At 40.4% G+C, this 559041-nt stretch overlaps 7 protein-coding genes across 17 annotated transcripts; 4 read left to right on the top strand and 3 right to left on the bottom strand.

The window, feature by feature from the left end:
• The first annotated feature begins 6816 nt into the window (after positions 1-6816).
• LOC140556269 (myosin-7-like) lies at positions 6817-20915 on the top strand. Its single transcript, XM_072679978.1, has 37 exons — positions 6817-7017; positions 7259-7402; positions 7487-7643; positions 7763-7790; positions 7999-8101; positions 8853-8945; positions 9036-9099; positions 9209-9307; positions 9400-9503; positions 9605-9743; positions 10004-10122; positions 10223-10372; positions 10482-10652; positions 10745-11054; positions 11149-11222; positions 13063-13268; positions 13793-13916; positions 14022-14158; positions 15503-15758; positions 15854-16096; positions 16174-16350; positions 16444-16589; positions 16669-16759; positions 16839-17228; positions 17315-17441; positions 17537-17655; positions 17742-17938; positions 18046-18229; positions 18336-18501; positions 18581-18705; positions 18813-19121; positions 19212-19415; positions 19506-19802; positions 19892-19996; positions 20077-20172; positions 20320-20454; positions 20816-20915. The coding sequence occupies exons 1-37, from the start codon at positions 6817-6819 to the stop codon at positions 20834-20836; spliced, it is 5811 nt and encodes a 1936-aa protein (XP_072536079.1). The 3' UTR covers positions 20837-20915.
• A 6275-nt stretch (positions 20916-27190) lies between these two features.
• smyhc3 (slow myosin heavy chain 3) lies at positions 27191-40036 on the top strand. Its single transcript, XM_072679979.1, has 37 exons — positions 27191-27391; positions 28499-28642; positions 28727-28883; positions 29013-29040; positions 29149-29251; positions 29344-29436; positions 29575-29638; positions 29742-29840; positions 29950-30053; positions 30204-30342; positions 30453-30571; positions 30657-30806; positions 31188-31358; positions 31447-31756; positions 31848-31924; positions 32277-32482; positions 33212-33335; positions 33544-33680; positions 33779-34034; positions 34130-34372; positions 34530-34706; positions 34800-34945; positions 35028-35118; positions 35198-35587; positions 35674-35800; positions 35897-36015; positions 36102-36298; positions 36416-36599; positions 36706-36871; positions 36951-37075; positions 37183-37491; positions 37582-37785; positions 37995-38291; positions 38380-38484; positions 38702-38797; positions 38887-39021; positions 39918-40036. Exons 1-37 carry the CDS (start codon positions 27191-27193, stop codon positions 39936-39938), a joined length of 5814 nt encoding a protein of 1937 aa, XP_072536080.1. The 3' UTR covers positions 39939-40036.
• A 9050-nt stretch (positions 40037-49086) lies between these two features.
• On the top strand, positions 49087-72837 carry LOC140555856 (uncharacterized). The gene is given in 71 exon segments (XM_072679176.1): positions 49087-49287; positions 49377-49520; positions 49626-49782; positions 49875-49902; positions 49991-50108; positions 50187-50279; positions 50365-50428; positions 50524-50622; positions 50711-50814; positions 50904-51042; positions 51159-51277; positions 51374-51523; positions 51625-51795; positions 52253-52562; positions 52671-52750; positions 52832-53037; positions 53153-53276; positions 53370-53506; positions 53589-53844; positions 53935-54177; positions 54265-54441; positions 54531-54676; positions 54767-54857; positions 54946-55335; positions 55427-55553; positions 55643-55761; positions 55845-56041; positions 56133-56316; positions 56414-56579; positions 56672-56796; positions 56904-57212; positions 57373-57576; positions 57671-57967; positions 58052-58156; positions 58328-58423; positions 58525-58659; positions 63238-63438; positions 63680-63823; positions 63929-64085; positions 64178-64205; positions 64294-64582; positions 64668-64731; positions 64824-64922; positions 65148-65251; positions 65340-65478; positions 65568-65686; positions 65809-65958; positions 66060-66230; positions 66320-66629; positions 66731-66804; positions 66897-67102; positions 67193-67316; positions 67409-67545; positions 67631-67886; positions 68014-68256; positions 68420-68596; positions 68692-68837; positions 68919-69009; positions 69098-69487; positions 69574-69700; positions 69796-69914; positions 70001-70197; positions 70307-70490; positions 70610-70775; positions 70860-70984; positions 71145-71453; positions 71552-71755; positions 71874-72170; positions 72272-72376; positions 72475-72570; positions 72658-72837. Coding segments are annotated over 71 exon segments (11739 nt in total).
• Positions 72838-76694: 3857 nt separating this feature from the next.
• LOC140556268 (uncharacterized) lies at positions 76695-176266 on the bottom strand. Of its 11 annotated transcripts, none has more exons than XM_072679971.1 (18): positions 176175-176265; positions 151560-151741; positions 148753-148809; positions 126762-126881; positions 126144-126230; positions 122711-122869; positions 118829-120181; positions 96933-97900; positions 96347-96595; positions 94069-94228; positions 92690-92746; positions 92237-92529; positions 90373-90444; positions 85846-85938; positions 85138-85219; positions 84923-85035; positions 81005-81176; positions 80200-80288 (listed from the first exon to the last, which is right to left on the bottom strand). In XM_072679971.1, exons 2-18 carry the CDS (start codon positions 151732-151734, stop codon positions 80284-80286), a joined length of 4215 nt encoding a protein of 1404 aa, XP_072536072.1. In that variant the 5' UTR covers positions 151735-151741; positions 176175-176265; the 3' UTR covers positions 80200-80283. The 11 variants fall into 11 exon arrangements, with proteins under 11 accessions (XP_072536068.1, XP_072536067.1, XP_072536074.1 ...); XM_072679969.1 differs by lacking the exon at positions 80200-80288 and adding an exon at positions 80298-80440; XM_072679967.1 differs by lacking the exon at positions 81005-81176 and having other exon boundaries at positions 76695-80288; positions 151560-151738; positions 176175-176266.
• A 10605-nt stretch (positions 176267-186871) lies between these two features.
• kcnh2b (potassium voltage-gated channel, subfamily H (eag-related), member 2b) lies at positions 186872-439423 on the bottom strand. Its single transcript, XM_072679981.1, has 15 exons — positions 438588-439423; positions 412324-412554; positions 299415-299573; positions 298797-299300; positions 297392-297603; positions 205403-205822; positions 201489-201879; positions 197908-198107; positions 195738-195990; positions 194434-194627; positions 193639-193741; positions 193254-193544; positions 189823-190012; positions 188874-189075; positions 186872-187973 (listed from the first exon to the last, which is right to left on the bottom strand). Exons 1-15 carry the CDS (start codon positions 438661-438663, stop codon positions 187716-187718), a joined length of 3684 nt encoding a protein of 1227 aa, XP_072536082.1. The 5' UTR covers positions 438664-439423; the 3' UTR covers positions 186872-187715.
• Positions 439424-441477: 2054 nt separating this feature from the next.
• Positions 441478-534427, bottom strand: sspo (SCO-spondin). The gene is given in 105 exon segments (XM_072679964.1): positions 441478-441913; positions 442728-442878; positions 445184-445314; positions 446993-447053; positions 448809-448904; positions 450977-451200; positions 452017-452181; positions 452415-452461; positions 454022-454167; positions 455822-455949; positions 457725-457895; positions 458579-458775; positions 458919-459057; positions 459299-459415; positions 460658-460819; positions 461735-461992; positions 462537-462583; positions 462762-462898; positions 464039-464160; positions 464402-464557; positions 464820-464996; positions 465229-465399; positions 466409-466455; positions 466649-466801; positions 467500-467743; positions 467874-468008; positions 468586-468753; positions 469754-469963; positions 470406-470570; positions 470673-470708; positions 471945-472165; positions 472353-472498; positions 472697-472863; positions 474716-474865; positions 474985-475205; positions 475480-475579; positions 476070-476267; positions 476381-476551; positions 476919-477119; positions 478394-478440; positions 478550-478719; positions 478935-479014; positions 479891-480061; positions 480291-480461; positions 480942-480991; positions 482535-482629; positions 482925-483067; positions 483387-483521; positions 485409-485579; positions 485708-485754; positions 485882-486134; positions 486522-486692; positions 486793-486969; positions 487500-487591; positions 487670-487795; positions 487918-488047; positions 488213-488335; positions 488999-489190; positions 489648-489812; positions 489958-490119; positions 490209-490361; positions 490642-490857; positions 491265-491312; positions 492506-492518; positions 494778-494998; positions 496722-496863; positions 497132-497259; positions 497524-497772; positions 498786-498899; positions 499143-499354; positions 499503-499653; positions 500239-500421; positions 500639-500776; positions 500909-501061; positions 502309-502540; positions 503365-503465; positions 505357-505587; positions 509891-510127; positions 510428-510837; positions 512092-512185; positions 512481-512630; positions 512939-513048; positions 513852-513979; positions 514136-514338; positions 514534-514668; positions 515128-515384; positions 515781-515875; positions 516319-516502; positions 518375-518627; positions 519018-519183; positions 519848-520066; positions 520359-520531; positions 521053-521179; positions 521343-521484; positions 523303-523543; positions 524243-524399; positions 524540-524665; positions 525769-525854; positions 527940-528098; positions 529610-529712; positions 529880-530106; positions 530897-531067; positions 532441-532523; positions 532716-532925; positions 534371-534427. Coding segments are annotated over 105 exon segments (16014 nt in total). The 5' UTR covers positions 534424-534427; the 3' UTR covers positions 441478-441890.
• Positions 532877-545164, top strand: aoc1 (amine oxidase copper containing 1). Its single transcript, XM_072679965.1, has 6 exons — positions 532877-532987; positions 540336-540445; positions 541086-542630; positions 542867-543155; positions 544229-544361; positions 544600-545164. Exons 3-6 carry the CDS (start codon positions 541094-541096, stop codon positions 544867-544869), a joined length of 2229 nt encoding a protein of 742 aa, XP_072536066.1. The 5' UTR covers positions 532877-532987; positions 540336-540445; positions 541086-541093; the 3' UTR covers positions 544870-545164.
• Positions 545165-559041: the final 13877 nt, after the last annotated feature.

The raw sequence follows: 559041 nt of genomic DNA, 5'->3' as shown, positions 1-559041 counted from the left end.
ATTGAAAGAATTGCTTACAAAGACAAAAGTGTTTCAGCTCTCCAACAGACATCGTTATATTATACCAGAGAGTTTTTTATTCCAGAGCTGTCAGTTCCTCCCCTGATCACAGACAGCTGAAGCTTGTCATGGAAGGAGCACCCACCAGGTTTTCTCGCCGGCATGGGAGAGAGGGCGCTAGTCTCCCGGGCACGGAGCGAGAGCCATCTAGAGAGACTTATACTAGAGACTAAGGTTCAGAGAAGGGGTGTTTTGGGTGTTGTTGATGCACAAACACGCCTGGATTGACTGGCATCTGTGTATGAGAGTGTGTCTATAAGTTTCGCACGGCCCTCCAGACTCTTTCGATGTTTGTTGACAAGCACTGAAACATTGTCTTTGTATGTGAGGACGTTTATAGCATAAAATGCTAGAAAACTACATTTCCATTAGAATACAAATCACTGAACAAACTCGTAGCACTCCTGAATTGCAGACAGTGGGCTTGGGGGGAAACAGTGAATAGCATTGGTGACCACAGGCCAGAGTGGGTAATGAACTTAACATTTCTTCAATGCCTGGAAAATCAGGTAAAAAAAATCTTCATTTTGCAGGTAGTTTTTGATTCATTATAAAAACCAATGGATTTTTCTCCCCTCATGTTCTTTCAGGGGTTCCATATAAAGCAGCATTATATGATAATTGCTATTTCTCCTGTGCTCCCCCTACAGTTAGGAAGTGTTATTCGTGCCTCAAGAAGAACATGCAGGTCTTACAGAAGCATCTGACCACATCACTGAGGCGGTAGAGTAATATTACACGACTGTGACTTAATATGTCCAGCCCTCTTCTCTAAAGTTACACAGTGCAGTTAGCAGTGCCTGGAGTCCTATAGGCACTATTCTCCCTATTACAAGTCAGTGGCGCATCACAGTGATTTACAAGCTGTTGATTTGAGGTAAAAGTTCTACATAATGCTGCTTTAAAGGGACACTAGTCAGGACTGACGAACCACCACCTCCTGCGGTAGGCACCGTACAACACAACACTGGAACCATGTTTTCTCTTTAGATTCGCTTTCCATTCTCACCCCTAATCACAAAGCACACCTCCAAAGTCTCTTTCTTCAGAGAGACTAATCATGCTCCCCAAGTACTCTTTTGGCATTTGGCCAGGGCGGGCATGAAACACCCGCAACTGAGGGCCGTGATGGTGTTAGTATTTTACTTTGATCTGCAGTGCTGATATTTAGCTTCCTGATAGTAAAACAACGTATAAAACTATAAACTCTTTTAATTCAGATTATAACGATTAGCTGCTCTGCAGGGCTGGGTAGTACCATAGCAGAAGTAACGGTCTTACTAATCAGGATATAGCATACATTAAAAAAGTAACTGTAATCCGTTACATTGAAAAAGTGAGTAATTCGATCAAGTGTGTTTATGGGATGCTGCTGCTATTGATGCTCTTCATGACTTCTTTCTCTTTCAGTGGATCCCAAAGAGAGTGTAACAGCACCCTCGCAAGCAGTAAACATGTCTTCACTTCATTTTCAGGAATATCACTGTTCAATGTTCTAGCAGTGACTACGCTCTCAGCTTCAGAAAACTCCACTCCAATTTAAAGAAACTTTTGAAGGTAAGAAATTCGCCAGGAGTTAGGAGTGCTGTGTGACATGTGCAGACATGTTTCTGTTAATACTGTAGCACTAATAGTATTAATCACATTAACATGTAAGATAAATTCAGCCTATGTCTCTCCACTGCTGCGTTCTCTTCACTGGCTTCCCATAGCTGCCTGCATCAGATTCAAAACCCTGACTCTGGCCTACAAAAAGCCGATCAGCACTAAGAGCCCTTCGAGCTTTAACTACAGCTCGGCTCGACCCGCCATCCCTCAAAATCCGCGGAAGACAAGCGTCCAGGCTTTTTCTCTGTCCTGAACCAAAGTGGTGGAACGAGCTTCCCCTGGGTGTCCGAACAGCAGAGTTGCTCACTGTCTTCAACCACAGACTGAAGACCCACCTCTTCAGAGAATACTTAAGCGAATAGCAGAGTGGTCACCTTACTGACTTGTGTTTAGTAATGTCTAAACTTAGAGGTATCTTTTAATTCTTAGCCTTTTCAAACTAGCTGAGATTATTCTTGAGTAAATAGCAAAGCACTTTTGTAAGTCGCTATGGATAAGAGATATAAGTAAATGTAAGATAAATCTTCTCTATCTTTGCTGACATAATAACTTCTCAAATCCTCCATTTTGCCTTTTTAGTTTCTTATTTACATCATCTAAAAAGCCAGCAACCTTTTACACTGCCCTGCACATTTTAAATAAAGCTGGAAGTGATCATATTTAGCTGGAGCAATAGTGCAACTTGCTTCCAAAAGGTGCACAAGAAAGAAGAGGCTAGAAATGTCCAGAGTTACAGCTGCGGTAACTGTTCTTTTACTGCCAGCGTCAGCTGCAGTACTGAAGCTGAGATCTTAGCAGGGCTGAGCTGAAGGCTCTGGGATAATCCTCTGCTTTTAAGTGGTGCAGATTGCAAAGCAGCTGAATTAGTTTCTGGGCTCCAATATGCTCTGTGGCATTAGCGGTAAAGTTTACCCAGGGTTTTGTCAAAGAGTTAGGTAACCTGAAATGAAGTGATAGAACACTGGCCCAGCCACAGAACCTTCTGGAGCAGGACACCGGTGCTATTCCTCTGTCTAGAACATACAACACCAAGCACTACCTTCTTCTTCAGGTTCACTGGTTTGCAGACATGGAGGAAAAATTCTGGGGACAGAATGAATTTCATCCAAACCTGTAACAAATCAAGCCTGGAATAGCACACGCTCAGACTGAGTGATGGTGTGAGGTGAGCTGTGTGGTTCTTTTTGTGGGGGAGGAGAGCGGTGAGTAGTCTGAGCATGATTGGCTACTTTTAGATGCTCATCTTAAGTTAAGTGCGTCAATTAAATTTTGAAGCTCTGTAAATCAGAAATATACTGCATTCATAGTAAGTGAAATCCTCTTATACCTGGTCTAAATATCTGATATTTCTCATTTTTACAATATATTATCAATATTTCTAAAATTATTCAACTTATTTTTTACCTACTAGTCAAATAACTGGCAGTGCTGAAAGGGCGTCCAAATCTGTTAACACTACAGTAATACACTACTCCCTTTGGTAAGAGAAATGGTTTATTTCTAGTAGCAAAAAAAAAAAAAAAAATACTAGTAGCAAAATAATGTTGCATGTTTATATATATTTATAAAGTTTTATTTCTTGACACAAGCTAAATTGTCTGCCAGTAGAATAAGATTTTAGTATAAAAGTATAAATCACTTCAACAAATCAAATATGTTATTAGAAATATTAGACACTTAAATATACATATTTAAGAGGATTTCACTTGCTAAAATAAATTATTTTGCAATGCATCAGATTGATATCGGAAGGGATTACAATTGAATTCATTGGCACCCTGTCTTCATAAGACATTTTTTAATACCTAAGAAAATGTTCACTACATGACCAAAGTTTGTAGACGGCCTTCTAATACATGCAAACTAAGTTGCACCCATTGCTGACACAAATCTGCAAATGTACACACACAGCTTGTCTAGACCCTGTAGATAAGTAAGGACTTTCTGGAGCAGATAAACATTAACATTAACTATGCCTAATGCCAGGAGTGGGATAGAGGGGTATAAAGCTCCCCCAGCACATTGTTTTTTAGATAAGTTGGGGATGAGGTGGGGTGGTAAGCGCTCTTTTTGCTGAATGCAATCAAATCCTTACAGCAATGATCCAGAAGAAAGCCTTCCCTGGACAGTAAAGAGTTCCCCCCACCAAAAGCAAGATAAACTGTTTTTACTGATTTTGGAAAAGAATAAAAACAATGAAAGAGCAGTGTTAAAGGTGCATTATGAATGCATCTATGAATACCATCAGCTATAAATACTTTATTCTGCTGGCCTTTTAAGCAACTGCAGTGTGTAAATGTTATTTGGACAAGGACACTGATTCATCGCATTACAATTCCAGGCAGCAGTCCACTCTGCATGTGGTATGGCTACTATGTCATCCAGTCTGCCCTGTGGTGGCTATGTTTGTCCCACTGTTCTGGGAAAAGGCTATGTTGGTCAGAAACATAGGAAATCATACTGATAAAACCAGCAGGTTTGGATAGTACTGTAACACAATCAGGTTATGTGGAGTCTCCCAGAAAGCTTCTATATGTCTGAATTAATTTTTCTATAAGTCTAATAATTATGCATAAAACATCAGCAAACCTTGTACCCCCTCAGCATTCAGAGTTGTGCTTCAGGTTAATGGTGTAAGTGAGTTGCTGAGTGGTGACATTAGCTTGTTCTTTTTAGAGCCCTGTGTGGGGGCCGGGTGTGTGTGTGTGTGTGTGTGTGTGTGGGGGGGGGGGGGGGGTGCTTTAGGCATGGTGAGAAGACATGGTGAGAAGGTATTTGAGAATGAGCACAACCTTAATACATGCTACAGACACTTGCACCCTGTTAAGTGGACTGACCTCTGTCTCCTAGCTGTTCTCACTTGGAGTGTCAACATTCTCTTCAGCACGTCAAACCTGCTAATCATCCCATCTGACAGTACATGTTTCATTCCAACAGTAAACAATATGCTGTTGTATGCAAAAGTATAGGCACCCCTGGTCAAATTAAACATGTATGCATTCTTTACGGAGACACACTTCTGCAAAAGTAATGGCACATTAAACGTAATATTTGCAGTAATATTATAATATATTAAAAATTTAAATAAAGTTGGTGCTCTGAAATGTGAAAGATTTGTTCACTTATATTTGCTTATAAAATCAATAAAACAATTTGGTCATATTCAAAATTATCCAAACATATTATATATCATGTATATTATATATATTATATATTATATATTTGTTATACCATAATAACATATGTTATAACATAATTATAATACAATATTGTGTACAATATATATATATATATATATATATATATATATATATATATATATATATATATATATATATATATATATATATATAAGAAGTAATTGTTTAAAAAAGACACTTGTAAGCATGCTGGATGTCCATAATATGTTTATTAAAACATATTTTGCAGACAGTACACTTCTACACCCATACAATTGTTTCATTTGTCCTCATGCCTCAAGATATGGAGGTACCTGTTAATGCATTTTGCCTTCACAGATAATTTACAGCTATGACATGGTCAAATAACTGGCAGTGCTGAAAGGGCGTCCAAATCTGGGAACACTACAGTAATAAACTACTCCCTTTGGTAAGAGAAATGGTTTCCATGTGATACCTCACACCCTTCCCCAGCTCAGACGGAAGATGCAGCACCAGCAGGATGCCACAGTAACGTCCTCACTCATTAACTACAATCCTTTGAGCACTGCTGCTAATTTGCCACCCTTACAAACACACATAGGAGCCTTCTTTCACACTTCCCTTAGCTGGGTCTGTGTACGGCGTTACTTGACGGGCTGAACTCATGTTTGCTGAGCAACCTGTGCTTCTCAATCACAGCTTGTCAGTCGGCAGGAATTTCACAGGGTTATCTTTATACTCAAGGACAAAGGAGAGGAGACAACAATGCGCCAATGAGATGAGGAATCATTTGGACAGCTGATGATTGACCTTGAACCTGTGTCGGCTAACTGCTGCTAAGTATGACAGACAGCTCAGGCTGTCGTTTGCGAGAGGCAGCTGTGATTTTCTTTTTGCAATGTTCAAGATGGGCTGTTTGGGTTAAGGGAAACGTCATATTCTAAATACAGTCCGGGAGCTTTGTTAGACAGTGTGTTGGGTTTTGTTGTGGGTGTGTTGGTGTTTGTTGTGGATTTGTTTAACATCCAAGACCCTGTAGCTCACATGTCTTCACTTTCATAACTACATTACTGTCATAATTAACACCAGATTTATAGGCCCTTCACCAGTATCAGCAAATATAGGCTTCACAACAAAGGGCAGGTCTCAATAGCTGCATTAACTATCCTTCCCTTGACTTAAGCACAGTAGCACTGGCTATCACACCCTTAAAATACCCCATCATTAATTTGCAGGTTACGTTTTTCAAATGCACACAGCTCTCCATATTTGTGAGGTGCCTTTTTATAATATGTTAAGTCATCCTTTGTAATTGTTTTCCATTGTGGGTTGGTAACTGGCAAATGTTTGACTCCCCTCTCCCTCTCCCCATGCTTCGCCATCATGTGGAAAAGTCTCTTTACCTACCCCACCCTTCTGCACTGCAAACAAACAAAATAGCACTCCTGCCGAACAATGCCAGATGCCATATTTAGAGAGAGCCTGCTTTATAAAAGAGGGAGTGGATGGCCAGGCCACGGACAGGAATCCGAACTTCAGTCATCCAACGGTAAACAGGCCTTCAAAAGAGCAGATTTTCTCTGAGAACTGCAAAGGCGCCCCAGTCCTAAATGATGTGTTTTGTGTCTCAGAAACTCCACTGAGTCTCAGTTAGTTTTATTGGGGCAAAAAAGACTATATTTTATACAGTTCAGTATTCCAAGAATCGTCAAGTGGATTTACATTAAGCCTGACCAGTTCATTGCTTGTGTATTCTTACTTTCTTCAATTGTGTGCTTCTAGGGCAACAACAGGACAGAGTTTCACTGAGGAGGTGAACAACATAGGTAAGCTGTAACGTGATGTAGGTCTGGTAACACTAGGACAGTGGCTTTGGCTTTGATATGCAAGTGCATAACACAACAGTCTTTAGTTTGAGTTGCTTCCCAATACTTTACACCAGCCTTCAAAATCTAAAACTTGACATTTTTGACTGCTAGACTGAAAGATGGGAGACGCTCAGATGGCGGAGTTTGGGGCTGCAGCCTCGTACCTGAGGAAGTCGGACAGGGAGCGTCTGGAGGCCCAAACTCGCCCCTTTGACATGAAGAGGGAATGCTTTGTTCCCGATCCAGAGGAGGAATATGTGAAAGGAACGATTATGAGTCGTGATGGAGACAAAGTCACATGTGAGACCGCTAAGGGGACGGTAAGCATATACATTTTTTAAAGAGATGTTGTGCAAAAGTCTTGGGCAGCTCACCAGATTTCATTTAATGAATGATTGACTAGATTAACTAGATACTGGAGAGTAACTGGCCTTCCTTGAGGAGGAGCTCAGAAAATGGTTAAGTAGTAAATGGACATTGCTTTATCATGTGTGTTGTCAGGAAATATTATTATTATTATTATTTAACAGAAACTGAATATATGACTATACCTATCCACAGACTGTGACCGTCAAAGAGGCTGACATTCACCCTCAGAACCCGCCAAAGTTCGATAAAATTGAGGACATGGCGATGTTCACCTTCCTGCACGAGCCCGCTGTGCTGTTTAACCTCAAAGAGCGTTACGCAGCCTGGATGATCTACGTGAGTCAGACATGTGCAATTCTTCACCTGTTCGCTTCTTCTGTGTCTGGGAGGAAATATTGAACCTGATACCTCTCCCCACAGACCTACTCCGGACTCTTCTGTGTAACCGTCAACCCCTACAAGTGGTTGCCAGTGTACAACCAAGAAGTTGTCCTTGCCTACAGAGGCAAGAAGAGGAGTGAAGCTCCCCCTCACATCTTCTCCATCTCTGATAACGCCTACCAGTACATGCTTTCAGGTAATCAGAACACATAAAATAGACCAGCAACATATGTCGAAGTTTCCAGCCTTCTATGGTGGCCTTTTGAGCTGTGTTATTTATAGCTAAACAGATGTACTGATGACACTTTCTTTTAGACAGGGAAAACCAGTCAATCCTTATCACGTAAGTCTGCATCTGATATCTGAAAAACTGAAAAACATAATGATCTAATATGACTTTCTAATCAAGAAATAGAAAAAAAAGCTCTGCTTGTTCAGAGACTCTTCTCACATTGTTATTTGACAGTTTTCTAAATACCTTATCTGTGATCTATGATGACTTTTTAAGACAGATGGGATTTTACTAAAACAAAATGAATCTCTCATTATAGTGGAGAATCTGGTGCTGGGAAAACTGTGAACACCAAGAGAGTCATTCAGTACTTTGCCAGCATTGCTGCCGGAGGTTTCAAGAGGGAAACCACTGATAAGAAGGTAGACTGAACTATCTGCTGTAGCTAAAACAATTTACATGATATGGACAAAAGTATTGGGACACCCGCTCATACAAAGCTTCTTCCAAAATCAAGGGTACTAAAAAAACGAAAAGGTTTTTCCTGCTTTTGTTGGAGTAACTGTCTCCTAGTACTTCTACTAGACTTTGGAGCATTGCTGTGAGGATCTGACTGTATTCAGCAATAAGAGAGCGTTAGTGAGGTCAGGATGTTGGGTTACCAGCACCCAACCTCATCCCCAACTCCACAACTCATGCCAAATGCATCAGATGAGTGGGAAGTTATTGTTATTCCAAAGAACACAGCTTCACTGCTCCACAGCTCAATGCTAGGCCTATTCTATTGGCAGTGCTTCTCCACAGAGACTAGTATATGTGTGTGTGTGTGTGTGTGTGTGTGTGTGTGTGTATGTGTGTGTGTTTGCACATATGTGTCAGCAATGGGTGTAATGTAAAGTAGCTTAATGCATTCATTAGAAGGGGTGTCCAGAAACATTTGGACATATAGTGTATATTTACATGGATTATAAATTCTCACTTTTAGGGAACCTGAAAATCTAAAGATATAAGAAGCTATTTTTGGTTTTGGTTTATTGACATTTGTGTGGAGATACATTTTAATCATTCATCAGAGCATCAGAGTTCTTCAGTCAAAATTCATTTGTTTCTGAAATGTGAGAATTATCTTACCGGACATTTAAGTCTGTGTTCTTCTCCTGTCTTTCTATTTAGGGTACTCTGGAGGATCAAATCATTCAGTGCAACCCTGCATTGGAGGCCTTTGGCAACGCCAAGACCATCAGAAATGACAACTCCTCACGCTTTGTAAGTCTATTTGTAACACTTTTCCGGTAAGGATCGATTCTCACATGTGAATTCAAACACAGACATGTAACAGTACATGTTGTCAAACAGGGCAAGTTCATCCGAATCCACTTTGGTGCAACTGGGAAGCTTGCTTCTGCTGACATTGAGACATGTAAGCATTCTTTGAATTAACAGTATAAATGGAAAAAAATATAGATGTTATAGAGTTTTTAAAGATGTGGAAGGCTTACTGACTGTCTTGGTTATTTTTGGGAATACAGATCTTCTGGAGAAGTCCCGTGTCACTTTCCAGCTTAAAGCTGAGAGAGATTACCACATCTTCTACCAGATCTTGTCTCAGAAGAAACCTGAGCTGCTGGGTCAGCAAGAAATATCTATAAAACCTATTTATTTAATGCACTGTCACTCTGTTAAACAATATCTTCAAAAACATTTCTTTCCTTTTTCACAGAAATGCTGCTGATCACTGCTAACCCCTATGACTACGCCTTCATCTCCCAAGGAGAAACCCAAGTGGCCTCTATCAATGACGCAGAAGAGCTGATGGCTACTGATGTGCGTATCAATAGAGCTGTGCACACTCTCACCTTTTTACTTTAATGATGGGGTTTGGGTTTAAGTCAGTAAAAAAGTAACACTGTGCTTTTTTGCTCTAGGAAGCTTTTGATGTGCTGGGCTTCACCCAAGAGGAGAAGAACAGCATCTACAAGCTGATTGGTGCCATCATGCACTATGGCAACATGAAGTTTAAGCAGAAGCAGAGAGAGGAGCAGGCTGAGGCTGACGGCACTGAGGGTTTGTTAAAGTTTGTTATAAAGTTATTAAGTTCTTGGTGAAATCTTGGTGTGTTCTTTATAAATGGGTTAAAGCATCTGTGGAGTTTTTTTTTCGCAATGTTTTCTCTACATCTATGCCATACTGTTCATCTAGCAAATGTGAAGCAACAACAGCATTTCCCACCATTTAAGTGTTCTTTAAAGAAATTCTCATGAACATGGGATGATACTGGCTTTGGCAATATGTGATAACTGACCAACATATATAATTGTTTCCAGATGCTGACAAATCAGCTTATCTGATGGGCCTGAACTCTGCAGATCTCATCAAGGCTCTGTGTCACCCCAGAGTCAAAGTAGGAAATGAGTGGGTCACCAAGGGACAGAATGTCCAGCAGGTGAAATGTGCTTTATGACAGATGATGCTTTAAAACATTAACTAAAAAGTAAATAGGAGTACTGTTATATTAATTATAATGTATGACGTTTCTCTATCAGGTGTATTATGCTGTTGGTGCACTGTCTAAGTCAGTGTATGAGAAGATGTTCCTTTGGATGGTTGTGAGAATTAACCAGTCCCTGGACACCAAGCAGCCTCGCCAGTACTTCATTGGTGTGCTGGACATTGCTGGCTTTGAGATCTTTGATGTAGGTTTTTTCATTCTTATGCAGATAACCTGTTCTCATAAGGCTAAATGTTATATTTATTAGTTTTGGATCAGCCGATTTCATTCATTATTAAACATTCGTCTTCCAGTTTAACACCTTCGAGCAGATGTGCATCAACTTCACTAATGAGAAGTTGCAGCAGTTTTTCAACCACCACATGTTTGTGCTGGAGCAAGAAGAGTACAAGAAGGAGGGTATCGAGTGGGAGTTCATTGACTTCGGCATGGACTTGCAGGCCTGCATTGATCTTATCGAAAAGGTTAGCTCTATTTCCAACAGCCTAATGTCAGATGGATTTTCTGCCAAGAATTTAGTTCATTTTCCAAATACTGTCCTTGTTTCTTTCTGTAGCCCATGGGTATCATGTCCATCCTTGAAGAGGAGTGCATGTTCCCCAAGGCCACTGACTTTACATTCAAAGCTAAGCTTTATGACAACCACCTGGGGAAATCTGCTAACTTCCAAAAGCCCAGGATTGTGAAGGGTAAACCAGAGGCTCACTTTTCCCTGATTCACTATGCTGGTACTGTGGACTACAACATCATGAACTGGCTGGTGAAGAACAAGGACCCCCTCAATGAAACTGTTGTGGGGTTGTATCAGAAGTCCACCATGAAACTGCTGGCTCATTTGTTTGCAAATTACGCTGGTGCTGATTCAGGTATGTGGACTGGATGAGGAATGGTTTATTCTCAGAGGATCAGGTACTGTATTTGATGTATTTGTAATCATTATGTATTTTGTCCTAATAACAGTGGAGGGAGGAGGAAAAGGGAAGGAGAAGAAGAAAAAGGGTTCTTCTTTCCAGACTGTGTCTGCCCTCCACAGGGTGAGAGGAAGAGTTTGTGTATATGTAGAGATGAAGATATTCACATTTAGTGGACATGGAGTATATAGGGTTTATTTATTCTGCCATCTGCAACAGGCAAGAAGAGACATAGATTTGCTAATTCTTGTGGAATGTACACACGTGGACAAAATTGTTGGTACCCCTCGGTTAATGAAAGAAAAACCCACAATGGTCACAGACATAACTTGAATCTGATGGTAATAATAATTAATAAAAATGTTATGAAAATTAACCAATGAAAGTCAGACATTGCTTTTCAACCATGCTTTAACAGAATTATTAAAAAAAAATAAACTCATGAAACAGGTCTGGACAGAAATGATGGTACCCTTAACTTAATGTTTTGTTGCACAACCTTTTGAGGCAATCACTGCAATCAAATGATTCCTGTAACTGTCAATGAGACTTCTGCACCTCTCAGTAGGTATTTTGGCCCACTCCTCATAAGCAAAATGCTCCAGTTGTCTCAGGTTTGAAGAGTGCCTTTTCCAGACGGCATGTTTCAGCTCCATCCAAAGATGCTTAATAGGATTTAGGTCAGGGCTCTTAGAAGGCCACTTCAGAATAGTCCAATGTTTTTAGCTGTGTGTTTTGGGTCATTATCTTGTTGCAAGACCCATGACCTGCGAGTGAGACCAAGCTTTCTGACACTGGGCAGCACATTTCTCTTTAGAATCCCTTGACAGTCTTGAGATTTCATTGTACCCTGCACAGATTTAAGACACCCTGTGTCAGATGCAGCAAAGCAGCCCTAGTACATAACAGAGCCTCCTCCATGTTTCACAGTAGGGACAGTGTTCTTTTCTTGATATGCTTCATTTTTCTGTCTGTGAACAAAGAGCTGATGTGCCTTGGCAAAAAGATTATTCATTTAGATTGTCCATAGGACATTCTCCCAGAAGCTTTGGGGCCTGTCAAAATGTAGTTTGGCAAATTCCAGTCTGGCTTTTTTATGATTTGTTTTCAACAATGGTGTCCTCCTTGGTCATCTCCCATGAATCCATTTTGACTCAAGCAACGACGGATGGTGCGATCTGACACTGATGTTCTTTGAGCTTGAAGTTCACCTTTAATCTATTCAGAAGTTTCTCTGGGCTCTTTTGTTACCGTTCGTTTTATCCATCTCTTTGATTTGTCATAACTTTTCCTCCTGCAGCCAAGTCTAGGGAGGTTGGCTACAGTCCCATGGATCTTAAATTTCTGAATAATATGTGCAACTGTAGTCACAGGAACATCAAGCTGCTTGGAGATGGTCTTATAACCTTTACCTTTAACATGCTTGTCTATAATTTTCTTTCTAATCTCCTGAGACAACTCTTTCCTTCGCTTCCTCTGGTCCATGGTGAGTGTGGTATACACCATGTCACCAAACAGCACAGTGACTTCCTGTAGCCCTATATATAGGCCCACTGACTGATTACAAGATTGTGGACACCTGTGATGCTAATTAGTGGACACACCTTGATTTAACATGTCCCTTTGGTCACATTATATCAGGGGTACCCTCATTTATGTCCAGGACTGTTTAATGAGTTTACTTTTTAAAATAATTATGTTATGGCATGGTTCAAAATCAATGTCGGATTTTTATTTATTAATTTTCATAGATTTTTTATTTATTATTGCTTTTGTCAGATTCAAGTTATTTCAGTGACCATTGTGGAATTTTCTTTCATTAACCGAGGGGTACCAGCAATTTTGTCCATGTGTGTACATACTGTATGAACATCCAGAAAATAGCAGTTCTCTATTTCTATAAATATTGCTTTATTTAAAATCTGTCATAGGTGTGGTCAATGTACTGTATGTATGTCTTTAGGAGAACTTGAACAAGCTCATGACCAACCTGAGATCAACTCATCCCCACTTTGTGCGCTGCATCATCCCCAATGAGACCAAGACCCCTGGGGCCATGGAGAATCCTCTTGTCATGCACCAGCTGCGCTGTAACGGTGTGCTGGAAGGCATCAGAATTTGCAGAAAGGGCTTCCCCAACAGGATCCTGTATGGTGACTTCAAACAAAGGTAATCTGCCAGCATATTTAATTATCTTAAATAATTATTAAATATTAATATTAAATAATAACAACAATATATAATGAATAAAATAAATTATAATGAATCATGCTGTCTTCCTCTGGTGGATTATCTGTGCACTGCATGCCCCAGCAAGATCCATACAGATATTTAGGTTTTAAATTACTTGAGTAAAATGTTTAGTAAAACCTGCTGTGAGCAATAAATTCTCGATTTATCAAATATCATATAAATATGTCATATAACACATTAAATAGTTGGTCAAAGTTAAAATATACACTCCAGTGTTAAAGAATTCGAATTTTGGTTCAGGCTTTAAAGGTTTAAAGAAGAATAGACTAGTTCATAAATACTGTCTAAATACTGTAACATTTTCATACATATTAACAGTAAAATATATCCAATTCAATGAAATTGAAACATGATACATGTAATGTAATCACAATCAATCTGACATGCTAAAATACAAAGAAGTAATGATTTTAACAATACCATGAACTGTGCATTTGCAGATACCGCATTCTGAATCCCGCAGCAATTCCTGAAGGACAGTTCATTGACAGCAGGAAGGGAGCTGAGAAATTGTTGGGTTCCTTGGACATTGATCATAATCAGTACAAGTTTGGACATACTAAGGTTTGACTGTAACAATTTACTGCATAACTATATATATGAACTTACTTTTTTAGAGAGAGCGGCAAACATGCTAAAATGATATTATTGTAATTGATATTCTTCTAGGTATTTTTCAAAGCTGGTCTCCTGGGTCTCCTTGAAGAGATGAGAGATGATCGTCTTGCTCTCATTATTACTCGTCTTCAGGCCTGCTCACGAGGTCTCCTCTCAAGAATTGAGTTCCAGAAGATTGTTGAGCGCAGGTAAGACTCTAAAACTAAGTGCACACTTCATTATTTTCCCTGATATTATTGTAGCAAACAAATTTGTTTCTAATTAGTGCTTACGGTCATCACTGAAATGACAATTTAAAGTATTCTTGATATTATCCTTAAGTAAGACAACTGCCATGAGCAATTGCCGATAAGAGCTTGTAAGGATGGGGAGGAAGGGGATCATGCCAAACAACATGATACCAAACAATCATGGCTTCCTCTACATGGCCAGTGTGTAGCCAAGACATGAAGGAGAAGTTAATTTTTTGCTTTGCTAAAGGCTGCATGCTTTTTACCTACTTTCTACTAGCTTTTAATTTCTAGTTTAGTTTTTAGATAATCTCACCCGCACCAGTCAAACCAATCAACAAAACAACTTCCTATCATCTTTAAGCACCATTATGTAGCATTTGTACTGTAAAATAACAATCATGTTGATCCTCCACTGACTTTTAACATGTCGAGTAGCATCTATACCGTTGCTACTCAAGGCTTGGCACGCTGCTCACTGAATGAGGTAATATTGCAGAAACGGGAATGAAACGATAACAATAACTTCTTTCACTTTCCATGACAGTTCTGTGTCACCTAAAAGTCAAGGAATTAATGCATGTGTCCTTGTTTTCTCGTGGGTTGGTGAAAATAGAAAACTGTACCCAACTGTAGGGGAGGCTAGAAGCAAAACATACTAATTCTGATATAATGCTGCTTTAACAATACAGCCTGAATTAAAGGCAAAGGACATCCCAACCAAACCTAGAGAAACTCATCCATGCTTTTATCTCCAGCAGGGTTGACCACGGTAATGGCTCCTTAACCAGACATCCACAAAAGAACATTAAATGGTTCCATCTCATTCAGAACACTGCTGCAGAGCACAATACTCCAGTTCTAAAATCTTTCCACTAATTTCCGGATAGATTTGGAAGTGCTGCTACTAGTCTAGAAATCACGGAATGGTTTAAGCTTAAAATATGTTTAAAGACTAAAACCTATGTAGGGCTCTTAGACCCATGGACACAGGTCATCTAGACTCCAAACTAAACATGGTGAATTTAGCTTTTCTTTTTATATCGTGTTTTATTGTATCCATTAATATTTCAGTTTTTCTAGTTGTTTAGATTTTACATCTTTGTAGTTTCCCATTACAAAGCACTTATTAGAACATTTGTTTTGAAATATACTTTATAAATAAACTCTTCTAGGGTTTGGAAAGTCCTTTAGTGTGCACCTGGCCTTAACCTTTTTTAAATAATGCTAAAACCATTTTTAATGAGCTAACTTTTAACTTTTAAATAGTTCACAAATCTTGATGTTCTCTGAACATTTCAGAGATGCCTTGCTTGTGATCCAGTGGAACGTTCGTGCCTTCATGGGTGTTAAGAACTGGCCCTGGATGAAGCTGTACTTCAAGATCAAGCCACTCCTAAGGTCTGCTGAAGCTGAGAAGGAGATGGCCAACATGAAGGAGGAATTCCTGAAGCTGAAAGAAGCCTACGCCAAATCTGAAGCCCGTAGAAAGGAGCTGGAAGAGAAAATGGTCTCGCTTCTCCAAGAGAAAAATGACCTGCAACTCCAAGTCCAGACTGTGAGTTTATAGTTTGTAACAAAATGAGGCCATTTTATCCGAGTTAAACTCCACCTCTAATATTTTCCCATCACTGTTCTGCTGCTTTAAAACAGGAGCAAGACAATCTCTGTGATGCTGAGGAGCGATGTGAAGGTCTGATCAAGAACAAGATCCAACTTGAAGCAAAAGCCAAGGAGCTGACTGAGAGACTGGAGGATGAAGAAGAGATGAATGCTGAGCTAACTGCTAAAAAGAGGAAGCTAGAGGATGAATGCTCTGAGCTTAAGAAAGATATTGATGATCTGGAACTGACTCTGGCCAAAGTGGAGAAGGAGAAGCATGCCACAGAGAACAAGGTTTGTCATCTCTCTGCTTGAATTAAATAAGTATGATCACTTTCTGTAACATTTGATTGTAATTATCCTGCTCACAGGTTAAAAACCTGACAGAAGAAATGGCAGCCCTGGATGAAATCATTGCCAAGCTGACCAAGGAGAAGAAAGCACTACAAGAAGCCCACCAGCAAACTCTGGATGACCTGCAGAGTGAAGAGGACAAAGTCAACACTCTGACCAAGGCCAAAGCTAAGCTGGAACAACAAGTTGATGATGTGGGTCTCTTCATTTGCTGGACTACAAGAACTGTGAAAAATAAATGTAAATATATGTAGATTTTAATTCCTTTACTTTTTTACATGCCTCAGCTTGAAGGCTCTCTTGAGCAAGAAAAGAAAATAAGGATGGATCTTGAGAGGGCAAAGAGAAAGCTGGAGGGAGACTTGAAGTTGACCCAAGAGAACGTCATGGACCTGGAAAATGACAAGCAACAGCTGGAGGAGAGACTGAAAAAGTAAAATTGCTAAAGCTATTTTTGTAAAACTATGACTCATGGCTCATTCAGCTCTTCACTAACTGCATTTCTACCACAGGAAAGACTTTGAGATCAGCCAGCTCAACAGTAAGATTGAGGATGAACAGGCACTAGCAGCACAGCTCCAGAAGAAACTTAAAGAGCTGCAGGTGAGAAGCAGAACAGTTTACTGAGAGTTGATTCATTTAACGAGGCTTCCTATAACTCACACTGTCCTGAATGTGGTAGGCCCGTATTGAGGAACTCGAAGAAGAGTTGGAGGCTGAAAGAGCTGCTCGGGCCAAGGTTGAGAAGCAGAGGGCAGACTTAGCCAGAGAACTGGAGGAGATCAGTGAGAGGCTGGAAGAGGCCGGTGGTGCCACTGCTGCCCAGATTGAGATGAACAAGAAGAGAGAGGCTGAGTTCCAGAAGGTGCGCAGAGACCTTGAAGAGGCCACTCTGCAGCATGAGGCCACTGCTGCTACACTGAGGAAGAAACATGCTGACAGCGTGGCCGACCTAGGAGAACAGATTGATAACCTCCAGAGAGTGAAGCAGAAGCTTGAGAAAGAGAAGAGTGAACTTAGACTGGAGCTGGACGATGTGGTCTCCAACATGGAGCAGATTGTTAAGTCCAAGGTAAGAATGTTGTCTTCATTGTTTATTAATGTTTATTTCTCTAAAATCTTTACCACTGCATTTCTGATGGATGTTCTCTGCTCCAGACAAACTTGGAAAAAATGTGCAGGACTCTTGAGGACCAGATGACTGAGTACAGGACTAAATTTGAGGAAGGTCAACGTAGCATCAACGACTTCAGCATGCAGAAAGCTAAACTACAGACTGAGAATGGTAAGAGCTCTCGGAGATAAAATGTGGTGTGTTCAAAGCATAAGTGCATAACATACAGACAACATACATATCACTGTAATCAATCCTCAATCAAGGTGAACTATCAAGACAACTGGAAGAGAAGGACTCCTTGGTCTCTCAGCTGACCAGAGGCAAGCAGTCCTACACGCAACAGATTGAGGACCTCAAGAGACAACTTGAAGAGGAAGTGAAGGTATTAAAAATGATAATCAAGCCACACTTTAATGCAATACACTGTGTTATCATATGTTGTTAAATGCACATATTTGTTTCTTCCAGGCGAAGAATGCCCTGGCTCATGCAGTCCAGTCTGCCCGGCATGATTCTGAACTGCTCAGAGAGCAGTATGAGGAGGAGCAGGAGGCCAAGGCTGAGCTGCAACGCAGTCTCTCCAAGGCCAACTCTGAGGTGGCTCAGTGGAGGACCAAGTATGAAACTGATGCAATCCAGAGGACAGAAGAGCTGGAAGATGCAAAGTAAAATCTTTTCTCAGATAAAAAAAATTAATTTTCTCAGATATTTAGTTATCACTTTGCCCTAAAAAAGCCTTCTTAACATGTATTTTTACCGGCCTGCCACGCAGGAAGAAGCTGGCTCAGCGTCTGCAAGATGCAGAGGAAGCTGTGGAAGCTGTCAATGCCAAATGCTCCTCTCTAGAGAAGACCAAGCACAGACTACAGAATGAGATTGAGGATCTCATGGTTGATGTGGAAAGATCCAATGCTGCTGCTGCTGCTCTGGACAAGAAGCAAAGGAACTTTGACAAGGTGATAACATTTTCTTTTGGGCATCAATAAAGTACAGCTGGGAGATGCCCTCTGTTTAGAATTCACTGATCCTAAATATTGTTTTCTTTTTTGTTGAACTCAACAGATTCTCGCTGAGTGGAAGCAGAAATATGAGGAGTCTCAGACTGAGCTGGAGAGCTCCCAGAAGGAGGCTAGATCTCTTAGCACTGAACTATTTAAACTGAAGAACTCCTATGAGGAGTCTCTTGATCACCTGGAGACCATGAAAAGGGAGAACAAAAACCTCCAAGGTATCCATGCTTGTTTAAACTTGTTTGTAACGGTGATGGGGAATTTCGCATACTAATTGCTATATTTCCTGACAAACAGAGGAAATTTCTGACCTTACTGAGCAAATTGGTGAGAGTGGCAAAAGTATCCATGAACTGGAGAAAATTCGAAAACAGCTGGAGCAAGAAAAGGCAGAAATCCAGTCTGCTCTTGAAGAGGCTGAGGTACAGTATTACTTTACTGTGTGCAGATGTTAACATTCTGATGTTGGTGTTGTGAAATACAGTTTAAACTAAGTACAGTATTGAGTAATTCTGTTGCGAACTAATAGGCCTCCCTTGAGCACGAGGAAGGAAAGATCTTGCGGGCTCAGCTGGAGTTCAATCAAGTAAGGGCTGACATTGAGCGTAAGCTGGCTGAGAAGGATGAGGAGATGGAGCAGGCCAAGAGGAACCAGCAGAGAGTGGTGGACACCTTGCAAACCTCTCTGGAGTCTGAGACTCGCAGCAGGAATGAAGCTCTCAGGATAAAGAAGAAGATGGAGGGAGACCTCAACGAGATGGAGATCCAGCTCAGCCAGGCTAACAGGCAGGCTGCAGAAGCACAGAAACAACTTAAGGGTCTCCATGGACATCTGAAGGTATGCACCAAATAAAATGTGATGCTAAAGTCATTGTATTTTTTATTATTCATGAAATTCTAAAATGCATAGGGACTTTTTTCCTTCTAGGATGCTCAACTACAACTGGACGATGCTCTCCGTGGTAATGACGATCTCAAAGAGAACATTGCCATTGTGGAGAGACGCAACAATCTTCTGCAGGCTGAACTGGATGAGCTGAGATCCCTGGTGGAGCAGACTGAGAGAGGCCGCAAACTGGCTGAGCAGGAACTTCTGGATGTCAGTGAGAGGGTTCAACTCCTGCACTCCCAGGTATTCTATTCTAGAGATTTCTATCATTCTTCTTATAATTGTATTATTAAGTTACAGATTCAGTTTAGACACTGACAATCTCTAATATAGAATACTAGCCTGCTGAACCAGAAGAAGAAGCTGGAGGGAGACACATCCCAGCTTCAGACTGAGGTAGAGGAGGCTGTCCAAGAATGCAGGAATGCTGAGGAAAAAGCCAAAAAAGCCATCACTGATGCTGCCATGATGGCAGAAGAGCTGAAGAAGGAGCAGGACACCAGTGCTCACTTGGAGCGCATGAAGAAGAACATGGAGCAAACCATCAAAGACCTGCAGCACCGTCTGGATGAAGCTGAGCAAATCGCTATGAAGGGTGGCAAGAAGCAGGTCCAGAAGCTGGAGGCCAGGGTGAGTTCATGATATTGGTTTGTTTTCAGTTTAAAAGCCCTCATTGTTTTGATTCTTTACAGAAAGTACTTGGTGTGTTTTTTTTGTAGGTGAGGGAGCTGGAAAATGAGGTGGAGATAGAACAGAGAAAGGCCAGTGACTCTATAAAAGGAATCCGCAAATATGAGAGACGCATTAAGGAGCTCACCTACCAGGTATTTTATTTTGCCTTCTTGAAAATATGTGTAGAAATGGAGGAAAGGTGAAATGACTATTCTCAAAATTCTGCTTACAGACTGAAGAAGACCGTAAGAACCTTGCTCGCCTCCAAGATCTAGTAGACAAGCTCCAACTGAAAGTCAAGTCCTATAAGAGAACTGCAGAGGAAGCTGTAAGTGCATAATGCAACTTACACAGCACAGGCTGCACAATTAGCTATTAGCTTTTTGACTTTGCCTGTGACAGGTATGTTGAGAATATGCATGAGTTATAAGAGATATTTTGCATCATTGTGTGCATGTGTGAACTCATTTTGCAGGAGGAGCAGGCCAATGCCCATCTAGGCAAGTTCCGCAAGCTGCAGCATGAGCTGGATGAGGCTGAGGAGAGGGCTGATATTGCAGAGAGTCAGGTCAACAAGCTGAGAGCCAAAAGCCGTGATATAAGCTCCAAGGTAAGCATTAACCTTCATTATAATATGTTTGGTATCAGATACTTTTGGTAATGTTGCCGTCTAGTGGCAGAAAGCTTTTGGTTTGATATGGAATACAGTCAATGTTTAGGGCTTTATATAATTCCATAAACAAAAGACAGTCCCTGATAACCACTAGAAGACATTTCAGAATTTACAGTTGGTGGAAGAGAATCAACCGCCCTTCTTTAAATGATTAATAAACCAAGGCTATAAATGGATCTTTGTTTTTAGGCTTCTAGTGCCTGATCAGACCTTGGCATAATCAACTAGGAAAACTGGAAAATAAAAAAACTTGCTTCCTACACCTACCCTCTTTTCTTTTTGTATTTTCCTCTCACAGAAAGGTCATGATGAGGAGTGAAGCAACCACTCAGCTGTCTCTGAAAATCTTGATCCCTGTGCTTTAGTTCTTCTCTCGACTGATCTGTAGATGAATAGAATAAACACACTGTGCAAATAAACTTTTTGCTTTGCTGTTTCTTCTGTTTTCACATAAAAACTAGGTTTAGTACTTAGGACTGCATGTATGAAGAATAAGAACACCTAATATGGGAAGTTGTTGGAGTATTAAATGTAGGACTCTATTGAAGTGGTCTGATTTCATTTACACTATGTAATATACTGTAAAAAATATTAGAAAGTGTTATAAAACTGTGGGTATTCATGATAAACAAATCTGTTACTTTAAACGGCTTTGTCTGTGTCACTGCACAGTAGAACAGTGAGAGTAATTACAGTAAGAACAGTAATTTGAGGTATTTAATATATTATATTACATGATGTTAGTGTCGTTAGTAAAGAATGTTGATAAAATCAAACCACACCCAAGAATCTCAAGAAACCACAAAACACAAGAAACACCAGAAAACACAAGCACTTATGCATAAAAATGTAGCAATATTTTAGAAGATTCTTTCAAATTCAGTTGACGAAAAGAAAATGACGAATAACTGGTTTAATCTGAAACGTTAAATTATCACCTTAAATATGAGACGTTTCTATGTAGGTGAAGGTATTTCTGCAAGTGGTTGCATCATCAGCAGAACCTTTTTCATCATTTAGTTTTGTTTGTTTGTTTTTATTATTAATGGTCCATTAGGGGCAAAGTTGTTGCTCTGGGCGCTTTAATTAAAATTAAAACAGTATAAAATTCTGAACATGTCACTGAGAATTACATGTGACATTTAAAGTGATACGGCCATAATCAGTTGACAGAAACTCTATAACTGACATAATTGACATGGGGTCATACAGCTTGTCTGCAACTTCGTATTTATCAGCCTTCCTAAATGTCTGCAAACTTTGCACTTGACCTGTCAAGATTGTTCAAACAATGAAAAATATTTTAAACATATCAGTATAAATCAGTTACAGTAAATTGTTTTCACAAATGTGCAACACAGCAACTATTTCAGTAAAGGAATTTATGAACACTAATTAGCAAAACGTTTTTATTGTTATTATTATTATTATTATTATTATTATTATGATAATTACTGCCTTTTTCCAAATTGCACCATTTAACTTTAGCTTAACTAAGGGCTGAAGATCTGTATGTGGTTCATTTGGCATTATTTATTTCACATTGAATTTTTATTACTTAATATCGCCCATTTTCAGTTTTGTGCTGTGTTGTTTCTAGCCAATACTCGTAAATACTGAATTACTGTTACATCAGTAAACCCAACCCACAAGTTACAATATCTTATTATTATTGTTATTATTATTATTAATATTGTCATTATATTATTGTTGCATAGTACAACAATTAGGCAGAATCTCTAACTATACACATTACCTACATACCTTAGCTGTAAGACCCTAGTTAACACTGCTAGTTCTGTTCCAACTTATAAAAAGACCTGACCCTGCCCAGATCATTGGATCACTGCTGGATCTCTGACATCAACTTAGATCAATTAGGGGAGATGCAACTATACTTCAAATCAAATATCAATATCAATCATATACTTCCTTCAAATACACAAAATGTCAGCAAGACCATTAAACTTATGTTAAAAGCATAAACTCTGTTTCATAAAACCACACTTTAGTAATCATGACTCAAATCAAATCATGATCATGAAGAAACAAAAGTCTACAAAGTATTATTTGAACTAAAGCATCATTTATTTAATGCATTTCTTATCAAATTTGAAGTAAAAAGTCTTCCACAGAAATTTGTCTTGGTCCTTAATTAAGGTAAAACAGAGGTATTTGACACTGCAGAATACCGTCACTGTCACACAAAAATCTATTTTTTTTTTGCCACTTTTTGACATAAATCTGCAGTTGCTCTTTACATTGTGTTCAAATGTAATCAGAGACAGGCCAATAAAAACACTCGAAAATAATTTGGAATAAAATCTTTTCAGTTTTCAGAGGAATTTCAGTTTTTTTTTCCTTCTGTAAAGTTGCTATTTTAATGATAAAAGGATTTTGGATAACAGTGATGACACATAACTGTCACATTAGAAGAACATTAATTAACATAGTAATATGGTTTATTTACATAAATTTTTCTAAGTGGCCAAATACCTAAATTTGTCCAAATGCATTTTATTACAGTGGAAAGAAGGAGCACCTACCTTCTCAAGGAAAGATCTCAAAAGCCTGTATGTGTGCTCAGTGGGTGGGTGGGTGGGTGGGTGTCTGGGCTTGATGAGTAGGTAGGTGGGTACCCTGAAAGGCATGATGCACTTTTGATGTACGGCACTGACCAAAGTAAGGTCTTCATAGACAACTTTCGTCATGTTATCTGATTCTGTGAACAGAAGATGAAATATTTCTGTTAGTTTGCTGTCTGCATAACCTCGCATAAACAAATATGCTAAACAAATCAATCAAATGAACTTAGAAGTAACAAATTCTCTATAGAATAAATGTGCTTCACGGTATCTTGCGAATGATGTACATGACAATGTGCTTTGACGGTTGGCTCACCTTCTTACAAACAAATGAGTTCCTCCTTTTCAACTGTTAAATGCCCTTATCTGCAAAGACAACACATCTGCATCAGGAACACAAGGACTTGTTGGATGCACTGAAGGGCTACTGTGTGCTGATTTGCCTTGGGGCTGTTCAAGGTGATGAGCAGGCCAGCAGGATAGTGTTGATTAGAGGAGGAGTCTGCATTGAGCAGCTGAGAATTGGAAGGGGGGGTGGTGGTTCAAAGGTTCACAAAGAATCCAGCAACATTGCAACCTTAAACCAGACCACAGTGTTCTTGAGCTATATTAAGGGATCAATTGTTGGCTAAGGGGCCCACAAGGTTTACTGTACCAAGAGACTACTAAAAGAGTCTACTCTGAAAGATCTTTAAATAATATGGAAATAAGAAGCTATGAGATATTTTAGGTAACTTCAACTTCTTATCTCTCTTAGAAATACAAGCTGCCTCAGCATTTTGTTTCATGAAACTCATAACAAGATACAATCAATGAGCACAGAGGGAGATCACTTATTATCTTATTTGGACAAAATAAAAGAATTCAGTTGAAATGGTACAAATGTACGAATGTCTTCTAAATTGTGTCTTTCACAATTTCAGTCTACCTAGTTGACCAAGTCTACTAATTATGTCAGCTGAACTCGAGACAGTAGCTGCATTGTTTTTCCTCAATTGGCCATGTAACTTAAGAAGTCTATAGTCTATAAAGTGCAGAAGAGTGCCAACGTCTATGACTCGATGCTTTTATTTATGTGCTTGGAGACCTTTACAAGTGGAGCATCTGCTGTGGTCCAACAGGGACTACAGGCTAGTTGTGCTTCTCAATCAGAGAGAGGCACTCAGTAGGAATTTCACAGGGTTATCTTTGTACTCAAGGACAATAGGAAGGAAACAATGTGGCGTAAACAAGACTGTGTCCTTTGGTCAGCCGACGGATATTCATACACGTATATAAATATGTGCATAGGTACTTTAGAATATAGCTTGTAAGATCTGTTTATTGTTTAAACAATAAAATGTGTTAAAGTAAACAATTAAAATCAGTCTTTTTCATTCTATCCCAGAAGTACCTAATGTATTTCAAATATAATAACGCCCCTCATGAATTGCCTTTAGATCATAAGGTCATGTATACGGTGAGGTCTAAATGTCTGAGATCACTGGTGACAGTAAAAAGCCTAATTTTAGCCTTGACATTTACCCTTGGTTTACAATTCTGTTATTAATCGTAATGCATGAACTGCATTATTTTGTAACCCTTTATTTTTTTATAACCCTTTGGTTTAGTATATGTGGTGAAGTCCCACAGGCTTCTATGTTAAGGACTATAAAACTAATGTTAATTCAAGTGAAGGTCTTTATATGAGGTTTATAAGGAAAACAAACGTATAGAATTTCTTAGTATTTAGTGGTGTGTCTCCTTTTGCTTTAATGACAGTGTGGCTTGAGTGGGCATAACCTTCACAGGTTTATGCAAATGCCTAATGAGTACAACCAAAATAAATGAGCCACAAAGGTTTAAAGAATCTTCACTCCATGGAAATGTTTTTCCCAATTGAAAGGTTCTTCACACTCTTCAGTCTCTATTACAAACAAGGTTCCTTAGAGAAACAAAAGTGGTTCTTCTATGGCATTGCTCAAATAACCCCTTTGAAGCACCTTCATTGGGTGAAAGTGGAGACCAGATACAGTGTGTTTAGAGCTTCCTTGGAGGAGATAAGACTTTAAAAAAAGACCTGACGCTGATCTTTTTTTTATTTTGAGGTGTTAACACGGTCGGTGTTACAAATGTGCTCTAATCTGAATCAGTGTCCTGTCTTTTTACCACTGTATTTGGTTGCAACAAACCCTCTGGCCGTGAAATGTACTTTCTAAAACGAGTGAAGTGAATATTCACGCGCATCCTCGTTAGGATAAACAGAGTCGGTTGAGGGGGTCTCATTTCAAAGTCCCTCACACAACCCAGTCCTGAGTTTAGAGGTTAGACATTTGACACCTACTTGTAGTGGAAGCAGGTTACACTGAGAAAGGGAACGAGACTATAACTCACACTTATTGCAGCTGACTTGCACCTTGAGCTGAGTTTCCTAACCTTTACCCTTCAACTGTCCACACTTAGTCTGCCATGGTGGTAATCTTCTCCCGTTTGTCACCCTTTAGTGTTGATGTCTGCGAGAAACTCAAGGCAGTAATGAGAAACGCTCAGCACCTTAGCTCCTGAGTGACATGAGAGGCTGTCAAAGGAGAGATTACTTATTCAATACTCACAACAGGTCAAATGGGCCTTGATAGACCCTTAGTTGATGTATTCTGACACATCCCATTTGTAGAAATTTCATGGTCTCACAAAACAGAAGCACCGCTATAATCATATATCATTTAAACTGGTCAAAAAACAAAGTGACTTTTTGATGAACGTAAGACCTGAGTTTAGCAGGTCTGTAAGTAGAATGTATGCCCTTGTGAACAGCATCCCCAGAACGGGGTCACATGCTGAAAAAGACAACACATAAATGGATGGCGGGGTCAGTTCGCACAAGCTGTTCTTCTCAATCACAGAGAAGCACTTGGCATGAATTTTGCTTGGTTATCTTTGTCCTCAAGTGTAAAGGCAAGGAAACAATGCCATTTCAATACCATGGGGCAGAGTGAAGCATTCACACCAGCTGAGGAATGACCTTGGTTGTGCTTTACCACTCAGAGACAGACAGCTGATGCCTCTCTAATATGGGTAAAAAGCACCTGTGACAGCTTGAATGTGCAGACACTTTGGTAATCCTTCAATCTAAATAAACAAGGTGTAGGATAACTGAAAAAGTGAAGTAAAAATAGAAAGGAAATAAAAATAAACCACCTTTGCTGTTTTTCTAGAATCTGGCTTTAAACTTATGCCCTGGTTGTCATATCCAAGTCATCCTGGGTCATGCCTGGTTCAGCTAACAATATAGCTGAAACATTAATCAATTAATAAAAATCTGCATCTACTTTAAGTGCATCTGAAATGACAGCCTTTTTTACAGTAGGCATGGCACTAATACATACATGCAAATCCCTTTTACTGTTTGTTTCGGATGTTCTGTCACGTCTCTGCATTTCTATTCTCTTCTGCATTACACAGTTGGCATGTGTATGGCTCTCTTTTACCTCTCAGTGGACCCTTGCCGGCATAACCTACATGAACAAAAGAAACTGACCCCCCCCCCCCCCACACACACACACACACACACACAATGCCATCAGTGGTGTCACCAAAATGAGACACTACAATGCATCATATGGTGCCAGCAACCATATTTAGAGGACCCCTTCTATTATAAAAGGGAGAAAGGAGTGACCAGCTCAGGACTGGTTTTCACTTGTGTCATCTAAAGGTAGGTTAAGGGAAGACTCAACCTCTTTAAAACCATTCTTGTGGGGACCTCTGCTTTACATTTCGCAAAAGTAATAGCTCTTCAAAGGTAGTGCTGGGAGTTTTACTACATGATTTCAGCAAGGAGATCGTTTTAGCTGTTAGCATTTTAGAAGTGCTGTATACTGACCACAATGTTAAGGCTAATTGACACAGGCATTAATCTAACGGAATCCTTTTTTTTTTTCTTAGGGCAATCTACCATCACTTCTCAGAGAGGTAAAACAGACGAAGTGAGTAGCCTAAATGCTAAAAAATTGCCAATGCCACTCCATACAGGACCTACTCAGAAATTACACAGACATGATGTTTCTTCTGATTAATTAGCTGTTCTTCCACTGATCTCAGGGTGAAAGATGGGCGACGCTCAGATGGCGGAGTTTGGGCCTGCAGCCTCGTACCTGAGGAAGTCAGATAAGGAGCGCCTGGAGGCCCAGACTCGCCCCTTTGACATGAAGAAGGAATGCTTTGTTCCGGATGCAGAGGAGGAGTACCTCAAAGCATCTATCATCAGTCGTGATGGTGACAAGGTCACTTGTGATACCTCTAAGGGAGCGGTAAGAAAACCTTTCACTTCTACAGGATATGACTGAAACTGATGCTTCATTGATATGAACACCCCCTCACTCCTGAATGTAAAATATTATAATATTTAATATTATAATACATTTACCTACTTGGTTTGACCTCACCTGCAACATTAATAAATATGCTATAAAAAAGAGCACTTCTGAAAATGAATATTGTTCTTTGCTATGTGGCTAAAAGGATTTTAATGACACTCTAAAGAAAGGAAGGGTTTTCAGGGGTTCTTTTTATATAGTGAGAAAGAGAGCCCTAAAAAGAAGCATGCTGGAGGAATGATTCTTCTCTTTGATGGAGACACTGTTGTATATGGTTCTAAATGTAGCACCACCAAGTGTTCTGCTGTGGTTACAACCAAAGGGCGTTTTGATGGTATTAAACAGAAATCTTTTTGCTAAGGGTTTAACATTTATTATATTAATATGAACAACATAGACAATAGTGCTACAGCAGGGGTCTTCACTAAAGTCCAGTTAGAGAAAAATACCAATACTCAAGCCAAGGCCCGGAACATGCCAAAATCTATCTTGCATTATAATTCAGCCATATCCTGTAGCCTAGTAGTTGTATCAACATTTTCTGTGGTCAACAACTGAATGCTAAATCAAATGACCAGTTATTACAATTTACTATTGTAATATTTCAACAATATTTACTGTCATTGAACTGAATTATTATAAATAACATTTCTCACTTCCAAATATGCATCTTAAAATTGATAATTGAAAAAAAAGTGCTTAATAACTCGACATTGCCACAGTCTCAGAACATATGAAGCATGCTGGTTCATAACTGACTGTGGGAAGAATAAAAATGTACAAGTCCATTCTTCACTAAAAGCTCTGTTTTAACTTATCATAATGCACAGATTTGATTGTAGCTGAGTAGTGTGATATTTACAATACATGCAGTTCTCTGGGCTGCTAAATCTGTTATTATCATTATCATTATCATTATCAGTATTAGTCTTACCAGATTTTTTTTTTAGTTTTTTGGCTATAATACTGCACAGGACCTTTATAAGAACTGTCCTATAAAGTGTTCTGCATATACAAAACGTTGTATATTTTTATCCACAGACTGTGACTGTCAAGGAGGCTGACATTCACCCTCAGAACCCGCCAAAGTTCGATAAAATTGAGGACATGGCGATGTTCACCTTCCTGCACGAGCCCGCTGTGCTGTTTAACCTCAAAGAGCGTTACGCAGCCTGGATGATCTACGTGAGTCAGACATGTGCAATTCTTCACTGGTTCGCTTCTTCTGTGTCTGGGAGGAAATACTGAACCTGATACTTCTCCCCGCAGACCTACTCCGGACTCTTCTGTGTAACCGTCAACCCCTACAAGTGGTTGCCAGTGTACAACCAAGAAGTTGTCCTTGCCTACAGAGGCAAGAAGAGGAGTGAAGCTCCCCCTCACATCTTCTCCATCTCTGATAACGCCTACCAGTACATGCTTTCAGGTAATCATTCATCGATTAACTGAAAGAACAAAAACACAGAACTGAATGCAGCACTGAATGTTCTGACATGCAATGTAAAGGTTTAAAAGTTTAGCATTTTAATTAATAACATATGGTCTTTTATTTCAGACAGGGAGAACCAGTCTATTCTCATCACGTAAGTTTGCATTGTGTTACTGTAAGCTAGAACTGTTTCATTGTTCATATATTTTAAACATTTATTAAAGCACATTTATTTACCCTAAAATCACTGCTCTGCACATAGTGGAGAATCTGGTGCTGGGAAAACTGTCAACACCAAGAGAGTCATTCAGTACTTCGCCAGCATTGCTGCTGGAGGTTTCAAGAAGGAAACCACTGATAAGAAGGTTGGAAACACCAAAGCTGTTACATGACTTCATTGACCAATACACAGACAAATACTGTTCCTTAAAACAGCCCCTTCCTGCTGTTCACCCAGGGTACTCTGGAGGATCAAATCATTCAGTGTAACCCTGCTTTGGAGGCTTTTGGAAATGCCAAGACCATCAGAAATGACAACTCCTCTCGATTTGTGAGTGTTTTTACTTACAATTTAAAAAAAAGAGGTTCAGGTGTTCTTTGGTAACATCTATATATAGAACCATGAGAACTTCTAGTGTATCATTCTACTATGAAATATAAAACATGTATATGAAATATTTTCTAACAGGGCAAGTTCATCCGAATCCACTTCGCTGCATCTGGAAAGCTTGCCTCTGCTGATATTGAGACTTGTAAGCATTACTTCAGTCCACACCATAAACTTTTCAATCATTTTTAAAGATGTGATTTTTAAAGATTTGAAAACCTGCTGGCTTTTTTTGGTGGGGGGCACAGATCTTCTGGAGAAGTCCCGTGTCACTTTCCAGCTTAAAGCTGAGAGAGACTACCACATCTTCTACCAGATCTTGTCTCAGAAGAAACCTGAGTTGCTAGGTCAGCAAGAAATATCTATAATCATGAATTGAATGTTTCTTTGAGAAGTATGCATAGCTCTGTTCTGAAAATATTCAAATAAAAGATACATCTCTTTCCTTTTTCACAGAAATGCTGCTGATCACTGCTAACCCCTATGACTACGCCTTCATCTCCCAAGGAGAAACCCAAGTGGCCTCTATCAATGACGCAGATGAGCTGATGGCTACTGATGTGCGTATCAATAGAGCTGTGCACACTCTCACATTTTCATCTCTAGGACAGGGTTTTGGATCTACAGGAATAGACTAAGAACATTCTTCAAAGGTTCCTGAGAGCCAACATTATTTAGACTGAAGAGATGTGCTGTATTTTTTGCTCTAGGAAGCTTTTGATGTGCTGGGCTTCACCCAAGAGGAGAAGAACGGTATCTACAAGCTGATTGGTGCCATCATGCACTACGGCAACATGAAGTTTAAGCAGAAGCAGAGAGAGGAGCAGGCTGAGGCTGACGGCACTGAGGGTTAGTGTAAACTGAAGCACAGTTGATTATTAAGCGTTATGCATTTTCATATGAGGATATTTGAACATCCTTGATGTTTACTGGTCTTCACATTCATTTTCTTACTCCAGATGCTGACAAATCAGCTTATCTGATGGGCCTGAATTCTGCGGATCTCATCAAGGCTCTGTGTCACCCCAGAGTCAAAGTAGGAAACGAGTGGGTCACCAAGGGACAGAATGTCCAGCAGGTGAAATGTGCTTCATGAAAGAGCTACTAAAGAGTAAATAGGAGTACTGTTATATTAATTATAATGGATTACGTTTCTCTATCAGGTGTATTATGCTGTTGGTGCACTGTCTAAGTCAGTGTATGAGAAGATGTTCCTTTGGATGGTTGTGAGAATTAACCAGTCCCTGGACACCAAGCAACCTCGCCAGTACTTCATTGGTGTGCTGGACATTGCTGGCTTTGAGATCTTTGATGTAAGTTCTTTAAATTTTGTTAAGCATACCACTTGGCTTTGGCCTTGGTCAGTCATTTGGTCAGTGTAATTGACACAAATGACTGATTAAATTATGTTTTAAGTTGGCTTTTAATAATTCAACCACAAATATACAGTTCTGTCATTCATAAGCTTCGTTTTAAGCATATAAAGGTCAAAAATGATGTGGGTAATTATTTTTTAACTAAATTACACTTCAAAAAAGACAAATTCTTAGTTTTTGTGTGTGAAAATATGTGATGCTTCATGCATAAAATACCATTGTTGGAACCTGAAGATGCAGAGTTATAGTATGTTATAGTATGTACCATACATATCCTACTCATTTACCTGTGCTAATTATATGACACTTCTCCTCCAGTTTAACACATTCGAGCAGCTGTGCATCAACTTCACTAATGAGAAGTTGCAGCAGTTTTTCAACCACCACATGTTTGTGCTGGAGCAAGAAGAGTACAAGAAGGAGGGTATCGAGTGGGAGTTCATTGACTTCGGCATGGACTTGCAGGCCTGCATTGATCTTATCGAAAAGGTAATTCAAATGCAAACACCTACAGGTTTTATCGGACAGTGAAAGTGTAATTTGACAATGAGTTAATTTTCTGTTTTCTGAATTTCAGCCCATGGGTATCATGTCCATCCTTGAAGAGGAGTGCATGTTCCCCAAGGCCAGCGATTCTACATTCAAAGCTAAGCTTTATGACAACCACCTGGGGAAATCAAATAACTTCCAAAAGCCCAGGATTGTGAAGGGTAAACCAGAGGCTCACTTTTCCCTGGTTCACTATGCTGGTACTGTGGACTACAACATCATGAACTGGCTGGTGAAGAACAAGGACCCCCTCAATGAAACTGTTGTGGGGTTGTATCAGAAGTCCACCATGAAACTGTTGGCTAATCTGTTTGCAAATTATGCTGGTGCTGATTCAGGTATGTGGACTGGATGAGAAATGGTTTATTCTCAGAGGATCAGGTACTGTATTTGATGTATTTGTAATCATTATGTATTGTGTCCTAATAGCCGCGGAGGGAGGAGGAAAAGGCAAGGAGAAGAAGAAAAAGGGTTCTTCTTTCCAGACTGTGTCTGCCCTCCACAGGGTGAGAGGAAGGGAATGCATATACACTTTAGATACAGTATTTAGTGACCATTATACCCTATATATGTGTTTATTCTGCCAACTCCAACATTTTGCTAGAGCTATTTGTGTATAAAGAGCCCAAACTATATTATTTTATATTACCAGTTTGCTTTTGAATCATTGCTAAATATGAAAGCAACTGGACATTTAACATAAGCTATGACTGAAGATCAACATCTGTTTTTTTTTCTCTTTACTCACTGTAACCTAAAATGTAATGTTTATTTTAGATTTTTATGTGAGAGGTGTGTAACAATTTATTTATAATAGCTATACTCGAAGATCATGTGCTATACATCTTCCTTTTTTAGGAGAACTTAAACAAGCTGATGACCAACCTGAGATCAACTCATCCCCACTTTGTGCGCTGCATCATCCCCAACGAGACCAAGACCCCTGGGGCCATGGAGAATCCGCTTGTCATGCACCAGCTGCGCTGTAACGGTGTGCTGGAGGGCATCAGAATCTGCAGAAAGGGCTTCCCCAACAGGATCCTATACGGTGACTTTAAACAGAGGTAATGTTTGTTAACTTGTTGTCTGATACGTAATACATGCATAAAATTGCCCCATCATCGAGAACATGGCAAAATACAAGTTTCACATTTGCATTACAAGGACACTGAATGGCTTTCCAGTTCCACAGTCAGCTAGAAATGCTCGGCTATCAACACACCCACCGGCTTTGCTCTAAATGCATTGGCTGTCTAGTGATGCAGCATTGGTGGCAGTTTGAAAAGAGACGGCTAACTTCATATGTATGGGAGGAGGCATGTGCCTGTCCTCACCCTTCTAGTGTTGGGAGCATTGCAAGTGATAGGGAAGTACTAGTGAGTGAGTGGTTTACTTAACTTAGCTAAATTGGAGCGACAATCATAGAAATCATATGCATTGTCTGATATGACATCAATTATCACAAATATCACCACACAAATAAAATGACAAAAAGGAGAATGCAACATCTGAGATGTTCATAGATGAATAACTACATGAAGTGCATTACCTTCAAATTGCACCTTTTTGTTATGCCATTTACCACCGGCTATTATGTTTTTTTTTTTGTTTTTTTTGGTACACAATTCTGTATTCTGCAATTACTTTTCTGCAGTGTTGTAAAAAAATCAAGTGCAGCAGAGCTTTTGAAAAGTGCATCAGATCAAAACAGATCAACTAAACTTTCTACTGCAAGAAATTCAAGAGTCCAATTGATTTCTACAGTGATTCATTACATTATTTGATTATTTTAGATATCGTATCCTGAATCCTTCTGCCATCCCTGAGGGGCAGTTTATTGACAGCAGAAAGGGAGCAGAGAAACTACTGGGTTCCCTGGACATTGATCACAACCAGTACAAGTTTGGTCACACCAAGGTACGACTTTCTAATAAACAAAGAACAACACAGAATGAAGTTGAAAACTGAAATGTCTTTCTAAACATCTATAGTATAATTATATTATACATAACTTAACATTATATATAACTATTTGGGTTAGTTGTCATTTGTTTGCCAGGTTAAATAAAGGTAAAAAATTCAGAACTATTTTCTTAAATATTTTCTTTTGTCTTAAATCATAAAGGTATTCTTCAAGGCTGGCCTCCTGGGTACTCTTGAGGAGATGCGAGATGACCGCCTTGCTCTCATCATCACTGGTATTCAGGCCCGGTCTCGTGGTCTTCTCTCAAGAATTGAGTTCCAGAAAATTGTAGAGCGCAGGTACGATTATTTGTTGCTTTATTCTTATGCTTCATAAATGTACAATTTAAAATAAATTTAACAGTAACAAATATTTTATTTCTTGCTGCACATGTTAGGGATGCCTTGCTTGTGATCCAGTGGAACGTTCGTGCCTTCATGGGTGTTAAGAACTGGCCCTGGATGAAGCTGTACTTCAAGATCAAGCCACTCCTAAGGTCTGCTGAAGCTGAGAAGGAGATGGCCAACATGAAGGAGGAATTCCTGAAGCTGAAAGAAGCCTACGCCAAATCTGAAGCCCGTAGAAAGGAGCTTGAAGAGAAAATGGTCTCGCTTCTCCAAGAGAAAAATGACCTGCAACTCCAAGTCCAGACTGTGAGTTTATAGTTTGTAACAAAATGAGGCCATTTTATCCGAGATAAACTCCACCTATAATATTTTCCCATCACTGTTCTGCTGCTTTAAAACAGGAGCAAGACAATCTCTGTGATGCTGAGGAGCGATGTGAAGGTCTGATCAAGAACAAGATCCAACTTGAAGCAAAAGCCAAGGAGCTGACTGAGAGACTGGAGGATGAAGAAGAGATGAATGCTGAGCTAACTGCTAAAAAGAGGAAGCTAGAGGATGAATGCTCTGAGCTTAAGAAAGATATTGATGATCTGGAACTGACTCTGGCCAAAGTGGAGAAGGAGAAGCATGCCACAGAGAACAAGGTTATTATTATTTACATTAATAAAATTGGATGATAATCTTTACATTATGTAGAGATTCTTTAATCTTTACAAAAATTCTTAAAATCTGTGCAACTCACTTACCAAAGTAGCATCATTCATTAACGCTGAAGTACTGAAACAATGGTGTAATTTCCAGGTTAAAAATCTGACAGAAGAAATGGCAGCCCTGGATGAAATCATTGCCAAGCTGACCAAGGAGAAGAAAGCACTACAAGAAGCCCACCAGCAAACTCTGGATGACCTGCAGAGTGAAGAGGACAAAGTCAACACTCTGACCAAGGCCAAAGCTAAGCTGGAACAACAAGTTGATGATGTGGGTCTCTTCATTTGCTGGACTACAAGAACTGTGAAAAATAAATGTGTATATATGTAGATTTTAATTCCTTTGCTTTTTTACATGCCTCAGCTTGAAGGCTCTCTTGAGCAAGAAAAGAAAATAAGGATGGATCTTGAGAGGGCAAAGAGAAAGCTGGAGGGAGACTTGAAGTTGACCCAGGAGAACGTCATGGACCTGGAAAATGACAAGCAACAGCTGGAGGAGAGACTGAAAAAGTAAAATTGCTAAAGCTATTTTTGTAAAACTATGACTAATTCAAGCTCATTCAGCTCTTCACTAACTGCATTTCTACCACAGGAAAGACTTTGAGATCAGCCAGCTCAACAGTAAGATTGAGGATGAACAAGCACTAGCAGCACAGCTCCAGAAGAAACTTAAAGAGCTGCAGGTGAGAAGCAGAACAGTTTACTGAGAGTTGATTCATTTAACGAGGCTTCCTATAACTCACACTGTCCTGAATGTGGTAGGCCCGTATTGAGGAACTCGAAGAAGAGTTGGAGGCTGAAAGAGCTGCTCGGGCCAAGGTTGAGAAGCAGAGGGCAGACTTAGCCAGAGAACTGGAGGAGATCAGTGAGAGGCTGGAAGAGGCCGGTGGTGCCACTGCTGCCCAGATTGAGATGAACAAGAAGAGAGAGGCTGAGTTCCAGAAGGTGCGCAGAGACCTTGAAGAGGCCACTCTGCAGCATGAGGCCACTGCTGCTACACTGAGGAAGAAACATGCTGACAGCGTGGCCGACCTAGGAGAACAGATTGATAACCTCCAGAGAGTGAAGCAGAAGCTTGAGAAAGAGAAGAGTGAACTTAGACTGGAGCTGGACGATGTGGTCTCCAACATGGAGCAGATTGTTAAGTCCAAGGTAAGAATGTTGTCTTCATTGTTTATTAATGTTTATTTCTCTAAAATTTTTACCACTGCATTTCTGATGGATGTTCTCTGCTCCAGACAAACTTGGAAAAAATGTGCAGGACTCTTGAGGACCAGATGACTGAGTACAGGACTAAATTTGAGGAAGGTCAACGTAGCATCAACGACTTCAGCATGCAGAAAGCTAAACTACAGACTGAGAATGGTAAGAGCTCTCGGAGATAAAAATGTGGTGTGTTCATAGCATAAGTGCATAACATACAGACAACAGACATATCACTGTAATCAATCCTCAATCAAGGTGAACTATCAAGACAACTGGAAGAGAAGGATTCCTTGGTCTCTCAGCTGACCAGAGGCAAGCAGTCCTACACGCAACAGATTGAGGACCTCAAGAGACAACTTGAAGAGGAAGTGAAGGTATTAAAAATGATAATCAAGCCACACTTTAATGCAATACACTGTGTTATCATATGTTGTTAAATGCACATATTTGTCTCTTCCAGGCGAAGAATGCCCTGGCTCATGCAGTCCAGTCTGCCCGGCATGATTCTGAGCTGCTCAGAGAGCAGTATGAGGAGGAGCAGGAGGCCAAGGCTGAGCTGCAACGCAGTCTCTCCAAGGCCAACTCTGAGGTGGCTCAGTGGAGGACCAAGTATGAAACTGATGCAATCCAGAGGACAGAAGAGCTGGAAGATGCAAAGTAAGAAACGACAAACATAATTACTTTCATATTTCCATGTAACTTTTTATAAAAGCATGAATGTTTTACAGTGTTTGGAAAAAAATAGTCTGAACGAAACACTGCCTTGCCTTTTAGGAAAAAGCTGGCTCAGCGTCTGCAAGATGCAGAGGAAGCTGTGGAAGCTGTCAATGCCAAATGCTCCTCTCTAGAGAAGACCAAGCACAGACTACAGAATGAGATTGAGGATCTCATGGTTGATGTGGAAAGATCCAATGCTGCTGCTGCTGCTCTGGACAAGAAGCAAAGGAACTTTGACAAGGTGATAACATTTTCTTTTGGGCATCAATAAAGTACAGCTGGGAGATGCCCTCTGTTTAGAATTCACTGATCCTAAATATTGTTTTCTTTTTTGTTGAACTCAACAGATTCTCGCTGAGTGGAAGCAGAAATATGAGGAGTCTCAGACTGAGCTGGAGAGCTCCCAGAAGGAGGCTAGATCTCTTAGCACTGAACTCTTTAAACTGAAGAACTCCTATGAGGAGTCTCTTGATCACCTGGAGACCATGAAAAGGGAGAACAAAAACCTCCAAGGTATCCATGCTTGTTTAAACTTGTTTGTAACAGTGATGGGGAATTTCGCATACTAATTGCTATGTTTCCTGACAAACAGAGGAAATTTCTGACCTTACTGAGCAAATTGGTGAGAGTGGCAAAAGTATCCATGAACTGGAGAAAATTCGAAAACAGCTGGAGCAAGAAAAGGCAGAAATCCAGTCTGCTCTTGAAGAGGCTGAGGTACAGTATTACTTTACTGTGTGCAGATGTTAACATTCTGATGTTGGTGTTGTGAAATACAGTTTAAACTAAGTACAGTATTGAGTAATTCTGTTGCGAACTAATAGGCCTCCCTTGAGCACGAGGAAGGAAAGATCTTGCGGGCTCAGCTGGAGTTCAATCAAGTAAGGGCTGACATTGAGCGTAAGCTGGCTGAGAAGGATGAGGAGATGGAGCAGGCCAAGAGGAACCAGCAGAGAGTGGTGGACACCTTGCAAACCTCTCTGGAGTCTGAGACTCGCAGCAGGAATGAAGCTCTCAGGATAAAGAAGAAGATGGAGGGAGACCTCAACGAGATGGAGATCCAGCTCAGCCAGGCTAACAGGCAGGCCGCAGAAGCACAGAAACAACTTAAGGGTCTCCATGGACATCTGAAGGTATGCACCAAATAAAATGTGATGCTAAAGTCATTGTATTTTTTATTATTCATGAAATTCTAAAATGCATAGGGACTTTTTTCCTTCTAGGATGCTCAACTACAACTGGACGATGCTCTCCGTGGTAATGACGATCTCAAAGAGAACATTGCCATTGTGGAGAGACGCAACAATCTTCTGCAGGCTGAACTGGATGAGCTGAGATCCCTGGTGGAGCAGACTGAGAGAGGCCGCAAACTGGCTGAGCAGGAACTTCTGGATGTCAGTGAGAGGGTTCAACTTCTGCACTCCCAGGTAAGAAATCTGTGGAACTAGCACACAATGTCTTAAAATATGAAATAAAACTAACAAATCATCAAACGCAACACCAAAAGGGAAAACAAATTCTGAAAGCCAGAACTTTACATTTCAAAACACAAGCCTGCTGATCTGCTCATCACTTCCTCATATACGCTTTAACATTTGTGTCTATAGCACTGAAATTGTGATATCTTTGAACACAGAATACTAGCCTGCTGAACCAGAAGAAGAAGCTGGAGGGAGACACATCCCAGCTTCAGACTGAGGTAGAAGAGGCTGTCCAAGAATGCAGGAATGCTGAGGAAAAAGCCAAAAAAGCCATCACTGATGCTGCCATGATGGCAGAAGAGCTGAAGAAGGAGCAGGACACCAGTGCTCACTTGGAGCGCATGAAGAAGAACATGGAGCAAACCATCAAAGACCTGCAGCACCGTCTGGATGAAGCTGAGCAAATCGCTATGAAGGGTGGCAAGAAGCAGGTCCAGAAGCTGGAAGCCAGGGTGAGTTCATGATATTGGCTTGTTTTCAGTTTAAAAGCACCCACTGTTTTTGAGTCTTTACAAAAGGGATTTTTCATGGATTTTGTAGGTGAGGGAGCTGGAAACTGAGGTGGAGCTGGAACAGAGAAAGGCCAGTGATTCTGTAAAAGGCATTCGTAAATATGAGCGACGCATCAAGGAGCTCACCTACCAGGTAAACAATAAGTTATTGTGACAAATATAGAATAATTAATAATAATAGAAGAATAATTAAAGCTGTGTCTTTTACTGTACAATGAAAATAATCACTGCAGAAACCACAACCACACATTTATTGCATCAAAATGGTCTCTTTTCCTACTTTTAGCATGGCTTGACTCTTCTGGACAAAATCTTTTAAGATTCCCTATATTTTTACTCTCTTCTCACAGACTGAGGAGGATCATAAGAATCTGGCCCGTCTTCAGGACTTGGTAGACAAACTGCAGCTGAAAGTTAAGTCCTACAAGAGAGCTGCAGAGGAAGCTGTAAGTAATAATTTAAGAATCATGTGACTTGCCATTGCCTTTCTCCTTTTCTTTCAACTCAAACATGATTTTTAATTTTTTTTTGGCAGGAGGAACAGGCCAATTCCAATCTTGGAAAGTTCCGCAAGCTGCAGCATGAGCTGGATGAAGCTGAGGAGAGGGCTGATATTGCTGAGTCTCAGGTCAACAAGCTGAGAGCCAAAAGTCGTGACACTGGCTCTAAGGTGAGTGGGCGGGGGAAAATGTGGTTAATTTGAAAGAAACACTATGCTGGGAAAATATAATAGGAGTAGTTATTTAATAACACAGTATAGTATCTTATTTTTATATGAAATAATTACAAATCAAATTTCCACAATGTTTTGACTGTTGAAAAAATATTCTAGCACTTATTTGCTAATATATTATAAAGTATATCAGGCAGAACATACAGTTGTGTGTGAAACTTCAGGCACTCCTGACTCTTAGCCACATGACACAAGTAGTAAACACAGACTCTGTAGATAATCAAACATTAAACTCTGTGTTTTATTGTAACCTGTGCAACTGTTTGGGCATCTTGAAGAGTCAGGACTTAATCACACCACATTATCCTGTTGTAAAAGCCACCCTGTTGCAACTATTTTAAGAGACTATTTGATATTTATAAAGTCACAAATATATATAAGATATATATAAGGTCACATATAAGGGTTTCTTCGTATGACTCTTACATAAAGATTATATAACAGTGATTATGAGACAGTGCAGCAGTGTAGAACTGAAACACCTCACTCTGTAAGGTGTCTAAATCTTTGCACAGACCACATTGCTGATTTGTATTTTTATCTTTTATGTTATGAAAGATACAGTTCCTGGCTATAGAGCCTATGCTTACTAATTCTCAATTGAAAAAAGACAAAATCTGCTGCTTGGATACGTGTGCCCAAACTTAATAGTAACATAATAGTAATTAGTAATAAGTTAAAAAGTAAAACTACTGTATATAATATGCTCTTACACATGTGCTATGCTCACGTCAGCTCAAACTGTTGCTCAAAGCATGTTCAATCAATGAAACTATTTAACAAAAAATCTTACCTGTTTACATTTCTCTTTTTTCCTTTTTTTCACTTTCCAGAAAGGACATGATGAAGAGTGAAGCTCTCGTGTGGACCTCACTTAGAAGCTTGTTTTTTGTGACTCACCACAAGTTCTTTGCCTGTAGCTGTATAGAATAAAGTTAATGTGCAGTTGAAATCTCTGTTTGTGATGTCAGTGTCTACTGTTCAATGCTGGCCTCCAAGGGCATCTGAATATTAGAGCTAAGTGTGATAGATCTAAACCCTCCAAGGTGGCAGAGCTCCAGGACCAGAAAGGAGCCCCAGGATTGAGAACTGCAGAATAAAAGTGCTTGCAAATTATATAAAAAAGGTGTGTCAAAATAACTGATAACTGATAAGTCATAACTAAGCCAGGCAGTGCTCCAGTCTGTCAGGATGCTGGAAAGAAAAGAAAATGTCAAGTGTATGAACTTCTATAACCTGACCTACAAGTTAGAATTCTCCATGAAATTCCATTAAAAAGTTATAGCATGAAAAGTCTAAATATTTCAGAATGTGTTTTTAAAATTCTTGAAATTTAAAAAGTCATTTATTTTGAGTAGCACTATTTCATTTGACACTACAATCTAAGCCAAACAGGGTTTTGTAATGATGATGAAAGTTTACTATCTACAAAAGGTTTTCCAAAAAGGTGAAGAATCCTTCAACCAGACAAAGAATAATAATAGCCATCATAATTGTATGCATAACCACTGTATGACTAAAACAAAGTGTGTACAAAATGTTACAATCACAGCACAAACTGAACTGCAGAGGTATGTGTCTGAAGCCCTCTGATTAGCAGGGAAAAAAGACAAATACTACAAAAAACAACACTTACTGACCATGGGTGCTAATACAGACTGCCACCAAATGTAATGGGCCATTTAACATAATTGTGGCCAGATTTTATACAATTTCATTGTTAACCTAAATGTATTAAACTAGCATGCTGCTTACACATTACACAGTCTAAAATATGCAGAAGAGGTGTGACAACTATTTATTTGTAATGGTAAATGTACTGGGTATTCTAATGTATTTTAAAACTGGTCCTGGGACAGATTTCTGCCATGCAAAAAAAATAAAATAAATAATAATATTATTCAACTACAATGAACAACCCACCTCAGCCCTTGTAATAATTCACCAGCCTATGATGAAATAAACATATGATGCATTAATATTCATGAATATATTACACCATTAATATTATTTAGGATTAATAATTATTTGACAGTAATAATGTATTAGATTTTTGAGGATGATTTTTCAAAAAAATCTTACACCACATTTCTGCATGAGGAAAGATTTGCATGAGGAAAGCAGATACTGATGCTAATATGCCATCAGGAGCAGAGCAGTTACCTATTTCCACCTGTTACCATAAAAAATGTTTTGTTTAAATACAACTAGTTACTATAATCCATGATAATTGCTGTACTATGATTATTTATAACCCATGCCACACATAATTGAATCATACCTTTGCATTAATATTGAATGAATTGCTACCTAAACTGAGTGTCTGGTGCAATGAGCATTTGTTGCTAGAGTTTTAATTACTCATATAATATAAATGATCCTAAAATATGCATAGCTAAAATCATTCATTCTAGGTAGTATGTCTCCCACATCTATATTTTTATTGCTCCACCCTATACTTTCTGTCTCTGGACTGAATTCAAGCTTATGTTAAACTTCTCACCGCTAAAGAGTGAGGCATCCTGAGCAACAATTTCATTTTAGGAAAAAATCAACAAATTACTAGTCATGACACCATTAACTACACTAATATATATTTCTTATTCCAAGAAATAGGGGGAAATGGTATATCATACACAATTGTCTAAATAATTACCCTAATAGCTAGCATGCCTAATCACTGAGAATAAATGGGACTGTGCTAGTTAGCTAGCAGCCCAGAGCACTCATTGACGAGCTGACTGAAAAGTTTCCATTTATTTTAAACAAAAGTTTAAAATGTGATGTTTTATTTGCATTATTCTTCACAGACCTGTTCCAATAGACAGTTTGCCTGGGCAGTATGACCCAGATTAGCAATTTATGCTGGGCTACATGATGTGAAAATACTGATTATTAGTGATGCCCAAGTTTTTATTTTTTATTTTTCTGAAAATCAATAATTATACAATGGTATACACTGGTATAAAAAGTAAAACTGTCTTACCAGATCTTACCACATTTCTTTGTTTACACACAAAATCATATTACCTGTGTGTTTAGCTGAAAGAGAAAGAGAGAGCTCAAGTGAAACAGATGAATTGATGTTTATATATCATCGGTATAGCACGGATTAGCAAGACATTCATTGCACCAAAATTAGTCATTATTAATAAAGTTCACTTCTCGATTAACATTGTATCATATGTCACAAACACTGTCATTTAAACCTTTGTTTAAAGAAATATCGAAATCTTTTCATGCATACTCTTAAAGGAAAAACAGGTTAAACTTACCAGTAGCACCATTTTCTAAGTAAAGAGATAACTGCATCTCATGCAGTCCTTCTACCCTACAATTAAAACCCTACTACATACCTCAAGTGGCCAAGAGATGTGAAAGGAAGTGAACTAAATGTATTGCTTATGCTGCAGTGATGCTGTAGCCAACACTATGGTGCTGATTAAAGGAGGAGCTGGCATGGAACAGCTGAGTATGAGGAGGAGGTGTCCAAACGTTCACTTAAGAAAGCACAAGGCAACAACCTTCAATCACTCACAGTTATATTAAGACCAGTCCTCAGCTGAGTGCCACAGTACATGACTTTGATGAGGGTCCCAGGCTCACGAGATGGTGTGAAGAGCTGGCAGTTATTTTAAGACTTTGAAATGTCTTGTTGCTTGTTAGAAATATCTCTAGATGCACTTTTCCTTCATTAAACTAAGACACATGAAACATCTGTAATAAAACAGTTTGAGTATCTGATAAATGAAACCAATGATACTTTTAGGACACAGGTCATTTCGGTCACTGAACAAAGCGTGCCCTATGTCTTCATCAAAACGATAATGGAAGGCCATGTAACCCAAGTAGTGTAGAGGGTCCAAAAAGGTTGCCAGAATTTGCAAGGTGCAAAGATTTATGTTGGAACCGTCACAGAAGGACCACCTGCTACCACCCAGATCTCAATGCACCACAATAGCATAGCTGTTCTTCTCAATCAGACAGAGGCACCCAAGAGGAATTTCACAGGGTTATCTTCGTCCCCAAGGACAAAAGGAAGGAAACAATGCTCCGTAAACAAGTCACTGCCCCCCAGCTAAAAGGACAGCAACAGACGTCAAGGTCTATATGAATCAAAGATCCAAGGAGGTGCGAAGGACACGACAACTGTCTTTCTCAAATAAGTGAAGAGCATTCATCTTCACTGCTATTGTGCTTTTGGCATAGTGATGCTTCTGATGCTATTAGAAAAAGCTCAGGCTTCTAAACATCAATAACTGAATAACTTATGTTATGACAAAGTTATGGATCTAATGTATGTTCTGTTAGAGACACAAATAAAAAGAGTGCAATTTCTGACCATCACTCACAACAGTACGTCCCAACTGCTGTACAAGTAACAGACCTGCAAGGCCAGGGGTCATCTAAGGACAAAGGATTAATGATCCTTTATAACACAAAAGCAATCAATGAATTATTATTAAAGAATCAAACACTTTTAACAGGTAAAAAATGAGCTTGATGGCTTGTTCATAACTAGACCACACTCATTTAACACACCACACCCTTGTATGCACATTCTCCACTCTTCTGATTTCTTCTTAAGTTTCATGTTTTGAAATTATGGATTACATGATTACAAAACATTCATACACTTGAAGCAAGACAGTGGCAGGACAGGAGTGAAAAACTGCTTTACAGAAAAAAAAAACACAAAATAAGTTGTACAGAAGATCTAGTGAGATATGAATACATTCAAATTGTTCATGCCCTCTCAAACACAGAAGATAATTGTCAGGTGTACTATGCATGTTCTCTTTCTGTGATCTGCGTGCCATACAGCAGAATTCAGATTCCCCTTAAGACCCCTGATGACTCAATCAGGTCATATGAACGTATTGGCATTGTGAGATAAAGACAGCAGAGTCCCTTGATACGCAGTTGCTATGTTACAATTCAGACCGTTGACCATCTGTCCCACCAAACAGCAAAGTCAAATGCTTATCGTTCTTATTTATGCATATGAAGTCTCTACAGCTGGTAGTATAACAGGATCTGTGGTAAGCTTCATATAGAGCAAGAGCTGTTGAAAGTTTACTGTAAAATCTTGTATCTCCATTTTTGCTGATTTTCACTGACATAATATTCTTTATGTTGTCAGAATTTAGTGATAAATGGCTTGGAGTCAAATAATTTTACACTAACTTCCAGGTTTTTTTCTTTTTCTGTAAATTTTAGAAAATATGAAGATTTTCTTACGACAATATTTATGCCACTTTTCCAACATTTCCTTTGATGTCGTAAACAAACCAATTAATTTTTTTTCTGCTCACAGGTAAACTAATTTGATTTAGATGGGCAAAGACACACATATCTAAAAAAACACGTGGCCTTAAAAAGTGCAACTTGAGACATACCCCATTTGCAATTCGCTGTAAACAGTGTTACTAGTGTTAGACTATTTTGGATTTTTTTTAAATGTAGTTTTGTACTCAATAAAGAAAGAAACTGAATTTAAAAATCATAATGGTAGTTAAAGCTGTAAGGCCTTGCGTCCTACAGAGCATGAGCTGATGCTAATAGAGAATAAACTAGAACCTAAAAAAATGCACGTATGGCTTTTTTTGTCTGACGCTTTTACCCAGAGTGACTTACTTTTGAATCAGGTTACACAGATACTGTAAGTGAATGTACCATTAGGAATTTTTCTTTTTGGTGCAGCATGGTGAGTTTGGCTGGTCGGGGAAATGAACCCTAGTCATCCACAGGAAAGGCTACACCACCTGCGCAAGAAAAAAAGGTTTAAAAAGCATTTTTTTTAAACAGGCCTGAATTCACAGCACTGTTTTGACGTGACTGACGCATTGATAATGTGAATATATTGTAAATAGTAAATATTTAGCAGTTTGAGAGATTAGGTCCATTTCCTCTTACAGCCTTGTGTCTGAGTCTATAGGTAGCTGCTAAGTATACTGCATATTCAGGCTTTACACCTCTTCAGTTCAGTGGAAGCTGTGAAGCTGCGACAGGTTTCAACTGTCAGCCACCTGGTGGCATCTCACTCTCAGCACACTTTCTGAAATTATAATACAGACTTTTGTTCAAAAGTTCAAAAACATTGCATTTAGTGTTTTTTCACATCGAGCGCACTTCTATGCACAATTACAATTACAGTATTTTGGAGAGAAAATATGCAGACATAATGGCATATTTATTATTATATATTTTAATGTTTTCCAATATGCTAAATATATGAACTAAAAGAAACCATGCTTATTTGGAAGATAAGATAACATTTTTTCACTTATTTTCACTTCAACAAACATCAGTTATAGAAGACTGCCCAAACCTTTGCAAATAATTCTTCAATTAACTCAATACCAACTGTCCATCACATTATTTCCACAATGTCACCATCACAGTGAAAGACAGGGAAGGGTAATAAAGGGATATTTTAGCAACAATATTACTACTTTTACACACGTTCACAGTATGAATAGCGTTTCTAAAAAACCTACATGACTGTTAGCAGGAGGTTCTTGTGGTTGTTGTGAAGGAACTAAGGTGCTTGAGGTTCCTGTTGAGCACTGGTCAAAATGACTTTACAACCTCTGTTATCTCAAAGTGGAGGAAAACTGGTCTGTAGCAGACTGTATTAAGCTAATTCGTTTAGTTGATCCCACTCATTTTGAAGAAGATACTGTAAATGTGTAGACAAGTAGAATCTCCTACTGTAACTGCCTGTGTGCAGAACGCCTTCTAGACGTAATGCTTTGCCCTGTATTGGGTCTATGTCAGTTTTTGAGTGCATGAGAAAATCGCAAATATCTTGTCTCTTCAAAAAGGGAATTTTTCAGGAGAAGGAAAATCCCTTCTTAACTTTTAGTTTGAATAATATTTATTGGCCTGTTCATCATGAAATTTAGACATAATGATAGATTTGAATTGTGTCAAAAAACAGATTCAAGGTTTTCCAAGAAAATATATGTTGAATTACACATTTTGGAGAATCAGATATGTAGCACAAGCAAAGACAATGGCATATTTAATGTTATATGTTTAAATGTTTCCAATATGCTAAACTTAATAGCAACTTAAAAGAAATTGTGCTCTTTTAACAGATAATTTCCTGTTCAAGAGTGCGGAATTCACTTCTTTTCAATTAGAAAATATTTGCACAAAACACTGTATTATACTGGATGTATTAGAGAGAGAGAGAGAAAAGTACTTCTAATATATCTAGTATGGCAAGTAACCTTGCAAAGACAGAGAACACATGGTGGGGTTCCGTCAGCTATGGAACGCAAGGAATTACTGCTGAACAAATCAAGTGTGTTTGAAGCATGCGAGAGCTTCTGCATCTCCAATAGCAGCCTACCCATTGTTCAGTAAGTGCAAAGGGTTACGTTGGTGGCCTCGCACAGCTGGGGGTGTTGAGTACTTGAGGGACCTGCACAGCTGAGAATGGTCCCCTTAAGTGTCACTATGGACTTCAGGATGGAATGTTCCACCTACAGCAGCTAATTGAGGAAGCCGTGGACTGGGGGCATGGTGTAAAGGTGTCAGTCCTCAGCATAGTCTTCAAGAAGTCACAAGACTCCCTGCCTCTTAAAATAATTGTGTTAGCACCTGGTAGTCGCCTTCACAGTTTCCTCAACTGACACACGACATCTTGGCAGCTTTCTTAACCTCTGACTTGGAGGAGCCTGCCTGGCTTTAGCAAAGGCTCAGCACCTTTTCCTCTGAGCTCTGTGATGATCAGTGGGGCTGCGTTCCTACAACCTATGTTTGTAACACTGGTGCAGTGAAATAGTGGATACGCTAAAATGTGTTTCCAAATGGCCATGTTGAAAAAGCAGTGGTCACTAAATGACTTGATTGTCACCCTCTAAACCCAAGGCCAGACATCCCAGTATGCTGCACCAGGGTTCTAAATTAAAATAATCTTGAAATGATAGGATTTTCACAGGATTCAGTCACACCACAGATAACACAGTCACATGTCAGAACATCTATTGGCCTTTATAGAATTAGGCAACATGTAGCCTGGCTTCTATTTAGCTGCCAAATAAGATGTTGCAAATTAATTACCCCCTTAGAAATGTGGTGCCAGTTCACAGGCGCAGTTATGATGTTTAGTAGCATCTCTGTATGGTTCACACTGGCAAATAAAACAACTCAAGATCAGCAGCAGATAACTTATGTCTGTGTAGCGTCTTATGCTCGTAATATGCTAAGATAATGGGATTCTGTCATTTACGTATCTATCCCCTGTCCCTGTTGCCTTCAGTCATGTTCTCTAGCTCCAAATGGACACAAAATCAAAAACACTCAAATTAGTTACTCAGCAAATGCATTCCTACTGAAATGTATCAGTAAATGTATATTCTTAACAACTTTACAATTCTACTGGATATTTGCAGCTTTCATTAAGTTTATGTTATCTGATAAATGCATAACAATATTTGGATGAAAAACTGGCTAATAACAGCTTAACTGTTTTAGCTTGTTTGCTTTCCATGGGTGCTTATAGGCCAGTTAATACAACACAAATATATCTTGGCTCACATATCGATGCTACTTACACCGAAAACCAACAAGGTATATTTCCCATTTTTAGTGTGTTTAAAACCCTTTACTGATAATCTGTTGTTTTGTCAGTACACAGTTTGACCGATGTGGTCAGTAGGAACCAGCTCTAATTTCCTATAATGTGAGGCAGGCCATACACTCTTAAAAATAAAGCTGTTTTTAAAGAAGAACCACTTTCAGTTCCATGAAGAACCATGTCTGTACCTTTACATCAAATGATGGTGCTTTAATGGTCCTTAACACTAACTGTTCTCACAGTATAATTTATGCCCAAACCATCATTTTGCAAAAAAATATTATTACAACATATGACAGAAACACCCTTTTCAGCAATGCTTCTTTACGCTCTGTAAGACCTCTAAGATTGCAGCTGCTATATGTACTCATGCAGGAAATTGCTTCAAAGGCCTTTTGTGGTAAATGAAAGGACTTATTAAACATCAAACAGGGCATCTTTGTCCTCTACAATGCAACAAGAAGTGTAAAAGGGTTAAGTCTTACTGACTTACTCGGTAACAAGTGGGACACAGGCCTCAGATGACTCAGGTCAAAGCACAACATGTCTTCTGCTACAGAATTAGTATGCTATCCCATGATGCCCGTTTTGATGAATGAACAATTATTAACAATTAACAGTGAATATATATGTCAAAAATGTCATTTAAGCTTCAAATGTACATTCAAGCTCTTACTGCAGTAATGACATGATCAGCAATAGACCAATGGAGAATATCAAAGTTGTCCTGATTAATAAATTGGCTTATTTGATGCATAAATGCATTTATTAGAAAACAAATTGGTTTTAGTAACCAATGCAATTAAAAATCGAACACAATCTTAGGCATGTGTCACAGTCTTATAAGGAAAGAGGCAGCTTGCTGCATAAGAGGAAAATCCAAAATAGACATTCCAACATCCAGTGTTGTTGCTCTTGTTGACATGTCACAACGCCATGAAAGAAACTCCTAATAAGGGAGGAGGTGATTCAAGCCACGCAAGTCTCCTCCAATCACTTGGGGGGGTTTTGCCCCCAAATTAACTGGGCTAGTGAGGTCATCAATGCAAATGACCATTTTGGGATGATCAACTTCCTTTAAAAGGGGAACCCTAGGTCTGCAGAGACACACCACTCAGGACAGCCTAAGGTAAGAGCAAAAGCCAGCCAACCAGCAGGGCAGCAGTGTAGAGAAGAACCAAATACTTCTGTTATCCTCAAGTAAAAGAAAAAAACTCCATAGTGGACTGAGTTTAGCTTCAGTTCATACTAATCATTTTGTAGATGCTGTTGTAGATATGTACGTAACTAATGTAATGTAGATAATCTAGAAGCTATGAAAAACAAACAAAAAAAACACTGATCATTCCTTTGCTTCATTTTCAGCATATCACCAACTGTCCAGACCAAACGCAGGTCAGCACAAATCCAAGATGTCTGATTCAGTGATGGCAGAGTTTGGGGCTGCAGCTCCATTTCTGCGAAAGTCAGAAAAGGAGCGTCTGGAAGCCCAGACTCGTCCATTTGACATGAAGAAGGAATGCTTTGTGCCGGACCCTGAAGTTGAGTATGTCAAAGCCTCCATCACCAGCAGAGATGGCACCAAAGTCACCGTTGACACTGAGTTTGGGAAGGTAGGTATCTTGGCCCAATTGTGTCAAACAATTTTAGCATCACTTTTTGCAGTTCTATGAACAAAGTGTCTTTTTTCTCTATTTTACAGACTGTGACTGTCAAAGACACTGACATTCACCCTCAGAACCCGCCAAAGTTCGATAAAATTGAGGACATGGCGATGTTCACCTTCCTGCACGAGCCCGCTGTGCTGTTTAACCTCAAAGAGCGTTACGCAGCCTGGATGATCTACGTGAGTCAGAATCATGGGACAGCTGTCCAACACAAGAACAAACAGCACTGAAATCACACAAAAACTCACACTCTCACTCACACTTTCCTCTCTCTCTGTTTGCAGACCTACTCCGGACTCTTCTGTGTAACTGTCAACCCCTACAAGTGGTTGCCAGTGTACAACCAAGAAGTTGTGGTTGCCTACAGAGGCAAGAAGAGAACTGAAGCTCCTCCTCACATCTTCTCCATCTCTGACAACGCTTACCAGTACATGTTGTCAGGTAACCTCACTCTACTCAACACCATATAACCATTTAGTTCTGTATAATTCTGCCATTATTTCATTGAATTGTTGTATTTTCTGATCTTACAGACAGGGAGAACCAGTCTGTCCTCATCACGTAAGTATAGAGCGCTCCACATTTATACAAAGGGCAAATAACATTATTTTAGTCCGGTATTGTTCTGACTCTTCATTTTCATCTCCAGTGGAGAATCTGGTGCCGGAAAGACTGTGAACACCAAAAGAGTAATCCAGTACTTTGCCAGCATTGCTGCAACATCTGGCAAGAAGGATCCCGCCTTGGAGAAAAAGGTTACTGAAACAGTTTTGCTCAAAAAAATCCAAAGTATTTGACTTTCTAAATACAAGCAGTTCAGCATGCCTAACTTTGCTTTACTACAGGGTACTCTGGAGGATCAAATCATTCAGTGTAACCCCGCCCTGGAGGCCTTTGGTAATGCCAAGACCATCAGGAATGACAACTCCTCTCGATTTGTACGTTCATATCACATTTATGTAGATGTTTATATCATTAGGGCTTAGAATGAGTTCAGCATGATCACAATCTGCATCTCCACAGGGTAAATTCATCCGTATCCACTTTGGTGTCAGTGGAAAGCTGGCTTCTGCTGACATTGAGACTTGTGAGTGCAACTTTCCCTCAGCTTTACAAAAGACTAAATATATATTTAAATAAACATGCAACTTTTATTTAAATAACCTATTTATGTACATCTAGATCTTCTGGAGAAGTCTCGTGTCACCTACCAGCTTAAAGCTGAGAGAGATTACCACATCTTCTACCAGATCTTGTCTCAGCGGAAACCTGAGCTGCTGGGTAGGTGCACTACAATATCCCCCCTGAAGAGTCCTGAGGAGTTGAACATTTGCCCATGAAAATTAACAAAATTTTGTTCATCATATAGAAATGCTGCTCATCACCAACAACCCCTATGACTACGCCTACATCTCCCAAGGAGAAACCCAAGTGGCGTCTATTAATGATGCTGATGAGCTTATGGCTACTGATGTGAGTGGGAAACATAATTGACAGAAACATTTCATGACATTCTTTGTACTCAGACCATCACAATGACTAAAAATTCATCTGGTCAACAGGAAGCTTTTGATGTGCTGGGCTTCACCCAGGAAGAGAAGAACGGCATCTACAAGCTGACTGGTGCCATCATGCATTTTGGCAACATGAAGTTTAAGCAGAAGCAGAGAGAGGAGCAGGCTGAGGCTGATGGCACTGAGGGTCAGTGTTAAGAAGAGGCAGAATCTTGCAGAAAACACTGATTTCCATCAGATACTTTTAGGTTGTTGTGATGTTCTCCAAAATATTAACCCATAGCCTTGTTACACCCTAAACAGATGCTGACAAAGTCGCATACCTGATGGGCCTGAACTCTGCTGATCTCCTTAAGGGTCTGTGCCACCCAAGGGTCAAAGTAGGAAATGAGTGGGTCACCAAGGGACAGAATGTCCAGCAGGTGAATATCTAACATTTAATTATATAATTTGTATAATGTATAATCCATGTCTTGTAGCCTTACAGTTTCTGACTTATTTTGTCCTCCACTCTACAGGTGTACTATGGAATCGGTGCTCTGGCTAAGTCAGTGTATGAGAAGATGTTCCTTTGGATGGTTGTGAGAATCAACCAGTCCCTGGACACCAAACAGCCTCGCCAGTACTTCATTGGTGTGCTGGATATTGCTGGCTTTGAGATCTTTGATGTAAGATATATTTCTTTTAGTCTTGCTTTCATACTAAGTATTTGTTCAGGTATATGTTTGCCTGCTTCATCCATATTAATGATAATGTATTCCTCTTCCAGTTTAACACCTTCGAGCAGCTGTGCATCAACTTCACTAATGAGAAGTTGCAGCAGTTCTTCAACCACCACATGTTTGTGTTGGAGCAAGAAGAGTACAAGAAGGAGGGTATCGAGTGGGAGTTCATTGATTTCGGCATGGACTTGGCAGCTTGCATTGAGCTTATTGAGAAGGTAAAAAAATAGTTTGTAGTTTTTTTGAAGATTTAAAACCACAGTAATAAAACCTTTTTAATCTGTATGAATAATACATATAATGTAATCCATAAAAACACAACAACAAAGGATATTCAGCAGACAATACACACATTGTAGATTGTCATCTCCCATCTTAATCCTGCTCTGATCATGGCCAGTTCCCACTTACTAGCTAGATCTCCCCCATTACATCATGCTACACAGCACATTTGCCAACACTCAAAGTGTTAAACTTCACGCTCACTGTGTTAATTTAACACTGGCAAATGTGCTAGGCAGAACTGTGACACAATGTGTGTATTGTTTACTAAATGAAACTATTTTTTTAATTATTATTATTATTTAGTTAAAATCAGGTGGCATTTTATGAACCAATCCTGGAGTAGACCAAATACAATGGGATCACTGATTACAAACTTTTGTTCAATTTCAGCCCATGGGTATCATGTCCATCCTTGAAGAGGAGTGCATGTTCCCCAAAGCCAGTGATTCAACATTTAAGGCTAAGCTTTATGACAACCACCTGGGAAAGAATCCTAACTTCCAGAAGCCCAGGATTGTGAAGGGTAGACCAGAGGCTCATTTTGCCCTGGTTCACTATGCTGGTACTGTGGACTACAACATCATGAACTGGCTGGTGAAGAACAAGGACCCCCTCAATGAAACCGTTGTGGGACTTTTCCAGAAGTCTACTCTGAAATTGTTGGGCCAACTCTTTGCTGGCTATGCTGGTGCTGACTCAGGTAAGAATACATTCAGGGTGGCAATAATGCAAACATGACTACATTTAAAACTGATTATTAATATAATTGAATCTGATCTTGGCACTACAACGTCTTTATTTTAATTAGCTATGGAATCCGGTGGAAAGGGCAAAGGTGGTGGAAAAAAGAAGGGTTCCTCATTCCAGACTGTGTCTGCACTCCACAGGGTGAGCCTTTGACCTCTTGCTCATCATTAGTTGAAGAAGGTATAGTAAATAAAATAACACTCTTTCTGATGTGATCCACAGGAGAACCTGAACAAGCTGATGACCAACCTGAAGTCCACACACCCACACTTTGTGCGTTGCCTCATTCCCAATGAGACCAAAACTCCTGGAGTGATGGAAAATCCTCTTGTCATGCACCAGCTGCGTTGTAACGGTGTGCTGGAAGGCATCAGAATCTGCAGAAAGGGCTTCCCCAACAGGATCCTCTATGGTGACTTCAAACAACGGTGAGACTTGTCCTGTTATTAAAGCTCATCTTTTCTAATCTTTCCTTACTAATCTCATTTTTGTTTAATTTTATAGCCTTAATTAAGCTTGCTATTATGTATATTCTTTTTTCAGTTACCGTATCCTCAACCCTGCCACTATCCCTGAGGGACAGTTCATTGACAACAAGAAGGGTGCAGAGAAACTCCTCGGCTCTCTAGACATTGACCACAGCCAGTATAAGCTGGGACATACAAAGGTAAGTTGCCAACAATCTAACTGTCATCTACTCAGCTTCTACTGTCCTTCATGGACACATTCCCTCATATTAAATGTATTCCTCCCTGTGTAGGTGTTCTTCAAGGCTGGTCTCCTTGGTACACTTGAGGAAATGCGAGATGATCGCCTTGCCCTCATCATCACTGGTATTCAGGCTAGAGCCAGAGGTCTTCTGTCAAGAATTGAATTCCAGAAAATCGTTCAGAGGAGGTAATCACTCTTTCAAATACTAGTTCTTCTTCTGTTCCCCTCCATTCAAGAGTGTCACAGTATTCTAATTTGATCTCTGCAGAGATGCCTTGCTGGTAATCCAGTGGAATGTCCGTGCCTTCATGGGTGTCAAGAACTGGCCCTGGATGAAGCTGTACTTCAAGATCAAACCTCTGCTGAAATCTGCTGAGGCTGAGAAAGAAATGGCCAACATGAAAGAAGAATTCACCAAACTGAAGGAGGCCTATGCTAAATCTGAAGCCCGCAGGAAGGAACTGGAGGAGAAAATGGTGACTCTTGTCCAAGAGAAGAATGACCTGCTGCTCCAAGTGCAATCTGTGAGTTGAAGATCTTATAGAAACATATGCATATTCATACCATGTCATTACACTATTAAAAAAAACATAATTTTTGTTCATTCCAATTAGGAGCAAGATAATCTCTCAGATGCTGAAGAAAGGTGTGAGGGTCTGATCAAGAGCAAGATCCAACTAGAGGCCAAAGCCAAAGAGCTGACTGAAAGACTGGAAGATGAAGAAGAGATGAACGCTGAGCTAACTGCTAAGAAGAGAAAACTTGAGGACGAATGCTCTGAACTCAAGAAGGACATTGATGATCTAGAGCTTACATTGGCCAAAGTGGAGAAAGAAAAGCATGCCACAGAGAACAAGGTTAATCATGACTTGTACCTTAAACATGGTCTACAGCAAAAATATTGGAGGTGACTAGTTCACTAATGTTCTAGTGTCATTTCTTAGGTTAAAAATCTGACCGAGGAGATGGCTGCTCTGGATGAAATCATTGCCAAGCTGACCAAGGAGAAGAAAGCTCTTCAAGAGGCTCACCAGCAAACTCTGGATGACCTGCAGAGTGAAGAGGACAAAGTCAACACTCTGACTAAAGCCAAAGCTAAGCTTGAGCAGCAAGTTGATGATGTAAGTATATGCGAATTGATGATACTCACAGTATAAATCACTAATGGGGGGTGTATTAAGAATATGCTACACTTGCCCTGTTTGTCCAGCTTGAAGGGTCTCTAGAACAAGAAAAGAAGATACGTATGGATCTTGAGAGAGCTAAGAGAAAGTTGGAGGGCGACTTAAAGTTGACCCAGGAAAACATTATGGACCTTGAGAATGACAAGCAGCAGATGGAAGAGAAGCTGAAGAAGTAAGATCACAACCTAAAATTCAAACTTTAGACATATTTTTAATAAAAAAAAAATACTAAAAACTCAATTTCATCTTTTTTCCCTCGCAGGAAAGACTTCGAAATTAGCCAGCTGAATAGCAAAATTGAGGACGAACAAGCAGTCTGTGCCCAGCTCCAGAAGAAACTCAAGGAATTGCAGGCAAGTATTGACATATAAAGTACTAACATACTATATAAAAATGTATCAATTAAAAGATGCTAAGTTTTTGGACTGTCTTAATATCTAGGCCCGCATTGAGGAACTCGAAGAAGAGTTGGAGGCTGAAAGAGCTGCTCGGGCCAAGGTTGAGAAGCAGAGGGCAGATTTGGCCAGAGAACTGGAGGAGATCAGTGAGAGGCTGGAGGAGGCCGGTGGTGCCACTGCTGCCCAGATTGAGATGAACAAGAAGAGAGAGGCTGAGTTCCAGAAGGTGCGCAGAGACCTTGAAGAGGCCACTCTGCAGCATGAGGCCACTGCTGCTACACTGAGGAAGAAACATGCTGACAGCGTGGCCGACCTAGGAGAACAGATTGATAACCTCCAGAGAGTGAAGCAGAAGCTTGAGAAGGAAAAGACTGAGCTTAAACTGGAACTTGATGATGTGGTCTCCAACATGGAGCAGATTGTGAAGTCAAAGGTTGGTAGTAGCAGCTGGATGATTTCATTAGAACAAACATTTGGACATATAGTGTGTACATGTATATTTATTTCTATATCTTGTATTTCAGACCAACTTGGAGAAAATGTGCAGAACTTTGGAGGATCAAATGAGTGAATATCGAGTGAAGGCAGAGGAAGGCCAACGCACAATCAATGACTTTTCCATGCATAAAGCTAAGCTTCAAACTGAAAATGGTAAGTAAATATAAACATTCTTGCTAGAGTTATTATGACTTTATAGGAAGAAAGGATAAAATAAACTCAAATGTGGTTATGTCCTTCAGGGGAACTTTCTAGACAGCTTGAAGAGAAGGATTCTCTGGTCTCACAGCTGACTAGAAGCAAGCAGTCCTACACTCAACAAATTGAGGACCTCAAGAGACAACTGGAGGAGGAAGTGAAGGTAGCCTAGATGATCTAAATAATGTAAAGAAATTAACTGTCTTTACATCATAATATGTATCGTTTCTACCTAAATGTGTCCAGGCTAAGAATGCCCTGGCCCATGCAGTCCAGTCTGCTCGCCACGATTCTGACCTGCTAAGGGAGCAGTTTGAGGAGGAGCAGGAGGCCAAGGCTGAGCTGCAACGCAGTCTCTCCAAGGCCAACTCTGAGGTGGCTCAGTGGAGGACCAAGTATGAGACAGATGCCATCCAGAGAACAGAAGAGCTGGAGGATGCAAAGTAAGGGAAAATACACTGTTTCACCTAACAACGTAAGGAAATACATTCTTCACAATGAAGGTGAAACTTTTCAACCCTTTCCGTCATGCAGGAAGAAGCTGGCTCAGCGTCTGCAAGATGCAGAGGAAGCTGTGGAAGCTGTCAATGCCAAATGCTCCTCTCTAGAGAAGACCAAGCACAGACTACAGAATGAGATTGAGGATCTCATGGTTGATGTGGAAAGATCCAATGCTGCTGCTGCTGCTCTGGACAAGAAGCAAAGGAACTTTGACAAGGCAAATTAAATAAATCCTTATTCCTCAAACCTTGACCATTTGGTGCAGACATTTGCAGCTATTTAAACATCCTACATCCTTCTTGATCTTACAACAGGTTCTGGCCGAGTGGAAGCAGAAATATGAGGAGTCTCAGACTGAGCTGGAGAGCTCCCAGAAGGAGGCCAGATCTTTAAGCACTGAACTCTTTAAACTGAAGAACTCCTATGAAGAAACCCTTGATCACCTGGAAACAATGAAAAGAGAGAACAAGAACCTCCAAGGTTAGTATAACATATCAGTATAGTCGTGGCTACAAAAGTGTAAATGAGTTGGTTCAAATGTTTAACCAGTGGAGCATTTTCTTGTTCAACAGAGGAGATAGCTGACATCACTGAGCAACTTGGTGAAAGTGGAAAGAGCATCCATGAGCTTGAGAAAGTTAAAAAGCAGCTGGATCAAGAAAAAGCCGAGATTCAGACAGCCCTCGAGGAGGCTGAGGTAAGATTTAACCCTATGTTCAGGAAGAATTAAGTTAACAGTCATTAACAGAGTTTTCAAATATATATATATATATATATATATATATATTTTCTTTTGTCATCAAGGGTTCCCTTGAGCACGAGGAAGGAAAGATCTTGCGGGCTCAGCTGGAGTTCAACCAGGTGAAGGCTGATATTGAGCGTAAGCTGTCTGAGAAGGATGAGGAGATGGAGCAGGCCAAGAGGAACCAGCAGAGAGTGGTGGACACCCTGCAAAGCTCTCTGGAGTCTGAGACTCGCAGCAGGAATGAAGCCCTCAGGATAAAGAAGAAGATGGAGGGAGACCTCAACGAGATGGAGATCCAGCTCAGCCAGGCTAACAGGCAGGCAGCAGAAGCACAGAAACAACTTAAGGGTCTCCATGGACATCTGAAGGTATGTCTTTAAGTAACTGTTGTCCCCTTAGTTGTGCTGAAATGGCACGACTGTTTCATTGCAATTATTAACCTTTTAGCATAAGATGCTCATCTACATCTGGCTGAGATCTCTAAGACTATTTTATATTAATTTATATTGTAAAACCTGCACTTTACAGGACGCTCAGCTTCAACTGGACGATGCTCTCCGTGGTAATGACGATCTGAAAGAGAACATTGCCATTGTGGATAGACGCAACAACCTTCTGCAGGCTGAACTGGATGAGCTGAGATCCCTGGTGGAGCAGACTGAGAGAGGCCGCAAACTGGCTGAGCAGGAACTTCTGGATGTCAGTGAGAGGGTTCAACTTCTGCACTCCCAGGTAAAATATACAAATCCTATCCGCTCATCACTTCCTCATATACGCTTTAACATTTCTGTCTATAGCATTGAAATTGTGATATCTTTGAACACAGAACACAAGCCTGCTGAACCAGAAGAAAAAGCTGGAGGGAGACACATCCCAGCTTCAGACTGAGGTAGAGGAGGCTGTCCAAGAATGCAGGAATGCTGAGGAAAAAGCCAAAAAAGCCATCACTGATGCTGCCATGATGGCAGAAGAGCTGAAGAAGGAGCAGGACACCAGTGCTCACTTGGAGCGCATGAAGAAGAACATGGAGCAAACCATCAAAGACCTGCAGCACCGTCTGGATGAAGCTGAGCAAATCGCTATGAAGGGTGGCAAGAAGCAGGTCCAGAAGCTGGAAGCCAGGGTGAGTAATACAAAACATTTCATGTGCTACTAACATACATATTTTTTCCTCTGAAACTAAGAACTGGTATTTTCTTTTTCATAGGTGAGAGAGCTGGAAAGTGAGGTGGAAATGGAACAGAGGAAGGGTAGTGAATCTATTAAAGGCGTCCGCAAATACGAAAGACGTATCAAGGAACTGACCTACCAGGTAGAAATAATTCTTTGCATGCACAAGCATTCATTCTGCCAAACCATGATAGTTGTTTTAACATATTTAACAGTATTATTATATTATTAATATATTTATGATATATATATATATTGGTGCAAATGTAAGTCACCAACCAAAATCATGAATTCATTATTTTCTATTTTATAGACTGAGGAGGATCGTAAGAATTTGGCCCGCCTTCAGGACTTGGTGGACAAACTCCAGCTGAAGGTTAAGTCCTACAAGAGAGCTGCAGAGGAGGCTGTAAGTAAACTTGAGTACACTATCTAAATTTCAGTTTAATCAATTTAGTTCTTTTCACAAACATGTCCTGAATGGTCATTTTTATTTGATGTGTTTTTCAGGAGGAACAGGCGAACAACAACCTTGGAAAGTTCCGCAAGCTGCAGCACGAGCTGGAAGAGGCAGAAGAAAGGGCTGATATTGCTGAGTCTCAGGTTAACAAGCTTAGAGCCAAGAGTCGGGACCCAGGCTCAAAGGTAAATAAATGATCCACTTGATTTGTAAAAATATATAGTAATAAACTATTGTAAATATTGACTATTCATTTTGTTTCTCAAATATCCACACAGTAAAAAAATGCAGCACAATTCTTGATGTACATGTAAACATACAAGTATTGTACAGTTTGTGTTATATCTGTCTCAGTTTCCTAATCATCTTATTTCTCTTCCACAGAAAGGACATGATGAGGAATGAAGCTTTCAGTAGGACCTTTCTGAAAAGCTCTGTAATGTAGCTTTGCACATCTGTACAAACCTCACATAAATTTGTCTTAAATAAAGTTTAAGATTTCAAATCACACACTTCTCTGATGTTGTTATTACACTGTACCTCTTCAACAGATAGTCAACAGCACACTAAGGTATAATATTTAGGGTATTACATGACTTGCAGGATTATTTATACTTAGCACAAAATGAAATGCTCTCAAAGCATAAACAGTGCAGAAATCTTATATCAGAAGTATAGTATATGGACAAAAGTATTGGGACACTTGCTCATAGTCTTCTGAAATCAAGTAATTAAAAAATGTTTATCCTATTTTTGTTGGAGGAACTGTCTTTATTGTCCAGGGAAAGCGTTCTACTAGATTTTGAAGCATTAATTGTTTGCATTAAGCGACAAAAGCCTTAGTTAGGACATGTCCCCAAAGTATTGAACTTAGAACAGCTAAATGAATTTATCAGAAGGGGTGTCCACAAACATTTGGACATATAGTGTAAATATATATAATTTCATCAATGTGTAGACGAAGGGTGTATAATACTCTAAAACTTTGACACAACGAATTTACCCTGAACGCCACTGGACCGATAAAACAGAACTATTGATTCCAGACTTTAATGAAATCTTTTCACATTGACTTTCATTGACAGTAAATAAGGTTTTGTTCTCATACTGTAAAGTTACCTTATTGGACATACAAAGTTTTTGCATATGCCAGCAATTATCTGCACAAATAATAATAAATGCAAAATCATGACTAACTAGTGCATTCTTACTATAAGCAGTTCCATTTATCAGACCAAGTCCTGGATAAAAACCCAAACTAGCAAACAAACGATACCTTCAATTCTCCATTTCTAAGCAATAAGCTAAACTCTCTTTAAACTATAACATTACTGATCTGTCACACAGCTGCCCTACATTCTCATTTTACTGTTTTTTTTTAATTGAGCTTCTACAGACCTTGTGAAAAGCACTATCCAAAAGAAACAGGATTGACTGTTAAAAAATCTACACCTCCTTTAATTAACATTCTGTCTTGCTGCACAGGTCAAAATCCTTCTGTGTGAATTCTGTTACTGCTTGTGGTTGAATGTTACTGCTGGGATCAGTAATGTAGCAGAAAGAGTGATGAAGAGGCGAGACCTAACCTTTTGTTCGTGACAGATGCAAGAACATCCTAATAATAGAGCAGTGCTTGACAAAAGGAGGCTCAGCTTACAGCTCTCAACACAAGGGGACAAGCCCTAAGGTACCACTATTTCTTCGACCCCTGCTCCAGCATGATGAAAATCTGGGTCATTCTGACAGCTGAGAATGAGACTCCCTAAAAAAACACAGTGGAGCCTAGAATAGACTGTGTAAGTGTGAAGACTAAGTAAGGTGTTTTATGAGAGAGACCAAGACAACTGAAGGAAATTAGGTTAAGGTGGGCCTGACCTTCCATTAAAGGTCCTAGATGATGGAAGACGGGAGGTTAAAATAATGAGAATTGTGACAATGGTCTAACAGTATTCTTTGGCAGAGCTAGAGCTTACCTGAGTTAACACAAGCGTTCTACTGAGAATCCCAAGTTCAGTGTCAGCACATGTCTACTGGCCATGAATGCATGAAAGCACTTTTGTTAATGCATGAAAGCACTAGTTATGAAACAAGTATATAATGTATAGAAATAATAAATGTACTGATTTAAATGTGTGCTTTTTGGTGAGTGTTGTTGTGTTCATCCTAAACCTACTGGCATTTGTCTTTATGTCTGTATTAAAGCTGTATTTGCTGGTAATAGTGGGGCATGTAGTGTTAGACCAAGTGATATCATGAGTTTTAACATCACTTTTACAAAACTGAAGAACTGAAATATGGTTCAATAAAAGAAAAACAGCCACCATACCACCCTCAGTATGAACACTTGAATGAAGGTTCATAACCAGTTCTTGACAATGGCAAACAACACGATCTTTAAAAGAAATAAGTGTGGACATAATGTGAAGATCAAGAATGAGTCTTTAAAAAAACATCAATTAGGGAACGAGAAAGGATCTTTTATAGGAGTTTTCGCACTTCTTTTTACTTTAATGTTGACTGATGGCAATCCCAGCAAAATATCAGTGAGTGAAGCATGAGCCTTTGTGGAGAGAAACAGGTTCTTTACTACAGCTGAACAAGTCTGGAGTGGGGAAGTTATATTAATAATACCCTGAGGATTAAAATACAATACAAGACACAAGAAGGTATTTCTTACGATTTTAAACATCAAGAAGTCATTTTAAATAACTACAATTGTCTATCTAGGAAACAGAGAGCCAGAGCCCAGGACAGTTTGCCTATTTCCAGCTTCCAGCCAAAATCTACTAAATCTGACAATGAAAAGGTGAGTTAATCCAGGTGTGCTCGAGATACAGTATATATATACACAATGATTGAAGCGCACGCCACTTTTGCTGCATGCCACAAGCTTTCTGCTACTACAATAACATCAGAATGAATCCCCTTTGCCGACTGACCTCGGCACAGTTTCTCAAAAGCTTCATAATATTAATATCATGTTAACGGGTAGATACAGTGTTTCACGTGTTTCTAAAGCTGATTGGAAAAAGGAGAAATCTAGTCTTGTGCATTTTGGGGGTGTTGTTGTTTGGGGGTGTTGTTTCACCCTATTGTACCAAACTCAGCATACTGAACCAAAATGTGTCCAAACCGTGGTGTGAACCCAACTGTGACACATATCCATAGCATATTAGATTTAGAGATATAAATAAAAATATAATATATAAATGAATAAAAGTACAGACAGAGCTGACAGCTGATAGAGACTAACACCTGTCTTTTTCTGGGGTCACTTTATGGCTGTCTCGTGGGAGTGCTACAGTACTCAGTGTCATCTCAGTGTACTGCATTGTTTCCTTGCATTTATCCTTGAGCGCAAAGATAAACCTGTGAAATTCCTAGCGGGTAGCTCGCACTGATTGAGAAGAGCAGCTTGTGAGGAGTGCTCAGATCTAGATAGTTGTCCTGGGACCTCTTCCAAATCATGTGGTAGGTGACAGATAGAATTTGTCATTGTCTTTAAAGTAGACAAAAGATTGTCGGACATATAGTGTCAGACACATCACACGTAGCCTTCTTTATGAGGGCAGGCAAACATTAGTCCAATGACTACATTAAAAGAATCTAAATCTTAAACTAAACAACTGATATTCATTAAGATAATGAGTTCATGTGGTTGCTAAAGTAACAGTACACATGTACACAAATTAGAAAATATAACATTAGATACAAGTCTATTTCAAATCTATGTCATGTCAGATTGCACTAAAATATAAGATATATATTAGATTAAGATATTTATTTAGATTCATTATATTTTATCAAATATTTAAGAGCTTTGTACGCCACAAATACACACATGCGCACACACATTAATAAAGGTACACAAAGTTATCACTGGTAGCTACTGGCAGACAGAGATAGCCCGGTTCCAATTTAGTCCCTTTTCCTTTTTTAATTCTGGTAGTGCCTTCCACCTGCTCTACTACTGTCTCACATAGGCCGATGTCACCCAAAAGAGACCACACACCCCTAACCAAATACAGCAGGTCAACGTCACCACCATGTACATTCCAGACATTTTGCTTCGGTTCTCCCTCTATATAACAAGGCCCGGGCACACAATGGAACCACATCTCACTGCACCTCAAGGTAAGCCGTGCTGGGTCGCTGTAGAAAACTTCAGTGCTACTGATGTGTGCATGTTACAGGAAGCTGGAAGACTAAGGACAAGATGCAAAACAGAGGATGCTGATTTTTCCTGTCTTACTTTGAATGAGCTGATGATTTTTTTTCCTTTTCTTTGCCAGGTCTAGTCCATCACATTTCTCCTGAGTCTTCAGCAAATGTAAGTATTTTATTTCTGCACTCTTCTAACGATTTGGTTCCATAAAAAAAAGATGTTTGCAAAAGAGATCTGTGAGAGTGAAGATTCTATATAACTTAATATTAAGGTTATTTACCAAAATAAGGTTCTCCACACACCACGCATCTCTATTACGAACATGGTTCTTCTTTAAACAATGGCATATGTTTAAAGAACCATTTGAAGCATCTTTATTTGGAAGAGTGTATCTATGACTGAAACTGTTTCCTGGTTCTCATTTTTTCTTTTTCTGTATGTTCAGCATCCAAGTAACAGAAAAGTCCAAACTGCAATAATAATAATAATAATAATAATAATAATGAAATAATGAAAAGAGGTCTTTAAAATGCATGTTATGATAGTTCTGTATTGACACATTTTCTCAATTACTGAATGTCTTTAGTCCTCTTGAAAGATGGGAGATGCGGCGATGGCAGAATTTGGGGCTGCAGCTCCATTTCTGCGAAAGTCAGATAAGGAGCGTCTGGAAGCCCAGACTCGCCCCTTTGACATGAAGAAGGAATGCTTTGTGCCGGACCCTGAAGTTGAGTATGTCAAAGCCTCCATCACCAGCAGAGACGGGGACAAAGTCACTGCTGAAACTGAGTTTGGGAAGGTAGGGATATATTAAACATGATACATGATCCTTCACGAGCAACCAACATTTCAATTGATAAAGAATGAGGAGAACCTTTACAAAACGTTACAAAGATTCCTCAGCCTTCGCACATCTCATGAACTGAAGTCACTCCATGTCACTCTTGCAAAACCTAGGAGAGCCCAGTTAATGCATAGTATATCAGACAATCTTATCAGGAATCACTTTTAAAATCACCTTGTTTTTCTCTATTTTACAGACTGTGACCGTCAAGGAGTGTGATGTTCACCCTCAGAACCCGCCAAAGTTCGATAAAATTGAGGACATGGCGATGTTCACCTTCCTGCACGAGCCCGCTGTGCTGTTTAACCTCAAAGAGCGTTACGCAGCCTGGATGATCTACGTGAGTCAGAATCATGGGACAGCTGTCCAACACAAGAACAAACAGCACTGAAATCACACAAAAACTCGCACTCTCACTCACACTTTCCTCTCTCTCTGTTTGCAGACCTACTCCGGACTCTTCTGTGTAACTGTCAACCCCTACAAGTGGTTGCCAGTGTACAACCAAGAAGTTGTGGTTGCCTACAGAGGCAAGAAGAGAACTGAAGCTCCTCCTCACATCTTCTCCATCTCTGACAACGCTTACCAGTACATGTTGTCAGGTAACCTCACTCTACTCAACACCATATAACCATTTAGTTCTGTATAATTCTGCCATTATTTCATTGAATTGTTGTATTTTCTGATCTTACAGACAGGGAGAACCAGTCTGTCCTCATCACGTAAGTATAGAGCGCTCCACATTTATACAAAGGGCAAATAACATTATTTTAGTCCGGTATTGTTCTGACTCTTCATTTTCATCTCCAGTGGAGAATCTGGTGCCGGAAAGACTGTGAACACCAAAAGAGTAATCCAGTACTTTGCCAGCATTGCTGCAACATCTGGCAAGAAGGATCCCGCCTTGGAGAAAAAGGTTACTGGAACAGTTTTGCTCAAAAAAATCCAAAGTATTTGACTTTCTAAATACAAGCAGTTCAGCATGCCTAACTTTGCTTTACTACAGGGTACTCTGGAGGATCAAATCATTCAGTGTAACCCCGCCCTGGAGGCCTTTGGTAATGCCAAGACCATCAGGAATGACAACTCCTCTCGATTTGTACGTTCATATCACATTTATGTAGATGTTTATATCATTAGGGCTTAGAATGAGTTCAGCATGATCACAATCTGCATCTCCACAGGGTAAATTCATCCGTATCCACTTTGGTGTCAGTGGAAAGCTGGCTTCTGCTGACATTGAGACTTGTGAGTGCAACTTTACAAAAGACTAATCTATAAGTCTATATATTTAAGTAAATCTGTGCCTTTTATTTAAATGACATTATTTTTTTATCTAGATCTTCTGGAGAAGTCTCGTGTCACTTTCCAGCTTAAAGCTGAGAGAGATTACCACATCTTCTACCAGATCTTGTCTCAGAAGAAACCTGAGCTGCTGGGTAGGTGCAGTGCTATTTTGATGTATGCATGATACTTTATCCTTTTCAAGTTTCCTTCATCTAATTAATCTACCATGAAAAGTCCAGGATTAATAATGAGTTGATAATGAGTTGAGATTATGGGCTTTAGTTGTTAAATGTGTATCTGTGAGTGTTTGGATAATGTACATATGTATCTATGTGGTGTATGGAGACATTTATGTGAATATTTTGTTCATCATATAGAAATGCTGCTCATCACCAACAACCCCTATGACTACGCCTACATCTCCCAAGGAGAAACCCAAGTGGCGTCTATTAATGATGCTGAGGAGCTTATGGCTACTGATGTGAGTGGGAAACATCATTAACAGAAACATTTCATGACATTCTTTGTACTCAGACCATCACACTGACTAAAATTCATCTGGTCAACAGGAAGCTTTTGATGTGCTGGGCTTCACCCAAGAGGAGAAGAACGGTATCTACAAGCTGATTGGTGCCATCATGCATTTTGGCAACATGAAGTTTAAGCAGAAGCAGAGAGAGGAGCAGGCTGAGGCTGACGGCACTGAGGGTCAGTGGTTTTTGGAACCTAAAATTTAGTTACATGAAAGCTAGGCTTTTTACCATGCTTCATCTAAAGTATAATTTTCTATCCAACAGATGCTGACAAAGTCGCATACCTGATGGGCCTGAACTCTGCTGATCTGATTAAGGGTTTGTGTCACCCAAGAGTCAAAGTAGGAAACGAGTGGGTCACCAAAGGGCAGAATGTCCAGCAGGTGAAAAGTTTTTTTTTTTTTTTTTTTTTTTTTTTTTTTACATTTAAAAAAATATATAATTTGATAATTTGTTTCTTGATGTAGCTGCCATTTGGAACTTATTCGACCCTATCTTTCTACAGGTCTACTACGCAATTGGTGCTCTGGCTAAGTCAGTGTATGAGAAGATGTTCCTTTGGATGGTTGTGAGAATCAACCAGTCCCTGGACACCAAGCAGCCTCGCCAGTACTTCATTGGTGTGCTGGACATTGCTGGCTTTGAGATCTTTGACGTAGGTCATATTTAATATGTATTTATTGCTATTTTTATGACAGAATGTGTTTATATTTTATTTGTTTCATACAAGTTAATTATATGTCATTTCTCCTCCAGTTTAACACCTTCGAGCAGCTGTGCATCAACTTCACTAATGAGAAGTTGCAGCAGTTCTTCAACCACCACATGTTTGTGCTGGAGCAAGAAGAGTACAAGAAGGAGGGTATTGAGTGGGAGTTCATTGACTTCGGCATGGACTTGCAGGCCTGCATTGAGCTTATTGAGAAGGTAAATTCAAATGCAAACCCCTACAGGTTTTATTGGACAGTGAAAGTGTAATTTGACAATGACTTAATTTTCTGTTTTCTGAATTTCAGCCCATGGGTATCATGTCCATCCTTGAAGAGGAGTGCATGTTCCCCAAGGCCAGCGATTCTACATTCAAAGCTAAGCTTTATGACAACCACTTGGGAAAGAATCCTAACTTCCAGAAGCCCAGGATTGTGAAGGGTAGACCAGAGGCTCATTTTGCCCTGGTTCACTATGCTGGTACTGTGGACTACAATATCATGAACTGGCTGGTAAAGAACAAGGACCCCCTCAATGAAACCGTTGTGGGGCTTTTCCAGAAGTCTACTTTGAAGTTGTTGGGCCAACTCTTTGCTGGCTATGCTGGTGCTGACTCAGGTAAGAACATTACAAGAATAAAGTTAATGGTAACATAAAAAAGGTTGGAATTTGGAGAAACCTAAAATGATTCTTACCCTACAATTATTATTAAACATCAGCAGAATCCGGTGGAAAGGGCAAAGGTGGAAAAAAGAAGGGTTCATCATTCCAGACTGTGTCTGCACTCCACAGGGTGAGCCCTTTACTTTCTGTTCAGCACAGTATGTTAACCTCAAAGACCTTTGTAGTACTTCATCATAACACCCCTTATGATGCCATCTACAGGAGAACCTGAACAAGCTGATGACCAACTTGAGGTCCACACACCCACACTTTGTGCGTTGTATCATTCCCAATGAGACCAAAACCCCTGGGGCCATGGAAAATCCTCTTGTCATGCACCAGCTGCGCTGTAACGGTGTGCTGGAGGGCATCAGAATCTGCAGAAAGGGCTTCCCCAACAGGATCCTGTATGGTGACTTCAAACAACGGTGAGACTTGTCCTGTTATTAAAAACATCATTTTTATTTCATTTTACAGCCTTTAAATAATCCGTCTTATTATTATGTATTGATTTTCAGTTACCGTATCCTGAATCCTGCCGCTATCCCTGAGGGACAGTTCATTGACAACAAGAAGGGTGCAGAGAAACTCCTCGGCTCTCTAGACATTGACCACAACCAGTATAAGCTGGGACACACAAAGGTTTAAGGCACCTACTTGTTTAATTTCACTTCATCACATTGCACTGTTCTTTCACATAATCCCTCATATTGTATGTACACTTTTGGGTGTAGGTGTTCTTCAAGGCTGGTCTTCTTGGTCAACTTGAAGAGATGCGAGATGATCGCCTTGCCCTCATCATCACTGGTATTCAGGCTAGAGCCCGAGGTCTTCTGTCAAGAGTTGAATTCCAGAAGATCGTAGAAAGGAGGTTAGTCTACATCCTCTATCAAATACTAATGATTCATGTTACCACTTCAAGTATAGTTAAAAGTACTGCAATTTGATCTCTGCAGAGATGCCTTGCTGGTAATCCAGTGGAATGTCCGTGCCTTCATGGGTGTCAAGAACTGGCCCTGGATGAAACTGTACTTCAAGATCAAACCTCTGCTGAAATCTGCTGAGGCTGAGAAAGAAATGGCCAACATGAAAGAAGAATTCACCAAACTGAAGGAGGCCTACGCTAAATCTGAAGCCCGCAGGAAGGAACTGGAGGAGAAAATGGTGACTCTTATCCAAGAGAAGAATGACCTGCAGCTCCAAGTGCAATCTGTGAGTTATGTACAAATAATGAAATGGCACAAATGCAGATATTCCAATTCTTCAAACTTGGACGATGTCATGCAATTCACTGGTACAATTATTCCCAATAGTTACAGATTTTAATATACATTTCTAGGAGCAAGATAATCTCTCAGATGCTGAGGAGCGGTGTGAGGGTCTAATTAAGAACAAAATCCAACTTGAAGCAAAAGCCAAGGAGCTGACTGAAAGACTGGAAGATGAAGAGGAAATGAATGCTGAGTTGGTGGCAAAGAAGAGGAAGCTAGAGGATGAATGCTCTGAGCTTAAGAAAGATATTGATGATCTGGAACTGACTCTGGCCAAAGTAGAGAAGGAGAAGCATGCCACAGAGAATAAGGTTATTGCTATTATTATTTACATTATTAAAATTGGATGATTATCTTTACATTATGTAGAGATTCTTTACTCTTTACAAGCATTCTTAAAATCTGTACAATTCATTTACCAAAGTAGCATCATTCATTAAAGCTGAAGTACTGAAACAATGGTATCATTTCCAGGTTAAAAATCTGACAGAAGAAATGGCAGCCCTGGATGAAATCATTGCCAAGCTGACCAAGGAGAAGAAAGCACTACAAGAAGCCCACCAGCAAACTCTGGATGACCTGCAGAGTGAAGAGGACAAAGTCAACACTCTGACCAAGGCCAAAGCTAAGCTGGAACAACAAGTTGATGATGTGGGTCTCTTCATTTTCTGGACTACAAGAATTGTGAAAAATAAATGTATACATATATGTAGATTTTAATTCCTTTACTTTTTTACATGCCTCAGCTTGAAGGCTCTCTTGAGCAAGAAAAGAAAATAAGGATGGATCTTGAGAGGGCAAAGAGAAAGCTGGAGGGAGACTTGAAGTTGACCCAAGAGAATGTCATGGACCTGGAAAATGACAAGCAGCAAATGGAGGAGAGACTGAAGAAGTAAAAAAGCCACCATATATTTATTAAAATTCAATTGTACTAACAGTAGTCATCTAAATCACACAATTTCTCATCTTGCAGAAAAGATTTCGAGATCAGCCAGCTCAACAGCAAGATTGAGGATGAACAAGCACTGGGAGCCCAACTCCAGAAGAAATTAAAGGAGTTGCAGGTAATAAAACAAAAAATAAGGAAAGAAAGAGGATGTACATTCACTCTTAAGAACGAAAATGACTAAATTAGGCATTTCCTGGAATTAGGCCCGAATCGAGGAACTTGAAGAAGAGCTGGAGGCTGAAAGAGCAGCCCGTGCCAAGGTTGAGAAGCAGAGGGCAGACTTAGCCAGAGAACTGGAGGAGATCAGTGAGAGGCTGGAAGAGGCCGGTGGTGCCACTGCTGCCCAGATTGAGATGAACAAGAAGAGAGAGGCTGAGTTCCAGAAGGTACGCAGAGACCTTGAAGAGGCTACTCTGCAGCATGAGTCCACTGCTGCTACACTGAGGAAGAAACATGCTGACAGCGTGGCCGACCTAGGAGAACAGATTGATAACCTCCAGAGAGTGAAGCAGAAGCTTGAGAAAGAGAAGAGTGAACTTAGACTGGAGCTGGACGATGTGGTCTCCAACATGGAGCAGATTGTTAAGTCCAAGGTAAGAATGTTGTCTTCATTGTTTATTAATGTTTATTTCTCTAAAATCTTTACCACTGCATTTCTGATGGATGTTCTCTGCTCCAGACAAACTTGGAAAAAATGTGCAGGACTCTTGAGGACCAGATGACTGAGTACAGGACTAAATTTGAGGAAGGTCAACGTAGCATCAACGACTTCAGCATGCAGAAAGCTAAACTACAGACTGAGAATGGTAAGAGCTCTCGGAGATAAAATGTGGTGTGTTCAAAGCATAAGTGCGTAACATACAGACAACAGACATATCACTGTAATCAATCCTCAATCAAGGTGAACTATCAAGACAACTGGAAGAGAAGGACTCCTTGGTCTCTCAGCTGACCAGAGGCAAGCAGTCCTACACGCAACAGATTGAGGACCTCAAGAGACAACTTGAAGAGGAAGTGAAGGTATTAAAAATGATAATCAAGCCACACTTTAATGCAATACACTGTGTTATCATATGTTGTTAAATGCACATATTTGTCTCTTCCAGGCGAAGAATGCCCTGGCTCATGCAGTCCAGTCTGCCCGGCATGATTCTGAGCTGCTCAGAGAGCAGTATGAGGAGGAGCAGGAGGCCAAGGCTGAGCTGCAACGCAGTCTCTCCAAGGCCAACTCTGAGGTGGCTCAGTGGAGGACCAAGTATGAAACTGATGCCATCCAGAGGACAGAAGAGCTGGAAGATGCAAAGTAAGAAATGACAAACATAATTACTTTCATATTTCCATGTAACTTTTTATAAAAGTTTTACAGTGTTTGGAAAAAAATAGTCTGAACGAAACACTGCCTTGCCTTTTAGGAAAAAGCTGGCTCAGCGTCTGCAAGATGCAGAGGAAGCTGTGGAAGCTGTCAATGCCAAATGCTCCTCTCTAGAGAAGACCAAGCACAGACTACAGAATGAGATTGAGGATCTCATGGTTGATGTGGAAAGATCCAATGCTGCTGCTGCTGCTCTGGACAAGAAGCAAAGGAACTTTGACAAGGTCAATACCAAAAGTTATTCATACACCAATAACAATGTGCTTTTCTGAAAACTAAATACTGAATTAATGACTCCAATCCAAGTGATATGAAACACTACCTATCTACTCGTCATTGTCAGGTTCTGGCTGAGTGGAAGCAGAAATATGAGGAGTCTCAGACTGAGCTGGAGAGCTCCCAAAAGGAGGCCAGATCTTTAAGCACTGAACTCTTTAAACTGAAGAACTCCTATGAAGAGTCTTTGGATCATTTGGAGACAATGAAGAGGGAGAACAAGAACCTCCAAGGTTGCCACAATATGATCTTCTTTTAAAGTCACAATATTTATCCTTCAGGATTTTGTTTTGAACTTTGTCTTTTCTATTGAACAGAGGAAATTTCTGACCTCACTGAACAACTTGGTGAGAGTGGAAAGAGTATTCACGAGCTGGAAAAAGCAAGGAAACAGCTGGAGCAGGAGAAAGCTGAGATACAAACTGCTCTGGAGGAAGCTGAAGTAAGTGTTAAAAAAGCATTAAACATTCTGCATAAAGATGATGTATTCCTATAAATTAAAATCATTATAAAATTAATGTGATCCTTTAAGAGCAAAAGAAAATATGCTTTTGTTCAAAAAAACATTTAATAAAAAAACTTTTGTTGAACTTTTTCAAAAGGGTTCCCTTGAGCACGAGGAAGGAAAGATCTTGCGGGCTCAGCTGGAGTTCAACCAGGTAAAGGCTGATATTGAGCGTAAGCTGGCTGAAAAGGATGAGGAGATGGAGCAGGCCAAGAGGAACCAGCAGAGAGTGGTGGAAACCCTACAAAGCTCTCTGGAGTCTGAGACTCGCAGCAGGAATGAAGCTCTCAGGATAAAGAAGAAGATGGAGGGAGACCTCAACGAGATGGAGATCCAGCTCAGCCAGGCTAACAGGCAGGCAGCAGAAGCACAGAAACAACTTAAAGGACTCCATGGACATCTGAAGGTATGTCCTATAGTGCTGTTATGCTAATAAAAAGCTGATCAATTCCTGTTTTGTAGCAAAAAAATATTAAGAATAATTGTAAAACCTGCACTTTACAGGATGCTCAGCTTCAACTGGACGATGCTCTCCGTGGTAATGACGATCTCAAAGAGAACATTGCCATTGTGGAGAGACGCAACAATCTTCTGCAGGCTGAACTGGATGAGCTGAGATCCCTGGTGGAGCAGACTGAGAGAGGCCGCAAACTGGCTGAGCAGGAACTTCTGGATGTCAGTGAGAGGGTTCAACTTCTGCACTCCCAGGTAAGAAATCTGTGGAACTAGCACACAATATCTTAAAATATGAAATAAAACTAACAAATCATCAAACGCAACACCAAAAGGGAAAAGAAATTCTGAAAGCCAAAACTTTACATTTCAGAACACAAGCCTGCTGAACCAGAAGAAGAAGCTGGAGGGAGACACATCCCAGCTTCAGACTGAGGTAGAGGAGGCTGTCCAAGAATGCAGGAATGCTGAGGAAAAAGCCAAAAAAGCCATCACTGATGCTGCTATGATGGCAGAAGAGCTGAAGAAGGAGCAGGACACCAGTGCTCACTTGGAGCGCATGAAGAAGAACATGGAGCAAACCATCAAAGACCTGCAGCACCGTCTGGATGAAGCTGAGCAAATCGCCATGAAGGGTGGCAAGAAGCAGGTCCAGAAGCTGGAGGCCAGGGTGAATGATTTTTCTTTACTGATTAACATGTTCAGCATAAAGAATGATATTTTTATTGAGGGTTTCACAGATGTTTGTGCTCTTTTTCACTCAACATCTAGGTCAGGGAATTGGAAACTGAGATCGAGTTAGAACAAAGGAAGGCCAGTGATTCAGTCAAGGGTGTTCGCAAATATGAGCGGCGCATTAAGGAGCTCACCTATCAGGTCATTTTCCCTGTAGTAATGAAGTATTTTAACATTTTTCCACGACTAAAACTGTATACTAAAGAAACTGACCGACTCTCCCTACATTTCTGGTGTAGACTGAGGAGGACCGTAAGAATTTGGCTCGCCTGCAGGACTTGGTGGACAAACTCCAGCTGAAGGTTAAGTCCTACAAGAGAGCTGCAGAGGAAGCTGTAAGTATATGGCTGAACGATCATGCTGAACCATTACTGTTCAGGTCATGTTTGTATTCGTCATTAACTACTGGTTCATACTTGCAGGAGGAACAGGCCAATTCCAACCTTGGAAAGTTCCGCAAATTGCAGCACGAGCTGGATGAAGCTGAGGAGAGGGCTGATATTGCAGAATCCCAGGTCAACAAGCTGAGAGCCAAAAGCCGTGACTCAGGCTCTAAGGCAAGTAGCAAAAAACATAAATCCTATTTTTATTTTATTTTATGATTATTATTTTAACCTTGATATGTGGCAAACATGGGATAAGAAGTCTCTTCTTTTTTCTTCACTACAGAAAGGACATGATGAAGAGTGAAGCTTTCTGCAAAAACCCCTGATCACCAGCACTTTGTACATCTGATGTACAATTAATAAATATTTGCAGTTTTGAAAATATAGTGCAGTGCAGTGGTGTTTTTATTACATTATGACCACATTCCACCAAGGTACTCAGACTCTACTTCTGAAACGTAAGCAAAAACCACGCAAACTAACTATGATAGCAGTAACTATGATTTCCTCTGACTGCTATTCATAACGGCAATTCCTGTAATAGAACAGTTCAGTGGGTTTCATATCTTTTCATTTATGATGTATGATGTGGCTGAAGTGCATAAAATGCAGTGGACAAACTACTGTTTATGCAACTGACACCATATTTCATCTTCATTACACATGGTTTTGGTTTTAGCAAGATCTTAAATCTGAAAACAACTACATTGACCAGCCATAACATATTAGTACCACCTGTCTAATAATGCATAGGTTCTCCCTTGTGCTGCCACAACAGATGTGACCATTCGATGCATGGATCACTGGTTAACAGGCTATTTCTTTCTAGAAACACTTTTGATAGCTACTGACCACTACATCCCAGAACAAACCCACAAGGCCTGCCCTTTTCTATGGAGACGTTCTGACCCAGTCATCAAGCCATCACAAAAAACTGCCTAATATATTCACCCCTTGATAGATGCTACTGTAGATGAAGAATCTCATTCACTTCACCTGTCTACTAATGTACTAATGTAATGGCTGATTGCTGTAGGTAAATATGTGTAAAATCAACTGTGTATACATTTAATTTGCAGTCACTGTGGTCAACACCACATTTTCTAATCTAATACAAAAGGCTGGTATCACTTTACTTGGATGGTCCATTGTAGAAGCCTCGTAGATGCTCACCTGAGATTCAACTACCATTCAACTGAATATTTATTAAATGCAACTGAACTCATGAACTATATACATAAAATTGAAGGCTATTATATGTAACCCTGCACCTAACCTTACCCTTACCCTTCAATCAACCCTAAATCCTAACTCTTTATGGGGGAGGTTAAGGTCAAAGTTAGGTGTAGGCTTACATTCAATAGACAATCATTCACATTGACATTCAACTTACTTATTCTGTTAAATGTTAGTTGAATATCAGGTGAGAATCTACAAGGCATCTCCAACAGACCATCTGAGTGAAGTGTTACCAAAAGGCTTTCCCATTACACTTCCGCTTCTTTTCAGGGAAGAAGAAATGTTAGAGATCACAGGGGAATTGTTGATAAAATGCACACAGATATTGAGCTCACAGATTTCAAAGTTGATCTGGTCATAAACAGCCACAGTAACCATAATTATTAGGATCTTGTCATTTTTGTGTTTTATTTCACATCAAGCTGATCGGATCATAAACGGCTAGAGCAACATTGGAAGGAAGGTGTCTATCTGATGGAGCTTGAGATGTAGTTGGTGATCAGAGTATGGGGAAGGGAATGGGCTGAGCCCTATGTTTAACATTAGGTGTTACACAGGGTACTGAATTGTTGTTTTCCAGTAATTGTTCAATATCAAATCCAGATATTGAGATGGCCCTTGCTGCACAACAAGAAGTGCAGATGGTAGAGCTGAATCTAACTGAACTGAATATGTACATTTTGTAATTATTAGGTGATTTTGTTAAAACACATGCTTTTCTGTCCCTGAATGTTTTGGGAAACAACTTAAAATCATAATTTCAAGCTGTGATTGATATGAGCAAGCTGACTAGATGGAGCAGAGGTGTGTCCAAGCTGCACAGTTAAAAGAGGCCCTAGAATGGAAGACTGTATTTACTCTGGGCGTAGTCGAATACTAATAGTTTGGTTCACAGTACCGTGGACCTCAAACAATGTTATATCCTCCTACAAATAAAAAAACCCAAACCAAAGAACTGGTACTCTGGCCAATTCCAAGACTCCATAACTGATAATGAACAATCTTGACTTGACCTCTGAGATATGTACATATAAATCTTTCTTTGTCTTAGAAATCAGCTTTGAAGATTTCAGTCTTCATGAACTTGATGTCTTTGCATCTGAGAATGTGCTGATGTTCATACTCACACTTAAGGAGACACCCTTGGTCGTGTTTGTACAGACTCTGCCCTGGTTAACAGTCTGCAGATTTATGTGCTTTAAGTGTGTGAACATCAGGTGGTGTCCCTGGACGTAATTCAGCATCTTTCTACCAAACTCCAAATTAAACTATTTAACTATATAAATTAAAGCATCTCATCTCAGCTATTGTTATTGGGCAAGCATTGATCATGACATAGACCAGAAATGTTTATGATTTATTAATTAAATAGATTGTTAGAATAGAAGTCCTGTTAGGTTAATTATTCCTTTTCTTAAAGCCAAGTGACAGATTTTAGGCCCTTTATGATTATGTAGTGATTTTAGAAATTATGTTTTTGTGATTAGACAGACCCGTGACTTATCTTCGGTGTATTTCATTTCATTTTAACCATAATTTGACTCGGCTGTTGGTCTTTACTGGACTTCCATTGAAAGCTGATTCTTTTTTCTTCTTTTTTTAATGCTTAACTGAAAAGCCTTATGTTAAGTCATAATGCATAACCTTGTTATTTTTCTATCTTTGCATAACATAACATATATCATAACATATATTTACAATATTTTCAGTCATGTTTCAGATGTCTAGTGAATGAAGAATAACCTATGTAAGAAATCTAGTTCTTGAGGGGGTGGGGGTGGGGGATGCATTGTTATCTTGGACACACAGCACCACCTTCTGGATAAGTCTGGTAAAGCTGTTTAAAACCTATGGTTTCATACAATTAATAGTTGTAAAAATGAACACAGTCATTACCAAATAATGTGTTAGTAAGGTTTAATGAAGGAAAATGTGTGGCGGAGCAGCAGCTGAAAAGAAGCTGTCGTAAGGCTGAAATGGCAAACTTGTTAGTGATGTGTTTAATAATAATGGCTTTTTTATTACCTTTGAAATATAAAATGGTATGAAATCCAAATGATTCTTGTTCATTTTTCCTTTGAGAGCACCATACTTCATAATTTTACCCGATGGAAAATGCTAGTCAAACGTAAAGTATTTGTATAAATATTATTAATATTCAGATTTTTATTTTAAAATATTTATATCAGAAATAGTACAAACTCTCTAATTCTCACCTGCTTATGTTTCACTTGCACTGTACACCTTTTTTTTAATATAACTTTGTAATACTGTTGCACATTAGACCTGACTACCTTCTACCACACTGCCTATATGCATATACACAACGCCTATGCTGCACAATTGCCAAAAGGCTGTATATGTATGTATTTTATGATGAAGTCAAACGGATTACACAGTTTGTGTATGGTGTGTGCCCCTACTGCTCTTGTCTAATCTGTAAGCCAAATCTGTTATACTGTACTACCCTGCAATGAAGTTGACCTGAATTGAATATACCATAACTATGTTCTTTCAATTGAAAACACTTCATCTTTTACTTTCTAATCATCCTCATAATTCCTCTTTTTATCTTTTTTATCTTAAACTAACCTGTGCCTTGCTTTGCCTTCTGATAATGCCTTGCCACATTCCTTGCTTTTCCTTAAACTCTCTGATCCTTTGGTCTTTTTTACTACTCAACTTGAACCACTTTATCCTGGAAGAAGAAATGACATCAGAAGAAATGCAGTTAAATGCTAATATATATGATGAATGCTCTCATATTATGCTCTTATAGGATTTTTTATACCACTGCAGACATGAATCATGAAGAAATCCAAAAGACGTGTTCATAATGTTTTAAACACCTTATTTTATTTAATGTTTAATAATCACATCACTAGTTAACAACTGACCACAATAAACACTTCTTTCAAACCAGAAATTAAAATGAATTCCAAATGTAATGAAAAATAAAACAAAACAAAAACAAACAAAAAAAACAATTGCAAAGGACAATGTCTGCAAACAACAAGTCTACCAAACACATCCCACTTGTTCAGCATGCTCTTAGTATGTTTTCTATTAGTACGCTCTATTAGCAGAAGCGCAACGAAGGGGCTTCTCACGCCGTAACGTGGGCTACTTCCATAAAACATGTTTTGCGTACGAGTGCGGTAGTCTTGTGAAGCTTCGGTATAACTCGAGCGAGGGTGGTCTGCTTTGTATTTGTGTCTCTGTGGTAAAAGTACTTAAAGTGTGCCATGGATCCCCAATTTTTCACACATGATATGGGACCTCTCCTCTCACTCTCTGCCTCGACAGGGTGTCCTGATCCTTCATGGCAGAATTAAAAGAGTGCAAATCAAAACACATTCGATGCGATACCCTGCTCTTAATTTTTTAACCGTTCAACTGAGTACAGCTTAGACAGCGCCTATAACAACGTGCTATTACTTTAAGACTAGAAGGTCTTAAGAAGGGAGAAGGGCAAGGAGCTATGGAGATTCATGGAGACAAGCTGTGGATGCAAATTACACGCACATAAGCCCCTCAATACAAACTGGACTTTATCCACTTTGCATTTCGCTTGTAGGAGTCAGAACACACTACCCGAAGCCACGACCAGCATACCAAAGCAATGGCAGTACGACAGGAACACAAATACAAGTGTCTTGCATGTTTAGTACATTATGTTTCAAAAACATTCTTTCACCTCAGCCCTTTTCTTAGAAAAAAAAGAGGCAGACTGATATTAGTTTTTTTTTATAATAATAATAATAATAATAATAAATATGAATAATCATATTGATTAGAAATCATAATGATCTTAATAACAAGAATAAGAACGACAAGCACACACTCTAAAAACCTTAAATGGTACAAATCTGTACTCAACACCCTTTTAAAACAATTCATTTTCTATTCATTTTCATCGTGTTTTTCCTTCCGGCGGCGATACTGAATGTATAAACCGTAAATATATATATTTACATAAAACCGTGTGCTAGCAATCCAGGAGGACCAAAAACGTGTTAAATGAAAAAAGAAAAAAAAAGAAGAAGAAAGAAAGAAAGAAAAGCAGAGTACACTGCACTTGACAGTAAAATGGCTGCAATCAGGCACAGGGAACTGACTTTAAAATGACCACAACTCTACGGGCAAAGCTGAAGGTTCCAAAATAAAGTCAGAATTCAAAGAGAACCATACCCAGAGCATTTGAAAGCTGCACAACACAGCTCAAATACAAATATCTACAAACCTCTCATTTGTCAAAGACAAGTCTACATAAATAATATTGCCCATGAGCCTACTTAACAATTTAAGATATTCTTTTGTTTTTAATTGCTAGGTCGATACAGAGTATTGATAATTTCTCCTCAACGCCAGGTTTCTCAATCAAATTTTACTGAGATATAGCTCAGCATAGATTTGTGCATAATAAGCATGTGCATTATATTTCTTTGTGATGAATTCAAAACGCTTAAAACCTTCAAAAGCATGATGGTGATTAATAGTAACGAAGGGTAAGTTGTGTATATATATTTATATATATTTTTTAAATTTTCCTTTATAGTAGTGTCTCGTTTCATTAGTTGCATAAACATGGTGTTAAAAAGAGGGCAAAACTGCAGTAGCATTCCTCACCAAAGAACTACCCTTATTATCAGTGCCCCTCTTAACCCTTAATGGGAAAAGTGAACAGAAAAGCCATCTACCGTTTCTTGCGTTAATAGTCTCCTCCCTTCTCCACTGTGGAACAAACACAGCACCATGGACTTAGTTTTCTGAATGGGATACAATATTCGGACTACATAAAAAAAAGAAAAAAAATTAGAGGCTATTTAGAGGCGACTAAGATCGAATGCTACAAGAAGAAGAAGAAGCTACGTAATGGTCTACTGCCTCTAACACCTGTGGGTAAGCTACGCTTTAGCTTTCTGAAACACCTCAGATGGAACAGTTAGCACAATTAGATATAGGTATATATGTACAGTCCAAATAGGTCATCACGAGGCAGCTACTAATCTAAAGAGCTAAAAGAAAGGTTCTGTGTCAGGCTCTGAACATCTCTGTATATCTTCTCAAGGCAGTGGCAGACCCAGGCTCCTTCCAGTTTCAGGTAATTAGGATAAGAGGCACAAACTTGAGTGACACAAGGCTTCGTTCCTCCGTCCGTCTCAAACATGCTTCAGCTGTAACACCAGGTCCATCCAACCACAAACGAACAACATTCAGCATGAACAGTTCCTCGTGCTTAGCTTCAGCCCAGCTCGACTTCATATCCACTAATAAACGTATCAGCATTCTTTCCTTTCTCACACCTTCGCTGTCTCCCTCACCACCTGCTTACCGCGCACACTTTCCGAGACCTATGCGGAGCTGTGTCTGAGATGTAAGCTTTGCTTCCTGTGCTTTTGTTTCAAGAAGAGGTTTCAAGAAGAATGTCCTATAGGCAGAGACCATTGTATTGCTTTACAAGAAAAACTCAAAAAAAAAAAAAAATAGAACTAAACAACCAAGCACAATGAAAAAATTAAACGTAATAGAACACAGCTCACAGCCACAGTATTCACTCAAACACATCACAAAACACAGAGATTTTCTTTTTAGAGAGATTTAGATCAACCTACAGCTGAAACAGACTACTTGGTTTGTTTAAATGTGAGTTCTTCTGGAGGACAGTGAAGGATGGGAGTGAGTGGGTTATGAGAGCAGGGAGATACTGAAGCTGGGTAGTCGATGGTTCTTACAGGATCACAGGACAGCCCCGCATACTGACAAAAAGAGCTGCAACACAAAGCTATGGGCTGATATTTCTAAAAAGCTTGAGTACTTGCGTCAGCTTAACAGATACGGGTGGGAGGTCATGTATGTCCAGTTGATCACACCATGGGAGATCCTAACAGAGATTAGATCCTGCTAAGACTGCAGTACTGAATTAGACTGAACTTGCCAGCATGAAAACCAGGAGATGTAGCCTACATCATGCTCTAATGGAGATGGTGTTGTGACTAAGCGAGTATGGCGAATGTGAGCTGTGGAGGCTGAGGAGGGGTGGGTGACCAGATTCTGCTAAATTAATTTCACCTATTCATCAACTAGACTGATCGCTCTGGGTGGAACACCCTGCATGGGGTTGGGGGACTGGTTTGGGTTGGGTTCAGGGCTTTTGAGAGTTAACCGATGAGTGGAGAAGGTCACGTCTGGAGTCCAGTGAGTGAGTCAGAGATGCAACCCTGCCCCTGAGAGGCAAGGCTGAGGGAAGGAGTCGTGGCGGAGTGAGGGAAGCCGGCGGTCGCTAGGGAGTCGTTGAGCGAGACACTGCTGCGGAGCGGATGGGGGTGGGCGGGGCTGTCGCCCAGGGCAGGCCAGGTTACGATGTCGGCGCCGTGGTCCGTGCGAGAGCGCGCTTTCTCGCGGAAGTTTAGCTTGAAAGACTCAATCTGCAGCGGAGGAAGGTGTTGGGAGGGGGGAAAAAAACAGAAAGACAGAAGGATTGGACATATAAAGGAAGGAGAGAGAGGGCGGGGTAGAGGGTGTTGGGGGGAATTGAAATGAAAAGGGGAAAGTGACAGCAAAAAGCAGAATTAGATGCCTGAAAAATAAGAAGTCAAGACGATTCGGTGGTCAGGGGCTTTTTTTTGTTTTTGTTTTTCAAACAACAGAAATACAATAATAAATTAACAAATACAAAAAAAAAAATCAAAGAAAAAGATGATGTTTCTACAAATGAACATTATGAAATGAATAAACACATATATGGATTAACTATAGATTAGTAGATAGATTGGTCAATCTAAACTTATGTATGCAACAACTCTAAAAGAAAGGGCAATTCTTAAGGTATCTGCCCACAAGGGCATTCATTTTACAATATCCAAGAAAATCTGCCATTTACCACCATGGCAGCAACGATCCTTGCTTTAAAAATGACCTATACTCGAATAACCATCTGCTACAAAATTAGATCTAAACATAACTAAATAAAATACAACATACAGGCCCAAAAGACCCAATTACACAAATCCAGTCAAGTGTCCAACATGTACCCGAGATAATGGACTGACTGCAAAACCCTGCAGGTCATTCTAACCAGGTATGTAAGCAGGAAATCCAAGGGAGAGGTGTGGGGCAGGAGCAGCGTGACACACAAACTTACTTGTTTCAGGGATAAGCGAGTCCAGGCCCTGGGGGTCCCGGAGTGCATCGCCCCCACATGGAGCGCCCTCCTTCAGCCCATTCTCCTGAGCAGAGCTGGCTGCCGGCTGGGCTGCCAAGGAGCCGCTAGAGGGAGCCCCACTCCCCTCAACTGTCTCCTGTTGCCCCTCAGCCTAGAAACACATAGCAGCGTGTCAATAGGAAAGATGAAGATGGAATGGACATGGATAAGTGACCCCACCCTGAAGTGAGTGCTTGTTTAGGTCTTTTTTTATGCAAAACACAACAAAAGAAAAACAAACTAACAAAAAATATATATAGCAGTGCTCATGACTTGGTATCATGCTCTAATGACCCAGCACATGAGAAAGAAAACAAAATCACATATTAGGCTATGATGAAAAACTCAATATAAAAAGCAACATATAAATTCCCAAATATAAAGCATGTTCATGCTTAATAAAGCTACAGGACTGTCCATTTCCACAATAGAAATAAATCCTTTGAAATACATAAAAGCATAAAATAAGAAGACACATGCTCTCGATCAAATCGGAATGAAATGAAGTGCTCAGAACTTTTACTAAAACCTTCCATCTTTATTTATACCTGATTACAAACTGTACTGTATACTAAAAAATGTAAAACCTCTCATTAAACTTTATCCCTGTTATTTTTTTATACTATATACAGTATTTGGAATTGCAGTGTCCTCTTAAATTACGGGCACCCTTCTAAAGGATTATTTAAAAAAGCTATAAAAAGTATTTGCCAGCCTGATCTTACACAGTACTTACACAGACAAATCTAGCCTCACAGAAAGGAAAATCATCCTTAAAAAAACATATAACACACAGTTCTGTACAAAAGTCAAGCTAACCTAAACAAATTGTTTAAAACTATGAACAAATGTGAGTGAACATGCCAACACTGCCAACGTTTGAAGATTTTTTGTTTTTAAAAGAGTTTGGTTCCAGATTTCTCCTTAATGCTCCCAGACATTGTTTGGGTTTGTTCAAATTTACCTGATACTACTTTAAGAAGCACTATTCAAATCAACTACTAGATCACAGTACAAGTAATACTGGACTTCTTTAAGAGAAGATTTAGCAACTGTTAAACTCAATGACAGGCATACAATCCCTCATTTTTGTAAATAGTTTGTTAATAGTATTTATATTAATTTAAATATTAGTGTATTAATAAATATTTACTGCCCAGATACACTGACTGGCAGAGATTTATTAAAAAAAATAATAAAAATGAATAAATAAAATAATAATAATAATAATAATTATCCCCTTAATCCCCACTGTAAGGTATAGTGGTGGATGAGATGTTGTGAGACTTGGGTATCTTCTAAGGATGCATGGCACCAAACTCTGCCACTGCCAGGATTTTTATCTTCCAATAGGACAACTATCCAAGATTTATCTTAAAATCCACACTAATAAAATTAAGCATCCAGGGCCAAGGATTGAACTGGAGACATTCTGTGTGGAGGAATGATGTCAGATTCCAAACTCATCCAAAATGATTGGACTAGAATCGCTATTGTTATTTTAACTAAAATGAAAAATGATGAACATAACTGCGACATTTGTTTTCAAGGGTGTCAAAAAACTAAATCTGAGAAGAATTGTTCATGTTACCTCAAAATCAAGCTGATGAATAAAATAAAATTCAAAAATGCCCATCTTTACCAAGGGTGCCCATAATTGTTAAAAGCACTTAATTACAGACTGTTCAGCTCGCTTAAAAGCAATTTTACCACCATTGAGCCTGCACTAGTCTCATTCAAATAATACAGTAGTATGTGGATGGATATGAGCAGATGAAGAGCGCAGACATGGAATTTCTCATGCAGCAATGGTTGGCCATAGGCTGAGGGGAAAGGTGACATCATAAACAGTAACGTAGTTGGAGGCTTTTTCTGCACCCACCCAAGAGATCAATCAATCCCTCGTTACTCAAAATGCAGTCTGGGATGGCCACAGCCGTGCATGGTTTAATGATTTCCCAACTCCAACATGACTGATTTATCTAAAAAAAAAAAAACAAGGTCTTCATCCACATTGGAAAGGGTTTGCTGGATGAGGGTAAGCACTAAACTGTGGCCTTCCAGGACAGCACCTAAGTAACATTAAATGAGAGGATGAGGAAAGTATTTTGCCCCTTCCTTTATCATTAATATAAATGTTTCTCTTCCAAAGTCAACAACAACAACAACATCAACAACAACAACAACACTACAACATCCCTCATGAGTCATCTTTATTTCTCCAGAGGATGCCAAAGTCAATCCTTGGGGCCCAAAGTCATAAAGATACTGAGGGGGCTTGCTTATTAAATAGAAGAAGATATCAAAATGTAGAACTTAAAATGGATCTTGAGTTTGGTGGCTGTTAACATAAAATATGCTGAAAAAAGTGAGTCAGGAAAAAAATGAGACAGCAACAGACATTTCACTTTGCAACACATTCACCACGTTTTGTGAGTGACAGTTCTACATTAGAACCTACTGAACGCTGCATGAGATTTTTCAGTTGTCAACAAAATAAGATTCACTTTGCCTACCATTACATTTATTTGTTTGTTTTACACTCACCATACAATGATTCCTGAGTGTGGGAAAATGAACATAATCACACTATAATATACAGTATTGACACCAAGCACCTTATTGGAAATATAGTCAAGCCTTACAAACTCTAAACAAACTCCTTTGAATTCTCAACTCCATAACTTCCACTTAAAGTGCAACAGTATTTCCTGGAATGTCCATAGAAGGATTTGACTGAACTAAATTAAATGGCTTTAGCGGTATTTATTGGAACATTATCATCTCTGGAACATCAGTATCTTGCATGAGATACCACTCATACCCTTTTGAATCCATCAGAACATTTAATTTCCATCAAACATTGAAAACCAAACACATTTTTCTTAAAACAGAAGAACATGACTGGATAAATGTTTTCAGTTTATGTACTTTCTTACTTTAGGTTAGGTGTCCCTTGACCGTAAAGCAATATTATGTTGCATTTTTACTATAAAATTACAGCTTCAAAATCATTCTCCACTAAGCTGTAATAGGGAGTACTGCATTGCTGTCATCGATACTCTTTAAAACAGTATAACACTGTATAGCCACTGTCATATTTGGGTAAAATCTTGTCGAAAGCATTTCTATCCATATGATTCTTTCAGTTTCAGTTATAGTTCCGTATATCTCAGCTCGTCCTGAAGACTGTAGGCGGATCCCAGGAGCAAGAAATGGCAATTTCCATAGTGTTGCTTTAAATAGAGGAGATGTTCGAATGGCAGCCCTGCTTGTTAATTCCAACTTTGTAAAATGTACAATGAAAAGCTAATGTTGATACCCTCTCACTGAGGTGGTAGTTCAATTATATTGCATTTTGTGAGACTGTAGTTTTGTGGTGTTCACCATGCCTCATCATGTAAGTTCCATAACTGATTGACCAGGAATATGGAAACTGTCTATATAGCCTCTTTAAAATATAAGCAAAAACTTTGGGAGCTCAAATATCAGTGTTGAGTGATTCTGATCAGACATCTATACATGTGACATGTGGAATCCAACCTAACAAAACCTACCTGTAAAGCTGCAGTTGCTTTTCTTATTTGAAGGTCAGAATTAGACGCTTATAAATACTGGTTTTCCAAATTGTCCAAATGGTGAAGAATCTTTATATTGGTAAAGAACTTTGAAACTAGTGAAAGGTTTGTCAAGCCTTTTAAAGGTTCTTCACACAATGTCTACTACAGACAGGGTTCTTTACCATGTAAAGTCTAACATGTTGTGTTTTTGCCTATTTTTTTTCCATCCACATGTACATGCTGAACATCAAACTCCAAGTGTATACTCATCACAGATCTCTTTCCCCCCCAGTCTCACCTTAAAATTCCCCCCACCAGGTGCATGACTCACGTTGTCCAAAGAGCCCACCTTTGGCTGGGCTTTATCTTTGAAGTTCACCTTATGAGACTCAATCTTTACATCTCCACCTCCTACAAGAAACAGTAAAACACACAGTAACACAGAATAACGGCTACAATGTTTAGTTGTACCCCCAAAACCTTAAAGAGGTCCATGTCCAAGAGGGGTCTTACCTGGTTTGTGCTTGATGTTGGACTTTGAACCACACTTTGAGGTGACTTTACTCAGGTCAACCTTCTTACTGAGAATCTGCACCTGTGAACACATCGCATCGGCATACGTAAAAGAGAGGATATGGGAGAGATTACAGCTCTATACTAACCGAGTCCTCTCCCACTCTATTGCCTTGCTTGTAAATCATGAAATCCACATGCAGTGTAGAAAATCAAAACAGGCTGCTTTAACATTCAGACACTTTGCAAGTCAAAGATACAAAAGAAAGAAAAGAAAATGTAAAAAGTCATTCATTTAGCTGAAATAAACAGGGATTGTTAGTGTTAGGCATTGTTATTTAAGCATTAGTCACTGGTAATCAGATAACTAAAGGGAAAGCTACAGATCAGCTTAAGGACGGGAATAATTGTATGATAAGAAATATTTGAGAGGAATAAGAGACGTAATTTGTCATTAAACAGTGTTAAGAACTGTGGAGGTAGCGGAATTATAAACTGAAACGTCTGCTTTTACTGAGAACTGGCTCAAAAAACCCTTGCCATATTCCACACCCGTCGCAAACAGCATAAAACAGAGGAGCACTTTGCACTGCTATATCCTTGGAGCTGTCAGACTGATCCGACTGTATTTTAAAAGAGGAGCACCGTGACGAAAATTGCACTGGCTCTGCTGATAACGGTTTGATCGCATGCAGTGGCAGTACTTACGTTCCCTCCACCAGGAACATGCTTGATATTGTCCTTGGAACCCAAGCGGGACGTAACATGGCTGTAGTCCACCTTTTTGGAGACTATCTGAACCTATAACACAGCATGGCAGGCAGAGAGCAGAAGGACACCAGGGATCACCAGGTTAAGAGGACGACAGGACAAAGTGGGGAAAGTTGAAGCATCTATAAGCTTAAACAGGTACTACACTATTTACAGTGAGGGTGAGGCTATTCATCTGGCAGCAGCTACAGTTGCTAGAGCACAGATGCCATGCTGTGTATAATAAAAGTATTCCCAGTCAGGAACTACAAAATGACTTCTGTAGAAAAGCCACTTTCCCAGAGTAATTATAAATTGCTGTGGTATTAGTATCATGAAGAAATGAGACTCAGTGCTTGAGTATGTCCGCATCATTTAATTAGAATGAATAAGGAGAAGATAGAAAGTCAATATACATAGTTAAGCCAAAAGATTATGACCACTTTTAAAGTGAGTGAAAACACTGATTATCTTGTTACAATGGCGCATGTAATGGTCTCAGATTTATAGACAATACAAAAGTCAGCCAAAACATTAAAACAACAGCGTAAAGAGAAGGGGAGGGCAAGAAGCAAAGTAGCAAAGCGACTTTGACAAGGGCCAAAATGTGATGGCTAGATGATTGGGTCTCTCTAAAGGCATGTCCTGTGGAGTGTTGCCGGTATACAGTGGTCAGTCCCTTATAAATCGACAAGCGGTGAACCAGCAACAGGGTCATTGGCATGTCTGAGCTGAGCATGTCTCATGGCTTGTCTGAGCTGATCCACAGAAGAACTACTGCTAATGCTGGCTATTATTCTAACTACTGTTAATGCTGGCTATTTTCTTGCGGAGTTCATGTCTTGACGGGTAAGCGCTGTTTTGACTGTACAAGGGGAACCTACACAACATTAGGCAGGTGGTTTTAATGTTATGGCTGATCAGTGTATGTTCTATGTTTAATGGACTGTCAGTGCCCATTATTAGCATGTTGGATGCTAAAAGTATGGGCTGAACTGAAGTCCTGAACGACAATGGCCAAGTCTTTAAGGCCAGATGACTGGGTTGGAGCAAGGCCTATGGGGTACTCCTGGTCAGCAGTGGTGAGTACCTACTAACAGTGGTCTGAGGAGGGGCAAACTGAATGTTGGACGCCCAAAGGCCACTGATGCTACTTTACATCACACAGTGCATCACACCCTGCTGTATGGTATTGTGGACTAGACAGAATGCCCATGCTAACCCCAGTCCTTTGAAAGCACCTCAAATGAACATGCCCTGGTGTCAGATACGACAGGGCACCATGTTTTGATAGCACGCAGAGGAATAACAGCATTTTAGGCCAAAGTGGTCAAAATGATTCAGCTCATCGGAGTAGGTTACCTGACACCAAATTTAATTTGGTCACGCTGTGGACAAGAGTGTACGTTATCTCAAGACAGTTGGACTCATTTATGTTAAATGGCATGCAGAATTAATATGTACACAGAAATACTATTACATTTACTACAAGAGTTAATGTAGTTTAAAACTCTCTTTCTCTCCACCCTAGTAACTAGGAACTTGAGCCTGATACATTAGGGATGTCAAACAACAAATATATCATTCTATCAAGTGTAAATCTATACCGTACAGACTTATATAAGGCACGTATTGGTTTATTTGTTGTTTTGTTTCATTTTTTTAAAGTGACCTAATGAACAAGATGTGCACACACTCATTTAGTACCACTATAAGCAGCTCAGCAGAGCATTTGACAAGGCCATTTATCTTAAGACATGATGTAGGTGGGAATTTGCCAGCTGGAGATATGATGTGTGCAGATAAATTCTAAAAACCTGTATCAAAAGCTGTAACAGAGCAATCCTACAGAGAGTCGCCCCAATTTCTGTTCATCTAATTGTGCTACAAGACCACTGCAATACATTATGGAGGCTGAGGAGGTTCAAGGATCCCCATGGTTAGCTTTCTGACCATTCAGCAATCAATATTTCACTGCAGTTATAGAATTTGTATTCATTTCTTTATTTTACAAATAATTTAAATATAGCAATGTGTTTGCTATTTTGTGTTTGTAGGCTAACTCAAGGCTTAAGTTACAACAAGACAAGATGTTTCGGTATAATGGATTCTTTGAGTTTAAAAAATAAAAAAGCTTTTTAAAGAACCACCCACAAGTTTTTTTTAGGGAAATTAAAGTGGTTATTATATGACACTGTGCAAAAAATAAAAAGATTAAGCAGAGTACTTAAGCTAGATTCTGCAGTGTCTCACATGTATAGAGACTAAACTGAACCACTGCACTGATGTTTATGGGGCTTGGAATAGTCTTACAACAAGTACAACAAGTCTTAGAATTTTCACTACTAATGAGATCAAAATGATGAATCACTGTATATGAAATTTTTTATAGGTTGTGGGTTATATTCATAGGTTGTGGGTTAATGAGAGGGGGTTAATGACAGGGGAAACAGCACTGGATCTAGGTTTAGTAATGCAGAAGGTAATTGGGTATGTGCTAATTTCTGTACTATCCTCCACATGAGAAGATTTAAGTCAGCAGATTTAGTGTTTTATACTGTAATATTATCTCATCCTGGGCTGGCTTGCTCCTCCTTCTAATGGATCAGTGAGATTTCCATAAAGATTCCCTGATAAAGTAATTTTGGAGCATTCCCACAGATCGATCATGAAATTTGAACAAAATTAAAACAACACCTGCCAGACTCATAGATAAGATACAGAGAGGTTTGTGTCAGTCAGCGGCGACATGTTTTTAAATCATTATTTAATTCTAATGTAAACAGAGAGATTTCCAAAGACCCTCTTTGCGTGGACATGTTTTTTGTACAGGGGAAGTAAAAATCATGCTGTCAGAAATATCCAGATATGAGTAGCCGAAGCCTTTGAGGCCTTCCAAGCTCCTCAGATTTGTGAGACTGCTGGTTGGGGCTGAAATCTACAATAACTGCCCATTTAGGTTTTGGATATTAAGGCTATGCTTCTGTGCATGCACATTCACACACTTGCACACACACACAAACACCATGACACCATGTTAGAAGCTCAGTCTACTGGAAGATGTTTTTCTTTCTGTGGTAAGTGATGTGATTAAATGTTAATTTCTGGGCAGTCATAAAGATTTGAACGAGATCTTAAAGACTGGGCCTCATTTGATCTCTTACAGTAAAAGGGAATTGGGACATTGAGACACAGTGCTGTCATTAATATAAGCTTAAGGATAAAGCTCAGCACCTTCATTCCAAAGATACGCTAAAGAATTTACGCTCATGACTGGCTTCCTAATGTGCTTCCTCTATTTAGAAAATGACAGGAATTCTGGGTCAGCTCAAAACCTATATATAGCAAATCTTCATAACAGGATTTTGTGTCGTTAGCGCAGAGGCAAATACAGATTTCTGAAGAGCAGCACATGCCAAACACCTGTTATACAGAGCTGTAACCAGTTAGATGGTTTGTTGACATGACAAAACGGGTTAGAGTTGCCTGTTAATGGTCCACATTTTACATGTTGAACAGAAAAAAAAAAGAAGAAAACTGAAAAACTATTTAGAGATGCAAGAACGGATGATTGGATTACTGGCCAAGATACTGTCTGCATCTCTACTGTGAATGCAAAGGCTCTGTTTATAACTAATTATAGACTTGAGAGTGACCAGATATATGTATTTATGGGTGATGGAAGATTGAGAATAGAGATCAAAGACTGTTGAGACTACTTTTTTTTCTGAGGAGGAGAGATAATGTGTGGAAAGAGAGAGGAGTAAGAAAAATGAATAAAAGGATAAGAAAAAATTGTGTTTATGGGGAAGAGTTGGAGTTGAAGAGTTGGAGAAAGATTGCAAAAGATAAAAAAATAGAGAGAGAGAGAGAAAAGCTGGGTTTCCATTCAAATGATTAACAAATTTTAATAACTTTTTTGAAACTTTTTTATTCAGCTACTGTCTCGCACTAATTCCTCACAATGGTGTTTATTAGCTGTCTTTAGAGCAGTTTTGAAGGCTCTGTTAGCTGTACACAGCTCTAGGTTAGAGACGCGAGGGTCAGTGGCCCATTTAATGAGGACAGAAATCTCTCTCCCACTTAACCTTTGCCCACCAAACCCCTGGGCAGGAACGTTACCACAGCAAATAGCTCTGACTGGCCATAATGCCAGACAAACTCTGCTACATCAGTCATTTGCAAAATCTGTTTTCATTACTTTTATAATATCATATAACTTCTTAACCTTGGCTAAGTGTGACGATTACTTCTGCCATATTTAGGAATTATTCATCATTTTAAATGCACAAAATTCACAATTCTGCCAAAAAAACAAACAAAAAAAGGCTAGACAGAAAACCCATTAGACAGAGAGAGAGAGAGAGAGAGAGAGAGAGAGAGAGAGAGAGAGAGAGAGAGAGAGAGAGAGAGAGAGAGAATGAGAGAGACTCAAAGACCTGAGGGTGATGAAGGTGTGGTGTGTGTAGGATGAAGATAACTCACTTTGCCCTGGCTGGTCTCTTTGGAGATGGAGCCCTGAGCCAGAGCATCCGTCCTGCTTTGAGAAACTGTGACCTGGGGAGACAACCCCCCTCGGGTAAGTCACTCACACCAAAATAATTAGCCCTTTTTCCTCCAACCAACATCAGACAGAAAACCTGCAGGACACAAAGTCTGCTCTCATGCTCTTCTCTGTCCTGAGTACTCCCTCACGCTTTCCTTTCTGTTCCATGCACCTTCCATCTCTATTCAACATGCTGTAGAGAACGACAACATGCTCCAGGTCAAGCTGATCTAGTTTCATATGGAATCATGCTCTCAAAGAGCAAAGTGCTGATTACCAGTGACAGAAGTTGTTCCTTTGATAAGCAGAAAAGGTAAGAGGTGAAGAGCATTGCGTAGTCTAAGGAGAGATCTCAGCCAGGAAAAAGATTAATGAGAGGAAAGAGAAAAACAAGAGAATGGCATGCCAGGTGGAGAAAAGGTGGTATTAGGGCACAGTCATGAGCAAATTTAGGTTATAGGTGAAGTGACTGAGGAAGGATGAGAAGAATCAGTCATAATTGGCATTAGAACAAGAAAGTAGGAGCAAGGTTAGAGCTTCAAATCATCAGGACAGGAGTAATAGAGGACAGTGTCAGGGCAAATAACCTTTGGGTCATGCAGCACTTAAAAATACTATCATGTTTTTGCTCAAAACAAACTTCTCAGGAGAGGAAACACAAAATACGGGTATGTAAAAACAGCTCATACTGTTGAATTCTTCCAAAACCAGGACAGAAAATGACTAGAAAAGATCATCCTCAGCTGTCTGTTTTGTATGTTTTATTTTTAACCTGTATGTACACCTTCCATTGCTACTCATCATCACTATCCTGACTAACCTACCCATCCCATTTTTTCTGCATTTTTTTCTGATTTGTCTTATCTGTTTTGGGGACATGAACTTTACACTTTAACTTTACTTAATCTCTTCTGCAGCTCAATTATTTGGAACAAAGTAATGCTCATACTCGTATGAACAGCATCTTTGGCATTAGCCAGCCAACTAGTTAGTGAATGATCACGTAAATTGATCTGTGCCAGGGAAAGGCTTCTTTTGCTTGTACTGAGCATGGCTTCACTCATGAATTCTCTATTTCAGCTTGAAATGACAATGAGATCATTACCTTGGGGAACGGTTTGAAAATGAAAATAAATAACATGACTTTCCTCCCCAATTTTAGATAGCCACTTGGAGAGAGAAAAGCCAATTGTGCTTTCTCAGGCTCCAGTTGCTGATGGCAGGCAGCATGTCTCAAAATATTTGATCGAACTGGCTATTTTTTCTTCTTTTAGACCACAATTCCATAATATACCCTAATGTTACCCTATGAGTGGCAAACACAGCTACTATATATTATTGTTTCATACATTACAAAAGGTAATTTACACTCACTATGTAAAAAAAAAAAAAACTAAGAAAATGGTTTGTTTAAAGCATAAAGGGTATTGTCACCCCACTGCTAAACATACTATCAAAAATGTCACTGTGAAATAGCAACACTAGAGCCTCTTTAAGAGCTCATCTTCAAATAATGTTTAGCTGTAGTGAACTACACTTTACTGATCAGCCTGACAATAATTCCTGATGATCTTGATCTATGTGGCTCATCTGACGTTTTGACATCTAAACATCTAAAGCCCATCACTGATGCTCTCATTTAATGTCTCCTCAACATAATCATGACCAGATAGGATGAACAATGTGTAGTTTCTGTTTGGTTAAAGGGCTACAACTTACCAGCACAGGACCGAGACAAATGCTAATTCCTGCATGACACTGTCTTAAAATTCAAACACAGACCTTTCAGTTGGATTTTCCTACCTTGCCTCCTCCAGGCTGGTATTTGATGTTGTCTATGGACCCGATCTTGGAGCGTATGTTTTTCATATCGGGTGCAGGGGCTGTTCCAGGGCGGGTGGCTGTCCGGGTTGTGGTACTGGTTGTAGTGGTACTGGAGCTAGCTCGGGGGGCGCGGGGCACAGGGGGCTTTCTCTCTGGCACCGTGGTGGCTGTGGTGCTTGTAGAAGTGGCAGACTTAGTGGTACGAGTGCGTGTAGCGGTACTGCTACTAGCAGTGGTAGAGGGTCTGGGAGTAGTTTTGGGTCTGGTGGAATCTGTAGGGGGGAAATTATGAGCAGAAAACACTACACTTCAGTAGATATGACACTTCAGTAGATATCAGCAATTTCCCAGGCAGACGTCTTGCTGTATCTGTATTGTTAAAATGTTTTTTTTTTTTTTTTAAGACACTATAACGGCAAAGGACTGAAGTACCTGCAGTCTTCAGAGTGCTCGGTTTCTTTTCCTCCGCTGGTTTGTCAGTTTTTGTAGCTGGATGAATAAAAACAAAAATGAATGAGCTCACTTGGTTACTTACAAATTGCGTAAAGACAGTTCACTTTTCAAAACAGAGGTGCAAAAAAGGATTCTTTGCCATAGAGGAACCACTTTTGGTTCACCAAATAACTAACAGTAAGGACCTCTATTAAAGCTCCTTAGGGAAAAGTTCTTCTCGTGCATGGCTACAAATTGTCTTCCCTTCAGACATTCTACCCACAGAGGTATGGACCATTTTACTGTTGCTGTCAGGCAAAAACTTCTTAATTCTATTTTTGCAAAGTGAATCTGGTTGTTTGGGTGAATCTGGGTGATGAACATTATAAATTATACAGGAATTAGATTTTTTACATTGACTTTCAGCAAGGTTTTACCTCCTTCTGTGAAGTTACCATTTTGGAAAGACAGCATGTTTTTGCATGGCAGCAACAATATACTATACATTAAAGGGGACATATTATGAAAAACTCATTTTCTCTAAAGCTCCTACCAACCCAACAACTATAAAATAAGACAACCCAGTGTGAGATGCTAAAAACAGGACATTTCCATTTCACAGGTCGTCTCATTAGAATTATACCACCTCCAATCTGAGTATCTCCACTCACTACTTTGTGAAAGCAGAGTAGAGAGTGTGTTTGTGGCACAAGAAAACGAGAGCGAGAAAAAACAGAAGATGTGAATTCAAGGTGAAGTAAATGTTGGCCAGCTAGAGAAAATGGACAAATGAGAACAAACTTAGAAGCAAAGTCTAGTTAAAAAAAAAATAAATAAATAAAAAGCAAAGTAGTAGAGTGATATACTGACAAGGGTGGGGTTGGGAGGGTGAGGCGAGCAGTGGCTCATTATCATTTAAAGGAACAGGCACTTAAACTGGCCATTATGAACAAGGTTATTTAGACAAGGTGAAAAGAGTGCTGTTGGTGATTGATTCTTTGGTCAAAGCATGTCACAGACATTTCATTAAGACCTTTAGGAAACTTGTGGAAAAGGGGGTATAATATGGTACCTTTAAGCTGGCCACAACCATCTGGATTTTGTCAGTTTTGTCAGCATACACACTTCACGGCAAGTTCACAGCATCATACATTACATACATAGATCTTCAAAACATTTAAAAACTGGTAAGTAAGATGGCTGTGGTTGGTTATTTTTCATGGCAAATGGTACTTTCTTGTGTTTATGTAATATGTGTTTTTTTGGACGCATTACACAGAAAACCCTCAAGTATGTTTTTCAAAGCTAGACCCCAAGTGCCCCTTTCTTACCCCCCCCCTTTTTTTAAACAGAGAAAGGAAGTGCATGTGCAGTCTTACCCAGAGAGCGTCGTGCAGTGGTGGTACTTGCTGTGGGGCGGGAGGTAAGTGATGTGGTGGGTTTGCTTGCTGCTGTGGTAGATGTACCATTTTTGGGGGCAGTAGACCGGGCTGGGGCAGCTGTAGCCTTTGGCACTGGTGGGCGTCTCTCTGCGGTCGCCTTGACAAAAAAAAAACAACACTGCAATTAAGTGAGAGCATGAGATGCAACATGGGAGATGAGGAGGCCCATTTAATAAATTAGCTGGCTGGCTGATGAATGCAGGCGCTGACATTCCTCAAGCCGTTTATCAGCAATTATTCAGCCTTGTTCCTAAGACCAAGAGGATGTAGTCACATGTTACCAATGAGTCGCTGACCTTTATAAAACATACTTTCACATCAAATTCACACTTTATCAAGTGCTCAAAAGAACCACATTTAGTGAATAGATTCTTCTGGATAATTTAGTTTGGTAAATACATTTTTATGAATGACTAATTATGTTAAGCTCAGTAAATCAACATTTTTACTTTCCCAGCTATTTCCATTATCTTTGTTAGCTGGAGAGTGGGATGAGATGATCACACAGAGGATGCTGGCTAGACTAAGAAGAGGTCATCATATTGCCTCTGGTGATGCTAACCTTATATGTTCATCTTGATATAGAAATTCCATCTAGTGAATGCTCTGTTTTGCCCTAAGGCCTAAACACTATCAGTCAACATAACTGCCAGGAAGAGGCTGTAGGATGGTCAGTGAGGCACAATATAACATTCAGATACCTAACATACGTTATATGTGAGGTTATCCAGTCACTGGATGAAACGTCCAGTCACTGGATGAAATGTCCCTGAACCCCCACACAGTTAGTTCCCCATAGTAAAGGTTAGCTAAATACTGTCTTTCAAAAAACACACATATGACATTTATGTAGTGTACTAAGAGCCATCTGGTCTGATTTTTCTCAGCTAAGTGAAAGAAAAACAAAATCTTGGATCCGTGTTCACAAAATGACTGCGGTAATGTTAGTAATTCGGCCATCTACTAACAATTTTGACAATTAAGTCATTTTAGAGCCAAACAATTAAAAAAAGCTCTACTTGCACGGTAACAGTAACATACTATGCAGAATGCTGGTGAAATGTCTTCATTTCCAAGATACCAAGAAAATATAAAAAATGGGCATCTTTAAGAGGAAAAAAAATATTTAGACCAAAAGTGTAATTTTTGAGGAATCTTTAATACTGCTTCTAGACAGTACTTTTACAAACAAGAGTTCAACTTTTATTGTAATTTGCACAGCAATAAGAAAGTTTCACTGTCCAAAAAATTCTCACTTTGCTAATCCTTTACTTACCCACAAGCTATGAAGACATGAGTAAAGCTATACATAATATATAATCATTCAGCAGTGCCCACTTCAGAAACCTTAGGCTATATCATTATACAGCAGTGAATACTACAGAAACCTTCACTTCCTAAGTAAAGTGATTTACCTGATTAGCAGATCATTATCCGACTGGTGACCTGTATAGTCCTGTTAAACAAAATCTTTCACAGAATTCGTAGAAGCGGTTTAACCCCTTAAACAGCCTACAGCCCACAGACAGGCCGAAAGTGTTGTTACAAACTTCTATTACCAAAGAGTAGCCCCACCAGTTTGTACAGACATCCCTGTAGTTACTGAATAACACATCTTAGAGTGTTATAAGGCTTTCTGCATAACTATAAATATTGCTAACAAACTAGAAGTCAACAGTCAAATAACTCCATAAATACCTTCTCACATACTGCTCTCAAAACACATGCAGCTCTTTGCTAAGAAGTTGGGGATGTGGTTTTAGGACAGAGTATGACTGTGAACTATAAAAAAACAAACAGAACTTCACAGTATAGCTGATATGTTACAGTTTACAGTAAATTATACTGTGCTGTAAACCACATAGACACGTCTTACTGAAGACGTGGATTTGGCCTGAGCAGGTAGCGAGAAGTATGTGGACATAATTACAGAAAATGTTTGGGTGACCATTTATTTCTAGTGTTTGTTAGCTACATTAGCGTCATAGATCCAGTTCAGAATCGAGCATAGCTTGGCCAATCAACAACACTTGGGGTACACCTCCAGTTTACTGTATATTACTGTAAATACAGTGTAACTGTAAAAAAGTAGAACCACAATATGATTCAGCAGCTTCAGCAGATGCAGGCAATGATGTAAATGGACCACAAAGAGGGCATGTTTGCAAGCAGGAGTGGAATGAGGGCATCTTTAAGGGATGACAGAGGAACTCACCTTAGGCTTGACCTCGTTGGATGCTGTGGTTGTGGTGGAGGGACGGCTGGCAGCCGAAGCGGGCCGCTTGGTGCCAGCCGTGGTTGTGGGTGCCTTGGACAAGGGTGCTTTTTTGCCAAGGGTGGCGGAGGTGGTGGTTGTGGAGGTAGGGGTTGGGGTCAGGGTCGGACGCTTAGGAGCAGCCACGGCATTGGATACGGGGCTTGGCCGGGGCTTTGCCAAGCTCGGTTTGGTTGCCCCGGCAACAGGCTGCATGGATGGACAGCAAACCCAACAAATGGAGAGCAAACGAGTAACAAAAGAATAAAAGGACAAATGATAACAGCGGCAGGATACAGGCAGCGGAAGCACATGCAAAATGTTTTTCCTCATTAGATTCAGACTGATTGGCTGATTTGTACTGCAGTTGTCAAATCCTGACACTAAGCCAGCAGGACTTGCCTCTGATAACGCTGGTCGTGTTGGTGTCTTTATACTTCATGTTATTTATTTGTATATTGTATAATAAAAATCGCATTAGCATTAGAGCCAGCAATAGCAGCATGACCAATGGAGAATGGCATGATGGGAAAACAACCTAGCTTACCTTGGTTTTCTTGTCTGGACTGGGCAAGTCTTTTCCAGGGGCACTGTTGCTTGCCACAGGCTTCGATGCTGTTTTTTTAGCCTTCTCAGTTTTGTCCTCCTTCTCCACTTTGGCAGTCGTGTCTTTTTTCTCCTGTTTTCCAGCTTTCTCAATTTTCTCCGTTTTCTCATGCTGGTCCAGTTTCTCCGACTGGTTGGTCTTTTCCTCAACATTTACTTTTTGTGCTTCATCTTTGCTCACCTCAACTTTCTCAGTTTCTGTCTTCTGTTCAACTTTCTCTTTCTCATCTTTGTCTTTCTTGCTTTCTTGCTTCTGATTGAGGCTGTCTTTCTCCGCTTCGTCTTTTACTGATTTCTCATCTGCCTTTTGTTCCAGCTTGTCTTTCTCACCTTTCTCCTTTTCAATTTTCTCGTCTAGCTTCTGATCCAGCTTGTCTTTCTCAGCTTTGTCCATCTCCGGTTTCTCACCAAGCTTCTGATCCGGCTTTTCTTTTTCTTCTTTGTCTTTTTCTGGTTTGGGTTCTAACTTCTCCTTATCGACTTTCTCAGTTTCTGCCTTTAACTCTACCTTTTCTGTCTTGACCGTCTTCTCCTCCTTGTCCATCTTTGGAGGAAGCTGATCCGCTTTATCCCCAGCAGCCTTTACTTCCGGGATCTTCTCAACTTTTTCTGGTGTTTCAGCCTTTTCAATCTTGTCTGTTTTTTCAGGTTTGTCCGTCTTTTCGGTTTTGTCAAGCTGCTCAGCTTTGTCTGGTTTATCTGCCTTTTCAGGTACACCTGTCTTTTCCACTTTGTCAAACCCATCAAGCTTGGCGCCAATGTCCATGTTGTCCTTTTTGTCAACTATGTCAACCTTGTCAGTCTTCTCCACCTGTTCCATCTTCTCCACTTTATCTTTCTTGTCAAACACATCAGACTTCTGGACACTCTCTATTTTTTCCACCTCTGGCTTATTCTTCTCTGTTTTGACTGTTTAGAAGAGAGAAGTGAAACTAATTAAAATAACCCTTTTCAAGGTCACAGAGTAAGCAAAACACTAAACCCAGCTGGGCCTTTAATATCCATTTCCTTTTTTTTGGATGAAAAAATGCAAGAAGGGGACACTTCATATCAAAAGTTAGTTTCTACATTGCCTACATTCCTCCGTTCTCATAATGTAAAATACAAGAAAGTCAGTGTCTTATGTGTGGATATTGGCGGATTAGGTGATATTTACTCTTAAAATGTGACGTTAATGTCAAGGTTTGAGCCCTTTCCATTCAGCCAAACAGTACAATTAGGTGTGTAATTTCTTTTTTTTGCTAGCAGGCTGGGTCCTTCCTTCATTGTTCTCCACTTCAGTTACAATCATTATTATACAAAAGCCCAGTTTTGCATAAACCATGCTGAGTATTTAACCGAGACAATACGCAGCAGAGAGGGACCGGCACGTGTTTTGTTCGTATCAGTAATAAGAGTCTGAATCAAATGCTGCTACTGAAGACAAAGAAGGTAGAAGAACAGACTGATGAACAGCAGATGTTTACATATTTACAAGCATCACAGATAATGTGGCAAAATCTGGGTTGATTTACGCTGAACATAAAATGATTTGAGCTGTTCTTATTCTCTAAGTCCTGCTGCAGCTGCCGCTACTGCTGCTGAGGGGTGTAAACAACTATGACTCTGCATTTTACAAATCAGTGTTTAGAAAAACGATTCATCACCCACCTGTCTTTCAATTAACAGTAAGTTTCAGCTGTTTGACAACAATTACAATGAAAAGAAGAACAGTTTGTTTAAACCATGGCAGCGTCTGCAGTTATTTGCACTAGTTGATGCACAAGTTACATTTCTCCATAATGCAAATCCCAGAACACATAGGCCGAATTTCTACATTCCATACATGTTTATGTACGCTTATCTGCAGATATGACCATGATAAATATTGAATATCGCCACTGGCCCAGGATTCCCACATGGGTGCATCCCTAACTTTTACTACTGCACAAAATTCGGTTAATGCAGTTTCTTCAACCAACTGTCATTTCCTTAAACGGTCAATTAAAAGCAAATCTACTAAACACTGTGGTGTATCCATATGCCTGGAACAGCGAGGACACCACCAGCACAACACCTGATTAAAGCATTCATGTCTATAATGTGTTAATGTCACCATAAAGGTAAAGGTCACCACCCTGGTAGCAATGTCGGACGAGGCTGGTACTCGCCAAGCTCACACTGCAGTAGCGATGTTGGAGAAGGCCGGTAGCCAGCATGCTACCACCGTAATATCGATGTTGGACGGGGCCGGTAGCCGAGCGTGCTACCACCGTGGTACCTAGGCGGTGTGTTTTAGATGATGTGTTTGGACGTTGTGCTTTGGATGCTTGGTCTGCAAGCCCAGTTTTGTTACCTTGGTAATGGAGGGGTGTGTGGGGGGGCTCAAACTGTTGTTTTTATTATTCCCAATCAATAAGTACATAACTTCATAACTTCACAGAAACTGCACAAATCTCCAAGGACCTCCACTTTGCTGGTCTTTGTACATAGGGAGGAGCCTTCAGAGGAAGGTGATTACAAAGCTATGGCATTAAATTTGTGCCTAAACAGATCCAGTAATTCGCTTACAGCCTAGAATCTCATAATGAGACCCACACTACATCATATCATTACTGCGCTGTGAACCAAACCAGATGGGCAAAATGATTTATAAGCCCTATCATGAGCTTACTGTACAAAAGACAGCAGAAAGTAGTGGCCTGGCTATTGTACTACCCTCAACTTGAAACAAAGATTAGAAGGCCATTTCATCATTGCTGTAATCATTGCCACAGAGCATGAGGATTCAGTCTACTGTATCTGTAAAGTCGAACATTATTTATTCTCTTTGGTGAAAGAGATAAGCTCAACAGTTAGTGAAACTAAATACTGTAAGAGTATTTAGTAAAATATGTGACTTTTCACATTCAGCTTATAGGCATTCAATGTGAAAAGTTCTCAATGAAGCTCAGTGAACAACAACCAAAAAACCTCAGTGAAGCAGCTCAAAACACTATCAACCTCAAAAAGCATTAAGCCTTCAATCAGGAACCAGCAACCGCCGGGCTGAATTTCCTGCAGCAACAATAAAGGATTTCAAACAACAACAGTGCTTTGAGATTAGCCACTGACACAACTGCCATGTTCTGCCTCAGTCCAAGCTGCTCTTTCGGCAATTTCTAACAGGAGCCATGAGCCTCTGTTCATGATGTTGAACTGAATCACATCAGCATAGCAACCAAATACAGGCATAAGTTAATCAGATAATGGTCTGTGTACCAGTCCTGTAGTTTAAAAAGTCACCTGTTAACCACAAGTAATATAATCTTTTAACAGCAAGACCAGCATATCTTACCTCCAGAGGCTGAGATCATGGTTTATGTTCTATGTAGCTGACCAGATAAAAAAACAATGCCACAATGTCATGCTTGTACAGCACTGAGGAGCACATAGTGATCATATCCAGCCTACACGCCAAGGCAGTGTCACTGATGCTGACATTATTTACAGTAATGGTTTGGTGAACACAGTAATTGTATGTTTTAGAGGACGTGGCCTTCTAGGAACACAGCTGCTGTTATTTCTGTTAATATCGGAGCACATCTGTTGACGCAGTACTGAAAACTAGACTGTCAGATGCAACGGATCCTGCCTGAGACAAAAACAAAGCTCGGATCAGATGATCAGATGAATTTGTTTGGTATGGTAGAAACGGCAGGTGAGAGAACAAATAGGCAGATGAAGTCTCATACAACTGCACCCACTTGTAACCAAGTATTTTTAGACATGCCCTATAAGAATTAGAACTGACTTGAGAGAGGCACTGCAGAGTCATACCACTAGTATTACAATGCAAACATAAGTTTATTCCCATCTCTAATGCAGTACAATACAAACTGTGTTCACAGCCTCACTGCCGACAGATGCTTAAGTCTACTAGGACACACGAGAAATACGAGAAATTAGCATGGCATCCTCTGCAGGTACTCCTTTCAGTTTTTGACCTTGCAGAGCAGGACCAGAAAACAGGCCATCAAAAACAACCCCTCACACACACAACACGCTTCTCTGTGATTTAAAAGAAGAATTACCTCAATAAAAACAGACACAGTTACATATTTCTATGCACTGCAACAAATAAACAGGATCTGAAAGTGTTACGTACACTTAGTAGGGTCTTTCATTTAGGGGTGCTCATTTAGGGGTGTTCATTTGGGGGGGGTGGGGGGGCTAATGGGGGCGTGTCTGGCGGTGGTGCCATGGTGTCGTAAGCTCAAGCGAAGCACGCAGCGAGACACTATGCAGCTGGTCTGGCTCTAGGCTCCAGACTGCTGTGATAGTCTCTGTTCGTGTGACCTACTAGCACAAACAGACTCACTCAAGCCCACACAGGACAATCAAAGTACAGTACTGCTATTTTTGTCTATCTATCCCTGCCTAAATGTAAGCCAGTTAGCACTAACACAGACTTGCATCACCTACCCTCAGGTACAGCAAATGGATTGGTGCTGCCAGCGCTGCCATTGACGGCTCGAGGCGTGACTGGCACCGGCAACAGCACACCCTGGTCCTTGTCGACAATCGAACCTTCTATAAGGTCCTCCATGGGTGGATAACCTCCGTTACTCTTAAGCGGAGGAAAGGGGGTAAGGTGCAGGGTTGTGGTACCGTCATGTCGCAGGTCATTGCGAGTGATCCCAGTGGCATACAGGGTTGGTGGCGGGGTTGGAGGCTGATCGTCAGCCACGGTTAGGGATCGTTTCATGGCTGCAGCATGAGGCCGGCGGGGCCCTCCTATTGGCGAGCCTAACTCGTCCAAGACCCCACCACCAGGATACTTGTCTGGTAGCTCGAAGCTGGCTGGGACAGACAGATGAGAGCACTCGGACATGGCTCTTCTCATGGCCTTCCTCTGCTGCTCAGCTCGACCCATGAAACAAGGCTCTAGGTCCTCTACTTCCTCCTCGTTCTCGTCCGACGATCCCTCGGCCATCTGCCGTCCGCCAAGACCTTCATCCGAACCCTGAAGGTAATTGTCATTGACAACTCCGATGACACAGTAGTTAGGAGGTGCTGGTGGAGAGGTCGCCTTGCCATTTGCCTCTGTGCCAAGACCATGAGATGAAGGACTCCATGCTCCTACACTGGCTGGTTTCAAAGATTCAAGGGGAGACAGGGCACCGGTGTGTGGTGCAGGTGATCCTGAAAGTTGTGAGGGAAGCGCCGTCCCGCTGTTATCTGCGCATCCTAAATGAGCCCCATATTTGCCAGGGGATCCAGGAGAAGCGGATGAGGACAGAGGGCTCACCGGGCTCTCCCCTGCACTGCCTAGAGACGCGCTCCCAGGAATCGCACTTCTTCCAGGTACCTTCAGCTCTGACTCCATGCCCAATCCTGTTGAAGGGTCAAAGAAACACAGCTTGTCTTCATCAGTCAGCCCCGGGGCTCTTGGAGCACCTGCAAAGTGCTTCGAAGCCCCCATGTCACCCTGCTGCCAGTCCCATCCCTGGGGCGCAGGGGTTGTGGGCATGGAAGGAACCTTGCACAGCTCGCTGTACTCCGAGAATGGAGACACAGGTTGCTGGTTGGAGAGAGAGGACATGCTTTCCCCCTCTAGTTTCCTTAATTAATTTTCGTTGTCTTCTTTTACTGCACCTTTCGTTCTTCCTTCTTGAGAAACAAAAGCTGAGATGTATCCCTTTTGATTGCACTCTGCCCGGCAATGAACGCAAGAGTGTGGCGCTACGTCTCTCCACAATTGACTAAGAAGCTGAGAGTCTGAGCACTGCTCGCTCTCCCTCTCTCGCTTTCTCTCGCTTGAGCACATATCCACTCTCTCACTCTCCCTCCTTTTCTCTCCCCTCCCAATCTGACATTCATTTCCGTGTCTTGCATCACATGACCTCTGGTGTGGCAGCTTATTCGCCGCTCCAAAAAAATGCTCACTCCCATTCCACAGTGCCCACCCCTTTTGCCTTGCTCGTTTTCTCCACGTTGTCCTCTTTACCCCCATCCCTTCCTTCCTTTTCTCTTCTACTTCCTCCTCCCGTTTCTGAACAGCTACTATCTCTCCTCGAGCAATTATTCTTTGGGCATAATTAGAGGGAGCATTGAGAGACATCACACGTAATCTTTGACTACTGGGGCATAGCTCATGCCTTCCCCCCCAAGGGTGGCATGCGTATGACTGCTCCCCAGTGCTGCTGGGTATGTTCGCAGCCTAGATAATCCCCCCCACCAGTCATTCACTGTCTACTCATACTGCCCGATTCACCAACCAATCACATACCATGATCCATGTCAGAGCAATGCATGTATTTCACCTCCTCCTACATACTCACATGCTAATTCAGACAGTCCATTTATTTTCTCCCCTCCACACTGTTCTACTTTCTTCACTCATCCGTGCTTTTGCAGGCTACCAGCAGGGGGCTTTCCCCATCAGAACCCTCCAGTCACATACTGCCAGGGTTTGAACCCTTCCTCATTTCTAATTCTATTTATGCCATTTCAGCATGCTCTAGAATTTCACGATTCCTCCTTCAGCAGTGGTCTACATAGAGGCATGCTTTAGTGTGAAAGAGTTTCTCGGGAAAAAAGATCAGTGGTAGGGGATAAACAAAGACAAAGGGATTCTGGTCGGATGGAAAACAGCGCCCCATGAAAAAGCCAAACTGAAGCCTGTCGTCTCCGATCTCGTCACATAGGAAGACTGCTTCGAGACACAAAATGAGAGATGAGGCAGACAGCGAGGAGATGCGTAACATCCATAAAATCCACACCAACCATAGTAAAAGTGACGAGAGCCAAGTTGCTGTCATGCAAAAACCTTGTATGTCAGTTTTGGCCAGTTGTTCTGTAGATAGTGTCAAAAATTCATGACTCATAGACCAACAGAAATGCCCCAAAATGACTATATATACAATCTGACTTCTTGACACTGACTTCTTTTAAAAGTCAAGAAGGTGTTGGTGTTACGAAGCTTAAAATGATGGGAAGGACGGAAAGTCACCCTATGGTTGCTAAGATGTTGCTGGCTATCCTGTAACCAATTTGAGAGCCAATGTCTACTGTCCTTTTTATGTTTTCAGATGCTCAGTCAGCACTCCAAGTTCACGTATCACCCCACCGGACACATCACAACTGTCACTGTGGTTACATAAGCTATGGCACTGCTGAGGCTGGTTTATGCCTATCAGCACTTTCTTACCCCTGCACCAGTAAACACGTCCCACCAGCCATACAGTTCTGACCTGCTAATGAACATGGCTTATATAAGCTTTAGTTCAGTCAGCTGTTAATGTGCTGGACGGAGACAACAGACAGGAGATGACTTAAGAAGCGGAGCACTAGCGTTGTCATTTCTCAGCAGCCATATGCATATCATTTAGTAACCCTAAAGTCAACCTCAAGAAAAAGGGCAATTAAACCTTGATGTATGACGCACAGTAGGTGCTTTGAATAACTAGGATATTACATTGAAAAAAAACTTGACAATTTGTGGAAATGTGGAAATGCATCATGGAGCATGGGACTTTAATTTATTATGACTAATGAGATTGAATGTCCTTGCCTTGTTTTTGAACGATCAACACCAATCAGTAAGTCCACTCCGATATGACCATGCCACGCACACTCTTCACCTATAGTTTCATTAATACACTACGTAACAAATTGGCTATTCATTATTAAAAATTGTAAGAAAACCAGTACCATGAATCGAATCAGATGGTGGCCTGGGTTTATCATTATCAATATTCTTCATCTAACATAATAAGGAAGTGGAATTGTGAAACCTGTACCATGAATTGAGTCAAATGGTGAGGTGAATGTATTATCATGTCTTTATCTAACACTGAGAATATCGAATCATGAAACCAGTCCCATGAATCGAATCCAACTGTGACTGTACCATTTAAGCAATCTTGGTTTTCGAATAGATAAGACACTGAATTTATAGAACACGTATGATTATAAGACCATTAATAAATAACAGTAACTTATCAACTGGTCTTCAATGACTAAAAACCCTCTAAAAGTACACAGGACATTTCTTAAACTAAATCCTAACTTTCTCAATCATCATCCTGTTTAAAACGCAAAGCATTAATGCGATGGGTATGGGTAAAATCACCACAGCTGGATTAACTCCAAAAAAGACTTCACTATGTCTCCAAAATAGCATGGCTTAATGTAGCAAGCCATTGAGCAGCTGGCATACTTATGGCTTCATATGATTAAGCCTAGAATCCAGCGGGGTGGTGCTCCAGAGCAGAGATGAGTGTCTCTTGCCCTAACGAGTAGCATTCAAGCCCTCGTGAAATGGGACATCTAAAGTCATTCTGCAGTGATGACCCCACTGGCTTGTATTCACAGAATGTTACATATAGGAAAAACAACAAAAAGGATGCCTGTGTTTTTACTGTGTCAGAACACAGAGGTCTGCTCTTCTACAGATTGTCCAGCAACGACAAAAAAAAAAAGGCTTGGGCTGATTTTGTTGAGAAGGTACAAATACGCCAACTCTGGCAGTGAAAACTACCAGATGTATGTATGTACTATACTTGTCCAAGGCAATTTCAGGCACTCTCTTCTTCTTTTCAGTGAATTATTCATAGGATATGCTATATTTAGGTGAGCTTAACTTAGTAGAGAGTGCTCCTTGACTGAAGAGCAAAACAAATCTCATTCCTCGATCCTCACAGCTGCGGGAAGCCGTTGGCATTGCCAGGGGCATTAATCATTGTGAAGGTAGGAACACAGGTGGCAGGAACACAGAAAAATGAGCCGGACTGCTGGTAAGAAGACGACAAACCTAAAGAGGGCAAGAGGGACTCAGACTGACAAGTTTCTATGTTGAGCTCAATAACCGCCCTTCCCAAGCTCTCCAATGAACTGCCATTGTTTCCTTGATCGCCTTGTTTGCCTGCTTCCTTAAGTCTCCAGAGCAACTGCTTCTCATTGTCATGGCAACAAGAGCCTTGTCACGGCGGTGGCTGCAAGTGGGGGAGTGGGTACGGGGGGGGGGGCGCTTGCGTTTACAGACATATTGATCTCTGGAACATAGCGGATGAGTAAGAAGATGACGAATGTGAGAGAGGAAGAAAACAAGGTGTGGGGGGGGGGGGGGGACTGAGTAAAAGAAGAAGCAACTGAACTCCAGAGATCAAAATTAGAACTTGGTGTTTCGGAATGGCTCCGGTTCTGCTTCACTTGGTTATTCGACCTCCTGCTCGAGTCCTGTGACTGCTAAATTCTATGACAAAAGCCATAACAAGGCCCACAGTGCTGACAGACATGAGTGCAGGCATGTAAATGCAGGCAGTGAATATATAACCTGCAAACTGGAGCAGAAACAGAATTCTGCACTGGAAACATGAGAACATTACAGCATTTAAGCCAAGGACCCATTTCTCTTACATCCCTATGTTAGGTTTCCACAACCACCTTCAGTGGGAAACTTCATGGGCCCATGGGGGAGCCATCAATTATGCTGTTTCCTCAGACAGAATGTCTACTAAGACTATAACAAACCATCCGTCAATAAACTCAACCTATCCGACTTTTTTCGCCGATATAACCAATGCACAGGCGAAAGCTTCTAATGGCCAACAAGCTCTACCATAGGCCTGCACCGAATTCAAGAAGGACAGATTTTCACGCCATGGCTAGTTAATATGTATGAGCTGCCTGTGGGTAGAGCAGTCTGCCAAAATCAGATTCGTTTCCACTTGTGCTCCATGCGTCCCGTGCTCAATGTCTCAGTAACTTGTACAAACGTACAAAATGTTCTGGGCTGAGGTTTAAAGGAGCAGTCCATCCAGCTGTCCACCCATTTGACCATTCTGGACAAGAATGGCCAAAGAAAATGTACCATCAAAAAGTTAACCCTGTAGATCCTGTATATAAACCCACACTTCATCCCTCGTATAATTACATTATTGCCATAATAAACATCAGGCCTCAAAATTGAACTCTGTGGAACAGTTTCTGGAAAGTTCAAGGAGCTAAACAGGTTTAAAAATGGCCAAATCCCAACACTTAAGAACAAATGTCTTGAATGCTGTACTTTGATCATTTTTTGTAAATCTTTTGAGACTAAAACTAAAAATGAAAGCAAAATAAAGAAAGTGGGGAAATTCCACTTGGAACCATTTGATGGATTGCACACAATCTGCGACCAATCTTCATGCCACTCAGGAACTTTGTTACAGGTTAGAGATCACTCAAAAACCCAAGTTTGATTTGTTGTCTTTGTTCAAAAATTGTACAGCAACCCTGGGTTTGAGAAAAGTACTACCTCAATGTGGTGAATAAAACCAAAAATCGTCTTGAATTTCAGTTTCAGGAGTTTTTAATTTGGTGCATCACAACTAGTTTCAACTTCAGGATGACAATTCAGAGGAGGGGTAAAGATGGAAACGTGTTTAGCTAAAATAAAGAAGTAGGCATCAGCTCATACTCAGTTCAGGCTAGCTGAATTATGCTAGTTGACTGCAGACTGGTTTTGCAGTCCACTGTGGTAATGTGCTAATAGCAGCTACCAGATTTTCAGTGGAGTCTTACAGGTCTACAGCTTCTGGGTCTGATCTTAGCATTCATGTAACAGTGGTTTGGGAATAGGGCTTGGGTAGAGAAGTGAAAGTAGCAAACCAAAGCGAAAATCCTGTGGTTTAAAGAACATACTGTTTATAGAAGATACTGTTCCCATCTCACTGTTCAGTTATTCCTCATACTGTCCTCAGGGGCATCACCAGGACAATTTAGATCTTGTATAGAAGTGTATGTAAAAGTACATAGGCGCTGTTGATTTTGCTGGTGTTCTAAAGCTGCTTTGGAGCAATGCGCTCCTGTTCCTGAAATCGTTTAAGGGGCATTTTTATTTATTCTGAGGGAAGCATGCAGTAGATCCCCCAGGTAAATGGTTAGCCCCTCTATCCATAAAAAAGTAACTCCAGCGCTTTTCTGAAGTTTATTCTGGTTGAGCTGCTTTTGGTAGCATTAATTAATTCCCTACACCTTAAAAAGGGGCTTCTTCAAGGGTTCCTTATTAAGGACGTTTATTATAGTTCTACATAGATTTACGACATAACCTTCGCTTAAATGGATCGTTATGAGGGAAAACATGTTGTAGATGAAGCTTTAAAGAACTGTTTAAAATGGTTCTATATAGCACCGCTAGGGTCCCACTACAACTACTAAACTACTGCGTAACACACTCTACAGACTACAAGGCTTACACTCTTATTAAAAAGGGTTCTATACATTATTAAAAAGGGCTATTTGACCCTTAACAATAGTAGAACACTTTTCTGTGCTACATAGTACCTTACACCACATCCAGGAGGTTCTCCTTGTATTTGAAGATTAAACCAGGCAAATATCTTAAGCATTTAATTGGTTCATTGAGGTTTCATGGTTCTACATAGAACCGCTGCCTTTACTAAAGGCAGTTTTTTAAGAGTGTAGTTAGAAATCAATATTTGTTTTCTAGTTACAGAGGGCCCAGCTGCCGCTCCAATCAGGCGAGGAATGACAGATTTCAAACGACAGATTCAGACACTTAGGCTACAAGAGATTATTCCCTCATTGGACAGCATGTCAAATTTAAACTCAATCTTGAAGAAATGACTGCCTTATTAGGCATCTTAAGCTTGGCTGCGCAGTCAACTGGCTGAATGCAGCAATGAAGTAAAATAAACATGAACGTCAATCACTTCATATTACAATGCGAAAAAGCTTCTCATGGAGTGTATATGAGTCTATCTGAGTGTGGAATTAAAGGGTGCGATCGTCCTACAGCGTTTACTAATGGGTAAAACTGCAGAGCTCATTTTAATCACTGGACAAATTGGACATGGGCATATATACATTCACAGAGATAAAATGAGTTACTACAGTACAATCTATTCACCTGTTCTAGTTTCCTAGCCTACCAGTAGTTTCTCTTAACCATCAGAATGAAGGGTGAATGTTTTTAACCATCATACAGACCAAATTACATCATCCGAGTCCAAAAAGACTTCCAAAATACCGGCTCTACCCAATCCTGTTTACTGCATACAGAAGCAGACCGGGACTATGCTTTGACTCGGTTCATCTGTGTCGGTCGGAAGTTGATGGAGAGCATTTAAGGCTTAGCTACACAACATGTCCAAATGTTTGTGGACACCCCTTCTGCACCCACACAGCTTGTCTAGACCCTGTAGAGAAGTACTGCCAATGAGTAGGACTCTCAGAATTGGATCACAATGAACCTATTGGCAGTGGAACTGTGTTCTCTGCAATGATGGCGCTCCATCCAATACTTCTGGAAGGAGCTGGGAAGTTGGAGATGAGGTGGGATTGTGATCATCCAACATCCTGACCTCACTAACGCTCTTGTCGCTGAATGCAATCAAATCCTCACAGCACAAGCTCTACAATTTAGTAGAAAGCCTTCCCTGTACAGTTAGGGCAGTCATTCCAACAAAGGCAGGACAAGGTCTTTTTTAATGTCCTTGATTTTAGAAGAAATTATAAATGAGCAGACGTCCCAATACTTACTAGTGTCTATATAGTGTATTCTCAATACTACAGATGAATACAGATCTACTGTGTTCTCAACTGAATATAGATCTACTGTGTTGTTTTTTGATGGCATTCATTTCCTTACACCTTCAAAGGGGGGCTTCTGGTTCTACATAGAGCCAAAGCAACTGAAAGAACCTTTGCTTAAATGGTTCTTTACCTTTAATAGGTTATACCCAATGATGGAAAACCTGTATCTTTAAAGAAACCGTCAACAAAGAACAGCCTGACTGCTCCATACCACACTCCACTGGCCTGTTTTAGTTTGCCAGTCTACTTAGGAGCTTCTCTTAACCATCAGTATGAAGAGTGGATGCTTGTAACCATCGTACAGACTGGATTATGTCACCTGGTATCCAAAATACAGGCTCTACCCAATCCAGTTTACCGCATCAAGAAGCAGACCGTGACTATGCTTTGACTGCAGCCCCTTCTATCTCCTGCCTTACACCACCCACGGTTTTTGGACGACACTGATTTCCTGAGCTTATTATAGAAACAAGCCCAAGGCTGCCTCGTTTACATATTCGCATAATTAGCACACTGATATAGTGAGACACTATACATTTCTCTAAAGCACATAAAATGATATTTAACACAGTACGTTTAGAGCACGTCTAAGAAGACATCACTACATGTAGCTCATACCCCTATAGCCCCACGGTGGGCTAAGGGGCAAACTGGATGACCTATATTAAATCTGCGCAAAAGGGAGCATTGATGTATGTGTTATGACACCTTATTACAAAATATTTTGCATCCATCCATTTGCTAATTGCACAAGGGGGAACCTGGAGCCATGTTTAGCTCCCCCTAAGCCTACTTCTTCAGCATCTGTCCCCTTTACCATGGAAACATCAGCTGTTCTTCAGTTGCCATAGCAACTAGCCAGGCCCTACCCCCCTCTCCAGAGGGAGTCTGTCTGCCAATGAGTAACACAGACAAAGTCAAGAGCCTGACCTTCTCTGCTCTTTTCCCTGGACTCGCTCTCTCTCATTTACATAGCCTTTCACCTGTTCTGGTCTCCATCAGTTCACTGACGCACAATGGCTAAATAAACAGCGGGCCTGTTAATTAGCCATCATTCCCGTATCTCACTCTGCTTTTCACAGCATGGTAAACACGTAAACATGCAAACACGCAAAAAGCTAAATGGTAATGAAGCATACAGAGACACCCATCTGCGCTGAAAAGATGACAGACATAGGAGTAAAAAAATAAAAAATAAAAAATAAATAAATAAAAAAAAAGGCAGTGTCAGCCCATTCTGTCTGAGGGTAAAAATAACCCTGCTGAGATTGTCCACACCTGAGCATCTCTGCTCACAACCACAGCAGGGGGGCTTGCAGGAAACTAGTCAACTGATGTTTTCCCTAGCCAACACTAATGAGGTTCTTTGAGCTAATATCTCCTCTTCACTTCATTAGCTGGACTGATACCAAGCTACCGCAACTCAAACACAAGTACGATACAATGAACTACTTCAGTGAAGCGCGCTTTTGTAATTGATACTTTTGTGGATTACTAGGGAGAAAAAAATGAAATAAAAATCAGTGTCAAATGTGAAATGCAATTTCTATTTTTCGCTCATACTTGGTACTTGACTATGTACTAGGCAAAAGGAGACAGGGCACACAAACTAACACCTGGCAAAACGTAACATGGATTTTTTATGGTCATCTTCAATTTCCATAGCAGTGTCAGGGGTGTATTTTGACAGCAATCAAACTGCTATGTTACAAGATTCACCCCATAAAAGTGCATCCATTTGCCACCATGAGTGTGACTACAAATGTGTGAATTTACTCCAATATTATTTTCATCACCCTCTAGGTGGCTGTAACAAAGTTTTCAAGCATATTAACGGTTTACAGTTAATGCTAGCCAGGCTAAAGTACGGCTGTTCCAAATAAACAATCACAGAAGCCCATTTACCCGCATACAAATTCAGCAATCTTAGATTTTATTAACTTTTTATGAATAGATCAAAAACACACTATAAATGCAATAATAAAATATATAAACAATGAAAATGTGCATTTTTCATGTTTGAGGTTTTACTGGGGGTCAAATGTAACATGTTTGACATAACCTTCTTTCAGTAATTCTATTTTTTGGATTAATTTGTCTGGTTCAAACAACACAGAAAGTATTGAGTTATTTGTGCATGCAACAATTAACCAGATTTTCATTCGACTGTTCCAGCTAGTCCACCTGTTACAATCAACTACACCTATGGGGTGAGCTGTAACATCTGCAACGTTGCATCCAGCTGAACCGGACTCAAACAGTAGGCGCTGGAAATGAGGGTCATGCTTTCAGTTGTGGCAGAGACGTGTCGTTTGCTTGTGCAAAAGTATTATTAATCTGCAAATATTTAAATTCAACTAATTAAATATTATTTAATTATTTAATGAAAATAGGTTACCAAAAAATGAAATGTGATAGTTTGTGCCCCACTGTCCTTTACTGATAACTATCAATATCACAGCAACATTTCCTGTCGTCTCTCTTGGACAAAAAAGTTGGCAAAAGGTCCAACAGGGCAAAAAGGGAGATGGAAGGTTTTTGTGTGACAGTCGCGATATATATATTACAAAATCACACTGGTTTGATATTTGAATTTGAAATAAATCAAGGTTCAGAATCTAAATTACTGTAATGTAATTACAGTTTGCGAGAGTCAACACTTTTTGTCCTGCTCAGATAGTGTTTGGAGGACTGCGTCCGCAATGGTAGGTTGATGGTCTAGAGGCAGTTTCCTTGCTCCTGTCTGCTGGTGTGCCACTGTCCTTGATGGTTTGGGATTATGTAAGATGTATGACACGACTCCAGGGACTGGAAAGGGACTTTCAGGCCTCCGACTCAACAAATCCTGTTGCACTCACACAAATGACCTCATTAAACCTGCAGCTTCTAAAAATAAGCCTCTGTCCTCAAACCACCTATGAACCAAATGGTCAAGTCCAGTGGCACGGCAGCTTTTAGCGCACTGTAACACAAGAACACCCAGGTACTTTTCTGGTAGAGGATGTTTGTTTTCTTCGCAGCACAACCCAAGAATACGGGTTCTAAGTACGCTAAAACTGCTAAAAACGGCCTTGGCATAGAAGTGAGAATGTATGATAATGAAAATAGTTCAATCTTAAAAAAAAGTAAAATGTTGCTGCATTCCCATATCTCACTCTGCTTTTCACTGCGTGGTAAACACGTAAACATGCAAACACGCAAAACACGCAAAAAGCTCATGTGGGGACATTGTTTTTACATATTACTTGTGTGTGCTGCTGTGCAGACTGGATATCTGCCTACATGGGTGCATATTGCATGGTCTTCATGCGATTGGGTTACTTTGAAACTATGTAGAAAAACAATAATATTTATGTGGTTGGTGTGGCGCAACAGAAAACACCACTACCTGCCACTGAGTTACAACACCATGTGGGAGGGTTTAATTCCCGGTTTGGATGACTACGCTGCGCTACACCAATAAGAGTCCTTGGGCCAGACTCCTAACACTACATTGGCCCACCTCTGTAATACCAGTACCTTGTAAGTCGCTTTGGATAAGAGCGTCAGCTAAATGCCATAAATATAAATATATGATATAAATTTAATAATAATAATTAGTATTATTATTATTATTTATTATCATAATCATTATTATTCTGTCACTGTCACTTTTTACCATTTCTCACTTTTTTTTCCCAAAATCGGCAGTTGTTACTTTGTGTCAAAACTACAAAATTACTTGGAATAAAATATTTTCCACTAAAAGTCAAAGGTTTTTGCTTTCCCCTGTAAAGTTTGAATTACAAGGTTATTTAAAATGAAAATTAAAGTTATTTGAATTAAAATTTGAATACAAGGTTTTAGCATGATAGCGACAATACTCTAATTATTAAAGCAACATTATGTGGCACCGTCATTCTCCACTGACTTGGAAAAGGAAAAATAGCACCACTATCGTTGATAATCCAGGATCAGCTGATAACTTTTGTGAAGCGGGTAGGACAACATTCACAAGAAATATCCTGTGATATTGCTCTACCACGTCAGTCCACACGCCTTTTACACTCTCAATGACGGTTCTTAAGCTCTCAGTTTGTCCAGAAATGCATGTGTTAAGCGTGTGCTTTAGGGGAGGTTTAAGCACTTACAGTTACACTTCCAGACTATGTGGGAATTTAGTCCACTACCACTTTCATGCACGATGCTAAAGGTTTGCCCCACACTATCAGTTACTATGATGGGCCCTGTGGGTCAGTCAGTGGCCAAACAGGTTCAAGTCTTTTCCAAGTCTGTATATCCAGTACCTCAATATACAGGTCCTCATGTTGTCTTGAAAGTGCTAAATGCTTTAGTACAACAGTCCCAATGCTGGCACATGATGCGTTAGTCTGGAAGGTAAGGTGTGACAGCAAACACTGGACATTATTCATGCTGTCTTAAGCTCTCCAAGATTCATTAAGACAGAACGCAACCTATTATATTACATAAATTCATTTAACATCCCACAAGAGCCCTTATACAAAACACCACTACATCGCATGCAGCTTGACCTATTCAAACAAGGGTCACAAATGCTATAAAGGCTGGACATCAAGTATGTTCTGTCAAATCCTATTTTTATAGCTGCCAATCAAACCATCATTGTCTGTTCAAATGAAACTATTATTTATAAAAAAAACAACAACAAAAAAAACAAAACAAAAACAGCAGACCAGATGGGCACAAAGGAGCTGCTTCCAATCTTGCAAAATATTCCTAGATATGACAGAGAGACTACTCATGTAAATTCATACATGTCATGCGCTTCATCCGAATCTGGTGTGTACCTCTTATTGGAGTGCTCAGTGACGCATTCAATGGCTTGAGTGCTTTCTAAAGGTATTACAATACTCTGCTTCATAACATTCACCCCTACTCGACAGAAACCTCACTAAAAGCCACAACAAATGTCTCAGGCTAAAACAGGCCCTCAAATGCACTCACAAACAACACTGGCTAGATGCTGCACTCCTATCTAACAGATTTAGTAACAACTAAAAGACAAGCAGACTCTGGAAAACATCTAGGAAACATGACCTCAAAAAGCCTGAAGATCTTTATTCCACTTGAAATCTAATGAAATTCTAAACATTTTTCAGGTAACAAAAAGGCTTTTAATGAGCATTTTTAAAAATCTATCTCACCAGCTCCCCATTAGTGTCAAGCAAGGCAAGTAAGAAAGCTAATCTGCTGATCAATGGCTCCTCTAGTGAGACTGAGAGGTGCTTAAGATCTCACTTGAGCCAATTGAAAGGCATATTATAAGCCTCCTCCACACTTTTCAATAACAGAGACACAGCAGGAAAGAAGTCCAAGTAAGGACAATGCCTGCTGACAGGAACGGTAAACATAGTTCTGTTAAACAGTAGATTTAACAGTGCAGATAAAAACAAGTGATCAAACATATACAGAGTTATGGGGAATAGTTATTCCAAATCAAAAACTACTACAAACGGCCTAATTATATTAAATATTATTATTATTATAATCATCATTATTATTCTGTCACTGTCATTTTTTACCATTTCTCATTTTTGTTTTTTTTTTAAGGATGAATGGACCAAAATTACTTGGAATAAAATATTTTCCACTAAAAGGTAAAGGTTTTTGTAAAGTTGCAATTTAAATACAAGGTTTTAGCATGATAGCGACAATACGTTAATTATTAAAGCAATATTATGTGGCACTGTCATTCTCCACTGACTTGGAAAAGGAAAAATGGTAAACACAGTTCTGTTAAACAGTAGATTTAACAGAATGGTTATTTCAAGTCATTTTGGAGCATTTCAACAACCACCAGATTCTAATTGCGTCATAAAGTGAAAAGTTTCAATATTTTTGCTTTTGACCAGGAAAAATGCTTAGTGGTAAGTGTAAATGAGAAGAGCACTTGTATAAGAGAACATGTGTTGGGCTTCAAAACTCATATACAAGCTAAATGTGTATTAATTCTGGCCTAATTCTAGCTTGCGATGCCTATAGCGCTATGATAGCTAGCCAATGGAACAACCTTGTGTATATACAATGAAGATCATAGCAAATAATTACACAGAGCAGTGGACACCAACCTTCATCCTGGTGATCTACTTTCCTGTAGGTTTTATCTCCAACTACCCCCAACCAATAATTGGCAATAATTGGCAATAATTATGTTAAGATTGATCAACAGATCACAGTTGGTCCTGTTCAACTCAACTCAAGGGACATCCAGCTCGTTTACCTTATGCCACACATTCCTGCCTAATTTATTTACAACTAGCTAGGTGAAGGGCGAACCCTAGCATGTGCCTCCTCCGTGAAATGTGAAGCACCGCTGCTTCTTTATACATCATCACTGGACAACCCAAAATGCTTGGAAGAGAAAGAGAGCTAGCCAACATCACAGAGTTGGCCGTTATGAGACTCCTGCATTAGCTAGCATGGCTGGATGGCTTGCAATAGGGGAGTGGTAGGGCCATCTTACCCACCCAGAGAGAGTGAGGCCAGTAATGCTTTCCTGGATTTCCAACCAAAGTAGGCTTAGATAATTTCGTCAACTAATGAGCCTATGCTCATAGTTTATGTGGGACTGCCTTTCTAGGACCAGTATCATGACGTCCCCCCCTCCAGTTTGTCCATTCCAACTACACTGACAAATAAAACTTCACTTTACACTCTACTGTGTCTTACCAAATTAAATAGAACATAAAGCAAACAGGGCACACACAAAAACACACATGGACACACACACAAACACAATATTGAGTGTACTATTTTGCATGTTAGGAAGTCTGACACCACACCCCGGTGTTCTGCCTCCTACTGAGGATAAATAGCACCCTCAGTGACACAGATCCACCCCGGCGAAAAAGAGAACTGGAAATTACAGAGGCAGTGTCATGCTGCCACACACACAACCCCACACCAGTAAGCACACATAGACAGACACACAAACACACACTCTAGCAAGCATCACATCCAGATGCCACCTAATTCCCAGTCACTAAGCTGTGAATCTCAGTCATGTACCTGACATGTAGTGGGAGTGAGCTATTAAAATATTTGAATATAACATTTTATTTTAAATTTGGAATATTTTTAGATTTAGTTAGTAAGATGAAACCTTTCTGGCAGACTAAAATGCAAATCATGTAAAGAATTTAACAATTCAGTTATGTGGTAATCCCATTTATGCTCCACAACACAAAATATGAGACAATTCAATTTAGGATACACACACTTCTTGGGTGCTCACAACAAAGCAGCACATCCCCAGAAAGCATTTGTATCCATTAACGCTAATTAACAATCTCATTTGCTGCATGAGAGCCTGTGATTGACTATAAATAACACACTATATCTACAAACCTAATGCAACAAAAAAGGAAACAAAACAAAAACTTAAACAAGGAAAAAAAAAAAAAAAGCTGTAAGTTTGTCGAGTTGAAAGGAAATGAACGAAAACGAGCAGAGTGAAAGTAAACCATGTCTTCTCGCTCTCCGTTCATTAATCATAGCTCTGTGCCTGCTGGGACTGTGTCACTAGCCTATTTATAGGAGCTGCTTTCTCACCCAATGTAGCCTACATGTAAGTACGAATCTTGTACAGTCAACAGCTCATCATACCAGGAAAACGGACTTCCACATAGAACAGTACACCATCCTGTTTACAAAACAACAACAAAAAACCCACAGCAAAATATGTGCTGCTTAGAAGGCCCACCTTGCAATGTTACTGGTACCCACATGTACTGAGGTATCTGTTAGAGTAAATATATGGACTTAACTTACTTCGGCTCTTTATTTACTTTTTGTTTTGAAGATTATGTTGCATTTGTAGTTCATTTCAATTAATGCATCATCATAGATGTCCAATCAAATGTTTGAGGACAGCCCTTCCTATACGCACTCCATTGCGCACCCATTGCTGACACAGTTTAGCCCCTGTTGAGAAGTACTGCAAATAAAATAGGAATCTCTGGAACAGATAATCTTGACTCTACAGGCACCATGACTAATGCCAAGTGTGGGCTTTAAGGGTATAAAGCCCACCAGCATTTCTGGATGATGACAAGATGCTCCATTCAATACTTCTGGGATGAGTTGGGAAGTTGGGGATGAGGTAGGATGGTGATCATCAAACACCCTGACCTCACTAACGCTTTTATTGCTGAATGCAATCACACCCTCACAACAATGTTCCAAAATCTAGCAGGAAGCCTTCCCTGGACAGTAGAGACAGTTAAACCAACTAAAGCCAGATAACCTTTTTTTAATAACTGTTGATTACAGGAGATGTATCAATACTTTTGTCCAAATAGTGTATTTTCATATGTTTATGGGGCAAACACTAAATACATATCCTTAAATCTTTACATTGTGTGTGTATTGGCATTATACTACACACCACCACACGTGATGCTGCTGTTATGACATAGCTCAGCTTTCACACCATCATACTCATAGTCTCACAGCTTGGCTAATTACTATATCAGCTGAACTTGCCCACCTGTGTCTATTCAAAGCTTCAGCCCCCTTTTTTTACTTTCAGCATTCAGCAACTCACTCAGCAACAGCACCGTGCCAACAAACACTCCAGGAACATAACTGAAATACACACATATCTAAATAAGTGACTTACCTACAGCAGCAAATGTTGAGCCATGGAAGGATGTTCATCATCAGGACATGAAAAAGGGGGGGGGGGGGGAGAGACGATAAAATGAGTGTTACATAAATGCATAAAGACCATAACTGGATATCTTGCTGGTCTTGTGTTCAGACAGTGTTCTTTTGGTGCTGCACAGTGAATAGGTACTAGGAGAGAAACGTGGATCATGTTATGAAGGCTCAAAGATTCAGAGTGAAAGACTATTGTGTTAAGCAGCTCCAGCACACCTTGGCAGTAAGAAAAGACAGCAGCGTGGTGATTGGAGTGTGGTAAGTAAACAAGAATGCGTCACCCTGAAACACTGCAAACCAAAAGGCATTCCATTAGTATTGTACACCCTGAATCACACATGGTTAATGGGGACAGCCTTGCCCTACATACATACAGAGCTTCGCTCGTCAGCGATGCACTTTTGAAACACCCAAGCCAAACCAATCTAGCCAACTTTGAATGGAGCCTGGTAATGGGGCGTCCAGTTGGGGAACAGATTTGTTAGTGACGAGATAAAGAGCCTAATCACCCAAGCCCAACGCAGCCAAGCCCAGGCTTGGGATCCACACAGTCATGCAATGAGTGGATCCATATCGAACACTCCAAAAACAAACCTTCCAGCATGGCAGGCAGAGCCACCGCATGCTCCTGGGGTTCAGCAAAGCTAGGGAAGAATGGTGGGGCAGCAGGGTTCAAACCAGAGTTTTGTGGAGAGGGTAGTTTTGCATCAGGTGATGTAGGGCTCTTCGATGAGGATGAGCGGGACTTCCTGCTCTGCTTTGATTTGTGCTCTTTTGCTGCTTTGCCTCTTGGAGAAGGTAACGGTGCGGCTTCTGGCACAGGCCCTGGAGCCTCATAGGCGACGCCTTCCATGCTAGTGATGCCGAAGGGCTCACTGTGGTTGCTCAGGTGCGAGTCATTGACAGACCAGGCAGTTCCAGATGGGGAAAATGGTGGAGCCGAGATCAAGGCTTCCATAGATGACCCAAAAGCAGAATTACCAGGAGTGGACATCAAGGGGTCAACCAAAGGGGCATCAGCCAAAACATGGGTCCTCACAGCTGGGCTGACGAAAGAGGGCTCCTCCTCAAACACAGCTTCCTCAAAGGGTCCCCCACCAGACACAAAGCCCTGGGCATCATTCATTGAGGGAGCAAGAGGGTCAGCTTTACCTAGTGCGGCAGTGAGGGCAAATGAATCTTTGGTGTTACCCAGATCAACACTGTCAGTTTCCATAAGCAAATCCTGAAAGCCAGAGGTGACAGACAAGGGACCCGTGGGTGAAAAACCTGGTGCCTGACTGGGAGACGTTGCCGAGAGAGCCGCAGGGCTGAGGTCCAGCAGAACCGGTGGGGAAGTAGCTGTCAACGAAAGAAGATCTTGGGTCAGTAATGATGGCATGACGGACCCATCAGGATAATCCTCTGTGATGCAGACCAGATCCTGGCCCAGTGGAGAAGCTGTTAATTCTGCTCCGAAGTCCTGCGACATGGAGGCTGAGGCAGGCACAAAGGGCTCTGCATGGATCGCCCACTCTTCTGGGATCTTCTTGCGGCTTTTCCCCTTCTTGATCCTTCCTCCGCCCCGGACGATGTCCTCACGGTCCCAGCCCACCTCACGGTCCCGTTCCTTGCGTGGTGACGGATGATGGGAGGCCTCAGGCAGAGAGATGTTCTCGCCCTGCATTTCAAGGGGACTCTTACTTTCCATTGGGTCCCAGATGTCTTCCTTGGGCCTCCTTTTCTTCTTCTTCTTCTCTTTTTTACGATCAGAACTCTCATTTTCTCGCTCATCGCCTTCCCCCAGACCGCTATCTCTGTGGGCCCACTGGTTGTCAGGGGCGTCTTGAGGGCTCTCACTGGTTGTCAGGTGGCTTGCATGGCGACTGATCACCGTTGAAACACTGGGAGTGAAGGGCAGGTCAGAGGGAATGCCAGCATCATCTGGCCAGTGGTCAGCAGAGACACCTCATAGGCAAACAGGGAATAAAGGTTAGAGGGATACACTCACTTCCTTTCAATTCTCATCTCATACTATCTCATACTTATAGTAAGTAATGCGTTGCATGCTTTAAATGTATTGTGAACAAGACAAGAAAATTTGAGCATAAAATCATTAATTAAACACTGTTCAATGTCTAGGAGTGAACTATTCAGCTCTTGTTTTTGTTCTAAAAGCATGATTTCATTCTGAAATATGTAAGATCTGTACATATGCAGCAGAAACACTACAATTCAACAGTGAGATAAACAGTGCTCCATTGCGCAACATGTCTGTACTGCCACAACTGCCCAATAATGAGCCTGTTTACTTGTACGCTTTCATTCTTTACTGCATTGTGCACGAAGAAGATGGTTTTCCATAACATGGACATAATGCAGTTCTATCTCTGTTCTCCATGCAGAACAAATTGGCCACTGGATGCTACGCTAGACTGACCTAGTTATCTTCGCCCTGAAAAGTTCAAATCCACTCTTTAATGTCAAGAGGATATGGAGGGAACATGCTTCCCTGTGGGCCTGTCTTTTTGATAAATGATACACACAGACAAATGATAGACAGATTTGTTCTCATGGCAGGGACTGGGTGAGAGAGAGGACATCAGCGCAATGTATTGTGGGACATATAAACCAAACTTGTTATGAACATCTCTGGCCTTGATAAAAAGCTCACAGCTTTATGTATTGCATTTGTATTAACTTTTTTTAATTTTAATTAATTTTTTCGTGGAAAAAGAAAACTAAAATTGTATTTATGCTTTTAATTTTAATTCTGTATCATGCAACAGACTTCGCTCATGAGCTTCCTACAACAAACTCCAATTCTGCATCCCAAAACATCCCGCACACAAGCTTACTAAATAGTCCATAGAAATTGTGTACTACCACTTAGGGCTGGGCGATAAGGTGAAAATACTATATCACAATACTGAACAATAAGACTTTTTGACATGATACACAATATTTATCACGATACATGTAATCACAGACTAAAAACATCAGTAGCGAAAACTACTATTCAGATACTCTCCCGTACTGAATAGTGAGTGATTTTTATTCAACATCTGCTGCTCTTCATCTAAATAAACCAGTCTAATTAAATGTTGGTAAGGAAACCTGCAGCTGATCAGTGTTTATTAAGCACTACCAGTATCCTCGGTATGCTTAGAAAAGCATATTGTTATCACAATAATAAAATTTATCACAATATGATAAAATAGTCTAAAATGCATTCATTAGTGAAGTAGGTAAAGTGCAAAAGTGTGCAGTTTGGGATGCGTGAAAAAAAAAAAGAAAAACTGGCACAGTGGAGAAGTATTTTGGACCGATGAGTAAATGGGAGGTATTAAAAAAAAAAACTTTTCAGACATGTACAGAAAAGGCTGTAGAGTCTTTGTGAACGTAAAGTTCTGCTATACAGTAAAGAAAAGAAAAAAAAAACAGGATCTCCCACCTAAATGTTTAAAAACAATAAAAGCACAGGATGCCCTGTTCGGTATATTATAGGAATTTTACAGAAGTGAACAGTGAAGAATTAGTGACAGAAATTATAAAACTTATTTTTTATTTTAAGTTTTTTGAAGGAAATTATGTGACTCCGAGTTTTTAGCACAAAAGGTCTGTCTGACAAACATGCGGCTGGGCAGATAATATCGCACACATTTTCATTTTACTGAGTGTGTTTTTTGCAGAAAGTAAACAGAAAATTAAGCTCATAATATCAAATATGGTTTTAAACAAGTGAAATTACATGGTGGTGTGCAAATTTCAGTGGTAATCATGAGCTTTTACACTTCTATCAAGCGTTCTTAGGCCTGCAAAAGAGTCAAGCGTGACTTTATGGCCTCCATTTGGCCCTCATGTGCTGACTACTTCACATGCTTGCTGAATATTCTCCATCGTTCACCAACCATAGATGATCAGCATTTGAACCAGCAACACCACCAACCATGTCACAACACTGGACCTCAGCTGTACTGCACCATGCCACGCAGATGTGACCATTAATGGCCCCTGGGAACCTGAGATGGATGGTACATTAGAAAATCATGGACACCGACGAGAAGCTGATGTATACATGAAGCCTGAACAGTGTTCCTGTCTGTGTCTGATTATAGTGCCCCATAGTGGCAAAGCGAGGTCACTGCATGTGTCCTCTGTCTGATGTAGCCGGATTTGTTCAAAAGATAAGCCTGACAGGGGGGTCTCCTGCTGTAATCCCATAATCCCCTGTAAAATCCAAACCTCATCAGTGCAGCTGGGGGAGCACTGGGGGGAAATGACCGCATATTAGGGCTAGAGAATCTGCCGCAAACACTATTTGGCAGATGGCAGGGTCATAATATTCACTTGTCACACACATAAAGTCATATTATCATAAAGACATGGAGGTCGAACATCAGTCTGAATCAGTATCTATCAGATGTGATGCAGAAGGAGTGTGTGGTGAGCGGTCAGCATCTGTGCATGTGTGTGGAAATTGTCTTTCTCCTCTACCTGCAGAAAAGTCCATAGGGCTCTTGGGCATGGTAGGTGCCTCTGTGGCCAGTGATGGAGGTTTCTGAGTGTCTGCGATGCTTGAAGGTTTTTCTGACTGGAGTGGTGCCACTCCAACGTCCAATTTCATTCCAATCCCTATTGTAGGCTGAGAGAAACCTGTGGGCACACATTCAGGATCAAGGCCATTAGAGTATATAGAGAGTGTGTTTTAGTGCTTGAAATTTCCCTCAATTCAGTTGGCAACAAAGTAACTTAACAACAATCGAAAACCTTCTGAAAGCCAATAGTAAATGGCCGTCCACTCATCTGAGCCGACCTTTTAGAAGGCTGACAGCTGGGATCCCCCTCTACCTGCATCAGACCAGCGGCCAGCCACAAGTCTGACCACCACGCTCCCCCACCACCATGCCAGACCAACTGATACCTGTCCAATGACCATGTTAAAATCTAAACGGACTCTTATAATAGCACACCTTAGCAGTAAAACAGTCCTGGTGGTTTGGTGCCTTTTATTAGTAATTTATAAATAGTTCTGTCCAGAGGACAGAGGGTCCCCTTGTGAGTCTTGGCTCCTCTGAGATTTCTTCCTTTGAGGGAGTTTTTCCTTGCCACTGTCACCTTTGGCTTAGGTATTTATGTCTTCTTATATTGTTGATTTCTTGTCTTTTTACTAATAACTAATACAACCGTTAAATAATTTGTCAAATAATTTGATTTGATTTGAATTCCAAGACATATGAAAATAAACAATTTTTTGGAAAATCTTATTTAAACATATGAACACACAAAACTGAAGAAAGATCTTTTAAAATAAGTTGTAAAATATAAGGAATAGAGTAGGCCTGACCTGGTCATGTTGGCAGTTAGAAGTAAAATGTTCTCCACTTGTAAATTTTGTGGACAGCGGAACAGCTCATTTCTAATTGCTCTGAGATCTTTTAAATACAGGGTTCATACACTTTGACCAATTTCAAATTCAAGGACTTTCCATGAGTTTTCAAGTATCACAAAACAAACATTCCAGGACCATGTAATTTGTTTACAGGGATGTTTACACGCTAATAGCTGAAAGACTGTCCAGGCTAGCTAGTTAACAACATAATGCATGTTCATGATACCATGGCCAAATCTGTGCATGGTCATATGAAATACGGGCAGCGATTGGTCATGTGAAAAACATGCTACTATAAAGGTTTGCGTTTTATATTATTATGTAAAATGTTGACAGGAGTTCATTACAATATTTTCCATGACTTTTAAGTACTTTTTTCAATTATGTTATTTTTAGGGCTACTCAGTACTGGATTTTAGCATGTTTATATTCCATGACTTTTCAGGTTTTCCAGGACCGTATGAACCCTGTAAATACCTTTTCAGACTGGTAAGCATCTGAAACCCTCAGAAAGCTCTTTGGATTTCACCACGGTAATAACACTCACTGTACTAATCAAGAGCAAACCAAACGAAATGTCTGAGGTTTAAATAAGACCGGCTCCCCCAGAATTCTCTTTAGCCATGTTCTAATAATCTGCAGCTGATGTGCTGCACCTGATTTTACTGATTTTACTTTTAGGCATTTCAGGTAGTAATAGATGGGGCGTGGTGGTGTGTGTGGTGGTGTGTTTTCTTCAAACAAAACTGCATTTCTATTCATTCAATTTAAAAATGTATAAATTATTAAAATACATGTCTCCAGGTTTATTGGTTTAGTTATACTACCTTCATCTCCCAATATTGTTCAAATAAAGATTTTGCCATTAAACAGAAGTATTTCTACATATGCCATTACTTTCAAGTAAGAGAAATGGCAGCTGACCAGACTCAGCATTGGATCAGTTATTCTCTAAATGAATAATACATTCCTTAATTTAGAAATTGCTAAACTGCCCCTTAAAGCATTCTGAAATGAGAGCACACATAATACATACATTATCTATTATATAAGATCCACTGACAGCCAGATGAAATAGCAGAGGGAAGAACGTCTGAACCATTAGACCTGATGTGAATGTTGATGTGAGGATGACTCATCACCTCAGCAAAGTGAGCTGTTTTCAATCTGTTCACTCCGCCGTGTCTCAGGAGTCGCATTTGAACCAAGATTTACGGACAGTCACTTTCAGAGAGCAGCGTGCAGAGATAAGAGGGCCATTTGATTCAGCTAATGAAGATGACTTCTTTAAAAGGACGTTAAAACGGGTCGTTAGTCTCAGGGAAAGGTGTACTTTTCTAAATGTCATCACTGAGATGGAAGAGTGAACGCACCAGGTTTTTAACTTTAGCTGTATCTACAGAAGCGTTAAAAGCTATGAACAACATACTGTACGTACAAAAGGCCAAAACAAAAAACAGATGTATAATATTGCAAAACAGCCACCTAACTTATAATTGAATTTTATCTATGTGTGCAATCTGGGAAACTAGTAGGGATCTTATGACTGAATTTGATTTAATATGATATAGTGGTGACGTCTTACAATAAATTTTTTAATGCAGTAAAAATAAGGACTGGCTAAAACGTGCCTTACTTTTATTAAAATTTTACAAAGTATGCTATTTCAAACAAAAGTAGTGCTGATAATCTTCGTTAGCCCCAAGCTAACATGCTAGTCACTATATGACAATACACAATATGTTATAATACGATACACTGTAGTGTTCATTTACAAGAAATTAGACAGCCAAGCATTTGGCCTGTGGGTTTTTCTTTGTTTGTATGTCTCTGAAATGCTACATTCATGCTTGCATTTGTATGAATCAGATGGTAAACCTAACTGGCCTGATCTGAACTTGACCGATCGGTCAATCTGCAAAGCTGTACACTGTGTTTATGCACCAAGATCATTTTAAGGGTGTCTTTGGATTAGGTCAATGGAGAGAGTTGTGAAAGGTCCTAAGGTATATCCAGATACACACATCCCTCTTTATCCCATGGAATTAAACAGGCTTATCTTCAAACAACAACTTTACTGGGGAAGAAAAACAAAGCTTTCAAGCATTTTAAATTAGGTCAGTGGAGATGTTCATGGTGGCAAGGTAGTATACGGTCCCACAGTAATTGCTGCTGCCTCACAGAAACCTTGTGTCTCAAATGTCAATCTTACAGAAGAAGGAAATCTTCTTAACTTCTAAAGGAAGTCAGTGTAAAAAGACAAAAAAAAAAAAATGATGATACAAGGTTTTAGTGTGATGTGGCATTATACACATAACCCAATTTCAGTTATCCAGGCAAAACAAGCTGTCAGTGATGACAACACTCAATTAATATGTGACAACAGCGATGTCTCCAGTAATTGTTTTTCACATCCATTACAGTATGTTTGTCAGGTAGTGGACCAATATGAGCGTGGCTAGCACTGCTGCTACCCAAAGTTTTGACTTAGACAGCTAGACAGAAAGAGAGTGACATCAGAAGAGTAAAGATATTAACCTGAGAAAGGTCCCATCAAGCCACTGTCCATCATCTGGGAGGGGTGGGGCTGTGCACCCCACTGATCAGGGAAACCAGCCATAGAGCCTGAAGCAAGAAGGAGTGAGAGAGAGTGTGAGGGAGTGAGAGAGAGAGAGAGAGAGAGAGAGAGAGAGAGAGAGAGAGAGAGAGAGTTACAAAGGGAAAGCTTTTGTTTATGTGTGTGTGTTTCAGAGACCCAGAGGAAAGACGATGGACCGAAAGAGAAGGGAAAAACCCAAGACAGAGAGACAAAGAGAGACAGGGATGGCACGCACAGCCACCAGCAACCTGTAACAAGCACTCCTAGAAAATTGAAATGCAAAAAAAAAAAAAAGGGGGGGGGGGTGCTTGTGCAACTCTAAACGAAATATTTTAATCACACTTACGGAAGTGATTTCCAATGCAGTCTACCGTTAACAAGAACACACTTCAATCAAGCTGGAAGATAAATGAAGGTCTGAAAATAACTGATCTGCTGACACCATGGATTCATTTACCATTATTATATTGCATGTAGCCTAGCAGCAGTCAGCATGGCTTCACTGCCTGGCTTCACTGCCTGGCTTACATTGTACCCAAGATCCAAGAAGCTCTCACCTGGCAGAAAGTCTGAGATGAAGGCCTGCTGATCTGCCTGACGTGGCCACACGTCCCCCTGCGGCTCTGGGTACGACACTGAAATCTGTCCCCCTGGTGCCACTGGTGGACCTACAGTGCCTGGAACAAGAGGCAAAGATCAGTTCCTTCACAGCAAACACCTCGTTTCAACAGTTTACAGCACTTTACAGAAGCTATGCCACAGACTCACCTTCAACCCAGTTACAGAGTAAAGTCTAATCCCCTGCATACTTCAGTTAACAAACAAAACACAGCAAAGCTCCGATGGCAAGGCGTCCTGCGAGCTCCCTGCGCTCCCGAGTGTGTGCGTGTGTGTGGCGGAGCAGAGGCCTGAGAGGCGTCTCTGTCTGTGCATGCGTGTGCGTTTGTGTGTTTGTGTGTGTGTGTGGCTGGCACAGTCTGAGCCCACCGTCCCGTCCCGTCTCGGCGGGGAACCTGCTGACTGGACGCGGGCCTGCCGCCTGATCTGAAGTGGCTGCTCTGGCCGCAGCGGGGGAGACGCAACCCTCCCACAAACCTCCCTCTCTCTCTCTCTCTCTCTCTCTCTCTCTCTCTCACCCTCCCTTCCTCTCTCTGTGTCCGTCTTTCTCTCTCTGTCTCCCTCTCCCTTCATCTCGCTCTCCCTCCCATGGCGGGCCAGAGGGCTTAACGAGGGTGACAGTGAGAGGAGTCGACAGAACGACACCCCCAGTCACTACGGGCACCACGGGTCCCCCAAAAACCCAGACAGAGCTGCTGGGACCTCCGGTCAGGCTTGCTGTTGGTGAGAATTGGCCACAGATTAAAAGCAGATTCAAGCAGTCATTATGCAGCCCGTCCCAGTGTATGAGAATTCTGGGGAGCTGACGAAACGAAGTTCCGAGTTAGCTGGCAAGGATGCTACAGGGGCCGTCTAGAAGGATACTAGCAGTAATCTATTAGCAACCGATTACATTGACGATGGAGTAATCAGAGTTTTAAAAAACAGGTCACAGAAAGGGAAACGGACTTAACAATGACAAAGGCACATAAATAATCCCAAATTGGATGTCCTGGGGATGATAAAGGAAGCCAAAAGATCTTCATTTAAGGGTCAAGCATGCTCACACGCATCAATTCTATTAGTTTTTAAACAAAGGCCAAGGTGGACTTGCAGTCCTATGTGAAAGTTTAAACAATCTGATTTGTGGATTTCCTAAACTAAAATATGCCATATTTAAAAAAATTATGTATATAATAAATATTATATAATGTATATCCAATATAGACTTTATTTCATTATTTAAAATGAAAGGAAAAGTCATTAAAATGTGCAGAAGTGTGTTCTTTGTAGAGGATGTGAACTAATTTTCACTTTACATCAACACCACATGTAATCTGTTGAGTTAATTTGATAACTGAAGAACAACAAAGCACACACAGCCGTTTCAAGACTCCAAATGAAGTCACTGGAAACAGATAAATAAAGAATGCCTGTTAAAAGAGTAAATAAATTCGCCTTCGTCTTCTTGCTATTGGGGACCAGTATATATATATATATATATATATATATATATATCATAATACCAGCAGAAAATGACTGTTATTTTTTTCGGAGTGACGTACTACCTGTCCTGTTAAGCTACATCTATGCTAACAGATGACAACTCCGGCAAGCATTGTGCTAAGTTATAGTGAAGAGGGATGGCCAGTTGCTACGGACGGCTGTGGCATCGCCAGGGATCAAACTATGAGTTTGTTAAGACAATTGCGCCATGCAGTGGCCCCAGGAAGCTGTCAATCTGAAGCCATTTAAAATGACATTAGTGCATTTACAGTAGCACGCTACGAATTATAGCCATGAAGCAACCATCCACAACCCAACGCCCACTGCTAAGATCATGAAAGCTCGGCGAAAGCCTGCATCCTCCTGTCACTTTGAGTTTTTGTGACCTGACCTCCTCTGCTCTGCCCTTCCAGCCCTGTCTGCTCTCACAGCTGAAAGAGCCACAAACACGGCTCACTAAATCAGCTTCACATTTCCCTTAAGACCACATTCTTCTGACGTTTGGAAAAGCACAGACATATTAGTGCCGTCAGCGAGATTCCCCTTTATTGTTCTGGTTGTCAAAGATCACATCTTCTTACTTCTTATTTCTTATTCACAAAGGAGAACGATGATCATATCTTCTTAAGAGTTTTTTTAATTTGTTCTTGAGGAAAGTCCCAATGAAAAAGTCCCAAATAGGAAAACACTGGTGAATGTCAGAATCTTTGTGAAAACCACGTAAGTGGGTTTTAAGACGACCTTTCTTCTGAAGAATGGTTGGCTAATAAGGCCTGATGTATAGAAACCCAGGTGTGACCCTACTGCTACTTAATGAATGAAAATACATGAACCAAAGAACCAAAGCGAAAAAGCCTGAAACCATCCTCAGCCCTCAAAGACACCAGGCGGTACTGACTAAGCAAGTAACTTTCTCAGACATCTGGTGCACTGGACGTTACGTGTCATCTTTTCGGAAAAAAAAGGCTCTCAAAGTCTGTTGAGGGCAGATGCACCAAGAGCCCGAAAGCAGTGCACTGGAGCTCATGCGGCCGTTTTTAATCCGCGTGTCCAATCAGTGCTTAAGGCACGTCAGCAAGAGAAAAACCCACTGACTGACAGGAGCTGACGGGCTGCTCGCCTCAGCAGCGCAGTGTGTGACCCGTTTGATGCCGATGAGTCCGCCTAACGAGTCTTTATTTGGTGACGTGAATTACGGTGATGCACCCAAGTGCCAGACGTGTTCAGGTCTGCAAAGGCTTCTGAGACAAGGCAAATCAGACAGTGGTTCCATGTGAAGATGTGACCAACAGTCAGGCCAGTCTGTAGGGTTACAGCAGCCCCAGTCGCAACTGTATCTGATGTCTGCTCTGTCTCGGTGCAGGGTGTGCTGTAATCTACTAGTCTGGGATAACATGGCCAAGAGCAAGACAGCTAGGATGGTTACAGCATCAGCAAAAGTCTGTAAAAAGCATTAGTGCAAGAACGGACATGGAAAACACTTCCTCAAGCTCTGGCTAGAGATGGTTTAGTACCATTTCATTGCATCATGGCATTTATATAGTAAATCATTATATAGTAGCTTGTAAATAATGCTAATAATTAAATAGCTGTTACATATGTATTCATATACACTATTGTTTGAATTATTACCCAATTCAGCAGACTTTACTTTTTAAGATATGGCATATACATTCTATGAGAAAATCCCACTTTTTACTTTTAACATATTATTTTAATAATTCTCCATTAGAACATGGCCATTCTCATACATCCGTTCTGACCAACACGACATTTGTATTGAATCGATCAACTTTTACATTGTTTATTTGTAGTTTTTTATGTTAGACAGGGTCCGTCAGGCTCAACCCAACCACCCCGTCACACAAAATAGTTAGGGAACAGTTTTTCTATTAAGGAAAAAAAAAATCTACTATTAATGCAATGAAAATAAAAAATTCAAATCGATCCGCATGTTTGCAAGGTCTGGGTCTTGACCACATAGAGAACAGTAGCCACCCTGTCACATTTCATTGTGAAGATGACTCCCAGGTCTGAATAAAAAGGATAATATTAATACGTTTTTGTGGAGGATGAACATGTCTTGGATGTGTATATTTATATGATAAAACTCAACATATAAATCTGATTGAGTGATGCATATAAAGGCTTACATAAAGCTTTTTGCTTGGAAATACAGATTTCACATAGCAACTGATTTTTTATGAATGTTTTTGCCATAGACACGAATAGGGCATTAAAGGTTGTGCACCCTTCTTATTTCATGATGGTACAAATATAGCAGGAACACCCGCAATCACATGGGGCACCACAGCAACCACTTAGCATCACCCTTGTAACAACTTAATACAGTACCTTCCATCATTTTGCAAGAACTTTCTATTTCTATTCTATTTTTATAGTTCTCTGTGTCCAATAAACATTAACAACTTAACATTAACAACTGATCACAGAACAGGAGAAACAGAGCTCTTATTCCACCATTCTGAACTGTAGCTGAACTCAGATGACCTCTGTAGTTGTTTACACTGCAAACAACACGTTCAGTTATTTCAATGTCAGTGATATTCCTGTGGATGGGACTTGGAGGGAAACGGCAGTGAAGTGAACAAGTGACAGACAAGCTGGAAGTGAATAGCTCGGTTGAATAACAGGACCAAGGTCACACATGAACGTAAAAGGCAGAACACTCTTAGCTCTGGGCTCTCAGGAGATAGTAGATACATAACTTAATAAATAGCTTCATAAAAACTGAGCAACAGAGAGAAAGAATGAAAAGTGAGCGTGTGAGCGAGACAAACAAAAACTAGTGTGGGTGTCTGGGCCAATCCTGCCAGGTCATGTAGTGTTCCACTCAGTGAACTCTGGCCAAAAAGCCCAGAGTTCAGTAAACAAACAAACTGACCAACAAATAGGCTAACATGTTCAAGTGCATTCTCTTTTGTGGAGAGTCCTCTGGAAAAAAAGAGAAAAGAAACTAATAAAGAGAGGCCTGGAGAAAGGCTGGAGGCTTGCTGGAGCATTGCGGGAGAGTGATGAGAGTGCATTTTGGCAGTACCTGCAGGAAAAATGGGTGCTTTTCGGTTTGCTTTTTTGGTGTATGAGGAAGTACAGATGGGTGATGTGACAGAAATTCATCATGATATTTGACTATTCTGAGGTTTGCTTTTATTATCTTTTATTTTTAGGGTCACAATTTGATTCATGATCAACAGTCTCCCAAAAACTACCATCAGAAAAAGCGCTGCTAGCATTATTAACTTTTAAAGTCTGTTAAGTCTATGAAGTTACTGAATAATACTGTGGTATTGTTACTTACTGATGTTGTGTTCAGAACCAACTACAAAATAACTTTAACGCTACAACTACTAGTACTAGTACACTACTATAATAAGAATAAGAATAATATCTAGAAAAAGAAGCAGTTTTGCTTATGACCATTTTAGGATGCTCCCTAGCATTTCAATGCACATGTGAGTTGAAGCCTAATTGTAATATACCTTTAATTTGTCCATGAAACAAGAGCTTTTTTCACAAGCTAAATAGCAAATGTTACAAATTAGCCTGACGCTTCTTCTCTGAAACAGTTTTGCCTGAACCTGCATTAAGCCACCTGTTTCACATGATATCCGAGAGCTGAGATCTGACTTGTTTTTCCTGGCTTTACTCTGATGGCTGAAATCTGATGCTGTGATCTGAAGATGTCCTATAATGTACGTTATACCAGATCAACGGTTTTTCATGCAGCCATTGCCTCTGCCTGCAGCACCCACATTCAGCCAGAGCAGCTCAACAACTATCTCATTTGTATGTATGTGATATTAATGTAGGACAGGGGTGTTTCCGATTCTATTCACAAAAGGCCAGTGTAGCTGCAGGTTCTCATTCCACTTGTTTACTCAACTGATCTCAGTCCAGACACTTAATTATGAACTGCAGCTTGGATGGAATGAAAACCAACGGCAACTCTGGCCCTTTGCAGATAGGACTGGACACCCCTAATATAGGCTATCAATTTACTCAGGATTTGAGGAGTTCAGCTGTGTGTGGAAGGAAATACCAGTGACTTGAGCAATCACTTTAATTGGCAATCACAAAGGGTGGTTGCCCGGACTATCTGACTGGCCTATCATGCTTTATATACAAACAATATTTGCGTAAGATATCATAATTAAATAACTTTTTACATTATTCAGACAAAAAGTAGCATAATATCCTGACATGAGAATTTTACAATATACAGTACGCATCATTTAACATATTTCTACTGAAATTTGCTGCAATACGTCCAATAAACCCAGCTAATCCATGCTATTTATAATGAACCCCAATAACATTAAAATTTCCCACCTCTAGATAAAATAGTAGCATTTGCAGCATAGTAAACCACCTGATGAGGTTTATTTGGAGTACAAGGAGGGATTCCTATACTTTTGGATGTCTTTTCCTGGAGTTTGGCAGCACCATAACACCTCCACACACCCACTCTCCCAACAATCTACCACTGCAATATTTGGCTTTCTTTGGCCCAGTTTACCGCTTTATTTTTTTCAACAATGATCCTCTCTCTCACTATACAACTCATTCCCTCCAGGGACACACAGACCCCAACTATTTATACCTATGATGTTCTGTTTTTGAAAGTTCTCTGCAAAGCTGGCCTAAAAAAATATGAACCACAACATTTTGTGTTAGAGAATAGCCGGGATGCTGGCTCACGCTGCCCATCTGCCTTTTCACCTCTTCACTGGGTACCCCAAACCTTCAGCACTATGGTAAAAACAGACTTCTCTCCATGACACAAACTCAGGCCGAGACGCTGTTATGCAATAAACTCCACTAGACTGAACGAGAACATAATGGAGTGTGAGGAACGGCGTCGTGCAGCCTGTTATAGAGGAGACGAGAGGAGAGGCAGAGTAAATCACTGCTGAAGGCAGAGCAAGAGGAGAAGGAGGCGTCCTTTGTCTGACCCCACACCCACTCCGTCTCAGGCCTGCTGAGCCAGACTCTCTTAGGCAGACCAAGCCTTAAACTAGGCCACTCACAGCACTGCATCGACTTCCAGCATACACACTCGCTGCTTTACTGAGGCTTAAAGTAATGATTGGGTCAAAGTAGTACAATTTCCCCCTTACCCCGAATACAGTGGGTCAGTCGAGGCAGCCAAGTGTTTGGTGTCCAGAGTTTACCTCTTAAACCTTTCACTGGAGCCATGAGGCTTGTTCAGCTAACAAGATGCTGAAACTGCACAACTAAAATGTATAAAAATGCACAAAAATATACTGCATAGCTTAAGTCTTGAAGCTGGAATTCTGTGTTGTCATAAGCTTTTTTCACATATGAATTTAGGAGAATGAGTTCTGAAGATTTTCAGCAGTCGCCCTTTTACATATTTAGCACACAGCTGGAGATTTTCTGTGTCAGGCAAGTTCTCACTACAGGAAATGTTCTACGTGATTTAGGCAAGGGGCATCGCCTGTATAGCATGTGTATGAGGTACGACAGGACCCACTGTGTATTCTCCGGATAATGACTCGCTCTATTCACACCAGATGAAGCGAAGAAGCCCAAGAGAATCACGAGCTACGGCCATGCTTCACTGTAGACAGGGTGTACTTTTCGGCGTAGGCTTTGTTCTTCTTCCTCCAGACATATCGCTGATCCGAAGACCCCAAAAGGTCCTGAATAAAACTTTTAAAGCCCATGGACCAAACGAAGCATATGCTTAAAAGAACACCCTGTTTACACTGAAGCATAGTGGTGGCTCAGTGATGCTCTGTGGCTGCTTTGCTTCCTCTGGCACTGGAAACCTGCAGCATGTGCAGGGCAAGATGGATTTAATGAAGTATCAAGAAACTCTAGGTGAAAAAGTCATGCCTTCTTTGTGGAATCTGAAGCTTGGGCATCATTGGAACTTCCAACAGGACAGTGATCCCAAGCAAACTTCAAAGTGCACCAAGGCTTGCTTTTAGAAGAAGTCCTGGAAGATTATGGAGTGAGTCAGATTGCCTGACTTGAACCCCATTAAAAAAATCCTTGGTGGGATTTAAAGAAGGCAGTTGCAGCTCGCAAATCCATACATATTAGTGAACTGGAGGCCATTGCCCATAAAGAATAGGCTAGGATTCCATAGGAATGTTGCCAGAAGCCGGGGTGTGGCTATGCATCATGCTTGTAGAAGGTTATATCAGCAAAATGGAGCTCTACAAAGTACTACAGATGCATGTCAGGAAGGGGTTAAATAAGTCTAATGACTATCGTCATTAAAAGTAGCATTTTTTGTCGAGTTTGGAAAAAAGCCTTGTTATATTAATTGTTTTAAAATATTTAAATAGTTCTTCTGTGGTTTACTGTAAATGGCTGAAAGTTGGTCAATTTAATATGTAGAATTTGGGTCTTTTTAAATGATGCACCTATAAGAAGTACGATTTTTTAATTTCTGCACTAGCACTGCTAGAACTGCTCATTTTTAAACTCTCAGACCAGTTACTAATTTTCTTTTATTCAAGCTTTTGGATTTGTAAAATCCTTTTGGACCTGGAAATCCCCTGTGGTTAAAAACCTGTCAGGAAACAGCTGTGTTAAAAGAAAGGTGCATTCATAAGGAAATGTAGTTAATGTGGCATAAAGTGTGATTCTTACCAGGGTTCAGCTTAAGGACACTCTACTTGAGGGCAGGAGCAAGAAAAGCCAACACAGAGGAGCATTATGGCAGCTGTCAGTTTCTAACACTCCTCGAAGAGAAATGGAGGAACATTTTCCTGTCTGTATCTCACAGTCTTCACAACTGCCGCAGAAAGAGCAAATCCAGATTCTTAGACGTGTGAGAAAAGGGCACCTTCTGTCAGCACCAGCCTTCAGCGCTGCAGGCAGAGATGCAGTGGAGATGGCAGCAACGGATAGGGACTGACCACTGGTCTCTTACCCTTCCAACATAAACATGCAAACAAACACAGATACAGCCACTGCTCAGGCTGCTGTCAAGCTCTGTTCGTCAGCTGGAACTGTCACACTGTCACTCCTCCCGTCGCTACTTTAAATGAATTCATACAAGCATACACACCGGCACAGCGTACAAGCATATAGTGTTTAGTCCTCAATAGGCGAATCGGTTCTTAATATGCGCACGGTATATACTACCAAAAAGCGTTGCATGATGTATGAAAAGTTTAACCCTGTTTCAATACATGGTTGATTCTTCAATTAGGAAAATTAGGAATTTATGTATCCAGGTTGTATGTTATAAATAGCTTAAGTATTAAATTTATTATATATAATATATAATTTATATCAATTAAAATGTTATAAAATGTATGAAACTACAATACATAAAAACATACATAAAAAAGGTAAAAAGTGATCAATTCACAAAAAAATTCTAATGTGTTTTTTTGTTACTTCATAGATAACGTATTATTTATGTGCCTAACTATAAAATCTGCATTTTTTTTAAATATATCACTGTTCCGGTTTACTACAACAGCATGTAATTTCTATGATTTTTTTAAAGGTAACAACTATTTATCTCATAACCATGGAAATAAAAAATGACAGGGTAGCACATCAGTCACAGGAAAATGTCATAAGAAGAAGTGTCATTTTAAAGTTCTCCTGACCATGGAGTAGGTTTATTCAGCGTCATTACCATTCATACCACTACAGCAATATTTTAGATATGTATTTCAAGTGCATCTTATAGTAGCTGTTGAGTAGTATTAAGAAATGCATCAGTCTGTTTCTCCCTGTTTTTTTAAATATATATATATATATATATATATATATATATATATATATATATATATATATATATATAATTTGTGCACATTTTTGAATATTACCATTCCCATTAGCTGCAATAACCTATGATTTCTTTCATTTCTATTTTTGAAAGGTAAGAACTGTATCTTGCAACCATGGAAACAAAGTAGTAGTAGTGTTAGGACCTACATTCTTTAAAGGTTTTTAATTTCACTATCAGTATATTTTTAACAGTTTAGAAATCAAAGTTAAATGTAAAGTAAAAGTTCCTAAAACTATTTTCATTGTATTTCAGTCATTATGACTGTGAGACCTCAGTCGCAAGCTCTAGACAACACAGGAAAAAAAGGTCTTGGTTGCTATATAGCCTTCAAACCGGAAAGGTTCTACAGTCTATTTCTGTCCACTTACGCCATGCATTATAATATCTTCTTCTTCCCCTGCCCAGTTCCTCGCCATGACCCAAACACACTCGGACTTTACTACTGCCTACCACTGCACTGCTGTTAGCCTGCAGTTCAGTAAATGACACCCTTCTCACACACTTCCTCTTCATCGCCTCAGCTGCCTGACAGGGAAGAGTCAAAGTGCAAAACAGGAACACATCTGAGACCACATCAGGCACATGCACATACAAACACACACACTTAGATGGAAGGACACACAGGGTTTCATCTACTCTCAGGCTCAAAGTGCTCCTGAACAGAGGTGGGCAGTATCATGATATCTTGTGCTTTTCAGAGTCTATCGTGGACATCGACAGCACTTAAAGAGCAATGTTCAATGTGGTAATTAGTGCTGTTTAACTGGATGTAGAGCAGAAAGTGCACAAACCTGGCACTACTTGCACATTCAGCCTGTGTCAAAATAAAGTGATGCCGACCGTGTAAATGCCCGTTTGTACTTTTGTATAAACTATTCATGATGGTGACACACTTTTAATGCACTTTGGTGTACTGCAGACGATGCACCACCGATTGTTGCTGAGATAATTACTGCTCTTGCTTTTCCAGACCGTTTTAGAGCATGAAGAACTTAAGCAGTACCACGATGTATCAAATGTTTATAAAAGTAAAGCTTTAGATGTTTTATTTCAGCTTTTATGGAAGATCCAGAATCCTGTTTGCCGTGTTCACATTTCTAGCTACGTCAGCCATTCAGAGAAAAATGGTAGACATACTCATTAGTGCCATAAAAACAAACACAGCCAATAACAAGCTCAGAATTAACCAACGGACGCGCTGCCATGGAAATGCATCATCTTTTTACATTCCATAGAAAATAATCCAGTATAGCGGAGAACGGCTCTGAAGAGAACGCTTCTGTTCTTACTGTAGCTTCAATCAGAGGTTTCTGCACCTGCTGTGTGGTAATGAACTGAGGTTGTGAATGAAAAAGCCATGTTTGGAGCTAAAGGTTTAAAATCAAGGTCCTGATTACAGCTGAAGGTAAAACCACATCATGCAGTGTTTTGTGTTCTCATTAACCAAGTTACCTAAATCACAGCAAACCCAACTTTAATGAAAAGTCTAAAGTAATTAAAAGCCTCTTTTGCAGCCGAGGTTTTTGCCCTGTTTGTGCTCTCTAAATGGCACCTACTGAGAGAACCTGCTATTTTAATGTCACCAACAACAAAAAGGCAACCCAGATTCAACCCAGTGTTCTATTCAGAAGGCCCATGTTTCACATCGTCCAACCCATACATATCCCACCCTACCACACCTATGAGCATGTATGTCTGTCAGTCATTGGTGCTTCTGTCCATTTATTTGCCATCACGGAGAAATATGAAAGCCATTCATCAGGCACAGAGCACAGCTGGCAGAACGCAGGCCCAGCGTGGCCTTCCTCCCCTGGAGATGTAGGGACAGCGAGGCTGCAGATGAAGCACATCTGCCGCAGGACTGTCCGGCGCGTGCTTAGTAGCCTAAAGTAGGGCGGGCTGACCCAAATACAGGTCCCTCCTGAGACAGCGCAGTGTCAATGCGCCATCGCAGTGGCTCACTCATCGCAGTCCCCTACTGGAGCAGCCACGCTCATGCCATCACCAAGAGGAGGAGAAGACATGGAGAAGGGCAGTAGCGGCTATATTAGATTTGCTAACTGTCAGTTCGATGTGCAATTAAAAGTGAAACGCCAAAATGTGTAGAATCAATGTCGGTAACAGTAATTACAGTTGAATAACAGTAATACCGTTATACAGTGGCATTTACAAATGATGACTGTATTTCCAAATCAGGACAATATGTCAAAGTTATGACGAGTTTGCCAAGTGTGCTGGAACCTGGTTGAAAAACACTCCTAAACCCACTTACTGACTTTGTGCTCTCAGACATGTGGCTAAACATGTGTGATTTGAGCTTGCTAGCTAATTTACCTCAGCCTAGACAGCCTAGACAGACATGACCTGACCATTTTAGTCACTCCAACACCAGTTGTTTGGCTTTGTCCTCTCAGATCCGAGTTTCTGTCATCAACACTCATGTCCATAACAGCAGCTGTTCTGTGTGTTCTGTACTCTGTGAATCTGTAGCCGAGCTAGCTAAGCAAAGATTAGCCTAGTGAGTGGGCTGTGGATCCAGCAGCACTAAGGAAAAAACAGTAGTCGCACAGTCTGAGGTTTCTGTCAGCTAGACTCAAGCTTGTTATGTGGAGAGCAGAATGCCACCATGGTAACGCTGGGCTAAGTAGCTTCTCTCCTGATTTGCAGCAGTGTAACATTTGCAATTGTCATGCTGATGGTTTAACATTTACCGGATGACTGAATTAAATTTGTGCACAGTGTTCATGTGAATTTCGTATTTGATCATTTATCACAGGATGAGAAAGCACAGAAGCCACATAATCGTAAAACCATCTGCTTATACTAGTCTCCCCCCTACATCAAACCCACCCTTCTTAAACTGACCACTGTTGTTTGTGGTGTTTTCGTAGCAACCAAAGGCATAATCTGCATTTTTCTTTGTTCGAAATTAAGGGTCCACTGAACCACTTTTGAAGAACCTTTAAGCTGGTAAAAAGGTTTAGACCTTGAAATGGTTCTTCCCACTTACACATCTGTATTAGAAACATGGATCTTCATGGAACTAAATTTGGTTCTTCTATGGCATCTCTCACAGAACCATTTGAAGCATCTTAACTTATAAGAGTAAGTGAATACGGTGTGTGAATGCCTTAAATATGTGATTCTCTGAGCAGAAAATGCAGCAGCTTTGGTGAACCAGTTTGAACTCGAAACTAGGAAGCATAAATGATCCTGAACAACAGCATGAGGAAAAGCTTACTGAGGCTTGTGCCACAACACTATCACTGGTGAGCCTGCAGAAATTCTGGAGTGCGTCTGTAAGACTGAATCAAAGGGACAACGGCTGGGTAATCCTTGAGCTGCTTCTGAATGCAGCAGAAGCTTCCAGAGACAGCGCAGTCGCTCATTTGAAAACACGCTTTTTTAAAAGGGAGATTAAAGTGCAGAGAGTTCTGAAGAGATGGCTTTGCAAAATGTCCATAAACAGCAAACAGAGATACTTCATGTCACAGTACATGTGTCGCAGTAGCCTGTTCTCAATATTCACACTATAAAACCCAAAAAACAAATTGCTTTTTTTATGCATCACCTTTATATATCACCTCTGCAGCAATCTATGCAATCAACATGTTTCTTCAAATGCTAGAGAACATTTGCTTTATATTAAAAATGTTTAAAAAATATTTTTAAATCTTTAAATGAATAAAAAAATAACAATGTGAAGTCAGTACTTTGTAACTGGTTATGAGTCCTTCTGTTCCTGTATTTCCAATTCCCTCTCTTTATTTGGGAATGCGTCCAGCTCTGCCACACTCTTGAGCCATTCTCCACACACTGTTTGTTTAAGATCCGCCCATAAGTCACATATTGCATATCATGTCAGTAGGTCATGTTTTTGTATGCTGGTGGGGTCTTTGCTCTCATTTGTGGGTTTTGCCTTTCTATCCAGCATAAAAGCAGTTCTATCCAAGAGTAGTCCTGTCCTCCAGACCTTGTCTTGACTTCTGCCATTTCCTCATGACATTTTGGACTGAGGTAGTTTAATATTGGAAGCTCGTTGATATATCTGACGTGTTCTTATCTTGGTAGGTTTTAATCAGCTGGTAAGAGAAGCTCATGGTTGTAAGCATCATGTTAAAAGGGTCTGAGAATTTATTACACTCAGGAATTTCACTTAGCTGACCATTTCGAATGACCTGGATAAACATTTCAAACAGACTTTAAATCATTCAAGTCCATTAAGGCCTAATGAACTGAGATGTGATACTTTTAACTTGAAAGGGTGTCGTCATTTTTGCACATGCCACAATTACTTTTTTAATTATCTTTGAAGTATATAAAATATAAATTAACAAGTGAACAATGAATTACGTAATTTAGTGAGGGATGCCTAAAACTGTAAATAAACATAGTCAGGACAGAATAGCAGAACTTAGACAGTTAATTACCATTAGAATTTTATTAGTCAGGTGCAGACAGATTAGAAAAAGCGCTGTTCAAACAGTCTACACGGCCACATAACAGCTGCAAGAGAGCTGGGTGTAGCACAGGGGGGACAAAATAAAAAAAAAGTTAAAGAGTAAAAGTAAAAAATTGTGAAATTTATAGTAAAGTATCAAATGAACTTGTAATAGAGCCAATTGCCTTATGTCAACTTACCAACATCACACCAACATCCCAGATAACATGCAGAATGTAAAGTCAGAGAAAACGGTAGGGATGCACAGTGATGTTGGGACCATATCAGTATCTGTCGGCATTGAACATGTTTGAAGGTGTATTTAATGAACCCCAGGAGAACAGGGTTGGGATTCCCGAAAGCACTGTAACACAAAGATAATTCTTAAATGGTCGAGCGAGCATCGCACTCAACACTCTCTCTACCAATTAAGATGACTTTAACACTAAGATGCTTTTGGGGAACCAAAAAATCTGTATATGCTAAACCAGGAAGATGTAGCCCCAGTTATTATTTAAATCATATTTCATGTTTTACCTTTTATAAATAAAATTTTTGCTAACATTTACTAGGATGGTTCATTAGAGATGCATTGCAGATGCTCAGCTGTCATTCAACAGAAAGCCTATTAAATGCAACTGAACTCGAGCTGAATGTTAATGTAAATGATTCAAGGATATGGTAGCATTTAAGAGTTCACTTGCTTTTAATACATATTCAGTTAAAAGTATTTTCTTTTGAGGTGAGCATCTATACGAGGCATCTACAACGGACCATCCAAATAAAGTGATGCCAAATTTCACCCCAAAACTTGTTTTAAGGAATTCTTGACTGAAGCTGACTGATAGTCATGGGGATGTTACTAACTAGCCTGTCCAGCTCCAGTCCTGGAGGCCTCGCTGAACTGAAGACTTTTGTGTTTTCCCCACTGTAACCAGGCTGAGTCATAACATTAACCAATTATCAAGCTCATCATCAGCTCAATCAGATGCTCTAAAGCAGGGAAAACATGAAATTGTGCAGTGAGCTCCAGCACTGGAGCTAGGAAATACAGACAGGCAAGCTGTTAACTGGCAAACTGGCGAGAAGAAACTCTGTGTCTTTTTTAGCAGCAACATCAAAAGGTATGCACTGAGAATTTGCCAGACAAAAGAACAGTGAGCAGAGGGTCAAGCATCTAAAACCACAGAGACAGTGGAGTTACAAAGTTTGGTTCCATACAGATAGAAAACAACATATTCAATCTAAAAGCAATCTGACTGCAGTGTTAGACAAACAGCCTGGAAGCAGCGGTTATGTAAAAGCTGCTGAGACAGGGCGCTGACAAGAAGCAGGGCTGGCAGTGTTTTTCTGTGTGTGTGTGTGTGTGTGTGTGTGTGTGTGTGTCTGATTAGAATAGCTGATGCCTCTGCAATCCAGTGAGGCTTGAGCTGATGTTCAGACATCATGGGCTGGGTGCAGGAGTATGACTACATTGTATTAGTCTGTTATGTGTACTGTTTATTGATTTATCACTGTGTATTTTAAGCCATAAAAGGAATCTCCAGTGTTTGATTAGCATGGACGATAGCTGACACGCTTCCCTGTACAAAAAACCTGCTGAAAACCTGTTGACTAAACACACACCTATAACAAATGCCACTCAGCTGAAGTGCTGAAACAATTGGCTTCTACAATGAGTTAGGCCTGTCACGATAATTTACGGCTTATCGTGCGATATATGGACATGATTTCGATACTACTTGCTCACCTCGATATTGCCTGCTGGGTCATATATAAAAACGAGCATTATCAATATTTTAGCCAGTTGCGCTATTCTGTTTTCTGTCGGAGGTGGAGCACGAGTCTGTGGGCACAACGCACCATCTATCGTGTAGGAAAAGCGTGCAGTGTGCTCTACAACCAATGCATCAATAATGCCACCTCCATACACACAGAATGGACTGCGACAGGTGAAGATGTGTTACCTGAGGCTAATAGCCCCCCAACAGGACTGCTTAATTCCAGACAGGAGGTTTGGAAGAGTAATTCCAAATGGACTCGGTTTCAAAGCCAAAGCTCTGGTGTGGGAACATTTTAGCTTTAAGCCAAAGGAGCGAGGAGAGCCTATTAATGTAATCGTAAAAGTGGCGATACTACTAACCTACAAGCTCTTCTACAACACAACCATCCCGTCCAACAGCATTTAAAAATATGCAGCAAACCTTTGACAGGAAGTACAAATGGCCAAAATAAATGAACTCTATGTATTAAAATTTAACTGATTAAAAGTTCAGTGCTCTTCAAAAGGCTGAAACTATTATGTATACAATACTATTAGCATGTATACTGTATACCTCAACATCATCATATCATGGTTATATCATGGTTGCAGTTGTAGTGACAGGCCTATGATAAATGCAGTCAACAGGTTCCATTATTTTCCAAGAACAGGTAAATTAACGTTTGTAATGATGAAATATATTATTCAATATATTAATATTGCAACAAAAGAAATGACAGCCCTGGTAATGAGCTATGTGTTCTTACTTGGCCTTTTACCTCAGAAACTAAAAGGCCGTGCAAATGTGTGTGTGCAACCGGGGCAGGGCGGTGTTGAGAAAATTTAATTAGCCGAATTAGGCAAAGAGAAGGGACAGCAGAGGGGCTGAATGAGCGCACTCGGCTCACGCACCGTTTCGATAATTAGTGTGTGCGGAAGATCCTGCAGGCCGGGCCACTGGAGGACACATGCGGCGACGGTCGTGTGTGACAGTAGTCTGTCATTACTAGACATATCACATCTTACCGTGAGCTACAATGCCCTGAAAAAATCCCATTCCACATGACTTGCCCAGTGCTCTGTCCTAAAGAGACTCAGTAGCGAGGGCCTGTTTGGATCCATAGCCTGTGGTGACAAACAATGTATCTGGAGTCACTTTGCTAAAAGAGCGTTCTGTGGGCTTGTAATTTGTTGATTCGAGATCAGTACTATGACTAGTATGTGGCTGGAAGTGGAAGCATGTTGGTGTGCATCAGGGATAGGATGGTTACAGGTTTTTATGAGATACCACAGTAATCGTAATAAGCATACGTTGTGACCATAATGGATCCCTAGTGTCTCACTAGTATTGTGCTATATAGGGGTCAACATTTTTGTTTACTAAATAGCAGTAAAACACCGGAATCCATTAAGAAATGACTACACGTTTGCTGCTTGGTTTAAGACCTGCAACATTCATCTTCATGCTTTTGCTATATGATGAGACGCATTATTAATCTTGGACTGTGTAGAGTTCGTCTCGCTCTATTTGGATAGTATACTTTACCGTCCACAGAAATTGTTGACAAAATATCTGGAGAAACTGGTGATGATTCGGAACAGTGTTAGGGCTAGGGTTTAAGATTTGGACCACTGGTCAAAATTAGGACCATTGGTCACAACTAGAATGATGCTTAGGTTTAGAGTTAGGGTTAAGGTTAAGTTTAGGGTACGGATCAGGGTTAGGTTTAGGACTACGGTAAGACTTAGGTTTAGATTTAGGTTTGGGATTAAGGTTTGAGTTAGGATTGGAAGCAGGTTTAGGAAAGGTTAGTGGAAATTATAGTGAATTTCATAGACCGGAATTTGGTTAAATGTAAGTTAAAGGTAACTTTGACTCGGTATCTAAACGGCATCTAAAGTGTACTATCCAAATAAAGTTTCGCTCAGAGGCCACTGTTAAGTTCTTACAGTAACAAGAAACTTGCAATGCACTTGAGTTAACGTTTAGTGTTCTTTAGAAATCAGTGCACTTTCAGGAACAGACGAGCCTTTAAAATCACTCTGGAATTCCATTACATGATGCAGACCCTACAACAAATGACCGATGTAACCAATAGTGCATGAAAACGTAAACAGGGATCCAATTTGGTCACAACCAGTGACCAGTGTGTTTTAAATATAAATCAGTCCGATAACTCAACATTACCTCCATCTGGTCGACAGTGTATATAGTGCATAATGTACCACTACACTCTTTCTTCAAAGCCTAGCAGGAAGATGCGTTTGGCACCTAGCTACTTTTTACAAAAAAAAACCCACAAAAGGTTTAATAAAAAAAGCATCACTGTAATAACTATAATAACAATATAATAACTGTAGCAAAATGACTTAAATATGTATCATAATCCCAAATAACATAAGAATTTTCAACTGTTCCTCCCCCCCCCCCCCCTTTTCTGTGTATGTGTGTTTGTTCAGGTGGTGACTTGCTATGAGTGCCACTTGGCTCTTCCCCCCCAGCAAGTGAGGCCCATTGGGCAGACCCAGTCCAGCAGGGTTGGGGCTGGAAGGAGGGGAGAGGTAGTGGTTATCCCACAGGGTTTCCTAACAGTCCTCTGCTGCGGTGCAGCTGCTGCCGAGCGGTCAGATGGTGGAGTGGCTGATGCTGTGTGTGGTGAAGTCAGGGAAGGAGGCGCTGGGAGGCGGATGCAGGTCTAAGCCATTGACAGCAGTAGCAAAGCTAATCCTCTGAAGCACACAATGGGGCGAGAGAGAGTAGAGGGGAGAGGGGGAGAGGCGGCATCGGAAACAAGGGGAAGGGGAATGGGGCGCAGAAGGCAGTGACGAACGAGTAAAAGAAGCAAAAAACACAGAGAAGAAAAGAGTGTGGTAATGAGTGTGGTAATGAAAGGTAAAATGAAGGAGGGAAAAAAAGGGGGCGAATGGAGGGAGAAGGTTTGATGAAGGTGTTGAAGGGTAGAGGGTCCAGTGAGAGAGTGCAATGGGAAGAGAATAAAAGTGCTGGTTAGTACTCAATCAAATAAAGATCATGTGCATCAATCAGTCCAATCAATTCCCCCCTCCCATCCTTTCCCACTGACCCCTTTCCCTTCTACTCCCCATGCAGCCCCTCATGCAGCATGCGTGGCAGTGCACCAGAAACCCCATCCTAGTGCTGGGTGATAAACTGTCTACATACCAGTATATCCAGTGGTATATCAGTACAGTACAGTATACAGTATAAAACACAATATTCAGCACTCTGAATATGTGTAAGGCACCTAAACACATTATTTAAACCATATACCTCAACAATAAGAGATCTGGTTTGTAAAAACCCTAGGTCACAACAGACCAGATCTAAATCAACATAAATACAGTAAAAGAGAATGAGAATTTCTCATTTTAAAGAAAGTAGTTGAGATCTTGATGCCAGATTTTTCCTGGACACCCCAAGCCAGCATGTGGATTTGTTCAATTCCATCACCAGCTCATCTGATTTAACATCATTAAGCACTGATTTACTGAATCAGGTGTTTCTGTTTCCAATACTGGGCTCTCAGAAAGGGGAGTTTTATAAATGCTTTAATGAACACAGTGACTTTAAACCACTACTTTTACTTTTCCTGAGTTAATGTCATTAGTATTAGTGTTTTACTGCGCCCCAAACTGAGCCTGGCTGCAGGTTTTCATTCTAAACAACCAGCAGCACACCTGATTCCACTTGCTTAATCAATCAATTGGTGATTTATCAAACAACTGATCACATGTCCTTCTGCTTTGCTGGAATGGAAACCTGCAGCCACACAGCAGAGCATAACTGGCCCTGATGAACTGGATGTACTGTAGTTTGTTATGTGAAATCAGAACACAATTGAAAACATCTAAAATGCATGCCATACTAAATATTCAATATTGTGCTATATCATTTGACCAATATCACCCAGCACTACAAACACCAACCCCCCTTATTAAAAAAAAAAAAAAAAAAAAAAAAAAAAAAAACACAGCTCAGAGGCACAGCTCCTGGGCCATCATCCTCTGGTGAGCAGCTTATAGAGCGCTCTAAATTCCCTGCCCCAGATTCTACAGGCCTGGCATAGGGTGGGCTCTGATAATGATAAATGAAATGTCTATTTCGAAAAAAAAAGAAAAACCTCCAGAGTCTGTGTTGTGAAAACAAAAGGGCGCAACAGCACCACCACTAGGAGACAGATTGTAAGACACAATACTTCGGAATGTCCGTGAAGGACCTGACAATAAGGCCGACATGACTTGCAGATCATCTAAACCTCCAGAATTAGAAGATGCTCTGAAGCTTCCAGTAAGGAGTGGGCAGGTGGCCTTTCAGAGAGCGTGGCAGTACTGAACTGCTGCTGTGTTGCGCTGTGTCGCCTCACAGACTGACCTCAGCATGCAGATGGCCATGCCAGGCCCAGATAAGCACGGGGCTCCTCCTAATAACACGCCACTAGCCGTGGCAGGGCAGTCATGCTGGCACAGCGGACATCGTCATGCAGCGCTGGCTCGTCTGACTCACCCTGTCCAAAGCTTTTTGCTCTCGCACGCTGGATTGGACTAGGGTTGGATGTGTGGCCTCACACTATTTTTGTGCACATCAAGAGGGCAGAATATACAGTAGCTAGGGTCATTAAGACAAAGGCAGACGTGGTTGAGCAAAAAGCTGTGACAGGGCAAGTGTTAAAAAAACAAACAAACAAACAAACAAAAACAACAACTTGCAATCCTGAACAATCACTCGTACAGTTCTACTCTCCCTAGCATGCAAACAAATTAAATGTTTTAGACAAAAGAAGATGAAAAATAAAAGAAAGAAAACTTAAAGTCATGACAATTTGGAAAATGGATCAAATCAATAAAAAAAACAAAAACACACCCAAGATTATACGACATGAAGACATCCTAACAGATTCAAAAAGGTACACCAAACTGAAATCTGCCAACAAACAAATCCTACAACCGTCTGCAGGCCAGACTACTTTTCACCAGAGATTGTAAATAAACTGAAACCAGTACCGGTATGGGAGCAATTACACGACTCCTGGAAAACCTAGGCACATGGACAAGAAATGTAGCTCCAGTCGACTTTGTGGTATGAAATTTCTGCTCAACTCACTACATGCGTTTCTAATTCTGCAACAGCTCTCACAATATCAAACCCAGACACCATCTAGACACCATTTAGTCTGCTTTAAACAGTTTGTCTCAAAAAAAAAAAAAATCCAAAGACCAGAAGTGTCTATCCTTCCTAAGAACATTGGATGTGACTGGTCAGATATTCTAGGGAAGGTTATGTAATTTGCTGGAAGGCAATAATAACACTGATCTGAAATTTGTTTCTTCCTATTAAGGGCGCAACAGTTTCCCAGCCCCCATTTCCGTGGTTTTGAGTCACAGCTATGACCGAGGCAGACGAGGCAGCAATGGCACTGCATGCTCTAGGTGCTCTATTGTTTATCAGACTGGAATCACCATTCAGTAGTTCAAAATCTTTGTTTCTAATAAAGCAAATGGTGTTTGGTTGCAGATAAATGCATCAAAATAGTTCAAATATGTAGGGATGTTGATATGTTTTGTTGGGATGTTGATAAATCACAAGCTTTGCAATACTCAAAAGCCCAGTATCCATTTTTAATGAATAGTGTTGTGTTTAAACCCCGACTGCTAGGTAGCAGTGTTGTACTGTCTCAGATTTTCCACATATGATGGCGTGCCTTCTATATTATGACAGTGTTCCTAAATGAATGACAACAGGGGACAGAAACTGATTCTATATGAATTACTTTATATAGTTTAATCGATTCATACATTAATTTATTCATCTATTGTTGTTTCCAAAATGCTTATTGAGGTATAAACACATCTAATTACAGTTTGTTAAAATAACCCCTGTATATATTATTACTGAATATAAAAAAAGGGACTCCAAACTTCTGAATGGTGAAGTACAACAGCCGACAAAGCATTCAATATCTCCATCAGTCGTATAAACAGGCACTGATGCACACCTAGGGCCTAACCAAGAAGTAAATTAGACACACTAGTCTCCTCTAGTTAGAGCACATAAGGATCAATTATAGTGAGAGCACTATAGAGTGATAAGCAGCAGTGAGTAGGACTGGGTGATACCAGTGCATGCCATGGCTAGCTTTTTCTCAAAGCGCTCAGCTACTGAAATTAATGCTCAGTTAAACAACAATGGCTATTTCAGCTCAGACAACCCAAAGACACACTGAGCACTTCCAAAGACTATCACCATTCGCAGAAATACAATCATCACAATAAACACAAAGACTTTCTTTCTTTATAAAAGGGCAATGGCATACAGATGAACAAAAAAACAACATATGAGGAAAATAAACCACTATGAACTATGAAGAAATTAAAAAAGTGATCGCATCAAAGTGGCCAGGGATATTTAGAGATCCCTCTTACCAGGTGTTTGTGCCCCTTGGGCATCCTGCTGTCCATTCTCCAACACTGCATCCGAGTCTGCTTACACATAGACACACACACACACACATACATACAGATGTGCATCACTACAGGACCCCAACCGTTACTCTGTGGCCTCCGAATGAAGAAAGCTCAAACACAGTACCAGCTTGATAACATATTGTTGTCACACTCCAACTGAACACCAGCACCTCAGCAACAATTCTCAAAAAGGCTCACCACAGCCAATGCAGAGTGCACAATGTCCGAACCAGAGAAGCATGGTGCTAGATATAGCACTTAGCACTAGATGGAAAGGACAGGCTTATCCTCCAGGCTGTTTCAACGGAGATGTACAAAATGTCAGTGCTATGAGCGAACACTGCCATCGCTGCTTTAGTCATAACTGCACATTTAAAGCACAGCAGTGATATTAGTACAGCAAATGGAGCTCAATTCTGGACACAAACACGACAGCCTGTTCGAAGCCCGGACCCAGTCATCGCTGCAACAGTCTGGAACCCGGATTCAAAACCAACAGACAGGAACCATGGCATGTCTGTGACGGATCTGTCAATACTGTCTTAAAAAGTGACTGTAAAACATGAGAGCCCTTCCAATCAGAGCCACCACTAAAAACAATCACTCAAACTCAGACAAGATCTTCAACTCCAGAAGAGGAGCTTTCCACAAACTCTTAGAAAATTTAATTTATTAAAAATACTAATAAATAAACAATAAATAAATAAGTAAACAATAAAAATAAAGGATCTCCTGGGTAAAACGTATGCCACGCTTCAACACCATTAACATTTAAGGCAGCATTTAAAACAATATATCAAATGTACTGTTCTGTGCCATCACAGACCCTGTTTTGGTGTTAGAAATGCACATGAAGGCTGACATGAAGGCAGGGGCAGTCATCGTACTTGTCTGCTTTGGCCTCATTGCATACGGGTATATGATTATAGACCTCTGAAGTGCCTATTTAAGTACTAAGATTGATAGTAAACACAGAATGTGTGCTGTACAATAATGCATGTTATTATTTTAACTATTTTAAAGCAAGTCCAAACTTGGAACAATGAAGGATAAACAATTATCACCATAAACATATTAACGGACCTGAGGACAACAGGTTTATATATATATATATATTAGTTTTATAAGTATTTCAATGTTTATATTAGGAAATGAACATATTACCTAGAGGAATCTACTAGAATGCTTGTCATTTGCCTTTGGAAGCATTCTGGATATTATTGTATTATATGAAGTTTCATTCCCGATGTAGAGATTTTTTAATCATTGCTCATAATTCAAAGCTCTTTTTTTATTCTGGACACATCAAACATCATCTTTTCACTTTTTTTATTCACTTATAAATTCCCTATTAAATATTTGAAACCACCGCAGATTTTCCTTCTGTATCAAGCAAGTTGTAGCATCACATGTTTAATTTAAAGGTAAAGGTAAAGGTAAAAAGGTAAAGGTGCACATATTTGTCACTGTACAGTGTACACTGTACAGCGAAATGTGTCCTCCGCATTTAACCCATCTGTGGTAGTGAACACACACACTAGTGAACTAGGGGCAGTGAGTACACACACACCCAGAGCGGTGGGCAGAGGGTAAAGGGCCTTGCTCAAGAGCCCAACAGTGGCAGCTTGCCAAGCCCGGGAATCGAACCCACAACCCTGTTATCAATAGCCCGACGCTCGAACTGCTGAACCACCACTGCCCCTTTAATTTCCTTACGTGACATCACACTTCCTGTGATGTGCCTATCACGCATTCACACACTGTGATGTCGATGCTGAATTGATATATTGTGAAGCCCTAGTAAATTGTGTACTGGAATAAACACACAAGTCAGACTAATATCATGAGCATTCCACTTATTTACTACCCTAAACAAGGTCATCCAGGTCTGGTTGAAAAGAACACGGTATTACATGTACTCCTAAACTCTCTCTGAGCTTCTAACCGAGTCCCTAATCTCAAAGCTTCACAGAAGAAATCAGGCAAGCGTTATGGGTGCTGTAAAATCTTCTGCTCTTAACAAATATTAGTTTTTAAAAAAGCTGCTATTTGTTCCCCTGCTGACCATGAACTATGAATTAATCAATCAAGCTATACCCTATTCTGCAATTATATGAAACTACACTATTCTACTGTGCGTGTTAGCTTAGCCAGATAGCCACAGGGGGAGCTTTTTCCAAAGACATTGAATGTTAAACCACTAGTATAGGAGTTGGCATAGACCACTGTTCAAACTAAAGCAAAGGCAAAAGCTCTATTCAAAAACACTCCTAGATATACATGCCAATCCATTCCATAGACCCAACCAAAAGGGGGCATGGAGACCACATGGCGATGTATGGACAGGCACCTGACATATGCTCATTTCCATGGGATGGAAATGACCTTAACACAGGCACAAATCTTGACAAATTATAAACTAATTAGGGAATGTCTCCTACTTAAGTTTTTTTAAAGAAGCACTGTTCACATGTTTATATATTTCACACAGAGATGAAAAAACACTCCAACCCCACCAATACTGATTTTGAGTATTAGCCAATATGTTTCCATTTTCCTTTTTTGAAAACTACTAAGCTTAAAGATCAGAAGCAGATTCATTTGTTTCCCAGTTAAATTAAGCCCAATTTCAGACATTTTGATACTTATAAATATTGGGTTGCCATCTTCTACATTTTCAAATGTAATAAAATAGTTTTTTATCCCGTAATTTTATTTATTCTCCCTGTATATCACAGTCTTTGTCATAACTGTGCTTAACTCACCCTTTCCATCATTGTCTAGCAGTGGGATATAGTCTGTCTTGCCCACGGTCTCCCCAACCTGGTCCTCGAAGTGCTCCGCCTCCAACGTGGCCACGAAGTCTCGTTCTACCATGTTCTCCTCAGCGGCCGGGGGCACGCTGTCAGTCAGGGCATCGCTCAGCGTCAGGTCAGCCATCGTTCTGCTGGTGGACACAGGGTATACGAACAAAGGGTTCAGAAATACAGAGACGCCAATAAAAATACTTTAAATACCATTGTCAAAGTTACGGTGGAGATGCCGGGAGGTTGGAACACTACATACATCTTGTGTGTGTGTAAAATGTGAACTCATCTCTCTGGCGAGCTTTTTAATGAACATGTTCCTTTTTATAGTCTATAAAGCGACCACTGGCAAGCTGTAAGTACACAACTGAAAGTAAGAGGCAGGGAGTGTGTGGAACAAACTAATGCTCTTTCTTTTTTGCTAAATAATTTAACAGTACTTTAGAGACTCAAAATTCTGCTATAAATCCAGGCGTAAACCAACTGTTTACAAAAAATACAACAGTCACTGAAGCGTGTGCACATGTTGAAACTTGCCTCATTGCAACAGTATGAGATTGTCATGGTATGATAATAGTCTCAGTTTTACAGTATTTAATTATGCCTTCTTCTTCTTCTTTTTCTTCTTCTTCTCATTATTATTATAATACACTGGCCCTTTTAGAAATGAGAACTTACTATAGTTAAGCCTGGAAACAATGTATTAATAGAATTGTATGCAAATTAAAAATAAATAAATAAATAAATAAGAAAGCTACATTTGAGGTAGAGCTCTTTTCCCAACTAATTATTTTTTTCATTAGGGATTAATAATCTGATTCTTTGGCTTCTCGCTGTTTATCTGAGTAGCTGACTTAAAATGGCTACTTTTCACCACAAGTTACCTTAAAATGGTTCAGCAAGAGGGTGACTAACATAATTAGTGTTTGTGTCTGTATAAGTCACAGAACACACACCCACAAACCACAAAGTAACTGAAAAAACACTTATAAATAAGGACGCCCCTGATCCGATTCAGTGACTTAAGGGTTGGAGACCGTTTGAGGCTTTTTTAATGGATCAGTCTCTGCTTTTAAGGTTCCTATCCACCTTCGATCCTTAGGTTTGCAGTAGCAAAGTGCCATCTGAGCTGTACACTTATAACCGAGGAGGAGGCTAATGCACACACACTAAGTGATTTGACTGCAGCGTTGTAAAGGAGCTTAATGGTCAGGTAGATCGGTCAGACTGGGCTGTAAGATAATAATACCACACAAAGTAGATCAGTTTAGAATTTAGTCTGATTACAGAAACTGTTATTAAAACCAGTGATATTACTGGTGTTTACTAGTGTGTATTAGCACGTTTTACCTAAGATGAAGGTGTGTATTATTTATAGAAAAACAAGATTAGACTGGATCGGTATTGGCCGATTGTCAGCATTAAGAGACTCGGATTGGAACAGGGGGTGGTTATAAAAAAGTATAAAATAAAATATAATATATAAATAAAATTATAAAACAAGAGCAAAACCAAAAGCATGTTCTTCTTTATCCACCAAAAACACCTTTTCACACCATTTACTCCAACTACCATAGAGTTCCAGTTTGCTGAGGGAGGGGACTGCTCAAGGTTTGCTGGTTTGTGTGTCTCAGAAAAATAAAGGATGTTTCCCTTGCTGTAAACTTTTCATCAGTTACCACCACTAGAGGGCAGTGTGGGAGGGTACAACCAGGAACACCAACCGTCAGAACCTCACACAGCCTTTCGTGAGAGTGTTCTTCCTTTTTTTTTTTTATCCTCCCCTCCCTCCCCCGTTTCCCCTGATTTTCTCAGTCTAAGAGATTAGGCTAACATGTGCCAGTGGTGCATCAGAGGGAGGATTAAGGTTGCAGGGATGAGCATGCATGCCACGCAGGCGCACACGGTCTAGGTTTTATAAATCTTGCACAGCCTACCCATCAATGAATTTAGGAACAGTTTCATTATGACAGGCATTAAACACCACTTCCATGAATTGTTCTTTTTACCATGAGATATCTTATTGGGATTTACACAAGAAATATCAAATGCTACGTTATGATTATGGGCCCCTTTATTAGAAAAATGTATATAACACATTCCACACAAAAACATCTAATTACAACCCACTCCAGCTGTTATATCTTTTCACACCTCTTTACATCCAACATTGTAACAAATAAAGAGACAGCACTGTTAAACTGATTAAACTCAACATATATTTCCTCCCTCTTTTTTCGACTGAGCAAAAACAGACACTTTTTTGGAGGAGGCTGATCCATTCTGATATTCTGACAGGTTTTTGAGGCATCACAAATCAGAGATCTTTGTGGCCTACTGCACAATTACACCCTCCTTCATATTTAGCATGTTGTCCTGTTTCTGAATACAGAGGGCCTAAACCATTCATTTAGCCTCTGCACCGTTCAAAACCATCACGCTCAGTAAACAACAGACTACAAAAGGTAGACTAAATGATATGTTTATAGATCTCAGCAGATGTGGGACAATTGGAGGTGTAATGCCTGGGTGTGTTGGATGCCCTACTTCGTTAGCCTCTGTTGAAGCAAAACAGTCCAAAACTGAAAACAGTACTTAATCAATAAGTCAGGAGAACTTGAGGAATCACCTCAGGCCAATGTTGTTCTATGTAGACTGCATGGAACAAAATGAGACTGGACAATGATGAAAACTGGCAAGAACCTGGCAATACAATACATATATGAGACAGGGGTTACGATATATTCAATATACTGTGAAAATGGTCATAGTATGAAAACATACCATCATATACATAAAAACTGTAAAAGAAAGGCTTACTGTTTGTGTAATCAGAACAGTGGGATCTGTGAACAGTCTGGGTTTAGCATTTCTGAACAATATTACAATATTACTGCGATATATCTATATTTTCTTACACCCCAATAGACAATGATATTCGTGATTGTAATAGTTATAAAGTACAAGATCTCTGTCCTTCAATTTTTGACATGAATCTAGCGGTTGTTCTTTACATTGTGTCAACATTTAATGATGAACGGACCAAAAGAAACACTCCCAAATGACCTGAAATAAAGTCTTACTTTGATTTCCACTGAAAGCAGGAGTGTTTCCTCTTCTGTACAGCTGTAGTTTTGGAGATAATGATTGGTTTGTATGCGACAGTGGCGACACATGACCGTTACAGAGCGTTACCCTCTAGAATGCGCTTTCCACTGATGGTCATATAAGTACTATGTAATTACTAGCCCAGTCAGCTTCTTATTTTACTTTAATTATTCTGCAAAAACAACTTGAGCACTGTTATCTTCCAGTGGTTCTTCATATGTGTCTGGTTGGACATATCTTCTGGAGAAGTTTATGGGTTTCACACTCTACTGGAGAACTGAACTTCAGTTTCTTTGTTCCCTTTGTGTGCACCCCAGCCTCGTTTGCCAGCTTGTAAATCTGAGTTAAGCGGCAAGCAAGCGAAGTATGCATGTGTGCAGTTAATGAGGTAGGGGATGCTCTGTATGTAGAGCAAGCACAAGCTTTGCTATTGTGCACATTTCTGAAGTAATGTTAGAATAATAGTACAATGGCAAAAAATCATTAAACATAAATGTGATGCGATAGACAGAAAGAATGAGAATATCCAACATTATCAATCATCAGTCTAGTAACTAGATTAGTAACTAATGTACCTGCTTTGGGCAAAAGCATCAGCTAAATGACTAAATACTATTTAACGGTTCAGGCAACTGCCAAAATAATGGAAACACAAGCACAGTGAGGAGTAAAGAACACAAGATAGCAGGTTTTGTTGACGATAATCCAGCAGACACTGGATTCATGATGAATGACGGTTTAGATATAATTTTTATGCTGAGCAAATCAACTGGTGACATTTAAGCATGCATACCTCATTCACCACTGATCTATCCAACTGCTGGAACAGCCTCTCCTTTGCATTGTACAGCTCTGCAGCTCTCTCCATTTCCCCCAATACACCATTTGTATTACTATATCTCAAAGTCACAAACGGACGATCCAGCAGGGGTTCACTTGTACAAACCAGTGTGTCCTTTTATGTCTATGACCGACATTTTCAAGTCTGACAGTGCTCATCTTTCTAAACTGCATTAGATATTTACCATTTACAGAGTTTTAATGGTGGATTTGCATGTTATGTCGACGCAGCTATGTCAGGGTTTACTTCCATCTGTCTGTCAACACTTCATTCCTTCATAAATTTGGCTTTTGGAACATATTCAAAACCACCTCCCTTTTATCTGTGCCACAGGAATGACCCATAAGGTTATGGAACAGGAATATAAACACAACTACATGTAGCCTAAAGGTAACTGCCATAACAATGGAAAGACTTCTGTAGTCTAAACCGTAAATAAGGGTACAAATTATATAATTACAAGTGCTTTAAAACAGGTATGGCCTGGTTCTAAAGCTGAGCACTTCAGTCATCCGCTGTAGATGTCTTCCTTGGCCCACCAGCCTCTTTATGATTACTGCTGTCATCAGTTCTCTCTGGCTTCTAAAAGCACATTTCAAACAGTTGATTTGAATAAGTCTGAGATCTGAACGACGTCTCTAGCCGTTTCACTCTTGCCCCAAACATTATGCTCCTCATCACGTTCTACACTGATCATCGCTATGAGCGGACGTGGCTCACACATTATAATATTCAGAACTGTAGTGTAACTTTAGTTCACAGACCCAACAGGTCTTTCTGGTGCTGCAAGCCTAAACAAATCCCTGTTGATGGTGTGTGAGCAAGATCCAGCAATCTACACTGTTTCAAATAATCACAGTCGATGACCTCATTTGGCATGAGACCGACCATTGCTGAAGATCACCCCTTCCTGAAATCCTAGAAATTAGGATTTCAAAGAAATCCTAGAAATTTCCTAGAAATGTGAGAACAGTTATTGACTAAACAGCTCCTAATTTAATATCCAGCGTTATTTTTTTATATATTTACTTAATAACTGCAATGTAGGCAATAGAAGTTTATCAGTGTTGAATATCCATGTTTTCACAACACCAGTAATAACTGCCGAGCAACAAGCGAACGTGCATATTCCATTTGACTACCAAGTGTAAACGCAACTGCCTACAATCTGATGAGAATACAGTCCACATACTAGTCACATGAAGTGATCAGATGTAAACAGGGTCCATGTGAGTCTCAAATTCCACACCATTACAGTGGTGTTATCATGCTTTGATCTATGATTCTCATCTATGATCATGATTTGCCCAAGATGAAGTCACTATAACATTTACAGAGCTTCTGTTCAGAAGAGGACTGAAGCAATCAGGAAAGATTGTAGGCAGTGGTGGCTATCGATAACAGGGTTGTGGGTTCAATTCCCAGGCTCGGCAAGTTGCCACTGTTGGGCCCTTGAGCAAGGCCCTTTACCCTCTCTGCTCCCCGGGTGCTGGAGTTGGCTGCCCACCGCTCTGGGTGTGTGTGTACTCACTGCCCCTAGTTCACTAGTGTGTGTGTGTGTGTGTGTTCACTACCACAGATGGGTTAAATGCGGAGGACACATTTTGCTGTACACAGTACAGTGACAAATACGTGCACCTTTACCTTTAAGAACGACTGGTAAGTGCTCACCCTAAGATCTGATACATTGTCCAAAACAACAGCTCTGACATCAACAGCAATACAAATATGATGACTGTTTGCTATTTTTAACACATACGTACCGGTTTTCTTATGACTCCTAGATAAACACTGTTTATTAGAACGCTTCATACGTAGCTTTCTTGCCACTGTCCTGCGAGGTTTGCATCACGCCCAACAACGTGAGACAAACACTCACAAGACCTCACTCTCTTGAGCTTTGGGACAGAGTACAACACACAGAGAAGCATCTGCTGCTAGCCCCTCATTATTCAGGCAAGTCACCCTCGCTCTGAAATGTGAAATTCAGAATCCAAAGTCTCAATCTATTTGGAATTCTATGGAATATTTGGTCACCCTAGCTTTCAGATTACATGTTTTCATGCTGATGATCAGCAGACATTCAACCTCAACCTCCAAACTTTTGACTGGTACTGTATATATACACTGCATGTCCAATGGTTTGTCCTTCTTATTAGTGAATTTCCATAGACAAAGAACCCCAGCAGAACAAGATGCACTTGAGCAGCATAAGGCCACAGTACCCAACGCCAAGTGTTGGGTGGAGGGGTATAAAGGCCCTTAGCAGTGAGCTTTAGAGCAATGGAACTGCATTTTCCTGAAGTGAATGAGCTCCATCCACTAGCTTTGGGATGAGTTACCGGTATCTGATCTTAGTAATGCTCTTGTGGCTAAATTCAACCAAATTCTCATAGAAGTTCCTAACTCTATTTAAAATCCTCCTTTTTAATGCTCTTAGATCTGGACACTGAAAGAACACTGGATGAACAGATGTCCTCAAACTTTTGGCGATAGTATCATACCTAGTATCAGAAGAGTTGAGCTAAAATACAGTACTGACGTTACGCATTGCAGCTCGTGGTTTCTGCTTTAGGCCATGAGTGGACCCACATATTGTGGCTCATACAGTCAACCTCATAAAATGTGGCGGGGCATATCGGAAGCCATTGTTTCAACAAAGGAAGGAAACTGGGGGAAACCATGGCTTTTCACAGCCCTGTTTGAGTTGACATGGCCGACTAAAACCTCTGGAGCTAATACCGTTGCTGTCGACATTAGTCATTGTGCGTGTCCTTTGGCTGTGACAAGGCCATTGACAGAGCTAAACCTCTTTAATCTGCAGCATTACAACAGAGCACTGATGTGTGTAAACAAACAGACACGCGCCCACACACATATTCACACACAGACACACACAAAAGCCATTTGCAGACACACGTAGGTAAGTTGCTCGGATATACAGTACTAATCTTCTGTACATAAACTGTGATTGAATCGTACACATGCTGCAGAGGAGGCGGGAGTCTGGAGGGTGTGTCAGCAAAAGTCAACAATCAAGTACAAGCTTGGCGGGAGCAGCCAGCAGTACTATTTCCGACTGCTGGGCGAATCTAAATTGAGCCCGTTTGCAATGGTGGGGACTCCCAGTTGTGGAATAAGAGCTGATTATGGGTCAGTCTGAAGTGCAAAGCAAGGAAGCGCTGCATGGCATCTGACACAGCTGCAGATGGCCGACTTGTTTGCCAAGGCCTGTTAATGTTTGCTTCAAACAGACCAAGTCTACCGCTAACTGCATCGAAACATCAGACTGCTCTGAGTTTACGAGAGAACCCTGGCCATGCCTGGGCTTGACAGAGCAGTGTTAAATCAAGCAGAATAAATGTGTAGCCCTGAAGGCAAGACACTACTGCTGAACAGGGTAAAAATATTATTATTATTTTTTTTATATTAACATATTATGAAATGTTACATTTAAATTTACAAATGATGTATTATCTAATTAAACCATTAAGTCATTAAAGTGACATTTTATTGATAAGTGATATATTGATTCATATAAATTTCAAGAAAGTTTGTTTTACAGAGGGAATATATATATATATATATATATATATATATATATATATAAGAAAATCATTTGGGTAAAAAAAAAGCCTTTCATGCTTTTCAGGGTTGTGCTTGAATGCTAAGCTTTTGTGAATTTAGGTAGACAAATCTACAGACACCGGTCAACACCTCATTGGAAACGGACCTGCGACAGGACCTGGAGTCACTTTTCTTTCACTTAGACCAGCAGGCAGGGCCAAGTGGACCAATAACGCTGACATAATGAGGAACAGTCATTTACCTACAGTTGACTGAGCAGCTGACTTCTAGGGCAACACCCAACAAAACCATGCATCAAACAGCTTCGGGCCTCTAGCTTATTTTCTGTCCATCTCTCATCAATAATGACTTCACCAATGTCCTTGGGGCAAAGTTGCCCTGTCAGCTTGTGGCAGTAAAAGTGCTGATGGTTAGCGCAATAGCATTTATTTTAGCATGGGTAACCTATAATTTAGTGAGCTCAACGTGGGCAGCTTTTGAGCGGTTCCACCCTATAGCTCCAAATGACAGCATTACCTTTTGTGTCGGGACATAGAGAGAATATGGCACACGTACATTGCAAAATGAGATCTTAGGGAATAGATGGACCAATATAATAAAAAAAAAAAACATACAGTACAAAAACACATACAGTGCAAAACACGTACAGTCTATACGTTGTTGCATTTGTATTTATATAAATATTTGGACAATGGCAATGCCTGTACATGCATGCTTACTGGAATCTCCTGTAGTCTTAGTGGGCATCATGTCATGTCGTTTCCCCTACATGCTGTGACAGTAGACCCTCTGGATGGCCCATTGTGTATGACAGGTCAGCACTGCAGCCTTTACTGTGAGCTGTGAAGGTCCTCAGACCAACAACAAACTAAAACAGCTGTACAAACATCAAGTGGTAATAAATGGTATCCAGTGGAATCAAATAACACCAAAAGCAGATATTCTTTATGTGTATGTAGAACATCACAGTTATCACCTTATTACTACACATCAGCACAAGTCTTTTAAAGACTGTTTGGACTTGAAACCATTTCTGTTGTCAGTTAGATTTAGCTTTGACTACTAACCCAACACTAGTATTTTTTATCATCCACTGAGCTGAGCAGCTTCCCCATCTCAGTTCCTTCTTGCCTCAGTGCAATGTAAAGCCACAACGATGACATGGGCCTTCCCTCCTTTTTCTTATTCCCTTTTCTCACTTCCGTCTACCCATGTGGTGATATGTCCGAATAGCTGACGCCAGCTTCATGTTCATTTGTGTGAATGACATCTGAAAATGACAGGCAGGTTCTGCCCACCAGAGCTCAGCTAAGAACTGAAAAAAACCCAGCAAGAAATGAGAACATGAAGTGGAGAGTACGTAACTGGTAAGGATATCAATACTATTGAAAAATGACCATCCAAAAAAGGGTTTTAGTGATACGGTCAGTGATCTGAATGAAACCCAGTTAGACATCTGCCACTATAGAGTACCGATACCGATACCAACTCCATCCAACCCAAGTACCCTATATATCCATATATACCCAGACATTTATACTGCTCCACCTTTCATATCTTTTATTTTGAGAAAAACTGTGCTCGGTCTCACGCATGGAGATGCCAGATTTTTGTGTGACCACAATGAGATTACATAGAGAGCCCGGGCAAACTTTTTGGGCACACCTGCTTTGAATGTGTGCTGAGTAGGCCCAAGTTGTAGGTTGAAATGATAGGAGACGATTTGGTCATATAGGCTATTAAGGCTAATTATAAGTAATGTACATTAGGATATAGTAGCTGCATGGTTTCAGAGGAATTCCCATCGTTACACATACACACTACCACACTCCTACAACTATACATAGATGTATATAGCTTGAAAGAATGACCATTTACAAACAGTATACTAACAACTTTAAGGTCAGACGCCCCTGCTGCTATTTTGCATTTAGTTTTGCTACTGCTTGTTTCAAGCATGCAATAATCTCACATAGTAAAAAAAAAAAAAAAAAAAAAAAGCCAGGGTATGTTCTCAATTGTAGAAACCAGTGCTTCATGCGATTGCCGGGATCGACAGCACTAATTCAAACACAGAAAATATACAAATTGGAATCCTGATCTTGACCTCGGAATATCAAACCTGAAAACACAACCCTGCAGCCATCTGCGTGAACCACACTCCAGTAGAAACAGTCAGACCTTAATTACTTAATACAATTTTAGTAGATCACGATAACTCTCGTCCTATTTAGGAACAGGGCAGCATTCGCAAAGATGAACAGTCTGCGTATGCGAGCCCATGTCCGAGATGCCTGGGATTCCCTGGTGACAAAGTTCCAAGCTTAGGGTGGTGACTCAGATATGACTCACTGTCATACAGCCGCAGAGAGCTGCAGGATTACTCTCTTCACTCACTGCAGACACTTCGTCCCATCAATCAGTAACCTTAAACGATAATCACAGCCTACAGCACTGCGCTACATCTGTACACCTTAGACTTTACTGGTTTGTTTATGAACTGGAACCCACCAAAACCAAAGATGGATTAGAACAGAAAAGACTTCTTGGTTCTTGCATTTCTGTTTATGAAGAAACTGGAACTCCTCGGCAGCAAAATCAAACTAGTCAAATTGAAACATCTGGTGCAGGTTTTTAAAAGCAATTCTCTGTCAATGTTGATGTTATTCCAATACCATTGCATATTACAGGCGACTACAGGGGTATATTTCATACTAGCTCTGAACAGTATGCACCAGTGGTCTTCAAGCCTTTCCTGGAGAGCGAGCTTCCTGCAGGCTCTAGTACAAATCTAGCACACCCCATTCAGCTAATCAAGGGTGTCTAAAGGCAGTGAGAGGGTGCAGGGGGTCAATCTGTCTTCAGTGTCCAGGAGTCTAACGACAAGATGGAAGATGATGTTGTAGAGTCTGCTAGTGATGGTCTGGATGCTCTGGTTGGTATCTTCTGTCAGACAGTGTGTGGGCTGCAGTTTGTGTAGGTGGCCTCATCCACAATGCAGGTGGCTTTTGTGGATGGAGCCGGGCTAAGGATAAGTTCAGAAAACCTGCATATCACAACCAGGGCTGTGCCGATAGGATGGGGTTACGATTTCATATATTGCAATACTGTTCAATATTTTGTATCAAATTTTAGGAAAACATGCATAAAATCTGACTTTTTATCCAATCAGAACGGTGGGATCTGACGAAAGAGTACTACACTGCTATCTAGTTGTCAGGGTTTAAACACAACCCTAAATGAACCACTGTCTGACACCAATACTTGCATGTAAACTAGCAGTTAAAATAATGGTGTTTCTGAGAATCCATGATGTAAAACCGGTATTGCAAAATAAAATATTGTGATACTTGAATTTATCAATATTTTCGTAAACCCTTAATAACAACAAAACAATAGATCAGAATAAATATGACATATTGTCATATTTGCCTATTGAGGTTTTGGGAAATGTTTGACATGAACAAAGACTGGCCTAAATCACTTTACTTACAATACTTGACATTCAGTCAGTATTGCAAAGTCCAACAACAACAACAACAATAATAAAAAGACAATAACATACTTTGTACCCGAGTCCAACTCCTCTGTATTTTTATATTAGAATAAATATAAGAAATAAACATATGTTAAACTCTTCCTTCTACAATCTTCATGGCTGAAGACTAAACAAACAGCAACGAAATGTCGACATACACACCCGCATAAAAGCCCTCCCCATGCTTTTTCACAGTGGTGACACTCCTGATGTCAGCAGGATGCGCTCAAGGGTGTTAGCCACTGCTTACATAAGGCTGAAAAGTATGTGTCCCATCATGCTGTAGCGCTGCAGGCACTAGGGTAGGTTGAACTTACGGCTAATGAGTTAATGAGGAAAAAAAACAGCTATCCCCTGCTAATCGAAACTAAACTATGGATCATGAAAAACAGCCCTGACAAGTTCTTCTAACACAGTCCACTCAACCACTCAGCACATGTTTCTCTTCAATCCTCTCATGAAACCAGACTGCCCCTGCTGGACCTACAAAGACTGGGATGCCTGGAATCAACCAAAAACGGTTACCACTGCGAGTGAGGCCATCAAACTGGCGTATGATCAGAGGACGTTCCTGGCATAACTAAAGGATCCACTGACACAATGAAAGGCTCTCCTCTGGAATGCCAAAGGCACCGGAGCAAGCAGAGATGAATGTGGAAGCATAAATTATGCAAATAAGGTCAAGTCAGTCAAATGAATGTTATATAAAAGTGGCCTCGTTGTATTTTACCTAAGGTTTGAACGGCTGATTTAGGCCATGGAAAAATGCTGACTCTGGAGAAAAGAAAAAAAAAAGAAAAGAAAGTCAAGCTCTTTCTAAGATGACAGGTATAAGACGCTGCACCATGTACGGTATGAAACACCAAAGCTGATTGCTCGTATAAGAAACCAGCAAAATGTAAAATAGCCTGCGAATAGCCTGCGATGCTGACAGGGGCATCATATTGATTAATGACCTATGCAGTAAATACATTACCCAATAGGCTAAACTGCCCAACCCAAACACATCTCTAAAATGCCACAGATGAATCAGCGCGGGTGTGACTATGCTAAAAATACACAAACTATCTGCTAATACCTAGTACATCTCCAGATAGCCTTTCTTATGTTTGTGCTGTTTTCCTCCCCAGACATGTCTCTAAAGGCCCAGGGCAGAGCTGCTTGCTTTATTTTGGATGGTAGATCACAGTGAGGCTACAGGAGGTGAAGCTGCCGTTTTCACAGGGGTGTCGCTTTTCCCCTCCAGGACATGCAGACTGAATGACAGTGAAAGGTTTGACATTCTTCTTCCAATCAAAGCCCATCAAATCTAATACTGTACACTAAAGCTGCACAATACAGGCACAACGATTCCAGTGTTTTGTGATCCACCCTATTAAAAACAGTGGTGACTCATTAGCTGATTCATTGGTTTGGTTTGTAGAGTTTCAGATTCTCTAAGAGATTTCCCATCACTTTCCTCGGGCCTTAAGAAAATGGTCTGGGATTTTACAGATGTTTTGGCCTGTGGATCATTGTTTGCATTGGTCATGTTTTAATCATTTGCATTCTTAATCAACAGTTGTAATAACAGATCTCTCCGCTTCTTCAGTATTGCACTGTTCATTAACATCATTCTGAACAGATTTTGCTCATTTCATTTGTAGATAAAAGGTCAGTTTTAACTCTCTACTTACTAAAAAAAATATTGAGTTTGAATCAGGCTCAGGCTCATAATGATAGTTCATAGGGCGGGTCAGGCTCGGACAGAGCATGCACAGACTCGGGTAGGGTCAGGCTGGAGTTTTTGGGCCCGATCCAAGCACTACTTTGAATACATTAATAACATTGTGGGATAATACAGTCTATCGCACTTAAACCCGACCGGTATCTGTGCATCTTGGATATTTGAGAATACTCAACTTTAATAATTTTATCTATACTACACACGTCATACTCAAAAATGAGTTATTATAGGTAAGTAGCACATAATTGGGACACAATGAAAAGAGCATACTTTACTAACTGTCAAAAGTTAATAAAGGCATGTCACAAAGTTTCCCTGTTACAGACATGGGTTCATTTATGGTTTGAGTGTTTTCAGTTTAGCCAGCTGTGATTAGCGCTTAGCAGCTAGCATATTAAACGCTGAGCTGGTAGTTCTGCTATGCTGTGCGGACTCTGTGGCTCCTGTTAATGGACATTTCATTGTGCATTGCTGATTTTACAAACTATGCACAGCAGTGCCCAGATACTGACCCCTGCCTGCTCTCTTAGCACTACAGAACTAAAGAGGGAGTTCACCCCGAATCCTATCTGACCCGTTAAGATCCGTTTTGGTCGTTTTATTGATGGCCAAACAATTTCCCCACAACAGAATAAAAAAAAGCAAAAACATAATACATTAAAAATACAAGCCTACTGTTCTTCACAAAGGTCTACGAGTTCATGTCGTGATTCGGTTCCATCTCTTCTTTGCACTTTATAATTTATGCTGCTGGGGGCAGGATACAGCACTTCAGCTTTGGTCATTTGTTTAAGAAAAGCAAATTGCGTCAGCACAGCATGCCCACACTGGGCTATGGTAGCTTGTTACAACATTAGGCACACACTGTTACAGGCAGTGGAAATACTCAATCGAGAGAACTAGGTCCTCTAGGTCTTTTTTAAGCAATGGTGACAGGCCCACTTGGATCCATTTATACATACGGCATCTTTCACCCACAGCTTACAGACTGGAGCCCATTTTTACACTCTACTTGCATAAATCAACTGAAATCATGCGCTCAGCATCACTTAGCATGCTTGGTATCAGTTTACTCGGTTTACTACCTCTTCATTAACTGGCCGTATTCTAGGTGAAAGGTACGTCCTGTACAGGACTAGGATAGTAACCTTAGCTGAGGTAATTTGGCCTTGTTGTTTTTTTTTTTTCTGAAAGACTTGCAGCCTTTTTCTGTGTAAATTTCAAAAGACATATGAAATCCTGTGGCTTTCCGTTGTCTTGCTATGGCTTCAATTTAATGTAGTACTGTCCAAATGGATGAATCCAGTGTGCAACAGGCTTTACGTTACATTGCAAATGACCATAGCGTTAACCTAATGTTAGCTAATCTTCTCTCCTCTCCTTGTCTTTATTATTTCCTCCTCCTTCATCGGTTGCACAGAGGTGGCAATAATTTGGCAGCATTGGGCCAAACACTGTAGTACTTTACTTAAAATGCGCAACATAGAGCAACAAGCAATGTGGTCCATGGTTTAGCACTACCAGCATGGCGTTGATACAAATACTGAAGTAATATTATAAACATCATTGAGAGTCTGCACCATGTGGCACAGAATAATTGAACAAATTAAAAAAACAAAATAACTTTATTTGTGGGTTCCTCATAGACTGAAGCACTGCAGGGGACAGATTGTTGCATGTAGGTCTATATCTGGAGTAATAACTAACTTTCTGCTTTCACTGAGTCTACATAGCTTGGTGCAGAACTTCCAGCGTTAATTCCGTCTCTCTGTTCGTTTGTTCTGTTGATCTAGCTTTCAGAATTGGCACAACACAGTTCGGATCAAATGGTTACGAATACCTCAAATCTCAACAAATCAAATGAGCCAACCAATGAGGCTGCTAGATCAATAATGACAATATTTTCCTGGAAGACACGGCCTTATCAAAGCTTGCCATCATTCTGAACGCTGATCATAATCCGAATGAATTTTATTGTGCCAAATCTAAGCTCAAATGCAGCAGCAAAAAGCTAAATGTGATCACTCCAGACACAGAGGAGGAAACATTTGCGTTGTTTTACTGAGCAAAGAGCGTAAGCCATCAAGTCATTATGAGGAACATTCCAGTCTGTGTCAGTTGATGTGTGTGTGTAATGTGTGTCATATGTATTCTGCCTCTGACTGCAGTTCTATGGGAGTAGGGGGTGACTATTTTAATTACTTTTTGAAAGAAAAACCTAAAAAAATCACCCACTAAGTACTTAAAAGGGCTTAATGTGAATAATGTGAAGGTGAACTTCCCCTTTAAGAAGACCCTCCATGTCACTGTCCACAATTTTGGATCAATCATTCATGGCTCATTTGAATATTATGATCACATACTGCTCAGGCCAGTGCTGCGATAATAATTCATGAACAATACGTTGTGCAGCACTACAGCCTCATCCCCGTCTTGCTGTGGAGTGTGCTGTAAGGGACAGTTCGCCGTGCCCGACACAGGGGACACAAACTCGGCTCTTCGGGCTGCTGCGAGCTTGTCAAAGTTCACAGCGATCCGAAGGCTACAAAGGGAGAGAGAGCCACACATCCTCTGAGCTGACTGAGCAGAAACATAGCTGACTATGGCGGGTCATGGCTACTTAGCAAGTGATTGTATGCGTGTGTATGGGCTCATGGACGTTTGTGTATGTGTGCGTCAGTGTGTTTGTCCTCTGCAGAACAAAAAGCTTTTGGAGGAGAGTGGGGCCCTCACAGCCATCTCCATTTAAAGAGGCAGCCGCTCAGGCTGAGTGGACGCATGTGTGTTTGATGTGCAAGTACCTATTCACAAGCTAGCGCTGTGCTTATGCTGATGAGTGAGGGCTACAAAGTGAGGGAGGCAGTTAATTCTTACGTCTACTTCAGACCGAGACCAAGCCGCGGGCTGACTTGTTAACAGGATGCTGTCACTGCGTGCGTGTCAGTGTAGGGCTGTGTATTGGCAAGAACTTGGAGATGCAATACACAGCGATGTCGTGATTAATTGCAATACTTTAAGCCAGATTATACTGTGATTTTTTTTTTCAGTATGAAAAAACATGCATGAAATCTGAGTAAACGAAAAGTACTTTTTATGCAATTAAAACAGTGGTATTAAAAATGTAAAATGTAAAACGTACAGTACTGCAAAACATAATATTGTGATACTTCAATATATCAATATTTTCCTACACACTTAAGTCAATGTGTCAGAGACCCAGCACATGCACGGCGCAAGCGTGTTGGTTTTTATACAAGAATGTCTTCCTAACAAAGACAAAAGCAGCACTGATGTCAGAATTACCTTAAGATGTTTACAGGCACCTAAGCAAATGCTTAAAATTGCTCAAACTGGGCAGTAAGTGTGTTTACGCTTTAGAAACCCTACAATCTTTAAAAAAATTTAAAAGCTAATGGTTTAGAACTGTGGCTACTCAAGAGAACCATTTGGAGGCTACAGTGTTCATGTGTGTATATATAGTGTATATAATATTAGAATCAATACAAAACATACACCAAAGTAGTACAAATTAAGAAGGGTTGTCATATGCTAGACAGAACACGTTTGTTTCCAGATTTCTCCTCGTGATTAGCCAAAGCATTACTTCATAATAACTACTAAACCTGGGCTGTTCTAAGACGAGGACTGAAATGGTTAAATGAAAATGTAGGCTTATAAATACCGATCTTCAGGTTAATTTCTCTATAAATATAATTTTCTCAGGTGTCTGATGTCCTGCCGACATTACACAAACACAAACATCTGTGTGTGTGTGTGTGTGAGAGAGAGATCAAATTACTTTTCTCAGGAACATAGTTTTCAGTAATCCAGCCCTTGCTGCTGCTCATTAAGGCCAGCTGTAACAGTCCTACATACAAATTATACTGGTAGCACCCTTCCCTCCATCTGCACAACAGATGATGCTGATCTGAGACCGGTTCTGATGGGTTTCTTACTATAGTTACCCACTAGAAGTTCACAATACACAATCCGGCCAAGATGTTTCACATGTTCTCATGTTAGAACGGACAACACAGAACGGGTGGTCGCACATTAAAGAACTACTATCAACAACTATGAACAGTCCATAAGCCAATTCTGTACTGATGATATTCACAACAGGCTCAGAAGAGCAAACTGTTACACACTGTGACGTGATTTATCGTGATAAAGATTAATATTGTCCAGCTTTAGCTTATTTCTCACTTCTAGCTCAATGAAATAGGCAACTAACTTTTGTAGGCAAACTTTAGACTCTTTCAAATTTACACCATGTTTGTGTTTGTTTGTTTTTATACAAACAAACACAAATATATACTGAAATATATACTGAGATATAAAAAAATGTACCAGATTTCCATTCATTTTCATTAAAACTTTACAAACATTTCACCAAGTCGCATGGTGTACACATCCCACAGAGAACCACTTCATTGACTGCTGCCACAAGCACCAATAACAGGTATGGGACACACACACACACACACACACACACACACACACACACACACACACACACACAAACACACAAACATATAGGGCTCTACCAATGTGGGAAATACAGTAAGGCTCTATGCAAACGTTTACCAATGCCAGATTTCAACATATTCAAGTTATTGCCGTAGAATCGTCATTGCAACAGTCACATGGCAGGATGTGCAATGTCACGTAAGGCAAATCAAATCAGGTTTACAGAAAATGAGAACAGTAAAAACTTACATTTCATATCAAGCCACAAACAATTTTAGCATGACATGTTTGATATATTTGCCTTCTGGGACATTGCACATCAACTATTGCACATAAAACGATTTGTTGTGCAGCCCTAGTAGGTCCTATCATACAAAAAGAGAAAAATCCTTCACAAGTTGAAGTGCAGATTGGAACTTGATTATACATGTGAATGTAAAATATCTAGGATAAATTATTATTATTATGATCATTACATGTTAAAAGTATGACATTACAATAATAAAAATAAGACATCTCAACTTCTAAGCGTTAGGCTCAGGATTCGGCTAAAAGGATCACCATATCAAACGAGTCTCCATTATTCTTCCTCTTGCTTTTTCAACAGGTTGGTCTGGTTTTTGTAGGGTGTGGAGAAGAAACAGGGAAAGTGATCAAAATCTGAATTCCCCCACACAATCCTCAAGCGCCTCCTTCCTGCACGCACAATCTCTGTGGCCTTTATTTTAACTGATGGGCAAACACATGCACGCAAAGGCCCTCCATATGCGCAGTACAAACATGAGCACCCCCATGAAGGCACACATTCCTCTCCGGCACACAGAGCATTTTGTTAGCGTTCGCAGTGATAAAGCTTGCTCCCTGTTTGCCTGCCAGCATGGCAAACTGTGCTCCATTGTTGGGGCGTGAGGCTTTACACATCGCTGTGGAACGTGCGCCACACAACCCACAGAGCACCATTTGATTGACAGCTCCCACAAGCGTCAATAACAGGTATCGGGGACACACACGTAGGGCTCTAACACCAAGACTTCAGACTGCAGCCACGGGAGTCTGGCTCTTTGCTCTCTTTCACTTCACCAGTCCAAGAGCATCTTCCACTTCTTCCATTCGGTCTATCCCAATCTCTGCTGCCACTGTCCTCTCAGCACTGTTTGATAACCACACTGGCCGTTTCCCAGCGGAAGCAAAATTGTGTCCTGAAGACCTTACTGAAAGCAAGGTGCTGATATCCAGCTGCTGCTACAAGCAAACAGGCAGGAAGGGGAGATTACCATGCTTATACTTCAGCGGCCTCTTCTAAGCCAGGTTTTTAATGCCTATAATTGCAAAATAGCGTTTAATAATTTAACAAAATAAAAACACACACTAGGCACTTAATGGAAGTATTTAAATACCCACCCAATCAGTAAAAAAACAGTGTAAATGTGAAACATACAGTGAAATGTGTTATCAGCAACTAACCTGCGAGATGTTAGATGAGTGTACAGTATAAACATGAGAAGGTTTACACTTAAACTAGATGAACTAGATTTCTTTGCAGGAATAATTCACAGTCAAAAGTAGTAAAGCCCACTAAATCCCTTTTCTTCAATATCATGAATTATATCAAGATGGCTGCAGCAATTCCCACTCCTAGTTCAAGAAGTCAAACTGCAAAACAACTGCTTGTTAGTGCTATATATTTTAAAGGGCAAGTTATTTAGGGCTTTCTACTGGCCACATACAACCATTGCTGACTGAACCTGGTTGTCTTGGTTGCTGACAAAGATAATTTAGACATAATATTCCTTTTTTAATAAGAACAAGGTGCCTTTGTTGTCTGCACAATATAATGTTTTAGCATCACCCTCTCAATGTGTGTATGTGCAATCCTGTGAGTTTTTAATATTGCAATAAATATCACAGAAAAAACACATATTGCAATGTCATTGCAATGTTTTTAATATCATGCAGCCCTAACTTTGCATATCCCAGCTTTGAAAGTCAGCGTCAGGGCACAGGTTCAGTCATGCTACAGAGCTCTTAAAGCATCAAGGATCCAGAAGCAAAAACTTCTGGAGGGTGTTAAACCCACAACCCCTGTGATCAATCTATGCAGCTACAACCCCATTTCTGAGGCAGGCATAGCACTCATAGCATTGCTGACAGCAGATTAGGAAAAAGCGGGGTGAGTGAGCTGGGTGAACGAATGAATGAATGAATGAATGAATTAATTAATACATTACAAACCACCGGGACATTCCACACTTCCACAAAATTTCAGCAGGCCAAAACGCTGCTTCCTGCCCTTCCCGCCACCACAGTAAGAGCAAATCTATTATTAATGTTCCAACTCTCCTTCATCCTTATGATGCCATGGTAACATGGAGGACCCATGCCGCGTATTAACACGCACATCATCAACAGACCCAAAACACAGCTCTGATCTTCACAATTTACAATTCTTGTAAAAATTCCTGCACTGTCTTTGTGATAAGTGGAAGTATAAGAAAGGTTTGTTTATCTGTTTTTGTTGGTGAATTCCTACAACTTATCTAGGTGAGTAGTAAGTAAATAAATAAATAAGCTGACAATAAAAGGTGTAATATTATCTCACACTTGTGCTCTGATAAGAAAATAACTCATTATAACTCTCCATAACTCTCCTCAGCCTGATAAAATACCTCCCAGGTACTCAAGACTAAACTAAACAAATATAAAAATTAAACGTTTAGGCCACAGCAACATAATCCCTGTTCTTATACTGGTTTTAGAACCACGATTATGGAACTAGACTAATTATTAATGATTCATTTATCATATCATATTTGTTTCTTCAGAATCAAGTGTTTCTACCACTGTTCTATGATTCAGAAATGTAAAAAGGATGTCATCTTTGCTGCAGATTCACTTAATACCCAAAGACACAATGTTATGTTAGACAGACTGTGACCATGTAAAAGCAAAATACTGAAATCCACTGATTTAATTGTTCAGATGTGAACATTCAGAGTAGTCTCGGGTAAAATGTTTATTGTGGAAAAAAAAAAAAAAAAAAAAAAAAATAAAACACACTAATACACTGCAACCACTAGTGACCCTAATCATAGAAAAGAAAGCTTAATAACTTAGCTTAAAAGGGCCAATGTAAAAAGTAATTCTGGAGCATTTCCATTGATCCACTCATCATGTATTTTATATAATGTTCAGATCAACTATCAGATTCAAAGTACATAAAAAAACAGATTAAAAGGAAGAGATAGAAAAATAGATTGCCTATGTATCAGTATCGGCTGATTTTCAGCCCAAATATGTGACCAGTCAATATTTCTCTAATTAGCCGATCTGATCACATCATATTCTATCAAAGAGACTCTGCCTCAGGTATCAGGCAGCGCATTCATAACCTTTTAATAGAGTTAACTTCCTGTGAGGTCATTTTCAGAGGCATAAACAGACATCTGGTTCCCATCACCATCACTGATCAGTATCACACCCTGAATGACTTTATTCAGATTTTTATTGCGTCCCAATGAATAAATGACTCAAAAACTTGGAACTGGAATAAGTTAGTTGTTATATGCTGCCTCTGTTCTGTTGCAGTCGTTTGAAATGGCAGAGGTCATTAAATTAAACATATTTAAACTACATATATTTGGGAATAATACGAACACTAGAGCTCAACAACAGCACTGGTCATCACTCACAAAAATACTTATCAAAAAGACAAAGGCTAGGTTTAGGAAAGTGGGAAATTTGGGAGGCAGTAACACAGATGGTCCTAATCAAAAAATCCTGAAAAAATACAAAAAGTGGCATAACTAGCAGCTCTCACGCTCATCAGATCAGGACGCTCTGGCTAATCGTTCCGATCAATTACAGGCAGTGGCTGAGTGTGACCCTGCTGTGGCATGGTCGTGTGGCCTGAGGGAGGTGGCTTCACCGTGAGTCAGCAATCTGAGCACACTACAGCAGCATCCTCTGCTCTCCCCTATGCTGTCTGCATCCCCCCAATCTCTCTCTTTTTTCTCTTAAACACACACACACACACACACAGTCTCTCATTACTGTATTGACACCCTTCCATGAGTGCGTTTCTGACTCATCCAGGCCCAGCTCACCATGCCAAGACCCTTTCCCCAGGGTGCATGAGGTAAGAAGGCTGGGGTATGTTAACACATGCAACACACACACAGAGCTAAAGTGATCTTTACCATGAGAACACAGCTAAATCACAAGAGGTGATCTGAAATGTCAATCTGAACTGCATTCATTTGTTTTTAATATTAAAAATGAATATTTAATTAAGAAAATGTAAAAAAGAAATATTTTCACATTGTTTGATTTGCTGTTAAAGAACATCTTGAAAATAAATGACCTAGAGATGTAAAGCTTGGTGTACTGGTTTTTAACTATATCATACTACTGTGAGAACACACAACATGTCCAAATGTTTGTGGACATCCCTTCTAATGAATGCATTAGCAGATGTGTAAATGCACCACACAGAGCTTGTCCAGTCCCTGTGCAGAAGTATTGCCACCATGCCAAATTCAAGGCGTATAAAGATAAGTACACAGTGGAACCGTGTTTTCTGGAATGATGGTGCTCTGTCCAGTACTTTTGGGATGAGTTGGGGAGTTGACGGGGTGGGGTGGTGATCATCCAGACCTAACTAATGTTTTTAATCGCCGAATGCAATCAAATCCTTACAGCAATACTCCAAAACAGACAGTAGAGACAGTTACTCAAACTGCGTAATGAATGAGCAGGTGTCCCAATACTTTATACAGCGCATTTTTCAAGTGTGAATCCAATTAAAATACAAACCCACATTCTTTGTTTATTTCGTAACAGGTTATCCTTTATGTACCGCTATGATAGTCATCACACGTAACAGCAAACAGATCAAATCACATAAAATAGGACAAAGTCTGGGTTGAATAAGGTAGAAAAAAAAGAGAGAGAGAGAGAAAGTGAATGCACATTTGACACTCTCCATTACTTTTTTAAACTGGTTTATTGGCTGCTGGTCTAGAGGGACAAAAATCTTAGCATCTTCCAGGATGACCTTCATTTATTGATTTGAACTGTCCTTCATTCATTAGTCTTCCTCATTGATTGTTGCTGGCTATTCCACAAAGGTATGCACTGACACAGATGTCAGTCCTTGCATCATTTATTAAAGAACTGACAGTTAACTTAATCATTTATCTAGGAACGTACCAATATGGCATTTTAAGACAATAACACTATATTGTGGCCAATTGTGATATCAATAACTGTTTATTTTATTTTTCTGGGTTTGAAAAAAAGTTCACATTTACATTTTGTCCTCAAGAGCAGCCGAGTGTAAAGCCACAGACTTTCGGCTGGCTATTTTCTTTGCAGAGGCGGAGGAAAATCAGGCGTCCAGCTAGTTCGGCTTTTGCAGCAACATTTAGGCCCAGCAATTCCACCATCTTGTTCATTTCTCTTATTGTAGCAGGATATGAACAAGGACACACAGTGTCACTGATGCGAAGCACCAAATACTATTTGGGTAATAACAAAGGCCTGCTAATAGACAATACACTTGAGGTACAATGGTCGTAGTGTTGAGTTATCAATCACAGGGTTGTGGGTTTGATACCCACATCTGCTGAGCTGCCCCGGTTGGACCCATAAGCAAGAGCATAGCACGACCGTATGACCCAGCTTTACAAACAGGGATTAAAAAAATGTGCTTTTTCATTTATCATACAACAATAAAGACACTTCAAATAAATAAAGGAATAATAATGAGTCAGGTCAGTGAAGTGCTTTGTATCTGAAAATACACAGACTTTTTGGATCTATAATAATATTTGTAGTTTCTGATTTATGCTAAGCTTTTACAAAAAGGCACATTTACTATAACTGAACAAAAATGTAGAATTATTCGACACATTATTAAATAAAAAGTATAAAGTCATTCTCCTTGTGATGAACCGTGATCTACTTATGATGACGATAGTTTCTGTGCTTGATCTTGAAACAGTTCACTTCACTATGGTACCACTGGAAACCCCTTAACACGTAAAACCTGACAATCTACACATAATCTACTGAATCTATTCTTCAGTAAAGTGCATTCTTTATCACTGAATGATCATTTTAATAAGCACCAAAAACACAAATCAGTTAAAAACAGCTCCACATTAATCTGAAGCTGGCAATGCAAGGCCGAGCTGTCGGCCTATTTGTAAAAACCATTCGAAAATGATACAGAAACACAACCAGAGTCACAAAACCAAAAAACTTGAGGACAGAATGTCATTTTCATCGAGCCAATGTCATAATATTCCCTATAAATACGCGTTTCACTTCATACCTTAATGAAATTGCTCAATTCATTTGCGCCCTGCACTTTGGGCTGAGGATTTCTGGCTGTATTCCTGAATGTTGCAATAGCTGTGGTTGGGAGTCTCAGTTGCTGCTTGCTTGCTGTTAAAGTCTAGTCTTCATTGTGTATTACAATTTAAACCTCACACATGAAACGAGGATCATATTTTATATTATCCAGCCTTTCCATAACACGTTACAATCAAACCAAGTCAACTACTAAACCACCAGGACATACATTTGCCTCTTAATCTTCCCATCCAACCAGGCTCAGAGGCCGGAGCCTGACAGCAGTGAGCTGTAATCCTGCTGGCCTGAGTCACGACCCAGGGCCCACGGTTAACCAACATGTGTGTTGTAGTGCAAAACTAAAAACAGTAATAGTAACATGGGCTGAAAGACAAGTCCCTGCTTCCCACAACACACGGCCAGGAACAGCCAGGCACTCCTTTAACGAGCCACGGGAGAGAGAGTCCGTCTGCTGTGCCTGCAGAGACCCACCTAGATCCTCGACTCCTCTGCTACACCACCTTGCCATGCTGCGTCCTGCCAGCGAGCTGGCCTCCCCCCTTCACTAGCTAGCTAAACTTTTGCACTGTGACAGCCCACTCACATTACAGCTCAGGATTACCAAGACGGTAGCTAATATCTCTCACGAGAGGGTGGTCTCAGTGCTGCTGCCCCGCTGGAACTGCACTACTCCGAAAAATCACAGTCTTGCATAACTTCACGGACAGCCATATCTTTTGGGCCGTGTCACTCTCCGCTCATTGAGTCCTGCACCAGCTAACGCTAGCTCGCCTGCTAACGCTAGCTAACTCACTACTTCTTCTACGTCCCATCCAAAGTCAACACCACAAATGAACCGGCAGCTCGCCGCGAAACTACCAGCGAAGCTCCGTGCTCCGTCTGTGAACGTATCTCGATTAGTGGCACAGTGTAATTTCTCGCACTCACCGTTTTGTTCTCTGTTTTTGACACTTTCTCGGGCGTCTGTAGTGTCGTTAGCCCCACGATGATCCGCCCTCTGCTTCAGCTGCGCCTCCTCTGCGACCCAACACCTAGCCCCGCCTCCTCCGACAGATGCATCCAATCACAGCGCTCGAAATGTAACTGACAGTTCTGTCGTCCAAACGAAATGGAGGATGAGGCGAGTTTGACAGCTGGTAAACGCCTATGTGCGGTCCGGCCACGTTCAACTGAAACTCAGGGTTGCAAACTGTTCGCGAAAAGACGGATTTAGTGGACGTCGTGTTGAAGAACCCGAAAGAAACACTGTTTCATGTCTTTAATCCTTTTATTCTATCTGTTTAGTCCCAGACGCCACCAGGAACATTCATGACTCCCACATGTCCTTCTGTACAATGTTATATGAATCGTTAAACCAAATATGTGGCTTGATCATTAATAAACTCAGTGAGGGGAACTCCTGATTTAATATTTAGTCAGCCAACCTTACTCACAACTGTATCTAACATCTAAAAGTGTCTCTAGAAGTGAACTGCGTGGGCTGCTGTTCTCCAGCGAGCTTGCTGCAGGTCTGTTCACCATGCGGCACGGGGGCGTGCTGAACGCGGCCTGCCCCACCTCCACAGTCCCGCAGCTCACAGAGCGCCACATGACAGACAACCCGCGCGTGCAATGAGGGAGTTCAGCTCCTTTTACGGGGCAGCTGAGCCCTAGTGATTGTCAGGGGCTCTTACTGAATTGGACAGCCCTCCAGTTTGTGTTTACACGGCGAAATCTCCGGGGTCGTTAAGGGGTGTCATGGCGAGACTTCACTGCAGCAGAAGAATCAGACATTCATAAATAAATCATCTCACTGCAGGATATGATCGCCTGCGCGGTTACATAAGCGTCCACAGCCTGAGAACTCCCCTCAACTAAACTCCTGGAATACTTCAGTACCACAGACCAAAGACTTTACAGGTCACTGGTAACAAAGTCTGAGTATTAGATTAAAAAATAAATAAACACATAAATACATAAATAAAATTATAATAATATTTCTTGTAAACAAAAACTCCTAAATGTTGCGAAAAAAAATTGCTGAGAACAGGCGGCATGCTAAATAACATGCTAGAATATAACAGATCCTTTACAGTCAGTCCATATTCACACAGATTAGTGTTTAAAGAGCCTGTATTATAGAAAAAAAACATGTCGTTGCTAATTTGAAATAAAATATAGATAGATAGGTAGATAGATAGATAGATAGATAGATAGATAGATAGAAACCAAAATAATATATAGAAACAAATATATATAGTTGTTGGTAAAGAAATGTTGGTAAACTAGAATGTAACCAATATCCTTTACAGTTAATTATCACAGTTTAGTGTTTAAAGAACCTGTATTAATAAAATAAAAATGCCAATGCTAATTTTAAATCAAATACTAATGTTGCATGTAAACTATATATCTATATATCTATATTTATCTATCTACCTATCTATATATCTATATATCTATATCTATCTATATATATATATATATATATATTCAAGCAAAAGTGAAAGAGAGGGTGGAGTGGCCATTCAATTATAATTATTTATTATTATAATTGAATTTTATTATTATTACTTTAAAAAAATGAAAAAAGTTTACTTGTAGGTAAAACTAATTTTAGAGTTCAGTAAATCAGCCTAAAAGAAGCCTGAAGTCATATTTAGGTGAAATAAATGAATCGCAGGATTACACTTGCATGTGAAATTGCTTGATTACTAGCATAAGCACTTCTATTTCTGAAAAGTTGTTGTACAACAACTAATTCAGTAACTTATAGAAATATCAGCAGGAGCACTGAAGACTGTCAGGCCAGGCTCTTGTCTTTTTGATGGTGTGAGCAATCCCAAAGCAGTACAGAGGAATTAGATATTAAATATTAATGACGACTAAATGTAACACAGCAAAAAGAAGACTGCCCTCATTAGAAATAAACTTAATATATATAATAAAAGTACAAATTGATGGAACGTTTATTAGAGTGTGTGTAATTGCGGGGTGGATGTAATAGGCTGGACCCACCTCTGGGTAATACTGCTACTCCAGCTGAAAAGCTGTGTCCACTGATCAGTGCGTTATGGGACGTCGAGGCTTTGGGCTGGTGAGGACGAACTACTTGGCTTCGCTCCCAGACAATCTTTTATGAAGGATTGTTTATATTGTGCCCAAATGATAACGGACACCTTTCACTTTCACCTGTGCGGCCTTACCTTCACCTGTGCTCTCTGCAGAAGCTCTGTGGCGCTTTGTGTGACCGTGTCCTGCACTGGCTTTCAGTATTTGCGCTTTACGTTGCTTCAAAGCAGGCTTGTAGATTTGCCCAGAGAGATCACATTATCCATGCTAAGGACTGTAATCGTATTCTGATGTTTTTCCAGGAGAAAAAAAGATCAGTGAAATCAGAGTGTGCGTGTGCGATCCATCAGCAAGCCGGAAAGTACCGGGGTTTTCACTCTTAAGGGAAAGTGTGGTGATGTCGCCATCTGGTGGTCACTGTAGACCCTGCGCGCTGCACCCTGCAGCCCTCCGACCTGTACTCAGTGCCTAAAGAGGAATTACACCGACGTTTCAAAATGTCTGGATCATTCAGTTCAACACCAAACTATTATAAATGGTCTGATGTCTCAGCCAACGTGGTTTTCTTATTCACTTCTTCATATAAAACATTTTGGTGATGTAGCTTTTAGAGGCACTCACCTTTTCATAAGTCTGGTTTCCATCACCACCCCTGAAAACTACTCCTGACTCCTGATGTTTTTGTTTTTTGATTTCATATGTATTTATAATTCTTATATAAGTAATAATAAGTATTCGTGTCAGATTTGATTACAGTTGCATATATTACTCCAGAATCTGCGGTTCACGGGTCCTTCCCCACCTCATCTGGGTTGTACACTGCATCCGGGGCCTAGATGGGACCCATGTGAGATTAGGGTATGCTGTAGTAATGGGGACCATTTGGGAAGTCTGACTGGGTGTCAGTAACAACCCATTCAGAGACCCATGTGTGGGCAGAGGCCGGGTGTAACAGCCCTCTTACCAAGCCCACCATGTAGAAGCGACTGTTATGTGCCAGCACTTCTGGTTGTGTGTCTCTCCTTCTCACTTTATCTCCCTCAGCAACTTGTGAGAGTCCTGGCTGGAGTAAATGGGAGGGAGCCTATTATTTAAATACAGGAGCCAGGTAGGCTGAAAGGAAGAGGGCTGGTGGTATATGGTGTGCCTGGTATGGTTTGTTTTTAGCAATAATAATAATAATAATAATAATAATAATAATAATAAGGCTGGTGTTTTTAGGGAAACTTTTAGGAGAGTATCTAACTCTGTGGTTTTTTACCAGTAGCTCCTAATTTTGCTTGGGAGATGTCCTCTCTGTGCTTTAGTGTAAGGTAACGTACCAGTAGAGCCAGGCTTAGCTGGAGGAGGGGTGCTTATGTTTAGTGTTTTTGCAGCTCACTCATTTGGGTTTCATTTGCCAGTGATAAACAGCCGAAGTCGAGCACATCCATTAGAATATTAAAACTACGCTCAGGCTGTTCTCAGAGAGGTCTGATGGGAGCATTTTGGTGAGGAGTGTTTCATCATATTTCTGCTCTATGCTTTCTATTTAAACTTTGCTGAAAGCTTCACTCGACACCCACGTTTAGTATTATCCGTATAAAACGTGTTCCCAGGGGTTTTAATTACACACCATGAAATAGCATTAATTTGTAACCCTAGGACGGCAACATACCAGGTTATTCTTTCCAGGCACTGTAACATACCCCACAAATTTTGTTGCTGAATCAATCAAATGCAAGTACATGGGTCACCCCAAATGTCCTTTTGAGCCAAATGGGTTTTAATGCCCCATGCACTCAGCACTGAGAGCCATTATAGAAATTCCACATAACAGAAATGGTGCAGGCTCACTTGTCATTATTCAGTTCTACAGAGGGCCGGGTGTTGGGCCAAATTCTTGTTACCTGCCAGATTTGCTTTGCATTGCATTTGTGCTTAAATATTCATGAACAAATGTGTAAAAGCCAACATCTAAAGGGTGGATGGTTATAAAACCTGTTACTGTGGAAATGAATAAATATGAGAATTATATATATTGTGTATAGTTAATCTTTCATTGTTTCCTCTTTGGTCTCTAACATCAGTCTGGCACTTCACCTGCGACAGGGCCTCATAAGTGTGATATGTAGTTCGCAATATGCTTCCCACTCTCCCTTCAGATGCATGGAAACCTTTAAATGACAGACACCGATATTTAGTCTGAATAGACGTGATGTAACAGCATCTCTTCAGAACCCTTACAAAATCTAACCATTTTACCACTACCTTTTAGGATAGGACGAAACATGGTTACTATGGTATCTCTACTATGGTTTTACCATAGTATGGTATGGTACTGTAGTATGGCATTACTATTACTATGCTTCACTGTTTGTGTTTTTTCAGTTTACCATGTTTTTACTTTACATTTAGGTTGGTATAAAAAAAATAATTTTTTTAAATCATGACAATATAACTGTATGATCATGGTTACCATGAAGTGTGTGTGTATGTGTGTTTGTGTGTGTGTGTGTGTGTGGTTTCTATGTAACAGACCTGACTGTTGATTGTCTATCTTGATGGAGCGGATCAGGATTTCCGGACTATAGATAAGATTCTGTGATATCAGATAAAATTCCTTAAATCTGAATTCAACCTCTTTAATTCTGATTTTAAACAGTATACAAGCATAATAATTTGCATAATATGATTTCACACATTTTATCGTCATGCCCACAATCTATCTATGAAGTGCCTTTTTCAAAGTCATGCATTTCTCTCAAAATCCTTTAGCTTTAGCAATTAGCCCACGCAATTAGATCACTCTTTTTGTTTGCAGCAACCTTTTTTTTTATTTTTTAGCTGGGGGAAACAGCGCCCCCATCTGTACAGCAAGTGTTTTTTTTTTTTTTTTTTAATGCTCCCTTTTTTCTTGCTGTTCTTTTTTTGTGTTTTGTTTGGTTTTGGATGTGTATTTCTAACACTAAATCCCACCTTAGCAGTTATTGTGTACTTTTCAACAGCCGAACATAACAGTTGCATCATTTAAGATGGAATGAAACGTTCGGGTAAGTGGGCAACTGGTAATCATCACACTTATCAGATAAAAAATGACACCTAGAGGACCCCAGGAGGAGCTCTGCTACAACAACACCAAGGACTGGAAGTGAAATGTGCTTTAATAAATTTACATTTACATTTAAGGCATTTAGCAGACTCTCTTATCAGGAGCAACTTACAAAAGTGCTTTGCTATTTACCCAAGAAAACCCTCAGCTAGTTTGAGTTTACTGGATTTATTAGTTCACTGCATAACATTTCTAACTGGTAACCCAAGCAGTGTTTTGGTGTTAATTTTTAAGAGTTTATCTGTTGTTTTGTTGCTGCTCCTCACCTTTCTGCCCTCTGAGGTTCTGAGGCCATCCACAGGTCACTGATGCCATCTGAGCCTAACCACAACCTAAACCACAGCCTAAAAACAACCCAATAGAAAAAAAGATTATCCCTCCTCTACCAAACATTACAGCTGGCACAGTTCAGTCAGGCAGGTAGTGTACTCCTGGCATTCGCCAAACCCAGAACGCCTGGTAGAAAGGCATGATTTGTCAGTCCACAGAACATGTGTGCACTGCTCCAGAGTCCAGTGGCAGTGTGCTTTATACAACTCTATTTGAAGCTTGGCCTTGTGCGAATCGGTCAGTGAGCATTGGCGACATTTTAATGCACTATGCTCCTCAACACTCAACGACCCCACTCTGTAACTTTACATGGTCTGCATCTTTGTGGCGGTGGGTACTAAATGCTTAAATGCTTAAAAATACTAGTCACAGTTAATGGTAAAATACCTAGGAGGAACAAAATTTCACCAATTGACTTGTCAAAATAAATTACAGTATCACGCCAGAATTCAGTGACCACAACCTTTTCTTTCACTAATGTGTGTAAAGGCAGACTGAATGGCTGGATGCTTGATTTTATACACCAAAGGCAACAAGACTGAACAAATCACCTGAATTCAATGATTAATGTCCCAATACTTGTCCATATATTCTATGTGTGGTCACATATGGAAATACAGAATCACAAAAATCTTTGTCATTTTTGTCAATATCCTATAATATTTTGTTAAGGCTAGTAACTCTGAGGTACTAGGCTATTGAGGACAGGGTTGAGGTTTTGATACCCAGGTTTGGGAAGCTACCACTGTTGGGCCCCAGAAAGGCCCTTCACCCTTTCTGCTCTCTGGGCACCTGCAACAATGGCTGCCCACTGCTCCGGGCACTCCGAGCATGAGTGCTCACTGTCACTGTGTGTGCTTGATCACTGGTGTGTATGTGGGTGTTCAGTACATGGATGGGTTAAAGGCAGAGGCCAAATTCCATTTGTGTCAAACACTAATGTTGAATACACTTGCCATGTCTTGTCTTGTCTATTTTAAAATGCATAATCAAGGACATGTGAGGACAACAAACAAACAAACAAACAAACAACCAGAGAGAACAGTTTGCAATTTCAATTGTTTTCAAAGAGGTTTATTGAAAGAAATATTTGAAATTTTAGAAAGTCAACCCTTTAAGATTCTATCACACAATCAAGACCTGTAGCTTAGCTTTCTGGAGTGATCTGATATGGATTGAGAGACTGTATGAACGTCCTCCGGGACTGTCGGGCCAGAACCCCGTCATGATTCTGTCGTTACAGTAGTTTTCAGTTTCACAATGTCCATTTCTTCCATGAGCTGGAAGTACATAAAATCACTCTCGCAAGTGACCTGGAAGTACAGTGCATCTGTCTACACATTCTAAATTCAACAGCGGGAACAGCTGCCTTTGCACCTCTGTCCTCTTCAGTGCAGCATGCAAATAAAATGTGCACAAGTCATCATTATATATTATATAATCATCATTATTATTATTGTTATTCTTATTAACAACATAGTTATTCACATATGTATTAAGCATGTTTTTTTTCTCCTTTATAAAATCAAACATATATATATTTTTCATCTACAGTTTTTTCTGCATTTCAAAGCATGCCAAGGAAATGACAGATTCTGCATAGTGCCGGCTATATGAGTGCCAAGAATCGGTTCCTTTACAAGACTCTCGTATGTACAGTACATAGGAGGGAGAAAAACAAAGAGCAATCCAGTGTAAATGCATTGCCAAAATAAATTAAAACCAAGACTGAAGAATATCTACATACCTAAACAGCCATTGGAGATATCACTATTAGTAGATATGTGGGGGAGGGGGGAAGGGATGAACCGTACAGCTGTATTTATTTAATTTATTTTTTACATCTTGAAGTGACGTGGGATCTGTAAAGTGCACAACAGTACACTCAACAAATAACAAGACAACGAGTATTGTGATTACATATGAAAGGAGGCCACGGGGACACATTAGGAGATAACATGGTTGCCACACACACATAAAGGTTATGACAATATTGTGGTGATAATCGTCTTCGCTATACAAAAGCAGGAACAGAATTGTTGAATATTGTTTTTTTAAGATATAGCGTCTAGCTTCTCCGATTATATATGGTGGAACGTCTGTTTATCTACTGTAAATGCTGTTGGTGTGACTGTGCTAGCTGGATATTCTGATAAAGGCAATATAACCAGATCTTGTCAATAAAGCAAGCCATCTGAACTACGTTTGCTAGCCCAATATCATATTCTAATTCCCCATAGTCTTTGCGAAGGCCATCCAGAATCTTAAGAATGTCTTAAACATGGCACCCTGAACCACACCTTCTACACCTTAAACTGCGTTGTTAGGGAGAGAAATCGGATGCTCTAAAGCGCAGACATAACCACAGCCAAGTCTGCTCTATACTTGCCACAATTGAGAACAGTAAAGGAATATTTCATCATCTTTAAAAAAAGTTGCTTCCAGCTGCTAGGGCTGGATACTGCCTTCCAAAGCCTAGGCTGCAGCCGAAGTAGGCCGGGTCTCCATAAGACTGTCTTATGAAAACTCTTTCCTAGTAGCCTGTTGGTCACACAAGTGAAACAGTCTAATCAAGCTGCGTGATGACGTGAACAGAAAAGTCCTGCCTCCCACAATTGCGATTGGAAATATGTATGCTTTTAATGAATGATATATATTTAATTTATAATTATAATGACAAAAATTAACATTTGAAATGCACTTTGCTCTGGAGGCTTCGTTTACGCCCATTTACACACTGTTGTTTTTTCCTTTTGTCCCCCCGTGTTGTTTGTGCGCAGAGAACTGTGGGTAAACAAGGGCTAGGAAGGATACATCAGTTGAGTTGTCCAAATCGCTCCGAAGGCAGGCTGCATTTCTGGGCTGTATAAGAAAGGTCCTTCACTTTGGAATGGCTTTCTATGACGTATAGGCAGAGAAATGCAGCCTACCTCACCTGCAGCCCAGGGAACGCAGCTTCTGATTCCTGAACGGCAGAAAATGGGTGTGGCTTAAACCAGAAAGGTGCGCCAGAAGCAGGAGTAGTAACCGACTAATAGGCATACAAAGCATAACAGCCAATCAGCAGACTAGATATTGGCTCATGGAAGCTAAGACTATACTTAAGTATTGAAATTTGGTATTACATGACTCAGTTCTTATTCTTCAGTACTTGGTAGTGGTGAGTTGTTTCAGTGATATCCAGTACAGTGATACCCAGCCTAACCAGCTGCATCTGTAGCCTACGGCTGATCATACCGGTCAACAATTTCAGTGCAGAACAGAACCCGAAAGAAGAAACAACCCGTAGAATGAAAACATATTTATAATAGAACTTCATGGGCAGGTGGTTCCCTGTTTTAGTACAGGGAAAGTGGTTAACATTACTTTTAATGTAATTCAACAATCAACCTTCTGCTGCAGATGTGCTTTTTAGATATCATGCTGGAGTATTCCTTTGATTCCAGTATCCGAAAAGTATTTCAGAGTAAAGCCCTATTTGGACAGGCTTTGTTTTAAGGGCGGTGGGGTAATGTCATTATGTCACTCATTTTGACATCAGATTACGTCAGATTCTGTAAAATTAGCATAACAATGACCTTAGATTATCTATAGATTAAAATCCTAATCCTACTCCTATATATTAATCCTGGAGGCAATGGAGAAGCCATTGATTTTTACGGATATCTCAGGTCGTTCAAATCTGTGGCAAACCTAAGTAAAATCTAGAAGATGGGCCAAAGTACTCATCAGAGGTGCAATGCTTCTGGCGACTTCAGGCAAGTCATTGTGTGGTGCAGCCTGTTGCCTACATATGAATGTGTACCTGCTAATTTTCAGATAAAAATATTCATTATATTCAATATTCATATCATATATATTTTTTTTGGTGGTAATGGCAGTGCTTCTTATCTAGTGCAAATCTGTCATAAATTTACAGACATCCTGTAGTTTAATTACATTACTCCACCTCCCCATGTAAAACGAATCCCGTCCAAACAGGGCTTCAGAATGCTAATTCAGCATTATTGTTTTCTGACCAGCACTCTTGTTCTTGAAATGCTTCAGAATACTGTATATGCCTCAAAACTAAACAACCTCGTCTGGCTCTGCACTATGAGAATGCAGTGGACATGAATGAACGGACAATCACAAGAGCAGATCATAAAAAACAAAACAATAACAGTAATAATGATAAAGTCTGTGACAGACAAATACGTGCAACACTTGCAGTCACCAACCTTGTGTCTTCAGTTGTCATTCCACACAATCGTAACAAACTAATATATAAGACAACTGTCGGACAACAGCTGGTGATCACCAGCAACCTTCGTTTCAGTTTCCTAGAATTAGTAATGAAAATAATCTCTTGCTAAAGTAAAGCAGTATTTGGTATCAACAAAATAGAATCAATTCACGACTGATATACAGCATAAATAAAACCAGTGGGAAATACCATACAATCAGTTTGAAAATCGTGTGACGCCTCTCGTGCGACTGCCTTTCCTTCGCGGACGCTTGTCGGTATTGAACTGGCACACACCACAGTAGTTCCCAGAGCAAAATGTGCCGCTACCTGAAGAATCCAATGCAGTAATCTTCATCCTGATGGAGTTCGCTAAGCTTTTTTTTTCGTTTTCTAATGTGTCGTCCAGTGCATGTTGATTGTTGTAAATTGAAGCATTTCATAATCATTTCACTGCATTAATCACACACACAGATCTAGATATATATGTATATATATATATATATATATATATATATATATATATATATATATATATATATATATATATATATATATATATATATATATAACGGGTAAAATAACCTGTTCCTTTTTCTGCAGTCTCATCCCAAAGAGAAGTACGTTAGGGATACGTATTGCTGAGGCCATATCTGAGAAAGCAGGACATCCCTAATAAATAGGCCGGTATACATTATAAAGTCCAATTCTAAACCCAATGCGAATGAGGACACACCTTTAAACACTGGCTGACATCATGCAGGCTTTTACACAGACAGTCTTATTTTGCTTGCTTTGCTTTGCATATTGTTCATGAACTCTTTCTCTACCAAGCCACGCAGTGTCAGTGCACAGAAATCTGATATGTTCAGTAATGGCATGTCTTTAGCCCCCCCTCCCCCCTCCTTTATCCACTTGCCCCCTTACCCTCTATCACACTTTAATTCAAGCCAATCAATCCAGTACACTCCTGAGCCCTGAGGCTCCGCCTTTACCACAGACATCAAGGGAATGAGAGGCAGAATGACAGGACAGAATAGACAAATTACACAACAGTTTTTTTTCTTTTCTTGGTTTTCTGTTAGGCCAGCTAACACTATAAATTTTTTTTCTTGATTTTCTTTCCTTTTTTGTTTTGTCGGAAGCGCCGCGGACATGATATAGATAAAGATTCTGAAAAAATTTCAGTGCAAGACATAATGGCTACTTATATTATTATTTCCATTATTATTTGTACATGGTAATCCAATACTGGATAACAGCAGTAAAGGGACGATTCTGAACACAAAGGCTGTCCCGTGAGTGGTCGTTCGGCTTTTTACAAAAGCCAAAAAAAAGAGAGGGCAATTGTCACCACCCCTGCTCACCCTCACTGCTCCCCGTGTCCATTTTAACATCAGTTTGATAATGATTAACCCCCAATCCTGAGGGCGTGTAGACCACCCTCATGGTGAAATCAGTGGATTATTATGTAGAGTGTCCTGGGACAGCAACAGTCCTACTCCAGAAAGACAGAAAAAAAACCAAAGAGGTCCACCATGTGCATGTGTATCCTGACTCCCTCCATTCACATCCCTTTCTCAGTGCAAAAACAGGAACGGAGGGAAGAGACCCCCCCGTGAGATGTGCAAGAAAGAGAAAGAGAGCGCGAGAGAGAGAGTGACTGAGAAAGTGTGAGAGAGAAGCAGAGCGAGAGGATGGTTTTGATCTGTTTTTGTTTTCTCCTCTCCTCGCACTGTTGGTATCTCCTCCTTCCTCCCTTCCTCGCTCCCTAGCTCCCTGGGTCAGAACTGTGTCTCTGCGGAGTCCGTGAATCCAGGGGACTCTGCTGCTCCTGCAGGGAAAACCGTCGCTGGGTGTCAGGGTCTGGAGGTTGAGAGTGAGGCTGGGGCCTCAAGCTAAGGCCCTGCAAGGGGACATCCCCCGGGCTGAGGAAGCGGCTCTCTGATGAATGGAGCTCTGCTGCCATGCTATGGAGAGACTCACAAGACTTGGCTGGGAATTCCTCAAAGTCCTGTGGGTCCAAGATCTGCATAGAGAAGAGAGAAAAAAATATTTAGAAACCTGTGTATTATAAATTTTTTTTTTTTTTAAATGTAGATGGCGTTGCACAAGGATGAGGCTATATATACCTGTGGGGTGTGTGCCAGGATTTATAGATAGAAAAGAGGTGGGACAGTGCAGTGAGTGTCTCGTTCGTTGTGTGGAAAATGGGTCCCAAAGCAGCCTGCCAAAGGCCATCATGTGAAGGAAGTAGCTGTATTTGCAGGTGTATTGAAGCGTACGGTCTTGAGCAGAATTGAGCAAATGCCTCTTGCATGCCACTCAGCTCCATATGTTCATGGTATGCGGTGGTCCCCGTTCGTCAGTGTTGTCTTTCGGCCACAATTCTGACGTGGGATTTCTGCCACTGCTGGTAGACTCACATAACCATACGCTTCGATACACCTGCAAATTCAGCTTCTTCCTTCACATTATGGCATGCTCAAATGCAATCTCTCCTTTTTGACAATCACTAACATCTGCTATGTGACAGACACTGCACTGTACCACCTCTTCTTAATCTATGAATCCTGTTGCACACCAGACAGATACTTACAGCCTGATCATTTTTGTGCAACACAAATGATGTCAAAAAGTAAAAAAAATGGTTACCAGATAAGCCTTAATACACACTTACAGTAGTTTCAGACGCTGTATGGTATACTGACAACTGGTACATTACACAAACTATAGTGTATTATTTCTTATCTAATTTACTAACTTCACAACTCTCACAACTTGGCTGTCTAACGTATACTATTTAAATCTACATATACTTTTGTCTGCAAAGAATCATCAGTAGGATTAAACATTATGAACAGGACAGGTGAGTGAGCACTTTTGAGTAGAAGTGACACATGTTAGTGTTGTGTATTAGCAGATGTACTTGTGATAGTGAGGCGAGTGTTTCAGACTCCAGCGGTGTGACTGGCTGGATCAGTCTCTCTCCAGGTCCGGGGCTGGGGCTGGGGTATGGAGAGGCCTGCGGGGGTGAGGACACTGTGCTGTAAGCTGGAGGCACCAGTGACATCTGTCTCTGCAGCAACTGCATTATCGCACCGATGTCTGTGGACATACGTGTCTCCAGTCTGAAAACACACAGGCACACACAGACACACACAGATCAAAATTACACATTAAACTTCTTATATGTATCAATATATATTAGATTTGACTATATATATATATATATATATATATATATATATATATATACTAGATTTTGGAGCATTGCTTTGAGAATTCCAACTCAGCCCAGAAGTACTTGATGGAGCACCATCATTCCAGACAACACAGTTCCACTGCTTCACAGCTCAACGCTCTAAACCTCTAGCCCATTCCTGGCATTAGGCATGGTGCCATTAGTTTCATTTTGATCTGCTCCAGAGAGTCCTATTCTCTTTGCAGTACTCCTCTATAGGGTCTAGACAAGCTGTGCATGTGCATGCATTTGCACATCTGTGTCAGCAACGGGTGCAACTTTAAAGGAGCTAAATGCATTTCATTAGGGGGGTCCACAAACATTGGACATAAGTGTAACTAGAATCCAGAGAGATAGATACAATAGCAGGCACATGAAGAAGAGAAGCATAACTGGTACACAAACACAAGACAAGACTGAAACACATGGGAAGAAAGGGAAGTAGACTAGATATGAAGATATGAAGGTATGTGGAAATGTGTTGTTTTTTTTCTCGCAGCTTGGTGGACTGTATGGACCGTGGAATGGCACTTTGACAGTGAGGACAAACAGTGAGGAATAATTAGTGTCCCATTTAATGAGCCATTTGAGTGGATGCTTGCATGTGCAGGTTATGGGTGTGTGTCTCCTCCACCTGTTGAGCTGTTTCTGCAGCATGTCCAGCCTGTTCTCCAGCTGGTTCCTCTGCTGTCTGGAGATGCTGTGTAAGGGTGTGTTGAGCTGTGGAGGGGGCGAAGGAAGATTGCAGCGGGGCAGCTCCTGGTATTGGCGCCCTCGACTCTCGCCCCAGAAACTAAAGATGTTAGACACCCCTGAGAGTGCACCTGAGAGGGAGGGAGGGAGGAAATACAGCAAAAATAATGTAAAGGATATTTAAATATTGTAATGCTTACTTATTAGTGTAGCTACATGAATGAACAATGTCCTAACTACATTCTTTATTTCAACAGAAGACACATATTTGGGAAATGTTCTTTCTTTAAGTGAAATGCTTTACTTGTATTCCTTTTATTCCACTTTTAATCCTTTTTTATTCCAGTAAGATTTTATTTCTGCTCAGAAACACAACTGACACGATCGTCCCCTTGCCCCAAATGCAGTTAATACAATCATAACAGGTTTGGTGTCTGAAGTTTGCTGCTTCACTGGACCTCTGAGGCTAATGTAGCTAACAAGTAATGTACAATGCATATGGAAAGTCTTTATTATGTTGAGGTCTTGTGCTACACCTGTCTATATAAGGTCTCACAGCTAACAATGCATCTCAGTAAAAGTACAAAACAAGTCATGAGGAGAAAAGATCTGCCTGTAAAGCTCAGAGACAGGATAATGTCACTCTGGCCACTCTGGCAGCGCTCCAAAGATTCTGTGTGCAGATGGGAAAAACTTCCAGAAGGTCAACCATCACAGCAGCACTCCAGCAAACTGGGTGTTATGGCAGAGCGGCCAGACAGAAGCTCAGTAAAAGACACATGAAAGCCCCTAAGACTCTCAGGCTGTAAGAAACATTCTCTGTTCTGATAAAACCCAGATTTAAAAGTTTTGGCCTTAATCTGGAGGAAACCAGGCACTGCTCATCAGCAATACCATCCGTACAGTGAAGTATGGGGGTGGCAGCATAATGCTGTGGCTGGGACAGGGAGACTGGTCAGACTGGTCAAGGGAAAAGCTAAATGGAGCAATGTACAGAGATGCTCTTAATGTGACCTGATCTAGAGTGCTCGGGACTTAAGACTAGGCTGAAGATTCACATTCCAACAAGACAATGGCCCTAAGCACACAGCCAAGGCGAGGAGTGTCTTAGGGACAACTCCTTGAGTGATCCAGCCAGAGCCCTGACTTGAACCCAATCCAACATCTCTGGAGAGATGGCTGTCCATCCAATCTGACAGTGCTTGAGAGGATCTGCAGTGGAGAATGGCAGACAATCCCCAAATCCAGGTGTGGAAATGGGAGTGCCATATTTTAGTTTTTCCTTTTTAATAAATCTGCATTTTTTTACTTTCTCATTATCAGTTATTAAGTGCAGATTGCTATGGGGAAAATATTTTTTTTATTTTTTTTATTTTATTACAATTACAGTACAGTCCTTCATCTACAGTTCTATAGCTGCTGAAAGCTGACTGATATATATATATGTGTTTTAGTCTGAAATTTTAAAACAGGCACAGATGAGGCATTTTTGATGTCACTTAGAAGACCATTACAATATTGTGGTGCAGCGACAGCAAAAGCATGAACCATGGAAGAGGGCATAAGTACAAATCATGTCCACAACACAAGCAGGTGAAAGTCCATTAAAGTCTTTAAAAACCATCAATGACATTTTATACTGAATGCTAAGACTTTAATGTGTCCTCTTTTCTTCATACCAGTTAACATTTCTGACTGTAACAAAGGCATGTTTGGATGTAACAAAGGCATATTTCACTTTTTTCCATATATGAGACATTAAGAAAAGATTTTAGTCTGGAGAACCTAGAGGAAGCATATACATGTTGAAAAAACAACAGGGCCTAAAATTGACCCTTGTGGTACCCCAGATGTCATAATCACAGCTGCGACACTTCCCCATGTTAACAGAAAAGGACCTTTGTTTAATATAGGAGATAAACCAACTAAGACCTAAACTCTTGACTCCAAGAACATGTTCTAACCGCTCAATGGTTAAATTATGGTCAACGGTATATACCCCAGAATCAGTATTAAGTAAAAGGTCATTAGTCACTTTTATAAGATTACTCATAAACATGACACACAGTTTGCCTTAAGCTAATTGATGGCTAGAAGACTATTATTTGTACATTCCTAAAGAAATACATCTGACACCAGTGTCACTTAACTGTTCAACTACATGCGTATGGGTTTAGGTGAGCACATAGAATTTTTGGCTAACCCACCATTAAAATAAGTTAATATACTTATCCAAGCACATGACGCACAATGACTTCTCAGATGGCCCTGTCACAGTTAACCTTTGCATCCTTCAAATTAGGAATTTGAAAAGCCAATTTATTTGCTTCACACATCCAGCCAAGGCCGTGGCCTTGTCGTTCATGGCCCTTGTGTGCTAATTATTGTGTTCTCTGGAGAGCAAGAAAGTCTGTAAGGATGCCTGCCCCTCATTTCTTGGGTGAGTGTAGTGCAGGGTATGCACATATCTACATTAAAGAAGAAAGGCAGGAGGTCTCAGACGAAGGTATTGTAGGAAGGTTGTTTTTTTTCTTGGCAGGCAGTAGAGTTGACTTGTGAAAGGCACTGACAACATTTATTCTCCTGATGCTTTCCCTAGTATAATCCTGGACGTGCAATATCTATGAGGTGAGAACAGCCTGAGTAGCTAGGTAACAGATAGAGAGGCTTAATAAGGCAGACAAAATTACCAAGCCGCTGTTACGAAAGCTGTTATTATAAAACTGGCCATAGTACTGGTTTGGATGTTCTGTTCCCCACCTTGATATTACTGATCTTAAACTACAACTATTATAATCTCGTTGTATTGTGTATTCAACTAGCAGCACTGGTTCTGGGCTATCCTTAGCCATTAGCCTATTTGATTTGGTTAAAGACTATTTTTACAAGTAGTATTTTTACAAAAGAGCACTGTTGCTGTGGATGAAAGTGTCTGAGAAAAGTGAACAGTAAATATTGTATTTCCAAATGTCGAACAGCTGTACACAGCTGATCATCCCTTCATGCTCAACATTTTGTCTAAAAATGTTAATAAAAGGATAATAACAGGGAGTCCATCTTTTACTTTGATGCAGTAACATTCCTCTACTCTTCTGGATAAGATTTACAATTGATGTTGGAACATTGCTGTGAAGAAACCAACTACATTCAGCTAAAAGAGCATGGAGCAAGATCAGGTACTGATGTTGGAGGATTAGTGCAATTTTGGACAGCTTAATAGCTTGGTGGCCTTCAAGACATGTGCTGCTGCTCTAAAGCGTCACAATCAATTGGCAATGATTTTCTATAGGGATTATACAAGCTGTGTTTTTGTGCAGATATACTATATGTATGCATATTTTGTGGGTATATGGAGTCTAAACTGTATCTTACCTGACAGGGCGTTGCAGGTGTTGCCTGTTTTAGGATCAGCCTCCCCTTCAGGGTGGTCATTAAAGTTCATAGAAGAGGCTTGGGCTTGAGAGAGCTCCAGCAGTGTGGTAGGTGGGCCTGGGCAAGTATGAACAGGCTCCTCCCCTTCATCACCACTGGAGTGGGAGGAAATAGAACTCCGAGGCCCCTCCCAGTCCGGTTTCAGTCCCTCATTTGGATTACTTGTGGCCTGTTTCCGGTTACGCCGCAAAGGTTTCTGGTTCTTCTTGATCTCCCCAGCGTCCGCATCATCTGATAAAGAACAAAGGTAGCATGAGAGCAGAACTCAACACTAGCCACCATTCAGACGTAGAAAGGACAGATTTCAGAAAGATAGTGGGAGTACCTTTTTCTGTCCGTCGTCGGAAGGAAAGCTTTCTCTTGCGGAGTCTGTTGAAGCCAATGCAGTCAGAGTCATCACTGCTTGGAGACCCAGGAATCATGTTAGTCTGCAGGGATGAAGTTAATTGAGTTCTGGTTACATACTTTAGATACTTTTTCAGACTTCCTGGTCTTCCCATTTCCTCTGATTGCTTAGAAATCTCTGAATGCTTTTGTAAAGTGGACTGTGTGGCTGTGTCTGTGTGCATGTTTGATTTCAGGCAGGATAGACAAATTAGTCCCTGTGTGGTCAAGGATATTCTAAGACATATTCATAGTGTCCAGAATTTTGGACCAGAATCTTAGAATGTGATTGTTACCATGACATAAGAGTCCAACATGGGCACTCTAATAGTGAAAAAGAGAGAAAGAGGGAGAAGCGAAGTGAGAGGGATTGAGAAGAAGAGAGAGAGGAAAGTAGGAGTGATAGAGAAGAAAAGGAGGCCAACAAGAGAGGTAGAAATAGAGAGAGGGACAAGGTGCATGTATTTGTCCTCCGCATTTAACCCCTCTGGTAGTGAACACACACACACACACGTGTTAGGGGCAGTGAGTACACACACACACTCAGAGCGGTGGGCAGCCAACTCCAGCGCCCGGGGAGCAGAGGATAACCAGCAATGTGTGAGGCATGGAAACGGAGAGTGGCAAAGAAGGGAGAAAGATATAGAAAGAATTAAAGAAAGGTAGAGACAGAGAGGAAGAGAGACAGGGAGAGAGAGTGGGAGTTTGTGTGTGTTGCTGGGTGTGTGTGACTCACATCTCTGAGGTTGAAGGTGATCTCCAGGTTGCTCCAGAAGTGGTCAGAGAACTCCGGGTACATGTCCAGGACCTCCAGCACATCCTCTCTGTGGATCTTGTGCAGGTCGCAGTAGGTCAGGGCCCTCACGTCAGCGTTGGACTTCCCCGGCCGAGCGTAGAGGTTGATGGGCTCACCAAATATATCATTCTTTCCTGTGAAGAAAAAAACCCCAGAAGATTCTCACACTGGTCATAGTCGTAATGATGAAGAGTTTTCACCTGCTGTGGACACAACTGCTGCAACACAGAAACTGCTACAACCAACAGATGGCACTATAGTCAACAAAATCTCTCTCTCTCCCTCCCTATCTTTCTCTCTCTCTCATACACACACAAGTATATATTATCACTAAAATGTCCATCGAAAAGAACAATGTAGTGCATTATAGTTAGCTCACAGGATCTTGTTGCATGCTGAATTGATTAGTGTGTTGAGTTGTGTTACATGTTGTATATTGGTGTTGTGTAGGTGGTCAGAGGAACAGTATGTTATTTATGCCCACTAGTCTGTACCTCTGTCCATTTTTATACATACAATATATGGACAAAAGTATGGGGACATCTGCTCATTCATTTTTTCTTCTACAATCAAGGGTATTAAACAAAGTTGAAACCTGCGTTTGTTGGAGTAACTGTCTCTACTGTCCAAAGAAGGCCATCTACTACATTTTAGAGCATTGCTTTGAGGATCTGATTGCATTCAGTAACAAATGCGTTAGTGAAGTCAGTATGTCGGGTGATCACCACCCCACCTCACCCCGATTCATCCCAAAAGTATTAGATGAAGCACCATCATTTCAGAGATCAGAGATCCACAGCTCAATGCTGGGGGTTTTTATAACCCTCTAGTCCTATTTTATTGGCAGTACTTCTCTGTAGGCACTAGCAATGGGTGCAACTTTAAATAGCTGAATGCATTCATCAGAAAGAGTGTCCACGAACATTTGGACATATAGTGTAGGACTGTGTCATGCAGTGTCAGAACACAAGCATGTCTACTCAAAATGACTTATGAACTCCACAGGGTTGGAGTAGGTCCAGTGTACTTGATGCTAAACTAGTAGCTGTTGGTTTATATTACTTGCTAGCAGCATTAGCCTGGTGGGTAGCACCAGTGCTAACCTAAAGTTTTAAACACAAAACCTAGACTAAACTACTCACTACATTTAGGAAAAGTTAGATGTTGGCTGAAGGGTCACTTTAAATGATACAACATAGACAAAAAAGAAGGCTATATTTACTCCAAAGAGAATTAGACTTTACCTAGGATGGCCACCACCACGTCCCCCCGCAGTATCTCGATGGATCCCCGAGAGATGAAGTAGAGGGCTGTGAGCACATCACCTGCGTGGACCAGTGTGTCACCCGGTGGAGCGTGGGTGGTCTTGAATTTCATGGCCAGGGCTCGCAGGCAGCCTTTGGTGGAGCCTTTAAAAGCTTTGCAGTTTTGGAGAAGTGTGCGGTTCAAGTGTAGACAGATATCTGCCTGCAGACACTCAGGGAAACCTTTCAGCACCTGGGGAGGTGGAGAGAGAGAAAAAAAGAGAGAGAGAGAGAGAGAGAGGCAGACACACACAGTGAATACATAGTGCAACAGTCACCGGATCTGGATCTAATAGAACACTTTTGGGATGTGGTAGAATGGGATTTTCGCAGTATTAAAGTAGTGCTCCAATCAAATCTGCGTAGCTGGAATTGCGTGACGCATTCAAGTAATGTTTCCAATTTAGTTTGGAACCCACGACACAACAGGAATAAAAAAATAAATCCTACCCATTATTAATATAGTGTTCCTAGTAAATTACCCAGTGCGTGTATGCACAGTACACAGTAAAACATGAGCTGGACCTACGGGAAACTATAAGCAGTGAGTCAAAATCTTATTCAAAACTAGAAAGCGTTTTCTGAGCAATGCTAAAAAGGCACCAGAACTGTGACTGTGAATTGCCTTAAGTTTCCTCATATATATTTTGAAACATACACATATATATATACATATATATCTTTTATATAAACATTAAGGCTTTGTAGCACTTATTTTTAAGAGAAAAGTAAAAGTGGAGTGAAATATAAAAAATAAAAAAAAAGTATATCAAAGTTAAATATATCATATTTATTTACCTATTTATTTATTTATTTATTTATTTATTTTTACAACATTTTTCTCCAAAATATTAGATAGCCACCTACCCAACACACTTGTTTGTACTCTTCCCTTATGCTCTTATGTACATGCAATGCTCCTGACACTGGGACACTGATAAAGTTCTAATGAGCGACCTCTTCAACAACCTACACCTCATTCTTAAGATGGAAATCAGTCACACCATCCTATTCCTGTCTAATGTCCCCCTCTTCATCACATAGTGTCTCTTTCCTTTCCTGAACACATTTGCCATATTTCCTCATCACTTTCTAATGAGAGACTGAATGAGGTGGGTGGAGTAGCGGACCCAATTTCAGCCAGAACCATTCCACTCATTACTGCGCTCACCTTCTAATACAAAACGCTCCACTGGCCCTTCACCACAACCTAATGAGGACTATAATGAGTGAAGGTAACGGAGTGGAGCGAACACTGGATTTACCATTTGTTTTCCCTCCCATTAGGAACACTATTAAAGCACTCCATTTTAGAAAGGAAATAGCAAACCATCACGGAAGGAGAACTGTAACCAGAGCTTTCAAATGAAATCCCGGTCGCTTTTCTTTAATGCAAGCTGAAAAACCGACAGCAGCAATGTAATTTCCTGATCAAAAACAAATTAAAAATTGGACTGGAGCCATCAATGGAGGGGAAAGTAACTCTGATGTGATACATTATGTGTGTGATGTCTCTGAAATCAGCAACTTAAAGACTTAACATAAGCCAGTTCTTTGTACAGTAAAAACCTCATACAGTACTGTGCAGATGTTTAATTATTTAAAACCGTTTATCTCAGCAGAACAACTGTTTCTACCGGATGGATGCGTTCAATTCCTTCACCAGCTCACCTGATTTAACATCCTTGAGCACAGATTTACCAAACCAGGTGTTGGATGATGACTATAAAAAATACTAGACTCTTGTGAGGAGAGCTTTGGGGTTGTTTTAATGAGCACAATGCTGTGGACACTACTTTTTGTATGAATGTTATTTATTCTAATATTAGTGTTTTACTGAGCTAATAAACACTCACTGCCCAAAGGAAGTGCTTCTCAATTACACTTTTCAAAAGGAATCTAAGATTTTGGCACAGTGTCTGACATGAAACTCTAACTTTAAGACATTAAACATTCTGTGTAATTCATCCTTTGTAATTCATCATTATATGCTCACAGTGTAAAAAGGGTTGCTACTGTTTTGGCGTAATGGTGGTTGTAAACAGCGGAGATTGATCTTGTTATTACAGGACTGAAAGCTTAAGACCACATGTTTGTGTGCATGACTCACAGCATTCATGTCGATGCCGTTGGTGTAGGACCAGGCGTGCTGGAAGTACTCCTCCAGTCTCTGTCTGAGCGGGTTGGGGATTTGATGGAAGCGGATGAACTCTCTCACGCGGAGCATCTGTGTGTGGTAGCGAGCCGTACCTGAGTACAGCCTCTGGATAATGGCTGACACATTCCCAAAGATACTAGCGTACATGAGGGCTGGAAAGATAGAAATACAGAATGTTAGAGCTTTTCACTGCGTAGCTGAGTATACACTGCAGATGTCATGGTGCTTTACATTCAGTAACCTGAGTGACAACTCACTCCACTTCTTTTAGTGAGGTACTGATCCGATACACTGGGATCTTATTAAACGGATCAGGTATCGCCAGAACATGACCAATCCAAAGCTTGCTGAAGCATTATTCAAGATGACTTTGTCATACACCTCATTTAATTAATTAATTAATTAAAAGTTTATGTAGCATCTTCCATACATAAAAAACACAGCTCAAAATGTCTCACAATTAAGTGAAATAATACATCAAAGCCATGTATGAAAAACAGTAAGCAGCAAATATAACTTATATGGAATTAAAAGGATTTTTAAATAAATAAACAGAAACAAGATGTTCAGCTTGTTAAAGCAGCAGTATGCAGCAATTGGCAATTCTTGCTCCTGAGCTCCCCCTACAGTTGGGACGTTTCATGTTCTGAAACACCACTAAAGGATATGCTTTTAATGTGTATTTTACAAGCTGAGAAATACTGAACTGACACTGAAAGTGAAAGCATGTCGACCGAGGCGGTTCCACAGCCTTACATAGTTTTTGGAGCTTCACAGTTTTCCTTTTATAGAATATTAGAGTGTATTTTATAGCTATTTATTTAGATGTATGGTTGCAAGGTATGCATAGTATCCAAAGTGTTCTCTACAAATAAAGTGTTACAAAATGTGTAAATGCCTTCTACCTCAGTGTTTCTTCAGAAATCAATGGTATTAATACTGAGTTTATTCCCCAAGCTGTTGCTTCTTTAACAGCTTCTAGTTCTCTGGGAATGTTTTACACTAAAAATCAAAGTGACCCCAAAACAAAGTGGGGTCAGGTACTGATGTTGAATGATTATCTGGCTCTGGATGGTGTCACTGCAATCCATCCCAAAAGAACTGGATGGCGCTCCATCACTACAGAGGCCGCAGTTCCACTCTTCCTGCCTGTGTCAGCAATGGGCATCTTAAATCTTAATGGGCATACACTTAAAGTAGTGTATACCGATTTTAAACTGAAGAAAAAAATTATAAATAATAATAAATAATTAACCACCAAGTATGAATACAGGTATCATGATTAAGCTTTTTCGCTGTCTAGTGCAAACATACAATTTAAAAGACCTAATCCTCAGAAGGCCTGTTACTTAAAATAGGTGATTTGGTGGAAATGGGTTTAAACAGGAATGAGGATGCAGCACTTCTCTCGTCAAATCATGACAGAGTGTGAAAGTCTATTTAGGTTTTTAAGACAGGAGATCCAGTGCCTAGGGGAAAAAGTAACAGTAACGATGAGTTGGCAACAGTTTTTACTATATTTTCTTGCTTATTATATACTGACATAAAGAATTACATAAATCTTAAAAAGACAACTGTTCTATAAAAAGCTATAACTCTATATAATTATATGACTATAAGAACCCTTACTTATATTGTTGTTTGGCTGGTTAAAGGGCTGTTCGCATTGGTGGAAAACCTTTTGTTGATGGATCAATGTAGAACTTTTAAAAAGATGGTTATATATAGCACCAAAACAGGTCATACATATGTACTCAGTAGTATATGAAACCCCTTTTGCTTATAGTGTAGTTATTCCATAATGAGATATTTTTATATTCTATACAGAATATAAATTTAATGTAAATATGTCAAATTTTAATCACCTTGTAGTCTTTATCTTTATCTTAAGACACTTTGTTACAGTGTTAAACAATGGCAAACATGGATGTTTTTTCAACAATTTTAAATCAAATTTAACCCAAATGTGGAATTCATTGACTCTCGTGTTCAGTGAAGTTTGCTTGTTTCAGAGAGAAGACTCATTTACGAGTGTTTTTCTTCATGCTAGATACTTAGAGAAATAGTCAAACAGTGCTCTCCCAGAGTGCTCTAATGTTAGAGGAACCCACTATCATCTTCCTAAAGAGAAAAATACCATGCAACAAGCAACATTAGCTAAACCTCTGTGACAGCTGTCAATGTCCCAATAGTCCCACACATGGTACATACTGGACTGACTGATATTAGGCTTGGGAGATCAAACTGATTATGTTCTCATCCTGAACTTAAGCCCTCTAATTAAAATTCACTGAACAGCACCATCAGCCGATAGACTGAGTTATTCGCTAACAACAGAAATTGTATTGCTGATAAACGTGGGACTTTCCATTATGAGGATATTAGATTGCTTTGCTATTTATTAATTGTACCTGTCAAAGCAGATCAAAATGAACTAATACATGTATTCGTTAGCAGATAAAAAGAGGACACCAAATAGGCCACAGGTCATTAACTCTTCTAATGTGAGTGACTACAATAATGTTGCAGATGTCCTTAGCAATGGTGTGTACCCTAGGGGGACACTCTCACTGTCTTCTAGGTCTTCAGAGACGAGGCTTAATGATTTCTAAAATTAGCTAAAAATTATGTCTGTAGTTGTTAGCTCATTTTTATTCAGCTGTTGTATTTAGACTAGCAATGCAGCATCGCACCTTTAAAATAGATTTTTCGAATGGTTCTTTAAGCCAGTGTGAGCAGCAATACACATAACCATGAAAACTCAATGCTCCATTTCAATGCATAAATAGTTATTTGATCGGCTAAATGGTTCTTCAAATACAAAGACAAAGTCAATGAACCCTCTTTTAGTACTATGTAGAACCCTTTTTGCTTTAACAGCAACTGGTTCACCACTATTGTATATTTGAACAAACTTTACTATTGTTAGGATGTTAGGAGAGGTAGGTCATATGGTTAGGAACAACCACTGATTGTCCAAGGGAACTCATGTGACGTGGTTGTTTTAAATGGTTGTTTTAAATGGCGACCTGTGTTACCCTGAGTGCCCCTTTAAGGTGGTATTTGTGAATTTTTATTTTATCTCCACCAGAAAATTGAACTGAACTGCCTGAAACAGTGCTGGCCCAAGATGGCGACCGGGAGTAATTGCCGTTGGGGCAGAGTGAGCGAAGCAGATCACAGGTAAGCTGACCTCTCACTGTGGGTCCTAGCTTTACTTAAACATACACATATCATAGAGGATAGAACTGACTCTCATGTTTGTTGCACTATGTAGGGACAGTGTTTCAGTTGGCCTTAGCTTTCCTTATTTTCCCTAGACAATGAATTAATCAGCTAGTCAGTTAAGCAGTAGCAGTTAGCGTTGGTAACCCTAGTCTATAATATTGTCCTGAATTAGAAATGAATAAACAAGTTAGACAGATTGCTTTTGGTCTAAGCTTGTAAGAAGATAAAAGATCTACGACAATCAACATTTATGGGCAATGTTCCTGCAAGCTGTGTTTAAAGTATTTGACATCACTGATACTCACATCCAATAAGCATGACGCAGATGGAGAAAATCTTCTCAGAGTTGGTGTTGGGTGAGACATTGCCAAATCCTACACTGGTCAAGCTGCTAAAGGTGAAATAGAGGGCTGTCACATACTTGTCCTTGATGGTGGGCCCGGAGCCAGGGATTGAGTCATTGTACTGTTTCCCAAGCTGATCCCCCAGAGTATGGAGCCAACCAATGGCACGGTTGCGTTCCACACTGCCAATGGCATACCAAATGCAGGCTAGCCAATGGGCGATGAGAGCAAAGGTGCACATGAGGAGGAAGAGCACAGCAGCTCCATATTCTGAGTAGCGATCCAGCTTCCGGGCCACTCGCACCAGGCGCAGAAGACGTGCCGTCTTGAGAAGGCCGATCAGAGTGGTTGTCTTGAAAAAGGAGAGCACAGAGAGATCGAAATTAAATGCAGACACTCTTGAGCAGGACAACTGCTTGCATGGCCAAGTTAATACATCTTGAAGGTGAGAAAGCAGTATTTTAGAAACAGTTGCCCAGTGTTTATAATGAAATGGCTTGTGTTTAGCCTTTAGTGGTTGAACTCTGTTAGCTGTCAGCTGTTCATTGGAGATTGGAGTAGAAAAATAAAATGCACAATGCTATTAAAACCAAGGCTCTCAGGTTCATACACATTCATTTCTGATTCTGTTATTGATTAAAAAAGCCCCGTCTGGATGACTTGAGTATTGATTCCTTTTCAGACTTCAGAAGCTTACTCACATTGCAGCATGGTCATTATGCATTAGGAGTGGATTTTAATCTTGGACTCGGTTCACAGTACATAGCCTTTATTGATAGTCCTTTAACATCAAATGTCATTTCATTTCCATGCTCAGTGGATTTTTTAAAGCGGAGGCTTTGTTGGGGATGCTAGTCTTCGATATACTCCAAGCCAATTTTGCTAGTTCGGTCCATGCCATCAGCATGCATGATTTGGGAGCAGACTAAAGAGAGGGGAGAGAACTGGGTAGGAGTTAAAAGGGGGAAAGACGGAGTGGTGGAGGATTGCGAATACTTGCAAAGACTTGAACAAGGTAGAAATAGTATTCTCCCAAAATCTTTGTTATTTCATAATATAACATCCACAAATAACTAATATATACCTTTCCATACTATAATCTAGCATTAAAGGACATAAATCTGGTTTGAAAGCCTTGTGTAAAAACAAAATGCTGCAAGTCAATACAGCTGTGTGAAATGCAATGAATGAATGTAGCCTTAGGCCTTTACTCTCACAACATGTCTTACAAATGGTGCTTGTGGGTCAAAAGTGTGTGTGGACTCACAGATATAAAAACACGCATCACACATTACAATAACATTCTGTGTTTAACACTTTTAGAGAAATTCAACACTGGGAATTTAACACCATTTTTTTAACACTGTTTGCTGGCAGAAAGTAAACCAAAACTGAGAGAACTCTGACTAGTGTTGAATCAACCAATTCATTTTGAGGAAGGATTAAAATCAAGAACTTAAACACAAGGAACGGCCACCAGCCACTGCCACACCAGCTCTATACCACACTGCTCCTGTGTCACCCAAAAATAATTGCTTTTAATTTACAGCCAAAATGAATTTTATAGCAGAGAGCAGAAAAACAAAGAGGTCTTAAGAGCAACAGGATAATACTGTTAAAAATGGCCGTTATTTTACAGCATTTCTTTTGCGGTCTAGAAGTAGAACCATCATTCTATTATTGAGTTTAATCAGAGCCTGACAGTTGGGCAAAAAAAGCATACAGCATTACATAAAGAGGTGCGATGGTTACATGACTCATGATTGAAAGTGTGTGTGAAGTCTTGAGCTTTTTGCCATCCCGATCAAATCAAAATCAAGCACAAAATCACAGAGAAATGGTCTCTCCTACTGATTACTATGAGCATATGGTAAGTCTATCTTCTGACAGATGGGTATGCGCCGTATACTTGTGTATACGCACCGCTTCACTAGTGACTTTCCATCCTCCATCTTGGCAACTCTCACATTGGTATGCATATCACTGCATATCACGTTAATAAAAACTGACAAATTAGGGACACAGGAGCAAAGCAAAAGAATGGAAAGAAGTGAACTGAATCACTTCAGACAGGTGAACTAAACAGAGAAAGAGGAAAAGTTATGGAGAGGAAGAAGAGAGCTTTATCCTGTGTGGCTGGAGTGTGTTGGGTGATCTACTAGGAATCATAAATATTCACTGTGTTTCTCCCTGAGCTGACAGAGAGCTGTGTTCATTCCCAGCGATTACACTCATCTCACGAAGGCCACTACATCAATAAAACAAATAAATAACAAAGCGATTAGACTTCTGGCACGTAGCCTAGTTTCGCCCCTCAGGGCATGAATGAGTGGTGTGTTGGAGTTGGAATTCTTCTCTCACAGCAGACAAGACTATTTAACTACAACGATATAAAAAGAACAAATCCTCTGTTATGGGTTCCGCTGTCTTCAGTCATAGTAATCAATAGGCTAATTATCTGTTAATGGTTTACATATAAATGTATGTGATGTCCAGTACATGGAAAACATACGTTTTTTATTCAGCTTATAAATGATTTCGATTTTCTTATTCTTCAAACTGATGCAAAATGGTATAAAATACGTGATTTTTTAATGGATAATAAATACTACATTTGCTGGTAAACCTCTCAGTAAGATCTTTTGTATAATATTTCAAAATATATCTGATCAAGAAATGACCCACTGTCACCCACTGAGTAATCAATATATTTGTAAGGAATTTCTTTAGTTCATTTTCAATTTTCATTCACTAGCTAGTGTTCTCTTGTCATGCAATGCCACCAGTGCTGTGCGTCCTATGAGGCCAGCTAACCCCATTTTTTCAAACTGCTGCTAAGTCAACATCATCAGATGAACGAGCTGGGCCAAGAAGGACACTAATTGTCAAACCTACTTCACCTACGTCAAAGCCTGCACAAGCTACCATTGAGTTGAGTAACAGGGGAGCAGGACGACCATCATACCCACCCAGAGATTGTGAAGCAAACTAATGCTCTCTGGGATTCCTTCCACAGATGACACAGATGACTGTGGCAACATGGGGCATCACACCAGCAATCTCTCAATGATAGGGCCAATGCTTAGGTGATTGACCAGTCCTGATTTAAAAGAACTAATCCCAAACTGCTCGGTGCATCAATGCTGCTTGCATGAGGCATTAAGGATCCTGTATAGCTGGAATTCTTGTTCTTTCACTTTATTAGAATCTGTGACGGTAATTCAGAGATTTAGGCGCTGAGCACTGAGCATTAATATGCATTAGCTCATCAACGTGTAGGTTCTTACTTAGAACCCATACATAAAAATAGCATAGTTGCAAGGAGAGAGCAGTGCACTGATTAGCACCACACTGAGACTTTAAATCTGAGTTATTTACCATGGCAAACATTTTGCATGGTGTAGCATAGTTACTGCTTACTTTTTATTTTATTATTTTTTTTTTATCTGGCCCACTGAAGCTAATACAGCTAAGTAATGGAAGCTTTAGTAATGACATCTATATATTAAAATAACTAATAAAAGTAGAAGAGCAGAGTTGTATGAGTCAATTTTCATAGATAATAATGTCACACAGAATCAGAAATGACATTCTGCTCTATGTTAATTAATTAACAGGCAATTAACCCACAGAAAGGCTTTTTACACTCCAAAGGGTATTACTCAGTAACTACACGCACTTCTATTCCGGCGGGCCATAGGTGTTTTAAGGGGTCAATAGGTTTCAATTGCTTGTTTCCTCAAAGCTTTGTAGCACCCGTGTTGAAATGTTCCCTATTTTTGTCCATCTGTATACACTTTCTTTTTGTCCCAACTACAGCTTTAAGACAGCACTACTATCTGAAAGGTGCCCCTGACCTTTAACTCAACACTCACCTCTTCACCGTTGTGGTAGATGAGTAAGTCGAAGGGGATGGCAGCCACCATGTCGATGAGGAACCAGCCTTTGAAGTAGTGAACAGCAATGCGCAGCGGGTGGCTCACCACCTCGTCGTTGGCGTTAACGTAGGTGGTGCGGAAGTTGATAAGGATGTCAATGATGAACATGATGTCCACGATGAGGTCGACCACGTCCAGCGGGTTGCAGTAGACACACTTCGGCATGAGGCGTTCTTCTTCGTCGTTCAGCAGGAAGGCGGCCGAGTAGGGCGTAAGGATGGCCGTGTAGATGACCAGCAGCAGAATCAGCCAGTCCCACACTGCTTTGAAAGGGCTATAGTGCAGCACAGTCCACTTGTGGATGCGGGGGGCCTGGAGCTTGTATTCAGGGAGGACATCAGCACCTAACGACAACACCTGGAGAGATGGAGAAAAGAGCGGAGGGTTAATGCCATTTGGAGATCACAGGATTTTTTGAAGAATGAACCCCAAGGCAAAGGGCCAGAACACATGTAGTTGTATTGGTGAACATCTCCATTAGTCTTGAAGTTCATGCATGGCCTTCAAAGAGGTGAAGGTGCCCTAGAGCAGCAGTGTAAAAAGTGCAGAGAAACTGTTGTGAAGTGAAAGTATATGTACTGCGTCAAAATGTACCTCAAATGAAAGAAAACTAGATGGTAATATGTCAAGTAAAAAAAGCCATCTATCTAATCTAATTTAGAAAAGAACAGAAACTGGCAAAAGAACAGACAGACTTCATTGAAAACTTTTAGCAATTAAGTATTTGTATGTATGTATGTATGTGGTATATCGTAGGGGTTTTACCATCTCTTGCTGAATACCCTGAAGTTATGTAGTAAAAAGCAGGATATTAATGTAGATCACTGGATAATAAGGAATGTCTCCAGGGCAAGCTGTTCAACATCTTTCCAAAATGAATGCAGTCGTCTTGAATAGCCATGCACACTATTTTATCCCTCTTACACCTTGAACATAGTCCCACACTCTAAACAATGACATTACTCTCAAAATAAACGGCTACCAAATAAGTCTTAGTGGTTTCTGCAATGGGATTAATAACTGATTGATAAACCCAGGGTTTAAAAGGTTAAGGAACTCTGCACATGGTCTATAGAGGTGGGCAAGTGCTAATAACCAAACTGCCCAATACATTTGTAATATCAGTTCATCAATGTGGTGTACAAAACATATAGTATATCTATTGGTTGGCGCCTGACAATGATAAAAGCAGAACATTGGGATCACAGGGTTTTGGTGGGGAGCTCATTCCAACATAATTACTGATGACTGGGAAGACCCTCTACATTGTTCTTTAAAGGACGCTTAGTAATAAAAGTTCAGATTTCTTAACACACTCCAGGGTACCTCAACCCACACAGTCTACCCAGTGCTCATGTGTATTTTGCACAGTCTATTGGTCTAAATTTGCCTGAGGATCAAACTGTCTTGCAGTCGCCTGACATTATCATCAGCTGCAGCTTACTGAACTTAGTCTCATTAATCTCATAGCCTCATTTCCATCCCCTGATCTTTCAGGCTCCTCAGCAATGCTGTTGCATTCCTGCACGATGATTTTTCTCAAACTGTCAGATACGTGTGAGAGCCTTTATAGCAGATTAGGGCTTAGGAAGATCATGCATTATCCGTTACAATGCTGGAATGAAAATTAGCATTACAAAGGAAAGACAGATCAGTGTGAGTTGGTGTAAACGTAACCTGACACACATCCACTCACGTTCTCATCAGCAAGCTCTTGGATATGCTCCAGCATGGCCACATTCAGCAGGTCTGACCACACTGTCTACAACATACCGCGCAAAAGGAAAAACAGGCTATGGGACGCAAAAACCTTTTTACGTTCTGCCTCTTCACTTGTGGCCTTATATAAAGTCATGTTTCTGCTTTAGGCACTTCTGCTTTAGGCACAGAGCCCAAAGAGGCAACAGACTGACTGTGTTTCTCCTCCATCTGCACAAGCATATCGCTATATGGTATATAAATACCTTCAGCAATGCCTATGTACTAAAAAAAGGTATTTCACACTCCAGTATGCACATGCACATTTAAATACGTGTTTGTATAAACAAGTACAAACAGCATTTCACACACGCAGGGTAGGTATTCCAGGTTTTTAATATCCAAATAACTTTAAGACTAATGAACGCCTGCAAAGACTAATCCTGACCTGCATATTTGCATTGCTTCAGAAAATCTGCTGTTTCTCTTCAGATACGTTTCACTGAACAGGCCTTTTGTTTGTTTTATTCAGTGTCTGCAAATAATGAGGATATCCAAATATGATCAAATTTCGCATGAACAAACATTGGACAGAAACATTTGAATTAATGACTGCCCAGAGGATTGCCCTGTTCAAAAATGGGAATAAAAATAAACAGACAATTACGAAAGGATAAAGTTGCGCTCACACCAGAGGCTATTAAACCATTAAAGCACACAAATGTTAAACAACCTTAAAATGGGACATTTATTTCTGAATGCCTTCATAAAGGCACTGTAAAAAATGTTAGTGTTATTTTCTGGGCTCTTTAAGTTCCAGAAGTTCCAAAGGTAAGACTGTTTTAGGCAGAACAGAGCTATCAGCATAAGTGTACATCTCACTGTTCAATTTCAGTGCAGTAGCAGTCTTTCTACATTTTTGTGCAAAACAATTATACATGGGTAGACTTCAGACTGTGAGGGTTAAGGTATACTGGAGTCCTCTAAAATATCTTTAAGTACCCTTAATATATATATATATATATATATATATATATATATATATATATATATATATATATATATACACACACACACAAATGTATTTCTTTTTTTTTTTTTTTGCAATTGGAAGTTGCGGCAAGTGAGTCTATGTTTAAAGGTCCATTAAATCTTACATTTTCTGTACTATCTCAGATATTAATCAGATATTAAAGAAACATACATGTTTAAGCACTCGCATTTACTTCAAGCCTGTATTTTCATCTTTGAATTGTCAGGTTTGTGTTCTAGCTGCCTTTTCTGCCCATTGCCAATTCCCCAGTCCTACTGCCACACCCCGGTTGCCAGGTACAGAACACACTAGCAAGGAAACACAGCGTGCTGCAGCCATGGAAGAAAGTAAGCAACCTGGACCTGGATCAAATGTTACACAACCTAAAAAGCTCCATGACCAGAGACAGAATAAAACGAGAGTAAATATTGGCGATGCGTTTGATAGATGGAGACAGCTTAGAGCCCAAAAGGACTTCAAGATGGACTCCGAACTGGCTAATTTTCTCATTTTCCTAAGGTTAGCTAGCTAACCATAGGGATGGGCATTTTTTGGGTATAACTTCTTGTCGCTTGTCATTGTAAAAGTTATTGAAGTCATCTTGCACTCGTTCCTAAGGTTCACTATCCTCAGTCTGGCAACCCGCTTGAGCTGCAGGTCTGGTGAGGAGGGGACAGGGAAGACAACTCTTGAAATTGGACTGCGGTAGACATTTTAAACGATTGCCATTGTTTAGTACTTACTGTTCCTTTAAGCATTGGTTAATTTTACTGAACATAATAACCACATGCATCAGACTGCATAAATGTTTACATCTCAACAGCAGAAATTTACAGAAATCAGTGGAATTCCCCCTTAAAATTACCCAACTGGAACAGCACCTCCCTATAGCAGCGTCCTTTTAAAAAAGAAGAGATCTTCACAGGCGAGTGCGGGCACTTTTTCAGCACGGAAGGTAAGGCTAAACCAATATATCGTATATAAAACCATCCGCCTTAACTGACCGGTGGTGAGAACAGGTGGTGCAGTTTTTAGATATGGTCACAGCATTTACTGAGCAAGCGGGAAAAGGCCCAGCAGTGTTCCATGTTTATATAAAAATGTGACTCATGGAGGAAGAAACATCCCCCAGCACCCAGCTTTTGACTTTTCTTTGCTTCCATACAGCAGCTATGATGACAGGGGCACAGTTATCCACGAAAAGGCCAAACAGGGCAATGCCGTGGGGAGCACACTACCTGCAGCTTTACTCTGAAAGGTCACTAAGTTAAAGATAGACAGACAAATAAATAAATAAATAAACTTAGTGTAATTAGATTTTTCTATATGTATTTGTTTAATAGAAGAGATGTTTTGACATGACAGCATCAAAATGCTTTCTAAAAGTACAGCAGTATGATTCACACAGCCTGCACAGACTTGATATCAATAGAGAGAAGGTGTTAAACTGACGCAAATGCACAAAAATACCAGCTGGATCTGCAGTTCAGTGTTTCAGTTTAGGTTAAAGTAATATTAAGCATTTTTACTTTTGTAATAAATGTAGCAAAGGCCCTGTATGTAGGCCCACACATTAGATTGTCACCCTCATAACAGCATAACTTAAATATTACTTACTAAATAACAAGCCTGACAGATGACACACCTTACACATAACCTTACATAACGTCTAAATAAAATCACTACTACATAAAAACAGACATGTGCCCCTTCCATAAGAATTAAAGCGAAAAAAGGTTCAAACGCAGATTCAGTTCTGAGGTCAAGCAGGAAAAGGCAGGGTCAAGCGGAGTGGTGAAATCCTCGCCTCTCTGACACATTTAGCTAATGGCTTACTGGAGCATGATGCAGGGGAGGGGGGCGGAGTGCTAACCTCAGGACTAAAATTCACACTGACTCACTCACTGCTCGCTGCCTCGCGCCACAGCTGCACCGTTAAATGGCACATCAAAATCACGCTTTCGCTTCCAATAAGACAAAGCCTTCCTTCTAACACAAGAGAGAAGTGTGTGAACATTTTGATTCATCACTTTTGGATGGATTAGTTGAAGCTTTCTCTTATAATAAGATTTTTATACTGTTCATACTGCGTCAAAATAAATCATGCATAGAAATATGAACATCTTGAGAACAAAAAAAAGCAAAACCATAATTAGAGTAATATACTGTACATTAACGTGTGCAATGGAGTGGTTACGCCTTCTGGGAGATACAGGTCAAGATTCTTGTTAAGAAATGTCGAATGTTAAATGTTAAAAGTGTTAAAGGGGCTGGTAGCTTGCACAGTTTTAAGCAGCCAGTCTGTTAATACTGCAATGGTGGCGGCAGAGATTCAGCAGTATTGCCTGTGATTTCGTTATTTCATGTTAATTTATAAGTTATATTTTTATCTTCTGTCATATATGCCATTATTAGCTTTACAGCCTGAAAGTATATATGTGATATTAAAGCTCTGTACAAATACAATACTGAACTGTATTTTGAAATAAAGGGCTTAAAAGGGCTTAAGTCTTAAAAGTGCTACAAGCAAACATTCATCCAAAAAGTGTATCCAGCATTTTTCCTTAGGTTTTCTCTCATCCTTATTTAATACAAAATGAAACCCAAACAAATCCCTGAAGTATAACATCTTTAAACAATGTATGTCCAAGTGTTTGTGGACACCCCTTTTAATCATTCATTGTACTCGTTTCTGACACAGATGTGCAAATGGACATGCACAGCTTGTCCAGTCCCTCTAGAGAAGTGTTGTCAATAGAAGAGGACACACTAGAGCAGACAGACATTAACTTATTGGCACTATGCACAGTATTGTGCTGTGGAGCAGTGGAATTGTGTTCTCTGGAATGATGATACTCCATCTAATACTTTTGGGATTAGTTGGAGATGAGGTGAGGTGGTGATCATTCGGCATCCTGACCTTGCTAAAGCTCTTGTCGCAGAATGCAGCAATGTTCCAGCAATGCTTTAGGTTCTAGTATAAGGCATAAACGCTTTTAAATGCCCTCGGTTTTACAAGAAATAGTGAAAGAGCAAGTGTCCCAATACTTTTGTCCACATAATGCATATAAGTAAAGATAAAGGATGAAACAGCCGCTGTATGGAGGCTACACTGTGCAGGGATTGTACAGGTCCAACATAAGTATAATGCTAACAGCGTACAGACCCTCAGACTGGTTCATGTACAGCAGGTAAAACTGATAAAATATGGAAGAAAGAAAATGAATTTCATCTTTAGACAAAAGACTCAGGCAGGGTAAACCAGTGTTTATAGGTTTCAGCTGACGTCTCTGCCACACAAATCCAGCTACATTTTCTCCAGCCCCTGTTATGGACAAACTGACCTGATGTGACCCTTTTCTCTGTGTCGTCTCGGTGCAGCCAGAGCCATCACACTTCTCTCAGCCCCGCACTATTCATCACAGCTCATTTCCCAGAGGTCCAGACAGGCAGGAGATCTGGGCTCAGGCCCCACTCCCAGTCCTGTCACATCTCCAGGGGCATGCAAGGTTTATTTTTAGCTTTTTATGTGAATTACAAAAAAGAAAAAAAAAAAGAGTTCAAAATATCCTCAAGGGGCTACAGAAATGTCAAGAGAAATTGCTCGGATTCTCAAACTGCACATGGGTATCTTTATTATTAGCTAGACACTGTGATTTTATTGTTTGCTGTAGACAAAAGTACATCCAGCATTTGTCCTTGAGTTTGCTTCCATTCTTTTCTAATATAAAACTGATCCAAACTAATCTGAGATGTATGATGAAGTATTCCATTCAAGAACACAGTGTAGCATTTTTGGATCTCACCCCTTGACTTTGAAGGAACTTTAATTCTCAGAAACATCTCATCACAGTGCAGGACACGCTATTGAAAATCCATGAGCTTCCTCATTTGAGATGTCAGCTCTCAATGGCCTATAGTAGAACAGATTGGCTGACATTAATTTGTATTGATCGTGACCAAGATTAGGTCTAGCCAAAAAAAAAAAGAAAAATGTAATCATCGCTACATCTGTTGTAAACATGCCCACTGGACTCCTACAAGCAGTGCCAAAGTAGTCTCTAGAGTGAGATTTACTGGTGTAAACACTAGCAAAATCCCTTTCTGGTGTGTTTTCAAGGTGGGGGGAATGTTTGAAAAACTACAAGCACTTTGGGGCAGATACTTGAGCGTGGACTGCTAAGAATGTTTCATTTTATCCACTGTAACTGTCTAATGCAGAAGACAGACAGCTAACGTATCTGCTAGCAAGCCAAACACCACTTCTATGTATTAGCCTCTAGACTTAGGGTTACAAGAAGTGGCATAGCAGATTACAAAACTCATGGTTCGGATCGGATCACAATTTTTAAAGAATGGATCATTTTTGAATCAGTTAAATCAGTTTCATTGTAGGTTTGTTTGCATTAGTTACTTTTATTTGGACATGATCTGTTGGTCTCTCTCTCTCTGTTCCACAATAAAAGTTAATAATGAAAAGAGTTCTAGTTCTGAGGTTTACTTACTTGCAGATTTCTTCTTTTCACAATCAGCCCGTGTCCATATGAGACTCCCACGCCTCACACTAATATAACTCTGAGTCTTCAAATACCCAATGTGTTGCCGTATGGCTCTCATAGCACAGTATTTACCAACTAGAAGGGTTTTATCCACACACTCTGTTCACAAGACAGACAGGGTAAGCATTGCTGTGCCACAAAATACTTTTGTCAAAACATGACAAAATGTGTAATTAATGCTGTTTTTAGGACAGAACACTGCTTTAAATGTAACTTTCATTATATGTTTGTAGCATCGTTCAAAAAAAAGTATTTAGACACTCCTTTTAATTTTGTGAGACCAGTTGCTGGTAATTTGCACCTACTGTTGATATAGGTGACTGCACACCCACAGTTTCCATAATCTCTATAGAAAAACACTGCAAATGGAACAGGACGCTTTGGATCACCTGCACATGAGCCTATGGTCACAACGTCCAATGCCAAATGTTGCATAGCGTTCTCTAGAGTGATGGAGCTTGTTCCAACACCTCTGCGATGAGCCTGACAAGTGTTTGTAATCCAGAACTAATCATCTAACATTAGTATGTGACCTCATTAACATTAAACCCTGTACACAGACTCACCCTTTAGCACTTTACCCTCATAACTGCAGTTCATAATTCACATCAGTTTTATAGGCCCTAAAACAGAACCCTGTGGGAATACTGAATACAGAACCCTCTGGGACTGTGACTAAACAATGCATAGTAGTTTCTGCACTAGGATTAATAACAGAATAATAAACCTAGGTTTCAAACGGTTCATTCTCTAGTGGCTGAGAGCAGTCAAGTCCTCAAAAACTGATCAACCATCTAGTGTAAAGCAAAGCCTTTGAATTCACATAAAAATGCTAGATGAGCAGGTGTCTACAAACGCCTGGTGTTGTTCTCAACTCAGATCTCCTGAACTCATTTGCTTGTGGAGCAGCATCAATGGTTGGTGGTAATGGTTAATAAATGCATTCTTGGCAGCTTTATACTGGTGCACTCAGTAAATATAGATTGTATTTCTCTTGCTTTCCTTACACAACTGTAGACATTCCGGAGTAAGCTGCACATCAGAGAATGAGAGAGCCCAGGGAAGGAGTTAGAAAAGGGTCTGTCTTTACTGTCAGAGTTAGATGGTGAAGCAAAGCAGCAACTCATTAAGACAAACACTTTCTTCGTCTGAGAGCAGCAGTGCTGAAAAATTAAACAGGCACAAAGACGGCGAGCCGCGAGACCCGTCTTGTGGTAAAGCATTGCTCCTCGGGCTTAATCAGCTCTGCCTCATTGCTTTCCATCTGTGGGCTTGATTTGAAGGACCCCAGGTCTCTTTTGGCTCTCCCTTGGGCACTGTGTTAAGCAAAGGGTAAAACCTCTCCTGTACAATGCCTCTGTTTATGCTTCTACTAGTAGCTTTTACCATCTTCATTCCTCATGAATGCAAGCATCTCCACACTAAGCCAGGTTGCTGTATTTCAGGACGTGTGGATGGCTTCTCTTTCACCTTCATTTTCAACTAATTTAAGCTATTTCATTTTGATCAAAAACGGCCTTTGTTTATAACAGTTTCGGATCAACGAGGCTCGATGATGAATGGAGCAAATTGATGTTCCTAATGCACAATTAAAGTTTCAGGATAATCTCATTTCTCTTCGGAAACGCCTGATACATGGCTGTTAATTGTCTTTATAGAACCTATTCAGTCCATCTGTTGATTAGCTTTCCCCATCCTGGGCCACTTCCATTTCCCATGTTCTGATTGATTTGGCACAGAGCCCCACAGCAATCCTAAAACTGAGAGGGAAAAAAAGCATGAACAACAAACAAGGACATTGCCCAGACCTCTAGAGGCTTACGATCTATTCTGGACAGACAACGTGCCATATTCTTAAGTGACTTATGGCTGTCACTGAAGCCTGAAACTATCAGCAACTTAACATCTAGCTCTTTTGCCCAATCTTGGCCCTTACAGAAAAGGCTGACATTTAAAAGTCTGTTTAGCAGTCAGAAATCAGTAGTAAGCAAATGAAATGTTCGATTAAGAAGACAGTCAGTAAGAGACAAAACACGTGTTTGAACAAAACCAAAAATGTAGACGCAGAAGTAGACACTAGTAGACACTAGTAGACACTGTTAAGCTAGGCAGAGCTAGCTTGACAGTATCCACAGCAGATATTCAGTCTTTTCATATTCAGTATTTTCAGTCTGGTGAATTTAGATCAATATGATTTCAAGATTTTCCCCTTTTGTTTTCAACCAACCCTTCAGAATAATCCAGTAAAATTGGTTAAGCTAACATGCTCATGCACACCAAATCACAGTGTAAAAAAAAGGAAATAATAGAGTCATGAAAACTCTGAAAATGAGCATAATAAATTGACTTCTTCCAAGGGTCAAAGGGCAGATTAATTATGCTCATGTCCAGGTATCCCCCTTAATTTTACATAACTTTATTAAGAAGGAAACCATCCCAACTCTTCTGCCTTGTCCTCTACAACTTAAACTAGACTGCCACTGACCTCAACCATGTCCCTGACTTCACAGTGTACGTGTGCAAACAGAGATGAGCTCCATTTAAAGAGACCTAAAGGACATGCTGTCATCCCCCTTTAGCAACCTAGCAATCTTCCCACCAGGAGAGTGTGGTAAGGAAAGGTTGTTGGAGAGATTAGAGAAGTGACATGGCAATGCCTTCACACGTACTACAGAGATGTGACAGATCTTCGCCCACTTGGCCCTGAGCTGTGCGTGCACATTGAGGAGGGGGCAAGATTACACAAACGCTGTGGAATATTGGTACTGCTTGACCACTTTGGAAAAGAGCATGCTGTACATAGTGCCAGTGGTGCAGCCATCAAGAACTTAAACTGCAGGCAGATTGTATAAAATGGACTATTGACAACTTAAAAATGCAAGCACCCAAAAAGAAATCCTTGAGCTGCCTTGAGGATTTAAGAAGGGCGAAAACCAAACAGTCTAGGTGGGAGGATTTTTGAGTATTAGAGGGATGCGGAGCTACTTCAATGGTTCATAAAAATATTTTTTCATTATCTACAAACATTTTTGAGCATGCACTCTTTGTAGCATTCGGGTACATTTTTGTTCAACAAAAAAAACATTTCATGCCGATAAATGACCCTACACTGCACCCCCAAGTGGTGTAAATTCTGTTCTGCTGCACCTGTAACTCCTCAATTGATGATGAAATGAGAGTATTTTATTTTGAGAGTATTTTTTTGCAGCGGTAGGGGAGAAAAGCCTTAGACCAGCCGCTTTCTACCATTCCTGTGCCTCCTTTGCTCAGTATCAACATTTAATATTTACTTTAGTATTTTTAGTATTTGAAATCTAGCATTTATATGATTTTTATTTATGAAGACAGACACCTAATGGATTTATTTTCATTTAAAAAATGTAATTCTAAAGCTGTAGTAAGAATATTAGCATAAATCCAGGCCAAATATTCAGAATATCCTCCAGAATAGAATCAGGAATTTGATCATTTAAATTATTTATCTATATTATTCTAATCAGATTCTACAGTAAACTGTCTTTACTGTAATACTACATTATGTGATTGGGCCAGTTTGTGGCAGAGCTGACCCTTTTGGAATAAAACTGGATGGAAACTGAACAAACATGGTGAAATAGACTCATTCCTGGAGAGTTTGTACATGGTTTGATACATTTAAAAGATGTTAGAGTTGCATTTTATGCACAAATCTGGAAAACAGGATAGATGAGATGAAAACTGTCCTTTCTAACTGTAGGGTCTTGGTTTACATTTAAATTCAGTAAACACTAAAGGTGACCTTGGCAACAAAGTTCACTCTCTTTTCTCAGTTTAGGAATGTAGAACTGTCAGTGCAACGTGTTGGAAAATGAGAACATGGGTCACACTCACACAGTCTGCCTAGAGCAGAATAAAGCCTTAGGGTCTCTGTGACCATGTGTATCTCAAGAATCATCCACTCAAGCCTAGCTATGTCAAAAACTGTTACGTAAGCTCTGGGTGGAAGAGAACACCAGTGGAAATGCTGCTGATTGTCTGGAACAATCTACCATATGTCCCAGTAATTAACCACTCAGTGACCACATGGTCCTCTTCCACATGAATGGGGATGAAGCATAATATTTCTGGAGAATAAATGGAATAAATCAGAATAAATAAACCAGCTAAGCCAGTGTTTTAACAAGCCTAATTTCCAACGATACCACTTCTATGTGACCTGTGGCTTCACATACATTCTTAAAAATGCTTTGTAAATGGCTCTAGAAGAAATGCTAGAGGAACTTCGCATTATATGGAGGTTCTTTACATTTTAACTTGGGTTTAACCTTTTTTCCACAGGACTCCAGTGGCTGCCATTTCTGCCGTTTAATTAGCTTTTGGTCTTTTAATTACCTTACGAATGAAAAAAGGTAACAATGATTCTTCAGACTCCCACATTTCCATAAATGCTTCTTTAAAGAACTGTCCAATAAAAGGTATTTTATGGAGCCAAATATGGATCTTCTTTTGCATCACTCCACAGAACTCTTTCAATAGCTTAAATTTTTAAGTGCCCTTTTGAGGTTATGTTAACCATTATTGTCTCAGGTTAATCTCTTCCATGTGACTGAAGAAACCAAATGCAGACCAGGAAGGTGGGAGGTGACTGCAATTACATTCAACAGAACTGAATTACAGAGTTGGTAGAGAATTTGCAAATGTAATGCAAGGTTTTGCCTATACAACAGCAACTTACTGTGAAAATCTCTTCTAAATACAGGCCCATATCCACTTAAAGGTGTGAAGCTGGGAAATGGCATGAAAACTGTGACGCTGATAATTGAAAGAGTGGATTCAGCTCCACTTCTGTGTAGGAACCGTTTAATGAACCGGCAAATGTGCTCTTATAATAGCATATTACTATATCACTGCAGGCGATTTAATGAGAACATTCAGTGCTAGCTTGGGAACACCCCAAGAGTTTCCTTTGATTTATTCAGGTCCCCTGTCTTGATACTCCAGTTCATAAGACATGCCCCTATTCCAGGTTCAACTCTACAGAATAAGCACTTGTGAAGTTAATGCTCTGTCCCTAGGAGGGCTTCACCATGATAAGTAGAGCCATTACAGGTTCCGCATTGAGGTCTGTATGAGACAGTGTCTGACAGCTCGAATAAAATACGCAGGGGTGGACATCAATTGAGTTAATAGCTTGTAGTTACACTGATTTATGTTTTCCCAAACTGGGAATTTAGTGTCTGAATATAAATCTCTTTATGTGGAGAAATAAGACCACCAAATCCCCTGGTGGGTGAACACTATGGTTCCTGTCAGGACTCGGCCATTCTGAGACAATTCTGTTTATCCAATATCCAATTACATACGTTTACTTACGTTTGGGAATCTTATAATATATGATTCAACCTCCTTCAAGAGCTTGGTCATCGGCAGATGCCCCCACATTCAGATGTAGAATACCCTGATGCAACTGAAACTGGCCCCTTTGATGATTTCAAGCCATCCAGGGGTCCACACAGCACAGCCCTGCCTCCACCATGTTTCATAGCTGAGGTTTTGGTGTTGGTTGGATTTTGACCCTCAGTCATAACATCCCTGTTGCTGCTATTCTGTAAGTGTAGCTTCAGCCTCTTATGTGCATTGTGATGGTGGAGGTCTCAGATTGGACACCGGACATAAAACAATAAAAGGATATGATGCGACACTGTCTGAAAGACACTTAGAACTCTCTCTCCCCGCTCCAATTTTATCCTAATTTATCTCATATGTTTGTGGACACCCCTTCTAATGAATGTATTCAGCTACTTTAAATTGCACCATAGCTGACACATACGTGCAAATGTAGTACAGACGTCTTGCCAGTAGGACTAATGCCAGGCATGGGTTAGATGGGTATAAACACAGAAAAGTAACATCAGGAGTGCCTAAACTTTTGCACACGATTGTACAAGGAGCTCAGATCACAATTCAGTCATGTAGAAATTCTAATATTCTGAATGGTTCACAGGCATGTCATCATAAATATTTTGAGCAAGTTTTGACTCTCTTTCCATCAAACACTCTCAAGCATCACTTCTCAAGACCCTGCTGGGCATGTAATCTGTCCAGTGTGTGGGCCACAACCGTTTAATTCATCTGCTCAAATGAAAAGTGACATCAGTACAAACCCATTATCAACAGTTTCAATATTTCATGTGCCTTGCATGCACAGATGTACTTACCGTGCCCGAGACTCCCAGCGTCCGCTAGAGATCCATTTCGCAGTAATTGGAAACATAAAATTTTCAGGAGCCTCCATTTCTACTGTAAACAATGGCTGGGACTGGAGCCGATGATCTGTCCATATTAACAAGGTCTAGATAGCAGGTTATTTTTGGCAGAACTGCCTTTGATACCATGATAAATAATTCAGTCGTAGGCTGCAATTAAATATTCAAACAGTAAAATTCTTATAACATGGAAGTCAGAGGGTTTCATGGAATGGCATCACTGCATTCACCACGATGTAACCAGTGTACTCTCTTAAAAATAATAAATAACTAAAAATGGGGAGGAGGAACATGCCTGAAGCCCTCCTCCCAATCGAACATCCTACAAATTCCATTTCCACCTTGTCCATGTGTTTATGACCAAGTTTTCACAAACCAACCACCACCCCGTCACCTCCCTTCAACTCTGCCATTATAGACTATATATTTTACAGACTGATGGCAACATCCAAGTTAGCAAAGATTTCTTTAGAGCACTGACATAGAGTAATCGCTTTTTTCAGGTTGGTGGTTCTTCTATGCTTTTATTTGTGTATAAAGTCTGCAGGGCTGTGAAATGTGAGATATCACCCTTCATTTATTTCATTTCCATTTAAGTACGACTTATTTATTTTTCACACTTCAGTCTTAACATCTTAATATAACATCTGTGTTTCCGTGTGCCCACACTTTAAAACTTTAAATCTTACCTGTTGTGTAAGATCAACCTTTTGCCTTTTTTGAGTAAAGGTGAATTAATTTATTTGTACTGCAGTGGTCACCCTTACATTACCGGCAGATTATACTGGTATACTGGTATCTTGGTAGAAAAAGGCTGTTTGGTTATAATATGACTCAATTAAAGGCTTATTCCTATTCAACTTTTTATTGTTTGTATTATTTGTTCAACAAAGCTTAACTTAATTTATTTTAAAAGTCAAAGTTATTAAGTTAGGTGAACTTTCTGGGCTTACAGTGCACACTTTACCTTTGATATAGCCTCCATTTCAACATATTTGATTTCAGTTACTCTGCAGAAAGGGATCAAGATTCCAAAATTCTGCTTCTCATTATTTAAGTTCACATTTACTGAGGGTCTGGACTCTGGAGTGATCAATCCACTGTTCTGAGAACCCCAGCAGCCTCTGCCGATTGATTGGATGTTCTTTTTTTAATTTTCTTTTCTTTTACTGTTTCCCTTTCTCAGTAAGGGATTCTTGATCCTTCATCTTTTCAGACCAGAAATGATGGACAGAAACAACTGTGGATCTGTTTTTTCAGATCTGAAATGAGAGTGGAGTGCAGTTGTTAGAAGCTTTCAATATTTTTTAAACCAGTTTCCAGTTTTGGAAGCTTTTTTTTCCTTATGTGGATTCCTCAGCAATAAGCTTAATAATTTGTACTTTTTCAGTGGCATATGCTTGTAGCTCCAGTCCAAAACTGAAAAAGTAACCCCTCTGAACACCAAACATGTCTTAACAATTTGACTGCATTTAGGGTTAGGGGAAAACTGTATCAGCTACAGCTTTTGATTACTGACACTGATCATGTAATCTGTCACATGTAGCTCAGCTCAGACTTTAAGGTCTATGATAGCAAACGATTAATAGCCCAGTTTTTACTTATTGCTTTCACCTGGTTCCCATGTAATACATTGAAATGACAGAGAAGGCTTTGAGTTTGAATCTGGGTGTTGGAACACAGCCATATCTGGCCAAAATATAAATGCTATACAGACATTTCACTTGGTTGGTTGCATGTGGGCTACATGTGGTCCTGAGCTCAAATGCCATCAAGGGCCAATGCTGACTCACAATACACTTGCCATTGCCATAACTGATCCATTAGTGCCTTTACTGCTGTCTGTTACTTGTGAATAAGGCTCTACAATTTTGCAGAAATATGAACAATGAAAATACAACCAACAGACATGTGCTAGGTAAAGAAGCCCTTCACCCCCCCATGCTTGGAGACCTTTTCAATTGTGCTGCAAATGCTAAAACATAACAAAACAGCATATTTGTGCTGTGAAGTGCACTTATCCCCTCCACCGCTTAACCCAGCTTCAGCCTTCACCTTACATTTTCATCAACGCTGCAGCTTCAGGAACTTTCTCTCTCTCTATGCTACGCAGAGACTTTTACATATAAATGATGATTGCACAAGCACAGAGACAGGAATTGGAATGAAGTTACTGACACAGGTCTGCGGAAGATTTTAAGGAATTAATTTACGGCAGGGGGAGAGTTCAGAGCCTTAGAGATGGCTTCCTGCTTAAGTTCATAATCTTCTTTGAGAGCTGCTTTTCCATCTGGTGATGGAAACTTTTAATAACCCACACAAACTTGTGCATGATCAGGACTGCATGCAGCTCTGAATACTGCAGACTTCAACACATATGGTTTGTATCTAAAATGCATTTTCATGACAGTGTTGGAGATTAGGAGTGTATAAGGTTGGATCTATGATATTTGTATATATATTATACAATATATTTGATCTAATACTGTTCCCCAATAAACTATGACTAAGACCAGTAATAATCAAAAATCCTGTTGCTTTTAGATTTGCTGATTATAATAATAATAATTATTATTATTATTATTTAATATTATTTTCATATATATTTATTAGACTCATTAGAACAACTGTGGAGGGGTGGGAGTGTCAGTAGGATGATTTATCTGGAATTATTTTGCCAAACTCACTCCCGACACGGACAAAACAAATATCGCCTCACACGAGAAATGAGCCAAACCATCAGAGCGTCTGTCACCTCATCACTGAGCACAGCCTGACTCAGTCTCTCTGACTGTCTAGGATTTTGTATCTGTATTAAACTGCAAGGTAACGATTTGTTTACTGTCAGTAAACAGTAAAACTACACTTTAATTATATATAAAGACATCAGTATGAGACCGAGGAAAATATCACAGGAAAGAAAAGTCAGTACTGAATAGCAGAACTGCTGTTGCTGCTACTGATTTTAAGGGGGGGAAATTCACTAGCTGGGTATCAGAGAACGTATACAGTTTGAAGGCCATAAATATGTTCACTTTCTGATACCTTTGAAATACAAAGATTTCAAACTGATGCAGATCTTTGCAAAAAAAAAAAAAAAGTCACACTTTACAAGCTTGCATAAAACAACCGCCTCAATGGGAAGATGGCTTCTCACTAGCTGTGGTGTTGGTCCTTATTTTATCTTAAATGATGCAGCACTTCATTTAAAAGAATGGAAATTCAAATATAAAGCCAACTTCTTCATTGTGGTGTTGGACACGTCTGCAATGTCTGTTGATGTCCTTTAATATTGTCCCATTATGGAAAGGGTTAGTAACAAAGTTGTGGGGTGGGTGGAACATGTTCTATAAACAGTATATCTGAATCTGAATGGATCATTAAACAAAACTTCACCCCTTCACTCTAAGCACCACTATACAGAAGAAAAGCTGTGGAAAAGGAGGACTGAGGGTGGCATTTTCATTACAGCCAAGTCAACAGTTTCCCTACCAACTGTTCATCATTTTAAGGTCATGTCACTGTCCAGACTAAACGTGAAAGCAGTGCTGGAGGGCAGCTGTGAACCTCAATGAAACACAGATGACAGCCGGCCAAATACTGTTTTTAAAAATGCCAACCAATCTAAGTTCCTTGCGGTGTGTGAGAACTGGACTATTGGAATAGGGACTCCCTACACAGTAGGGGGTATACTCCCTGCACAGTATACCCACCTATCCTCACACCACTACACCACAGGCTCAGATAATGACACTAGGGCAACTCATGTTTAAGAAAAGAAACTCTCCTGCTCCATCTCTCTATGACCTCTCTACAGATAATGCAGAACAGAGCTGAGTAAGGTGTGAAAGCTTTTGCAGACCATAATGACCAAATGGCTCATTTCCATTTCAAGAAAAGCAAGCAAATTCTTTTAACTCTTTAAGGTCCACTTAAAAGCTGTTATTTTTACTATTTAATAGCAAGCTTTGTTACTATTATTAACTTATTAACTAATATTTAATAATCATAATTTATATAGTATACATACATGCAGTGCATCCATTAATTAAGGCAGCTCCTATTGCAACATCTATCTCTGCAACAATTCCAGAGACTAAATGGATGGACTCCTCCATATAAACACACACTCTCTCATTTACCCAATTTAAATCCCAGACAATGTGAAAGCGATGCACTACAAACTACCTTACTACATCACTGGACTCTTTGCACATATATTGTGCATAAGTTGCACATTGCGTTCATTGCACTCTGTACTGCACTCTGTGCTGCACCCTGCTGTTTTTAACATAGCATGCACATTTTATTTGCACAACCCTACTTCCCACTACTGTCTCAGTCTCTGTTTTATTTATTTATACTTTCTAGTCTGCACTGTGTCTCGTCTGTATTGTGTTGTCTGTATGCACTTGTTTGTCTGCACTTGTTCCGTGTTGCACTTGTGTTGTGTTATGTTGCACCATGGTCCTGGAGGAACGTTGTTTCGTTTCACTGTGTACTCTGTATGTAGCTGAAATGACAATAAAGCCTTTTGCCTTAAAGACTTGACTTGAGCAGGCTTCTTCTATACTTTCTTTCATACAAACAAATGAAAGTATCACTGAAAGCATCAGTTCCACATGCTAATATATTTGATTATGTCCAACATGGACATTCCCATGGTCTAACCAGTTCACCCAACCTCCCATAAGCAGATTTGAAGGCAGTTTAATAAGAACCAGGGCAAACTCAACATTGGGCAAACACAGCAAAACACAGATACACTGGCACCTTTTGTGCACTCAGAGATCCATCATAATTTTTAATTTATGTTTTCTTAATTACTATTAGACAATGCTCATACACACATGGGTCTCACTGTTGTTGTGGATAATGCTGCAATCCAAGATTGGCTACAGCAACATGAATCAGATTGAGATTCACAAGACATTTCAATAGAGGGCATACATTGGCGTCACATTCCTGCTGGAAAACATCCCCTTTAGGACCAATGGTCCAAAGGACCAATAGTAACTGGATTGTGATGTGTAGCCAGCTAACTGATCTTCAAATCACACCCGTTTAGAGGATGAAGCCTCATATCTGAGAGCACAAAGTTGAGTGAATGCTCTTAGGAGTGTTTTCCACTGTTTTCAGGCACATTTAGAAGACTTTATCCAGATTTGGTTGCTCTGCCTTTTACTTGAACTTGTAAATTTCAAGTAAAGTGTGAAAATAGAATGTGCTAAATTTTCAACTGTGAGCTACAGTGGGCATAGTTATTTCCCTACCTTTTTACATGACCCTCTCAACCCTGCATGCTACAGGCTCTGTCCGGGTGCCGCACATTCAAATTCTGCCTTTTGCATTCTGTCAACATTACATTATAGAGACACAAACCTTCCAGCACATTGAATCATGAGGTGCCTAAAAATTCCCACCGATAATGTATCTGCACGTACATCTGTGTGTTTCTGGGCACATCCAGTTCCCTAAGGACTGAGGCAGTCACCTGTGCAGCAGTAGGCTCTGCTCAGACAGAAGAATCACCAACACGTGGCACCAGAGCACATGGACCCCTTGTTCTGATGTCGGCCATGTAGAAACTTCCCAAACATCATCAGCTGACTTGAGTCCAGTTTAAAACACAAAACCATCAACATTTACACACCAGCTACCCAGTGTACCATTTACAGCCAAATCAAAGTCCTCTGAGGTGCACTCCGACAGGCAGGCTTCAGAGCCATCCAACCAGGCATGAGCAAAATGTCAAATGTCACTAGAAGAAATGCTAGTCAGCTGCTTTAACATACAAACAACATCAACAATCATTAGAGAAGCTTTCTTCCTCTACTTCAGAAGGTCAGCAGGATTAAAACATTGCTCAAAACCACTAAAACATCTTATCATGCTTGGGGGAATGCATTACAGTAATGAGAGAAGAGAGGAAAAGGGACAGAAGGTAGAAAAGAGAGATAGAGAGAGTAAGAGACAGTAAAAAAAGGAGACAGAATGATAGAGTAAGGGAAATAAAGCCATTGTGTTCACTGCACTTGCACTGTTATCTGCCATTATTATTAAATAATAATAGTAGCTCCTTTCTGTTTTGCATTGCATTGTGCGACAATAGTGTCCATCATAGCCACTCAAAAACCGACCGGTTCTGAGTATGTATTGTGAATATTTGAATGTACTCAACTTTTACACTTCTATCTATACTACTTACTTCATACTCAAGTATAAAGTATTAGTTATTAGTACAATTGTGAATATCCATGAGAATAAGAGAATGAGGAAGAGCACATGTAAAAGAAAAGATGAGGAAAGTAGGAAATAAGAAGAGAAAGGGAGAGAGAGATGTAGAGAGATGTAGAAACTCTTTTCAGGGACTGATAGAAACACTGTAATGCATGGTGTCGGATGTGGCATTTTTCTTCTCTGATGTGAGACACTGAGACACCACAACACAATAATAGTGTCCTGTTTGTACTTCCTTCCATTCTTCACCTCTCCACTCTTCAGTTCCCTCCCCATCATTTCTGCAGTTCAGTTTAAGTGTCATTCAGGAATCAAGTCCCCTCACAAGAGCTCTTCTCCCTCAAGGTGCCAGACAAGATGAGACAGTTCAGATTTCTGTTCAGAATGCTAAACTGCCTCAACAGCTTAAACACAATTTCCTCCTTTCCCCTTTATTATATAAAACACTCATACCAACCTAACTGCAGATTAAAGAAGAAATGGTATAACATGCCCGCTATGATAACCAGAAGCTACAGTCATTTCTGCACAAGTATGCTACTAAACGCATAAACATGAACCTTAAAAAACACTAGTTAACTTAATCAGGGACAGTGGATCTTTTTGGAACTATACAAATCTCTTGGTCAATCAAATTCACACAGTAATTTTCACCCAAACCAATGAAATAACCTTAAAGTCATTTTTAATATTATTATTGATTAAATATTCATTTGACTTTCCTGCTAATATCACATATGTTTTATTACTGTTTTATTACTGACAATTACCATTTTCACAAATGCTAAGAGCTGGGCATGGTTTGCTCGACACTCTGTGTGGGAAATAAAATAAAAGTCCTTGCTACCCACTGTATTCAAGGATCTTTAAGCAGAGACAGTGTGAAATTATTCTGAATAAAAAGATTCTCTCTATTTCAGTAGTTTTTTCTGTGTTTGAGAGATGTACTGTCTATACGCATATTCAAAATTGGCCTTTTTCGCATTGTCATTTATTATCAAATGTGAATAATTTTTTATGTGGAGAACAAAACATTTCCCACTTCCCAATTGGAATATATACGTTCAATTAAAAAGAAAAAAAAAAACAGCATCACTGCATGGTGCTCTGGTTTAAGTTTGGACAAAGCCTATTAACACCCAAGTGAATCAAGCATTGGTGGCATAGAGTCAGCAGATCCCTACTGAGAGCAGAAATCTGCATTAGAGCTCACTGTAACCTGTGGTCACTTGCTAATACAGCCTTCAAAACGTAGCCCATGCAAATCCAACACAATGCAAATGTCAACACCAACACATAGGGGGAGGTAGACTGGAGGGGTGACTACACACTGTTGGTGAATTACAGTGGAGGACATGCCCAGTATTCGAATAGATGGTGTCAGGAACCATTCAGAAAAGTGCAAGTTATACTAATCAAGGTTGCACTGCCCTACATTAGACATATAATAGCATCACCAAGCCCCAGAAATGCACTCTGAAGCTCACTTAAGCTGATTTTGATAAACTAACTCACTTGAACAAATGAGATACACACTTAGTTCATTTGTGTAAAATCAACTTTTTGACATATATAATTCCATAATCTTGTTCTCTTACTGATTTCTGTAAAGCTGCTTTGCGACAACACCAGTTGTAAAAAGCGCTATACAAAAAAAGTAAGGTGAAATTATTCAAGTTATACTGAGTAAATTATAAAAGTTGCTTTAGTGAAATATGTGCCTTATGTTTGGGTAGTAAAACTCACACATTTCCCATTAGGTAATGGCACCATCTGTCTGCATTCTAGGCATATATTCATCCTTCACTTACCTTCAGTGTGTAGTCACCCCCTCTTTGTGTTCACTTGTAATATATATTATATATAACCTGTAGTTGCCAAGCCTCAGTGTTGAAGGCTGTAAGAGCAAGGTACCACTGTGTCTGCTGCTGAGTTGGCTGAATGCTACAGTGACCACTAATGCAGAATTATGGCATCAGCATTCGTTCAAGACGTTAATTGTTAATGTGTCGGACTATAACAATCAGTGCGTACAGCTTAGTTAGACTATCTGTCTAACCGGGGCTGATTACGAACCGGTGGTTCAAACAGTAACTGAGGAAGCGTGTGAGGAAGAGGCCTCTTCTAGGCTAAGGTTTAGGCTGGACGGAGCAAACATCCTGTGCTGTGGCGACCACATCACCTCAGGCTGGACAGTTAGTGGAACAGCATTTTCAAAAAAACAGCACATTCTATTTTCAGCAGCGTAGGGGTTGCACTGGAGATGTCTCCTCGTATCTCGTTTATTCTCGTCCTTCGGTTCACGTCTGCCGCGGGCTGCAGGCTGATTCCTTCCTCTCTGCTTTTTAGCGGTTTACCTCCAGCATCGGCCACGAGTGGAGAGGTGCTCTTCTGGCCCACTCTGTGTGTGTGTGTGTGTATGTGTGTTTGTGGATGGGTAGAGTGGGTGGATAAAGAATATGGAAAAAGAGCAAGAGCTCTACCTAGAAGCTCCAACACAGCTAGGACAAGCAGTCCATCTCACCCACACAGTGCAGCACAAAGCCCTAAACTTAGGAGATCAAATCAGCTTCACTGAATCAGCACGGAAGTTGTAACACTAAAGAGCAGAGCACCGGGAAGGCCCTCAGCAGAGCCTCATTCCTCATTCCCCCTTCATGTCCTTTTATACTCTTACATCACTGGCATTAGCACAAACACATTTGTCTCTCACTCCATCTGTTGGACTGGCTTTACACAAAACTGAAATTCACTCGAGTACAGGCTGTCAAGTGTAAAGAGTCCTGCGGCTGATTCGGAAACTCAGCCGCATCATCTCAACTGGAATTATACCAGATAAATGGTCAAGATAGATGATTTACCAGATAAATGGTCAAGAAATTAAAACAGAAGAGATGGTTCCATGATTAAAACCGACAACCTTCTGACTGACTCATGCAAGGTTGCTGGTTTTTCCTTTTGTCTGTTGATAACAAATGAGTCAGCACAACATGCGAAAGTGAGTTTCTTGAGGCTAATGTATTCACAACCAGCTCAATAATGCATTGAACCTTATGCTTATTTTTCAGATGAAAATTTTATGAGCAATTATTTAGCAACTACGAATTAACCAGTTACTGATATAACACTAATATGCAGGAATTAAAGTATTGGCAGGCCTTTAAACTGGGCTGAAAGGGTTTTCATTAGCCAGCTTACAATAACATCTGTTTGAAGGGTTGTTTGTACTAAAAAGTGCTACAATTCCTACAAGCTGCTAAACTGACTAATGAAGTAATCAAATTTTGTTGCATATGTCTAATGGTTAAGTTACTGTTTGCTATATGCAGCACACACAGCTTGTTACATGAACGTTTCCAACCTTACCTAAGATGCAAATACCAGATACTCACCAAACATGCATACTGTATAACACAAACCTAACAGAACGGAGGTGTAAAATCTTGGACCCTATCCAAAAAAAATCAAATCGATTTATCATATTTTGAAAGCAGAGACAATGCTACTGATTTTAGCCCTTTTTTTGATTGGACAGTGCTCTCAATCTCTGACTGGCCAGTGCTTTATACCACCTACTATCTAGTTATAAGTGGACAGAGGTAAGTGCATTAATAACAAAAGAAAGTTATGAAATTCTCAGCCGAATGGTGACATCCAGCCCTATAGGTACACTCTTAACATTAAAGGTCCCTAAACAGTCCACAGCTTGGATGCACAGTTCTAGGTATTCTAATGGTATATCTGAACTTCACAAAAGTTCTTCATACCCACATCTCATTTACAAAAAATGGTTGTTTAAAGCATTATCCATTAAAAGGCTTTTTAAGGAAATCCTTCATAGCACTGCTCTAAAGAAGTCTTTTAGGCACCTCTTTCGGTTTTACGGTTGTATCTGTTTTTAGTGTGGTCTCTCACCTCTCTGCCTTCTGAGGTCAGCCGCGGGGCGTTGCTGTTGTCCCAGCCGCGGCAGCTGGTAGATCCAGCCTCGCACAGTGGCATAGGAGCAGAGCACTGGAGCAGCTCGGAAAGAAGTTTCAGCACCAAGGACACTACCATGATCTTCAACGACACATCGGGCCACCGCTGCCACCGTCCGGCCCGCCAGCCCCCGCCAGCCCCTCGACCAATGCCTCCACCAACAGGCCAGGGCAAATGAGCACCTCCAGCGCCACAGCTGGCCAAGCCTGCATGCCTCACACTCCTCCAGCGGGCATCAACCCATGCCCTGGGCGTTCTAACACTCTAAACTTACGCTCTCTCACTCCACTTGCCTGGCTTTTAGACACTCTAATGCTCTGGAGAGCTGCTATTCCAACACGCTGATGTTTATCTGCTCCAGCTGGGAGGGCTTCTCACAGCTGAGAGGCTTTCCGCCCTCACACCGCCACGGTTTATCTCTCTCTCCTCCCGGCAAACGCTCTGAAGCTCCAGTCGCTGCTCATCTGCCTTATTTTCTCAATGAGTTTTCTTTCGAGTTATTTTTTTCCCCAAGCCCCCCTGCTCCACTGAGCCAGCCGTGAATAATTCACGAGAGCAGCGCAGAGAAAAGAAAGAGAAGAGCAGAGCGTGCTGATGCTGAAGCTTGACAGCAACAGGAGCCTCTTCACGTTAGTTGTGGACGAAGCGAGAGATTCAGCTTCTGCCACAGAGAGCGTAGAAGAAAGAGAGAGGAGAGAGAGAGAGAGAGAGAGAGAGAGAGAGAGAGAGAGAGAGAGAGAGAGAGCGCGTTCTGGAAAGTGATTGCTTAGACTAAAAAAAAAACCTTGCAAATGAGATGCGCTCTGTTGAGGATAATCAGAGAGGGAGCCAATGAGAAATTAAGAGTTGGAGATAATACAAAGCTAAACTGTGAAGAGACATACATAACAAAGCACTGAGGCGATAAATAGAGACAAGCAATGAAGAGACAAGACACATAAAACAATGAAGAGACATAAGAGACAAAGCAATGAAGAGACATAAGAGACATAAAGCAATGAAGAGACAGGAGACAATGCAAAGAAGATTCATTAGAAAAAATAAAACAATGAAGAGTCATTAAAAACAAAGTAATGAAAAGACATAATATACAAAGCACTTAAGAGACATAAGAGACATAAAACTACAAAGAGACATAAGAGACAAAGCGATGAACAGACATAACAGACATAAAGCAATGAAGAGAAATAAGAGACAAACCAATGAAGATACATAAGAGACATGAAGAAATGAAGAGACACAAGAGACATAAAGCAATGAAGATACATAAGAGACATAAAGAAATGAAGAGACACAAGAGACATAAAGAAATGAAGAGACAAGAGACATGAGGCAATGACGAGACAAAACAAAAAAGGGACATAAGTGACTTTAAGCAATGAAGATACATAAGAGACATAAAGAAATGAAGAGACACAAGAGACATAAAGAAATGAAGAAAGACAAGAGACATGAGGCAATGACAAGACATAAAACAAAAAAGAGACATAAGTGACATTAAGCAATGAAGAGACATAAGAGACATAAAGAAATGAAGAGACATAAAAGACAAAACACAACAAAGAGACAAACCAATAAAGAGATATGACACAAAAAAGAGACAAAAATGACAAAGCAATAAGGAGCCATAAGAGACAAAGTGATGAAAGGACATTAAAGACTAAGAAATTAAGAAACATAAGGCACATCAACCAATGAAGAAACACAAGACAAAGAAATGGAGATACATGAGACACAAAGCTATGATGAGACAGTCTAAGCAATTACAGTTTTACAGTTTTCTCCATTTCCCTTTTATTCTCTCTCCCTTACACTCTCTCTCTCCCTTGCTCTCTCCGGCAGACATAAGAGACATAGAGCAATGAACAGAACTTAAAGAGGCGAGATCAGACTGATGAGAGGATGCGCGAGAGAATGACTGTAGTTAAATAGAAAATGCAAGTCAGAACATGATGAGACAAAAGAAAATAGTTTAATAGTTTAAAAATGGTTATTAGAGAAGAAAGCAGGAAAAACATCTCCCTTTACTCTTCTTCACTCCCAGTCCAGTTCACCAATTAGTCTCCAACAGCCCTGTCCCCAGTGGACTTTGATTGGCGGCTTTTCACATATGCCGAAGTGGCAGGGTGCGTTGGCCAGCACAGTGTAGGGTGCTAAAAGGACGCACACCCCAACTGTGAATATCAATTGAGGCTCTATTAATAGCACAGGGGACGTCGAGTGGAGCACCAACGTCACAAACAAGCGCTGCTGGAGAAATCCCTGCAGCCACAAATCTGGATTTGTGCCAGCATCCAACTCTGTGAAACTTGCCTTTTTTCTTCTTTTGTGTGCGTGTGTGTGCGTTTGTGTGGATGTTCGGATGCTTATATGTTCACGGCTCTTCTGCTGATGCTAGTGTTGTAGTGGCCTCAAGTGGGTGGCAGCTCTGTTGTGCTACACCCTGCTTAAGAAAACCACGTCAGAAAGAGAGGAACTTCAACAACCTCAAATACAAGCAACTCATTCGTCACCTTCAGGATTTCTAATCCAATGTATGTCATTTGTGTGTTAACTATGCTTGCATGCTTTGGAGTGTGTGTATGTGTGTGTATGTGTGTCAAGCTTGAGGGAAGTTTCTCTGGTTCAGTGAGAAATCTTGGTGACAGCTGGGTCTGTGTGTATATGATTGTGTGTATGTGTGTCTATGTGTTAGTGTGTGGAAGTGGGGGGGTGGGGTGGTTAGAGAGGGTGCTGTGATTGCCCTTTGGGCCTGTGGGCAGAAGCAGACCCAGAAAGCAAACACACACACACACACACAAACACACAAACACATGCACGTTGCGGTGCCATAGACAGCAACCACCCACTTTCTGTAAAGGTCAGTGAACACCAGTATAGAGCAGGGCCTACTGGCATATATAGGCCAAGCTGCTATGGTATGCTAACTGCTCTCATGCTAATCCCTGGACAGCTATTCTAATCAATTTGTCATGTGCCTTTATTTGTTAACCATGTGACATGGATACATGATGATGTTATAGCTGCATGTATACACACTTATACACATACAGAACATTAAAGATGCCTTCCTAACATTTCTTTGAACACCATTTTGCCTTAGGAACAGCTTCAGTTCATTTGGGAATGGGCTGATCATGATTGCTCTGCTACACTCTTAAAAAACAAAGGTGTTACAAAGGGTTCTTTGAGTGATGACATTGTTGTAAAAAGGCTGTGAATGTGAGGAACCTTTAAATTGGTAAGGAACCTTAACATTGACCTCTTTTAACCTTTAAAGGCTTCCCCGCACTTCTTTATGGAACCAAAAATGGTTCTTCTATGGCGAGAGGAACTCATTAGGACACTGTGTCTATTCAGGTCTGGACCTAAATTTATTTTATTGCAGGGCTAGTAAAAATCTTTGAAAAGGAAAACTCTTTAGAATTTCTGGAGAAACAATAAATGAGCATGTGTCCCAATACTTTTGTCCAAGTAGTTGTCATTTTGAATTTTTGGAAAATTCTTTTAAATTTTGGTATGTGGACCTGTAATATATATATGTGAGTACCCCTGTTCTATGGCATGGCTCAAAGTGCTTTGAAGTGCTTTGTAACTATTTTTGAATATTATACCTAAAAAAATTATCCAGTATTTTTTTAATAATCCACCAACTACCATCAATTACCACATACAATAATTTCAACACATTTACACGAAAAAACATTGACTCAAAACAATGGCACTGAATGAATGCAATATTTGTGTGATACATATTTAGGTCTGGCAAAAAAACATGCATACAAACAAACAAATAAATAAATAAAAACAAAAACGCTGTGCATTTGTATATTTTGATTATTTTAGTGTTTTCCAAAGGGGAAGAATTTGTTATAGATTATTACCAGTGTTGTGGTGTGGGTGGAGTTTTCACAGGTTCCTGCTGCTCCATCTATGAATAACCAGACAACCTTAGAGAAAGCGAATGTCACTAATATATTTTTATGTTGCTACGCTGTTTACAACTTGGGCAAAGAACTCATGATCAGCTTTTGACCTGTACTGTCAAAAGTGTAAAGGCTGTAGGATTGTGACATTTCTAAAACTTTGCACATGCTTACTGCCTTCTTTTATAAATGAGCTACTAGTTGCTGGCATATTGCTTTCTTTTCTAAGTACAGAGAAAGGCATTGAAAGCCCACGGTTACTGGCAGACAGTACAACACAGGTCCGGCAGATAGAGATCAGGTACAAAAAAGGCGAGAATATTCCTATTACTTTGAGTTCGAACTGGGTCTGGAACTGGGATTCAAACTGGGATTCATTATTTTCATGTACTAGCTCCCTGTAACTAGGATATTTTTGTTATTAGTCTACATGCTTAAAAATGAAGGTGCTTCTAATGGTCCTTTGAGGGATACCATAAAAGAAGCACTATTTCCACTAAGAACCTTGTTTGTAATTGAAGATATAGGTATATGGTAAAGGTTTTAGACTTTTAAAAGGTTCTTTACATTCACACATCTCCATCAGAAACTTCTTTGTGGAATCAAAAGTGGTTCTTCTGTGGCATCACTCAAGGAACCACTTGAAAGACCTTCGTTTTTAATAGTGAATTTGGAAAACTGGGGTTCTTCGAAGCTGTATCTTCTCCTACAACTGTATCTTATTCATTTCAAGATGTGCAGAATTGGACTAAATGCACAGTGTCTAATGTGTAAGATGTAAGAACTTTTTTGAGGTCATCACCCTCTGGCCTGTTCTTGGGTGGTGTAACACTTGTGGTGCACAGCTGAGCTTGAACCTAGCAGCATTGCAACTTTTATAAACTTGTTGTCTTGGTTTTTGTCTTGAATGTCTTGCATCTTTTTAAAATCCTTCTATTACAATTTTATAGAATCTATCTAAAATTCATTTCTGACTTTCTGCGTTTATGTAAAACGATGAAATCATGTTGTGGCAATCACTGCTGCATTTAGCTGCCAATTAAGCAAATAGATGTGGAACTGTTCATAACAGCGAACGCAGCCTGCCGCACTGTCTGCACGCACCCAGATGAATCATTGCAATGCGGTTATTATGCATTTTTTATGTGTGCAGTAACACTATCATGTGAGGCTCCTTAGCCACGCAGGGAATGGACCTCAATGGAGTGTGAATATTTCTTCATAAGCTACGTATCCCACTATCAGCGAACGCCACATTCTTACCAGCAGCTGCTGAAAACATTAATGTTCAGAGGTGTTTGAGTGCAGTCTTGCTGTGTACACTCACACACATGCACTCTCACTGCATGTAGCCTTAGGGAGAATGAAAGTGACAAAGTTATTGTGTGTGTGTGTGGATTAGTGTGTGGTCCGTCTCATTTGACTCATGCTCCGTTGGTGGACTGTCTGCTTTAATCCAGATCTGGTGAAGTGGGTGGATGCTTACATTAGTAGGCCCATTTACTCACTTATTCGACGTATTTAAAGAAGATGTTTCACTCCCATGCTCTACCAGGCCAGTTTCTCCAGGTCATTTAATGGCTGCTGATTGTGTATGTGTATCACTACTCAGTATTTTAAGTGTAAGCTATTCTATAAAGCCCTCACAGGTCTGTAGCAAATGGAAATCCTTAAGATCTTAAGATAAACACTTGATATAAAAAGAAGTTAATATGAATGGGCCTCATTCACCAATTGTTCTTAAGAAGAGATTTTCTTTAATATTCTTAAAACCCACTCAGCATCGTTTTAACATTCACCAGTGTTTTACTATTTGGGATGTGTTGAGTTCACGAGGACAATAGGATCCACCATAAGAGCAGAGTGAATCTGATCTAGACTTTTTGTTTGGCCTTTTCTCAAGAACAAATGTAAGACAATTTTTAAATGGGGAGGACACACATGTTCAGGTTTTGTTGAATGTGGTTGAATAAGTTTAAGCTTAAGATGTTTTTAAAATATTTTCTTAAGACACTCTGTATTGTTTTCTTATGCAGGCAGTGCATCATAGCCTTTAACTGAGCATTTTACACCTTTATCATAATCAACATAAGGTGCATTTTTTAATTTTCCATCATTCAGTTAAATCTAAATCAAACTAAGAACATCAATAGTCTTTAGATGTATTCTTAAGAGAAAATTACAAAAACATTCTTTGGAAGATTTAGACGAATAGCTATTTATAATATGCCTTATCTTTTGCAGAGGTTGGAGATCTGTCTTTTCTTTGGACATCTGTCTTTTTCTTTTATCCATGATGTTCGTTTCAGCAGGATTAGATGTTTTGACAGACTGTTCAGGGAGTTTATTGCATGGTATATCTGTATTTACATCTTTTTAGTGCTACTGTTAAGTGGGCATGGCAAAAAGCCTGAAGTTTATGTTGCACATTTACCGGGGTCCTATACGTGCCATTTCGTTATGCCTGTATGATTTAAGAACACTGAATAACAATAAAAATACATGCCCATATAAACATTAAGTTAATATATAATTTAGATGCATGTAAATTATTCAGTGGGGAGCCCAGCTGAGATCTGCTGGATTAATGTTTCCAATTTTAAAGTATTTTCATGATATCACTTTCACATCCACCCAAGTGTCATCCACCTTTCCCTTAATTTGACCTTTTACTCAATATGACTTCATTCTTTCTACTTTGGAATTAATATTTTTTTTTTCGCATCAAAAAGATGGAGATGACAAACTTTTGTTCCCATGCTGACAGGCATTACAATGTATTAGAAAGCTCCACTGCAATTTTATAGGGAACACTCAGTACGCAGTTTTCTGTCCTGCTACTTTTTTACTTAACTGATTGTTTTTCAAGACTCTTGTACTTGTGTCTTCTATTGAAGAAATCATACTTTTACTTAACATGGCTTCAGAAAAAAAAAAACTGATGGGTACACATTCTGTGTGTGTGTTTAGAGCAGGCACTTGGCTTGCTCCCCATTTAGGGCACAGCTGGTCTTCTTTGTTTTTTTGATTAATTCTTAACCAAAGTGGCAGATGTGGCTGTAATGTGTTACTTTTTCCTACAGTACAACCATAGAAACCACCTCTCTCTTTCTCTCTCTCTCTCTCTCTCTCTCTCTCTTGCTCTCTCTCTCTCTCTCTCTGTTTGAGAGACGGATCTCAAGACAAAGCATAGCATAGCAAAGAAACAGGTGCTTCAATAATAAGTTATGATGAAATTGAGCTGTCTTGATGGAGATTGTTGTGAAGTACACACGTTCATTGTGTTTTCTGCTGTTCACACAGCATAACCAATATGTGTCACATAAAAAGCACAAGATCAGATTTAGGCCACTTTTTCCTGCTGTTTAAATGCAGCCTATGTTTCAATGTTTCACTTAAACTCACTTAAACTCGTGCATCTACATCGTCTCTAAACATACATTTCTAAATGCAAATCTGAATCATACCAATGTAACTGATTCAAATTATGCACTGCAAACCCGAACAGGAAGTGAATTTATTTAAGGACCAAAAGTTTTTAACGTAAGCATTGTTAAACATATTGAAAAATTAAGTTAAATGTACTTGATACATGATACTAAGCACTGAATGTAAGAACAACTTAAATATGCACAATACATTAGAATAACTCAGTCTTGCAATGTCTAACTTTAATTAAATATTTCAAATAACTCAACCCAAAATCTGAAGTGAATGTGAATAAGCTAAAAAGTGAAGTGAATAAAATGTGCATATTTTAAATGTGTCTTTTATTCCTTAGTTGACTGTTAACCTGGCAAAAACACTGACAGCATAATCATCAGCCAGCACTAAAACTGGTAATTTGCTCTTACAGCCTTGGGGTACGGATATGCATGGGGGATACGACTACATACTGGTGATGAGCGAAGAGGAAAGACACACCCAGTATGCAAATATATGGTGTCAGGAGCCAATGGGAAAGGTGTGAGTTTTACTCAGGTTGTATTGTACAAACAAAGCCACTGTATCATTAAACCAGCACAGCTGACTCAGTTACTGGATCTTTTTTGGCTAGTCACTTTCCATTTGCCAATGGAACCAACTAAACCCAACTACTATAAACTGGTTCTACTCAAAGATCTGAAAAATGACCACAAATGTTCAGCTAATGCAAAACAGTTGAGTAAGACAAGAACCATATTCACGATTTGTGTGGAATTTGGTGGACTGCGTTGCTCAAGGGGATAGAGTTTTACATATCATATAACTTCATTTATTTGGGTAAAGACAACTTGTGGGATTACAGTGTGGTGGAACAGGAGATTTTATGATGAAGTGAGTCATTTTAAAAACAATCATAATCTTACTGAATCGTTAGGAGATCACATGCATTTTGCATTTCTACTAACCATCCATCTCTATAACATGTACAGTACGTCTTATTCCTAAACCTAATCTCTTATCCCCATCTCTCTCTCCTTCTCTCTCTCTCTAACCTAATCCAGGCATCGCTCGCCCTCAATAGTAGCTGACGTGTTCTGTTCACTTGAACATGTCCAGTGTGGGCCCTATTCGCTGCCAGGCTGCCACAGGTCATCTATTATGCTGCTATAATCAGCAGAGCAACAAAGTCTGGAGGCATAAATATGACTCTGTGAGTCACTGAGTGTGTGTGTGTGTGTGTGTGTGTGTGTGTACGTGCTTTGCTCGCAGCATAAAAACAGAGCAAGGCGTCAGTGACGGATTGCTTGTCGTTTTATTATTTCTTTTCCAATTGAATTGCTTTTTGTGTAGCTATTCTGTTTCTGCAGACCCTAGCGAAGGATTCTGACTCTTCAGACATGAGCTCAAGAGCGTTCCAGCCCGAAACAAGCACTTACACAATAGACTGGACTGGGTTGCCTAGCTACCAGAGAGAGAGAGCAAGAGAGCGAAAGAGTGAGAGTAACCTCTTGTGTCTAAATTTAAACTCTGAAAGTGAGAGGGGGAGATTGCAGCAGACTGTACAGGTAGACTTTCATGTTCAGTATGGCCAGGTAAAACGACTGTAAAGGAAGACTGCAATGTTCGGTATGGCCAAATAACGTTTAGTATCACCAGGTAAAACCACTGTGCAGGTAGACTGCTATGTTCAGTGTGACCAGGTATTGTTCAGTGTGACCAGGTAAAGCATCTTTACAGGGATCCGACTATGTTCAGTTTGACCAGGTAATGCTCAGTATGACCAGGTAAAACCACTGTGTAGGTAGCCCTTCATGTTCAGTATGGCCAGGTAAAACAACTGTAAAGGTAGACTGCTATGTTCAGTAAGGCCAGGTATTGTTCAGTATGACCAGGTAAAACCACTGTACAGGAAACCTGCTATGTTCAGTATTGCCAGGTAATGTTCAGTATGACCAGGTAAAGCAACTGTACAGCTAGGCTGTAATGTTCAGTATGTCTAGACAATATGATTATACAGATAGGCTGTAATGTTCAGAATGTCTAGATAATATAATTACATAGGTAGGCTGTAATGTTCAGTAGTTTAATGGCCAGGTAAAGGTTTTATATCTGGAGTGTGAGGGCTACATATATCAAACATTAAGCTGCATGAATAGCACACTTTGAACTCGCCATTTCTCTGATGTCACAATAACTCATTAACATACCTCCGACCGTTCCCGCATGCAACCGGTTAGCTCCACACACTAATATTTTAGTGTTTTTTACTAAATGTGCACATGTTTCATGTTGAAGATCTAAATCCTTGCTGAATGGAACTTCTGATGCAGTTGAGAACCTTCCACATACGTCTCCATCTCCTATCATCTCCTTTCATCCATACTGGAGTGTATGAGCAAGGTCTAGAGCGTGCAGATAAGATCACCTGCAGCTATGATCATCTGCTGCGGCCTGAGCTAGCAGCTGCAGCTCAAGATGAGCACCCCTGGGGTTAGCAGCAGAAGCAGTAGCAGCAGCAGAAAGCTCCCCCTAAAGCTCCTAAAGATCCCTTCCCCAAAGCTCAGAGTTCAAGCTTTCAGTTTTGGAAAATGAAACCCAATCCTTTAGCATGCCGCATATTGTGCTGTGTGCTCTTATATGTACATTTACATTTATGGCATTTAGCTGACGCTCTTATCCGGAGCGACTTACAAGGTTACTCATATTACAGAGGAGGGCCAATGTAGTGTTAGGAGTCTTGCCCAAGGACTCTTCTTGGTGTAGTGCAGCATACATAGTCACCCATACCGGGATTCGAACCCCAGTCTCCCACACAGTGTGGTAGCTCAATGGCAGGTAGTGGTGTTATCTGTTGCGCCACACCAACCACCACAACCACAACCATATGTACTACATTTGTTAAAATCTTGTTAAAATCACAGGCTTTCCAGGGTCCAGAGTTCACATTCATGAGGTCCACTTACAGGCAGAATCTAATATTAGAAACCTGATCCCGTCCACAACGAGATGGCATGGATTAATACATTATTAATTATAAGTGCAAGTTGGTCACATGCAGAAATAGCCTCGCTGTGAACCTTCAGACCAGTGGTAGACATCCATATGTTTCCCTTTTATGTTTGAATAAAGGGGTTTAAACAATTACAGACAAAACTACAACTGCATATACCATGACATAATTCTTCTTACTAAGAGCTTCTTGCACTTTCTTCTGCTGTAGTCAGCACCCTTATAAACTTGTTGCAATGTACATACAAATATAATAATTATCTTAAATGTGCATACTGTGTACATGTACCTACTGGATCTGTACCCACTGCATACCATTGTTCTTGCAGTTTGTTTAAGTAGTTTATGTTATTGTACAGTCATTATTTTTGACTGACTGAATGTCATGTTATCTACATTAAAGGCAATCCCTGGTACTGATTCTGATTATGGACATTTTACAGGTCATAATGTATCATGTAAAAAGCAGAAAGAAAATGTAATTATATTTCTTTAATTCAAATTGCAGTCACATTTTATTCTTTCCAAGAAAAACAGATGGAAGGCTTCTGTCTGATGCAGCAAATATTTTCCTGTAGTCCTCATGGCTATGAGGTCAATATCATTTATTGGACTAACGTAATTAATTACATAATCCTATTGACCGCTTGTCCCATGTAAACAGTTTTCAGCTTTCTAAGAAGCCTCTCAGGGCATAGCTGACCTCTGTCTGAATGTTGTTTAATACAGGGCTGGGCAGCATGAGTTTCACTATTTTTCACATATGTATATATTTAACATTATATACTGTATAGACTTTTGTGACACATATTCTTACTATCAGATGGTAGATGGTCAAAATACTGCTATATATCTTGGCCACATCTCTGTAGTGTAATAATACATAGGCCCTGCTTACTTATTTATTGTTTGTTGTTAATAGCTCTTGTGTAACTTTTGTAACTTTTGTGTAAAACTGCTGTTTTATTATTTATTCTAATAATATATGTCTGTTCCTGTGTGTAATAAGTACAGTACTGTGACACTGCAATTTCCCTTAGGATCAATAAAGTGCTATCTTATCTTATCTTATCTTAATAAGTGCTGAATTAAAGAATATCTATCTAACAGTCCCCTGAGAGTCAAGTGAGCTCAAAGACACTTGTGAACATAATCAAGCTCTATTATAAGAGTGACATTTGAGAAGAGGAAAGGTGAAACTTTAAACAGTATACATCATTACCCCACCTGACGGCAAGCCTCAGGCAAGGGCATATGGTTGGGGACTGGACACCACACTCTAAAAACTGTTAGGTCATTTTGCCTAGCAGTGGGTTTTCTCCAGTGCTAGGTAGTTTTTTTTGTGTAGCTCAGTAGCTGGGTTACTGTCTTTAGCCCTATTCAGACTGGCTGTAATAAGTCTGTAATAAGTATTGTACACATCTTATCAGTGACAAAACTCTCGGATCCCAGTACCAGGTTGCTTGGATCACATGGTCACAATGGAGTTAAGAGTCGTGGTTTTAGCATTTAGACAAAGCAAGTGGTTGAGAAACTCTTCTGAAGCCTCCGTTTTCAGTTCACGAAAGTGAAAATCTAGAGGATCTCTGAATATGACATCAAAGACCAGATATTTAGTGGTCTGATCATTTTAGTGCTGCCCAGATCCTCATTCCTTTGTAGCAGAAAAATTAGAAACAGCCCAGTGTTGGGTCAAAGTAACCACATATTGTCAGTTTAACCCAGCATGAGATCTGTTATAGCACTAAATTAGTACTGGGTGTCGAAATGGCCTCAGGATAGGACGAAATTATAGGACGGATTATGTTATTTGCATTAGGGTCCGCTTCAGGATTTTAAATGTTTAAATGGTAACCAGATCCCGCTATCGTTAGCTTGCTTATCTGTGCTAGCCATTTAAAGTTTGGTATGGTGTTTTATTTCAGTCAGAGAAGGACTCAAATCATTGTCTGCCATGTGGAGGGTACAGACGTTACCCACTACGCTATACCTGGTCATTTTTCTGTATACATCGTATAAATTCTCTATACTTAAGTCACAAAGAAAGACACACACAAATACACTCTATTATCTAATACATATAAAAACAAAGATTGATAATGAGAAAAAAAAGTGACACTTAAGACTGGGCCAAAAAAAGAAGGAACATGAGTTACAGAATTAGGTACACTGTGGCAGACTCCATTAGTGTGCCAGGCTCCATGTTAATTAATACCACAGTTTTAATTAATGGGCAGATTTGGTCTCTGAACTCTGCGTGAGGCACGGGCAGGAGACCACAGTGACAGATGAAGGATGAATAATCCACTAATTTCATTAGTAAACACACACACACACACATATGCACACAAATGCACACACACACAAAGAGCCACAGGAGTCAACATTAAGGGATTTTTACACACGTCTCATCAACCACAAAGGACTATATGTTCTATATATTGCCTTATTAGCCCAGAGGCAACACAGGCACCCACACTAAAAAAGGGGAACAGATGTAGGTTGAGGAGTTTACACGGTGTTGTTCAATCCCCCCCCCCCCCCCAAAAAAAAAAAATATATGGTCATGGGTTCACTTACAAAAAATACCTTGTACCCTTTATCTCCGATACATCGATATTTTCTCACACCCTAAGGTCTGATAACAGGAAGAGTGAATAGAATAAGGGCCCAGCTGCAAAACCACATGGGTTCCACTCTAGATCTCATTAGAGGTCTATGAGGTGTGAAGAGTACAGAATGTTAAGCAGAAGAGCATACTGCTGTTTCATGCCAAATCCATTCCTAAAGCATGGCTGGATAAGAATATCCCAACCTCAGGAATAAAAGTCATCTGGCAACATAGGAAAGAGCTGCCAGTCGAGCGAAAGAGCTATAAATAAACCAGAGAGAAAGCATGAGCATATGGAGTTTGTGTTCCCCATGCCACACTGATCAAACTCATCCCTCTCACGCTCTCTCTCTCTCTCTCTCTCTCTCTCTCTCTCTCTCTCTCACACACACACACACACACACACATCCAGATTAAGCTCATCACCATTACACAGACATATAGCACAGAGAGGATCTGTTAAATCAAAAGATGGCTGGTCTGCCTTCTCCCAGCGCAAATGAGTCTGCATCTCAGCCTTGACAAATAGCTGTAATTTCATCATCAAAGTGTGTATGTGTGTGCCTGGAACAGTGTGTACCTCTGCAACAGTGTGCAGGTGATTTTGATGCTCCAGTACGACTTTATAAGGCTGCCTTGAAATGGTATATGTGTGTGTGTGAGAGATAGAGAGAGATAGAGAGAGACACCTGCAGGCTGGAAGTGTACACACTCGGCCCCTTTACTCTGCTCTGCACATTAACAATCATTGCATGTCAGTATGCAAACACACACACATGTTGTAGGGTGTAACTGAATATGAATACATTGCTCAGAATAAACAAGTACACACTCTTAAAACTAAATATACAAGCTACAAATGGTTCCTTGGGTGATGCCATTGGAGAACCACTTTTGGTTCCACAAAGGACCATGTAATAGAGATGTGTGAGTATGAAGAGCTTTTTAAAGGTCTAAAGAACCCCCATATACATATTAAGTCACTAATTACCAATATGAAAGGTTCTATACACTCAAACATGGATCTTATCGTAACCAAAAGTGGTTCTTCCATGGCAAGCTGAGTTTCAGGTACAGCTCAGCTCGACACGCCATCCATTAAGATCCACGGAAGACAAGCGTTCAGGCTTTTTTCTGTCCTGGCACCAAAGTGGTGAAACCAACTTCCCCTGGGTGTCCGAATGGCAGAGTCGCTTGCTGTCTTCAAACACAGACTGAAGACCCACCTCTTCAGAGAGTACTTGTGCGAATAGTAGAGTACTATGGTCTCCTTATTGACTTGTGTTTAGTAGTGTCTAAGCTTAGAGGTATCTTTGAATTATTAGTCTATTCAAACTAGCTGAGGTTATTCTTGAGTAAACAGTGAAGCACTTTTGTAAGTCACTCTGGATAAAAGAGTCTGCTAAATGCCATAACAATGTACATGTGAAGGTAAATGCATCACTCATCAGAACCTTTTGTGGTACCTATATTTTTAAGAGAACAGGTCACTTATGAGTATTCCTATTGGTCCATTCGTCATGAGGTTTTGACCCAGAGAGGATCTGTTAAAGTAAACGACTCTGATTCCCTCACTTTGCCGGCATCACTTTGGGTGAGGGATTAATACTGTATGATTACCAAGCCTAAAAACGTTTGGAAGAAAGTTGGTGGATGAAAACACAACAACAAAAATCCAATATTGGCCTGCAGCTTGATGTATAAAATGGAAGATGAGCAAAGCCTCAGAGAATGCACAAACATCACAAGGTTTCATCCATAGTAAAACCTCTCAATTATTAAATGCATAAATATATTTGTTAGTAACACTTAAAGAAAAACGACCCCTGTAGTTATAACCTAAGGTGTAAGTTGCAGTTTCTGTACAAACATTACTGTGGGTTCATCTACTGGTGTCATTCATTCCTGTCAGATACAGATGTAATATTTTTGTGAGGACACGATGTTCAAAGTGAAAATGCCATTCACAGCTTGTATAATCCCTATAGCTAGAGAGGTAGACCCCCAGAACTGGGCTGTGGAGCAGTGGAAAAATCATCCAACATCGGTAACTGCAGACCACAGAATGCTGTTAGAGAAGTCTGGAACAAACCTACAATGTCATCACAGGATCTCCAGGTAGCTCTCACCACAGCTAAAGTCAAAGTACAACATCTACCATCAGAAAGAGACCACACACATTTGGTTTTTATGGAAGGTGCGCACAGAGAAAACTCCTGAAAAAAAAACAACAAAAAAAGCATTTAAGCCCAAAAACTCATATCAACTGTGAAGTGTGGAGGTGAAAATCTCATGGTTTGGGGCTGCTTTTCTGCATTAGGGTTTGGAGAGCCCTCCAACATAGAATCCACTAGGAATTCTTTATTGTATCAGAGGAAGCTTGAGGAAGATGTGAGACCCTTTGTCTAAAAACTAATGCTGAAATGTCACAGGAGAAAGAATTCTGCATGGAGAAGTGGGAATACCCTTCTCCCAGTTGATGTCAGTGATTGGTAGATCATTATAGTAAACGTCTAACTGACACTATACTACACTATTCCAGCCAAGGGGGCATTAGGGCATAGGCAAGAAAAATGCATATCAATTAATTGCATTTTACAAATGATTTTTAAAGACATTTCTTAAGTTGTATGTGTTTAGTAAATATGTGTATTTATTAAAAACATATGTTTAAATATATTAAAAAAGATTTTTCAGGTTTTCATTCACTTCATATTACTGTATGTGTTTGCGTCATTATTAATCACATACATTACTGACCTTCTAAACTCCATACCATGATGTGATGTGATGGTGTTCAATACCAAACTAGACAACTTACAGTTATCTTAAAAAAAACTAGGAATGATTAATCTGACAATCCCTTTCTAAAGATTCACCAACAATCATCAGAGGGAGTGAAATGGATTCACAGCGATTCATTGAGATTCAGTCACTACAGATGTCCTCAGGGAAGTGCTGATACAAATGAAGAACAGCTGCTCTGTCTGTGTGTGTGTGTGTGTGTGAGTCATCAAGTGGTCAGGGATCATTCCGACTGTAAGTCAGTTGTTTAAAGTTTAAATAAAACAGAAATAACAACACTCTCAGTGAATACACACACGCTGCATGCTTACTATGAATTAATATTGGCATTATCATTTGGTCACATGCTAGAATCCTAACAATGCAAGGTGTGTATGAGAACCAGGAGTGGGTGGTTCTCATACAAGGTTTTAATGTTTTAGAATAATGTTTTTATAATGTGCAATAACCGCTTTGATGGTGAATCATGTATGCTCTTATTAAACTCCAGTAAATCTATATATTAAAAGCAAATACAGAATTAATATATTTTAATGGTTATTGTCAAAATGGCCTTCAGTTATTTAATTTCAATATTCAACAATATAAAATATTTATATATTGTACTGTACATGTATGTGTATCTTAATATATTCACTATATGGACAAATGTATTGGAAGCTTTTATGACATCCTATTCTAAATCCATAGACATTATGCAGGTTTTATTACTGCAGGTTTGAATTCTTTTATGTACTATGCTTCCAACCAAGCTCTGTAACAGTCTGAGTTGCTGTTGTTCCTAAAAGCTTCTACTTACAGTCAAAGGTGGAATATTTAGGATGCAAAGGCAGGCTGCATGGCTAGGTGCATGATTTTATACACCTGTGGCAATGGGATGCGATGAAACACACTTCTGAGTGTACAAACGAGGGCAGCTTACACCAACACTAGACCTTCCATGTGGAGTTAATCGAGCAATAATACTGCAGTAAAAAAGGTGACAGCAAAAAAGAAGAGACATCACACCACTGGGGGAAATGAAAGAGTCATATGAGAGACGATTACTCAGACGTTCTGATCTCTTCAAGTGCTTAGTGGCTGTTGCAGGAAATGACAGATAGCTGGCTAGGAGCGTGAAGCGATGCACCGCTGTCTACCACGCTGCTGTGACCCGCTGCAGCTGACTCAAACACACTGATTCATGGCAAAGAGCCGTCAGAGCTTGTCATGCCGTGGCTCTCCGAAGGGGCCGGAACACACTGATGGATGACCCCGCCCTCCCCATGGTGATTTGTCGCTCTGATAGATGAGACGGTCATCTGTGGCCTCGACAGCCAATCTGATTTCTGTCTCTGGGGGTGATGAACTGAGCTGTGACGCTGCAGTCCTTCACAGAACAGGTCATAGTACACTGATCCCTGACCAGTGTGTACGTTTCTGTGTACATGGAGAAGGCATCAGTGCAGACCCTAAACTGACCTCTGTGAAAATCCACTACTAGCCCATTACTGCTTTCAGACTCGTCACACTGGGGAGTTTGATTTTGAGTGATTCTATCCAATAATTTTGGGACATGTTGGGGATTTGGGGACGAGGTGGGGTTGTGATCATCAAACATCCTGACCTCAGTAATGCTCTTGTTGTTAAATGCAATCAAGCCCTTACAGCAATGCTCCAAAATCTAGTATAAATCTAACCTCTTTTGATACCCTTGATTTTGGAAGAAACAATTAACAAGCAGGTGTCCCAGTACTTTTGTCCATATAGTGTATATATAAGCTCTCACCATGTTTAAGGGGGTAGTAACTTCAGGCTCCTGCAGATAGTGTTGCTATTATAAGGATGATTGGGCTATAAAGACCTGTGAGTATTCGCAAGATGTGAACTATTGGCAAAAAGGAGTAATTGCCTTTGGGCGTGCCAAAGGCCATAGTGTGGAGGAAGTAGCTGAATTTTTGGGTGAAGCATACTTTGATGGGTCTACCAGCAGTGGCCAAAATCCCAGTCTAGAAAATTCTGGTCAGGAATTGTGGCCAAATGATAAAACTGACAGTCAGGGTCCACCGACGTGTTTCATAGCTTGTGAATGAAAATTGTTTTGCTTCCAGTCAAGAATTTCTTGTAGTAATCTGTTACCACTAAAGTTTTTGAATGAACATGAGCAGGCTTGTAAGATGTCTTTCTGACCCAAATGACTGTATGATTCGATACACCTGTAAATTCAGCTACTTCCTTCACACTATGGCCTTTGGAATTCACAAATGCAATCATTCATTTTTGCCAATCATTTGCAAAGCATCTGCTTTGCGACCCATTTTCCACACATCGAACAAGACTGAATTCACTGCACTGTACCACCTCTTCTCAATCTATGAATCCGGCAACACACCCCACAGGTATTTATAGCCTGATCAGAGCCAGAAGTTCCTACCAGCTTAAACACGCAACGTGACAAATTCTTTGTCCGGAGATATTATGTCACATATTTGACTCAATCGAGGCAAGTTGTTAAGTACATTGACATGCAGTTATCAACATGCAGCAAATAACCAATTCAGTGTAAAACACGGACAAAATGTAGGTGTCAACACAGCTGCCAATACTCAAATGGTGGGCAATGTAATCTAATTGGCCTCACATTCCAGAAAGTCAATAATAGAAAACAAAAGAATTGGCTGAGGAAAAACAATCAATTTCCTTTTTCACACAACTATGGCTTCAAGCAGGATTCCTGCCAACATCGGGACACTGCACTGGTTCACATACTGTACCTTTTCAAAATATCCAATAATTCAAAGTTCAAAACTGCCCACTAGAAGTTGTCCAAGGCCAGAAGAGGGGTTAGCAGAGCCAACAGTCAGAATTCCAGCAGCAGCAATCTAGCTTTGACAGGCTACTGCTTAAAAAAAGACATACGACATCACCCCGGCAGATGGATAGGATCTGGATCGAATACATCTCCCACAATGCACTGCCCTGCTCTCTGCTACAATAAATCAGCTTCACCTTTAATGCAGGATTGATCTTTTTCAGCCTACATTTATCATATTTCTGCTCAGGGGAGTGCACAGGAAGACAAAGGAAATAGACTCTCATCAATAAAGCAAAAAGGAAGCAGAGAGCAGGAGGGAAAGGATGGAAGAGATGAAAAGAGCAGATCTTGGTAACACTATGCCTCAAATACACTCATGTTAACAGACAAAAAATTGCGATCCATTGTAGATGCTCACCTGATGTTCAACTAACACTCAACTGAATCTCTATTAAATGCAACTGAACTCTTGTTGAATGTAAACAACTGTCTGTAGGTTTAGGATTAGATTTAAAGGTTAGGTTAAGGTTACCTGTGGTTACAGGGGAGGTTCAGGATTGAATCAAGGGTAAAGTTAGCCTTGAGCATTGAGTTAGAGCATCTTCAAGGCTTCTATGATGCTTTTTGATGAGATGAATATCATGATTTTTGTATGGAAACAAGATCACAATTCTCATACATTTTGTATAGAGCAATCTGTAGGCTATTTCTTCTTTTTAATTTTTTTTTTTACATATGCCACATTTAGAGTCTTTCAGACTATTACACACCCAGGAATTCAAACAGAAATAGAACAGGCACACATATGGTTGGTAATGAAGATGCAGGTAGAGTGCCCTGTGCAGTGCTTCTGAATGTTGGCTAGAGGGAGGCAGAGTATATTTGATTACAGTGTGAGAACTAGGACAGCATGTATTAAGGAGCTACACTAGCATCTAAATGAACACAGTGCCTGCACAAACTACAGTTAAGTTAGAACACCTTCTGGAGAGCACAGCTTAGCTGCCTGGCTTATGGTAGGATGCCACAGAAAGAACGGCTTAAATGTTGTTGTGCTATTCAAAGAGAATCCTGGGGCCCTCCGGTCTGAACAAAGATGCTGAGGTAGAGATGAGAGTTCGGAAGAATTACCCGTTTTGGTGAAGTAAGTGGCAGTTCACACAAATGCAGCAGTGAGACAGGTGAGTCCAATCTAAAGCCCAGCTGAAACTGGACTGGATGTTTCTGAACGATTTCTGATTACTGGCAGAATTTTTTTTAGCAGTGTTTAAGTTGCACCAACTGTGCAAGTATTGTGATATAATGTTTTGCAATACCGCTAACTCACCATATGCATATGATGGTGTGTTATCCTGAAAAGAGAAAACGAAAAAAAAAAGGAACGCAATGGCAACATATTGAATCACAACGCCTGTATCAGGTTACATATTTTATAAGCAGATTCTTGCTGATAGACTGCCCTGTCCTGGTGTGTTTTTTTCCACTTGGTCACGAGCACACTGCATAAATCTCAGTAGAGATCCAGTCGAATGTACATTTCTAATCTCTAATCTATGTTTAAAAACATACTGTATTTAAATGTTATGAGTCAGAGCTCATGATAAGGGATGTAATCTATGCAAAATAAATAAAAATGTGAGCGCAAAAAATGAGTCAGAGCTAATCAAATTAAATAAAACAATACATTACAGACAAGCAAAATTCTATCTGAATCCAACTGCAGCCAAACAAAATGTTATTTGAACCCGACTACAGCCAAGCAAAATTTCATCCAAACCTGACTACAGCCAAGCAAAATTCCATCCAAACCCAACTGCAGCCAAGCAAAATTCTATCAGAACTCAACTGCAGACAGACAAAACTGCCTCTGAACTCAACTGCAGACAGACAAAACTGCCTCTGAACTCAACTGCAGACAGATAAAACTGCTGCAGAACTCAACTGCAGACAGAAAATACTGCTGCAGAACTCAACTGCAGACAGACAAAACTGCTCCAGAACTCAACTGCAGACAGAAAATACTGCTGCTGAACTCAACTGCAGACAGACAAAACTGCTGCAGAACTCAACTGCAGACAGATAAAACTGCTGCAGAACTGCAGACAGATAAAACTGCTGCTAAACTCAATTGCAGACAGACAAAACTGCTGCAGAACTCAACTGCAGACAGACAAAACTGCTCCAGAACTCAACTGCAGACAGAAAATACTGCTGCTGAACTCAACTGCAGACAGACAAAACTGCTGCAGAACTCAACTGCAGACAGACAAAACTGCTGCAGAACTCAACTGCAGACAGATAAAACTGCTGCAGAACTCAACTGCAGACAGAAAATACTGCTGCTGAACTCAACTGCAGACAGACAAAACTGCTGCAGAACTCAACTGCAGACAGAAAATACTGCTGCAGAACTCAACTGCAGACAGACAAAACTGCTCCAGAACTCAACTGCAGACAGAAAATACTGCTGCTGAACTCAACTGCAGACAGACAAAACTGCTGCAGAACTCAACTGCAGACAGACAAAACTGCTGCAGAACTCAACTGCAGACAGATAAAACTGCTGCAGAACTCAACTGCAGACAGACAAAATTGCTGCTAAACTCAACTGCAGACAGAAAATACTGCTGCTGAACTCAACTGCAAACAGACAAAACTGCTGCAGAACTCAACTGCAGACAGAAAATACTGCTGCAGAACTCAACTGAAGACAGATAAAACTGCTGCAGAACTCAACTGCAGACAGAAAATACTGCTGCAGAACTCAACTGAAGACAGATAAAACTGCTGCAGAACTCAACTGCAGACAGAAAATACTGCTGCAGAACTCAACTGAAGACAGATAAAACTGCTGCAGAACTCAACTGCAGACAGAAAATACTGCTGCTGAACTCAACTGACCTCAAACTGAACTCAAAAACCACCAGGTTAACCAACCAGAAAGTGATTACAACTCCACATTTATTCCTCATCATTCTTAATGATTTTCCTACTTTTAACCTATACCTTTATATATATGCTGCACAAATAATGTTTAATGGCAAAGTCTCTTAAGCTGCACTAAACTGTATTGTCAATAAAAGTGGTGCGGAAGTAAAGTCTGAAGTGGGAGTAAATACAGGCCACTAAATTATGTTTGGAGATGAATAGTTTAGTAGTAAACCTAGAATCCCATCAGGCCTAGGCAAATATTTCACGCTCTAATGTCAAAGTCCCCTTGTAATTTTATAAAGGGGGCATACTATAATTACCTGTCCTTTTGTTGTGTCCCTAACAGCAGCCGCAGCAGCTGGAAAGAAGGCTGCAATGTGTTATCAGAGTGTGTGTGTGTCTCAAGGGAGTAGAGCTGGAGGAGTGGCGTTGTTATTGTCAGCCCAAACATCAGCTTGCACACACAAACGCATACACACACACACACACACACACACACACACACACACACACACAGGCCTAAACTGGAAACTAAATTCAGCCCACGATTCAGCCAACAATCACAATGACTACACTAAGAAAAATGAAAGATGAAAGTGGAGAATTAGAGTGACTACTAGTTGGCTATCTAGTTAATTAGCCAGATTCTGTGTGTGTGGAAGTACATTTTGCAAGTTAGACTGAATGAACTGGTCAACGTATCTTTTAAAAAGCTTCTGACATTCTTCCCTTTAGCACTTTCACAACCTTTCACCAACATTTTATGCTTTTTGTTGGTTATCTCTCTCTGTCTCTCTCTCTCTGTCTCTCTCTCTCTCTCTCTCTCTCTCTCTCTCTCTCTCTCTCTCGCCTTCGCAGCCTACCTTTCCTTTGTAGATGCCTCTTATTTAAAAGACTTGCAGAGAAGTACAAAAAAGGACCTTCTGGGAAGGTGCGACACCAGGGCAGCAAGATCTGAAAGATCCATTTGAAAGCTGAGCATAAGATATTAAAAGGGGTTGGATCGTTCAGAATATTTCTGGAGAAATCCTGAAGAACAGAACTGCGTCACAACACGGTTGAGGCCACTCTTGGCCCTCACACTAGAAGAATAAACCAATGTGTGAAAGAGATTACACTCTCAATAAACACACAGTAAAATGTACACATATTAGCCCTAACCCCATGTAAACTCCACTTTCTTCAAAGATGCTGCCTCTGTTTGCCCTTTTTTTACTATTACATCTGTGTTTCAGTGATGAACTATTGTGGACTGGACTGCCAGAAAAGGATGCAGTCATTTCAGTCATCTTCGAAACATTAAGATCTTACCATGCTTTGTCACACCAATAAAAGAAGCCTAAAGTAGGTACGTGGTCACTGGTAGCATCAGAAAGCTAGTATCTAAAAGGACCGTCCCATCTGCAAATTACAAACTACAGATGTGGTCAGAAGTTTACATAGACTCATCACCAACGCTTTCAATGATTTCTTTGAACTGTTCTTTTCTGGGGCAGAATAAGTGTGAAACATACATCTTTAACAGAAAGAAGTACTATCACAATGTTATAAACAAGAATTTGGTGGCCAAGTTTAAATGTAGGGAGTTCAATTCTAAAAGATACTAGTAAGCTGTACATAAGCATCCTTTTTTGTTCTGACAAGAGCTTTGAGAGAAAACCTCATGCAGGAAAAGGCTCAGTGGTAGGATTCAGCTTTCCTTCTTATTCATATCAATACCTCTAGCAAATGTTCTTTGGGCTTTATTTTCACAGCTTCTCTTCAGATTCACAACCTAAGTAGTGATTTATGAATTAAGGGAGTAGTGATCTTTTTTACTAAGTGGTAGATAGAGGGTTACTGTAAGCCAGATGTAACCTCGTTGAGGCAGTATCTTTGATCTGCGTAATCTTGCTGTTTCTATAACAGAGGGGTTAAATACGCACACAGTTTTTTTTCTGTTGCTGTTTTTTACAGTATTCTAATACATTAAACCATGCTAATACACAATACATTAAATCATATTAAAATCACTTTTAAGTTTGAAGGTCAGTCAATCTAATGAGTATATCTGAATCGTATACACACACACACACACACACACACACACACACACACACACACACACATACACAGTCTAGAGTTTGACAGACATGCTGTATCATTGCAAAACTTGTTCCGCATTTACAGAAGCTATTATGGTAAAATGCAGCTGTTCAGAATTCATCAGTGTCTGTTTTTATATTTAATTTATAAGCTCCTTTAGACTGACCTGTATATCGGATAGATCTTACAGTAGTCTAATCTGCATAATGGAGTATGAGTCAGGACATTAGAGTCAGTGGAGCATGATCAATGGCCGTGGATTGACACTTGTTTATGATCCTGAAGAATGTCGTGAGACACAACACCGCTGTCAGTCACACTATACTCTCCTTTTTCTTCTTACACCACCCGATACACCTCTCTCTCTCTCTCTCTCTCTCTCTCGCTCTCTGTCTCTCTCTTTTGAAGTAGCCAAATGTAATTAAAAAAAACACTTTAATTTTATTTAGTTTCACGGCCCTGCTTCGTAAGCTTTTCTATGAGGTGTTTGTGGCATAGGGGAGCTCTAATCACTCTCTCCTCTCTCTCAAGAACAGTATGCTCACCTCTTAAAAACAAAAGAGAAAGATTACAGAAACCATGCCAAGTAGAAACATGGAGCTTCAAGGAGAGCCAAATACCCTTCATTCCAAAAGGATATGTGTAATAGAGGGAGCGAGTGTGTGCGTGCGAGCGAGCGAGAGAGAGAGAGAGAGAGAGAGAGAGAGAGAGAGAGAGAGAGATCACTCATTGGGTTGACCAACACACATTACAATGGAAAAGTCCAAGAAGCTCAGGGCAGATCTGAGATGATTGTAGATTAACACAGATCAGGAATGCCTCTTAACCATTTCTAGGCAACTCCAGGATCATATGTACATATGCACTTGTTGTCAGGAACAACCCTTTCAGTCTCCAAAAAGCCTCCCAGAGCAAGGTTTTATGGTCAGATGAGACAAAGATGTGTGAAGGAGTAAAGGGGAGGCATTCAAGGCCCCAAGATCACTGAACCAACTGTTAAGCATGGTGGTGGTAGTATAATGCTCTGGGGCTGTTTTGCTACCAGTGGAACTGGTACATTGAAACAAAGTGAAAGGAACAATGAAAAAGATGGACTACCTCTGAGTTCTGCAGCTAGACAGTTGAAACTTGGGACACAATCAGGTGTTCCAACAGGACAGTGACACCAAACGGAATAGAATAAGCAGGCCAACATTAAGTCCTAAAGTCCTGTCGAGTCCTGCTGCAAATATGAGCTGTGCTACTGTGCTCCAGCAACCAACCAGTTTAATTGAACTACAATTCTACCAAAAAGACTGGTCAAATACCCAAACTGAATTCTGCCAGAAGCTTTTTAAAGGCTGTTAAAAGTTCCTGGTAAAGGTGCAACTTGCTAAGGGACATGTAGGGACCAAGTATTAGATGTGCTGTGGGTGTGTTCTTGACCCTGTATGATTTTATAAATGCATTCTGCACTACACACCATAAGGTACTGAAAGAACACCCCAGTGCAACCCTGTGTACTCCCTCTCTCTGTACTTTATGGCAGTGTCCCAGGCTGGGGTGATTCCCTTCTCCATCAGACAACAGCAAGTCCCCTAGAAGGAGGAGGTACTGAAGTGGTTGTTGTGTGCGTGTGTGCATGTGCCAGGGTTGGGAGGGGGGGGGGGGGGGGGGGGGGGGGTTGATGTGAGGGGTGTTGGGTTGGGTACAATTTAAAATGTAGGAGGGAACACTGTCTTGATTTATTTGTCCAGAGTCACTGATTGCCGTGTTCAAGGGCATTGTTTATAAAAGTGATGGATGAAGCCTGCTTGCTCTCACTTGCTCTCTCTCTCTCTCTCTCTCTCTCTCTCTCTCCCTGTGCACCTCTCTCTCTTCTTCACTCTTTTCCAGTATCCCCTCTCCCCTCGCTCAGTCACTTGTGCATGGCAAGGCCAACCATCTTGCTGGAAATTGTCGACATAACTTTTCCTTGAGGGAAAAAGGGCAGCCATAAAAAAGGCAATTTGTCTCACAGACGATAATTCATCCAGGCCCTAAATATTCCCCATTATGGTCATTGTTTAGCTTGGGCTGACTGCTGACCGCCACAGATGGGGGCTCGTAATACAAGCCGAATTTACATGGACATCAGAATCGGGAAAGAACGAGAGTCATGAAAGATATTATACACACATGTGGATGCAATAAGGTAATCCAAGAGATACAAGCATTTCTAAACAGAGACGAGACAGCCCAGCCCGAAAGCTTGAAAACAACCTCTGTGCTGTTGTCCACAAGCAGTAATACCGGGGAAAGCCTATTGTAAGGGTGTATGCAACCAATCTGGACAGTATCAAATAAACGTACCCCTGTGGGTCAGTTCCTCCCAGAACTACAAGACTTACATAACAGTTTCAGCTGTAGTTATTGGAAAAGTTATAGTAGTTACTGACTAATAAACCTAGGACTCAGGGAACTATAAGGGAAAACAAATCAAATTTACCTTTATTGATGTGAACCTTCCCTGAAAAAGGCAGGCCACCTAAGAAAACTGTTTTATTACTGACAACAAGGTGAGATGATGTTGAAATGTGACTCATAACTATTATCAGTCACATCAGATTATGAGGGAAAGAAATTCAACTGTTCACATCCAGTCACTCAGAGCTCTGGCATATATAGTAGAGCCCATCCAATATATTGCTTGTCTGATAATATCAGCCAATATTGATCACCAGCAGTTTTATCTGTCCGCCAAAATATCTGCCATAACTTTTCAGGCTTTGTCATCGCCAGCATTGAAACTTACAGTGTCTTTAGAGAGCTGTACAACTTCGGAGCCCAAAATGAGACCCTCCTTATATTCCTCTACAACAGCAATGTTGCTTGAACAGATAAAGACTGATAAAAAAAACCTGGGAAAATGCAACTAAACATAGCCTTTAACATAGAATTTAATGCAAAGAAGTTATTTTCTATGCAGAGAACTGCTGAAACATAATGAAAAGAACATCTAACCTTTTGTGAGGTTAGATTCACAAAAGCTTTCCTGTGAATAAACATTCAATTAAGTTAAACACTGAACTTTAATCCAAATTTAAAAAAACAATCATACAAATTTTAAGGTTTTCTTAAAGTAGCAGTATGAGAGATATGGTATTTCTTGCTCCTGCGCTCCCCCTACAGGGGTGTGGAATAATGGTGATTTGAGCCACTGCTGAAGGATGTTACACATTTCTGACCAAGCTGAGACATACAGAACCGTCACTGAAAGTGAAAGAATCATGTGGACTGAAGCGGTAGAGTAATATCACAGCAATGTATCACATATGACTTAGATTATGCAGAGTTATGCAGTTCTTGTGAGTGTTGTGCCTGCCTGCTTCACCAGAGTGTTACAGTGCAGTAGCAGAGTTTTGAGCCCAAAGTGCCAAAGATAGAGATGCAACTAACTCTTTTTTTTTACAGGACAGTGGAGCATCACAATGATTTTAAAGCTGTTTTTATATAGGCCATTTGTAAGCTGTTAGCCCTTAAGCTGCATATTTCAGCTGATCATAAATGCAACGCAACATTTAAAATGTTCATTATTTAGTTACATGTGTGCAAGGGAGAAGACAAAACAGTGTAAAACTACGCGTTCCAGAAAAACTCAGCAAAAAAGAGCTAGAAGTGATGGTGGACGAAAAAAAAATAAAAAATGGTAAAAACAAAAACTGTGGTGTGATATTAGAAAGACATAAATTCAGACAAGTGTGAGGCTAGAAAAAAAAAATATATATATTTTTGGGAAAACCAATATTTATTCGAATTGTTAAAAAAATTTTGAAAATTCTTAATAAAACGTGCTTAAACTTAATAAAAACGTGCTGAATGAACTCACATGCTCACTCTGCCATCAAAAATGAAAAACTTAGAGAACAGAAAGTGCTGATTCTGCAAACTGATCTGTTTTACAACATAAATATAGAATAATCAGTTATCTGAACCTGTTAGCCCCAAAAATTGATTTACATGTTCTCCATATTGGTTAGTTTCTATACAATAGTGAAGCCTTCAAATCCACAACAGTGATTTCCTACGAGATTCAAAACCCCACCATAATTTGTCTGTGTGTACACATTATGTATATTTCGCATCATGAAAGGTCTTAATTGCCCCATAAATGTCAAAGGAAGCAAATAGAGTAGCAGCCATATGCGCATGCACACACATTTGCGCAAGCACACACGCACAATCAGGCAGCATAGGGCTCTTATGTAAAGTAATTCATTCAATTACTATTGATGTCACTGCTAATGGTGTGGCAGGTCACATTTGGGCTCTGTGCGCACGCATATTCCATCGGTACACGCTCTAAGTTCTGAGAATAGGAGTGTGTCAGCTGCGGCGTCTGGGTTTGAGGACTGCTTTAAATGAATGGAAGCTCACACGCACACTCACACTACTAGAGAAGTTCTCAGAAAGGCTGAGATGTCCCAAAAGATCCAATCTCAAACGAATTCCTGGACAAGAACAGTGTGATTCCACATGTGACCTGACAAATCCTGGACTGACAAATACAGAGAAAAGTCGATCAGATGCAACAAGATATCATCTCACTCATCTGAGATATCATCACACTCTCAGGTTCTCAGGTTTTCTTAGATATGTGTGCTGGGGTTACTCAACAACTAAATTACTCTCAAACTGTAACGGGATTCCTTTACTGCTTATTTCCTAGAACACTCTCACTATTTGTACTTTATTTACTCTCTACGCAGATTTCACGCAGTCCACGCAGATCTACTACCAACTGAAAAGCACAAGGAGATGTCTAATTGTCCGTTATGTCCTTCACTTAGAAAGAAACAGTCACAATTATTTTAAAAATAAAAATAAATATGATGTGAAGCATCAGTTCCTGCGTTTAAACAAAACCTGGACACTCTATTAAAATGATATGCGGCTGATGCTGCTAACCAGCAGTAAAGCGCTAAACTTATAGAGCTGTTCCTAAAGAGAGTCTGGTCTGTTTAAGGGAAGCTGGGGTTCTCTCTTTTTCAGCACAGGGTTCTTTATCCGTCAGTTCTTACTAGCATGATTAGATCCTTTGACACATTGTTTGTTGAGATTAAACAGGTTTCACACACTCTACTTAAATACACAATCTAAGTGGTGTAGTCAGCAGTCGCAGGTAGCACACATACATGCAATATTGCAAGCATGGAAAGAATACACTGACATTCACAAAATCCGCCAGCCCCCTGGAAGCCATTCTACAAGCAGAATGGAAATCAACAGGCTGTGTTTTTTATTTGTTTAAATCTGGCACATGTTCACACTGCACATACTGAAACAGATCAGCATGTAGAATCTGCACTTTCTGTGTGCTACCATGTTTTCATGATGTATGAGATGTTCATTCTTGTTGGATACACTATGTTTTATGTTTTACAACATAAATATAGAATGATCAGTTATCTGAACCTGTTAGCCCCAAAAATTGATTTACACGTTTTCCATATTGGTTAGTTTCTATACAATAGTGAAGCCTTCCCATCCACAATAGTGATTTCCTACGAGTCAAAATACCGTAATTTGTCTGTGTGTACACATTATGTATATAGAGTGTGTACACACTATGTTTTTTACCCCAGGGTATTTAGAATTGGACTAATAGATTAATCAGAATGTGAGTAACGCATGTAATGCAACTCTTTGTTCTGTTTAGTCAGTAACTGTATTGTGATTACAACTGGTTACAAGAATGTAAACTTTAACACACAACACATCTGTATTACAGGAAAAAGTATTAGGATCCTCTGGGTACTGTCAAAAACAAACACACACTTGGAACACTTGCTCTACTACAGTACTTCCTTCTAATATCTGTGTTTCTACCTCCTAAAGCCTCTATTTTGGGTTGGGAGAAATGCTTGCAATTTTGAGGCCCATCACACACTGTAATGTGATTGAACCAAAGGAAATGGACAGGTAATGCGTTTTAGAGCTGGGCTTCTGGAATGGCAAAGGCAAATCTCTCAGTAGAAGCGGTTGTGGAAAAACCACCAGGGAAATCTCTGCGGCCCTTCTAAACTTCTGAGAAATGTTCAGCTTATGAAGCAATAACGTAAAACAATACAGTAAGAGAGGAATATGTAAACATGGGCTTTAACTAAAAGCCAACTGGTACAGCTAAGAGTTCACAAATTTCTCCCGCACTAAAAGGTGAGCTAATTATCAGGCTGAGGACTACAGGACAATTCAGTTCACTGCCCGACAGCAGCTTAACGGAACTGCAGGTCCAGGCCCTAATGAGCAAAAACTCTGTAAGAGCGCGATGACCCAAGACTCTAAGCTTGTCCTCTTCTGGTCCTCTTGGACTAGTAGAAGGCATGCTGAAGTAGAGGATCATGGCATTTTTCATGTGCTGAAAATACACTCAGACCACAGCATGCTTGGCTACACCAACATGATGCTTGTTCATCTGGAATGGTTCTCCTCGCCTGTGCACATCTGTTAGATCAGTGGTCACCAAACGTACTCCTGGAGAGCTACATTCCAGTAGACTGTTCACTGAATCTCCAGCCTGATTCTGATCTAAGGCATTAAATTATAATTCAGTACTATGTGAAAAGTTCTGCTGACGGCTGTGGAACATGGACTTCTGAATTACAGTGAAATGTATGTTTTTCATGATGCCTCAAATGTTCCTCCCAAAAAATATCAATCAGACTCAAGTGAACTGAATAATTTCCTGAAGAACTGAATCATTTACACCCCCAGTAAAGAGTTCAACTCCACATGTCAGCAGATCTACAGGCTTGGCGAGTGCTGATTACGAGACTTTTTACGGGACACTCACCTCCTGAGCCACAATGCTGGAGATGCGCACGGCTCTCTTCATGCGAGCGTTCCTGCCGCCCGCCGCCCCCTCCTGGGGGATGCTGTCCCGGCCGCTCAGGGACATCTCGCTCATCATCTCACCGCTTCCCCCCGAGCAGCGGCCATCCCGCCGCTCGGCCAGCCCCTGCCCCGTGCCATCCGCACCGCGCGCCACTATGGCCACGCCCCCGGCCCCACAGACCCTGACCCGTGCCCCCCACCCGGCCAGCTCCAGGAGCAGTAGCGCCCCCTCGCCCTCGTTTTGTTTGGGCCCCGTCCCGGAGAGAGCTGTCCCAGGCTGCGCACCGAAGGAGCAGCTGGACAGCCTGCGTGTTTCCCTGGAGGAGCGCTAACACCTCTGCTGCTGCTGCTGCTGCTGTTCTCAGAGCAACAGCACACCGGCTTCCCCTCTCTGCCTGACTGCCTGTGTTACAAACTCACCACACACACTCTCACTCCAGCTCCCCTCCCCTCCTCCCTTCACACTCCTCCCTCTTTCGCTCTTTTCGGAAGAGCACTCCAAGTCTGGGGGAAGCGCTTTAGCCCCTTTTAGGACACATTATCAGTCACACACTTTGGTTTGACACTCTCCTGAGTGCAGGACACACACATCAGTTTCACAGCAGCTACTCAGTGATTAACCTATAGGTTTAAACCTGTGGGTCTTCCTGTACACACACTGTCATCATGCTTCTCTCTCTCTCTCTCTCTCTCTTTCGCTGTCTCTCTATGTCTCTCCCTCACTGTCTCACTACCTTCTCTGTCACTCTATTGCTGTCTCTCTCTCTTCCTCATTTTCTCTATCATCTCTTTGTACTCTCTTTCTCTCTCTCTTTCTACTACTATCCCTGTCTCTTTTACTTTCTCTCTCTCTCTTTCTCTCTCTCTCTCTGTCTTCATCTCTCTCTCTCTCTCTCTCTATATATATATATATATATATATATATATATGTATATCTTCCTGTGTCAGTCGCTGCCACTCTACCACCTCCCTCCCTCCCTCACTCACTCTCTTTCTCTCTCTCTCTCTCTCTCTCTCTCTCTCTCTCTCTCTCTCTCATATCTCCATCACTTCTCCCCTCCTCTCTGAAGAATCCTCTCCATTTGATCAGCTCTAATTGCTACTGGCTGTCTGACCCCCCCCCCCCCCCCCCCCCCCACACACACACACACACACACACACACACACACACACACACCCCTGTATCCCATGCTGCCCCTCCCTTCTCTTCCACCAGCTGTGGGACTTGATTAATTCTCTCTAGTTCTCTATTAATACAGGAACACACAAAATTACACCCCTGTCTCTATATTTAATTGTGTGTGTGTGTGTGTGTGTGACGTACATCATCATTCTTTATTTTACATCAGCCATGCGTACACACACTCACACATGCATATTTTGGGAAGGAAAGGGTGTTTTCTTTGCGCTTAATGAGTTACTGCACTATGGAGTAAAGCTCAGATACTTTTCAATTCCTTTTAATTTTGTGCTCGGCTACATCTGGAACATCTCCTTAAATGAACTTCGTCTTTCTGCAGAGGGGGCTGCTCCCCTGTGTTATATCACATTGGCCTCACTATACAAAGAGAGAACACTGGGGGCTTCCAACACATGGCATTGTAACATAACAATGCCTTCACGGATGGAAATATGATCTAAATGTAAAGAAGAGCAGTGAATGCTCAATCATTGTTTTTTTCTGAAATCAAGGGTATTAAAAAAATAATTTATCCTGCTTCTGTCTAGCAGGATAAATTATAAATTATCCATGCCTAGCATTAGGCACAGTGCCAATAGGTTTATCTGCTCCAGAGACTCCTATTCTATTTGCATTCATTAGAAGGGGTGTCCACAGAAACTTGGACATACAGTGTATCGCTGAAGATGCATATGGAGGTTTTGGATCAATAAAAATAAACAATAACACCTGGTTATCAAAACTCCCAATTCAATTCAATGAATACACACTGGAGCTAGAGATTGAATCCAATACTGCTTGTATGGGGACATCTACATAAGAGGTACATTGACAACAATGGTGCCCCACAAAGTTCCACTGACCATTTTAGAATAAAGGCTCTGCACAAAATCTTGTCAAAGGTGTAGCTTTGCCTGATCCACTCGTAACTAGGGTTGCAAAGGAGTGGAAAATGTTTAATAAATGTTCAGTAAATTACCATTAACCTTCCATGGGAACTTTAGATTCCAAAATGTAATCTTTCCATGGAAATTTTGGGAGTTTACAGGAATTATTGGAGGATTTAAAGGAACTATATTATACACTATCATCAATGCATGATGACATAACAATACAAATAAATTTACCATGGGAATTAACTGGAATTCATGTGAATAAAATGAAAGTATTCAAAGCTAAAAGTGAGAAACTTACATGTAGTTGGTAAAAAACATAATGAAGCATAATCTTGGCTAAAATAATTAGATATGATACCAAAAATGTTGAATAACAAAGCTGCTCCTCAATCCCAGGCACATTACACACTGCAGGAACCACTGTTTTGGTATCATATCTAATAATTTTAGCCAAGATTATGCTTCAGTATATATTTTTTACCAACTATATGTAAGTTTCTTACCTTTAGTTTTGAATATTCTCATTTTATTCACATTAATTTACATTAATTTCTATAATTATCCATTAATTCCTGTTAATTCCCATGGCAAATTTCCCAACTTTAAAAATTCTGGGAATTTTGCTACCCTAAGCTCAACACACACTATCACGCCACTATCATCACTGTAGTGCTGAAAATGACCCACCATCCAAATAATATCTGCTCTGTGGTGGTCCTGTGGGGTCTTGACCATTAAAAGGAGGCTAACAAACAGAATCAAACAGAATCAGTCTTATAGAACAACAAAGTGCTCCTATGGACAATTGTGGACAAGAGTGTTGAGTGTAGAGAGTGTAGAATCAAGAAGGTAGTATTTAATTATGGCTGATCAGTGTCTATCTCCTTTGCCACAGCGCAGATCTGACCTGGCTCACAGCACTGATTTACAACACAGTCTAATGTATTGGATTAAACACAGCCAGTAGGACACTGAGGGCAGCTGTCAAGAAACCAAAGCAGTTTTAAACCTTAAAAGCGGCGTAGATTCAAAGTCCAGTGTCAAAGGCCAGGACACCCACTAATCATCCTTCCTCAGAGCAGCCTGTTTTCCTCCCTGTTTTTATTTTTTCCCTCCTTGCCAAAAGCAATAGATGGCGTTGTGCGTGTGTGTAGGAGTTGATTTAGGTTATGTGTGCGATGTTGGCTGGTTGTGCTGATCAGCAATTTTTGCGATACAAATTCGCAGTGCATTGCATAACATGTTTGTCCCAGTTTATCAGAACTGTCTGACCTACAGTGCAAAATGTGTCTGTTTCACTCAGTCTATAAACTTGATCCAGAGCCATATCTAGAGCCGTAAAGCAACGCTCAACAGAAAACACAGCCAGGGAGAAAACGGGATGAGAACACTCCAACTTCTCACCATGACATTACCATTTGGATGATGTAGCAAAAATCGCAGGATATAAGAAAATAGAGTAATAAATGAGGCAGAGTTGGCCTAGTTTCACTCTCACTCTCAGACAGAGCGCATACACCCCTGATTTTGCCCATTAGATCTTCATGCATATATTTAAAGCCCTGATCATGAAGTTTCACCCAAAAATAAAGCAAGAACTGCAGTGCTGAACTCTGAGTACTGAAAGTACTGAAAGAAGGCACATTTCTCTACATTCATGGACAGTTAATACGGGAAACACCAGCATTCTGAAGTGTTTATGTTTTTGTGTTAATGTTTGTAGGCTCCCGTTTGTTGCCTCATCAAAAAGGCATCAAAAGTCCCAGGGAATATACACTCTGCATACGAGGAGCCGTTCTTGTAGGGAAAGGTTTTTAGCCATGAAGGTGATAAGTCTAAGCAGTCAGGTGAGCGGATAGCATTCAAACCAGTGGCGGACAGCAGCATAGTCCGTCTGACTTGAACCCCAGACTATCAACTCCTGGAGGAACAGAGATTGGATCTCTGGACCATTCCCAGGCTCAAAACCAGCTTTTACAGTTTACCACATGTACCAAACGTACGGAGCAAGCACTCCTGGGTCCGGAAAAAAACACTAGTGTGAAAATGCCCTTAATAAAATAATTGTGTCATGAGGGTTCCTTGCATGATGCCACCAAACACTTCTTTTGTTTGTCTGAATAAATGTTTAGTGGGTGATTCTGAGATGTGTGAGTGTAAAGAACATCCTAAAGTTGGGGGTTTCTGGCTTTAGATATGACCTTTCTTCATGCTTACACACCTCTGTAGGGAACCACACATGTATCTTGTGGTTGAAATCTATACCTGTTCATGTGCAACAAAAAAACTTCAACACAAAGACATCATCAGATATACTGGGAAACACTCACGTGTGCTCCCAACACTTCATGGGTTAGCATTGCATAGTGATAACCATCAGCCTGCAATCGGACAGGAAGACCACTGCTGTGCAGTTACTGCCAGTTTCACCATGGCTGCAGCCCACTATTGGTAGAGTACTGTTACTGTGCTATGAAGCACGGAGGAACCTTTTTTCCCCCCCAATGCCATCATATAAATGGCACCTGACAGTTGAGAAACTTCTGAGATTTATTAGAGGACTTTTATGAAACTTTGAAAGTGTCCAAACTTTATTTATTAAATTAGAAGCACTGCTCAAAATAGAGCTTAATTACTCCACATGAGTGGGGGAACTCCTGCAACCTAAAACAAGACAAAAGTGTCTCCCCTGGATACATAATTCATTCAGGATGAATACAGTGGCTGATGGAACGCTCTGTACAGCAGTTGTCTGAGCCACATTCACTCTGTCACCACCACTACCAGTAATTAGCCTTTGTGAGTTGGAGACATAACAAATAGTTGATGTATGGGCACAGGAGGGTTAGGGGAAGAGGTGGCTTTCACCTTTAAAAGAAAGAAAATTATTTTTCTAAAGTGTACTGGAGTCAGAGAGATGTGACTTTTCAAGTGCTGAGAAGTGCCCTTCAAAAATCTGGAGAGTAAACAGTCTGCAAGGACTTGTTAAAAAGCTGGGAAAGTGAGACAGCGTTTGTCCTAAAGGGCATCTTTCCCAAAGAGCGAAACATAAGACCAACACACACATGCCCTATAGCTTGAGGCACAGCAGCAATAACTGCATCAACAGACAAGATCAAGTCCAAAGAACTGTTTGTGGGCCCATACTTCATTTCTTCACTTTTACTCTTCATTTCAGTACATATCACATTTATTAATTGCAATCATTTTTTGTTGGAAAACCTACAGTGCATTCATTTTTTAAATCTGGATTATTAAAAAAATAGTCCTTTCTTACAGGTTACATGTTACAATAGTTTTTAGTAGGGATGTCCTAATCCAATCTAGCTGAGCAAGATCAGGGCAGATCCAGGCATGTGTAATGGGCTGGGTAATTACTTTTAAAGCCTGATCCACTTCTGATCCTTAGTTTAGCACAGTGCCCTCTAGGCTTTAGGCGTGATTCTCGTCTGCCATAGTGAGGAACTTCTCAGAAAGTAACCAAACAGTTTTTAGAGTGGAACATAAAAACCTAAAACAGTAAAGTTATAAAGTAAATAAAAAATCACACACAAAACAATCACCACAAGACAAAATATTAAATTGTTATTACACATCACTAGGAAGCTGAACTGTCAGGTAGGTCAATCAGACTGGGTTATAAGACATTTAACACAATATAAAGTTTAAAACAGTCATTAAAAAAGTGAAAAATAAATAAATGTATTATATAAAATGTTCACTACAATACAAAGATTTAACTACTGTTTACTAGTGTAAATTAACAGCACATCTTACCTTATACAGTTGTTATACAGAGTACTGGTCCTGAATCATGGGGGAAAAAACCTGATTGGGACAGATCGTTTGAAGACCCCTGCGTATCTAGTCGGATTCTATTTAGCCATCACAAAAGGTCAGGATGGTAGATGATTATTTCTGGATCCGGAACTGCACTTGAACTCATCCCAAAGATTATACAGAGTTTTATTGCTCCAGTGAAAGCGGCTCCATGGATTCACAGCCCAATGCTGGGTGCCCTCTAAACAACATTTGCCAAAAGGCCTGGTGACCGATCCTATTCTACTCTCAATGCTTTTCTATGGAGATTATACCAATTCGACCCCTACTTAAAGTGGCTGAATTCACAATTTAGGATGGAATGCCTGGAAACTTTTGGACATATAGTGTATACACCATGCATCGCACACATTTACAAAGTGGATATGACATTTGTGAACGTCTGTGAAAGTCAGTGTAGCACATAATGTCATGGCTAAGCAGGACAGCGAGAGGGCTGTGCAGCACTGGCTTTTTTTCTGCATTGTGCTCAGAGATGCTCATTACTGTAATGATGAGGCCAGGGACAACGTGTAAATCATCACTAATTAAAAACCATCACCCAGGCTTCCGTGAGCAAGCTCCACCAGCCTGGGACGACTCATCACAAGCTGTAATTTAGCCCTGGCCAGTTAAGACACAGAGCACTAAATCTAGGTATACCAAGGAGCAAAAGAAAAAGAGCTTGAACTTTGAGGTAAGTGTGGAACAGGGATGGTTGCTGATGACCACAGTGGACGCAAAAGAGAATAATAAATGACTGGAGTCAACTGCTTGTGGCAGTTTCTGTTCTTTAAAAACAAATAGCATTGCTGATAGGTGTTCAGAGGCTGTTATATTGGTACTAGAAGTGTATTGAACTCATTAAACTCTAATGGATTTAGTTATAAAGTAACTGTTACTGAAAAAAACTCAGTAATAAGCTTGACATACTTTACCTCAACTGAGTGGATAATAATGGGACCTTACACCGTCCATCCCTCGCCTTTGTTTATTCATTTCATTCAGCGAGTTTGCCTCATCAATTACACAGTCATTCCCTGCCGCGCCTAAGGGCAGTGGGAGCTATTGACCAGGCCAATGGACACATCTGCATTGACCTCGTCCCTACGGCGAGGAGGTCCGGGATTACAGCCAGCAGTGTGTTGCCCGTGAGGATATTACGTCTGCATGGTTCATTAACTCAGAGACGAAGGGTATCGACTGAAAAAGTTCATCAGAACAAATCTGATAGAACCTCATGAGAGCAGTGCGCTGCTGCAAACTATCGATACATCGCTTAGAAAGCGTTTGTTCAGAAACAAAAACAGTGCAAAGGTTTCCAGTGCACTTGAAAGGGTGGAAATGCGGCCTCAGCACCGTCTGAACCCTTAATGCAGATATTCACACAGCTATTTATTAAAGTGACATTTTCTATCATATTAAAACTGTGTTTTTTCACTTTTTAGGAAGTTTGTTTTTGTTTTGTTTTTCCTGTCATTTGAAAAGGTCAGGTGTTTCACATGATGTCATCATTTCATGGACATATAAAAGCAATCCAGATTATCTTCCAGAAAAAAAATACTGTACATACCTGGACACACCTTTTTGAATGTGTGCTGATCATCATCTTAAAAACTTTTGATCCAAATTCTAGGGTGACCTTTGTTTATGTTTTTTTCAAAAAGAGGACATTTGGGAGTTAGGATGTTTGGGCTGGGGGGAGGTTTGATGTAGGCCTAAGCTGTATGTTGAACTAGAAGAAGATCATTTGGCCATCTAGGCTATTAGTGCTAATTAGTGGTCTTGCTAAATGAGTAAATATGTATGTATTAAAGTACATTAATATACTGTGGCTGCAGGATTTGGGAGGTATTTTCACCCTCACACATACACACTGCCACAGTTCTACAACGTCACAGGCCTACATAAACCCCCCAGCCACAACATCCTGACTACAGTGGGTACCCATGTGTGCCCAGTAATTTATTTTTAGTAAACAAAAATATGGTCACCCTAGCATTTTGATCACATGTTTTTAAGATGATGTTTAGCACACATTCATCCAAGTGTATCTAAACCTTTGACTGGTACTATACATGGCAGCAAAGATTTACAAGAGTATGATCAAAGCAAAAATGATGGGATTATTGGATGGAACAGGCACAGATTCCATTAAACTGCTTTTGATACAGATATCAGAATAATTTACTAAATAAGTCACTTCCTATCAACCTTATCCAGAATTTACATTTGGAATCTGGGTGGTCCTCATTAAATGAGAGAAACGCGTCCTCTTGGGTTTGCTTGATTCTTAAGACCAAAGACAGGCACACACTGATTAGGTTTCATCTAATATTAAGCACATTAACTTAATGCTCTTCTTGTTTACATAAGACTTTTATATGGAAACAGAGTTTGTCCTCTTCAAAGACAGCTTTAGAACTTTCATAAATAGCTGAAAAACAGAAATTAGAAAGGGAAGGTCACGGTGAACTCTGCAAAAGGTTTAGACATCTGTGGAAAATACAATTTAAAGGCTCCTTATCTGGGCAGTAAGAGTTTTTAGTTCAGTAAAACACTAAATCAAATAACATTTATACACAAAGTGGTGATTTGTTGTCACTGTGTTCATTAAAGCATCTCCAAAGTTCTCCTCATGGGAGTCTAGTGTTATTTATTTTTAGTTATCAACCAACACTCAGTTTGGTAAACCAGTGGTTAATGTTGTAAAACCAGGTCAGCTGCTGATGGAGTTGAATAAAGTATCACTTGCTGGGGGCCTCCAGGCAAAACCTGGAACCAAGCTTACTAGGGATGTCCCATAACTAGAGTTATTTAGCACTCTCCAGATCTAATCTAAATCTCTTATGTTCACTATTAGCCGGTAACGATCCAATCTTTGTGTTTATATAAATAATACAGCCATGCAGATCAGATGTACTTCTAATCCATACAGCAGTAAAATAACTTTATTTTTAATAGTAGTTTCTATAATGATACATTCTGGACTGATTGGTTTGGTTTAGTAGAGACATTTCTTCAAATGACTGTTTAATAGTGTGTTTAATATCTTATAATCCAGTCTGACTCCCTGACCATTTGTTCCCAGTTCCTTTAAAACACAGCAGTCAAGCCACTTTGTGTGTGAATTCACATTAGTGTTAGCCTCCACTCGGTCTGAATGCATTCTTCAGTGCTTATTTAATAACAAATCAGTGATAGTTTTATATAGTTTATATAGTTTCAGTGCTGCCGGCTGGGCAATAATATCTGTTAATGGCACTTTGAGGACACTAAATGGTGCTCTAAACACTGTGGTTAAAACAAAGATGGGATTGGGACTAAACTAGCCTATACCCCATCCATTAAAATGTGCATGAATTGTCTCTGATCCACTGGATACACTGAGACATCCTTATTACTACCTTTTCCTATCACTCCACAGATATCCCTGTTTACTTACAGCTGTTGTAATGTGATTTGGAGTTTTTATGAGCAAAACTCATAAAAGTACTGTATAAGGTAAGAATATGAAGTAAAAATAAAGTAAAGGAGAGAGCAATTTTTGTGAGAATTACTTTGAGTCTTATTTCCAATTGAACTTTACGTTATTAATTCCAGTTGCTTATGATGGAATAAATGCTGAACCACTCTGAATCACTGTGTTAGCATCTTGTGCTTAACTTATGCTAAACTTCGTTTAGCTTCCAAGAACATCCTGAACATTCAGTAAAAATCTTTCTGGCAGTACACGCCACTCTGTGATCTTTCTGTTTGCTTCTTCTTTTGTGTGTGTGTGTGCAACCATTCCATGCAATACCGTTTTATGTCTGTTTCTACAAAGACTGATAACGCTGCAATTACCGGGATTACAGAGTTCCTGTCCTTTATTTTTCATAATTCCACCGCTTTAGAAGGTTTCCTTATCTGCACTTAGAAGAACAAGTCTATTTGTCAGTAAGAATATGACACAGAGTAAGTATTCTTCTACCAAAACAGTGTGTGATAGGCTAATAGCAGGTCCTTAGTGCAGCATGCAATTTGTACCTTGAGCTCTTAAATATTCTTATCCAAAAGAGATGGGATACTGAGGAGAGCTTCCAAGCCACTGTATGAGTCATACTGCTCTTTTAATCAAGCAGGCTTTCATAGAACTGGCACATTTCTATTAATCACAACTAAAAATCAAATCTGCTCTCGTGCCCGCCGTCCAAACCGTTCCTGGGTAAAGACGATCCTGACAGATGATTAAGGGAACCACCGACTTCATCAAACTAAATGGGAAATTATTTTATTACTACACCTATTGCACACACTCCCTGCCAGAGCCAAGAGTTTACCAAGGATTCCCTTCCTTATAGAAATGCAAAGGTATATAGCCAAGAATGGTCAAATGGGGATTTCAATTTGTCTTCTGAGGCAATTATACCTCCCGAGGAAGATTCTTGACTCTCATTGATTTTATGGATCTTTTCCCTGGGAAAGGAAGTTGGAGCTGGAGTCGGATGGAGGTCTTTTTATCTGGGCCTGTTCTTTAAGGTCTGCTAAAACATTCACAGAGGTAATCATGCTCTCAAAGATGCACCAAGCTCTGCATAGTTACCAAATCTATCCTAAAAATGGAAAGAGAACAAAGGTTGATGATTGGACGGTTCTGAGTGATGGAAAACTGCAGATACAGAGATGTGCAGATGCATGAATACTGGTGTGAGTACATTAATGAGTATTCTCTTTGCCATATCTCACAAGTTGGAGGATAGAGTTTGTTATTCAAGGCCAAGTTATGTGCCCTTGATTCTACATTCGAGGCCAAAACATTAGGCGAAATCAATACTGCACCCATCAGCTGCTGCTGCAATGTTACATTATATTTCCACTTCAATCAGAGCCAAATCTGAAACAGTACTTTGAGGAGTTCAGGAGATTTGCATAATATCCAAACACAGTCCAATCTTTGTCCCATTTTGGTCAGAACTTGTTCCCACTGTAAATCTCTGCCCTATGCACATCAGCCTCCCTGATCTAACAGGCCAAAGACTCTGAAGCCTGTTAGAATGCACCATTCTGAACAGCTGGTGATCCAGTTTATGTTACTTTCCATTCATGTAATTTTCACAATGAAAAAGATATACAAATAAATGATGTCAACTTTTAAAATGTGATCAACTTTTGATGTTTAATTCTTTAAAGAATTTAGATGTGTGTGTGTGTGTGTGAAACAACATCAGACAATGGATCTTAAGGACTCAGACAGTGAAATGAAACTTGAGAATTGCCTGCAAATAAAAATGAAGGTGTCACAAATTGTTCTTTTGGTTCCTTAACCCTGTAGAACTCATGACTTTGGTGCACAGGTTTTATTTTAATGAACACCAAAAGTCCAGCATTTATCATAGAGAGGCTCCTGAGACTTTACCTAAAAGTTCCCACATGTCTACCACAGGCAATTATAAAAAAGCCCAATGAGGACTATTCTAATAAAAACACATTACTGCCTGTAAGACTGCCTGTATCGGCTCCAACTGTTTCCATCAGACCCTCTCAAATTTCAATTTAAGTGGAAGTCTGGAAAACCAAAACACTGTGTACATCAAAGGGCCCATTGCACAGTGTTACTCAGAGTTCAGCTCAGTTCAGAATACGGAGGCAAATATATAAATGGACAGTTGACATTTACAATGATACTCAGTCACACAAAGAAGAAAGATAAAGTGATGACCATCCACGGCAGGGTGAAGCATGATTATCTGCTGTCTCTGCCGTGTCAAACACACACACACACACGCAAAGACAAGGTCACAGCATTTAAATAAAACAGCCAGCATCCAATGATAAAATACGGCAAAAATGACCTCAAACAAGCCTCATGTTAAAGAGTTCTCAGCAGATAGGAGTCATTTGCATTTCTACTATCACGGTAATGATGGATTTTAAACAAGGGTCATCACTGACTGCTTCTGAAAGCCATTATGTGTCCTGGCATGCAACGAATATTGCCACTCATACATTTAATAATCAAGATCCTAATGGTTTCACTGAGCAATAAGGATGCTCACTGTTTCTGATTATGCCTGAGAACAACCACAGGCTGTGGGTTAAACTGCCATATGACTATGATTCTGCTTTGGGAATCTAATCAAAGTTTTACTACACAATTTCCTTTATGGCACCTAGCGGCACCTTTTTCATTGATTGAGGTGATGTCATGTCCTCAAATGACTTTGGACTTCCCTCATTTCTTTTACTGAGGTAAGTTAAAGATTAGCATGATTTCATTACATTCTCAGTACGATAGAATCCTAAAAATAAAGGTGCTATAAAAGGTTCTTTGGGTGATACCCCAGAGCAGGGGTGGACGACTTCGGTGGGCCGAAGTCAAGCACAGTTTGCTGATTCCCTGCGGATTCCCTGCAAAAGCCCTACTAAACAGAGCAATTAACAGGTGAGCTAAATCAGGTCTGCTTGTGCAAGAAAAGAACAAAACTGTGCAGGAATCTGGTCTTGCAAGACTGGAATTGCCCAATACTGTCATAGAGGAGGCACTTTTGGTTCCACAAAGAACCATATTTGTGATAGAGATGTGAACCTTTTGTAGTACTTTTATTTTTAGGGCTACAGAATAGAGGGTGCTTTCACATGTGACGCACAAGCTTCTGTCCAACATAAATGACTACCCACATTTACTCACACTGGGCTCCACGCAAAGGAACCATTGGTTTTCCTTGCCAGTTAGGAGCATGGGAGTTTGGTAAAGTGATGCAGAGCCAGCGTACAGCTGTTGCTTCCGTTTTGTCTCTGCTGTGCACGGATAATGGATGGCACTGCCTCTTCCCACATGGACACTCGGTGTGCTGCCCCACTTACAGCTGCAAGTGCTGAGGTAGGCAGCTCTGTGCCAGGCACTCATAATATCAAAGACTGCCCATGCATCTTCACAAGCTTACATGCACACACACACATACATACACACATTGTCTGGACATGTGATCATGCATATGTTTCATATGTACTATATAGCGTCACTGTCATTCAAAAACCTTGTATGTCAATTTTTGACAATAGTTCTGAAGTAAAAAGAGTTTTTTAAAAACTAAAAAATATAGAATTTTACTGACAAAAATAGGTTATTTAGGGGTTACATATCTGTACACATATACCTACAGCCTAATATTTGATTGCTGCAATTACAGCTTCAAGGTGTCTTGAGAAAGAAGCTACAAGCTTGGAATACTAGTTTTTGGACACCTTCCACAGATGTTCAACTGGATTCAGGTCTGGGCTCTGGTTGGGCAACTCAAGGACATTTACAGATTTTTGAAGCCACTACTTTGTTCTCTTGGCTGTGTGTTCGTTGTGGTCATTGTCATGTTGGAAGGTAAACCTTCACCCCATTCTAGAGGTCCAGAGAGGTCTTCCAAGGATCTTGGTGTACTTAGCTGCATTAATACTTTTTTTCTATCAGGACCCTGGTCCCACTGCTGAAAAATATCCCCACATGATGATGCTGCCACCACCATGCTTCATTGTAGGGATAGCATTAGCCAAGTGATGAGCGGTTTCCTCCAGACATGATGTTTGGTATTTAGGCCAAAAACTTTCAACAGACCAGAATCTTGTTTCTTATGGTTTGAGAGTCCTCAAATTTATTGAAGAATGGACCAATAGAAAGACTCCAAAATGACTTGGAATAAAACTGTGGTAAACATGTGGTACATTGACTTCTATTGATTTGATTGATTTTAACCTCCTTATTCATGGCCCAATTCCCATCCACTAACTAGGTCTCCCCCATTACACATAATGCAAACTGAGAGGGTCAACACTAACATATGCTCCCCCCAAGTCATATATATATATGTTGTACTCATTACTAATTAGAGACTAAACAGCACATACAGTCTTACGGGTGTCAAACATATGGCCAACAGGCTGAGACTGACTCGATCAAAGCTCTAATCCAAATTGGCAAATAAATTTAGTTCAGGTCACTTATCAAGGACAAAAGCAACTACCAAACTGCATGAACACTGACCTAAAGGTACAAATATACAGACAGTCAGTAGAGCCAGAGCCAGAGCCAGAGCCAGAACAGAGGGCTGAAAATGAGGAACTGATAAGGCAGTCAGTGAGATGGACGGCTCCCACCGACTCAGCTGAGTGGACAGGACAACAGACAGACAGTCAAACTCAGAGGCAGAACAAATGAAACTCTTCAACTAAGCTGGTAAATGGGACTTTTCCCATATAGTAACACCTGCATGATTTCATATTTTCTCGTAGGAGATTAAGATCATTTGTGCATGGTCCAAATGTACACAATAAACAAAATAAAAAAGACGGTGGTACAATCTGGTACATGTTTTAATGTGATGAAAACCTGCAGTACAAATTATTGCTACCTTGCTAAGACATGTTTCAATGTCCAACCAGTAATGGACAGACCTCCAATTATGAATAAGTCTTACTACATAGTGAATAAATCATTTAGAACAAAGAACCTTAATAAATCCCTCATTTCTACTCCTTAAAATCAACCACAAAACACACTCTCTTCACAACATACTAACATTGTACTTCAAACCTCTTTTATGATGGAGCAGGTTCACGTGCATACAGCATGCACCAAAGATCTTCCTGACATGGCCCAGGAATCAAAAGACAGTGGCATTTATGTTATTGATGTTCATCACTAATTCATCTGAGCTACCCAAAGATCTGTACTCTGCAGAATCGCACCTCTGTCGGCCTTCTTTATGGAAGGAGCTTGCCTGTGCAACATTCATCTCGTTATGTGATGAACACACCTGCCGCTGCTATGCTGATTAGAGTAAGGCTGTTTGGGTGAGTGATGGACCATTACAACGCCCCCGCGTCTGTTTAAGTGGCTTTCATATTGACTAAAGCAAACTCTCAAACCAAGATGGGTTCGTTTTGGGTGACACAGAAGTTGATGCAATCTTGGCGGCGTCAGTTAAAATCATGCCACATCACTCATGGAGCTCATCTCACTCAAAAGAGAAGTTGCCGGTGGCTTTGTAGTTGAGTAACTGCCTCAGACATCCCCGGCATTTGACTCTGCCTGCCCAAATCAATCTCTGAGGTGCCAAAGAGCGGGAGCACGGCGTGGAGCCACAGAGGAGCGATGCCGTGGCAGCTCAAGGTGAGAGAAAGGACGGCTCTGCCGTTCCTCTTCCTCCCCAGAGCCAGAATGACGGGCTGAAAATGAGGAACTGATAAGGCAGTCCGTGGAGATGGACGGCTCCCACCGACTCAGCATACTGAAGGATAAGGGCATTGGGACGGCAACTGTCCTCACTGCCAGAAGGATCAGAGATGGCGAGAGCGAATTAGCAAGGAAAAGCCATTCTGTGTAATGTCCAGTAGAGACATTATGTGGTAACAGCTTTATGACAGGCACCAACTGTAGACCGTGTTAATGTTGGGTCACCGCCCTGCGGAACCAGAGGCGTCCAGAAACTGGAGAGCAATCTTTAGTGTGCCCACCAAAGAGCTTGCTTGCAAGTGTGGTGGGCTAAGAGCACCATGGGACGGAATCCTACAGAGCAGGAGCTCATGACAATCGTTCATCTTGTAGCTGGCTAGTGATGACTCACCGTCATCATTAGGGCCTAGGAAGGTCCCAGAGGATGGTGGAGGTAATCTGGTAAGCAGCAAGCGCGACAATGCATCACATGGCAGCTCACACAGGCCCTTAATTAATGAGTACCCTCACATTCATCACACAGCCCAAATTAGCCCACTTAGTTTGGGACCACAGACCCTTGAGGCTGTAGAGCTGAACAAACATCACACAGTGCGTGCTTGTGTGCCTGTGTAAATTTGTGTATTTACATTTTTCTGAGCTTACAAGTTCAAACACAGTACCAGCTGGCAAAATAACTTACATTTAAGATACAGTGTGTGTTAGAACTAGGAGAACAGTACAAACAGGGCAGTGGTACTTCAGGACCACAATAAAACAGGACAATGGACATGGACACTTTTGATTTCATAAAGAATCATGGTTGCAATAGAAATGTGTCAGTCCCAGAACCTGTACATCCAGTGAAGGTTCTTTAGACCTTTAAAAGGTTCTTCACACTCTCATATCTCTATTACAAACATGGTTCTTTATGGAAATTATGGAGACTATTCTATGCCATCGCTCAAAGAACTATCCCAAGCACTCCCATTTTTTTTAAATGTAGCACAAAGTAGAAGCCACCCGATCTGCCGATCTGCTGTTTTGTATCTCCTCAATCCATAATCAGTCAGTTGCAGTAATAGTCTGAACTTGCAAAGAAAAGTTTTGAAAATGCCAAGATTGGGCAGCGGCCTTCCATGGTCATGGGAAACAGTACTGAGAACTTTTGGGAAATAGAGTCTGAAAAAGTTCACTTCCTTCATCTCTTAAAGAACCAGAAGCTTTTATTTTCATCTTCTTAAAAAGCACTGTAAATGCTTCCACAACACCCACCACCTTGTTGGTGCCACTGATGTATTGAGAAAAGTCCATCAAAAGTGTTGGGACACCAGCTCCTTTATTGTTTCTTTCAGGGTAAATGCAATCTACTTGTGTAGGAATAACTGTCTCTACTGTACAAGAACATTAGTGACATGAGGATGTTGGATAATCACCACCTCACCTCATCCCTAGCTCCCCAGCTCACCCCAAAAGTACTGTATGGAGCTTCAGTACTCCACAGCCCAATGTTGGCCATGTGTGACATTAGGCAGGGTGCCAAAAGTTTCACGTTTATCTGCTCCAAATGGTCCAATTCTTTTGTCAGTCTCTATAGGAACTAGACCAGATGTATGTGTGTGTGCATTTGCACATCTATGTCAGCAATGGGGGCAACTTAAGGTGACTGAATGCATGCATTAGAATGGGACATTATTCGGACATTATCAACAGTGATCCTGTGGTGAGTTGGGCAGTGATAAACTGTGCAGCAACAGATAAACCTACCATGTGCACCTGTATGGTAGGTGTGCCTGATAAAGCGACCAATGAGTGTAGGTAGGGGTACTGCCAGGGATGTTATGACCCCCTGAAAGGATATTACACTGGGCCCCACAACCCAAAATGCAAAATTTAACAGATGAATAGATTTTTAGGGCCTCTGTCAGTTGCAGGCCCCTAGAACACTCTTACAGCACCCCTGAGTGTAGGTTTAGGTGGCTTCTCAGTAATTATTCACCCAATCACTCAATTATACACACAAATTGTAGAGCTATAACCCACTACTGACAGCGACAACATTACCATTCCTACGAAGCTGTCCTGGACAGATCTCTCCAAGGGCATAGCACTGTCTCTGAGAAACTGTCTCTTGGGCTGTACTGCTCTGCAGAGTGGTGCTCAGCACTTCTCTGTAGGTGTGAATAACCTTTCACGATGCTTCACAGAGGCAAAGCCAGATTCATGCTGGGAGCAGTGAAGGGTTTGAAGCGATTGCTCTTTTAAACCAAAGTGTTTCCTTTCTGTGCACACCGTCTACTGTAATCTTGCTGGAGAGTTTATGATTAAGGCACAAAGCCATCAGCTACTCTCCTCATCTGACACAGCTCCTCAGCGGAGGGGTTAGGACTGGGTCCACTGGCGCTGGCCCTCGTGGGATATAATTATTGGCAAGCTAATGCAAAAACAGAGAGCTCGTCTCCTCCAGTTAGGGTGCAATCATAGTACCCAGGGCTGTGATCACGAAAAGAGCAGGATACAGAGGAGTTACAGTTAGTTAGAAGCCAGATGACGTCTGCCATAAAAGTAAACAAGGCAGTGAGTAAGGAAAGCAAAGTCATTACAACAGACATATGTGCACCCTACTGTTCCAAAAGCAAGTGAGCAACAAGGCCTGCTCTTCATCTGTCTTTTAACCCTTAGAGGTTGCAGTCATAGCCAGTAAAAACAACATCCTGATGCAATTTTGTAATGAATTGCTTCTCATTCGCAGGTTTTCATAGATAAAAAAGTTACTGTCATGCAAAAACCATGTAACTCGGTTTTTGCCAAATTATGCATTTTGACAAAATTTTTATCTATTGACATCCAAGAAGGTGTTTTCCCTCTTCTGTAAAGTTGCCGCTTTGAAGATACAAGATTTTTGCACAGTGTGTTTAAGCAGCTGCACAGAACGGAATAGAAAGGTCCTGCAGCGGGTGGTGAGGGGAGCGTCATCGGCATGACAATGCCCTACCTTAGAGACATCTGCACTGGCTGACTCTAAAATAAAGCCAGCTGCATTTTAAAGGACCTCACTCACCCTGGACATCAACTGTTCTACCCCTTGCCTTTTGGAAAGATATACAGATCAATCAGAACCAAAACAAACAGATTAAAACATCTTTATTAGTTTTAAGATTTTTTTCTATTCTATATTCTTATTTTCTACTCTGGATTCTAATATATTCTATGTTATTTTATTCTTTTCTTTTTTATTATTGTCTATTCTATTCTACTTTATTCTTTTGTATTATATGTTTTTATTTTCTTTTGTATTCTATTATATTCTATTCTGTTTTTTTTCTATTCTATTCTGTTTTTTTATTTTCTACTTTCTTCTATTCTATTCTATTCTGTTCTTTTCTTTTCTGCTCTGTTCTATTACTTGAGTGACTATTGTATTATTAAGTAACTACTTCAATGAATTTAAATAGCAAAGCAAAAGTAGTATCTTTCAACGTGTAAGGCTTCTAACCTGCCTGCCTTTCTCCAGGATGAACATGAAAAATGATGAGCAGGATCTGGCTCTGCCGCATCATCTGAATAACTGTGTTCCTTTGGCAGTCCTCCAGTAAAACATGATATATTGTGACACCAAATCAGCTTCAGGAACTGTTAATCAAAGAAAGCATTACATTGTGAATGTCTAAATTACAGTGTGATTTATATGCCTCTCAGTAAACCTTTTGGACATGATGGGTTGATATTTGCAGGGGGAAAAGAGCAACAACAGAGACAGTCACAGTCCCAAGCTGGTGTGTGATGCCAGTCAGAGCTCTTAGGGATACTCATTCCAAAAAGGGTTCTTTTGGAGCGATGCCATAGATGCCCTTTCAATTGAGTGCTAAAAAAAAGTTTTTTTTTACAATTTAAAGAACCTCTGCATAATCTGAAGGTTCTACACCAGTTGAAGAGTTTTCTTCTAGAACTATAAGAGAGTAAACTGGGTAGTAGAGCTCTGCTGTGCTAGGACAGCTAGGCAGCAGCCCATTAATAATGCAGTGTTTTTCCACAGGTCTGTGTGGCTAATAGGGGTCAGCTCAGCTAATAAAAGGCTAGGGCTGTGATTTAAGGCTTGGTCGGCCGAGGATAGAACTGAGTCACCACAGGGATGGACAAATATGAATCGCCCCTGGATTGCATATATGGAATACATATTGGTGAATTTTTGCACAGATGCAACTATAGCAAAGAAATGGCAGGGAAAGGTGAGACACCAAAAGCAATCACAGTTTCCTCTTTTGTGAGGACTTGTGTCCCTTGTTTATATTGTACATTCCATCAGTGCATCTTTGTGAGAGACTGCGCTGATTCAGCTATATGCAGCAAAATATTAAACCATTTTCACAATATGTCATGTGCTACAGTCATGTTTTACAGTGCAGTATATTGCTGCTGTCCAATGAAAAACATCTCCATTTTAATAAATAAACTCTTATTTTAAGTGAAGAACATTTGAACTTCTCATGTAAAGTCACCATTTTAAAGCAAGGATATACTGTATGATTTTTCTTTTTCTAATAAAGACCAAAAATACCAAAAATAAGAAGGAAAAAAAACAATGGGATATTAAGCTAATATCCAGCAAGTGCTCTACCCTTCAGTTTCTCCTAGAATTTGCTATCTTCAATAATTCCCATAATTCAACAAATCCTCATAATTCAAATCTCAAATCTTCACATTATTAATGGTCAGCATAAACTACTCTTATAAATAGTAAATGAACTCCTTTACATTGGAAGAGCCATTACACTGGTAAGGAACCTGTACATCAAGTCAAGATTCATTAAGCCTTTAAAAGGTACCCCTCTAGCCCATACCTGGCATTAGGCATGGTGCCAATAGGTTCACGTTTATTTGCTCCAGAGGGTCCCATTCTATTGCCAATATGGCATTTGCTTAAAGTAGCTGAATGCATTCTTTAGAAGGTGTGTCCACAAATAATTGGACATATAGTGTATCACTATTTTAGCAGTTCAGTTCTGATTGAATGTACTGGTTGTCTGTATAAGTGGTAGTACTGGAAGAAACAAGGCTTTCTTAAACTTACTGGAGCCACCGGCTCAGATAAGTGCCAGTTGTATTCCAAGCCATTTTGGAGACATTTCTATTGGTCCATTCATTATGACATTTGTACACAATGTAAAGAACAACTGGCTGATTCAAATGATGTCAAAACATAAAAAGCAGCAGAAATGGACACATTTGTTGTGTGTGAAAGTGATCATTTTACATTTATATTTACAGCATTTAGCTGACGCTCTTATCCAGAGCGACTTACAAGGTTACTCATATTACAGAGGAGGGCCAACGTATTAGGAGTCTTGCCCAAGGACTCTTATTGGTGTAGCGCAGCATAGTCACCCAGACTGGGAATCAAACCCCTGTCTCCCACAAGGTGTGGCAGCTCACTGGCAGTGGTGTTATCTGTTGCACCACACCAACCACCATTTTAATGTGAAGCATTACACAAATACTTGACTTAGTCTACTAAGAGACGTTTGAGGGGTTGGTGTTATATTTTAAGTTCTAGTGTTGGTTGTTTTTTTTTTGTCAGAAAGTAACTAAGCTTAAGCTAATTCCTGTGATTTTAACATCTCTTGAACAGCAATTATTTGCTGGGAATCACTGAAAAAGACCTGGTGGGTCAGACAGTATGTCTATTGTGTCTAAAGAGTGAAATTGACCATTTTGTAGAAATAGATGACATCTGTGATCCAGTACATTGACTGGATGTGTTAGAACAATACTTTGAGAGATCTTCAGACCGTCTACTGGATATTCCATTTTGAGCTGGACTAGTTAGTTGTAGACATGCAGAGTAGGCATTTTGCCAGCGTTTCTCAAAAGTTCTATTTCTGGTAGTAAGATTTGGGTAAGGGAATGCTTCACTGGTGAGGCCAATATGTGCTCCCGCAGGCATTCTGAGCAATGGCACGCTCATCATGCTAGTCCTACAAAGCGTGATATATCGCTGCCTCTGTAAATGTTGTTTGTGCATAAAGAAAAACAAATGACACTGTGGTCCCACAGCGCTACTTATCAGCTCATACACACATACATGAACTCTCAATCAGCAGCAGGAGCTTGTTCATGCCTACGTGGCAAATATGTGGCCTTATCATCACATGTTGTTTTTTTTGTGACATTTATATTTGATTGTTATTCATCTTCAGGGCAGACAACATGCTGAACACTATGGTAATTCTCTCTCATTCATTAGTTTTAGACAGGTCTGCATGTTCCCTCTGGAATAATTAATAATTATCTGCACAATTATGTTAATCTCAGTTCAATTTAATCAATCTAATGAAAAAACCCTAATGAAAAACACTAAAACACAGTCATGGGACACCAACCAAGCACTTGGGTTTGTTGGTGTTTTTTAGCTTGACTTTTACAGCAAAGTCATCATGCTTTAATGCATAGTCAAATAGCAGTCATACACACAGGAAGGTCTCAGTGGATCAGAGAAATTAGAAGGTGGTGATGAGGGAGGGGGTGCATTGCTAAATTGAGATGCCAGGAGTTAAACAATTAATCAAAACGGAGCAACAGCTTGAGATTGATGGAAGGAAAGATTGTAAATAGGAGGTTCTATACCATAAAATCTGCCACTTCAGCACTGGAACTTTATTTCAAATAATGTATAAAATTATGTGCTTAATTAGGAATGTCCACGATGACAAACAGAGATTTAGATGATTTCAGAATAATTGAGAGTGCTGTGAAACTGAGAATTGGCAACTACTTTCTGGGGCTTTTATTTGGAAGAACATTACTTTCACCCAGCCAGGGGGCTCAGTTCCACCCAGCATGAGTCTCCTACCCTACCAAGGGGCTTCCTCTGTGAAGTTGCCGTTAGATGTATCTTGCATAAACATCCAATCTGTCTATGCAGTCTCATCGATCCAAAAGAGCCCAGAATCTGTCCTGGGTGTGAACTTGTATATTCGGGACTTGTGTATAAGTATGAAATCACCCTTATTTATGATCAGTGGGGAAGACATTATTGATCCTGTAAGCAGCATCTCTAGTCTCTAGAGCTGGGCTCAGAGGTCAGTGCAGCCAAAGTAGTAAAGTAGCAAATAAGCCTGGACATGTTGGGCATCTAAGGGGTTAAACCTCTGGAGTCTAAGGGTATTTTCTTGATTTTGCATATCTTCTTCAAATTGCCTTTAAAGGCACTCAGATAAATATTTGGACAGTATTGTATATGTTTGAAAAGAAATGTACAAAAACAAAAAAGTAGAAATCCAGTGAGGTTTGTAAAGTTGTATGAAGTCCCATATGGTGGCCTTTTTTGCTCTCCCACCTGGTGAGAAGTACCCAGAGCTGCCCCTGTCAAACCGATTCACCTTTATTCTAACCTGTGTGTTTGTCTGCGTGGGTAGCCTGTTAGCAGAGTGTAACACAGACAGTTTATACTTTGCTTTTGAAGCAGCCTTTGGAGCATGTTTAAGTAGTGTGTAAGTGTGTGTGTGTGCATGCACAAGCATATCTGTGCACATATCCAGCATGACATCTTCTGAAGCCCTTCATCTTTCCTCACAGTGTGCTTGGGTGACATTGAGAACATACGGTCTTGCTGAAACAGAGAATCCATGCGTGTGGCTGGCCACGGAGCCATGATTAGCCCATGTGGCCATGAAGCAGAAACAGTTCCTCTCTCCCTCCCTCTACTTCCTCTATCTCATTCTCTCTCTAGCTCACAGCACGGGGCAGATGGTACAGACGGTGAACTACTGAAACAGTTCAGCAGGGAGAGAGTTCCCGTTCCTCCGTCTGCCACCTTGCTCAGCTTTTACTGCCATGGCAAGACTGTCTTGTAGCTCACTTAATTTTCTACAAAGTCTTTTTGTTTAGTCACCATGTGGAATTAAAGGGCAAATATTATTTTCCCTGAGGCCTGAAACTGCACTAATGCATGTTAACATGGCTATTTTCCAAGACTACCTTAGGGTTTACATAATGTGGGAGTGAACGCTATCCCAACAAGCATTGTTAAAATGATGCTCATGTGCGTGATTTCATCACTGATTTCAACAGGGATTGCCCACTGCGTCTATCATCATACTGCCCATTCCTACTTTAATTGTTGCGTGGCAACTGTTGCCTAAGGGATACATGTTGCCTATAAGTACACATTGTTAAAGTTAAGACCCTGTTTACACCTGGTCACTTCATGTGACTAGTGTCTGGATTGTACCCTGATAAGATTTTAGCCACATGTATTTACAATGTGTCTCCGGTTGGTGCTGTGTGGGACAGAATATGTAAATTCAATCATATGTTAAATTGCACTGCAACTATTACTGGTGTTCTGGTTGTACTGGGAGGATTTTTGGCTGTCAAATGCATCTCAGAGATACAAATGCATTTACAGTAATAATGACTATCAAGTGTAAATGCATGTGTCAGGACACAACCCAGATAGTAGTCACATGAAGAGACCAAGTGTAAACAGGATCTAAACTTTATGTGTACTTATAGGCAAAATGTAGTCCCTTAGGCAACAGTTGCCAAGCAACAATATGAAGACAATTGATTGTTTTCATGATAAATCATGTCACACTACACTTTTTTGAGCATACTGTGAATATCATACACGTAAAGAACATAGAACAGCTGTGTATATTTTTACAAAGACAGCATACTTCGCCCCCGTTAAATAATGGAACTGCATTTACCCTGGTATAGATGAATAATAAGACTCAAAGCTCAAACACTGTTGTCTCCTTATTGAAATGCAAATCCCACCAAAACAAAAGAGGTCTGCTAAACGAGCCAATTCCAAAACCCCAATACTGTGAATTTGCATATGATGCTGGTGTTACTCCTGAAGTCAGTTTTCTGAGACAGACAGACAGCCACCAATCAGAGCAGAGTTCACTGAATTATTCATGAGTCTAATAAAGACTGCCTGTTTCATTCTGCGGCCAAATTATACACTCTTAAAAAAGAAGGTGCTTCAAATGGTTCTTTGAGAGAATGGGGTCAAGTTGTTGACTATGAGAACTGACTATATGATACAACTGCAGCAATTAATGATTAGTTAAAAAATCGAATCTCTGGGTTTTCGTATTCTTCTTATATATTTACCAGCCTTTAACCTGCATTTAAACCATAAGAATAAAGAATAAATAAGAACTGTTGGTCAGTGTTCAAAAGTGTCAGTAGCATAGGAGTAACAAGCTGGCCTCAAATCAATCTTGTGCTCCTAAAGAAAGTTTGAGTTCAGATGGAAAATATAATTCACATTTTAAATTTTAGCACAGGAACAGTATGAGACTCAGTCAGTGGTTTTAAATCATAATTCTGAACAGGTTCTTCATTAAACTCAGAGACATTGCTCATATCAGGCTGCGTATCTGTAATGTAGACATAATTAATGTATGATCAATATATTTATTTGGGAACCACAATAAGTTATTAAATGATAAAACCACAGAAGTCCTGGCAATTCAGTAGTCCTCAGTAGGGGACATACGTCTCCAAAGGACATTTCAAAAACCATATGAGCTACAGTGCTGAAAATGATTGTGCCATGCAGCGGACTTTGTGGACTTCCACTGATACAGTATATAATTTACTGAGATGGTCAATGGAAGCTGCCCCTTTTCAAAAAGGCTGCCATCTCAGCAACCATATTCGATAAGAGCAAAAGAGTTGCAAAAGGGTATGTCTTCTGTGGTGAACATTGGGACTACATCTGTTTTTGTATGGAATGTTGCATGCTATCACAGTTTAATACTGAGTATAATAGAGGATGCTGAAGGTTCAGGAGAGGACAAGGATGAAGCATTACAGGATAAGCAGAAAAACATTGATCACACCCCTTTTAATCCATTCGGGGTTGGATGTAGCATGTAAGCTTAGCACTCAAATGACTTACGCATTACAGTGATATTATTATTTATTGATGTATTTTTTTTAGTCGTTCATTTTTTTGTACCTCCAGCATTTTAGGGTATGCTTTTACTTCTAAATAAACAACAGGAATGAGTGGATGCAGACATTTAAAACATTTAAACCATTAAAATGGAATTCCATTCTTCTTTTACATATACGATTTATCCCTACTACGGAACAGAGTGCGTCTCTGAACGCCCAAAGCGGCACTGACTGAATGCACTTTAAATAATAAGAATTTTAAAATAATATTTTTCGTTCATTCATTTAATTCATTTCTGAACATCTGAATATGGGGTTACACTGCTGTTGTGTGTGTGTGTGTGAGTCATGGCAGTCACTGTGAGGCCTTTGTGTTTGGGATGTGTTAGGATTTTGTGGCATTAGCTTCAGAGTCTCCTGGTATTTGCTGTGATATTTATGCTGGTAGACAGGTCTTCAGTAGAGGCTGGGAGAATGGCAGGCTGGGTAAATGGCACCATCACTGCACTCATCCACACACTGCTCCCTGGAGACACAAGGCAGACCTGGCAGTGTTTGCAAAACCATGTGTGTGTGTGTGTCTTCTGAATGAACACACTCTTATATTGTACTGTGCGAGCTGCGAGTGTTGGCAGTGAGCTGAGCGCCTGTGATAGAGGAGCACAGTGTCCCTGGGCTCACTTCATTGCCTCCTAAGATGAGCCTGTCCAGCCCCCATGCCCTGCTGGCCGCAGTGATGAATTGGCCTGCTGGACCACGGCCTGCCTGAAGACTGGCTGCTGAGCAGACTCTGGTGAGCACCACTTGGGTGATGGCAGAAATCATTACTGGTGGATGTCAAAAGTGTATGGCCAGTTAGTTCCTCTGCTGTAGCCTCTGCTGTGAATGTGGAGATGTATAGACTAACAGCGCCATATTTTTAACACTGTAGATGATGAACAGTAGGTGCATAGGATATCAGTGGGTGCACAGAGCCAGATTTATAATTATAGTCTGTTGATTATATAAGAAAACATCATATACTATTCTTAACATCTGTAAATTAAAACATTTTACAGGGGGAAGCAGTATTGCTTTTTCTAAATGGCAATATACTTTTATTTATTATTTATAATTATTCCTATAAACATTTATCCTGTCAGGCCCCTGTTGTCATGTCTGACTCTGTTTTGTGTTGTCATGTGCTCCCAAGCACATGGTTCTGTTTGTGTCTTGTCAGTCCTAGCCATGCCTGTCCCTTAGTGTTTTCACCAGTGTCTCCTTTGTAACCAAGAGCTTAAAAGGTTAATAATCACTGTACTGATAGCTCTCAGCAGTATTATTTAAGATAAGATACTGCACTGCTTATACAGATAATACATCAACCTCAAAAGAAAGAAACATCCACAAGTATGATGATACCAAATTTCTACTTTATTACTCACCAGGACCAGAGTAGGACCTTTTTCTTGATATGCCCCACACTGGAGCTGCTTGATTGTTAAACGCATCTCTAAGGCAGACACCCAAATCGAATGAGTTCAAGGGTTTCCTAGTAAAGATGAGGGTTCTATTTAAAAACCATGATAACCTAAAGGACTGTTTGTGTTAAGTTGTCTAAAGGGTCTTTCGACTGGTGAGAAACCCTAGACTGCTCCATATACTGCTTTGATTTCTGTAATGTGTGAGCCTTTAAAGGTTTGACAGGAGATTTAGAGTACCACAGTGAATGCATGAGACTCGAGGTATAGCGACGTCAAATTTCATATATGATGAAAATTGCTACACAAAAGTATATATTGTATTTTTTGTAGCTCAAAGTAACCGACTCAAAACAATCTTGGCCCCCTGGATTCTCATAACTTTCCAGATTACCTAGTCCAGCATAACTGGACTCTCTGGAGCAGATAAACATGAACATATTGGCACCAGGCCTAAAGGCAGGTGTGGGCTATAGGGGTATAAAGCCCTGCGTCATGGAGCTGTGGAGCAGTGGAACTGTGTTCTTTGGAATGATAGTGCTTCATTCACTACTAGAGTTGGGGATGAGGTGGGGTGGGGTGGTGATCATCCAACATCCTGTCGAAATTCCAGTAGAAAGCCTGAACAGTAGAGACAGTTACTTCAACAAATCAAGGACAAACTCCTTTTTAATGCCTTTGATTTAGGTAGAAACACTGAATGAGCATGTGTCCCAATACTTCTGTCCATATAGTGTAGAGTGGTTCCTCAGTAAAGTACCTTTGTAAGCATGTAATTTATGCACCAATCATGAACTAGTTCAGTTCTAGCTTCAGTGAACAATGTGCTTGTTGTGCAGCACATTAAATTTCTGAACTCCAAAGCTGATACACTCCAAATATCGCCTGCTTAGAATGCAGAGCTAAAAGGCAGCTTCCACCAAAGGTCAGCTGTAAGTACACACATTTAAAAGCAACAATACCAATGGAAGTGTGGAATGCTTCTCTCAGAGCCTGTTTCTGGACTGTGTGGAACTCCACTGAGCCAGCTGTGTGTGAAGGATGTGCTCCAAGAGCCTACTGATGAGGGTGAGCGACCAGGCCAGCCCCTCACCCTGCTCACTGAGATTAATGGCACCCATGCTGCCAAAATGGGTCACCCATGCAAGAATGTTTGTGTGTGCTTGTCTCCAAGTGTGTGTGTTGGGGAGAGCGTTGACAAAGAAAGTGAGGCAGGCAGGACTGATGTTAAAACCCAATCTACACAATTTTCTTCTAGCATCAAATCCAGACAATCAGCCAAGACATGCTTTCTGTTTGATGTTTCCTCACTGGAACAGAGCTATGAGGCTGATGTAGCTAAGAACTACTGAAAGCTTATATTTCATCAATTAGAATCATGAAAAAAGCATAAATCACACATTTGCCCCAAGCCACAATGAGTAATGGATTTCTAATGCTGACATACTGCCATAGGCATCTGAGCAATGGAGCAAGTGAAACACATAAACTCCAACCTTTAAAATAGTGGGAACAAGCATATGCTGTTGCTTGCCCACTTCTTATTTACACAAAAGTTTGATCAAAGTAATTAACTTTGATAGAACGGGTTCAGCAATATCATGTCATTTTATCACCCTCTGATGAAACAAAACCCAGTTAAAGAAGCAAAAGTGTGTCTAATTATTACAGTGTATTAGTTATTAAAATTATTACAGTTTATTAGTTAGTTATTAGTTATAACAGATTATTTTACCTCATCTAATTCTCCAATTTTTTTGAGGAATGACTTCTAGGGATTCTTAGACACATTTCACCTACAGCAATTGACTTAAGTTGTCAAAATAATGACACTTCAGGAGAGTTTTACTTAACGTTAATAAAGTTATTTTTCTTAAAAATTTCTTCTCTGATCTGATTTGACAATATAATATTTCTGGGAGGTTGTCAGTGAACTCTCTTGTTTGCTTGTGATTTTGACCTGGTTTGTCAAAATTATGCCATGGCCAAAAGAGGGTTTCTTTTATTTGTTGAACAGACCACTTAATTTATTGTGAATTTAAAGAATTTAAGTTCTGTTAAAATAATGACTTATTTTGAGAAGATCTTTACTCTCAGCAAAAATGTGAGGATTCAGAAATGGCACTTGCTATAAGCCTATACGCTTCCATTACATGTTAGTGACTAGTATTAAAAGTTGAATACAATTATACTTTAATACAATTCAGCACTATTATAATTCCTTCAACACTGTATGGAAATAAGCTAACACTGGGTTTACACTGTATTTTACCCGCATTTGAAGATTCACAAGTGTTCATGATGTAAACTATCCCAGAGCATGGCTTGGTATTGATATTTGTAAAGCTATTATGATCACCCTTTTAGCGACATTAGCCTCTCAGCTCCAGAGTAAAACATGGGGCTACACTGGGATAAAGGGAGGGGGGGGGGGGTTGTAACTACCCCTTTTATGTGCACTCTACTCATTACCTTCCCTCCTTTCGTGAGCTTCAGCACCAGTCTTTCATCACCTTTGGAGCAGCTGCACGCTACCAACCCCATATACACACAACACACATACGCACTCTTGTAAGCACCCACATGCAGACACCCTGACACACGCACAGGGGTGGCAGCTTGTCAGCAGCAGGGCATTGCAATCAGTTGCATGAAAAAATCTACCCTGCACACACACATACACGTAAATCAGAGCATGGGGCGAGAGAGCCAACGCTGGAAAGAAAAAAAAGAAAGAGCGTGAGAGAGAGATGGAGAGGAAGGGCAGCAGGTTGTGTTAAACAGCAGGTGCCAACATAAAGGGCACCAGTGACTCTGAAAGGGCACGTATGCCATCAGTTGTTAAAAATTGCATGGCTGGAAAACCTCTTCATGGCTGAATTGGGTGATCTAGCCATTAAGCTCTACACTCGTTAACCTACCAAATGAAGACTGGGCTTGCTGAAGTACCCGATTCCAGACCTGTACTAGCAGCCCATCTATTCCATGTCTTTCCACTAATAGATTTCTATGAAGGGGGTTTACTGTACATTCTCCTTATATTACATAATTATTTAAATGGCACAAACGATAGCTGCAACTTCTAAGAGATGATTATACGTACATGCTGACATGAAAAACACATCACAGAGCTTACACCAGTAGCTACTTCAAGAGGAATATTTATAATATTTATTAAAGACAGCAATATGTGCAGTCAGTAGAGAACATCACAGAGCAATATTAATAGCTGTATCTCTCTGTGTTGCACTAGCATCTGACTCTGGGCCTTCAGGCAAATGTTGCCTTGGACTGAACACAGACACTTCAAAGACATTAGGGTAGGCTATACCCTATGACCCTGAGAACAATAATCATTCAAAACTTCAAACAGCTGTCCAGCGCTTCGGCCTGCATCAATCAAAACCCCTATAGCTGCTGCCCGCCAAGTAGGGGAAAATAAAGGCATTGACAACTGACCACCTCAAGGACAGTCTCCTTAACACATAGAAGTCATAGTTATTACTGGTAAAAAAGCAAAAAACTGGTGAAAGTTTTGGTGAAACCTACATTAGGAACCCTTTACTAGTAATGGATAATAACACTGGCCTCCGTCAACATTTCATGGCATAGACTCCACAAGATGTCAAAAGCGTACATCCCACTTTTGTACAATGATCTGGTGACTGGGGAGGCCACTAAAGAACACTGCACTCATTGTGATGTCAATGAAACTAGTTGAGATGACTTGCGACATGGTGCATTAACATACTGGAAGCCTTTAGGAGACGAATTATGGCCATAAAGGGATGCACATGGTCAGCAACATAACTCAAATAGGCTGTGCCATACAAGTGAAGGCTGATTATGGGATTAACAAGCCCAAAATGAGCCATAAAACATTCCCCACACTATTACACCATCTCCATCAACCTGAACTGCTGACAGAAGGCAAGTTGAGTCCATAGATTCATGCTGTTGGTGCCAATTTCTGACCATACCATCTGTGTGTCTCTGCAGAAATCGAGATTCATCAGACCAGGCTACATTTCTCCTGTCTTCAACTGTCCAGTTAAAGTGAACCTGTGGCCACTGCAGCCTCAGCTTTCTGTTCTTGGCTGACAGGAGTGAAACCCAGTGTTATCTGTTGTTGTAGCCCATCTGTGTGTTGTGCGTTCCAGGATGCTTTTTTGCTGCAGAAAGTTGACTTTAGATTTAAAGTTGAAAAGACCTTTTAAGTTTACTGATATTTTTCACAGCATAAAAAGTTTTATTATGCAGGATTTTAACTGTCCTTCGTTGACAAGAGATGTTGTAGACTGTTGATACAGAATGCACTATGCAATTAATTAACTATATTATAATTATATAATATATTAAAAATAATTGTATTTGAGCATAGTAAAGCTCATTAATAACTAAGCAAAGAGTTGCAATTTCATATTTGGAGGAAGTATGAGTGTTCACTGGTCTTGACATTAAGTCAAGGGGAATATGTTGCTCATGCCATTAAAGCTCAAGGCTACAGCATCGTAAGCTGATTCTGAACCAGTGGTTAGTGCTATGAAGTACAGCAACTATGACAGACATACTGCTCCTAATAGAGATCGTGACCAGGCTGTGGGCAGAGTTCTGATGTAAGAAAGTATCATCAGATGTTGATTAACTGCAGCGGAGGGAGCTTGAAAGCATAATGCGTCTTCCTCTGTGGGACTCCAGATGTTTTAAAATTGTACAAGATGTAGCACTCACGGAGGGAGAGAGGGGCAAGCTAGGTGGCAAATCACATTAGATATGAAGGGCTATTTCTTCATGCTTTTCTCATCCATAATGCATATTGCTTATGAGGCCGACCCAGTCGTCTACAGAAAATGGAATTAGAAAGCCACTGTCAGCATCTAACTGCCTGTCTACATCTCACAAGTTTCTCTTTGGCTAACTTATTTCCCCTGTATTATATGACCTATCTGTAAGAACACAACCCCATTGGATGCAGCAACAGACAAGGTAAAGCAGGTGCACTCTGTTTCTATGTGACAAATATAATAGTGTTTAATTATATAGATGATAAGTGATGGCACCGTTGTGTTCTAAATGCAAAATGCACGGATTAACAGACTTGCATCCGCTTAATCTTAAGGAAAATCCCGACAATTCACTGAGTAGTCGTACTTAAGCTTGGCAAAACTAGCAAATTAGAGCTACCAAATAGAGCTTTGTATTGCTCGTATATAAAGACCCATATGCATCCACCCATCATGTGATTAACCCATCATGTGATTACATATAGATTACATGGACCAATATGGCAACAACATGACTCCAAAACTTTTTCCTTTCATATCGACTTCCACTGAAAGTTAACCTTTGAAAGTTTTCTCTTGTAAAGTTGACATTTTGGAGATACAAGTTTTTTGTGTGACAGCAACATTCAATAACTTTTTATACATGTCACATTAGGAGTTTATCCTAATGGCTTTTATTAGTATAGCAGGGGTGCATCTATCTGGAAGGCGATCCTGTGGAGGGGTGGTGGTTTTATCCACTAAGCTGCCTTGTGACTTAATTTGCATTAATTTCGCCATTTATTTTGTTTTTATTTTTGAACAGCCACCATTTCTCTCTCCTTAATCTGTAGCAGGAGATGATTATAAACACATCATGTATTTGTTAATGTATGACCATAGGATTCACATTAAAATGGTCATGTGACACTGAAAACTGCTGGGTTGTGTTGTACCTGTTTTGCTGGGTTGTTTAGAAAGTGCTGGGTAGTTCGGGGTAGTTATTGTAAAGCCCAGCAGCTGGGTTACTGGCGAATTCACAGGAACATTGTCAACATAGAGTTTATAAGCTAACCTAGCAAGTTAACCAAACAAGTTATGGATACAGTGTTCGGATACAGTGAATTTTTTAAGCTTTCCAAGTTTATTTTCTAATTTTCTTTTGACAGCATGGAACAAACAAGTCAGAATATCCACAGCAAGTTGAGAATGTGTGATTTCATTTTCTACAGTTCCATATATAAAGTAACCATATATTTAGTTTATTTTTAAATCCTTTTGCTGGGTCAACCCAGTAATGCTGTGTGAGTTTGATCCTCTGTGTTCTGTTATATATTAACCCAGCAGTGAACTGTGGAAATGACCTAAATTGGGTTGTTTTCACTCCAGGATTTTTGATTGCATTATCACCAATCAATAAAAACTAAAAGAACCATTGCATTAGCTCTTTCCTGTCCTCTCATGTCCTCCTATTGAATCACACGCTGTTCTAAATACACACTGTTTTGAATTATTTACTTCATAACCCAATTTGGTGGCTTTGCTACTTCTACATGAACTTACAGTTATAAAGGTATTTCATAATTCTCACATTTTATTGGCATTCTGCTTATTATCCCCTTACAGAATACTCTGACAATGCTGCTGCATCTCATACAGTTTCATTAAAGCCACACACACTGACATGCCACAACAATATTGGAGTCAATGTTGGTCATTGGTGGTCCTGTGGGGATCTCTTTCCATTGATGTAACTGGTTGGGGGAAGTTGGGTTATGCTTAATAGGTTTATACATAGAATAATCAAGGTGAGGGCAACAACTTGCTAGACAGGACAGTGCATAAAATCTGCACAGGCTGAGTACCTGAAAGACGTCTTCTAAGTTTTCTATCCTGCATTTTCTGGACAACTCATGTTCACATGTTCATCAGTTCCTACCAATTTCCCACCACTGCTTGTAGCTTATTGTCTCTGCCTCATTCCTGTTTTGGCAGGCTGGAAAAGATCCTTAGGGAAGCCTGAAGGAAGCAGGAATTCTCACTGGGCAGAAAAACAACAGCAGCTACATACAGTACTGTTCAGAATGGTGATGGATAATGACCATGTGAACTTGCAGTGTGCATGTGTGTAAGTGTGTGGCATCGCTAGTCTGGAGTGGTGTATAAAGTAAAAGTCAGACCTATAGGACTGTGGGTAATTGCTGCTTGACTGCTTATGCACTGAGCTGAACACTCTTATAGCCTCTTCATTACAGCAGACTATGTCACACACACACACACACACACATACACACACAGATCAGTCACACTGGTCCACCAGCTCATGGTCTGGACCTTACATCACACGCATACATACACTCTTTTTCAATCCAATTAAAACAGGGACTAATACATAATGAACTACAACATCACTACCTACTGTATGAATGTGAATCTATGATATTACAATATTTCAGTCTGAATATGATTCTTTAGGAAAGGCATTTTGAATTTTGGTTAAAATGGATGCAGAACTAATTGAATAATATTATAATTGATTGTAATCTGCTCTACCTTTCCACTGCACCTTTCAATGCAGTTGTATGATCATGTTCAGACTGATGCTTTTTTATACCTTTATGTGCTTCAACATACTGAATCTAGATCTAAATGCATTTTGGATATGAGCCCACATTTAGTTATTAAACCATTCTTAAACAGCATATGGTTTAAATCACATGAGTTTCTCCAAGCTTCTTCATATAGTATCACTCTGATGTAACTGTGCTGCCTCCTACTGCCACCAGCAGGACACACAAGTTACAGCAGGCAGCATCTCCATCTCTTGTTGCATTCATTGTTTTTTCTGAAGTGTTTATCCTGATTTCATTGGAGTAACTGTCTCTCCTGCCATACTACATTTTGGAGCATTGCTGAGGGGATCTGATTGCATTCAGCAACAAGAGCATTAGTGAGGTCAGGATGTTGGATGATCACCACTCTACCTCATGCTCAACATCATAACTCATCCCAAAAACATTGGACGGAGTGTCATCGTCCCAGAGAGCACAGCTCCACTGCTCCACAGCTTAACACTGTGGGGCTTTATACCCATCTAGCCCACTCCTGGCATTAGTCACTGTGACAATAGGTTAAAAAAAATTAAAAGATGTATGTGTGTGCATTTGCACATCTGTGTCAGCAATGGGTGTAACCTTAAGTAGCTGAATGCATTTATCAGAAGGGGTATTTATAAAGTGTACAACCATCTCTCAAAATGATTAAAATGAAGATCAAATGTCCAATATGCTAAAAAAAGACAAATGGTGCTTTCGTGGGGTGTCCTATTTTTTACAGGACTGTGTGTATATGTTTGCGTATGTGTGGGTATGTCTGTGTATGTGTGTGTGTGGGGAGGTGTGCATGTGATAAAAATATCCCAACATGAATTAAAGGCACAGCTGGTGTCTTCTGCATGAGCACTGTGACCTCCATCCATTTTTCTGCGCCTGAACTACACAGTCAGACACACTCACACCCCTACACTGTACTGTAAAGAATCCAGAATGTTAGTCTTTGTGTTGTTGGGAGGAAACAGCCACACACACACACATACACACACACACATTAATTTACAAACCTGGGCAAATTTGCGGTGCTATGCGTTGTGTTCTGCAAAGCATCTCACCCTGTGGCTGCAGTAAGTTTGCAGGGTTGGAGTGCCCTTGCTTTCACCTGAATGAAACATACTGTACAGTGTGTGTGTGTGTGTGTGTGTCAAACAGATGAGAGGCCAAATGAGCAGCCCAACCAAGAAAGTGAAAGCTTAAAGCACAACACACTCTCACACACACACACACACACACAGAGAGAATCTAACTCTCATGCAGAGTCATGTGTAGGTATATCAGTCTGTAAACACTCACTGCGGCAATGATTAGCGAATTCTTCCTGATCTGATTCTGCTGTGGAAGATCAGAAAAGAAGTTGAATGATCACAACAGCGTGTCAGACTGCAAACATGAGCTGAGCAGTCAGAAACGCTCCACCAGACGGAGACAGCCCTCCATCGCCATGACAACCCCACCCGCCACCAGCCTGACAACAGCTCTCTGGGAGAAGCGAGGGACCCTAGAGAAGCTGATGGCTCAATTAAAGGCCACCTCTGCATGACTGGCATCAGTCAGGTGTACCTGTGATCTACCAAGTGTTAAAGTGGAGTAATTCATGCAGTTCAATAGCAAGCAGTACACAGAACACACAAACACCGCACCTCATAGCACACACTTAGACATGCTAAGCCTGGGCCTACGCATCAAAGATCTCAGTGTAAAGTACTAATCATAGTGCTTTATCGATAATGATACAAAAAACAAAGAACAGAACATGCTTTTAGCTCTGAGATGATTGATGAGTGAGCCCTTGTCTATATGAACTGCAGAGGAACTGGAGTAGCTATTATTTCTGCTAATTCTTTTTCTGTTTAAGATGTTAGTACTACTGTTTATGTTTTTGTTGACTGGCTTTTCTGCAGGTATAATTTTCATTTACATTTAATTTTTGACCTCTAAATATCTAATGGCCATCACAAGTAACAAAAAAGGCACCCTCCCCCCCCAAATTACCCACATTTCTGACGGGACAAACTCCATATTCAGATTTTCTACACACGACATCTGCACAATATAAAAGTTCTATTTAACTTTTTCTATACTTTTAAAATACTTTTTCCCCCTTGGGCATAACTTAGGAACAAGCAGTTTGCATTGCTTTGCAGGTGGTTCCAGATTAAGGGGTTAAAGAATCATTATTGTAGAAAAGGTGCCTTAGCATAAAAAATGCATTTACCCTGGCATAGATGGTACATGGAAGTTACAATACTGTAAACAGTCTTGACTCATTATATTTATGATCCTACCCAAAAAATCTACATAGACCCAGTCCCCTAGTATTCCAGTCAAAGCTGTGACAGGGAAAAGACAACAGTCGCTTTGGGAATACATGGAGTTTTTGATATATGCAGACAGTTTTCTGAGACTTTGCTGGCCCACAGAAGAGAAGCCCAGCTAGGTTAAAAGTGGACTTGTAGAGGCACCATTTGGAGAAGCCCAGTCATCAACCGGGAAAAGCGCAGTTCGGAGGAGCATATCCGGGAGCTGTGGAAAAAGGCCCCTTGGGGAAACTGCCTTGGGTATCGTCTAAAATCGTAACCCTAGCCAGTCAAGTTATCTAATAATCTCTTACTGCACTGAGAGGACAGCAACACTATCTAGCTAGGCTAGGCTATGCCTTATGGCTACTGTGGGTCATCTTGGTGGCATAAGCAGGGTTACAACAGGGTGTATATTTATATAATTAAAGAATTTGGAGTATTCAGTAAATGCATTTCATGTTACCTTTAAAGTTTAAGGAAACTCAACATAATGTAAAGGTTCTATAGCAATGAAAGGTCTTTCCAAGAACCATGGTGTTCGATACTTCCATAGAAATCTTTGAGGAGCAGTACTGTCACAGTGCAAAAACCATGACCAAAAACCTAACCTCATGCTGCTGTGGCAGAGAGCATTGGTCATAAATCTGCCCTCCCCAAACTTGATTAGCTTAAAAAGTCTCATACCACAATGTACAGTCCCAGCAGCCTCATCTATCATCATTTCACCCAGAGCCATCAATCGGCCTTTTTATTTCTGCAGAGCCACACAGAGAGAGCAGTCCATCAGCACGGCATAAAGGTGCATTAGCTTAACTCAGTTATGCTCAGTCAGGGGAAACAACCAAAGCCCAAAACACCAACTAGTAGTATTTATCTTTTTGATGAAAATTCTGGAGTTTAGCATTAGACTAGTGTTGCACAGCATTGCTAATAGTCATAAAACTGGCAATAAGATCAGCTGGGCCCAATATAGGTCAAGCAGATAAACAACAAGCAATGGAATAATTTCTTTACTCATGACTCGTCAAGGCAAAATCACTCACTGCTGTCACTCAACTGTAGATTCAGCACTTCTGGCACATTATTGCTGCCATGTGAATGATGGCATCGAGCCATACAGTATGGGACTCCTGTCCGCTCCCATGTAAAAGCTGACAGTCTTACACTGACATACCAAAACTGAGCACTGAACATATCATGATTATTCCTAGGCAATGCAGCCAAATGCCAGAGGCTCCAGAGAATAAGCCAGTGGCTTATAGACCTCTAAATCGTGCAAAGACCAAAACGGCAGAACCAGCCAAGACACGACTAGCACATTATCAAACCTGGCAGAGCCAGCATGTCAGATAATCCTTCAAACACCAGCTCAGTGATTCACCACAATCCTTCTCGTCAGGCATTTCCTTCAAAAAGTTCTAAACCATGCAAAGCAATGAACGGGACTGCATGACCTAAACTATATGCCTCATAAATTCAACACCAGCACTGTGCAGCCTGTTCTTCAAACCACCAAATGATCTAATTCATCAATATATTGACCAGGCCATAAAAAGACAGACTCCAGAAATCCAGCCCAAACAGAGGAATGTGCTCACTCCTCACCTGCGTGACCTTCTCTGTGACGTTGTGTGTGCGGTCGATAAGTTTGCAGGGAGCGATGATGTCCATCTCTCCTGGAGGCAGAGCGATGAGGGGATCTGGTTTAAAGTCCACAAAGTTGAGCGTGATTTGGGGGATCTTGCTGATGGTCCGGTAGCGCATGAGGTCAGAGTCAGAGGTAGAGTTCAGGATGCTGGACTTGTTGTTCACGGCACCTGAAAAGAGAAGTGAATGGTTATGCTCTAAACCATTAGCCTAATGCACAGCTGCACTTTTAAAGTACCGTTTTCAATATCTCCCACATTCAGTTCTAGCATCATTCAGTACTTGCTTTATGAAGCATGTGTTATTCAGTACATGACACATTTAGTATTTGCATTATCCAGTGATTCTGTCAAACAGAACCTGCGTAATTCAGCATGCATCTGATATAGTATCTGCCTCATTTAGTACTTGCCTCATTCATATTGTCTTCATTCAGTACCGCCCTCTTTCAGATTCTGATTCATTTACTGCTCGTCTCATCTACACATGCCTCTATCAGTACATCCCTAATTTAGTATCTCTTTCATTCATACCTAATTAATTCCTCACTCAGTACCTGCTCTTCCACCATCTGTCTTATTCAGGTCAGCATAATTCAGTACTTGCCACATTCAGTACCTACTTAATTGAGTATCTGCCTTATTCTTCAACTGCTTCATTAAGTACCAGCATCATTCAACACCTGCCTATTTAAGTACCTGTCTCATTGAGCACCTTTCTTATTCAGTATCTGCCTTTTCTGTACATCCATCATTCAGTCTCTATACAATAGATTTCTTGTCTCATTGAACATCTATTATTTAACCTTTTATCCAGAGTGACTTACAAAAGTGGAAGTTGCTCAGCCCCCCTTACCATACCTGCCTCTCGTTCAGCATCTAAATAATTAACTTACTGCCTCATTCTGTCATACAGGCTTGGCATCATTCAGCACCTTCATCGTTAATTGCCTGATGCATCAGCATCTCTCATTAAGTGTCTTCCTCATTCAGTACCTGCTTCATTCAGTTCCTGCCTCACCAGTCTCACTAAACCCCTGCCTCTTTCAGCAGTCTGTGACATTCAGTACCTGCCTCACTTAGGTCTTTTCACATTACATCACTTAATATTTTATCATTGCTCCAAGGCACTCCAGCAAGTAACACTAAAGCAGCAGAAAGCTGCAGTCTATTATGAGTTCCTCTAATGACATTAGAGTACTACTCTGCAATTTGGGAGATACAATAGGCCGGAGTGCACTCATACCCATAATGATGAATAATACTTAGATGATACTGTTCTAGAATCGCCAAATTAAGAGAAAATCTCTTATGTACTGATAAACTTTCAGTCAAATTTTGCTCTTCCAGTCCAGCCTGCTCACCGGTGCTGCTGCTAGAGGGCCTGTTGCGGTGTTTGCGTTCCCACTCTGGCCTCATGGCCTCGATGTCATCCACTGACGACGCTCGACGCATGCTGTGGAAGCTCTCGCGTGACCGGCTATGCGCCAGGCTGCAGTTGGAGGCTGAGGCGTCTGGGTTGAGCCTCTGCGGTCGGGGTGAGGACTGGCCCAGTGGGAGCGCAGACGGATGTGGAGGGGCTGGCGGGGGTGGCGTAGGCTCCGTGCCCAACAGGGTGCGACGGTCCTCGGGCCACAGCGAGGAGGACAGGGTAGGGCCTGCAGTGGTAGGGCGGACCTGCTCGTGCTCAGGTAGGGACAGGAGCTCAGCCAGGGCCAGAGACTCGTGACTACTACCCGGCCTGGAGCATGCAGATCCAGGAATGCCTACTCCCCCACGGCCAGATTCGGCGTCCTCCTTCAGAGACGACCTGCTCTTACTCTGGGACTGCAGGAGAGGCAGACGTAGTCGGATACGCCGCACTTGATCTAGGAGAGAGAGAGAGAGATAGAGAGAGAGGTCAATAGTTTATTATTATTCATTATGTATGCAGTCAGTGGTTAATACTAATTAATAGTATTAATGGAAGAGAAGAACAGTACTTGTGGAGCGCCAGGGGAGAGGCAGTCTGTGGTTGAGCTCCTGGGTGGGGTCAAGCAGTTTTTCCTCGTTCATGACTTCAAAGTTTAGGATGAACATGATCACCACGCCATCCTCGTTCTTGACTGGTACCACGTCCACCAGGCAAAGGAAACATACCCCTGAAAAAGAGAGAGAGAGAGAGACTTTCAGGCAACTATAATACAAAATCATATTAATCTGGTTTACAAATTGAGATGCATTCACTATATGACGCGTGTCAATATTGTGATAAAAAGGATATTGTAATGTAAAAACCTTGTCATGTATCTTCATAATGTAAATCTGGCAGATGTTATTTTTATTATATCAAAATGACATGATGAATTCTCAAAAAATGAAAGGGAAATCTTTTACATTGACTTTCATTAAATGTTTAGGTTTTTGTTTTCTTCCCCTCCCCTATAAAGTTCCGCAGATACAAGTTTCTTGGGTGGGAATTACAACAATATGTTTTTCTATATACAGCAACTGAAGCTGTTTCACTAATGATGCACGCATAGTCTTATCCTGAGCACTTCCCTGATTTCATGCACTCTCTCTCTATGTATACCAAATAAAGGCAGAAGGAATGCATGCAATAATGTTCATCTGCTAAAAAAATGATGAGCTACTGAATGCTGAGTTCTCTGAAACATCCACACAATAAAAATGGTTGCAGAGCTGAGTTGGGCTCACACACAGAGTTGTAGAGTAATTAACGTACAGTTTATTATCTGTGGAGAACTGATTCAAAAGCACTGGAGTCTAAATACAGTGAGCAAAAAGTGACTTGGGTTCTTCGGACATTGTAATATATTCTCACAAACGAAAACAAACAAACAGGAAAAACTCTAAATGTAGAATTAGCTGATGTTAATAATGTATCTTTCAGCTTATCTCCCTAATTATGGTTGTTCCACTGTTGCTGTGTTAATTGTACACACCTTTTTGTAATGTTCATTTAATCTCATTCATATTTCATAGTCTTTCTTTGTGTATAAGCTGTACTGTATATCAGTTTGTGGTTACCTCCTTATCCCGCTCCTTGTTTACCTTCTGGTTTGGTTCCCTAATTGCTTCCAAATGATTTCATTAGCTTTGTGTTTCTTGTCTGTTTCTTTCTCTCACAGTTTTAACTGTTCTCGTTTTCGCTGTGTTTTCCTTGGATTAGCTTGGATTAGCATAATTATTCTTGGAGGAGAAAGTTACAGATATGCAGGCTGTTCTCACCTGCCAAATGCTCTAATGTTTAAAAAAGAATCTGAAAACTGTCTTGATCTATTTGAGCACTTTCACAGTTAAAGTCCAGGATCAGTTATGTTATATGTTATGGTCAGTTGGTACAGCATGGTGGATAACAACATTACTGTTCACACAACAGACTGGGGTTCAATTCCCCACTTGAGAAAAGCATTTCACACTACATCAAGAAGAGCCCTTGAGCAAGACTCCCAACACTTCACTTGCTTGCTCTCTGTAATACAGTTGCATTGCACAAGTTCCCTGCATCGACATCAACATCCCTTATCCCTGCCATTCATCTAACTCCAATATCACTAGCCAAATAAATAAATGCTGTCATATGGATGTTCTAGCCAAATTACTATTACAAATAATAAAGCTACTTATTGCGATGGTAAACAGTTATTTACTCAGAAAACACAAATATTACAAGTAATACAAATACACAGAAATACATTTTTAATACACATTTGACTGCAGTAAGAATTTCTGTGGTAGTGACACCATTTCCAAAGCTCTGCTATGTATAGTTTCCATCCAGCACCTAGTTAATCTAATCAGTTCTTCATTAAATAAAATCAGGTGTGCTGAACAAAATGGTTTACACCAATAAACCAATACACAATAGCCCATGATATCACACTTATCATTTTCTTCTTCACATCATTCCCTTTACTTCTTCTATCAAGAACTGTGTTGATGTAATAGTACCATTGAAACCACTGTTCATAGTTCAATCATGTAAATGAAGATGTACATATACATCAGCATACATGTAAACATGTACAATAGCTGCAGTATAGAGAGAAATCAGAAACCAAACCCGAGTTCCTCTACCTGTACTCATCTAACCAACACAGCAATAACTTCACTGGAAACAACGCATTTTGCACTAGATCGCTGGACGCAAGATATTTTACTACGCCTAAACAGGCAGAAATCCCTCTTCATCCAGTAAGACCAAATATACATACATTGCAGAAGGTCACGTGTTTATACGAGGTCTACACATACACACACATAAGCGCACATTATATTAAAGATTCCCACAGCATGCTAACCCTTAGTGGCACATATTTAAATAAATCGCTGCTGCCATCTCTCGCTTACCTTCAGTGAAGAGAAAAGACTATGAATGGCGCCTGGTAGTTCATGCCCTCACAAGACTGGCAGAATGACAATCATACTCATCAATGGACAGAAAGATAGAGAGAGAGAAAGAAGGAGAGAGAGAGGGCTGACAGGAGATTGGCCCACTATATAATCCCAGCTGTGGCAGAACTAGGGGGAACGAGGCAGGGATTACAGGTCCTCTAACACCATCTGGCTGAGTGTATGTGTGTGTGTGTGTATTTGTGTACTATGTTTAGCGTGGATGTTTGCTATTGTGTATAAATGTATGTAAGCCTAAGAGCTGCACTGTACAATAATGTTCATTGGGGGTGTAACGGTATACAAAAGCCAGGGTTTGGTTCAACGCACCATGGTTTGGACCTCATGGTTTGGTGTGAGTTTGGTCCAAAATAATAACACTGGCATTGGACCTGGCATTTGGACCTGGTCACCTTAGGCTCATTTTTGGCTGCACATTATATTAGCCATGCTTATGTAGAATCTGTGGAGATTAAACAGACAGTGAGTGTGCAATGAAACTCCTTACAACAGCTGAATTTACTAACCTGAAATGGATGTCTGCAAACTTTTGGACATCTCTTTCTGAATAAATGAGCTTCATATCAATGATAGACACTTTTCCATGAGAATGAACAATGAACATAGTTGAAACACCACTTACAGGACGGGCAGTGCACTTCTCTGATTCCACTTCTTATGTTTTAAATAAGCAAAGAGTAGATTTACCATTTTGAAGGACTGCCCAGTACTGTTATGATACAGCTCTTGTTTGCATGGACATCATTTAAAGTGGAAGTGCTCTTGTCCTCACAATAATAACCTTTCTATTTTTCAGATGTTACATTGTACTAATACCACATAATACCATGATTTTCATTAAGCCTCTTATGAGTGCATGGTTGCTCCAGAAAAACAGATGAAATAAGCTGTTTCTTTAACTCAGTAGTAATACAGCCATAGCCACCGGTACGTCATTACGTCACAGAATGTTGCAGGATTCACTTATTTTCACTTTACCAACCCATACCTGACCCAAATAAACACGACACTGCCTGCTTGAGCACCTTCATACTTGAAGGTGCTTCCACAGGATGTGATGGAATAATGAACAAAATGCCACACCGGATTACACAGGTTTTAACCTAGAGTGTTTTTTTTATGGCAGGGAACTTACAGAGAAACTTTTACATCACTTACAGAGAAACTTTTACATCACCCCACCTACTCATGTAAAATAAATACCATAACGGGCCTTAAAAGAAGATAAAACAATAAAACAGGTAGTTTTATTTACAGTATTATAAACATTTACAGTCGTGCAAAGGTGCATTACAGTCTTTGGTCAAAGGTCATTCCAGCTTGGTGATGCTGGTCGTGCTGGTTGACCGGCTCAGACATACTGGTCATGGTCGACAAGCCTGACCAAGCTTGACTAATTCATTCTGGTCATCCTACATGAATAGCTTACTGGTCAACCAGCTTAGTTATGCTAGCCATTCTGGTTAACCAGCTTGGTCTTACTGGTGGCTTGGTCAGGTTGATCATGTTGGTAGATCAAGCAAAAACATATTCTATGCTGGTCAAGAGCTAAGCTGGTCAACCAGCCTGAAAAGCTTGATCTGCCCAGGCTGTTTTTGGAAGTAGGTCACAATGGGAGCTTGTGTAATCATAAGATATTTCTGCAGAATCTCATTTCCATGACATGAATAAAGGATCATAGTAGGCTCACTACGCAATTGAAGGAGACTTGTTATTGTTCCACATGGGCTGGAGTCATGCTAGTGCTGTCGTTGTTTGTGCTATTCTAGCAAGGTCCTGAGCCTTTCAAGAGCATGGACACTGACTGTCAGTACCGAAGCAGACAGTGTTGACGGCCATCACACTCTTTTCTGTGCTGACTTCCAATCCATACATTTTTTTTTCAAAGATATTTTATGGGCTCCAACACTTTAACCCTATTTACACCTAGCCCTTCCATGCATCTTGAGTAGGGTGGTGTATTATATCTAGGGTTTCTGACTTTGCCTTTTAAATGTTTGAGTAAACTTCAGACTAGGTGTTACTTATGAATATTATGCTGACTTAAGTTTCGCACGCCATGATTCATGAGTCGTCCCTCTTCCTGCAGCAAGCCACCCTCATTTCATACATTTCATCTGTGAGGTTTAGCAGTGTAACGGTTCTCCAAACACTAATGCTCTAAATCTCACTAAGGACAAAAGAAACCTGTTCAGGATTGTACTTTTTTTTCTTTTAGACTGTCCTGATAAAATTCATAATCCTCCTGGTAGAATCACACACATGCACACACACACACGCACACATACATACACGTATGCACGGGGAGTGCTGGATTAAAAACAGTCTGGAGGGAGGGATTTGAATTCAATTCATTATGCTTCCTGTTTTTTCCTACTCCACTTAAAAAGGCTGATCCACTCTAAGATGAGTGCAGCATTCTCAATCCCTGGAGCACTCAGGCACATCTCGCTGTGTATTCACGGTGTTTGGGGTAAAATACACACACATACTCCCACGTGTGAGAGTCCTGTTTTTTTTTTTGTTTTTTTTTCTGGTGGTCTGGAACATCGTATAAGCTGAAAAGTGCCCTCCTGACCCCCCAATAATCTCCAATGTTCAGAGGCGATATCTTACTGAATCAATCTAAACGTTCAGACTGAGGGAGGTCAGTACAGAGCCAGAGATCAGGAGAAACTACTTTTAACATAAAAACATGAAAAATACTGCAATACTGCAGAAGCAGTAAATCTGATGTGCCTAGAGAGTCATTCACTAATTTCTCTAATTGCTATGAAACTGTTATGCTGGAAATTCCAATTATTATTAACTCCTCTGAGGCTGTTACATAATATCTGGCCTGAAATAAAGAATTAATAAAGAATGATGTATGGCATGATATATAAATCTAAAAGATTATACGCTTTATTATGGTTATCTTTATGCGCCATTTCTGAGAAATCCCAGTTAAATGAATTACTGCACTCAATCTACAATGCTATACCAGCATATGTTCTTTATACCAGAACACCAACAACTACATATAGTACTATAGAACCTGCCTTTAATCTATGAGGGATTACAAAGCCTGTACTCGATGACATTTTCATGATATATGCTATGATTTTATGTGGATCTCAGATCTGTGGAGAAGTGGAGGGCAGATAATCCCAAGAACATCTTATTAATGTTTAGCGAGGATGAGAATGGATTTAAAAGGATGTAAACACAAATCTGGATGTTCCAGGTTTTCTACAGCTTCATTCATAAAGAAATGTCCATCTCTTCCTAATGCTGCTTTCTTTATGCAATGGAATTGAGATTAGGCCATGAATAATCCAGAGAGGAGAGAAAATAGTAAGAGAAGAACATATTAAATGAAGAATTAATTTAAGTTTAATAATTTCCCATAGAAAATCCTGACACCATGTTCAATTCATCCTAAAGATATTAGGTAGAGCTCCATCATTCCAGAGAACGTCCAGGAGAATTCAGAGCCAACACATCTAGCTGTAATATAATAATGTCTTTACAGGTCTTCAGTACCTGGATCAGACGTGTTTAGCGATTAGAGTTGGGAACTAAACTCTGTCGGGTGGCAGATCACCGAGACTTGGGTAAGCCTTGCTTAAAACCTAGAGTAAAGACTGTCCAGTAGGCATAGATGTTCTCATGGGCTAGTCTTGATTTTGGTTTGTTTATTGTATTGTGGTTTGTTTTCCTGTTCTAACATGCATGATCCAACAAAGCATCTAAATAACCAAGCATCTCCTAACTTGAAATGGGTGTGTAGTTAAAAAACACTCCTATATACAAACTATATATGCATTCCTTTTCAAGGAACCAAGTCTTAATTTGTGAGGTGAGATGCTGCCCTCTAGTGAGAGTGTGCCAACTAGACAGCAGCTTGAGGTCATCACATCAGAAGGAAAAGTGCATGTTTTTGCCAGAGTGTGTGGGTTTGGCAATATAGAAAAAGAACCATGGCCATCAACTAAAGCTTAAACGCTGACTATAACTCACCCACTGCCTCTGAAACACGAAGTTGCTTCCATACAGATATTTCCTCAGTCATAAAATCCCTGTCATGTCCTGAACTTTGAGGATGCCACAGTGAACAACTCCCAAAGAACCTAACAAGACCTTTAATTACCGACATCCATCAAGGTAATGCCCTCTCTATCATGCTACTGGCTTATGAGCTATCTGACATCTTGGGATAACAATTCTGCTACGTTGACATTTTCCAAGGTAGCAGAGATCACTCATCTTTATAACAACCTGCCTTGGACATGATGGATAATCTAGTGGCAATGAAGCCAATGTTTACTTTGGTGCAAAGTAGAAGGTGGATGAGGACAGAAGATTCCAGGTTTGTAGACTTGAGATTTTGAATTTAGGCAGCTAAAGTGAAGCTTGTTTATAAGCATGCATACAGAATCAGTCCAATTTCTGGTCACACCAATGGCCTTTTCTTCACATTTTCTAATTGGAATGTGCACTATATCAAAAGAATGTGCACTATATGGACAACGGCATTGGGACACATTTCTTCAATAATCAATGGTATTAAGTTTATTCAGCTTTTGTTGGAGTAACTGTCTTCATACTGATTTTAGAGCAGACTGTGTACATATGACTGCATTCAGCAACACAAGCATTAGTGAAGATGGGATGTAAAATGATCTACTATGAACTACCCCAACTAAATCCCAACTCCCCAACCCATCCTAAAAATTGAATGGAGCACCATAATTCCAGAGAACACAGTTCCACTGCTTGAAAGGTTAATCTTTATCTGCTCCAGAAAGTCCTATTCTATTGGCAATACTTCTCTGTGTGCACTGTACATCTCTGAGCAATGAGTGCAACTTAAAGGAGGTGAATGCACTCATGGGACGGGTGTCCACAAAACAGTAAGACATCTGTGTTTATAGAATGAGAACATGTAACCAAAAAAGGTGTTAAACAATACTGAGATTGTTTCGCTACAAATCCCTTGCTGTTCAATGTATCTTCATACAGATATGTATATATTTCTATATCAGTTTGGGTATGCACTGATCAGTCATGACATTAAAACCACCTGCCTAATATTTTGAAGTTTGTGCTATAGTAGCTCTTCTGTGGGTTCAGACCAGACACTCTCCTCCCCATATGCATTATTGAGCCCTGACCCAGCTGCTGGTTCACCAGTTGTCCTTCCTTGGACCCCTTTTGGTAGGTACTGACCACCGCATACTGGGAACACACAACAAGACCTGCTGTTTTGGAGATGCTCTAACTCTGCTTCCAACACATCAACTTCAAGAAATAATCACTTGCTACCTAATATATCCCAGCTCTTGATAGATTCCACTGTATCAAAATAATCAGTGTTGTCCACTTCTGAGGTTTTACATTACGGCTGATTGGTGTATTTACTAATACTCATAGATTTTTTCCATTTCTTCTTTGGTATGTAGAGCAGATGGTGTTTTAAACACCTGAAAGATCTGAGTGTTGATAAGTGGGGTTTAGAATTATTCCCAAGCAAGCATTTTTATCAGTCCCATAAGTTTTGCAGATTTTGCAAAAAAAAAAAAAAAAAAAAGAGGCAAAGATCTAAAACCTATTGCAAACTAACAAAGAAAACATACTAATTTTGATAAAAAACTAGCAGGCCAAACTACATTCTAGGATATCTGAAAAAGATCAGTGTAACTTACAGACAGATACACGTATCATAACAAGCAGCATACCTAGCCTAGCTGATCATGTTTTTCACATCTTTTTAAGCAACAGCTCCAGTTGCAGACATGAAGTAAATTTATGATCAAAACATGGTACAAATTGTACAAATACCTGAATTATGTTAATATTGACATCTTAAATTAAATGTTATGTGTTTAATTTAAAACACATAACATTAACATGTGTGACTGTCTCTTATAAAGTCTTTGGAAATGGCTGAATAATGTTTCAAAAAACTATCAATAAATTGTGCAAAATTGACCTTGGGTTCTAACGGTTAAGCACGGGAAACAGCATTGAAATACATCATGAAAAGCATTGGATGGGCAGTGTACATTCAATAAGATGCGACCATTTGTTTGTGACTGTACAACTATTAAAGACATTGCAGGAAATGGATAGTTGACCAAAACAGGCACTGGATAGTCGCACTACAGCTGTACAAATAAATGAGCAGTGAGACATCATCCATTCAGCATTCTTAGAGAGAAGACAATATGAATGTATATGGAAGGTTTCCATTTGAAAGATGTTTGGGGTGAATAATAAAACACTAAAGCGACCGATGACATACGTTCTGGAAATACATTGTCTGACTATTTTTTCTCATCCAATCAGAAGGCTAGGGAAAAGTCATGTGTAAATGTATCAAAGTAAATGTAACAAAACACAAAAAATGCAACAGCATATGAACTGGTGCGCCACCAAGAGCAGCAATTCACCACTAGAGGGCACAGGCACACTATTTTTCCCACTCCATCAGTGGCAGTAAGTCGTTAGTCCCGAAAGTGGTCCGCACATCCATTCATTCAGCCGACTGTACACTGAGAGAAGACGCTCATCCTGCTCTACTGAGACAGTAATTAGAGTTGAGTAAATGTCTGTTGTGAATTTATTGGCTCTATGAGGTCTACAAGCTTCTGTTGAGGCAGATAAGAACAGAAAAAGAGGAAACCCACACCCCCAGCAGCATCTACACCAGCCTCTCAGAGCACAAGGTTACTGAAGAGCTGGAATAAGTACCAGCTCTGGAAAGTAAGGCGTGAAGGTCCACCAGGATCAGTGCAGGTGGATCAGATTGGGGGTGGGGGTGAGGGGCACCAGCTGTCCACAAACCAGGGGAGTGGAAGATTGCCAATAAGTGTAAATACACACACAAAAACACACATTCCCCATCTCCTTCTTGTACAGCGTCGTCACCAGCACCACTTACTGTAATGCTGGTTGACTCCCAGTAGCTGTGTGTGCAGATGGTCATTTGAATGGGCTCTCATTTATCACCATTCTGAATCTAATCCAGTCAAATCAGAGCTGGCCTTCAACACACACTCACACTGATTGCTTATAAGGATACTTTACAGTTTAGTGGACAGGAAATATGTGTGTGTGTGTGTGTGTGTGTGTGTGTGTGTGTGTGTGTGTGTGTGTGTGTCTGTATTTACACTTTAAACCCATGGAGAGTAAAGTCTGACAGGAGCTTTGGAAATCCAAATCAATTGACATACATTGCTTCAAGAACTAACGGAATAAGAAACCAAACATGACCATTGCAGAAGTAGCCATGGCTAGCAGGCTTTTAGTTTTGGAAATATTCATAATTCACCATTTTAGTATGGTATTTTTGAATTTTAACTAAAGTTTTAATATTGTAACGCAAATGATTAGTTGGTAATGTCTACCATTCACCAATTCCGTTTTACCTGCAATGTAGAATAAACTTCAGAATTCTGCAGAAACAATTTTATGTAACATTAGTTTTCTCTGGTCTACAGCAGTGTTTCTGTATCTTTTCATTCAAACAAGAATGCAAAAAAACACCCAAAAAATGCTCATATGAGCATGCCAACCCAGCAGGGAACGCCAACACCTCACAAAGTTTGACATCAAATTCCTCATGAAGGAAGCGCAAGGCCCAAAATAAGCCTCAAAACAGTGTGAAGATAAAGTACAACTGCCATTTTCTAACACCAACACAGATTTTTTCACCGTGTGTTGTTCAAAAATCAGGCCTCCATAACCCGATCTTACACATAGACTCAATACCCGACATACCAGTAACAAAGCTTAGAATCCCACACTCATGTTTAGGCAGAGAAGTGGAGTTTTTGTAGCTTTTCCAAATCTGAGTGCAGTATGATCTCGCACAGTGTTATGAAAGAGTCAGCGACAACCATGTGTACATTAACTGTGTGAACAGTGTGAGACCAGAAGGCTGTGAAAAGGATTTTTTAAAAATCCAGATATGTGTGGAGAAAGCCTCAGATAACCACTCTGTACAACAGTGGTGTTCAGAAAAGTATCTCACAATGGACAACAAGAACACAAAGCTGAGGCTGCAGTGGGCACAGACGCACAAAAACGTGACAGCTGAATATCGGGAAAATGTAGCCTGGTCTGAAGAATGATGGTAAAGTCAGAATTTGGTACCAATACCCAATCTAAGGGTTACTTTCAGCATGATCAGCAAAAGTTGTCTGAAACTGGATTTATGAACAGAAAATGAGTTCAGTGTAGACAATATCTTGTCTTTGTGGTTTACAGACTGTTCTTTAAACTGCACCTCTTTATCGGTTTCAAATAACGTGTTGGAGACTGTAAAAGATTAAGAGGTGTTAGATGCATCCTGAATGGTGATTCTACACCATATTGACTGAGAAAGCAGCGGAACATTGAGAATGAAGTTATATTATAATTAGTATCCAGTTAGCGCTTGTATTTTAAGCCACACTGTTGAAGATATTAATGATCAATTATTATTTTTATTATTATTATTATTAGCAATTAATTATTGCTCCTCGGTTTATAATGTAATGTAAGATTTAGCAGTCTCTGGTGTGGTGCACTAGTCTACTGTGCAGCGACACCTTCGCAAATATGACCTTCATGTATATGCATTGAGTGCCACATGGTGCTGCAGGTAGTGCGTGTGTCACACAGCTGTAGGGTTGTTAGGGGTTGTAGGTTCTGTGACTGTCTGTCTGGGCGTTTGGTGTGTTCTCCTTGTGGCTGTGCAGGTTTCCTCCTTTATCCCTAAAAAACACAATAGGAGAATTGGCAAAGCTCTATTGCCCTTGTGTGAGTGGCTGCTTGTGTGTGGTACCCTGCAATGGACATGAAAAAGTATGGGTAGGTTCTGAACCCACTGCTTCCCTGACCAAGAAGAAGCAGATGAGAAGATAAATGAATGTATATGAATAACCTCTCAGTCTCTTTTACACACATACTAAAACACAGAACTATGAAGGTTCAGAGAGGCAACCTGTCAAAAGGCACTGAGTGTTTAAGGCACATTTGCCTTCCATGCACTTATCACGTCAAACTCGTACACACACACTATTATTAACAGACTTCATGCCCACCAGCAGGATTACATACGAAAGGCACCAGAGCAATACGGTAAAGCAGAAAGGTCAGCCAGGCTTTGAGGAGCTAAGCTTGTTATAAAGCCTTCAGGATACGTGATGTTTCAGGTGAAGCACAGAGAGTGTGATGTTTTACACATAGCACACACAGACACACGCATGCGCACACGCACGCACGCCTACAGCAAATATACTAATCTACCCCAAAATCTAACTGTCTCTAATAATCACTATTTGTATGCGGGGTCACATCTCCCCACTGTACATCTACCTCTAAAACTGACCGTAATATAACTGACCGTATATTTTAGGTGTGTATTTTGTCGAGGAGAGGGCGAGCAGGGCGTTCTCATTAGCCAGCCAAATGAGGGAATCATACTAAGAGGCAGATGTAAAGGACTTCCAATAGCTGCTCTTTCTCTCTGCATGGTTACTTAAGCTCTTCAAGACCTTTAACGTGAAAGCATATGTGAAGCCCTAATTTACCATGTCATTTGTCTTCTCATTCTCATCCGCTGATACACACTGTACCAGAACCTGCAACCTTTAAAACTCTGCGGGTTTTAAATAACTAATAAAAATGTGGAATTATGAGTAGAGCCATAGAGTATTTCATAATAACTGCAAAAAACTGTATAGCACTGAAAATGATATGATCATAAAACCACATCCAGAAGGACGTATTTGATGACCAGATCTTGTGGCAGATAACTTAACAAAAGATTCCTATGAACAAACAACTGTAGTATATTATTTATCATTGATTAACTTACTGTTGTTTCCAAAACAGAAAGACATTAATACTGAATACAACATCCAGCATCCACTTAACTCAATCTATTAATAATTTAAGTTATAATTAAATAAAATAAATAATAATATATTATTAAAACTAGACACTGCAGGTGAAGATTGATAATTTTAAAGCAATATTACTTGTATCACAATAAATCCTTCCCAGTTCCCAGTTGATACTGATAGCATTTTTTTTCCTATTTAAAGCTGTCCAAATAAGTACTGTTGTTAGATATGCAAATGAGATATTGTCTAATTAAACCTGTATACATTTAAAACTAATAACAAGCATCTAGCATTTGTATAGCGTATTATATGTATATCAATGTGAAATGCTTCTCAGATCACAGGAAAGTCATTGTTTTTCTGTTCAGTTCTTAACACTATGTACTGTCATTATACAGCATTGGTTCAGCTTGTAATCCTTCTGTAAGATCCTTCAGAGCTCAACCCTTGACTTGAACGCTGCTACATAACACTACCCTTACCGTGTCAAATGTGTTATGGCAGATGTTCTGCTCTGTCACTAGTTGCCATGACAGATTATGACCAGTAATACAACAGTTTCATGTTACTGTTAGCGGTTATTGTTGTGACAGGTACTATGATGCTTGATGTCATGGCTTTAAATTAGCATGTGAACTAAACTATCATGACATCAAGGACACTTACCGGGAATGGTAATATGACACTGTAATGTCATTACAAATAATTAGGGGTATAAGATAAAATTAACATATAACTATAACATAGTATCATTACATTATGTTTTAAAATCCTGTATCTATTCTCAAAAAGACTTTTAATAAAGAGTGTACATGTGATTCCTTTTAGTGTTGTGTTTAAACCCCATGTTCAGATCCCACTGTTCCGACTGTATAGAAAAGCTAGAAACTGTACTTCTACTCTCCATGCATATAATGATGTCCTTTTTAAACAGGTGGCATGATGGTCTGTTTTTATTACAGTGTCAATTTTCCTAAAAAAAAATATATATCATCTTGCTTACCGTATCACAATATATTAAGATACATTGAATCATACCCTTTGTATCATGATATGTATCATATCGACAAGTTTCTGCCAATACAGAGCTCTAGAAATACTGTCTAATGTAATGCAGCAGTAGTGTTATGATATATTGATATATACACAGTTAGGTATGTACATGTACATTACATAAATTTCTTTTTTTACATAAAAATCTGTTATTTATAGATTTAAATGTAGAAAAAAATCTAATTTTCAGAAAAAATATTTTAAGAACGAGGCTCAGAACTGCATTACCCAGCAAGATCTCAGGAAACATTCACCTTTTTACAAATACTGTTGCCATAATGAAGAAAACAGACTGAATAGTCAGGTTCTACAGGAATTGAGGTTTTCTGGGATAAATGAGATGGAGTGTGTTCCCTTTAGTCAAATACAGTTGTGAAAAAAGAAAAAAGACGTGTCATATATGTAATTTATCCAAAAATCTGAAAAAAAAATGATTGGCGGAACTGAAATTTTCAATCATTTCTGCCTGCTGTGTCTTGCCAAGTGCTTCCAAATGCTTGAGTGGTAGTGTGTATATAAGTGCACAGAACATCTAATAGCTTCATGTATGAACAATATCTATAAAGAGATTATTTACAATTAGTTTATAGACCGTGAACAGGCATCAAGAAAGGGCCTGATGCAGTATGGGCTGTTTTGCCTAGTAACAGTATTGTGTGTTATTCTGGGCTGAGTGTGATAAAGAGCATGCTCTGAACTCTAGACAAACACATAAGTACAGTGAAAGGTAAAGTAGAGCCACTTCCGGCAGCCAGCGGGTTTGATTTAGGATTATGATTTGCCGCTTTCGCATAAGCACACATTCCTTTACATGCGCTGTGTTTATAATCTTATACTAAACGGGCTGGAATGTGCTTGACTCTCTCTCGCTCTTCAGTAAAAAGAAACACTTCACACGGGACAGGGAAAAAAGAAACGTACATCCAGAGCGCACTGGAATTTAAACATCTCACTTTTGTCGTAAAAAAGTTTGAATGAATAAACTGATGGTTAATGCATGTGTGTCCACCTGGAGTTTAAATATTTGTCATAGTGTTGCTGTAATACTTGGTAAGCTGCAGGACATATGACACAACACTCTATCTCTGAGTTTGTTGCAGGAAATGGACAATTTCCATGCTGTATGCAATGTCCAGATTCCTCATGGCCTCCAGATTGTGCCTAAGTGAATGGCCTACATCCTGGCCTGCACATAATTGCGGCCAATTACCCAGAAAGTGTGTGCTCTGTGCGCCTGCTGCTGCCAAACTAACTCACGATGGAGGCTCTACAGTCTTCATCAGGCCAAAAACCACGGCTCTGGGAACAGTTCTGAGCACACTGGTGCAGTTTCTAGTTTTGGCTGAAGGTTGGATTTAGACGACATAGGGTGATCCTTGAACAGAGGCCATGTGTACAGAACCTCACAACTATACTAAATGTCCAACGGTCATTTGCTCATCCAATGATCTTCTTAAATCACAAAACTGTCCTGTCCTGGGTGCAGTAACAGCTTCTGCTCTTCTGGGAAGGCTTTACATAAGATTTTGGAACCCTGCTCAGAGATTTTGATTGCATTCAGCCATAAGAGTGTTAGTGAGGTCAGGTACTGGTGCTGGATGATTAATTCTGGATCACAAACACCACTCCAGCTCATTCCAAAAGTATTGGATGGAGTTACAACACTCCAAAGAGTGTAGTTCCACAGCCTGGTTCTGGGAAGGTGGAATAGGTGAGGGCCTTATTCCCCTCTAGCTAATGCTTGCCATTTGGGATGGTGACCTTGTGGTGGTCTTATATTTTCTATATGATCTGAAACCTGCATTAGCAATGAGTACAGTGTATATACTGTATATGGCCCTGTAAACATTCCATTGTTACGCAAAACCAGACATTAATGGCTGGTTCTACATGGTTATGCTCTTTCCTCGCTTATGCAGTATATGTCCAAATGTTTGTGGACACCACTTCTAATAAATGCATTCAGCTACTTTAAGTTGCACCCATTGCTGACACAGATGTGCAAATGCACACACACACACACACAGAGCTTGTCTAGCCTGTGTAGAGAGCTATTGCCAATAGAATAGACTCATTAACCTTAGGTTAAACATTAACCTTTTGACACCATACATAATGCCAGGCTTTGGTCATTTGGGTATAACTAGGAATGAGCAGTGGAATTTTGCTTTCTGGATTGATGGTGCTCCATCTTGGGTTGTATTAGGGGAGTTTAGGCAACCCTGGACCAATGGTCTGTTACCAACTTTTAGTAAGAGACAGTATAGAATTTTTGTTCTACACTACAAAAAAGGAAAGGAGCACCATGCAAAAATATGGGCTCCCTATGGTCTTGTCAATGAATGCAATCAAATCCTCACAGCAATGCTCCAGAATCTAGTAGAAAGCCATCCCTGGACAGCAGAGACAATTACTCTGAGAAAAGCAGGGATAACTCTTTGATTTAGGAAGAAAGAATGAATAAGCAGGTGTCCCAATACTTTGGTTTATATAGTGTATATGACTGGGCAAAAGTTGAGGAAAATGTTTAAAACTGTTCATCTTGGCAGTGCGTGTATGTTAGCTTGTGATCAACTAAAGATCATTAGAATAAATACAGGTCTTGGGCGCCATCTGTGAATTCTGGGCCTAGACAATTAAAGGAACACACTGACATACAAAATCACGTGTTCTGTTCCTATGCACTTGTATGCACTTGTATGCACTATGTGATTGTTAATCGTTTCCCAAGCTAACACGCTTACTGTCTTGCTAAAAAGCCTTAAATACAATTTTCTCTTGGCCTGAGACATCTGCACAGTGCTATATATGGTGTAGATGTGGGTTATCTTTGTAGCACGGAGCTCCTGACAGCGTCAAGCGTGTTTTTTAGCTTGGTGGTGAAGGTATTATGCAACATGTCAGAGACCTGTGTTTTGTTTACAACATTCAGGTTTCCTCAATAAGCAAATGCAGTAAAGATCCTGGCATAAGTAGGGTTTGCATACAACCAGAGACTGAAAAATAGATGCAAATATCTCATGAACATTCACTAGACTCTGCTGGGCTGGCCTGAGTGAGGAGGGTTACACAGCAGCAGGAAACAGCAATTAAAACACATTCTGCTGAGATAAGTGGCAGAATTTGACAGGTGCCAAGACAAAACGTCCATACTCACATGCACACTCCCACTCTCCCACACTCCCACACATACACACACAAATGAATGAGGCACAGTCCTTCGGAAACAGAATAAGATGAATCGAAAATGAGAAACAGGGTCCCTTAATAAGGACATTTTCTAATTAAAATTAAACTCAAACCCTGCATTAAAGGCCTGTACAACCTTTCAAGTCAGGTCTCTGACGTACAGCAAAGTCATTTAAAAATGCATTTCAATCATAAATATGCAAAATTCAGCAGATTTTGGCAAAAGAGATAAGTTTATTGTCCAGTTCTTCTAGAAGTTAAGAGACCCTTTCTTACTTACTCACTCAGACATTGTGTGCAATCAATGAAGCACCCAATTGACTTCCACTGAAATTCTAATGTGAGCAAAACTACATTTTGTCCCTTTTTGTTAGAGATTATCTTTCCTCACAGTTATGACAAACTCAAATAAAGAAGGTTCAGGTCAAAATCTAACTCTATCTGTCTGTCCATCTGTCTGTCTGCCTCAGCTAAGCGACCTTTCTTGTGGTTGAGTTCTTTCAACACGTTTCAGCCACTTTCAGACATGCAGTCATTTGTCTCCACTGAGTAAAACCACCTGTGTTTAATTAACTCTAATAAGGTTTGCTTGAGTCCAGTTTGTGCCAGCAGTTAACGCAGGCCCAAAGAGACACTATGAGAATTCATTCAAAGCTGCTGGTTTAACTGTGCCAAATACGTACTCTATCTGCTCCTTGCGGCACAACAAAGAACAAAACCGATACAAATTCTGAGCGTTTCACAGCTTGTATGGTATAGATGGGTTTGTTTTCTGCTCTTATGCAACCACACAAATCACACATACCAGCAAGAAGCTAAAGTGATGTTTAATGATATGCTGCATAAAGCCTTTTAAAAATTAGTTTACCCACAATACATGTAGGATCTCTGTAACTGGAGAGTACACAATACACTGAAATACACATACACATTTCACAAAACTGCAAGCCATTAGCAAGTTAAGTTTGAGCTGTGTCTGGATCTGTATCTGATCTATTCACTATATAGTGCACTACTTTGGGGTTCCACCATTTTGTAGTGGTGTCCAAAAACATAGTGCTGAATTTTCAAGACATTGTAAGAATCCTGCAATGCACCGTAATATGACAATGCACACTAAACAGACATTAAATACCCATTATATCATGTTGTTTGGTCTGAAGATTTGGAAGAAGTGGGCTCAAACACATGACGTGTCCAAAATCGCTGTGTCGTTCACTACCTTGTGGAATTCTGTTCCCTATAATAGTGTCCTATGTAGTGATCTGGATTTTCGCATGTAGAGGATAGTGAATAGGGCACAGCTTCGGACACAGCATTGGACTTGTTTGGGGGGTTACAAGTCTCTCTGTGGTAACTGTAGTTTTGTAGGTTTACTTTACTTACTTGCTTAATACACTACAGGCATAGGTTAGCATTTTGCCTTTGGACGATTTGCTTGCTTTTTTCCCCATTGTACCAAACCCATATTGAAACTGTGACTTTGGTTACTGGTAAATCTTTACTGGTAACAGGCCAAAGTACAGAAAATTGCTATCAAGTGCCTTGCCAATCTGACAGCGGACAGAGCTTGTACCAGGCTGACAGAAATGGCTTTACAGACCTGAAACAGGGGCCTCTGAACAGTTTTTTGAGGCACCAGTGCTTTCACGTTGAGGTTTCAGCAGGTGGAGTCAGGTAGCAGATGTGTTGTGTAAGGCTAAGATAACACATTCCCCTGGGCTGCTGAGGTTATTGAGTGGCGCCACACAGGTCTAAGACAGGGCTTATCACGCAATGATATGAAGCCACTACAAGAGTGATGCATTCCCCTTTTGAGCACTTGTACCTCCTAAAGTGGCATTTAGCTCGAGGCCATTTGAACTTTTCCAGTAACCCATTGCAATTGTTAATTAATTTCCCAATTGCTGTGTCATGGCTCCATTCCTCTATGGCTTGTAGAATAATAGGACCTAGAGAGAGTCATTAACACTTTGCACCTATTTGTTTCAGTGAGATTTGCTCAGTGACACAAGTTGTAAATGCCACATGACTGACCATGCTAAAAACATTCTGACCCATTAACAACACTGCGTGGCTGGTGGCACCATCTTCAACTCTGTAGTGAAGATAACACAGCCAAGCTGTGTTGCACTTTGTTCCTGTGCAAAAAAATGGTGTAAAAGAAAAGAAAATAACATTTTAAAGTTTTAATTGACCCTAGAAGCAAATTAACGCTACTAAATAGTAATAAAAAAAAACGTCTAAAAAGTATTTTACTATATTTCAGCAATAAAAGAAAACCATGTGACAACAAATGAAAAGTTAGCTACGTCTGGGGTCATACTGCATTACTCTGCATGATTACCCTGATCTTACTGTAATATTAATATGTCTATTTTTGCAAAAATGTACCTGCCTGGATAATGTAGGATTAATCCAGTTTCGAATTTACATAGTAGTTTGAATTTACATACTGAAAAGGCCTCTGGTGTGAAAGCAGGGAACACAGTACTGGGAACTGAAAACCTTTTTAAGCTTCCTTGACAAAACAGATTATTTATTACAGAAGATTATTTTCTTGCCATTGTTGCAGCTGCCTTGCTCACTGTGGATTCAGATCTACCCTTGTAAAGCTGTGTTGGGGTAACTGTCTTTACTTTTCACGGAAGGCTTTCTGCTAGATTTTACTAGATGATGATTTGATTGCATTCAGAGACAAGAGTGTTCAGGATATTGCACAATCATTACCCCACCTCATCCCCAAACTCCTAACTCATTCCAAAAGTAAGTACTGGATGGAGCACCATCCTTTTAGTAAAGAGAGTTCCACTGCTTCACAGCTCAATGCTGGGGAGTTAATATAGGCCAATAAGATCATGGTTATCTGCTATAGAGAGTCCCAATATAAAAAACGGTTTGGTTCAAAAACTCTATATTTTTAATCTAGTTTTGTTTTCCATTGAGATCAGATAATAAATAAATAATAACCTTCCTCGGCACTTCCTCAAGGACAGCTTTGAAAATGTCTAAGCTAACGCCCTGTATTGTAATTTCTTTTTTATTTGTCTTTATTCTAATGTCATAATTTTTTTTTAACAAACAAACAAACAAACTGTCACTGTTTAAAATGTGAATCTGGAAGTTGTTCTTTACATTGTGTCAAAATGTCATGATGAATGAAATAGAATATAGGAGAAATGACTGAATAAAATCTTTTTACATTGACATTCATCGGAAGTTGGGAAGGTTTGTTCCTTCTCCAGTAAAGTTGCTGTTTTGTAGATATAAAGATTTCCATGAGAGCAACAAAATATCCATTTTCTTAATAAATAGTCTTGCATATCTGTTCCTCATATGCCTTTATCCCATTTACACAGCACAAAAGACAATAATAAGGGTTTCAGAATTTTGTAAAAAGCCCCCATAGACATCATAACGCCAGAGGCAAGCTTTGGAGCCTGTGTCAGTGGGTATTAATCCAGCTCCTCTGCAGGATACAGTAATAGACTAGCTATAATGTATCACTGTGTCACTAGAAGCAGACCCTCTGCACCAATTAGTCAAATGGCCGGACTCTCTGGTCCTTATTACCTCAGCCAGTGACAGCAGCGAAGGCAACAGGGGCCAGCGGCTTCAACCACACTGTTTATCCTCCGGATCACTGTATAAGTCACTTGAGGGAGGAAGTATTGAGCGAGGTTCCTGAGAGAGGGGACCAATTTCTTGGGGGGGAGGGGGGTAAAAGTGTGCCCATCACATTCTAAGCTATGAGTGACTGCGCCATTTAGGAGGCTGCTGAACCTCCGTCGTCTTTGGAACTTGTCGAGTTGTTCTCGGAGTGAAACCCATAAATCACAACTGGGTAGGAGGCAATTTAAGACAAGTGAGGTATGGATAACTGAATGATTACTACTATGATTCAGCAAATGGGTGAAATACGCAAGCTTGAACGTGAGATACCTGACACCGCAATGTCACTAAGGGTCCTCAGCAGTCTTTGGCCTATCACACGTGCGGACACATGAGCATGAGGTTTATAGCCAGTAACTGGCCAAATGAAAAGTTTCTGGAACACTGCAGTCTAACAAGCAGATTCCCATCAATATCCCAGCCCATTCTGCGACGAATGCCACCTGACCTTCGGACGTACAATTCATTCTCTAACAAGGGCTGGGACACACTTTTGACAGCTGACACCTCATTTTAGAAGAAGATGCAGTACAAGTTCTACATGCTATGACACCACACTATGTGCAGGTGGGCCTGGCATACAAATGACATGATACCATATAAGCTCTGAAAGAAATACACACACACACACACACACACACACACACATGCACACATGCATAAACCTAGGAGTGAACCTACACCTACCACTGTGCAAAAAGTATACAATGGAGGAGCAACTAATGGCCTTCAGTGACAAGAAAAGTGGTGGGACAGTTCAACAGACAAGCTCTGCCTGAAACCGGCACTGTTTCTTTTTTCTCTGGTTTCAGTTCACATTTTCATCCTTTTTTTCCAGTCTCCAAGGAAACAAAGAGTCTTAGCTGATACAAATTAAGCAGAGCTAGGCTTAGTTAATCATGAGATTATACAGTAAACATTTGTTCATTCCTTTAATTAAATCAGTATGATTCTGTTTAGACAATGAAAAGGGAAAGATTGCACTGAGATGCGTTGATCTGATCTCAAGCCCTTCTAAAGGCATGCCATTTGGGCTTCATTACAGTTAATAAACTCTTCTTCCCAAATGCTTGACTTGCTGCTTACAGCATTATGAAGAATTAGAGGCACAATTAAAAAATGTATTCAAAAGTGGCCCAACTAGATATAAGTGGAGCAATTATGAACTTTACGTGCAAGTAAGTCTCCAACATAACTTACAGAGGGTTGCGAGGCCATGGTGCAGTAAATTAGGTGGGCTTTGGAAAAATGGTGATAACTCTGTCTAGCCTGTCAGCTGTGTGGTGGAGATTGGTTCGTGTGCTCTTGCGGTGCATCCCGAGGCGTCTGTACAGAACTGTCTTATGAGGATTTAGCGTTTCCTTTTCTTCCTGTTATTAGTGTTCTCGATTTCTCTTTTTTTCCCAGTGAGAACTCCAGCATCCACCTCAAAGCCGGCGAAGGTGATGAAGAAGGGCTTTCTGCTGACAGGTTTATTACGAGAACAGAGGGTAATGTTTCTTTCAAAAAAACACAAAACTGGACTTCTACGAAGTTCCTCGGGCAGCATACACAGAAATGAACACAGAAGGTTTTAAGGCTCCAGTGTGATTTGGATCACAGCAGGAGCAAGAGGATTCTGGCATGCTGTGAGGATTGGCATTAGTGCTGAGAGTGGTGTCATCTTGGAATTAAATTAAATTAAAAATGCTTAAAAGGGGAAACGAGAGCATTAGAGTAAGAATTGAGTGTCGATGAACACAGAATCAAAAATCCACTGACTGATAAACCGGTAGCTTTGTTAGCAATGGACAATTGCCATGTAACTTATTTTAAAGCTGAGTTATGTTCAAAAAATAGCATTTGTAAGTCAATACATAAAAAATACACTAAACTGGGGTGTCATCACTGCCATTCGCCCAAAGAGGTTTTTGTATTATAAGGCCAATTCAGGTTTCCAACAAGGTTAAAAGAACAAAGCTGTATACAAAGAAAACAGATGGGCTGCAAGCCTAACCATTCTATACATTGCCTGTAAACACTGACATACTAGAGCTACTTGAGAGGATATGCTTAGATAATACGATGTACAGCTCAGAGAATATTTATTAATATTCCTAGACATATGTAGTTCTGCTTTGTACAATAAGGTGTCTTCAGTAACCCATTAGCATGGTTAATATAGCAAATATTACAGAACTAGTCTTATTTTATATTTCATTCTTATTTCATGAGTTTTTGTTTGAAAGGTGTGAAGATACAAAATACTAGAGAGAAAATTGTCAGATTTGTTTCCTTTGTGGTAAGAGAGACATCCAATGCCTCAGATTAAGCAACCAGTTAAAAAACTTAAAAACTTAATATTAGAATATTAAGTGTGCCCCCCTTGTATGCCCCCCTTGACCTCGTCATCAGAAATGAGCATTAACACACAGGTGGGTTTTTTTTTTGACATTTGTGGCCTAGGTCTAATAGTCATGGTTTGACACTAGTGTGTAGGCATATATGCACACTGGAGTGTGGTGTGTGTGTATATGTTACACTCCCCTCCAATGACATCACCTCTGTTTGCTCGGGAGCTGTATCTCAGCAACAGCAATTACCACAGCACAACAGCAGCGTCTGTCTATGGTGCAGTTAAAGAGCTTAGTATTAGGGCCTGCGCAGACAATACAACGCTTATACAATAATAATTTTACAAAAATGGAGACACGCAATGTTCTTGTGGTTGAATGCAATCAAATCCTCATTACATCTCTATATAAAGCCTTTCCAGCACAGTAGAGGGCTTTACTGCAGCAAAGAAGAGCCAAATTCCAAATGAATGACTCAAATACTCTATAGCTGGATCAACCAATACAGATTTATTGTTCATCAGTTAATAATATTTCTTCTGGGTGAATATATGCCAAAACAACAGAAAACTCTACATCTGAGCTGAAAACCACAGAGTCAGAAATACACAATACTACTCTAACTGCCAGTCCAGAAAACAAACTAAACAAAGGTGCTCACCCCCTAATTCTCCCAGATGATTCATGAGTTGGACAAAGTTATTCATGAGTTAAACAAAGCTTGCAAGCTAACAGAGCTTAGCCTGTAGAACAGAGTGTAGAGTGCCAGGTTGGTCTGAATATATGTTAGCTGCAATACTAGGCTGCAGCCGAGGTAGGCTGTGTTTCTTGGTGCTACGTCATATAAGGCTGTTTCAAAGTAAAGAACCCTTCGCATACCGCCCAGAAATGCTACCTTTGTTCTGGACCAAATAGATTATCATTTCCGGCTCTCAGTTACCCACAATTCTCTGCACACATAACACACAGGAAAAAAGGAAAAAACATAAATTAATTCATTAAAAACCTTAATATTTATAATTCTGTAAAGAAATGAAAAATCACGCAATTGCAAGATGCTATTCTGATGACGATGGTTTGGATTGTATTTTGGTTCTGACCTTTGCTTGTTATCTCAACTTTGTCTCGGTCCTGTTCCTCTCCTGTTTTGGTTATGGCTTCTCATGGTAGGGCTTGTGTGACAACTCTTTTGGACTGCAAAATCAACAACTGAACACAGCCCCTTTTTACATTTGCAGGCGTCTGGTCTGTTCCACCACTGTTTCAGAGACATAGTGTATGTACTTTCTTAAAAGTGAGTCCTGGATATGCTTTTGTAATGCTTTGAGAGTCAGTTAAAGCTGGTGATAAAAATATATAGTAAATATAGTAGATAAAAATAATTCAATATACAAGAAGCAGAGAAAAGCTCATACTACATTCTGTGCTCATAAATAAGGACTTACTTTTTATATTAATTTATCATTATTTAGTATAAAAGGCAGGCAATATCAATCCACAACTCATGGTAACAACTTCTCCCTCACAAAATTCCAACTAGGGTAGAAAGTCACCGAGCCCTGCAATGGATGACAGTGTAATGTATGGTTCATGTTTCAGCGTCTCCTTAGCTGAGTACTCACTGGCCTCTCCGCAGCAATGCACTGTCACAGGGGAGAAGACTTTCTGCACTAAGAAAAGAATCAGTGCTGAGCTCCTGATGTCACCGGCTATGGCGACCTGTTATTACTGATCCAAAAAAGTATGCAAGTGCAGATAATACAGGAGCAGTGCCCTTAGATTGCATATGGCCTGCTCCTTCAATGACTGGTAAGCTGTCTAATTAAAAAAGCACCCTGCCAGAAACAGGTCTGTGCAATGTGAAATGGACCAGCAGATTCACAAGCTCTGCAGCCACCCCTTTAATCTGACCATCAACTTGCTACGGGCGAGTTATGTTAGCTTGTTAAACTTAATGAGTTCCAAGTGCTCAGAAGATTCTCATTAAGGTCTTGGGGGGGCAGGCATACAAATACCCAAACCCCGATGTGATTTAGTCAGTGATGGTGAATGTATCAGTAACAAATCATGGATTAAACTGAATACGGCCCTTTGATTCAGACAGAAGAGACAGACATTGCATTGTAAACAGATGTAATTACAGATAGGGTTTTTGGATCTGTGAGAGACTACCTGAAACATTGCCTAATTTTTCTGATTATAAAATTAATAAATAAATAAACAAAATTAATACAAAATGTTGCCTTAAACCAGGCAGATTTCGATTCTTGGTTTTCTTCAACATTTTTCACTTTGGTACCCAAACAGATGCTGAAGCCAGCAGACCAAAGCAAACTAATCATTTGTACATAGTTTATATCCAGCATTGGTTCAAATTAGGGCAGCACAATAATTCATCTCAGCATCATTATTGCAATGTGCACATGCAAAATAGTCACATTGCAGAGGATTGCAATGTCTTACGTAATGTCTAATACATTTAAAAAATAATAATTTTTCTGTTCGTACAAGGATTTACAATGTTCTTATCCACCAGAGGCAGATTATACTTGCTCAATATATAGCCTATATATATATATATATATATATATATATATATATATATATATATATATATATATAGCCAATAGTATCTAATTTACTCTAATCATGGACACACAGAGGGCATTATTAATGTCATAACGTGCCATGTAACGTTGAATTCTAGTGAAATCTGGTACAAATTCCTGTATGTCTTAATATATTTTGCAATGTCAGTTTTTCCCCATTATCACGCAGCCCTAGTGCCAATCCAACTTTTTGTGCACTAAATAGATACCTTTATAAATTTGTATTTAGTTACACTCCTATATTACATTACATAATTACAATAGTTTGACACATGGTTAAACAGAAGCAGTCCAACACTATCCAAAGCAGACCAAAATATATTTGGTATATTTTGGTATATTTGTATAATTCTTCACTTTTTGTTTAATGATGTAGTAGGTCAAATTGTTGAAGTTTGCACCAATGCGACATAGCTGGAGAGAAACTAGGCTGTGCTGGCATTAAAAACATGCCGTACATGATACAGAGCACTACAAGCATCCACAATGACAGTCAAGTTTTGGTGGGACAATTCTGTACTGCCATTTACAATCAATGACTTACAATGAAGCCTACACTACGCCCACATTAACACACACACAAACTTTTTTAATTGCCATGATAAGCCAAAGATCACCATGCCCAGTGCCAAACATCGGCTATTGGAATACAAAGCCCCACACGCCACACAGGGACCTGAATCTTTGTTAAATCCAGGTGAACCCAAGATTTCCTAAATCATCACAATCATCACAAAAACTCTGTTAGAATCAGAGAATCACATTAAGCAGTCCAACAACCAGCTAGGATGATCTTAATACTATGAAGAATTAGAAACACTGGGCCTAGATCAGTATGAACATACACCGCCGCTTGAAAAAGGTTAACAGTCTATGCGTGTAGAAAAACATCTGAGCTTAACCATGAACTTTTTGAACAAGTGCATACACGTCAACATGCCCTCGCTTTCATTTTAGTCTGCATAGCCTAATATCATCTACTGACTACATTAAACCCCATTAGTTTCTTCAGCATTACATTTTTACAGGCATATTTTTGGTAGAAATTTCATGACATGCGGAATAGATAAAAGTTAAGCCACAGGAGACACAGTAGATGGGCAGCACTGGATGTAAACCTGACCTGAACGAGGAGCAGCCCTTCCTCCTGAGATGGTGATACACTGAGAGAGTTTCTAACAGAACAGTTTTATAACATGAGACATCTTACCTGACGCAATTAGGCAGACGCAATTTTCCAATGTGTGCTCGACTACCTCTGGATAAAGACAACTACCTCCAGACAAATTCTGGACACCAACACAGTATGCCTTTGCTTGGCTACATCAAGATACAGCACACGTTTTAATACCAAGTGTAAACAGGGCCTACCTACTTTTTATATCACAATCACCAGCTGGCTCCATGCCCCTCTCAGTTTATTCCCCACTGCTCCCTTAACCTGTTGCCTTTTCTTGATTTTACAGCCAAGTCAGCAGCCATAAATCATACAGCTGAGCAGCTGAGGATCGATAAAAGCATAGCCCACCTGATGGGTGATTAATAAAGGATATCAGGCTCATCAGAAGCGCATGGTGTCCCGTAACAGCTGGCCACAGGGAATCACAGTGTGTAAAATAAGGGCCAGTACAGGGCAGCATCATTAAAATCCTGTTTAGCCCAGCCATTGTCATTCACATCCCAGCATGTTGCTGACCGCAAATGCAGGGACTGGAGGCCATGAAACACAGGATGCTCGTTAACAAGCCCTATGAAAAAAAACACTTCTATCTACAGCACACATCAGCTGCAAGGACAATAGACGTGTTGGGAGCAGGAGGGTAATAGTGTTTCAGCCAAATTGAGCAAGTTTTATTATATTTCCAGCAGACGACATGAACTAACTTCTAAGTTCTTCCAGGATGACTGAAGCAGTTTGGTACTAAATTACCTGCATTCTGACAAAACTCAATAAAAATTGACTAAGGCTAAACTACATTCAATTTAAACTTTGAATTTAATCTAAACTGAGATTCTAAGTTGCGTTCTAGAGGCCTACACTACACCTGCAGTCACCATTATATCAAAGTGTACGCAGTTCAAAGTTCGGCAACCGTGCTTTGCTTTGTCATTGCTTGGCAGCTGATCAGAGGATAAAATACACCATCCAACCAGATCTATCCGATGCAAATCCAATCAGAGCAGAGATTAGGCTTTAGCGTTCCTCCACCATCACATTTTAGACTGCATGTTGCAGTGAGCTAGCAGCTTCTAGCGCTACCTCTGAAAGATATTTGGCTTCAGACTTTGTAAACAAAAAATGCTGAGGACAATGTGCAAAAGCTTGTTGAGGGGTGTGCTGAAGAGGCTGGGGACAGTTGAGAAATGTCAGGAGTGTTATGTGACTCTGTACAGTTACAGAAACACACCTCCATTAAGAACATAAACTAAAAATAACTCTGGACAGTGCTGAGATGGTCACAGATCTGTATATACACAGTAGGGACATCAATGACCTTTACAGATGCATAAACAAGTTCAGTGTTTGGACTATTCATTCAAATTGTATGTTTTCATTGTTTTATTTTCCATAATAATGTAGGAGGTTAGTATGCATTGCTCATGTGCAGGTCATCAGTCACCCTTTCTTAGACAAGTTAAGGAAAGGTACAGTATACAGTATACCATGCATAAGTGACTGTGAGAGGCCACTAAAGCCTTGAACTCTCTCCGGACTAAGATATGGGCCTGATAGCTGTCCGGTTCTCATTTCGCTCCTCTGACTAGCGTTACAGGCCTCTTGCCTGCATGGTCCTTGGTGTTCCATTACTGAGGCTTCTCAATCAAGGTCCTGCCACCGGGGCCTGTGGCCTCACTAAAAACTCAATTAAAACAGACGTGAGCTCATGGAGGCCTCCCGCCTGGTCCCATTCTGTCATAGGGCCTGTCTCTCCTCTGCAACCTGACACTCCAGGACAGATACAGTGACATCTAAAGGGGATGATAATGCACCCCTGCCTTCTGCTGCAACCTCTGCTCCTTCTGTAAGACTTGGAAGGGTCAGGAGTCGCTTTCTGAAATGGAAAATGTCTGAAGGCACATTATGAACAAGTGGCTCCTGTTCTAAAATCTGACCACAGTCACACACGTATGACTGCACACATCAGTTGAATTCTGTATTAATGCATACTGAGTTCTTTTAGTTCTTGCATGAGTGTAGTTTTAGATTGTGGAGGGAAGTCATCAGGGCTACACGTGTTTTTTGTTTGGGTTTTAAGAATTCACCAAACAAAAGCTGAAATCTCTGTGTGAATGTTTAATAATGAATGGACCAATAAAAATGCTCCAGAATGACCTGAAATAAAAGCAATAAATCACAGATTCTTGTTTTGTTGTCTACGTTCATTGAAGACATGAATAAATAATGAATAAAAACACAAATATGCTTCATATTTCAGACACATTTTTGGTTTTCTGATTAAACCAATCAATATGGTGGGCTATATACCACAAGTCTAATGGACAGATTCAAACACCACAGAACCACTGCATTAGTGTTTAACAGTACACTTTTATAATGTTAAGAAGGAAATGGCCACCCACTCATCCGGCCCAACCTCTTAGAAGACTGACCACTACGTGCATCAGACCAGCTGCCACCCACTAGACTGACCATTCTGCCACACGTGTCAGACTAGCTACCCACCCTCCTGCCACTGCTACCTGCCTAACGACTATGTTAAAATTGACATGGACTTTAACTATCTGCCACTACTAATATTACCATTAATCATCATTACTTTCATTATTCCTACCATCACTACTGATGACTATGATTACATAAGTTACACTATGTTATGATTATTATATTTTGATATTGTATTTGAACTTCAATCAATAGTTTTTTGTGAGCAAGGTTTCTTTCTCTTGCTCTGAGGGAGTTTTCCCTTGCCACGGTCACATTTGGCTTGCACACTGGGGGTCCTAGGTTTTTATGTCTTGTTAATATCTTGTCCTCTCACTGATTACTGATTCTGTAAAGATGCTTTGTGACAATGGCACAGATGATGTAAAAAGTGAGATGCAAATAAATGAAATACATTTTCATTTGATTTGATTTGAAGGAAGGCTATCCTCCATTGAGTGTGTTCTTTTTATATATGCTGGACTGACATAATAAATATACTTCAGACAGAGAATAAATATATTTATAATACCTTCTCATATTGAATGATAATTTCCTTGAGGTTGTTTTTCTAAAGTGACTTTACTCTTTACTTACACATACTTTGTTCTTTCTTTCTTTCTTCCATTAGTGAAGTCTGTGTATTCTGCAGTGCATACTGAGCTGGTGTAAACACATCAGAGGGGCCATAGTGGTGAAGAGTTAGCATCGTCTATGAACGCAGGTCTTGGCACATGCCAGTCAACGGGCGGCCAAGTGTGGCGGCCTCGATTAGCCAGCCTGACAGCCGCCAAGGGCCATCACTCACTCCCTCCAGCACTAACCCTTTCACTCTCTCGCCCACAGCAGCTGCTCCATTGCCTAGACACTTTCACACACTGTCCACGCAGTCCACCTACAGGACACTACAGGCCAGGTGAAGGCAGGCAGCTTGTGTGCTGCAGGGTTTGCTTGTGTGCTTTCTTTTTTAGAGCTTGGCAAACACTGCTGAATGCTCCAGATCGATGATAACACAGTAAGCTGAGCCACTGAATGGCTGTGGGGAATTGCCTGCTCTGTCTGAGCACTGAGTCTCGTTATGTGACTCGCAGGCACAGGTTTGTGCTAACGAACTTTTGGTGTTCAACTTCATTCTCTCTCTCACTGACAGGCAGAAAGGTTAATGGCATCTTTATCCCACCAATACACATAGGTGAACATGGAGAGGCTCAGACAGATCGAAAGCCTTGCCATTAAAACTCATACCATACCTAAAAGAAATCCCTCTTATTAAAATGAAGGCCTGAAGTCTTCTAATCAGAGGCTTACTAACAGTAATACAGTCAAGCCAACTGGCACCCACCAGTTAGAATTCCTTAAATCGCACAATGCATGGTACAATTAGCCCTATGTTGTTATTAAGAAGAACTGACTTAAGAATGAGGCCCAATGTTTGTAACAGTGATGGTTTGAGGGTCTAAAGAACCTTTACTTGATGAAAAGATTCCTTAACAATTGAAAGGTTCTTAACATTCTAATATCCCTATTACTGATATTCATGATAATATATATTTATATATATATATATATATATATATATATATATATATATATATATATATATATATATATACAAATGGTTGCAGCATTGTCGGGATTCAAACTCACAATCTCCTGATGTTGGAGTTACATCATTCAGGACACGAATAAATTTAGTCGTACTGTCATACAGACATTAAAATAAGCATTTTTTGCTGTCATATCAAAACCATGTATTTAAACAGATTTGTATTTTTTGACATCCTTTGAACACACCAGTTACCATGTGTGAACACTGCATTCGTATCTTGTTACATTAACTTACATTAACCCTTCTACTGTATAGTTTCCATTCTGGGTATATTGACTTTCAGTATAGAACAAGTAAGCGGCACATAATCTCCCACGTAAACATCAGCAGTTAGCATTACTGACATTCTGAGTTATAAATCTGGAAACGCTGCAGGACGTGATCTAAGAGAAAACATCAAAAGTTTGCTAAAAATAGAAGCCTTACTGGCTTGTCCATTAGGAACCCCGTGGATCTGGCCAGGCTCTTGGATGACAGTTTGGACCTAGGCACAGCTGTGGTGTGTGTGTGGGATGCACAGAGCTTCCGTCCACCTCCCGCTGATCAATGATAACACATGTTAATGAATGTTTACTCCACGGCTGGCTGAGAACAGAGCCATGCTCACTAACCTCTTGTCTGTTTTGATTATATCCACAATGCGTTGTAAGCCCCAAAGGCTGATTAGTATGTACAGTCATTTGCAATCGATGCCTCAGGAGGAGCTTTTTTGTCCATGATTAAATGCCTGATCATTGCTTCCATTATGCTTTGGTATGCAATACTCCTTGCCCATCTTAGACTACGGGCCCAGAAGTACCACTCGGGCGAAGCGGTTGCCAAATTCAAGTCTTTACAAAGTTCTGTTTTGTTTGTTTACCTTTAATGTGTACATAGTAGTTACTATGATGCTTTTCATTATCCCTGATGCAATCTCTACATATTTCTGCCTACTGAGCTCTTAACCTTTAATAAACTGACCCTCAACCTTGTAAAGAATAATCTGATATCTGCTTGAAACATCAGTCTCAAGTAGAACATCTGACGTCTATTAGAAGCATCAGTCTCAGTCTCAAGTGTATCGTTACTCTTATAACAAATCAATAATAACCCCTAAACAATCACAATTTTATCAACATCAGCAATCAATAATAGGCTTTTCTGAGTTTCTCTGACTGCTGCAGTATCCTTGTCAAAAAATAAAGAAACAATATTTTAAAATGATTCACTCTCCTGCTCTCACAAATTGATATCTGGAAGTCTTGAGGTCATGGCTCCAGATATCTAGTATGACAGACCACTTGATTGACGGCAACTGACAAAGATGGCCTGCAGTCATGGGTTTGAGTTTCTCAAGAAGCTTCGCTGACACTTTAGCCGGGGTCACAGCACAGACATGGCCCCAGCTAATACACTGAAGAGAAATAAGCTAGCCATAGGACTAGTGTCCTTTTCGTTCAGCCGCACACTCCACAGATGACCCGTTATGCTCTGCTGTTTTTCTTTTTCTAGGAATGGTGGCCTGCTGATTGGAGCATGCATGCAGTGGAATGTGTGGGGCCTGAAGGCAAAAATGGAGAATATCTTTTTCTTTGTTCTACTAGGTCAGTGGGTTGAGCAGAAGAATGGTGCTGGTTATTTCTAGTGCAGTCAGCCAGTTCTGGCAAGAATGATATTAAAGCTACAGGCCAGATAGCTAGATATGGGCAAATATTACCTCTTCATATGGCTAGAAGTCGCTGTTATCAGTGGATATGATTAAATTCTGTCCAACTTCTATTAGTAGAAAAGAAGAAATTTTACTATGCACAAATATGCACAAACCACAAATATTATTTTTTGCTGCAGTACACACCTGTCTTTTGGTTGCCATATATACAAGCCAACACATATATGTCATAATATGCATAATTCAATTGAACCTAAAATGTAATTTGTTAATTAATGAATGTATATGAGTTAAAAACTGAATAATAAGCTTGCAGGGCCTGACCTCTACAATGGGAGCTGAGAAAAACACACAGTGGTTTTTAAGTGTATGACTTTTTTAATGCATGAGTGCTTCCATCAACAACCATTATCCACTTAGAACGAGGACAGGAAATGTTGTCTGTTTTATAAAGGACAGTTAAATGACCTTTTTAGGATGTGGTCTTCATTTCTGTCCATTATCCTGTAGCAGTTATTCGATTAGACAGAACCTAAGAAGGAAAATCAGTTTCCCGTTGGTTCCCCACCCTAATTTATTGTGCTCAGACACAAGACAGATCCATTTAGCTCCAGTAGATCCCTTCCCACTTAAGAGCATTATACTCCACTCCAAATGCTTTTACCCAAAATCCAGTGTATTTCATGGAACATGAGAGATGTGAGTTTAAGATGTGGCTGTTGCCACAACAATGAATGTATTCAGATAAGAGACAAAATCAGAACATCTGTTTAATACAATAAACAATTAAGATTATGAGCCAACAGGGAATGACTTAATTAGACTCACAGCACATCTTCCATTTCTAATCAAAGCCACTCTGTATATTTACTAAATTAAAATAACTTTCTGAAGAAATATTGGTTTAGACTCGAGGAGATAATCAGAAATTTAATCCCATGCCATTCAGCTTTCCTGCTCACCAAACACTGTCTGTCTAATATTGTCCTCCTTCATTAGCCTTGCTGCATGTTTCCGTCTGTAATCGGCTGCACGCTGTTCTAGTGTTCCTCCGCAGCGACACGTCTTCATTAACCATTCCTCTTCTGTACTCTGGATCAAGAGAGCCAGGCCACTGGGACAACCCGAGGCTAGCTGTTGTGCTATTTAAAACAAATCAAAGTTGGTTTCTGTGGAATAAATTAATCAACATGATAATGATTAAGGTGGGATTGCCTAGACAATTCCAGTTCGGCTTCAGAGGAGCAAAAAAAAAGGACGGAAGAAAACCCCGGATAAATGAGATAGATATGCAGAGAACACATAGCAGAGACGATCCACTCTGGTCTTGTTTAAAGCCCCTTGCAAGCCCAGATAACTAGCATTTAATAAATGTACTGGGTACCCAAGCCATTGTAGAGCTGTCTCTGCAGGGTATTTCCCTTGCAGAAGAAACATGGCCCTTCACACTCCTCTGTGCCTCCCCTTAACCTCCCAACCAGGAATAAAGTCTGGAATAAAGGTGTATATGCTCATAGCAGCACTGGTACATTTCTTTATTGTGAACACCAGAAGTGGAACAACACACATTTCAGAGGTCAATTTTTTATCAACTGCTGATCTTGGCATTGATAAAGATGCTTAACTAAAGAAGGCTTTATCTAAATACTTGAATTAATCTTCCTTGCCATTCTGCTTTTCTTCCTATTGGCCTGATTTGTAGGGGCAGCCATGGTCATGGGGGCAGACGTGGCCTAATGGTTAGAGTAGTGGGCTTGAGGTATCCTTGAGCAAGGCACTTAATCTACTAAACTGTTCCATGGGTGCTGAGGTGGCTCTGAGTATGTTTGTTCACTGCAGCTGTGGGTTCAATGCAGCTAAATTGCATATGAGATGATCTTAATCTGTTGCTAAAATACTGTAAGCTTGAATCATTTTTCAAGCATCTTCCAGGGATGTAGCCACCTCTAGAAGTAACTGGTAATGGCAGCCTTATTTGTAACATTAGATTCAAACCAGATGCAGGCCTGTGAATAAATCAATGCAGAAATCACTGCAAATCAAGCTGCTGAATCCACTGTCTGGTTGGAACTGCTTTTTTTTTTTTTTTTTTTTTTTCAGCCATAAATGCCTATATATGAATATATATAATTAATTATGTTATGTTATGATATATTCTGAGATTACATTTAATGACATAATCAAATTTAATTACCTTATTCATATTCCAGATTTAAAGACTAAAATTCCCAAATACCTGGATAGCATTATAATCAGTTAAAATGCTTGCCGTTTAAAATAGCCTAACAATTACATATACACTAATTGGACAAAGGTATTGGGACACCTGCCCATTCCATATTTCTTCCAAAATCAAGGGTATTAAAAAAGAGTTTATCCTGCTTTTGTTGGAGTAGCAGTCTCTTCTGTCCAGGGAAGGCCTTCTACTAGATTCCTGGGGCACTCTTGTGAGGATTTGATTGCATTCAGTGACCACTCCATCTCTTCCCCAATTCCCCAACTCATCCCAAAAAGGTGGGGGGCTTTCTACCCTCCACCCCACCCCAGGCATTAGGCATGTTGCCAATGGGTTAGACAAGTTGTGTGTCAGCAATGGGTGAAACCTCAAGTAGATGAATGCCTTCATTAGAAGGGGTGTCCACAAACATCTGGACATATAGTGTAGCTACAGCTACAGTAAGCATTGCTACACTTCGTAATTCCACCCGTCCTGCATCATTGTATTCCACCATCCCCTTTTCATTTTTCAATAATTCAAACATTAATTACACCCCTGTAGAAGGTTTGGGTGTGATTTTTCTTTTGTCCTGAGCTTGTTGACAGCTCCTTTATTACACTGCACTTTCTAAACCCTGCACTGTGCTCAGTTTGTGTAATTAGCTACTGCTTTAACTCCTTAAACCCTGGCTCACCCTTCAGTCCATTACCCTCATAACTGCAGTTCTCTCATAATAAACATCAAATTTATAGTCCCTGAAACTGAACCCTGTGGGACTCCACAAAATACACTAAACTGTTATTCAATAAATAATACCAGAACATAGTGTTCAAAAGGTTAATAAAATGAACATTCATTTCAGACCCATTGTGTGCAAAATGTATATTGCAGTATTTATTATACTATATATACTATAACGAATATTGTGTGCAGGCACAATACCAAATATTTTGTGCTTGGTCTCCTTACATCTGTATATCTGGCCCATAGACATGTCTGAACAATTAAGTTAGTGTGTGTATGTGTGTGTGTGTGTGTGTGTGTGTGTGTGTGTTCTGACAAGCTGCATTTGTTGGCCTCTTGTGAGTTTAAGACAAACACTACATGCTACTCACGACTGTGGCAGCAGCCATAAAGAAGGGGAAAGCACTGCTGTTGTGTAATTAGCAGCCAGAGCGCTGTTCATTCCCTAAAAGCCATCACTCAGAGATCAAACCCACGGCTCAGGCAGATGTGAGAGGAGTGCACGGCTTTGAACAGCACAACAACGTGCAGGACGCCACAATTAGCTCTGCTGGAAGAAGAACAGCAATATTTCCCCCCCTAACGTCCCCATTACATTTTAAATGGATACTCTCTCACTCCATTTCTCTCTACTCTCACTTCTCTTGTGTATCCTCTCTCTCTCTCTCTCTCTCTCTCTCTCTCTCTTTTAGCTCTTTCAGTTCTTTGTGCTCTCCCACTCAGTCTTTTTCGCTTTCTCTCTGTCAATATATTTCCCTCTGCCTCTCTCTCTCTCAGCCTCTCTCATCTCTGCACTCTTTCATTTTTGCTTTCTCTTCCCTCTATTCTCTCTCTCTTTATATCTCTCTCTCTCTCTCTCTCTCTCTCTCTCTCCCTCTCTCTCTCTCTCTCTCTTTATAAGGCTACACTCTTCTTCTTTTTTTCTCACTCTTTCTGTCTCTCGCTCTTTCTGTGTGTGTGTGAGTGTGGAGGGTTTGGAGGTGCTGAGCTGGTGAGCTGGTGAAGGTTAAAGGCAGTCATCCAGAAAGCACAATTAAATCACAGGGAGGCATGCTGAATGGCCAGGCCCCGCTGGAGGAGCTGATAAAGGTGCTGCTGGGCCGTGGGGAGAGAGCTTAGCTGGCGCCACTTCAGTGGAAAGCTCCATAAACTTAAAAACAGAAAAAAAAAATCTGAATTTCCCAGAATGCTTTCTATATGCTGCTGGATATAACCATTTGGAGAAGCAATAGCTGCTAATCATAGATTCCTATATATATATATATATACAATCTTAGACTTCATATATACAGTCTGTGCCCAACTTTATATCCAAATGTATTAAAATTCTAATTTATTTTAAACCAAAAACTGATCAGTTAAATTTATTTTAAATATTGCTATTTACACCCCCCACCCTTATTTTACATCTTAATACTCCCAAGATTTTTATGCACTGAGGTATAATATTCAGTAACTACAGGGACCTCTGTGCAAACTGGTGGGCCGACACTTCTATTCAATAAAAGTGTATACTACAACCTTCTGCCTGCTTTAAGAGGTTAAATTACCTTTACATACAGAATAGAGTAGATAAATCTTTATCACTTAGAGAGCTGAGTAAATAAAGCTCCGGGTGAGCCTCCTTCAGAGTAATGTGTGTAATACTGCTCAGCTGTAGCTAATGATGATAAGAGCTAACACAGGTAGTGACTGAGAAACTCATGGGAGCTCATTACAAAGGGTTATCAGACAGTGAATTCAACAGACTATTCTCACAGCAGCTAGTCATTATGAGCAGAACTCTGAGTATTTATTGATATATATATATATATATATATATATATATATATATATATATATATATATATATATATACCAGGAATACATATTTTAGAACATCAAAAGATTTTACATCTTTTGATGTTCTAAAGCTTGGCAACTAATGGTGGTCATTTGTGAGCATAATTGTTTTCCACCAATTGAAACCATGCATAAACTAGTAGCAGTGTCTCTAAGCCATGTTGTAGGAGACTTCTTTTTAAAAGAAGCAGCAGCCATAGCGGTACTGGCCTCAGAGAAGCGCTGAAAGAATATTTACTATGAGAATAACACTATTACATCTCCCCTGGAGTTTGCTGGTGACTCCTATGGTGATATTGATTTGAGTTTTATTGTTCCCTACTTCTGTTTTTTTTTTAGCTGGGGCAAAATTACACCCCTATAGAGCATTTTGGTGGAAAAGAACATTGCTATCTCTGACTTTCACTTTTGTCCTACACTTAAAGACAGCTCCACTACTTTACTGTGTCATTTAAACCCTGCATCTTTCATGTCCACTGCAAGTAATCAGCATTTAAATGTGAAGCCATAATAACACTGGTTCCAAAAGGGGCCTGCAAACAGAGCACACAGGCAGACAGTAGAAAGTAGAGCAGGTGAGAAAAGCTCTTTCATCAAGCCTAGATTTGAAGAGATACAGCTACTCCAGTCTGAGACTGTTTACGCTATCCATTTCAGTGTTTCCCCCACTTCAAATCGGACAAGGAAAATGTTCAATTATCACCTTTTTTCCACGGTTGTTTCTCTGTTCTTCTTCCACACAAATGAATAAAAGCTGATTATGTTCCTACTGGAAGCACTTCATTAACAAGCCACACAACAAATAAAAGATTGCAAGGAAAAATGTCTAAAGGGAGTCCAGACTTTGTGCCCAGAGGGAACAAAATACCATGAGAGTATTCCCCCAGCTTTAACTGACTTTAATTAACACATTAACTACTGATTGGATGGCATCAGAAAAAGAAGCTGGCAGGGATAGTTTACTGAGCATAGCAGGATGGCTTTCTGGACACAGATGAAGATTAGGGCTGGTTCTACATGTTCACCAGGACGTTCTGGTATCTGTCAAACTAAATGCACTGCTGTACTGCGATGCTATTGTGGCTCACCTGCTAAGATTGTTTAAAAAAGAAGATCATTTTTGCAAACCTATGATAACCAACAGAGCTTCATTTTATTTAGATTTAAGAATTAAGACTTTTGATTTACTTGTTTAAAGCCTATTACTTACCATCTCAAGATCAAAACATCACTGTGTATGAAATAGGCTGATATCTCCACTGGAAACCAACTATTATGAATATAGGCCATTGTAAAATCTCAACATGTGTGTTCTGTTGGCAAAAAGTCTATACTGGCGCCATAAGGACTGTAGTGCTTGGCCTTTGATGACTGCTATTTGTAGGTAGTCGATTAGCCCTCATTGTAGAGGTCCAAGCCATTGATAACAAGAGCTCTGCTTAGTTTTTAGCCATTAATACTATGGCTGTCAGAAATTAAGCACATATATTTGACCCCGATACAATTCTCTTATGCTGAGAATCAGCCAACACCGATCCAATCCAATCTTTGTGTTTGTATAAATAATACAGCCACAAAAATACAAAGTTTAGATAAACTTTTCTACTTAATACTGAAGTAAAATCACAGTTTCTATAATGAGCTATAATTAAATTATACAGTTTCTATAATTAAGTTAAAGCTTAAGTTATCTTACTGTTACAGTTGGCGCTGTGCCACCTAATAGAAAGAAACTGTTAATATTGCATGTTCTTTATGTCACTATATTCGTTTCGTGTGACAAAGGAAACTAATGATGCCCTTGTTACATGTTATTAAAAAAAGCAAAACATTAGCAACTCATCACAAGCCAAACAGCAACTGGTTTTCATATAAACCAATGAAGGGTTTGGAGGAGGTAGGCTGGGCAGGTGGCATCTGCCTGCTTTAACATAGGCTGGGCTTTGTGTCAACTCATGTTTAGCCCGTCCTTGCCTGGTTCACTACACTCAACAAAGATTGCATTTGACTTTTTTTCTCCTGTTTTTTAATCCATTTGAGGCCTAGCGGAGTGTATGCAAAAAGTATAAAACAAAAATACTGCTGAAAAGTGACTGATAGCCAAATCATCAAGAAAACAACGATAGTCGACATTCTGATTTAATTGGGGTCCAGAAAAAAAGAAAAGAGACATTACTACTGCATATATTTAAATTAAATCTAACATTTTAAAATGAATGCAGTAGAATCATCTCCTTTGGATCGATGCATCCTGCCTAAGTGACGTTATTACTGTCCTAAAAGGCTAAGCACAGTTTAAGTGTGCTGTGATGGTGCGGTAGAAGAGAAAGCAGTGTGTGCTGCTGGTAGAGGGGGTGACAGGGTAATATCTCAATAAGGGAGACCACACATGGCGACAGCAGTATGAGGCCCAGCCCAGACTTAGTGTGTGTTTATGTTAGAGCATCAACAAAGGGCTGCGTCAGGGGAGCGAAACAGCTCTCCCTTAGCATCACAAACACAAGCCTAGTGATGGGAAAAGAGAGAAACACACATTCATACTTCACATTCCCTCAATTATTCACATTAATTTAATGTATATATAGCTATATGTTAGCTTCACTATTAATTCTAATCAACTGCTGAGTAGAATACTTTGACAAGGTAATGATGGCTGAATACCCTGTGTACATTTTTACATACTAGAGACGGCAATGGAAGATAGAGGGAGTTTTAATAGTTCATGTTTAAATTCATTAATACTAATTTTACATGTTTTTGTTGGCATGGTATCAAAATTGGTCGAGAATTTTAGTGGTATTGGTACTGACTACCAAATGTCTGATAGCGTGACATCCCTAGTCAGTACATAGCACTTTTTTGTTTATTTCCACTCATCAGACACCAAAAAACAGACCATGAAAATACATATCTATGTATATTGTGTACATTTAGCAGAGCATATGAACAGTGAGATAAATAACTGATCAGCAATGTGATTTATCAGTCGACTCATGCTTTACAATGTTTCTAAAGAAGCTGTTTTCTGAGTTATTCAACATAATTGTCCAGCAAATGTGCTTGCTATGTGACCTGCACTGATTTCAAAACAAGCATTCATGCTCACTGAACACCACCTTTTAGGCCAGTCTGGTCTTACCTAATTTGGCCCATAACAACACATTGCAGTGTCATTTTTATATCATGAAGAGACAAAGATACACATGGAAAAAGCCAAAGCAGAGGAGGAAAAACTACTGAAACAGCAGCTGTGTGGAGAAAGGGAAGACGTGCTGTTAGTCATGCCTTGGAGCAAGAAGGACATTAAGCTAGGAAAGGCAGCTGCCAGTAGAGCCTCTGGCAGCACAGATCAGATGAGTTATACCAGAAACCCAGGCATATTTTTTTAAGGTTTAAAAGGGGGAGAAACGTCAGAAAACTGCATCTGCAGTGTGGAGACACCATTATAATATCTGAGCTGAATGTGATTCCAGAGAGACAGAGGCATGCACTCAAGGGAGGCTGAGGCAGGGAAGTGGAACCAGGGGGGGGACCTAATACTGGAGTGATCTCATTAATCGCCCACCAGTCAGAGAAGCTAATGTGAAATATAAGAAAAGGAGGGCTGTATATATCCCAGAGCACACTGCACAGAAAACAGGACCTTCTATGTGAACAGATTTTATCACACTTGCACACTTGAGGGCTTCATAACTCTTCTTGAATGATGAAAACTAAAACCTTCAGTGCTGAACTGCATCCTCTTACTATGGTTTAATTTCAAAGCTATACAGTTACGTCCCAATAACATTAAATTGATACAGCAGGATTTTGTTTAACCAATATATTACAAAAACAAAATGGTTTCATTGGTTTATTGAGGCATTTACACAATTCTGGTGCTTGCATCTTCTCTCAGTGGGTTATGTAAGCTACTAGAGTAGCCCTACTGCTTTTGAAACCTGTCTATTCTGTGTATTTTGTTCTGTACTGGGGTACTTAACTGTACCAAACACAGCAAGATACTTCTACAGGTTTTTACAGCACATTTTACTTCCTAGAGACAATGCATCTTATATATCTGGGCCTAGTAGAGAACAGCCCAACAGGTTTCATTCATATTCACTGCTTATAAGGAGCTACTCAACTTCTATCAAATCCAAGATATCCATGTTTCACACTGTACACACTGGAAAAAAACAACAACTTAAGAAAATACAATTTCTTCATTTGCCTACAGGTATCTCCTGTTTTTTATGGCTATGACTGAAAACCAAAACAGAAATGTCTCATAAGTCATATAACGTTTTAGCAGCCTTTATAGTTTCTATTTAGTGCATCTGGCATCTTACCTGTATGCAAAGCTCACCTATTCAGTACTTGCCATTGCCGTCAAGCTGTTTTATTTAATATGTCAAAATATGCATAAAAAATATATGGGTGTAAACCTAGTCGGTGTGTTAATATGTTACTGTTGCATGTTACATGCTATTATTCTATTTTTTGATAATGATTTTTGCATTGCAAAAAAAAAAGAAAAAAAGAAAAAAAGTCCTGCAGTCAGTTTTTATGTTGTTTTTTTTATGTGGAACTGCCTTCAGTTATTGTGTTGTTATATTTTCCCTTCTCAGCCAACCTTACCCAGTGTTAACTTCAACAGCTGCCCACAGGTGAAGTATAGCCCACATTGCTTTTCCATGACCGAAAACACAGTGATGCAGGAAATGTAAGGACACGCACCAGTCCAAGGACGAAGTGAGTGACAGGAGACAGTGTCAGAATGGGCCTAAAGACATTCAGCATTTGCCGATTACCATCACTCAGCAACCCATTCAGTAGCGGCTTAGCCCATAGCATTTTAAGCCTTCCACCGACTGATGTGTGAGGTGTTTTCTCAAGCACAGCAATAAGGCACAGGTCACAGAACAAATCCAATACAGCAAGTTTTATCTGGATATTACGTTGGGAGATGATCTCTTCTGTGTGTTCTCAGGAGAACCAGTAGAGTAAACACAACACCCACAATTTCAACTTCTTGTGGAAATGACCTTCTAATCACTGATGGGAAGCACTGATTATGTCTAAATGACTTGAGGCTATCAGGTTAGGCCTAGAGTAAACTTGTAATTCCAACTTTAATTGGAATTTACATTGAAACATTGATGCCTTGATTGATGTCTTGATTCACTACATATTTAATACAGCAAAGATTGTCTTGTAGTAATAATCCCTTTCAAAAATGGACTTAAGTAATAATTTAACATACATTTCTGTAATGATGTTTAAAAATGTTCTACGTATATAACATTTATTTACATAGTTTGCTCTCTTCAATGTATTGGTCATTGTGTATCAAAGTGAGAGCCTCTTAAACGTTTGTTGCCTTGAACGCACATGCCTTTTCTGAAATACCTACTTCTTCCTGATCAGGGTCATAGTCGGTCCAAAACCTACCCAGAATTATTGGGCACAAGGTAGGAATACCCCTAAACACAGAGCCAGTCCATTACATGGTACCACACACACACACATTCTCCAATACCTAGGGGCAATGTAGTGCAGCCAGTTCATTTACAATGTGTACTTGCAGCACTGTCATGCAAATAATGTCAGAAGTAAAATCTCAGAGTAAAGGTAAATCTTTACATATTGTATGATTTTTAATATTAGCAACTGTATACAATACAAATCACACAATGCCACAATACTATGTCCCTTCAACATACTGTATCACATAAGAGACTAGATCCCTGAATGTCACTATTTAAGTCCTGCAGCAAGCTCACTTTCATTTTTACTGTATTTGCTTCATTTGTAGATGTGGAACCTTATTTTTTATTTTATTTTAATATCATACTTCGTTTTGGTTTTCATTGTTTCTTTTTTTTTGTGCTGTTCTGGCTACAGTCCATCAGCTCTAGGCCAAAACCAGCATTTATTGCTGTTCTGTGTTTTTGCTGACTTTGAACTTACAATGTTTTCCTTGGTGAGGCAAACTGGAACATTATTATTTCATTTAACGAAGGGGAAAAGTATTAAATCTGTGGTTCCATTTCTTTATCTGAATGTCAAAATAGCTCAGTTGTTTTGAATGACATCCAATTTCAATTCAAACTTTCTCCCCTGTTTCCTTGCTGCTTTCTTCTTGAAAATGGGGATGTTGAAGTTGAAGGATCACTGAGGCAATGCGTAACTGGGTCTGTACTGACCCTCTTCTGTGATGCTAGGGTACCTGCTGCACTAACAGAGCTTTAATTAACTGGCAGGGAGCATTCGCTGCTAACCCAAAGGGAGAGAGATTGGCATTTAGCCTGGAGGGACAGGAAAACTCACTCCCAAACATTGAGACCTGGGGCAGGCGGGCTAAATGTCACTGTCATGGATGATATTTCAAATGTGGTACGATCTCTGGTTAGCATTATTATCTAGCAATGGAGCTCTCATCTGGCAACGGGATGTGTCTCCATCCTCCCCTGCTCCTCTCTCTGTAATAGTGGTGCTTATGAGCTGGCTTGAGACTGAAGGGAGGATTATGAAAACAGGTTTGGAGGGGGCAAGGATTGTTGGAGAGGGCCAGTTGCGATGGAGAGACGCCGTCAGCTTTGTGGGCTGCAGCCGTCAAGGCCAGCTGAGTGTCCTCGACTGGCTAACTGGCATGAGGATGTAATGAGTGTGCTGCCTACTTCTGCCATGTATGAAAGTGCTGGGTCTGCGGACAGAAGGTGGTAAAGTAGATATGAAGAGCAGGAGGTGGAGGAGGTGGTAAGGAGGAGACCCATTTTACAACCACAGAAGTGCTCTTCTGTGAAAAAAAGACATTACTCATGATACATTATCCTCACCTTCCACTGGATTAGATATTCAACCCCATCTACAGCACTGCTCAGAGTCTGTGCGTCAGAATGAATTTGGAGCTGAAAAAAAAACTGAAAGAAAAATGTTTGCAAATCAGTTGCATCTGTAAGATGGCTATAAGATAAATGAGCTCTGTTTTGATTGGCTGCCCTGTACTGTGCCTCTTTCAAAAAGCACTCCACTTTAATACTACTGAGCTAAACTGGGCTAGGATAAATATGTGGATATATATATATATATATAAATTGGGGGTGTATTTTAAGTTTAAGAAGCCTTTAAAAATCTTGTTATTTTGCCTAAAAATTATTTCCCTTTTACAGTGGGCTAAAACAAATGGCTGGTTTATGCTGCATGACATAGCCTAGCGTAACACAGCTTAGAACTGCAACAGATAAAACTATTTATATTTTTGTACTCCTGGGACTTTTAGCCTTTTCAGACTCAGAAGGCATTCTTCCACTGGATAACCACATCAGTCAACGAGCAACCGAGTCACTCCAAATACTTCCCATATGTAGTGCTGATGATGGTAAAGCAGTACTGTATATCCAAAATAAATACACTTTCTTTGGAAACCTTAAAACATCATCATGCATGTTCCCATTTGCCATGCATTCCTTTTAAAGAAGGTTTAGGTCAAAACTATGGTAAAGCACTGTTTCAGTGATCAGACAGCAAGATTTGCAATTATTTCATGCAATTTATTTCTGTGTCTTAACATTCAGAATGCCTCTACATAATGCTTCAGATGCCTGATTGATATCACCACCATTGTGAACAATTTTGGCTCTATAATTTGCTCTAGATCAGTTTTACACCAAACCACGCAGATTTGCTCTAGATCAGTTTTACCACTCAGAATTACTTTGCCTACACATCGATGATTCAAATATGCAATAACTGCGGATTTCCCCTTTAATAGCTATTTGGACTGAAAATCAGACAAATGCTACAACTGCAGGAGGATTTACTTTCCCTGTAGATGTGCTTGGATCGGTTGTGTTAGGACAGGGAAAACACCAAAATGTGCCACGGCAACTCCAGAACAAAGACAGAGAACCTTCTTAATTTAGCTTCTCAGTAGGAACAGTCGGAGAAATCCATTTTTTTTATTTCCCTTCCTTTCTAAGGTGTTGATTAATCTATTCTCACATTCGAAAACCCACTCCAGGCCAAAACACGACTGAGACATGGATCGATAGGCATTGTTCAAGATTTTCTTTTTAAGCAGGGAGTGTTTCATTAGCATGGCTGAGGCAAGCCTGGCTGTGAAGAGCATGTGGCTGGAGCCGTTGCTCTGCGCTGACGTGCCGATTGGATGAGTGTGAGCTCTTTGAAATGGTGTATTGAATTGAAGGCCTGGCGCATGAGCACACAAAGCCAAAAAGAACAGACTCTGGCTGCCTAACGAGCACGTGGCCACGCAGGAAACGACAGAAACAGTGAGCTATTCTCCTTGAATTCCAAACAGGGCTTCGAGCAAACAGTTGGGACATGCTGGGCCTTTCTATTCCTCTCTAATGTGCTTTCTGTGGAAAATGACAGAGGGGAGGTGTGTGGCAAACAGACATGGCGGGCAGCAGAAGGGTACAAAGAAACACTATTGGAGCTGGATTAGTTTTACTAGGGGATGTTGTATACTTTCATTTGTAAGGAACTAGGCGATTCAAATGCACTACTAAAAAAAAGTGGTTATTTAATAATTCTGTATGGAACCATTTAAATTCTTAAAGCAGTAGTCTCCAACCCTGATCCAGGGAGCTGCCTTCTTGCAGTTTTCAACTCAAATCCAACACACCTCATTCAGCCAAACAAGAACTAATTACTGAAGGCAATCATTAGTTGGATCAGGTGGAATGAATTAGGATTGATTCCAAAGTCGAGAAGGTAGCTCTCCAGCAGCAGGGTTGGAGAACACTGGCTTAAATGGTTCTTTGCCTGGTTAAATTCCTCTTGAGAAACAAGGAACGTATGTTGTAAATGGCTCTTTATGGTACCTTTTTAACAAAATGGTTCTATATAGCACCACTATTGCTGCGAATCAAATAACCCCTTTTTTGGTACTATATAAAACATTTTGCTTAGAATGTATTACAAAAAGTATATACTTCTTCAAATAACCACAGATAGCTTGGATTGAAACATAGCCTGGATAAGTCAGTGTTATATGACATGTGCAATCAATCAATAACGAGATCAACATGGTGCAAAGTTGTGCCTACATTTCTGTCAGTATTCAGACAGTTTTGTCAAACTTGTATAAACTGGAAACAATTCAGCCTCTTTTTATGGAAATCTGAGAAAATTCCTGTACCATTACACATTGAGCTTTTACACAGAGAACCTTACAATGGTAGGGAAATACAGGGCATTTATTGGAATAACATTGGAATACCATTCTTCTCTGAACCAGTAAAGAAACCCCATGTGTTAAACAATGGAGTTGTCCACTATGCTATTAGCCATTTTTTTAGATAATAAGTAACATGCTAGTTTTGGTGTATCTGTGGATGTTAAAGGGTTTACATGTTGTATCTGCCCAGGTAAAAAATGCTCAAATAGGATGTAAACACAGTCAGTGTGCTGTGGAGATTGTTACCATGACTATGCTAATTCACAGCACCAAGAACACATGACAAAAGGGTAGCTAAGCGTGGGGGGATTCAGTGGCAGAGTAGTGTGTGTGTGAGTGTGTGTATGTGAGGTAGAGAACAGGTCTAACGGGGGACTGCATTAGACAGGAGCCACATGGGAAGCACTTACAAGCAGTTGAATGTCACTGGCAGGACAAAGCACAAAGGCATCTCTCAGTTTGACAATGACCTCTACATGCCACACACAGTTCCAAGGACCAGCTCTTCTGAGCCTAACTAATGTTATTTATAACAAAGGCTTTCCTCATCTTTCATCTCCTGCTAGGTTTATTTACATTGTCTCCTTGGACCTAAAATAGCCAAAGTATGGATGATCAAATGGCACAAAAGGGTACAATACTGGCAAATGGCAATTTAATAGGAGAAGGAAAAAAACTTTCAATGGAAGTCAAATAAGTGATATTTGAGTATTTCTATTGGTCCACTTACAATTTTGACACAATATATAGACAAAAGCATTTGGGCACCTTTTCTGAAATCAAGGATATGGAAAAATTGTTTATCCTGCTTTTGTTCTCCCCAGCTCATCTCAAAAATACTGAATGGAGCACCATCATTCCAGAGAACACAGCTCCACTGCTCCATAGCTCCAATTCGGTGTGGTCCAAGGCTCAAATCCCTCTAGCCCATACCTGGCATTAGGCATGGTGTCAGTTGGTCATACTTTCTTGACAGGGAATCAACAAGGTGTGTGTCATTGCTGTGTCAGCAATGAGTGCGACTAGAAGTAGCTGAATGAATTCATTAGAAGCTTGCATGCTTTATATATCCAAGGTAGGAATAGCTCAATCCAGGGAAATAGGGTGTACCATACACCTAGGGATAGTTTAGGTGAGAGGTGGAAAACTGCAGCACCCTGGGAAAACCCACATGGACTAACCAAACACCAAATTCCTCACAAAAAGTGAACAGAGTGAGGCTCGAACTGACCACCCCAGGCACCTGGAGCTGTCCTGCTGTACCACTGCTGTACAATGCCTAAAGCATTAATTGCAGAAATACATAATCTGAAATAATGTTGCACAGCATTCATCACTAAAACATAATAATAAGAAAAGCAATAATAAAGCATTAATATCATAATATGAGATTATTACAGTCTATCACCAGCTCAAAATTCTAAAAAAAAAAAAAAAACACTAAATACATAAATGTGACCGAAGGGATTGTTTACATATGAACTGAATACAGCCAAAGAAAGGAGTACATAAAATGTTTGTTTAATTGATTATGTGAATGTATATTTTTGTGAATTACAATAACTGATTATAATTAAGTTCCAAAGTCAGTGCGGTTATATGGCCACCTTTAGAACAAGGTCTGCTTCCCCATAGTGAAAGATACAGAGCTGGACGTTGGCAAGCAGAGGCTAAAGTAATTGCACAATCCACAATCATTAGGAGAAAGTTCACTCACACTACACTCATTTTCGCCTTCATCCAATATTCCATGTCTCTAAAGTCTAAGAGCTGGCGAAGGACTGTTCCAACAGGACAAATCATCCTCTCCCCTCCTCTACACTCTCTTTATCAGCCTGCCGGAGGTGATAAGGGAAAAGCATGGCCATCATGTGCCCTGCTGAGACTGCAGGAGCCAAAGCAGTTATCACAGGCTGTCCAAACCTCCGACACATCCATCCATCCTTATGCTTTACTCAAGCCCTTCCAGCACACTCCGAGAGCATACTGATAGTGAGAATGGCCTAGCGAGGTGCAAAAGGAGAGCGAGAGTGAGGAGATAGTTCTGTAAAGAGAAAAGGGGGAGGACAGACGTGTTTGATAGAAAGTGAGAGACAGATTATGTGCGCGAGAGTGAGACCGCGAGGGAGGCAGAGAGAGTAGAGTGGAAGGAAGAGGACAGGAAAGAGTAGCTGTAGGGGGAGTGGGTAAAAGTGTGTGAGTGCGCATAATGAGAGGAGCAGAGATGGAGGAAGAAGGGGAGGAGAGAGCTGGATACTGTGTTAATGTGTTTGTCAGACAGATCAATGGGCCTCAGTGTGTGACTATGGACAAAGAGGCCTTGATGATGATTATACCTGTGGAGGTACACACACAAAATATGGATAAAATATATATATTACGGAAAAAAACATTTGTGAGAAGCGCACACCTCAGGCCAATAACAGCTGCTGGGTGTTTTTTGTGGTCAGATATAACTGAAGTGTACTTTGAGTTGGTGTGTCTACTAACAGTCACAGTGTTATGACAAGAAGGATAAACTCTTGCATGTTTTACCAGAAAGCCCTTAAAAGGGGAACTGCAAAATGCGGTCAACACAACACCTGGGTGCAGAAAAAAAGGATAAACATGCAGCCTGCGTAGAGACTGAGACCGGGAGAAAAGGCCGCTTAGTCAGATCAACAGCGTTTAGAAGTGTTAAAGCACTGCAGATGCTGCACTGACAGAAGGCTTCAGAAGAACCTACATCTATAGCTTCTCAGCCTTGCTTCTATTTTTCTCACGTTGTCTTTCTATGAACAAATGGGTGAATTATAAAGATTGGTGGGGTAACTCTTATAAAAAGGCTTGTACAGACAGTCTTAGGAAAAAAATTACAATAATTATTGAAGATGTTTTAATATGTGGAGGTTTTCTTAACTTCCTAAAGTTTCTTCAAACTTACATCTCACTTACAAATGTACTTCCCTATAGAGGAATCATTTGAAAGGTTTCTGTTCTGGGGAACCAAAAGTAATTATTCAGTGGCGTCCATCCAACCCTTTTGGGCATCTTAACCTTTAATTTCCTTTCCCCTTGTTGACCCACCACTATGTTGAACAGCAGAGAATAAAACCCTCAGATTAAAAATGAGTGACTTTTTCTAGAGTGACCCCAAGATTAAAGAAAGTGAAATGTCACCCTGGTTCATACTTCCACGAAAGCTGCACATCACCAGGGTACATGGATTGTCTCTGGGTCATTTCTTAGGACAAGGGGAGTATACAGAATGTTAATACCACACCAGGGTTGTAAGTAGTGTAAGTAAGATGAGGACACCAGACATCATGATACAAAGTTATTTTAGTGATGGAAAGTATCGACTTGCAGCTTCTCATTTACAGGATCAAAGTTACTAGTATCACAGTATTTTCCACATTGTGGAAGATTAAAATAAGCAGAGGAATGGTCATAGTCTGACTCAGCACACTGATAATATTTCAAAGTCAACTAATAATGGAGAATCGTCTTGATACTGATATCCTGATACCTGTTCTCGGAACTGATATCCTACACGAAATAGCAAGGACACCTGATATCTGTGAATTTTGCTGGAGGAAAGTTGATTAAAATTTCCTGCACACAAGAACTCAAGGACCCGAGGGCATTTCTAACACAGAGGTCTGCAGAGGGATAATAACCTTGTAGCTTCGCTTTGCAGATGATTGCATCACTTGGATTCACTGCGTAACACTGCCAAACTTGTATAAGCGCTTCCCTTTGGGAACACAAAGTGGATCTGCACTAGGGTATAGGGCTTTTCCTGTACAAAACAAGCTTGATTAGAATCTAAACACATGTTTTACATGACTTACTATTACATTTGTTTGATTTCTTGGAAATTAGAACAATTCTAGCCATCTTTAAATAGGCAGTCTCCCAAATCTTAGACTTAACAATGAATAACATGTATCTTCAAAATGGTGACTTTACAGAAGGCAGCAAAATGGTCTTGAATTGGATAGAAGTCAATGTAAAAAAGAGGTTACTACAGGTAATTTAGAGCATTTCTATTGGTCTATTCATCCAGAATTGTTTACACAGCATACAGAACAGCTACAGAGTTCAAACTGGCAAAAATGGAGATACATGTTTTTTATTGGACAGCAGCAACATGCAGGTTCATTAATCATTTTTGCAGCAAATAAATGCTAAACAGACATTTTAAATAAAGCCCTGTCATGTAGACACAACACCAAAGTAGTAAAGCAAGCCACACAATCTCTAGCAGACGGGCATAGGGGATAGCAGCCAACAGGACTCTCTGAATTCAAAGAGAGATGGAGGAAAGGTGCTAAAGGGTTACAGGGATTAGGCACATCTTTGGCAGTGACGGAAATGGAGCAAACCATGCCTCTGCTTTCATCTCGGCAACATTCTAGACACTGCAGGGCTCTAAACATCTGTTTACCAGCTTCTGCAGACCTGCCATCTGCTGACTTTCACCTAACAAACCCCTCATATAGCCACAACTACTGCAGAGAGAGAGATAAAGAGAGATATCTACTGATAAGGATGTTTGAACGGTGTTGTGAATAAACACATGCTTGTGGATCAACTCATTCATGCAATTAATGAATCAGCCAATCATGTGACAGCATTGTAGCGGGAAAACATGCAGATATGGGTCAGTAAGCTTCAGGTAATGTTTACATCAACCATCAGAATGAGGAAAAAGGTGATTTCAGTGATTTTGAGTGTGACATCATTGTTGTTGGTGCTAGACAAGCTGGTTTGAGTATTTCTAGAACTGCTGATCTCCTGGGTTTTTCAACATAACAGTCTCCAGAGTTTACTCAGAATGGTGCAATAAAGAGAAACATGTAGTGAGTGGCAGTTCTGTGGACAGAAACAATATTGAGAAATGGAGGTAAAATTCCCTTTGCTCACTGCTGGGAAATTATTACTGGTGTTTTGGTTGTACTGGGAGGAGTTATGGTTGTCGAATGTGTCTTGGAGAGATGTGCTACTCCTGAAGTGGTCTGAGCGATCAGATTTGTATCTGCTTTAAATGTGTCTTGGGTGTGTTGACATTTGCATTGTTATGTGGCTTGCCCATACCCAGATATAATCCTGCTACTAAAGACGCATGAAGTGACCAGGTTTGATTTTAGGTAGGATTTTAGTTTGGTTCTCAATTGTTCAAATGAGTGATCACCACGGTGAGATGCAAAGAGCTCTCTGAAGCTTTAGGTTGTAGATGTTCGTGTGTCTGGGAAGGGATCTTTAAAAAAAATCTTGTAACAAATTTGTGCAAGTGAGGAACATTTAAAGATTTACATTTAAAGCATTTAGCAGACGCTCTTATCCAGAGCGACTTACAAAAGTGCTTTGCTATTTACCCAAGAAAACCTTAGCTAGTTAAAATAAACAAATAGTTCAAAGATACCTCTAAGCTTTAGACATTACTAAACACAAGTCAATAAGGTGACCATAGTACTCTGCTATTCGTCCAAGTACTGTCAGAAGAGGTGGGTCTTCAGTTTGCGTTTAAAGACAGCGAGCGACTCGGCCGTTCGGACACCCAGGGGAAAAAAGCCTGGACGCTTGTCTTCCGCGGATTTTGAGGGATGGTGGGTCGAGCCGAGCCGTACTTGAAGCTCGAAGGGCTCTTGGTGCGAATCGGCTTTTGACCATTGCCATCAAGTATGGAGGGGCTGGTCCGTTCTTGGCTTTGTAGGCCAGCGTCAGGGTTTTGAATGTAGGAAGCAGCTACAGGAAGCCAGTGAAGAGAACGCAGCAGTGGAGTGACATGGCTGAATTTAGGGACACTGAAGACGACCCGTGCCGCTGCGTTCTGGATGAGTTGCAGGGGCCTGATGGTGCGCAGAGGGAGACCAGCCAGAAGAGAGTTGCAGTAGTCAAGTCTGGAAGTGACGAGAGACTGAACAAGCACCTGGGTGGCCTCTCTAGAGAGGAAGGCTCGAATTCTCTGGATGTTGTACAGAAGTAATCTGCATGACCGAGTTACATTTGCAACATGACTTGAGAACGATAACTGATCATCCATCACTACACCAAGGCTTCGAGCTCCTGTAGAAGGAGTGACCAGTGAGTAAAATAAATTGCAACATGGCCAAGTCAGGCGTCCTAGCAAGTTCAGCCCAAGAGCAAAATGCAAGATGCGTAAGAAAGATCTACAGGTATCTCTTACCACAGAAAGTACCACAGAAAGTACAGCATCTACCATCAGAAAGAGACTGAAAAAGTTTAATTTTCATGGGAGGTGTGCAAAACTTTGCTGTCAAAAAAGCCTTCCAAAACCTCTGCTTCAGTACAAACATGATTATTAATTCATTAAGTCATTGATAGTTTGTTTATTAAATGGACATCATGTCTTGTTGGAATTTGTTAGTTGTGTTCAGTGAACAAGTTGAAAATCTGCCATAGAAGACTATTTTTTCACTAAAGGTGAACAGTTCTTTAAATGAACTGTCCAGCGCTCCATCTGTATCTTACACCAATCAGCCATAATGTTAGTGCCTAATATTGCATACGTCCCCCTTGTGCCGCCACAACAGTTCTGACAATTCAAGGCACGGACTTCACAAGACCTGTGGAGACATCCAATGTCCTGTAATTTGTAAAGTGGGGCCTCCATGGGTCGCAACAATGAGCCAATGAGTCATGACCCAAGCCTATGTCGCTGGTTCACCGGTTGTCCTTTTTTGGACTAACTTTGGTAGGTAATCCAAACCAGACGCCAAGCCTTGCCTGATGTTTTGGAGATGCTCCAACCCAGTCATCTAGCCTTCAAAATGTGTCAACAAATCCATTACGTAGAAGAGATGTTTGGAAACGTCTTGCAATATGGTGTACGTAATACTCCAATTACGCATAGCATTATTTCTGTACATAATCTCATACAACAAAGCATGTACATGTGGACAACATTGCACATATGTGGAGAACCTTCAGGACTTTCATTTTGGGACTTAAAACACATGTCTCTTATTTTAAATCATTTTTGTTCAATATAAGCCTTGTAAGTTGGACTTTTGGCATCCATAACCCTGCCACTGGTTCAGCGGTTGTCCTTCCTTGGAGCACTTTTCATGTACTGACTACTGCATACTGGGAACACAAGACCTGCCTGATGTTTAGGAGATGTTCTGACTTTTAACGTCACCTTTAGGAACCTTGATAGATACCATTTTAAATGAAGATAATCAATGTTTTTCACTTCACATGTCAGTGGTATTGATGTTATGACTGATGAAACCACAGAAAACTTGCTTTAAACAGATTTACTATTATAAAAATGATTTCTTAATAATACAGACTACTAAGATACTAGTAGTAGAAATCTGAAAGGCTCTTTAGGGAAGCCAAAGTGGTTCATCTTCAAATGAACTCTTGTAGTACCTTCATTTTTAAGAGGAGAAAGAGAAGACATGACTTTCTTTCATGATTTATAACTCAGTTAGAGCTGCTATGAAAACTGTAATAAAAGAGAGGAGTACCAGAAATGACCTCTGCTTCTTGCATTCATGCAAGCCGATCTCAGAGGGTACCTGGCTTACATGTCTGATTAGAAGGCACCTCCATTCAGAGAAAGACGTCTATTCAGCTTGATCGATGTAGCTCAGGTCAAAAGCCACTGACAGATGTCCGTGTTCATCAAACTTAAATGGATGAGAGAAGTCTGTGTGTGTGTTGGGGGGGCTGGAAGCCATTAGTGGAGCTCATGCGAAGGCCAAAGTCATTCTTTAATCATTAGCCATGCAGCACAGTGTCAGGACTGCTGATGAAGGCTCCTCAGAGAGGAAGATGAGTGTCCTTGGCCAATCAGAATTGTACTGGGAGTGGCCTCTGTGGGCCTGAGGGTCCGAGTGACTCATGGCACTTTGATCAGGCCTGACGCATAAGAGCCAGTGGACCTGTGAGCTACCCACACAGGCACTTACACATAAAATCCCAATAAAATAGAGCATTGAGGAATGAGAGGCCACACTTTACAGTAATTTACCATGGCTAAGGGGTGTTGTTAGATGCTACACTGAATAGAGCTAGACCCCATTAAATATGGTTAAATCTCTGTAATGCATGACTCTGAGTGGCTTATGGCATTTACATTAAATTTATGTCTACATTATGTGTACATTATTTCCACACATAAAGTCATAAATTACGGTGTTACAATTCTGTCTTTCAGTTCACTTATAAACTTATAAGACAATCCTTTATTTCCCAACAAAATTACTAATATTAAAATAAATAAAGTAGTACAAATAATAATACAAATAGTAGTGATGCACATTGCAATTTGTTTATTTTAGCAATTTGCCAAGCTTTCCTTGAGGATGGCAACCATTATTTGTAGAAATTCTCCAATATATGGTTTTGCTAATGATAGCTTAAAAGAAAGCCATGAAGAGAACACCTCTGCCTTGCTGGTAACTGCACTGAAATCAACTAAAATGTTATTAAAGCCCATAGAGACTGACTGCAATAATGCTAAATATTGGCCTTCCAGCAGGAAGAAACATAAGAGGGAAAAGGTTGTAATTACATAAAAGTTGTATGCATAAGTTTGGAAACCCTTGGCTGGTGTTTTTTTTAATGAGAAGGAGTAAACATAGCCTTTATAACCCTGTAACAAACATAAAACAATATATTTTCAGCAAATCCCAATGCAGTTACTCTGTCTAATGATGTTAAGGGTAACGCTGTACTGTACGTATTATACATTACTATACAATTCCTCACTCACATTCTGTCATTGGTAGAAGTCAAAATAGTTGACCTACACTTTCCCTTTCAAGTTTGGTTCAGGTTTGCTCTAACTATCTTAGAATGTGTGATCTTTGACTCACTTGGACGTTTGCTACCCAGTCACAGAGCAGTCCTAGGTTAAACCATTGAGGCGGTCACTGTAAGAAAGCACCTTGTTTTCTCTCATTTTTCACTTTTTATTTGTGTCGATATTTTCTGAAAATGTATACTATTTTCTGGGGACAGTTAAAATAATAAGCACACAGGACTAGGTATGCACCAATCCGGCTTTTTTTTTAGTTCGAATACCCATACAGATACATAAACTTGGTTTACCCGATACCGATCCAATTTGTTGAATTAATAAAATGTGTACCTCACCATGTGGGAGAGAATTAAGGTATCAGGATTGACTTAAACATTACTTTATTAACTTTGTAAAACACAATGTAACAAATTAACAGATAGATAAAAATGTACTTAATTGCTATTTATTTGGTGTAGGACCTTGACACAGCATTCAAATTCAAAATAAAAAAGGAGTCAAACTTCTTGAAATATATTAAAATACATAAAATGCATCAGTCAGAACAGAAAATAAGTAGCTTCATTTTGTCAAACATAATCTAGCAGCTGAACCTGAAAATAAATAAGTAACTTGGTCAAACATCAGCCTAATTATCCGATACCCAATTAAGATAATTTTGTTAATATCGGGGCCGATATCTGATCTTAATATTGAGGCGGTCCCTCTCTATACAGGACATGATGTAAGAATTGTAGTTTTTGCTGTAAAGCTGGGTCTTAATGGTGGTTGGGACAGCATGTCAGAAACTGCTTACCAGGTGACTGAAACCAGTTTTGCACATATGGTAGTAGTTTGTAATTATATATAACACACTGTAGAATGAGAATTTATAAACATAATAATAACACTAAAGAGATATGAATTCTATACAGCTAAATTTTATTTGCATAGTGTCCACTGTGAATATATGTGGAGGCTAAACATTGGTGGTTACCTAGAGTCACCTTAGTGCATTTAAGGCAAACACATAATAACACGGGGTAATGGTGATAGACATACAAGATAAGATTGTGTCTGGCCCTGCAAGCCCTGATGAACTGACTGCCCCAGTGGGCTTTATGTGTTCATTTGATGAGAATCTTTTTGATCACATGAACAAACTTTTAACCTGAACTAAAAGTTTCCAGCCTGCTACCATTGAAAAACAAAGGTTAAAACACCCTCATTTTAAGATTACTGGTCTTCTCTTAATTATGAGAAATGTATAAATTCCTTGCTGTCTGTGAATCAACCAGACAAAGAAGTGTTTTATCTTTATAAGTATTAAACTAGACAATGTAATCATAAAGCACCCGGAATATAAAATAAAAATAGTAAATGATCAACACCACTGACTAAAAAATGACCTTTGACCCTAAACAAACAAAAAACATGTCTGAAAGGGTTAAGAGGGCCATAAGACCAATGGAATGGCTGTCTTACATAACAAACATGGCAGTGAGATAACCTGCTTGCAACGGAAGGGGGTATCAAGGAGAAATCTGGAACCAAACTAGTTCGAAATTAATCAACTACTGCCTCAACAACAAAAAAGAAGTCTTACTTTATCTCTCTATTCTGTTTCTGTTTATTTCCAGTTATTCCTTTTATAACCTTTATACAGAAGGAAAATACACTTACTGCCCTCATAAATGATTGATTAAACAATTTACTTAAAATGTGTGCGTAGTACTGAGTAGTAAAGAACATGTGTTATGAGGTCATATGTGTGTATATTTATTATTTCACAACAGATTTAAACACAGCTCAGCCAATCATATTTTAGAAGTGTTTTATAAGGTGTGTGTAGCAGGTCTATTTGTTTGGCATCTCACATAGAGAGTGAATACATACTAGATTCTATTTATACACACTGGCATCACCCAACATAAGTATATTCCCAACACACACACACACTTGATGGCAGCAGGCTTATTACACCCTCAAGCGATTTGAGTCACACACACACACACACACACACACATTCCAAAGACGCCTCTCCTTTCTTAAGTGTAATCGCCAGCAATCCTGCCAGCCACCGCTGGGCGTGAGGGCCAGGAGGTCATATTAAAATCCCCACTCCTCCAGCTTTAGCCCAGAGGTGATCCAGCACCTCTTTTCAAATCTGGTATTTCTGACGAGTGGCTGCATTTTAAAACAGAAATCCACAAGCCTTGCAGACAGAGGCACACAAACAGTCTGGATCTTTTTTTAACCCTCAGTAACATATTGTGCGTCTCCATGCTTGTGACGGGTGGGGAGTGGGGGATTGTGAAAAATATGGAAGCTGGAGAAAGGCAACAGCTGTGTGTAGTGTGAAAAAAAAACAGGGAAAGAAAGAGAACAAGGGAAACAGGGTGAGAGTGCACCACAGAGGGAAGGAATGGTACACCAGAATAATACACAGCATTATGCTGCTTTTTCTCAGAGGAAAGCGAAAGCAAGAGAGAAAGAGAGAGAGAGAAAGAGAGAGAATCACTCAATCATACAGTCAGCTTTTTCAGCACCATGGACAGGGACAGCAGCACAGTTGATACAGTGTTACATTTACATTTACATTTAAAGCATTTAGCAGACACTCTTATCTAGAGCGACTTACAAAAGTGCTTTGCTATTTACCCAAGGATAACCTCAGCTAGTTTGAATAGACTCTAAAATCAGTTTAGACTCTACTAAACACAAGTCAAATAAGCCGTACTTGAAGCTCGAAGGACTCTTGGTGCAGATTGGCTTTTGACCATTGCCATCAAGTACAGAGGGGCTGATCCGTTCTTGGCTTTGTAGACCAGCGTCAAGGTTTTGAATCTGATGCGGGCAGAGTTACAGAAGCTGCTCTATATATTTTGCGTTAAAGCTGCCATCTTCTCCAGTTCAAAAACATTCAAAGAAGGATTCTATATAGTACTGAAGGCTTCTTTCACTAGTTGAAATCTTTTTTGAATTAAATCTATAGAATCATCTATAAATGAGTTTACACCAATAAAAAGACCCTTACCCGTTACAAGTGTCTTTATTCCTTAGAATGAAAAATTTTTTGTATTGTATTTGTATTGGGACATCCAAAAGTCAGAACCATAGATTTCATTATAGCAATTAATAGTAACATATAATAGTTTTATATTATAAAAAAGCAAGAACATTCCATTTTCCATGAAACAGAGTCTCTTAATAACACCAGATCTATGATCCATGAACCATGATCCATCAAACTGGCAATGCACTGGAGAAAGACTGATGTATAATAAAGCTCATTCTGTAGGTCTCAAACGCAAATACACACAACCATACACATATACATAGACAGAGACACTTGGCAATTCAGTTCAATTAATAAATGTAAGTGAGTAGTCAATTACAAACTGTCCCTAGCGCAGCATGAGGCATTACATTCTCTCATGATTTATGTGTTTACATGGATATTCAGTACAGCTGGATGAGTGAGCTTGAAGCAAACTGTTCCCTTTACCGACACTGAAATCTGAGATGTGAGACAATAGGCTGTGCCCATTAACTACAAAACCCCTGCTTTCAACGTCCCCCACATGCAGAACAAACACACACTATAGGAAAATACTAACACTCCAAGGTCTGAGTGAAACATGTATAGTGAACAGTTTTTGTACAGTACAGTTTTGTACATGTACAGTTTTTATAGTTATTATAAATTAAATACTGTCCTGCAAAAACCTTATATTATCAAAATGCAACTTCACAGGAGAAGGAAAAAAAGTCTTAACTTTAAAAAAATATTCCAAATCCCCGCTGGTCCATTTATGAAGTTTAGTACAATGTAAAAAAAAATAATCAGAATCAGAATTTCAGAAATGCTCATTCATAAAAACACTGTGCATGATGAGTAATGCTAATCGGTGCTTCTGTCATATATCCATCATAATACTAAGGTAATCATAGTATACCTTGTTTTTCATTTGTTCGGTTGAAGCTATTTGGAGCCAGTTCTGTGTACATATCCCATAGCCTCGGGCAACGTCCCAAATCACACACATCTGTAATTTACCCACTATGCTTCTGAATGCACTTCTGGTGTTTACATAGTATTTAGTGTGGTAGTACGTGGTATGGAACGCTGTCTAATGTTCCCTTTTAATTGTCCTTCAAAAACAAAACACCCATTGTGGATTTTGGACTGGATTTGCAGCAGTGCATTCGTTCTCTGAATTTGCATCACGTTTCTTAGATGGAGCGAATGTGTTGTCTTTTTGAATTTGTTACACGTTTGAAACTGTAGCACAGGTGTTGCATTTTGATGGATGTGTTTAGTGATTTTGCAGGTTGTTTTTATTTTGCAGAGTGTTATTCTTTCTCAGCTACCATACATTGAACAAAAAATAATATAATATCCCTGAGAAGTTTTTGGAAGTTTGTGAAGGAACCTCTTAAGAAAAGGATTTTAGAAGAAAAAGGGTTCATTGAAGGTTCCTTAAAATACCTTAAGAGGTTCCTCCAGAGTTTTAAACTGAAGAACCTCCAAAGGTTCCTCAAGGATTTTATACTTTTAAAGGTGTACCATAAAAACAGCTGTAATGACAGCTGTAATGTTAAATGGGCTGATGAAGTTAGTCAAAGTTTGAGCGGTCTTCTGTATACTCTACCATTCACCGTTTGCTTTCTTTTTCTGCTAATACTCACTTTTTGTTTGTTTAACATACAGTAATTATTCATACTAACATGAACTGAACTGTATTCAAGGAAAAGTCTCAGTCTTCCAGTCTCTCTCTGCCTACCTGTCTCTCTCTCCCCACTCTCTCATTGTCTCTTTATCTCTCTCTTATCCATGACTGGGACAGAGAGGTAATGCAGCATTAATGATCTCATCCCCTCGTATTCCAAATGTGATCTGGGACAATGGAAAAAGGGTAATGAGATACTGATTATGATGATGATCATCTAGAATATCCCATTTAGCTGCCATTTGACTCCTTGTGAAAAGGCTCCTCCTGTTAGTGTAATGAATTCAGAAGATGTCAGTGCAGTTTTAAGTCGTGTACTGGCAGGACGGATCTCAGTTAAGTGGGTATCAACTTCCTGCCAATACATCATCAATCCCATGAAAAGGGGTCCATTAAAAGTTCCAACATCTTCACTCTTGTGAAGGAAAGGTGCTGGGACAAAAATAGTAAAATAAAGCTCTATAAATAAAAGCTCTATACCAATCAAATGCTGTTAGTAAACCTGTATGTCCAAGCCAACATTTTGGACTCTTATTGTTTATGATTCTGTATATATAGTTGTACTGTTGTACTGTACCTAGCAAAGTAGGACTTGCTTAAGGTGTCTGACCACCAGTTCCTGCTGGTTAAAGGGGTTTATACCTGTGAACCTTTGAAACTGTGACCAACTGCTTCCACAGTGCAGTTGAACAGTTTCTAGTCACTTATGTTAATAACCAGTTTTTGTTTTACATGCACTAATTACTAGTAAGAAAATATTACCAGCCACACAAAAAATGGTAGGTTAGATTTTTTGTTTAGTATCACAAGTATCTTGGGAACAAGGAAACTTTTTTAAATGATCATATCATATAAATCATACATTCACTATATTATGTACAGGAAATGTGTAAAGTGAAAGTTTCCTGCTTTGCGATTTGATCATTATTTAAAAAGCCGATGCCTTCTAGATATTATCTTTATTTGAACTGTGTTCTTGTTATGATGTTGCTTATTATGCATATAAAATACTTAATAAAATACAAAAAAAATCATACATCTCTTTAACACATGCAAAAATAATATGACTTTACAGATAAAAAGCATACAATGGCATTTAAAATGGCTAGTAAAAGAAAGTAAACCATTTGAGTTTTACTACATCTCTGTTTTAGCCTGTGGTAGAGGGGTTGACGACCATGTCTGTGACTCACCATCTGAAATTAGAACACACAGCCTTGATTGAACTGCTAGAGATGGAGTGGAAGCACATAAACTCGACAGCATGTCGTGCTGCACTTCAGAACCAAGAATTACTTTCAGCTGAACTGATGCTGGACAGTCATTCGTTATCAGCAGCATTAGCATTTAGAGAGAGGTATTTCTCTAATGGAACTAAAGGGCTGGCAGGTTTTCATTAAATCCTGATGCTGATAGCTGTGATTAAGAGCTGTACTGTCTCTTCATTCATTTGGAGGAAGCTCAGAGCCCTCGGGGAGAGTAATCAGACATCACAGGGGGCCAGTAGGGCAGAGCTATCGTAACAAAGCCTCATATCTCTGTAGCGATAACTTTGAAAAAGAGGAAAATTGTTCTAAACTTTAATATACAGTACTGTACCCAGGTCAGGGGTCTCCTTAATTCCTCTCTCCTCTGTTCTTCTGTTTGGGACCCAAAAACCAACCAATAATATTGCATTTTTTTTAAATGAATCAATCAAAAAGCAGAGAGGAGGCTCCCATAATGAGGATATGCATGTGTGTGCCCTATGCAGAGGATCTTTTTGTTGTAGCACGTGGCATAGATCGATCCCCTGTTTTTATATGATGATTTCGTAAGACTTAATGGGAGGGTGCTGTGAAAGCTCAATAAACATTCATTCAACCTTTTATGTGGAATGTATTTTTAATCAACAGAACCCCCTGAACTGTTGAAAGGTAACAATTGATCTCAATTTGTAAACTCCTTTAATATCAATTTCACCATCCTTATCTGTTTTCCAGAAATCTCTTCCTTACATCCTCAAAGGAAAGTCACTCTAGTGACTTTTTTAAATGCATGCAATTTAGGAATTTAGGAATTCCATAATTTTATCATACATAACTTAGTGTCAAACAAGTTGGACACAAACAAAAAACAAATAGTATGCATTGAAAATCTTAAATATGAAGCTGGGAAAATCTGGCTAAATGTTCAGACTTTATACTGGTCTTCAAAATTTTAAATGGTCGAAGAATTTGTGTGTAAAGTCCCAAATAGGCAAGGCTTGTTTACTTGTACAGCACCTTTCACACTGAATGTGATCATGTGGCAACTGAATATGATTTACATAAACACAGAGCAATAAAAACATTGATAAAACAGTTCATACCATCCCGAGATCTAACACCCTTAGAAAGGCTTTTGCAAGAATAATTGGAACAAAGGAGACATAAGAGTTCTAAAACTGGCCAAAGGCTAAATGAATAGAACACATTTATAAGTTATTTAAATTAGCTTAGCCTATGTAAATGATGTAAAAATACAGTAAAGTGCAATAAATATTGTGCAAGTTACAGAACTCAATCATAGGCACATGACAAGAGAAATGTTTTTTACCCAGGACTTCATTCAAATTGCTACATTTGGCACATATCTAGGATCCTCTGGCAGTTTGTTTCAGTTGTGTAAAAGCTAAATGCTGCTTAACTGTGTTTTGTCTGGACTCTGGGCTCTACTAGCTGACCTTAGTCCACAGATCTAAGAAACCAACCTAGTTTATATCAGAGTTGTCTTCTGGGCTGCCTCGTGGAGTCATGAGGTTTTGATATGGCAGAGGTGATGTATTCATAATCAGTGAGTCTCTTCTGTAGTACTGAGGTATGAGTGGGTACAGACCAAGGTAAGAATATGGATGGCAACATCTGATTAATGCTCCGGCAACCAAACTGCACCACTGTACACTGAAGCCGTGTGTAAGTTCAGAGCTCAGGACTGAACACTGACAGCCAGCCTTTGAATCTTTCACAAGCCATGCAATATTAAAGAGCCTTAAATCAGTGTGTGGGAGAGAGGCAGTGGGAGCCCTGTAACTGAGACTGGCTTAACAATGGTGGCTAATTAACAAACCTTTAAGTAAGCAGGGCTATGAAGAAAAAAGTTACACCTAGAGAAGTGGGAAAACGACCTGTTAGGACTGTCCAGCAACCCTAAATGCCATTTATCACCATTAGTCTCATGAACACACTAATTATAACCCAACCAAGTTAACACAAGCAGTGCTGACGCGGTTAAAGATCAAAGTGACAGTTAATAAATATACATATGTCAGCAAGTGGAAGGTCAGGTTAATGGATAAGGGGAAAATCCATTCACAGGAAGCCAATAAATAGGTCAGAGTAATGCTTATGAGACCATGTTAGACTTTTTTAGACAAATATCATAGCAATTTGTTTTGTCACTGTCCAAACAAAACCTTATATCTCCAAAATGGTGAAAGAAATTGTCAATGGAAGTGGATTCTATGAGATTAATTGCAAATAATTTTGAAGAATTTTATTGGTCCATTCATTATTCACAACCTTGGAAGTTCTGCAGTTTGAAACGGCGGCAGATGCTCTTAAGGTTCTTTGAGGAACTTTCAAGGAGCACTTTTCTTTTGAAATTCTTTTTTAAAGCATCGTAAGAGGTTCCTCTACAGTTTCAAACTGCAGAACCTCCAAAGGTTCCTCAAGGACCTTCCCTTGGAACACATCCCCTACACGCAAAGTAACCCACATCTGTTTAAACTGTCATGTTCCTTGCCTTTATTTTGATGATGATGATGATGATGATTATTATTAGTAGTATTTATTTATTTATTTATTTATTTATTTATTCTTAGTAATTATTATTATTAGTAGTAGAAGTAGTAGTATAAAATATACTGTGGTCTAGCAGGTAGTGTATGTGCCTCATGGCTTTGGGGTCTGGGGTTGTGGGTTCGATCCTCACTCTGGTCACTTTGGTGTAACAGACACTCCCTATGTGGCTTTCCTCCAACCAGATGCTCTGGTTTGCTTCCACCTCTTAAAAATGCAGACAAACTGGCCATGCTACATTGCCCCTGTAAGTGTGTGTTGGGAACTAACATCCTGTCAAGGTGGGTATCCCCATGACCCTGAAGCCAGATAATAATTATACTTCAATTATAAGAAATATTGGTACAATCTAAGCTGGACCGAATTCTCCAGAGAATGTTCTTCCAATGTATGAGACAGCTGGCTGATATGGTCTGTTGCAAAGGAACCAAACATGGCACAGAAAAGAGTCAAGACTCCTCCTATGTTATGTAAAATCTATTCCACTCCACCACAAATCCAACTGACAGAACTGCCTCAACATTCTTAGCAATATCCTTTTTTGTAGAAAGACGCATCAAGAATCAATAACTGAAGTCTCTGGATGTCTAATTGATTACGTCCTTAATCTTTCACCAGAAAAATAATAATAATAACAAATAACGAAATAAAAAGAAAATACAGTATTTTAAAAAGCAGACAAATCTACTATGAACATTTGTGCTGGATAACACATGATTAATCTTTCCACCCTCACAAGCTGTTGAAGAAGACTCACTAAATGAGTGTCTTTGTAAAGCTGACAAATCTTTCCCTCGCACCATTTGAAGACTCAACAAAGACGTGCTGGGAATGAGGATGATAACAGGTGATGGCTGAACAGTCTGTCAGACCTTGAGTGCTTGGAAAACGCTTTTGCAACAGAGACAAAATAGCTTATCCACTAAAGTCATTTCATAGCTGTGGTCTGTTTGAATTAAAGACGATTAGCTTACTTTCTGCTTTGTCTTGTGTAATATTAGAGGATGTGCAATCTACAGGGCAGGGCAGGGCTGCTGTAATACACACACTATTGTATTAACCGCTGGACGTTACTGTACAGATGCTGATGATTCTGGCTCATCGAGGCATGACTCTACAAGACCTCTGAAGTGTGCCCTGTGGTATCTGACACCAAGACATTGGCAGTAGTATTATTTACATCCAGTAAGTTGCAAGGTGGAGCTACCGTGGATGAGACATCCCACGGATACTCTGTCAGTTTCAGTTTCAGTTCTGGGAATTTTGGAAGTTCCTTGTTTCCTTGTCGTTCTTCAAACCTTCCTGAACAATGTGTGCAGCGCGGTTGATCATTTAACTACCCAGGACATTTCAATAACTCACTAAACAACATTAAATAACGTGTAACTGCTTGATTCCCTTTTACTCTAAAACGGTGGATTAGTAGAGTAATAAATCATCAGACATCAGACAGCTTCTACACTATAATGATAACTTGTATATATGTATGTGGACACCTCCTCTAATTCCAGATTTGGGATAGAGAGGTATACAGCCCCCCAGCATTGCTCCATCCAATACTTTTGGGTCGGCTGGGGTGTTGGTAATAGGCTAGGGTGGTGATCATCCAACATCCTGACCTCACTAACACTCTTGTCAGTGAATCCAATCAAATCCTTACAACACTGCTCCAAAATCTAGTAGAAAGCCTTCCCTGGACAGTAGAGACAGTTATTCCAACAAAATATTTTTGAAATAACTTTATTTAAAATATTTTTTAATATTTTTGATTTTGGAAGAAACAATGAATGAGCAGGTGTCCCAATTCTTTTGTCCATATAGTGTAACTACATATACACATATACAGTGCCCAGTATAATGTTTGGGACAACCGAACCACCAGTACATAGTGAACTTCATGCTGAGTAGCTGACTGCAGTCAGGTCAACTTGGTCAACGAATGATGAGGTAACTGATGGCTTTATAGAGTTAGCTCTGTTCTCCTTTCTAGGCTCCTGAGTTAGTGTTCTCCAATCCGCCCCCTGAATTTTCTCAATGTGTTCAACGCTAATTTCACATACAGGTTAAGACACCCAATTATATAATGTCCCATCACTGAAGGACTCCTGAGAATGGAGCATTGCAGCGTTGCTGTGATTCAAGCTTATGATCTTTCTCTTGACAATCAAGCAGTTAGACTGTTGCACCACCCTAGCACTGTGAAACTGCATGATATAAAATATTTAATAATGCATAACAATCTGTACAGTATACAATATTGATTTCTACCTTTTCTACCATTTTCCAGCACATCTGAGTACAGTTCACACTGCTCTGAGGAAATTTACCTTATTATCCATAAATATGTAGAGAATCTCACAGCCCTAGAGTGGCTCGTCTGTCTTACTGCCTAATCATTAGGAGGTCCTGTCATAAGTCCTGTCAATGCTGCAGCACTCCATATTCAGACGTCTGATAGTAGAAAGCATAGTGTCACTATGTTTTGCAGGAGCATTCCATCTGTTTCAACAAACATGAAAATGCCACTTATTCAGGAATTGTGATGTTGTATTTTACCATATTGAGTAAAAAATACAAATTCTAGGTGTAATTAATTATTTCTTTCTTATGTCTGACACAACCTTTGGTCAGAACACTTTTTCATGGACTTTATACTGGGTGTAATGTAGAACAACTTGGCTTTAAGATAAATATTAGTATCTTGGTGAAGGGCCCAGTCTACAGTGGCAGCTTACTTAATAGCTTTTCTGGAATCACATCCTTTATGCAAATACCGTGCAAGACATAAAATTTCACATAAAATGAAATGTCCTCCAGTAATCTACTCAAGGTGTTACTCAAGTATCCATTAGTAGCAGACAGCTTGAAAAAGCCAAAGATTGTTTGGGGCCTGATTATTTGAAAGCCGCTAGGTCTTCAAGCCTTTAACAACCTTGCGCACTGTGGCGAGCATATTTAACCAAGCTAAATGAACTGTCAAGCATCTTCGGAGGCCATGTATATAATTGCTTATGCAGTGGAAAACAGATTGTGCCGCATTACACAAAAAACAGTTGTGAAAAAATGGTCGTGAGTGTTTAGTGTTTAGATTCCGGGGGCTGCAACAGCAGTATCCGGCAGTTTCAGCGGCCCCACTAATCATACTTCAACCTAAGCATCTGGTGGGCTGTGGAGCCTCAGTCAGCCTGCCAAAACTGCTCCCCTGATCCAATCTGTGGGCTAGCACCTGCTCAACATTGTTTCTCCATGCTGCTCAGGCCCTGTTATGAGAAAACTACAAAATATGTCTGCACACATGCCAAAGAGGTCAGATTTTTCTCAAAGTGAAGCAAGAGCATCAGTTTTTATCTGTTTGAAAGCTGAGAATCCCTTTGCCACAAACTCCAGAAGCAATTTTCTACTGTCAACTGAACAAAACTTTCAGAATTGAAAGAACTCAAACTCCATCTATCTATTCAATTATCTGCTCCTTCCTGGTCAGGGTAGCCAAGGCACCAGGCCATCACATCTATTCACTCACACCTAGGGGGAAATTAGGATAGCCAGTTCACCTACCATGGGTGGAAACCCCAGAGAAACAGAAAGGCAGCCAAGCAGACACAGGGGGAACACCCCAAAGTCCTCACAAACAGTGCAAGGATGGAACCCACAACTCAAGGTCCCTGGAGCTGTGCCGCACACACCCTACCTGCTGTAGTGTTCTTCAGGTTGTTCAGAGTTCTTTAGTAAAAGTGACATTAGCATGCCTAACAGATCTCCTGGTTAAACGGTTCTTCTTTGTGAGAGAAGCCTCTTATATTTCGTCACTGTAAAGACTTTAATGGAAGTCAGTGAAAAAAAGTCCTTTTAGAGCTTTTCTTGTTGTCCATTCATTATGAAATTCCAACCCAGTGCAAAGACCAACTGAACAACTGACCAAACTGACCAAAAATGATTACAGAGATAACAGCGACAATGTGTTTTTAACAAACCTTAAAAAAAAAACCCAAAAAGGGGTCCTCTGATGATATATAGAAGAGTGTATTTTTATCATAGCAATCCCTAAGATTTTACTTAATCATGCCAGTGAACACCAGCAAAAAACACCTAGAATAAGGATCTTGTGATGTTCTGTACTGTGGAAAAGCACCAGCGCAGATGGAAGCCTATATGTGTTCCTCTAAGCTCTATCTGCTCAGCTCATTCCAACAAATGATTTAAGGAAGCTGATAGAAACTGGAGGGCACTGCCATCTATCTGACGTCTAATTAGTGGTGATGTAAAGTAGACTAAGCTATGGCGCACAGAGAGACGTGGCTGCTCTACTACTTAATGAGGGCAGGTTAAAAGGTTACAGGCTTTATGCAGGTGGCAGATCAGAGAAAGCCTGTAGCTTCAGTGATCGTATGTCCAAGTGGCATCAAGATTGGTCACTTCGGCATCTTTCATTATTTTGCTGTTTAATTTAGACATCCTGCACTTTTCTAAGTGTTAAATTAACAGTGTTGTTGCATATTGCATAGTTCATGTAATTTTTCATGTGATTTTATTCAAAGTTATTTTAGACTAACTAAAGGGATGTGATGGCCCACTGTTGACTTACCAGTGTTTCACTCATATATGCATTATTTCATATACAGCATTATTTTATACAGCAGCTGTTGGAACAAGTTTTACATCCAAATTCAGATATCATGAATTTTGCAGGATTTAAACTCTACAGCTGTTTCAAATGTTAACAAACTGGCATCACTTTGTTAAACTTCTCAACAGCATTAGCATCAGGGCTAAGATTAGGACCAGGGTAAAAGTTAGATTTAGGTTTTGGGATGAGGTTAAAGTTTGGGCTTAAAGTTTGGGGTTAGGTTTAGGGAAGGAAAGTGAATTTAACAGATGTTTAGTTACACATCTAGTTAAATACAAGTTAAGTTAAATATATGTTATATAAGTTACCTTAACATTAACATAAGTCATGTTAAAACTCAAATTGTTACCCTATTTTTAAAGGGTATTTGTTTGAATGCATGCAAAAGGTCACACTGTTAGCATACAACTGGTGACATGGCAGCAAATTCATTGTCGACACAGTGTCGATTGGCTACAACACCGCAGTGCTGCCGCAGAGCTTTTACAACTTCAATGTTATGTAGCAACGCTGTGATGTGAATTTTTAGTGTTTTGATGAAACCTGAATTCTGCTGCATAATTTCTTATCATTTTAAATGTGAACATTCTGAAATGTTTGTCCAACCTAACAACAGCTGCAACAAAGGAATGCACATGTATGTATGGATAGGTCAATCTCAGTCATTCCATTGTCTGCAAAATAATAAATTAAAACAACCGTCATGATATGACCAGGTCTCACCAAATTTAGGCCAAGAGCAGGCCACAAGATGCATAAAGAAGTCACCAACAATTCTAAAAGGTCATCACAGCACCTACAGGCAGCTCTTGCCACAATTGATGTCGGAAGTACAGCATCTACCATCAGAAAGATGGTAATCAAAAAGTTTGATTTTAATGAAGGGTGTGCAAGGAGGAATTGCTGTAAAAAAAAATACCAGGGCAAGATTTAAGATTAATCTGTCCTAAGCACATTGTTCCAGAAGTCCTGATCTTTGTCTAGGTGATCTCTGCCACACTTTGTATATGTGGTCTCTGATGTTTTTATTTTTTATTAGTTTGTTTTTGTTATGTAAAGTTGTTACGTTATACTACCTTCATCTCTTAATATTGTTAAAATTAGGTGTTTTCTTATTACCATGTATATGTAATTTGTTTACATGACTATATCTATCCACCTTTAATTATTTAATTATCACTGTTAGAACTACACAATGTGGCCTCCAAGATGCAAAATGGAGAAACAGGTCTTTCACATAGCTGTAAAACATAGGTAGTTTAATAAGTGAAGTTTCATTTGTCTAAAGCTCCATGGACATTCCTTTCTTTCTTTCTTTCTAATTATCTTATTGAGATGTAAATTTGATCTAACTTTATATTATAAGACTATACTATACTATAATATACTTATCAGCTGAAATAATAATGAGTTTTTAAGATCAAGAGATTAAGATTTCTTAAATCATAATCGCCTATAAGTGAATTATAGTTCAACTGACAATGAGGTGTACCAAGTACAAGCAGTCTGTATATAAGTGCTTTTATCACTGTGTTGCATTATTGACTCAGTCTGAATAATGAACTAATAGACAAGTTTACAGACAGAGGCATGTACTTTGCCTTCTGCCACAGAAACACCCTGGAATGCAATATCCTCCATTGGTGGAGGCGAAATGCCTTGCTGATGTAATATCTAGGACATTTCAAAGAAAGTATGGCTATGGCAACTCCAGAACCTGGTGCGTTAGATCTATGACCCTGTCCCTGCCCCCCATCCCGCCCTCGCAGCCTTCTCTGCAGCTCACTATCGGAAATCTGGCATTAAGAATGAATGGAGTGTGTCCAGATAGTATTAATTAAACAGGATGGCTATTGAGCTCTGGTGGCAGCCATATTAAAGCCTGGCTCTGTAATTAATCAGAGAAGCCCAGCGTGGCTCGCCTAATCCTGCCACCACTCCACACATGCTAGCACTCCACCACACCTCTCAGCACACCAAAAAAATAGTACTAGAAGTGCTAACTGAAGAACTGCTCAAGCAGACGGTGTAAAAAAAGAGAAAATAACCAAGAAGAAAAAACAAGGGTACTGAAGCTGTGAAAAAGCACCAACTGGCCATAGATCAGTTTTACAAGCACACAATGCAGACTGTGCAGGCTGCAATGCACTGATAAAATCTAGCCAGGCTAAGCTTGACTAAATATTAGTTCTAGGTCAGTATGATCACATGAAAAAATGTGGACAACTCATGAAATCCATTGTCTTTTTTAACATAATTAAACATATGAATATTTGAACTTTATTTAAAAACGATTAAGTGGTGGGGGTTATGTACATGTAAATATAAATTATGTACATACAAACATATAAAACTGATGACATATCTTTTAAAATAATTTGTACAATGTGTAATTTTGGTACTAATAACATTACTACCTCACTGGACTCAATATTTATTACACACTGCAGAATTTGCACACTACCCCCAATTATTCATTATTCTCTGTCTGTACTGTGTTGTGTTGTCTGTCCGCACTTGTATTGTGTTGCACTTGTGTTCTGTTTGCACTGTCTATGTTGCACCATGGTCCTGGAGGAACATTGTTACGTTTCACTGTGTACTCTGTATGTAGTTGAAATGACAATAAAACCCACTTGACTTGACTTGACTTGACCACATCAGCTGCAGATGATCAGAACATGAGTGAGTAGTATTATCATGGCAAGATCCAAATAGCTTTTTTAGGCCTTCAGAAAGAAGATGCAGATAAGTCTGGGAAGGGATTTGAAAAGAGCTTAGCACAGTTAGAAATCAGTCGTTCCACTGTCCGCTAAATAATTTACAAATGAAACAGTTCTGGTCTGTAGAGCAGAGTCTAAGACGTGTAAAGAGTCTTGCCCTTATTATTATTTTTTCAGTCCTATTATTTTAGGTATTTTACCTCCATCTCTCATTGCTGTTTAAATGAAATATTCACATGTTTGTTACAAATTTGTTACAAAAGGTTTTCACAATATTATATATCCATTTTCTAGTATATTATCACTTTTAAAACAAAACATTGTGGCCTCCAAAATAGCAACTTTACATGAGAAACTCCTGTAAAGTCCTTTTATTTTAAGTTTAGTTAGTTGTTTTTCACCAAGTCATAGGATTATTTCCATTGATCTATTAAACAAATGATTTTTATAACAACATAGGGACAAATTATGTAAAGTCAAAAAAGTGAAAAGGTGCAAGGAATTGTTCTGACAGTGCCATTATTAATTGTGTCGTCACTAGTAGAACCAAACTGGCAAAAATGGTAATATGCCCATTTAAAGGGGGTTCTTTAGCTTGTAATAGCGATACCCTTTTTGCAGTCATTATGATAAGAATCCGCCTTGTAGATTCTTTTGACAGTTTTTATACATTGACCAGTATCTACCATCAATATACCAAAACAACTATTTTGTTGACATGACAGCTACGTGATGGCAAATGACAGCTCCTTTCTAGATTTTTTTTAATGCCTGCTGCAGGGGCTTGGGTTAGTGAAATATAGATTTACTGTCAGTGGCAGAGCTGATAATAATTGGATAACAAAAAACTGCATTACAGAGTTCATAGTCGTTTGGAAAAAAGCATGTGTGTGGCTGGAGTGTGATTTTGAGAAGGGTGTGATGTTCTGTTGAACATGTTGTCAGTTTCCACGACGGGCAGACACCACAAGCTGAGTCTTTACTGAGAGTAACCTATTTAGAAAACACAATATTCAAAAGCCACAGCAACAGGCCATGGGATTCATTAGCTTAGTGGTCCAAATGGCCAGCGCTAATGTCTTTATCTATGTAAAGCCACATTAAAATCAAGCTTGAATAGAAAGGCCTCTTGAGGAAACAGCTCTTGAAATCTTCAACTGTCTTTCGCAACTCATGAACTGTTCCACTTTACATTGGCCTGTCCTGTTTTAGGGCTAGGTTTAGAGTTACATTCAAGGTTAAGGCTAGGATTAGGATTTATGGTTCATTCAAGGGTAGGGTTAAGATTAAGGTTAAGGTTCGATGTATTGTTACATTCAATAGACAGTCATTACCATTCAACTTACGGTTCAGTTGTATTTAATAAATATTCAGTTGAATGTTAATTGAATGTTAGGTTAGCATCTAGGAGGCATTCATGATGGGACATCCAAGTAAAGTGATACTCTTCACTCTAAATGAATGAAGTTAAGCGCTATTGAATGTGAATGAAATTACAAGGTGAGTTGAATGTACTTAATATACTAAATATTGTATGTTAGAACAACTTAAATACATAAGGGCAGAATAAGCCAGTGTCCTAAAATGTATTTAACCCAAAAAACTGGCATTTAAAACACTGGCCAAAAACACTGACAGTATAATCCTGTGTAAAAGCAAGAGTAAACACTGCAGTAATCAGCCAGCACGTAATCACACTCAGCAGTACATTATTGTATACATTGTATAGAAGATAGCCTTGGGGGTACAACTACAAACTGTGGATGAGAACACAAATAATATGCAATTAAAAGAATGAAGCCTGCAGCCAATAGGAAATGTGTGGGTTTTACTCATCAATAGTGCAACATCCAAACATAACGCACATCCTAAAGGGCACCTTAGTTAACTATGACAACTCATGACATTCATTCAGTCAGTATAACTCAATTGGATAAATTTGCCCTTAACTCAAAATATGCCACAAAATCTGATCTTACATAAATGTTGTGTTGAGTGTGTGTTGAGTGTGTACCTCAACTGTTCATTTTTGAGTTTGTTGGCTTCATCAAATCAAATGATCCCAACCTTCTGTATTATGTAAGTTAGGTTAACTTAATTATTTCATTAAGAAACGCAGTTAGACCTTACAGTGTACCAATGCAATAACGCTCCCAGCCTTGACAGGCGAAACGTTACTGACTGCATTTAGTTTGGCCCCTTTCTTCTAGTAAGTGGTAAAGCAAAGACGCAGAGAGAGGTGGCTATACTTTTTATTGTGCTTTGAAATATTTCTCTCCATTAGAGAGAGAATCAGTCAAGTGACGGCGGAGGCCCATTATCGAGCTGAAAACGTTAAGGGTACACTAATGAAGGAGACAGAGGAGACAGAACACACCACATTCCCCTTCTATTCGTATAACACATTGCCCATTACCATCAATAAACCTCCAGATTGAGGTTCTAGCTTGAGCCGCCTGCCTCGTTTGCACAGTCGATAAATGAATCATTACTGGAAAAGCCATTCTAAATCTAATTGAAACCATCCAGAGCTTCAGAGCTTGGTATTCACAAGAGGCAAAGAGAGAGAGAGTGAGAGAGAGAGAAAGAGAGAGAGAGAGAGAAAGAGAGAGAGAGAGAGGAAAAGAGAGGAGAGACGTGTACAGAGCACAGAAACAAAAACTAGATGAAGAAAGCAAAGAGAGAGCACAACAAAGAAGAGGAGAAGGTTGCGAAGGTCCAACCATCTTTCAAATTATTAAGCTTCTGTGTATGTGTGTGTCTAAAAGAGAGAGTAAGTGTGTGTGTGTATGGGGTGAGTCAGACATAAATAACCGTCAATTAAATAATTAAATACTCTTAATGGCTGCGATCACCGCACCTCCTAATTATAACCACGGCCGCTATTAACAGATGTTGGCCCTCGCTGCTGGGAAGAGAGGGAAGGGATTTATATTAGGCTTGCCCTGCATCTTCAGCGGTTGCCCTTGGAGACCAGTGGGGCAAGCACAGCAGCTAATCTACCAATATCATAGAAACTGAGAGGAAATATCCATCTCTATAGATACAGTTCTGATACGGGAGAACAAGACTCCACTGAACTGATCCCCAGGAAAAATGCTTTCGCAACCACTTTCATTGAATAGTTTTCATGGAGATTCACTGGTAGCAGTCCAATTTACTGTAATTAACAGATGTTGGCCCTCGCTGCTGGCCCTCGCTTTGCTTGTCAACAAATGCATGTGTAGAGTGTGTCTTTTAGGGAGTGCTAATAGCATGAAAAGTATTCACTGCAGTGGAGTACAAGTGAATTACACTCCCCACCTGTAGGGGGAGCCCAGAAGCAGGAAATTCCAATTGCATAATGCTGCTTTAAGTTGGCTTCTTTCTCCGCTTATTTACATGTTAAGTGACATTTACATTCACTGGCCTGTACAATTTAGGTAGAACAGAAGTCTGTCTAAGGCTGCATTCTGAAAATGGTTTGGACAAAAATATACTTACAAAAAAGATACTTAATTTCTGTGGCACAGTTGTTGGAAAACTTTTATTTCCAGTACTGAGAGTTAATTGGAAAATGAATGACAATGCTATATACAGTCTTCATAAATGTGAAAAGCAATACAAAGAAGCCTTTACTAACAGAATTTAACAAGCAACCAATCAAGAATGGACTGCTCTTGGGATCTGCCCAATGACAAGTGACAGTGAATGCAGTCAGACTAAAAATAAGCAAAGAAAATCAGCTGCCCTGATATCACTAAGCCAGCGAGCAGCTGGAAAGTTTCAGCAAAATTGCACATGCTGCAATAAAGCTCAATAAAATGAAATGAAGTGAACCAGCATGCTTACCTAGAATTTATTTATTCTCTTGGTTCTATCTGCAGACATGCAATTTTTATGCCTGCTCATTTTCCTTTGCAAAGCTTAACAGCAGGGTGATAACGATAAAAAGGAGACAGGAGACATTTTATGAGGTTGTAAAATTGTCGTCTGCAGTGACGTATGAGGTGGCTGGTAAATCAGTCCACAATACTGCTACATTTCAGACATATCAGGGTGCAGTCTAGAATTTCAGGTACTACACCAATCACATCCTTTTTAAAATAAAAGAGGCTATAGATTGTCTATTAGACAACTGATTCTGAATACTTACTGATATTCTGTAGGTATACTTCTCTAAGCAGTCTTCAGAAGCTCTTTCAATATATCAATAAAAAAAACTCCTACTAGTTGGCACCTACAGCAACAGGACTTCTGGCAAAGATATCCATACTAGAATGTGTTAATGAAATGGCAAGTGCCCTGGTTCCATATGAACGTGAACCCTGCCCTAATAAATTCTTCTGGACACTGTACCTATCACTCCCTCAACAGTCTCTATTGCAGGTTACCACCATAAGCAGGTCAGTCTAGTCAAGACCTGTTGGTGGGAGCCATATTCAGCCCATCTACAATATTTCTAGAGGATTCCAAGGCAAGCAAAGTTGACCTAAGCAACCGGTTTGATGACACTGGTCTGCTGGTGGGTGAGGCTAACGATGGCCATACAGGAAATTGTCACAGATGTAAAAACAGGCCCAATTTGAATGTAAGGGTCTATTGTCTGGGGCATTCTGGGGCTCAGTGTGTTAACAGAGAACATCTGATGTCTTGTGAAAAGTAGCTATTCAAAATCAGTTCATGGAGATAACATCTGCTGATCTTTCCAGACATCCCCAACTTCCAAAAAAGCCCATCCAGGGCTGTGTGTGTGAATGAGAAAGTGATGTTTCAAGACACTGGATATACTATGGACACCAAAGATATTCTGGTTCTTACTGGAGAAGGTAAGGACTTGATGATGTGCCCTTCTAGAGTAGAGTAACAGAGAGTAACACAATTTACTAGTGCCTTCAGGATCCCTAAGCACCACAGAACTAGACGGAGGGTCTATTGAAACCCTGGATGAAGTTTCATGGTCGAAGAAGATATTCCTACCCGCTTTGAGCACACAGACTCAAGATGGAGTCTAGATTTCTATTCAGTTAAAGAGCCAGTTCTGGCATGCGGAGCCCCAGAAAGCTTTCCTTGGCAATGACCAGGAGAGACAGTGCTCAGCTGCAGGAGAAGTTTCCGTTAGAGTTGCACTTTAAGTCTTTCCATTACATATTAGTGTTTCTTTTTGAAGAGCGTGTTCCCTCTTACCTATTCCAGAGGATCCAGGCCTAAGGCAGATGGCACCGCCACACATTGTAAGTGTTGAAAAATGCATGCTTTTATTGATTTCATGCAATGAGACACTTTAGCACTGGAACAGTTCAGACCTGTCAAGTGGCATGCACCAGGGTGCACTGGCAGGTGGTGCTCCCATGTCATCTGCTTCAGAGGGACATCTGCGATGTCTCTCTCTGTAAGATTTTAAACTTGGTATACACATAGTAACATAAGAGTGGGTCCTGAGGATCATAGTTTAGCAGGACCAATCAGTTTTTCTTGTCTTTGGCAAAACATTACATCAAGCTTATAATAGAGGAAATAAAGAGAGCTACTGTTTTACCTTGTGACCTCAAGCTGGCTTTAAATATCCAAAGTCTGGTTTTAGGGTGTTCTAATTGGTTCAATACACTTAGGGCTAGTTGTTTAAATAAATAGGCAATTCATGGTGTGTGCATGGGCTTGTATGGACTTGTATGGCAGTATGTTAGTCATCAACATTAATGTGAAGTAGACCTGAGAATAAAGAATATAGTCTGGTTCTCTGACAGGATGAATGTTGTATCACACTAGATTGCATTTTTGTATAAAGCAAGGAAAATAGGGCTGTTTATTAGTAAGAACTTGGCAATACGATACGTATCACAATACAGGGATTGCATTTCAATATACTGGATATAGTATATGTAGCAAGACAGTATATTGTTACAATTTTAGGAATATTTTAGGAAAGCTGTCAGTATGAAAACCACAAATAATTCAATCTGAGTAAAAGTTGGGATCAAAAGAGTGGGGTCTGAAGACAGAGTACAACACTGCTATCTAGCAGTCAGGGTTTAAACACAACCCTAAATAAACCACTGTCTCACACCAATCTCTGCATGTAAACTAACAATTAAAATAGGATATTGTGTTTTTAAAAATGCATACAGTTAATATTGCATTGTTATTTTGGCAATTAATCACTCATATAAAAGTACCTTTCCAATAAGGAACTGGAATTGAATAGGCATTTAACCCCAGAGTGTCCCCTCAGATCTGCAACAGTCTAAACGCATGTCTTATCGCACCCTTGTGGCTTGATGACAGACCGATTTCAGGCTAGTCTTTTCAACAGTAATTTGGAGAATGGGACAGTGGTTCACTGATGTGATGGGGAATGAGTACATGTCAGGTGTGTGTCAGAGTGTGATTAGTGATGCTTAGAGCAGGTCACACTCCAGAGAGAAATGTCATCCCCATGAGGCTTCACTCGACAGGCCAAGTCAGGGCTCATCCATGTCAATCTCTATGAGAGGACCATGATGGACGGTAATGCCCACACACACTCTGTATGCACACCAAAATGCATACAGCCCATCTCAATCATCATTACTCATCATCAGATGTAAATGTGCAACATCTCTCACATACAAATTTACCCAAAGATGTGCAGTCCCACACGTTAACGCATTAACGTCTATAAGTACTGTCCTTTGAGTGTATGAATGTCAGTCTGTTTTTTGAGGACTATCATTATTTAATGAAAGAAATAGAAATCATTCTGAACACTTTGGCACTGCCTTCAACACATTTCATCCTTTGTTGATGCTACAAAACAAATGCTTTATTTGAGAGACCAATAAAGTCCAACATTAAAGGCTAAACACTTTAATTATTTTGTTCTCAGGTGTAATTAGATTGCTCGTGGAGGTAGACAAGCTTTCCTGAGTGGCACCCCAGCCAGTATGCTTATGTGGGGCTCACACGAGTAGAATGTAGTCTATGTGGGTTCCAGGTAGGCATAGGCTCTGAGTGGGTTTATACATGTGTTGTTACTTGAATACAGGCCCCACATGGATATATCATTGAGAAATTACAAGTTTGTTCACTGGCAATGCCACAGTCTTGCTCTCACTGGGTAGGTAGAATGGCTGTTCTTCACCCAGTACAATGTTAGCCCAAGAGGGGGTCTGTTGTGGGGCTCTGTTGCCTAATGTGTTGAGCTCCATTGACTCTACATTAGCAACAGTAAAAAAAAGACGCAGTGGCTGAAAAAGCTAGCCCTCACCTTTCCAATTTGATATCATCATAAGAGGTGGAGAGGGTCTACAGAAGGTTCAAAAAATCAAATCAAATCAAATCAAATCAAATTTTATTTGTCACATACATAGTCATACACAGTATAACTTGCAGTGAAATGCTTTTTTGACAGTCTGCCCACATCAAGCTATACAATAAAAATCTACATTTAAACTTAACTAAACCTTAACTTAATGAAGTAAAGTGCAAAAGTGCAAAAGAAAAATAAAATAAAAACGAAGAAAATAAAAATAGAATAAGTTACATTTAAGTTAAAGAATAAAATATAAAAATATGAAAATATAGAAATATAAGCAAAAAAAAATACAGAATACAAATATACAAATATATATACAGAGATGAAATAGTGCGTGTCTGTGTGTGTATATATATATATATATATATATATATATATATATATATATATATACATATGTACATATTTATCTGTATGTGAGTGTATGTGTGAGTTAAAAAGAAATATTTTCATTATTGTCCGTAGTGTGTTTTCCGTGAGCCATGGTTGTGTATTGTAGTGAGTGAGGGTCCAGTTTGTGTATGTAGATACTTTGATTTTGTGTCCTAGTCCCTGTCCCCATTCAAGGCACGGATGGCTTGTGGAAAGAAGGTTATCTATATAAGCATGCGAATGATTCTTTACGTTGGTTTGTAATTTTTAAATCATTGCCTGCATTAAAAAACAATCAAAGAACATGTTATTTCTTTTGTTGTTGCTTTTTATTAAATAAATAATTTATTTTATTTAATTGTTTATTGATTTTTTCCCTTTTTATAGCTCCCTCTAGCACTAGCTCCAGACACTAGGATTTAGCACATCTCCAATGCAATACAAAGTCAGCCACCGCCTCTTCTCAAACTGCTACCATCACTGGCTCAACAGACAGCTGAGACCACCGGAGAGAGCATGGTCAAATGGACTCCGGACGCTGATGGCAAAGCAGAATGGCTCCATTTTGCTGCCACTATGACCTGGGGGTGGCAGATTCAAATTCTGAATGACCATTTTTTATTCACTAAATAAGACAATGATAATATTGAACTTGTTGTCATTTACGAGTGAGAAGAAAGTATATTGTTATATTTTGTTGGAAAAAAAGCAAAAAAACCTTCTTAACTGGGATTGAATTGGCCAATGTAACATTAGAAACATGTATCATGTCATCAAATTCTTAACTTTTCATCTTGACTTGGATAAACTCATCATTTTAAGGAAATCTGACTTCTCCACGTGACTTAATATATATATATATATATATATATATATATATATATATATATATATATATATATATATATATATATATTCTCTTATCTAACAATAATACAAAGAGACATAAACTACTCCTGTCAGTTTGCTTCCTGGAAAGGTAGATGCATACAAACCTGGATGAGAGAGAAGGTGAGAGAGAGGGAGGGGAAGTGTGAATATGAGGAATGAGGAGGTGTGATGGAAAAACGTACTGCAGCAAACGACCCAAAAGGATTTGAGGGAAATAAAAAAAAAAAGAGTGTGAAACACATCAGCGGACAGTTGAACGGAAGAGGAGAGGTTAGATAAAGATGGAGCAGGCTAAGAGGCTAGCAACTAGGGGATGTGTGAACACTGTAGAGAGAGCACATTATGGAGAAGAGTGTCTTGCGTTCATACTCTGAAGCCAGTCACACTTCTAATGAAATGTCAGAGGTGGGGAATTTGGCAGGCAGTGACGAGGCTGAAATGTAATCGCAGGTGGATGGGTGAGTGCCTTTTTCCCTGCCAGCCTCTAATGTGATTTGAGGACTAATGGAGTGGCCTCCTTCTCGCTGAGGACCCGGTAAGGGCACAGGGGGAAGATGTGTCAGAGAAACGCCTTCTGAACATGTGATTAGCAGCGAGCGGGAAGCTAATGGTGTCTTAGAAGCCAGTAAGACTGGAGTGGCCTGGAGACAGGAAGGCCTAATTACCAGGGAAGGTGGGTAGGAACGTAAGAGCATGGAGAATGGGCAAAGAAATACTTCACTGTCCTGGGAGAGAGCCACAGAGAGAGAGAGAGAGACAGAGAGAGAGAGAGAGAGAAAAGAGAGAGAGGGGAGGAAAGAGAATAAAATTGTCAGCTAATTAACTGACATTACCGTTCTGCCTGGCTTCCTTTTCACTGGCGAGGGCACAGCTCGCACTTACATCGCCTCCTGTGACATTTCCATAAGCGCAATGGAAGTTTAGATAGGGGGTGGAGGAGGAGGAGGAAGAGGAGGGTGGGTAAGACTGCTCGCCCAGAGAGACTTAGACAGATAAAGAAAAGGAGAGGTGAAACCAAAGAGAGGAAATCCTAAAAGCTGCTTTATCTGCCATGATGCGCTGCAGTGAGGAGGCAGGGGAATATCAGTGTGAACAAAAGTCCACAATAAGTATAAAAAAGGATTGAAGGTAGTCAGTTGCACACTTCCTAGACATGGGTCTGGACCATTACCATCTCAGTAGATCAGATCAGAAGATTTGTAAATATACAGGGTCTGGTTAGAGAGTTTGTATCTGGCCAGCAGAGGAAGTAGCTCATTTTAAGTGTAAGTACACATAGAACACCCTCAGCTATAAAACCTAATTCTGTTTAGGGCTGCAATGCATTTAAGGTTCATTTTTTAAGTTTTAAGATTTCAGGTTGTTGTTTTTTTTTTTTACATTGAGCACACGCTCAACAGTTCTTTGACTAGAACCATTTTTAAAACTTACATTAAATAATAATAATTATAATAATAACAATGTTTTGTTTTGTTTTTAAGAACTATATACAGGTTTTCCATTTTCCACATTCCAGGTTTTGTCCCAGAGGTCAGGGATGGAACCAGGAGGGGTTAAGCATGGGATCCATCTAGGTTGTGCACTGCACATGAGGCCTAGACAGGATCCATGCAAGATTAAGGTGGGCTTTGGAATTTGGGAAGCCCAACTAGGTCCCAGTAATATGTACTCCACTTCTTTGGGCACTGAAAATGCCCAAATTGTCATTATCTCCACCAGCAACGTGCTTACCCTACAAATTTACCCACCATAACCTTGTCAGTGATTACTGACTGACTAATTCTGTCTTATTCTGCACTGCCTGTCTGATGTTGGTGGAAGCGGATTGTGCAGAGCTCTGTAGACTGTTTATGTTTAAGCTGCTGTTTTGCACAGACAGGCTCCCTGCTCCGTCCTCCAGGACTCTGGCAGTTCCCTGTGCTACATCACCCACTGGGAATAGCACAAGCTTAGCCAAAAGCCTTGCTAACCGAGTATACACCTCCAGCGATTCATCATGGTAATGTTGATGAAAGAACTTTGGCCGGGGAGGTGACAGACGCAAAGACGACACGATGGGGCGACCTGCCCTTCAGCTGGGCTGCCGAACCTTTTCTGGAGGCCCTGAGAGACAAGCTTCATGACTGATGAAGGTAGTGATTGGAGGACAGGTTGAGAGATGAAAGTGGTAATTGAAAGATGAAAGAGAAGGGTATGATTAAACTACTACACACTCAACTTTGTGCAACAGGTATTTCAATTTGTCACAGAGCATAGCTAGTTGGATAGCTCTGGGTTCCATAGGGGCTCTCTCTCTTCTCTGCCTGCAACCCACAACTGCAACTTATCTCCCTGTGCAGAAATTCCCCATTCATTAAGAACAGCTAACTAATGGGGCCCTGAAAGAGGCTGTCATCTGTTCCCATCAGACCTTTCCCCTCTCTTAGTGGTCTGCCAGTAAAAGCAATTTAGCTTGTGGGCTTAGTGGACCTGTGGGTTTAAAACATAACTGGACACAGATCGATCAAGAGGATTTGGTAAATTGAAGCGATAATGTACTCTCTTCTATGTGAACACAAGAAATAGAAAACAAAATACTACGCTTCATTTGCAATGTAGCTGTTCAGTCTTCGACAGCACAGAGCAAACATGTTTTTTCTTCGGTATGGTCTTTTGTTTACAGTAGCATTCATTTGTTTCTCCTAGAGAGCTACAGCTAATGATAAATATGAGATCCGCCTCTGAATCAGGCCTGGTGGCAGGATCAATCAGAAAAGGGGGCAAAATAAATGACAGTGAGGCTCAACTATCTTGTCCAAGTAACTGGCTAGAGATTTGATGATATCAGGGTAACCTGGCTAACATTAGCATCTAAAAATCTTCAAAACGGCAACTTTACAGGAGAAGGAAAAACCCTTTATATCTTACAATGGAAGTCAATGTTAAAAGATTTTATTCCATACATTGGTCCATTCATCATCAAATTTTGACACAATGTGAAAAAACAACTGTATTATTATTCAAATAATGTCAAGTGAAAAATGGTATAAATTGAGATTTTGGCTTAACAGCGATCATATAGAGGTCACATGTACACTTGTGTACTGAACAAAGGCGCTTTACAGAGCTCTCACTGTTTTTCAGCATTCCTCAATAATCTATACTGGCTTCACCACTGGCACAAGATGAGAAATAAACATGTCTGGAGATCTCTCCAACATGGACAAAAGGCTAGTTTGTTTCGGCCGAAGTGCATCGCGTAAAAGTTCAAAACGTTTGTGTGACCCAGCACCTCTGCCACAGCGCCCCATCTATCGCAGCACGAACCTCAGCAGTGAGATCAAAGATCTGTTTAATCTACAGTAGTTAAAAATGTTCAGACACACTGTTATATATATGTAATAGTATTAATGAAAAGTTTACAAAAATGTTTCTGCATGTTGTCATTTATAATTCTCTCTGTTAAATTCAGCTGTTTTAATGTGATAACATTCACTGTTCACAAGGTTTATTTGCTGCTGTTTACTGGGAGTGATGCTGGTCTTTATGCGTGTCTGAATATTAGACTCTAAAAATCAAATATGGGATGAAAAGCTTAACATACCTGAGAACAGTGGCATACAGATTTACAGTATCTTACAGACTGAGTAATATGGGTTTGGCAAGATCTCAGCTAGAAAATTCTCATAATTCGTGTGAATAATTCGAGGCACAATATTTCAAATTGCACCGGCCTCCTAGGCCTGCTCAGACTGTTCAGCAGCCAACTCTGTTACAGTCTGTGACTTTTTTTTTATCCTAAGCGCTATCATTCAACAATTACATAAAAAGAACAATGCAGGTAGTTATTCTAAGAGTTAATGCAATTTCAAATAGCAGAAGTTTATTGCTCCCTGAGAGCTCCATGAACCGAAAGACCTTTGTGACTTTGTCTAAAATAGCTAACTAACTAACTCCCTGACAGCAGCTTGCAAGCAATATGGCTTTTCTTCCACCTTCTTAGCATGGGTGTGAAGGTTTCCTCTTCAACAACAGCATTAACTCGCTTGCTTCCTCAGAGCTGGAGCAAATGTTGAACATGAAGTACCTCAGTGGCTTTTTCTGATTCCTCTAAACTAATTATATCCTTCAGCTACCTAGGCAAATTAGATTAGAGCCAGGGATTAAAAATGAATGGGGCGATCCAGCCAGGTGAAACGGTGAGACAGGGAGCAGTGAGGGAAAGCAATTAGGAGAAACCATAGCCAAGCAGCGGTGTGTCCTGAGGGGAGAGCATGGCCTGGTAGTGGGTTTCAGCCCTAGAGCTGGAGTTACACACTGACCCCAGCCTAGCATGGCATCGCTGGAGGAGACGCACCCAATTTGTGCCCTCCCATCTCTTCTTCCAGCTAAACATTCGGCCAAGGGCAGGATAGAGTTCCCGAGGTGTTAAGGTCTTTAAGGAGGTCCTCTTGAGCCCAGCGTGCCTTCGGATCGCTGTTTTTCCCGCTGGCTACCTCCATGACAGAGACAGTGTGGTGCGGAGTTATTCTGTGTCTGTGTACAGAGGCAATTAGCCAGATGAGGCAGAGCCACCTGACACCAGCTAACATGCATGAACCTCAGGTTCCCTGAGGCATGTTACATGTATAGAATAATGGCCAGCACCAAAGCAAAGCTTGACATGGTACCACAGAATTAAAGACAGTATGAGACTTATGGGTTTCTGGTGCTTGGTGTTTTCACTTTTTCCTGAGGGATGAAGTATAATTATTTGCCAGAATAAGAGTGTTAGGGGTAAAGCAAAGTGCACATGGATAAGAGTGTTAGGCCATTTTTCCATCTTAAACTGTGTGTAAAGTAAACATAGCACAGATGTTAAGTGTTGATGTAACCACACTTTCCACTCCACTTTGGCTCATCATAAAGAGTTTCTCACAGTTTCAGAAGTACTAGATCTCTTCGAGTCTGGGAAGATTACAGCAAAGATATGTACACACACATCCACTCCTTGGAAACATACCAACACACTGAAGGCCCAAACTAGGCACAGCGGTCATGAACTTAGTGTAAACCTGGTGGCCTGCCTAGAGCAATTACCTCCACAAAGCACTCACTGATGCGTCCCACACTGCACACTCATCCTCTGTAAACATACCCAGGGTGCTAAAGATAATGTACATGAGCCATAACCTGATCGCGAAGAGTGTTATGCGCCAGTCTGACGTATGACATGCACCACATCCTTTCCTACAGAGAAATCTAATACACTGCAGGAAGGCACTTCCATACCAACTTACTGCAGGCCACATCATGTTTTCTCATGTCAAAATTCAAGCACAAACTTGCAACAATGCATTTTTTGCCATGAATTTTTAAAGTTGGACAATATCAGGTCCTAAATTGCCTCTTAAATATTTAGTTTTTCATGAAAAACCACAATATGACCCACCAGGCCCTTAGGTGAGCTGGAAAAACTCAAAATGAGTAAAATGGCCCATAAAACCTAATTTTCTCGCTTTTCTTAAGTAATGTAGTAAACATTATTAAAGTTTCTGAATATCTCCCTGGACAATAAACTCCAATACATGGAAACCAAGCTGCAAAAACAGTCTGTATTCAATTATTCACTGTTCTTTGAATTAATTGTTGCTGTGATGTCATAAAAAAATCAACTCATTTACATACAGTATCTCCTCCCTTATAAGGAGTGCTAAAGCTATGATTGCTTTTTGCATGAGACTACAACACAGCCCGCCAATCAGAACAGAAGTCATTTACATATCAGTCCTAAAGGCACAACAAAAACAGCCTGTTTAATAAGGAAAAGGCAAGTTGGGAAATAATCGAGTGAATATGATTAATGGATGTTTTTGGTAAACAAACACAGACACAAACATTATAAATCACTTTTTTTCAAAGGCAAGTAATTATGGGCCAAAACTCTTTTATACCAGTCAAACTTGTATTACAACCTAAACTTTTTAAACAAATAAATGAAGATAAAGATGTTTAATCTAAATGTTAATCTATAAAGGCTATATAATTACAAACTGATTGCCGTCATTTTATTAAAATATAGTAGTTCGAATTAATATGTAAATACTGTTAAAGTTTCAAAACATACCATCCCTTATTTAATGACCACAGTGAAAAAATATAAAATATACAAACTATATATTTGTCACATCATTTAAAACCGGGTCATTTTACAAGAAAGTCTAAATGACAGACTTTTACATATCTAAATATGTTGAAAGGGAGCTCAGCAAAATGATACTGTCCCCTTAGGAGCTGTACACAACATACTAACATTTTAACTTCTTACAGATGGCGGAAAAGGAAGGAAAAACACTGTAATTTGAGGCCTTTCCCTAGACAGTCAGCTGGACAGGTAGTTCATCAGGTGTTTGGAAAAGACTTGAATCATGTTCACTGAAGCCAAGCGTGTGCCACTAGGGATTAGCTACCTAATAAAGATGCCCTGTCTCCATGATACACTCTGAAGCCTTATAATAAGCCAAATAAAAGACAGAATGAATGAAAGAGTACAGCAGGAACCACTGGGAGTAGCCATTATGAAGAGGTACTGACCACACTCTAATAAGCTCCATATATTACAGAGGAGAAAGGCATGCTGAATAATTAAAGAAGCTGAACAGATGCAGGGTTGGCACCTGTTTGATCGGTGGGCCACGGAGGCCAAAGCCCTCTGTATGGAAACTGGCAGCGGAAAACTTGGCAGGGCTAAACATGAATAATTTAACTAAACACTATTTTACAGACCTTCTCCTAAAGCTTTAACTTCCATATACCTAAATTTACACATATATAGTGAAGCCTAGGTCTGCTATCTCACCCATTACAAAATAATGCCAGTGATAACATGAGCTATTTTGTAGCATGAGCTAATTATTTCTAATTATGTCTCATAGCTCTTTGAAACCAGTAGGTCTGTTGTATTAAAAGTGTGATTTTGGATTTGAAACTTTCAGTTAATGCCATATTTATTTGTATGAGTAGGATATGCTTATTATACTGTTGTTTACTAAAGTAATAGTTTGGTGTCAAAAGACAATACTAAATGTTCTCCTCATCTGTTTTGACCTTTTACAACAAATAAAACTGAAAGCTTGGAAATGCAGACTCTTAGTTATCAATACAGAATGTACGGAATTATGTAACTATGTAAATCATCTTTTATTAAATGATGAAAATGATGATAACTTTTCATATTAAGACTTCTACAGGACAGCCTTTTTGTGCCTTATTTCAACCCATGAAATTATGATTGATCTTTCGAGGACAGCATGTCAGCGTGAAAGGTGCAAACACGCTCCACATGCTAACGTTGACACTTCACTGCTTAATAAACTACAGGCTGTAGCAAGGACTATGCAGCACTTGGTGGATGATTGTTCATTCAAATTCAATGAAAAGAAACCTGCGTTCGCCTGATGCTTTTTGAGGTTTTTTTATGTTGCACTGAACCATGAGGTCCAAACCATGCTGTGAACCGTAACACCACTCATATCTAGACTTATTTTAGAAAATGCAAGTGCAAATACAGGGGTGTTCCCAGAAGACATGTTTGTCTGTAGCTCTTTGAAATTGCTTCATGCATCAGCCTCCTGTAGAACTTTTCATGTGCAATATTTCATTTGAGCATCATCGAGCTACCCACGACTCTCCACAAGACCACCTTAAGAGCACTTCTATAAACAACAGCCCAAAAGACATATTGCATATTGCTAATGACCCTTTGGTCCAAACTCAATGGCCGGCCTTAACGAGTGAGACAGATATAAATAATGACGTGTTTCCCTTGGCTGCCATTACTCAAACTCTGAATGCTGAAGTTCGGTGGATGTTTGCTTAGCAACTGGTCGTGGAGAAAGACAAAACAGTACACAGTGTTACAGTCTCCCACTCTCCCCCTCTCTCTCGCTCTGCGTCTATCTCTATTTAAAGCTGAGCATTAAGTCTAAAAGACACAAAGACGCATGGTGCAATAACTGCCATCAGAATGCTGCCATTTCTCCTGCTGACACATTTTAAATGAAGGGAAACACAAAATAATGCCCACGTATTTCCAAACGGCCCCATTACCATACAGCAGAATATGAGTTTATACTGCCAGATGAAGATTTCTCATTTCGCTATATTGCTTTCGCCAAGGTTCCTTGCGTTCACAGTCACCTCCTTGGTCTGATGTTTGACATTGTCACGCAGGAATCATATCTGGAGAGCAGTAAGATGCGTTCTTATTTAGGCCAGCTGGGGGAAAGCAGTCATCAGGCAGATAGGAATGAAACAGGCTGGAGCTGCAGAAAGCCATGGCTGTATTATGTGTTCAACATCATTAAATCTGAGGGGCTATTAAACATCGCGCAGACCGCACTTTCAAAACAAGCCATCAGCTCCATCAGTCAGGAAGAAAGCATGAAGAAATAAAGGGGAAATAAATAAATAACCTCTGTGCATGTGTGTGTGTGTGTCTTGTGCAGGTTTTTCTCAAAGTAACCTGGCAGGCTTAAGTGAAGCTTGATAGGGAGAATACAATACAAGGAGAGAGTGAGAACCCAAACAAGGGGATTGGAGTGGATGTAACTGAGTAGTCTAGCCCATCATGAAAAATAAAACAACACCTAGAGCTAAGAGGAGTCACACCATCTTCCTCTCACACACCGAAATTGGTAGATTGGAGGAAATGGATGAGAAAAAGTAGGAAAGAGAGAGAGAGGAAGAGTTCAGGGACAAAAAGAGAGCTCCAGGATTACAAAGTTAGCAAGGCAGCTGGGCCCTGGCACTCCACTCTTTTACACAAGCCAGATATAGCTAGTGACTAATAAATCTACAAGCACAAAAATAATTAGAAATAGCTCATCTCTGAATCAATGTGGTAATTATGAATACAGTGAAGCTTCTGACAAGCACATTTCAACTGAAGTTTGAAGAACTGACACTTAAGGACTACTGAATGGTCTTTCGGGGTGGCTAAGTGCAATTATTGTGGTAAGCCAAGGGCCGATAAGACAAAACTGTAAAGCTAGAAAGGTTTCCAACTGCATTGTTAGACGCTACGTTCACATTACAACCCTCATTAATCAATTACTACACATATGAAAGTGATTCAAACCTGATCTGAAAAAGAACTTATTTGTGTCACATTGAGGCAAAAAATCTGGTTTGAGACACAATCCGACTGATCTGAGGTCTGATCATGTGAAGTTCTATTAGAAGACACGTAATGCCATGTCACCTTTACCTTAACCAATCACCAGCTTCCACCTGTCTTTAAAAGACCATTACTTACACGCCTATTTTCCACTTGTCCACCTCGCTGCCACCAGTGGTCGCCCTGTTGCCCAGGGGATTGGCTCTGCTCCTGCCTTCTCTTATGACAGGATCTGCAAGGGTGTTACAGGTGTTATGATACCTGGACTGATGATGCAGGAGGGACTTTAACAAATACTGTTTCTATCCAATTCTTAATAATTCATCATATTAAAGGTTTTCCTCTCGTACACTTTCCTCTGGAGTCACAAGCTTTGGAGCAAAAGGCCACACTTTGGACATTGCTACTTTACAACTTTAAAACGTTATGTGGAGGTTCTCTGAACAAAAATGATTCCTAATGGAAAATGGTTCGTTTTTGCAGCCCATATGGTCATAGAATCACTGCACCATATTGTCACTATCAATGATCTGCACAAAGATCTCATAAGGCCTTTTGTCTCCAACCTGTGATTCATCTCCAATATTCAAACAGAGTATCTGCCACTACAAAACAATCTATTCCCTCTAGATTTCTCCAGGTAACTTCACAACCTTAAAGGGCAATGGACCATTCAAGTGAGAGTGCAGGCAAACACGGTCTAGTCCTTAAATGGCCTCATTGATGAGACAACATTTGGGCCAATCAGGTCCCTCATTAGTAGTAGTAATAAAATGGTGTATGTGTGTGTGTGTGGGTGGATGTTTCATGTTGGAATCTGAGCTGAGCAGCTGGTGGCTGTACCCTGATGAGTAACATCACCACGGGTCAGTGGCGCATGCTGAATACTGATGCAGCCCAACAATTCTGCACACACTGCACTGTTCCCGTGGTCCCCCGGCTGGTGGAAGGCATGGCAGCTAGATGCCACACCGCGGGGGCCTTTTGAACCAGAGCTCGCATTTCAAAGAGCCTGGATGAGGCTTCAGCTCTGGAAGGACTTGCGGCCGGCATAGCTGGGAGGAGGCAGTGCCCCGGCTCCAGCATTCCTTCCACGTTTGGTGCTTTTTTAGCAAGGGCTAGATCGATGGGCCTGTGCTAAGGGCCTGTGCTTCACTGATCTTTAGACAAATCCCACCAGGGGCCAAGCACCACTCTCATTAATGCAACCCAAATAAACCACATCTCCCTCACAGCCTCTTTTCTCCCTCTTCATCAGCTCTCTCTCTCTCGCTTTCTCTTACTGTCACACTCGCGTCCTATGTTTCTCCGCCTGCCCTCCCTCAACTTCTCTTTCTCTTTCCTGTTCCCTCACTTTCATGTTTCTCACCATTCCTCTTACTCATACGCTCCCTCAAGTGCACAATTTTCTTCACTTGCATGCTCTTCCTCTGTCGCGCTCCCTCTCTCCCTTTCTCTGTGTCTCGCCCCTTAGGTTTTCTCTTGCTTGATCGCACCCTCTGCCTCGTCCTCCCTCCCTCTCTATCATTTGAGTGTGTGCTAATGCACTATTTCCTCAGGCTAAGCCGCAGGGGACAAAAGGCTGTTGTTAATTATAAGGAAAACCAACCCTGTACAGTAAATATGCCAATCTCTGAACTGCCAAAGGAGGCTGTCAGTGCTGAACAGCAGACAAAATGCCTTCAAAACAGGTACACAAGTTATTACTGCTTTAAATAATCTTATGAAAATGTAGCCTCCATGGAAATCTTTGAATGCGCTCTGAATGCGATCACCTTCCTTGTATTCTGAGACGTAATATACAAGACATATAGTGCCTATATGGCACAGGCCATGTCAGGTTCCAGTAGTGGTTTAAGATCTTTAAGTATGTCTGCATTTTCTTCAGGCTCTACTTCAGAGACTTCACCTGGTCTTTAATGCCGCTGAGACACGTTTGATCTTCTCCAGCTCACAGAGCTCAGCTGAACTGGAAATCACAACAGAGGATGAAGCAAAAGAAATGTAGCAAAACACTTTGGAACATCGATTAATGAACGAATCGGAAGTAAAAATAGAATCTACTGATGGGTTTTATATTTATCACTAACAATGAAAACTTTTCAGCTAGATTCTTATTAGCTCTAAACTATGTGAGCCGTTACAGTCACGCTACTTCAGATGCATTAACGTTGTCATTGGTCTTAGTGGTATTTCACACATATACATACATAATAAATATATGAATTAGGGCCAAATCACTTACATTTAGGAATGTTAACTGTCAAGATAGGAATTTAATTAATGCGAACGTAACCTCTAATAATGCTGTTGAAAATGCTGTTTCTAACTTCACTTGTATACTGTTTTGTCTGACAGACCCTCAGCTTATCACAGTCATTGCACTTTGCCACCCCTCTAAGACCTAAGTTAGTTTTTTTTTTTCATTCAGCACGCAGAAAAATCCTCTCAACATCTGCTCAAGCTGCTGTCAACAACACCTGCAGCATGTGTGGCGCTTGCCAGTTGGGAACAAATGGGAGAGGCGCTCTCTTTAGCAAGGGTGGGTCTGTATAGTGTACTGGCTAGGAAACAACACATTAGCTTAGTTAAGTTCATTTTTAGAGGCTATCTTTTCTTAACTAGTTTAAGCACTGGTAACTACAAACCTGGCAGGCCAACTTGGGCCCAAACCTGCTTCTATGCTAACCCTTTTCTTGGTAGGTCACATCAGGCTGGTATTGTACAGCTTGTGCTCAGAAATAGATAAAACTAGCCTCTCCTCCGTGTTAGAAGCACCTACCAGACACACACACTGCTCTCCGATGTCTTGCACTGGGACCCAGCATACAAAATTTGAAAAGATTTGAACTTTAGATAAGCTTGTCCATCTGTGCCATTGAAAATAAAGTGCTTGGAAGCGCAGCAGAGAACTTCCTGCGTTAAGTGTGAAAGCAGATAGATATTTCTTTCCTTTTGAATTCTTTAGTACTTTAAAAGCAGCCATTTCTCAGTTCAAAGAATGACTGGAAATCAATCCACTTCCACTGGCTGGCATAGCTAAGATTAAGGGTGGATGACATGGTATTTTTTGATATTTTCGAATTACCATATCATTACCATTACCATATCGATATCATTCGAATACTATTACTATTGTTTTTATTCATAATTCCATACAGTTAAACATGGCTGATTACAATAAAATGTGCAGTTGGTCCATGTTCTTTAAGCTCTGACAATGTCCATGATATGCTGAGACAAGCATATTGTGTACTACAAAAACAAAATCTATGACGATATGACAAAATATTGTCATATTACTCGCCTCTAGAAAATATCCACAGACAATGACCAGGCACTTTGCCACTGTAGCATATCAGCGAATCAGGGAGGTTTCAAAACAATGAATATTTGGCTGTAAAAACGATTTATAAATCCCTTAAACATCATGTTATGAGTTTAGAGTTATTTCAAAATAAATTGTGGTCAGGTTGGATTAAATGTCATTGCTGGCTAATGCTAGGAGCTGCCAACCTTCATTAATATTTGCAATATTAGCACTCACACTTCAGTTTTGACCAAATGATGATTCTGATTGAAAAATAATTATACATCAACACCTCTGTGCTATCTGGGTATGCACAATGTATCATCTTTCGCATTTTTAGCTCAGCATATATGCTACCAGTCAACTTATAAATCAAAAATCAGGCACATAACTTTTACATAACAATTCCATCATCTCTTTCATCTAAATGGCTTTTGTGAACTAGCATCCTCCTTATTCGTGTAATTCTCTGCAGAAAGAACTTGCTTTTGTTCCATTCCCAGCAGAACATGCCTGCTGCAGTGCTATATCACTGCATTAGCATGACTTTCATCTGCCGAGCCAGTTACCTCAAGGGTAGCAGCAAAATAACTTTAGCAGGTGCCTGTCTCCATTCTAATAGGAATGCACTATGCCTCAGTCTGAAGGTGAAGAAAGCAATTGATAGCAAAGAAACTGCCAGTCCAATTCCTTTACATTTATGAGCACATTTGCTTTCTATTTCTATGGCCATTTGCAGGGATAACAAGAGTACAGAAAACTCCTGCTTAAGTAAGAGTGACGTTACAATAGTTAAGATAGTTAAGTTATATAAGATATTACTTATAAAGAAAATGCATGAGCAGGTGTTAATACGTTTTTACAGTAAAATCACTTGAGTCGGTCACTATTTTACCATCATCCACACTGCATATAAAACTCTGAAGACATGTATAGGTTCACTTGTCTATAGTGATCAAAATTGCTATTTTTAAGTTGTTGACTTTGCCATATCTGCTATTACCTCCACTGTAAAGAGTGGGCAGGTTTCCACACCAATCCACTCTGAATGACTTTGATTAAATTCAAAACCTTGAATCATTAGTGGAGTTTCCCTTCAAGGGATCTTCCTAGTATTTGTACATTATGTGGTGGTTCTCCAAGGAGGTTCTTTAAACTCTGCATTTATCTCATTTACCACAACCTTCTGTCTAAGGAACCATCCACTGGACGGTTTTAGGTATGTCAACAGTGTTTCATTTAATTGTCTGTTGTAATTCAAACTTTTAAGTACTTGCTAATTCTGATAAAATCAGAAACTTAAAGCAACACCATGTAGCATTTGTACCTTAAAAAAATAATACCTAAGTTACTGTTATGCTGTAAATGGCATCTCCATCGTTGCTACTGCACTATGTAACTCTTGTGAAGTAAGCAGAAAAACACTTGTGAGAATCGTGCAACACTGCTTTTATATGAGTCATATTCCTGTCAAATCTTGTAATAGTACTCTACCACCTCAGGCCACATGCTTCTTTCACTTTCAGTGACAGTCCTGTATCTCTCAGCTAGTCCAGAAATACACGTGCAAAGTGTGTCCCTTATGGGTGCCTCAAAGCAGCATTACTCCACTTTCTAACTGCAGTCAGCGCCCAGGAGCAAGAAATACTAATTCCTTTTTACCATCTTCAGCTTAACATATCTGCTACCAGTCAACTTATAAATCAAACCTATAACTTTTATCGCTTTCATCTAAATAGCTTTTGTGAGCAAGAAACACCAATTATTGCCTAATTTAATTTAATAAGCATGAATACAGTAATTTCTGACTACATTCTGTGTGGGTATGACAGGCATGCATCAAAATACCCACATTGGCACCCAACAGTTAATGATTTCGATAAAAACAAATTATTCAACCCAAAACTTAACCCTTAACAAATGAGCACCCTTCTTTACATATGGTTTTCATGAAGGCCTTCATGGCTGACCTTTATGTATCAGGGTTAGGGTTCAAATTCAGTGTTTTACAAATAGCCAACAGTGTGAGCATGTCATGGATTCTGACCCCTAACCTTCCCTTACAGTGTGTTAAGAGGGGCAGACTAAATCCAATAGTGCTCTAAAGTGTGAAGGCCTTATTTGGTCTTGTTCTAGACTCAAAGGGCAGTAGGGTCCAGGGCGGGGTAAAATACCAGCAGTGGTTCTGCATAATACAAAGTCCTTCATCAATTTCCACAGCAGATTGGAGATGTAATCCTCATTTAGCTTTGCTTTGTCATTACAGGAGAAATCATTTGAACAGCAGCGTAAGACCCCACAGGGACCTTTCACACATATTCTTGGCCGTTTTATCCTTTTTGTGTATGTATCCTATAAGCAATTTTGTTTGCCTATGTTTGTGTGTGTAAGCAACAGTCAGATGATCTCTCTGGACTGCTGCCCTGCCTGGGTTTGCACTGCTCCATATTGCTGTGTTGTGTAATAGAGTGAGAGAAAGGCTGACTATACATTTGCATCTCTCTTGGCTGTCTGTGAGCCTGTGCCCAAACTATCCCCGAGCCCAGCACAGCACTGCCCTGAAAGGCAGGAGGACACGCTCCACTTCTGCCACTGCTGTCAGGACCATAGCGAAATAGCTCTTTAAATGGAAGTAGGATTTGGCATGGAATGAATGATAAGCAAAAGCTCACTATTTTTAAAGAGCCATGAAGTCACTTGGTGCTTCATGGGTTTACAAGCTTTGCAGCGTCCACAGTAAGTAGCATAAAGGATGCTTCAGAGGAGTCTGAACTGTTTATTTTAATGATAAAGTAATCAGTGTGACAATTATACCAACCAATGCATGGTGAGTGTCCAAGAAGGAGATTTTCTAAACCCTTCAAGGTCTTCTTAACTTGAAACATATGTTCTTACAGTCTATTGTATACTTTCTTACTGATAACTCACCACAGATGTCATCTGTTTGGATTCTAAATATTTAATTGATACTACTCTTGTGTTTATAAGAAGAAGAGAAAATAATGGACTAATTATTTAGACTGGAGTTCATGCATATTCACTTAACTCACTATATACTCCATGTACTCGACTGCAGTAGCAATACTTGCTTGTATAACCAACATGTTTGAAAAATCACAGTTAAGATCATTTAATCCATACAGGTCACTTCAGAATAAAAACTTAAAAAGTGCAGATATGAGCCTGTAAGAAACTATGCAAATAATAAAGTAAATATATTAATGAAAGAAAAAGTAATTTAATGCCATTGAATATCTAGAAAAGCAGCCTTGACACTTCTAGTAAGGATTACTGAAAGTATGATGTGTATGTGCAGTAATAACTATATAATAACGAGAGGGCGAGATAGTGAGTGATGTGATAGAGAGAGCGAAGAGGGAAAGAAGAGTGTGAGAGAGGTGCACTGAGCTTTCATCCTCCATCGACCAGCGCAGGCGAGGGCTGTCAGTCAGTTCTTCTGAGCATCTGATCATGTCTTCCTGTCTCTTACCTGAAAAGGCTGAATGCACAGTGAGGTTGCAAAGGCAGACACTCGAATAATGCTTCAAAGATAGGCCTGACAGCAGGGCATGGCTCAGAACACACACTGCGATGAGGGGATAGAGTCATTTTAAAAGCAGTGAAATGACAGCAATGGCACAGTGACGGACTGAGGAGACGGACTGAGTGCGTCTGGGCCAGGCTCAGCTGACGTCTGAGGCAAATGACATGAGGTGGAAAATAATGAATAGCGACTACATGCTTTACAGTGTCCAGATGAGTATGATTAAATATTTTCATGTGAGTTAAGTGAGGTAATTTAAAAAAAACATACTTTACAATAACCTGCAGATTCCTCTGTGTCATGAATGGAATTTAATATTCTGCCTGGAGTAATGAAATAGCTATTTCCTCTATTGTTATCCACCGGTTTCAAAAAATTCTTTAGTTATCCAATCACAGAACTGCTTAGATCCACAGTTCTGACACACTGCTAAAATGAGGAAAAGCTCTTTCACAATGGCTAAGATAGATATGTACGTGGAGACAAAAGTGTGTGTGAAACTCAAGTGACATGTACGACACAACAGCGATAACCATCTGAGGCCTGGAGAGCAAAATGGGTGAGCAGACAGCGGTTAGACAGCAGCACCGTCCACGTCCTCTCAGGTGGCCTTCGGGGTCATCAAGGTCTTGTGTAGAGACTGAGATAAGAACAAGTTAACGAACACTGCCTGAGCGAGATCCTGACACCAAACACATCCAGTTGGCTTCTGAAATCTTCACATAAGTCTCTGATGTTTCTCATTTTTCCACAGTAACCAGAACCTTACATAAAGAAGCAGGCAGACCATTCTAGTATCAGTGGTGAAACACACTGTGTCAGACTTTATTATAATGCCTTACAAAAAGGCTTCACCATATATGGGCAGCTTGAGACCGAGAACATTTTGGACACAACTCTTCTAGCCTGCTTTGCATCTTCGATTTGAATTCTTGAACCCTTAGTTAAGGTTTAAGCAATCAATGGACTGTTGGAGTGAGGCTAGAGCTCAGGAGTCTGTGACTGCCAGAAACCTCAGGGGTCCTCAGATCACAAGGCCCATGGTGACTCAAAACTTCAGGACAATCTGCAGAGGATGTAAATAACAGATAAGCGAATAGCCCTTAATATGCAAATATGCATAAACTAAATAAATGGAAAAATATGTGTTCATTACCGAATATTAATGAACAAACATCTGTGTGTAATGTACCGTCTGTTCTCAACTGTTCTCAGACCCCTCACGTTTTATGTTGTTACTGACTCATGGGATGCTGTATTTGCCGTTTATGTTTCAGACTCATAGTGATCTGATAGTGATGCTAGAATTTGGTTTCAGAGAAAAAATTAAAATGATCACAAAATAGGACATTTCATATAATAAAAAAACTAATAATAAATAAATAAAGAAAGAAACATTTCCATCACTGCACACACACACAAATGTGACCTCAGATTTTCATTATGTGTTGAAAGAAGTGCATGGGGCAATATCATCTGTGGCTTTTTTTTCTTTTTTTTCTTTTTCTATTACAATTAAACTCAGCCAGCTTGCTTTGCTTTGCATGTAGCTAATGATTAGGATTTCTTAGGGTGCAATAAAAGTCACAGAGAAAAAACCTTCCTAACTTTCAATGGAAGTCAATGTGAAAATATTTTATTATAGGTCATTTTGGAGCTAGTGATGCATTTATCATGAGATTTGGATTCAATGTTAAGAACAACTGCCAGATTCTAATTATGTCAAAAAGTGAAACATTTTAACAGTTGAGATATTAATTATGTAACTTCTAGGTTTTGCAGTGTGAGATAAGCGGAGTATACTATTTGAGAGTATACGTTTGCTGAAGTTGAGACAATGATGCAAACCAAGCCAATAAAAAGGCCCACTATCATTCATATACCTAAAGGGATATGTGCAGTCATTTCTTTCCAATTCAGTCTCAGTGATTTTGTTGTGGCACTCCATAAACTCTCCCTCTTTCACCTTATCTTATTTGAGCTCATACACAACTGCCACTCAATTCAGTAAAAAAGCAGCTTTTTATACTTCTGAAGAGCTTCATTCTGTGAGTTTACGCCACAGAAAACGTCATGCGCCACAGTCATGAATTACACCAAAGTGTGACTGGCAGCTGATGATGGTCTGACTTGAAACAAAGCGACACAAAGAGATTGCAAATTAGCCTGCGTCTCCTTCAGTGCTTCTCCCTCGCTCGTTTTCTTTCATCCAACGCTCCTACTCTGCCTCAGAACCTTTCCTTCCTCTATTAAAAGACTTTGCTCCAGCGTTCCTCGCTCTTTCTTTTTACCTCTCTCACTATCACTCTCACATTGCCGGCCTCTGATGGTAGCATAACATTATCAGAGAAGAACAAAACTCAATGCCAGCACCTACACATACACACACAAACACACATACACACACACACACACACAAAGCAGTTTTCTCTCTCTCCTTCCCTCTCGCTCTCTCTCTCCCACTCTATGTCTCTCTAGTTCTATCTTCTTTCTGTTTTTCTCCTCTCTCTCTCTCTCTCTCCTCCATTATAGTGCCTAGTTGGTCTATGTGTGTGTGTGCCTACTGTATGTGTGTGTGTAAGTTTTGTTTCAGACTGCTCAGTAAGTCTCCTCAGCAGGTCACAGATGAAGCTCTTCCATTACTGTCCCAAGCGTCAGCGTACACGCACACACATACATCAGACCACACACTGCAGATTCTCTGCACAGCCTTAAGGCACTGCAACAGGAAAGAGATAAGAACACTCATTTTAAGCTGTTAATAATCAGAAGACAGAATATAAAACAAGAAAAGCACATTTCTTGAAGGAAATGCAGAGTAATTGTGCACCGTCCCATATCCATGCAGTTGCCAGGTGGTTGCTATGGTGTTGCTAATAGATTGGTAAGTGATTGCTATGGTATTCCAGGTGGTTGGTATGGTATCCCAGGTAGTTGCTATGGTGTTGCTAAGTGGTTGCTATGTTATCCCAGGTGGTTGCTAGGTGGTTGCAGGATGGGTGCTACAGTGTTTTAAGGTGATCGTATTTCGGGCAATGGCTATGGTGTTGTTTAGTGGTTGCTAGGCAGATGCTATGATATCCCAGGTGGTTGCTATGATGTCTCGGGTGGTTGCACAGACTTCCTATATGAACTTCAGGTCATCCTATCTAGTGCCAAACGTCGCCTAGTGGGATAAAGCAGTGGAATTGTGTTTGCTCAAGTGATGGAGCTGGAGTGGTGTCTGTAATCCAGCATCTAATCCAACACCATTACCTGACATTATTTACACTTTTGTGACTGTATTCAATCAAATCCTCACTGCACTGTTCCAACAGCTTGTGTAAAGCATTTCCAAGGTTTTTGCTGCAGCAAAGGGGGACAGACTTCGTATTAATAGCATTGATTTCAGAAAAAAAACATTGGATGAGCAGGTGTCCACAAATGTTTGGACATGCAGTATAGGTGTTTGGCCCTGCTGGGCTGTGAAGTGGTCAGAGATGATGCACAAGAGTACACTGGCATTGTGGATGAAAAACCTGCTGGGCCTTTGTTTCACTGAAACAGCACATGCTGCACAACTCCTTACACCGAAGCCCTGAACACCTTCCAGAACTATCTAAAAACACCACATGCACTTTCTCTCTCACACACAGAGGTGGAAACCCTGCGGGAAGATGGTTTCTGAATGGAAAACTCCTGTGTAAGCAGACACCTGTGAGTGGATCCTATTAATATTGCTAGTATATGTACTGATCCTCACAGATGATGTTCAAAAGCAATAGCACTTATAGATACTACTACTAATGCTACTAATTACAATAATAAGCAGCGACAGGTTCTATACTGGTTGTTTTGAGACGTCCATGGCACTGAAGTGCTCTCTGGAGCAAATCATTGACAGTACATGATTTGTATATGAATATTTGTCAAATTAAAGAACACAATAAACACACAGGGCTGGTTTCCCCAAAAGCACAAAGATGATTCCTAACTGATCAACTGAGCATCACCCTGAACACCCTCTCTACCAGTTAAGACACTAAAAAGCTCATCTGGCCAACAAGACTAACACAAACCAACATGGACATTCTAATGTTTGCTGTTGTCCTTAACATTGTCTGAAAAATGACTCACAAATCAAATTAAATGCATGTCCAAAAGTTTGTGGACACCTGCTCATCCAACATTTTTTTCTGAAATCAAGGGTATTAATAGGGACTTTGTCTAAAACTGCTGTAGCAACAGCCTTTACTTATTTGGGAATGTTTTATGCAAGCTATTGATACATTGTAGTGAGGATTTGATTGACTACAATCAGAAGAGCTTTAATAATGTGACATCTGAAGTGTCTGACTGACTGGACTAACAAGGACAAACTAACAAGGACATTCTAACATTTGTTGTTGTCCTTAACACTGTCAGATGTGACTGACAAATCCAACGAAATAAATTTCGTCTGGGCTAATCTGGTTAGTGACCCTAGCTGAGCTGCTATCCTGAAGCCATTTTAGTTAAGGATGTTCAACACACACCCACCCTTTGTGGGTTCTTCCCAAGGTTCTTGCCAATACTCAGCATTACTTGGCACTGCCTTGCCTATTATCAGGTTTTGTTATTACTTGTTATCACTGTGAGTATTGGAACAGAGCTCAGGTTTACCCATGGAATTATGACTCCCCTTCACTGGTAAAACTGATGAAGCTCAAATATAGCTTACGTGTCCAATGCAATGTGTCACATTTACCAAAAAAATCCTAAAGATTGAGCTGTTAAAAGCCTGACGATGTCCCTTGATGTTGACAAAGTATTTCTGCAAACCTCCGGCTGACATTTGCGGTGTGCGGAGCGGGCTGCAGAGGGCTGAGTGAGGGTGCACAGGCCAGGATGGGGCTCGCTCCTGCCGGGCATGGCGCGGCTATGAGGGGGCAGCAGCAGCTTTGTTTAAAAGGTCAGTGCAACGGCCCAGTCGGCTAACCCACAGCTGCCTGTGTGTACACTGCAGCTAAAAATATAGTCAGGCCAGGAACGGCAAACATGCATGCAGGGTCTCGCTTTCTACTTTCTGCAAATGTCTTTGTGTGTGTGTGTGTGTGTGTGTGTATGTGTGTGTGTGTGTGTGTGATTGTGTATCTCTCTGTGAATCAATCACTGGACCACCAGCAATCAGACAGTTGCAAATCGAGAGAGGAGGGAGGGGCAGGGTGGCAGAAAGAGAGAGTACAAGAGAGAAGGAGTGAAGAGTAATAAAAGAGGAGAGAAAAAGCAAGAAAGAAACTGAGAAAGACAAGGAATTTTTGATATTCTTTATCTATAGATAACAGTGATTTAGTCGAATCACTTTTGCAATGAAAATTTGACAAAGAAAGTTAAGACACTTTATGCTGTAATAGCTGCCCCCCCCCCCTTTTGGCTAAAATAGCCTCTATCAGACATTTCCTATTACTGTCTACCAGTCTCTGACATTGACTGTAAAGAAGTTTTTTCCTGCTCCTACGTGCAGAATTCCTATAGCTGTGGAAGATAAGGGGTTTCGTATGCACAGCTCATTTCAAGTCACACTACAGCATCTCAAGATACTTGCACCTTCCCGAGCTTTCCATTTTAACAATTTGAAAAATTAATTGATAAAATTACTGGAGATTTTTGGGTCACTGTCATGCTGCATGGTCAACCTCTGCTTCCGCTTCAGTTTTTGCACAGAGGGTCTCACATTTTCCTCAAGCATCCTGTGGATAGTGGATTTTATAAGGGAGAGCTAGCCAGGCCCTGCTGCAACAAAGCAGTTTAAACCATGCCATTTCCACCTTCATGCTTTTGCAGTTGGTATGAGGTTTATATACTTAAATGCTATGTTTAAATATGTCAAAAAAGACAAAGGTGTCCAAGGGGTGTCCTAATTGTTTTCACATGAGTGCATATCACCGTCCATTTTTATTGATCGTGCTTGTAGATAAGTAAGACCCGGTTACAACTGGTCACTTCATGTGACTAGCATCTGGATTGTATCCTGTTAAGATTTAGCCATATGCATTTACACACGGTAGTCAAAAGCATCTCCAGTCAGTCAGACTGAAATCTGATTGCTGTGTGGGGCAGAATATGCAAATCTTCTCAAAAAGTATTACTGGTGCCAGATGCATTTACACAGCTATAACATGTGGATCCAATATCTGTTCCAATAACCGATACCACCCGTATGTGTTTGCCTTAGGTGTGTTTAGACTTTTACATATTTTTATGTGGCTTGGTCTCATTCAGATATATTCCTAATACTCAAGACCAACACTTTGGTCTCATCTCATTCAATAAAGTAGGAAAATGACCACAGTAAACATAAAGGCTATAAAGTGTCTAAGGTCATTTCCTGACTTTAATAAACGAGATAACTATAGTAGCTTTATGGATTCAGCTGTACATTCAGAATCTGCTCACGTAACCAACACAAATACATAGGTTATCAAGCAGTAAACAAGAGATAAACATAATGTCCAGGCCAGTATGATTGGAAAATGTTAGCATAACAGCCTTCAAGCAGCACTTTATTACTGCGGGCTGAACGTATTAAACTAGACACAGTCATAAACCTAGCTTAGATTGGACGCATCTGGGTTATTTAGAGGCTGTTCGTTTATAGCGGTAGTACTGGTGCAGACGGGTATCCATGGTAACAATAGAAGCAGAGATTACACAAAAAAAATGCGTTCAATTCAGTTGTGTGATTCATCTTTCAGTTTGTTTACGTCCAGTAATGCCTGTTTGATGTAATACAAATCATATGTTATTCATGTGGAAATGATGTACACATCTGAATGAAGAAGTACATTCAGTGCATTACTCCATTCACTGTATTGCACTGCTCCTAACTGTGTATATTTATGGAAGTAAGGTATTAGCCAAAGCAGTGGATGCAAAAAAATAACTGGACTCTGGCAGGATGATGAAAGCCAGAGGACAGCGTGTAAAAATAACAGCACCAATTTATTTAATCCCACATATGATTATTAATGTTCTTCTCCCGCCCTAACTTTTACATAGACTCTTCCTGCATGTCACACACATCCACACCCATACACATACCTTTTTAAAGTCATTCTGAGGCTGTTATCAGGCAGCACAGAGGGCCAGGGAGAACAGGGCTGTAAGCTAAAGGAGTGGGAAAAGCTTCCAGATGACAAATTGTCCTTCAAGGGCTCATGGATCCAGTGTCTACCGGTTACACCAATAGGCCTTGCAATCAATATGACATCAAGATAAAGTGGCTCTAATAATAGGAAGGCAAACATCAGGCAGAGCGGAGAAAAGGAAAAAGAAGAAGAAGAGGAAGCAGGACAGTGTGGCAGGATCAGCTTCCATATTAAACACAGCGCAGGGTAAACACACACCTGTCCAGCTTACACACAGCCATAAAACTGACCTCACATCAGATCAGCCTTTAATGCTGGCTTATGATGGTATCTGCCAGTGTCATGATTTCTCATTTTTTGTTCCCCCACACATCTATTTAGCATATTCCAATGTGCATAGTACTTACTGTTCCTTTCAATGCTCATCAATGCTGTCCCACTAAGAAAACTGATAGATATAAGACTCATGCCACATAGTTTGGGTGCCTTATCACATGCCAGACATCACAGAAGTGTGGGGTGTTAGGGAGGCAAACAGGAAAAAGCAAAATGTTTGAATTTGTATTAAATGTGTATTAAATACAGTTTACTCTTTAAAAAAGGCAACGTGGCAGACTATGAAATAAATCGAATGTAATCCTCTATGAAAATCCAATTTTTGAGGTGTTCACTGCTCCAAAACACTGTGTAGGCAGATCATAGATGTTAGACTTTTATTATTATTATTATATTATTAAGTCACTATAGTGAGGACTGAGTAAAACCCCTTTTTGAGACGAGATAGCTGACAATCTTCAGCTGTATGTTAGATGTGTGAAAGGGAGAGTGTTGAAAATGTCTGGAGACATTATGTTATAAGATCAGAGATGTATAGTTATGAGGTAGAACTACTTTACTACTGTACTTAAGTACTACAATGCTGTATCTGTACTCTACTGGAGTATCATTTTTTTCTCCTACTTTCACTTTTACTTAACTACATATTTGGATGAGCCTAATACTTTTACTAAGTTTAATACTTAGATGGCACTGAGACCAGGTTTGATGAATCCCCTCAATATTTAGCAGAACAAGCGAACATGCTGCTGTTCTTCCTTTCACTCAGGCTGCTGCATTTAGAACACAAACGCTAGAACTTTGTTAGTTTCTTTTCTCCAGATGAAAGAACCACCAGAAGAAACACCATCTTCACCACCTTCAACTACTTGTACGTGGTCTAATGGCCTGAGATCTTTTAACTGTAGTTTTATTTAGAGTTAAGCTCAGTGTTTTAAGCTGCTCTCCTCATTTGTCTTTACATATGAAACATTTTTATGTGGCAGGTTGCTGTCAATTGTGTTTAGCCTTTCTTTTGGGAGAGTTAATTGAGGACTGCATGTACATGAACTCTGTCCTGTACATTCATGTCCTTGTACTAAAGCCAAAGGAATTGTGACAGTCCTTAAGTCTAAGCATTTAAAATAATATGTAATATCTAATAAGATCTTCTACTCACTTTTTTGATAGAGCACTTTTATTCAAGTCTGGGTCTCTAGTACTTTATACATGTCTGCTTAGAGAGGGTATTAACAAAAACAAGTCAGCTCTATATAACAGAACGTCAATCAAAATTCTGTCCATATCGAAATTCAGTAACTTTTATTAATTTAATACAAGTATTCAACAAGCATACTTGTTCCAAAATGTAGACTGCTGATTGGTTGCCTAATTTACACTTGTTTTCACATTTTCACGTTTAAAATATCAGCACTTGTCAAAGCAGTGTGCAGACAATGTGCGGAGTTTTGGTCAGTAAATACACACTTTTCCAGGCTCTGAAGTCTCCCAATGTGAATAATTGCCTTAACAATGTATGATATCTCTTTGTGTTGAATTAGACTTTCGTCAACATTCTGTACAGCTTGTTAACCTAGCAATAGCTGCTGCAAAAAAATACATTCTTGGAGTTTGTCAAACCATAGCTTCTACTGAATGACTTCAGACTAAGATCTGATGAATTAAATACATTTAGTATATAAGGAGTAACAAAAAACACCCAGGGTAAAAATCCATTTAGAATAGGAGCAGTTCACCACTCCTGAAAAGCCTACTTTTGGAATGACTCTAGTGACATTAGAGTTGGATCTTTAATTTTGCAGAATTCCAATCACTATTCTTCCTGAGTCCCTGCAGTGTCCCTGCAGTGTCTACTGGGTAGTGTAAACGATGGTCAGCCTAACTTGCCTCAGATTCATTATATTGTTGAACTGATTAGCTACTTCGTCCGACGGGACATCCCTTCCAATTTGTACACACTTATTCATTAATTCCACACCACTGCTTCGATGTGCTTAAGTTGCGGGCAGGAAAGGGCATTTGAGAGGTTTGCATGTGATTTGCCTTTCGAGCAGCAGAGAGTGAAGCAGGCTGGGATTACTGTGGGGAGTGTGATCTAGGAGCAGGCCTGTGTGTTTTATAGACAGCAGCAGACACGGTGCAAGCAGAGCAGAGCAGAGGTGCTGTTAGGGAGACTGAACTGAAGCCTCACTTTGCAGCCCAGGTCACACCCCTCCACTTCATGCACACTCTCTCTATGCACACGCATGCACACACTCTCACTCTCTCACTCTCTATCTCTCTCTCTCTGCATATTTCCATATTCAAATGAGGAGAGGAGCCACAGGAACTTTCACACAGTGACAAACGCCTGAGTATTATTCAGAGAATAGAGAAGAGATAGCAAAGAGGGAAAGAGCAAGAAAGGGCGATATTTACATGTAGAGAGGGAGGGATGGATTCTGAGAGATAGACAGATTCTCTCTTTTCTTAGAAAGAGTACATGAAAAAGTAAAGGAGGGTAGAGAGAGCAAGAGAAAGAAAAAAGATGGGTAGAGGAGAGAAAGAGAAAGAAAGATATAAATGATACATGGAGAGAGAGGGGGGGTATTGAGCAGGAGGAAAATTCTCTCTTCTTAGATGGTAGAGAGACCTAGAAAGAAAAAGTATACATTTAGAGAGGGACAGACAGACAGAGAGACAGACTAAGAGACAAAGAAACAGAGAGAGAGAGCGAAAGATCTTTTGCACAGTATCACACTCCTCACACATTCAGTAGAGAAGAGCTCATTCACACCTGTCATCAACTCAAGCAGTCCCAAAGCGTGCACACACACATACACACACACAGGGGAAGGAGGAGTGTTCAGAACAGATCTGAAATGATAAACAAATGCACTGCGCTGAAGCTCACTGCAGACCACCAGCCAGAAGGCCACAGGAGACCACTCTGTATGCGCCTTATCATCACACAGCCAGGACAAGTATGAGGGAGAGTAGTGAAGTTGCAATGATCTGCGTGTGAGTGCGTGAGAGAGAGAGAGAGAGAGAGTGTTCTCTCCCCTCCCTCGTGTTTAGTGAGCAAGCACGGCATCATTGCGCGGGTAATGAGGCAGTCAGCCGGCAGCCACAGCAGCCAGCAAAGCAGTCAGCATTCATTATCTGCTACCAGGAGAAAAACACACTGCTTCCCATAAACACACACTGCTTAACTCATTAAAGCTAGTGCTCTTTTATCATTAGCTTTAGCATGCTATTAGAGTGTGCTTTAGTCAAAGAAACTTCGGTAACTGAACCTCAAAGCTGGCAGCACTTTTAAGGGAAATTCAAACTTTCAATTCCACCTTAAGTCAGGCAGCAGCAATTTTCTGGCACCTAAAAGAAGCTATAAGGTGCCATAATGTAAGTGCTCTATCATTTAAGGTGGAACGGAAAATTCAAGTAACAAGTAACGGATTGGCGCCATCTCTAAAAATAACTTAAAAAACAAGCTTGCTAATTAAAGGGTTCACACATCACGTGTGATCCGTCGGATCACATGGGTGCACACATAAGCAGCAGAACCGTTCCTGACAACCGACTGCGAGTCATTGAAGGAATGGCAGCATACGAATGCATGCAGAAGTGCCCATGTTGCACGACACAGCACAAATAAATATGCATAACCAGCACAAGACCGTGACAAAGCCTTACATGAAAGATCATTTATATCTCTATGGGATGTGTCGTTCACAACAGAACGCCCAAGCACAGCAATAAATCTCTCTGATTCTTCTAAACTGAAGTTTAATGCTAATTAATTTGTAGTGCTTTGATTCAGTTCTGTACATACATGAGAGTCATATGTCATGCTTGTTCACAAGCTCTATGGTCTCATCAGTCCGAATCAGAAAATATAAAGTCCCCCAGCATTGAGGGGTCTAGCAGTGAAACTGTGTTCTCTGGAATGATGGTGCTCCATCCTATACTTTTAGGATTGGAGTCGAGGGATGAGGTGGGGCGGTGATCATCCAACATCCTGACTCTTGTCGCTAGATCAATTCCTCACAGCAATGCTCCAAAATCTAGTAGAAAGCCTTACCAGAACAGTAGAGACAGTTACTCTAACAAAAGCAGGATAAACACTTTTTAATACCCTTGACCTTAGATGAAACAACAAATGAGCAGGTGTCCCAATACTTTTATCCATATAGTGTACACTCACTAGCCACTTTTTTAGATATGTCTATCTTGTAGCACCACTTTTACAGATAGCGACTGTGACCACTTTTGGAAATTTCTGTCTATTGGAACATTCTCAATCTAGCAGTAACACTGATGTGTATAGAAGAACTAGCCCAAGCACCACGTATACTATCCTGTCAGTGTCCCTGTTGTGTTGAGAAAAAACAACTACATAATATCTGTATTAGTACTTTATTAGGAAGACTATACTAATACTTGGTAGGAGCTTTTTTGCTTTTAGCCTCAATCCTTTGTGACATGGTTTCCACTAAGGGTTGGATACATTACTTTAAGATTCTGGTCCATGTTGGCAAGATTGCATCACACAAGGAAATTTGGGTTTATGGATCAATTCTGTTAGTGCCAATCTCCAACTCTATTGTCCATGTGCCTCAGCAGAACCCGGAATTCATGGCTACATTTTTCCAGGCTTCAACTGTGCACTTCCGGTGAGCCTGTGCCCACCGCAACCTCAGCATTCTGATCTTGACTGATGATTATCTCGTGCTTCTGCTGTTGCAGCCCATCTGCCTCAAGATCAGATGTGTTGAGCATGCTTTTCAGCTCACCACAACTGTACTGTTATCTGAGTGGTCATCTGAGTTATGGCAGCCTTTCGGTCAGCTTTAACCAGTCTGTCCATTTTCCATTGACCTCTCTCATCAACAAGGCATTTCCAACTGCATAACTGCTGCTCAATGGAGGATCGCTAGTTCGAATCCTGTCATGCTGCTAGCCATTGGCACCCGGGGCCCAGAGAGATGGCCTTGCTCTCTCCAGGGTGGGTAGATGATGCTTTCACCACATCAGAGCCAGATATGCAGCAATCACTTGGATCAGCACAGTAGTGTGTGTATGTGTGTGTGTGCAGACTGGACTGGCAGAAAAGAAATGCCAAGAGATACTTTGTTTACTGTGACTGATACACATAGAAGGAGAGAGAGAGAAAGAGAGAATCAGGCAAGATAAAGTCATGTGATGGTGTATCTGTGGCAGTTCGGAAAAAGAGACAATGGCTGGCTGCGCATGTGTCGGAAGAGGCATGTGTCGGTCGTCACTGTCCCAGTGTCAAGAGCGTTGCTTGATGAGGGGGAATATGTGTGGATTGGGTAATTGGCAATCCAAACTGGGGAGAAATCAGAAATAAATAAATAATAATAATAATAATAAATAATTAATAAAAGAAAGTTGCATAATCCACTTAAAAGAGCAGCAGACCTGAGAGGCACTTTCACAGGAGCACTGCAAACAGCTGTAAGACTGTGAGGAATGGGAAAGGATCCAGGTATCTGATCTCAGGTATTTGAGTAATGCCACAGAATCTCTAAATGCCAGTTAGATTCTGGGCCGTTCTATTGTGTTTCCCGAGGTTTAGGTTTATGAAGCTGGCATGATGCATTATGGGGTTTCAGAGCACTTTGTCAGGAGCTGATGTCAGCATTTTTCTTTGACTTGCTATGCCATGACACACACTCACAGAAGTGCGGCACTGTGCTATTGTAAGCCATTTCAACCTTACAATGGCTCCTCTCCCACAGAACTCTGCCCTGAATAGCGTCCATTCAGCTTCAGTCAGCTGCCAGCTCGTCTGTGCTCAACAGCAGTCCTCTAATAATCAGACAGAATCAATAACTATGAATTAGATAAACCAACTCATTTCACTGTGGCAGGCAGAGACATAGAGTGTCTATCGACAAAGCTGGCTTATCAAACAGGACATCTTTCCCCATAATAGCTCAGCAAAAAAGTTCCAATGGAACAGGTTAACAGCTAGCTAAGGGAGGCGGCGGCCAGGCTGTCTGTTGTCTGTGCTCTCCTTTGTGGAATTCTAGATGCAGGTGTCCTGGTTTGCTACAATAGCCTGGCTGCAGATGGTAATCTCCACCCCAGTACTTAAGGAAATGAAAAACACTACTTCTAGGCAACTGGTTTTCCCTTTTAACCAATTAATGAGAAGACACTATGTAGGAAGCTGAAGCCTTTTTAGCATCTAGGGTCACCAGGGTTGAACTGCTTGAGTGGTAAAAGACATTTAACATTCCTGTTTCACAGTGTTAGTAAAGATGATAAAAAAGTTAATGTTTGGACATGCTTGTATTGTTGAATGTGTGGCATATGGAACATTTTAGTCTGCATAATCTGTCAATTGAATAGCCACTCTTTTGTTTACGCCGAGAGTCCTTATCCTGTACAAAACAGTCATAAACATTACACACATCCTGTAGTAGAACTGTCCCACCTGTTCATGTAGAACTAATGTCATCTTATTAGAACTTTAGACAAGCATTGCATACAGCTCCAGAAACAGTTTGCTGGAATACTAGTCAGAGGAAAAACACAAGGTTCAGGGTTACGCTGAAGAAATTGATCTTGTTTTGGATGTAGACGTCTGGAGAACACCTAGCGTTATGTGGAGGTTTTCTAAAGTTCAGAAAGTGTTTCTTCAGTGGTCTTACCAGACATATATAGACAAAAGTAAATGGACTAAAGGGTATTATCCTGCTTTTGTTGTAGGACAACAGTTTGTTGTAACTGTCTCTGCCGCCAGGGAGGGCTTTCTTTTTGGAGCATTGCTGTGAGCTCCATGATGGGGGCTTAATACCCCTCAAGCCTGCACCTTGCATTAGGCATGAAACCAGTAGGTTCATGTTTCTCTGCTCCAGAGAAATACTTCACTACAGGGACTAGACAAGCTGTGTGTGTGCATTTGCATCTGTGTCAGCACTGGGTGCAACTTAAAGTAACAGAATGCATTCATTAGAAGAGATGTCCACAAACATTTAGACATATAGAGTATCTATATCTATCTTCTATCTTCCCATCTTACCATCAAGAGTGTGAGTGCAGATGATCAATCTTCTTTTTAACGCCTAATGATCAGCATGGATACTAATACTAATAATAATACTAGATCCACAAACAGATTCTGCGATTATTTAGATGTGCATAATTCCCAGTTCTTGATTCCTTTGTCATTTTGCCTTTTTGTTTCCTGGAAACCATTAAAGGACATTGTCTCAAGGGCAGAGAAAGGAAAAAGCTGCTAAAGTTGATGACAACTGGACGGAAAGGATTCGCTCTCTGCTTTATACTGGATTATAGCAAACACTTACATTCAGATTTGAATGCCCAACACGATGTCCTCCTTGACCCAGTGGCAATTATGGACTTATTTAAGGTCAATCTCTACCTTAGGGACACACACATGCAGACACACATACTCTCACACACTTCTCTTTCTCTCTCTTTCACAGGTAGAGCCACTACAGTGGAGCCGAGCCTCCACTTCAGAGTGATGGATTAAGTGCCGGTCAGATCAGCGACAGGACAACTGAGCATGAGAGCTGGTCATCCATCATGGTGAAGGCTGATGCCAGAGTGCTGCTCACCAGATGAATGGATGCATAGGCACGAAGGAGAGTATAAGAGGTAGGAAAAAAAGGTACTGGTTTTCACCTCCTCTTCCCTCAACACCCCAAAGTGACACACACACACACACATATATGCTTTCACTCATTCCACACATTCAGAGAAGCAATCGGAATCCCTTCCTACAGCGCTCCAAACCAGCACGGTGCTGTGTTCCCCACCATGCATTATACATGAAGAAACGGGGCGTATTCTATCACTTGGGTCAGCAAAGTAGTGTGTATGCGTGTGTGTGTGTGTGTGCAGATAGGACTGGCAGTCCTCTCTGCCAGTCCAATCCAGTCAGTTCCAGAGAAACTCAGTTTACTGTGATTGATACACATAGAAAAAGAAAGATAGACAGAGAGAAAGAAAGAGAGCGAGAAAGAGAGAGAGAGAGAGAAAGAAAGAGAGGGGGAGAATCTGGGAAGATGAAGTCATGAGCCAATAAGACACAGCACAGCTCGCTGTGCAGTCCATTAAACCTCTCACAGCCTTTGCTGACCCCAAGAAAAACAGCCTGGTCAGTCATGTGTCCCAAACTTTATCACACACACACACACACAATAAAGGGGCGACACCACAATGGGCTACACTATCCGTACTTCATGGAAAACAAGAGCTTTAGTTCATAGCCAGAAAAGTGCAAAAGCAAAATGGTTACAGAGCTAAAGTGGTTCCCACTACCAGTGCAGTTGCTGCATGGTTGCTATGGTATTCCAGTGGTTTATATGGGGTTGCTAGTTGGTTGCGATAGTGTTCCTAGGTTGTTGCTAGATGGGGGCTACCGTGTTGCCAGGGGATTGCTATGGTATTTCAGGTTGCCAGCATGTTGCTAGGTGGCTGATAGGCAGTTGCTATGGTATCCCAAGTGTTTTTTGTGGTCCCCTCATGTAGTTGGTTGGGTGTAAATAAGTGTATTTGTATCACCCTGATTTAATAAGGGTGCACAAATGTTTGCACCCTTATTTGCGCCTATGGGGGAAAAAATCAGCAAAAATCTTTTGCTGTGGATTTGTATATGATTCAAGTGTAAATATTTCACAGTCACAGTGTGATATCAGTTTGAATCAAATCGTGGTGAAGGAGGCTGAAGAAAGGGGAGAGAACTTTGAGAGAGGAGACGGGGTGGTGGAGGATAGTGAAAACTTTGTTGTAGGCACATAAACAAGGTAGTGATGGTATTTAAATCATGTTAGATTGGGAGGAGGGTCTTCAGGCATGTTCCATCTCCCAAATTGATTATTTCATAACATCACTTATCTTAGCAATTGTGCATTAACACAGGTTAAAATCTGAGGTATCAGTTGGAATACGCAGACAGCAAAATATCCATCTTGAAGCCGAAGATCAGATGTGCCATTAGTGTCGTATTACACGCTGAGGCCTTTAGCTTGGTCAGAGTGACTGCTGCATATACATGAAACAGATAGCTCTCAGAGTAAACAGTGGAAACTATGATTGGTGGTGTGGAGTTAAGTCCGCTCAAGCCGTAAAGGAGACAGAGAATGTGATCCATCGGGTGACGACAAACATCTGCAGCTTCTTGATCAAACCACTGCCTGCAAGGAGCCTTTCTCAGATAAGGCGAAAATGTGACCACGTTGTTATAAAACTGATGGATTGCAGTCTGTTCGTTGTGCAGTAGCGAGATCGCTGACATTTTCCTCAGCTAATAAGAACCCACAGGTTTCTCTGTCTCTCTCATTTTCTCTCTGCCTATCTCTGTCTAACACACTCTGTGAATATCTGTCTCTTTCACTTTGTCTAGCCCTTGTAGCACAGAAAACCCTGAACACTGACTGAAATTTTCTGGGATTTCTGGCCGATACCAGCTTTCACCGACACCAGTCCAGCACTTTTATACATATCAGGAAAATCCTGGAAGTGCAATACATGATACGTACTTCTTTGATCATATGGAGTGTCCAGAAAATTTTGCACATGGCTGATGTCCTTACATCACAACATTTCTTCACATTCAAACCACCGTCCTCTTATCCGGCTTTGTTCCGGCTTTTGCTCACTCGGAGCATTGCCAGGAATTCTACCAGGTCTTGCCCTGATGAATTGCCGGATCAGCTTTCATGGCATTTCGATTATGCCGTAGAGGGATTGCAATGACTTCAATTGCTTTCATTAAAAAAGCAGAGTAATGGAAATAGCATTAATCATGGTGATTTCTTCCAAGATAAATATAGTCCCATGATAAATGCTGTGTTGCAGCCACTGTAGTTATTTAGCAACCAGTGATCGGTGGAATGATGAGGATTTCTTAGTACCTGGATGGAACAATAGAAGCCAACCTGAGTCCAACCCTGGGGCAGCACGCAACTCTCCAAAAGCCAAGCTAGCATCTCCTCCCTCTGCTCTACTATAGCAGACAGAGACAGCCTGCCAGCAAGCACTGTCTAATCCTATAATGCCTACACGACTCCTGTGGACACAGGCAGCGCGCATGCAGTCCTTTCCAAAAAGCTCTCGTATCAGATGCTGAACTGCAGCCATGTGGCACGTCACGCACAGAGAGCGAGTACTCAGCATCCAAAGCAATATGAGTCACTTCCGGTCATGGAGAAAGTCAAGACTGTTCCTACCGTCCTTCCTGTAGAGCATGATCTCCACTTTCCTCTCCTCGGAGCCCAGCAGGGCTTGAGCCATCTGTGCGATGGCCAGGCGCTTGGTGTGCGGCCCGTACAGGAAGTTGCAGGTGCACGGTTTCTGCATGATTTCGGCCCGCGTGTAGCCACACATGTGACAGAAGCCATCATTACAGAAGATAATAGCGCAGTTCTCCACCCGCGCATTGGCTATGATGAACTTTCGACCTGGATCAGAGAGTGAGAGCAAGAGAGGGAGAGAAAAAGAGAGAGAGAGCAAAACAGAGACATTCATTTGACACTAATAATGGGTCATTCAACAGTAGGCAGACATTAATTAGCAATTACTGCTGGAAATTTCACATTTTCATATTTCTTCAGAAGCTTTAACCAGTATGGATTTATTTATTATTTTACTTAATTTACTTAATTGCCTATTTGTAAACCAGAGTTAGCCTAATTGTCATTTTCATGCACCCCTGGCCAGATGTTTAGAATCAGCCTAAAATACACTATATAAACAAAGGTATTGGGAGACTTGCTCATTCATTGTTTCTTCTGAAATCAAGGGTATTAAAAATAGTTCACCCTGCTTTTGTTGGAGTAACCCTCTCTATTGTACAGGGAAGGCTTTCTACTATATTTTGGAGCATTGCTGTAAGGATTTGATTACTTTCAGCGACAAGAGTGTTAGTGAGGTCAGGATGCTGGATGATCACCACCTCACCTCATCCCTAACTCCCCAACTCATCCCAAAAGTACAGGATGGAGCATCATTCCAGAGAACATATGTCCACTGCTCCACAGCTCAATGCTCAGTGGGGTTTTATACTCCTCTAGCACACACCTGGCATTAGGCATAGTGTCAACAGGTTCATGTTTATCTGCTCCAGGGAGTCCTATTCTATTGATAGTACTTTTCTAATGGGACTAGACAAGCTGTGTGTGGGTGCAACTTAAAGTAGTTGAGCGCATGCATTAGAAGGGTGTCCACAAACATTTGCACATATAGAATAATTAATATAATAAAATACAAAATTGCTCATTTTTATGAAAAGGAAGACTAAGAGGGAGTTCATCAGTGTGGACACACTGGGGTCACACATATATGTAATGTCTGAGACACTGACACTAATTTGTAAAGCTTTTTATTTGGGTAGTTAACATTCATTTGTTAATAAAAAATAAACATGGAAATAAGGATAAACATAAATTATTGTGAGTGTGTTAGTTCCGCTGCAATGCTGTTCCGCTCTAGATCTTCACTTTGAGTCATTCTCGCCTCACTGCAAAGCTGCACATATGACTGTTTACCTGCATGAACTTTCACATTTCACTCACATTTTCATCACTTATGGCTTAATGTCAAATGTTCCACAGCTCTTTATTTTCTATTGTTTCTTGAAAATTTGAACTCTTGTTGTTTTGTTATTTGTTTTGCCATCCAGTGTCGACCAGAGGAGGATGGTCTTGCTTAAAGGAGGCCTGGACCCAGATCTCTGTAAAGCTGCTTTCTGACAACATTCACTGTGAATGCACTATATAAATGCATCTAAATTAAGCCTTGAAGAAGGCCTGTATTTACAATCACCATCCAATCAACCCTTTATTCAACTAGAGCTGCTGGTGTAACTGAACAAATCCATACAGTGTCTGGAGAAAGAGGTACAGTTTAGAGAGGTCAATAACCAAACCTGTGTACCTCTAACTGTAACAACATATCAATAACTTCACTGAAAACTACTGCTGTATTTATGCTTGTTCATATTTTAGCTAATAGAGTATATAATAGGGTCCCAGGCAGTCCAGCCGAATAAGGTGCTGTCACTTTGGTCAGAGGATCCCTGGTTCGAGAGGAATTGGCCTTGCTCTCTCTTTAGGGTGGGTAGATGGCACTTTCCCCCCACATCACTCTTGTGCGACGCTGGCCGTCACTGGCGTCTGCTAGGTGGTGTGTCAGAGCCAGGTATACAACACTTCCTTTCAGGTGTGTCGGTTGCTTAATAACGTTGCACCGGAAAAAAAGGTGTTGCTGGCTGCGCACGTGTCAGAAGGGGCGTACATTGGTCTCGCCCTCACTAGTGTCGGGGGAGAGAATATGTACGGGTTGGTAATTGGTTGGTAACGGGTTGGTAATTCTGTTTCTCTCTGGTTTACCTTCAACATCAGCACATTTTGGTCCACAATATTAGTGAAAACACACACAAACACCCACACATACGTATGCACTTTCACACATATGTCCGCTGACCTTCAGACAACCCTCCAAGTCCCTAACACTCTGAAAGCAATGCCAACTCCTGCAGAAGGTGCCTGATTCCTGAGCCAAGTCTCAGCCGGGCAGCCGAAAGTCTCCTGTGGGCAGCACATTAAGACTCTGTGCTGCGACCTACACTCTAGTAAAACGCCTGAGCAATGATGTCCACTACAGACCTTTCAGGGCCTGCACAACCTCATCCACATTCATATTGTTCTCATCTGAGGCACTGTTCCAAATCATTGGGCCTCGTTCACCAACCGTTCTGTGAAGAAAATATCCTTCCTAAGACCTACAAACACAGTTACTTTGAGTTTAAAAACACATATCAATGTATTTGATGTAGAGTTTCTGTTTGGACTTTTCTTAATAACAAATTTAAGAAAATAGAATAGAATAGAAAGATAATGCTGAATGACGCCCATTGTTACTAGTTGTAATGATTTGTCACAGTTTAAAACTCAATAATTCCTATTTTATTTCAAAATGTAAGATGGTATTGGGCAGTTACACAAATAAAATGTCTGAGGTAAAAGAACCAAAGCCATGCTTTCAGTGTGCACTGCAGTCCCTAAGCAGGGATATAATGCTTTTTTTTTTTTATTATTATTTATTATTAAAAGCATCTGCCAGAGTCCTTGTCAGAGACGTGTGAAGTCTCCAAAGTGGGACTACAGTAAAGGTTAGTGGAGTACAGGTTGAAAAGCTTTAAAAACTCTAAATATATCCCTTTTAAAACAGCAAGGTACTTGCTTAAAAAAAGCATGTCCTCTGACTGTCCTCTCAACTGTATTTATGACATTAATGAGTGTAGTGGCGAGTCTCTGGCAGTATTGCTGGAACCAAGATAACTGTAGATAACGAGGGGAAAAAATAGACACATTTTTCAAGGTGACCCCATGCTCCGTCAACCTCCACCTGCAAGCTTCCTGAGGAGATTTCACATTGCACATTACTTCACAGGACTAACTGATTTTACTCTATTAACTGATAGGTGAAACTCAGTTATTTATTAATTCAAATTTATCAATATTAAACTAAATTGTTTGCTTGCTAAGTACACTAAAGTTTACTAGTGTACACTAGTTTTACCTGGCCGTCAGATTTAACTTATTCACAGGGATCAGAACTGCTGTATGAACCATCATTTGCTTCTGCTCATATTTGACAGAGAGCAGCCCCTGATACACACCTCTGTGATGTAGAGTGAGATTGACGGTAATCTGGGCTACATAAAAGCCTAGGCTCAAGAACACATGTAACTGTTTTGTTAAATATTATAATAAAGCTGAATGGATTAGACACGAACAATTTGAGGCGCGAGGGAAGGGATACAGGCTGCCGAGGCTGCTTGAGTGTGTCAGTTAGAGGTTGTCTGTCAGTGCGGCTCATCATATTAAATAGTTAAATAGTTTCACAAAGACATTTTTGGGAAAACTATTTAAATAAGATTACAGACCTGAAGTTTAGCTTAGCTTTTTTCAGCTTTCACAGATTCATATTCAGTACCAGCAGCAGGTGCGATTAGCTGCCTGATTAGAAACTGCACAATTAAAAATTAGTCCATTTTTATAGTAACAATTCTGAAACTGTAGGAAGTAAAAAGTAGATTTTTTTGTAAAATCTAGGGAGTAGAAGTAAAAAGCATTAAGTTACAGAAATACTTAAAAGTATAGATACTTTAAAAATGTACTTAACCCCTTAACACTTCAAGTCTTGTTAAAATGAAAGCTACACACTAAGGTGTATTATTCCGTAACTACAAGGACTTCTGTAGAAATTGGTGGGGCTATTCTTTGGTCTGCCGGTGGTGAAATTGATGCTACACATATACAGTGTGGAGTACACCTTAAGAAAGCCTGTGTGACCAGAGTGATTTCAATCAAGCCTAATTAATTTATCCAGTCTTTGCTAGATTTTTATATAACACAATTTTAATTATTATATACCGTCCTATGTAAAAGCTTGGGCATCCTTGGCCAAATTACAAGTAGAACCCTCACACATTTCTAAAGACCATCTGCTCTCCCCCAAAACAACCACTGGATGAATTTGACTACTGATGCTGCTCCGGATAGCACTGATTGAACACCTTCTGGACCGTCAATGACGGCATTCTGAAGTTAAGGAGAACACAACCAGACAGTCAGCCAGCCAACTGCATTACAGCCAGACAGTACCGCTACCAGCTCATTCAGGACTGTATGTGAATCTGACTCTCACTCCAACAAAACTGTAAAGTTTGGCAGCACTGATACTGAGCAAAGGTCTCCAGCAGTGCTTGAGCTGTTAAATATCTTTCTGAACTGGTCAGGTTGACCCAGAACAAATGTGACACTGTAAGGGAAAGCAGTCAGACTGAACAGTCTGTAATGTGAAGCTTCAGAAGCGAGGTTAGTTTTCGAACTTATTTCTGCCAACATCTTTCACAGTTTAGTCACGTAGCAATATGTGTGTGATGTGGACGTGAACTGAGGCAGAGAAAATTATATGTGAGCATGTGGAGTATTAACGCAAGGCATGAATGATAACGTATGTGAACACTTCTAATCTTCTACTGTACTGCATCCAAAGCATGAACACACATTCATATTTTTATATATACCCTTTATTCAACTCCATAATTATTGCCACCTCTTGGGAAACTGCACAAAAAATCATAAAATAAACAAAACGAATCATTCTTTAATTATTCTGCAAAAATATTTGTAAGAATTGGCAATCACTTATCTATCAAAAATCATTAGTGCTAAAGTTATATAATTAATAAGGTATTTTGAAAGTGGTACAGGCCAGAATCATTAGCCTCCAAAAGAATATGTATTTTATATTTAAAACAAAACCAAAAAATTGCATATTTACCAGGAAATCAAATTGCTCCCAGTTTCCAGGAACTCTATTGCTGTCTACGTCTGTCTCTTTCCCTGGGTTGAAGGCTGATTCGAGGCAAGACAACCACATTCACCATTTTGTGTTGGACACAGATGGAATTTGTGAGACACATGCACACATGCACACCAGTGAGTAAACACACACAGTGGGCAGGAAGGACACTTAGAACACCCAGAGCGGTGGGCAGCCATTGCTGCGGCACCCAGCAAGCAGAGAGAGCGTTGCTTAAGGGCCCAACGGTGGCAGCTTGCCAAGCCAGGAATCAAACCCACAACCCTGTCATAGCCCTGGTGCTCTAACCGCCACTACCCGGATATGTTCAATCGATATGCTTTCCTAATACAACCCTGCAGAGAGGGAGGAATGCTGAGGACCATGTTCAAGAGATAGCTTCACGTTATTAAAAATGAGTTTGGACTCAGCTTGGCATGTGAGGCTCCTGGGTAAATACAAAGAATTCTTACCAACACTCTGCAAAAAAATCCTACCTTAGGCCTACTTAAGTGAACCTTTTCTCATTGTGCCATTCAGTACAGCCCAGTACACCAAGAGCAGGTCAGTTAGAGTAAGGCCCTGTTCACAGCACTAAGTATAAGTGTGAATGGGATGCAAGGTGTCCTGAAGACACGTTGTTATCTGACGTTCGGAGGTGTTAGGGGTCACCCATTCAATGACTATAAAGAATTTGTAGTGTAAAGTGCCCCAAATATGTCCGCATCACACCAATCTGCAATCTGGGTCTTGTGGTTATATCAACAAAGATAAACCCAGCTGCTTTTGTGGTTTCTTTTGGTGTCTCCTCTCTGGTTAATTCATAAGATGGCTCATAGTCAATGCAATCAAAGACTTTGCAATATGTACAGTTTACAATCTATTTGTAAATGCAAGAAGCTTATTTCCGTTTAGATGATGATAAGGATAGCTCAGAGAATCACATACATCACTTCCTTCAATGTAGGACATTTTATTAGTATGCCTGCTATCTGTTGTTATCTGTACTTCAGTAACAGCATTACACTTATGCTTTTCAACCACAATAGGAACTCATGTACACTTTCTATCATGGTGTAGTAAAATCTTTAGTTTCTATCATATTCATCATATTAAATCTATCTTACACATTTAATACAACATATACTGTCTAAATCATTTTACTGTCTGCATTCGACACTTTAAGCCCTGTGTGTACCCAGCTGTTGTATGTTCCCTTGTTCTGTTTAACCCTGTGTATTCAATTGTACTACTTGTATTGGTGCTTTGTATATTTTGGGTCTGTGTATGACAGAGCTGCGATTCGTACTAACCCTAACCCTAACCCTAACCCTAGTTAATTTCTCAGATTTTTTTTTTTGGTTAGTTTGTCCCCCCAATACCCTACACGTTTCTATACTCTTGATAATGGGTCAAATCAAATGACTCTCTGTTTAAATGAGGCTTAAATGAGGATTAGAAAATGCTTCTAAAAACATAATTCCATTAAAAAATACCATTAAGCATAATTAGAACAATAATAAAAAGGTTTCAAAAACCTGAAACTAAAAATTGTCTCTAAGTGGTTCAGCTGTCTATTGTGCAGCCACTATAGCCCAGGGGTCATAAGTTCGACTCCCAAGCCATGCTGCTTTGTCATCAGCTGCCGGAGTTTGAGAGAACCCCATTCCCTCATAGTGTCGGGAGCACTGCTAGTGCTAGGGGGAGGTACTTGCAGTACCAAATTGAGAGAATAAGGGGACAATTCTACAAAAAATAGAATAGAGGAACCACAGTTTCAGAGTTGCACAGCGGAATCATTACACCATCTTTGCCACCAGAATCTCCATGAATATCACTCCTCCCGAAGATATTGTATGGAGCACCATCATTCCAGAGAAAACCTTTCAGGAATAACCTTTCAGGTAATGTTTGTGACTCAGACACAGTCTAAATCTTTAAATCTAGGCTGAAAACTCATCTATTTAGTTTAGCTTTTGGTAATGAATGTTCCCCCTTAGATAAAAGTTGTAGGTCCAGGGTTCACAGACACAGGGAATTGTAGTATACTAAGATGCAGGAGCTGTAGTCTCGCTGCTTGCACGTGATCACTCAGGTTTGCAGACGGTGGAGCAGATGGATGCTAGTGTTTCAGGGTGCTCCCATGTCTGTGTATCCTTCTGGCTCTTTCCTTTTAATTAGGCTGTTATAGTCAGACCTGCCGGAGTTGTGCTGAATGTTGTAGACCAGCCCTATTTTTTCTCTCTTTTTTTTGTACATTGACCACTAGGGGTGCAACGTTACACAAAAGTCAAGATTCGGTACATACCGTGGTTCGTATCTATGGTTCAGTATTAAGATCATCTGAAATCGTGGGGAGTGAGAGTGTGAAGCTGTAGAGAAATGTTTCGCTGTAAACTGGATCACTTTTACTGTCAGTACTGGTTTCACTAGTGTGTTACTGGGTAGTAACCAGTCACTGCAGACGAGATGAGATTATTTCTGACCTGAGTCTAACAGCAAAATATCCTGTGCATCTCTTGCTCGCAGAACACTTCATGCACTTCTGGACCGTGACCCTCTGCACAGAACGTAACAGTAGAGGTGCATTCCAATTACCCCAGTACTTCCGTGTGAAGTGAAAGCATTTAGTTCAAAAGGAACTTCAAATTGCATAGAGAGTCATGGGTAGCGATTTATCACCACAAGGGAAGCTGACACTCATTGCGAGCAATAACAACACACACACATACATTGCATACATGATATGTTGCATAACTTCATAAGTTTGCTAGTTATGTTAGAAAACAGATGAGCGGTCAAAAATTTTACTAAAGGGATTTAACCAACTGAAGTTCCCTTATCACATGATTAGTGTTATGGGAATACAAGGGCACTGCTTAGGGACCCTGTGGAATGGAATGCAGTTTCCAGGTGGAACGTGTGAAGGTTGGCTCTGCATTACATTCAGCAATCTTTGCACATACCCATATGCTATGCACAAACCGAACTGTGACCCTGTACCATGATAGTTCAGGACAAATACACGTATCACTACATTTATGTCCTGTAAACATACCAAAAAACCTCACACTCATCCTCAAAAACACATAATGGGAATATAGTCACCACTACAAGCACAGTCTCTAACGATAACTTATAAAGCTATCTGTGATGGAGAAATTTGTGAAGCATATGTTTCTGTTAAAACAGGCCATGATGTCTTACCTCAATGATTCAAACTCATTCGAGCACTTTTTAGAAACATTGCAGCTGGACTGAAAGGCTGATTCCTGTTCTGCAACCACCTCTGTCAGCCTCTGCAACCTTTTCCTGCTCAACTTAAAAACCCAACACATTGGTAATTTCCATTCCATATTTGGGAGTCCTTGCGTATTCTGCCGGCGATAGATCTTTTTCAAGGTCTAAACGGCGACAAGACACGTGGCCCTGGTCTGCACACTCTCCTAAAACTTTTCCCTGTAATTGCCTTTCGTTGCTATTTATCACACAGAGCTCCTGTCATGATGCTTCTGAAGTGAAGCCTATCTGCATACCGCTCAAACGATGCAGCACCTAATTAGGACAGAGCGAACAGAAAAGCAAAAAAGTGAGAGATAAGGAGGACCACACGAACGAACAACAGGGGCAGTTATGAAAGTCCCAGTCGAGTTGTTTATCTCGTTAGACATTTTTATGTTGTTTTTGTCAGGCAGATTGAGCATCACTGAGAGACGTGTGGGAAGAACATGAGTTCAGTGTCTACTAGATTGATTATCATTGATCCTCTTCAGTTTCTCTGCGCTGCGATTACAAAACAACCTCTAAATGGCTCTTGAAACAGTAGTCGCAAATGTATTTGGTGTTCAACATTTAAAAACTGAGATTAAGAATAGGATTAGGTTTTAGGTTAGGGATAAGATTGGGGTTAAGGTTAGGTTAGCAGGATTAATGTTAGGGTTAAGGTGATGGTTAGAGGTAATGTTTGAGTTGGGGTTAGGTTCAGATTAGTATAAGTAAGATTAGGTTTAGATTAGGTTTAAGATTGAGGTTAGCAGGGTTAAAGCTAGAGTTAGAGTTAGGTTGGGGTTAAGATTAGGGTTAGGGTTAAGGTTAGGGTTAGGGTTAAGGTTAGGATTAGTATGGTTAAGGTTAGGTTTAGATTAGGGTTAAGATTGGGGTTAGCAAGGTTAAGGTTATGATTAAAAGTTAGAGTTAGGGATAGGTTGGGGTTTAGGTTAGGTTTAAGATTAAGGTTAACAGGGTTAAGGTTAGGGTTAGGGTCAGGTTCAGGTTAGGATTAGGGTTAAGGTTAGGATTAGTATGCTAAATTTAGGTTGGGGTTAAGATGAGGGTTAAGGTTAGGATTAGTATGGCTACGTTTAGGTTGGGGTTAAGATTAGGGTTAAGGTTAGGATTAGTATGGCTACGTTTAGGTTGGGGTTAAGATTAGGGTTAAGGTTAGGATTAGTATGGTTAAGTTTAGGTTGGGGTTAAGATTAAGGTTAAGGTTAGGATTAGTATGGCTAAGTTTAGGTTGGGGTTAAGATTAGGGTTAAGGTTAGGATTAGTATAGTTAAGGTTAGGTTGGGGTTAGGATTAGGGTTAAGGTTAGGGTTAGTATTGCTAAGTTTGGGTTGGGGTTAAGATTAGGGTTAAGGTTAGGATTAGTATGGTTAAGGTTAAGTTGGGGTTAGGATTAGGGTTAAGGTTAGGATTAGTATGGTTACGTTTAGGTTGGGGTTAAATTAGGGTTAAGGTTAGGATTTAGTATGGTAAAGGTTGGGTTTAGGTTAGGTTTAAGATTAAGGTTAGCAGGGTTAAGATTAGAGTTAGGGTCAGGTTTGTTTTAAGATTAGGGTTAAGGTTAGGTTTAGATTAGGGTTAAGATTGGGGTTAGCAAGTTAAGGTTATGATTAAGGTTAGAGTTGGGGATAGTTTGGGATTAAGATTAGGGTTATGGTTAAGGTTAGGATTAGTATGGCAGTAAGGTTTAGCCACCATCCCATTCTACACTTGTAAAGTACATTGAATTTCCTCTCTTCACATATCCTAACTTAAAAAGCCAGGGTCAGTGTGCATGGTCAGCCTTGAGCAGAGAGGTTTACATGCCTTGCTCAAAGATTTAGCAGAGGCAGTTTAGTGAGCCCAGTTATCAAACTCACAGCCCTGTGAATAAATCCAGTGTTCTAAGCACCTTTTAAACCCTAGCTCTGCCACTCTACTCACCTTCATATCACTGTTTTAATGGATTAATATCAGAATTGTTAAGAGCATTCTTAGTGTGTGTGTGTGGTGTGTGAGAGGCAGTCCTCAGTGTGCATTAAGCTCATCAGCATGTCGTGGCACACCTGCCCTGCCACTCTCCTTTACAACAACTGCAGAAACAACAGCAACACGCTGAGGCCCCGAGGCCCCTGCTGTACCAGCTGTTCCCCACTGAGGAACAAAAGGCCTAGCAGACACGAGACAACACCAAAATACACTAGCTCCCTCTCACTCGTCCACTCACTCTCCCCTCACAAAAAAAGCGTGCACACACACTCACACACACACAAACACTTTCTGAGATCAATGGAACTGAGAAAAACCAAAAAAACACAAGCATTGAAAGGCAGACCAAACAGAGAGCATCACCTCTTTAAAGCCAAAGACACAAGCAACAGCCGGTGCATTTGTAATCCATAGCAAACCGAGACTCAGTCTGTATCTTACAAGATGCTCCATAAAATCAGTAGATAAACATGGTCTAATACATAACACAAGAAAGGAGTCTTTCAGAGCAAGCCATTAGCCCATGCATTATCGGCAAATAGATTAACAATCGCTTGCAGCATCTATCTATCAGCAGACGGAGGTAAATGAAAGGCCTTTTGTGTTTTATCTCTTTCCTCAGCTGTGTGTACATGTCAATCAATCTATGAGACATAAAAACAGTTCTTCCTCTGCCTGTACTCTAAGGCCCTTTCCCCCTGAGCAGGGAAGTGTACCTGCTCAGATAGGGGCCAGAAACACAAGCTGTGGAAATGTGCTGCTGTAGGATCATTATAGGCCTAGTGTAGCAGCACCACTGGGGGCTTTACTGACTTTGAGGTGGGAGCCTCATCAGGAATGGGTGAACCAGTCACCCCAGGAGGATCAAAAGTGTATTATCACTCACAAAGCAGACTATGTTGGAATTCAAAGCCTTACATGACACATTAGCACAGAACAAGTGAGGCACAGGTAACCATTCAGCCAATCCACACTGCCCCTGACTGAGCTCTCTTCTGTAAGCCAGGCTTTTCACTTTCGCAGTTTTACAGCATAGGATGACAGAAACTGATCTGAAAGCATAGTCATAGTTTTAGTGTCAGGTAAAAGATCTAGTTGTCCTCATGACATGCTCATGTGGAGATCACATGGGTGGAACATGGGCTAGGTGGATTCCAGGTAAACATGGGTTCTGAGTGGGTTTGTAAATGCATTTTTACTGGGACCCAGTCAGGCTTCCCAAATGGGCCCATTACAGGTCATTACAGCCCACCTTAATCTCACATGGGTCCCATCTATGCAGAGCACAATCCAGGTGGGGCCCATGTTTAACTCTTCCTGGTCCCACAACTGACACTGGTGGGCATTCCATTTGTGGGGCCAACATGGAACAAGAGGACAAAACCTTGTGGTTCCCAGTTGGGCTACCCATACTGGCCCCAAATGGACATGTTAGCTGGGAAGTGGGAGGAAGTGGTGGCTCAGTAGTTAGACCTCCGGGCTACTGATGAGAGGGTTCATGTGGCTTCGATACCCGTGCTCGTGCAGTGTTGGGCTCTTAAGCAAGGCCCTTCACCCTCTTTGCTCCCCGTGTTTCACTGGTGTGTATGTGTGTGTTCACTGCACGGATGGGTTAAAGGTGGAAGCCAAATTACATCTGTGTCCAAGCTGATTTTTGTACTGTAAACAAGGGGTACAGCTGGGGGGCATCTCTTTTCCTGTACCTCTTAATAAGATGACTGAAAGATTTAATTAAATATAAGAATTAAAAATAAAGAAAGAAAGAACGAAAGAAAGGTAAAATAGTGTTTTTCTGTGTCATCCCACCTCTGTGTCTCTGCAAAAGGAGCGATGGGGGGAAGGGGGGTCTCAACACTTTTTAGTGGCCACAGGGAAGCACTGGCCCACTGCTAAAGCCATTATACATGCCCACTGTGGTGGCTTGATGTGGGTTGATAAATATTAAAATATTCTCCCCTTGGGCACCTGTACTCCTTTAGATGTGTCGGTGACATTTTAGCCTCAGTGGTTCTGCAAAAGGGGTCTAATGGCCTTTGAAACAGGGCAGTGACAAAGGCCATAACCGAGGGGCTGAGCCTTGTGCAAATGACAATTGCAAAAGGTGATCTACAGGGAGCCTTGTTGGAAAGGTGAGAGTTTAAGCACAGAATAGAGAGCTCGGAGCTGGAGGACGGTCACTCAGACACCGCCACACCTACCTATTCTTAATACCCTAGCTTAGCTTTCAGATATAACCACAGGTACCTAGTACCTAGTATGTGCCTAATCTGGATCACTAGGCCTTATGCTGTGTGGCCCACTCTTTTTCAAGTCCAGGGACCTCCGATTATATATAACGAAACCTAAACTTAAACACAGAATTAGAGAAAAAATCACAATTAGACATATTCGCTCATATGTGTTAAAACCCTATTAGGATAGAACAGAGTCAAACACGCTCCCACATGTAGCCAGTCACTCCATAGCTCTGATCCAGTAATGCTATGTCAATGCATGCTGCTATTGGTTGCGTAGTCAATAGTGTTTTCAGGCTAATTACTCATGCTTCGCTAATAAATCATTACTTTGGTGTGTTACAGTGTAAAGTGTGGTTAACCTAACAGTATGTTGCATTAATTTACCATTATTAACATTTAAGTTTAGGCCACTAAAACTATGATAACTTGCTAACTATGTAACTAGTGATCATATGTAAAGGGGTGTTTCACCTGACAGCAAATCCAGCTATTTTTTGGATTTTTATTTTGTGAAGTGGGCTTCACAAAAAAGTGAGTACTGACTTTTTGCTGAGTTGATTTGGCCATTCTTAACATTTCAGCTATTTCTCCGATAGGATTATGCCTAATGATGGCCTCCTTCACTTCCATTGATGTCTCTTCGGACCGCAAATTTGAGAGCACCCATAAACGGCTACCAAATGTAAATTCAACACTTATAATCAACTCCAAACCTTTTATCTCTTTAATTTCTCATTAAATAATGAGTGAGCAAGTCACACAGCATTGGTGTGTGCCAGTAGTGGCAGTGGTGGCTCAGCGGTTAGAGGGTCGGGCCTTTGATAACAGGGTTGTGGGTTCGATTCCCGGGCTTGGTGAGCTGCCACTGTTGGCCCTTGAGCAAGACCCTTTACCCTCTCTGCTCCCCGGGCGCTGGAGTTGGCTGCCCACCGCTCTGTGTGTGTGTGTGTGTGTGTGTGTGTGTGTGTGTGTGTGTGTGTGTGTGTGTGTGTGTGTACTCACTGCCCCTAGTTTACTAGTGTGAGTGTGTGTTCACTACCACAAATGGGTTAAATGTGGAGGACACATTTCGCTGTACAGTGACAAATACGTGCACCTTTACCTTTTACACCTGGCCATACAACTGCTTATCATTTAATTGTCCAATTACATCTGCATCTGTGAAAAAGGAGGGACTGTAAAAATGACGGTAATTTCTAAACGGTTAATGCAATATTTCTTTGTTTAAATGTTTGTACCGAAGCAAAATTACAATAATATGCAAATGTCCAAATAACTCTGATTGTACTGTAGGCAATTACAAAACACCCACATGCACAGATCTACCACTAGCCTCTAAAAATGCTTTAAGGTGTGAAGTGCTAATAGCTACAGTCACAACAATATTGTATCACCATATGGAGCTTTTTCAGATTGAAAAAAAACTGATTATATAAATTATAATAGATTATATAAATTATATATTACATATATAAAATTAGAGGTGGGCAATATGACAATATACCCACCACTATCATGATGCACAATATGCTTTTCTGAGCGTATCATGGATATCGTGAGTGTTTAAGGAACACTGACCAACTTCACATTTCATTATAGAGAGTGTAATTAGAGCTGTTTGCTACAACCTAGCAATATCATTATGGTGAATCCATGTGTCTCCTTTGGTTTAGTTAAAAAAGCCTACTAGTAGAATGTATCAAGGAAGTGAAATCAACCTTATCTTCAACGTAACTGAAGTAGTTTAGCGAACATTAGCATTGCTAACATATTAAACATGAAGAGAATCCTGACTCGAAGCAGAGCTGTAGGCAGTTGATGAAGAGAAAGGCTTTTTAGGGAGAAGAGTCAGTGGGCTGCTTAAGTGGTATTTTAGCATAAGAGGGAGAATACATATGTCTGTGTGTGTGAGTGTGGAGGAGAGAGAGGGCAGAGGGAGAGAAAGGCTAAAAACAAAAGACAACTAGAGACTAGAAGGGTGACAAAGAGTGACAAAGAGAGGACAAAGAGGCGTGCATGTGTTGGCGAGACGCAGAGAGAGACCTTCAACAGGAATGTAACGAGGCACTTGAAGCTCTATAATTAACCTAAAGCATCTGCCGGAACCGTCGCTTATTATCTGCTTTATTTAACTCCATGACACCGGGAGTTCGCTCACGTCCAATTTAGACAGCCGACTGCGCGCAAGGCATCACAAACAAGACTAGAAGTGTCCCAGTCTGTACTTTAAAGCAACAGCCCTAATCCCCACTCCCTCTACAATTTGCAGCCCCACAAGTCCTTTGTTGTTCCGCTATCTATTTAGCTCATCATATCACCCCAAACTAATTACAGATAAAGCAGCGTTTCATTCATATAGCAAGTTTCATCAGTGAGAAAAGAGAGAGGAACGTGCTGTAGACTGTGACTCATCCAGTTTAAAGAGTGTTTGAATGGAGGCGGATGAGCCTGTCGTTTGTCTTTTTAATCTGCGAGAACAGGGGAACCTGTCTCATCAGCGACACCAAAGCAGCGCAGAGTTTAGCGCAGAAGAGAACGTGAATAAAGGAGGCGATGCAAAAGACAAGTCCTCAATGTGTAGAATAAGGTGGAGAATTGGGCTAATAAAAATACTATAATCACTATTTTCACGATACACAATATTTTTCACGATACAATGTAACCAGAGATTAAATACATCAGTAGCGACAGATTCTTAAAAACTGAATACAGTGATTTCTATTTAACATCTGCTGCACTTCATCTAATCAAACCAGTCTAATAACACTGTTTGTTCTTTAAGCACTGACAATATCCTCAATATGTATCGCGATCATGACAACAAAATTTATCATGATACAATGAAATATCCCCATATTGCCCAGCTCTAGTAGAGACACACATGAAAATTCACAGTGAACTCGGAACCAGCAGCATTTGACTGTCTTAGGCAGGTGACAGATAACACATTCATTACAGCTACACACAGGGTGGCCAATCTGAGAGGGTGTTTCACACACAGCACATACATGCGTATACACAAACACCATGACCACACATACCACGTACATTAACACACACACACGAAAACACGCTAAAAATAGAAACAAGATCACAGGGAAATGTGTCACAAATAGATATAAAAATAGGAAAAAAGGAAAACGTCACACACAATACATGTCCAAATGTTTGTGGACACCCTAATATATTACCCTAATGTATGCATTCAGCTGAGTTGCACCTATTGCTAAAACAGATGTGCAATTGCACACCAACACACAGCTTGTCTAGTCCTTGTAGAAAAGTATTGCCAATACATTAGGACTAAATGAATCTGTATGTCAATAAATATGAACCATGTCTAATGCTAGGCATAGGCTAGAGGGGTATAAGGCCCCTCAGCATTGAGCTGTGGATCAGTAGAACTGTGTTCTGTAGAATTGCTGGTGCGGCATCCAGTACTTTTGGAGTAAGTTGGGGAGTTGGGGATGATGAATCCTCACAGCAATGCTCCAAAATCTAGTAGAAAGCCTTCCCTGGACAGTTGCTCCAACAAAAGCAGGATGAATTCTTTAATACCCTTAATTTCAGAATAAACAGTGAGTGAGCAGGTGTCAGTGAGTGATACTGTTGTTAAAATAGTGCAGCAACAACTTTTTTCAGTTGCACAGTATGGCTGAATTATCAATCTGTAATTATATTTCTACTTTTAAATAGTCATCCTTGGCCATGCCTTGATGTGGCTTGAAAAATTGCATTATTTGTAACAAAATGATCATTATTTTTGTACCATTTCATTGTCGTTGATCTCATATTGACCTTATTTTGGCCTCAGATTGACCTCAACCCCAAAAAAACACACATCTGGAAAGTCCCAGGTTGCTCAGCTTTATTTTGATTTGCATACAGTAGCATTTGCAATACCAGTATAATAGGAACTAACAAATTGCTCAGTCTTACACAGTCTTACAGATGTGCAAGCATCTGCAGAGAAGCCAGTCAGCTGATATTATGATATTATGTTTCCATATGTGTGTGTTAAGACAATCACAATACAGTTGTGCTGAGCAGAAAAAGAACACTCTGAATGCCGGGGCAGATGGGCTACCACAGCAGACCACAGCAGACCAAGTCCATAGGGTTCTATTTCTGTCAGTAGAGAACATAAAGCTGAGGCTGCAATGGGCACAGGCAAGTGACGTGCAATAGTGAGGTCAGGAGGTTGGATGATCACCACCCCACCTCATCCACAACTCATCCCAAAAGTATTGGATGGAGCACCATCCTCCCATAGACAAGTTGTGTGTGCATCTGCACATTTGTGTCAGCAATGGATGCAGCTTAAAGTAGCTGAATGCCCTCATTAGAAGGGGTATCTACAAACATTTGAACATATAGTGCATCATGAGGATGTACATAAAAGGCTTTCAGGTGACCCAAAGGGTTCCCTGTTTTTGCAGACCCTGCATACATCATAATGATTCAACCTGCTACTATACAGTTAGCGCTTCAGCGATACGGTTTCATTCTGTTATAACAGCGACAATATGCATGAGCTCATGTCCTGACATTGTATAAAAACAAAGTGTGTGTGTAAAGAGTGATGAGGGAGGGAGGGCATTCAGACCACTCTAGAATTCCAAAATTCAAGCAGAACTAGACCACGTCTCAGCAGCCTGCAAGAGACTGAAGTCAGCAGATGGAGAAACATTACTTTTTTTAGGCACCTATAAATACCACGCCTTTAATCTGAGTGAGGTGCGGTGTGGAGTGCCCGCAGGCCCTGAACACCTAGCAGCCTCTCCTCTCTGTCTCTGCCCATCTCCCTACACCCCCCGGCTCTAATAATACCACTCTCTCTCTCTCTCCACAGCATTTAACACAGAGAACCTGCAGCACATAGACTCAGAAAAGACAAGAAGAGAGAGGCCAAGCAGAGAGGCTGAGGAAATTATACAACAGAATGAGCCTGAAAGAGTGCGAAAGGGAGAGAGAAAGAGACAGAGAGAGAGAGAGAGAGAGTAAGAGAGAGACGATTCAGTCAGCCTGGTAGGAGGCCCTGCCCCCCCAAGGGAACGGGCCGCTCAAGCTGTGCCCTGAATTGTTGCCACAGTGATGGTCGTGTTTGTGCACATGCTGCAGTGTTTAATATCCTCCCCTGGTCCTGCTGCTCTACACACATGCCTAATTGGAGTCAGGTGACGCCTGCCCTCCCGCTCTAAGCAGCCCACTATGCTCGTGATGGCCATATGCAGCAGCACACAGGTCACACTGGGTTAGACGAAGCAGGGGAAATTGAGCAAAGGGTTTGAAGTGTCAGCTGTAAATGGGCTGTATCAAGTGTGTAGAAGAGCAGAACTGCTTGGATGCATTACGGTGGTCTATTGGAAATGACCTGAATTCGTTTCCTAAAGAACTGTAATCAACTCAAATCATGGTGAGGTCAGAGATTTCAAACCTCTACAGGAGTCATGTGTGAGAATGATGTTTGTTGAGCGGGGCAGATCGCATTGTACGAAGAAACAAAGAGCGCAGCGACAGGTGTGAGGGAAAAGCGAAGTGTGCCTTGTATCAGATTACACCGATTATAAAATATAATAGAGGATTTAAAAGATGACCAAAGACAGCAAACATTTCAGGCTGCTGTCAGTACACCAACATCCAGAATCTACAACTAGAATCTAGAATCTAAAAAATGACATATATTTAAAGGAGCATTAGTTAAGATTGAAGAAACACAACATCTAGCAGCAAAGTTTTTCAGTTTCATTAACACACACCTTTAAAATCTCTTGTTCTGCTACGCACACACTCAAATAAACTCTTTTTGCTATAGAGGTGGTGTTTGGCCAGAGCGGGCATTAAACCCCTTGAGGGCTGTGAAGGAGTTTTGATAGTAAAACTTTAAACCTAAAAACACTTGGAATTTTGGTCGTACCCACTAGCTGCTGTGAGAATCATATTTGCTTTCTAACATTTCTTTGTAATGAGCTCCCATGAGTTTATCAGTCACTATAAGTGTTAGATGTTAGCACTGTTAGCTGCAGATGAACAGTGTTACAGATTTATAGTGTTTACAGTAACATTACTATTTTTTCCAGCTAATCATGTGATCTCCAAGCTCTTCCAATGTTCCAATGTCATTTAACTATTTTTGAAAAAAAAAACTGATCTGCTTTCTCCATATACATTATCAAAACAGATGACAAGTGCCTCATCGTTATCATGCCAGAAGGTCAGTATAAGCACAGACAAGGCTCTGGTCTGGGGGAATTTTCTCAGGCACCTGATACATTGCTAAATAATCAGTATTTTTTATGTTCCACATATTTATATAGGATAAAGCTTATAAAGACAGAATATATCTTGAGCAGGTATAGGTAACTGTTAAGCACAGCAAAGAATTGCATCAGTCATGCTCTCAGTAATGATGAATGATGATAATGATGACACTAATGAAACAAACCAGAGTTATTGGCGTGCTAAAAGCTCCTGTGAAAAACAAACCCTCAATAAGGGGAAGAGTATTCATTATCAATGCATTAGTAATGCTCCATTAAATATTTAACATGCAATATAAGACATCTTATAATATCAAGACGGCTCCTCAATGTCTGGTGAAAATATGAAAAGGTACCCGTCAACAGTTGGCTAGTGTCCTAGGACTGCTAAATCATCTGACGACAGAGTGACTAATGTCTTCTCAATTATACAGTGGCATGCAAAAGTTTTGTTACCACAGTCAAAAGTTCTGTTGTTATTGTTAAGTGAATAAAAGTATTTTAAGCAAAAAATACTTTTTATAGTAACAAAAAAAGACAAGGAAAAGCACCCTGCATGGTTAGTACATGCCTTTGGCAACTATCACACATTTTGTAGCAGATAATTCTTGTTTAGGGGATCATTCTTCCTTTTAAAAGCCTTCTAGTTATGTCATATTCTTGGACCGTCTTACTGTACTGCTCTTTGAGGTCTATCCCCATATTTTCCTGAAGATGTTAAGTTTGGGGGACCTGTGAGGGTCATGGCAAAACCTAGCTTGCACCTCTTTATGTAGTCCATTGTGGTTTTGGAAGTGTGTGTAGGATCATTATGGTGCTGTAAGAGACATTCTCTTTCATCATCAGATTTTTATAGATGTTTGCTTTCAGAATTTGCAAGTATTTAATCAAACTAATGTTAACGATGTCACTGGCTACAACACATGATTGATGTATCCAGTGTATCCAGCATGATTGATCTACTCTCTTTCTTAACAGTTGGCAAGATGTTCATGTCATTAAATTCTGCAGCCTTATAATTTCTCCAAAAATACCTTTACTAATTTGCATCCAAAATGTTTTATTTTAACCTCATCAGTCCACAAGACTTGTTTTGTGTCAGGCTTTTACCAGTTTCTGATAATACATTTGGTGATGAGGATGCAGAAAAGGTTTTCTTTCGATGACTTTACGAAGATCATATTTGTCCAGGTGTCTCTGCACCACAGTAGAGTAATAAACTACCCCTTCAGAGTTTGCTAAATCTTTTTGGAGGTCTTTTTTAGTCAAACAATGGTCATAACTTTCAAGCAATGCTACAAGCAGTTCACTCTAGAGTGGTTTTTTAAGATTATATTATGAACTAGGAAAACAGCAATGTGAAAATCCTCTGCTATCTTCTTATACCCTTCTCCTGTTTTGGGGGTACCAATAATTTTAATTCTGAGTGCTAGGCAGCTCTGCTTAGCGGAGCCCATGGCTGCCAATTGTTAGGATAAAGTTTCAGAGGATCACTAAAGCCTTAACTAAGGTATAAAACCTTTGAAACATACTTTGAATATATATATGCAAATAAGCAAGCTCAACTAACTTTCCTATTGCTTTGGCATATTCAAAATGCACAGAAGATCCAGTGCCAGAATACAGATGCACGTACATGATGTTTTTCTGATGAATAAACTATAATCACAAACATGAGGTTAACCTGCTTTTAAAGAAAATGGCATTACAAGAGCCCTTTTTTGGAGCACCCTTTTGCCTGGAAACATTGTGCAAAAATGAGACTATAAGTGTTACAGCCTTTTGGTTGGAGACAGTTAATCAATGGATAGAGCCGTCCTGTCCTTGACAAGCTATTACTGAGTACCAGAGTCATCCGCATTATCACGAACATCGGCCTCCGCTCGGGATTCGCTGGTGGAATTTTTAAACATAGAAACACTCCGCCGCAAGGCCCATAAACACTTTTCCCTCCAAAATGAGCCGTGTCATAGCAATGATGCACTAAACGTGGAGGCTTATTTCTCTTGTTTGCTTGTTTCCCTGGCTCAAAAATTGCATCTTGGCATGCTTGACAAATTACTGTAGTTGCTTTCAAAAAGACAAAAAAGGACTTACGCTTATTAGTCAGACATGACACACACATCTCTTGCCACTACAAGAACACACGTTTGATCTTATGCAATAATACTGTATATACTATTTAATATTTCATTGATGAAGTGTTATAATGTGTGTACTATGTTATAACATGTAGGTTCTGATAGCCTAATGTAGAGCCGTAACCAACCAAAATTCCCCTCTTAAAATGTTTCCTATGCTTCTTTATATTATGATTATGAATATGTTGCACACCAGAGCAGTTCAACACTATAGATGGTTTGGTAACTTTTAGCAATAATTTATAAATAGTTCAGACCAGGGGAGGATGGGTCCCCCTTGTAAGAAGGTTTCTTTCTCCAGCTCTGAGGGAGCCACTGTCGCCGTTGGCTTGCTTACTGGGGGTCTTAGATTTTTCATTTCTTTTTATGTAATTTATTTTTCTTTTTTACTGCCTTTTACTAATTACTGATTATGTAAAGTTGCTTTGTGACAGCAAACAGTTGTTGACTTGACTTCCTAAGCTGTGGATGACCATAACAGCAAAGAAGCTACTGAGTGGTGCAGTCATCTGAGAGTTTGGCCCTATCATGGGGCGATCACTAGTGCAACCCCCAGTAATGCCTCAGCCATCCATGGCCATGAGGCATGACCTGCCTCACTCTTTGTGGGAAGGACGGCCCTCCCTCTCTCAAGATGTAACAGAGCAGCAGGAGCTGGCTTCATGTGACTTGGAGAGTGACCTAGATGCATTGTGTGATTGAGGAATCCTTGCTACTGCAGAGAAAATTGGGGAAAAAAGAAGTACTTGTTACAGGATTGGATCAGATGCTTTCTTTATTGGGATTAGAAATCGGGGAAGGGGTGGCTTTTTTGGCACTGGATTATTGATCACAGGGTTGTGAGTTTGATACCCAGGTCTACTAAGCTGCCTCTGTTGGGCCCTTGAGCAAGCTCCTTAACCCTTTCTAGCATGGATGACCCTGGCCTACTAAGCTTCTATGCAAAGAGAAGAATTTTGTTGTATGGTACAGCTGTAAAGGCACATATTAATATTAATATCATCTTTCATTACTTTCTCATATTTCATCTGAGAAAGGTACATTTTGCCCCCCAAGGTACCAAAACACAATATATGTAATGATGTAATTATGTATATATATACAGCTGAAAAGAAACAGCGTAATAACGTAAGCACTGCCACAAACACGTAACACCATTTGCTGATTTTACATCATAGTATCATAGTATTGAAGGAAAACTGCATGTATATGTAAACTCAAGCTCCAGTGGATTATGTTAAAGGTAAGAAGGTATTTCAAGAAAATGCCAACAGATCTCTGGCCTCCTTGAGACAGAGAGACAGCCTGTTGTTCTGTAACTGGGGTAAGAGACAGCCAAGTAAAGCTTATTCTGGAGTGTAGGAGTTACCCAGAACCTGCTTTGTAAAGTGTAATTACTGCAGGAGAACACACAGCACAGAGCCCAGGTCAGCAGCGCTAATGGATTACCAACAGCACAACGCCCACATGCGATTAAACTACGGGCCAGACTCTTAACTCTGCCACTGAAATTCTTTGCCGCTGCCGGACCACTGACAGGTATTGAACAATAAATCAGCTTGTCGATAATCCTTGGGCCAACTCAGACCTTCTTGACACTGTTATTTCTTCTCAGTGCCAATAATGCTGGTACAAAAGGGAATAAATGCCTATTATTTCCTTTAATGAGCATCAATACGCTTCATGAACAACAATGGTGAGCTCCCAAGGTCTGTTCTGAAGCAGCTATAGAAAGATGCAGCCTGTTCTCAAGCCCTTAGTAGTCTGTTACATCTCCTACACTTTGAATGTATCGGCAAGTTGAAAGCACATTAGGCAAGCCCCTCCCAAAGGAACGGTTTTAACACAGTCTCAATGTGCCGTGTTGAATTGGAAAATTACACATTAAAGAGATACTGCACCCAAAAAAAGAGATGTGTTTCAGATGTGTGTTTTCACACATTTTCCTGGCACACTCCTAGGTGTTTATGACATGAGTGTGTATGCCAGCAGTGTTTTGGGCACCCAAAGCAAACCCTGTGATGTCACTTGGAAATATGAGGTTGGGATTAGTGGAGACTGAGACAAATCTTGATTTGCTATAATTGACAAAGACTTCTTGATGCACTGACTGCACGACAGTTCATCCGTCCAGATTCCTACACAAGATCTACACTGGACCGCGCCAATAGTGACAGGCCTCCTGTCTTTACTAGTGATGCAACTGTATGATTTATTTCTGTTATTATATTAGTGACCAAAATCAACACAGCCTGTGCCTCAGTAACAGTTAAACCTGTGACAGTGAGTCCTGGTTTAAAAATGTGTTGTTGTTTTTTTTGTTTTTTTTATTGATTTCTTTCATGCCAGCCATAGCAAGACACTGGTATTCCCAAAAATGACCATACTTAGGGTTGGGCGATATGGTAAAAATACTATACCATGATATTTAAAGATTTTTGCGATACACAATATTTATCACAATACATCACAGTAATCACAGACTATTACAGCTTTTATGTTCTGGAAAAACTAGGTGAACCTGCAGGCATGCCACATTTCCGGTACTTAACACATGGGACTAGATGAATGCAAGTCCTGCAGGCAGACATAAGGCCTGTACAAAAATCTGTCTATAGGGTAAGAAAAAAAAAGGCAAGTTAAACTGCCTCAGATGTCAAAGTTTGGGTGAAATTCACAATTCTGCTCTTTATTACACTTTTGTAGCCAAATGAAATATATATACTCATAAGCACAACTCTTCACGTCCATGTTTATTATGTTCTTTTATTTGACAGATGAAACGTCAACTCATCCACTATTACTGCATTCACTCACAGTCTATCACAAAACCACTGGATTTAACATGCTTTGCTTTAGTTTTATGCTGCATTCTAAAAACTAGTGATTGTCCCAGCCTTACTCTTTACTATGCTTTCTTCTTAAAAAAAATACAGAACAAGCTGGAACAACATGGTTCTGGATACAAATACTGCGGACACGTCAACTGATACATTAGCAATTAGCCTTAACGTCCATTAGCTGAGATGCATGTTTCTGAATTAGTCAGTCACTCATTAGCACTGGGCATCTTTTAACTCAGTATACTGATTCTGATGTGACACAGCAGTACTGTTTTTTTCGCTTTCTCAGAACTGATAGATACCATCTTAACTGTAATGCATGGCAATTGCTGGGTGCTTCAGATAAATGCAAAATTAAATCAAATCTAGCTATGATAGCATAATATACTTGGAAAATATCATCATATTAAATTTGATTCATTTCATGCAGCTCCACTATACAGGGAGTAACACTTGCTAAGTTCTAAGGGACATAAAGCATCAAATATAATTTATATAGAATTTTAGCTTCAAATCAATTCATTTCCATTTCCCCTCTCTGTATAAAGGAATGGGGCTGAGGAACCTGATCCAGTACAGCTTTCTAAAAGCAGGGAGAACCTGGTGCTCTTGCTCTAGCTGGCACCATCTTCTATAAATGACCACAGACTGAAATCACTTGGATTCCCACTGTGTTGTTAAAACATTCTCATGTCTAAGGACCAGCCTGAGCACCCTCATCACACCCCACAACATATTCCACTCGTTCACACGTCTCGTAGGCTTTCCAACACAAGATGTTGAGGTTATTACTGTATATTGACCAAATATAAAGGGAACGCTTCCAGCATATCTTTAAGAAAAAAAAGAAAAACACTACTGTGTTGTGCTGAAGTCTGTGGGGAAAGTACAACACTGTACTGACTATGGGAAATACAGTTCACACAGCACTTAATAAGGAAGCGTCTGGTGCAGTGTTCACACAGGAATAATAATCAGGTATCTCTTGATTATTATTCAAATCTCCACTTCACCTAGGCTCTGCAAACACACATCGGTATCATCTCTCTAACCCACTGTGACCACCAGCGGCATCATGAGCAGAAAGCCACACTAACATTGAATTACATATCAAATCACATCAAGAATTATAACCCACAGTGGACTTCTGGTCCTTCATAATTACCCAGCTGGCCTCAGAAAATAAATACAGCAGTTAGCCGGACTCGGAAGACACATTAACCCCTTAGACCCTTATGCAAACCCACACTTCTTCATTCTCATTAATGTTATAATTAACACAGTAGACCCTAAAATAGAACCCTGTGGGACTCCACAAGATATGCTAAGCCAAATGGTTACCAATGCAAATACAAAACTCAATAGTTTAGGATGAATAACTGAATAATAAACCAAGGGTTCGAGGGGTGAAGCTGATTCCTCCAAGACAGTTTTCTGAAGTATACTCCTACACGTGCTTCTAATAGAACAACAACTTGTAGTTCCCTAACGAACATGTTTGTAAAGTGTAAAGGACCTTCACACACCAAGAGAAGATACTTTAGACCATTAAAAGGTCTACACACTCTCTATTACAAACATGGCTCTCCAAAGAACCATTTGAAGCATCTTTATTTTTAGGAGTGTACGGTTCAAATGTATACTAATAAATAACTAAAACCGAAGACTGTTGTGGAGTTATATGATAATGATGATGATTATTATTAATGTTTTCATCAATACCCAAATTCCTTATCTCGTGTACTCAAGTATACAAAAAAACTGTTCAAAAAACAGACCAAACCCTGCCCTTTAACTAGTCTTTGACTGCAAACTCGGTGTCCAGTTTCTTTATTATTAATAAAACATAATAATACCTCATTATCATAATCAATCTCATCACCACGACTAGTCCTTATAAGTACTTAACTATCTTTAATCATTATAGAGTGGTGTAACTACTGGCAGTGCTGGCAGGGCAGTTGCCCTTGAGGCCTGTAGTGGTGGGAGGCCCATGGTGACCCTTTAAGGTGTTGTTTGGACCAGTCTGCATTACAGCACCAGCACTGGTTTGGACACTGCGATACTGAGTAAAAGAATGACACTGTTCATTTACAATCACTGAAGGACCATTTTTCAATGGGGTCCATTAATATTCACTGTACTGGGCTAGACCCTAGTCACGCCACTGAATACGGACACACCGGACTGTACAACAGCTAGGAGCAGCACACTGGATTCAACATAGAGAAGCACTGATTAGGCAAAACAGGTGTAATGTTTTTTATTCAAATCAAGGCTTACTGTCCAAATGAATATATATATATATACACACACATACCAGCAATCATATATAACGCACTGTATTCATGTGTAAAAGTTTCTTACTGCATATCAGCTAGACTTACTCTGGCTCTCGAATTTCCTGATGATGGTGTCCAGGAAGGTGTTCTGGGGCGCCACGTGCCCCCTCCTCACCGGCATCCTCACTCAGAGCATCACACACACTCATACACTCACACGCGCGAGCGAGCGCGCACACACAGACTCCGGATCTCCTGCTTTTGGCTCCGTGTCACTGAAAGGTCCGGTCAGCTTCTGCTCCTCTTCTGCTGTTACTCCAAGACAGTCAGCAGGGGCCTCGACTCACCATCGCTACTAGCGTTTTACTCCTATCTCTCTCTCTCTCTCTCTCTCTCTCTCTCTCCTCTGCTCCTCCCCTCTGCTCCTCTGCTCCTCCTGCTCCTCCTCCTCTCCTCTGGTCAAACGGTCTCCTCGAGCAGGCGTGAAGAGTGTGCGCGCGCGCGCGTGTGTGTGTGTGTGTGTGAGAGAGCGCCCACCTCCCTCACAAGAGCACCAGGAGAAGCGCGGTGTCAGCAGCTACACGACCACGAAGAAAACAGACAAAAGGGGGGAAAACTTCCAACTTCCAAACTCAAAAAGCTCCTCAGTGAAGGAAGCTGCCGTGAGGCGACGAGTCCAACCCAATAAACGCCCGAATAAACAAAGCTGCATCAGTACGAGAGGACGAGTGAAAACAGGCTCCTGATTGGCTGACGGATCTAAGGACAGGTGCGGTGTGTGTGTGTGTGTGTGTGTGCGTGTGTGCAGGTGTATTAGGGTCGAGTCCTCTTGCCGTCACACCCTCTGCTGAGTAGAACAAAACAGCACAAGCCAAATGAAAGAGTAGGACAGAGAGCTGCCGGAGCGCGAGCCCGTCTGCGTGCGTGCGTGCGTGCGTGCGAGCGTGCGTGCTGGCGCGCGCGCGTGTGTATGTGTGCGCGTGTCCGTCTCCTCGGGCTTTGTGCGTTTCAGCGCAGGGGTTTCACACTGTACGACTCTACGTCACTGTGGATGTGGGGTTTCCCTACCGGTGCGAGACAAAGAAGGACTCAACACACACACACACACACACACACACAGGACGACGACGACACACCCCCTAAATACCCGCGCGCGCACAAACACACACGCACGCGCGCACTTTATTGCAGGATTCCCCTCGAGCGCAGCTGGCGTCCAGCTCACGCCTTATTACTGGCTGAACGGAGCTGACGCTGGTGTAATGTGGGGAGAAACACACACACGCACACACACACATACACACACCTCTACCCCTCTGTGGAGAGACTGGGGTATAGGATATGCCCACATGGAGGCGCTGCACCGTCTCCCTCTTCAACTCCCATATTTAGTCAGGAGCACGCAGGCTCTCACACACTCACACAAACACACACACACACGCTCGGCTGTCTTTGAAGAATCCTACCAGTGAGATGATCCAGCCTGCCCTCCTCCCCCACCTCTCATTCGTTCACCACCATGCTCCATTCTCTCTCTGTCTCTGACACACACACACACACACACACACACATGCAAACACACGCTTCAGTTTGTATTGCTGTCTTCAAAGACTCCTTATTTCCATCGCCTTATGACAGTGTCTAAACACTGCTCTGTGCTACACCAACAATAAGATCCCCCAATAATCCCCCACCCATGCTCCCGTTTCTAAACATCTAAAAATGAAAATGTATGAAAATAATGATGAAAAAATAAATGGCGATTTTACCCTGGGGAATATTCTGGTACACATTAGCTAGTGTTACACTCCACTACAATATTTACCTGAGATTTCCCTGAAATAGTAAGCTAACCTGGCCTTGCTATCCTCACAATTCTTAATTAGCCTTTTCTCAGTTCCAGTGGTAGCCATACATTCCCATGCCATGAAAGTGCCTCCGCCATGTTTGAGATTAGTTAAATTAATCTTGGGTTTATCTGTCCAGAAAATCTTGTGCCGGAAGTCAACCTAATCTGACCTTTCCATCAGTGCTTTCCATCTTGAAGTAAACCCTGTGAGCTAAAATTCATGAAGATGTCTCTTGATTGTGGACTTTGACAGTGGTGCCCCGACCTTCTTGAGTTCCTGACTTGACTAGATGGCGTGAAGAGTTTTTACTTCACCAAGGAAATAATTCTGCAATCATCTACTTTCATTCTCTTTCATAGCCTTTTTGGTGCTGCAGATTCCTTTACCAGATTGTTTTTGTGTTTTTCAGCCTGTGTCCATTGGTCATCAAGTGGATCAGTGTCATGAAGTAATGAGGGAACAGGCCACACCTGACCACGAAGCTGCTTATCAGTTAATTATTATTACAATCACTTTTGAGCCAGTGAAAATGGAGGGACTGGGTGAAAAAACGTCTGTAATCCCTAAACAGTTAATGTAATAATTTTGTTAAACCCTATTTGAATTATTAACTTTTACAGCTTTAACGGAGCAGAGCAGCAGAATGAGGAGTAGGGCATCAGGCAGTGCTGTCTGTTCTTTCAAAGAGCAAGCTAGTAGGAAAAGAGTAAAATACATCACTCCTGTCATGCTCCAAACGCATTTGGCAGTGAATAGTATAAGAAAGGTAGGTGTTCGCTGTCGTTGTTTGAAGATCTCTTGCCTTTGCCAACTAGGCTTTGCCAACTCACAAATCACCACAAACTCACACATGAACAACCCCACTTCAAAATAAGTAGCAGCTATTAGAATACTGTGTGGAGTGAAGAATGCAGTACTAGTTTTATAAAAAAGTACTAGTTTTATCTCTACACGTAGTAAAAGAACAGGAAAAGTTAAAGAAATGCTTCAGTGTCTGCCTATTGGCTTCTACTTCAATTGTTTTTATGTTTGTCCATCATCCAGAGCACACAGTTCATAAGCAGGGCTGCACTTTTCTGTGTAGAAATGTGCTTGTTTTCTCCATTTATTTACGTCATACAGAATAAAACATCAGTCCAAGCCACTCAAGTTTATGTGCAGACAACTGCTTATTTTTAATATGGACACAGTTGCTTGCTTTTAATGCCAAAAAAGAGTATATATATAATATATATATATTAAAGTAATTATTCAGTCAATTATTATTCAGTCAACAGAAATATCTTTGGTCACGATGCATAGTGTAGAGCATGAGATTTGACTTATAAAGCTCAATTTGCAATGAAATGTGACATGACTTACAAAAAAAGGACTAAAATGGATTCACTCATAAAAACCCATAATTTAAGCTGTACAGAATATAGATCAATCTGAGCGCTTCAGAAAGTACTATATAAAAAGAATTCAGTCATATAATGACTACAAGCTACATAGAAGTATACTGGAGGAGTTACAAGGTTTTTTTTTTCACCAAAGCCGCCTGTCCCTCCAAAAGCACTCAGCGTTTAGACAGATCGCCTCCTGAGAGAAAAAGAACAGAGAACATTAAATCAACAGCAGCCAAACATTAGCGCAAAGCAGAGGTTGAATAACACCTGCTGTTTGGGTATATTAGCCAGTGCTAAACATCATCACTGCAGTGAACCAGAACACAAAAAGAAACATTACAAGACTATTAAACGTGTATTAAAATACGGTACAGTCAGGTCAAGTTAAAGGGCATTTTATGACGTGGTTGATCTTGTAGTGTGAGGTGGAGCTTATTTCATTGTGAATACTGTTGCGATAGCCCATTAGAGCCAACATGGCTCTGTAACACCATATGATGACAAATGTGACCCGTTAAGTGACAGCCCTAGCTATTCAATTAGCTAATGCAATCAGCCGCACTGATGAATGGCCTAATGCGTAATTGCTGGGAGGGGGATCCTGATGCAATTAGGCATGTTTGAAATGCAAACATGCGCCGCAGCAAGGGTAGTACAGTTTCATCAAAATGCCGAGATGGTAAATGGAGAGAATGTTCTCTATTGATGGAGAGCCGGGGTTGTTGTCACGACAACCAACCGTGGCTATCCTGGCTACAGTAGCTGTACTCAGAGCTGGAGATGCAGAGTCTTGGCTGATTTCAAATCTGAAGTGGGATCAGTTTTGATAAGGGCTGGGACCACAGTGCTGATATGTGGTGCTGAAAGGATATTGTAAAGCAAATGAGGTGACGGCACAGCGACTGTAAATGTGGTAAAGGATTGTGGGAATATTAGAGGCTGCTCTGTTTTCATTGAGGTTCTCCTTCATAAAGTCATTGGCCTATTGAGGAGGCCCCTGTACCCACCCTGGCAGCTTGTACACTCGCAGCTGTGTATGACGGGCAGGACCACAGGCTCGCTCTCTCCGCTGGCGCAGCGTAGGCTGAGGAAGCGCACGGGACTCTCAGGGTCCAGCCTATAACTGCAGCAGTCACACACAGCCTGCAGATAAGGCTCCTGAGAAGAGGCATAGACGAAAGACACAGAGATGAACATGGAGGGAGATAAACAAAAGATGGTGGCGCAATGAGTGGAAAAAGGAAGAATCAAATGAGTCCCAGGGACGAAGAAAGAGAACAATGAGTGCAAACGAAATGGGTGGAGGGGGAGATGGTGAGGAAAGGAAAGGGAAAAGTAGAATCATCAACAATCCAAATGATATTATCTTCATGCTACATTTACTTTCCTAACAATCAGCTCGCTCTCTGCTCGAGGAGGATCACAGCATAATTTAAAACAGGAGTAAGAGACATGTATGTGTTCAGCTGCAGTGAGGAGGGGGCTAGGTATGTGTATCGGCGGGGTGGGGGGGGCAGAAGAAAAGAGGAGCGATTTTGGTGTTAAAACAAGGCAGCATGGACCTATCCGACTGCAAGTCCTCTGATTCTTGTCTCCATGGAAACTTGAGAGACTTCCTGAGCTGAAACATATTTTTAAACAGCCACAGCAAACAGATTACAAAGATAGAGCTCTCTAAATTAGATGGGTGGATCAAGGGGAAAAAGTATTTTATAATGATAAAGGTCAAATCGGGCACAGTACATTTGGACAAATAGTGAGTTTTGATCTTTCACCAGGAGATCAGGGCTCATATGAATAAAGCTTCTAAAGAAAACATCTTCAAAGAAAATCAAGATCTGAGAAGGACGATCTTGATTTACACAAGTCAGGAATGTCCCTTGGAGCCATTTCTAAACAACTGCAGATTTAAAGAGCATCAGTTCAAGTTATTATTGAGAGGTGTTGCCAATTTGCCAAGGTCTGGAAGAAGACTCCAAAATGTCACCCTCAGCTGAGAGTAAATTAGTTCAGATGGTCAACCCAGGAACAACCCAAGAACCACCAAGGCACTGGTCTGTCATAAACTAGAAGCTGCTGGAACAGTCAAGCAAGTTTTACATTGCCATGGGCTTTCTAAGAAAGAAGCCCCTGCTCCAAAATCAGCATCTTCAAGTAAAAAAAAGAAAAAACTTCTAGAGGAAAGTTGTATAGTCAGATGAATCAAAAACAAAGTTCTTTGATCTCAGTATACAAAGACATTGTATCAACTGTTAAGACTGGTGGCGGTAGCATCATGCTCTAGGGCTATTTGGTTGCCAGTGGAACTGGTACACTGCACAAAGTGGACAAAATAATGAAGAAGGAGGACCTAACCACAAACCATCAACTAGATAGTTGAAACCTGGACACAGTTTTAGGGTTTCAACAGGACAATGAATCCAAATATTAAGCTTTTGGAAAGGCCTTCCCAAAAGTCCTGAGCTTCACCCAATCAAAATGTTTGGTCCATGCCAGGAAACTAAAAAAAATTAACTGAACCAAGCTGATCCAATTCTGTCAAGAAGAGCAGTCACATATCAACCAGAATTCCGCTTGAAGCTTATTGATGGCTCCCAAAAGTGTCTGGTCATGGTGCAACTTACTGCTATATACATAGGCATTTTAGAATATTATGACCACCCTGGTTTGGAATGAACACAGCCCATTATATCAGCTCCACTTACCATATAGGATTACTTTGTAGTTGTATAATTGCAGACTGGAGTCCATCAGTTTCTCTGCATACTTTTTTTAGGCTCCTTCCACCCTGTTGTTCAATGGTCAGGACCCCACATGACCACCACAGAGAATGTATTTTTCTCAGCACTGCAGTGCAACTCCAGTAGCACTGCTGTGTTTGATCCACTCGTACCAGCGCAACACACACAAATACCACCACCATGTCAGTGTCACTGCAGTGCTGAGAATGACCCACCAATCAAATAATACCTGCTCTGTGGTGGTCCTGTGGGGTCCTGACCATTAAACAACAGGGTGAAAGGAAGCTGAAATCAGATGGACTACAGACTGTAATTATACAATTCTACATGGTAGGGTTTTAGTGGCCCTAAGGTAAGTGGGGCTGATTAAATAGGACGAGTTCATTTCAAATCAGGGGTGGTCATAAAATTCTGATGTGACTGTGTACATAATATCCCTAGATCATTCATAACAGCAGCTGCCATTCTGTGACAGCGGATATAATTGGGTCTTGACCTTGAGATCAGAAACAAATTAGGGAACTCATCCGCTGCTTAACTTTACACAGTGTCTCTTTTAGACCAGACACTGATTTTTTTTTTTACATCAAATGACATTGTGGGAAACCAATAGCCACAGATTCAGCCATTGTCATTTCAGATATTCCAGTATTAGGAACAGATACATACATAGGGTCTGTAGGTAAGGAATGTTATTGGAAATGCTTAATAAAACGACATACCTCCAGGATGACATCCGTTCCAGACAAACAGCGGCCCCTGCAGAAGCTAACTTCCACGTTGTCCAGGCGACAGTCACCCTTGGTGATGTTCCTGACCTCGGTGTGACGGTGGCAGTGGGCCAGCGGCTCTCCTGAGGTAAAAAAAAAGCATCCAGGAGGGGAAGCCATCCAGGAGGAGAGTGGAGATGGAGTGCAGGGGGAGAAGATGAATGAAAAGGCCGGTTAAAAGGAGTCTGATTAGAGAAAAGCCTTTTGTGCTTGAGTTAATGAAGATGGGCAAGTCAGTGGGTGAGATCACAGGAGCCATGCTGACTGAAAGACCCTCAACTCTCATTTGAATGCATGAAGAATGCTGCAGTGCATAAAACCTTTACTGAACTTATCCTGAAGTGATTTGTTAAGGACGGTACTTGAAATATTGATGAAAATAAATAAAAAACCTAACCTAAGCTATATTGAATCCAATACTCGTTTTAGTATGACCATCTAAAAGTAGCACGCTTACAAAGTGCATTACAAAGTAACTAATCATTACTCTTATGATAACATTAGGCTACATGTGACTATTGTTATGTGATAGTTTTTATTGTTAGTAGTACAATTCAGAGAAAGCTGATTTGTGAGAAACAGACCCCTTTTCTTTGTATACCAATCTTCAGAGTAACCTTGTATATAAGGTATATAATAACCTGCCCACTGCTCCAGGTGTGTTTTCTCACTGCCCTTATTTAATAGTGAGAGTGCCTGTGTCTGAATGGACTAAATGCAGAGGCTGGGTTCCAAGTGGTCCAGTGGATTAAAGCACTGCCACTATGACCTGAGGAGTGTTGGTGCAAATCACAGGTCATGCTGCTTGCCATCAGCACAATTGGCCTTGCTCTCTTTGGGTGGGTAGACTTCAGTGTGATGCTGGCCTGCACAGACATCTGCTAGCTGATGCATTAGAGCTGGGAACATGACGCTTTTGAGCGTGCCAGTTGCCCAGTGACATTGTAACAGCAGCAGTTCACATTGTTGCACTTTCTTTTTTTCTTTTTTTTTTGGGGGGGGGGTGAATCAGTCCTCAACCCTCCCAGTGTTGGGAGCATTACATGTGATAGGGGAGAGTACTAAAAAGTGGGTTGGGTAATTGGCTAATCTAAAATTGAACAGGAAAATAGGTAGAAATCGCTGAATTATGATGTACTTTCAATTCCGAAATTAATTGTTATTTTTTTATTAGTGATACTGAGCTTGCCTGGACAGCATTTTGAGTTAGTTACTGCATATGTGAAAGTGTATTATTGTTGTTAGCATTTGCGCTACATTGCACCAAAAGTAATTCAAGCTAGATTGGTCAGAGACATGGTTCAGATCTGTCCTTTTATTCAGATCTGATCCAACAGTTTCTGCTGGTACTGACACAGGACTAATACTGGGTAACAGATCAGGGTCATCTCTACCAGCACATCTCTATTAATTATTATGCTTCTAAATTCCTTTGAGAAATGTTTGCTAGATTTCATAGAAAAAAGATTGCTAAGGACTCTACAGATTTCCCTTGTGAAAAGAACTGTACTTTTAGTACTTCCAACTTTTGTGTTGACTCTTGCAGTTTCTCCCAATTGCTCATTTCAGCTTATGCACAAGGAATAGACAGCCCAGAAGTGACAATCGTTAATACACCCCTTAAAAATAATACTGTGCAAAAAAACTTTGTTGTCCAGGCTTCAGGAACTGCAGACAAGGTTCACCAATTCCAGGGAGGCCACAGAGCAGCACTAATTACAAGTTGATGTAAGACTTTGTCCATCATCTCCTCATTCTTACCTGTGTACTCTTTCCTGCAGACAGGGCAACACTGTCCAGCCTCCAGCACCTTGACTTCGCCCTGGGGACAGAGAAGAGGGAAAAGAGCAGAGGATCACAGTCAGCAATGAGCAGCTCAGAATAGCCCGCTGCCATTCGTGATTCATCTCCCCAGAGATGACCACTAACAGCAAGAAGTGCCATCAGGCACCAATGCCCGGCACACAAGAACTCCCATGGTGCCCTGAAGGGGTGGTGGTGTGATTGGGGTGCAGAGAAACATTTAAAGTTAAAGACCTAGAATTCAGAGACTCAAGCAGGAAAGTCCAGCTGAAGCAAATTTGTCTATACACAGTGATCACTGTAAAATGGTAGAGCATGTGCTGTCTCTGCCCCTCTGCCTTTATACAATGGATCATTTGGCACAGGAGCTACATTGCTAATGCAGCTAACAATGCACAGTCTGGTGTTGATGCACCTGTGCCCACTTTTACCCAAAATGGTCTTTGGCTGTTGCTGCTTATTTGAGTGTGGGGTGCTCTTATATGACAATTTGCATCTTGCTCTATTCTCCAACATTCTTGTTTTGCTTGAAAAACCACAGATCTCTGGTAGTTTAAGCCATCTGGATAATGCTAGAACTGGTACACCGGTACATACTACTGTCATGTGATGACCTGTTTAAACCTAATAAATTGGTGGTGTATTGGGCGTATTACCACAGTATATGGTATGGCCGGGGACAGGAAGTTGCACAAGTAGTGCAGATGGTTCTGCATTCATGTGGCTTTTGTACAATCTCATCCGGCATTATTTTAATACTGAAAAATTATTGAATACAAAATTCTATTTGTTCACAGACTAAGTGAACACAACTAACAAGACAGCTGTTGGAAGGACATAAAGCTGAATTAAAAGTTTTGTGATTTTGGATCTGTGGCCCACTTGCCTGTGACAGGTTATGCCGTGTTTGGACCCACAGCCTATCTAGGCTTAGATAACTTAGCTAGCAGGGTAAACACCACAAAACAGACCGTGTTCCAGCTAACTTGGGCTCAAATCACATACGTTTAGAGGATAAAGCCTTATACTTGTTGAGTGAATGGACTGTGTTGACTTTTTTCAGGCACATTTAGCTAGTAGAAAAGTTTGTCCTAGCTGGTTTGCTCTCCTCTTTAATCAAACCAAGATAAACTTGTGGTGGGCTTGTTTTTTTCCCAAGCTTTTAGAGTGTGACATTACCAATCAATGAGGTCCCACAAGGCCCCCACCATGTGGCTCTCTTAAATGCACATGGGGAAACTTTAGTGACACTGTCATACTGTTCAACCCTACACTCAGTCACTTAGTATTGTGAAAACTCTGCTTAATGTAGCTGTTCAAGCTCATCATGTGAGAATAGTAGTACAATAATATTACAGGATTTAACACGTTCACATGAGTGTTTTCCTTAAAATGTTCCATAACATTGCTTTAAGTAATCTCAAATAGACCTGCTTATGTGGAGAGTAAAGTGCTGTGTGGAACCCTGAGAAGCATTTGATGTGCTTTCTCTCTGAGTACAGTGAGGGGTGACAGAGTCACTCAGCTGCCATCTGGGATACAGTGTCTGACCAGAGCACTTGCTTGGACAATGAGTCACTCTATCCACCAGCATCTGCTATTCTCCAGGGGCCCTGTTCATGTGCAGGACTTTCTGATGCAACACCTGCTGCATGCCTTACAACTGTTGTGTTTTAGCAGACAGGGAAATCTTTCATAATACATCAATGTAAGTAGGTATATAAATATAGCTGCAGAATGAAGTGGTAGAGCCAGTCTGTGCCATAATGCTCACCTGTTCACACAAAAGTGGGGGGCAGCTAGATTTACACTGCTTTAGGCCATTTACACAGCGACAGGTTTGGCAGTCGTCTTCCCACTCAGACCCAGGCTGGAACACACAAAGAGAAATAACCTCAACACTGTGTACAAATGCATAACTAAACAGATTTCTGTATTTTTAATCAAATTTGTGTTCAAAGTCCAAGAGTTCTTCTGAAATTAAATGGCACAAGAGTACAACTTGCAAAATCTCCTAGGGGTTGCATAGGCTATTGAACTAGGACATCCACTTGTCGCTGCATTGGAGAGCTGTCAACTAGTCAGAAGGAGAAAAAACTATAGCAAGGATGCAGAGACACAGTAAAGAAAGCAGCTCTTCTGTGCTAATCAAATTCCGGTGGTGTGCAAATACTTGAGAAACAAATCCAGTGCTATAGTCAGCTGCTCAAGGTGTAAAGATACACTGAAGTACACTAAATAATAAAACAATAATACTTCTGCAATTCATGAACATATCAAAATGAAGCATCAAGTGTTAACTGCTTGTGGGTCTACACATGCACAGAGCCAGTCAATGATAAAAGAAGGCGACAAATCATGAATGTGCATGTGAGCTTTATTGTTAAAGATATTCAACCACTATCTGCTGGTTCTGGAGAGAGGATCAGAGACATAATTCACTTATTTGAGCCAAGCTACACAATCCCATCCAACACTAGCCTTTGGAGTACTATCACCCTGCAGTACAAGTACAATGCTCTAAAAGTGCGTATTTCCCCAGAGATGAAAGGACACTCACTACTCACTACTGATCTATTAAAAGCATAGACATGTAAATAGACTAAGAAGCACTGAATGTGGAAGTTCAATGAAGAGCCTACACTTAGCGGTTATCTTAAATAGGTCTGGACGCATTATTTTAACTGAAAAAGTAAAAATAACGCCTGCTAGAGATTTCTTGCATAATTTTCACTATGGAAATCGTAACTAGCTGATTACTTTTTTGGATAACTAGGTGACTTGTAAAAATTACAAGTTGTGCAACCTCTAGTATCTACTTTTTTTAAAATAATGTGGATCTGACAGTTGGTCTTTACATAGTACATTTCATCAAATCGAATTAAAAGAAATGCTCAAAATGACCTGGAATAAAATCTTTTTACGCTGAAAGCTCTTGTTTTTCTTTGAAAGTTAAGAAGGTGTTTTTCCTTCTGCTGTGAAGTTGTGCTTTTGGAGACAACACTTTTTTGTGACAGTGACAATATCCTTTGCCTGAATGTCAACGAGGTAAAGAAAGTGCAATCTCAAGCCTTTAATAAGTGTGAGATTACTGTGATTTAAGTGCTCTTGAAAGAGATGGTCTTCAATCAGCTTTTGAAGACAACAAGGAACAGTGCTGTTCAGGCACGCATGGGAAGTTTGTCCGTGATGCCAGGGCTGAGAAAAGTGTAGATGCTGGTGTTCCATCCTGAGGAACAGTGTGAAGCTGTATCATACTTGAAACTCGAAGGGCTCTTGGTGCGGATCAGGTTTTGACCAGTGCCATTAGGTATGGTGGGGCTGGTCCATTTCTGGCTTTGTAGGCCAGCCCCAGGGTTTTGACTCTGAGGCTGGCAGCTACAGAAAGCCTGTTAATTTTATAGCAAATCAAGCGCCAGGGTCAGTGTATCTGTGATTAATACGGCATGAGAGTTCCTAATGAGCCATTTTCATTTACATCTTGAGATGCAACAGCTTTATCAACATTAGCTTACTAGTAATGCTCTCCTGTCAGAACATTCGAGTTGCACGGTCTTAACTGGGGACTGTAGTTCATTTAAATACCACTCTAATGCCTTTCCACATTTTTATGCATTATTGATGGCAGTAATTATTATAGTGGCATTCTCTAGAAAAAGCCCTGAAGGGTAATCATTTAGGTCCAATAATTAGGCCCCTTTTTGAGATAAATACACAACGTAGCTGGCAATAGAAAAGGAGAATAAGGGGGTACACTGATAGGTGCTTTTGTGCTTTTGTGATGTGTCTCCTGCGCTCTGTAACTGTTTGTATGCTTGTAGCTGTCTGTGGGTGTACATTTTTGCACTCTATTTGTTTTTCGGTCACCTGGCGGGATGATGAACCTGCCAATTTCTCTGAGTGTGTGCTTGTGTGTGTGTGTGTATGTGTGTGTGTACATACCTCTCGCAGAGTGCCATCCTCCTCTTCACACTGACAGAGAGCAGGGATCACACATAGGCCGTCCGTGCCGCGATAACGCCCGTCCTCACACACGCAGCCCTCGGAGATGGCATTTGTGGAGGTGCAGTTCAGAGGTTCAGCTCTGTACATGTCCACACACCTCTTTTCACACACACGGTCTGTCTCTGACACACTCCGTCTCCAGCGCTCACCCTCTGGACAAGCTATAGCAATGGAAAGAGGACTGAGGAAAGCCTGATACTCCGAATCAGATAAAACATTTAACATTTTCCATGGCAAAGGAGGTTGACCAAGACCAGAACATCTTCACCCAGAGAAATGGCTTGTTTATGAAGCTCCAGTGAAGCAGACGTGTGCTTGTGAGGCTCTGAGGTTTGCTCTTAGGCTAATGTCTAACTTGACAGCATTACAAGCACCTGATGTATTAGTTTCACCAGAGCTTCATAACAGAGATTTCTCTCCACAGAATAGTAAGAGCAGACATATGGACATAGCATTAACTTTTAATACGACAGAAAACCAAACTTTTATGCCTGAAATTGGGTGTGGCAAAATAAGGTCAGAACATTACTGTTGATTTGGCATATACCCTACTGTTTATTTTACATATGCATTACTGCAGTTTTTTTTGACACATTCACTTCTTTGCAACTGTATATAAAATATTAATATTTTAAATATTATTAAAATATTATTATAAACTTAGTGATTAGCAATATTAAGTAGCTGCTTTGATGTGGTACATAAGGGGGCATTCAGCTGAAAATTCATGTCACCTCTCCAAATCATAAGCTGTCTACATTTGGGTGGTCACTGGAAACACATTTATCATGTGAACAGTGTGTATACTATATAAACTTGGATGGACCACAGCCAGTGTTCCAGCAGTACAATGAAAGTACTGGCTGGTGAAACATTGCAACATGAATTTAATATAAAAGTTTACCACCTTTATTAATGATTTTCAGCAACTTGAAAATCCACAGATATTAGAACCATTGGTAGAGAAGGACTCTTACTGCAGTCAGGCTGCGTGCAGACTCTGCTCCTATGGCTGGGGCCCTCACATTCGTGCCCGTCGTACTGCTTGGGCTGTAATACAAAGCGGCTAGAGCTCTGCTGTCCAGAGCCGCAGGATACTGAACACGAGCTCCACTCTGACCAGCTGCCCCATTCACAGTCCACTGTAAGACAGAGGCACACACACAACATATGGTATTATCAAAATCGCATACTGCGTTAAAAAATCTCTGCAGCTGGCAAGACTGTGTTTGCTACAGTAACAACAAAGGTTTTGGAACAACAGCAGCGCTACAAGACATGCACTGTGCTTCCACTCAGTACTGTTTTGACAGGCCCTGGAGCTATCTGTCCAGCTGATGCGGTAAAACACGTTAAACACTTGAGCTGTGCTTACCATCACAAGATTCCTCTGTGCAGTTGAACACTCCATTTTCACACACGCTGCATGTGCAGAAAAAAAAAATGAGAAAGACAAAATGAAGAGAATTATAGTGAGAAACATGGCACACATCGACATAAACATGCACCAATCTAACAGCATTTAGATATTTAAAGATTGTGTAACAGTTTCTAAAGATGTTTTGATTGTCCACTATCATGGGGTGATTCTCTGGATTTGGTCCCTAACACGTATTAACAATTACAAAAAAATTTTCTCTCTCTCCTATGTGCTGAGCTACCCCCTGCTGTCTGCTTGCTGCTGATACATGTCCATTTATGAGATCCTATAATGCTATCACCCCCCCCCCCATAACATTTTCCTGCACTCCTCCAAACCCCTTGTATTATTCCCTTCTTTCTGTTTTCTTTATGTCTCTTTCACATGTATTGAGATGCTCAGTTCCAACTGAACCATCCTGGTACCGCCTGACCTGGCTCTCCACTACCCTGCTGCCCACTGTCCTGCTCTGGGGCCTCGCATTGATTCATCCTCACATCTCTGCATGACTCTGCTTCGGACTGTTTATCTGCATGGTCACATTTACCATTTTATTTTTCCTAATTCAGTTTTGTTTTATTGTTGTTTTTATTCCTGTTTTGCTTTTTATTATCTGGTGTCGACCTGAGGAGGATGGGTTCCGCTTGGTTCCTCTCAAGGTTTCTTCCTCTCAACTTGAGAGAGTTTTTCCTTGCCACTGTTGCCACTAGCTTGCTTAGTGACAACATTTGTTGTAAAAAGCACTATATAAATAAAATTGAACTGAATTGAATTGAAATAGTGCTTTATGAATTTTCAGATACAAGATCCCCAAAACCATTTAAATCCTGAAAAAAGGACACCCTACAGTCTTGCTTAGCAGAAACACCCAAAACAAGATGTGCAAGGGCTCAATGGGACAGGGCTAAATCTGCTGAATCTGACTTTTTTCTTGTTAGAACTGTGAATGATGCCCAATGTTTTAACCTTGTTCTTACTTAAAATCTTATTTAACAAATGTTTACACAAAATATATCACATGAAAACACTATACTGCACAACAGTGTTTGCTAGCATAGAAAGGTATTAAGCCAATTTAGCACAAAATCTTCAACCCCGTCACTTTTAACCCCATAACATTTTGAATAGTTGTTACAGAGCTGAATGATTGTCCCTATTTGTGTCTTTACAAAGGGCAGCCATTCCTGCAAATGACTCAGTGGCTAGATCAAATTCCCAACACAGCCACTACGTCAAAACAACCTCATCAGCATGTGCACTTTACAGAACGCTGACTGAGAGAGGCAAGCGTTTTACCCTATAGCATATTCCTTTTCAGTCATGGCTGCTTTAACCCAACACCCTGTGTGGGTGGAAAAATCATTCGGAACCTCATACTGAGTCTATACACTGATCCATGTTCACCTGTGTCCCTGTCACCTGCGCACACATGACATATATATCATACTCCAAGTCAATATGCTTTCACCAATGTCCTGGTTTAAGTAGGAAGGGAAGGTGAAAGGGGAAGAGAGTGAATGACTGAGACTCAAAAGCAAGAGGATAGCAGCTTGAATTATTACCAGACATTGCAGAGGTGTGGTACAACAGTCCCAGGGGGAACCTCTTGTTGTAGGGCATCCAGGGTGATGTTGGGGGACATCAGTAGCAGAGACAGAGGAGAGCAAGGGCACTCGGAGTGGGGCACGCATGTCCCATTAAACATAACCTGGGGGCACAGGAGAACACAGTCAACTGGACTGCTGAGTTTATAATAATCTGATCTAAAGTTTGATGTGTGAATGCCACAATTTTCTAAGCATAGAGAGAAACATAACATTGTATTCAAAATGGCAAATTTACAGGGAAACCCAAAAATTATTATTACTTGTGAATAACGTCTTAACTTATAAATATATAATTATATAAATAATTTGGACCACGTCTGTTGGTCTGTTTACCACACACGTTGGTACCTTGATATGTAGAATTTCACAGTAAAAAAAAAATCACAGACTACTTCAAGTTGCAATTAAAGCATAAATTAAAGGTGTCCTACAATCAAACCCATACAGTCAAACTGTATTTTCAGCAAAGCTGAATATTGAGACCCTCTGTGAACCTCACTGTTCTTTCTTTACTCAAAAGAAAATCCAGCATAAACAAAACAAATAAGGGCTGAAAACAATTCCCAAAATCCCAATACTGTTTCCTCATAGTCTTTCCTTGTTATATTTACTCCTTCAAAATGTACATGCACCCAGCCCTAGTCAAAGGGTACAATGCGACAGAAGATTATCATGTTGTTAAAACTGGAAAGCAGCATGTCACCACCAGACTAAACTAAACGCTATAGGAAAATGGGCTGCAATGTGAACCAGGCCTTGCGGACACAGCTTTTTCTGTGCCAGTGTTCACAGACGGGGAGCTTAAACTCGACACATGATGAAGTGAATGTGTCAGGGATCCCCGCTTGCAGAGTGGTCTGCTCCCTCGGAAACAAACTGTACTTTATTATCTAACTAACAAACGGGAGCTAACTACACATTAGAAGGGAAAGTATCAGCTTAAGTCAAACTATTATTATATATTATTAAACTATTATTATATTATAAATCATTTTCTTATACAGCCTTACCCTAAACCGGGTCATGACAGAATTGGGAACTTGTCCGGGATAATCTTTGTCTGATTGGTATGTGCTGGCAGTTTTCTTGTGGTGCTTGTAAGTGGGCATATTCCTTTCTTTTTGCTTATTTAGGTCATCAATGAGACAAGATACAGACTGCAACACCGTTCGCAATACAGCCATCTCTTACTCTTGCAGTCAGACTCTAGACCAGAATGTAGTCTCAAAGTTCATGCCAACAAGACCAAGACTTCGGTTACAAAGTGCTGATTGTACCAGCAAAACAAATGAACTTCTCAAACGCAAGTAAAAAGAAAATTAATCAGGACACTGTTAGCAGCGCAGCAGATCGAAGAAAGCTAAAAGCTACACATGAATAGAGAAATGCTTCTTCTCCCATCAAATAGATGTCAGTACTTATTTGACTAATGTGCCTAACAGTTTAAATGTGTTAGATATATAAACTGTGAGGGTACATTTCAGTTTTGTGGTAGTGGAAGTTTTTTATATGATTTGTGCATGTTTTTTGTACATGCCATGTCATGTAAAAATGTATGTAAGTTATAGCAAAGCTCATTTTCTGCAAATTAGGGTTAGCAAAGGCTACATGTACTCGCCAGGTGTCTTCGTTCTTTTAGCACCAAGTAGCAGAAATCAAAAACCCTGGGTTGATTAATTTTAATAATGCTAACTTAAATATGATGTATCTAATGCACTACCATAGAGCAGTTCTCAGGTGTTCATATTGACTCACTGTAGCAGGAGGGCAGGCGCAGCCTGGGCTGCAGGGTCCTGGCACACATTCGCTTTCAGGCCATAGATCCTGGCAGGAGAATGGGCATGAGCCTGCACACACACTAAACACCTGATCCACAGGACACTCTGACACAACAGCAAAGACATAAGAGAGAAAAAGAACAATAGTGACCAAACCACATATTGTCAAAACCACGTGTTCATAATTTTTGGTGACAACACCATCAATTTAGCAAACTATGTTAAAAAAATAAATAAAGCATTTTATTTAATGGCATGCATGCTGAGCCACACTGGGAGCACTATTCCTTTTACTTTTTGAAGACGTTTCATCGATGAGGCTTCATTATAACTTCATCTTAATTTCTTGACCGGCCAAACATGTTGTATCATGTCTTATCACACATCTGAAAGCAGTGTGGTATTCGGCACCAAGATGTTAGCAGCAGGTCCTTTAAGTCCTCTAAGTTGTGAGGTATGGGTTCCATGGATCGCATCAAGTAGCTTGTCACTGTTTCTCGGTCGCCATTCCTTGGACCAGTTTTGGTAGGTACTGACCACTGCATACCATGAACACCCCACAAGACCTGCATGATGTTTTGGAGATGTTCTGACCCAGTCGTCTAGCCATCACAATTTGGCTCTTGTCAAAGTGGCTCAGATCCTTATGTTTGACAGTTTTTGCTACTTGTAACACACCAAACCTAGTTTACGCCCCTTCTTTTGATTGATAATCTTCATATACAGTGGCGTCTATGTTTTTTTCTTTATCTGCAAGTGTAGAAAATGGCTGATTGGTGTATGGTACAGTGAACACATGATATCACTAAGGAAGAAAGAAATGGTATTTAGCTTTTCTCTCAATCTGGTCTTCTCCGATTCGCAAATCTGCAGTTCTCACACTGTAATCTCTGACCATACCAACAATGTGGGCGGGTTAAGGCTGAACAGGCTTCCTATGAGGCGTGTGAGGTTTGCTGTCACATATTTTCAGGTCACTAGGCACACACCAGTGTAGAGCAGTGTATCTCGACAAACTTGGACAAGAGCATTAACCACACCATTTGATAAGTGACCATGTGTATGGTAGACAGATTCACTTCATGACCCCATGTAGGAGAGATGGTGATCCTCAGTGTTCATTCGCTTTCCTGCTTTGGGATATAGCCAGTAGTATTTCCCCTTTGTCTCCTGGGCACACAGTAGACTATAACACAGCACAAATTCACTCCAATTTGACCTGTGTGTGTAGTGAATGCTAGCAAGCCAATTGTTTAAAATGCAATAATAATTACATTTCACGAGATTGTTTCCCACTGCACTCATTTAAAATATATGGATCACACTGAAAATAACACAACAATGTCCATTTATAACATTAACATGAATCCATTAAATTAATCCATTAATCCAGTGATGATGATCTTGCTGAATTTCAGTGTGAAACTCCTATAAGCAGAAAGCTTGAGTATGTGTTTGAAAGGAACTCCGGCGATGCAGCCTAAAAATGCAGCGGGTTCATCATAAATGTGCGATGAGGAGGACAGTGTGTTTATGGCCAGTGATTCTGCAGCTCATGCCATGATTTAGAGCTGGCTAGACTCTTTATGGAGCTGCACAGGATGGTATGTCAGAAAAATATTAGGGTGATAAAAAAGGGTATTAAGCCTTAAATTCTGTTTAATCTATTTTCTGTGTGTGTGCGTTAGTGTAGTAAAAACACTGCAAACTGCTTCTCCTTCAATACAAAAAGAATACGCATTCTAAGCAATTTAGAATTAAAATTAAAACTCACAACTTAAAAAAGTAGTTTTGTAGTACTGCCGAAACAAAGTGTAAATATTGGCTGCCACCTCGTGTCTGTGTGTTCGTGTCCTTGAGTGCTTGTGGGTTCTCCTCACCAGGCAGACAGCTGTTGGTATTGCAGGCAGTGTGCTGCTCAATAGGTGACAGGCAGGCCAGTCCTCCAGGCTCAGGCTCCTGCAGAATACTCTTACTTCGCACTGACACCCCTCCACCACAGGAGACGCTGCACTCGCTCCAGGAGGACCACTCGCTCACTATACAATCAGCTATACAAAAACAGAACCAATATAGCTGAAGAAAATAGCTGAAGGCAGCAATCTGCTGGGCCTAACAATGCATTTACTGTTGTAGTGTCCTTGACTTGGACATACATATCATGGTGTTACACATAATTTCATGGTGACTGAACAATTCTATACAATTCTATGTCAAATGATCACTAAAAGTACTGCACCTGCATAATCATCACAATCACTCAAAGTCTTTAAGAGTTACAGGTGTTTATGCATGATTTACATGATCTGGAATCATACCTCCACCACCTTTGTTTTCTGGCATCTGGTGTTTATGCAGTGTTGAAATTTCAACATTTGTCTCTTTGTTTAAATGTTTCTCTTTGTAGAAACTCTAGGACAAGTTCCAGTTCCAAAATGCATATGATTTTGCACAATATGTAAATTATGTTGAAATATTTAAAGCAGTGTGAAATGAGGCAAGTAATCAGATAGAAGAGAATTCTGTCTGTTTGCAGAAGAAGCAGAAGCAGAAGAAGCAGACGCAGAAGCAGAAGAAGCTTTTATCATTACACTGCAAATGGCTTATGAAGAGTCGGTGACTGTACATGTGTTTTAAAAACTGTATAATGTATAATAGGGCTGTTAATATGACAGTTTAAATGGTAGCATATATACACAGTACATGGACTACACAGATTATTGCTATGGCAGACCTGGGCACGCAGACTGAGTGCAGTTCTGGTTCTGCCTGGTCTCTGAACAGGGAGGGCCTCCAGCTGTGTGTGTGCAGGGGCGTCTACGTGTCCTCTGTCCTGTCCCACATGACACTGAGCACTCACTCCAGGACCCCCATGAACCATACGTTGGGCAGGGCTGGTCGGTACATACCAGCGACCCATTTATACACAGACTGTGGAGGCAATAGAACATGATGTGTGTTAAAGAATAAGGCAGAATCTCCAAGTAGAATAAGCTATATAGAATATCCCTCTAACAGACCAACATTAAATCAAACCCCTCTTTCCCTGTGCGTGTGTATGTGCGTGGTCTTACCAGATGTTGCAGTCAACTGTGACATTTTGCCCGGGTGTAAGTTCAAGGGTGCCGTTCTCTGTGGGGAGACCACAGCGACAGGTAGCCACTCTTACACATTCACCATCTTGCAGCAGCCAGCCGTCAGGACAACGGCAACCTGTGTGCACCCACACATCCACAGAAAGAGAGAGAGAGAGAGAGAGAGAAAGAGATAATTAGATTAATTTAACACTGTCAATTTTATATAATTGATACTAAACTTACAAAGTCTGTACAGTTTACATGATGATACACTGATTGTTGCGTTTTTACACCCCTTACGAGCTGAGAGATGGGTAATTATGAGTTTTGATGTGGCATAATTACAGTAACAGCATAATGAGAGGTAAGAGCAGTACCTGGGTGACAGGTTCCCTGCAGACATTGCACATGCTCCCACAGATCAGCACAGCTCCGAGGACACTGATTGGCACAGGAAGCCTCATAGACCCGCCCTCTGTCCTCACAGCGTTCACCTGTAATTCAGCACAAATGCGTGATAGGTGTGCATGTGTTACTGCATGAGTATGTGCCAGTTTACCGTCCAAAAGTGTTTGGAATTTTTTCTAAGTGAAGACATCAAGTATTGAGAAAATTCAAAACAGCCTTGATGCCTTTTTGAAGATTTATACATGTGTGGCATTCTCTCAAGTAGCTTCAAGAGGAGCCACCTGGAGAGCTTTTTTAAATAGTCTTAAGGAAGTGTTACATATGCTGAGCATATGGTGTTGGTGTTGGAAGGGTGTTTGTGATCCAAACTAATCATCCAATATTGGTACCCCACCTCATGAACACTCCTGTGTCTACATGCAATCAAATCTTACAGCAATGTTCCACTATCTAGTGTAAGGCTATTCTGGAAAGGGGGGAAAAACATCCTATCAATACCTTTGATTTCAGATGAAACATTGAATGAGTGTCACACAACCCAGTTCTTTTGCTACCAGTCCAGAGAACTTCATTTCCCAGGATACCCCTGACTCATCAAGACACTCCGTTTGCAATACACTCCGGTGTGTGGTTTTGTTATTTGCAGACTGAGTGTTTTTGCCTTTTGTTATCTTTGTGCTTTGACCCCTTTTTCACCCAGGCTACCTCTCTTTTGGATTTGCCCTTTATCTGATTGTCTGTTGTCGACCTATTGCTCATATCCTCGTTTTTCCCTCTGCCTTGCCCATGTTGATTCTACCCTGCCTCATTGTTTTGATCTTGCTTCTCTATTGTACTACAATGTTGGCTTCATCCTGTATTACTAAATCTCATCCTTTTCTTCAATCTGTGGGTGTCTGACTTGTAATCTTAGCCTTACAATGTGCAGGTGTCCACAAACTTAAAGGGCTTAAGCCTAAGTTTAAAAAAAATCTCCATTACTTGTGTTCACCAATAGCAATTCAATTCAGTGTTTAGTGGGTTTAATTTAATAAATGTTATTAATGTCTGACCATAGTGTACAGTGTTCGAAATAGTAGGGCCAGTTTGGATTGGCATTATACCCATCTTTCTACTTAATGCACTCCAATCTCCATTCAAAATGTTCTGTTGTCAAGAATTAGGTCTAATCCCTGTTTAGGAAATCAGTCCTTATTGTATTATCTCAAAATTCATGTTTTTAAGATTATGAAAAACATAAGGTGTATGCAGGTTTATGCATGTGTATACTGTTAGCACATATAGAAGGCATGTACTCAGTGTGTATGTGTATGTGTGTGTATACATACCAGGACAGAGGCCGGTGTTGCAGTTTTGTGACTGGCTCTGCTGTCTTGTGCAGCGGGGACCAGGGTTCGCTGCTAGTGCCTTGCGCTCGCGCTGGCGGAATCCTCCACTACACGGGTCCTGACACACACTCCAAGAGCCCCATGCGGTCCACTGGCATAAGTCTGAAGTCAACAACACATCCATATTAAACAGTCATCATAGACACTCACAGCCTCCAGACTGCTCAGAGTGCTATCTATAATATATTAATATATGAATATATCTATAATATATTAACAATATAATACATATTTACTATATATTTTAAATATGACATGCTGGCTGCTGTAATTTGCTGAGATTTGCATTCAGAAATCTATGTTGTTTATATATATATATTAATTAAGCATATATATATGCTGGCCCTGTCTGAATTCCACAGGGATTTAGGCCAAGAGCTTTCTGTTTATATGTGGACTGGTTATGTGTCTGCCAAGCCACTCCAAGAGCTGTCCTTTAGCTGAAGGTGATTATGAGACTCACCTGCCCAAGGTCCGTGTTCATCAGCATCTGAGCTTCCTGTGTGCTCTAGATTTAAAGTTTTCCTAATTTCTTGTCTAGACATTTGGACTTTTACTGTTCCCCTATATAAGGCTCTTAGATGTCTTCTTAATAAAGAACCTTTACACTTGCATCCTGCCTCCCTGCAGAGGTTACAGTAAGAGACTGCAGATGTCCAAGATCTATCATATATATATTGTTTGGTGTCTAGTTTAAGTATTATCATATTTTTATTACATTCTTATAAATCTATATTGTCACCATCACAGAAAGACACTGTATCTCCAAAACGGAAACCTTTACAGGGAATAGACTGTCAATAAAAGACAATGTGAAAAGATTTCATTCCAAGTCATTTTATAGCATTTCTATTGGTCCTTTCACCCGGATTTTGGCACAATGTAAAGAACTGTTAGATGAACATTATGTCAAAAAGTGAACAACAGTCAACAAATGAGATACTGTTTTTCTGTGTGACAGCGATGACATATGAAACAAAAAATAAGCAGTCAGCAGTGACTCAAGGTTAATCCCACCTTCGCAGACATCAGGTTGGGGGCAGATTCTTTCCTCTTCCAGAGGTTTGGAGCACTCCCCCTCTCTCCCCTTGACAGGCAAACCAGAGTCAACATCCAGACACGCCCGGAAACGCCTCTGCACCGACACCAGAGCAGTAGCAACCACATACAGTTCAGCATCTCCATCTACTCCCACCTCAGAACCAGAGTGGAGGAGAGAAGATGTAGGAACACATGGAGAGCAGGGAGTCCATTCTGACCACTCACTGAGTGACACTAAGAGAGAGAGAGAGAGAGAGAGAGAGAGAGAGAAAGAGAGAGAGAGAGGAAGATGTGTGAGTGATCAACAAAAATGAAATAAGGTTTTTGCAAGAATTATGGACTAAAGCACAGTTTGAGCTGGATTCATCGAATTTATACAGGATTTGACAAGCCGATTTGTACAGGATAAGAGTATCTGTGTAATCTCCCCAAATTAGCACAGATAGCCCTGACTAAGACACATACCTCTGCACTACTATACTCAATAATAATCACATTAACCATAACAGCACAAGGCACTGATATGTGTAGTTACAGGCTTTATTCCATGACTGTTCGTAATCCACCAGAACTATTACAGAGGGAGCTCCAGGTTTAGTCAACTGCAGAGTGTCAGTGACTCTAAATTTCTATTTTTAGATATGTAAACAGTACAACTGCAGATTAGATATGGGTTATAGTCATAGATTTTGTTGATAAACACTGACAACAACCTCCAGGTGGAGGTAGATGTAATGTAGCTCACATTCTGAACTTTTCAATGTTTAGACTCTGTTACCTTCACATCCCCGAAAATCACACTGCAAAGACCCTTCATGGCATAAGCTGAAACACAAACGGTTATATATATAAAATATAAATTAATATCAGAAGCAATGCAGAAGCAATCTCTTTCTCTCTGTTTTTCCAGCTATTCCAGCTAAGCAATGGAGAGCTTATGAACTGAAAATCATGTGCAGTTTATTAATAAAGCTTAGCAAAAGTCAAGTATGTGTGATCGTACCATGTGCTGCAGCCTATAGTGAGCTGCGTCCCCTGTGGGACAGTGATGGGAACAGGCGGGCCCGAGTCCTGCTGGAGGAGGTGAATACAGCCACACTGCTCTGGAGGCACACATGTGTCATTCTGCTGCAGCAGACCCTGGAACCACCCAGAAACATGGAAGTTTGGAAGAAGCTTCATTGGACTTTTTCAGTGAATCACGCTGCATTTTGGAAGTTGCACTTGGGAAGAATTCTTGTACTTGTTGCTAAGTTACCCTGCTACGTGTGATGGTAAAATTAGCTCATGGAAGTTGACAGACTAACACCAGCCTTATATTCTTGGAAATGATATGTGAGGTGAGAATAGCAATGTGCAAAAGTCTCTGGTCACCTGAGATTATATTTAGAGCTGTTTATCAGGGCAGTAACCGTTTATAAATAGAAACAGAACTTTATACTGTGCAAAGGTTTGAGGCATGTGTGAAAATTAAAGCTAAAAAGTTCATGTTACTGCTTATCTGGGCAGTTATTTTGTTTCAGTGTTTATTTGCTCAGTAAAAGATTCATATTAGAATAAATATAAATGATATTAATATAATAATACATGGTTATGTGTATGTCTCTGTGTCCGTTTAACCATTTCCAAAGCTCTCTGTGTGGTGGCCCAGCATTACTTGTATCACTTTGTTATCTTATCAATTGAGCTGGTGATGGAATTTACCAAATTCACACACTGACCAAGGGCCTGTAGAAATAATTTCAACTACTTTCTTCAAAATAAGAAATTCTGCTTTTTTGTTTTTTTATTTTAACAATTTTATGTACTTTTTTAATTGTAATGATATGTGGGTATTGTGGATATTTTATAAGCACAACAAAATGGTATTGAGCTGTGGAGCAGTGGAACTGTGCTCTCTGGAATGATGAGCTCCATCCAATACTTTTGGAATGAGCAGTAGAGTTGGAATGGGGTGGTGTGGTGATCATCCAACATCCTATTCTCATTAACGCTCTTGTCGCTGAATGCAAACAAATCATCAGACTCCAAATTTAGAAGAAAAAAAGAATAAGCAGGTATCCAAGTACTTTTGTCAATATAGAGTGTGTGTGTGTGTGTATACACATCCTTGCTTGAAAAAGAAAAGTTATCTTTTATTATATTCATGTTTGCTTGTATATATTCTAACATTATTCACATTTATTACAAGAACAAAAATGCTCTTACTGGCCTTACTTTCTATGCAAGGTCAGTTGGGTCTGCTGTCATTAATGCAAAAGGGTAGAGGGTTAAGCTGACCTGAGGGCAGTAGCATCCAGCCGTGCAGTCCGACTGGCCCGTGCAAGCATCCGTCTGGCCTTGTAGAACACACTGCTTCTCACATGGAGAAGCGCAGTCCGGCTGGAAAGGTTCGGTGCAGTCTGAGAGAATCACATGCACAGACAATCTCAGAAAGAGAAGGACAAATACATTACATTACAGAGATTGCACACCCAAATATACCAGCCTGCGAATAGAGACAGTAAGTACAGGTATGTACTTTCCAACAGAGAGGTAACAAGATCCAACAAATATACCAATATACCTTAACCTGCTTCAAACGTCAAATTGGATGTGAACATGGACATACACACACATGCACACAGGCAGTAGGAGACTCACTCTGACAGTGCTGAGGTTTGCAGTGTCTGCTCTGCCTCTCAAGGTCTGTGCAGTGCTGTCCCCTAGTGGCAGAAGAGAGTGGTGCACGATAACGTTGCTGAAAGGGAGACACACAGGAACACACCGTCCACTCGCTCCACCCAGACATAGGACAGTCTTTGTGGGGCAGAGAGAGTGAGAGAGAAAGAGAAAATAAGGATTAGGGTATGAACATATAAACTGATAAATACATTCCCAGGATTCCTGCTGCTTGCTCCCTGGACAGAAGAGAGACAGTTTTCAGTTTATTTTAATACTCTTGATTTCGGATAAAGCAAAGAACAAGCAGGTGTCTCAATACTTCTGCCCATATAGTGTAGTTTAAAGTATCATTTAAGGTATAAAGAACACCATGGGGAACACCATGCAGAGAGCTTACCTGGGCAGGGTCTCCTGTAGCACAGCTGAGTTTCCTCTCTGTCTCTCTCTGCTTCTATGTGGTCAGGGCAAGCATGGTCACCCTCCTCCTCACACATGCACTGTCTGCGTCTGAAAGCCACACCTGCACCACAGCTCCGCGAGCATGGTGACCAGCTGGACCACGGACACAGGTCATCTTCAAACAGGAGACACAAGATTGGAGTGAACTTCAGAAGTGACAGATATTTACCATGAAATGTCACACAAATGCTAAATTATCACAGATGTTTATTATTCAGTAGCTAAATTTAGAGCTGAACCATGTTTGGTACAGGACCTTTGGGATATGTGGGAATTATGAACAGAGGCAGTGCATTACTGAATACATCACAGCACAAACAGTAAATCTTCTAATAAATGATCAGTACCCAAGCATGGAGCAGCCTGGCAGTCCTGGGCCTCTCTCTCCGGTCCGGAGCAGTGGGTGCCGTTGTTACGGGGTGGGGGGTTGATACAAGCCCGGCTACGGATCTGTGTTCCCCGACCGCAGGTTACAGAGCAGTCAGACCACACAGACCAGGGTGTCCAACCACCTTCCACTGCCAAAAAAAAAAAAAAAAACAGTTTACACAGTTCTGCAGGTTTATGCAATAGTTAAGAATAACTGTACAAAAGTTTAGATCAGAATGTTCAAGAATGTGAAACCATTCTAGTTACAGATTGGCCGCCTATTTAATTGTAGTGATCAAATCTCAAGGCAGACAACAATCATTATTTATAATTTTCATACACTCCTAAAAAAAAAACTCATTCAAAAAACTTATTCACCACAGTCACCCAGACCAGCAGAAGAACCCTGGTCTCCCACAAGGTAGTGTTATCTACTGTGCCATACCAACCACCAAACAATGTGCAACATGGAGTACACTTTCTGTTAACCATGATCTCTCATGCATTGTTTACATACACATTTATGGCACTTAGCTGACGTTCTTATCCAGCGCCACAAGGTTAATTACAGATTTTACAGAGGTGGGCCAATGGAGTGTTGGGAGCCTTGCCCATTGACTCTTATTGGAGTAGCACAGCATAGTCAGTCCAGGCCGGGAATAAAACTCCAGTCTCCCACATGGTGTGATAGCTTACTGGTAGGTAGAGGTGTTATCCGTTATGCCACACCAACCATGCTAAATATCAAGGCGCTTCAAAATGTTTTTTGAGTAATCTCATAGCAGATCCACTTGTGGTTCCAAGAACCATGTTTTTAATAGGAATTTAATAGGAGATTTTCTCACTACAGGAAATGATCCACACTGTTTAGGCAAGTGGCGGCACCTGTGTAGCGGCTGAAAGAGGTACAGCATGACCCGCTGTGAATCCTCCGAAAAATCTGGGTTACTAGAAAGGGGTCGAAAGGAGCAAGTGGTCCTATGACATCACTTAAAGAACCATTGCAAGCACCTTTATTTTTAAGCGTGCACAGTATCTACTTGTTGTCCCTAACTTTTGTCCCTTAAAGTAAATCCTATACTGTATAAGTTATTGTTCATAAAAGAAATAATAAACATGACTACACAAGATTTTCAGCACACAGTAGATGGTACCCACCTCGACACTCAATATCTTGGCAGTACTCTCCTTCAGGGATACATGTGCTGAATACAAAAACAACAATTCACTTCCAATACATGACACAGAACATTTGTGCTGCATAGTGTTTGCATCTGGATATATTTATTTGCATAGGACTATAGTTCATTTTAATGTATAAAAATAAACAACTGAAAAACAAAAGACCCAGATGTTTCTGAGACAACCACAAAAAAGCACTTCATTCATCTCACTCACCATTGTTTACATTCCCCTTGTAGCCATGTGTCTCCAACAGACAGCTCCTGGTTGCCATGGAGACATAGCGGCGGACAGGGCCCTGGGTCACAGGGTTTGTGCTGAACTTCCTCAAACTGACAGTCAGCATCTGGAGACTTGGGAATCAGCGATCTGGAAGGGCAGTAGATGTCAGTGTTCTAGGAGTGATAACCTGCAATGTGCTCCTTTCTACCAGTGATGAACTGCAAAGTGATCTGTCCATCTTCATCTCAGCTCCATCAGCCCTTGGCTTTCCACCATCCTTCTTTCCACTCTCTCTGCACCCCTTACTTCATAACATCCCAACCACTTCAATATTCTGAACCCATGGTTAAGTCACTTAACCAGATTTTTGGAGTAGTATTATGGGAAAGCACTACTTTTACTACTGATGGGAAATATTGTAAATATGATGTAAATGTAAACAAGTTCACTCGCTAGTTCACAGTGTGCACATCCTTGTATCCCCATTTCGGTGTCTCTGTGAGGTCTGTAGTATGTGTGGTTTGTGTGGCGTTCTTCTCTTCATTGACAACATGGCGCTGAAAGGTGATTGTTCCTTGTGAAAGCTATTATGATATGCTAATGCATAATCTCCAATCTACCCTACCAGAATTAGTGGTGCAGCCTAAAAGGGAACCTGTAGAAGCTTTAGTTTAATCCTCTCGCTGTAAAGTACCCAGCACTCTCAAAAGATGCAGGTAAATGAAAGGAGTAGTGGATCTGTATTTTTTTCTAATGTCCAGTTTCACATTTTAGCTTTGCATACACAAATATTTTCATGCTCTCATCGGAGAAAAGCCCAGTTGAGTCTCAGCTGTAGCTCTCACCTGAAGCGTGTTCTCTGTCCTGACCCACAGGTGGTGCTGCAGGAGGCCCAGCTGGACCAAGAGCTCCAGAAACAGCTGCTGACCCCTGAGCAGGTGTGATTGGTACAGGAGAGCACTCCGTCTGCGCAGCTGCAGTTATTGCAGTCAACCTGGTGCTGGCTGCCTGCAGCCCAGCTCTGACCCAGAGAATCCACACAGTCACACTGCCACAGTTTCACACACACACCGTCCTGCTGCAGCTCACCTATACATATCCATGCACACACACACACATAAGCAGTTCAATTCATGACTTAAGCATTCTTACTTAAATATTATAATGATATGATTAACTCTAAAGTGTCACACAGTGCCAAAAGAGTTCCCCCTCTCACCTCGAGGGCAGCGGCAGCCAGGCTGGCACTCAGTACTGGCCTGGCACTGAATGCCTTGCTGTAGATCTGAACACCGCTGAGGGCACTGATTAGCACAGGGCACAAACTCCTGACCTGGCGGGCACCCATGCGCATCTAGGATGCAAAGACACAGATTGAAAAGGAACAGTACACCCCATTATGTGAGGTTATAATGTTCAAACACAATAACATGCACATCACAGTGAACGTTTCAGGGTTCCTGAGTGGTGCAGCCAACTTAGCATTGGGCTGCTAATGATGTCACAGATGTCCATGACTAGAAATTCAAAATTCCTGCTCTTCCTGGGAGAGCAGGATGCCCCTCCTCCCAACTCAGCCTGATGCTAATCAGGGCAGACATCAGTTAGTTTACATTACACAACTGTCTATGTCCAATGATGCTGCATTAGCGGCATTTTGAAAAGATGTGGCTGGCTGGATTCATGTGACCTGGAGGTAGTACATGCTAGCAGTGTGACAAAGGTTATGGTGTGATAGAGGAAGTCCATAGCTAGTGGTTGGGAATTCAAAATGACTAAATTGGTGAGAAATACAGGGGGGGAGGGGGTCTATATTATGACTCGAAAGCTGATTCACAAAAACACAGAATTAGAATCGCTTGAAGCATTTCCCATTAAAATGAACATATGAAGGTGTAAAGAATAAATGTGAATGTTTTGCTAGGTCGTACCACATGGTTTGGTGTTGCAAGGTTTGACCTGGTTCTTCTCTCCAACACATTTGCGGCCCCCGTTTTTAGGGGGAGGGCTGGAGCACGAGCGTGTCCGAATGGAGCGACCTCCACCACAGGCTTTATCACAGTGTGACCATGGACTCCAGCGAGACCAGCTCCCATCCACTGCAAAAAGGGCAGCACAAGAACACTCATTTAAAAAGCAGGGGGAACCTGAGGCCTATTCATCATCATCCATCATCAGTTTCTCTGACACACTTTGATTTGTTTTATAACCTGTTTTTTTTTATTATTTTAATTTTAAAGTTTTGTAGGTTAGTACTGGGGCTACTGGCTTCCAGCCTTAATTAAAAAGTTGCTTAATTTTACAAAAATATGAGAAAACCTGAAACTGGAAACAAGTGCAAAACACTTTCCTGCAGTTAGGTAATGGGTTAAATATGCCTTTATAATTTGCTCCAATTATAAAGTAACCCAATACCTTAAAGTACAATTTATACCACTGCCATAAATATAAAGCACGCTGGGAGTTCCCCCTCATGGACAGCTATAAATGTGCATTTTTTATCAAGCTTATAGACATAGAAACAGCATCTGAAGTGAAAAACAACCTGTTGACTGATCCGGCAGAGTAGTATGACAGAATTTTACACAAATATTACTTGGGTTGTGCAGCGTTGCACTGTTTTTGTTCATGCCTTGTCAAAGTTACATAGTGCAGTTAGCAGCATTCTGGGCCTGGAGTAGCAATGTTAGAGACGCCATTCTTCTATTACAGTCAGCATCAAAATCACTGCTACACAATGTTGCTTTAATGATGCACACATATTTAAGTGAATAGAAAAAAGCTGAGAAATCTTTTTTTACATGAATTGTCATTTTGAGCAAACAAAATAAATGCAAAGGATTACGCAAGCTTTAAGCACAAATGGGTTGTTCATGGTTTGAATACCAATCTGAATGTGCTCCTGCATTCAGAAATTACAGCACAACAAACAACAAAAGTATGTCACAGGCTGAGAGGAATTGTGGAGATTTACTTTTACCAATATTTTAGAATTTTATTCTAAATGGTATATTTTATATATAATAAGAAACTGATTTAATTACTATATAAACATACAAAGCATAACAATATAAAGAGACATAGAATGCCCTCTCTCACCACGGCAGGCGCGGATGTTGCAGAAGCGATTCTCCATGTTACCCTCAAGGATGTTCGGACACCAGGTTCCGTTAACACCTGGGGCAAGGAAGCTCCGGAAGCGCCGCTGCTGGCCCACCCCACAGGATCGCGAACACACACTCCATTCACCCCATTCTGTCCATGAGCAGTTCCTTTGGGCACATGCCTCATCCACACACACACCACCATCTCCCAAACAATAGCAAAGCCAAGTTATATGCATCAGCTCAAACACACACATGCACACAACAACTTATTACAAACCAGACAGTCCGCTGGAGATTGGAGGAATCAAGCATTGCTGTGAGGATTTGAGTGCATTCAGAGAGCATTAGTGAAGTCAGGATGTTGTATGATCACCACCCGACCCCACCTCTAGCCCACATCTGGTATTAGACATGGTGCCAATGGGTTCATGTGCATCTGCCTTAGAGAGTGCCTTAATGATTTTAAAGATGGATATGCAGTGCGCAACTATTAATGACCTCTACATGGCAACATGCATGAGCCAAGATGCTGCACCTCTAAACGCTAACAACATGTGCTGTCTAAGCTAGACATTCATCGTAGATGAAAAATCGGACTGTGCCATTAATAACGGGAGCAGAAGTTAAGTGAGGGCAGGCTTTACCAGGACACAGAGGAAGGTTGCAGACTCTTTGCTGCCTGTTCTGTCCTGCACAAGGCTCAGTGACACACTCTCTATCTCGAGACTTCACTGCTGGAGCACCTCCATCACTACAGGTTTTAGAACATGCACTCCATGCTGACCACTGGGTGAAGCCCACATCCTCATCTACAGAGAGAAAAGGAGTGAATAATCCCATAAAGCAATAATAAATGATAAGACTCAAGAACAAGTTGGTAAAAATGTGATCAGATGGTTGTGACAAACTACCTGATAGAGGAGGTTCCTCTGTAGAAGGTACGGCCACTGAAATCAGAGTGATCATAATCAGACATAAAGAATTGTACAGTTTATAAAAAGCTGTTTTAGAGTAATACTAACACTAAGAATGTCCCTGTTAGTTCTTAATATAAAGTGAATGTAAATGTGACTAATTATGTAAATATTACCAGTAAAAGAAATTGCCAGTAAAACCCCAAATGTTTTGAAGTCTACTGGTCCAGCAAGCATCTTTCTTTTGTTTCTTTCTTACTGCCACTTGACCTGTCAAACCTGACCTATCAAGTCTTCTCTTTACATCTGAACTTCCAGTTCAGTTAGGCTGTGCTACAAGGTGTATTCATGTGAGTAGTCTATCACACAAGCTGTTGACTTTCAAAAACCTCAATGTCATCATGGCTTTAGGTGTGCCCAGATCTCTTTCTCTACCAGACCACTTTAGATTTCTGAAGTTTCCAACAATATTTTAATGGTGCAGGAATCTATTGAGTTGCCTTAGAGATTGTCGTAACACATTGTTCCTATGCTGCTTTTATACAGACAGTAGCTAATCAGCAAAAGTTGGAACACTTGAATTAGAGATGGAAAAATTGATTGACTTTGCGCCAGTGCTCAATCCACTCTGTCAGTCTGATTTATACTCATATACATACTCATACAAATACTCTTCATTCTATAACTATTTGTAGAATGTGTAAAAGTACAATGTCTCATAGGCAAAGCAGAGTAAAGACTTTTATCGCCACTAACTAGATACACACTGAGATTATATCACTCAAACCAGTACAGCGAGTATTAGATGACAGCAGAACTAACAAACACCACTAACCACTGTAAACGGCAAACTGTGCAGACCACAAACGCACCCAAAGTGATGGAGTTTTTAGCACTAGATAAGCAGTCCTCTTCAGTTGTGTTTCCTTTTTAGCTCCACAGTGCAGTTCTATGCAGGAATTCACAGACTCCCAGTAAGTCATGTTACAGGACACTGCACAATGATGCATTGCCAAGTCTGTCTGGAAAGGTTCATGTAGCATCCTGACCCATCCTTGATCGGTATCAGCAATTGACCAATTGTACTGAAAGATAATTGGTGATCGGCATTGACCCCAAAAATGCCAATCTCCAGTCCATCTCTAACCTGAATTGTTTGCATCAACTTTCAAAGGCGAGGCAAATGTTTTTCACTAAACTGCTAAAAAAAGTTAATAAATAAAAAACATAAATAGTAATATAAAATATGTAAAGGTGTTTTTGGCTCACCCGGGCAGTCTGGGGTTTGGCAGTATGCCGTCTCCTGTAGGGTTCCCACACAGTCTCGACCCCCATGGGCAGGGCTAGGCTGTGTGCAGCTCCTACTACGGATTTTCTGCCCCAAACCCCCACAGCTGACTGAGCAGGGCCCCCAGGGTCCCCAAGGGGTTAGACCCCCATCACGAGGACAAGGCACTAGAGAGCAGTTCCACCGGCCATGCTGACACAAGCTGAGAGGGACATGGATTACATTAAGACCTACCAATTCATCATCATAACCCACTAAACCCCATTAGCTTGAATGTTTCAACAAAAATAGCAAATTAAGACCCTCCTGCCTATAATGATCTGGGCTCCTGCCACAAAAGAACTGAGTAAAAACATTAAAGCTCTGATGACCAAAGCAACTCTTCTTACCAGGAACTACACTCATGCATGAGCTCCTCTCCAGAACGGAGCTCTGTTCCCATGGTAATGTTCTGTAGGTCTGGGGTTAACTCTGGGGTCACTGATACTCTCTGAAGTGATGTCAAGAGCTCATCGTCCACAAAGCAAGGACATTCCTACATACATGATATAAGGCAATGTTAGTATAATAATACATAGTAAACAGCTTCACAGCATCAGGGGTAAGAGGTAGGAATAGTACTAGGTTCCAGAAACTACTACCGTATGATGTCAGTCTCTCTCTTATAGACTACTAAATACTGCTAATGATAGAAACAGTAGACTAATTGCAGTTGTAGGGTCAGTAAACTAACCTGCAGGCAGGTTCCATTGTGCTGGTAGGTGTTAAATGGGCAGTGGCAGCCCTCCTCACATCCCTCTGAGTAGCAGCCCTCGAGCCCACTGAGCTGAGCACAGCTAAAGGGACAGCCCTCTCCTCTCTCACACTCCCGGTACAGGCGGCCTGGGGGGCAGCCAACCTCTGACAAAGACATGATACAGTCCTTTACAGCGTCTGGTTCCATTCTTAGGGTCATATGATATTAAATGTTGTATTGCAGATAAATGTACATTACAGATAACTTAATGGAGTGAGTGTGTTGGCTGCTACATACAGCATTGTGCAGTTACAGTAAAGCATACAGTATTATACAAGAAGCAACTACTTCTGCTGCAAAATATGACTATAGCATGACAGCTGCCTCTTGTTCTTCCAATTGGACCTTGTCCCAAAACTACTCCTAAAACTGTAGTCTTTTTTACAGAGGGATTTTGCTCCCTGTCTGTCCTACAAATGTCCAGCTTTAGCAGAACTGGAAATAGAAAATGACCAGCTTATTTCACAGCAGGTCACCAGAAATAGATTCAGAAAGGAATGTGGAAAAACAGAGAGACAACCACAGAGTGGAGCGATTTCACTTTCAAATGAGTGTGTCGCTTAGCCAGTCATTTCAGCAGGCTAACCTTGACCAACGCTTTAGGAGGCCTTTACACAGGCTGGATGATTAGGTAAAGCTCACAGGCGTATCAGACTGTGCTGCTTCTTTTAGTTGCAATTCTGGAGAAGTATCCATTCTGATTACATCTACTTAATAACAGATCCCAATAAGATGTCTCCAAAGTCTGCAAAGCTCAAGATTAGGGAGGTTGGACTGTCAAATCAAGGTGAACTACATTTTAGGGAACAGTACACAGTGGAAAAGTAACATAATAAATAATAAATGTTACATGCTACCCAGTCCATAACCATACGCTTAGGTTGTAGGTTAAACATGGCACTTATGCAATTTTTAATGCTGGAGTAGGTGATTTATTTCAGAAACATCTTTTTAAATATTTCTTGAAATATTCTTTACATAAGAGCATCAAGAAATCAAATGCTCTGACAATGAAAAGAAACAAAATAGTTAATAGTTAATAATCTGTGGAGGCTACAGAACTGACTGATTTAATTTCAATCTACCTGCCTGTCTACCTACCCACCTTTTGATATGTACTATGTACATGTGTATGTACTCATTTACACATGTGTGGAGTCACACACACCACTGAAAGCTAGCAAGCCTACCTTCATTCATTTAATTCATTAGAAGGAGTGTCCGCAAATATATAGCATATTACAGCTTGTTACAGAAGGAAGGAAGACACACAAAAGTAGAAAATGCTCCAAACAAGAGGAGAGTGAATAAAGCAAGGGGTCAGACAATTGGTGTGGCTTTAGAACACTGGCAAACCTTTTTCTTAAATTGAGCTGAAAGGCCTGGAAGGCAACACCAAGGTTGTTGTTTTTGTATTGGAGAGGTACATTTCTGGTTTGTTTATGGGGATGTAGCTAATGTGTACATGTTCGACAATGTGCGCACTGTAGCAAGGGTCAATAGTATTATCTTACATTAGTACATGTTGGCATTAAAAGGGACATTTTACAAATGATGTAGCTAGCAAGCTTATTTGTTTTTGTTTGTAGTTATAAAAAAGGTCCCTTATCTTCCACACTTTCGATGCATGAATTTATGAGACCACCAGTCTAAAAGGGCTAAAATAGGGGGCTGGATTTATTCAGTGGTATTTTTTCCCCAACAACTAGCTTCCTGGTTTCTACAAAATCTCTTACTCCAGCTTTAATAAAGTTCTTCTGAAATGGTTCCTGTTGACACCTGGGCTGATATTCTTGTACTTGTAAAATGGGTTTGTTGAATTTCTATGAATCCTGAGCAGTTGTGAGTTGCCAATATATAAAAAAGTTCACCTACACATAACAAATATCATAGTAATCTTAGTTAGCGTTCACCACCTACTTCTAAGCACGCTCAAAGGCCTGTGAGACTACTCACCCAGACACACTTGTGTGTTGCAGGTTTTGCTCTGGCGCATCATGCCGGTGCAGGGGGGAGTGCGACAGCGGCGGCTGCGTCTTTGTTCTCCTCCTCCACAAGTCACAGAACACACAGACCACGCTGACCAATCATACCATGGCCCTGTATCTTTGAAACATAAGGAGGAGCTGCTTCAGTCGTTAAATAGTATAGTACTCTTAACTTAAATGCTGTTAAACACAGAAGAGTGCAGTTGTCATTGGCAGGCTTTAGCCACACTCACACACCTGTGCAGATGTGAATGTTACACTCCCTCTGTTGGTTTCCTGCTCCACTACACTCTCTTCCACCTCCCTGGGGGGCAGGGTTGTCACACTGACGAAACCGAAGCTTGACCCCACTTCCACAAGGGACTGAACACTCTGACCAGGGGCCCCATTGGCTCCAGCCACCATCAACATGGCAACCAGGAACTGAGTCGCAGTTCAGGACACCCGCCTCACAGGTGCTGATGAGAAAGTAAACAAATCCAGAGTTTACTATGTATAGCATCAGTATATGTCCTATCCTATGTATAGCATCAGTGCAGTATTTTAATCTGTGATACATTCAGGCGTTTAATTTAAATATTGCAATATTTAAATATAAGATATAATATAATAAATCTTGTTTTCTTTTATCCTGAGACAGTAAAAAGGAGATACATGATATTCTCAAAGACACTTGATTTCATTGTTTTAGGTGTAATTGCTGAATTGCAGTGAGGTTCTGACTGAGGTTACCAGTTGCTGCAGTCTCGGATGATGCTCTCTCCTGAATTTGCATACTGCCAATCCTTCCTGCCAGGCCACTCCCATGAAGTATTGCTGATATTTGAACCCACTGAGTCATAGGAGAAATGACACAGTCAGAGGAAGCACAGTTACTTCTATGGACATTTGCAGGTTTTATAAGAGCTAGCTGAACAGATGATTTATGGAGGTGTGACTAAGAAGCTTACAGTGGCATGCAAAAGTTTGGACACCCCTGGTTGTTTTTTTTTCTTACTGTGAATAGTTGAGCAGACTCTGCAGTGGTGGTGCACTGTTTTACTGTGCAGCAGCCACACCTTTACAAATTAACCAGCACGGAAGAGTCCTTTTTATCCCCATACCACAAAATTCATCGGCAGACATTTTAAAGGAAAGTCTAAAGCCCAGTGTATTTTGTAAATGAGGCGTGGCGACTGATAAGGTTAAAATATAACTTTGCAGTGTTTATTTGAAACCTATACAACTGTTAAGCATGGGGGTGAATGGATCGTGCATAATTATCAAATTAAACTGGTTCCAAATAGTGCTCAGAATAAAGCTGCAAGGTGTGTGTTTCTCACCAGCAGTGCTGTTGTGGAATTTACATCTGCACTCTTCCCTCTCCACACACACGCCATCCTGCAAAACCATGTCTCCTGGGCAGCCACAGGTTAGACTGCAATTGGGTGTGTCCCAGCACTCCGTGTCGCCATGGAGATCTTCACAGGAGCGAGGACATGGCTTCCCACAAGGCCACTCCTCCTGACCTCCCCCGCAGTCTGAGTTGAGACGGAGAGCCACATGACAAAACAAACAACAATAAAAACCTTGAACCCTTGAACTTCCAGACAATGTAAAGCACACCTCTTAAACCTGAATGCTGACAGCTAACCTGAGCAGATGGTTTGGTTGTCATGGCAGCCACGGCTCTGAATGTGCTCTCCATGGCACGGCAGACCCCCAAATCGGGCAGGGGGACTGTTACACTCACGTTTTCTCACAGACACACCTGCACATGCATCACACTCTGACCAGGAACTCCACAAGCCCCACGATCCATGGACTGCAGACAGATAGAAAGACTTCTTATAACAATCAATAATGATCAAATTCATATATCAGCAATGACATGCAAAAAGCTTGCATCTCCATTTTGACGCATTTCTATTGACCCAGTCATCCTGAAATTCGGCCACAATGTATCGAACATCAGCCAGATTTGGGTCAAGTCAAGTGAAAAACAACAAAAATTGAGATACAAGGTTTTGTTCTCCATGACAGTTATTAAATACATGTATGGACTGGGGAATAAATGTAAATTTGGAGACAAGATTTACCTCAAAGTCTTATCTCAAAAAAGCAAAGTAAAGTTGTTTTCCCATTAAATGGACCTATTTAACTCATATGCATGCAGTAGACATGTGTGTAACCTGGACAGAAGGTGATGGAAGGGCATTGCTGTCTCTGAATCTGCACCCCAAGGCCTCCATGCTCTTCCTGCTGGTCTGGACATGCTGCCCCTCCTGCTTTAGGCTCTGGACAGGCACAGCTTCTGTAGCGAGAGACCCACTCAGCACCACATGTTTTAGAACACGGTGTCCAGCTGGACCATTCACACCAGCCCCCATCCACTGAAAAAGAAAATGAATGGGGGGTTGTATTTTCATTTGATAAGCAAATTCAATGCATATATACATTTACATTTACATTTACGGCATTTAGCAGACGCTCTTATCCAGAGCGACTTACAAAGTGCTTTGCTATTTACCCAAGAAAGAAACCTTAGCTAGTTAAAATAGAAAAATAATTCAAAGATACCTCTAAGCTTAGACATTTCTAAACACAAGACAATAAGGTGACCATAGTACTCTATTCGCCCAAGTACTCTCTGAAGAGGTGGGTCTTCAGTCTGCGTTTGAAGACAGCAAGTGACTCGGCCGTTCGGACACCCAGGGGCAGCTCGTTCCACCACTTTGGTGCCAGGACAGAAAAAAGCCTGGACGCTTGTCTTCCGTGGATTTTGAGGGATGGCGGGTCGAGCCGAGCAGTACTTGAAGCTCGAAGGGCTCTTGGTGCAGACCGGCTTTTGACCATTGCCATCAAGTACGAGGGGCTGGTCCAGTCTTGGCTTTGTAGGCCAGCGTCAGGGTTTTAAATCTGATGCAGGAAGCAGCTACAGGAAGCCAGTGGAGAGAACGCAGCAGTGGAGTGACATGGCTGAATTTATGGACATTGAAGACGACCCATGCCGCTGCATTCTGGATGAGTTGCAGGGGCCTGATGGTGCGCAGAGGGAGACCAGCCAGAAGAGAGTTGCAGTAGTCAAGTCTGGAAGTGACGAGAGACTGAACAAGCACCTGGGCGGCCTCTCTAGAGAGGAAGGGTCGAATTCTCTGGATGTTGTACAGAAGAAATCTGCAGGACCGAGTAACATTTGCAACATGACTTGAGAACGATAACTGCTTCTGTAGAAGGAGTGACCAGCGAGTTCTCAAAGGAGATGGCAAGATCGTTTTTTGGTATATATGTAACTATCAGCTAAAATGCTTCTTTAAAGGGACAGTACAGCAAAAATGACAATATTACAATATACACATTTGCTAATTACATCAAGACACAAGATATGTAGTTTGCTTCATTTGTTTTGTGGTTTTCTGTGAGGCTAGTTAAACAAACAAGTAACCAATTAGTACTGTGTAAACGACCTGCATGTTGAGTAGTTGTAAGTAATCTTACAATGACTTGTCTACCATACCATGTGCTCTCTGTAATATCTTGAAGTTCCAGCTTTATTTTGGCTGCCAATACTGTTCTTAGCCATGTAACATACTCAGAAATTCAAAAGCATGTGTGTGAGAAAGTGTGTAAGAGGAGGTTGAAACAAGAATGAAACTTGTTGCCAAACCTGGACATGGGCTGTTGCTACAGTTGAGCTGTCCTCCGGCACATGTACTAAACACAGAAAACACAAAAATCACAGGAAGGAAGAACATCTAACAGGAGCTGTAATCATCGATTACTGTCTCCCACACACCCCTCCTTCTGTCCACCTCTCCCTTACCAGTTGTTGCAACCATCAGCAGAAGGAACTGTGTCTCCAGGGTCGACTCGCTGGCCAGTGTTCAAGTCCAAACAAGGACAATCATCTCTGTCTATACAAGCCGTGCTGTTAACGTTTAACACTTTCCCATCAGTGCAGTAACAGCCAGCTTCACAATGCCACTCACAGTGCTGTGGGATCATCATTAAAAGCATCATCATCAATATCATTGCTATTATCATCAGCATTATCACCTCCATCATTGACATCAGCATCATTACTTTTCAGAGTCATTTGTGAAATGACTTTGTGTTGCAGAATCATACTCTACTGCAGAATCATAGAGAAGAATGTCTTCTAGGTAAAGGCTAGAAGACAAAGTAAACTAGACTGAGTTTGTACTCACTGCCAGATCATCGCAGGTTCGAGGACATGAGGGTCCACAACTACTGAACACCGAGCCTGGCACGGCTGAGCAAGGGCTCACTGAAAACAGAACACACAGTTAAAATCTAGAACAATGCACACACAGAGTGATGGGGGCAGCCACATACACTCAAATAACAAAACACGACACGTGTACATGTATATGCATACACACATCCGCAGGATTTGGATTTGAAATGTAAAACTGTATAGTCGAAACACCCCATAGTTTTTTCCGAGAGTCTCTCGTTTATCAGCTTTTGTGAAAACCACTGTCAATGAGGAATCTTGGAGCAGCCAATTAAAGTAAAGTGGGCAGGGAGGAGGAGGGCCTTACACTACTCCCACACTCAAATGACTGGGTTTTAAATAAATCAATTTATAAATTCTAGGCTAATTTTGGGGGTTTATTTTGTTAGGCAGTGGCACGGCAGACAATGAAAAATCATCTAATTTCTGATAATCATAATCAATATAGCATATCACTACATATCTGTAGACACATTTTCCAAAAATAAACACATAAAAGATGATTTAAAAAACATTTTATTGATTCTTGACCTCATAATTTAAAATCTCACTAATCCTAAAAAATAAGAGTAAGAGGGAGCTTGATACCAGAAGGTCGCCGGTTTAATCCCCTGGACCTGCAGGAAGTGAGCCTAGGTGGCTGCCCACCGCTCTGTGTGTGAGTTCTCATTACCTTATTCACTAGTGTGAGTGTTTGTGTTCAGTGCTTTAGATGGCTAAAATAAGAAGGCTGAATTCTGATATACTGCTGTGCTTTCTGTCTTATCATCATTCATATTAATATTCATATGTATGTGTTGTTCATTTAAGCTGTATGTCCTTATGTGTCAAACTGATTTGTCTGGAGTTTGCCTGTCAAGAGAATTACTCCCTACAGTCCATCAAAAGCAAAGACACACTCTGTACCTGGGCAGGGGTCTGTGTTACAAGCAATGACTTCTGTTCTGAGCCCCTCACAGAAGTCGCCTTCTCGCTCGGTTGCTGGCCTGTCACATTCACGCCGGCGGCTCCTTACACCTGCACCACACGATTTAGTGCAGTCTGTCCAGGAAGTCCACTCACTCCATCCTCCATCGCCTTTCAAGGAAAGAAATTATATTATATTTAAACCTTAATATTAATATTTATATAATATTTATATAATTTATATATTTATAGAATATTTAAACCTTTCTCATTTTATTACAAATTATATATATATTATGAAACTCGCTCGTCTGTGACAGGCCCAAACTCTCTTTCTGACAGGTCCACATAAGGTAAAGGTCTGTGATGTGTGATAATGAAATTTGTGATGGCTACTCACGACTGCATGGTGAAAGGACACACACTTGGTCCTGGCGATCTGGACCCAGGCAAGGCAGTCCGTTACCAGCCCACTCAGGACTGGAGCAAAATCGATACCGTGACTTCAATCCAGCACCACATGACACCGAACACACACTCCATGGAGTCCATTGTGACCAGCCTCCGTCTACTATATACAGTTCACACTTAATTACAAACACAAAAGTATCCAGACACCCTCTCTAATTAGTAGATGTAAGCTGCACCCGTTGATGACACAGGCATCCATGTAAACACAGCTTGTTTAATCTCCATAGAAAAGCAATGCAAACAGAATGGGATGCTCTGAAGCAGCCACACTTAAACCTAAGTTCACGTGTTGGCTAGAAGTGTATAAAGCCACCCAGAACTGAGCAGTGAATCTGTGTTCTGAGGAGGGATAGAGCTATATCAAATACTTTTGGGATGAGTTAACTAACTAATCATCGAACATCAGTAATACAATAAAATTCTCTAGTGTAAAGTCTTCCCAGATGAGTAGAGCCTGTTACTACAGCAAAGAGTAAGAGTAACAAACTCCTTATTAATACTGGGTGAGCAGATGTCCACAAATTTTTTGACATAGTATAAACTGTCAATTGTAAGAGCATAGCAGCAAAGTGTGCCTTACCATTACACTGCAAATGGGTGCAATTCACCAATTTCCCTGATTCACAAGTGCTGTAAGGCAAAGTAAATTAGAAGTGATTATCTTCATTCAAAGTCTTGAGGGAAATGTTACAAAGGTTATTTGGTGTTAGTCAGCTTATTCAGTGCCAAGCAGTCATATAATACCCAGAGTAAGTAACGAAAACAACATCGTAAGTCAGTGGTTACAATAAGACGAAAGAAATTCTCCATGCACAGAGGTAGAGCTGCACAATGGCTAATATAAAAATCATACTTTTTGTGTTCAAAATTGAAATCATGGTGATTTATCAGTTATTCCAGCCCACACAGGAACACTTTAAGAGCTTTACTGCTCTAAATTACATTCAGTAAATACACACAAATTAGAAGTCTTTTACAGTGATTTATAGGGAGTCCTTTACACATTAATTTATCATTTAAATGTAAATACAGCCCTATGACAATGTGTGGGCACCCATGGTCAGATTACTCATATTCTTGAGTTATTAGAGCAATTAAAAACAAATCCTCTGAAGAAAGCAAACTTAAATATGATAGCATGCAGGTGAGCAAGTATGGGAGCATGTGTGCACACTGGAGCAAACTGGCTGACACTTTTTATAAGTGGTGTACTATTTTATGACACTGCTATTCAGCTCTTCTGTATTTTTCTGTATACTTTAACGAATATGTATGAGTGAGAGAATAGCTTACAGTAACAGTACAGCAACAGGACAGCTTGGTTGCTACAACCTATAAATCATTTTAATCATTTTCCTTGCATTACATTGATGCACAACTACATATTACCACAGTGATGAAATACTTCCAAGTCATAACAATTTGGAGTTTTAAGTCTAGTATTTAGTTTTGCTATGACATAAAGCAGAGGTTACCGTTAACACAGTGGTGTTTGTTCATGACAGAATAATGCACTGAAGTGCATACTATGTGTTTTTAAGAGATGATCAAAGAAAATATTAAAATATTAAGAGAAATATTTGCTTTTTCTATTATTAATTTAATCAAGAGCACACACACAAATAACCCTATAGAATACGTGATAAATGAGTAATTAAATTAATCAACTAATTGAAAAAATAATTGTCTGAATAATCAATAACAAATTGTAACAAATTGGTAGGCACAGCCCTAAATGTGGCTTGAATGCTGGACTTTGTCTAAATTACTTACTACTCAACATTACTGCTGGGATGTTTCCTGGGCCCTGGGTCATGTTTCTACATCCTGGCTTAGAGGCCTACAATGCCAGCTGCCAGAGTGGCTGCAAAGCGACTTTAGGTCTTTGAGTATAGGTGTACTACATTTTGTGTGTCTTCTTTGTGTTTTTGATGGTAATGTAACCTGACCTTGAGTCTGAGAAAAGCACTATATAAATGAAACCTATTATTTAAATATGATATGAGTAAATATATATTTTTTTCACTTTTCTGACTATTTACTGAATTTAAGATATTAGAAAAAAAACATAAAATGTAAATGTGCCATAACCTTTGTACATGCCACATTTTATTTACTTTACTCGAATGTAATTGTAAATGTCATCTTGCTTATAGAGCCTAAATTAGTTTACCAGTTGTTGCAGCCTTTGGGGACCACAGCTCCAGGATTATACTGTTCACCGTCTATATCACAGCGGCACAGGGACAGAGGTACGCAATGTCCATCCTGAAAGACACACAACACAATTACACGCCTGTATGAGTGCAAGCATAAACCCATGCAGAGTACGGGTGTAAATTGAATTGACCTGCAAGTGGAGATTCAACTGAACGGTGCAAGCCATGTTCAGGTTCCGTACAATATATGCATTAAAATAACTGAATACAACAATCCACTGAAATCTAAAGACACATGCACATGATGCATCATTTCCAGATTTAATCGATTTAATCTAATCTTTTTGAGGTTAAAAATTTTAATACAGACGACATACAAGAAGCTAACACACACACACACACACCTGAAGAGCAGAGCCGTGTGGGCACTGACAACCTGGGGAACAGGTGGAGTTCACTTCAGTCTCCGACCCCAAATCTGAGCAAAGGAATGCCTCTCTCACACACGCTGTCCACTCCTGACCCACAGCACAGTCTTTTCCACCACCTTCACAGAAGCGGAGAATCGAATCGAGAATAGAAAGAAGAAAACTAAGAAAACGAACTTTTTTTAAAAAGGTTCTTTCTGTATCTTATACACTGGATTACATAAATGAGCTGAATGTTTTGGCTGACTGACCCATTCTCATGTCTAGTTCAAAAAGCAGCGCAGGCTGAAATGTACAGAACTGATTTTCAATTCTCAAGAGCAGCTCAGCGTTTAATTGTTTTACCCACATTTACCCACATCTTCGTCTGCAGTGATAATGGGCAGTTTCTGTAGCCTAGAAAAATCTGAACAATGCATTGGTTTCCCCTGCACTCACCACAGGGCTGCAGATTGCAGGCGCTGAACTGCTGCGGTGTGCCATGGGTTCTGATTGGACCGCGGGTTCTGCTCCTGTATCCACCACCGCAGGACACTGAGCATTCAGACCATGCACTCCATGGTCCTTTTACCCCTGAAAAAGCACATAAAGTTAATTAATTAATTAATTCACTATATGTCCAAATGTTTGTGGACACCCCTTCTAATGAATGCATTCAGCTATTTTAAGTTGCACTCATTGCTGACACAGATGTGCAAATGCACACACACAGCTTCTCTGTAGAGATGTATTGCCAACAGAATAGGATTTTCTTGAGAGGTTTCACATGAAAAAATTGGCACCATGTCTGATGCCAGGTGTGGGCTTGAGGGGTGTAAAGCCTCCCACTGTGTTCTTTGGAGTGATGCTGGTCCATTTAATATTTTCAGGATGAGTTAGGTAAGAGGTAGGGTGGGGTGGTATTCGTCCAACATCCTGACCTCACTAACGCTCTTGTATTGCCCTCACGTCAAGGCTCCAAAATCTAGTTGAAAGCCTTCCCTGGACAGTAGAGACAGTTCCTCCAACAAAAGCAGGATAAACATTGGTGAAAGTGGAGAGACCTGAGCTGAGAGGAATGAAAAGGGATGAGGATGCTGCTTGATAGGTTGGTAACATTGACGTATCTTTGTTGTTTCAGAAATATGTCAGTGTTGTTGTAGTGTCTGTGATAGATGATCACTAAACTATGCTTAGCAGCAGCAATTGTAGTATCAGTGTGCTAACGCTAACCTAGCTAAAGCTAATTACTTGCCATGACATTGCTCTCACTACATTATATCATGATATTTGATATTTGCACATCATTTGCAAAGGGTTTTACTGCCACGAAGATCTAAAAAAAAAAGATGTTTGCTAGCACAGTGGGATTATGTCGATTCATGCATAATGCTAAATCCTGTGCAAGGAAACATTAGTAAGGTAACATTAGCATGGTAATGACAGCTAACATGATAATGAGGTGGTAGAGGTCAGCTCAAAAGCGATATTGGACAAAGTCGGCGAGTGGCATGCAAATGCCACAGTAGCGATGTTGGACGAGGCCTTTTTTTATTTCATGAAATTACTGTGGATCAGACAAGGGTGGTGGATAAGTTGTGGGCTGAGCGTGGGGCAACACATAGAACCTGCTAACTTTTACGTACGGTTATCACAATCATCAGCCAGATCAGGTTATTTGGCCCCTGATCTGAGCCTCTTAATGCTGAGTATTGGCAGATACTGATGTGATCTGATTATGGTTTGTATGAAATGTATGTGAATTTCCCCACTGCGGGACTAATAAAGGACTTATCTTATCTTAAATAGACAGCCACACAGATCAGATGTCATCAGATCAGATCAGATGTGCTGCTGCTTAATACTGTAGTAAAAGCACATTATTTATACTAACAGTTGCTATAAGTTTAGTAGAGGCTTTTTATTAAAAATAACTTGACACTGCAATCAAGCCACTGTGTGTGTGTTTAGTGGCACACACTCTGGCCTGATATCTGTTGCTGTTTGTTGGCTTCTGAAGTGAAATTTGGGTTTCTATAGCATGTGTGCCTTAGCATTGTTATGGAAAATTATATTATAACCACATTATACTTTTATGTTGATTCATAATAGACTCATTTAAAATCCACTCATTCATTGTAATCATGCTTAGCCTTGTGATAGTGTGTGCTAACTATAATCATGTGTTGGCCTTGCAACACATGTTAAATCGCTCTTCTCTTTTCATGAAACACTATTGTTTTTCCTAGCATAGATTACAGCTGCATTGGGAGTGCACCTGACGTATTTACAGCCTATCTTGACCTGCTAGTAACCTCTCGACCCGGACAATGTGTCCTCTCAGGCGCCAGCACTCCTGAACAATGTATCTCTTCAGACGTCGGTGTGGCAAACCATGGTGTGGACCGAACCATGACAACAATAAGTAGATGTCTGTATGTAAATGGCCAAGTCAGTGGTGCAAGTTGCATAATGTCCTACCACTACAAGGGTAGATGCTACATGTGTCCAGTCCAATGCGATCGCCCTCACAGGGCCGGCCTCCAAAAGCTGGTGGCGGACTGGTCCCTGAGCGGTATCGCCTCCTGATGCCCACATCACATGTCCTGCTGCACGAGCTCCAGGAAGTCCACTCACTCCAGCCACAGTCCACTGAGTTAACAGATGGATGAGGAGATGCACGTAAGGATTGGTGGCAATATGAAATATGGCAAGGTAAATGGTTTTTGCACACACACAGTACACTATTGAACTGTTAATGAAAGAGAAAGCCATCTCACCAGGGCAAGGCGCTGTGCCACACTGCATCTTTCCATTAAGACATGTGCTGTTAAGTGCAAGCATATACTTTAACACAGAAAGAAATATGAATCTCATGGCCTATGACTGACAGCTGTCACATTTCCAGGTGTACATTCTGAACAGCAAACATGACTGTGGTTAGAAAATAGTACCAGTTGTTGCAAGTGTCATGTGGCACACTGGCACCCTGTGGGTACAGCACCCCCTGGTGGTAACAGGGGCAGTCGCTGAGAGGCAAACAGGTGTTGTTAAACAGGTAGAGGCCTGGGGAGCAGTAGCAGCCATCGTAGCATTCTGTAGCACATTCCACCATTGTTGTGGCATCGAGACACACACGTGGACATGCCCCACCCTGAGCCTGGCACTCTTCCTTAGTCAAGTAGCTCATGCCAGTGGGACACGCACCTGCTGACCACATAACAAACATACACAGTCAATCATATTTGCTATGAAAGATTCCAAAGGAAAGTTATATGTAATAATGCAATGCATGAAATCATGAAGGCACAGGCCAGCAGAGTGGTGAAAAATCTCGTTTTGATGGAGGCATGACTTTGGGGGTGTCGACCAGGTTGGTTTGAGTACTGCTGATCTCCTACAGTTTCTAGAGTTTACTCAGAATGATAAAATAAGCAGCAGTTATGTAGATGGAAAAATACCTCTTGATAAGAGAGTTCCTACTTGCCATTTTATTGATATCATTATACATGTTTGTGCATCAAAATCTAATTAAAAAATATTATTAAATAATATAAAATATATTATATTTCTATGGGTAGGCTGTATCTGTACCTGAGCAGGGCTGGGAGTTGCAGTCTCGTGTCTGTATGTGGGGACCCTGGCAGTTACTGCCACTGTACAGAGGGGGTGGGAAACTACAGAAACGCTCCCGAGTCTGAGCACCAGAATCACACTCTGATGAGCACTCAGACCACGCAGACCATGAAGACCATCCACCGTTTACTGCAGAGACAAACACAGAGAGAGATAATTAATATAAAGAACTTTCCACAACACATATTTTCAGGTGCAGCAGGCTTGATTTGTGGGTGTGTTTGTGTACCTGGGCAGTGCAATGTGTTGCAGGGCTCCTGTTCTTCTCCCTCCCCGACACAGGGAGCACCTGAGTCAGTGTGGTTACAGCTCCTAAAGCGCCGTCTCATTCCCACTGCATCCACATGATGGAAACACGTCTTGCTGCATTCAGACCACGACGTCCACTCACTCCAAGGAGCTCCCTCTGGGCCTAGAAGAGTAGGTATGGATTACAATAGGAAATGACATTGTAATTGCTTCTAGATGGTACTAGAATTTTACAGTGATGGTTTAGATTAGCATCTAAAGTACAAGGCTAATATAACAAAATATTAAAGTCTATGGCCACCAATTACCACCTAAAAAATTAAATCTAACAGAATTCAGGCTATTGCCATTTTTTGTTGACTGTTTGTGTCATACAGTATCACAAACCACATATGCAGGTCTGTTTGGTATCTATTTGGTATCTTTGACAAGACAACCACCATGTTCACCATTTGTGTTGGACATAGATGTAATTTGGTCATGCATGCAGTAAACACACACATTTGTAACCAGTTGTAACCAGTGACCAGTTGTAAAATGAAATCAACGCAATATATTGGATGTTTAATGCAATTTAGAAATCTGAGCAGGGCACATTTTGTTTTTAAACATGTTCAGGAAAACAGTATCGTTCTCTGTGTGTTTTACAAGCTGTGTGCAGTTGGTCACAAAGTGCTGGAATCTGACCTGGTTTACAGGGTGAGTAACACTGTCTGGCTTCTATGGAGTCTCCAACACATGGCTCTGTAGACTCCACTCCAGAAGGCATCAGGGCAGACCTAAAAGAGAGAAGATAATGAAAATGGATCCAATGTATATTAATTAAGTAATTGCTTAATATAAGTAGATTATCTTACCTAAATCGCTGCTGTATGCCAATTCCACAGCTGCTATCACATGAGGTCCATGAGGACCACGCTGACCAATTACATTTGGAGATACAGCTGGAGTTGTCACAGGAAACACGACCATCTTGACACATACTGCAGGATTAAACACAGACAGAGGTCATGAAACAGGGACCTAATAAGACTACATAAGTGTAGTCAAGAAGAACAGAGCCTCAGCAATTCAAGAGATAGCAGTAGTATTTCACTTCACTGACCAGATAGTACAGTTGTCTGGTATGATCTCCTCCCCTGGCTGCAGTTCTGACCCCTCCCATAAACAAAGACACTTGCTGGCATTGACACAGTGGCCATCTTGAAGAAAGAGACCTGCGGGACAGCGGCAACCTGGAAAAACAAAAGGCATTTTTGTTGATGGTAATGATGATGATGGTGGCAAAAGTACATGTAAACTAACAATGGAAAATTCCACATTATATACTTTTGGATGACAACAACACAAATTGTGTGGTCAAAGGGCTTAGTTGTATACCTGACTCTAGTCAGAATTACCTGTTAGGCAGTGGTCTGAGCAGTTTCTCTCAGAGTGAAGGTCTGAGCATGTCAGAGGGCATGGTTCCACTCTCCCCTCTGCACAGTCCAAATCTGTCACCAGCACCAGGCCATTAGTGCAGCCTAGAACACACAACAGCCCTTGGTTAAAGCTGCTTACATGAAAAATTAATATATGCTACTTTGAGGTAAAAAAAAAAGTGTTCTCAGGCCAGCAGTGACACTGAGGTGTTTAAAAACTCCAGCAGCACTGCTGTGTCTGACCCACTCATGCCACCACCATGTCAGTGTTACTGCAGTTCTGAGAATGACCCACTAACCAAATAATACCTACACTGTGGTGGTCCTGTGGGGTCCTGACCATTAAATAACAGGGTGAAAGGATGCAAACAAATATGTAGAGAAACAGAGACTGTAAATGTGGAACTACAAAGTGCTCCTATATGGTAAGTATATAAATATAAACACTATCACGCAAAAACTCTGCATCCAAAATGATACCTTTACAGCAGAAAAATAGTCATTAACTTTCAAATGAGGAATGTGTAGGATTTTGGAGCATTTCTGTTGGTCCATTTTTCATGATTTTTATGTATATGATATTGTTTATATATATTATTATATAAATATATTAAAAACGGCAACAATGGAGACACTAGAATAGTCACCTCAAGATTCCTAACCTCTAATATAAGGTAAAAACGTGACTCACTGCAACACAATAACTGTAGCAGTCAAACTGCACAAACACCACTGTCTCACAGACAGCAGCTGGTACACACAGACCTGTCTGAGAGTGTGTGTCAGGTCCACATGGCTTCATGTTGCAGCTCTGAGTCTGCATGGTCATCCCCTCACACTCCTTGCCGCCGTTTTTGCTTGGAGGATTCGAACAGGATCTGCTCCTCATCATCACACCGCCACCACACAACGCATCACACTCTGACCACTCACTCCACTCTGCCCACTGGCCATGCACTTAGGAACAGAGAGAGATGAGGATATAGAGATAGAAATAATGAAAAGAATGAATCTAATGTTTACAGTAAAAAACATTCAATCAAAATCAACCCACAGGTCAGCAGGATGTAAAGGTATAACAACGAAAAAAACTTTTTCATTGTTCTGACGCTTCTGATCTTTTAAAGAACTCACTTCTCAAAGACACTGCTCACTTTATTGAGAGTAGTGGTGTAGCTGTTTCATGAACAATAATGTAGCTAACATCAACTCTGCTGTTTTATTTGATTAAGGGAAAAAGAATTGATGACCATATGTAATCCTATTATTGAATGATGTTACCTTTGCAGTAAATGTCAGATAGCCAGAAAGTCAGATAACTCAGTTAATATATTCAGTATATAACTCTGTTTGACTACAGCGACCTCTAGTGTTTGTCAAATAGCCTCAACAACACACAACACAAAACTCTTACCAGGGCAGGCCTGTAGGAAGCAGGCCCTGCTGTCAAACTGAGCCCCACCACAAGAGCCTCCAGCCCGGGCATCTCTCAGGATCTCTCGCTTGCGGAACAGAGAACCAAGGCCACAAGATGCACTGCATGGACTCCATGCTGTCCAAGCAGACAGCACACAGTCCACTGGAGGAAACAGCAGGAAAAGGGACATTCAATCACAAACTGCACTTAACTGCATAGTTAAAGTACACACATTTGTAAAAGAGCTTACGAACACAATCAATCACTTCATCAATTACTGATCTGGGATCTATACTAGTGAACCCACCACAGTCTCTCTCATCCGAGCCATCAGCACAGTCTTTGTGGAGGTCACATTTCCTGTCCAGTCGCACACACTCTCCACTGGTACAGGTGAACTGCTTGGCAGAGCAGGGACTCGGAACCGGTGGACGCCGCGGAGGTGTCAGAGGACGTAGCGTGGAGAAACCTAAGAGAGATTGACAGATATACTAAATGCACTATAAAAAAGCATTTGCAGCAAACAAACAGGCATTTATGCTAAAGTAAGTAAGGTACCACAACGATCCTCATCTGAGCCATCGGGACAGTCCTCACGCCCATTACACACAAGCTCAGCGTCCACACAGCCAACTGTCCTGCAGGTAAACTGGCCCTCCACACATAATGCCCTTGGTAAACCACCATCGTGGGGTGTAGTCCTGTCCCAGATTCCTGCATGCAGATGTCAGTTTCATGGTCAAACATATACTACTACACAGAACTATGCACCAAACAGTCAGCGGTAACAGCAGTACATCAGGAATGGGTGGTTTAAAGTGCTGTAGGCTAAATGGATGGCCATTATTTTTGACATTACTACTATGATGAACTCAATAGGATTCAATTGGATTTCTAGGAAAACAGTGATTCTAATAAATGATGGGTTGTACAAACGGCTGCTAACAGTTATTGCATCTATGCATTCTGTAAAACATGTACAAGAGGTTCTAAGGCTGTACAGAGGGATAGACTTTGTGTGTACCTGGTTTTCCTGTTGGTCCCTGAGGGCCAATGGCAGGTATGCCTGTTACAGCAGAGGAAACAGTGGCCACACCAGGACGACCATCTTGTGAACTCTTGGTTTGCAGTCCTGGAGAGCCAGGCGTGTAGTCTTGATGGCCTGGACTTCTTGTTGATGCAGTGTAATTCTGCAGCCCTGGTAATCCTGGAGTAGGAATGGTGCCTAATGATGAAGTTGATTAAATTATTACACAAAAATTATTATAACACAGTTAATGTTGCTGTCAACATGTTTTAAGGTCACTTGTAAAATACACACCACTTGCCCATCTATCCTGTTGTCATGCAGGATCCTAATTTAAATACAGATTAGAGGAACACTTTCCTCTGCTTCCTTTGCTTAGGTAGAAATTTTATTTATATGACTGAAAAAGTAGAATCAGGAGGAAATCAGTGCAGCACAATGAATACAGTACTCACCGCAGCCCAACTCATCTGAGTGGTCTGTACATTCCAGCCTGCCATTACAGAGAGATGTGACAGGTACACACTCGCCGTTCAGGCAGTTAAACTGACCAGGCTTACAGCGGCTCACGGTCACCACTCTAACACCAGGGGGTGCTGTGGATACTCCGGTGCTGCTGGGAGTGACCAGCTCATCTGAAAAGAGAAAGCAAGCATTTTCATGGTAGATAATCAGGATCTTCAAAAGTTTAGAGAAACTGTGTTAGAAGTGAAGGTTTGTGTGCTTTATGTGTCAAATGTTTTCAAAGTATCCACATTTAAACACACTCAAGTGTGTGTGTGTGTGTTTAGTCAAAAACCTAGTATCTAGTTTTTCCATGAAGGAAAGAAGTATACCTCCTCTGCAGCCCAGAATCTCCACTCGGAGGTAGAAGGTGTGACGGTACTGCACTGGTATGATACGCAGGTAGCGAGCCTTTACCATCCTGTCAAGCCAGCGAGTGACTGGAGTCCTGCCCACCATCCGCACCTCAAAGATCTGACAGCAAGCAGAGTCCACTTATCACCCATAAAATATAGCTTAAACTAAATTCTTATATAGCTGAATGTGTATTTAATGCTCGAATAAGTGAAAACATGATTGAAGTGTATGTACAAGTTAGGAACTTCAAACTATGCGTAGTTTTCTCAAACTCTGGTTATTTCTTCAGATGTACAGTTTTACAAAATATACAATAAATTGTCTCATGATACAGATTTTGGACAGTTCAGTTAAGACTAATGCAAACTTTTCACTGTAGAGATCATAGATATTGTACTATTTTAAATCAGAAGGCCTTTAGTAGAAGTATCTGTTTTGGTATCAAAATGACTCAGCCTCAACAAACAGAATATTATTAGTATCGTCCATCCCTTGACCTAATCATGAGAGCAGTTCTAAGAGGCACACAAAACTAGAAGTTCTAGAAAGTTTTTTTTATTTTTTGCTTCATACCTTCGGGGCTGAACCTTTGACCCCGGTCTCAGTGAAGTCTGTGAAATGGTTCTCCGCCAGGGCGAAGGCCAAGCGGTACTTGGTAAAGTATCCCCACATGCGTTCACTGCCCTGAGTGATTACCCCTGAAACCCAGGTGGGCTCCAGGAAATCCACCTGGAAGTAGGGGTGGGGGTCTCCTGGCAATGGACTCCAGCCAGGTTCCATCACTAGACTACATTACACAGAAATTGTAGCTAAGTGACAGTCTATACAGCAACTAAAAAGGCCTAAATACAACAAGTTAGCAGCAGATATGTACAAAATTATTCTAATTTGATGCTTGTACTCCACAACAGCCAGAATGCCTTTTATTTCAAAAGTGGTGGTAAAATCCTGAGAAGGATACATTTACAGAAATGATCATTCTAGCATATTGTTTAACAATCAATAATCTACAGTTTGTAACACAAAATCTACATGTCAGTTGCTACAGTTATTGCAGCACATAAACAAAAGTGCATCCATCAGCTCCGACACTCACACATTAGGCACAACGTTGAGACGGCCCGCATCAGCCGGGTTATTCTCTTTGGATGATGACGAGGTCAGCTGACCATAGTGAACACGACCGTCTTCCAGTCCCAGTGGAGAGGAGCATATCCCTGGAACAGACAATCAATTGCATTCAAACCTGTTTCTTCTAGAGCAGTTAGTTACTGTATTTCACTTCACAAAAAAAACAATCTAAGCTTTTTATGACACACATGAAAACTGCTGTCACATTTGAGACTGGGTTGAGACCTGCATGGAGGCACAAATCAATAGTCTTGTCTCACTATTTTAGTTTGTACATGCATGTCTTACAGACAGACCCACTTTCAGAACAAAATGACTGACTGATGCTAAAAGAGGAGTAAACAAGGGTGCACACATTTACAATGTCCACAGTGGCAAACCTGCAGTCTAAGTCATGTTGTTTTCCCAACAACAGCAGGCATCCAGTTTGCTAATTGCAGAGTAACACCAGAAATGTTATAAATAGGGAGATGAGTTACTGGTTGTTCTCTTAATGCTCTTAATGCTCAACAGCAAAATGATTGAGTCTAGCTAAAGGGCAAGACCGTCTGTTTACGGTCTTGCCCTTTAGCTAGACTCAATCATTTTGCTTTCCCCTTGATATGAAGATCTGCACGGGTACAGTAGCCAGAACAAGCCAAAAACTGTGTGTTATTGAGCCAAATGCTATTGCTATTCATTTTTGAGCAGATTTTATTAGTGATTTAAAGACATTTTTGAAACGTTAATTTGACCTTCAGTTTCAGGTATATTTCAGGTCTCTCCCCATTCATAGAGATAGGAGCCTGGTCTTGTGTGACTGAAAATAACTATCCGGCGGCATTGCAAAGATGGCCTCAGAGTGACTGCAGGCATCCAGTTTGCTAATTGCAGAGTAACACCAGAGATGTAACTCTGCTGTCACTCTTCGGCCAATTAAGACTTTGGTAATGCACACTGTTTGCTGTGATGATACTTAAAGCATGATCAGATATAGCGTGCTACCAGTACCATTTTAACAAGAGCCACCAATAATCACAAGAATCTGACCTTCACCTTCAACCTATCCATGCAGTGAACACTCTTGGCCCTTGGCCCTAGGAAGCAGTTTGGGATTGTGTTCAGAGGATCATTCAGAGGATCCTATCGAATTCAGAGGATTGAACCGATCGACCTTCCAGTCTAACCTTTAGGCCATACCTGCCCCTACATATTAAATACTAGTACTAATTTCTCAACTGCATTCAAATCAGCAAACCTTTCATAAGAAACATGTTCATAGACTATGATGATACTTCCTATAATTCATATAAATCTGTTACCGGAGTGTTTGTTGAGCATGCAATCTAAGCAAAAGGGGTTCTATGCCCATTTGCACCATTTTTTAAAAAGGTTCTATATGGAGTTCATATCCACAAAAAAGCACAATGCTGCCTTTAATACTGTATTCCATTTAATGCTGTCTAACAGTCCAAGAGCTTATCATTACTTTATTTCATCAGAGTAGCTAAAAGTCAAGAGGAGAATTTGAAATAATACATCATTGGGTAGAGGGTAAAACTGCTGGCCTCCCCATGGCAAACCTGCATTTGATTTTCTGCTTAAGCAATAAAATTAGTCTCTACCCATAACCCTCGTTTGGGCAAGACTCCTATTGGAAACTTTTACACACCACTGTAACATGATGAAAGTCCTTCTGGATAAGAAGGTCTGCCAAATGCCATTAATCCAAATGCACAACAGCACTGAGATATCGCAATATTGTTGAAGAAGACTAGACTAAATTAAAAGCAGCTTTCTCTTCTGCTTTCCTTTAAACAATAGGTACATACCTCATGCCCATGTGTCACAGCACACACAGAAAGTATGGACAAATATAATTTCAAATGTAACACAATAACTCACTCTACTAGCTATATGTGAACAAAACAGCGGTTAGTAGTTACCTTTATCCTCAGGGCCTCCCACCTATAAAGAAAAAACAACAACCAAATGTAAACTGAGAACCATTTTTGCTAAACCGGACCTGATGCTATTTTAAAGTTATTTTAATATTATTTTTAAACAAACATATTGTATTAAGCATGGCTATGTCTTACATGTGTAGTTGTGGAAGATGGTGTGCTTGCTGATGTAATGGCTCCCATACTGGGGGTCCTAAGTGGAACAGGGGTGGGGGTGACATGAGTGATATTAGTGTGAGGGATACAGCCTCTCTCATCTGCTCCATCTGGACACTGAGGGAATCCGTCACAGCGTGCTGTTGACTCAATACAGCCTCCTGGATGAGGGCAGGAGAACTGACCCTCCGGGCAGCCTCTAGGGCGCAATGTAGGAGATGGGCGGGTACCTAATGTACAAAGAAAACCAAAAAAATTTTTTTTATATTTAGATTGGGGACAATATGCATTATTTAAGAGCTGGACAGAATTCCAATACATTCAGTGCTAGTTTGTGTCTACATTTATAATCAAACAGCAACTAATTTTGATCATGTGATATGACTAGTCAATACCTAGTTTCACACACTCTCAAACACTCTCACACAGAGAATGTGATGTGACTTGCCAATACCCTGTTTTTCACCATGTACCCACCACAGTTGAGTTCATCTGAACCATCTCCACAATCATTGATCCCATTACAGAGGACTCCTTGTGGTCCGGTGGACACACAACGTCCATTTCCGCACTGGAACTCCCTCTCTCGGCAGGGCCTGAGTGAAGGAGGTATGGACACTAAAGGAGGACGAGTGGACAACCACTCATACTCTGTGAGAGAGGAGGACGGGGAAAGAGAGAGGGCATGAGAAAGGCAAGGAAAGGCAGAGAGGGAGGAAAAGGGTGAGACTTCAGTATTCTAAAAGATAGTATCACAGTATCACAACTTATCATGCTATGCATTTAATACATGGCTGCTGAATGATCATTCAAAAGTTTGGAATAATTATTTTTTTATGTATTTCATATAAAACCAATTTGTTGCAGACTCTCTAACACAGCAGCAGCAGATAAGGAAGGCATCTCTGAATAGAAATGAATGAAACACTCAAGAGGTAAAAGATCAAGCAAATATTTAGAGAACAGGAATACCCATGACAAACCAAAAATAAAAATAAAAAAATAAGTAGAATACCACAGTGAATAGTGCATCATAAACTAGCATAATAATGCTATGTAGACAAGGCTGAAGCTGTGTCTCAAACCCAAAGATGCAACAATTCTTGTCATTCTTATCAATTCTGCAATTTTGTACGATCAAAACCCAATATTGGTGAATTGGTGAGGCTCTCATTCACTCAAAATGCTATGTGAAAAATGGTGGAAACTGCCATAATGTAGTTAACTGTAATCAAATGTAAATGTTTATAAATATACTCATTTCAGTAAGCTCTGATGTGTCAGTCCAGCCTGCTCAGACTGTCTTGAATGTGCATGCTTGACTGAGACCTGAAAGAGCCTTTAAATACGAGTGCTTTCAAGTTCTCTCCTACATCAACTGCAGCCTTCATTTTGAGAAGCTGATTACAGGGAGTTTTTCTACTAGCAGGTAAGGAATTTGACAGGAAGGCATGTCAAACCATGAGAGATAACTCTTATTATACTAATAAGATGCTAACGCTGCACAGCTTCACAGGTGTAGGATAAATAAAAGGCAGCTGTCAAAACAAATTAAACAAATTACATATGTAAGACAAAAGTTATAATAGTGTACAAAACAGTGAACACATCCCAAGACAGAAAAGCTGAAGAAAAACATGTTAAAAACCACTTGTTGAACATGTAAAAATACACGTAGCTGTCTATTTTGTAATATTTAATATACAGTATATTTGTTTAGTTTTTATATTAGTTATTATAAGGTTGATAAGAAAAATCATTAATATGTCAAGTGATTCCAACCTTTTAAATGGAAAGGGGAACTGAAAGCTGTGGTGTGAAATTACTTACATATTACATTTACTTATATATTTAATTTATTTATATAAATTAATTTATATAAATAAATTACTTAAAATAATGCATCATACATCAAATAAGAAGTAGCTCAATAGGTAAGAAAATTTTGCTCACCGCCCCCACAGCCCATGAGCTCCACTCGCAGGTAGATGCCATTCTGAAAGTCATGAGGCATCACTCGCACAAAGCGGGCCATCACCATCCTGTCCAGCCTGATCTGAGCCACACCTCGATCGTCGTGGTTGCCTAGAAATATCTGGAGACAAGCCCCGCATGCACAAACACCATTTGATTTGCCAGGGAAAGTTGGAACATAGGCTAATTACTGCTACTGACAGGCTTTTTTATTTGTGCTGATGCTTTTAATATGGTATTTGTTTGAGCACATATTTGACTGTGGTAGACACAGGGTATTCACACGCTACCTCGTAATGCAGCTTGTAGTTTTTCCTGGCTTACCGTACCTTGTGTTTACTTCTTGTGGGAATTCTATCCGTAGTCAACGACAGTGAAAACACACTCACCTTGGCTTTAGGGCGAGCGTCTGTGATGAGTTCTTTATAGGTATACCACTGGCTGCCGTCAACACTAAAGGCCAGGTAGAAACTGGACACAAAGGTATCAAACAGCCCTCCACCCTGGGTAAGCAGCCCTGCCACACACAGGACAGATACAAATGGTTAAAGGACTGACGTTAGCTAAAAAAAAGCACTATATTGTTACAGTGTACAACAGAAGAGTATTTTAGAGAGGTGGGTGGATAGCACAAAACATTAAAAGACACATAATTTGAAAGGCAATTACATATTTTGAATATTTTGTAAATGTGTTCTTTTAGAATTAATGGTGAGGCCAAATAGGTACTCTGCTTTACTGCTGAGTGTGTGCTTAAGCATATCGACAGTTCGGAAGACACCTGTGATGTTGTATGACTTGAGCAGGTCTATCTGTAGGTAAGGAGCCTGGCTGTTGTGGGCGTGACTGTGAGGGGTGGACGCCGGAAGTTCCCTGTACTGCTCCGGCTCGGGGCTCCAGCCTTGCAAGTCACTCTGGGGCTCAAAAGAGTGGAGGCGTCCGGCAGAGGCTAGGTGTCCTGGCTGCTGAGAGGAGGCACTGAAGCTGGAAGCAGGAAGAGACTGAACTCCCAGTGGAGACCAACACTCATCTACAGACAACAAGGAAGAGGTGAATTGGATGCACTCCAGATAATCACATTAAATCTGCAGGGTGAGGCACGATTTACACTGAACAATTAAATCAACAGAACAGGTAGTGATGAATGTTTTTTCTTTCCTCCTCTTCCTTTTGAGCACAAGTGGCTAAATTTTTCTCCTCAAGTTTGAGATCCATTCAGTTGCAGTGCCACAATTCCATACATCACCACAATTTTAGACCAATTGCTCTTAGTTAAAAGATGCACGAGTATGTTGTTGAAACATGCCAGTGCCCTGCATAACATAACTCATAACATAACTTCAGCACTTTATTTTGTGGCAAATAGAGTGTGTCTTGGGAAATAATTAAATCATTATTCGGGAGGATTTTCTTAACAATTTTGTAACACTAAATTCGGAAACACTAGTTTAGGATTTCCACAGCACATGTTTCTATGTGTGCTGGGAAAATGAAATCTAGCATGTGCATCCTCTTAGTCACATGAAACCAGCCAATCTGCTTCTTTCGAACTGCCATTAACACATGTCCATCGTTGAACAGCCAAACACACTGAAAGGAGAACGCTAACTGACAATTTTGTTACATCATTTCACAAATGCCTGTACTGGCTAACATCGCACTGAGAGATGGAGACAGAGAGAAGGCCATTTATGCCCTCCCAGGCATGAATGGCTGTGGCATCAACAGGGAACAACTACGGGGAATTGCAAATGTCCAATGAAAGAGCCAGCGATACCAATAGCAAAATGATCCAGCACTGGACCCAATAGCCTGTTGATGTTGTAATGTCTCAAGGTATAATACTGTCTTTAAAAGTCCTCAAACTGAACTTAGTTATTTCCAATTCCCACTTCATGCTTGTTAAAACTGCTGAAGTTAAAACTGCTGAAATCATCTGACATGATGAAAAATGCTATGGCCTAAAACTGCTTTTCTACAGCTGTGGTAACAGAACCACTGTGTGGCTTTGCAAAAGGATGACATTGTTCATGTTCAACTGACCTCCAGGTGGAAGAGGAAATGATGGCACAACTGGTACACGCTCTGGTGCTGTGGAGGACTCAATGGTAACTGCTAGAGCTGCTGGGGTGGTTGGGGTGATCATGCTATTGTTGGCTAAAATAAAATTTGAGGTTTTCAGATTGGCATCAATAATAACAACATTTCACAATTCCTCTATGCCGAGTTAATGTGTTACCTTTGGCTTCACAATAGCAGCACTTGCTGTCTCCATCCCCTGGTATTAAGTTCTGACCCTGCATTTAGAAAACACATTGCTCTCTGACTCAAGGGCCTCAAAAAGGAAAAATGAGGCATTACAAGGTAATAATGAAGCTGTTGTTATCTAAATAATAAAACATGTAAGACAAATCAGCTGCTATTAGTCAACACAGCATGTTGACATACACACCTGAGGGCATCCAGAGACAGCATGTGGGCAGAAAGGGGCACACTGTACTGTGAGGTTGGGTAAACAATGGCAAAGTTGGCACTGTTCCATCTTCCAGCGATCACCCACTGCATGTGTGTGACCCTGATACTCACACTCTTCGCAAGGTTCTGTCTGACAGCTGGGAACGGACACACACACAAACATGCACATAAAGATGCAAGTAACCCACAACACACAGAGAATCATAAGAATGTGAGAAAACTGTGTGATTTGTGATCAAGCAATCACACACAGTCACCAAAAATGTAATAACAGGCCATTCTTACCGCCTGGCTTTTCGGTAAATTCCACGGCACTGTCTGCCATTGCCATGTTTAGAGGGGTTGTTTGGGCTGCGGAATGACCACTGAACACTCTGCACTCCACATGGACCCAAACATTCCCCCCAAGGGGACCAGGATGACCAACCACAGTTTACTGAGATCATGCAAACATATGGAGAGAGAGAGAGAGAGAGAGAGAGAGAGAGAGAGAGAGAGAGAGAGAGAGAGAGATAAAGGACAGTCTCAGAGCACTTACAATTGAGCATAATGAGTGCAGACAGTAAGTAAGTACTGCTAAGTTATAAGAGTTGAGAGCTGTCTGGGCCTAGTATTAAAAATAGCACACTTGAATGACATCCCATAAGTGAAACTCTACATATGCAGGTAGTGTTATAGACCTTGATGTCCATAGATGATAGGGTTCTTCTCTACTTTATTAATTCAGGAAGACAAACGAATGAACAGATGGATGACAGATAAGCAGAGAAGATGAGTTTTTGGTTAGGCTTCATTAATTGAACAAAGCGTGACGGTGGTGAACAGACATTTTTGATAAAGCTGTCAGAGAGACTTAAACCACATGACTGGTGATTGGTGAGGGTACTGCTTACACAAGCCGTTCCCAAGAATAAAACCTCCCTGTTTGTGGAAATGGGGCAAATTACGGTGAAATGTCATTAATTGGACCTGGACATTACCCAAAGCTTAAAACCAAGCACAAATCAAGAGGGATGTGTACCTGAGCATTCTGGATTGGGCTTGCATTGCTGGGGTCTGCCTCTCTCACACCTACAAATCTCACAGCCTCTCTTGACCTGCTGCCCTGGCCAGTATCGCACTCCCGACACCTCACACACACACTCCTCCGGCAACACACACTGCTGCAAGTGGTTCATGACTTTCCCCTCTGGACACCAGCAACCTTGACAGAGAGAGAGATAGAAAGAGAGATAGAGCGAGCAAGCGAGAGAGAGAGAGAGAAAAACAGATTAAAGGTAAAGAACCAGGGGTAAAGTTGTGTGATGTGAACAAGAGAACCTGAAGAGTATTAGAACCATCCTAAATAAGCAAACCCTAACATCAAGCAAATCAACACAATTGACAACACTCTCCTTTATCCTCTACATCTTATTGTGTACCTGTAAAGCACGGTGCGTCAGGATCACAGGAGATGTCGCTGGATATGTGAGCACAAGTCTCCAGACAAGGAGTACAACTGTGTGTGACCAGGCCAGCAGGACAGGAGACATTAGCACAGGCGTCCGGAGAACAAGGCTCTGCACATAAGGGTAGAGGCAAGAAAAGAAAAAGGGGGAATTTTTTTAAAAAATATGCAACACTTCAATGTTTTAGGGGTCTGAATGGCGACTGTTGAAGAACATGTGTTTACAGTATTATAGTTTACTCACTGATCACAGTAGTCAAGGCTTTTTCTCCTGGAAGCTCAGAGCAGGCCCGGCCTCCATTCTGTGGTGGAACACATACTCTCTCATGGAGCTCTATTCCTCCACAACCTTTACTGCAGTTAGACCAAGTTGTCCATGCTGACCAGTGTCCATCAACTGCTCAAAAACAGAGATGCATACACCGATCAGCCAGCCATTAACACCATCTGCCTAAAAAGAGTAGGTCCCCATTGTGTCGCCAAAACAGATCTGACCATTACCCTGTCATTGGTTTACAGGTGGTTCCCTTTTTTGAACTTTTGAACTTTTGGTAGGTACTGTCCACCACATACCGGGAACCCTGTCCTGCCTGATGTTTTAAAGATGTTCTAACCCAGACCTTAGCCATCATACTAATGTTTATTGCTTTTTTAATTCTTATTTATATTGTGTATATAGTGTAAATTATTTATCTAAATTTTTGTAACTGAGTGTCTTGCTATCCCTTTCTGCTGTCACACTGTGAATTTCCCCACTGCGGGACTAATAAAGGACTATCTTATCTTATACTTAGGCCCTTGTCAAAGTGGCAGTGGGGTATTTATTCCCCTCATAGATCTAGGATCTAGTATTTATAGCATTCTCAAAAAAAGAATTTGCTTACAATGATGATGGGTGATCTTAAAGAATTAAATACGGTTAAAAAATGACTGACCTCATGCAGCAGGTACATAGCATTAGTGAGGAAAGGCATTTGTTATTTGAACTAAAGTGTTTTTGAGATCCAAAAAGCTAAATTCCTAAATGATACAAACACTGTTTGACTAATTGAAAACAGGCTTATTCACATAGTCGAAAGGGCAGTCATTCTAAATAACCAGAACCACTCTGACCTTAGCACAATATGTGCCATTATTCCAGGCATTGGGGTCCAGTTTGTAAGCAGAACAGCACTACAAAATGGGAGTTGTACATTGTAATGTAGTTACAATTTCAAATTAAGTTTAAATGTTCTATCCATGCCATTGTGTTAAACTGTCTTACATTATAACAAAACATTAATAGATGTTTTGATTCAAATAAAATAAGATTTTTTGGATTTGGATATCAACTAATCAAGATGAAATGGTGATGACAGTCAAAACTCAGTGTTTGTTAGCAGTGTTAGCTTAGCATCCCCATAGAAGCGTTTGTCGGACTGCAGTTGATTGACTGGAACATGATAAATCATGTTTATTTAATTTACTAATCTGTTAGCATTAGCCACAGTTGCATTTAATCAAGTGTATGCCTAATTAGCTAGTCTTCAATGCAACAACATATTTACACCAAGGCCAAAACCTGAAGGGCACCTATATGTTTCCTCTAAATCAGGCCTTCCTAACTTAGATGTGGGGATGAACTGTATAAGAGACATCTCTCACCAGGACATGCTGTGGAGTAGCACTGTCGTTTTTGCGTATCCTCGCCCCTACAGTGTCCCAGTGCATCCCCCTGGGGGCACTGTCTGTGTCTGCTCATAGCACCAGACCCACAGGTGAGGCTGCAGGGGCTCCAAGGCCCCCACGTGCCCCAGTTCCGACAGCCCTGCTCATCTGAAGAACCGCCAGCCCCAAGAAGTGAAGCATCAGGGCAGTCTGCTGCTCCGTTGCACACCTAGGAAAGCATGCATGTATGTCTGAAGGGTTCCACATAATGTGCTGTGCATGCAATAATTTTAAAGCAGAAAGTCATGTCACTGTCAGGAGTGTATTCCACTGTATTACAGCATTACATATAAATTGGAATGACATGAATAACATTACAAAGGCCTAGTATTATCTGGTAAACACATGCCATTGTATTTCTTACTGCTTGGGGTATTCTTGAAAAGCTTGTGTTACATAAGAACAGTGTTTATGGTAAATCTTGAGGAGGATCAGTGGCATTTTCTTTGAATTGTAACGGTGGGAAAATAGTGATTAATAGAGATTAGTAACATAGTCTAAGTTGATGTAATTATGAATATACAGTGATGTGCATAGTTTTAGGCCCTTAACACACCATTTAAAACCATTTATCTCAGCAAAAAGAGTGTTTTTGCTTGTACAAACTCCAGATCACATTGGAACAGATGCAGGTAAACATAAATACAATACAAAGGAACAAGAATTTCTCATTTAGAAGAAAGCAGTTGAGAAGTCTGAGGAACAAAGCTTTTGTTCCATAGTTCTCCTGGACACCCCCAGCCAGCACAGTGTGGATGTGATCAATTCCATCCCCACCTATTTTAACAGCCTTAAGCCCTGATTTACCAAACCAGGTGTAGGATGATAGCTATAAATAAAACTGGACTCTCGTGAGGAGAGCTTTGGAGATGCTTTAATGAACACAGTGATGTAGAACCACTACTTCTTCACTTATTGCCAGTTAAAATTAATTTTCACAGGCATCTAAAACCTTTGCACAGAACTGTGTATTCTTCCTGTCTCATGACATACTGATTTGAAAGGGACGCAGGATCCATCCAAGCAGGAGAACTCAGGACAGGTGTAACTGTTGTTCCTGCCATCAGGGGGAGGTGGAGAAGCGCTAGGCTTTTCTGTAGAGAAAACAGGAGGAATTGTGAGCATGCCCACTGAAAGTCATCCAAAAGCATACTGTTAAAGAGCAGGAATAACACTGTCAGAACACTGTGCTTTGTAAAATCAAGCATGCATGTTTTGTGATAGCATCCAGTACTAATAATCAAAGGAAACAATGTAGAAAAGCTTGTGATTTTGTTTCAGTGCAGTAAAGCAGTGCTGAATTTCTATTTGACATCGGCTGCACTGAGGGCTCACCACACAACAGTTCATCCTCTCCTTTGGGACAATCAGGAATTCCATTACACACACGAGATGCGTTCACACAAGTTCTGTTATCACATGAGAAGCTCCCAGGACATGGAGGGATCCATGTGGAGCCTGAAATGGAATGTGGTTACACACATAAACACAGTGATTAGGGTGTCATCATGGATAAGGGGTTTTGTGGGTAAGGCAATTCTCACTTTAATGCACTGATATGGGAATTCTGGGTCAATGCTGATATTCAATATTTAACATGTATATTTCTGTTCACCTCAATTTTTTATAAAACGCAGAATTTAGGATCTACCTGGTTTAGCAGTACGGACAGAGTGACATGCAAAAGTTTGGGTGCCCCTGGTCGAATGTCATGTGAATGTACACTTAAATTGAATGCGAACAGTTAGGTGAGTAGAAGATGATGAAGACAAATCTTTAAACACTCAGGCACAACATTAAAAATTAACATTTCTTTTCAACAATGTTTTAGAGTGAAAAAAAGAAAATGGAGCACCATGTAAACGTGTGGGCACCCCAAGAGATTTAAGCTCTCAAAAAACAAAGTTTCAGACCTTAATTTGTTCGTTAGGGCTATGACTTATTCTTAATCATCACCATGAAAGGCCAGGTTGTAAGAAGATAGAAAAGCATTTTCAGTAACTGTTTCCTCAGTTTGTAATGAAACAAAGAGACGGCAGTTAACAAGAAAGATTGAGGTCAAGTTGAGGTCTGGATGATCAAGAAAACTTTCATTGAGAACTGTAAATATGATTGCTAGAACGTCAAATTAAAACCCTTGTTTGACGGCAAAATATTTTCAGGAAGGTTTAGAAGAGACTTGAGTCTGGGGAGGTGGTGCACTGTTCTACTGTGCAGTGACACCTTTATAAATCTGACTTATGGAAAAATTCTGTCAGTAGATGTCAAAAGAACATCTAAACAAGCTTAATAGATTCGGGAAACAAGTTCTGTGGCATGATGAAGCTACAATCGAATAGTTCCTAACCAGGTTTTGCATGCCACATACATACACACACTTCTGAAATGTACTCCAGAAGTGTAGGACAATTTACAATAGTGCATCACTTATAATTATAAACCCCTAAACTGCAAGGGACCATTAGTGAGCTCACATGTTGTGCCCTGAGTGCCTTGCTTTCATAATATAACATACCTTGAATATTAGTTTCATAGTGTTTTACAAATAAGTGATTGATAAAACTGATAATAATTGATAATGGAGTTTAAGTAGTTATATACACTAAATGTACAATTTTTCTATATGTCTGTGGACACCCCTTCTAATGAATGCAATCAGCTACTTTAAGTTGCACCCATTGCTGACACACCCATACAAACACACAGCTTTTCTAGTCCCTATACAGAAAAAGTACTGTTAATAGAAAAGGACTCTCTAGATCATTTAAACATTAACCTACTGGCACTATGCATGCCACTGTGTAGTGGAACTGTGTTCTCTGGAATGATGGTGCTCCATTTAATAATATTAAGCAGATACCCTGGACTTCAGAAGAAACAGCGAATGAGCAGGTGTCCCAATACTTTTGGTGCATGTACATAGTGTATGTGTAAAGTGCTCTCAACTGGTGAAAAATTAACAGAATAAGTTTGTCAGTGTCTCACCACAATTGTCCACGCTCTCATCAGAAGCATCTCTGCAGTGTGGTGTGCCGTCACACAGATGCACATGCTGGACACACTGGTCTCCACTCAGACAGAGGACTTGGTCAGGTCCGCATGTACGATCACACTGCTGCTCGTCACTTCCATCCAGACAGTCTGTTTCCCCATCACACCGCCATCCCAGCGGCACACACTGACCACTCGCACAGCCAAACTCATACTGGCTACAGCCTAAAACACAGTAGCCACAATAAAGTTTTCATCTAGCATTGAATACACATTTAAAAGTTCATTAAAGATACACCTGGAACACAGAAACATGAAATAGACACAGAAACATGGCACACAGATAATGCTGAAGTCATTGTAAATGATCTGTTAAACAGACATGTGGTAAGAGTGTAGTAATTGAAAAAAATTAATTAAATCAAAAATGATTTTAATCTTTCACAAAGGTATCTCAATTTTTGCAGCAAAACCGCCCTGCATGTATCTTTCCACTATTTTAAAGATACATGATTTTAAGAGCGAGTTTTAGACCCCAAATGTAAAACGTTTGGTGTCTCAGGCATCAGACAGTGTATTCATAAACAACTGAATTATGAATGACCTTTCTGTGAGGGTAGAAGAGGGAGTATTAGAGGTCCAGACATCTGGTTTCAGTCGCCAGCACTGTGAACAATTCTGACTTGCTAGCTTTCTCTAGAGCACTTTGAACCACTTTGTTTACGTCTTAAGTATCATATGTATAATGTATAATTATGCTAAGAATAAGTAAAAAATCTGTGGAGTTCTTCTTCAAAGGATCATTGCAGGATATAGTGCAATTTGCAAAAAGTGCGGACCACGCTTGACTGAGGCAAGGAGGAGTTCTGGGGGGCTTCGAGCTGATGGGAACCGAAGCCAGACCTCCTTGCCGGGCAGTGGATGGATAAAATTAAACCTTCAGGAGGAGCAGGGGCGGCAGAGCGGTGCAAATTTTTGTCACAAGAAGGAGAGAAGAGAGTAGCAGCTATATAGTGCATAGTAATGAAGAGGAGGAGTTAGGACGTGGTCCTTCTCCCAAATCTGCTGGGGAGGCAGCATCAGGAGTGAGGATGCCAGTAAGCTCAACAAACTGATCAGGAAAGGTGGATCAGTCCTGGGCTGCTCTCTGGAAGGCTTTGAGGAGTTTGTGGAAAGGAGGACTCTGAGCAAACTCACTGCCGTTCTGGAGAACACTTCCCACCCCCTCCATGATCTACTGGTCAAGCAGTGGAGCACTTTCAGTAACAGGCTCCTTCAGCTCCGCTGCAGCAAGGAACGGTACAGGAGATCATTTCTCCCAACAGCGATCTCACTGTACAACGCCTCGTCACTGTGCCGGGACATTATTGTGCACTGAGTGTACTAATAGAACAGTCCTGCTGTTTCTCAATCGGACACTATTCTGTTCATCACTATGTACTGCCACACAGCTCTGTCATCTTCACTGCCACTTAAAAAACTCTATTGTTTATCACTTATACTGTACTGATACCCCATGATGCGCATTATATTAATGTAGTTGCACTGCACTGCACTGCACTGTTACATTACACATAATTGATTCTGTATATTACATTATATCAATGTAATTACTGCACTGCAATCACTTTTTCCTAGTACACCGTATTATATAATAGGGTTATATTATGTATATTATAGCTGAATTTATTAATAGAGCTGTAGTTATAGTCATGTTTACTGTTTCCTATTTGCCACTTCTTACTACTATTTTATAAATAAAGTGCCTTTATTATGCTGCTCTCTTGTTTGATTTTGCTGCTGTAAAAACTGACTTTCCCTGTGGGATAAGTAAAGTGATCTATATATCTATCTATCTATTACATATCTCCATGGACATTGTTTTTTGGGCTAAATCTGTTTGGCCCACCATGAACTCAAAAAGAGACGTTAACAATGGGGCTGTGTTTTGTGTGTATGATTTGGTCCAAATTTAGCCCAAAGTGGAGTTTTTTACAGACCACAAATAGCCCTAATAATTTAATGAAAATGTTGTCTACAAATCAAAACTGGGCTTTCTGAATAAAATCACTTGCTGTTAAAATACTGATCTCTTGAAAAAAAGGAATGATTGCTTTTGACGACTGCTGTTGCAGCAGTGAAGGATCATCGCCCAATGCAGCACATTTAATTTAGGCGTAGAGGGATGTCTTTTTCTAGACGCCCTTTCAACGTCCTGGAAAAGGCGGCTTTTCAACTTTCACTTTACAACCAAATATCAATGTTGTTAAGATAATCTTTTCAGTGTCTTTTTAACCAGTTGTTGCTGAGTGGAAAAAGATCTGTCAATAAGAAATTAGTTCCATAGTAATTAAAATATTAAATAAAAAACTAATAACAAAATAATATATACAACATGAAAAGAGGGAATTTAAAACTTTATCTTTTTCTTTGTCAAGGTTTCTCATTTGACATCTTCTGTAAGAACTAGTCAATGACCACTGGCATCCTATCAGTAGGCAGGGTGGGCTCGGAATTGGGGAGGGGTTTAACTATTCACACAAGCACACAAATGGCCAGGCTCTTTTTAGGCTGAAGTTGTTGAATGAATGAATTCTTGGCACTGAGATTTTTGGGGCTCATGTTAGGGTACTGGCACGGCAAGCACTTGAAAATGTGTTGGTGAGTCAGTGGTTCCCAAACTCAATCCCACTGAGAACTTTCTTCATGACAAAATCAGTAACAAAGACTTGGAATTACTTGAAGCTACACTGATAACCTGTCTAAAAAGAAGCATACACCCCTTAACAACAGGAGTCAAACATCCCTTCATGTACACATGCAACATTCTCCTTCACAACTAATGAATCCTCTTGTCATTTGTTTCTCCTGAACACAGGGATCTCCTGTTTGTTACTTTTAGAGCATGAGTTTCCCCTGTGCCAAATGTTCTAAATATCACTCACTTAGCATTCCTCAACAACTGTGTAATTACACAGCTGCCTATGGAATTGAATTGATGGCAGAGTCATACACACACAGATTGAAGAAACCACAGAAGAACTGGCATACACTTTATCTGATGTCATACACTTCCAGTAAGGGTGTGTGGAGGCAGTTGTCATCATGTCAATTTGTGAAACAATCAGGAAAGCTTCTGACTCACTGGTTTGTTTTTGCTAAAGCCACTCTCTCCTCATTCACTCTCTTGTTTGTTTGACCACTGCTGTTCTCTCACCCTGGTATTTGTAGTAGTTTTTGGGGAATAGTGTGCTCTGCACATTTAAGTGGAGCACAAGGATGGTGTACCTGGTGGGTGGTGTTTAACCAATTATGGTGGCCCTAAAAACGCAGGGTCTATTGTTTTTGGCCCAGTCCAGTCCTGCAGTGGGGCCAACTTTAAATGGTGTGTTTGAACAGCAACCAACAAATCTTACTCTTTCTGCCTTCCCACAACACATATCTCTGGTGACTGGTTGATTCTCTCTGTTCACATTGTTCTTACTATAGAGCCAAAGGGACTGAGGTTGGTATCAGCTAAGCCATCAAAAAAGGAAACATGACTAATCATAGCATTTTATATTATGAATCAATCCACACAATCCCACTATTCTACCCAACAAGGTCTTCATGGTCATGAAACCTTTCTACGGACAAATTCCATGATATATCATTAGAGCAGACTGTAACACAACACGTGATAGTTAAGAGCAGCTAGGTTGTGGGTATTAGCCCTCACCAACATTAGCAAACGGGACACACCATTACTGACCTATTGGATCTGTAAAACAGCAGATTAAGTTAATGCTACCACCCAGCTGTCAGGCAGAAACTGAGCAAACACTTCATCTCTTTTTATCTACTTGGTGTAACGGTCACTTTAAGGTGGGGTACAGTGCGCATGTGCATGGAGAGTTTGGAGGAAAGCGCGGGAGAGTGTGTGCGTATGGTGAACCGTGCTGGGTTGTAGCCTGGGTTCTCCAGCTGGTGTTGTCTGGGAAGTTGTGACGAGCGAAGTGGAGGTGCTCTCATTGCTCATTAAAACCGTCTCTGAAACCCCTGCACGACGTGTTCCCTGCGTGTCTCCTAATGGAGCTAAGTATTCACCTCTCCACGAGAGCACCCACCTAACACCATACTTCCAGTCGTTACATTGGCAATGCATGTTCAACCATCTTCATTTATATTAGCAATGATCTTTAGTCACAATTTGGTGCACTACACTCAACTAAACAGGACTATTTATTTATTTATTTTCAATAAAACCTGCAGCTGTTCTAATGATATCCATCATAAGCTCAGAAAAGCATATTGTATTTATCACAATAACAAAATCTTTCATGATATCGATAAGATTTCGCCATATCACCCACCTCTACCACAAGGTCACACAGTTTGGGAAACACTGACCTGAGGCAAATGTACTTGTGTAGTATATGGTCAGCGCTGTGCAGTACAAATCCAACCTTAACCTCAAGCCTCAAACACCAAACATCAATCAACCACAAATATTTTGAGCCTGAAAATATGTGCATGTCCCTTATTGTACCTTTAGCGGGACAAATGACTTCATCGATTCCTGAAGGGCAGTCCTTATGGCCGTCACACACTCTCTTGGCAGGTACACACTGGTCTCCAGGGCACTGGAACTCCCCGGGAGCACACACACACCCGCGCTCATCACTGAAGTCACCACAGTCGTCATGACCATCACAGCGATGGAGGTAGAGAATGCAGCGGCCAGACGAACAGCGAAACTCCTCTTCAGCACACACTACTCCACAGTCTGTTTCAGGGAGATGGGTAAGGGCATTTTAAAGAAATGTATGAAAAAAGTCCATTGCATTTACAGACTTTGGTGATGTCCTTTTTAACTCAAAAAGCTTTAAAACTTTACTTTGGATTATTTCAGATTCAAATGATGTCAAAAAGTGAAAAACGGTAAACATGGAAATACAAGATTTTTGTATGGCAGCAACAACATGTGTGTTTTTATATATATACAATTATATTAAAGATGCTTAAGACTGGCTTTATGCACTGCCATAGTTTCTAACCATCAAGGCCTAAGTAAAGTACCTCTTACCTTTTTCATCAGAGTCGTCAGCAAACCCACAGTCCAGTCTTCCGTCACACATTTTATTGGCAGACAGACAACGTCCATTAGCGCATTGAAATTCTCCAGCTGCACACCCAGGCATCACTGTGACTGGGGCACAGAACTCCTCATCCGACTGGTCAGCACAGTCGGGATGGCCATTACAGCGGAGCTCCACGGATAAACAAGCACCGCCAGAGCAGCGGAACTGCCCTGGGGGGCATGTGGAGGGGCAGAACTCATCTGAGCCATCCCCGCAGTCATCCTCATTGTCACACAGCCAGAGAGAGGGAATACAGCGCTGGGAGCCGCCGGTGCACTGGAACTCAGACTCCAGACAAGGTACAAAAGGAGGACACGCAAGCCCAGTACAATGCCATGTCCCATTAGAACAGGAGCTGAAACATACATCACAAGGACATAAATACTGTACATTATATATAGTATATTATTCCATAGCAATCTGTATAGTGGAATCTATATAGTGGAAATATCATTCAGACACCAGAACAGTTTTCAGTAATAGCAATAATTAGTAATGGCAATTTCTACATAAGCAGTAAGTTCCATAGTAATTTGTTGTTATGGTATCTTATCTTATGGTAAGTTTGATGAATACTTTTCAAACAGTCAGTATTTGGACAGTGACTACTTTTGTCATTTTGCCTCTGTACATCAGCACAATGGATTTGAAATTAAATAATGCTTGTCTGAAAAGCTGTTCAGTTGGCTTGAGGTGAAGTGATTGACTGGCCATTTAAAAACTTTCCATTTATTTGCTTTAAGAAACTTGTGGGTTGCTTTCTGCAGGGAAGCGCTATCCTTTCAGTTTTGCAGCTTTTGATTAAATCTGAGCAGAGAGATAGCTGGCTGACCCAGTTCCATTGGCAGCCATACATGCACATTCCATAACAGTGCCTCCACCATGTTTGATGGATGAATTTGGGTGCTTCAGATCAACAACACTTTCCTTTCTTTTTCAGACTTAATCTTACTCCAGAAAGGAAACCATGGTACTCTTCACTTCACCACTTCTTTGGAATGAATATTGAGAGTTTCTATTCAAATGCAATAAATGAAAAACTCGAGGGACCCTATGTTACACCCTGCACAAAACACATTGCGATGCTCATTGCTATCTTATATGCTGCTTTTGGGCTCCTCCTACAGTATGAAATTTAATTTGTGCTTTGAGCCACAATTAGAGGACACGTTTTTCAGGACGAGCTGAAAGTGAACTGGTACTGAAAGTGAAAGAAGCAAATAGACTGACGTGTTAGAGTAATATCACTGGATACACAAATATGATTTGCCCACTTCTCGCAAGTTACATACTGCATTTAGCCCAGATTTCATATTCACTGAGCACAGAAGCAAAATCACACAAATTGCATTCCATATTATAATTCTTTTGTAACTACATTCTCAATGTTACACCTGCTGTACAAGTAATTGACTCATCTACAGTGCTGATCAGCCATCATGCTGGATTTAACACTGGAAAAATACTGGAAGCCTAAAATAGTGTAGAGTACATTTTACATTTACATTTTATTTTATTGCTTCTGTAATACATGTAATTGTTCATTCAAAATAAATACAAATACACATTCTGTCAGGTATCAACATCATGAAAATACTTCCACACTGACCAGTTCTGACAGTGCTGAGTTAACGCTGCTCCAGGAGGAAAGAAGGAGCCATCCCATTCACACGGGCACTCGGCTGGAGTGATACAGCCGTCGCCTTGAAAAGACCAAACAGAAAAAGCCCATAAATCAGACCAGCTGTCCAAAAAAAATCCAGGACCAAGGTCATGCAAACAAACGCGTACCCAGTACATACCATACATACCAGCATTAAAGTAATGGGACAGATGCATTTTTGTCAGCTCTTAAACATATGACCAACCAATATCACCAACCTTTTAACATTGCAGACAACTGAGTTTTGTATATTGTGGATAAATTCAGAGTACGTTCAGAACAAACAATCGAGGACACACACACACACACACACACACACACACACATGACCTAACCATGACGAACAGTTCCATGAGGGCAAAAACAGCCCTCTACGCAGGAGAGGGGGCTGCAGTGGGAGTGCAGACTGGGAGTGCTGCCAGGACAGACAGCAGAGCATGTGGAACCACAGGCTTCATAGACCAAACCATCTTCACACTGCAGAGCTACACAGAAAGAGAGACAGGATGGGACATATTCCAAACAGCTTCAGAATCACCTTAGGAATGGCAGGAACTAGGGATGAACCAAACAAAGGCGATTCTGACAGAAAATGAACATGCAGAATGCCACATGCCACGTACCAATCAAATTTCATTGTAGATAACTTGACAAGAATTGACTTGTAAATCTAAACCATGTTATTGATTACTGCATAGTCATTACAACAACTATTAGTGATTCCAAACATTTAAAGGGCAGTAAATGTCATGTCAATGATCTTATGGCAGGGAGAGTGGTGCGTTAGTCTTACGGCAGAGCTCCTGAGACCTCCAGTGTATGTACACTCCTCTGCGGTTGCATTCCTCAGCGTACGCAGCGATTGCTGTGCACAGACACTCACAGTCCCCTCCGGAATCACAACTACAGAATAGAAACAGACAGTAAACCAAGCTGAGCTGCAACATGTGGCTCAATGACCTGCAGAGAATTTAATTAACCGCATGATCAGGGCTGAATTACAAAGTAGTGTGTTCAAATATACATTCATTCATATTAGCCCAGTCTGGACCGTTCCACCCATGCCAGCTTCTTCACACATACAGATCTGGGCATTTAGCCCAAATACGTGCATAGGGGTCTCCAGTGAGATTCCAGCACTGAATGTCACTGTTGAAAGCTATTTATGATGTTTGGAAAGAGACTTAGGCCAACTAGCAGTGGACAGTTCTGCATGGAATTTTCCCAGCCTATTAAACCCAAGTGTAAATTAGCGGTAATGCCACTAAGATGTGTTGATGGGAGACTTCCTTAAGCAATGGCAGCAGTTAAAGCACTACTTGGACACACATGCGAGCTTGTGCCCTGATGTAACCACAATATGTGCTCACAATCTGTGTTATTGTTTTTAAAATCTTTTGGTAGAGCAGAACTTCACCGCCTGAAGAATGTTTTGGTGGGAAAGAACTCCTACCAACATCACTGTCTCCTGAGTTGATGGCTCTGCATTTTCACTGCACCTTGTACAAGAACATATGTAGAGGGTCTTAGGGTCTCTAGTAGAGAGCCACAGCAGTGTGAGAACGTGTCATAGGTGCATTTTCACAATCACCCGTAACTTTCTTTTGTCTTTATATTAAGTGACCCACTGCTCAAATGAACATCCTCCCTGCTTCATTACGGGACACTATCACCGATACTCAGATCATCAGATGTCTGGATCTTACCCGCAGGCATCAAAGACACACCAATCGTAGTACTGCTGATAAGGCACTTCAGCATGACAGGGGGAAAACAGCTCCTGGGTGATCACTGCACATCTTTTCTTTGCCCAGGTGACTCTGTGAGGGTTGATCTAGAAAGATGAAACATATAACACTGACCTGCCTGGTCATGCTATTCTTTGCTTGACGCACCATTTCAGTCAAAACTCCCATTTACCCTAGTTTTCCAATATTCCAATGCAGTCAGTTTGCTGTAAGAACCAAAGAAGAGAGTAAAGGTCACTCACGGCACAAGGATCACGCAGGTCCTGCTCTGTAACATCCGGGCATGATGGGCTAACTTTCCAGGAGTTCCCAAACAGCTCTGCCGTGGACTCCACTATGCCTTGCCTTGTAGTGAAGTCATTCTCAGTGTCTCCATCAAAGTTCCCGCATAAACCTCCAACCCTGCCTCGTAAGTGTGGCTCCAGTCTCACATACACACGCATGCCTTTCAGAAGAGCACCATTCCACAATGAAGAGAAAAAACACATACTGTTCAGCTCTTTCTAACAGCAAAGCATGCAAACTGTACACACCATTTCAGGGACGTCACGATTGTTAGCTGGTGTGTGTGGCTGTCATGAGAGGAACACAGTAACTGTATACATCTCAACATGATCAAACAGGATCTTAATGGCCATACCTCCATCCCAGAGCAGGGTGACTCCGAGCCGGGAAGAGAGAGACACAAACATGCCGACTTTCTCCAGGACTAAACCGCTGCCAGAATAAGACTTAGGGAGAGTCACCGGCATGCCGTTTACTGTCACTGCTTTGCCTGAGAAATAAAAAATATATATACACCAGTCTTAATGCTGTCCTGCATCAGGTATATGGGTAAAAAGATGATTTTCATATCAATGGCTGAGGATTATTTAGCACAAAAGTCTGTTTAGTTAAATCATGAGATGTTTTATTACAAGCTGTACATCATTCAGGGGTAAATACAATACGGTAACTTGATCATAGTCAAATTACACATTACTTACTGTTCAAATTACATTACAATGAATAAAACATGTACAAAAATGTGACAAAAATGAGTAATAATGAATCGTAAAATATTGAGTCCAATCATGAAAACATCTGAGATTCGGAACTGAGAGGTCAATATTTACAATATTTAAGTACATTTAAATTTTATGTATTATTGCAAATGCAATATTAAGATAAGATGATCAAACTTGATGAAACATGAACATGGAGAAGACCATCAAAATATGTCTGGCATCCTAACCTCGTAGCAGGTGAATGGCAGTGTTGCCAACGGTGAGTGTGACAGACTTGGTGCAGGTGACCCCAGTGCTGCCGCAGGGAACATTCTCAGCACTGACGCTGAACAGGCCACTCATCTCCTGGGCCAAAATGTACTCGCAGTCACCCAGAAAGGAGAAACAGCGGCCATCAAACGTCACATAGTGCGGATCACCAGTCGCCACGCATGTACCAGCACACAACAGCTGCGTGCAGTGCCAGCGGCGCTGCTTACATACACTACATAAGACAGAGATGGGGTAAATACAAAGAAATGCAGTATACAGTATCACTGATGTCACCATTCTTAAAACACAGTTTTAATAATTATGGGGTTTTTTTATTCCTTCTACACATTTACAGTTTCCGTGAATTTTGTATTGACAACAACAGTGTGCAAAATAATAACTGCACACCCCACCCCTTAATAAGCAGCTCTAATGCAATCGTTATGTAACAGCATGTTTTCAATTATATAGAAAGGTCGTCACTGTTTCACTCTCATGTGCCAATAGAAAGTCAAAACTCTACATTTGAGTGTTTCAACCTGGGGCCTAAAGGAAACATCTGTTCTCTTTACTCAGAAGTAATGAAAAGTAATAAAATAAATGCAGATCAAGGGTTCAGTTTGCTTACCATGTGTTGCAGTCTTTAGAGATGGTATCATTGGTAAAGAATAGTCTACCGTTGTGGTGACACGGGCACTCATCAGGAAAGACACACTGGTCTCCCTACAGAGAAGGACCCAGCAAACAAGGAAACATGTGCATGAGGTCAAAGACAATGATTGGGGTTAGGCAGAGCTATGGCTGCTTTGCTAATCACACAGATGTCAGCATTCATCATCTCAGTTGGAAATGTACCTCTGCTGTCTAATGCGATTTATCATTCATTATCTATCTATTAATTATTCTATAGCATCTATGAAACTAAAATGTAAGGTATGCATTCATGAGAGTGAAGTGTTGCAGTTGATAATTCATTAAAATAACTAGGGCCCATAATATTTTTATTGTCGTACACTCCTATAAATAATATGTGCAGTCTGTATGTTATATAACATGTTAAATAACAAGCTACCTAACTAACCTATGCAGGACTCCTCTGATCTAGCAGGATGTAAATGAAGAACTATTGAAACAATTGATTAACAGAGATTAAAGAGGCCACCTACCAAGAGCACGGTTCCTTCTGGACAGACACAGCCGTAGATGGGCTCAGTGCAGGGCGCCTGAAGGTTATCCAGGCTGGAACAAGTCCTTAGGCACGAGCGAGGGGAGAAAATCAGAGAGCCTGGACACTCCCTAACCTCAGGGCACTGGTCATCAGAACAGTTCCACACACCATTTCCACACACACTTCAAAGAGAGAGAGAGAATGAGAGTGAAAGAGAAAAGCAGAGAATTTAAACCTAGTTATGTATTAATTATGTGGAAAACGTTTTAATATGAATTATCTATGCATCATTTCAGAACAAATAATGGCATCATGCAAAAAAAATGTGCACGTCATGTAGAAAATACAGCAGATTCTGAAAAGTTAATGTTGAAATATTTGTATTCTGAGTCATTTTGGTGCATTTCTGTTGATCTATTCATCATGAAATTCTGAGTCAATGTAAAGACCTGTCAGATTCACATTATGTCCCTATCCTGTGTCCACTCTTTACCTCACTTACAGCTTGCATTCTTTTCAGAACACCCACTCTCAGTTCTTTTTCCACCTCTCCAGTGTTTACCCTGAGAGGTTGGACCATTTTCCACTTCGCACCATCCAAGTAATCACCAACACATTGCATGATGTTTAGATCTGGATTCTTGGGTGGCCAGCTCATTGTTTTGACAGATTCAGCAGATTGATTTGATCAAACTTCTTTTTGTGTGTTCATAAAATGTAACTTATAGGTGCCTTTAGTTGTCATGGGGTAAAAGAAATGCAATGAAATCAACCTATCCCGATGAGTAAGACAGCGGGCCATAGAGAGACTTCATCAGAGCTCTCTTACCTCAGGATGTTTTGGCTGGAATTCTTAAGTTTATGAAAATGTGAGAATGGATGTTTTTTAAAGGGGGTGTCTTTATACCAGCATTCTGTGGTATATCAATGCTGTTTGACACCTCATACTGTCTCGTGTCAAAATGTTATGATGAACAGACAAATGAAAACAGTTTATAATGATTTGTGAACAAAAATCTTTGACCTTCTTTTAAAGTTAATGAGTTCACCTGTAACGTTGCCGTTCTGTATTTTCCACTATAGGAAACAACGACTATCAGACCATGAATATGACTGTTGTAAGATATTCAAGTTCATTTTCATTAGAGTTACAGTTTTGCTGATCAAACTGGAATTCAAAAAATGCTGCAGCCAGATGAAAGTTCAGCACACTTCATTACAGCCTTTTAATCGTTAGCCAAACAAGACATTGGAAAGATGGCAGATGAATCATACCAGGAGTCTTGGCACAATTTCAAGCTGTCTGCACATGCAAAACCAATGACACAACCAATGACTGGGGTATAGTCAGAACCTTGACCAGTCACTCGTCGTGTTATTGGATTTGCACTAGCTGTACAGTCAATGTCCTCATCTTCTCTTACCACACCAGAACAAAAGCTTCAATGAGGATGACTGGGCATCCAAGATAATTCAAGATTCTTGTCTCTCGTCATATACTGTAATATGGTAGTGTTTCACAAACAGGATGAAAGGTCATTTTCTGCTGAATCATTGAATCTGTTATCAACGATGTGATAAAAAGTCACCTTTAGATGCTAGGATGGTCGTAAATTCAATGCAATAAAAGGTGCATTGCTGGAAAAGTGCTACTGCCACAATTTTCATCTCGCTCATTCCATCATCACACCATCCTTTCTTTCATTGCTATCTCCTTGCAATAGTACAACATGCTGTAATTAGGGGTTGGCTCTTGGCTGACCCCCAATAATTGTACACTTAAACTGTGCAATGATTGTGTAGCAATGGTGGCTATGATGCAACGGTGCCGGGTACAACATGTTGTCATATGAGCAGCAACTTAATAACTTTTCCCACTAATAAATTGTGGGAAGGCTGGAAATTTAGAACCCACATGCAAGTCCTTGAATTTATAAGGGTTAAGCTGTTAACAATATTTTCACAATACAATATACAGTAATATACAGTAAGATCATTCAACACAATAATAACTTAATAACGTAATTTAACTGCACATCCCATTCCTCCCATACCAGGTGTTGCAGCTGATGTGCACAGAGCTTCCTGGCAAGTGGACTTCCCCATCGTGTATACATGGGCACATGTTGACTGGAACACACTGGCCTTGGTCATCCTGCACCAGACCTTCTGGACACTGGCAGCCCGGCACGCAAGACCGGCTGCCCGCATCCTCCTCACAGCTCCAGCTTTGCTGCAAGTCAGCACAAGAGCCTCCACATGCTCGGCCACACTCTTGATACACCTGCCCCCCCGAACACTTCACCGCTGTGAAGAGAGAGGACACAGAGAAGCAAAGAAATGAAAAATGATTCATAGAGCATTAAATGATTTCATAATTGAGAAACATGTGCAACCAAGAATATAGTTTGAATAAAAGTAATATTCAGTCATAATTCATATTAATGTGATTTATTACCTTGTTATTTCCAAATGACTTGGAATATTTAATTAATCCACATAAAACTGTCATTTACCACACTATAATCTACATTGACAGAAAGATAAGTTTCTTCTTCTTCCAAAATTCATTCAAATTAGTTTCACAGTCGTTACTGCTCTAGCTACTGATAACAAACTTCCTAATATGAATGACTATATAATAAGGCTATAGTTTAAAGAAGGTTAAGTTAAGAAATGTCAAGGCTTGGCTCTTACGGCAGAAGGTGTGGTTTCTCCAGCTCACTGGCACCCCCTCCTGGGCACAGTGTTGAGCATAGGCGGTGAGGACAGTACAATGGCACGATCTGTGGGGTGTGCAACTACACACCTCACTCAGACATTTGCGCATGTAGGGCTCCCTCTCCACTACATCATGACAGGCCTGCAGAGAGCAACACACCGCAGAATTTCATTTTAAACAGTGAAGAGTCTCGATTTACATACAACTGACATGTTTGATCGCTATGTACTACACTAGTCTACTAGTCTATTCACTATAACCCTATTAATAAGTAATCAGTAGGTGCTGAGAGTGTATGTTGCGCAGGTAATAAGACATTTATCTTTCTACATGCCAACGCCTAAAGCAGCAAAAAGAGGGTCTCTCCGTGTGCATAGCATTACTAACTGCCTTAACATCCTTAGAGGAGAACAGTAAACAAAAACCTTTTAGACAATGTGATTGTCCATACCTTAAATGTTGGGAAAGCTAGTAAAAACGTAGTGCCATGAGGCAGTTTTCCCAATAAATGTGTGTCCTAACCTGCAGACTACATAGTGTGTAAAAAGTACCGCACCACCATTAGACCACAGCTTATTGAGTTTGAGCTGGAGCGTCCCAAAAGGGAAGCTGAATCTAGTGTATCTGCGTTGTGCTTGTGCCACAACAAATCACAGAGAAGAAAGCCACTAAAAACACTGAACAAATTCTGAAAATTCTATAAAAATGTGAAAACAAATTCTACAATTATCATCAAACCAAACAGGAGAATAAAAGGTGATAAACGGGTAACAATTTTTGCAGATAACCAAAGTAATCAGCCAACCTGAAACACAACACTGTGGAGAACGGCACAGACACTCTCTGCGTACTGTCTGCGTTGGGTGTAGGTGCTACAGGGGTCAGAAGTTACTGGTGAGGGCAAGGGGCATGACCCAGAGCTGAACTTGGCAGTGAAGGAGGGCACGCTGTTCTCAACATCCCCCTCTGGTGTGGTGAAGTCATCGTGCTGATTCCAGGTCAGTGTTCCACACAACCCCCTCACCTGCCACAGATCATACACATACACAAACACATACGGAAAGTATTCAACATGGTGAGCTCAGAGATCCATTAGGTTATCAGTTAAGCACAAACGGATGTCTTTTTCATTAACTGTGCCTGATTTGCACTGATCTGTGCAATGTAACTGTACTGGCCAATGGTCGAGTATTGTATGTGCCATTACAAAACACATACATATTACAGGAGGAACACTTAATATCAGCAAAGCTATAACAGCAGATTTCTGAGATGCAGCTCACTGTACTGAAATCAGTAGTGAAGATACAATGTACCTTATGAGCGAAGCCTGGTTCCAGAGTGATGACTACCAGAGGGCCATCCGTGTGCCACAGCAGCCGAGCCCCAAACACCTGGACCAGCAGGAAGCTGGAGGTGGCTCTCCACACTGCCAGATCAGCCGTTAACACTGGCAAAGCTTCTGGCTGCCCATTCAGCATTACTGAGCCTGAGAAGAAAAACGAGAGGCACAGAGAGAGAGAGAGAGAGACACACACACACACACACAGGAAGAGTGATTCCTAAATTAATAGACAAATCAATACGTAAATGCGTTGGTGGAGAATTTGTTTTTACAAATGGTTTAAATTTGAATTTTCAACAAAATGACATTTGATTGATTTATTTTTGGCTGATTTTAGTGCGACTTGCTCATATGCTAGTAAGAAAGGCAAATCAGAACCCCACATACTGTTTCTATAAAAACAGACAAAACATATTGCACAGTTCAAAACAGGAATGCCATCTTGAAGATTCTTTACATCTATAGATAACAGGGAGCCAAAAATAATCAGAAACCACAATAGTCTAATATTGACTCTTTAGCTATATTAGCCTTGTAGCATCAGCACAAAACTAAAAAAAGTATTTGGACACCAACTAAATTCGGATGGATGGACTGATAGAACATAAGAACAAGCAGACAGAGAGGAGTATAGAAACAGAATAATGGCTTATATAAGAGACAACCTTTGTTGTTGACAGTCACTGTGGTATGGAGTGCAGTAATGGACATCTCCTGTGGGCAGCCTGTGCCACCTCCCATCACACACTCCCCTGTTCTCATGGTCACTGTAAGCTTCTTATCCACAAAGTCCTGTAGAAGCACAGTGATACAGATGTTCATTACTCCAGGTGTGTCTGTTTTTTTACGTTTTGAGAACTAGACCATAATATGATGTTAAATTAACAAAACACATCGTACATTTCATTAAACATGAATAACAATGTGTGTATTAACAGTAAAACCCACATCTGACCTCAACAACAATGAACTGACAGCCACCAGCTTGGAGGTTATAACTCTTCTTATCGAAGGTGGAGATGTGCATTGCTCCAATAATACTGCACTGAGCTGCACACCTCTCTGATGAACACTGCCACTGGCCTCCTTGACACACACTAAAGAAAAGAAAGCATAGGAATAGAAAATAGCGTGAAAATAACAGAAACAGAAATGCTGATCCATTTCTTTACTCTCTACATTAATAACTGCACACTCATTTATTTCTATGAAACACATAGTTCCTTTTACATTAGTGGAGAACACAATGGATAAAACATAAAGGGAAACACAAACTGGCATCAACATAAGTCAGATAAAAAGCCATACAATACTATGTAATAATGATATAATAATTTATAAAACTATGTCATAATATTTTAAAAAATTAAAGTCATTAATTAATTAAGAATTGCAGTAAACTATTATTTCACAAATAATGAAACCCAGCAACCATAACAAGGGGTGTCACAATAAATCTTTATTTTTGGACGATATATTGAAATATAAAAATGGTGCTAAACAGTATTATTGTCATTTTGAGAGAATTCTATGCCACTTATATCATGATTATACAATTACATCATTTTAAAGAGCAGTGAACTTTTCATTAACAATAGTTTGGGAGATGTGATTTTTTTGCAATTTGAACTCCCTGTCAAAATCTGCCTGTAAGTCTCACATAACGCGTCTTCACCTGTTGTAGTCAGCTGTGTGTCGTATGATGGCCCTGTTATTAATGCATTGGTTATTGCACAACTTGCTAAAATATTGGTGACGTTCATTCTTATGAAGCAAGGAAACACAATGGACAATATCAAGGTCAGCCAACAATTTTTAAGTTAATGTAATTATCATGACGGTCCCACCATAATGTTAAATAGCCTGTTGGGACTGTTGAGTTAGCATATCTAGCTACTTTATGATCTGTGTCCACAGCAGTAGCCTACTTCAGACTCTGAATTCACTTTGAATTTGATACAACCACAAACCATGTGATGCGAAATGACCAGAAATTGAATACCTACATATACCTATGACCACCTCACAGCCACTGAAATCTGTAGTAATGCCAAGTGATGATGACTATTGTGCTATTGGCAAAGACTGTTATGCTGCTCAAATGGATTTTAGTGTACTGGCAAAAACAGTCCAGCAGTGAGTCCTTTTGTTAGACATATGATGTGATATTTAAAGAAAAAAGAGGCTGTTTGAGATTTAGACTAACGCATGAAAGAGGAGTTACCATGTACCATGTTTAGGTTAACACTAACAAGCACTTGAAATCACATAGAGATGCTAATGGAAATTTATGGAGCATTATTGCCACAGGGCTACTTAACTTGGTGAAATAATAGTTTATTGTGATTCTTATAATATATATATTTTTTATCTGACTTCATGTTGGTGCCATTTTATATGTGCAATAAGCCACTTGAGGCTGTGTGTTTTACAGTAATTCTACAGTAATGACTAAAACTGCCAATTTATTAACTTAATTTATGAACTTAATTTATTACTTAATTTATTTTGACTCAATTTTGACTGGCTTTGATTTTGACCCACTGTCTTTCATACCAGAAAGCATACCTATACTAGTTTACCTGCTTGCTTTCTAAAGCTTAATCAATAAGCAGGTAAGTTAAGCAGGTAAGACGTATTGTGCTCTTTTTGACGGTGGATCATTATTATACCACACTGCTTTTAATTTACATTGTTCAAATGTGTGAATGAATTTCACATGAATAAAGTGTATTTCATCAGCACAGTCCTTGATTAATGAGCAAACTGACTGAATGATTGAATGCATCTAATACGGTCACCTTTGCTGCTGTAAGTGAACTGTTGGTGAACACAGATTACTCTAGACACAGTAAATCATGCAGGGTGCTCATTCGCAGCATGTCACCGTAAGTAGCACTGCCCTTAGCTCTCACCAGGTGTTACATTTCTGTTTTATAGTGTCTCCCTCCTGGTATGTGCGCCGCCTGTGGAAGCAGGGGCAGTCAACCTTTCGCAAACATCGGCCTCCGTGCAGATAGAGCCCAGGAGGGCACTCGCAGCCCCCTACGCACTCCTCTCGACACTGGCCCGAGGCGGGGGAGAGAGTAGAAGAACAGCTGGGGGGGCAGGAGGACACACAGTCCGAGAAGAGCTGACCCCCAGGACACACTCGCTCTGCCGAGAGAGAGAGAGAGAGAGCAAGAGAGAGTGAGATAGACAGAGATAGACACAAGGGCAGAAGGCCAGGGTAAATAGTGAAGTGCCTCAGTTCATCTACAACAGAGAAATCTGTTTCTTAAACAAACCTTTATGTGTCGGTTGACTCAATCTGGATGTTTACAGGATGTATATCTATTTATCTAACTATCTATCTATCTATCTATCTATCTATCTATCTATCTATCTAGGTTATCTAAGAGAACAGCATTGGTTGATACTGGGAAAGAGAGGGAAGAGAACGCCACACAGAAATAAATATATTAAACACTATGAACCACAGTCAGTGATTTATTGGTGCCCGTTCAGTGTGCACTTTGTATTTGCTGAGGAACAGCCAGCTGATAAGATTAGTGGGCAGCTGATGAAGATTATGCAGCGACCTTCCCAGTAATTTCTGTGCAAGAGGAAACAATGAAATCTTACATCTGGTAACTGGGATTTTTTTTAAATCTAAAATATATGAGCTGAGATGACTAAGGGATCTCCTAATGTCTCTTAATGGCATTTCTTTGTTTAAACATAATCCAATTCTAACACACCTGAATACCTTATTTAAGAATTATACAGACACTGATTTACTGGATCAGCAGAGGTGGATTAGATTTTCAAGCAAAGGCTTGGTGACCCCTGCTGTAAAAGAAATGAGGGACATACCACATAGACCAGGACGCCTCCAGCTGAGGATGATGTGCTGCTGGGCACACTCCCGAGCATAGCTGGCTAGCGTGTCACACACAGCCCCTTCTCTCTCACTCTCTCCCAGACTGCAGTACACATACAGGCAGGTATCAACATAGGGACCTGGATCCACCTGAGGACAGTAAAAAGATTGGTGTGTAAGGGGTGATCCGTTTTTATTTATGTAGTGTAAACTGCTGAATTTAAATGTGAGACGAGTCAAGTGTGCATGATGGAACAGTGTGTATGAGTGTGTACACGTGTGACTCTCACCCTATGATGGCAGTGTGAAAACGGGCTCTCCTTGAGCTGATGACAGGCTGATTCTGCGCTTCGGCGCAGGCTAATATCCCCTGAGACATCACAGCTGTGGCCCAACTCTGCTGCATCGCTACAACCCTGCCAAGACCAGACTCACACATTCACACAGAGCTATGGGCTGCTCTCAAGTTGAGAACTGGATTTAGTTTCCAGCCTAGACCAGTAAACAAACAACACTTAAAGCATGTGAAAGCATTGCACTACATACTACCTCACTACATCATGAAACTCTTTGCACATATGTTGTGCATAAGTTGCACTTTGGGTTTTGCACATACCTGTTATTTATTTTAGAACATCGCTGCTAGAGTACCGCACTAACCTGTGCTGCACTCTGTGCTGCACTCTGCTGTTTTTAACATAGCATGCACATTTTATTTGCACTACTGTCTCAGTCTCCGTTTTAGTTATTTACACTTTTACACTTGTTTGTCTGCACTTGTTGTGTTGCACCACGGTCCTGGAGGAACATTGTTTTGTTTCACTGTGTACTCTGTATAAAGCTGAAATGACAATAAAGCCTCCTGACTGGACTTGACTTGACTTGATATTGAGATATCCACTCTTTATAACAAAGAGGCTTCAAATGGTTCTTTGAGTGATGCCATTGAAGAACCACTTATGGTTCCCTAATCTTTTTCAGGTCCATAGAACCTTCACGTCATGTAAAGGCAATTTACTTGCACACATCTCTATTAAAAACATGGTTCTTTAGGGAACCATTTGAAAAGCAGAGCAGTTTTAGAGGTGTTCACATAGGCAGCCCTACAGCCCTAGCCTGCTTTTCAGCTTTTTGATGCTTTTCTCTAGAATTATGTACACAGAGTGAAACTACAAATACAATTGTACAAGTTCAGATCTGTAAGTTAGACAATCCCTGTATTACCTGGTAATGAATTACATTTGTACATTAACATTTGACATTTAACATTAACATTTTTTGAATTTGGTCAGAGATTGTTTTAGAAAAATGACAATCCAGTGCCTTTTTCAGAAAATTCAATGCCTTTTTTCAAATTACTGATATCTGAACAAAGCGATTTAGATTTCTAATGAATTATAACAAACACACAATTTCTTTGCCATGGTCAACAGTGTGGTTGGACTACAAACTCTCCTTTTTTCAACCAAATCTAATATGACTGCAATCTGCTTAAAACATGACATGACTGATCACCTACCTCTATCCGTTGATCTTGAACACGCCATGAGTTGCCAAAGCTGGCAGCATATTGCGATATGCTTCCACTTCTACCAGTGAAGTCATCTGTAACACCAAGTCATTTACATGACTGCAATGATATCAACATATACAGTCATGCCCGAAAGTATTCATACCCCTGGCAAAGTTTGACTTAAATTTACTTTTATTTAACCAGAAGTTATATTTTTGCCTTGAAACGACACAGGCATCTCCCAGGAGATAACACGATGATGTACAAGAGGCATCATTGTGGGAAAAAGTATTTCTCAGCTTTTATACACATTTGAACAAAAAGTGGCATGTCCAAAATTATTCATACCCTTTGAAAACTGTCACAGTATATGGGAAAATCCAAAGTTCTATACCATTCCAAATAGTCCAAGCTGTTTTAAAGCATCCTAATTACCCTGATTCATTGGGAACAGCTGTTTTAATCAACTCAACAGGAGAAAAACAGCAGCTCTCTGCAGTTGGTTTGTGGACAGTCATGGCTAAGACAAAGGAGCTCACTAAGGACCTGCGGCTGTGCATTGTGGCCGCTCACAAGTCAGGAAAGGGCTATAAAGCCATATCAAAATGTTTTCAAGTTCCAGTGGCTACAGTGCAAAGTATTATTAAAAAATACAAGAAGTTCCGCACTGTGGAAAATCTCAGAAGATGTGGTCGGAAGCCAAAAGTGACACCTGTGCTGGCCAGGAGAATAGTGAGAGAGGTGAAGAAAAATCACCAAGGATCACCACCAAGGCCATCCTGGTGAATCTGGACTCTGCTGGTGGCGACATCTCAAGGCAGACAGTTCAACGGACACTGCACACTGCTGGGTTCCACGGACGCAGGCCAAGGAGGACACCACTTCTCCAGAAAAGGCACACAAAAGCCCGCTTGACCTTTGCAAATGCTCATCTGGACAAAGAAGAAGACTTCTGGTGTTCTGTTTTATGGTCAGATGAAACAAAAATTGAATTGTTTGGCCACAATGATGTGTGCACCATTTGGCGTAAAAAAGCCATCCCCACTGTCAAACATGGTGGTGGGAACCTAATGTTTTGGGGGTGTTTTTCAGCCAATGGACCAGGGAACTTGATCGCAGTAAATGGCACCATGAAAAAAGAGCAATACATCAAGATTCTCAACAACAATATCAGGCAGTCTGCAGAGAAACTTGGCCTTGGGAACCGGTGGACATTTCAGCACGACAACGACCCAAAACACACAGCCAAAGTGGTGAAGAAATGGTTAGCAGACAAAAACATTAATGTTTTGCAGTGGCCCAGCCAGAGTCCTGACTTGAATCCAATTGAGAATCTGTGGAGGGAGCTAAAGATCAGGGTGATGGCAAGGAGACCCTCGAACATCAAAGAGTTGGAGCTCATCACTAAAGATGAATGGGCAAAAATACCAGTGGAGACATGCAAAAAGCTGGTCAGCAATTACAGGAAGCGTTTGATTGCTGTAATAGCCAATAAAGGCTTTTCTATTAATTATTGAGAAGGGTATGAATAATTTTGGACATGCCACTTTTTGTTCAAATGTGTATAAAAGCTGAGAAATATTTTTTCCCACAATGATGCCTCTTGTACATCATCGTGTTATCTCCTGGGAGATGCCTGTGTCATTTCCAGGCAAAAACATAATTTCTGGTTAAATAAAAGTAAATTTAAGTCAAACTTTGCCAGGGGTATGAATACTTTCGGGCATGACTGTATGTTTTATTGTTCTTCAGCACACCAACCATTTGTATACATGTAGACAATTTCAGTACCTAGGCCTTACTAAATTTGACCCCAGGACAGTGAAAGTTGTGCAGAATATGTAAGTCTGCACTACTTAGAATGTGGTACTCCCCTGGCTTCATTAACAAAGCAAGCCAAACTAATCAAAAGGGTTTAACCTCAGATCCACCCATTCCTCATGCCTAATTTAATCAGTATTGAAGGGTTTATAGTGGTGTTAGAGACTTCTTAACCATTAAACAAATTATGCAATGTGGGGTTTTACAATACTTCCAATGCAGTTTCAGGGGAGAACTAATGCATGTGTATTTTGGATTCCTGAGAAACCTAAGACAGGAACAACAACAGAGGACAATGATGCTGTAATGTAATAAGGTAAGCTCCATCTGTGCTTAGTTCAAAATACATTCCTTACCATCTGCATTGTTGTTATATACACCACACAGCCCCCTTGTAGCTGCAAAGTGCTCTGTGTTAACCGTCAGATAGACAGTGTTGCTCAAGTCGAATTTAATTCTGACTCCCAGTCCACTCTCTACAAACACAAAATCTCCCAGCCAGTGGATACTCACTCCTGTGGAGAAATGACATGCAACATATGTAGTGGATTAGGCATTAAATACACAAGTGCACATAAATACAGTAAAAATAACAAGAATAACGCTTGGTTCCCAATTTCTCCTGGATGTCCCAGCCAGCATGTGTATTTAATAAATTCATCACTAGCTCACCTGATTTAACATCATTAAGCACTGATTTACCAAACCAGGTGTTGGATGTTTTAATGAACATAGTGATGTAGAAACACTAATCTTTGTATTTATTTTAATATGAGTGTTTTACTGAGCCAATAAACACTGTTTATAAATAAACACAGCTAATCCAATTTTATAGCTGCCTCAAAGTATTACATGATACCACACACACACACATATACATATGCACAACAATAACAGCAGCTTAACAGCATGGTCTGAGATGCAGTGACCTACATCTAGGGTGAACAGGAAAATAAAAATCTGTCAACACTATACTTAACAGCTCGCAGAAAAAAGCCATCTGCTTGTAAGTATTACTAATCCCTGGTGGTTGAAGCAAAATCCACTTTTTGTGAAATCTGGTCTGAGTGTCTTTAAAACTGACAGCCGGAACTGTTGATCAATTTTATTATTTAGCCAAGAAAAGAAAATTACCTACTAGCAGCAACACAAAAAACAGACAGCTATAATTGCCTACCAAGAATGCAGGTGTAGGAGGTTGGTTACACAAATTCAATCAGTAGGCAGTTTATAAACATCATTCCCTTTAGCCCCTTAATGCAGTTAGAGAATGCCACAGTTGAAGAAAGCCACAGTTAGAGAAAGCCACATGAAAAAGTAACTTTAAAGAGGCATACAAGATCACAGGTAAATGAAAGGCCTGGGCAATCAAGGCAGTGTTAAATGTGAGGACAGAGACCATATTTGCATACAGGCTCAAAGGTTAAAGCTCTGCAACAATCTCTAAGATTTCCTTAAAATCAAACTCTGATTTTCATCATTAAAACCACAACAGCTATGCACATCAGACATGGTTAGGAAATGCTGACAGCCCAATGGTTTTAAGGTCGCAAACAGTAACAGCATCAGTTCATAGAAGTTCATGAGTATCGTAATGACCACGTGATCCCTGTGCATTTGCTTAACCTCAGTCAACCCAAGCATGTTTTAGGCAACCCACAATGAATACCATTCCATCCTATTTTGCATCTATCATTGTATAATGTATAATCAGCTGTTAAAGTATAGGTATTCCATTTACTTCCACAAGTCAAGCTATGTCTGCTATAAAGAGCAGTTCTGAGCAAGTTTTGTTCACCTGGCTAATGGGGTCAAGTTCTGCGGTCCATTCAAAAAGCTCATTTCACGAAGCAAAGGTGACTGGCGATGTGCTTTGTTAAACGTTCACTCGCGTTTTATGACCTGTACTTATGAAGGACCCATCTTATCTAGCGGCATATACGGCATAATAACTAGATAAGCAAGAATACAATTGGATCCAACTGAAACATTTGACAAAAAGCCACCTCAACGGTGCCGTTTATACCGTTTTGAAAAACAGGTTCGCCCTGTGGTATTCTGAGGCCATTGACAGACATGTTGCTCTTATTGATAGACACCAGGTCAAGCCCCAACATCATCTGCAGTGCCTAAAAAAGACAGAAGAAACTTAATGTAATTAACATGAGATGACAAAAATGGCAAATGTGAATACAAATATGAGATTCAGGAACCAAATTATTGTTCTGTACACCAAGGGCTCAGTAACAGACTGAGTGTCTATGTATTAAACTGGTAAAAGGTGCATGTGCTGTACCTTACTGCAGTGCCCTCTGCCATCACACACAGTGCTGATGTAGACAGCCCAGGTGCCATCAGTGGAAGAGGCCAGGACGTAGGTGCAGCCGCCCTGGAAATGGAAGTGCTTTCTGTCAAAGGAGCGATAATGCACTCCACCCCAGCTCATGCAGGTTGCAGAGGCCTTGGGGTCTCGAAGGCCTCCAAGGAGGCCCTTGCGAAAAAGTAGGGGCGAGGACTGAGGGTCTGAGGGCACAGAAGAACGAACAAAAAAATGACATTTAATTTTTACACTGAGCAAGGATATCAACATAATACATCAGTACTTCATGCCAGTATGTAACTTCATGCCAACTTCATGCCAGTATGTAAATCAAAAGGATTGCCATCAGCAGCCAGAGCCTGAGAGAGCACAATTGGCCATGTTCTCTCTGAGTGCATAGATGGTGCTCGCTCCTCACATCACACTTAATATAATATTGGCCTGCACAGGCATTTGTTACCTGATGTATCAGAGCTGGGAAGTCTGTGCTTTCATCCGAGTGTGTTGATTGCCTAGTTTTTGTTCATTTTGCACTGTTTTCTATATTTCCATGCTGCATAGGGAGTTTTTCCTTCATCAATCTTCCCATAACAGAGAAAGTAAATATTGGCAAGATGTTTGCCTTGGCCACAAGCCAGGAGTCTGGCTGGATAGCAGGCTGGGAGTTTGGTTGGGTGGGGAGCTAGGAGTTTTGGGAGGTTTGAGCCAGGTTATTGAGCAAGAAATTTAATTGGATTGTGTGCTGACAGTGTGGCTAATGAGATTTTAGCCAAAGTAGTGGAATCTGTTTTGGTTATAAGTTGAAGGTTTGGCTGGGTCATGAGCCAGGAATTTGTCTGGGTCATAAGCTGTGAACTTGCAGAGAGTTTGATTGGTTGCAAGCCCCCAAATATCCAGCTTGTGACCCACAGCAAATTATTACTGTTTACTAAAGTCAAGTCAAGGCAAAGCAGATAATGGTACCATGGAAAGTTTTATATAGCCTCCACTTACCTGGCAAGAGTGTGTAGGAGCAAGAGAGGCAAGTCTGATCAGAAGCATTTTTCCAACTCAGACCCCACAGGCTACCACAACACTGCTCAACAGACATCAGAGAGAAGTTCTGAACCCCAGGGAACCCCTCACAATTCCATGTTGAGAAACACAGACCCCTAACACTCACTCCTAGTAAGAGGCAGAGAGAAGAATGTTTACATTGTTGGAAGATTTTTTTAAACAAATGTATACACTCAGATGATCTGAACAGACATATACACACAGGCATCATGGCCATGAATGCCATGGCAATATTGGGCCTTCAATGGTTAATGTTAACTTGCTAACACCTTACAGATTTTACCAAAATTACAAACAAGAATTTGGTTGTTTTTTCTAAAATCAACACAGGGTCAAAATCATACATACATCATACATGTATACAGCACTCCTAATATTTCATTTAATAATTTGATGGTTTCCTGGCACTGACCTGACATTAAAGCACTATCCTCATATTTTCAATAGGCTTGAGGTCAGGGTTGAATACCGCATCTTTACTCTTCTGAACATACCTATTTTTTGTTGTGGCCAAACAACTTAATCTTTGACCTGACCATAAAAAATTCATTCATGTGGAGGTTTTGATTTTAGAGGGCCAATAGTCAACGTCAGTTTACGGTAATGTGAAACTTGCTTAACTTTATACAATGACACTGGTGTTCCAGCAGCTCACAATTCATGGCAGGCCTATGTCTTGATAGTTCTTGGGTTGTTTCTCACAATCCAAACCAATTAGCTCTCAGCTGAAGGTGACACTTTGTGTCTTCTTCCAGACCTTGGGAAAGTGGCTACAACTCCCAATAACTTGTACTAATTGGGAGTACTATTGTTTGAACTGATGATTTTGGAATCTGCAGTTGCTCATAAATTACTCTAAAAGACATTCCTGGCCTGTGTAAATCTACAATCCTTCTTTTCAAATCTGTACTGAGTTTCTTGGTCTTTCTTATTCTACAATGAGTGCTGTCAAACAAACGTGTTTCATGTGCACACAGGGAAGCTACCATGCTGTGATCAATCATGATCACTTTCTGAAAGTTAAGAGGCCTCAAATTAAGGACATTTTGGAACTTTCAGCACCACTGAATTAATAATGTAAGTGGGTATAAGTATATTATTGACCTTGCATTCATAAGTCTAACCCTGTGTTAATTTTAGAAAGAAAAAAAAAACAAGAACCTTAAACCTGTGCACCAAATTCTGTTTTTGTCTATTAATGATCTATGTTGTAACTCATTCTGCCCCTTGAAAAAGAACAGTTCAAAGAAATCATATTTCTCATTCATGTCCATTAGGAATGTGAATAAACTTCTGACCACACCTGTAGATTAACATATCCAGCTCATATGCTCTTATTGACCAATTTGTGAAAGCCTAAAAAGATTTTAGCCTTTTTAAAATAACAACTTTAATGTTCATAATAAGGCACTGACCAACATATCACTAACTCTTCTCACAGTATATTAGATAATGTCCAGACTGGCTAGATGGTCTCTTACCCTGTGAACATTGAGGACCCGCCCAGCCTTCACAGCAGGCTTGCACTGTCCTATTTACTTGTTCAGTCACAACGTTTGCAGGCCTACAGCGCACACACACACATACACATGAACACACACACACTACTCAAGCATACAGCCATAAAATCCCTCTGGCACAAAAACAAGACTGTCAATGAACTACGGCAGGATAAAGAAATCACCATTAGCAAAAAGTTCAACTATCACATAATAAAGAATGTTCTTAATGGTTTTAATGTTATCATTTATCTCACTTGAATAGATAGCAGGATGCCTTGAGACCTTGTCTTCTGTAATACAAAGCAATGCCATCATCACCCCCGTGTGTGTGACGCATTCTCTCCACATCCAGCCTCCAGCCTTGTGTGTTGTATTGGTACACCTCCGAGCATTCCACTTCAAGCTGCAAACGGGGGGTGATTATACTCTCCAGTTTCTCCTCCACAGTGTGTTCACACCAGTGGCTAACGTACAAAGGAAGAAGTTAGGTTCAACCATTGGCGAAATCTACACAGTGAAAAGTGAAGTAAGTTACAGTTGTTTTATATTTTGCATTGTTATTATGGGGGGGGTGGGGGAGGCTTGAAAAAAACACTTTCACATAAACTTTGTGTATGAGGTAAATTTGCATATTTTGTATATATATTAAATATATTTATCTACCTAGCACTATTTTTCTGACAATTATCAGCAGTAACATTAACTTAACTTTGATAAATTAACCAATCAGTATATTCTTTATAAGATTATGAGTTGAAAAGAAGTTGGAGTGTTGGAGTAACTGTCTCCACTGTCCAGGTAAGGTTTTCTACTAGATTTTAGACAATTGCTGTGAGGATCTAAATGCATTCAGGAACAAGAGCGTTAGTGAGGTCAAGATGTTTGATGATCATCACCCCACCTTATCCCCAACTGCCCAACTCATCCTAAATGTACTGGATGAAGCACCATCATTTACACCCCTAAAGTCCATGCCTGGCATTAGGCACAGTGCTAATAGGTTCATGTTAATCTGCTCCACAGAGTCCTGTTCAATACTTTTCTGCATGGAGTAGACGAGATGTGTGTGTGTGTGCATTTGCACATCTGTGCAATGGGCAAAACCTATAGTAGCTGAATGCATTCGTTAGACGGAGTGTCCATAAACATTTATTCATGTTACAGATGTGAAGAAGAGCAATGTTGTTAAAAATATAATGTATAAATATAATATTATGAATAAATAAAAAATAGAATAAAAATAACTAATAACTGTGTCTAACAAAATGCAGGAAAATGCCATTAATTTATTTTCTGAAGTGGATGTGTTCACTATGAAAATCAACAAAATGTGTCATCTGAACATAGGTGCCCAAACTTTTGCCTAAGACTGAATATCAATTAACCTCATTTAAACCACATTTTAAAATCAAACTACAAGCTGCAAAATTAATACTGCTTGTTCATTCACTTGCAGAGGCAGTGTGACATAATTCACTACCGACATTTCCAAAAAAGGAGTCTAAAAAATGTAAACATGCAATTTTATAAATGTAAACACTTTAAAAGTGTTTTTTTTTTTTGCTGATTCAGGAATGCTGTGATCTCAACTGGCGCACTTTCACACTATTTTCCGGAATCAGGCAGCAGTTAGCAGTTTCCCAGAAGCATTTTATCACTAAGGTTATCTTTGTGATGGTTCAACATGATGTCCGCTCAAGCATCTAAAAATCTTTGTCCTAGGATGCTTTCGGGAAACCCAGCCCAGCCCAGCCCAATGCGGTTACTCAAATTTCTCCTCCTGGATTGTCTCAGAACACTCCTATTCCAAGCCTACACTGTGTATTGCGAGCTTCAAATATGGCAGGCAGACGCTGAATGTGGATAATGGACACTGGCAGTGTAATTCAGAAAATTGGTAGATATTTACCCTATTCCCATGACCAGACGCAACCCCAACAAAGATAGGAGCAAAGCCTTCATAATGTCTCTGAGGGCCTATTTTCCTTGGTGGAGTGATGCAGAAACTGGAAAACAAAATTCACAAATAATATTATATTTCAAATAATAAATAATTTCTGGATAAAGATCAGTTATTATATTGTAGCTGTTGCACAAAAAAACCTATATGTCATAATTTACAACTTGACATATACCGACATATTTTCGTACAACAGCAATGATACAAGCCTTTCTGCAAAGCACATAATCACACACAATGTCCTTGATACTGATATAGTTGAATCCTTCATGCTACTGAAATCCCTAACGCATGCACCATGAAGGTACAAGATATCACTTATTTCTCTCATTTACAATATGCTGACCCACCTTTGCCTTTCAAAATGGCATGTGATGAAATCTGCATGGTTCAAAATGCAGTCCCAATTTCAGGCGATGTGAAATAAGAATTAGGCAATAAAAATAAATAAAAAAGTTTGAAATGAATTACCTGGATCTTCAAAAGATCTTCACACAGAAGATCTTTTTCATGCCACTTCCACACCAATTCCTTTACCGCCTTCTGAAGTTGTTTCGCTGGGTTCTGCTTTCTGAACCTCTTCAGTTAGTCTTTTCTTCTCTCACATATCATTCCCGTTTCTCGCCAACCTTACATTCTTTCTAGAGCTTGAATATCAGCTTGAATGTCACCTTTTTCACTTTGGCTCACAAATTTAATGCAGTTCCTCAGTAAGGATTGTGGAACCACTTGTTAGCCAGGCTGGTGTTTTTTGGTGTTTTTAAATGGCGGGGGATTCACAGACCTATAGTAGCATCTGAGAGGCATGCAATTGGAGGACAAGTCATGAAGCCACAGCTGCAAGGTCAGCCATTAGCTGTTCCTGTGCTGATGACACTGCTCAGTGGTCAGCCAGAGGAGGAGGGGGTAGGAAGGTTGGGTCCAGGTCCTTTTGCTAAGGAGCTGTTTGTGCAGGTCTAATCCTATAAAGAAATGCTTTAGTGGAAGGATTTCAGGGGCGTTTATTTAATAAAGTGTGTCAATAGGGAAGGGCCAGGGGGCATGCAGCCTGACCAGTATCACTAGCCTGGAGATTTGACTGTGAAAGAAGGCACAAATACTGCTGCCTTCACACATCACTTCCTGCAGACTGAGACTGATCCCCCTTCATCTTCGGTCGTGTCACAGACACATGACAAACAGAATAAACATACCCAGGAAAGAAAACAATATAGTACAGCAAAACAATGGACAACAATAAGTCAACAAGGGGAGTGAGGATCTAATCAGAACTGGTAATTCTTCGAAAGGGATGAGCAAACGGCACCCACGTGTCCAGGAAAGAAATATTTTACAAATGAGGAAGCCATCATATTTTGAGATTGCCCTCAGAAAACCCTAGCAAGCTTTGTCCACAAATGCTCGTTAATGCTCATTACTTAATCAGAACTGTCCCTTCTTTTCACATTAAGTTAATCTCTACACAAATCTCTGTACAAATGCCATGTACTGCTTTGGTACTAAAACAGAAACTAAAAAGGAATGCTAACCTAGTGTCAATAAAATGACATAAAATTATCTGCACATAATAAACGCGTATTCAGGTCAGTGTAGCCAATGCAGTGCAATGGCTATGGAAAGCCAAGTTATTGCAGGGAGCTAACATGGCATCTGTGAAGGGGTGTTATATATTAGGTAGTAAGTGAACAGTCAGTTCTTAAAGTGGATGTGTGCAAAGCAGGAACAGTTGTCAAGCATTTGACAAGAGTCAAATTGTGATGGCTAGGCCACTGGACCAGAGCATCTTCAAAACATCAGGCAGATCTTGTGGGCTTGTGGTCAGTGCCTACCAAAAGTGGTCCAAAGAAGGACAACTGGTGAACTGGTGACAGGGTCAAGGGTTCAGGATTCATTGATGTTCATGGAGGGTGAAGGCTACCTCATCTGGTCTAATCCTACAGAAGAACTACTGTGGCACAAACTGCTAAAAAGGTTAATGCCAGCTATGTCTTGTGGACGCTATGCCCGACAGGTCTGAGCTGTTTTGCAGCCAGTAATGCAATCATGAAAACTCTTAGTTTTATAAAGTGTCCTTTACAAATTCTTCAGTAAAGGCAATGATTGCTTATAGACCCATGAAACCTGGACAAAAACATTTTTAAAGGCCTTGTTTGAAAGGAAATACTACATACCCCAAAATGTTCAGCTATTAAGCAGTCAAAGAACCCTTCTTGTTAAGAGTACATATTAGTCGATGTAGCCTTGGTGGCATTGCCCCACCAAATGACCTGCCAGGCCTGATGCAGCCATGCAGTCTCTATTGACTAAACACTGGTAATAGGTGCTGTGAAGTGGAAATGTTTAGAAACTCACATATACACAAGAATAGTAGCTCTGAGTGCTACACCTAAAAAAACTGCTTGTTCCGAGTTCCAAAGTGCCTCTGGAAGCAACATCAGCACCACGGGCCAATCCTTATGACGAGCCACATTGAATTGGTTTCCATGGCCAAGCAGCTACACCCAAGCCTAATATTCACAATGTCAAGAGTAGGATGGCCTCTCTAGAGAGAGATAAATCGTGCTTCATTTTCTGGTAGTCTGATGGATGAATCTAGGTGTGACAGATGCCAAGTGAACACTACTGGCCAGAATGCATAGTTCAAACTTAGTTTGCATCTCTGTCTTCAATTACACTAAGCAGGTGTCCCCCGCTCATTGTCATAACACTTCACACGAACTCACATTAGTCATAGTTCTCCCTTATTTGACCTGACCTGACCATTTATTCTATTGCTTTTTTTGTTATATTTTGAATCTTGGTTCCTCCCTCCTGTCACCACTGGCCTTGGACCTGGATCTTTGTAAAGCTGATATGTGACAACATCCATTAAAAAGTGAAAAGCGCAACATATATACATTTAAATTAAATGGAAGAGGAATAATGGTTTAGGTTGATTTCACAACTACTGTTCACGCAAGCTGTGGCTCTGGCCAAAAATCCATCCAATGTGTTGTCCTACCAATCCTCCTCCTTCTCCAATTAGTATTTTGGCATTTCTGCAGTAAAACATAAACAGAGTATATGCACTAGGTGAGAAATAATTTTATTCAAAAAGAAGTAGCAGTAACATGTAACATCTGTTTGTTTTTGATCATGTGTTAATGATAAATGACTAAAATGCAGTTTAAAGTACAAAAATCAGAATTATTTCTTGTGACACACCCCCAACTCAAAGTGGTGTTTATGTACTCTCATGTTTTAGACATGACTTGAAGGCAGCATTAGTGATCTCACTCAGTAAGGACGGACAAGAAGTTTTTTAATTATTATTCTGTATTTATTCTTGATGTAAAATAAAAAAATATATAAGGAAAATTCCTCAATGTCAACATCAAAATCTGATGAAGCTGAAGAAGATCTGCTGTGCTATGTTCAATTACTCTCTAGTCAGTCTTGTTTTTTAGGGTAGGAAGACAGAAGTAAGAAAGGGTTGTGTGAACAATATTAAGTGTTGGCTGAAATGAAAAGTAAGTTACTTAGTGTGTGTGTGTGAAACTGGCCTTATATCAGAGAGGAACTTTCTCTTAAGAGTTTTATAAAAACAAAACTTGCCTTGTTGCCTTGTTGACTGTTTTAGACATTGTGTGCCTTAGTGAAAGTGCCTTACACAGAGGACAGTAACTGTAGCACTAAGATTTCTCAGGTGAATGTATGCTGTTCTTTATAAAACTGGGATTTCTGCAAGCAGAGCAGGGGAGATAGCAGCTATCAGAGCATGGCCTCTGAGTGAGCAGATCCTCTAAAGAGGGAGGGCAAGGACTGCTCATAAGCCTTCAGTAACAGCAAGAGGTCTCACATACCTTCAGTGTGGGGGGCTCACTGTATGCCACTGTCTGACAAAGAATCCAAACAACAGGAAGTTAGTGTTAGTATGGTGAGATAGTCTACTGTTACAGTAAGAGCATAGTACCTGTTCAAGATGGTTGTTGAAAAATAAGCAGTAATAAAGTGTCCAGTGCAGATGATGCATACAGGTGCAGCGTTTCATGGGGAATAATGAGTTAAGAGTGCAGAATTGTACAGTTGGATGGCTACAGGGAGAGATGAAAGCATTCCTGCCTACAGTTGGGCAGGAGCAGCAGAGATGTTCACCATGCTCATGAACATTTCCTCACTATGTCCTCATTGAAACTCTGGTTGCATATGTAGTGTATGTGTATGTGCATATGTACAGGCCTTTAGTGCTTTAGTAGCTGACACCATCAGGACCCACTGCTTTCCTGCATTCAGCTGTTTTAGCTTTCTCACCTGATCAGCTATGATGGTGAGAGCTACGTGTGGTGGACAGGGGTGAGAAAGCACGGGGTGATCATCATTGTAGGCTGAGGACGATACAAAGGGAGGTTGCAAGGATGAGTTTGCGAATGGCCCTGTGTCAAACGTTTAGCCCCTTTGCCTTCATGCAGACCACATGCACCTCTTTTCCCTTTCCCATCTGATGATTGTTCTCCTGTTTTCCTCCTATAGTCCTCCTTACCCTCCCTATGCTCCCTTTGCGGTTTTATTCATATGAAGACAAATAACTGTGCATTGACACAGCTTAGTTGGCCACCAGTCTAACAACAGTCTGGCTCAGTCTAAAGAATAAGAAGGGGGAAAGGGGGAAGATAAGTACAAAGGATGTGTGATTGGCAAAGACAAAGGAGGGTGGTGGTTGTCACCACAAAGACAGGAGTCATTTCAATACAAAAAGATGTGAGGGAGCAGTATCGGGGTAAGGGGGATGACTGTCACCTCTCTACAAAGACAGGAGGGGTAAATATTTCTAGACTGTAAATATTCTCTCACCTTTCATCTTATTGTGGGCATTGAAGAGCTGTTGCATCGTGTGAGTCACTTATTAACACCTAACTAGGGTTTGTGACGGTGCAAAACAAGACCATAGAACAAACATAGAATTGTGCTTCTGATGTTCCAAACTTTGGAAAAAGACTTTCTCAATTTGACAATGCCTCTACACTAAGGTCCATAAATGAATGGGGTTGCCAAGTTTGGTTAAGAAGAACCTGACCAGCCTGTATGGAGGTCCTTCAAAAACACCCTGGTTGAAGTGGAACGCCAATAGCGAGTCAGATGTTCAGTAAGCATGTGTGGACGTAATGTTCGGGTGTTTTTAAGCAGCCGCCGAAAATTAGTTGCATAACTACTGGGAGTTTTTTTGTTCATAAGAGTGCTGATGTGATTTTACTGTAATGATGTGGGCTATACGTAGACCAGAACAGGGGTGTTTTCTATGAACTATGAAAAAAAAAATATTACAACCCTGGTCCTGGAGGCACTCTGGAGTGCTATGCCATTTTAATGGTTTCCTTGTTTTCAAGTTGAAGAAACACTGAATTAAACCACTAGCTCAAACTGTTCCCCCCTATCTTTAAATAAAAAAAAATGTTAAGCAAAAAATTGCCCAAATTTGTGGCAAATGTTCTATCATATCTAATAAAAACCTATTTTACAGTTGTAACACATTTATATTTATGGGGTTTGGCAGCCCACTCAACACAAACATAAGACCCACGTTTAGTTATGGAGCAACACTGGATTGAAACAGGAGATTTCTGCCCAATTCCGACTAGTGCTAAGCATCAGCTGTCAGCTGTGTGTGTTATGTGTCCTAAATATTTGTCTTTTGGAAGAAGAAGAAAAAACTGGCACTGTGCCATGGTAGTTTCTGAAAATATTACATATGTTTATTTTTCATGAAACTGTTTTTCACATAAATGCAAACCTCTAATCATCTACATTCAACCTTTGTTTCAACAGCTTTATGACTTGCCATTGGCCAATCAGTTGCCAGTCTTGAAGTGGGTGGCTGATAAAAGCAGCAACAGCAGTAGAGAATAGTTCATTTTATATACTGCTTTCCTTCTGATAGGACAAAAGCTACATCTGCTCGTACTGGACTGAGTAAACAGATTTCAGCTGCAGAACGAACACACTCAAGGAACAGAGCAACCCTCAAGAGTTGGAAACAAGCATAATAGGGTAAGCCCATTCAGTGTTTTTCCCTTTTAATACTGCATTGTTCAACCTGGCTTGTCAAGCTTTTCTATTTCAAATGTAGGGCCACTGAAAAGGTCCTACATAAAAAGGGGGTTACATAATAGTGCCATAAAGCACTGCAGAAAATGTGAGAAATTACTCACTTATTCACTTGGGAGCCATTGAACAATTAAGCCTGCAGCACTTGAGGACTTGAGGACAAGTGCCCTGCTTATGGGTAGAGGCAAAGAAAGACGTTATTGTTAAACAGACTGCTCTAAGGATTTGAACCTCGTAGTTACTGGACTTGAGGGAACACTTACTGTATACATGTATAGATGATCACTGGCAGGCTTACAGCAAGTTTATGACCAGGCAAGAAGAACGTGATTTTCACATGAGTCGTTATCTACAGTTTTAGCTTGACTTTCTCATCTCAGTTAAAGGCGATGGCTAAACAAAAAAGGAAAGAAAAAAGGTGAATAATAAGTGTTGCTAGAGCTGCTCTTGTATCAGCCTGTATATGCATGATGCACAGGTCATATCTATGTATGGGGGCATTTTATCAAATGATCTTTGTATTCCAAGCTGCTTTACAATTGAGCATTATCTTTTCACGATTTCTGATTTTCTTGTTCTGCAGGGGTAGGCATGTGGGGGTCTTTATTGCTACTCCTAGCCTCACTGGCCACACAGGCTGCTACATCTAGAGAGCGAGATTGGGCTCATCATGGGTCCTCCATGTTTGCCGATCTCACCCCTCGTGAGCTGCATGCCGTGAAAGACTATCTCCACTCCTGCAACGAGCTGGGCCTTATTTCAGCTAAAGACAAATCCCTCAAGAAGAACAGTATCCTCCTCATAGAACTTCAAGTTCCTAGAAAGCATGAGGCCCTCCGGGCCCTGGACAGAGGCCAGGCAAAACCACCACGCCAGGCTCGTGTTGTAGTGCAGTTTGCCAACCAGGCTCATCCTAATATAACTGAGTACATTGTTGGGCCTCTGCCCTTACCAAGTTACCATCAGCCCAAGACCTTCAAGGGTGATCGACCCATTCGCTTCGAGTCCCGTCCAATCTCTTCTGTTGAATACGGGTATGTGAATGCTATTTTGGAGAAAATTTCAACAAAAGTGAACAAGATTCTGCATGAGAGCACAGGTTTCACTTTTTCAAACTGCACCGATCGGTGCCTGACCTTCTCAGACATTGCCCCTCGTGGGCTGGAACCAGGAGAAAGGCGAACATGGATCATGCTGCAGAAGTTTGTTGAGGGATATTTTATACATCCTGTGGGGTTTGAGATTCTTATCAACCACAAGGACCTGGATCCAGAGAAGTGGACTGTGGAGAAAGTGTGGTATAATGGACAGTATTTTGACAGTGTGGAGGAGTTTGTGGAAAAGTATGAGATGGGAACAATCTCTAAGGTCAAGCTGCCTGAACATGATGAGCAAGATCTATACTCCACCTTCATTCCTCGTGGCCATAGCAACACACACACAAACATCCATGGACCAAAGTTTGTGGAGCCTCAAGGCCCCAGATACAGAATAGATAGAAATTTTGTGGAGTATGCAGGATGGTCCTTCGCCTACCGTGTTCGTTCGTCCGCTGGCCTCCAGATCTTTGACCTTCGTTTTAATGGGGAGAGGGTTGCCTATGAAATAGGCTTGCAGGAGGCCATTGCTTTCTACTCTGGTGACACACCAGCTGCCATGCAAACAAAATACATAGATGCGGGCTGGGCCATGGGAACCTCCGATTATGAGCTTGCGCCAGGTATTGACTGTCCAGAAATTGCTACTTTTGTGGACATGTACCATTTCTATGACACTGACAAGCCAGTGCGGTATAGGAACGCCTTATGCATCTTTGAAATGACTACAGGCTTACCTCTCAGGAGGCACTTCAACAGTAACTTCCAAGGTGGCTACAACTTCTTTGGGGGACTTGAAAATCACGTTCTAGTGATCAGAACCACATCCACAGTCTACAACTACGACTACATCTGGGACTTCCTCTTTTACCAGAATGGAGTAATGGAGTCTCGTGTTAGTGCCACTGGGTACATCCATGCCACGTTCTTTACAGAAAATGGTTTAAACTATGGAACAAGAGTTTATAACTATGTACTAGGAAACCTGCACACGCATCTTATTCACTACAAAGTGGACCTTGACATTGCAGGTAAGATCAAAATTACAGTTCAGGTTTTGTCATACACCTAATGAGAAGATGAAAGATACTTTCAGTCCTTTCTCAAAGTGCAGAAATACTGAAACAGAGAAATACTGGTGTTGAAACAGTGTGTTGAAACCACTTCTCTGGAAACAGACTATTAATAAAGTCCAGGTTGCATTTTTAAATAGAAAACAGATGGAAGAATCTGCCCCAAATCACAATATGTTCTTTCTCTTGTCCAGGACGAGATAACAGCTTTGAATCGATAGAACTGAAATATGTCAACTTCACCAATCCCTGGAGTAGCAAACACACCATCAAACAATCCATCCTGTACAAGACACAACACGAAACGGAGCGCAGTGCCGCATTCCGCTTTGGAAAGAAGTTCCCTCGTTATTTACACTTCTACAACCCCAATCAGAGGAACAAGTGGGGGCACCAGAAAGGTTACCGTATTCAGTTTAATTCACATGCCCACAGTGTACTGCCCCGGGGCTGGAGGGAGGAGAACGGCATTTCATGGTCAAGGTATGATTATTGCGAATATCAGAAACAAATGTTTCATAACAGGTCAAACATGTTTCTGCCTGCAGGGTGAGCAAATGACATAACCCTACATAAGTTACCTGGGCAAAGAAAAATTTGGTCTCCTTGCATGTTTAAGGTGGTAGTGACTTCAGGCTCCTGCAGATGATGTTGCCCAAATGCATTCACTACTTTTTGCTAATCACTAACATCTGCTTTGTGACCCATTTTCCACACAATGAACGAGACACTCACTGCACTGTACCACCTCTTCATAATCTATCAATCCTGTCACACACCCCACAGTTATTTCTAGCCCAATTATCCTCGTGCATCGCCATCTGCAGAAACTTGAAGTTACTACTACCTTAAACACACAAGATGACTCATTTTTTTATTTAACTTTACAGAAAAGCAATGGCACTTGAATGGGAACCTCTGGAGCAAGAGCACATTAGCGTAAGATCAACATAAGCAGTGCTTTAGCTAGAGGGATAGAAAGCACCAGCACTAAGCTGTATAATAGCAGAAACACCACTAAATATATTGAGATTATAGAGTTGGTGTGATGTTTGTGATCCAAAACTGATTTTACAACATCACTACCTGAACTCACTGATGCTTTTGTGACTGAATGCAATTAAATACTCACAGCAATGTTCCAACATTTGGTATAAAGCCTCTTTGGAGTAGTAGAGGCTACTATTGCGGCCACAAATAGGGGACAAACGCATTAATACCTTTGATTTCAGTAGAAATGCTGAAAGAGCAGGTGTATAAAAATGTTTGGGCTGAATGTAATCTAGATATCATCAGATAACTGAAAACATTTAGAGCTGATTAAACTCCTAAAATATTGCTGCTACTGTTTGTGAGTAAAAAAAAAAAGAAAAAAGAAACGATGATATAAATCAACCCAATGACTAAGATCAAGATCAAGACCAAGCCATCAAGTCAAACAGTTTGTTTTGCTTCCTTGCAAGAAACACAGAAATGTGAATATTCACCTGAATGATTAAGATATTATGCCTACAGAAACTGATAGACTCTGATTGTACCTCTCTTTCCAACTATAGATACCCTTTGGCTGTAACCAGACACAAGGACAGCGAGACCACCAGCAGTAGCATTTACACCCAAAATGACCCATGGGAGCCTGTGGTGTCATTTGAGGATTACATCCGCAACAACGAGAACATTGTAAACCAGGTACTGGGACTGCATCACAGATCTTAGTGAACATTGGATGAGACTGTTTATAAAAATAACAAAAAAGGTTGCCTGTCGTTAAACATCCACACTTTGTTCTGAGACAATCATAAACCTCTGATGTACTAGATCTCCACGAAACACAAACTAGCATGTGCAAGAACCAAAGGACCCAAGAGTGATTTTTATGCTGAGAGCAATTGATCAGATGTTTGACTTTTTATCTGCTTCTTTGCAGGATTTGGTAGCCTGGGTTACAGTGGGTTTCTTACATATTCCTCACTCGGAAGACATTCCCAACACAGCGACTCCTGGAAACTCTGTAGGCTTCTTCCTTCGACCCTTTAACTTTTTCAACGAAGACCCCTCGCTATCATCCCGCAGCACAGTCATTGTGCGTCCAGACAAGGAAGGCAAACCAAAAGTTCAGAGATGGACTTCAGAGGTTGTGGGTCACTGTGTGTCAGAGAAACCTTTCTTCTACAATGGCACTTATGCTGAGGTCTAATCAAAGTAAAGGGTTAAGGATTTCATTATTATTATTATCTTTGTTTTGCTATTTTAAAGGCTAGCTCAATACGTGAATTAATTCCATAATTGAGCCACTGCACTATTTACAAGTTGTGGGTATCTGATCAGTCCTTTATCCTCCCCTATAGTCATATATGTGCATATTCATATATACATTTAATCTTGTATGTATGTGGAAAAGCTACTGTTTTGTGACTATTTGTACAAGCTTGTAAATGTAACATTAGAAATTGCTGAAAATGTAAATGTTCTATTTTAATGTTTTTAAGTATCAGAGAAATAAAACTGCTATATCACTACAGTGTGTAATTTTTAATGTATAAATTCATGAATGTTGGCCATGCCTAGGCCCTTTTCTAAGACTGCTGAATTGTGTGGGTGGGTGGTTGCATTCTAAACTAAGGGTCCGTATCCATGGTCTGGATTTATGTGCCAAGAACATCCAGGAAGCAGGATGCTCCATCCGCCAGCTTAAGCATCTCAGCAGTTCTGAGTGGTTGAAGCACAAGCGGGAAAAGAAGGCTTCTTAGGCAAACTATCTAGTTCCCGAACCTCTCTGTAAACAGTCCAGAACTTACCTGCAAGGTTTCCATGGGAGACCTATACAAAGGATAGAGGAAAGTCAGGAATGGCATTTCTTATTTGAAGCTTATTTTACAGGGGTAATGAGAACAGTTACTGAAAGAGGCGTGTTCGGTTTAACGCAAGCTCTAATGATTATTCTACAAAGGTTCCGTTTATGTAACTGGGCCTGTTTAATAAATACTACAAAGCTTATTTTGATTAAAATGATAAGCCAAAAACATTTCACAGAATTATTTAAACAAGTACATTGACTTCAGTCTGCAAACTTACTTGGAAAGTACAGCCCGCTGCTTCAGAGCAGTGGAATCTTGAACACAGTTCACATGTTTGGGTGTGGGTTTACAATCAGACTCTTCACAAACCAACTGTTTACCAAGGGTTTTACAGTGCATGTTAATGTGATCTGCAGAACAGGACATGCCTTTTCTGTGGTCAAAGAGGAAATAGTAGTCAGGCACAGGACCTCAAACCTTGTGGAAAGCAGGAATTCCTAAACCTCGCCACAGCAACAGGCACCCATGCATCAACACGGTTACGTCTTTACAAAACAACCTAGAACACTGCAGACCTAAGAACACCGTTTACAACAATGTCCTTAGTGAAAACAGTAAAGATTTGTATATCTTGCTGAGAAATGATTTCTTGTTGGTCTCATTTTATATTGCTGGTGTTTGACTGCTGCACAACCCATCAACTCCTCAGTTTCCTGTAATGTATTGCATTTAGTAATTAGGTAGGGCTACTAGTAAAAGTTAAAAATAGTTCTGAAAGCATTTCAGCACACAGAGGGAGGCAAGTAGCCTCTTATTCTTGTGGCAGCTGACCTTCTTCGGCTTCTTTCGGAATCAGAATCAGGATTTACTAGGCAAGTATGTTTGCACATACAAGGAATTTATTCTCTTGCTCACAACAGATATGTCTCATTTGTATTGGCGTATTGTAAAATATATGTGAGAAGCACAATGAATCAATACATGCATGCTTTTAAAGACAGCAGTAGCACAAAATACAAGTAAAAAATAATTAAGTAGGAAGAAACATTTATAGAATCAGTTTTAGACCCGCCATGCCGTGTTTACGGACTGAGTTGGACACTACACACTGTGATGGAAAACTGATCTGGTGCAGGAGGCTTGGCAATGGAGCTGATGTTGGTAGCCCACATCTGGTCCCTGAAGTTTATTGCACAACAAGCCTTTTTTTTTTGCTGTCTGCCCCCTGGTTGCACGCGCATGTCTGAGATGCTGCACAGAAAGCCAGGGAAGAAATTTTAGGATTTTGATATTAATGTTTTATTTTAATATTTAACTATTACATTTTCAGCATCCACAATTCTTTTTAATTTAACGTTAAAATGTTAAAAAAGTACACATCAAAAGCCTCAGCACTCCCCCTTTAATCTAACATTTTTAGCAGCTATTTATACTAAATGAGTCTCTACCTCTGCCCTGTGGCAGGTGAGCAGAACTTTGCTGAAAAACTTGTCAGTTTGTGTAACTGCAGAGAATTCTATTGATTATTATTTTAAAAACCTTAACAGTTAATTTCGTACAGTAAAAATAATTAACTATTATAAATAAATTACTAAAATAATTAATTATTAAAAACAATGACACTTTACTATTTCATTACTTTTTTATTCCCTGCTGTAAAACAACAGCACATACCATCATTCCTTTTATGCTGATCTACTATTGGTCTGTTTCTGGTTTAGCTGGTCACTTCCAGGATGCCATTGCTGATTGTCCAGCATAACAGTGTCTAAAACATAACATTTCCAGGTTTTGCTGGCCTATGCTATTATTTCTTTCCAGCAAGGCAATTCACTAATGTTAAGAGACCCTCCAGTGAGCTGTTCTGTGATAATGGCATTGAGATTAAGCTTATGAACAGGATTCCTGTCAAGGTTTTTGTGCAGTCAAGTTGCTAAAGGGTAATGTGAAATGCATTGCTCACTGCATCATCCACAGACATACTTTCCCAATGTGTAAATTGCATGCGGTCAAGCAGGTGATTTGTGATGTCCAGCAGATCCGCTAACACCAATCTGTCAAAGAATTATGAGGCCAACAGCTTTGTAGTCCTGTAAGGGTTTGCTTTTTTGTTTTGAAACCGTGAGGTACTCCGGATAGCTGTAATGATCTGTTGAAGATCTGCATGAAGACAGATCTGGTCAGCAGACAGGTTTGTTGCTCAGGGTGGGCAGCTGGCTGACTGGGTTGATGTTAGGGTTGAGGGAATAGGTGATGTCTGAAGTTTCTGCTATGGAAGAAGAAACTTTACTGGGTGCTACAGCACTTTAAGATGCTTGTGTGCGTTACTTGATGTGTAGGTCCTTCGACTTATGAAATATAAGAGGATTTAGTAACTATGCCAGGTCATAGTTTTGGTAGAATCCAGAACTTGTATTTGGGATATAAGAAATCTATAATGTTCTCTTGCTGAGGTTTAAAGGTGGGCCGTAAATTTTGGCACTGTAAGCTTTTTGGGTTGCTTCGAATGAAGATGCTCTACCCCCACATTGAAGTGGACAGTGGTCATCAGCATCTGCATTCCAGAGACAATTGAGACTTGAGGACAGAGTGGCTGTTGGTGACATTGTTTTAGGGTGGGGGTAAGTGTGAGTGTGTGTGTGTGGGGGGGGGGGTTGTTTGACACGGTTCAGTGTTTTAAGGTATTCTCTATGTTGTATTTCTCATATATAACAGACCTTTTGAAAAGCCATCACTATGTTATGCTCTCAATTGCTAAATGTGACTGGGTAACTGGTGTAATAAACCAAAATTACAATAGTGTAATAATGCAGTGTTGGTCTAACATTAACCGGCACATCCTAAAGCGCCAGCATACCAACCACCATCCTAAAGCAGCCAGAACTTCCACTGGCATATCTTGAACCTGCCAGTACATCACCCGGCACATCTTATAGCAGCGGGCACATGAACAAATTTCTAAACAGTACTGCTTAACAGACACATAAATGACTAAACAGCAAATAAACTGATCAGTGTACTGAAGAACAAACACAGGTCAGTCCTCGATCAGAGAATTTCTAATTAGCCAATCTTAAAGCTCTGGTCAAAACTCCCAACTCCAGCTGGTTGTTTATTGAGAAAACACCCGTGAATAAAAACACCCATAATAACATACTGTAAGTGCTTTCAAAATTGGGCAGTTGTGTTAAAAACAGCAACAGTGCCACCTAGTGTTGGTAAAGACCATTTGCACAAATGACATTTTAGTATTGTCATACGCCGTAGCATGTGTGTGTGTGTATATATATATAACACTGTACATTGTGGGAACTTTCATAACACAAACTACACTAAAGGAAAAGCACACAGACACACCTTCAGGAGAACTGAGACCTGGGAAAATTCCTTTTGAAGCATTTACTGTGATCATTTTGATTTGGACAAGAAACCCTGGGGTTTATCAATGGTCATTAAACTATTCAGCATTATGTACACTATAGTGACCTTAGACGACATCAGGAATGTTTACTTCCACAGAGGATGACAGAAGCAGCTGCTGGCGTTGCGCTGATTGTTATGAAAAACATATTTTTTTTCTGGGAACAATTTAAGACTTGGCTGCACAGAGCGGGTTCCTTCACGGTGTCTGAATCATTATTTCAAATCAGTCCACTTAGAGAGAAGAGCAAAACACAACCTTCCTAACACCCAGACCATGCAACTGCAGACCAGCTGTCAGTTAAACCACAATCACACAGTGAGCAGCATGAACTGCTTCAGGGTGGCCTTAGCTTGTTCACTTCACTGAAATGTTTACATTCTGAAAGTGGACAACTCCACCTGCAGAACAAATAATGTTCAATGAAAAATTAGACAAGAAAGAAAAAGAAACTGGTGACCTTGAAGTTACGTGCCTCAGTGTGAAATGTTCCGAATAAATGTAGGAGAATCAGGACATGGTACATGATGTATAGAAAGACCAGGCTTAATCAACACTTACATTTTATGTGTGTACTTAATTGTGTTTGTCTTTTTAGAAAACTATTTATCTGTATTTATTAGAAGAGTGAGGCACAAACCAGCGCAGGGTATAACAAGGACTTTTTCGGTAGTTAAACAGGTACAGGTCCCCACGGAAACAGCATCTGGGTATTTTAATAGCATCTGGACATCAAGATTTATCCTCTTTTTGTACCATAAAGGTCAGGGTTTACACTTATATTTCTTTAATCACCCTGTCATGTATACATGAATGCAATTTAACATATTGAAATAAATCCTAAATAATAAGGGCCCATAGGCTTTCTACATGCCCCTTTTTTAGGTTTTATAAATTAAATTAAGCAAATAATTAGTGTCTGCATATTAAACGTGCATAAGTATGTTTGTTTTCTGTAGAGCATTTGTTCTTGTTTTCATCTTGAAAATCAACACATCATTTGAACAGGAGTAAAGACGCTTTGCACATGACTGTAGACCGTAGTTTTGAAGCATATAAACAACTCGCAGTGAGAGAGTGAGAGCTAGTTAGGCCGTTATTCAACGTTTTTTTCTTAATTTTTTGTTCTTAAAAAATATATAGACAGGAAGTGTAATTTGTGCTTTGAGACACATTTGTAATTTGAGTTTCAAAACCACCACAGAAAGTGAAAGAAGCATGTGGACTGATGTGGTAGAGTAATATTACAGAATTTCACAAATATGAGGGTTAGGCAGCTTTCCACAGTTCTTGCGAGTGTTATCTTTCCCACTTCTCCAGAATGACATTCTGCAGTTAGCAGCATGCCGAGCCCAGAGTATTCTTCTTATTACAATTGAGGAGAGCCAAAGTCCTTATAGGCAAGTCTGTTCACTCAGCGGCCCTCTTTGCAGTGCTGCCGGGCAGTTACTAGCACGTCCACCCTCCTTTGCCGGTGGCGTAAACTTGATCTGTCAACAGACGCCGTGTTAAGCATTATGAGAACTCCCATTCAAACTTCATCCAGTGGCCGGTCTCGCATTTAGAACGTCTCTGCCGAAGCATCATACTGATATTAGAGCTGTTATATTAAGGAAAAATGCAATGTAGTGTTGCTTTAAATCTCTTAGAAAGATGCCAATGAGAAGTCAATAAAGTTAATACCACCTGTTTGAACTCCAGGAGATAAATCTTTGGGAAATCTGTGCAGATTCATTAAAAACATTACACATATTTTATTAATAATTTGATGTATTTAATACACTTGTTTGGCATAGACCCGTTTCACTAATTACAGTCGTATTGGAAACCTTTTGCAGCTCAATCAATATAGAATTGTATTTAATTGCGTTTTGCATCATTCTGTGCCATCTTTCCACCCCTACCCTGTTTTTCTGTATATGTACCCAAGATACAGTTTTTCAGTATTTTCCATGTAGTTGCTGATCCTACCAGTTGATATGGTTAAGCTGATCCTACATTAGTTCTCCACAGAACTCAGCCAAGCAATACCATGTCAATCATGCAAGTCCCTTCTTTCCTACCAAACATCCCCAGCATGGCACAGGCCATTATAGCCGGTATGGGAACCATCCCATTTCTCACTGTCAACCTCTCAAAATAACCCTGAGCAGCTGAGACAAAGCCTAGCAGACACAGCCAGTTAATGACAGAACTGGGAGGTCTGTGAAACTGTGATCTTACATTAGCTGATAAACGCTGTTTGGTCAATAAGCTCAAACTATTATCCACATATCTTTTAATTTCTGGAAATGTTAGACATCTGTACACCATCACAAACTGAGAAGATAGAAATGAAAGAATGAGGTGGAAAATAAAGAAATGTAAATTAAAATTGTCTTAACAGGGATGTGCAGAAACAGCTGTTCCCCTGCCCCCCTCTGTACAGTGCAGCGACTAGATGGATACATATAAATATATAATATGGAATGTTGCATTATTATTAGCACCAAGCTAGTGTTTTTTGCTATTTATATCCAAAAACACAGACGTGTGACACATTTTTTCTTTATTAAGGTTTATGTGATTCTTTTCTAAAGGAGTGAAGAAGCAGGCTGCTAGCCTCTTATCTTAGCTCTGTGCTAACCTTGTCCATCTCCAGTGAGACTAGAATATAGTTCAATTACAGACAATATCAAGTATAATCCCATTAAATGTTAACAGAAACCAATGATGTTCAGCTGGCATTTCTGTTTTATTTTACACAGTGAACAGGGTGGTATCAGGGGCCTACTTTCAATCAACTTGCTGGTTACTCTGTGAGCTGAGGAGGGTCAACGTCATGGTGAGAAGTAGCCAGAACAGGCCAAAATATGTTTTTAGTGATTTAAATGCCTTTGAAACAATAATTTGACCTGTAGTTTCCAGAATTTTGGTTTCCCCATTCATAGAGATGGCATCCTGGTCTTGTGTGAACTTTGTGTGAAATTACTGCCCGGAGGTGTTGCAAAGGTGGCCGACAAGTGAACAGACTAGGCTGTGGTTTTTGCTGTTTTGTGGCAAATAAACCCAAAGGCCAATGGATCCACTTGATCAAAATCATTTATTTATAAGAATATTTATATTTATTCTCATAATGAATGATTTTGACATCTTTGTTTTTGTGAGAAGGAGCTTTAGAAACCAGATGCACATTGAATCTCAAACTCAAATTGTCCAAGTTCAACAACAATCATTAAATCATCAAAACATTACGAAAGGTCATGCAACGGGATCTGAGGTGGAAATATCTGCCCAGTAACTAACTGGTCCAATGATGCTGCTAAAAACATGTTCACATTGAAAGTCCACTGGTTTGTGCCCCGCTCTCCCACTTTGCTTGGCTTAGGTTAATAACGCCATAGGTGTGAAAGCAAGTAGTAGTGTAAAATGTTAATCGAGCAGCAAGGAGAGACAGTGGCACTGCATTTTGCCAATAAGATCACAAGAAAGAGAGGTGAGTGCAGTTTAGAAAATAATACATATCAATTTGCTTATTCTTCACTTATGTCACTCAGGCCTGTCAAGCCCCAACCAGCACCCTCCATCAAGCAGCCATTTACGAGAGGCCTGCCACATTTAGCAGCATGGAGATGCTTTGAGCGTGTTATATAATTTCTCCAACCGTTGGTTTTTGCTTCATTTATTTTCTGTCTGTCTTCCAGACCTTTCTCCACTGTGCTAGGGCCAGGTACAGTATGCTGAAATGAGTATTGGAGCGCTGCAGGGCTACGGGGACAAAGGCGTGCTTACCCTGCTTAAAGAGCTCCACCAGAGAGGAAACAATTTGTACCCTCAGATCCAGCCTTGTTTCATAACAGAGTGACAACGCAATGTAGGTTTAGGGCCTAACCAATTTTCTTGGGGATGAGTGGGTGTGTAGTGAAGCTCGCAAACAAAATGGGGGGGGGGGGGGGGGGCAGCTGAGTCTCAGCCTGTTAGGGTACATGCATCACAAACTGATTTCAGTTTTTATATTTTATCATAAAATAAAATCTTGTAAAACCAGTTACTAACATAATGTCTAAGGGCTTAATTTGGTACTAGAGTGGGGTTTATCACTTTCTGGAGGGCTGGTATCCAGCACTGTTCCCAGTTTTGTGTTGGACAACGACCCCCTTAGGACTGGATTTGAGGAACCCTGATCTAGAGAGAATAAAATAAAATAATTATTAATAAAATATTAATAACATAATACTGAAAAAAATGAAGATTAATTATTCTTTTCTTCACATTTAAAATATCCATACAGCAAATGTTTTCTCACCTCCTGCTGTTTGGTATAATGTAGCAATGAGTGCTGGAGCCATGGGGAGCCTGCCGTGGCTGTGATTGGAAGTCTTTTGGTTTGTGGCCAAAAAGACAATGCTATTGTTAGTAATAGTCCTCAAAAAAGAATGCATCAGTACGCAGGCAGGGCTATCGATTCAGCTTTATGCCCATTAAAAGCAGAGGCTTTATAATATTATAAACCAGCCTGCCTGCCTTGGAGTGTTCTCCCACTCTAACTGACTAATTCAACTCCTTTTCTGTAGTTGTATGCAAAATTTTGGACACCAATGTTGAGTGACATGTTTTGATGATTTTCTAAATGAAAAATTCCCTGATGGAAAATATGCTTAAAATATGGCATTTTTTGCTTAGGACTACACTTAGGACTACATGACATTAGATGGAACAAACTCAAATCAAATCTGTAAGCCTAATCTGGTGCTTTTAATAGTTTAGTGAGATAATAATAAAAAAAACCCAGATAAATTCTTCCTTTCTTCATGCTTAAAACATCCATTCAGCAAATGCTTGTTCACCTCCCGCTGTTCGGTATAAGGTAGCTACAAGTGGAGCACAACAGCAGAGCTGTGGGGGTCCTGCTGTGACTGTGATTGGAAAGAAATTTCATGCTGCATGTATGACTTATTTCTATTCCTCTCTGTGGCTTGGCATAAAATAAGAGAATATCAGTACACTTATGTAAAAGATGTTTGGAATAATAAGGTCAGGAATAATGAACCTTGCTTATAGGCTGGGATACACCATCCCTGACAAGTATGATTATGATAAATACCTGCAGCAGCTGTAGATGTTGCTTTAGTTAGAGCTCATGGTTAAACCAAACATAACACTAGTCTCTCAAACCATGCTCATGGTGAAGAACAATGGAAGACGTTGACCTTTCATTCAGGTGGCCCCAAAGGCTTTCATTACCTGTATATGGTGTGTTAGATTTAGGTTAAAGCTGAACCTGGCATGGTGGTAGGTCATCAAGACCAGGACTGAGCACCCCTGAGCGCATAAAGCACTGAACTGAATTCAAAAGTGAAATAGATCATTAGTAAACAACGGCTCACTGGCATTTCCACATGTACACTTCTGGAAGTATGAAACAGTCTCTAACTAGATGACTGTAAATTATATGAGGCAGTAAGTGACCTGGGTAATGAACACCTTATCACCATACTACTCTCAATACCAGGACTTTATCAGCTTTGTCTCACAGAGTCATCATATTGATTCTAATGGAAGAAGTTGACCTTTCATTCAGGTGGCCCTGAAGGCTTTCATTACCTGTATATGGTGTGTTAGATTTAGGTTAAAGCTGAACCTGGCATGGTGGTAGGTCATCAAGACCAGGACTGAGCACCCCTGGTCTGATTGAAAGAAAAATAATTAATACCTTAAAGAATCACAAAGAGTGAAAGTCTTTGTACATAATTATTCTATTTACAGTAATTGTTACCAACTAATCTGCCTCCAGGTTGATCAGCACTTTTGTCTCAAGGCATTCTTGATATTACAGTTTTTCTTTGCTTTGGCAAAATCCTCAAATGAAAACAATGTTACTGTCATTGCTTTTGTGATACAGTTTTACAAATACTAAGTACAGCTGTCTTGAATTGGCACAGAGATGTGGCTAAGTAATCCTTGTTGATCATTATAAAGTTTATGCAGCGTTTCTGCTAAACTTTATTACTCTCACATGCATTAATCAGTCTGCTCATTGTATTGGAATCGTTAGGTAATCTGATATTGCTGTAATTTCAAACAAACTAATGACAAATGAATACTGAGGTTCTCCAACAGTAATAAGGCAGGTTTCCTACATTTCAGAGGAAGTAGTCACACGTGCTGTCAGATTTAGCAGGTATTTCTTTGCTGAGAATATCCAGGGCTGGATGGAAATAACTTAGCAAACAATGCACTAGTGTAAAGCAATAGTTTGCAACTGTCTCATGAGAAATGTGGTAAAAAAAAAAAAAAGCATGTTCAGGTAGCCTGTCTAACTTCCACCTCTTTGTAGAATTCGGACAGTCTTGATTTAAGCAATATTAATGAAGAGTTTAGATTTTCTGATATTGGTTGTGTTTATTGGTGGATTTATTTTATTTTTGAATTTCGAATTAAAGATTTTGTGTGAGATATAATCTTATATCTCTATAATGAATCTCATTTTGTCTTGATAAACAATGATAAACAGATAAATTAATAAAAGATGACCTGATTTCCAAAAGGTGTGAAGTTATAGATGACGTTACTTTAACAAAGAACCTCTTTTTGTGTCCATCTTTTACAGTAACAAAAAGAAAAGAGTCCAAAAAGGGTTCCTAAACTTCTGCATGACACTGTATGCCTGTCTGCAAGCACTGAGAAGGTACACGTAAGGCCCCTAGGCAACACCCAGAAGTAAGTAGAGGCTTATTGTGCCCTTTAGTCCGTGTACAGTCTAAGTTTCCACCCAGATTCAACTAATGAATGATAATTACCTGATGAACTGACCTGTGTACGGTGGAGCTGTAAACAACAAGCTTTGCATTGCTGTAGACAGTCCTGCCTCTAGGCATGTCGTCTGAAATGTGAGTAATTTAACCCCTCATGCCCCAAAACATGGCCATCAGTGGGATGATTTAAAACAAAACCAGACCCCACAATCAGAGCGCATAAAGCACTGATCTGAATTCAAAAGTGAAATAGATCATTAGTAAACAACGGCTCACTGGCATTTCCACATGTACACTTCTGGAAGTATGAAACAGTCTCTAACTAGATGACTGTAAATTATATGAGGCAGTAAGTGGCCTGGGTAATGAACACCTTATCATCATACTACTCTCAATACCAGGACTTTATCAGCTTTGTCTCACAGAGTCATCATATTGATTCTCTCGCCCCTCAACATGCGCCAGCGTTCCACAACAGGATTATTTCTGGGGCTCGTAAACATTGCCAGGGACTTTCGGAAGGTGAGTTATGGAAAGAACAAAACACAATCAGTTCTGTTGCTCATTTGAGACTGTGAGGAATTAAGGGGAAGGAAGGAAATGAAGTCCTAATGTTAATGAAACAACACCCCCAGGTCACCCACATGTGAAAATGGCTGTCCTGTTCTAAAGCTTTAACTATCAGATACAAGTTTGGCTGAACAGCTACCATCAGTTGTTATTTAATTAGTAGGTCTGCACCCATGACTGTGCACTAACCGAAATTATGCTTTTCAAATATATGTATATAAGTGTAATGTTATTCTGTAGTGCATAATGAACATATGGTTGATTAAAAAACATGGCCTGTGGTCATATGGTGGTGGTGGTGGGGGGGGGGTATGGGATGATGTTGGATGGGTAATACTCATTGTTTCCAAAGCTGAGAATCCTGTAGCCAGCCAGCCAGACACTGCTCATGTAACCTAGAGACAGAATCTGTGTTGTTTCTGAGTCACAAGATAACAGTTAGCCAGATATCTCTTTCTTATATAGACTGATTTAAATTATAGCTGTATATTGATCGCATATTAGATGTCTTGACCTGTCCTGACCTTACCATTTCTGTTTCTGGCTTCTTATGTTGTGAGTCAATGTGCTTTTTTAATGTGTAGCAGTAGACTTTAAAATCAGCACAATTTGGTTATTAACAGCAACTTTAATCCTTTTAAAATCCTGTTTACACCTGGTCACTTTATGCATCTTAAGCATCAGGATCATATCAGGATAAAGCCAAGCCACGTAAAAATGTAGGTGTAAACGCACCCAAGACTCATTTGACGCATGGGACGCATTTGAGTCGCATGTTATAGCAGTGTAAACAAACAAGTGTAGATCCTGTGACCCAGTGTGAACAGGGTGCAAGTTCGGTCGATCCTTTGATTGATGTAGCAAAAGCTTATTATTAGAATTATTTTCAACAAAATGGTACCTCATATTTTTTTCACCTAAATAAGGATTAATTTCATATAATTAATCGTCCGATTAATCGCCTGGCCAAGTGTGAATCCTTATTCACTAATTGGTTGGCCGATTAATCTGGCTGATGTTTTGGCGTTTTCTTAGATAATTGTTATTGGCCGGTATATGAGCGCACAAGGCCCATATTTAAACAATGCCTACAGGCAACGCTGTGGGCAGCACCGTCAGTCTGGCTCAATAACTGTATACTTTAACATGCTGGATGGTGTGCTGGTACGGGTGCTGCACAGTGCTCGACCGATGCCGACGTTAAGATGACAGAAGTGCAGATATCCAATATATAAAAAATACAATAATAATAATATAAGACACAAAACTACTGAACTTAAGTAAACATTTATTTATCACTGTATACTCTTGTTTGCTTTTTTGCAGTTCCCTTACTTGAAATAAAAAGCAGTATAAAAAAAGAAACAAAATAATTAAATACAAATTATTCATTAACTTTTCAGTGCACTTAAAACACACAAGCAGATAGAAGTATCTTTTTGTTTTTGAGCTTTTTCTTCCCTGTTTCGGCCCTTTATGCTCACCAATTCACTGTAGATATTGCCTCCGGCCTTTCCTGGTGCTGGCTCAGTGAAATGCTCCCACACAATGTTAGATTTCTGTCCAGTCATCTGAAATGTGTACAGTCTCTGGTTAGGCTGTAGTTAGAGCGCCCCTTGTGTTCATTTTGCCATTCTAAAGGGCAGACATCAGTGAATACATAAGAAAAGGGATTTACATACCTGTAGCTGCATGTCGTCTCATCAGAGAAAACTATAAGAATTTCTGCCTTTTAACTCTAAGTATTTGTTAATGGCTGATTTGTATTCTTATGTGTAATGTTAGCAAGCCCTTGACCAGCTAAACTGGCTAGTTAGCGCTAGTATTTGTTACTGGCTGCTCTTTGTAACCTATACAGTGTTTACTGTCTGCAGAATTAGAGTGATTCTGTTATTTAGAGAAAAATGCCAATGATCTTATTTGGAAATATAGCGCAGTTAGCGCCAGCACTAGCTAACCCTAGTGCTAGCTAGCTCTAAAAGCTTTAAAAGTGTTTTTCAGCTCAACAGTCTGCTGTCATAAGCAACTGACCTGATAGTTATAACCCAAGATACCCAGCGTTATTTAATATTTCCAGTCGGCTGCGCTTTCTAAGGCTAACTCGTTGTTAGCCTTCAGTGATAGATAAATGTTTATTTAAGTTCAGTAGTTTTGTGTCTTGTATTATTATTTATATTAGTAGTAGTAGTAGTAGTAGTATTGTAAATAAACAGTTTTGCAAAAAAACAAAACAAAAAAAACTGGTAATATATCGACTTTATATGTTGGCCATCGGCACTGTCGTCTAAACATCAGCATTGGCCATTAAAAAAAAAAAATCTAGCACTACTCAGCACACCTACCAGCACACCATTTGGTATGTTAAAGCATTTGGAACACCATTCAGCACACCGTTTGTCAGTCCATCCGGCACTCGGTACACCAACCACCACACTATCCGAAACATCTTAAAGCACACAGCACACCGTCTGGCAAATCTTAAAGCAATCGGCACATTATTTGGCACACCATCCGGCATATCTTAAAGCACACGGCACGGCATTTGGCACATTTTGAGACACTTTCCACAAGATCAGGCACACCATCCTACACATTTTAAAACACTTGGCACACCATCCAGCACATCATAAGGCACTCAGCACACCAGCCGGCACATCTTAAAGCACTCAGCACACCAGCCGGCACATCTTAAAGCACTCGGTACACCTTCTGGCACCAATTGGCACACCATCCGGCACATCTTAAAACACTCAGCCCACCATCCGGCATTCCATCTGACACATCTTAAAATGCAACACACACAACAATCTGCACACATTCTGTCACACTAATTGGCACACCTGCAC

This window comes from Salminus brasiliensis, chromosome 5, assembly GCF_030463535.1.
Source record: "Salminus brasiliensis chromosome 5, fSalBra1.hap2, whole genome shotgun sequence".
Lineage (NCBI taxonomy): Eukaryota > Metazoa > Chordata > Actinopteri > Characiformes > Bryconidae > Salminus > Salminus brasiliensis.
Note: the sequence above shows the minus strand (reverse complement) of the source record. Positions and strands in the feature narration are given on the sequence as shown.

Coding starts and splice junctions, on each gene's coding strand:
- LOC140556269 (XM_072679978.1), top strand. CDS start 6,817: ATGGGAGACGCTCAGATGGCGGAGTTTGGGGCTGCAGCCTCGTACCTG. Junction 17,656..17,741: donor AACTTGAAGAGGAAGTGAAG/GTATTAAAAATG, acceptor TGTTTCTTCCAG/GCGAAGAATGCCCTGGCTCA. Junction 19,997..20,076: donor TTAAGGAGCTCACCTACCAG/GTATTTTATTTT, acceptor TTCTGCTTACAG/ACTGAAGAAGACCGTAAGAA.
- smyhc3 (XM_072679979.1), top strand. CDS start 27,191: ATGGGCGACGCTCAGATGGCGGAGTTTGGGCCTGCAGCCTCGTACCTG. Junction 31,359..31,446: donor GCATTGATCTTATCGAAAAG/GTAATTCAAATG, acceptor TCTGAATTTCAG/CCCATGGGTATCATGTCCAT. Junction 31,757..31,847: donor TTATGCTGGTGCTGATTCAG/GTATGTGGACTG, acceptor GTGTCCTAATAG/CCGCGGAGGGAGGAGGAAAA.
- LOC140556268 (XM_072679967.1), bottom strand. CDS start 151,734: ATGGCTGACCTGACGCTGAGCGATGCCCTGACTGACAGCGTGCCCCCG. Junction 94,229..96,346: donor CCAACGAGGTCAAGCCTAAG/GTGAGTTCCTCT, acceptor TTTTTTGTCAAG/GCGACCGCAGAGAGACGCCC. Junction 92,530..92,689: donor GAGCACTCTGAAGACTGCAG/GTACTTCAGTCC, acceptor TCCCCCCTACAG/ATTCCACCAGACCCAAAACT.
- kcnh2b (XM_072679981.1), bottom strand. CDS start 438,663: ATGCCGGTGAGGAGGGGGCACGTGGCGCCCCAGAACACCTTCCTGGAC. Junction 412,555..438,587: donor CAGGAAATTCGAGAGCCAGA/GTAAGTCTAGCT, acceptor TCTCTGATCCAG/GTCGAAAGTTCATCATAGCC. Junction 205,823..297,391: donor TCACAGAGAAGGTCACGCAG/GTGAGGAGTGAG, acceptor CCATCTCTCCAG/GTGTTGTCGTTAGGTGCTGA.
- aoc1 (XM_072679965.1), top strand. CDS start 541,094: ATGTGGGGGTCTTTATTGCTACTCCTAGCCTCACTGGCCACACAGGCT. Junction 543,156..544,228: donor AACGGCATTTCATGGTCAAG/GTATGATTATTG, acceptor TTCCAACTATAG/ATACCCTTTGGCTGTAACCA. Junction 544,362..544,599: donor ACGAGAACATTGTAAACCAG/GTACTGGGACTG, acceptor GCTTCTTTGCAG/GATTTGGTAGCCTGGGTTAC.